The sequence below is a fragment of the Micropterus salmoides genome, unplaced genomic scaffold (genome assembly GCF_014851395.1).
Source record: "Micropterus salmoides isolate LMB-PRFRI ecotype aquatic unplaced genomic scaffold, ASM1485139v1 Ms_hic_scaffold_16, whole genome shotgun sequence".
Taxonomy (NCBI): domain Eukaryota; kingdom Metazoa; phylum Chordata; class Actinopteri; order Centrarchiformes; family Centrarchidae; genus Micropterus; species Micropterus salmoides.
The window spans coordinates 11,283,327-11,860,042 of record NW_024040707.1 but is presented as its reverse complement, the minus strand read 5'-3'; the positions used below and the strand labels follow the sequence as shown (position 1 = coordinate 11,860,042).

Below are 576,716 nucleotides of genomic sequence, written 5' to 3'. Positions count from 1 at the left end.
TTACGAGCAGTTGTCCTGACCCCTTTCCGTTTGTCCCGAAAATTGGACCTAACATAAGTTTTGGTGATAGCTAATTAAACATTAAACAGGCATGTGATTGGCAAAGGGCAAAAAAGCAGGAAAATATACTGAAATTTGTTCAGTTGAAGTTAATAGATTATTTTTAATGAATAAGAGACAGCAGCAAAGGTTGTCGCCTGTTTAAGATCTGGTGGCCTAATTGTTAAAGAAACAGTTATGTTATTCAGGAAACGCAGATCAAACAGTCAGATCAGTCTCAGTCTATTGATAAACTGTAGGAAAAACATTTCAACTCTGCGGGCGGGCATGTGCAAGAGACTAGACTGTGACAGTTTCACGGGGTCGCGCCAGTTACGCAGAAGCCATTGCCATGGTTACCTCGTGGACTGCTTGTTTGCCTGTCTGTTGATGAGGAGCGCAGAGCGACCCGCGGATCAAAGCCGTCTGAAAAGGCCTGATATAAACCCCGTAACAACCATTCACAATAAATTAATTTATAACGTGCCAAAACCTTTAACATAAGGATGAGTTAAAAAAACAAACATTCATACAGCAAAGTGTACATAGGCTACATGATTGATCAATCGACAACAAAGTCAAAGTAAACATCAGACATATAACAAGCAATAATCAAAACATACCCAGTTTATCCGATCCTTATTGTCAACTCAGTGTTGGGCAAGTTACTCAGAAATAATGTGTCCACCAAAGCGTTTTTTTCTTGACGCCAGCGTCTTTTTTCAATTCATTCCAATGGGAGCGCTTCGTTTTCACTAGATGGTAAAAACGGCAGCAGCGAGACGAGGCGCTGAGTGTTTTTTTCCGGTAAACCAGAGATGAAAAAATGTTCAACTTTGGGAAAAACGCTGCGCTCGTCACTGTCACTTTTACCCAGCTATCCAATCGCAGTATAGGAGGAACTCAAAAAACCCCACTGTGCCTCCAAAACGCACCCTAGCGCTCCCAGCGAGGCATTTTCATAACAGCAGGTGGCGTTTTCAGCTGGCAAAAAACGCTTTGGTGGACACAGGCCCTAAGTATAAATGCAGAATTGCTCGTGGTTGAAAGTTTTTTGCTGGTGGCACAAAGTTTACAACGGATGACAATGTTCTTTGCATCTTAGACTGTGACACAATGGCAATAAGCTGTCGAAAATACCTCTCTCTCCCCCTGTTTCTATTAGTAGTATTACTGCCCAACACGCTACCACTGATGCACGAGAGTGACTGTGGTACACACTGTAGGTGTGGAATGGGCAGCTGAACGCAAAGATCCGTCCTTGTTGATACTTGGAAAGAAAGAAAACTTTACACACGTCAGCCTGTAAATGTCCTCAAATCCTCTCAAGCAGGGGTGTAGAAACTATTATGAGCTGAGAATGGTGTAGGCTATATGATGTAGGTACATGTGGTCATAACTGGTGTGTAAGTAGGTTAAACAGAGAGTGAATCGTGTTACTGTAGCCATACAATTTATAGCTGGACAACATATTTCAGAATGCGGCACTAACTTGCAACGTCCTTGTAGGAATGCCCGCGAATTGTTTGGCACAGATATCTACAGTAACATTACATCAAGCTAAAAGTTAGCTAGTTTAACGTTAACTCCACACACATGGACATTTAAATTGAGGTATGGACGTTACAAATAATCCAACAAAATTACTCTTCCACATAGACAGTGTTAACGTTACCTCTTGCCGACATGGTCTAGTCTGACATTAACTAGTAGTAACGTTAGTTACCTTGTCAATTTCATGGCACATATAAGCTAGCCATCAACTCGGTCATGTTAGCACTTCGGAATTCTGTTTAAAGACAAAACCAGCCAGCTGAAGTTTATGCTGAACATCAATATCAAGTTATTCTACAACATTACCTCTGTTAAAATACAAAACGGTTTAATAAGTAGGAGAGACTTACCACAGCGACTGAAAGACCTTGACGTCACCATTGGATCTAGGCTCAGCGCCAACAAAACGTAGTTAAACATATATTTTTTGCATAGTTTCAAGTTCCTTGGAATCAGCATAACAGAAAACCTGACATGGTCATCTCACTTCTCCACGCTCAAAAACGACTGTATTTCTTGAGGAAGCTTAAGAAGGCCAAATTCCCACGCCAAGTTCTTGTCAGCTGGCTGAAAACATCCCTAACTGGCATAGGATGTGCACGGCCCAGGACCGGAGGGCTCTGCGGCAGGTGATTTAAACTGCTCAGAAGATCAGTGGTACCTGATTGGTACCCATCTCATGAGCATCAGTGATATCGGTGAGGTGAGGTGCCTACGCAGAGCCAAAAGGATACTAACAGACAGTAGGCCTACTCACCCCAGCCACAGTCTGTTCACCCTGCTGCCTTCTGGGAAGACATATAGAAGTTTCAACTGTCGCACTACCAGAACAGCTTTTCTCCCCAAGTTATCAGACTTTTAAGCTCAAATTCATCCTCAGCACTGCTCCACTGAATATAATTTATTTCTGTTTACCATTTTTATAATTGCTAGTATATTAATGTATATTGTCTGCTATGTATCAGAAGTCAGCTTCATGTCAAGTCAGCTTTATTTATATAGCATATGTGTATCCAAATACACAACACCAATACACATCAATAAAAGGAATATGGTCGGTAAAAATAAAATTCAAAGAAGCTAAAAGGAAATAAATAAGAACAACGTCAGATTAAAATGGTGAGAGAGAACAATTGAAAATAAGAGACGGAATCAGGTAAAAGCCAGAGAAGAAAAGTAGGTCTTTAAATTAGAGTTGAAGTTCTCAATGGTGGGGCAGGACGTGATGTTAGATTGAAGACTATTCCAAAGCCTGGGGACAGCAACAGAAAAGGTCCGGTCACCTTTAGTTGTAAGGCGTGAGAAGGGTACTAAGAGGAGTTGTTGTGAAGATGACCTGAGCAACCTAGATGCAGAATAAGGAATTAGCATATCAGTAATGTAATCATAGTTTTCATTTGACGTTACATTCCAAGGAAAACGCTCCCTTGGAGTGCAAAAACAGATGTTATTTTCCGCTGCCTGCCGTGTATATGTAGCCTATATAGATAACTGTATATATTGTATTGTTGTATATATTTATACAGATATGTTACCATATTTTAATATACAATTAATTATATGTTGAGTGTGTAGCATGAAGGGACTAAAATTTCCTTGTACCTTGAATTAATAAAAACATTATTTAGATTTTTTTTAAAGATTCTTTTTATAACTAAATTGAAATCAATTTACATTTTTAATTTGTTTTGGGTTTTTTAAAACAAAATTCTGTTTTATTTTTAAATAATTTAAAATCCTCCATTCAACTGGACACCATCCAACAAAGGCATAAAATGTCACACCTGACATTATATTATGTATAGAATATTATGTTTTTTATGTCATGTTATGCTATTTATTTAAGCTCAATTATTGAAAAGTAACAACAAATATATTTTAGGAACAACTAGAGAAAAAATACTCACAGTGGTATTTATAACTGTAGTTACATGTACGCTGAAACCTAGTAGCAATGTGGGTAATTAATGGAAAACATTCACTGCTGATAAATGAACATCCTTATCCTTATCTAATTTTATAGTGACTCATCTCAGTCATAACATCTCAACATCCAAAATGTAACAGATTACAAAACTTCAGTTATAACTGATGTCTTTACACTATGCGACTTCAATACTTATTCTTATTTTGTGTGAATTTTATTCACTGTACACTGTATGCAACATTTGTAGACATCCTCAATAAACAGATGCACCAATCATGCTAGCTGTGTTACTGTTTTTGGTTTTTATTTGTGCCTGCTTACAATGACGACATACCATGGGACAGTGAACTTTTGATAACGCTAGCCTTTAATACGAAGCTTCCACTGGTGTGGAAACATGCATAACACTTTGTACTAATGAAGATGGGAGTTTAAGTTTAAAAATGTTTCCAATATGTAATATTACTGGCAGAAATTTACAATATTTATAGTTTTTAATGTCATTAGTTTGAATTACTTATATCATACTTTTCTGGATCCCTTTAATGTTTATCTTGTGGAAACAAAAACAGATTGATCAAGTAAGATGGCAATTTTAATTATGGTCTTTATGCTAATGCTATGACTCCCTGTTAGTGTATTAGTGTAATATTGTGTTGTTTTTCTTTAAATCGCTGGCTTCCGTCAACCACAATGTACACAAATGCGTTGTACAAAATGGAACAGAACAGGAAATGCATTTCCTACTGTATTTTTTGAATTCAGATGATCATATAGTTGCAGCTGTAGTTTGGGGTGTTGTTGAATTGTATTGTGTAGAGGTGTTTCTGATATTTTGTCCACCCCATTTATATCAATGGGAGTAGCCTAAATATTATGGACACTTGTCATGATAGCACACTAATAAACTGGCATCTGAGTGTCACAAATATGATGCATTGCTAAACTACCTGATATTATATACAATTACATAGGAGTATTTTGATTGTAGGCCTATTGCTTCTTGCTGCCACCATAAAGCACTGTGGATATGCCTACAGACTAGTGCCCTACAAACCTTTGTATTAAATGTTTTCTCGCATCTTTCTCCCCAGTATACTGACATGATCTAGCTAGATTGTGTTGAACTTCCACTGTGCGAAGCATAGCCAGGACATTAAAAGTCAAGAGAGCGATCACAGAAAGATCACCATGGGAGAAATTATTTGGTCTGAAGGGCTCAAACAAAAAGGGACCTTGTTGCATAAGAGTTGGAACTAACAGAAAAGTAGGAAGGAACAAAACTACAGATTCAGCAGTCTGAGGTTTCTATGAACAGGCACAAACAATCAGCTTACTTTATTGAAAAGTGGGTTTGCAGCCAGGATTTTCATGAGTATATCTCCACCACAAACATTAGGATCATAAAGTCATAAATCAATGAGTGTTTCTTTGTGTGATCACATTTGAGCACTTCTACATTCACCCAGCAGTCACTGATGTGTACGTTTTCATTTGGGGTTCCACCTTCACTTGCCTTGTTGTAGATTACATCAGTGACTTTGTCAAATCTGAATATAATAATAAAGTAATGGACTCTAATAAGGCACCATTGACTGTGCCATATTGCTGCAGTGTGTTTAAATTAGACAGAAACAAGTCTGCAGCCATGCTAGAAGCTCTGTGAGGCTGTACTGTACTTAGGCACAGTGGTGCTTTAATCTAAATGCTAAAATGTTTAGATGGTATAATGTAATTCATCATCTTAGTTTAGTGTGTACACTAAACACAAAGCACAGCTGTCATTCATTTTGAAGCTATTTGGTCATAAACCAAAGTATTGTACAAATTAAAATTTAGACCTGATGATGGAGCTAAATAAAAAGTACAAGGATCACCTAAGTTATTACAAAATTTCATGGCAATCCATCCAGTAGTTGTTGAGACACTTTACTCAAATCCACAAATGTGAATCTCATGGTAGTGCTACAGGAAAAGTCAGGGGATCACCAAAGAAATTACGATACATTATCTGGGAACCATGGAAATCTGTACAAGATTTCATGGAAATTGATCAAAAAGTTGTTTCGATATTTTAATTTGGGACCAAAATTGTGGACTGACTCTGCCATCCCCAGAGCCATGCTGCTAGCATGGCTGAAAATGATAAACAAGTGAAAATCTGTGCAGAAAATGATATACAGTGAAAACAAAGCTATTTCTGCAGATGAATCTAATTTGTATTTCACATCATAAATGATGACACAGAACACCTTGAAGTGAATAAAAGTTACATAAAGTTAGCATTTAATCTTTAATATAACAACTGCTTCAGGTTCATTATTTATCTACACATCACCAGACTAAAATAACCATCCTTTCATGTCTCAAATGAAAAAGGAGTATTAAAAATGGAGGCAAAAATATGACAACACCTGAAAGCATGGCGGCGGGAGGACTTGGTTTGAGACACATGACCTCATGCAGTGGACTCTGGAAAACAACAATCCAGCTGTTCATTTCCATTTCCTGATAAATTCAGAACAGCTGTGACTGTAGCAATACAAACATAAAAGAAATAGCCTCATATTTTTATATTGTCTTTGATAAATATACGTTTGATAAATAAACCATCTACAATCATATGTACAGACAAAATGGAGTTGAGACACATCTAGTCTATATTAAATATAAAGTACAACATTAAACAGATCAGACTATTCTAATACAATAAGATTATCATCAACAGTCATTGCAATATTTACATTACATTACAGTTGATTGTATGATTGTGCTTGATAATAACACTACACAGCTACACGCTATACAATTCCCATTTCCTGTTGAGAATAACATAGAGCGCAATGAGAATGAGTGCAAGTAGATGAACTCTAACTAAATGTTGTAAAATGGTTTGATTTTTGTAAACAGAGTCAGAATAGAGAGAGCATATGAGACAAACCCTTAAACATGCACATGACATGTTTATGGATTACAGATACTGTGTTCTGGATCTGGATCTGATCGCAGCATTTCAAATGTTCCTTTATCAGCTTCTGAATGAACACACAAATAAATACACATGTCCACAATATATACAACCAAACACGCAGACAGATGATGACACAAACTGCAGTCAGCCGTGCAGGTTAACTGATCATCGACGCCTACTGTACAGTGCTACATGCAACTTAGAGCCCTAGAAGATGGCAAAACACATTCAACATATTTATACTCATTAATTTTATATTGCCATGTTAACACATCCTAAAATAAATTATCTTTGATGTGATGAACGGCATCGAAATGTACCCTGCGTAAAAATGTACGACATTCCCTTAAATTAATGGATTGAAGTCTCTTCTGTACTCTTGCCAGGAAATACTTATTTATTATAAATTTCTACAGTATACAGTGATTGTCATTGAAAAGAAATTATGCAGTATGTAGCACCTGGTTGACATGGAAAAATGTTTTTTAAATATTTGTACATGATATGATTTGTCTACATTGGATTTTGTTGCTGTGTATCCATCCATCTCTTTTTCACGTTTAAAGTGCTTGTTTAAGCTCATTTACTGTATGTTCTTCAAAATACTATTTGTTGTTTTGAAGCAAATGTTTAGTATCCAAGGACGCTTCGCAACATGCAGACTGGAGAGGCCGGGAGATCGAACCGCTGAGGTTCCAATAAGTGTGGACCCGCTGTATCCCCTGAGCCACAGTTGCTCAAACTTTACACTTTGGTTTGTGAACAGATTAAACAAAATTAAATACAACGTGTTCATTTGTGAGCTTTAGAGTTTCTGTAGGAGGATTATGTTATCATTTGATGCTGCCAGACTAGCCATTTTACCTTGTTTCCAGTTTTTGTGGTAAGCTAAACTAATTAAATGTTTGAGAGTGGTATCAATCTTCTCATCTCTAACTCTCTGCCAGAAAGTGAATAAGCTTATTTCCCAAAAGTCAAATTATTCTCGATTCAAGTCAACACACTCAGGATTTTGCTGCTATAGCCTTACTTGGTCTGGTATCACCAGTGGCTCATAATGGATAATTGATGTCTGTTTTAATGACTCTCCTGCTTGTGTTTCTTTTATACTACATACTAGTATTTACCATTATCCTAGAAATGTCCCTTAACCGGAACCTTTTTTACAGCAGACTTTTTGACTTGTCATTGAAAACCTCAAGTGTTACTAATAGCATTAATAATAGCTCTGTTCAAGTGTCCCAGTCAGCCATGACTGTGACACAGTGAGTAAGCATGTGCAATACCAGGAGCCTGAAGCAAAAACACCTCTGTTTTTTTTTTTTTTACTGTGACATGTCACAATGTCTGCTGTTACAAAGGTCTATGACTGCTGTTCAGCAAATGTTACGCTTTAATGCCAGATTTTTTTCAACCTGCCCTGCTATTTCCATACACGAAAATGACCTTTTTGTTATTGATTTGCTTGGCTCGTAAATCCTTCCGGGCACTGTCACCCTTGCAAGATGAGGTAGTACAATATATTGGCAAAATGCTCAGGTTTTTAACAAGGGAACTGTCCTAAGATGAAGCTGGAGGACATTAATATAAAAATGGACAGTTGGTGGGAATAGAGGGGGAAAGTCAAGAACAAAAGAGTGATGAAAGCAAACCTCAATGGACAAAAGTGAAAAGATTGTGTAGTGCTGACAGATCCAAATACCTAAAAAAAAAACACAAATAAATTACCTAAAATAATAAATAACATTTATTATTGTGAGTAAAAATGAATTTGTCACATCAATTATTATACTAAAAAATCCTTCACAATAACAGATGACAAAGCCACCACATAGCTGGGAATTCTAATGCTGATTTATTGAACCTTAGCTTAGTTCATGCCCCCATTTACTGTATCTGTTACTATGTCTTGAAAAGCTGTTTACAGATGACCATGCAGTTATTCTGACATTTTTTATTTATCAAAACATGTTGATCAATGGTTTCTGCTGCCCTGCTGTCTGTGTAGCTTCTCCTGTAGCTACTTTGTAGCTCACAAACCTTAAACCGGCACAGTTCAGACACTTTCCCTGTTGCTTTTGCAGTCTGGCAAACTGCAATGAACAAAGTCCACAAAACTGCTCAGCTACAAGATAGTGTGGCGGCTCCCTCTTCGCGGCTGCAGAAGCCTAGTGAAAGTTACTGACGTGACACTTGACATCGTCTAAGCTCAGGACCGTGCCCTGGTCGTTGTTGTGTGTGTGCTTGTGCTTCTTATCAGAGCAGCCACACAGCTTGTACTTTATCACCTGAGAGGATAAAAAGCAGAGCAGGTCACCACAACAACCTGCCATTTTGGCTCAACAAGGATAGGAAAAGACAGGTGACATACAAGGTCAAGTTTTCACAAAGTTTTAAAGGTTTCTATTTATAAGGACTTTTCATGTTTATTTATTTATTTATATTTATATTTATTAACTTAACTCTTTAATTAAAGATTCAGTTATATTTTCTGTACTTTCTATTTCCCAACATGAAGGTCCGCTGCCAGGAATAAAACTGTGTTGGGAAAATACTTTATCCTTTGAAGAATCAGAATCAGAATTAGCTTTATTGGCTAGTTATGTGTACACATACAAGGAATCAGACTACGGTTTTAAGTTGCTGTCAAAGTACTTACACACAGAACATTTTACAGGCGATAGAAATAGATACACAGCTAAAAACAAGGACAGCAAAGCTAAAAACGGTAAAACTATTATTATGATATTAATTATTATGAATTATTATGTACATATAAGTAGGTGAAACATCTAGTCAAATTGAAATATATTTAGTATAAAACGAGTATAAAAAAATATAGATGACGTGACATCATTGTCCTTGATGGTAGCTACAGCTCTGTATCAAGTGAATATTGACATGTAGTAGGATTATTTTTCTGTTGAATCAACTTTCCTGAAGAAGTCTCACCTCATAAAGGTAGTCAAATATCTCCAAAATGGTGAGTATGCTTGCCCCGATAAAAAGTCCCATTTGACCACCAATATCACCTGGAATAAGACAACACAAGCTTATGAAAAACCTATTTCATTACCCAGGCTTGAAAGATAGATAGCCCATATAAAGTTGAAAAATGGAACTCAAAAAAGCTGTACCTAAAAGTCCAGCCACTTCATAAGCCTTCTTCTGTTCAATAGTTTCGTAGTTGAGAGCCTCAAAAAATATGTCCAAAACCAGGAGATTCTCCCTGTGAAGAAAAGCAAGTGAGTCAAAACATTGATATAACATTTTAGGTTACACTTAACACTGTTTAGCATTAAAAAGTACAGTATATAAACATTTTATTAATGGTTTATAACACTATAATGTTGTTGTTAACAGATATAACTCCTCCTGATGGCACCCATAAGTGGAGGCTGCTGGATGAACAGATAATGGATAGTAAAACACAGTTGTAATAAAAATTGTCTTCATATGTATATAAAATATATTTTATATCTTATATCTCTACATTATAGTGTTACCCCTTTGATTTGAATGTTTTATTACAAACAGGAAGTGATGTCATATCTTAGGTTTGGAATGGCCGATCGACACCAAACTTCAGGACCTTATGTTGTACGACTTCCCGAAGGGCTGTATGGAATGTGGTGTCAATCGGCCTCTAGGTAGTGGTATTATTGGTATATCAAATAAAACCGCAAGTCCTTTTAATTTCATACTCGAGCCACGGCGGGGCACCTGGGTCGACTCGCGCTCTCCGCGGAGTGAGGTGGCGGCTGGCGCCAGGGAGGCTGGGACCCCGCTTACAACTACTTGCAGTTCTAGTTATTATTATTATTGTTGTTGTTTTCTTGTTGGTAATATCTCTGTATAGTTAAGTTAGGTTTATGAATTAAAGATGTGGTTATGTACGTGCCATTTTTTATTTTATATATGTTTTTCTTCTATAAAAAACATCTTACATAAATATAATTAAATTGCAGACAAAGCAATGTAAGCAGTTGGGCTTAAGTTGTGCACTCTTGTCTTATGTATGTGTGTATTTATACAGTATATATAAAATAAATAATTAAGTGTATTGTGTGTAGTTGATACTTGCTTAATATACTGCTCAGATTTGTTGTATTTCTTTGCAAGATATTTAGCAGAGGCCTTGCTGGGGATCTTGACGAAGGACAGCTCTTTGCTGTATCTGGTCATGTTACATGGCGTCTCACACACACAGAAATCGTTGTCTCTCTCCACCAGGAAATCTGGAGAGAAGAAAACCAGAGCTCAGCTTGACCTTTCAAACAGATCAGTGGGCTGTAGTTTAAAAACATCATGGGATGATGTGTGTGCGTGCTTTTTAAAAAAATCTGTTCCTTAAAGAGTCAGACCAGACGTGTACAAAGCCATTTCCTTACCAAGGGCTGGGTCAGCACATTCTTTGTACAGCTCGGGGGTGCAGTAGGGTGCGTCGCCTGCAGCCAAAGCAACACACATTTACGTTAATTAAATTTCCTCTGCTTTTCTTCTTTGCCTACGGTAATTTGCCATTGCATCATCATTGATGCATTGATGTAATTCTGACACCACATACAGTAAGAGCAGTTTTCCTACCAGGCATGTGCACCATGCGGCAGTTGCAGTTGTCCACCAGGTAGCGTGTTTCACAGTCAATGCGACAGGCTGTGATGCTGTAACTATCAAAGAAGTCTGAATCCATGGCTGTCACCTTACAGTCTCCCCAGGGTGGGGGAAGGTATATCAGCTGCAACAACCACAAATCGCTTATTACACTGTATACAGACAAGTGATTTAAAATTACTTTCTGGTTTATAACAACTTAGATCTTATTTTCATTGTTTTGGCTAACACTGTATCCACCAAGTTGCCTTCTGAGATCTAATAACAATGCAAGTCCAACAGGACAGTCAGGCGATCATACAGGTTTAGACAAAACTAATTTGGCAGAAAAAACAAAAGCGAACATTAAATATTAGCCAAACTACTGCACAAAATCCTGAGTAGTTACAAAAGAACAAATCAGGAATGGCCACTTCACTTTGTTGTTCCTGAATAACTCAGAATAGATATTGATGGGTTACTAGAGAGCAAACTTATATCAGATACTGATCAGACAATGACTCACTTGCCAGGCCACTGTCAAATCACAGTCAAATCTGAACAAAACACACTCACAGCCCTAATGAAGCACATTAGCTAAACTAACTAAACCAACTGACATATCTCATCATGAGCATTTAAAGATTTAGAGAAAAACCAATATTACAGGGGCTTTAACAGATTCCACATGTATAAAGAATAAAAAGATCAAAGTGCTGCAGTATGTACCCTCTGTTCCTGACAGGAAACAAACGTCTGAAACCCGGGTGCCACTCCGAACCCGAGCTGGTCAATGAAGGATGGCTCGTCCTGACTGTGGATCTGAACTTTGACCCCAGCTTCAAATGATGTCTCATCTGCAGGAAGTCAAAGAACGTGGGATCAGAGCAACACCACGTTAAAGATGTGTTTCACTAATGAAAGACACATTCAAGAGAAGAGGTTTTGACTCTGACTTTCACACACTGAGGTATTAACACCAGCATGTGGTTGTGCTGCCCACACACGCTGTTAAGAGTGTGACAGATAACCACATCTGACAGCTGCTGAATGAACAACATCCCCCTCACCTGTTTCTCCCCAGATAGGCAGGTATTCATCCTGCTGAATGTCCAGCATGACCTCCAGTCCATTACCCATACCTCCCTTTGTGGTGATGAGGGGAGGGCGTCCATCATCACCGGAATTAAACGTGTAACACTTCCCGTAGCGAGTGAAGACCTGAGAGACACATGAGAGAGATTTTTGTTTTAATCACACAGCTCTGCAAACCTGCTAAAGGTTTATTAACAATGCTTTTCCACTGGGGGTCAGTGTTTGACTCAATATCTGATATGTGTGTGTGTGTGTGTGTGTGTGTGTGTGTGTGTGTGTGTGCATGTGTGTGTGTGCCTGTGAACATGTGTACACAGGACAGAGATACTATGAGAGAAAAGGAGCATGTGTGACAGAAAGATAAAAAAAAAAAGGTGAGACAAGAAAGTGTTAGAGAAAAAGAGAGGAGAGGAGAAGGAGGTCTTCCCGTGGGTTTGTGAATTACACAATGAACCCAGTGAGGTGACGGAGACTGGCAGACTGGTGATTTAACATTCCCTCGCATGCTCTTTATGGCAGTTATAATGGACCTGATGTTACCATGGAGACCAAGCAAGGATGTAGCCTTAATTTTTAAAAGCCAAGACACAGACATTAGATTGAAGCTGTGTTATCAGCAAAAGCCCATATGATATGTTTAAACAGCCATGAGTGCACAACAGTAAATAGATGGAAATGTATCAATATGGAGCTTTCTTTGGTGAAGAGTTAATCTTGCATTAGAGCGTTTAGTGTTGTATGAGTCACATAACCCATGCAGGGAGCATGAGTGAGAGAGTGGGAGAGCAGGGAGCAACGGAGAGCAAGGATGCAAAGTGAAAGAGACAGAGAGAGAGAGCGAGAGCGAGAGATAGAGAGAGAGAGCGAGAGAGAGAGTTTAGCTACTAACGCTTGGAGCAGGCTATTGTTCAGCGTTATGGCACAGAATGACATATCTGTGATTAGAAAGAACAAACCAACCAAGTAATTGTTGAGAAAGAGTTTGGGTCCTGCCAAGGGCAGTTTAAACATTTCGGCCATCTATCATGTCAGCAAGAGACTGCTGGGTGCAGAAGCAGACATCGATCTGAGTGGGGAAAAAACATTAAGTTCTATCAAGAAAAGCAAGTAAAATGAATGGCAAGCCACTGACAAACGTGAAGCCAATGTTTCTTTGAGACTAAATGTTTGTTTCACGTGAACAAGACTTAAGACTCTACTGTTACGCCAATAGCTCTGTGAGGCTGTACCCAAGGCACCGTTATACTTAATAAGAACTGCTTGTCAGACAGTTGAATAGCTTTGGAAACCTCCTTCCCCTACACCTCTCAGGTGTCACAATTTGGGGGGTTCCGTGTCCAACTATTTCTGTCAAAACCAATAATCCAACATTCACACCCACTTCACACCGTGATTGGCCAGCTGTGAAGAGGTGAGAAAAGCAGCCAGGGATTGAATTTATCTCTCAAGTTCTTTTTTCATTTGTTTCACAACTATTTCTGTCATTTTGCAATCGAGTGCAACACATTATATGCCTTCTACAAGAGACTCCAAATATGCACTGGAACTATTTAAACAATATTGCGCCTCCACTTTCTCTCACAACTGCCAACATTTCACTTTAGCTTAGAGTATGTTTCTACAGTAGCCCAAACTGCTTTACAGAGCGTATTTTGTCACTATGTTCTTATGCAATGAGAAGACGAAGAAGAAGAAGACGAAGGCGAAGAAGAAGAAGAACAACAAGGAATGTTAGCAGTAGTAGTAGTCGACTGGTTTATCAAAAGTAAGAAAAAAATGAGAAATTAGGACAAATGGAGGCCCACGCATGTCATTTAGTACAATTGCCGACAGAGCTTCTTCTATGCACTTGGAAAAGGAGGGGTGAGTGGTGACAGACGGTGCATTCATGTGGTATCGAAAAACTCCTTAAATCTTTATTGCAAAAAGAGTAATAAAGTGTACATGGGTCATAAAGAAGTATGCAGAACTTTGATTTATGCAAAATCACCTATTGCAAAAGTATTGATCACAGACTCTGTGAACCCTGCTGACTTGTTGAATATCAAAAAGATCTAGCAACTGTCAGAAAGGACCTTCCTCCACAAATGTTTGTAAATGTGGCTGCACTTACTGTACTTCATAAATAACATCATTACATAAACGTTAAATCCATGTGTATGATGGGTGCACGATGTTCACCAGCATCTTGATCGATATACAGAAGTGAGGTGAGGTCAGATAACACTTGTTCTCTGCCTCTTGATGAATAGTTGATATTGTGACAGTGGTGGTAAGGATAAAAACATCAAACATGTATAATGCACAAGGTCTGCACAGCATGCATACAGTGGCTGCTTGCTATGTTGAATGAATAAATTATTGTGCACATATGAAAATTGTTTTCTGAGGCAGAAATCATACGGAGCATACTGTATGGAGAAATTCTGATCTGAACAAATGAACCCCCCCCCCCACAGAGTTTAATACATTACTTACTGACTGAAGTTTACAGAGGCATACATCTTCAGAGCTGTGTGATCAATAAAGCTGTCACTCACACACACTTTCCTATGTATTGAAAAGCACTCAACATAGCTCTGCTGTAATTAATCATTATGCACATAATTATGCATATCTGTTTTTCGGGCCACATCAGATTTGGACAAAAATCTAAAAATTACAAATCTATGCACTTTCCCATCCATTTTACGAGGCCTTCAGTCTTGCAATCTGTGAGCTGCTAAAAGATGTCTCAGCAGGGTAAGTTCAGTCCATTAGTACTCTGTTGTTTTATGGGAATGTTTTTGTGGACTTTAAAGCCATCTCAGTTAAGTGCCAACACTTTCACTGTTATTATGCTGTACACTTAAACAGCTATCACTGGGAATATGCTCTTTAAATGCAACAGCGAGGAGACAGCAGTCCACAGAGACTAGCACTAAAATATATACACATGTTGCATCCTATTGTGCGGCTGGACTGTAATCCAACAGGGATTTCAGTTGACCTGGAAAAACTATGCTGAGTACCTTCATACATGAATAAACTTCATGAAAATAAATAAAGGGATTAATATTAATAAGAGTCTACAACCACGCTAGTGGCTCTGTGAGGCTGTACTTAGACACAGTGGTGCTTTAAGTAAATGCTAATGACAGCATGCTAACATGCTCACAATGACAATGGTAAAATACAGATTATATTTATTCATTTAGCTGACGCTTTTATCCAAAGCAACATATAATAGCTATATATGTCAGAGGTCATACGCCTCTGGAGCAACTAGGTGTTAAGTGTCTTGCCCAGGAACATTGGTGGATTTGTCACAGTGGGGAATTGAACCCACGTCTCTCACACCAAAAGCACGCATCTCATCCACAACTCCATCACCACCCTGGATGTTTAACAGGCAATGTTTACCATGAGGACCATCATAGTTAAGGATGTTAGCATAAGTTTTCATAATGATCACTAACACAAAGTACAGCAGAGGCTGAACAATGTCTAGTTTAGCAAATATTTGGACATAAACTAAAGTAGGCCCTATTGGACAAATTAAAAGTTTGACCTCATGATGGTGTTGGAAAGTTGTTTCAGACACAGTGAAATTAAAAATACATTTCCAAAATGCTGTTACAAATTTATAAGATCAAATGTAATTTTGGGTCACTAGTTCACCCCCCATCATATAAAACTGCACTTGACCATTATGGCAGAGTAATATTGTAGTAGGAGGTGTGTGTTTGGATTTCTGCTAACAAAAGGTTTGTTTATATTTTTAGAGGAGGTGGCTGAAGCTATGGGTTGAAGTCGAATTTATTCACTTAACCCATATCATCCTTCTGATCTAATTTTTTTTTTTATACCTCTGTCCCAAATTTCATGGCAATCCATCCAATAGAGATATTTCACTTAAAACCAAAAATGTCAGCCGCATGATGCTGCTATAATATTAGTCAGATAGCCCACTATTGTGTTTGTTAAAACCAAAGGAAATCAACAAAGCTATATACCAACAAAGCCACCATAGACTGGTGTGTTCTGTGAAAGTGACTGATTACGATTTATACTCCTTGCAATGGGAGATCTTGGAGTATGATCACAAATGCTTGCAGCATGAAGGTAAAACTAATGCCGGAATAAAAGCATCAAAGCCAAAGCATCCCCCTCCTCTGTTTGGTTCAGAATGAATAGCTGACTCACCACGCTAATAACCAGTCTTGTGTAGAACCACTCCAGAGAAAATAAACCGGGTAGGGGTTTGAAAGTCAGGGGCACGGTGGAGTTTGTATGTAATAATGATGCCCTGAACATAGAATCAGACTCTGAGACACTGATTGTCAAAATAAGGAAGTCAAGATGAGAGGCAAACAAGAATAGGTAGAAGCGAACCACAGAGCTCCTCAGGGAGTATGGATAACTAAAAGGCTTCATACAGAAACACTTCATTAGAGAGAGAAGACCAAAGGCCGTCGTGCACTGACAAAACACAGCTGCATCTTTGTGCTTGTAGTTTCAAAACGGTCAGTAAGATAGTGGCATAGCTTTAGGGACAGCCATTGTTGTCAATTTTTACAGACATTTAACTCAAAATCACAAAACATCAACCTCATGGTGGCAAAAAGTCAGATGATCACCAAAGTCATTAGGATCCATCCAGTGGTGACCATGCATGTCGGTACAAAATTTCATGGCATGGCCATCTGAATGACCACAGCGCCTGGCTAACTAGTAACAACTGAAAAGGCTCAGAAATGTAAATATATTATATAATAATATTATATAAATATTGTAACCCTTTACTCCCTAATCTTTAATTCTGGTCTTCATGGGATTGGATGTCACCCAATTTTCCTTTGAATATTTGACCAGTACTCTGCAGAACTGCAAAGAGGCTGAACCATTGTACTTTTCATGAAGGTCAAAGTCAGACTAATGAGTGAGAATCGATCATGCAAATCAAGACCTCATGTCCAGTGCATTGACACTTGATGACACCTTAGGGCAGTGCACTTTGTAGGGCGGGGAATCATCACATAATCAGTGTGGACAGCTAGTCCTCCCGAAGTTATTGACAAAAGAGGAGAAAACAGGGGACAGGAGCCTTTCAAGTGCTTGAGGGAAATAAGTGTATATGTGAAATCAGTTTAGATGTCAGAATTCAATATTTCTAAGAAACCATCACCAGTCTCTGTCCGACCTTACCTGCTGCTTTATAGATGAAATATCAGAAAAACTCCTCCACTGTTGCGAGGGGAATTTTCATCTATCATATTTGGGATTTTAACCACCAGCTCCCATCCATCCATCCATCCATCCATCCATCCATCCATCCACACAATGAAAATATTTCTTTCCCTCCTACATTTCCTTCCTTCCTGGTCTGCATCTCTGTTTCCTCATTCCCTCGTGTCCCCTGAAGTATGATGTTCATTCCCCTGTGGACTCCTCTCCATCTCCCGCCGTACTTCCCCACCCGCCCCTGCTTCATTTGATGAATATTTCACAGGCCAGTAGAGACAGTCCTCCTCCTCTCTCATCCTATTGCCAGACACTGTCCGGGCTCTCACTACCTATCACCTTCATAGACGATAGCATCATCGCCAGGTACGGGGCACCTCAGGAGACCTGAGTAGAGTGGGGAGCATATCATATGAAGAAAAATGGAAGTGTGTATTCACTTAAGTTATATATGCCTCAGAGCGCTGCCTCAATCTAAAAATCAGGACTGTGCCGACCTTAGCACTAACACAGCATGACAGAGTGAATTTGAGATACAGGTTAAATCAGACCAAACAGGTTAAATCAAGACCATCCAGCAGGTGAGAAGAGGTGTTCATAGTCTCTATGGGTGCATAATGATACAATGGTGGAAGTGTTCAGACAATACAACAATTAAAAACTACTTAATTACAATTAAAAGACCTGCATTTAGTAAGAATTCAAGTACAGAAGTATGAACACCAAAATATACTTTTAAGTATCAAAAGTAAAAGTACTCATGGCCCCTGCAACTAGTGCACACAGACACTGTGTGATGCGTGGTTAATGTTTATTATTTTACTTGTTTTATCTTTCACATATTCTTCGTTGTACACCACACCACAGTATGTGAAACTAATTTTGATTCGACTTGTCTATGTTTTACATTGATTGCTGTAAAGCACTTTGTTACCTGTATTGAAAAGTGCCAAACTAATAAAGCTATTATTATTATTATTAAAAATAAGGGCTTATGAGATGGTTATGGGTGATGAGAATATTGTAGGAAAGAAGAAAAAAATATGATTCTGTTCCACAAATCTGTATTTTTTATACTTTGCTCTAATGTTTGCTTACATGTGAAATTTCTGATAATTTGTGTGAATTGTGCAGAACAGTCTTATCTTATAAATATTTGCAAATAAGATACGTAACTCCTAAAACACATTGCACAAATTAATGCAGAGGGATTTGAATCTGTTAATCTGTTAATCTGTATCTCTGCCTCTAATTTACAACTTACGTATATTATCATTTTAATGTCAACGTAGCATTTTTCAATGGAAAAGTATTTGTGAATCTCCACATATTCATGTGATGCTTTTGAGACAGCGGCATTTCTGTCATGGTGGTAATGCAGACACGAGTCATTTTACAGGTCACGCATTTGTGGAAACAGCACAGAAGAAGAGTCTTAAAAGCATCCACACAAACAGGTGGAGAAAATGCTAAGTTGATGTACAAGTAATGATATACAAGTTGTAAATTAGACTAACAACTTGCTAACAACTCATATATCTGAAACATGACAAACTAGACACTACTTTTTAAGGGGTTACAAGCCAACAAGGTTGGGAATCACTATTTTAGTCTCTAACAATAAATTGTAATTTATTATTTTTATGTAAAATATTTATCTGAAAAGTAACTTTGACTGAAATAAATGCAGTGGAGCAAAATGTATTTTATTTTCCTTTGAAATGTGGTGTTGAAGTATCAAGTATCAGAAGAAAGAAACAGGTAAACAAGAAAATTGGACTTATGTACTGTACTTTAGTTAATAATATCCATCCATCGTCAACCGCTTATCCCGCGTACAGAGTCGCGGGGGTCTGGAACCAATCCCAGCTGGCATCGAGCGAAAGGCGGGGTACACCCTGGACAGGTCGCCGGTCCATCGCAGGGCTAGTTAATAATATACTTACTTAATTTCCAACACTGTGAAGAGAGCAGGCCTCGTTAACACTATAAGTTGTCTGGCCAATAAAATATACAAATAATACAAATATAGAAGAGCAGCTTGAAGTTCGCTTTGGTCCTATTTCCAGAAATTGGTAAATTATTTGTTAATTATTAACAAAGTCATTAGTTTCAACTTACTGTATAACTCTATTCAAAATTGTTTAAAAATCCACTTTCAGACACTTAAATTTGAATATTTGCTGGTTTTCTTAGTCTTCTATGATAGTAAATCTACAGAGAATTAAAGAGAGACCCTTCCTGAGGAAAACAGAGGAGATTCACAACACAACAACTTAATAGCTGATCAAGTGGAGGCAGCAGAGCCTGCGGGCCACTGCCTGTCTCTGAGAACAATTAATTGTTGGTTTAATGCAATCCCTCGTCTCTATGGTGGATGGACTTGCAGTAGCACCACACACTGAGAGGAAATAACACCCTAAGGGAAGGTTCCCTGTAATTCCTCCCACCTACAGTCTGCTATTCAACAAAATGAAGAGAGAGGGAAAATTTTGTTAAAAGGCTATGTTAAATAACTACTGAACATTTTATTATATTTTTTTACATTTTTTTGCTGTGCAGAAGCTTCTTGGTGAAGACATAAATGTCTTAGAATTGTCAGTTCACATTCATTCAGAGCTGTTCAATTTTCTGTAGAGGTTCTTGCAGTTAGCAGGCAACCCCCATATTGCCACTCAAGTGAGCAGAAGAAGAGTGGAGTGAGATGCTAAATGGCTGCTTAGAGGACTAAGACATTCAGCAGCAGCCAGTGATGTGATGCAGTTACACAGTACATTTTTTTGATATGATTATACCAAATTAAATAGGTAGGTGACGTGTAACATTAATCTCAACATGATGAACATCCTTTGCCTGCCTTTTCCCTGCATGTCTCAATCATCACTTCGCCTACAAATCTCCTTCCTGCCCACTTGTGCCAGCCATGTGCAGAACCCACGCTCACTATCTGCTGTGAGAGAAATGCCAGGCAGGCAGAAAGGCCACCACAGCAGCAGCTAGCTTTGCTATAACTCCAGTGTGCGCCGCCCTTTCGTCATGAACAGCTGAGTAAACATCGGGGGATAAACAGCCCATGGCCCAGTCAGAGGGGCAGAGCACTTACTAAAGCTGAGGGCACTTTAAGTGGCAGATAGCCGGGTTAACTAGGATTAAATCATGTATCCAGTGGGACAGCAGTGTCTTACAATATCTATCTTTCTATCTAGCTGTGTCACATACATCATTATACAGGTACAATGTGTAGGTTGTGCGAGGAAATGTAAGTACAAAATGTAGTACGAGTACATGCAAACAAAGGCAATAGATTAAAATAGTTTAAAAATAGAGTCAAGCATGAAGTGACATAGTAGTAACAAATGAAGAATGAATATGAGACTGAACTAGAACATACACTGAGCACGAGTGATGTGATAATGAACATGAAATGGAGGATATAGAGGATGACTGTTGGCCCAGGGGCCAAGAGAAGAAATTCTAATAAACCAGATCTGAAAATGTGGCTGGACATAGAGTCTCTAAGGAATATAAGGAGTCTGACAGCCTGAGGGAAGAAACTTCTCTAAAGCTTCCCTGAGCTTGCTTTCAGACTGCACTGGTGCATCTCTAACAAAAGTAGACAAAATAAGTGAATGTTGGGGTGACTGGTGTCCCTAACATTTGTTCCTTATTTTTGTCCAGTCATGTTTGTGCTAAAAGTCCTCCAGTTTGGGTAATACAGTCTGGATCCCGGTCACATGCCTGAAATTTCTCAACTGGCTCCTTTTAACTAGAAGGAGTGGCTCTACTCCGAGCTCCCTCCGGATGTCTGAGACTCTTCACCTATCTCTAAGGGTAAGCCCAGTCTATGGAGGAAACTAATTTCAACCACTTGTATCAGAAATCCCATTCTTTTGCTCACTACCGAAAGCTCATGACCATAGGTGAGGGTTGGACTGTAATCCGCATTGAAAAATTATGGATTTGTGTTCCCAATTTTGAGGAATGATAGTAGGCTGTGTGAACCAATCAGGACCAAGGCTTTGGCTTCAGCTGTAAATTTCATTTAAAAAATGGGCAGGCCCCATAAGGTCAATTAAAACACACTTACTCTCTTACCACAGTTACCGGGTGTCACCAAGTTAAACAGGATTGAAATAATTTATTTTCTTTTGTTGTTAGTTATGACAAAAATATTATATTGTATAATATATTTATAATTTATTTACAATTGTATCTTTAAACTTGTCACCAGATTTCTTATTGACACGCAATATAGCATCCATCTATTTATCTGTTGCTATATTGCAACAGCCTAAGCAAACTAACTATACTGTACACCACAGCCCATATGGGTCTCTATTAATTGTGGAGTGGAGCCTAATAATAACGGGTCATTTTTGATGAGTTTAAATTAGTCTCCAGAGTCAGATGATTGCATGTTCATCTGCTGTAGCGACCAAGACAAAAGCTGTGAACTACTCATGATTAGCTGTAATAGGTGGTATATTTATGGCTTGCAATGGGTAGATGTTTATTGGTAGGTACAATATGTGTGTGTGTATGCCTGTCAGCCTGTCTGTCTGTCTGTCTGTCTGTATATGTATGATCATTTGAATATTTCAATTTGTATGGATGTCTTCTTGGTGCATGTCTAATAATATGCAATGTATAACAATGAGCAGCAATCACCTTCCAGCAGTATGGAGGAAAATTCATTTAGGAAAGCCAAAAGGCTGTCACCAAGCATTTCACCTGACACCTGACTTAAACTCAGTAATGGCCCCAGAAGGCTCTTGAAATTGCATGTTTCACTTAGCACGTTCATCCTGGCTTTTCTCATAATTTACACTGACTTGAATCGATACTGTCTTCACCTGCTTAATGAAATTGTGTATCATGCTTAAGTTAGTTTTAATTACTTTTTGCAATCTGAAGTAGACAAAATTCAGTCCACAACCACTTTCCTCACAGTGCTGCTAAGGTGCAGAGATGCCGTTGTGCTCCTAATGTGTGCTGTGAAAGCCTAGGAAAAAGCCACATAAATAAGTAAAACACAGTGTTTTCTACGGTGAGATGAGGACCGTAAGTATGTATGGTAATGTCAAAGGGTAATAGTACACACACATACATGTACAGATGCACAATACGGATAGGCTGATGGATGATGCATACGTTACATGCAGCTCCATTCCCTCTGGACATCCCTTGTAAAACACACACACACACACACACACACGCACACACACACACGCACACACGCACACACACACACACACACACACACACACACACACACACACACACACTCCAGTTGCACAATAGAGCACTCATAGATTTATTTTAAGAATAGCTCCATGATTCAACATCTGAGTGGCTGTAATAAAGCAGTTGAGCTCCTCAGTGGGATGAGTTGGGACCAGCTTGTACAGTAGATCTGCCCTGGAATGGAAACTGGACAGCAGGAAGAGTCATAGTATTCAGCCCCGAGGCTTTGCTTACCAGCCAGTTTGAGCACCGGAGACTGTATCCCAACAGAGGAGAAGGAGGAAGCCATCACCCTCATTAGTAAGAAAACATCAAAAGACAGATAGAGTCGCTGCTGGAGCACACTCTCCTGCAGGAGAAGAGCACCTTCCCGCTTCTGTGCAGCTAACAAACCCCTCTTTCATCAACTGTCTTTCATTTGCTATTCCCAAAATACCACCCAGCAAAGGTGGGATGAACATCAATTAGTGAATGCATTCATTACGGGGACTCCTGTCACTTTTTGGTGCAGTTTAGAGGGTGGGAATACTGTCAGGAGGGAAAAAAGGCCCTGCAGCTCTTCCCCTAGAGTGAACCTCCTCCGTGTGACAAATTTCACACTCTGCTGAGAGGAATCCGCTGAGGCTTTAGATTTCCCAGCCTGTCACATGCTGTTGCTGAATACCAAGAGATTAATTCATTTCACAGATGGTGCATGTAAGCAACTCCGACTCTTAAACACGCAGCGTTCACCACGCCGTCACTACCTGCCCAATCTCAAAGCGACAACAAGGGAAGATTCAAGCTGGGAGGCAAGATAACAGACAGCCAACACACACACACAAAGGTCAGCATGTCGAACAATATATCCTGTTTGACAAATGAATCCTGTATAATATACAGTAGATTGCATGGCCTCAACATGTTGATCAAACTTGTTTAACAACCTTGAGGTATAATTAAATGAAAATAAAATGCTTTATGGAGCTTTACAGCGGCTTTTCAAACCTAGATGGTTTCATTGAAAAGCTCGGGGAAGCAGTTGTGTGCTGCTCTTTCACCTCTGATAAAAAGTACGAATCTCACCTTTGTGTTGCTTGTCTAAGTTTGTTTTTGAGTCTGGAATGGACTCAATCCCAGGGGGAAAAAAACTGCACTTCTCATGAACTGTCAAGTGGGTGTTTTCCGCCTGGTGAACATAGTGGAGCATTTAACAGCTAAAGAGGCAGATATTTTCCTTCCAAACAGACCAAAAACATGGCTAAAAGAAAGTAAATATTGGACTTGGCCAGAAACATGAATCCAAATGAATGACAATGTTGCTCCGTAACTGGTGGATGTGTAAGCAACAGTTTGCTAACAAGTTGGACAAATCAACTTAAACGGTATAATATAAAAATATGTTATTGCAGGTTTAAATGTACTATTTAACACTTTTCTGCAGTTGATATATTTTGTTAAACAGTGAGGAAAATAAGTATTTGAACACCCTGCTATTTTGCAAGTTCTTCCACTTAGAAATCATGGAGGAGTCTGAAATTGTCATCGTAGGTGCATGTCCACTGTGAGAGACATAATATAAAAAAGAAAAATCCAGAAATCACAATGTATGATTTTTTAACTATTTATTTGTATGATACAGCTGCAAATAAGTATTTGAACACCTGAGAAAATCAATGTTAATATTTGGTACAGTAGCCTTTGTTTACAATTACAGAGGTCAAACGTTTCCTGTAGTTTTTCACCAGGTTTGCACACACTGCAGGAGGGATTTTGGCCCACTCCTCCACACAGATCTTCTCTAGATCAGTCAGGTTTCTGGCTGTCGCTGAAAACACGGAGTTTGAGCTCCCTCCAAAGGTTCTCTATTGGGTTTAGGTCTGGAGACTGGCTAGGCCACGCCAGAACCTTGATATGCTTCTTACAGAGCCGCTCCTTGGTTATCCTGGCTGTGTGCTTCGGGTCATTGTCATGTTGGAAGACCCGGCCTCGACCCAGCTTCAATGCTCTAACTGAGGGAAGGAGGTCGTTCCCCAAAATCTCGCAATACATGGCCCCGGTCATCCTCTCCTTAATACAGTGCAGTCGCCCTGTCCCATGTGCAGAAAAACACCCCCAAAGCATGATGCTACCACCCCCATGCTTCACAGTAGGGATGGTGTTCTTGGGATGGTACTCATCATTCTTCTTCCTCCAAACACGGTTAGTGGAATTATGACCAAAAGTTCTATTTTGGTCTCATCTGACCACATGACTTTCTCCCATGACTCCTCTGGATCATCCTGGCAAACTGAAGACGGGCCTTGACATGTGCTGGTTTAAGCAGGGGAACCTTCCGTGCCATGCGTGATTTCAAACCATGACGTCTTAGTGTATTACCAACAGTAACCTTGGAAACGGTGGTCCCAGCTCTTTTCAGGTCATTGACCAGCTCCTCCCGTGTAGTTCTGGGCTCATTTCTCACCTTTCTTAGGATCATTGAGACCCCACGAGGTGAGATCTTGCATGGAGCCCCAGTCCGAGGGAGACTGACAGTCATGTTTAGCTTCTTCCATTTTCTAATGATTGCTCCAACAGTGGACCCTTTTTCACCAAGCTGCTTGGCAATTTCCCCGTAGCCCTTTCCAGCCTTGTGGAGGTGTACAATTTTGTCTCTAGTGTCTTTGGACAGCTCTTTGGTCTTGGCCATGTTAGTAGTTGGATTCTTACTGATTGTATGGGGTGGACAGGTGTCTTTATGCAGCTAACGACCTCAAACAGGTGCATCTAATTTAGGATAATAAATGGAGTGGAGGTGGACATTTTGAAGGCAGACTAACAGGTCTTTGAGAGTCAGAATTCTAGCTGATAGACAGGTGTTCAAATACTTATTTGCAGCTGTATCATACAAATAAATAGTTAAAAAATCATACATTGTGATTTCTGGATTTTTTTTTTTAGATTATGTCTCTCACAGTGGACATGCACCTACGATGACAATTTCAGACTCCTCCATGATTTCTGAGTGGGAGAACTTGCAAAATAGCAGGGTGTTCAAATACTTATTTTCCTCACTGTAACTATATGGCCTGTCTCTTCTGAGTGCTCCATCAATTAAATAGTAGAGCCATGGGGATTTTTATTAAAGACATCATCATGCTTTTATTAGAAGATGAGTTTTGAAAGTCTTCAGATGCATGTTTCTACTTCTTCTTAAAGATTCATCAGTTGCCTACATGTCCACACCTTCTGGCCAGCTATGATTTTTTTTGTGCTAATTCTCTTTTTGGAGAAAGTGAAAGAAAATAAGTTTTACTGTAGGACTTTCAAGAGGAATGAGCTATCGCTCAGCCATTCCTTTTTATGTTGGGCACGGTGTTTCAAAGAATCAATCCTTTTTTATTTGCCTCATGCCGTGTGTGTTTCTTTGGCTTGTTGGATGGATGTGAGCGTGCATGTCGGGTGCAGGAGGGTTGGTGTGTTTACTGTGAGGACTCTGAACAAGCTCAGAAAAATAAACACTTGGCCACCCTGCTGTGTACTGTCAAGAGAAAAGGACACCAGGCAATGACAAAAACATACACTACATACACACACACAACTTTTTAAAGTCCAAATGAAATTCATTTTTATCTCTTTTTGCAGTCAGAAATAATGCCAACTTTCAATGTATTGTTGATAAATGCTTCTGCTCCTCTCAGCTGGCTGGTGGGGCGTGTCTGTGTTTTGATTGACAGCTGCTGGCAGGCTGAGCACCGGTAATGGTGACTTGCACAGAAGGTTTCAAGTCATGATCAGACAGTGTGTTGATAGTGGTAGGCTACACCAGCATCTACATGGCTTGAAGTAACATTTGTGTTTAAGTTTATTGACTGTGTGCGTTTGTGTGTGTGGTTGAGTTACTGACTGCTGGACACAGCAGGTTGCAGCAAGTCAACTGTTTCAGCAACAACAAAGTGCTATGACTCCGTTATTTTGTCTTTTCACTTCCTGTCTGCACCAGAAGTGGGAATGTGTCAAAAGTTCCATGATTGAAGTCATAAATTTACGAGAAAAAACTCTTTTTTATTTTTTTTTGTCAGTAATAATAAAAGACAAGAAGATTCAGTGCAGATATAAGAGAAGAGGTGGAACTTTCAGAGACTTTGGCAGATATGAGGGACTGCAACAAAGCTACTTGAAAGCATGTGTCACATCTGACTCTGCAGTTCTTTTGCAATTCTTGATGCTCTTGGTCTTTGAACAGAAGGAAGTATCTCATAATACTGGTTGGTGAAAGTAGTTTATATGGGACAGCTGTTGTGATAAACATCTGCATACCCTGAGTACAGAGCCTTTAATAACACAGGCACATCTAAAAAAAATATTTTCCTTTTTTCCCCCGTATATTTTTGAGTTATTTTCTTGTCAATGTATCATTTTAATCTCTGAGTTTTTTCCTGGGATTTTATCCCTCTCCCTCAGCTATGTAATTTCTTTCTTTCTTTCTTTTTTACCTAAAATGGCCCAAAAATGCCGTCATATGTAGGACTACCATAGCTGGAAGAAAATCAGACTTTATTCTACAGCAGTCTGACAAACACTGACTGTTATTTACATTGTGTTGCTAATTAGATCATTTCTCCCACACATACTATATAGATTATATATTAATTGGGTGAAGAGATGTGTTTTGATGTTGATTCCAGTCCAACAAAGCAAAAATCATCTGGTTTTTGGGATTGTTTGTGAGGAATTAATAATAATAAAAAATAATGTTAATAACTTAATAATCTACTGATATAATGTAATATAATATAATAATCTAATATGTTAGAATCAGAGCTATTGAAAATGTTCACCATAGAATTAGTATAATGTGAGCGATAATTGTGCCAAATATTGCCTTATTAATCCGATATCTTTGAGAAGTGAAAACTACCAACTTTGGGAAATTTACAGCAGGCTGTGAATCAGTCAGGAAAGTGTTTTTCTTACTTGTATTTACTTTAAGCAGTAAAAAAACATAACCACAAATAGAACAAACAAAAAAACGGCCACATTGGGTCAATATGCTATTTAATGTGATAGAACTGACCAGCTAATGTGACAACTGATGTTAGCAGCGCACTTTCCCCCGTTGTTTGGTCGCGTGTTCAACCAGGTGCAAGACAAGATGTGTACTAAAGTTTAAATAAGAAAGAGACATTACTGCTTTAGATTTGACTGGCTTTAGGGAAAGAAGCTATCCGTCTCAAGGATGGACATTAATGGTATTCTGACAAATGAATGCAAAGATAGGGGCCGCCATCATGAAACCAAAAAATGGAAAATCTCCCTTTTGGTTTCTGTTTTTCCTCATAGGAGATGAGATTTGCAGAGCATATACATGTTGTTCCAGACAAAAAAACATGCAATTTACAGAAGCGCAACCAGTCCGTGCTTTCAGCCTAACAATTGCGTCTGCACTGTCAAATCAGTCACAAAGTAAGTCAAAATAGTTCCGACGGCCGGTGGCTTAAAGCTGGAAATGGCCCTGAAGTGGAAGTCACACTAACAAGACAGGAAGCAAAACAACAACAAAAAACACACCGGGGATGTATGCAAAAGAAAAGTACAAAATGAAATGGCAGACTATCTGGGCCCATTTGCAGAACATTCAAAAATAATTGGAAGCTTTTGAAAAAATGGGAAAGCATTTCAAACAATATTTCACACTACCAGTAAATTATAGAGTGTAGCAATTATAAATAGAGGCATATTAATCTGTGACAAATGGATATGAAATTGATTTGCAAACGATTGGCTCTCATAAATTATTTTACCATATTTTTCACTCCAGAATGGCTGTTATGGATTTCAATTCTTTTCATATCAGTTAGAAATGGTGGATTAAAAAAATGTTTGTCGTGCTTTTGTCTTTTCATTTTCACACGGAACTGGTTCATTTTAGCAATCCCACTGAGCTTACAGCGAGTGAGTAGTGTCGGTGAAAGTTGAGGGTCAGGTCTGTGCAGCCTCTTAACAGGAGGTTGCCATGGTGACCTAAAAAGAGGGATAGCGGGAGGCTAACAGCTCATTTAGATAAAGCTTCGCTGTAATACAAAACACCAGTCCTATTGGGGTCTTCTCCTTCTACAGACTTGTGAGAGTGCGTCTGTATGTTTATTTGTGCAATTTCTGTGGGTAAAGATGTTTTCAAGGTATCCTACAAGGATAGAAAAGAAAAAACAACACTGCAGTCATATTCCATGTCTGGAGGAACAGCCCACGTCTGAGGCGCAGCTAATGAGAGGCATCATTCAAGACGATGGCATCTTTTTATTGAAATACATGATGCAATCAAATGATGACTTGATGAGCACCTCGCTGCTGCACAAATCACAGAGAAAGCCAAAGACTCAAAGACACAGCACTCCAGAGCTGCATCTGCATATTGACATTTGCGTGTGAGAGTCGTAACTAAACTGAGGCACGTTTGAAATACACGGGAAGTTTGAATTTACTGCAGCTTTTACTGAAAACAGAAGGATAATGAGACTGTTAATATCAGCAGCGTGACAAACCCTCAATATCAATTTTAATATTGATATTCAATTTTAATGTAATAAAATCTCAATACTGCTAAGGATCAGATGAGTTCTCTTGAGGGTAAAAGAGAAAATCAGCAGAGAGGTTTTGGAAACATATTAGTTGTCATCCATCAGTGAATTTATAGGGCAACAACCTCCCTCAGCATGGCCACAACTGGCTCCTAGAGCCATATGTATATCTTTAACTGCTCTTCACATTTACCGCATTGACATTCAGTGAGCGTTTGAGAGCAGCAGTGCACAGTATCCTTGTTATGTGTAACTCTAAACACCCCAGTCGAGCTAGACAAGAACTGGTCTGGCTGGTCTTTTACAGGACTGGAAGGAAACCAGACCTATTTATGAAAAAAAGATGAAAAATCCAGCTCCACTTTCCCCCTTCTTTTTTGGACTACTGTTTGGTGTTTCTTTGAAGGTATATGTTTTGTAATATATTAATGCTCTGTGCAGTAGGATGGCTCAGTGGGGCCTCACAGCAAGAAGGTCCTGAGGGTATCCCAGTGCAGGCTGGGATATAGGTCCTGTCGCTGCTGTGACGCTGAATAAGAACAAGCTGATATAAAATAAGATATACAGGATTGCACAGGTATGTTTACTTTTATTTGCATACTTTTTTTATTTAAATTTAAAGGCCCAGCACATCTACACATGTGTCCTGGCTGATTATGCCTCTGCTCTGGTTGAAGATGGGTGCAGCTATGTATGTTAAGAATGACATGAGGACACCAGACTCCATGTACTAATAGGCTGCAAAGTGGGAGAAGCTATCGCTGATCTTAAAAGTCTGTTACGTTTACACCTAGGTGCCCCGGGTTGGATCCTAAAGATTACTTTGTTGAGAAAACTGAAAACACAGTCTGCAACTTAAATACATTTCTGGGTCAATTTTGGATGAATTCTGCAACAATGGCACAGAGTTCAACATTAAAGATATCATCAGGAGAATGTTGTGGAAAAATACTTCTGTAAAAACGGCTCGTCCGACTTTGCAACTCTATAATAGCGCAGACAAATTCACTTCCCATTCATTTCTATGTGGAACACATTTGCTTCCTGTCGCAAATTGCCCCCTGCCTCTTTCGCTTCATGCACAGCTCGATCTGATTCAACATTGACCAGCGAAATCACAGGGCTCTCCGGTGTCCAGCCAGTTTGAGAGAGGGGGCGGGATTGATCTCTTATTCAGGAAATTGTGTTTGTTTATATTCTTGCTTTATAACTGCACGGCTGAAATAATACAAGCAGCAGAAAAGGGTAAAGTAAAGTGTTCGAAGGAGAAGAAGGCGTTAAATTTACAACTATAAAGACTGTTCTTGTTAGCCTGCTAGCCATATTAGCTCCAGCAGTTTATGTTTACGACCTTGCCTTATGAATAAAATTAACGATCAGTAAGCCATGATCGTGTGACAGTGAGCCAACCTTCACACTATCAACTCTATTAAACTAGAGCAGATAACTGGAATTTAGCCATCATTTATACATGTGCTTTTCCTACTGTGACATGTCAAAATGTCTGCTGTGGAAGAGGCCTAATGGCATGAAAAAAAAAGACCATGCACCGTAGACTGTGTAACATATCTGTAGTGTCGTGATGTCACCCATAGGTTTCTGAAGAGCCGTTACAAAGCTCAATGTGGGCGGCTCCCAGCAGCTACCAGCTCCAGCCATCACAATCTTGGCACTGCCTGACTGGCTAATCAAAAAATGGGTAAAGAGGTGGAGTGGAAGCGCCCGAATGAAGCCTGGTTTCTGAACCCCCTAGCAGCTAGCCATCTTAGAGAGCACCCACCTGCCACTCAAAGCGGCCACTTCTTTGATTATGCATTTACTAAATAGATATATAGTTATCTCAAGGTAGAACTCACTCTCTTTCTCAAAATGTCTCTCAGTCATCCTCCATGCTATTTATTATGCATCTGTTCTCCCTTTTTTTAATCTGAACCTGCGCAGCCCACTTTCACAAAGTGGAACTCATTTGTCTGTCTTCAAACGCTAATAGAACACATAATGAATGCCACTCAAAATTATCTCCACTCTCTGATATCAGTGTATAATTAAAACAACACTGTCCTTAATAAGGTGTCAGAGGTGATAACGCAGGGCACTGATAACTCTTTAAAGACACACACATACACATGCATGCACCCAATCACTCCCTCGTTACCAAGCAACAATAGAGTTATAATGAGTGGGACCATCAAGCCAAAACTAATTTCCAAGTATAAGTACTAATGCCGTGATTGCTTAGTGGCCTTCCATAAGAAGGTTATTGTCTTTAGTTATTTACTATCTTAATTAACCTTTTACCCCCGACACATAATTTCTCTTAAGCATACTTTACATTATACTACAGCTAATTTCAAATGATGGCTTAACAGCTTTACTTTTAAGCTTTATATAAAGCGCTAACAAAGGATCGCATGACTCCTGTCGTAATAACAAACCCACAGAGAACAGAGCTTTTTAGTGTTTTTCAGCTCATTGCCACCGCTCTCATAGTGTTACAGCCGCAGCGGCCAGCTGTGAAAAAACTCTTGAAACCGACTTTATGCTACGTGCTCAGCATCAAATGGCAGGCAGACTGACAAAGTAAACGACTAGCATTAAAAGAAGAGTTAAAAGAGGTGAAAGAGGAGGGAATGTTGGACATTCTCATGGTGGCCAGAAACGAATGAATGAATGCCCCTGTTGTTGCTCTGTAACTGCTACTGTAGGCTAAATGTGTAAATAGGAAACTATTTGCTAAAAAGTTCACAGTGCTAAAGTGTGTTCACAGTTGATTTCTGCTGTCCCCAAAAAGGCCCCAGAAAATCCAGGTTGCAGCTTTAGAGAGCCAAAGTGGAACCGGGTTCTGTCCTCATTCAAAATCCTAGTGACATTTGTAACAACACTAATAACAAAACCAGTCTTAGAACAGAGACTCACTTTACAGTTTTTTGTGTGGTTAACTCCATATGTTCAGATAATCTGATATTGTTTATTTAATATTTATGTTTTTCAGCAGCCTTCGATGAACAGCATTTCCCATAAGACCTGAAGGAAGGAAGGAAAAGTTATGAAGAGGTGATTATCCGCGCTGCCACACTGTTTAATGTTGTTTAACAGTGTTTTAAACTCACAAATGTTTCAATTTCTAAAAGCTGTTATAGTAATTGTCAATTTGTTGTAGAATATGGACAGTAAGCTGCTTAATATAGTAAGTATGCTTAATTAAAAAAAAAAAGACAGATGACAGAAGCTAGCAGAACAGAGGCTAGCCTGGACATGAGGTCATAACCTCAGCTCTAACCTGCAAAAATCAGGTCATCTTTGGAAGTGTGTGAATTTTCATGCATCACTTTGCCTACAAACTCTTATTTTCTGTGCTTTGAAGTAAAAGACTGCTCACAAGATTTGAAGGCAGAAGCTCTGAGTCATGTGAGGGGTTACAGCCAAAATTATATCCTGAGGCTGTCTAGGAAGTGTGACGCACTATTTCCCTCAACCTTGTTTTCTGCCTCTCTGACTGAAAACATATTGCCTGTTCTCTTAATTGAGCACTGAAGTGTCATTGAGGTGGTGAGACGGGAGAGTAGCTGCACCAGTGGGGTCCTGCGGGGCAGACAGCAGCATCTGCACACAGTGGAGACCGGCGACTACAAGAGCATAATAAGTTTCTGCTGCTACTTTTAAACAGGTGTGTCCCTGTCAACCAGAGGACAGGTAGAGAGAGAGAGAGAGAGAGAGAGACGGGCAAGACAGCACTCCTGCCAACTCAGCCATGGCTTCAACTTCAGCTCCGCTTGACTTATCAGAGCAGCAGAGACACAATGACCAGCAGAGAGTAAACAACAAACGCAAAGCCAATTTGCTTTTTCAGATATACCTGTCATTCTCTACCGTGACCACACGCTGCAGTGACTGATGTCCTCTATTCCGGGTGGTTGTCCAAACATCACTCACCAAATGGTAATGCCTGTTTTACCTAATGTCAACAAAGAGCTGCATGAGTGATGGGTTTAATTTAATTTCATTATATACAAAGAGAACAGTTGCATCATATTTGCTGTGAGTGTGTTGGAGAGAGAAAACTGAAATCATTCCTCCACTCTCTTTGTTTGTATATCACCTCAATGAACGAGGTGACCCTTTTACATCTCTGATGAGCCCACTCATCAAGTCTGAATCGACGATGACTAAGTATTTCTAAATATTTGTCCTCAGAGCCAACAGCTCTTGACATCTGACAGTAGTAGTTTATGAAGTCACAGAATAATGAGGTATATTAGCTCATTAAAATGTAGATGTATAGACATTAAGTGAACTAAATTGTGGCGGAATCTTTCTGTTACACATGCGACGCTGAAATACACACACATGTACTGAGTAGTAATCAATAAGCAAAGAGGAGCTTATTTCACATACAGCGGAGAAACAGGCAGAATTATAAACCACACAGTCACAAGTTTGAGCCTAAATGTAGAGTAGAGCAGAGTAGGGTAAACTTTTTGTCCCCGAAGGGAAACTTGTGTTTATTCCGTCAATCCATTTTAAAACATAGACCTGGCAAAGTAGGCAGCGTATGATATAAATAATAAGGAAAATATAAATAAAGAAAATATCCACCATAAACAAGCTAAGGCAAATGGTGCACGCTACAAAAGAATATAACTAGTGTCATTAATGATATATGATTTTCAGCATCCGGTTCTGAGCGCATGCAGCAGTGGTTAACACCTGTCAAGTGTCTAATGTCAGCAAAATCTGACAGGTAAGCTAAGTAACCTTTAGTTTTACAGTTTGGAATTCTTAATAAATAAGAAAACAAAACATTTTTTTTCTTGGGTATGGATATGTTTTAGTTTAGCCAAGTGATTTTCAGACATTATTTATAGTTATAGAACAGTATCTCTTGCAATTTTGTCCCTTCTCATTCCCCATCCTTCTCCCTGTCAGCCCATGTCTTTCTCTCTGCCTCCACAACTCTCCTTTCAGTCTGCATTGTATTGCGCTAACCACAACATGTCATAATGCTAATCTTTTCAAAAAGTACAGCATCCAGAGGAGCCAAGGTCTCAACAAATCAACAATACACCGCATCCACACACATGGGCCAGTGAACTCCAGCCTCTTATTTCCCCTGACGTGCCGTTATTTTCCATGGACACAATACAAAGGGAAAACAACAGAAAGAAATGTTGCCTAAACTCAGGCTGCAGACCAAACCAAAATCATCACTCATTAACTGATTAGCCCAGTAACTGTGGTGGAAATACCAGTCTGAGGGTGATATAAAAGTGCAAAGGCACATCCAAGAAGTACTAATCAGTCTCCCGGCAGTTTTTCCCAGAGGCTGCTGGTATTATTATTGTTGTGAATACCACTGCCACCTGCAACAGAACTTCATCTGTGTGTAGGTTTGTGTTTCCGTGTGTGTTGCATATGTGCACGTGTACCATACTAGCTAGACATTAAAATCTCCTATTTTCCCAATAGTTTTCCATCAGACAATGAAAAAAAATATATGAGCAGAGTTTGGGCAGGACCTGCCTGCATATTAAAATAAATGCCTCATTATAGCACTGTCAGAGTAAGACATGCAGAGAGAGCCTTCCTTTTTCCCTCTGTGTTCCTATCTTTCTTTATCCTTCCATTCAAAACCACCTCATTATAACCCTCATTTTTGTTCTAAATAACATGCCTCCAGCTCATTTTCTTGTCTTCGCTCCCCTTTCTTTCATCCATTTGTCCTTGCCTCGGTCATTTCTGCACCGTTCATTTTCACACCTACAGTGACTAAAGTCTACATCCTCACCTGTCACTACAACTGCTCCCATCTGTCTTTTCTCACTTTGTCCTGCCCTGCGTCCATTTCTCCGACCTGGTAACACACTGAGCCCCCGTCTGTATGCACACAGTTTTTGAGCTGTTTACACAAAAGGGAAAAAAAGGGCATAAAAGCAGGTTCTTCTGAAAGACAGATTAAGCTGAGTGAAACCCCAGCAGCTGCCTCGCTCTCCTCCTCTGTATGTTTGTGTCTCTGTCAGCGCTGTTTGTACTATGGCAGGATTATTTGATTGTTTACAGGTTTTAGTGTTTGCCTGCTATCATTCAGTTGTGTTTACAGAGCATGTTCCCTCACAATGCAGGATTATTAGGAATTGCTGTGTGTGTGTGTGTGTGTGCATTCCTGTGCATCTGAGCGGATAACCTATTTTAACCACAAAATGTTCCTAATGCTCCTCTTAAATTCCTCTTGCGTTGCTTAATTTTTTCCTCTCTGTTTAACGATATCTTTTATATTCTGCTTCTGAGGGTTAACGCACTTCATCAAAGCAATATCACATTCATACTGTGAGTGAAATATCCAAATCAAATATGTCATGTTTTCATATCTGCATCGTTATGTCAAGTGAAAAAGTCTTTTGATTGTAATTCAGTCCAACATGGTGACCGTGGAAACCTGAATTTGACATAAACGACAGTGAGTTTAAACAATAACTGCCTGCACATCAACATTTAACCATCCTGATCCACCTAAAAATAAACCCAAATACTCACATCTTTTACTTTATTAAAAGTACAGAAGAATCATCAACAAAATATACTTAAACTATCAAAAGTCTAAATTTAATTTAATTTAGTTTTTATTGGAGTAATAAATTATAAAAATACAGAATTGTCAGACAAATGGCCCCGTGACCGAAATATTATTATATATTACACTATAAGATTGTTAATACTGATGCATCATGCATCAATGTGTAAGTGTTGTAGGTGGAGCTAGTTTTAAGTACTTAATATACAATTAGGTAGTTTAATTCAGTGGTTCCCAATACGACAGAAATATAACAAGGAGTCCCAAGTAACAATGCTTTTTCATAAGGGGCCACAATCTGAAAAAGTTGGGAATGAAGGGTTTAATCTTAAACAGCACATTGTATTTTAATGTAAAATCACAATCTGAAAAGTAACAAGTAAATGTAGCTGTCAGATAAATGCAGTGGAGTAAAGTACTATATTTCCCTTTAAATTGTAGTGGAATAATATAAAGTAGCATAAAATATACTTAAGTACAGTACTTGAGAACTTCGTTACTGTGCACCACTGACTATGCAGCTTCTGTCACATCGAACATAGGCATTTGTGTCTCCCTGACAACCTCTGGAAGCACACAATTAGCCTGATCCCGGGGTCAGGTGAGTTCAGAGGCGCTCGGAGGGCCTCCTAAACTCCGTCCGGCAGTCTGAGTCACAGCTAGCCGTTTGCCAGCCTGTCTCTAGCCCACACAGAGCCCGGCCCTCAAGTCACCTGCACTAATCCTCAGGATAAATAAACCATGTGCAGAGCAGTGCAGCCAAGGCTATTTTCAGCCCCGCTGTGCTTCTTCTTCCCCGGTCCAAAATGTCTTCATAAAAAGCGTTTCCTCCTCTCAGGCCGGGGCAAATAGAGCGTGCTTGAGCAGCATTACTGATCTATCTAGAAACCAGCTGGAGTCATGGAGACGCTGTGTGGCTGTCCGCCCTTTAACAACATGGGATACGATATCTTGGGGCTTTAAGATGAGCAGATTTGTTTGGGGTTATTAAAGTGGGTGTTTCAGTTAAAGCATTGAAAGGAATGATTAGGCTATCAGTATGCTAAAACAACTGGTGATGTTTTGAAGCTCATTGATCGCAGATGATCAATCTGGCCACGACTCTTGTGAAAGCAAATCTTAGTCTCTGGCTCCCTTGTGGCAAAATTGTACCCCTCCTTGTTTGTTCCATCCATCCTTCTCTTTTACTTGCACTTAATGATGCTCTGAATAACCCCTTAGTCGTCTTAATAAAACCTCTAAGGGTCAGTTTCTCTGGTCCCAAGGGGACTCTGCAATATGGGGGAATCAAAGTAAGCGATTAAGAGACAGATATGGAGAAAGGGAGGGAGCTTGCCCCCAAGCTGTTTCTATGCACATTTTTAATCTGAGCATGAAAAACACAAAACAATTCAGGTGGGAATAAAATTCAGGTGGAAAAGTTTGTGTATCAATAAAAAAGTGCCCGGGAAACAGGCTTAGCTATTAAATCATGATGTACCTGAGGCATATGACTTAAAGCTAGGGTAGGTTGTGTGTTTTAGAATTTGTTATTATATTTGTTGAAATTCTCTTTACATCCCAACAGCAATCAATAAATCAAATGCCCTGAAAACAGTGAAAAGATCCTGTGGCTGTTGCAGGCTTGTAGTAAGCCCAGCCAATCCTTTCATTTGGCCCAAATGAAATGATATGAATGCTTATCTTTATGAGCCCAACCCCAGGGCTGGACTGGGACAAATAATCAGCCCTGGCATTTTTGGCCCAGGTGGCCCACCTGTTTTCTTCACTAATTTATGGGGGATTTCTTTAATTAAAGGAAGCACAGAAATTAGGTGGTGGGTTACAATTCAGAATATAAAAATATAATAGAATATAATGCAGTAATCAGTAGCTTTTTTTAAGCTTAAATTACTTTTTTGGACAACACACAGTTTTCTTCTAGATTGACATTGCATTGCAGGCTTACTGTGCAAATGAACCTTTTTCCACAGCATTTGTATTTGTTAATTAACATTTCTTGGTGCAAGCTATTTTTCAGAATATTTTTAACAAATGCTTTCAAAAAGTAGTGGGTACATGTCCCCTGCTCCCTCCCTACAGGTTGAGCTATGCTTGCTGCTTCACCTCCACTCTCCTCCTGCTCTCTCTCCCTCGGCCCTGTCACTTTGTCAATCTGCTCCGCTGTCACACCTCATCTCTGCCTGGAAGTGGCCACGGTTCTCCTTTACTTGTTCAAGTCCCTGTACCTGCTCTACGTCGGGCACTGCAGCTGATGTTGAAGCTACTGCAGCCCTGGTAGCAAACTTGTCGGTTATTTTCGCGCATTTGGTGCCCTCCGTCTGAAGACCTTTTTTTTTGGCACGTAAAGTGAGAAACAGAGTGCAGAGGGGGAAGGAGGCCAGTAAGAGATGTGATTGGGCCAGCCCTTTATCAGTATAGAAGATTACCCAATGGGCCAGTCATTAACCGATTTTTTAAAACAGTTACAGGCCTATAAATAATTTAAGTTACGCCCCCACCGGGCATTTACCCGGTATGCCAGATTATCAGTCCAGCCTTGCCCAACCCCCTCCTAATATTTGCACAACTGTAATGGATGAAACATGCATTCAGACCCTTTTTTTCAGATTTTCTGGGAATTTGTTTCAAATTTGTGTTACATTTGAATGAAGTTGTCACAAGTCCCTGGCTGTGACTCCTGTATGTGTGGGTGTTTGACTGTTTTTGTGTTACGATTGCGTGCTGGGAGCGTGGTGTGTTTTTGTTCGTCTGTCTTTGTTTGTGATATCTCTCTTTCTCTCTCTCCTGCCTGGGATCTCAGGGCATGTCTGCTGTGGGCTCCTCTCACACCTGAACCTCATCCTCATCAGCACACCTGACCAGCATCTGCAATCTGCCACAGCTTTTTAGGAGAGGTTCAGACATCTGGTCTATGCTGGGTTGTTGTGAAGCAATGCATATGTCTTGTCACGCACCAGCCTCTCTGATCTGTTTGTTTGTGAAGACTAAAACCCGTTTTATCCTCTGCTTTTGCCACTCAACCAGAAACACCTTGCCTGCCAAGCCGCCTGGGCCATTTCCCAGTCTGCTCTGTCCGTAAGCCCGCCAGCAGCCTCTCTGTTTTCCCTGCCTTGGATCAAGGAAAGAACCCCCCTCTCCGGCCAAAGTTCCCAGCACAATTCCCTTGTTCAATAAACTGTGTAACCTTGCAGAGATCTGCTTTTGGTTCTTTTTCTCTGCCAGGAATTGTGACAGAAGTGACATGAGGGAGACTGGTTTGTGATTTAACATGGCATTAAAGTTGCATGCATGACGATATACTAGGATTTAATCGGCGGGGATGGGAGGGAGGTGAGCGTTAAAGCTTCAGTTTTAAAATACGCTCGATAAAGTTTCACTTGAACTCTCCTGCTGTGTTTGGTAGTCTCACTGCTGACGCATGACTTTCGTGCAGGATTACTCTCTGTTATGAGCCCTGAGTATTCACCTGCTCATCTGGGTAATGCGGTTACTTTTCCCCTCAATCAGTCTTTGGAGGTGGTCAGCACGAAATACCCCTCGTTCAGCACTGTGGGGCAAATATTAATTTAATCCTTTAAGTGTGTTCATGTGTTTATCACAGTGCTGCTGTGGGAATACATTAAATAAGCTGTTTAAGTGTTTCCCTATGTTCTTAACTCTGTTCTTACCTATCCTCTCATCAAGATTTTTTTGCTCTTGTTTTTTTTTTTAAACCCATGGCTCCTAAATCTGGGAGTGAAAAGGAGGGATGTCATGGGAGCAAAGAGAACAAAGGAAAGGGTATAAGAGTGCAGGAGGGAAAAGGAGAAAGAGAGAGGAGAGAGCATGACATGAAAACATAATGAGGATTGTCATGCCCATGAGGGTTAATGTGAGGGATGCACTGCACAGGGGTTGAGATGAAGGAGGAATGCAGAAAACTGCTTAAGAAAGGAAAGGATAAACACTGTGACCAAGAGGTGACATAACTTGCTAGCTCAGCGCAGGAGGATGTGACAGGTTCAGGAGCAAGGATGTGGAGTGCAGCTGTGCTGACCGACAAGTTGCTGGGCGGTGTGTATGGTGGCTGCGCTTCGTCTTTGTCGCTTCAGGCCACAAAACCCTGAGGAACTGCAAGCCTATGTATATTCTTGCCAAGGGAAAGATTGGCTGGTCTGGTTCTTTTCCAGCTCCCAGCATGGCCAGAGATGTCAGAGAAATCTGAGCTCATTGTCACCCTCTGGGTTGCTTTTAGAGAGTTCGGGTTGGGGCTAAAGAATAGCACTACACAAGCTTTACAGCAGTCCAACTGGAAATCAGACATGAAAATCGCATTGGATGCATTTGCAACTGCAATTCTGCACTCCGATGAAAACATCACATTGCTATAAACTGTATTTGGGATTTCAAGGGAGCACAGTGGTGGTTTTGTATGTTTCCTAAAGAGTCTGTTTTTCATTCCTGCTGACCATTTTCCAAAGCATACCATACATTGTAGATTTCCTACCTTACACACAGCCATTGGATTCAGTTCATGCCAGCACAGTTTGAAAATCGACTAGCTGAAACTTCAGACTTGCTTGAGAAAGGTAATTTATCACTGCAAATGTTTAGCCACCTTTATGTATTTATTTATTGTCAAAGTTACTTTGTCCCTGATGGATTATGCATCTGTGAGCAGTGACTGCTTTTAAAACTGCAATGCATTGATAAATGGTTGTTAGTGATGTAATTAAGATATGCAGGGTTTATAGCGAACAGGCTAAAACATGCAGAAATGGTCTTTTAAGGTTTATATAACTTTTTTCTTAAACAGGTTTTCTTAATATATTTACAGATGCACAGCTTGCAAATGATAAAAGCACCACCAAGCTGTCTCTTCTCTGAGGCTCGGCATGTTTTACAATTTGTCTACAAAATCCACAATGCATGTTGCCTTCTTGAGACATGACAGCAGCGATGAAAGTACAGAAATTATAACACAACTGTCACCACAGCAGTGTGCTGGGAGCTCGCAAACGCACATCATTCCCCGGGTAGAGCTGTCAAAGTCTGAGTTTGACAAACAAAAAAGGGCCAAGCATCAGACCAAGGGAAGTTGTTCGTCAGAGTGGGACTCTCGCACTGTTCTCCTTTATTGGAGTTCACTGGTGGACTACTAAATTAGCACAGTTTGCTGTCTACTTCAAAAATGCCTCTGAGTCCAATTAGCAGAGATGATTCTCTTCAAATGTGGAGGAGCAGAGAGGGAGCGCTGGGTGCTTTTGATACCTCCATAATAAGTGCTGGAGCCATTTATCCGTTTCTCAAAGTGCTTCTCTAAGCGAGGGAATACAATAACGTTTTTCATGAGTCTGATTGGCCTTCCTTTTCACTGCATGTATTGTAAAAAAATTATGGTAAACACAACATCTGCAATTAGCAGAATGACTCTGCCTCTCTTGCTTTGAAGCTGTAATCAAGTATAATGTGGTAAGTATAATAATGTGGATTTTGCTTTCTGGCGAGTAAGATGAGAAGACTGATACACACAGCTTACATGTTAAACAAATGATATAGGGTCCTATTTAGAATTTCCCCTCTGGGATCAATAAAGTATTTCTGATTCTGATATTTAAATGATTTTTAACGCATGGTCTAAAGTGCATGGCGCAAGTGCATTCAGGCAGTGTCCACCTCCCCTTTTGCTAGTTAAATGGTGCAAAGTGAGGCACAAGGCCAAATGGGATGTCTTTAGTAAGCTAAGCTAACTGTCTCCTGGCTGTAGATTCACATTTAGCATACAGACATGAGAGTGATATTAACCTTTTTGTCTAAGTCTCTGCCAGAAAGCAAATTTCCCAAAATACGACTGATTGTCTTTACCTGCTCTCGTATAGTTTCGATTTATATGTCTATTCTTTTTTAGTTTTACATACCTCTTATTAAAATGTTTTACTTTCTCTACTTATCTGTACGTATTTCTGTCCTTGTGCTGTGCAATAACTGAGTAACCAATAAAGGCTTATCTTATCTTATTGCTTAACTGTCCGGTCCGCAACTTTATTGTTTTGGTTCACTCTCACTGCTCTCTTATGAGTTTTCGTACACAGCGTATCAATTTAAAAAGCATTGATATGTCAATGTTGTGTTCACAACCTGTTTCCTCTGCCCCCAAATGGCCAAAAAAAACCATTATTGCAGGGTAATACATTTTGTTAGGAAGAATAACAACTCCTTAGAAGGAAAAGTCGGTTTTTAATTCTACTCAAATGTAAAATCTCTTATATGAACAAAAGTTCAAACAAATACTTATCTAATTCCCTTTTTAGGGCCACTGTTCATCACACTGGCACATTATTGAACACTACTTCAGCAAAGGAGGAAATATTAGCTGATGACTAGATATTGTCAATGTTCTATATGTGCCATGAATTGGAAAAGTCTACCATCGAGGCATCTTACAGTTCAATCAATCTTTTGTTTTCCACATTCTTAGAGAATTATTTATTGGAAAAAAATGATCTTGTCAATTCAGTTGAGGACTGCATTCTTATCACAGACGGCCTGAAATAGTTTCCTATCAGCCTCTTTTTGTTTCTTTTGATCTTTCACAAAGAACAGTCAGTTGGGATATACATCTTTCCTTATTCATCAGACACTTTGCAATGAAACAATGCACAGATTAACAATGCAATGCATCAAAGACAGTCTTCAAAGGAAGTGCATTTTCCAGTTTTCTGGAGCTGTGCGGTGATGTAGATAACAAAGGGAAATTGAGAGGAGAGAAATAAAGGCCTTAAACCTCTCCAGGGGAAACACCTCTCTGCTGCCACTATGTTCTGGTCAGATGCAATTTCCTGAGCACCTCATCTCTTCAAAGAGAAGAGAAATTGCTCTATCAGACACAGTGGAGAACTGAGAGGAGGAGGTGGAGGGCAGTTTAAGAAACAGTCTTGGACTTGTGAGCTACATAAATTAACTACTACATATTTTATCCATCCCCCTAAAATTAGAGAAATGACCAGAAAAATCCCAGAAAGGTCATTAAGATGCTAGAGTGGATGTTAGGACCACACACACACACACACACACACACACACACACACACACACACACACACACACACTAAACAACTATTTACATGCTTAATATGTGTGCATTTCATATTCCAGTGCTGAAATAAATCATTGAGGCAGCACTAACTAAAATGTTAGCACACATGTGCTCACAATTGGAGGTTGTCTTGAATCCTATCAGGCAAAAATCATGATGCAATGTTTGGGTTTAGGAGAAGGGCTCTCTGCTTAGCCAACAACTGCTGCATCATTAAAGTACCACAGAACAACAATCTTCACCTTTCAGTTCAAGGGACCATTTGGTTGGCGTGGAAGAAAAATAATTGGATATGAAGAAATGTATGATTTATGCATTGTCATTGTTAAAGAACCTGAGGGGGCCTCAGGGACCTTCACACTTGGCATACTTTGTGTGAGGAGGCTCCGGCTATATGGTAGATAAGCTGAAGACCTTGGAGATGTTCCATCTTCATGATTAGCATGAATGAGAACTGGTCTTGGCTGTTAGTCACACTGTGTCTGTTCCTCCCCTGAGAAGAATTTAAGTATTTGGCAGAGTAGAGCTGGAGCCATGCATGCTCTCTGTATTATAATCCTCTCCGATATCACATGTTGAAATAATAAACACATATTCCAATTTTCGATTGTAAGTCAAATTGACCTGGCAGTGCAAGTTTTCGTCATCAGTTGGGGAATTTGGACAACAGAAAAAAGCCTATAACTACACTTCTGTGTGCTCAAAGGTGCCAAAATACACATGTAAACTTCTCAATAAATGGATGGCAGCTCTAATGACAAATTACTCCAGATTTATATCCAGTTTACATCAGCCCAGTGTCACAGCAAGTGGAGAAGGGCAGCAGGTCCACACATTTATACATTATTAGATGTTATACAAATTGGATAAATAAACTATTTCTCATAAATAATAATAAATGCTACCCTACTTAATACTAATGCACTGAAATGACTTCTTTTCTCCTGATACCAATTCTGATACCACTGCTCTCTTTGCTGCCATTTTAAAATCTGTGTAATGCTATTCTCATTGGGATAGGATAAGATAAAATAATAATAATGAACATGTTAAAGCAGTTCAAGAAACAGTCTAGAGGTAGATAAAGTCCTTTTAAAATAATAACCCTCACCCACTGCTACTGATTCTTTTAGTAACAATGGATAAGTATAATCAGTTCACTTTGAGGATTCATTGTATGTACTGAACACCTCTACTCCGCAGGGCTTACTGAGGCAGAATTGTGACTCATTAATATGGACATGAACTGTACCTACACATAACATCTTGACTATAAGAAGCACTATAAAATGTGTATTTCCTTACCTTCAATCAGAGTAATTAAGAAAGTAAAGTTTATTTATATAGCAGCTTTCTAGAGCAGATCACAAAGAGCCAAGTTCACAATAAAAGACAAAAGCAAAAGTCATTGAATCGAGGGTCTGAGGATAGAAGGGGTCGTATGCTGAATGTATTGCAAAGCCCCTTTCAGGCAGAAATGTGATTTGCGATGTTGGGACTTTGGCATATATTACAGACTAATTGGTGTAACAAACAAAAATAAAATAAGTAAATAAAGGCAAGCTTTCTGCTTTTAAAGGCATTCGCATGAGTTCCAAAGTTTAGGAGCCACAATCTTGAAGCAGGAGTTGCCTTTCGTTTTTAGCCTGCTGTGAGCTACAACCAACAAGCCCTGATCAGACAACACTAGTGACCTAAGTGATAGGGAAGCTTGCTAATGTAGGCAGGTGCCTGGCCATGAAGAGCTGTAAAAGTGATTATAAGAATCCTGAATTTAATTCTAAATTTTAAAATGAGCCATTGTGGGGTGCCGGTTAGCTCGTGGCTAGAGTGCGCATCCCATGTAAGGAGGTTGAATCCTAGCTGCAGTGGCCCAGGTTTGAGTCCAACCCGTGGCCCTTTGCTGCATGCCCCCCCCCCCCTTCTCCCACATTTACGGTCTCTTAGCAGTCCTATCAGGAAATAAAGGCAAAAAAGCCCCAAAAATATATATATAATAAAGGAACCATTGTAAATAAATCTAAATACATCAGAGCTGCTATACGCTACATGAAACATCTAATAACTGTCATATTCTGAACTAATCTCACTTCAAACTGCATGCAGAGACATGAAAGAGGCTTCCAGTAAGTCCCTTACTGGGTTAGTAGGAAAAATAGGAAAATTGGCCATAAGCAGAATATCACTTCGAAGGTACTTCAGTGCAGATGCTGCAGTAAGTGGCGTCATGCAGAGCTCCTTTTTGGTGTCATTGTGTATAAATGTGTGTATCAATGTTCCCCCACCACACAAATAACTCAACTCTCCTGGTTAAATCGAGGTAAGAACTCTTTGATTCTACCACACACGGCACAGATGCATGTTATTGATCACTTAATGGATAATATGTTGAAGAGGATCTGCAACTTCCTTCACAGATGTTCACTGAAGATAAATGGGAATCTTCTTGGGGGAGAAAAAGTACCATAAAACTTAATCCAATCTATTCCGTGAGGCTGCTGTGTTTGGAATGATCAATGTTCAGCTCCAAATTAAAAACCACGTCCGATGCCAGCGACCCGTTGGCAACAGCGTCTGGGTGCGCCAGCAGCAACAGCAGGGTTTTATGGCAGAGACATTATAGCCAGGGAGCTCTGCTGTTTGCTGCAGGAAAACTTACTTGAGCATCAGTCAGTCGCACATGTCAGTGGACTATTTAAACACATTTCTCTGTCCAGCTCCACTGCATTATTCCACATCTCTTCTCCACAAGGGTTTAATTTCAAAGGATATTTCTGTACAGGCTTGTTTTGAAGTAAAAAATGAGAACAATAAAAAGATGAAAAGGTAGATATCAACATTTACACGGAGCTGTGGGGGTTCAAGTAAATAAATAAAAAGCTCAAAACAATGTCTGATCATAAATTTTAACAAGGACTTGTCGGCACAGATTTGAAAACATATTTTATACACAGACTGGTATCAACACACCCCAACGTTATCATCATAAAAGAAAGACAAAGTGCATCAATCATAGAAGTGTAAATCTGACTTTGTATTGTCAATGTCTGTGTGTACTTGTGGGAATAAAAGACATATATGTAACTGTTACAAATTCACACCAGAGAAGGTTTTGATTTAAACCAGCAGCACGAACACAAAAACCATATAGCAGGTGTCCTCAGGTCAGAAAACTACTTGTTTTTTCCTTCAGTTCACTCAGAGGTTCGCTCTTTCTTTGCTGTGGGGAGTTCATTATACTTTAACTCAGTATAAATAGATAATCCTATGATTTATAGTGTGTGTTGTCTGCACTCTACTATACTGACACCAAATAAAATGCACTGTATGTTTCAAAAAACACATTCACTTTAAAGGATAAATTCTAGTTATATTCTATATTTTTATTATTGTAATAAAACTAAAATCCCATGAAAAGACCAAAACTAACAATATGTTAATCTGTCTCACAATACTTCTATGGAACTCAACCCCAAACTAATTTGTTCCTACTGAAGACAAAAGTCTTTAGATATAGGACAAAAAAAAATATAGGTAATAATTTCACAGGCACAATCATTTTTAGCAAACATTACTAAAAGTGGATTAAATAGTGTGTTCATTTCAGGCGGATTCAATTCCAGTGGTCGCACAGGCATTTAACCGGCATCGTCCCAGAGTTATACTCCATGAGTCAATTCAATACACCTCAACTGAATTCATGAAAGTGAGACAGCTAATGCTAGCTAGTGTAATGCGGGATGAACACAACACTGTGAGTTTACAGGAGCTGTTAATGGCTCAGCAGGTGTTGAAATAACATGAACAAAAAGTAGCGCCTAGTGGAAATCAGTGCTAACGTTAGTAAGATAGGCTAACTAGCTTCCTTTTTCTAAGTGGAATACAAACTTTCAAATGTTTGTAACTGTTATAACGGGATGGATTTCTTAAATCACTAACAGTAAATAAAAAGAGTGTAACTTAGCGTATCAAGCAATAAGAGGAAACACTATAGCAGCCTTTGGCTTCACAGACAACAGGATCGATTCAGTGTTGGTTTCAGTATGTTTTAAAGGGATTTCTTGACAATAACATAAACAAATAATATCACTTTCCTTTATTCATGATCAGATCAAATCGTCTTGGGAGACAACTTACCACTTTGAAGTCCTCCGCTCTGCACTCGGTGCCGTGAAAGTGGCAGGAGAGCAGCATGTCGTTGATGTCGTGACCGGTGCGGTCGTAGAATTCCCGCATGTTGAAGGGTCGCGGCTTGAAATTATGGAAATCTGCCTTTACCTTTAGGCTCTCCAAAACGCTTTCCTCCACAAGATGTATGTCCCTGATCTCATACCTGGAAAAACAGACAGAAAAGAAAGAGGTCAAGGAAATATTTCACACATTTCAAAGTTTAGTTAGTTTGGTATGGATTGATGAATTTCTGTTAAACGCCGTCACAGAATAATCACTGCCTGATGATAAAGTAGACTCCATAAAAAGTGAATTTCAACATTCTTTGCACACTTCAGGAAAGGTTTATGAGTCTACAAAGTATACAATCATGAATCCATCAAAAGAGACTGAAAATGTACAAGATGGTTTTTCGTTGGCTTTTTCTGGCTCTGAACTGATAGCACTACCAGAGTGTAACGGTTTATTGTACAGTACATAATAAAGTTCAGACAAGAGCTGTACGTACACATAAAGCCAGTCTTCCATTCGCTGTCTATGCAGCAGCTCCAGGCAACACTTCAACTCGAGTCTCAGTTATCTGGATTTAAGCTTGGAGAAAATGTGTTTGTGTTTATTGGATAGTTTTGGCCATGAGAATTCTGAAAGTGACTGATAGTCCCCCTTAAAAGAAAGTCTGACTAAAATATTAAATGTATGGCAAGAAGAAAGGGAATTCTGAAAGAGTTTTTTTGAGGAATCATGTTACTTTTGACTTTGAATGAATTCACTCCTTATCAGTATCTCTGCTCATTATTTTTGCCTAAGTCAGTTAATTCTGCCCGTCACTTTTTTCCAATACACAAGAAAGAGAGATTTACATGAAATAAGGTGTGCTTTACGTTGATCAAACTCCATAAGAGTACATGAGAACAGCATTAGATGTCCTTCTTTATGTTAATTTATTGTTTTTTATCAGATTTTTACCGTGTTTAGGGATGTCAGTCCACCTCTTTGGTCCAGGCTGAAGTATCTCGGCAACTACTTGATGGATTGCAGGTTTTTTGCATGTTGAAGTTTTCGCTTACTGTGCTTTCAGACCAAAAGCGAAGCGAGCGTTTGTTGCGGTGAGTTTACATACAAAGTCAATGCAAAGATGCGTAGAGCCGCGATTTTATGTTGGGCGGCGTGAAGCGACGTGAAGGGGGTGGTGCCAGCGATGCGAAGGCAACGCGAAGGCCTTCACGTGAGTTGAAAATTTCCAACTCGAGCAAATTTCCGCGGGTTCTAATCGCCTACTTGCGTTGTGTATGAACACTTGCAGCGATTGTACTCACACGAGGAAAGCGTTGCGAGGAATAAATTCGCGTTTGGTCTGAAAGCACCATTATCCTGACAAAAATCTTATGACGATGAAAAAAACCTAGACAATGTCTTCTAATAAGTTGACTTTTCCACCAGCGCCACTATGAGGTTAACATTGAGATTTGGTGCAGACACTGTGGTTGGCCGATTCGTGCCGCCTGCCGGATCTGTTTTGCGCATGCGTGTGGGGTTAGGCCATCCAGCCAAGCATGAACAGGAACAGTTAACAGTTAATATCGTGTGTCATGACAAAAGTTTGTATTCATACAGAGACATCAAACATATTTCCATTTAAGTAGTCATGTCAGGCGTGTTTTAAGTCAGGAAGCTTGTTGTAGGTAGGCAATATACAGTATATACCCAGCGGCTAGCACAACACACATCACTTTATGTCTGAAAGGGCAATTACAGAGCAACATTTTCATTCAGTGGGAGTTGTGTTTCAAGTCCAATATACACTCTCTTTTAGCTCTGTCTTTGGTCTCCACCAATTCCTGAGGGAGAAATCCTCCACTAATTTCACCAGCTATGCCGTTTTTCCATTACCAGTACCAGCCTTTTTATATACAGTCTATGGTACCAGCTCAACTCGACTCCACTCTACTCGACTCGGTTTGGTCGTCCTCCATTTTCCATTGCAGATAGTAGAGAGATAGTAACCCTCAGTGAAGCTAGTCGTCATAGCAACACCACACACAACTGCCGCGATGTAATGTTCAATGCGACACACACACCAGCGACCCACAAACAGCTGTCTCTTGATTTAAGTTAAAACGTTTGAACATCACTCAGAATGTAAAGACAGATAAGCGGTATGAAAACCTTCCAGCTGCGTTTTCCTCTGCCGTTGATCCTGCAGCGGTCTGTGTGACAGTAGGACTAGAGGGCTCTGTGAGCGGGCGGCTGGCCGGCCTCGAGCTCCTCCCACGGGTTGCAAAAGACTTCCCCCACCGCCACTTGTGGAGCTCCTCAACTCCGAAAACTTTCAAGCACATTTTTCCGTCATCACTTTCCGTAAAAAATCGACACAGTTTATTTCTCACCTCAAAACTTCTCAGAAGTGGATTTAGTGATGAAATAACTTATGAAAACTGTAAAACATAAAACTTTCTGTTGCTGGCCTCTGTCTGGCACGTGCAATGATGAAGCGGTGAATAGTGACGATTCTCTCTGACCAATCAGTAGTCTGCTGTGTTTTCACGTCACATTTTAGTATCGCCTCAGCTCGCTTGGAACCTTGACGGAGGTGATACAAAAAGTACCCAGTAGCAATGGAAAACCACAAAAACGCGAGTAGAGACAGTTGAGGTGAGTCAAGCTGGTACCATGCAGTGGAAAAGGGACTCTAGTAGGTAACTGGGTCTATCTGCCATTAAGTGCTGGGCAGGTAGTGCAGGGTGATTTTTAGGATATTTTCACTGTTAACAGCTGCCTGCTGCAGCTGATAACGACACTCAGAGTGGTGAGAGGGAACCCTACAGTGAAGTTGCGGCTCAACAATGAGCAGAGCCTCTCTTTAAAGCTGTAAATTCCGAGTGCAGATTCGGTTGATAAGTATCTGTAGGTTCATAAATGAGTGACCCCTTTCACATTATCAGATTGTGATCCATTGAAAAGAATTTAGATTATAGCCGCTTTAAGCTAATTAGCAAATGTTAGCATGCTAACATGCTAAACTAAGATGGTAAACATGGTAAACATTTACATTGTCATTGTGAGCATATAGCAGATTATGGTGAAGTGATACAATGTTTATTAGCTTGTTCAATGAAATGAATACTAAATGTCTCACTAATCGTAATTTATCAATGATTTTCTTGCATGTTAACATCTCCGTAGCTAAGCCCAAGATATCACCACATTATTGATAGCTCGGTATTCATTTACATTTCTGTGATATTTCATTTAGTCTGTACCACCAGTCATAGTCTAGTAGCCAATAACCCACATCACACACAGCATTGTCGGGGCACTGGGAAATTTTCTTTCATTTAATGGAGCACACAAAAACCTGACCATGCTGCCTTGTATTAAAAGAGAGCAGAATAGCTGTAAATGCACCAACTCTCTACCCTCGCTGTGATCCCCCACTGTGCTATTATTAAAAATGTCACCATTTTAATGGACTCACCAAAGAGCAGATTGCTTGGAGTTTTTTTTTCTCAGAACACTGCCTCAAATAAAATGCCTTTTTAGAAATGTCTCAAATGAATGTAGCCACTCTTATATGTGAATATGGTCTTTTATTGATCTTATTGATACACCGCATGTGTTTTTATTGCATGAATGAGAATGAGATTCACTGGAGCCAGTAATGTACGGTGTGTAATTACAGCAACATACATACACATAACCCTATTACATTTCATTTAAACCTTGGAACTAGGTGCAGTAATCCTTGTGTAGGGCAAAGGGACAATTTACATACTAATTGAAATCTTCCAAACATTAAATCAAAAACTAGCCTCATTCAGGTTTAAAAATTAGTAAATTTTTTGTGACATTAAGATTAGCGTGAGCCCCATTATGGCAGAGTGTTTTTGTTTGATTGAAAGAGAACTTAATTGAGGAGAGGCTCTCGCTCTCCACTGTTTGTGTAGTGGACAAACCTGCCAAGAAGGCACTTATGAGATAAAATCCCATAAGACCAATCTGACAAGATCGGCGAAGGCCGACACTTCAGCATGTGTGCTGCTTAAATATCACGCCACAAGACATTTCCCACGCCAGTGACTCCAAACACGGGAAGTGGGCGGAGAACTGCCTCAAATGGATTTCAGGCCCCAAGCACTTTCATTTCTGGCCAGGGGTGTAACAGCTAAGTGTGCCATTCATCGCCTCTCTACCTTGCCAAGGGAGGCAGGATAATGAGCACAGAGTAAGAGTAGAGATGAGTGCATGAAGAAGGAAACTTAGCAGGAAAATCAGCCCCCTTTATACTTTGGTCTCCAAGTTTGAGAACGCTTCCCTGTGAACCGGTGCCTGGAAATGTGAGATTAGCAGATGGATTCATGTAAAAAATAAAAATAAAATCCAAATTAAAATTTTTGATTATCAGTCATACGCAGGCGTCGCGGAAAAAAAATGCATATTTTGGTGTTTAGTTTGGGATCTTCATTAAAGATTTAGGGTAGAATTTGGCTGTATACCCACATAAAAGTAAAGTCACCAGAGGCCTTTAGCACTGTATCCTTGTCCTTGATCTCTTTCACTGACAGCCTGTCAGAGGTTTCACACCCTTTGAGCTGTGAGTTTTTACACTTTTCAAAAAATGCTTTTGATCACTCAGATGACAGACAGTGGTCATCCTCTTCTAAGTTACAGTGAATGACACGGTCTGGCTGATTTGTTTCATTATCGCTGCCTGTGTTGGCATTTGGAACAAAATTACAACACCACAGGGAAAGCAACATGTTCACCACACAGCTTTCAAATCCAGTCTTAGTCACAGTCTCTCTCTCTCTCTTTCTCTCTGTGAGATCTTTCTTCTTTCTGTGCGTCTTGGACAGCCCCGTGCATGATCTTAATCACTGAAAATGTGCTACTCATTCAGAACTGTTCGTTTTTTCCCTACCCAGAGGAGCAAAATCTTTGACAGCTCAGAAAAAAAGTGGATTTAGTATGCAGGAGTGGAGTTTCTTTGCAGCTCTGTTGAAGTTTCAGAGACATAAGGATTTAAACATATAAATGACAAAAATACCCAGAACACTCTGCCATTTCACTTGTAATCAAAGGAAGCAGACTCTCTGCATCGATTCCTCATGTGCTTACAGTATGTGCTGTTGCCAGCTACAGTATCCAGAGCTTTCAGCTGCACCGACAAGACGGCTGGTGTTCTCTGATTATAATGCTTCAGTTAATTCAAGCCTGACAAGCCTTGCTCTCCAAGCACTGAATGACTCAACAAGGTAAAAACTATTAGAGCCTTTTGGATGGGTAAGATGCAACTGCCAGTGGTGGAAGAAGTAGGCTATTCATATCATTTACTTAAATAAAGGAAGACTGTAAAAGTACATGTACATGCAAAAATGTACAAGTAAACATCCTGCATTTTGCACAATAAAGGATTATTAGCAAAATGTAGTACTTAAATTATAAAAAAAGGCAGAAATTGGCCCCTTTGAGTGTTGCAATAACGTATAAGCATTTTACTGTTACTTTGTAATTTTTTACATTTTAGATTGTTTTGTAGGCCTACCTATTTAAATCTTCATATAGTATCTAATAACTGCAGCTGACAAATGAATGAATGACAGCTGAATTGTAGTGAAGTATAGTATAAAGTGGCATATAATGGGAATACTGAAGGACAGTACATGTACCTCAAGTTTGTACTTAAGTAGTTAGTTATATTCCACCACTGACATTTGCAATTTACAACTTATTTGTGTATTATGACAGGTGGAAAGGATGGAAAGTTTCTATGAATGAGTTATTTGATATATAAAATCCAGATGACAAAGAATAAATAAAAGCCAAATAAAAGAAAACATGCTTATTATCCTGGTGATTACTGATTACCTCTGGTTGAGCAGGGCTAGCAGCTCCCCTGCGTGGTAAAGGTCATTGCGCGTCACCCGGCTGAAGCGGAACGCGTTCAGGTTGCAAAAGGTGACCGCGGGGAACGTCATGATCGGGGTCGTCACCTCATCCAGTTTGGTGACGTGCGGGTACTCGAGGTAGAAGTGGATCCGGTCCACGCACACGTACAGCAAGAAGGTCAGAGAGCCCAAGAAAAACACGACCCACAGACAGCGCTTGATGCAGAACCGCTCGTACGTGAAAATGTGAGAGATCCCGTGCAGCGTCGAGCTGTGCGCAAAAACTTCTATGGGTGGAGGTTGATTTGCGTCTATTTCTTCGGTATCTACTTTGAGATCCATTGTCACTGTGCAACAAAGCTCGAGCTTGATTACCAGAGTCAGAAAACAGCTTAAAAACACTCGCAAACCTGAGCCGATGTTCATTCACCTGTGGCACAAACTGTCGTTATCCACCCGAACAGGTGCAAAGGTGTAGATAGCCACTCTCGGATTTGGTGCAGTTTGGTCGCCATCCCTTATGCAGACTGATGGAAAGACATTTTGAGCATCTGCCGCTCTTTAATAAAAAGTCAGACGAGCAGGAATTGCGAGCAGAAGTAATGCATTTCACATAAGCAATAAATCAGGGCGACTCAAAAGCGTGCGTAACCAAGATGTCAACACGAAGGTCCATCACCACAGCACAGTGATGTTTTGCGGGTTCAGTGGGTTGCAGTAAAGCAAAGGAAAAAATGGGTTAACAAAGTGTTTCATCAGCCTGGTCGGTTATAAGTCCAGTGAAGCACGCATCATTCCTGCACGCCAACAAGAGTAAACCGAAAAGAGAAAGAAATCCTTTTGACACTTCAGCTCATTTATTAAGAGTTCCTTTGTAGCTCGGCTTTACGCTTGTCCTCTTCAATCCGCAGATTTTCAGGTCAACTCCGGAGATTTTTTTCTGCTCGGGAATCTGAAAAACGGGGTTTGGGAGTCAGACGGTTAGTTCTTCTGGTCGGCGGTGAGTCGTGAGCTTTCCTCCGCTCTCGTTTGTGTCTGCCTGGCAGCAGACGGGAGAGGAGAGGAGAGGAGGGGAAAGGAGAGGAGAGGAGAGCGGACTGACGCTCTGCTGTTCACCTGTGAGTTAGTTTCACATCTTCACCACACAGGACCGCAGCCAGAGAGAGAGAGAGAGAGAGAGAGAGAGAGAAAAGAGAGAGAGAGAGAGAGAAGTAGGCTATGTGGTAGGTAGGACTTAAAACGTCCTGTTTGTAAAGCATCTTTATGGAGTAAAGAGGAAAAAGATGGGTAGCGCATTAAACAATCCAAAAACCAACACCATGACATGTTAATGTCAACGTTTTTTGTTATCTAAACAGTGTTAAATTGAGCAGGACATTAAAGGGGTAGGATACAGCAATTTAGTATTGCACTTCCATAAAGTTGGGCAGATTAATAAAATAAAGGTCAAAACTGAAGCAGCAGAGACAGACATATCCTGACTTGTAGTCTTCCAATTTTGAGGCAAGCTTAAAAAATGCTGGATTTCCTACATTTCCCAGAATGCAACTTGAACCTACTGTAAGTCATGATGTCATGTTGGGGCTAGCCTCTGTCCCATTTCCATAACTCAGTGCATCTCTCATTCAGTATTAATTTCATTGGCCTTTCTGAAAAAAATCAGAAGAAAAACTGTTTATCTGTATATCTAATATACAGAAGTTGCTATTGGAAATGCTGCTTTTGTGATTTTAACAAGTTAAACAATGGTTACTTTGTGAACATACAAAAACTACAACTCACAGGAAAATTTTACAGTGCGGGTGCTTATGTCATTGTAACTTGGTTTCGTGCATATCCATAAAACCAAAAGTGATTTTGAATGAGCTTTTTGAACTTCTGGAACTAACCAGGAAGGTCTGGTTTCACCCTGCAGCGTGGTAAAGACCTGCGTCTTTCACACCCTATAGGCTACCCTACCCCATTTCAGTTCCTCAAGCTCTGTAGTCTCTGAGTTCAACCCTGATGACATCATTATGACATCATCAGGGTTAATTTCTCTTTTGGAAAAGCTCCCTTCAGAGCTTCAGAAGACTTATGAGTAAACTGAACTTCATGTGCCCTTTAACGAAACACAGTCTGAGTGACCACTATACCAGTCACTGGTGGACCTAGGCAAACCTGGTAACCCAGAGTAAAAAGACTGACAGTAAAAAGGTCCCACAGTATAAACATGAAATAAAACTCAAATACATAATTTAGTATTTATTTTAATTATATCCCCATTGAATCAAGTATTTCAGATCATCATTTAATAGCCCGAGTGAAAAACAACACATGAAACTGCACTGTGCTCCTTCAAAGTCTGTCTCTTCTATTTGATTTTTATTTAATCTGTTTTCTTCTATGTTTCTCATTATTACCATTGCATTATTAAAATAGATCTCATCTTATATTTTTAATAGGGCTGCCACTTACAGTTAATTTAATCTGATTATTTGCTTAATTAATTGTTTGGTTTATTAAATGTCTAAAAAGATCTATTAAATTTGGTCCATGAAATTAAAAGTGAAAAATGGCCATCCCAGCTTCCCGGAGCACAAATTAACATATTTAAACAGCTTTTTTTGTCCAACCAACAGACTAAACCTTAAAGTTAACCAGTTTACTGTTATAGAAGAAAAAAAAATCTTCACATTTAAGAAGCTGTCAGCAGAAGACTTAAATGATTAATCCGATCAGTATTGCAGATACATTTTTACTTTCAACTAATCAATTACTTAACTAATTGTTTCAGTTACATTTTTTTTGCAGATCATGTAGAATAGTAATTTTGTACAGTACACTGTAGTGCTGTCTGTTTTTGTAGTGTATATGTCATGAAAGTTTAATAACATGCAAACAGCGTTTTATCTTATTCCCTTACAATAATAATAAAAAATACACACTTTTTAAAAAATACAGCACTTTTCAAAAACAAAAGTCACAAAGTGCTTTACATGGTTGAACCAGAATAAAAATATTTCAGGACTAAGACAAAAAATCAGCATTCAACATTCTGAATTAATTCAAATCAGACTTGAATTTGATAAAGAGTGAAAAATATTTGAAAGGAGAGGGTCTGACTTCACCACACATACTCTGATTATGAGCCCTAGTACCCTATTAGAAGCGGGAGGGGGTAAGGGTTTTCTGAACAGCTACTCTCCAAAACAAAGTCATTATCAATTACCACAAAGGAAAATAATGATATGTGCTGTGTTTAGATTGGATCATGAATAAACAATGACATTTAGTCCCCAGCTGGATGGGGAATGGATGTGGCTGTGCAACGAGGCTGAATCAAGCTTTGTTAATATGACAAAATATTTATTACTTGTCATGAAAGTTGCATTAGTTTGAAATCTTAAATGCACCAGTATGAAAAAAGATTTTTATCCGTGACATTAAAAGTCTTACTACATTCGCCACTGTGCCCAGGGGCTGTTCTTCTCTCAAATCCAGCATAAACAGCTATAACTAATGCAGAAATGTGCATGACATTTGATATATGTATGATGTAAAGTTTTAGACACATGACCGTGTGATATTGTGTTGTGTTGTGTTGTGTTGTATAATGATGAGTAGTGAATGATCTAAATACATCCTCCACCACGGCTGTAGGGTAACAAACAGTTGTAATGATATCGCAGAGACCAAAAAGCTACTTTTTTGTTATCAAATCCAAATATGGGTTTGAAGTTTAAGTATTCAACAACTGTCCTAACCCACAATCCTCCCATTTGAAGCAGGCACTTAGTATGGATCCCAATTGCTTTTTGTTAACAGCCAAATGGCGAACATCTACTCGTTTGAGTTTTTAAAATGAAATTATGCAGCCATATGCCACTGTGCTCAGTTTGTTTTCTGTTTTTATTAGTGGGGGGTTTCAGTTTCCAATGTACTTACATGTGGTGAGAAATTCTTTAGGCAGATCCCAGTATTTTTAGACTCAATATGTCTGACTACTGTACACTTTTTTAAAACACTACACACAACCACTACCTAAGACACAACAATTTAACAGGAGGTAACTTGCTTTAATTTTCCAAACACGACCAATCAAAATGCTACTCTTATTCATCAAGGGGGAATTCAATCTCAAAGCGTTTTGCAACGTTTTCTGATTGAACGAAATGTTTCCTCGAAACAGTGTGCAACATTGTAAAACGGGCTTTGAGGTACGTTTTCTCTCGTTTGTTGGGCGTGTCACAGGTGTTACCCAATCAGCTGCGACAAGTTTGTAAAAACAGTGGTGTTAAAAAGGGAGTAAAAATCAGCACACGTGCATACACAACGGTGTGTTCAAGGCACCACCATTTCCACTAAAATAAATGTTTTGCTACATTTTGTCGGAAAGAAAGACGAGAAGGAAGGAGAGCCATCTCTGATGAGATCAGGGCCACACTTATTGATCATGTATTCTTTATTCTAAAAATGATACTTGTGGTTTATATATGTTTATGGTTTTGTTTCCCTGTATGCTAATGTATACAATAGTAATGTTTTGCCAAATAAAAATTCTGTTTCAACATTGCATTGGTGTTTACAGTGTACTTTTAAACTGCAGCAGATTACTTTCACTGGAAATGTACACATAAGCCTATGAGAGACAAAAGAGCTTTAGATTTAGAACAGTGTGTACATGGTATATCATATCATATCATATCATTTTGAAGGAGATATGAGACAGTTTGCATTTTGTGTGTGCAGTTTTGGGAATTTTCTGTAGAGTTTTGAAATTGTGTGTAAGCAGTTGTAAAAAAAACTGTAAATAAATACACAAATGAAGGATTCAGCATTTCTTCATTGTGGAAAGCACTTTGGTCAACTAGTGTTGTTTTTAAATGTGCTATATAAATAAACTTGAACTTGAAACTTGAACTTCATCAAAACATAACATCTGGCAGTGTGGTGAGAGCCTTGAAACTTCATTTATGTTGGGAAATCAAACATTAAAACTTTATTTTACAGGTCTGTATAATTTACTAATTAGATCACATTACTTTTATAATTAGGTTCCCTGGACAGATGGAGTAATCAGTTTTTTCTGCCACCAGCAGATGGTTTGAGTTGAACATTATGTTGCTAGTAGCAACTGCCATGATCCTCCAACAGTTGAACTGACATTGTTACATCCACAATTTTGTCAAATACGTGTCACAGGCATCTTTTATCTACTCCTCAAAAGCCCTTGACGCAACATTATCTCTAAATACTCTTGTATTACAGTTGTTTTGTCATTATTTAGTGCTAACCAGTGGAAGGTTACTTTGGAAATGTAACAGGTTAACAATTACAAGTTACTCTATATAAAATTTAGAAGCAGTGTAACTATTTCACTTACTTTATCAAATTAATGTAACCTATTACATTTAATTACCTTTTGATTAGTTTTCTAATTTCTAATGAATGTTTTCAACTGTTAACCATATTCAGAAGACAGCTTGAGAGGCAATTTAACAGGTGGCGCTGCAAATTGAAACATGAGAACCAATTTGAAATGATTTAGTCAAAATAAAGCCTAAATTCACAGAGTTAGATGTGAAAATTTTGTGAATATACAATCGACAGAGTGAAATATTGAAACTCAAGACATGTTTTTTTTTTACACTCTATCAAATCCAGAAATCTTGTGGATCATTTTATACACACAAAATTCAGTCAGATATATTTAGTATCTTTGGATCACATCTACTCCACTATAATTTTAAATAAAGCTCTATCGCTGTGGGTCAGTGGGGTTTAACAGGAATACTTACTGAGAGTCGACACAGTTGCACATATTGAGATTTTAGAGTTTTGACCGGTTTTGACAGGCTGGCTACTGCTGTCCATGGTGCTGACTTATGTCAACATGTGTCAATAGTCTAGCGGGTTGTTTCTCTCCGGGCCTGCAGGGGGCAGCAGATGCGCGCCGCTGCTACTTTATGACACGCAGAAGCAGCAGCAGTGAAAAACATGGCGATTCCCGCATGTGCAGCTCGTGTTTGTCGCCTGGCAGGATGGACTGTGACCTCCCTGTCAGTCAGACAGAAGCGGTCGGTCAGTTTGCCAGCGAGGAGGTGCTACATATCCACCTCGACGGGGAACAGTGAGTGAAAGTTTTGTAAAAGTTAACAAATGAGATGTAAGCTTCTGAGTCTGCAGCTCAGAGGTCAGTGTCCCACCAGGAACAGGCGAGTCTGACAGCTCATGACGAATGTTTGTTATTGTCCAGGACTTTCCCTGTTAAAACCTGCCCTTCCTGCCACAACGATAAACTCGGTAACTTGGCTACAGCTATAGAAGCGAAGTTAGTCAACACGTCTTCCTGGCAAAATAAATAAGCAAGCAAAAGCTGACAAAGTCGACAAAATGTTCAGCAGGTTTCTTCGGTGGTCAGATCTTTCTGAACAGATGCCTTTGCTGGCTTTGCAGTCTGAAATGCGCATGCGTATTCGCATATTCTTGAATAAGAGTAATTTTATGTGTCTGGTCGTCGATGAAATTGCGGTTAGTTGAATAATAGATGTATAGTTAATTTTCTAGCAAGCTTAAATATCTTCAGACATCATACTTTATTTGCTGGTCTCTAAGTGGTGATGATGATGATGATGATAATAATAAAGAAATTAGTTTCCACTTGACTCTGCAATCCTGATGTCCTCCTTGATTATTGCAGAACCTCCAGATAGCAGCTGACTCAGGGCCGAATCCGCCTCCAAACCGGCAGATCCGTGTAACAGTCACGCCCGTTTTACTGCCCCGTTCCAGATACATGCATGTAGTCTGTGTGCACTCAGGAGGGGGCGTGAGCCTCCATCAGGCGGCGGAATCATAACAGTTCTGGCCCGGACTCGTCGGAACGAGCGCGCGAAATGTTTCTTTTTTTTTCTTTCGAACCGGTTCATACCGGAGCAGAAGTCAGGCGGCGGAATCGTAGTTGTTCTGGCCCGGACTCGTCGGAACGAGCGCGCGAACTGTTTCTTTCTTTGGATCAGTTCGGACTGGAAGCTTTGTGGAAAGAGTTTATAACGGTAAGTTGAACGATGTTACAGTCAAACAGTTAATTGTTTTTAATAGTGGTGTAATGCTTGTTAACATCATTAACATCATCACATCGGAATGTTTTGACCGGGTTTTAACTTCTTAAAATGGCTAAAACTGTTGAAGAGGCATTGGCTAACGCTAGCTTATTAGCTGGGCTAGCTAAATTAACTGAATGAACGGATAGCTAAGCTAGCTAGCATTAATAAACAACTTTGTGTGCAGCTAGCATAAAACATTAATGCTGTTTAACGTTAACGTTAGTTAACTTACAACGATGTTGTAACGTAAGTTTCCAACAGCACCAATTGACAGCACCTGTCTCATTTTTAGGTTCAATCTTTTCTTCACCCCTGGCTGAGAGCCCGGGATTAATAGGGTAAGTTAAGTTAATGTAAGTATTTTTTTCCGGCTTTGATTTGATCTTGGCTATAGTTGAGCATAACGTTATAAAGTTATGATAGGTAAGTTAAGTGTTTAAAAAATCAAAGCCATCTAAAGAAGTTGGAATTTTCATCTGACATTAATAAAAACGTAAATTCATTATGACAAATAAGGTCTATGGGCAGGAAATCGCCTCTCTTCGTGTCTTTTCATTGACTTTGTATGAAATCACACCGCGGTATTATGGTTGAGGAGCAGTTCCTGATTCATTCTGGATATTTATTTGGGGCGTTTTCCGAGGGATATAGTGTGCTATGTGAAGCTTACCAAGTGTATACCCTCAGATTTCTGTCAGGAGCTGTAAGAAATGTTTGTCTAGAGGCTGATGGTTCTCAGTAATTAATCAAATTTTACAGTTAAAAATTACAATGACGTTCATGATATCAGTACAGATGGCTGGCAGTGGTACATTCGCCATTACTCATTCTTTTTAATTTGCCTCACATTTTCTCTTGTTGCTGGCTTTGTACATAACGTTACTACCACTGGGGTTTGTTCCAAAATCACAATGCAGTGCAAACCTGTAACATTAGCAGAGCTGAGCTCCTGGGGTCATTTGTCATGCAGGGTAACTTTACCCACTGGGTCTTTAAAATAATTTAAAAACTCATTGAATTTAATATTCTCAAAATAAGGCTCTTACATTTATTTACAAAGGTCTTAATTTTTTGTTGTCCTTTTCATATGATTATATAGATACAGGTAACGTTACACATAACTGTCAAATGTATAAAATGTTTTGTGTGTTTTGACTACTTTTTACATTTTGTCTGACTTCCGGTCAGCTCTGCTGTACTGGTAACTTCACCACTGATCTACATACAGTGCTCTTTCATTCTTATTTTAGCAACTTTCACAGATAACATTCTGTTAATAGTATTTACTGTTCAATCTTGGAATATTCTTTCAATGGTTTTCTCAAACACAGTGGCCAAACAGATTAATTGGAAAGGAGTAAAGGGAAAAGAAATATTTTAAAGAAATGCTGACAAGAACTTTGCTGATCAGTAAGTATTTTAGTATACGTATTATATGTGGAGGTGACTAGTAGATGAGAACGAATTTTTATGTAAAATAAAATATTTAAATAGTATATTTTAAGATATAAGGGATGCAACTTTAAAGCCAAAAAATAAAAATAAAAAAAATAGACATGACATCACCGGTTACTCACATAATCACTTCCTCTTTGTAGGTTTGCCAGCAAAATAAAAGCATGAGAAGCTTGTTTGCTGTAATGTTTTACTTGGAGTTGAATTGAGAGCTTTTACTTTGAAAATTTCTGAACGACATTAAAAAGAGTCTGTAGTCTGCTTGACACACCTCTGAAAGAGCCGTCAGTAAAACGATTCCCCTAAATGTCCTCTGCCTGGAGATACTGGGGAAATGTTGGTACCCGCCAATGCCTATCCATGACCTGATACAGAATCCACACAGATAAATTTGTAATGATAAGATGCACTGAGATTTAAGGCTGATCCAATACAATCCAGATGTGATTTGATAATTGTTCTGTTCGTAATCGGTATGATTTTTTTATAATTAGTTATTCATGAGTGAAATTCTATTTGTTTTGAGTTACTAAATTAAATGCTATAGAAAATTAGGTCTACTGCCACACCAACAATAGTAAACATGGGCATTGAGCACTTTTTTCAACCCTCTAAAGCATTTCTCAAAAAAGTAGGTTATTAGCTTGGCTTAGAGGTAATTTTCAGAATGTCTGTTAATGACAGCTCATCAACCAATTGACTTTCTCTCTTAACAGAGGCTGTACAGAAGAACCAAGCTGCTAGCAGCGCATCGGACAACGAGATTAACCAGCACGCCATCCGCTGGTTCAACCTGGCCTCTGACCATGGAGGTGGCTGCAAAGAACGTGCCATGGCCAGAGAGGCATTAACTGTGGTAAATTTTAGATAAATCACTGTGCTAGTCTTTTGCAGCAATAGGGGCATTTTTAGGATCTTGAAACACTGGGGGCTTAGCCCAGCCCATAAAACTTCATATCTTCACAAAATAATTAGCCCACCCCCCCACCCCAAAGTTGAGTCTGTAAAGCAGTAAACCAATAGTAAACATCCTCTACTTATACGGCACAACAAAACTCAGAACAACGCTATTAACTGTCTCATTTCGATGTTGCTAAATTGTAATGTCGTGTGTCTAATTATAATAATATAACAACAAAACCGTGAAAGTATGGACAGGGGGGTGTAGGCCTATGTGTTTATTTATTACGATCACTTAGCAAATGACAAACTGAACCGACCGAGCGCTGACCACAATGGAGGCCATCTTCTCACGCTGTTACTACAGTTACGCCGGACTCACACAGGAGGCTGGCTGCTCACCTGTTCCCGCGGTACAGGTCCATTGATTCTCTCAGTCACAAACGGCTTGTTGACCTCTCAATCATGCTGTGTAGGCTAGCGTTAAGCGCCACACATCAATCTTCTCACGCAGTGAAAAACAAATCTATATTCTGATAATGTCGACTAGCGGCAAGAATCCTCTCCACCCAGCTGATGCAACTCAGCATACGCCGTAATAGTAAAGTAACCCTTGCGTGCTGAGACGCAGCCAGCAAAGTCACTGGTAGAGTTTTGCATTATAAACATCTAAAACCGGAATCACAATCTAGCTCTGTTTAGGACTGTGAGTTCACTTTATCAGAGCTACAGAAGTTAACATGAGGATCTGCGTTGAGATGTCTGCCTGATTGGCAGTGTTGGTTTCAGTTTCTACCTCCGATGAAGTGCCATGCACTTGTCTCATTTAGTACAGTCTGAAGGGGAGCTCAGCAGAGTATAGATGCTGTGGGTCAGGTAGACCTTTAAAAAGTATTATGAATTCTCATTAAATAAAGATGGTTAGTCTATTCCGAGCTCTAACGGCTGTAATTTTAGTAATTTCAGTTATTTAGTTGTTTTATTTCCTGTTAAAATGTCCCCCAGTGTGTGTTTTTATGTACTTTCCCCTTAAAAAACTGTGTGTGTGTGTAGTCAGTGACTCCAAATTTAGGGGGAGTACGTCTGTTGTGTGCACGTCAACATTATCTTATCAATTAACATTTACATAATCGTTTTTTGACATTTGTGAGTCTAAAAACCACCCCACCTACAATAGTTGAGCATGTTTGTGGTACAAGCCTGGTCAGTGAACTAGGAGGGCAAAAAAAACTAAATAATCATTCATTAGTTATAATCGCGGTAAAATGTTCACTTAATCGGGATTTTGATTTTAGGTCAAATCTTCCAGCCCTAGTCCCCTTTTAAAATTACTAATCTCTGTGGATTTTATGTAATTTGTGATTGCCATTATCAGTTGAGTAATCACCCATTCTTTTATCCTTTGCAGAAATGAACACATCGGCCATCCCCCACTCTTCCACTACTGATGATTTGTTGGGTGTCATGTGAGGGTTATGGCATTCCCACTTCTCCACTTGCCTCATCAGTGTTTCCCGTAAAGCCACCAAACAACGTGTACAAACATTTTACAGTTTTTTCTGGGTTTCACATGACTAGTTAGAGTTGGATATTGTATTTTGGCTATAAAATCTTTGTTATTTATCATGGTCATGGAAAATGGTTAAAATATAAATGGCTGGCAGTAATCATCAATCAAGACAAACTTATCGCTTGTCGCTAATTAAAACATTATCTTGTGTGTTTAGGCTGTAGAATCTCGTGTGTCTCCTGGCTTTAGCTTTATATGTAGAGTATGGTATCATGAGTGTGGTATATATCTTCTCATCTCTCTCAGTGAGAAAGCAAATCTTACTTTCTTACTATCATCATTACTAATGGTACACTACACTATGCAAGACTGATAGCAATGTCAATGTATTGAGCTTTTTAACTAAGCCACACTATTGCTATTATTAGAATTTAATACTTCTGCATTCATTTAAAAATAACACCTGTGTCATAGGTGTGTGGTTACTGTACGGTTACTAGAAACTAATTGTCACCTGCAAGTCAACTGGAGTGAAGTTTCTTGTTCCTACAGTTGTTAAAGACAGAAATGAGCTGTAAAATGTGTTTATTAGATTGAATGTTAGTTTGGCAATTATCTACTTTGTTTTAAGTTTCTGTCCTCTCTTTTTATCTCGACCATTTCAAATAAAATTTAAAATGTGTCACTCATCCGTTCTATCACTTTCTTTGTTGAAATTCTGTGTAGGACAAATAGAAACAGACTTTGTAACAGAGTTTAACAGTAGTTTTGACTGTCCATGCTTTTTAAATTCAAAAGAAAAAAGTAATCGAGTTTAAAATGCAAGGAAAAAGAAAACGAAAGTAAAACAAGAAATCTTAGTGTACCTTAGTGATATACAAGTCACTATTTGTTATACATTATATAGACCAGCTCCTGCCATAAGTTCTGTGGTTGAAACTATCCCAGTAATAAAGTGAAATGATAATTCTTTACCTTGTGCTAACAAGCGTATCTTAGTTTAGCTGTAAAAACAAAACAAACCTCAGGTCAGACAATCCAACCCAGCACGCAATTTCACGGTTAAAAGACGTCTAATAGACATCTAAACAGAACCCAGACATTTAGGCTAAAACAGGGCTGAATTTGGGCTGTCAGTGAAAAGTTGATAGACGTCTAACCACAGCCCAAGAATAGACCAAATACACAGCTTTTAAATGACTACATATCTACCTCTAATAGACAATAGTGGCTAAAGGATTGTTTCTACTCAAACAAAACAGGTTCTCGCAAATGGTAATCCGTCCAAACAAGTTATATATAAAGATTTTATTAAGAAAAAGGATTACAACGTAGACAACTTAAGATAATACAACATAATGAAAATATAAAGGAATTATTGCTAAAATATTATAAATACAAAACAGTTCATATATATTATGAAAATACAAACAATTTTAACAACATGCGGTAATAAAAACATAAATAATGATAAAATAAATTCGTTGGCTACATCCAAATCTAGGTCTTCATCTACGCTGCTACTTGATGCAGTAAGAGCATCACATGGGTCTCTCGGTTGGTGCCAGCCTCTCAGGTAAATGGGATCCATAACTGTTGAATATGTAAGAATATGAATATAAGTAAACATTATAATTTGACTATGTTGACTGTTTTCCCATAAGACATGACTATCATCAAATGATTTTAAATGAAAACATACAGTATGTTTGTAATTATCATTCTAATGAAGGTTAAAAAAAAATATATATCTGTATATATTATATCTCTGTGGAAAATATAAAGATACTTGAACAGGACACATGTTTTAGCCATGTTGCATTAGAACAACCAAATAGAGAAAGTTGCTTTTATTCTTTTGAGAGAGCTATGTGTGGTGAATGTAAGTGTTCTGTTCTGAATATTTATTGTTGTCTTTGCTGACTGTATGCTGGAGAATTTACAATAAATATTTAGTGTCAAAAGTCAAAAACTCATATTTTCATATCATAATAATCTAGTGAGTAAAATATGTGTGGCTTTCATTACAAATTATAATAGGTAAGGTTGTACATGTTTTATGTTCACCCCTTCTGAATTCAGATAATAGAGTTTGTAAGGGCACGAGGAAACCCGTGGGTATCATGGAGTAACGTTACAGTAACGTTAAGTTACACTTGCATGCAGCATGTTAAGCTAACCACAATGTTCCTACACATTAACATATAATGTTGATAAATAATGAAGACATGTCAAACAAAGACACAGATACTTACAAGACCAAAGTAAATGTCTTTTCGCTTCCACTGTTTGCAGTAAACTCTCGCCCGTTGCTCGCTGAAAGGCCGAAATCGTAACGTATCCCTCGTTTAAAAAAGGCGGATGTCTTTATTCTTTAAAGCAAGTATATCCAGCTGCAGCCCGCAGACCGCAGAAAAACGTGACGGAAGTTGACCTTCCAAATATGGCTTGTCCCAGAAGACACCGCGCACAAAACGTGATGACGTTCATCTCGCAAACCATTTTATTCTTTAGAAGCCAACAACAGAACTTTAAATACACTTCTCAGAAGTTTTTAGGCGAGAAATCAACTGTGTAGATTTCAAATATTGGCAGTTTTATGAAAATTGGCAACGAATCGAAAATGTTTTCAAACAAACAGAAGCTCCGTAAGTGCCGACCGGTGCCGATGGGTGTTATATAGCTGCAGTAACTTTACCGGAGGCTGCACATCAACACAATGGAGGATATCCCTATCTGCTCGGCCGATGTGCGCCGCTGTAGGGTTAACCGGTCGACATGCATATAATCAATAACTTTAGGCACATACCCTGGTTGGGGTAAGAGGAATATGCTTCGGGGGGCTGTCAGGAATAGCTAGCTAGCTGCGGTTAGCTCCCCCAGGCCCAGTCACACAGACCACTGCAGCCACCACAGCAGACGTGTCCAGCAACAGCTGATAATGTTCGTACCGCTGTTATTCTGTCAATAAATTCTCAGTAATGTTAAGTTTGAACCTAAATCGAGACACATCTGGCTCGTGATGTAACATTACAGAATATTCTTGGTTTGTGAAACTTAAAATCACTTTGGAAGAAATAAAATATACAACAGTGGTATGAATTGAAACATTGCTTTATTATTATCATTAGGCTATTATAAATAAGTATTTGCAGGACATATAGTCTAATTAATAATATTATAATTAATAATATATAATTATAGCATATTAAATATTAACCAATGTACACTGATTACTACGTTGACACCTCTTTTTTAACGGCTCTTTTTCTATTTAACAACTATGCGTGGGCCGAGCGGTCGAGACAAACGTCATCACGTTTTGTGCGCGGTGGCTTCTGTGACAACCCATATATGGAAATTCAACTTCCGTCACGTTTGTCTGGTTTTTATATACAGTCTATGGTTTGTATGCGGGCTGCAGCTGGACCCTTCTCCTTTAAAGGGCTCTGCTGATGTCTAACTTTCAAGTCTCGCGTTGCCAGTAGTCATGTGTCAGTAGGGCTACAGCTGCCATCTAGCGGTTGAAAATAGTAACTGCATTTTGTTAGTTTGTTAGTTAATGTAGTGAACGTAACAGCGAAAATAAAGATAATTTCAATGTTTCAAACGTTTACTTGCATTTGATGAAATGATATCACGCACCTCAACAGCTGCATCGGGTGAAAACTACATGTAACCAATTTGGTCTGAAACAGGGCTACAGCCAAGCCGTTGATATTAGACCACTAATCGCCTCTATTTCGCCGGGTGGGCTAAAAGCAGACTCAATAAATAAGAGCTAAATCATGGCTACAGATAGACCATGTCAATGTAATGACACTTAATATCTTGTAGATATTATTGATATTGCAAAAATAATGGGATATCAACCATCTCATGTGCTGCCAGGGCAAAAACCCACTTTTAATCATTTTTGACTTTTCTGACTAAAAGTGGGCTACAAATAGCCGGTCTGTCTATGAGCTAAATCGTGTCTACGCACAGGCTGCACGTAAATCATGTGTAAGAAATGAAACAAAAAACTTGAATCACTGACCTTGCTTAAATGATGGAATGTCATACACATAGCAAGTTTTTGGCAGAAACGTCATGTAACCACATGTAAAGTTATTGCGGCTAGAGGTGGGTTAACTCATAGCCGGACTAAATCAGGCCTATAGTAAACCTAGACGGTGAAATGACGGCTATTGCTTGTTGGGAAGGACTACAGTGGACTCAAAACAACTAGGAACACAATATGAAAATAACATGATCAAGAACATCAGCTGCATTTTCCTTCAGTAGTTTTGCATTTGTTTCCGTTGAGCAAATGAAAATGCATGATAAACTTTGCCTTTGAACCAAAATTTATTTTTACCCATGAAGGACACAAAGCTCTTCTGCTATATTGACAGTAAACAGGAGAGCAAGATAGGTTGCTTTATGTTGTTCTTTTCTTTCCTGTCAAAAGCCTGTCCATCTTGTAATTGACATGTCATTTTACTAACTCTTGCTAACCTAAATATTGATTATGGCTGCAATTGAAGATTTCTTTTGTTTTTCGGCAGTTAGTCTATATAATATCTGAAAATAGAGAAAAATGCCCATCGCAATTTCCTAAATAATAATAATAATAACACTGTATTAATATAGCATTTCATACATAAAGATGCACAACACAGGCATATGCAATAAATAGGAACAATAGTAGAAAGGATTTGTTTTAAATACACAAATAAAACAGATATTTAAAACATAAACAATTGTAATTGAACAATTAATACTAGTAGATGACCAATATGTTTTTTTTAATGGCCAATGGCGATATTTAGAGAGCAGGACAGATGATGGCCGATATATAATACCGATATCAAAACAAAGAAAACTCATGTATAATTCCATTATTCCACGAAGAGTACAATCTAATACATGGTTATCTTAGCCAGTAACATGTTGTTTTAGATTATTTTTTTAAATTAATTAATGAATTAGAATGTGACTAGTGTTTAAGGGAGAGCGGGGCACAGTTTATAAAAAGTGACGTCATTCAACTGCATTATTCTCTACAGTATAACAATATATATTTAATGCTGGCTAGAAATGGTTTTAGTTATGATTTGCTGTCATTTAGGATGATATTTGGACCTTGTGAATGCAGGTATGGGCCGATGCAATTATCTCAAAATGGCAGAAATCAGCCCCATTAATCGGCTGATTGATTAATCTGTCTATTGCTCATTAATACTTTAGGTGAAGTTAAAATAGTAAAAGTCCAAGATGGGGCCTTTTTTACAGTAGACTTTTTGTAATTCCTGCATAGCAGTAAAAGCACAGTTGATAATAATAACAGTAATTTCCAGCAATCCAAAGCAGCAATAAATGTTGTCACACCTGTGATTCATAAGTCAAAATGTCTGCAGTGAAAAGGATTTATTAAACTCTTGTCACAAGCATAGAGCCAGATTTGGATGCTAATGGAGACACCAGTGAGGTTTTCATTATTAAATACCAAATGTTTCTTCTTATTCTCTGTAGATCTTCAGTTCAGGCTTGATGAGCGAACGGCTCACAGCAGTCTAGACCTCTTCAAGAAAGACACTGCCGTCATCTACCGCATGCTGGGTCTGGACCCCAGCCATGCACAAGACACCCCTGAGCGTTTCCGTTACTGGGCCGTTGTGTTTGGCGACAAGAAGATCAGCAGCGGACGGCACTACTGGGAGGTGACTGTTAAAAAGTCTCAAGAGTTTCGTCTGGGTGTGGCTGAGGCACTAATGTCCCGAGATGACTGCGTGGGCACCAACAGCTCCTCCTGGGTGTTCGGCTACGCTCAGCGCAAGTGGTTTACCATGACCAGCAATAAGATAGTTCCCTTGATGGTGGTGGGCAAGCCGGACCGCGTAGGCATCTTGCTCGACTACGAAGCAGGCCTTTTGGGGCTGGTAGACATCGAAAAACCGGCGATCATTCACACCATCAGTGTCCAGTTCAAGGGTCCCCTCTGCCCCGCGTTTGGACTTTGGGACGGGGAGCTGCTCACACACTCTGGCCTGGAGGAACCTGAAGGCCTGAAGTGAAGCAGGATGAACTATGATTGTGACGGCCGTTATAAGCTTGCAGCAGTGCAAGGAACAAAAGCAATATCATTGTGTGAATCATTTACAGTTTAATTGCAGGTGATGGTCGTTTTGACCGTGGTCCAGTTGGTTCATAATCATGACTCTTAACAATGCAAGTTTTGTGTATATCGTCCAGCCTCAGGCAATCATCAGAAGCTTTTTGTGTGTGTACCTACCTCTCAGATTAAATGATGTGAAAAGGATGTGTGGTTTGTTTTTGAGAGGAACATTATAGCCTCTTTTCCATTACTGGTACCAGCTCTACTCGCCTTGAATCAACTCGGTTTTAGCCCGCTGTCCTTAGTTATGCATTGTCCCCAGAGATAGTACCCCTCAATGTAGCTGGACGTCATAGCAACGCAACTACCGCGACGTAATGTTCAACGCGACCCACACCCCCCCACTGTCTCTTGATTTAAGTAAAACATTTCATATATAAATATAAAACTTTCTGTTGCTGGCCTCTGTCTGGTGCACGCAATGTTGATGCAGTGAATAGTGACGATTCTCTCTGACCAGTGGTCTGCAGTGTTGTCACGTCAGAGTGCTGTTATGTGTAAAGGCGAAGCGAGTTGAGCTGGTATCATGCGGTGGAAAAGGAGCTAAAGTTCGTTTAAGCTCTGTTCTGGTATTACCCACACAGTTACAAAGCTGTACTCAACACAAAACCTTTTTCATTCTCATGTATATTGTTTAATAAAATAACTTCACTGAAAGTGCTTTCACATTTTTTACTTTTATTTACAGCAGGATGATACATATTTACAAAGACATAAGATGCAATAATATGAGATGATTTAAGTGTAGAGTATTACATTTTTATCATATGATTTAGTTTGCATTTAGCACTGTTAAATATACACTATTAATCCTATGGTGGTTGAGATTCTCAGGACACTGCATACTAACAAACAAAAGCTTTACTTTTCATTATGTCAGAAACACTTCTACACACTGTCTAGTTTCCAACAGTCATTTGCATAAATTGAATAATATATTTTGTGTAAGTGTGTCAAATGTTCCCAACGCATAAGATGCACAGATGTTTCTGAACAAAAAAGGTAATTTTAATGAAGCAAGACCAATTCCTCCAAAAATAAAACAATAACCACATAAACTCATTGTAACAGCAGTGAATAAACTGGACTATATGAGCATCAATGAACTGGCATAAACTATAATGAAACCTCCAGTGCTACAGGCACAAATGCAAGTGAATCACCTCCTGTTGAGGTAGAATAATTAATAAAGCAGCTTTGGGAATATTTATACAGTTATTACACAGGGGGCATAAAATCCCCTGATTAAATGACATACTAATGAAGCAAAATAGATGTCAATATTAAAAAGAATAAATAAACACAATATATAAGATATTTACATCTCTTTGTGGCATTCTCTATCAAAAGCTTAGCACAAACGGTTTATTAATATTGCAACACAAGCCAAATCATGGCTTAAATTAATGTAATTTTTCTCCACACAAGCAACGCATGGTCTGTATATATTGTGCATTGTTGATATTTTATATTGTTGAAAGATTTCTCCAGTGTGCAGAAAAGCATTAAAAAGGGATTTAATCCTGCACTGTATAGCTTTCTAAAGCTAAAGGACAACCCCCACATCATTATTATAAAACATCTATTACCACATTTAAGATACACCCATTCATTCTTCGTGTCTCTCAATCATCCTCTGTCATTTCAGTTCTCTCAGGTGCATAATGAAATAAATTAATTTCCATTTTCAAACCCTTATGATCCCTTGTGGTTTAAACAATGCTCTTCAACGTATCCAGCGTGGGCTTCTGCTCCTCTGTGTCGCCTGGTGGGTCGCTGTCATTGTACACACACTGGTACTCTTGCAGGACTGAAACAACAACATCATGGCCAAACTGCATGGCGTCATCCAAGGGTGTGTTCCCCCATCTGATAGATAACACAATGCAATATTGAAATGGATGGATTGTTGTGTTTTAATCTAATATCAGATGAATAAATTTGTATTCAAAATGCCTACCTGTCTTTCATGTGGGGATTCACTTTACATATTTCAGTTAGAAAGATTACAGCTTCTACATGACCTGACAGACAAAAGTGAGAAACCCCAACGGCATATTTAAGTTATTCCTGTTTGAATATCAAAGCTGAGATTACTGAAGAAAGGAATGAACTAATAATGAAGAGTCACCTTCTGCTGCAGCAATGTGGAGCGCTGTGCGAGAGTCGTAGTCTCTCTGCTCCATGTTCACAGCTGAAAGGGCAAATCTGGAGGGGTAACAAAGGAGCAGACGAGACGAGAGGGAACACACATGGAAAGGTTAATTCGAGTAATGGCGAACTGTCAGAAACTCTGCGGAGTGCTGGAGTGGGGGGACTTTTACATATACATGAATGTCTGTTACATTCAACCTCTTGTCAAACAAGTTCACACGATGCTGATTAAACCTATCACAGTCAGGTAAATCTCTCTGTATTTGCAGTATACCAGAGTTTTTAAATCTGGTGTCTGTGGCAACATTCCAGCGCTGATGCAGCAGTAATGCTGTGTTTTATGTCAACCAGCAATGATTGGTTTGCCAGGGGCAACCCAGAGCCCCTACTTTCCACCATAGCTGGAAAAAAAAAGGTAAATTGGAGAGAATGTGTATGACTGTTTTTTGTTAATTAAGATTGGATAGTTGTGTATATGTGTGTGTATTGGCATGTTTGCAGTCATGCCAATAAAGCCACTTGAATTCAAATTGAACGGAGATGACGCAACTCTTTCTCTACATGGCTCTGGAGCAACTGCAGCCACTGTGCAGGCTCTGCAACTCAGCGTTTCAGAGGATGGATTACAGTCAAAAAAACAAGTGATTAACTGTGACAACAAAAATGGACATTCAAAGGTGTAGCTTTTCCTCGTTAGAGAGCACTAGGAGAAGACAAGGTTACGGAGGGCAGACACTGATGCCACATCAAGGACAGGTTGGTATTTGTAAACTATTTGGTGTAGGTTGTGTCTAGCTATTACATTTACTATACCTAAATAATGGATTATTGTCCTGTAACATTGGAAATTTCTCTGTATTTTTGTAACTATTTCTGAACATGACCTGTGGGCGGGCTCACCTTTAGGCTTAGCTTAGCATAAAGACTGGAAGCAGGGGGAAACGGGAGGTATGATATGGAGGTATTTTTGCTTCTTTTCATCTAACTGTGCCTTTAAGATTACATCATCCTGTACACTGTTGTGAGTACTTGTCTGGTGTCTGTTTTTACTTACCTCCTCAGAGAAGAGAGGTCACCACTGTAGGCTGCAAACATCAGATTTACCACTGACTTGTTCTAATGGATCAAAAGGCAAACATAAAAATGTTTCAGCAATATTTCTAACTCCAATTAGCATATATGTTACACACTCTGCACTGAACTTACTAAATCATCATCTGATCTTCTTCTGGGGTCGTGTTTTTTAGTAAAGTGTCTCAGGTTGTCATAATTGTGGAAGTTGAAGTGAGACACCAGCTCCTATTGAAACAAAAGTTGAATAAGATGGAATATTTGAAGCATACAGATATAGACAAATTAGACAAAGACAAATCAATAAAACTGTGATGGTGACTGCATACCTGACAAAAGTGAATGCCACGAACGCTGTTTCCAAGCCGATCCAAAGGTGGGGACCAACACATCATGCCCATGACGTTGGGGACCACCAGCAGAACAGCACCTGAAATGCCAGATTTAGCAGGCAAGCCCACCTGAACAAGAGTAGCAAACAAAAGGTCTCATTTAAAAATTGACAGTACTAGAAACCTTGATTCAGCATCTCATGACGAGCTACCAGTCAGAGTAACAATGATTTCAAACAGATCCTTGAATTCGCCCTGACTTACGTGGAAAGCAAACTGTCCGGAGAAGTCGTACATGCCACAGGAATGCATGAGACTCAGGGTGTTGCGAACGGCTTCGGCGCTCAGCACACGCTCGCCTGTGATTGGACAAATACCTCCGTTGGCCAGTGTGGCAGCCATAACGCTTCCTGACTCGCAGGTCACCTCAATTGAGCACAGCTGGCACAGAAAAACAAAGAAATCTAGACTTTTTGAACTGGAGAGACATATAGAACAGGAAATACACTTGTTTGCTTTATTGCAGAGAATTTTATTTGAAGATCGATACCAAATATCACAGTACAGCCAGCAGCTGTTTGTCTTAGCTTAGCATAAAGACTGGAAACGGGGAAACAGCTAGCCTGGCTTTGTCTAAAAGCAAGATAATCTGTCTTCCAGCGCAATCTAAAGGTCACAAATTAAAATGTTATATCTCATTTGTTTAATCCATCCAAAAACCATCTAAAAAGCCAGACTATCAATCTCCTCGTGTAACACTTGACCAGCAAGCAAAGACATTATTTCCCCAAATATCAAATGTTTCCTTGAAAGCTTCATTCACAGAATATTACCATGTTAAAGACAACGAGTGTTACCTGAAAGTAGAAGTCAAGGGCTGCTGTCATATCAGCATTGTCAGGAAAGCACTGCAAGGAATAAGATCAGAATCAGCACACATTGAGGATGTTCAATTTATCTGAAAACCTGAACACTGAACAAGCACTAGAGGTGAGTAAACATGAAATACCTTATAAAACTCACCCTTTTCTCTTTGAGGTAATAACCAATTGCATAATTCCTATCACCAGTTTCCCTCTCTGACTGGAAACTGCAAGAACACAACAGGTATTAGAAAGTTGCATTTCACATGACACAGGACAATAAGTTTAAATTTCCTGAAGCACAGTACTCACGTTGCATTGCTAAATCCCACATACTCCATACCAGCCATGCTTTTCAAGAACTCCATCACCTGCAATATATTTACACATGGTTCAGTAGGGAGGCCAAACAAATAAGAAAAGTTTGAACATGACAAGTATTTACTCACACAGTCAAACTTCTCGGCTGTATTTGAATGAGGCTGTGAACAGAGGGGGAAGAAAATTTTAAGTATGCCAACAGTCAGTGAGCCCCTATAGATGGCAGTGTTTGAGTAATTTGATGCCAAAGCATAGTCCTGGTCTTGGGTGGGCGTCGAGGTACATGATGTTTTTGTACGTGTCAGTCCACGTGGCAATGTGCACATTGTGGCCTGGGGGCTGTTTATGGCTGTGCTTGAATTTCCCTGACCAGAAAGGATCATTACCAAGTTGTAAAGTTACTAAACAGGGAAGGTAGTCACATTCATATTTAATGACTCTACCTATTAAGGTTAAAGATGATATCAAATATTACTGTGACTTACAGCGATAACCTGAGGCTAAACCTCATGGAACAATAAAGGATTTGATTTTATGCCTTTCCAGGAAGTTGCTCTGCCAACTCGTTTTTGAACATATAAATGTTTGACATTTAAACTTTTGCAGGTATGGCTGTTCCCACAGCGGCATGCATGTTGCAGAAAGTTAAAAACAGTTGTTATCAGTTTTGTACTTTCTCTTACCTTATCAGTATGTATATAAATTATAAGCAAATATAGTAAGCAAACTATGTTCAAACAGTGTTGCTCTCTTCAACACACACAAACATAAGCGAGCATCACTACCTGACTCACATATGATAAGAAGTCCAGAGTATCACTCCAGTCAGCTGGAAAACTTCAGGAAAGCTCCACAGAGGCAAAAAACAAAACCATGTATGGCTAACCTCCCACTGCCCCCCATTTTACAGTAAGGCCAAAGCACATAGATAAGTAGGGCGGCTGGTCAGTCAGATGGTGATGAACATAGTCCAGCTGCTACGGGCACCAAGTAAACAGCTAATAGATGACTCATTAAAAAGTACTACATCACCAATGGTTTTAGCTTTAAGAAAAAGAGGCTAGCATTCTGTGGCTTCTCACAGGGCTTGAACTCAGACCAATGGCGCAATTGTTTAGACCATAATAAATATAATTTTCAGAACCAGTAAGATTACAGCATTGTCAGATGTCTTTGTACCTTCCACTAAAAAAATAATGCAAACGTTGTCTCAAGTATGGTGTTTGTTTTAATGAGTGAAATGCGTCAATAATGACACAAGAGGAAGTGGTATCATCAACTTTATAGGTGGACAAAGAAACATGTCTGTTTAGATTCTTGTTTTACATCATTACTTTCGAAGACCCTTCAGTGATACTGGTAATAATTAAAGGGCAAAAACATTTAATGAGGTCTAGATTTAAAAACCAAGAGAATATTTGTGGGCATGACCAGATACTTCCTGAGATGCCATGCTTTGTTTTGCCCTGACAACCAACTGTGTAGTACGTTTAGTGTGTATATTGTAAGAAGAAAACCTCTGCATTCAGTAAGCATCTACAATTACATCATACATTCATAGCTGACAAGCCTTTAGAGTTTACCTTAATTAAAGAACTGATGACAATAGCTCCAGCATTCACCATTGGGTTGTGTGGTTTATCTGCACAAAAAGCAAGAGCATGTTATAACTCATTTGCCCCTAACCAATAAACTGCTGATATTAGAGGGGCTATTTCCTAAGGGTAACATCATAACATCAGCTGATAAACTGAACACACACACCGTACAATCCTGTTTGCTTAAGAGGGGAGTGCGTAATAACAAGTGGCTATTTAGCTTAAAGTCCATCTGGACAACTTTTTTTCCTAATAAAATGAGGGATTGTTCTTGCACTTGCACATTTTGCCAACAACCAGAGCCTGTTGACATAACAAGGGCCAGAGTTGCCAACATTTCTCAGTTACATTCAAGCGGAGCCAGTGTGTTTTGTGCAGTTTTGCTTTTTACAAAACTAGAACTCATACGTACACTCAGTATTATTGCTACTGCGTGTGTAGAGAGTCTCAATTACACTTATCACTTACCTTCCTCATTTAGAGACAGTTTGTTGAACTTGAATCCACTGGGCTCTTTGCCCACAAAGTGATGAACATGCTCAGTGCCGAACTCGTGCACTGCGATGGCGTACTCCAGAGGCTTCACACACGACTGCAGACAGAAGGGAACCTTTGTGTCACCCACAGAGTGTCTGCATGGCATGAGGATGTGATGGAAAACAGTTATGGAAACAAAACAAAAAAAAAAACCAAAATAAAAACATGGAGGAGTGTAAGTGAGGCAATACACCTGGATGATGTTTTCAAAATGGAAACATACATTAAAGATGTTACTGTACCTCTGTCCATCGATTGTGCACAGAGATACACCCCACAGATCAGGGCTGAACTTAGCCAGCTGAGGAATGTAATTAGCTACCTGCATGATGACGTGAAACACATGTGAGTGTAACTGTAGTGAATGAACAGACACTGAATTAGTATGTGTGTGTTAGTGTGTTACTTACTTGTCCAACCTCCTGCTGTTGTGCACTATCATACATCTTATTAATCTGCTGGGCAAACTCTTCAAAGTCCGGGATGATGAACTTCTTTCTGAAGGCCTTAGTCAGCAGCATGATGTTGTTGCCCACGCACCTACAGGAGGACACATGATTGAACTGACGTCATGAAGAGACTTGCAAAGAACTTCAAATACGGATGCTGCAGTTAGTGTCAGTATTAGATTTATGTTTTCTAATTCAACTACAATACCATTACAGAATTGTAAATGCTGAAAAACATACATCAAACATTAAAATTTTTCCGAGGCAAACCTGCTCTGGAATAGTTTATTGTTATAACTCCTTAAATGGTCGGTTTTATCAAACAAACAAAAAAACATATTTAGTACTTACCCTTTGTTGCATTTAGCTACACATATATTTTGTATTTTGGTGCTTACAACATTGAAACATGTTTTACGGTAAAACATTGCCCTGGTTACTTTAGTAATACAATTTCCATTTAAACTACTTTCTTCTGAAAAAAACATTCACCATAAAACATTTATTGTACCAGGGTGTAATAATAATAATAATAATAATGATAATTAACTTTATTTGTATAGCACCTTTCAAACAAGAATTTCAGATCAAATTGCTTCACATGAAAAAAGACATGAACATAAAAACAGGGATAGAATGCTATCCATGCTAATGGCATGATGGAAAATAAAACCCACAAAATAATAATTATACAAATAAAGTAAAAAAATAAAGAATACATACAATGCATAAAATCAAGTTAAATGCAACATTTTAAAAGAATTGCAGCTGTGCATTAATGCAAAGCAAAGTGCAAAAAAAGAGTCATGGCTAGTTAAAGGCTAAAATGAAGAAATACATTTTTAGCTTTCTCATATTTAGCAAGCTGGCTTCCCTGATATCTATCTATGGTGAGTGTGTTCCTTAGCTTTGGGGCGTAACTGACAAAGGCTGCGTCCCCTATTTTCTTTCGGCTGTTTCAGGTAACCTCCAATAAACAAGCAGTAGATGATTACTGTGTTCTTTAAGGCAAGTCCTATCCCATTAAGGGCTTTGACTATAAGGAAAAGGACGTCTATGAAGGTTCTCAGTCATCCAGGTCATAGTTATTCAAGGAGGATTAAATCAATGTTTCACCTCTCCTCCACGAAGCTTCTTCTGCTCAGAACAGTTGCCCTTGATTTAACTCTTCTTGGATAAGGAGTAGGGCCCAAAAATCAATTCTAAATGTTACAGGAAGCCAGTGCAAAGCAGCATAACCTGGACAAATGTGCTCTCTCCTTTTCGTTCAGGTAAATAGTCCAACTGCAGTGTTTTGAATGAGCTGGGAGGCTTGTAAAAAAGTGCTTCACAGTAATCAAGTCAACTTGAAATCAAGGCATGAACACACAGTTAGTAAGACCAACCAACAAGAAGACTGATTAAGATATTGTGGTCAAATGTATCAAACACTGCGCTTAGGTCTGAGGGGACAAGAACTGAGACATTATTTTCATCAGAGTTTAGTCTGATGTCGAGCAGTTTTAGTGCTCTGGTATGTTTCAAAGCCTGGTTGAAATTCTTCCAGGATATTATTTTCTTTACTGCAACTACCTTTTCAAATATCCTGTACTGACTAAATCCTAACATAGTCTAGTAACTGGTTGCTAATACAGCGGATTAGGTTTAGACGTGTGCCCATGCAGCGTCTTAAATATCATACGGGGACTTCGGTAATGTTACTATTAACTAGCAAGTTTATTTTCCTCCATGTCTCATACAGTGGCATTATCTTTGCTCATAATACATGTAACCAACACCATCGTGCCTTGCTTACCCCCAGGCTAACACTAGCACAGTCAAAAACTGTTTGCTTCCCAAATCAGCAACACCTGTGTCTGGGTTTCCTCTACGTAAATAACCCACACCTTCATGACTCGAGATCAGCTGAACTGAAAAGCACATACAGCCCCCTAGTGGCACAAGACAAAAATTACATAAAAGAATACAGAATGAAAATGGCTCATACATATCCTATTAATGAATGTAATGTTAGATATCCAATAGCTGGTCAGTGCATTACAGTCTAGGTCTGGTTTCTTTATCTGTTTTGAAGCTGCATTATAATGTTCAGGACATGACTTTGAACACTGTAAATGTTGTAGGTAAAGGTGGAGGTTGAGGAGTTACTGTCTTGCAAAGCTCAGTTACAGTTTTTCTCAGTCGCTTTGGTGCATTTCTCAGATCAGAATTGAAATTCTCAAAACTAATTGTTCAACCTCCACATAATCTTGTCACTTGTGCACATCATAAAAGCACTTTCTCATTGTTTTAAACAAATGACTTGACACACTGATGCAACTGCATTATTCTCTACAGAATAATAACATATATTTAACGCTAGCCAGTAATGGTTTAGATTAGATTTGCTGTCATATAAGATGATAGATCGGCCTTGTGAGCGCAGGTATCAGTGCAGATTATCTCAAAATGCCTGATGATCGGTCAATCACTCCAATTCAGAAGAGTGTTGTACAGTTGGGGCGGCTGTGGCTCAGGAGGTAGAGCGGGTTGGCCGTTAATCGGAAGGTCGGCGGTTCAATCCCTGGCTCCCCCTGGTTGCGTGTCGAAGTGTCCTTGGGCAAGATACTGAACCCCGAATTGCCCCTGGCGGCTATTCCGCCAGTGTATGAGTGTGAATGTTAGTTTCCGTTTGAGCACTTAGGCTCAATGAATGTGTGTGTGTAGTGTAAAAGCGCTTTGAGTAGTCGAAAAGACTAGAAGGCGCTATACAAGTACGGAGCATTTACAGTTAGCAGGCTTGCTAATAATAATAATCCTTACTTATAGAGCACTTTTCAAAAACAAGTTACAAAGTAAGAATAATACAATGAATGAAAATTTAATATAAAATTAGTAAAATACAATAAAATAAAAGGGATAAAATAAAGTCAAATAAGATCGGGAAAAGCTCTGATACTATAAAAGTATGTTTTAAGAAGGGACTTAAAAGAGTTCACTGACTCAGCCGACCTGATTTCCTTGGGCAGGCTGTTCCCTCGGGGCCCTGACAGCAAACGCTCTGTCCCCTTTAGTTTTCAGTCGAGACTCTGGAACAGACAACAGACCTCTGCCCGAGGATCTCAAGGTACGTGCTGGTGCGTATGGGACTAAAAGGTCAGAAATATAACAAGGCGAGAGGCCATGAAGAGCTTTAAAAGTGATCAATAGAATTTTAAAGTCAATTCTAAAACATACTGGGAGCCAGTGTAATGAAGCTAAAATAGGAGTAATGTGGTCATATTTCTTTGTTCTGGTTAAAAGCCTGGCAGCTGAGTTCTGGACAGTCTGGAGTCGATCAATAGATTTTTGGGTTAAACAGGTGAAAAGGCTGTTGCAATAATCCAGGCGTGATGAGATGAAGGCGTGTAAAATGGTCTCGGTGTCCTTAAAAGTTAACATAGATCGAATTTTAGCTATATTTCTAAGTTGATAAAAACATGATTGAACAAGCTTTGTGGTGTGCTGCTTGAAATTTAAATTACTATCAAACCAAACACCAAGGTTCTTTGCCACAGGCTTAATGTGATTTACTAGGGAACCAGCAGATGGCAGTATTTGATTTGCCATCTGCTGGGACCCGATGACCAGGATTTCTGTTTTGTCTGAGTTCAGCTGGAGGAAATTATTTGACATCCATTTTTTAACTTCACAAAGGCAGTTGTTAAGTGAACTCAGCATTCCAGGGTCTGTGGATCTGACGGGCAAGTATATTTGTGTGTCATCAGCATAAATTTGAAAATAAATGCCATGTTTATGGATAATATGTCCAAGGGGAAGCAGATACAAGGAAAACAAAATGGGTCCTAAGACCGACCCCTGAGGCACACCATATTTAACTGGACAGAATGAAGAGACATAGTTGTTTACAGACACGCAAAACTTCCTATTTGACAGGTAGGATGAAAACCATTCTAGAGCAGTACCAGAGATCCCCACCCAGTGCCTCAGTCTGTCTAACATGATGTTGTGATCAATGGTGTCAAAAGCAGCGCTAAGGTCCAGGAGTACAAGGACTGAGCACATACCTTCATCAGCAGACATTAAAAGGTCATTGGTGACTTTAAGCAGGGCAGTCTCAGTGCTGTGGTACTTCCTAAAACCAGACTGAAACTTTTCAAATATTTTGTTATTTTCCAGCACAGTGAGCAGCTGTTTGGACACAATTCTTTCTAGAATCTTTGCAATAAAAGGCAGTTTTGAAATTGGTCTAAAATTTTGTGGGAGGGAGGGATCTAAACCAGGTTTCTTTAAAAGTGGGTTCACGCAAGCCGTTTTAAAATAATCAGGGACACAACCAGTAGATAGGGAGCTGTTGAAAACAGAGATCAAATGGGGCCCAACAGAATCTATTACTTTTAGTAAAAATTTTGTAGGTATTAGATCAAGTGGGCTGGAGGACACTCTCATTTGAGTTACTGTTTTCAAAAGCTCAGACAAGTCGATGGGATAAAACTGGTTAAAACTCTCTTGTTGCTGGTGAGGAACCTCTAAGTAAGAGGCCGCGGGGGTAATAGAGGCTCTGATTGACACCACCTTATTGGTAAAATAAGATAAAAACAATTCACAGTCATCATTACTTCCAGCTGAGGCACAAGGAGGGCTTGGGTTTACCAGCTGATCCACAGTCTTAAACAGAAACCTGGGATTGTGTTTATGTGTAGTAATGAGTTCAGAAAAATAGTGTGTTCTCGCATCCTTAACCATTTTATTGTAGTTAATTAATAAATCCTTCAGACTGAGGTAATGGACTTGGAGATTGGATTTTTTCCATCTGCGCTCTGCTTTCCTGCATTCCCTTTTTAGGCTGCGAATGCTGTCATTTATCCAGGGTTGCTTACTAGCTTTAGACGTAGGCCTAACCTTTAGAGGAGCAGTAATATTTAGTTATATCCAGTTGGAATCAGACAGGTGTTGGCTTTGGTTCTGAAAGACTGCGCAAAACTTTGAAACACTTTGTTCATTAAAGATGCGACAACACACGGAGCTTGGTGAGGCGGCATGAGTAACAGGCGAATCGCAGCTAAAAACAATATATCTGTGGTCAGATATGGTCATGTCCACTAATTCCACAGAGGAAATGCTGACACCCAGTGTAGTCCAGTGTATGACCACGGTTATGTGTTTGCCCTTTGACATGTTGTTTGAAGTTAAAAGAAGTGGCCATATTTAAAAAGTCAGTTGCATTAACATTGTTGGGGTCATCAACATGAATATTAAAATCGCCACAAAGAACAATTCTGTCATAATTTAAAACCAGAGTAGATAAAAATTCAGGAAGTTCTGATAAAAATCCTCCAGGCGGTTTTGGGGGGCGATAAATTATAACAAATATGATAGGTTGCAGCCCTCCAACTTTAAGAGTGAGAACTTCAAAGGAGCTAAATTCATCACAGCGTACTTGATGACATTTTAAATTTTTCCTATACACGCTCACTAGCCCACCACCACGACCACTGACCCTCGGTTGACTAAAGCAATCATATTGAGGCGGACACAGTTCAGCTAGCTGGCTATAGTCATTCATTTGCAACCATGATTCAGTTAAAAACATAAAATCTAGATTTGCAGACAAGATAAAATCATTTAAGATAAAAGTCTTACTTGAAAGTGATCTCACATTGAAGAGAGCCATTTTAAATGAGTTTGTTCTGGGTGCTGGAGTTGGTGCAGTTGTCCTAATCCTTAAGAGATTACTATGATTTCTGTGTGGGATGTGCACATTTCGGTTTACTGGTCTATGCGTGATGATGACAGGCATAGAAGTCTGTGGAACAGCGCTGGGAGCAGACGGATTTACATGCCAGCAGGTGGAGACAGTTGTTTGTGGCAGTGAGGCAGAGATCTGTTCTGTGAGTGGTGGTGTGTCCAGGTGTGCTGCATGAATGATGGGTCATTCACGTAAGTCATGTGTGGACCGCACCACATGCTGTATGTGCGCAGCTAACATTTCTGAGCCCCGTTTGTTTGGGTGAAGTCCGTCTGTCTTAAAAAGAGACATTCTTTGCCAGAAAATATTAAAATTATCCACATAAAACACACGGTGAGCCCTGCAGGCGGACTGGAGCCAGTCGTGGAGGCCAAGGAGCAGGGACGTGCACAGGAATTTTGAAGGGCAGTTGCTCTGACCTGAAAAAAGGCACTAAACACAGTATCCAAAATGTATTAACAATATAAATGTCACCAAAATACATATGAGAAAAAGAGTTCCTTATATTATTGTTTATTTTTTTTATTTGAAAATAAATAATCTAGATTGAATTGACAGATGGGGAAAACTCGCTTCTAATAAAATATTCAATAAAAAAAACGCTTAGATTTCGGAAAAAAATACAATCCTTTTTTAACCTTTTGGCTTCCCGTACATTCAGTTGCGCTTCTAGCTCGTATTCACTTCTGTTGGTACGTATCACGTATGGTAACTGGGCAAAACTACGCATGATTTGTTGTAGTATGATTGCATAAAGGAAGGAAACAGGAATTCCGGTAGGGAACAGAATCGACTGACGTGCAGGCAGCGCTGCAGCAGTGCAGCCACTTAAACAGAGTTTGCCCTTCCCCTACTGACTTTCACTTTCGGTGCCCGAATGGAAGTGAATGAGGCTTTGCGATCGCGATTATTTTTTTATTTTATTTTTTTTTCTCGGAAGGGCGAGTCGGAAGGGCAACTTGAGTCAGGAAAGGCAAACGGGCAGTTGCCCGGGCAACCAGAGCAACCCCCCTGTGCACGTCCCTGCCAAGGAGTCTACTGAAGCGGCCAGCACCGCGACCAACTGTGGGAATGGGACCAGAGATAAAAACGGACTTTCCGCACTGCTTTAAAAAGTTAAGAAGACGGTTAAAATCTAATTTTGTCAGCTCAGACTGCAGAAGAGCTGTGTCATTTTTTCCGACATGGACTATCACTCTTGTGATGGAGGACGGGAGCGACGGCATCAGGTCCTGGAGTTTTTTTAAAATGTCAGCCGTGGTGGCACCGGGGAAGCAGTGAGTGATAGCGTTAAAGAAACGGAGGTTTCTGGTTATGGAGTCACCAATTATTAGTGTGGTTGGGGAGAAAAGAGGACCAGGAGATGCCGGTTGTTGGGATCCAGAGCAGGACTGAGCAGAATCTGCTTCAACACTGCGTGCGGACTGAGGATGGAGTGTGTGAGCTGCCGAGTGTTGTGTTGGAGCAGCAGTAACAGACCTGAGAGAAGGGCTACCCGACGGTGCAGGGTAGAGACGGCCTCCGGAGCGTCTGAGCACAGCCTCCTTCAGGATCCTACGTCGGGAAGCGGAGGTTTTTGAACGGGATGACGGCCGCCGATCAAGTCCGGCGGCAGACCGGCGGCCCAGTGCAGGAGATGTAGCCGGTGGCGGAGATGCAACAGTGTCGGCAGGCACTGTGCGCCGAAAGAGATCCGTATCAGGGAGACTCGACGCCGCAGGTGAATCCGCTGGATGGACCGGAGTGTCTTCAGACAGGGCTGCATAGCGGTTGGAGAGGCCGATGTCCGGAGGAGAGGCAGCCCCATCCGAGCCTCTCTTGCAGCCACGGACCACCACTTCAGCCCAGGTTGACTGATGCTTCGGAGTCGAGCAGGATGAAAGCCTGGGAAGACTAGAGGGGTCCCATAGCACAGTGTCCTGGATGTTAGCGGTTGCGCTAAGAGAAACAATCTGTTTGGCTTGTACTGAAGCTACATCCATAAAGCCAGTCAGCAGAGAATCTTTCTCTTTGAGTTCCTCTGAAAGTCGTCGGATATCTTCCATAAGGTCAGCAATCTTCTTGTTCGCTTTCTTAAGGAGTGAGCAGTCCTCAAGGGGCAGAGTTATCTCGGCTTGCGTAGTCACCGGAGCTTTGTTGCGATCAGTAGCGTTGATCGCGTTTTTACGGTCATCTATCTTAAAATCCATGTCGGATGACTAAAATCCTTAACCCACGTAAAACTTAAATAAAGTTAAGTTAAATAAAAGGATATAAAAAATGTAACGAAAAAGGATTAAAACTGGATAAGAGTCCGGTTCAAGGCGGAGCTTCCGACAGGTGGCTACAGACGCCAACGCATGCGCAGAGTGCAGATTACGTCAGCAATTACGTCAGAGATCTTGTGACAAGATGATGCAAGTGCAATCAGGTGAGAGCTACAGGCTGGTATGGCTAATTTAATCTCTGTAAGTGAGCTGTAAGTGTTGTTAATTAGCTAACACTGAGTTATAGGTATAGTTTTATGGCTAGATAACTTTTTTTTTATAATTAGCAAGAACACCAGGATTTTAACTATCACCCTCCTGTCTTACACTTTGCTTTTTTCTCCTCTGGAATTCAGTCCACCCATTTGTCAAAAGGTTTAGACTCAGTCACTGACACTGGTTCTGCCTGAGAAATGTTTGTATAACTGAAACTCAAATCAATTTCCATTTATTTGAAATGCTTAGCTCCTTACTGGGGTTTGTCTTTTTCCCCCCATCACACTGGATTCAGAGTGACCTGCTTCGGTCCAATTAACACCTTAAGGGTAAACAAACACACCTGCTTATATCAACAGATCCTAATAGTTATAATAACTTCATTGCTAAAATTGGTCAGCAACTCTGTATGCTCTCGAGAAATGGTATGTGCATTCCGTCACAGTTGGTCTCAACTAAAATATCCGGCCTGCAGCCCTCACTAATCCAAGGCAATGCTAGCGTGAGGTTTTGGGACACCAGGAGAAGAGAGTGGAGAGAGCTTGCATTATTCATATGGGTCATTTTCTAAAAAAAAAAGGTTCTATTTCTAGAACCATATTTTTAGTGAGCTCTTGAGTGTTCTCCAGGAAAGGATGAAGTTGGACACCGCCAATTAAGTTTAACAAAGACAGACTGTGTAACCCTCGTCTGTTCCAGGTTAAAGGATTAGATTGAGTGAATTACACTTGGAAATTATACTGTTTGGACAGCAGTCTGCATGGGGCTTACAGATCTGTTGAGTCTTCTGATGTAATTGCCACAGTCTGGAGCTCAACCAGAATGATGCCCTTTCATTGACAGCCCCGGAGACCCCCTGTATCTGTTTTTGTACCCTCTACTGCTTTGGCTGGCATGTGTGCACGTGAATTTGGTTAGTAGCAGCTGTCACCCGTAAAACGCCTGTCTCTGTCAATCTCTTGGATTTAAATAGCGCTGACCACAGATTACTGCTCCTATTACTCCTTCGCGTAACCGCAAAAATGTACCTCACCTTAGTAACCTGACCTAACTTTGTAGCTTTCTTTCTTTTTTCCCATTTCTTCATTGGGAGCATCCTCAAATTCATTAGCAGTTCTCACAAACTAATTTGAATATTAAAATTCTAAGCACTAGAAAATCTACTTGAAACATTATAATAAACACCATGTAAAACGGGTTCTGCATCAGTGATAGAAAACGATACAGAGGGCATTCTGTCCAATTTTCACATGCAGGTAAAAGTTGAATACTCCTATTTGAAGAATGGCGGGCATACCTATGTCTCCATAAATAAACAAAGCTTTTCTCACCTTCTGAATAGCATCTTGTCCATCATGACTGGCCCGGTAGAGTCACGTGTGGATTGTCGCATCTGATGGACACAGTCACGTAGCCGAGGGTCAGACGTCAACAAACCAGTTTTTCTCAAAGCCTGGAGAGGAGGGCAGATGAGGTGGTGCTTAAGCAAATTAATACACAAGAGAGAAAAAGAGAGGGTCCTAGATGACAGACTTTAACACTTTGAGTCATGCACAGCTGTGATTATGTAATATCAATTTGCGGGATTTCAAACATGTGTGTGTATATATATATATATATATATATAGTTAGGGGACTTCAGAGCTCAGAGGTGACAACATGGGATTGAGGAGGAAATGCAGCCGTAGACCAGATCACGGAAATCACTCTAGTAAGTCACACTTCAGGCTGACAGTCACTGTATGAACCACACGCGTCTATTTTGGGGACACCATGTGCATGACCCTCCCGACCAGAGACACTCCACAGTGTTTTTTTGAGTCATCTCATCTGAAAACTGATTCAGTGAGAACAGACCAACATGCACGCGCTGCAAGCTTGCTGTTGCTGTTATTGAATGTCTGTGAGTGATTTGTAGCTGCAGGGCATGAATTGCTAAAGTTGGGGTTGCTTATTTTAGAGATTTATCCTTCAAATGACTGTGGGCTTGCTTTCTGTTTAGGTTTATGAGAAAGTTTGCCTTCACAAATTCAATAACCACACAAAACAGACCCAGATAGGTGAATAAGAGCTCAGCTGGCAAAACATAGTGTTTCTTACTTGACATCTTTCCCAATGAAATCAAGTACACCATATGCCTGAATCTGTATATAATCAATATAAATTCAAACAGTTAGCCAATTAATTGTTTAGGCAATCGACAGAAACATGACTATTCGCTTGTTTTCTGAGTGTTCTGCGATAGCAAACTCAATATCTTTAAGACTGTTGTTCAGACAAAACAAGTAAATGTGCTTTGGGAAGTTGTTCTTTACTATTTTCTGATGTTTTATAGACCAAACAATTCATTAATACATTGAGAAAATATGCAATAAAGAATCAATTATTCAATACAATATTAAAATATAAAATTGAAAGGTTTTTGATAGAATATAAAGATCTTCCGTCTGGTGCGTTAAAATTATTATCTAGGCTCATCTACAGTATTTGCCAGGTATCTCCATCTAAACCAGGCATTAGTCTGACAGGAAAAACATGTATTTAAAACTATATAACAATAGCACAAAGAGTACGGTGTAGACCTGCTCTATATGAAAAGCGCTATAAGATAACTGTTGTTGTGAATTGGCTCTATGTAAATAAAATTGAATTGAATTATAATTTTTTAAGGCAAGTTTGAAAATGTGTTAATAGAGTAAAACTGTTTATGCTTATTTCCTGTGAAAATCAGCTTGTTTTCCACTTGAAGTTAGGAGTCCCATCCTGTCTTGTGATTTCTAAAACAAGAGAAACTGAAACTAACCCCATGACAATTATGTATTTTTTTAACAAGAAATATTCATATAAGATGACTTTGAGTCTAACTGACTTGTTAGAATGAATGTTTCTGCAGTTGTCTACATGACAAGGATACTCACAAACACTGTCACCATCTATTTCCTAACCGAGTCACCTCTGCAAACACATCCAGTCATCCGTGATGCGACAACAAGCCACCTGTGTTGACACATGTCTCTTCGTTCCTTTTTAAAATAAGTGACTGAGTTGCCATAGACACAGAGGCCACCAGATGTCTGTATCTGCCTTTTTTAAATGTGTCTTAAAGGTGGCATCATGTGAAGCTAAATGTGGGCAGTGATAACCTCAACATCGTGAGATATTATTGTAATTAATTAACAAAAAATAATTTAACGTGATAAATGGATGTTGTTCTGTGGTGCTGATTACTTCTACTACATTTAGTCCTATTACATAAGAAGGTCCCTACACACATTTTAAACTTGACCCTGCATTCAGCTGGAGTAACTACTCCATTCCTGTTGTGGGCTCCTATGTCACTCTGCAAGGTTGATTTAACTTAAGACATAGGTGCTTTAAGGAAATACAATACTGCTGTAGGGGAGAGTGTGTTCGTGTGTATGTCCACATGTGCCATGGTAAGTAAGACCCCTCCATGGCGTCACAGAGGAAGTGTGAATGTGTTGTTGACTCACAGAGATGAACTGGGAGAGGGGGATCATCTCTTTGCCATCAGTGATGGTGTAGAAAAGTAGGTCCTCCATACTCGACATCAACCTACTTCTGCTAAAACAAACAACACACAACAGGCTCCAATTTATTACAGTTTTTCTCAGTCGCATTGGTGCATTTCACAGATCAGAATTGAAATTCTCAAAACTAATTGTTCAACCTCCTCATCATCTCGTCACTTGTGCACATCATAAAAGCACTTTCTTATTGTTTTGAACAAATTGCAAATGACTTGACACACTGATGCAAATGATTATTTACAATTGTCTGCTTTTTCCTACATCATCAATTGCTTATGTCCTGCTGGTCACAATGAATTATACCAGTCTCTGTTGAATAATCTTACCCCCCAAAACATCTAGGCATAAGTTCATTGCATTAGTCACTACATGCAAAATGGTTGAACACGTTATCAAAAATCAAAGTTAAAATACTTTATGCCTACAAGTATATAGCTAAACGAAATGTTGCTTCTTACGGACCATAAACAAAGTAAGAATAGACAACAACAACATCACAATAGCAAAACTTAGTATATTCTCCCACAATACCATAAATACCAGCAAACAGTAACAATACACAGTGAGCAGTTATATATATATATATATATATATATATATATATATATATATATATAGAACGGGAGAACGGGATAATTCATTTTCTCGTGATCACGAGATAACAAACCATAGCTGAATACAGGGGCTGGCAGGTATGTTTCTTTAGGATAATTTCAAAGCAATTACCGGTGTCACTTGTAAGCTCAGTTGGTAGAGCACAGGGCTCAGTTTGATTAGTTTGATTCATGTTCTTGTTGACTTTCTTTTTCTTCTTTAGTGTGTTATTTATTATCGTCTTCAGCAAAATTGTAATGAAGAGATTGAGGGGAATCCAATCACACATTTCCCGACGGCTATTTCAAAGGTTCCGAAAGCCATCAGGAAATGTCTGCCTAGGAATGATGGAATGACTCCAGCACGTGCTTTACAGTAATGTGAGCATGTGAAACAGTCTTTTCATAAGAACTTTGTTGAAGAGGATTATGAAAAATATAAAAAAGAAATATTTAGTCTTCAGTGAAGATTGAACACACAACCTTAAGCCTATAAGTCCTATACTCTGCCAAGTGAGCTCACCAATGTTATTATAAACCACACTATAATTACCCTTATGGTTATCTCAAAATCATGAGAAAATTATCCCGTTATCACAGGAAAACGGAGTAAAAAAATATTTGATTAGGGCTTCCGTAGCTTAGGGCTTCCGTATATATATATATATGTGTATATATATGTGTATGTGTATATATATATATATATATATATATATATATATATATATATATATATATATATATATATATATGATATAGCATAGCTGTGATTCCTGTTCTCTCCCCTGGAATGTTTAACTTTGTACTGGTGAAAGTGATATATGCCATACAAAAAAAGTGCAGCCATATGCATTTTCAATCATTGTCATCAAAATCTTAGCCAAAGTGTACATCAGAAAATACTTACAGAGTACACTGTTATATTGACAATATGGCTAAACATTTTGACTTGATTGTTCATAAACAAGACACAAGGACTTGTCATTCTGATGGCACTGACAAGATCACTGACCTAAATATTTACTTTTGAAAGATAGACTAAGGATTTTGAGCCAGTTAAGGGCTTTTGCAGGTAAACCACTGTGTTGTGCCGTTTGTACTACCTGTTTCGAGAAATGCACTCACTGTTTGGCAAATGTTTAGGATGATTCAAGAAATGTACCAAAGCAACTGAGAAAAACTGTAACTCAAAACCATAAGCAGTGTATAAAGGTTTATGTCAACAACGTATACATATGCTCACATATGTACATAAAAGACAATCATACAAAAATATAAAATTTCTGTATATAGTATGTTTTCTCAGGCCAGATGGTGGTGCTGTAATTGACACCCAAAAAATGCAGAAGACCAAATCACCTAAAATTTGTCCCTCTTAATGTGCTCTACAAAAAAGCCTCTTGGACCATATAAGCACGCCATGATGGATTTTTAATGCAAATTAGCATAATGTGAAAAACAGTCAAACTAATGTAACTTTTTGAATTTTGACTCTATCAACACCAAATTGCTTCTCCAAAGCTCTCTGCTCTGGTGATGATTACCAGTCATCAGTCATCGCTGTGAGAAGCCTGGCAGGAGAGATGGGCTGGGATTTTGTAACTGAACTACAAGCAGGGCACGTTTACTTTCTTTGACAAAGAAAAGCATCAAAATGTGAGTCTTAAAGGTAAAACATGAGACTCATCATAGGCCTCATCAGCCAAATCTGATCATAGACAGAGACAGACAGACAGACAGATAGATAGATAGATAGATAGATAGATAGATTAGATTAGTTATCCTTCCTCTGTCCAGAGCTTTCGAAAACCCGCCCAGCAGCACCTCCATAGCTCTCTAATTGACACAGTATGTCTTGCTTACAAAAAGTGTAAAAAAAAAAAGACAAGTTGTGCTTTTGACCGGGTTTAAGGCCTACATGCAGCAGTTGCTGGACTATTTTTTTGGCTGGGGCAGCAAGTTAATTTCCTAACTTCTTGTAAGTAGCCTGAGGTTACCAGCGGAGGCTTCTGGAAAGGACCGCACCAGTCGTCCACATAACCCTTTAAAACTGCAACTTGTTTTACAATTTAGTTTGTATGCTAATTAAACAAATTATAGATATCATTAGTGAGCTTTAGAGGTGCTTTAACAGTACCAGGCTAGCTGTGTCTGTTGCTAAGCTAGCTTTAAGTTTCTGTTATCTGCCTGTAGCTTCATATTTAATAGATAAATATTGTTGTAGCAATATCGATCTTCAGATCTCTTGAAATGAAGAAAATTAATACTGGTAAGAGTATTTCCAACATAATCTCTAACAACTGTACTTCAGACATGCTATAGGCTACAAATTGTGATTTTACTGCGTCATGGTAAGTTATGAGTCTCTACAGCAGCATGAATTATTTTATGACCACTATTATATGGGAATATTGTTGGAATAATGAATAATATTTTATCTAATTAATGGAGATTTATTTGTAGACAGAGTGCATACTGTGACCTACTTTGAGTGTCCTTGGTCAGGGCCCTTTTGGTGATGAAAAGCTCTGTGGGTGTGGGGTGATGCTGCGGCCCGGCAGGGAAAAGGAACAGGTTGCTGCGTCCTGGACAAAACAATGTTGTCAGCTCCAACTCTGGCGGAGATCCCTGAATTTTTAAAAAGCTGCAAGATTCCCGGGTTAGCTGTCCTCAGACTTTTCAGGCAATGCATTGTGATAAGTAGGGCTTAATCTTTAATAATTCAAAAGAGTTTATTTTTTCCCCCAGTAGCTGATCTAGAGGGATACTTGTGACCAGTTCCCCTTGGTTCTCAGAGCTTTAATAGCAGCTGCTGTCTTTCAGACTGGATCAATTACAGGCTGTTACTTGGGGGTGGGGCTGTGACACAGACAACACATTGGTTCAGGGAATGGTGGGGTCATTAACCTGCAGCTACTGAAACCAAACCACTAGGCCTACATGTATGACGTTCTACTACAACTGCTGGTTATAAAGGCAGAAAATCACTTTCATAGTTTACAATTACAGTTATATTCTCTGATTTTAAGGCACTCACTTTTTTTCCCTTAATGATCATAGTAAACCTACATTTTGACACATTATTATTATATATAAACTCACATTATGACTGTTATCACATAAGTTAGACCATTCAACACTTGGAATAATGACTAAGCGTTAGTGTTAATTTAGTAGACATTTATATACTTATATATATGCATTTTTCTGTTTTCAGCAACTTTTTGTGGTGTTAATTATGTATATTACTTTACAAAGCATTTGCAGCAGAACTATTAGAAAAACAACATAATCATTATTATACTGTTGTTTTTAATAATTACTGTTAATAATGACGATGGATGATGGTGGTTATAATGACTTGGTCAGTCAGTTGGTATCACAACAGGAATTATTATGATAAATTGTTTATTTAACAAGTTAGATTTAATATGTTATTACTCATTTAATCTAATCATAGACTGGTTCAAAATCAAATGTGTTGTTGAAGCCTGGTAAATCTTTTAACTATGTAAAAACTAAGTAAAAACTCAGTTGTCCCACGAGAATGGTTTCTACTGCTGTTAGATGGCGACACCCCATGGTAAGTTTCCCACACTGACACACTAAAATCTTACTATTCTGTCCTCTAGGTGGCGTACTCACTCCAGGGCCCTATACTCACATCAGTCTGTGTTCTCTATTGTTTTGTTGAGAGGGCACATCACAGTCATGTGTCTGGGATCCTTCCTCTCCATTGGGTTTTTTGGCAGGTTTCCTGGTACATAATTTATTGTATAATTTGTGCTTTCTTGAGATGGAGGCCTGGCTTCCTGTCTTTGATGTCTGCTGCTGTGTGAAATGCTCCTCATTAGATAATGGCTGACTGTGATGGAGCATTTTACGTATACTAGGAAACCAGTTGGGAAAGTTTACTATTTATCTTACTTTTTGAACTAATTTTCATTTTCCTCTTACCATTTTGAAGGCGGTTCTTATGAATGCAAGTTTAATCATTCAGGAGATGATCTAGGATCCTGGTGATAACCCACCACGCCCATGTTCAGTTTCACAGCACACATGCTAAACATTGACATTCTACTTTTTTCATGCTTGCAGACTGCACAGTATTTCCAAGCAGATAATAGAGTGTGACTTGATATTATCTCCATTACCAAATAAACATGGCCTCACTAGGTTCTGGTGGTCTCCGCTGCATTTCTAGGCGTGTGACTCTAAAGGGGTGCATGCTAACCCATGGTCTCTCTGCACTACCTCTCCTGGTTGTAGCTTCTCTGTTTTCAGGCGAAAATGTTTTCCATTCCTGGGCCAATGAATGCCACCTTTGTCCCTTCATCCTCCATCTTGTGTGAGAAAGCCCCCCTCGCTGCACTCACCAAGCCTGCACAAACTTAACCTCTTCCCCCTCCACCTCACACAGGAAAAGAAACATACCGGGTCTGGTGCTTTGATTCAGGCTCAGTAATCTGGAGGTCTGGATAAATCCCTGGCTTAGAGGCCACTGTAGACAGCCAGTTTGGGGACTTTAGGAAGGAAAAGGTGTAGTAGCTGTTGAAATTTGATTGATTAAAACTGATTAAAAATTATACTTTGGGATCTTAAAACAAATATAAGATACAGACAGTTCCAACAGCATCCAAGCACTTAAAAAGAGATGTCCAAAGATGTAGTCTACCATTCTTTCAACGTAATTTTAGTACAGCTAGTTCACACTAAAAACTATGTGGTAATAAACATGGTAAGAGATATTTATTAGTTCTAAAACAATTTAAAGCACTGGGACCCATTACTTGTCCTCTTTATCAGCCTGTTCCGGTCACATTAAAACTAATTACACTGCCATTTTCATAGGATTGATGCATGCTTATTTTTCTAAACCACCCAAAGCCCCTCTGGGCCTTGAAACATATTCTACTCAGGCTACTAGACACCACTCATGCTGAATGTTTTATTACCACAGAGACAAAGTGCCTAAAACACCTTAATTTAATTTATTTCCAGTTTTAGTTAAGCCTAAACCCCACTCCACTCTACTGTCAAATGTATGAGACTGCCTGCATGGAGCGTAATAATTTGATATTAAGCAGAGGCATGAAATAAGAACAGAACATCGTGAAACGAAGCTCCTTATTAGAAACTGTTAAATGCTTGTAGAGATTTAATGCATCATTTAATGGATTTCTCAAATTAACAGACAAGGGCCATTACCCCTGTGCAACCCAGGGTCAAAAGATCTCCTCTAAATTGAGAAGTATCTATCTATCTATCTATCTATCTATCTATCTATCTATCTATCTATCTATCTATCTATCTATCTATCTATCTATCTATCTATCTATCTATCTATCTATCTATCTATCTATCTATCTATCTATCTATCTATCTATCTATCTATCTATCTATCTATCTATCTATCTATCTATCTATCTATCTATCTATCTATCTATCTAACATATTCCATTGTCTGGGGACAATGGTGGTTCCTGGAAGATGAATCCTACCTTTAAAACTAATGATCAAATTCCCACACGTACAGCAGCTATAATCTATGTCTACAGAATAACAGTGTATGCGTAGTGTGAATTATCATTTCAATCTGCAGCTCCACTCGTTTTTGCGCTATATACTGAGTTTCAGCTCATTGTTTAGCTCTACGGCCTGTTTTTGTTCACTTTCACCACTCTCATAGTCATTTTCCGCTACAGCAGGCAGCTGTTTTCAATGAAAAAGCTCCTGTACACTACCTGCTCAGTGAATGGCAGACAGCCGCAGTCAGTGACTAGCTGGTGGACATAGTGGAGCATTAAGCAGCCAAGGAGCCGCATTTTCCCTCAGGAGTTGGTGGAGACCAAAAACAGAGCTGAAAGACAGTGAATATTAGACTCACATTTGCCAGGTGGCCAGAAACAAGTGAATGAAACAAAACTCCAAATGGATGGTAATGTTACTCTGTAGCTGCTGGATGTGCAAGTGTTGCTAACATGTTTGCCATCTCAATTTAAAAGGTGATGATTGTTGTATTCACAGCTTGCCCCCAAGTAGCCAGGAACTCTGCTGAATGTTACTAAGTCAACAATAAGCCATGTGTATGCTTGTATGTTGCTTGTACATTCTACATGTTAATATTCAATAGTTGGCACATGAGCATGCTAATGATGAGCTAAAAGCTCAGCTGAGCCAAAGTATAGTTAAAGCTGATGTCATCCACTCAAGCTGATAAAGAATAGTGTGAACTGCTGTATGTTGAGCCAGATCTAATAGTGTAGGGGCTGACAAACTGACCCTGAGATGTCCTAAAATGACCATTGTACAAATGACAAATCCTTTTGATTTTGTTAATGAGACTAATTCTGCCCCAGCAGTGAGAGTAGCAAAGTTGCTTCTGAATTTTTTCATCCAGCAAACATTTGCAGGTGTGTGCTAGCAGCTCCATTACCTCCTCCTGGGGCCACTAGCGTGGTTACTCAGTCTCTTTGTGTTGGTAATTAAATCACAGTATTTAAATATATTTAAATGTTCTTTATGTTTTTCTCATCAAAATGGGGTTTTATTTCTTAACGGTAGCTATTATCCTTTTGTCACAACAATGGTGATTTTATTACAGTAACAACACAACTGTCCCCTGATCATTCCGTTTTAATTAATCACAACCTGAACAAACCCAGTCAGTTTTTCACGAGGGACAGGACACATTGTGAGACACTGTCAGCCTCTCAGGTCCTGTCTGTCCTCCCCTCTCCCCCCAACTACCCTCCCATCACCAGTTAGTGTGTACACAGAGGACCACAGCCACCCCTCTGCTGCTGTCACTGTGCCGAAACCTAGACACCCTCTAGACCCCTGGAGCCTCTGTGCACCCGTACAGTTGTGAAAGGTCAGCCCCCCCATCACCACCCTCCGTCCGTCACTGCCATCTCTTCCCCTACCCTCAAACCAACCCCCCTCCTTCTTCATCCTCCTAGCTTCCACACCCTTCCTCACCCACCAACCCCCATCCTCACCATGCAGCTATCCCACTGCCCTGCCATCTCGCAGCATTCCGCGGGTCCGTGCACACAGAGGCCTATTGTGTGTGCTGGGAAACGGCAGAAGGCAGTATATAGTCAGAGCACTAGAGAAAAAGGATATGTAGAGCTGAAATGAACTCAGTATTGCTGCTGTACATTGATACAGATCTGTAGTTGAAGTTGGGACATTGCTGCAACATCGTTTTAAAGACAGCAGTGGCAGATGAATGTTGAATGGTTGCTCCACAGCTCTCAGCTGTCCTACTGTTTTATTCATCCTCAGCACTTGTAGGATGTAATTTCTTTAGCATCTCTAGAATGATTTGGATTTCTGTTTTCCTTCAGTATTGCTCTTTCGGACAAATCACAACCAACTGATCTTTGTAGTCTCTTTTTTATGTTCTTGCATATATTTATGATTTCAGGGTGGTTTGGTTTCTATTTTTACTATTTTACTGTACTGAAAGTTTGCCTTTTTTCCAAGAAGAACTGTTATAGCCTACCTATTTTAACATCTGTAATATAACAGACCCTCAGTCATTCCCAAAGTTAAAGCACCTTCCAACAGAACTGCAACTTCATCTTTCTTTACGTGACACAGCAACAATGAATTGACCTGCCACTGCAAACTAGACACAGCTTAAGTGCGCTGTATACTCCCTCAAACAGATTATTGATTCAGCTGGGCAACTGGCTCTTTAAATTCCTGAAATGTTTTCATTGCTGGACTCATTACTGGACAGCATCATCACTGGTTGTGGTCCCCAGTTAAACCTGAAATAATTAAAACCTGATCTGAGCTATGATGATCAGACCAAAGCAAGAAAGGCCTGTGGGTTTCAGCGATCTAATTTGAGCTGATGTTGCATCTGTTTTCTACCAACTTCGGCTTTAAGCTTAATTCCAGTAAACCTGAACAGATCATAGACCTGATAGACGAGAGCTAAGATGGTAGGTTAAAATCTATCTTTTCTGTACATGGAATGATGGGGAGGTGGGGGTGGGGGTGGGGGAGGCTCTCTAAAAGGTTGTGACCCTGGAATTACTGTGCCTCTCCTCATGACAAAGACCCCTTTTCAAGCTCACTCACCCTGGCTATCTAGAGAAAGGTACATGATATAGATCACACAGACGTTTCATCTCTTTTCTGGCTCAGCTTCACAATAGCTAAATCTGGCATATATGTGCTATTTCATCAGGAATGTTGTTATGAAGATAAATAAATCTTTCTACAGACCTACTGCATAATTAGACTGCCCGCGCAAATAACATGCACATAACATGCACATAACATGCACATAACATTTAACTGCTGAATGCAGAAAATATAGTTTATCTCAAGGCAAATTTTATTTTATTTGAGTCACAGAAGGAGTGTTGTTTTAACTGGATTTCGCAACCTCTTGTCAATGGTCTTTGTCCAAACAGACAAAGCTCTCAGAAAGTTTGACTGTAATGTGTACACGACATGACTGCACTGTTGATTGGTCAGTTCAACACTATAAGGTTGTCCAAGGTCCTGCAGATTAATCCATAATCCAAGAGACTAGACCGTAACAAACAACCCCGCTGACGCAGCATTGAGTTCCCATAACCTGAGAGTTGAACTGCAAGTGGCACCTCATTATTCCACAAAAATTGCCATTTATTTTTAATAGTCACTGGACAGTCAGGTCAAATTTAAAAGCCACAATAGTAATTTAATTAACAGGTTATGGAGAGGACTTTCAGCTCAGTTACGCAATACAGCAATTAGAAAACTATGTTTAATCACACAGTTCACAGGTTTACAGAGTGAAAAACAGACTAGTATGTCATTTTTAATTTAAGGTTTGTGATCAGAGTTTTTCTTATACTTCAGACGTAGGACTGGAAAGATCAGGTTAAGGTCATATTTAAGATTTTTTAAGTATTATGTCCTACAACATAGTTGAGCACATTCAACGAAGACAATACTATAGTTTGTAATCAGATTCTAGATGGTCAAGCAGTAAAACATAATTTACTATAATTAATAAATTATTAATATTACTTTTATTAACACCGAGAATGGCCCTGACATTCATCGGCCACTTCTTCAACCATTTTTTCAGTCAGCTTTGAGATTTTTTAATTCACTGACATGATGGCATGTGGTCGAGTCAGCGCTTGACCTGTGCTCTGCTGCTTGTAGCTCCCTTTTTAATGTGAAAGTGAAGGTGCATCTCTTGGCCAGGTCAGGCCAAGCAGGTCAAGGGAGGAAGGAGGGCTGAAGTTAAAAAAAAAAATCCCTGGGAGAGTAGATGCTGCTGGATTGAGGGGAGGGAGAATAGGTTCGGGTTTCAGCCTTGACAGGGGGTCTGGGGGAAGGACTGGTATTTTGGAATATACGAAGATCCATACAAGGCACAGTGGACATAAAACCGTGGTGCTTGCCCTGACGCGGTGGGTGCAGAGTGCCAGCTGGGGCCCCGCGTTGGATTCCACTTAGATTTTGGAGGGTTTGACTGCATGGTGCCATAAGTCTCTGGGAAAAAACACTTAACACACCACCGACTGAAAGCCTGGTCTCGTCCGTCCCTTCACTTCTCACCCAAGCTCCTGCATGTCTAATATTTAGACATGTTCAGCTTTGTGGACTCAAGGACTGTTCTGCTACTTGTAGCATCCCAAGTTGTTTTACTATCCATCGTCAGATGTCAGGAAGAGGACGACCGTAAGTTACACAGCTTTTCTTGACTTTTTTCTTTTTACTTGCAAAAAAGTGGATTTTTACTCAGTGCTGACTTTTTGTTGCCTTCACAATCTTCTCTGCCTGATGTTAAAGAAGAATAGTGGAAAACAAAGCCAGTGGTGTGATATCAAATGAGCACAAAGAGCACAATTCCGTTAGGCTGGGATGCAACTTTTGTTTTGCCATGGCCCGTTACTTTGCATGCTATTTACAATGATTTAGTTGTTTCGTGATTGTTTGTGATGATATGAGTGCACAATGTAAAGCCTAGTCTTTCCAAGGAAGCCAGTCCATTTCTTTCAGTAGGATAGGTGAGGCTGTCAAGGCACATCTGTGTGGGATGGAGGACCAGGTGAACAAGTGTCCTTTTGTCCTCACCTGGGTCCTGCAGCTCAGCCTTTCCTGCTGTATTTTCTCATGTTGCAGTGCTAATTTTCTGCAGCAAATGTGCTGTGATTTCTTTTCTACCATTATGTAGCAGAAACGCTTGATTGTAGATTGTCAGACAAATCAGGATTCTGTTGAAAATGTGTCTTCAGCAAATTAAATGTAAGTTAAATTGTTTAAGGACTTTTTATGGAATTATGTAAATCTCATCCACAGGATTTAGCTGGAGAGATTCAAGGTTTTCTTGATGTGAAGTGACAGTGCTTGACCCTAGACTAGCAGGCTCAAAGGGTAGCAGGAAGGGAGTAGAGCAGAGGACAGGGTGCACAGCAGGGAGTCAGCAGATGATGGACATAGAGTTGTATTTATAGCAAGTTGGACTTTACTTTACTGCTTCACATTCCCTGCTTCAAATTCACTCTCACTTATAGAATAAATCATCTTTTAGCATTACATGCACCCATAAAGTCTAATAAAAATGGCTGCAGAGTAGAAAGTTTCAGTAGCAAGTAGCCAAACTCATTCCTGATCAGGAACTAAACAGCCTTGTAACAACAAATATGCTCAAAAGAAGATAAACAACAGCAGTAAATGGGCCCAGCCCTATGCAATGTACATTAAACAAATCACCCATTCTTAATTCCCCAAAGTGTTTACCCTGGCGCTTGACACAGCTATGGGACCCAGATAGAGACATTTAGAAGGACCCCGTGTTTACTTAAGGCAGCAGCTTGTCAATTGGGCACAGTATCCCTGTAAGAGAGGTTCATTCATACGTGCAGGAGAGCAGGCCTGCAGGTTAAATATACTCAGCCAGTGATGTGAAATACCTCAAGCAGGGCTTCAAACACAACTGTGAACTGTGGCTTTTGTTGACATTACACTTTATGCTGCTGTAAAATTCTCCATATGAAAACTTGGAGCATTTTCTTGCCTGCTTCACTATAGTGTTGTATTTAAAGCCACAGCTACTGATTTATGATTTATGATTTTAGTGTATTTTTTGGTCAAACCAGCACCTGTTCGTCAGCATCAAAGGAACAAGGCCACTTAACTCCACATTCATTAACATCATGCAATCACACTCATAGAGACTCATAAGTCACGTGTTATGGTGTTTTTTTTAATGTCACTTTTTGTATACTTTGAAACACTTTATAGTGTTCATAACTTTTATTTGATCCGTAGGTTAACTTTCATTTTCCTCCTTCTTCCTTTTACATCCTCTCCTCCCCCTCATTCACTAATCACTCCTCCTCTATACCCCAATACTGCAATTGCTCCTCCTTGCCATGCCCCTTGACCCCCTTTCATCCTCTTATTCCCACTTTCCTCACATAAACTGACTTTATTAAAAAAAACATCCACTATACCAACTATATATAACACTATTTAAACTCCAATAACTTTCCCCTGTCTAATTCTCTGTTGAACCAACCTCTGTCTTCTCATTGCTCTTATTCCACCTGCCACGCGCCCCCTGCTGGCCCCCACAGAGGAGGCAGGTGGCTGCATCCAGGACGGCCAGCAGTATAATGATAAGGATGTGTGGAAGCCCGAGCCGTGTCGCATCTGTGTGTGCGACACCGGAGCGGTTCTGTGTGATGAGATAATCTGCGAGGAGATCAAAGAGTGTGCCAACCCTATCATCCCATCTGGAGAGTGCTGTCCCATCTGCCCTGCTGATGCCAGTGCCCCCATTGGTTGTAATTTATTTATTCACATACCCATAAATAAATTACTCTTCTAGCTTGCATTTATCTCACCCTGGCTAACACGTTTGAATGGGGAACTGCCTCAGGATCCAAATATTCTGCCTGATCAGGGCCGCTGTAGTCACTGATTATAGTCTCTAAAGGGTCTTTTGGCAGCTCTAAAACATTATTTTACTCAATCAGCGCCTGATGTTTCCCATTCCAAAGTGGCCCTCTACATGCTTGGTTTGGATGGAGACCAGATAAACAAGATTATCAGTATGGTCTCATTCCCAATGAAAGTCTATTCATTGTGAATCGGATGGATCCTGAGATTTGTTGTCTGGTTCTCACCTAAACCAGTAGAGATGCTTCTGCTTGTTTTAACTCATGACAAAGATGAAACCTAAGTTTATACTGAGCCTTAACTCAATGAGGTCTTGGTGGTCTTCTACAAAATGAAGGTGTCTCCAGAGAAGGACCAAAGAAGAACATGTGAAATGTTCAAAGCCTTGTAGAAAGCCAAGGTGTTTTCAGAGACCTCCTGGTATCTGACAATTACAACGATTTGACTGAAAGAAATATCAATCTATTAAAGAGAGAATAAGTACAGATGTGTTTTTATATTTAAAAAAGAGGATTTTCATCAAATTCACAACTTACATTTTAATTTATTAGCTGACATCTGAGTTCCTTCTTAGTAATGGATCACCCAGGCCATCAGATATAGATTACATTTAATATCACTTAACATAAATTCATTCTCACATATTTGGTATAAACAATCTTTCATAACAATATAAAATATACAACTTTGAAAAAACAAAATGCTATCTGGCACTGGCTGCCATGTTTTTCGATGCCCACTGGACACCAGCTACTACTGTGGCTGTTACAGCTTGCTTACATTGTACTTACGTTCAGTTTGTTTTAATGATTGGATTTAAATATTTCATTCTCATCTCCTGGTCAGTGCTTGCTTCTGCTTCATCCTTCTTGGAATTACATCTCACCATTTATATAATCTGGATGGGTTCTCTGCCTTTGGGTTTGGTGAATGGTATTTGATCACTGTAGCTTCATTAGATTTCCTTGCAGGTCTCCTTTCCAAAGAGTCACAGACTAGAATTCAAATCAATCCAGTGTTTGATATGTTTACCACTTTTAATGTTTTGTTCTCTACCCCCCCACCCCCTTTCATCTGCAACATCAGAGACGATTGGCGCTAAGGTGAGGCAGTGGGTTGTGGGAAAATACTTTTATCCATTCACTCAACAAGCAACAATATGAAAACCTCAAAAAATAACTTTTCTTCTGTAGAATTAAGAAGTTTGTTTCTCAGCGTTGAAGGCCACTGACATCACTTCTTTTTTTTCCCCGATCAGGGCCAGAAAGGTGAACCAGGAGATATTGCAGATGTAAGTGTAAATCCTCTGCAGTTCATCATACTGAAGTAATGCCTGAAATAACTGACACTCTATTGCTTTACAAAAAATGTCCACTCCAAACCTTTTTGCCTGTGTTGTTTGCTTTTATTTGGAAGTAATAATTTCAGAAGTTTGTTTTCTTTTCTTTTTTGTGACCTTTAATTTCTAATGTCCAGCACTCTCACCATTCATGGCCCTAATAATCTCCTGCACATTACACATATTAGATCTTTACTTTGTTGAATTTGACATTTCTCTTTTCTCTTTTTTCACTTCTGAGAGTTATCCTCAAGCCCTGAAAAAGCACCCAATGTTTTGTTCATTTTTGAATTTGTTAATTATCCCACATTTCTTGAGCCAAACATTTTTGATCGTTAGAGGGAAATTATACGCTGATAAGAGGCTAACACAATATCCAACAATCCCTCATTAAACTTTGTATTACATGAGGAAAAACCCTGCATTCCTTGAACATAATGAACCCAATCAAATCCTCTTAGATCCTCTCAGCAAATTTGCTGCAAGTGCACATGTCAGGTGAACAAAGTCAAAGCCAAACCAGAGGTTAAGAGGAGGTGATGTTTTTAGCAAAACTTGTCCTGTCAAATGAAATCCACATCAGATTGTGTTTTTAGCTTGATGTCTGCCTCCTACGAAGTTGGAATGTTCTTTTCTAATTTTAGCTGTTCAGAAACTGGTACAACTGGAAAGACTGGTCTTGTAATAAAGAGTCTTTTTTTATTTATGAAACCTGACAAAAGCTTTCTTTTCACCTTTGTGCAGGTTGTAGGACCAAAAGGACCACCAGGCCCTATGGTAAATATTATACAGTTTTATTAATTTTATTGAGGTATTAAAAAATACAGGAAAATAATTATATTATATTCATTCTACACTTAACTGAGTTGTTTGATGAGGTTGTTTATTGCTGCAAAATAGTGTGATTCTTGTTCTGAATGGGCAGTTTTAACAATCCAGGGAATTGTTAGACAAATGTCTTTTGTTTTTGTAGGGCCCCCCAGGTGAGCAAGGACCACGCGGAGAAACTGGCGCCAAGGGTGATAAGGTAAGAGACAACAAACTGTGTCCAGAAAGTACCCCTCTACCAATCTACTGCAAGATATTCTCATATTAATCTCATAATGTGACTTCACTATCTGCCACCAAATACTGAGTCAAACAACAGCAGTTCTGATCATTATCATAATTGAATTGAGAAAGTTCTGTATAGTTTGAGATTACAGTGTTATTACTGCTCAAGTGTAGGAACATCCAAATCTTATCATTGTGCAAGAGATGTTTGACTTCTTGTCGAATGTTTTGTTGTAAAAGGTATTTGATAAAATAAACAACAAACCAGTGTAACCAGTAATAATCTGAGAAAACAATGTGGATTATCACCAAAACTGACTGATAAAGAAAGTCCTGTCCTGCAACTCTGTGAAATAAAGTTATAATTTCTGACCTGAAACCTTCTTTAGTATTCCTGATGACGGGTGACTTACAGAAAATAACCCTCTCTCTTTTTCCCTAGGGAAATATCGGACCTCGAGGAAGAGATGGTGAGCCTGGCATCCCTGGAAACCCTGGACCCCCTGGCCCACCTGGACCACCAGGGCTCGGAGGGGTGAGTCTAAGAGCACTTCTGTAACACACAGCATAAACAACAATTATCCAAATCCTCCTTTTCTTCCTCAGATTTAGATCCCAACGCCACAGTTTTACTCACATATCACACGACGTTACAATATTTGGATAAACAAGATGAAAGAGGTATTAATATTTAGAGATGACTTAATGGTAAATTCTTGATATAAATCACAAGCATTAGTAGTGTTTTTACCATCTCTAAATCCTGTGTTTGCTCTATCTGCAAAACACAGGGTGGACTCTAACGATGAATCAACATTTGTGCTTTAAAACTTCACTTTCACTACATACATGGAAAAACCCCAAAATTATTCACTTTTTCTTCAAAGAAGAAAGATGTACGCATATGAAGGCACACTACAGACTTACTGTCCCAAATAGACTGCAGTAATCTTGTACAGTATGCTTTGACAGAAATATGAAGGGTGAAAATGGTGCTATACTTTAGCTGGGAGCAGGTGCAGGAACATTTTGTTTTAACGTTTTCTTTCATGGTGACTGAACTTCCATTTAAGTCAGTAATTCAGTTGATGTTGTTTACTTGTTGCTGTGTGTGTAATGACCCACTTAGCTCAGGCAGCTCGAGCAGGATGAACTACATAAACTGACTCTCAATTTCTGTCTCTTTTGTGTTTTTACAGAACTTTGCTGCTCAGATGGCTGGAGGTTTCGATGAGAAGGCTGGAGGCGCTCAGATGGGTGTGATGCAAGGACCAATGGTGAGTAGTACTGTGTGCAGTGAGTGCATCTTACGGGGAGAGTGTATGTTTTTGGCACGTAAACAGTTAATCTCTCACAATTACGAAACCTTATTTATGGCATTTAGCTTGTGTCCCAGTTGCTGCTGAAGATAAGATGTAAAAAATAGACTGTATGTCATGTTCATGGAGATGACTGCAATGGTGCCACCTTGTGGCTCAGTAGTTTCACTCCAAAATAGAAAATGATTTTGCAAAGCTTTGGTAGGAGTGTGAGGGTATAGCAAGTTTAAACCCCAGAGATAAGTGTTTTTTTACATCTTCTGAGCCCAGAAAGGAGTTTTACAATTTTTCATCAGTCTCAATAGCTTTGGATGTTGAACATTTTAAAAGCTACCTGTTTGGTTAATTTGTCACACTGTGTAGTAAAGAAATGATGCCGAGTTAACTTTCTGTGTCTTGTGTTTCTCCTATAGGGTCCTATGGGTCCTCGTGGTCCCCCCGGACCTAGTGGAGCTCCTGTAAGTACATTAATTACATCACTATATCATAATGTGATTGATCATTATAATCAAACAGCTAATGTAGAACTATATGGAGAAGCATTGTTGGCATACATTTGTAAAACCCTTTAAACCCTTTAAAACACTTTGCTTTGTCATTTACAACTACAGGGGCCACAGGGTTTCCAAGGTGCCCCTGGAGAGGCTGGAGAGCCTGGTCCAGCTGTAAGTATTAATACCTATCCCACGATGTATATATGTAACTATCGGACTGACTTCAGACTGTAGACTGTGGTCATATTTCTGTGATGTATAGTGTTTACAAACAGCACCTACCTCCACAGAAACAAATGCTGATTCTCAATAGTATCATAAGAATGTTTAAGTTCATCGCTGTTTGACATCTCCTCCACAGCGAAAATTAATGATATCATCACGAACATTTTGCACCATAGATACAAATTTAGTTCAATGGATGGACAGTATGAAGGCAGTGTTTGAATCGTGTGCACAAAAGTCTTTCTCATTGTCAATTAGATGACTGTGGTTAATGATTTATCTTTGATTTTTTAACAGGGAGCAATGGGACCTCGTGGACCACCTGGACCTTCTGGAAAACCTGGAAGCGATGTAAGTGTCAAGACTTCATATGAAACCCACAGCTCATTAAAACACAATCGCAAACCTACACTAAGCCAAGGTCAAAGGTCAAAGAAAACCAAACAGAGTAACAGAGGGAAGTTTTTCCTTATTGTCTCATTAAATTACAATGTAACTATTTCACATCATTGCCCCTTATTATTCCATCAGTGTCTTAATCCAACATTTTAACAGCTTTGTGTAAGCTCCCTACACTCTTAACCAGATGTACCACCAGAGGGCAGTGTCTTTCTTTTACTTCACAGAACAGAATGCATGCCTATCTTTCCAGTAGGGTACAGTAAAGTGCAGTGCAGCTACACTTAATCGAGCAGCTAATGAACTCTGCTTCAACATTACTCATTCCACCTCCTGTTTCTAGGGTGAGGCTGGCAAACCTGGAAAAGCTGGTGAGCGTGGACCTGCAGGGCCTCAGGTGGGAATTTGTTGATTATTTTCAAACTTATGTAGATAACACCACAAGTCAAAGTCAAGAGAATAAATCAGTATATATGTATATACACTATAATATTTTCTGTTTGTATATCAGGGAGCTCGTGGATTCCCTGGAACTCCTGGACTTCCTGGAATCAAAGGACACAGAGTGAGTGTTTCAACCTTCACTGCTAAACAGAAGAGCCAAACTGCTCAATAGTCACAGACTTGTAGCTGCTCATTCATTAAACCTGAAGACTGACTGAGTCCTGATGAGTCGTGTCATGTTTCTCTGTAGGGCCATTCTGGTCTGGATGGAGCAAAGGGAGAAACTGGAGCTGCAGGAGCCAAGGTAAGACAATAATTAAAAAAAAAAAGGTATCCAGATTTTCAGTGTTTAGCAATTCTTTTTTTTAATACTGTTTTCTGCTTACTTCTGTTAATTTTTCGGATCTCTCTTCCAATCAGGGAGAGTCTGGTGCTGCCGGAGAGAATGGTGCCCCTGGTCCCATGGTGAGTCCCCAGTGCTTTATCTGGTCTGCCATATTATGACATAAAATACTAACAGAGTGGGATGCTAGAGAAATAACTAATAGCTTTATTAATTCAAGCTATATGTTCCATAATGATCAAGATAAAGTGACCAATTGTATCTGCTCTCTTAGGGCCCGCGTGGTCTGCCTGGTGAGAGGGGACGTCCTGGAGCTGCTGGAGCTGCAGTGAGTAACAAATCTGCTGTTTGTTACACAGTTAATATTATTGTCTCTTCATTATGGTGCACACAACTGTCTATCCTGTCTTTTTACTCTTCAGGGTGCCCGTGGAAATGATGGCTTGCCCGGTCCTGCCGGCCCACCTGTATGTATCATAGTTCCCACTTTGCATCCAATTGATCTAATTGATTTTTCTTTTATAATGTTATTGCCTGAAACATGAATCTAACCTAACCTGTAGATTACTGTTCTGTCTACAGGGGCCTGTTGGTCCTGCTGGAGCTCCCGGTTTCCCCGGATCTCCAGGATCCAAGGTTTGTACAGATTACATTATAATAACTTGGTAGCAGTTTTCTGTAGCAGACCTTGTGTAGTAAAATAAAAGCAATAAAAGCCTGGTGAGTCACTTGACGCATTTGTGGTTAGATGCATCTTCAGTTTCAACTTTATCACTCACATCTTCCTAAAGAATTTTCATTCAGTTGATGATAATTTATTATCTGGTCTGGTTACCTGAAATAAACCCCATAAACTCCTATATGCCTGGTTCTTGTAGTAATATTCAGTTGACTACAAGAACTCAGACAGATTATTTTCCTTACATATATATAGGAACATATAAGAAAGGACAGAACAGGTGTAAAACACACCATTATCTTCAGCTGTGCTATATGGAGGTACAAATGTTGGATTCACAGGAAAATGAAATGCAGAACACATTACTTCCTTCCTAACTGTTAATGATGAATTTATTTTGTCCTGCCAGGGAGAAGCTGGTCCTACTGGAGCCCGTGGAGGTGAAGGACCACAGGGACCCCGTGGAGAGGCTGGTACTCCAGGATCTCCTGGACCCGCCGGAGCATCGGTTAGTTTGTCATCACTCATCCTGAGATTTACACATACAACAGTACCATTCTTACAATGGGTAAGTTATTTATTTATTGTCGACATAATGTGATGCAACGGTTCTTCTTCTCTTCCGGATTAGGGTAACCCCGGTACTGATGGTATTCCAGGAGCTAAAGGATCTGCTGTAAGTCCATTCTCTGTCATTCATGGTTTAAAAGTCCCCCATTACCTTTTGTTCCTTTTATTATTCACAATATTACTGTTTTACTTTATTTTGTTATTTTGTTGTCTTTCCTCCTTGAAGGGTGCTTCTGGTATTGCTGGTGCTCCTGGATTCCCCGGCCCCCGTGGCCCACCTGGACCACAGGGAGCTACAGGACCTCTTGGGCCAAAGGGACAGTCTGTAAGTCACTTGGGAATAATAAAACTCTGTGAAACCTCAAGACTTGTTTGTGTTATGATTATTTATTAATATGGCTTTCTTCCTTCTTGCCATGTTTAGGGAGACCCTGGTCTTCCTGGATTCAAAGGTGAAGCTGGACCCAAGGGAGAACTTGTGAGTGGCTCATGTTATACTTGATTTTAGTGATTTTTGACCATATATGCCATAACCACTGTGGAATCTTTTTTGACTACACTAAAGATTTACTTACATATTTGATTTCTCCAGGGCCCTGTTGGTCCCCAAGGTGCCCCTGGTCCATCTGGTGAAGAAGGAAAGAGAGGTGCCAGAGGAGAGCCTGGAGCTGCTGGACCACTCGGACCTCCAGGAGAGAGAGTGAGTAATCAGGATGTGCAATAACATTGGGAAAAAGTGAGATTGTGAATGACTTTATTACTTGCCATTTTATGCACAATACAAATTTGTTTCTGATTCTTTCCAGGGAGCTCCTGGTAACCGTGGTTTCCCAGGTCAGGATGGTCTTGCTGGTGCTAAGGTGGGTCCTGTGTAAAATGGCGCTTCTTTAACAGTCAGATCTGATTTCAGCTCACCGACACCATGAACATATTGATGTAATCTGAGCACTGTAGCACAAAAAAGTTGTGCTACAGGTGCCATATACCTACCAGATTGGTATTTAACTAGCCTCCTCTTGTCTTGTCTTCTTCAGGGTGCCCCTGGTGACCGTGGTGTTCCTGGTGCTGCTGGGCCTAAAGGTGCTACTGGAGACCCTGGACGCACAGGAGAGTCTGGCCTCCCCGGAGCTAGAGTGAGTCCTGCATCTTCACTCATTACCAGTTTAGAAACAGACAATGTTGCTCACATATCCCCTTCTTAGTCTCAAACCAGATGTTTGGTGTAGTTATTTTGATGTGATTGATTATATTAGATTTTGTTTGAGATTCGTGCCACTTCCTGATGATCTCTACAATTTGTGTGCCTTTCAAAGGGTCTTACTGGTCGTCCTGGAGATGCTGGTCCTCAAGGCAAAGTTGGACCCTCTGTGAGTACAATATTAATCCATAGGAATTGCTTCCTGTCATGCTTATGAAAAGTTGCAAGTATTTTAGTTCTTCTTCCTACTAGTAGTTGTGTTTGATTTATTATGATATGCTGGCATCACAATTTAACAGCAACATGCACAAAAAAGTGAGAATGCAGTTTCTACATTTACTTTCATGATTAGAAACTTTGACATGAATAAATGGAGCAGCTGACCCATTCAAAGTGGCTTCCCAGAGGAATCTTTAACTTAAAAACAGCACTTTAAAATATGAGAAACATACTGCTTTCAACCACAGTAAATATCAACCACAACCCTAAATTCACCACATCTTCTAAAATGAAAACCTTGTATTGAATAAACTATTCATTGTAGTGTCTCTCATTGTAGCTCCATGTCGTCCACATAGTTGAGAACAGTTTACACACTCTAAAGACAGGTATTCAGACTTGAGAAGCCCTTTTTTGTGCATTCTAGTATATTAATCTTAATGTAAAGCTTAGCATCACAATGAGCACACACAAGTTTCAATACCAAAGTTAATATCTGTTTATGATTTTTACCTTGTGCCTTTGACAGGGTGCCCCTGGCGAGGACGGTCGCCCCGGCCCACCTGGCCCTCAGGGAGCCCGTGGACAGCCAGGAGTGATGGGATTCCCTGGACCAAAGGGAGCCAATGTGAGTTTTTATAAGAGTAGAGTAGGAACACCACGGGTATCTTTACTATTACACACATGTTCATACAGGATAATGAAAACCTGATGATATGTAGTCTACAAACAACCATGTCTATATAGGACAAATCAGTAAAGCAGCATTTTAGTAGCCAAATATCACTACTAGTACTACTACTACAGTCAGTTACCTTGCATCACTGCCAGCTAAAAACACTTTCTAAGGATCATTTACTGTGATTTCTTTTCAACAGGGTGAATCTGGAAAGCCAGGAGAGAAGGGTCTTGTGGGTCGTCCTGGTCTGAGAGTGAGTACATTTTCTCCATCAATACTTAACTTCTTTCAAATTCCACAAATAAATTCACAATTCACATCACGTCTATAATTTAAATACTCCTCTCTGAACAGGGTCTGCCTGGTAAAGATGGTGAGACTGGTGCTTCTGGACCTTCAGGCCCTGCTGTAAGTATTTCAGTGTAATTACACTGTTGTGAGACACAGTATGTCTTACACTCTGTTGACAGTTTACATCATTTTCACTTGCTCTTTGTCCTTGACTGATCACCTGTGTTTGGGTCTATCATAGGGACCTGCTGGAGAGAGAGGAGAGCAAGGACAGCCTGGACCTTCTGGTTTCCAGGTGAGAAATTAAATTAAATACAATGTTGATTCTCCCAAAGCTTGAATATTATATATAATTGTCATTACCAATGAGTTCAAAGTTTTTACATTATAAAGTATTGTAAAGACAATCACACCAGTGAAATGACCTGGTCTATATTTACGGAGATCATATAATTAATTGCTTTGCTTTTGTTGGACAGGGTCTGCCTGGACCATCTGGCCCCCCAGGAGAGGCTGGAAAACCTGGAGATCAGGTGTGTGTTTTCCTGTTGCTTGGGATTTGTTGCATCTGTAGGTCTCTCGTTGTTGACAAACTCTTCAAACCTTCTAGACTCATACATTACTTGACAGCAATACTCACTGCCATAGCAGCAAGAAGAAGCCACGTGAATAGCTCAGTGCTAATGCTAAATGTTAACCCTTTATCCTTAGTCAAACAAAAAGCTGAAAATACTATTAATTTTGTTAAAGTCATAAAGACATCTCTGCAGTAGTTATATAAAAGCCTCATTCCTTACTGCAGAATGTTTTTTTAGCCCAGATAAATGACTTTCATTACATTGCAGCATGAAGTTATGTTTAGTTGTAAGATTAATTGTCTTGGCCTTTCATACTAGGACTAACAACGAAAGCTCAACAGACATTTTGGATGTGTCTAATTATTTCAAAAACAGGAATAAAACGGTATCTTTTCTCTCTGTGCAGGGTGTTTCTGGAGAGGCCGGAGCTCCTGGTGCTGTTGGACCTAGAGTGAGTTTCCATGTCAAAGCTTAATGTCTTCATTTCCAATGCTTTCATAACAAATAACAAGTAATATACTTTACACACAGACAATTATGACATTTATGTGTTGCTGTCTCATATTAATCGTATGGCTAACTTACATTGTGCCACAATTGTATCATCTTGGTACCACACATGACCAAGCACTCTCTCTTCCTCACATCACATAACTGAGAAATTTCTTCCTATTCCCATTTCTCCTATTCATTATGTGTCTTCGTCTCCTAACAGGGTGAACGTGGTTTCCCTGGTGAGAGAGGTGGTGCTGGACCTCAGGGTCTCCAGGGACCTCGTGGACTTCCTGGAACACCTGGAAGTGATGGACCCAAGGTCAGTGGATGACTTTGACATAGATTTTGTATTTAGATTCAAGCTGCCTTCCTTACAGGTCGATGTGTATCATCTTTAGCAGGCTATACAACAGCAGCTCCCCGACAGGTGTTTTAATTATTAACCAGGTCCAATGTGCAGCTTAAAAGAACTTGCACAAAAATCAGAGTCGACCAGTTGAATGATTTTCTTTGGATTCTTTGGCTGACTGACTTCCTGGAGTCTCTGCTGGTTGCCTGGAAGTAAGTTACTGTGCCCAGACAAGAAATAGTCCGACATAACCCGCTGTGTTTTACAAATTAATCAAATGATGAAATTAAACTTGAAGTGCTGTTAGAGGTGCTGGTAGGCACCTTTGGACACAGTCAGGCTAGCTGTTTCCCCCTGTTTCCAGTCATTGTGCTAAGCTAAGCTAGCTAAGCTGGCTGTAGCTTCATATTTACTATACAGACTTAAGAATGGCATCGATCTTCTCATCTAATTCTTGGCAAGAGAACATTTAAGCATATCTCACCAAATGTCGAACCATTGCTTGAAATTAATTAAGAAGAAGTAAGGAAGATCTTTCTGGTCTATTCATTCCTTGGTGGACATGTTGAACATGAACCTGCAGCTTTAGTCAACATCTCATTTTCCTAGAAATAACAACCCATTTTGGATGATTAATTAAACTTTCTTAGTATAATCAGAAACGTTTTGCATTGCCAGTAAAAGGAGGACCAGCATGTCCACACACGGGTTCATTTAGTTCATAGGAAGAATTTGACTGGCAAGTTGTCTCCTAAATCTAATTCAGGGAGCCATTGGACCGGCTGGTGCTGTTGGATCCCAGGGACCCCCCGGTCTGCAGGGTATGCCCGGAGAGAGAGGAGCTGGTGGCATCCCAGGACCCAAGGGAGACAGAGTGAGTAACACATTCTTTTAGAAATTGTCAATATGGACCTTATTTTGAATATTATGGCTTATTTTTTGAGTGTTATTGTAATTAAATAAAGCCAGAGGCCTTGTCATTCCATGTATGATTAACATGCAGCCTTCCTCTTTGTCCAACAGGGTGATAACGGACAGAAAGGACCTGAAGGAGCTCCTGGAAAGGATGGTGCTAGAGTGAGTTCAAAATAAATCCTTTGCCTCTCTCTTTTTTTTCTGTCTATGTAAAGCTTTTTGACTGTCAAAAAAACATTTGATCACACCCTAACTGTAACTATAACTTGTTTCCTGCTCTTCTATCTTCAACCATGCTCTTTTCTTCTTTCAGGGTCTGACTGGTCCCATTGGTCCTCCTGGCCCATCAGGACCCAACGGAGCCAAGGTGAGAACAACAGTGTTCCCCTTTTGATTGTTAAAGGGAAGCGTTGATTCTGAATGAATAGGGGCTTAATTCAATTACAATTAACTGTTGTGTGTATTAACATTAATATAGTAGGTTTGTTATTGTGGTTGGTTCGACTGACTGGTTTTATTCTATCCAGGGAGAGACTGGACCCACTGGCCCTACTGGTGTTTCTGGTGCTCGTGGTGCTCCTGTAAGTCCCTCTTTTTGTCATGTATACATTGTACACCAAAGTTGATAAGCTGGTATGTGTCTGGGACTGATCAAGGACTTGAAATAATGAAGTGTTTATTTTAATGAAATGAGCATGCATATTTTCTTAGTGTTAATCCATTTTGTGCTGTGTCAAAAATCCCACTCGCTATGATTACAATCTAAACAAGCTCTAACTTAGTGTGATGCCAAAATGTTCCCTGTATGTCTGTAGAAACACTGATGTAAAAAGCATCATGTGTTTGGTCTTATCTAATCATGTCATTAATAGCAATACAATAACATAATAGGTGGATTTGCACAGTGTAGAGAGAGCCATTGCTAGTAAGTATTAAACTCAAATTGGACAAGGCTGTGACCTTGCTTCCCCTTAAAACATGTTTCCACTCATAATTAAAAACTCACTTACATAGCAGCAGGAAAGTTGCGGATTGGTTGGCTTGTCTGTGATCCAATCCTCCAAGGTTGTCTGCAACTTGTACTGCAGCAAGAGACATGGTTAGAAATATACAGGGTGTGATTACTTATCTATTTTTCATGTTATGCTTGCTAAGTTTCTCCTTTTACCAAGAATGCCATATACTGGGGAAGAGATCGAGGGGTTTTGTACATATTTAGGAGTGTGTTTTTTTCTCCTCAATGAACAAAAACCAAACATTGGGTAGGAGAAGAATTTTGAATTCAAACTGAATACTAATATTGAAATTACAAATGGTATTGATATCGCAGCCGAAGCTGAGAGTCAGTCTCTTCTGTCCTCTTGCAGGGTGACCGTGGTGAGGTTGGTCCCCCTGGGCCTGCTGGCTTTGCTGGACCTCCTGTAAGTAAAGTTCAACTGAAATAATCAAAATAATGTATTTTTATTCACCATTTGTCGACATTCTGCCAATATTACTGCGTTGTTTAAAATGTCCAGGGTGCAGATGGTCAGCCAGGTGCCAAGGGAGAGCTTGGTGAGACTGGACAGAAGGGAGAAGGAGGTTCCCCTGGACCTCAGGGACCATCAGGAGCTCCTGGACCTGTGGTGGGTACTAGACCTCAAAATATCAAAACAAAGTCCATGAATCAGATCTATATCTATCTTAGGTTATATTTCTGGATCTTTACAGTGCTTTAAAGTCACTCTAGTGTAATATCAACATGAGTAATTGTTCTTCCTCTTTTTCAGGGACCTACTGGTGTATCAGGACCAAAAGGAGCACGAGGTGCTCAGGGAGCTCCTGTAAGTAACTTCAGTTGTGAACAATCCATCACACAATATTTCTGCTGAATGCAGATACAGACACATTTCGATTCATATACAGTACACGTCAGAGTTCTGGACCTTGGTTTATTTTTTCATTAATTCAATTGTTAATTTAGTGACTGATTTAAGAGTGCAACAACGGTCCCAAAACTCAACAACACTTCACTTAAGCAAGATATTGATTAATTGATAAATTGATCGAAAGATTAATCTGCAAATATATATAACCCATTAGTCATTTCGGGGTTTTTTTGTCTTATATGATAGTAAAACAATATTTTTTGGGTATTGGACTGTTGGGGGTGGCGTGCTGGCCCAGAATAGCACTGTGGCCTCACAGCAAGAAGGTCCTGGGTTCACCTTGGTCGTCCCCAGGCCTTTCTGTGTGGAGTTTGCATGTTCTCCCTGTGTCTGCGTGGGTTCTCTCCGGGTGCTCCAGCTTCCCCTCACCATCCAAAGAGATGCAGTTTGACAGGTTAATTGGTGACTCTAAATTACCCTTAGATGTGAGTGTGAGAGTCTATGGTTGTTTGTCTCTGTGTGTCAGTCCTGTGATGAACTATCGACCTGTCCAAGGTGTACCTCACCTTTCACCCAAAGTTCGCTGGGATTGGCTCCAGCGCCCCCACGGCTATAGATAATGGGTGGACAAAACGAGGCACATAATATCCAGGGAGCTAAGTTGGATATAATACAGTAGTCAAGTTGTTAGGCAAGTTAATCATGTCGACATATATGTTTAATAAAATCTACTTTAATGATACAGGGTTGCCCCTGACAAACACATCAAGTAAAGTATGGCTGAATGACCTGATTCAAGTCAAGTGTCATTTATTTGTATGACTGAATATCAAATACTTTACAGTGGGTCATTGGCTTTACATGCAATCAGCTGCAACTGTTTCTAACTCATCCTAAGCTCTCAAATAAGATAATGGATCTAGCCTATATTGGCAGCATAACAGACCTTTTTTCTCCACAGATATTTTACATTCTCATAGAAACACAGGTATTACTAATAACATTAAAAATGGCTCCAATGCAATGACATTGTGACAGTGAGCCAGCATGCACGATAACAGGAGCCTGAGACCAAAGCAGCTAAATGGAATTCAGGCGTTATTCATTTTCATTGTACATCCATGCTTTTCCTACTGTGACACGTCAAGATGTGTTCAGTTTAAAAAGCCTTTAAGAGTCAGAGATATTCTTTTAAATTGTTCAGTATCTTAATTCTGTGCTTTCAGTAAGGCAAAACGTTTATTTTTATTTACTTTGGCGTGTTCACATACAGGGACAAGAGAAGTTAGCCTTAGATCACACCACTGTGAACTGAGATGCATCACTTACTTGCTGAATACGTCCTGGTAATCTCAAAACATCCTAATACACCTTAGTTATTGATGATAGAGAGATAAGTATATCACGCAGGTCATGACGTTGGGAATGTTTATGTTTACTGAACTATTTGTCTCTTTGGCAGGGTGCAACTGGTTTCCCTGGTGCTGCTGGCAGAGTAGGATCTCCTGGTCCTAATGTGAGTGTCTCACAAGTCAATCTAAAATGATTGGTGTAAATGTGTGTATCTCTGCTCTTACCTACTGAAATTCTCTCTCTTTCCGTCACAGGGTAACCCCGGCCCTGTTGGCCCTTCTGGCCCTGCTGGCAAAGATGGACCAAAGGGTGCTCGTGGTGATGCTGGACCCCCAGGAAGACAGGGAGACACTGGGCTTCGTGGACCTCCTGGCCAACAAGGAGAGAAGGGAGAGGCTGGAGAGGATGGACCACCTGTGAGTTTGATTTTGCACCTCACAAGAACCCATAAGTACCTGTCACTGGAGTCGTGCTTTGAGACAGCCAGTCACCTGATATTTCAGCCTAGTTGTCACAAATAAACTGAATATGACATGAGAAAATGTTCCGTGAACTTAGGATTTAGTCGGGTACAGCTAAAAAAGACCACTCAGTCTTCTCTTTCCCGACTCTATAGGGTGCTGATGGGCCTTCAGGTCCTCAGGGTCTGGCTGGATCTCGTGGTATTGTTGGTTTGCCTGGTCAGCGTGGAGAGAGAGGCTTCCCTGGTCTCCCTGGACCTTCTGTAAGTGCTTTCATCATTTTTTTCCTAGCTTCCATGTAAGCTGTTTTGATCAAATCTGAATGACGTCTGGACACGCCTCAACATTTTTACAAATTCACAATGATTATGTCGGATAGGCCTTCATCTTTCTGTGTCTTAGATTTGCATTAATCGTACTTATCCTTGAATGTGGCATGATCCTTAACGGCGATTCTGCTGCTTAGTTGAAAGTCAGTGTCAAAAGAGCTATTGAAATGTAATAATGATATTATCGCCTTTGTATTTAGGGAGAACCTGGTAAACAAGGAGCTTCTGGTTCCTCTGGGGACCGTGGACCTCCTGGACCTGTGGGACCCCCTGGACTTACTGGACCTGCTGGAGAGCCTGGAAGAGAGGTCCGAACTACACAATAATAACAACAGCAACAAAATGTTTCAAAACATTAGGACATCGGTTGTGTATCACTTTTATGTATGGGGAAATCAAAAGGATACCATATCATCATCAAAAAATATGTTTCTGTATCTCAGGGTACCCCTGGATCAGATGGACCTCCTGGTAGAGATGGAGCTGTTGGAGTCAAGGTGAGAGACTTCAGTCTCACATAGAAACTAGTCCACCAAATCACACACTCTGCTAGTCTACTAGATCAGCTAGTTTGCAGAAACTGTCCTTATCCTGAGTCATCACCTTGTGTCCTCCTGTAGGGAGAGCGAGGTAACACCGGTCCAATTGGTGCCCCTGGAGCTCCTGGTGCCCCTGGTGCCCCCGGACCTGTCGGACCGCTCGGCAAGCAGGGAGACAGAGGAGAGAGTGTAAGTAACACAGCACACTGTAGGGACCACAGGCAGGGGAACGGTGTTGGGCATTGATTCATATTTTTGATGTTAACACGATGAAGCACCCACACTGTTGTTTCCTTCTTTAGGGTGCTCAAGGACCTGCAGGACCTGCTGGATCTGCTGGCGCTAGAGGAATGGCTGTGAGTATAATCATCTCTAACTGTAACAATATCTTTATCAGTTCTTGTAGATTTTACTTTGATTCAGGTAATTAAATGCACTACACAAATGCAGCCATGTGTTTTAATACATGTTAAATCTTTACTCCAGGGACCCCAAGGACCACGTGGAGACAAGGGTGAGGCTGGTGAGACTGGAGAGAGGGGACAGAAGGGTCACCGTGGCTTCACTGGTCTGCAGGGTCTTCCTGGACCTCCTGTAAGTAATCCAAATCCAATAGTTTATCCCTGCAGTACAATTTTTACATCATCCGTCTGTTCTACCATCTAATCTGTTATTGCCCTTGTCCTGACAGGGTCCCGCTGGAGATGCTGGAGCCGCCGGACCTGCAGGACCAACCGGAGCTAAGGTGAGAAAACTGAGCAAAAGCAAAGAGCGAAAGAGAAGAAAAACTCTAATTTCATCCTGCAGCTTTAAACACCCAAAATATGTGATGGTAATGAAGGGCACAGGTTAGTCTTTTTGTAATTCTCCAATCACCTGACAAAGATGGGGACAGGAAAGGCCACGTTCTTTAATTACCCACCGCTGTGATAAGATGGGCAGCTGAGGCATTTTGTAATTACTCTCTGCGAGGAAAAGAGGCAGACAGACAGGGGGGACCATGATTTGTGAAACCACTCCTGCTGAGATTGGAAATGGACTTCAATATCTATTCTAGATTAGCTAAGCACTGTGCCTGATAAGGGAAATGAAGGGAAATGTCACCATACAAATAATCTTCATGCATAAGAAGGCAAAGGGTCTGGAGGTGATTGGGGTAATAGAGAGGAACGGCAGCCGCATTTGAATTGCTTTATCTCATTTTTTTCCTTATCCAGACTGCAGATAGAACAGATATAAAAAATATAGTTCTACACTTTGAATAGAAAGCACAAGTTCAGTAAATAAAGTTATGTTTCATAGTTACATAGACATGTTAGCATCCACTGGCTTAACACTCACTGTTTCTGTAGGGACCAGCTGGACCAGCTGGACCTGCTGGCAAAGATGGATCAAACGGTCAGCCCGGCCCCATTGGACCCCCCGGACCACGTGGACGCTCTGGAGAAAGCGGTCCTGCTGTACGTAACCTGTCCAGCAGTACAATACATATTGGTCTCTTTCAGCGCTGTCTTGCTACACCCGATTGTACATGCCCACTGATGCATTTCCTGCCTTCGCCCTCCTTCAGGGTCCTCCTGGTAATGCCGGACCCCCTGGCCCTCCTGGTCCTCCTGGCCCTGGCATCGACATGTCTGCCTTCGCTGGTCTGGGTCAGACTGAGAAGTCCACTGATCCTCTCAGGTACATGCGGGCTGATGAGGCCTCCAGCTCCCTGAGGCAGCACGACGTGGAGGTTGACTCTACACTCAAGTCCCTTAATAGCCAGATTGAGAACCTGCTCAACCCTGACGGCTCCCAGAAGAACCCTGCTCGCACCTGCAGAGACCTGAAACTGTGCCACCCTGAGTGGAAGAGCGGTAAGGGAAAAAAATGATAAAGAAAGGAAAGACAGTCTGCTGATGTGTTTTTGTCTTTGCTAATTATTTACACTTCTATTTGAGGTATTTATTTCTACGTGAACATTTCTCTTATTACGCTGAAAAAGAGCTACCTCTAATCTCACTTTTTCTGACCATTGGCCTGGAAAAAAAACGTTTTCAACCAGCTTAGCAGGCAGCTAACTGCTCACAGAAAATGTAACTATTCTTAGTCCGGATTTAGCCCCCATCATAGCACTGAGACTTTGGCCACATACAGACTGTGCTTGACTGACATTTCCCTCAGTACATAGACTTCAGCAAACTCCCAGCATCAATCCACCCGACTCCAAGGTCTAATCAGCCACTGAAAACTAACTAGGAGACCTGTTTGGGTGGATGGGTGTTCATATATACTTCTGGGTCCTGGTGGTGCATTTTACTGAATATGAAAATAATTCAACCCTTACCTGTACCTGAAAGCCAGGAGCTGTCTCTGCTGTAACTTTGTCTATAAAAAATATGGCTTCATTCATATCATATGACAGAAAAATAGCATTTGGTGCTACCAGTCATGCTGGTTATGCTGTGGCCATCATTATCATGGTGTTGTGGATTCACTGATATAGTATGTTCTGAACAGTGACTATTTTAGACATTTAGAACAAGGGTTGGCCATCCATGTTGGGAGGGTCAAAACACCAAGGAGACACAAAATGTGTGTTACTAAAATAAATAATTACATGTGAAAAGTGATTATTGACATACAACAAATGATAGGAGGAAAACAATCTATATTATAGGCTCATATAAATCAAACTTGTCCAATTATGAAAATATTACTCAAGGTAACAACAAATACTTAATACTATAAAGAGAAGGATAAATCAAATCAAAATACTGTAGACCCTGTAAGTCATGTTTTATATGGCAGTACACAAAATGCTGCTTTCACTTTCAGATCACAGAGGCAGCTGCAGCTTTACTAATGGTGAACTGGATATTCTGATTTATCTTGTTCACTGATACTGGACTGTGAGAGGGAGACAGACAGACACTGTACTTTAATGTGCTATATTTATACCCTTTCCCCCCCTTTATTGATTGGTTGTGTAAAAGTTCGTGAAGGCAGTTTTTCTGGAGGTCCTAATTTACATGTTGGACCACACGAAATAAAAGCTTGAGCCTACCCAAAACTAGCCTGACCAGCGGTGAGATGTCACAATTGGGTCGATTTGGTTTATAGAAGACTCTAGCAAAGCAACGCAGTACATAAAATAAGCACAGCAGATACGTCACCGGACCACCGTGTTTAACAATACATCTTTAAACGTTGCAGTGAAAATTATAACAGAAACAAACAAATTTGCAGATTTTACACATCTCAAGCACAAGGATCAATGGCCAGTTGACCCGGAAGAGACTGTTGTTAAGTAGCATTTCTTCAAAATACATGATTTGGTCTTTGGGTTTGAGCCATTCAACAGGCTCGCCATCTACTTCTAGAATAAAAACAGAAGTTACCAAAGCTGCATTTAGTTCATCAAGATTCACTCATTATTCACCCACTTTTCTCATCTCTCCAGGTGACTACTGGGTTGATCCCAACATTGGCAGCACAGCCGATGCCATGAAGGTCTTCTGTAACATGGAGACTGGAGAGACCTGCGTCTACCCAAGCATCGCCAAGGTACCACAGAAGAACTGGTGGACCAGCCAGAGCAAGGCCCACAAACACATCTGGTTCGGAGAGACCATGAATGGAGGATTCCACGTGAGTGCACTTTCACAATACACTGCTTGAGATCATTTCTTTTTCTATAAACTGATCTTAAAGAGACTTAACGTGAAAGCTGCTAATGAACCCCCCGTCCCATCTTCTGGTCGTTGCAGTTCAGCTACGCTCAGGACGGCCCTGCTGCCAGTGTCCAGCTGACTTTCTTGAGGCTTCTGTCCACTGAAGCATCCCAGAACCTCACGTACCACTGCAAGAACAGCGTTGCCTACATGGACCTGGCCACAGGCAACCTGAAGAAGGCTCTGCTGCTGCAGGGCTCCAACGATGTGGAGATCCGCGCAGAGGGCAACAGTCGCTTCACATACAGCGTGGTGGAGGATGGCTGCAAGGTGAGCTGAAAGACAGAGCCAGAAATAAATAATCTCTCTTAAGTTTTATATATGTGATTGTATCACAGGACTGCTGTTAATATGTTTCTTTATTCTCAACCAACAGAGCCATACAGGCCAGTGGGGCAAGACTGTCTTTGAGTACAAAACACAGAAAACCTCCCGTCTGCCAATCGTGGACATTGCCCCTATGGACATCGGAGGAGCGGATCAGGAGTTTGGCGTGGATGTAGGCGCAGTCTGCTTCTTGTAAAGTGGAATATCACAATGGCCCCCCAAAAAACACAGGAAATAAATAAACTCAACCATGAAACATTACACACACTTCCACAATAGAGAAGACTGGAAATTATTAAAAAAAAAGAAAATTGATACTTTTTCTCTCACAACGAAGTGCTCTCCAAGTTGTACTCCCTGGATGTTAGCACTGAAGGGCACCGGCAATATCTGTACATCACACCAGCATTCTCTGTCAACCTGCTTCCTGAGATCCAGTCATGTTTCCCATGGCCCACTGTTGACGGGAATGAGCCAGGAGGAAGAGGGACCAAGCGAACAAGTTATGGAGAACAGAAACATGACTTGATGTCACTTATTTATTGTCTAACCTGAATGGGCAGAGTTGAGGTAGGACTGGATGGGTTCACTTTGTAAGTAAGACAAGCCCCCTTTCCACTACAGAACAGCCGCACAACCTCTGTCCCAGTCCTACTCCACCTCCCTCCCCGTTTCCCTCCTGACACACAAATACAGCATTTTGAATCAGTGTAGACAAAAATACATATTCTCAGTAAGTAAAATCAAATCCAGGTGCTCCATGCCTGTCCATCATCAGCAGGAGCAAAACCTTTACTGTGTATTATAAATCCTTGGTTCTATTGTTGTAAAAGTCTGTGTCTATAAACAACCAGATGGTTTTCTATATATTTCCACATAATGTGTGTACATGTGTCTATATGCACACCAACACTTTTTGGAAAGTGAGGTTACATTTGGGATATATGTTTCAATGTCCCGTATCCCCTTGCCCATCAGAAGAAGGCCCAGTTCTCACCCAACAAAAATTAGTTTTTGAAAGAATTTGAGGGAAATTTGTTTTGCTTTTTTTCATTGTAGTCATCCAGATTGTTTAAAGCTACCTCACGCTGAAAAACAAAGTGAACATGTTGAGTTTAAATCTGAGCTGACCAAAAATTAGCTTTCAGGTGGATCTGGGGCTGAATAGCCATCTTTGCTTTGGGTTGCTCTCTCTTCAGAAGGTGCTATGAGTTCTGTAATCCCCCCTCCCCAACCCTAAATCCCACTAGCCTCACACCACACACTCACACTCCACCCTGGAGGAGGGGTGCAGTCGGGTTAAGATAGGGGAGACAGGGGCTACTTGGAGGCCTCCTCTGGAGTCCAGACCCCAAAGCTGAAAGCGGGACTCCAAGGACGGTTACTCAAAAACAACCTGGGTGGGTTGTATCTGTGTGTGTGTGAGGGCGTGTACATTTTTTGAATTAATTTTATTATGATCTTTTTTTTTTGTTTTTATTTTGTTACACTTCTAATTGATGTAAATTGGAAAATAAAAGGAAAACCGAATTAAGAATGATGTTGATTTTTAATTGAGTTTTGAATAAAAACAGAAATGGCGTGGGGGTGTATTTCTTCTTTCAACAGAACCATGTTGTTTCTGTGATACTTTCATTTCATGAGGTCAGTTACTCTTGGCAGTGAGTACATAGTCTGTGTGTGCGAGTGTGTGAAAGCTTAAGACAGTGATGCAAGTGTGTATTTTGATATGAGAGAATCTCATAACAAAACGAACAAAAGTACTGTATTCATTCTGCGGTTTCAGGGTGGGGCTGGGAGCAGTTGGCTCATGTTTGTCTGAACCATAGACTGTATAAATAAAGAACATTTTGTTGACTGGAATCAAGTATTTTGTAGAGTAATGGTGCATCTGAACAGCTGCATCACCACTTGTTTGTACTGTGGCCAGTTTCCTCTCCGGTCTGTCCTGAGTAATAAAAGCTTGACTTAAGCCTTCACAGTGACATATTCTTATTTAAAATAAAATGTGCCATTAGTGATCCAAACGTACAATTAAATTTAAGCAGGACTTTTAATTACAAAAGGCAGATAAAAACATGCCTGACCAAAAAGATGCTAGTTATTCTGTTAGTGATAACAATAAATCAAAGAGATCGGGAAAAAGTTGGGGAACTCCATTGATTTTACACATCAAAGTCTATTGAAGTTCTGCATGTTAAAACATTTTATGGGTGTTGTAAGAAGATAAATGGCCTCATGTGACATCACTCAAGTCAGTGTTGGTTGGGGTTGAAGGGTTTTAAAACAAAAGAAGTGGTCTTACCAGATGGCTGTGGCCTGCTCCTCATTTCTGCTCCAGCTGGCCACTACTAGCTCACACCAGCCTAACTAGTGAGTTGAGTTGCATTGTGGGCAATGTAGGCACTGTTTTGACAGTGGCTGGGGATTGCAGTGGCTGGAATTCAAGAACTTGCCCAAGGAAGAGGTGGCTATCCAACCCCCAACCCTTTGATCAGTAGACAACCCACTCTACCACCTGAGACAAAGAAAGCACTTTAGCATTAACTGATGACACAGTATGTGGGATGTCAGTTGCTAATCACACTATGGAAAGCCACTGCCCATCACTAAGATGCATGAAAATGTATTTGAAAACTTAGTGTTTTTCACAATGTTTGGAGCGGTTTCATCACCTACAATTTATCTTGTTTCCAGCTGTGAGTAGCTCCTCCATTTTCCTTCCTTTTTGTATGGCAGTGTTTCAACTTGCTTCTGTGGGTGCAATGTTGAACTGTGTTCACAGATAGCCGTTTTTGGAAGTGTTCCTCAGCCCATGCAGTGATGTCCACTACAGAATCGTGTCTGTTTTTGATTCAGTGCCGTCTGAGCGTCCAAAGATCATGGCCCTCCTATATTGGTTTTCTGTCTTGACCCTTGCGCACAGAGAATTCTTCTGATTCTCTGAAACTTTAATGATGTGATGTATTGTAGACTCTACAGTACATTAAAAGATTATTGCAAAGAACCTTTTTGTCTACACTGTAGACAATGAAATACCCCATCTTTATTTCAGAAAGACCAGGATGCTCTTTTTATACCCTTGTTGTTGCCAGTTGACCTAATTAATTGTGAGATGTTCCACCAGGTTTTTTTTTTTTAGCATCTGACAACAGTCTTTTGTTTGTTGCCACTGTCCCAACTTTTTAAAAATGTGTTGCTGGTATGAAATTCAAAATGGGCTTGTCTTTGTGCCATTTTCAATTAAATATGGTGTCAAAGAAAATACGTGTCATCACATTTAGTTTCTATTTACATTTCACACAGCGCCAGCTTTTAGCAAACAGGGTTGTAAGAACAAAATCAATATATGGTATGGATTTTCATTGAGAGCTGGGCAATGTTATAGAAGTCTGATGCTTAAATCAGTGGAGAATTCTTAACTTAAAGGGGAAATGTTTCAGACATACCACAGAACAATCAAGCGTAAGTATAGCAAGAACTTTATGCACATTTATTGACACTCCATAATAACTACAGTGACTTGTGGGTGTCAAGATATGAACTCTGTAAAGAGCGACTGATCGGCAAAGTCCGCAGGCCTTGCTTGAGGGCGTGGCAGTGACGGACTGCCACTGAGGCCAAAATGGGGGACGCCAGCACTCAGGAAGTAGAAAGGCACATGGGTAATTCTTCCACTGGACCAACACTGAGAACAGAGAGAGAGTTATTACTTTGGAGGTGGTGGAGTACAGACCGAGCAGCTGATGTGGTCATTCCTCCAACAGGGTTTACTATTTATTTCTGTTTTATTATGGTACCGGTCAAAGTATGAAAGAATGATGAAAAACAAGAAGGGGTGATAGACGATGAGCTTCCTAGCTACTATTTGATACAGGTCTGATGTAGTTGGATCACAACTCCACAAGAAGGAATTAAACCCCCCACTGTTAATAACCCCACGTTTGATTTATAAGTGTATAACGTCACCTGACAGCCCGCGGTTGAACACAAAAACATTTTATTAGTGACATTACTGTCTATGGCAAGTAACAATAAATTTCAGACTTTTAAATAACTGTAAATGTATGACATAATGTGAAAGAAACAACGGGAAATGTATAGGGTAAAGACTGACCACAGTGAGCAGAGCTCCAAGCTGGAAATTTGGGTGGAACTGCATCAGTCTTGGCTCTGCACCGGCCTCCCCTTGAACAAAACCACTAAACAGAGAAACACAATAAATATTCAATACATGCAGTAGAGCTACCTTGGAAATGCAATACTAGTGAGTTCTACTAAAACTGCACAACTATAAACGGCTAACGTACATAAAAGTACAAACCATGGCAAAAGCTCAAAAATGGGGTTGGTTCTCGTCTTAAAGACGGCTATGATTGCAGGCCGGTTTGCTGCCTGAGGATCACCTGAGGGAAACAGATAAGACGGAGATGAGTTATTAAAACTTATACTAAAAATAGCACCGATATAATAGTTACGGGGTTCACCGGGGTGAACAGAAGAAAAGTGAGAAAGACCTTTGAGAATCACGGCAAGCCTCTCTCCTGTTGGGTCCCACGCTAAAGACTGGATCTCTCCACCAACACTTGCAGACAAATTAAGACAGGAGTGAGTGACACCAAGCACTACGCTTACTGTAAGTGGCTGTAATGTTACATGCCGATAGGATATAAAGCAGCACAGAACACTGCCTGTATTACATATTTAAGTTTTTTACTTCCAATGTTCTTGCTTCTTCTTTGGGCCTTTTGGGAAACATGACTGGAGACCTGCTCATCAGTTTTTGATGTAGTTACATTAAAGGACAGCCCAATCAGCAATTTAGTTTACAGCTCTTACATGACGTCTCCATCAGGTGTGTTAAAGGTTGTCTCTGATAGGTCGGCCACCACTGCTGCCGCCTGTGGCCCTTTTGATGTGCATGTAGATACGCCTCCTGAATAACAAAGTCATAAAGATAAACTCTTCAAGACATCAAGTTACACAAGTTATCAAAACTCTGAAGTACTTTAATCAGTTTTTCATCCAACAATTCAAGCTGCAAATAAATGATCAGCAAGGGTGCATATTCTACAAAGCAACCGCTTATTTTGTATAAAGTCTGAGAACCTGGTGTATCAGTGAAGGTCAGAGCGTAGATGACGGTCTCTCCCTGTACAGCGAAGAGAAGGCGACTTCCATCTGGACTCCAACAGCCAGACTAACCAAAACACACAAACCCAGATTAATATATATTTTTTTATTTAATTGAACAATAACTTTGAAATGTGGTGACAACTTTTCACCTGGCAGCGCCCTTTCACACATGGCCAACGCTCACAGGTCCACATCCTGGTCTCCCAAACCCTGTTGAGCAGAAACTTACCCATGTGTAAAAACTTCACTTCCTGTCCACTTATTATCACCTGCTAAACTCCAGGCTATGCCACTAATCCCTAACATGTTCATAAATATTCATGAAAGATGAGTGGGCCTCAATTATAATACACACTAATCATGAAATTTCACACATCTTCAGTGGCAGCTTTGCATATCTTTCCCTTGAAATGTCCTATTGTAGCTCTAAAAGGTAGGAAGAAAGGTAGATTAGAAAATATTTCAATATTCTTTCGATCTCTGAAGTGCTGTTTCTAACCTGAAAAGGGCCGATGGTGTAGAAGCCAGGACATGGCTGCCATCAGGGGACCAGGACAGGAAGGTGACCCCGCCTCCTCCAACACGCTGAAGCGGCACACAGCTTTCTGAAGCAACATCCCAAACCTGAAAGACACATTGATACGAAGAGTACAACAGCCCGAGACCACAGCAATACAGTAAGAATGTCAGTCTTATGAGATCAATTGGACTTAAAGTTGAAGCGGTTGCCTCGTACCATCATTGCAGTATCCATGGGCGAAGCCGACACAAGGAGGGATCCATTTGGAGACCAGGCGATGGAAGTGACGGGAGAGTGACCGGGATGAGACAAAACTTGAGCACAACCAGATGAAGGCCTGGATGGGTCGAGAGGAAGAAGAGCACAGCACAAGAAAAGAGTTTCAGGCTTTCAGCAGTGTTCACAAAATTAAATTTAAAGAGGTGGTATTATGGTTTTTGGCTTTTTTCCTCTCCTTTATTGAGTTATATATCTTTTTTGTGCATGTAATGCACAAAAGTGAAAAAGCCCAAAGTCCACCCCAAAGGGAGTTCCCATCTCCCACAGACAACTGCTCTGACTGAAAACAGCTCGTTTGTAGTCCAGCCTTTACTTCCCTTTCTTGTGACATCACAAAGAAAATACGTGTCATAATACTTGCTGAGCGACTAGTCTGACTCGCCCTCAAGAACACTGGTGGAAAAACACTGAGCTGCCGCACTTCTCCTCTTCCTTCCAAACACTAGCTACCCTCCAAGCAGTCAATGGTCAGAAAGTTGTTACTGTGATGTAGAGACAGAGCTCAGTTAAAACTTTATGGATGAAAGATGCTTTTATTACAGATTAATAACTCACCACTCTGAAACTCTTGCTCCAGTCCAAATTGCCAACCCGGTCCGCAAAATGTAGCCTACAGCTGAATCTGCGCTGTTTACCGGCCTTTCGCTGACCTGTCTTTCTCTCTGCTTCTGATTGGCTAGTAGTCCTAAACTAGGAACTGCGCATGTGCAACTCCCAACAAAGATCACTTAGAGACAAGATGTATCACTTCATAGCTAAAACGAAGCCTTCAACACAGGGTGAAAAGAGGAGCTGCGGAAATGTGCAGTATGACAAAAAATATGGTGTTTTTTGAAAATCAAACCATGTAAACCTGTTCAGGTACTACCCCTGAATATTGAACCTGAAAATGAGCATAATACCACCTCTTTAAGACTACCACATAATCCTATAAAACCAGTAGAGACAATACGGCCTAGAAATACTTAAATACTTATTAAATTATTCTTCCAGACAAGCGAGGACTTCCAGGTCTGAAAAGTGAAGCCAAAGCAGAAGTGCTGTACACCTGCACTCTTTCTGCCAGCCAGCAGGGGGCAACTCCTCTTGCTGCAAAAAGAAGTCCAACTGCATTGGACCTAATAGCAAAATGACCCTACTTCTCACCTGATTTATTACATCAGTAAAAAACTGTCCTAATAAGTTTATGGTCTCAATCACTAGTTTCAAGTTTTCATCAATACTGCATGATGTTTATTTAGTAAATTATGGTCCCATTTAGAGGACAAAAGACAATAAAGCAGGGTATGCTTTAGGGCATGGCCATGGTTGTGACTGACAATCAGGATAGAGGCGATTCGTGTCCTCTGCACTGTGCAAATATAACCAGTGATGTTGATAAACCTTATTAGGAGTCAGCTGCTCATTTTTACAGTAAGTACTTTTTGTTTAAGCCCGTTTTTCGCTAGCCAAATTTAACATCCCGGTTAACATCACAGTTAACGAGAATTACGGATGCCAAACTCAAGGCTTCAAAACTGTAGTCCACAAATCAATGAGTGTCACGATGGCTACATTTACTTCTTTTATACAGTCTACGATTCAAGACCTTTGTAAATAAAATTCAAAACTTTTTAAGACTTTCTAAGGCCGTTTATTAAGACTTTTAACACCTGCAAATACATTAAGAGTTTACACACCTGGTTGACAGTGAGCAGGGGTCCACGTGCCAGACAAGTAAACAGTTTTGACATGCGACAGCAAGGGCAGACGCACACAGCGGCTTCCACTGCACTGCTGCAACACTCCTCTGTAGACGGTGCTTCAATGTGGGAGTTGTGGCACTGAGAGATAAAAAAGTACAAAAGGAAACTTAGCGGTGACAACAGCCCTGTCACAGAATGACTGAGGTCAAAGAACACTGGCGCTCTAAGAGGCTGACATGAAGTCAAGAGCATGGAGCCTGTCCTGGAGACATACAGCGTTGTTGTGATTGTGATCAGAGGTTCCCTGTTGCATCAAAGTACTTATAAAGACCAGCACAGTCATTCTGTTATCCTGAAAAGTGAACAGATAGGTAAACATTCCTACATGATTTTTAGCCCGATTTGCCGATCAGCGAGCTTGGGGACCGTCAGGCTGTGATCAGGGGTAAATCTGCAGTCGCCAGTCGTTATGTGTGAACTACTCAACCATGCATCAAAACGGCTCCCCGACACATCGCTGACGCCAGCCAGATATCAAGCATGCCAAATATCTGGAGGAGAGCAGTCAGCTGGCAGAGCAGGCAGCTACCTTTTCACCGCAAAACACTTTTTACTCACCTCCAGCTCTCTCTGTAGCACAGACAATCCCTGCTACCTGCGTGTGCTAATCCATTATTTCACCCACATTGTTTGTCTTTTTAATTGGTATCTTTATAATAACAAACCGCTGTTTCATGTGTAGGTTCGTGTCATTTCCCGTTTCACATTTCACGTGTTTTCTTGACAAAACGTGGTTTGGAGACCAGCCGTCGGGTGATAAGAGTCGTTGTCAGCTCGTGTAGTGTGTGACCCCCTGTCACCAATCAGTCACGTAGTGTCAACGCCACAATGACTTCAAGACTCCCGTAACAAGGGCAAGTTGTGTAGTGTGAACAGCACATCCATCGGATGACTAATCATCTTTTTAATGTGGGAGATACAGCATAGAAATAATTTCCTGAGTGTGCCTTCTTCAGAGACTGTACCTTTTGGGGTTGTAGATCTTAATAGAGTCATCCAGTAGGGCTACAGCAAATTTATCTGTATGAGGATGCCAGGCAAAAGCTCGCACCACACAGTCAGACCTGGCAAAGAAAGAGGGATTAAAGCAGAGGAATTTACTGACTATTTAAATGCACAATTTAAATACAGAATTTTGATTTTGTCACTTAGTTTTTGTTTAAAATACTGTTTAAAGCCATTGTTTAAAAACACTGGAAATGTATACAAAGATTCAACAATTTTGTATAATTTATGTAAAGCTTCAACTAATGATCGTTTTCATTATCAATTAATATGACTAATATTTCCTGATTAATTGATTAATCATTCAGTGTATAAAACATAAGAAAACAAGGAAAAATGTACATCACAATATCCTGGAGATATTCAAATTACTTTATGTAGCAAAAGCAGCAGAGCCTCTGGAACTGTCAGATGTTTGGCATTTTTCCTTCAGAAATGACTCAAACAATTAATTGACAGTCAAAACTGCTGTTATTTTCTGTTCATTGACAAAAAGATTAATCAACTAATGTTGCAGATCTATAATTAAATAATATTAAAAACTGTCAGCCCTTCACCAACATGTCTTTTCACCATCAGTTTCTTCATAATAACATCATAATATCTTCAGTAATTTGCCCTTTGAGAGCAAACACAAACTACAGATTACAAAGTTAGCACTTACCAGTTCAGCACCTGTGAAAACTCAGCAATCATGTCCTCGCTGCTCAACTATGGAACAAACGAAAAACAGGTAATACACATTTTAACGCAACACAACAAACATCTGGTAATTAAGTGTACTCCTGTCAACAACATAACTTAACCTGCAAGCAAAACTTACTGTGAGATGAGGAAACAGGGAGCCGTGAAAGGAAGAGACCTTTTGGAGCAACGCCAGGGTACAACCAGAACTCACTGACAGCCATTTGGGCACTACAAAAGCACAGGAGAGTTAATGTATATACACACATTAAAGAATATAAAAGGATCTGGGGTGCGTTTCCCAGAAGCATTGTTGCTAACTACGGTAGCAACTTCCTTGGTTGGAACTGTGCAGCTGCGACGCAACGGTTTACCGAAACCCTAGTTCGAAATACGGAGGTAACTAAGTTGGTAACTTACATGGTACGAACCATCGTTAAGCGACACAGGTGTTCCCCGAAACCATAGTTCCAACGAACGTTCGCACCAACTGTCGTTCAGTTGCATAGTTCGATTGGATTTTATGTGTTTTAAGCAGGGAATGTTAGTTATAGTTATAAAAGTACTTTTAAAGTATTTGTCGGGTCATGGGTAGGGTTGCATTGATTCAGTACTAAGTATCTTAGTGTAGACCATCTACAAACAGCAGGTGTTTTTCTCACAGATTACCCATCTATTCACAATAACTTGATTTAATATTAGTCACCAGTACAAAGATTAAAGGACAAAATGGAGAATGTAAAGACATAATTTTTATTATTACCTTCATGTATACATTTCTAGGCCTCTGAGGATCATGGGTGTTCTCTAGTCTTCATTACAAACATAAATATAAAAAGGGACAGTGTAAAATTCATTAAAGTACTGTAATGACTAAATCCCTGAGAGCTTTCGTTGCCATTATAACAAAGATAGAGAACTCACGGGTTTCGAACCCGTGTATGTCTCAACATGCTCAGCCACTTACTGCACTGAGCCATTCTTAAAACACTGGTACCATTGGCGGCCAAGGAATCATAAGTGTTAAATTGTTAAACTGAAGATACTTGCGGATTAAACCTATTTCACTAAATGTCTTTGTAATCGCTAATAGTTCTTAAATTTTTTCTTCTACGTTATAGCCTATATTTAGGCTAAATAAAACGATTAGGTTATATATTATTTATATTGTTGATATCATTAACACTATTGTTGATTTTCTTGTAATTGCCGGTACGACTATAATATGAAAAGCCTAAATAATACACAATAATTTCACTTAATATCAGTCACAACTGACATATTTAGGTAGAATATGACAACATTTTGTGAGTTTCTTGCTGTGAAAGTCAGACAAATACACCTGGAAACATGTTAGTTCGAACTACGTTGGTTCAAACTAAGTCCAAACCACAGTGGTACCAACAAAGGTGTTAGTTTAACAATCCATCGTACCAACATAGTTCAATGCTACCTTCCGTGGTTGTTCAGGAAATTCACCCCTGGTCAAGTGTTAAAGAAAAACAGAAGATTCTGGCAGCTCACGTACCCTCCGTATGCGAGTTGGTAATTTCATTCAGTAGCCCGGTGAAGCCACCATCCCGCCTGCAAAAGTCAGAGACAAAGTGCATAAATGATCTTTGTCAGAAGCGGGATACTAAATGATTGATATTCTGGTACAAAAAGTGCTGTATGTTGTAAAAGTATGAAGTACAACATTTGACTACAAGTTGCAGCTGCATTTTTCCATTTTAAGTGTACGACAGTTCTATTTACCACAATTTAACCCTTCTGCCAATTTTATTTTTGATTAACAGCGCATGTGTACATACTGCTGTGTTTGCTAAACTTTAAAACATCACCGGTTACTCACCATATCATCTCTTATATGAAACTGAACACTGTCAAACACTTGACATTAATTTGACTGATGCTTTTGTCCAAAGCAACTAACAACAAATATCCTGTGTTGACCAGGCTATAATAACATTGTTATCAACAACATGTCAAAGTCACTAGAGCCCAAATGATATACTGACATGCCGATACGATTGGCCGATATGAGGTAATTATTTTAAACTGCATTATGTCATGTTATCTCATGAGGTCTCATTACTACACATAACAAGTAGGGCTGCAGCTAACAATGATTTTAAGCCGCTTTTCCATTACCAGTAGCAGCTAAACTGGCCTCGACTCAGTTTGGCCATGCTCCGTTTTCCATTGCAGATAGTACTCAGAGAGAGTACCCCTCAACGTAGCTGGTAGTCATAGCGACACCACACACAACTGCCGCAATGTAATTTTTAATGCGACACACACACACCAGCGGCCCACAAACAGCTGTCTCTTGACTTGTTAAAACATTTGAACATTACTCAGAATGTAAAGACAGATAAGCGGTATGAAAACCTTACAGCTGTGTTTTCCTCTGCCGTTGGTCCTGCAGTGGTCTGTGTGACAGTGGGACTAGAGGGCTCTGTGAGCCGGCGGCTGGCCGGCCTGCCGCAGGGTTCCCCCACCGCCACTCGCGGAGCTCCTCACCTCCGAAAACTTTCAAGCACATTTTTGTTCTGCCATCACTTTTTGTAAAACTGTCCATGTTTGAAATCTACACAGTTGATTTCTCACCTCAAAACTTCTCATAAGTGGACTTAGTGATGAAATAGAGTATGAAAATTGTAAAACAGAAAACTTTCTGCTGCTGGCCTCTGTCAGGCTCGCAATGATGATGCAGTGAATAGAGGATTCTCTCAGTCTGTAGTCTGCTGTGTTTTCACGTCACGTTTTAGTATCGCCTCAGCTCGCTCGGAACCTCGACAGAGGTGATACAAAAAAAAGGACAACTTTTCCACGATGGAAAACCAAACAAAGGCGAGTCGAGGCAAGTCAGCTTCTACAGATTATTTAATCGATTATTTTGCTTGACGGCATGATGTTACAACCCAAACTCACAGCCCAACCAGGCTGAGAACAACAAATGCATGTGTATACATTTACAGCTGAGGATTGCGGCTTACTTTGGCTAGCCTTCAACTCAACAATCAATCATGATTTCAGTTAAATGCTAAAGTTGCAGTTACTGTTACCTTGTCTGCGGTCAGCTCGGCAGACTTGACGCTAGACCGGGTGCTTTCTGATCTGATGCCATCATAATCACGTTGTGTTCACAGAGTGTAAGCGCAAAGTGCGACAGTAATAAAAACAGTGTGCTATATAGATATGTGGATTAAACCAAGCATCTAAGCAAATAACTTGCTTCAATTCTTTTTAGTAATTGAATTAATCGATGAATCATTTCAGCCATAATAATAAATGTTAGGGATCATCTCTGTTTATGTAATGTGTTTCTGAAAATAAGAAAAAAATGTCGGCTGATATATCGGAATATTGGATATATTAGAAATCTGTATCAGTCTAAAAAATCTCATATAGGTCAGGCTCTAAAAGTGATATTACACTCAGTCGTTGGTTTGTTAAGTACACCTAGCTAACACTAATGCAGTCTTCACGAAGGTTATAATGCTCAAGGTACCACACACCATTTATTCGGCCAAAAACATTTATATCAGTAATGGTAGGCTAAATAAAAGATACACCTCTGTATAATGCAAAACAGTTCAACAGTACCACAAACTACTGCCCCCGTAATGAAGTTGAATAAACACCTCTCTAAAACAGTTTCACCAAAAACTGAACATTATAATCTTCACCACGTATTTGACGACATTCCTTTTTTGCTATGTGTACTTCCCACAACGAATGTGATGTGTGTGTGTTACCTACCATGCCGCTGCACTCCTCGTCCACAGTGTTTCAGAGTGGTCAAGGAAGGCCGCCCTGCTGCTGCTTTCTGTGCGACTGTGGAGCTTCAGGGACTCTCGGGGAAAATACAAACTCAGAGGGCTGGACTCCTAAAAGCAGATTTATTTAACTACAACTCAACAACATTTTTATCTTAGTTGTCCAGGTCGTGCAGTGATTTTGGACCCCTGCTATAACTTAACCCCCCTCAGAAATCAGGTTACTTCAACTAACTTAAGCACACTGAAAACATGATCATTCTTAAGTCGTCGTGAGATTATAAATTATATCTAATCGTTGTAACGACGGCAGATTGTATCAGACCTGTTGTAGTCGGTCTTCAGTAGTGGTTCCTGATACCAGCTGGTTGTTGGACTCACACAGAGTGGTCTGTCCGGAGGGCAGCGGAGGGGGAAACAGAGCCAGAGAACACATCTTCAACACGGTAACACCCGGTCACTAGACCCTGGAAACACACGATGGGTCAGTCAGGAAAACACAGCGAGTTAGTATTGGATGACACCTCAACAGCCGACAGTAACGTTACACACGGGTTAGCTAGCATAGCTGGCTCCAGCTAACTGCTTTGATGTCGGCCTGGGTTTGGTAACAGTAACAGTTGCTCTAACGTTACGTTTTATACGCCGTGAAAATTACCTTGTAGTGTATCCTGTTTAGCGTGATCAATTATCGCCCGCTGTGTTTCCAAACAACAAAATTACAGTACATGCTGCGTTGTTGTGACACTAGCGGTTCTTTACTTTAAGTTAGTCCCGCCGCGTTGGCTACGGCACGCCAGGGGGACAAACAGTGTGGAGTTCCGTACAAAGCCAGTGTTGATGTGCTGCCCCCTTCAGGACACAGAGCGACATTGCAGTCACACTGATGCAAACAGGTACAAACTCTTCATTGTTACACTTCTTCTTACCGAGCTGTTTTCATATGGATTTTCCACTGTAGTTTCTTTCCTCATTACATATCGTTCATTATCATGTTATTGACCAAATTACAAGGCTAAACTAGCAACTGATTAGTGATTATGATACGATAAGAAAAAAAAGTTAGAACTTTTTATCCTGAAGTAAATTGTTGCACATCAGATTGCAAATATATAAAGTGTGGATACAAAATATTAATTAGGTGCAAATCCAGAATATACACAGGTTAGCGGTAAGGGGCCATTCTGTGTGGGCATACATATAGATAGGCCAGTAATCTATATATATGTAGATATGATGTCAAGTGCAGGTGAGTATGGTGAATTTGGATTAATTTCCATGATTTCCATGAGGACAAAGATGCTGTCTTACCCTCATCACCAGGCAGGGCAAAGAACACCAGCATCCCTGGAGCCAGCAGGTATTCAGCGTGTCTTGCTCAAGGACACATAAGCAGCAGCAGCAGCAGCAGCAGCAGCAGCAGCAGCAGCAGGGCCGATGCTGGCTGACACAGGTCTGGACAGTCTGGTTGGAGCACGGCTCAAACATAGAAATCAGTGAATGAAATGCTCCCACAACGGCACATTTTGGGAAACTGATTCCGTGTGTGTGTGTGTGTGTGTGTGTGTTTGCAGAGAGTGGTGGTAGCGCCCCCTTGCGGCTCAACTCGCATTTCTGTGACGTCAATTCAGCACTGGGAAGGAGACAGCTCCCTCCCCCAAAAAACCCAGCGCGCCTCACGTTGCATGGGTCCCCAGTTATTGATAACACAATTTGCCCGCTGGGATCCATCCCAGTAACGTGAAACTCGTGGATACAGGGACTGGAAATACAACAGAGATCCCGGGCCGAAGAAAAACAACGATTCGCTCGTTATCGCCGACAAATAGAAAGCCGAGCCCACCCCTTCACTTGACAACGCGACATCAACCAGGCAGAAAGGTAGGGGAATGTCATACTATCCGGTTAAATGCTGATAAGAAATCAGGTATCAGAGGATGTTTAGGTATGATGCCGTTGCTTGGTGCGGTAGCCTTCACGCTGCTCACACTGCACCAATGAACTGATGCTGCCAAGAAACGAATCATCGTCGATGAATGCTAGAAAATCATATTTGTGCAGCGAGAAAGCCCACAGTACGAAATATTTGTGTTGATGCCAACGTTGAGTAAATGTACAGACGCTGCGGCAGTTTCAGTTGGCATGGACCATAGTGGGCTTGCAATTCATGCACGTCGGCTATGATGCTGCTGAGTGTCATCATCACATCCTCGGTTATTTAAAGATTGATCTTCCTGCGTTTGTGTGCGTGTGTGCACGGCTCCTTCGCACAGGCCCGGTGGTTGTTTATTGCCCCTTTTTTTTCTCTCCATGCTCTCATTGCGCTCGGTCGGCGTTGCTCTTCTCAAGCAGTGGTGCAGTACAAGAAAAGGAGTTGGTGTAGGATATGTGAATTGGATACATGTGCTCTCTCTCTCTCCTCTCTCTCTCACACACATGCAGGCACGCACGCACGCACGCCCCACGCACGTACGTACGTACACATTCACAATGTGGTTATGCAATTCGTCGTATTCCTCAGATGCACACATAATGCTCTTCTCTTGATGCATGACGGACGACACATGGGAGCCGCTGAGTAGCTCTGCTCTGATCTTGTTGTACACTATTGCGCCTCAGACGGACAATTAAAGAACAGGTGACATCCAGGGTCGTGGGCTGTACAACCTCCTCGGGTCGATTCATTCATAAAGCCCATCTCCACTCTGGGTAATGGCTCGACTGGGCAGGCTGGTTCTCCCATTCACAGACACAGAGATGAGGCTTCACGGCATGATTCAGACAGAATTCAGGTTTGGAAATGGAGTGACTGAGTGGTTAAATTGTGGCTGGATGCCCAACTCAACACGACTCTGCTGTTTTGGTGTTTTGCATTGCTTGAATAAAAGAAAAGTTAGTAGAAATCTCTAGTCAATTCTAAAGGTAGCAGTTACTTCAGCACTGGACAGCTCCATGCTGCAAATGGAGCTGTCCAGTGCTGAAATAAATCTACACTTCTTTTTATCTTGAAAAGCACTAAGCACATTATTAACAAAACGATGACTTATGCCAATACACTTATTAATGATTCTAATGCATTTTTTGTCATAAATCTTCTCTTTCAGGGTTACTTCTCACCTTCCCATCTTCCATCCACCCTAACCTGCTGTGTTGGGGAAACCCCTGATGAGTGGGACCTGTATCCATGAGCCCCGTGCCCCTTCCCCCTCCCTGTCAGGCTTCAGTACCCCCATCTCAGAGCCCCCCTATCGAAGACTCGATGGAGACACCCCTGCCTGTACCCCCGAAACGGACCTGACCCCCACACAGTGTGTCCTCCGTAACGTGCTATCCATCGACACGGGTGGACAGGGGGCGCCAGGCGGCAGCAGCCCCACCCCCAGTGATGGACCCTCAGCCCAGTTTGACAACAGCGTGCTAAAACTACATGAACATGAGGCCTGCCAGTGTGGCGGCGGGGCGGAGGCGGGGCACAGTCCAGAGGCTGGCGCTGTTCGGAACCAGTCGGAGAACATTCGGCTACAATCAGGAAATGGAGGTTTTTTGGAGGGATTGTTTGGCTGCCTAAAACCAGTCTGGACCATGATTGGGAAGGCCTACTCCACTGAACACAAACATAGCCATGAAGGTATGTGACAGTAAATGCTCCACTTCTATACTACCTGACCCTCTGCTGTGTGTGTGACAGTATATTTGATTGCCACAGAACAAAGAAAAGTCAGACTAGTTTGTGACACATAATTCATTCAGTATCTGAGCTCATGGATGAAGCTTGAACTCCACAGTGGTGGAAGAAGTATTCAGATTGAATACAACAATCAACAATAGTATAATTAGCAAAATGTACTTAAGGAAAAAAAGTGGCAGTAAAATTGCACCTGCAACAGACATATTATCATATAGTATAGTATACATACATCGTATAGTGGATTGTTGGTGATGCATACATGTGGAAGTAGCTGGTAGAGGTGGAAAAACTTCAGCTACTTTATTTACAATCAGGTAGTTCTGTCCAGTGGTTATCAACCAAGGGGTCACAAGATAAATCTGAGGGACAAGGATCAGGAAAAACTTTCTATACAAAAATTCTTTAACAGTTTTTGGGCTTTTCTTTAGTCTTGGCATTTTTGTTTTGTTAAATAATGGATGATTTGATGTCTTTGCTCCTCAAGCAGTTATTTAAGTGAAACCATCTGAGAAGTTTAGAGGGGAAATGCTGAAAACTCACATCTGCAACATAACAAGGGGCCCTCAACAAGACACTGCTTTTTTGTTAGAGGTTTCAAGCCAAAGAGGTTAGGAATCACTGGTTTAATCTTTAACAATGTATCATCATTTATAAGCCTATTATATGTTTTTTATGTAAAATATTAGATAAATATGATGGATTAAAACCTACAATATTTCCTCCAGAAATGCAGTGGAGTAGAAGTGTAAATTTAGAAAAAAAGGGAAATTGGGAAAAGGGAAAGTACAAGTACCTCAAATTGTACTTAAGTACAGTACTTGAGTAAATGTACTTTGTTTTTTCCAACACTAGAACTCCCTTATTTTGCTCTCTGACTGCCACCATGACCTGCCGGCACCGTGACTGTGTTTACGGGTCCGACAGCCCATCTCACTCACAGTCATCTGCTACAGTGAGTTTTCACAGCTGGACAAGGGGAAGCATCATGTGCATCTGTCGCTGCTGCAGCAGCACTCCAGAAATCTCAACACTTCAGTGGACCTCATGAAGAATTGATCTCCCTGTCTCTTCTATTCTGCCCAGCTCATGTCTCTTTAGTGACCATGCTCTCCCAGTCATTTAAGTAGAATCAGTATGACAAATGACAGACAGAATAGACTCTGAGGGGTTGTTGTTCATCTCTCAATTTTTGCTCTTATCTCTGGATAGAAATGTAATGTTTTGCTGGATAAGTTGTCAATATACCATTTGTTTGAACATGGCACTTTGTATGATGTAATTGTGTCCTGCCAACCTATTCTAATGTGTAGCATGGGCCTAGCATTTGCTCAGCAAATCCCCCTGACTCCTCCCTGTCCAAACTGGCAAGAGTACATATTGACATTTGGAGGCTTCGTAATCTGTGATGGATATATTTAATTAATTAGAAGTAACTACTCAGTGTGCTATAGAAAAAATTATGTTGTAATGACTGTGTTCACTCTGTGTAACTCTTCATGACTTCGCATTTACTCGAGTTTGTTTTTGTTGGCTTGTTGGTCTGCGTTTAGAGTCCTGGGAGGTTCCTTTTGAGGAAATCTCCGACCTGCAGTGGGTGGGCAGTGGGGCGCAGGGGGCTGTCTTCCTCGGCAAGTTCCATGGAGAAGACGTGGCTGTAAAGAAAGTGCGGGACATCAAAGAAACCGAGATCAAACACCTCCGCAAACTCAAGCACCCCAACATCATCACTTTCAAGTGAGGGAACTTATGATATCCTACATGGTCACATATCATTTAATTGCATAAATCACGCTTTGATCCCCCCCCCCCAACTCTGCTATGTTATCAGACTGCTGTGTTTCCTTTCAGGGGTGTGTGCACCCAGGCTCCTTGTTACTGTATCTTGATGGAATACTGTGCTCAAGGCCAACTGTATGAGGTGCTGAGGGCGGGCCGTAAAATCACCCCATCCCTACTGGTTGACTGGTCAATGGGCATTGCAGGTGGCATGAACTACCTACACCTCCACAAAATCATCCATCGAGACCTCAAGTCCCCTAAGTAAGTCAACAGACTCAACCACAGCAAGAGCAAATCAGCCAACACAAGACCTGACATGTCAAGGCCGATTACTTATTATTTCCATGTATAATTCTAGTAATCTCACCTTTGCAGCATGCTGATTACACATGATGACCTGGTAAAGATCTCTGACTTTGGCACCTCAAAGGAGCTCAGTGACAAGAGCACCAAGATGTCATTTGCCGGCACTGTAGCTTGGATGGCTCCTGAAGTCATTCGGAATGAGCCAGTGTCTGAAAAGGTCGACATCTGGTAAGACTGATGAGCACTGACAAGTTTTCAAAATTACAACTTGACTCAGTGTAACCATTTAGCAATTATGTTTAATGTACTGCACTACAGTAGAAGAGCAGACGTTGTATCAATATCATGAGTTTGTTGTTTCAGTGTTTCAAAGACTTTAACAGTCTTCTTGTCTTGTCGCGATGTATGATGTACTGTATAAATATTTTTTTATTCCGGTCCCTTTTATTGGAGAGATCTTGACCTCAGTGTCCTTCCTGATTTAATAAAACTTGGCTTAACTTTAAGGTCCTTCGGAGTGGTGCTGTGGGAGATGTTAACTGGAGAGATCCCTTATAAAGATGTGGACTCGTCTGCCATCATCTGGGGTGTGGGAAACAACAGCCTTCAGCTACCCGTACCCGAGAGCTGCCCTGATGGCTTCAAGATCCTCCTCAGGCAGTGCTGGTGAGTAATGCCTGGAAATGGACAGTTAGAGTGAGGAAAAAGAAGGCAAAAGAGAAGCAGAAAATGAGCAGATTAGAGTAGTAGAAGCAGGGGTGGAGAGTAGATGCATGGGGAGGCGTTCGTCTGTGGTATAAGGACTTTATTGGTTTTACAGTGCACTGCAAATGTCCACAGCCGTCTTTCCCGTCTTGGATTTGCAGGAACTGTAAGCCCAGGAACAGGCCCTCTTTCCGTCAGATCCTACTTCATCTGGATATAGCGTCAGCTGATGTACTGTCCACTCCACAAGAGACATACTTCAAGTCTCAGGTATGGTTTCGTCTCTGAATCTGAATATTGAAGATCAGTAGATGGAAAGACATACAAATCATACATTTAAATATGCAGACAGGATGTACACAAATGCACATGCATCCCCACATGCTTGCACAGTAATCAGACATCAGACAGTAATGGCCATACAAAAGTAGTCAGCTCTGGCTAGACAGGAGCTGGTTAACAGAAATGTGCTCTCATCAGGCTGAATGGCGAGAAGAGGTGAAACAGCACTTTGAGAAGATTAAATCTGAGGGTACTTGTCTCCACCGGCTCGATGAGGAGCTGATTAACCGACGCAGAGAGGAGCTCAGGTCTGATTTTTACTTTTTGATCTCACATACACAGTTTCATGGTAACTAAGGGTGTCCAACCAGTAGATGATGGTACTTTTTACTATGTTAGCTTACATGTATGAGGCCACTTTCACTCTGTCCCATTTCTCCATGTTAATCCTTTGTCCGCACTGTGGATGAAATAAGTGCCTTGAGTGCATGTCTATTGTGGAGGATTTGGAATCTGTCATGCGGATGCACAATGACATCAGCAGCCTCTTTTCTTCTCAGGCATGCTTTGGACATTCGCGAGCACTATGAGAGGAAACTGGAGAGAGCTAACAACCTTTACATGGAGCTCAGCGCCGTCATGCTGCAACTGGAGCTCAAAGAGAAAGAGTTGCAGAGGTAAAAATAAATCTATGGGTATATTTTTGTTAAATGCTAACATTATTTACATAATTAATAAACTACAATGCATTTACACTTTAAGGTCATTTGGTATTTTTTTCCCAGGAGAGAGCAGTCTTTGGATAAGAAGTATCCAGGTTTGTTTAAGCACCACAGCTCCAGGCAGAGCAGCTCCTCCAACTCCATGGACAAACTCATCAAGAAGAGAAATGTCCCCCAGAAACTGCCTTCGGCAAAGAGGTGTGAGATCTCATTTCGTGCGTTATTTGATAAAATATTGATACTGAAGTGGATAAATGAATATTCATTAGGCTTGTGGATTGTAGTTGTTGACTAATACCTCCTACACTTTCAGGCCAGACATCCTCAAGTCTGAGGTAATCATTCCCAAAATGGATTCCTCCGTGATGCAGGTCACTATCCCAGCCTGCCCCAACAGAAGCTCCACTTCTCCCAGCCGGTCTCGGAGGGTAAAGACCCGCCATCGCAAGTCCGGTAAGGGCAGCAGTGGGGACCTGGCTGGACTTAAGGCAAATCAGTCCTCCCCTAATAGAGACACAACTGCCCAGGCAAACAGTTCTACAACTAACACCTCCAAGCAGCTCCTGGAGCCCTCTGCAGCCCTGCGGGGCCTCAGCCACGAGCAGCAGCAGAGGCAGCTATCCTCCTCCAGCCCTGACCTCATCTGCACCACGCTAGAGGCAGAGGGCCAGGGGAAAGGGGAGGCCTCTGTGGGCGGGCTGGAGAGAGGGGGGAGCCTCAGTGCCTCTGCAGGGTTAGGGGGATCCGAGGTGGGGGCAGCTGGTCTTGATGATTTTACAGAAACTCCTCCACGCAGCGACACGCCAAGCGAGGATGCTGCATCGTTCCCGTTCTCCAGCAGCCCAGACTCACCATGTGGGAGGGGGGCGGCAGCAGGGCGGGGGTCTCTGGGATCTCCACGTTTGCCGCATGATGGGGAGGATAAAGAGGAGGGAGCTGGTGCTGTGCGGTTGCCCCGGGGGGCATCAGGGGGAATTGGGAGTCAGCACCTCACTCCTTCAGCCATTCTATACAGGGCAGCTATCACACGCAAACAGGTACAGTGCTGGATACGTGTTCACACTCCTCAGCGTTCCTCTGGTTATACTTTGATCATTTTCACTTTGAACATTTTTCCTGTTTCTTATTACAGAGGCGTGGAGTGTCATCAGAAGAGGAGGAGGGTGAAGTTGACAGTGAGGTTGAGTTACCACGGAGACGGTGAGTAACTTGCTGTCCTTCGTCACTGGAAAATTCCCTCAAGATATCTTCTCTCTCTGACAAGTTGCTGATTTATTCAGAGAAGAAAGATTTGTTATTTGTGTCATTCTTACGCTTATTATCAATTCTGTGATTTAAAAATTTGGTTTCCTTGTTGTTTCTTTTGAATCCCTCCAGGCGCCCGACCAGCATCACCAAGTGCCAGTCGGTGTCCACTTTCAGCTCAGAGAACCTGTCGGTGTCGGACGGCGAGGAGGGCCACACCACCGACCACTCTCACAGCGGTACTCCCGACGTGGTCAGCACAAACACGGACGACAGGTTGGACGACCGCAGCGACGACCTCCTCTCTCAGGGGTCGGAGATCCCGGCGGACAACACTGATCCTGCGCAGGCTTCCGATGGCCTGTCGGAGAGAGATGGCGCCCTCGGCCAGGCCAAAGCTCAGCTGGAAGCCGGGCAGAATCCTAATGAGGTAGAGAAGCTCCACAGAGGATTGCATGTGTCAGTTTGTGTCATCTTCTTAGAAAAGCACTTACTTACATATTGAATATTGAGGTACTTTACTTGAGTATATCTATTTTATGTTACTTTATCCACTACATTTCATTGAAAAAGCTTTTACTTTTTACACCATTACATGTATCTGACATATGTAGTTAGTAAGGACTTTTCAGAATCATTATTTAACATTAAAAACACATGATAAACTTATATGATACAGATGGTTTCTCTGATGGTTTCAATTAAAAAAACAGTAAAATAATCCATTATTTCACAAGCAAAAATAACAATTACAGAAATGTCTAAACAATTAAAACAGATTTTTGTTGCAGAACTTTGTCTTTTCTTCTTTCCTAAACCATTTATGATCTCATGACACCCAAAATCTATATTGTGGCCCTTAGAATGGGCCAGACCACTAAGTTGGAAACCACTGGACAAAACTGCTAGATTGTGTCTAAAGTAGTTTAAGTAGTTAAAGTACATTATACATTACACATTGACCAGATACAACATTAAAATACTGCTAACACATTGTTACATCAGAAAAAAAATGTGTTAATAATGTGACAAGAGTGGAATTTGGATGTATTCTAATAGCTCTGACAAAGTTTTACAATATTCAACATGTTCCGATTTTATCATGTAACATTACCTTTTATGTCACAAGTTAGAATAATGCAAAAATCCTCAAAAAGAAGACAAATAGTTTCTAAAAATTACTTCAGAAGTTAATAATCAACAGCGAAGTATCCATAGGTGTCCAGAGAATGACTGTATTACAGCTTTAGCAACAGCTACATGTGTTTTCTTGTAGGCTAGCTCTCCAGCTCACAGAGTAGCTGCAGATTTCTATGAAGTGGACAAAATACACGCACATGTAAACCAGATAGACCTTCAGACAGACCTTAATTACGGAAGTGTTTAAGTGGCACAAGTGGGCTGCTTTGGCTTAGGGTAGAGCGGTCGTCCACTAACCAGAATGTCGGGAATCCCAAATTGCTCCTGGTGGCTGTGCCATCAGTGTGTGAATGAGTTCATTTCTGTTTCTGATGAGCAGTTAGGTCTTTGATGATAAGTGGGTGAACGTGATGTAGTGTAAAGCGTTTGAGTGGTCGAAAAGACTAGAAAGGCACTATACATATATAGTACAGACCATTTACCATGTATGACAGTTCATATGGAACTGCGAGCAAAGCCGAAAATGTTCACTGTAGATCACCGAGCGAGCGCGGTGGAAAGCTCTGGGAGCCTGAATGTCCCTACTGCACTCCAAGAAATAGAAACGACAGCTGCAGAAGAGGCCATCTCGTTAAATGACCTCTCTTGAAGTGACCTTCTTTACTGTACCAGAAAATAACTGGTATGTGGTGCTAAAAATGAGAATAACATGACACACAGATGTGTGCTTAGCACTGTTGCCTCACGGAAGGAAGGTTCATGGATCAAGGCTCAGGCCTTTCTTTTTTTGGAGTTTGCGTATTCTCCTTGTGTTTGTGTGGGTTCTTTTCATGTTCTCCTGCTTCCTCTCATAGTCCAAAGACATGCATAGGTTAATTGGTGACTCTTAACTGCCCTTAGGTGTGAACGTGTGTGAATTGTTTGTCTCTATGAGTTAGCCCTGTGAGGAACTAGCTTCCTGTCCAGGGTTAGCCCAATGACAGCTGGGATTGGCTCCAGAAACCTCGTGACCCTGTACAGAGTTAACTATACTACTGACTATGGCTGCTATAGTGCTAACCCAAAAATATTCTGATTACATAGTATTGAAACCAAATAATAACACAAATCAGAATATGAAAAAGAATAGTTAAATGATAACAATACTTACTCAAGGATTAATTTACTTTGGTAGAGAAATTTTGAATTAAATAACATTTCATCGCGATAAAAGTACATATAAAAACACTGAGCCCATTGAGCTACCAGTAAATATTAATATATCTGAATAAAACTTTCCACAGTTGCCCTAATATATATATATATATATATATATATATCTCAGTCAAAGAGGACATTTTACTGCAGAAAGACTACTTTGCTTTTGATACTTTTAAGTGGATTTTGGAGCTAATGCATTGTATTACATACATTTAATCCTTAAAACTTATTAGTTGCTATTTGAAAGGTGCTATTACTTATTTATTAGTTACTAGTAATTATTCCCCTTTTACTAGTAACAACTGATTAGAAAGTGCTTGATTTTTATTTACTAGTAACTATTTTTTACTTACTAGTAACTAATTGCATATTTTTGCCATTGAAATCTATGAGGTTTTGCATTTATGTAGATATCATCTATTCATTATTTACAAGTAACTTTTTGAAAAGTAATTAATAACTATTTAAATTTTACTAGTATCTATTATTTAGATACTAGTATGTATTTATTAGTTTCTTGTAACTCTTCCAAAAGATACTACTAACATTTTCATTCTTACTAGTAAACATTTTTTGTTACTAGTCATTCATTAAGGACTAGTAGTAAACTGACTTGTTGATAATAATATTTTAATTCTTAAAACGGCTTTCAAAAACACTTACTGTTGTCTGTAGGTCATGTATGACACTGTTTCCCACTTTCTGTCTCTAGAATCGGGCCCTGTGTGATGATTCTGACTGCGACAGTGCTGAGCTGGATCAGTCAGGTAGCGGAGAGCCCAGCCGTCCTCCCAGTGCTGGAGCATGGGTGTCGCCGTCTCAACCCTATCAGGGGTCTCCACAGGCACCCCATACAGGACCTCCATAGATCACTGGACACTAGCAAAGACCTCCAACTACCGTACAGTGAACAATCATCACAGGCGTACACCAATCTGTCAGTGCAGTACATTACTGTTGTCATGAGGGATCACACCTACCACACCACTCAGACTATGACAAGTTGACTTATGGTGTCTCATAAGTTTGTTGGCTGGCAAACCTACATCAGATGACATGCAGTAGGACATTTGTCATAACCTGATATCAGATATTTTGGCAGCTTGTGACATCAGATAAATGTCATTTATGTTCAGTAGGGGTTTTTTTAAAGGCAAAATAGTTACCAAGGTAACCTTAGCCACTGCTCCAGTTCAGCAAAAACCCTTCCACAGATGCACGCACAAGATACCACACTTGTCCTTTAAACACACTAATCCTCACTCTGGGAGCATCCTCCATGATACTCCACACACTAATGCATCAAATACTAATGAATAATAATGTAAATATCCATTACATACCACATGAGAAATATCTAACTTTATTTTATTTGTAAGATAAAAATGTAAGACTAAACGGTATGCAGCCCTGTGAACAAATGCATGACTACATGTTTATAATTTACGGTTCAAATGTTGTCAGTTTTATATTTTGTGAAAGTTTACACTTTTTTAATTCTGAAAGTATTACTTAAGTTATTTTGTTTTTGTTTATATATGTCAGCACTCAAAAAAAAAACGGAATGAAAATCTCACCAAGACATCGATTATGATGCATAATAAGGATTCTCAGTAGATAATATATATATATATATATATATATATATATATTTTAACCCTCCTACTACTGAGTTTCAAATACACAAAAGACAAGGTTGAGGTTTTTTATTAAGCTTATCAAATTTGTGATAGGATGGGAGACTTTTGGGTTTACTTAAAATACACTTTTGTCGTTGTACGTATACCAGTGTTTCCAAAAATGTTCTTTTTTTTCCTTTTGTCTTTTATTAGCAGGATGTGCATTGAAAGGTAGTACTCATAGAAATGACCTCTGGCATGCACTAGTATTGCTAGCCAGTAGCCACGGTAATATCTCAGCAACAAACACTGGTGCAGGTGCTTTAGTAAAAGAGTGCTCCACTGGTGTAGCATTGCACTCCTATAACATTGTCAGCCTCATGATGTCGTGACAGTTTAGGAAAAAAATTATGCTGCAGAATCAGAGATGATATTGCCTCTCTTCTTCCATGTCAAAATCCGGCGCCTATGTTACCCACAATTCATCTTGACTGACAACAGTTGTGTCTGAGATTCTGGGAGCCTTATGTTAGTAGCTGCTAATGTAGCCTCCAGCCATTCGCTTCAAGCTAAGACGAGGGGCAGGCTACAGAGGTCTGGTAAGCTAACTTCTTTCTAATTCCACACCACCAGTTTTTTGTTCATTTGTAGTTTGTATCAAGTTGTAGTCTTCAGCTCCAACCGACGCTGACTCAAGTTACGTCACTTGAGGCAGCTAAGTTGTATAAAATCATTGTCTGTAGATCTACCCACCAAGACCTCTAAAATTGTTGTTAAAATGTACAATATGTGGAGGTCCCTTTTAGGTAAAAAACCAAAAGGACTCTTATAGTATGCAATGTTGATAGGCTTCATAAATACCTCAACTGTTCCTTTTACCCTTTAAGATAATTGCGGAAGTAGCCAGATAAGGAATAGAGCACTTCTCTGTGGTGGTTACTAGTAGAACAGTAAGTATCCTTTGGGTTTGAATAGAAATGTTTTGTTTTTATACAGCATTGCACATTGTACCTGTAACATAGGAATTATATCAAAAGCAAAATATTACGAGCAACAATAAATAATGTATTGATTAAAAAAAACAACAAAAAAAACCCAGTGTGATGTTTGTTTAAAAAGAAGGGTCATGTCATAGCTACAGTTTCTGCTGTTGCTTCGTCACATAAGACAGCTGAACGAGAAATAAAAGACTATTTTCAATGACTTTGAGCATGTCCAAACTGTTCCAGTGTCATTTCTTAACCTACAGCTTTGCCCTTTGCCACCTGTTTGTTATTTTAACAGTGGTGGATGAAGTATTCAGATCCTTTACTTTAAAAAAAAGTACTAATACCACACTACTAAAAGTACACTGAACAAATTATAAATGCAACACTTTTGTTTTTGCTCCCATTCATCATGAGATAAACTCAAAGATCTAAGACTTTCTCTATGTACACAAAAGGCCTATTTCTCTCAAATATTGTTCACAAATCTGTCAAAATCTGTGTCAGTGAGCACTTCTCCTTTGCCGAGATAATACATCCACCTCAAAGGTGTGGTATATCAAGATGCTGATCAGACAGCATGGGTATTGCAGGTGTACCTTAGGCTGGTCACAATAAAAGGCCTCTCAAAAATGTGCAGTTCCTTCACAGAGCACAACGCCACAGATATCGCACGTTTTTAAGGTGTTATTGGCATGCTGACTGCAGGAATGTCCACCAGAGCTGTTGCCCATGAATTGAATGTTCATTTCTCTACCATAAGCCATCTCCAAAAGCGTTTCAGAGAATTTGGCAGTACATCCAACTGGCCTCACGTGCAACCACACCAGCCCAGGACCTCCACATCCAGCATCTTCACCTCCAAGATCGTCTGAGACCAGCCACCCGGACAGCTGCTGCAACAATCGGTTTGCATTAACAAAGAATTTCTGCACAAATTGTCAGGAACCGTCTCAGGGAAGCTCATTTGCATTGTCGTAGTCCTTATCGGGGTCTCGACCTGACTGCAGTTCATCGTCGTAACTGACTTGTGCGGGCAAATGCTCACATTCAATGGCTTCTGACACTTTGGAGAGGTGTTCTCTTCACTGATGAATTCCGGTTTTCACTGTATAGGGCAGATGGCAGACAGCATGTATGGCGTCATGTGGGTGAGCAGTTTGCTGATGTCAACATTGTGGATCGAATGGCCCATGGTGGCGGTGTTGTTATGATACCACAGGCATGTGTTATGGACAATGAACACAGGTGTATTTTATTGATAGCATTTTGAATGCACAGAGATACAGTGACGAGATCCTGAGGCCCATTGTTGTGCCATTCATCCACGACCATCACCTCATGTTGCAGCATGATACTGCACGGCCCCACGTTGCAAGGATCTATACACAATTCCTGGAAGCTGAAAACATCCCAGTTCATGCATGGCCAGCATACTCACCGGACATGTCACCCATTGAGCATGTTTGGGGTGCTCTGGATCGGTGTATACGAAAGCGTGTTCCACGTTCTGCCGATATCCAGCAACTTCTCACAGCCATTGAAGAGGAGTGGACCAACATTCCACAAGCCACAATCAACAACCTGATCAACTCTATGCAACAACAATGCAAAGGAGATGTGTTGCACTGCGTGAGGCAAATGGTGGTCACACCAGTTACTGACTGGTTTCCGGACCCCCCGAATACAGTGAAACTGCACATTTTCGAGTGGCTTTTTATTGTGGCCAGCCTAGGGCACACCAGTGGAACCCATGCTGTCTGATCAGCATCTTGATATACCACACCTGTGAGATGGATGTATTATCTCGGCAAAGGAGAAGTGCTCACTGACACAGATTTTGACAGATTTGTGAACAATATATGAGAGAAATAGGCCTTTTGTGTACATAGAGAAAGTCTTAGATCTTTGAGTTTATCTCATGATGAATGGGAGAAAAAACAAAAGTGTTACATTTATAATTTTGTTCAGTGCATCTAAATATAATCAGGAAGATGTACTTAAAGTATTAAAAGTAAAAGTACACATTGCAGAAAGAAAAATGTCCTCTGGCTGTTATACTATCATATTATGAGATTAGTATTACTCATGCATTCATGTAAAGGGAGGATTTTACTGCTGTAGTTGCTGAGGGGGAACTCATTTTTAACTATTTTGTATGACTGCAACTAATTATTATTTTCTCTATTAATCAATCAATCAAATTCTGAACACGGTAAGAAATGCTGTCAATTACCCAGAGCCCAAAGTAACACCTTCACAATGCTGATTTTGTCTAAGCAACAGTGCAAACCTCAACATTAACAATACATTCAAATAATTAAAAGGAAAAGCAGCAAATCTTCACATTTGTGAAGCTGGAAACATAAAATGCTTTTACATGAAAAATTATAATAAATGATCAAAATAGTTGCCAATTAATTTTCTGTCAATCGACTAATCATTTCAGCTTTACTTGTATATACTGTTTATATTGTTTTACTTTTCATATGTTTTGTGTATAATTAATTAATTGGAAAGTAGCTAGTAACTGTCAGATAAATGTAATGAAGTAAAAATTATTTCCCTCTGAGATGTAGCGGAGTAGAAGTAGAAAGTGGCATGAAAAAAAATTAAGTATTTGTACTTAAGTGTACTTAGTTATTGTCCACCACTGCATTTTAAAGAGACCCCATCTGGGTCGCAACCAGACAAGACCACGTTTTTTATTATTAATAATCACTGAGTTTAACAACACTAGTTGTCTGTCAGTTGCCTTTATGAACACACTACACATAACATAGGAATGACTTATTTTCAAGCATTTCACATCTTTTTATTTTTTTATTTCTGCATTTCATTTCTTCAACAATTTTAATTGCACCCAGATCTACAATAGTTTGAAAACGTGCACAAAAAGTGAGTTTCTTCATCCTGCAAAGAATAAAAAATAAAATCTGACCCAGGCAAAAAAGGACAGCAGGAAACTAGTGTTAATTCTATAATTCTCCTTCTAGTTAATCATAATTTAATACCTCAGCATAATATACTTATAAAGACCAGCACGTCTTGTAGTTTTTGCCCCAGCCCTGCAGTTAAAAAAAATATTTTCTCTATTTAAAACAAACATTTCAATGTTATTATCATCATCCTCATTACTATGGTCTTAGCAATTTCAGAGAAAAGAAAATATTTTCCTCTCATTCAGGCCCACTCCTGGTGACCAAGGCCCACCCACCCTATCAGAATCCAATACACAACAATGCTCAAAATTCCTGATCGAGAAATAAAACGGATGGAAACACAGGAATGACACAAAATAATTACTCAGCAAATTAGAGTTGAGACATAATGTAGCTTAAAATTCTCCTTTAAACCCACACTCAACACCATCCGACTAAAAAAAGAAAGGTTTTTCCTGTATACATCTTCAACTGGAGATCATTTACACCCACTGAAACCCGTTAAACCCACAATGCCTCATTCAGAAAGTACAGCTCCAAATAGAAGATGGCAAATATCAATGACTTCTACTCTTACAAGGAGCTGTGTATTAAATAAAAATAAATAGATATTTAAAAAGGAAGGGAAAGAACAGTCCATCTATAATGTTATTGTCTGTCTTTTTTCTTAATTTTTTACATTTTCTAAGAAAAATCTGACATAAGAAAAACATTTATGCCTTTTCAGATTTTTCTAAAACTTTTTACCTATATCAAGAAGATCATACAGACATACAGTAAAATCAGAGGAAAAAAATACAACAGAAGGAAGTCTTTAAAAACTATATTCAATGGGAATTTTTAAAAACATAATAAATAAATAAAATACCAATATCATGATGATGGTGTAATTACAACTGAGTAGGCGTCTAACCAAAGCAGAGGAGAAAACAGTGAGTTTATAGTACTTGGTTTTTGCATTAAGTTCAATAAGGGACCTCTTGGTAAAAAGTAGGGGGAGGGGTTATATTAGGTGCTGATGAAGATCCTCCATGTCAGTTGGCTGCAAGTCCAGTAGCTTCAGAAGACAGCCTGAAAAAACAACGACAACTAAATAAATAAATAAAATAAATAGACACAGGAATACTTCTACGTTAATATTTGATTCAAATTATTTGAGCTCTTCCAGCAGGCCTAAATGTTTGACAGTGAAATGTTGATTGATGTATAAATGGATTTGAAATAATACAGCAGACAACAAGTCAGATAAGTGAGGAGCATGACAAATAATTATAATTAACTTTCTTCTGTATCCTCCAAATGGGACTTCCTGTTTGTAAAAACTGACTTGGCCAATGCTCTGGTAATACCAAATACATTAAATCTCTTCTCACTCTAATCACTTATAAAATTTATTTGTAAGCTGTACAAGATAAGAAATTGAGACCAATAAAAATGACAAAAATTAAATGATAAAACCAATAAAATAGATAAGACAATAACAAAGAAAGATAAGCCAAACCAAAACATTTAAAAACATGCATACAATAAAACACGTAATTAAATAATGGTAATAAAAAGCTATATAAGAGGAAGGTTTTAAGTTTACTTCAAACCTACCAACTAGCTAACAAAATGGGAATTAAAAGTTCTATTCAGAACAAAAAAAAATCGACATGCTTATATTATCGGCCGATACGAGCTAATTGCAGATAAATCAGTATTGCGGTTTATAACAGCTGATAAATGAATTTAAAAAAAAAGAAAAGAAAAAAGAAACAGACAAAAAACTGTTGTGAGTGTTGTCTGGTATTGGTCTGGCTCTAGTTGGAAGTGGGGTGTTATGATTACTGTGAGTATTGGCCAGGTCAGTTTTTTATAGTTTGTGATTTCCAGCACCACTCAAGGTTCTGCTTCTGTCTTTTACCTCAGTAAAAACTGCCTTGAGTAATAGATGAGAACAAAGTTTAGGTAAATATTAACCTTTTTCATTTCTCTTTCCTGTTGTTATTAATAAGCATAAGGGCACTCGACGGTCTTTGACATGACTACTGGCTGGCCAAATAAATATAACTCCAAAAAAAAATAAAAAATCAATCAACAGGGGATCGTATTATCATGCCATTGTCCCGTGAATGTTGAAGCCTTATCAACGCCTCCTACCATCACATCAACGCTGACAAACTGCACTCTGGATTTTTTCCATTTCAGATACAATGTAAACAGTCAGACCCAAAATACTGCTGTGTTCCTGTCAACATGCTCCTCTGTGATGGATGTGTTGCACTAGCATAGAGCCTCTTACCGGGCATTGATCAGGTACTCGGCCAGGCTGATACTGGCATGGGAGCCAGTGATTGTGACCTGTCTGTCAGTTGAGCCCTCCACAGGGTTGGCAATCTTGATCTGAGCCCCTGACATCTGACGGATATCATTGATCTTTGCGCCCTGACGGCCAATGATGCAGCCAATAAGCTGGGGAAGAAGAAGAAAAACATGAAAACACATCAGCAGCAGGAAAGAAAGTAAGGCTTAATGCTTCTCTGCTAAGAACAAACTCAGTAAACAAGCAAAAACAATGTGACTTACATCATTTGGAATGGTCAGCTCATGAGAGCCAGTTTGTGCAGAGGCATCCATCCCAGCTGAAGAAATGGAAAGAAACCCCATGAGTGTGTCGACTAGGTGGATTATTACAAATCTACAGCAATGACATTCCCCCTTTCAATCTGTCCACCTACCCTGGAAGCCCTGGTTGCTATGTGCAATGGGGAAGGGGCTCTGCTGCATGGCCAGCTGGTGAAGTTTGGTGAGCTGTTGAAACAGTGAGGGAAATGACGTGGAGAGCAAACAAACAGACAGAAATTATGCGTGAGGAAAAATCTAGAAGATGTTTCAAAACTGGAATTTTGTAATTATTTCCCTTTTTGTAAGTGGTTATAGTGAGAATGAGAGGAAAATATGAAATGGAACGTGGATGTCATGATTAAGCTTAAAAAGATATACATATATATTAAAAAAAAAGAAAAGAAAAATTTCAAATAAGAATGATCTTTGGCATTATTAAATGGATGCATGTATCAGGCAGTGGTGGTTGGAAAAATTAAAGTCAGAGGGATGAAATAAGAAGGTGGCATGGCTTCCCAGGACCGAAGTTGCAAATATATTGGATCACTTACAGAGGGCCCTTCACTTACATCAGACTGTGGAATGGCGTGCTGCCCTTGGACAGCGTAGGCCTGCAAGGAGAGAACAGCACTTAGGAGGGTGTGGCAGTGTGACACACAGTGTAGTCCCAATATCCATCAGGACTCTGTCCTTGGCAAGCCACAAGAACAGGCATGTTACAGACAGCTCGCCTGAAACTGGAATGATAACCTGTGCGTAATTAAATTCTTTTGGCCGGGCTTGAGTCAGTACAGTGTGGGAATAAGGACATCGTGGACTACCAGTGACAAATCTACTGGAAGAAACAAACAAATTAATGTGTTGTTTACCTGACCACCCGCAAAGATGACAGGAGAGCCTGAGGGTTTGGGTCTGTACGGGATGGTCACTCCCTTTGGTGGAGACTAAGAAAACAGAAACATCCACATTAACTATCGATGCAACACAGATATGAATAAACCACCTAGAGTAACAGTCATCAGAAATTTCCAAAAGAGTAAAAACAGTATTGCAATGAACCGTGTATGTACCTCAAGCATGACGACACAGATCTGCTTGACACACTCAATAATGGACTGTGGGGTCCCTGCAACGGTGATGGCACGCTCTGTTGAGTTGGGCAACATGTCCCCTGCTACTTGTACCTGAGCTCCTGCTGACTGCGGAGACACGCCCACAAACAACAAGAGTTAGGACGCGTTGGGGTTCAGATCCAAACTCTACAGAGAGGGAAAAAAAAATCAAAAAAACACAAAAGAGATGACGACAAACCTCTCTGATTTCCTTGATCTTGCAACCACCCTTGCCAATGAGTGAGCCACACTGGCTGGCAGGCACAACAAGGCGCATTGTGACTGGTGGTTTGCTGGTGGCCGTACTGTTGGTCATTGAGGTGCTGATGTCCTGGGGGGGGGCAACAAGAGGAACAATTTTAGTGTCAATTCAATACAACATGTCTGATTTAAGATGTAGTGGGCAAATCTAACCTCCTCCAGTTTCTCAATGATCATGGAGAAGGCTTTAAAAATGGAGGTGGTCGGTCCTGCAAGGGTTATGATCCTCTCCGGACAGTTCCCCTCTGAGATGTTGATGCGGGCGCCACTCTGCACAGACAAGGGAACAAAACAGGAAATCTCAAATCAGTCACAGCATTTATCACAAGACGCATGAGTCAGAGTCACTGAAATTATGCACATGTGTCTTCTTGTTTACCCGCAAAAAAAAATCTTACCTCCTCTCTCATCTTCTTAACCGACTCTCCTTTCTGTAAAGAATACACAATATTTACAAAACACACCAAGGAGCAAGATGTAGATAGCATCATTCTGGCAGTTTAAACAACTTACCTTGCCAATGATGCTTCCAACCTCCTACGGAAGAGAACAAAAATGCGTGTTAAAACGATAAACACATTCTTCATGGTCACTGGAGGAAGTTGTTTTCATTTTACTCTGATTACAGCAGAGGTTGCTCAAATTAAACAGAGGAGTGACTTCAGGTTTTAAACTTCTTATCGCACATTACATACAACCACACTCACCTTCCCATGCATGAGTAGCCGGATGGTTAAGGTGACATTAAGTCCTCCTTCGACCAGACTTGAGTCCATTGCTGCAACTGAATGCACACACTAAACTGGCCAACAAAGTGCGTCTTTGGTCACTGGTTGAATGTCTGCAACAGAGTGGAAAATGTGACCATCAGGTACAAATGTAGTTACTGGAAACTCCGAGGACATGGCAGCAGAAAGCCTTGTTTACTAAAAAGCTGCTGTCAGTGCAGATAAATGAAGTAATGCAGGCAGTTAACATCTCGTAGACATGCTTGTACTGTACTTTAATAACATCAGCGAGTCACTCCGAAAGACTGAGACGTTTCAGTCCAGAAATTCACATTAGACTGGCCCGAGTCCACTCATTCACGTTGGCACAATGACCCACTGTCTCCGTGTGGCTCTGTCTATTTCCTGGAATCGTACAGCTGTGGCGACACAGTTTGTTGCTATATTTTTATGGTCTAAATACAACCTAACAAGACGTCATCTTCATAATACGGTAACCATATCTCTAGTGTGCATCGATAGTAACAACAGAAAGCTCATAGGGGAACGTCAACATCGCATATCCTATTTTAAAGCGAGCATCACAGCTGGTCACGCAAGCAAGATTTGAAGGCCAAGTTAGCACCGTAACATTTGTACCGTAACATTAACTTCCTAAATTACAACCTACAAGAATAACTAGACTGAAGGAATATTTAGCCACCGCATCTAGAAAATACACGTGAAAACTAGCTGCTAGCAACTAGCTCATGCTCGGACATCAAGTTAAACACAGTTCGGTAATTTTCCAGGTCGCTAGCGTTAGCATCGCATGATCCAGGAAATAGTCATATCCCGCGGCCTAAGGAGCGCACTGAGGCACACCGAGTTATCCCTGTCCTTCACTCTAAATGGAAAGCAAAGAGGGGGTGAAAGCCATATGTGTACAGGACTTACCTGAACCGTCCCTTGAAGTGTGTTCAGGGGGTGGGTAGGGTGGCAAGGGTAGAAGGGGAGAGGTTCGGGAGGGAGTTTTAAAAGGATCCGGGGAAGAGGGAAGCGACACCGTTGCTCGATCGGACTCCACTCTGCTTGGCACAAAAGACAAAATGACGACAAGTTGACCTGTCAACTGCCCCGCCCCTCCACCCGGGTCAACCCCGCCCACCCGACGAGCTCCCATGGATGATGCTTGACACACACAAACAAAAATCTAAACATTTGGGTAATTCCGGTTGTTTACACTAATTTATTTTAGACATACACACAGAGTTTTAACCACGGGTCTACGATGTTGCAGGCTGATGTAGCCTGTTTGATGTGGTGTTCTCTTGCAGGTGGTGGGATGGAGGTTAATATTTTCCTACACAATTAAGTTGCTGATCATTCTGGGTTAATTTCAAATCAAAAAGCTGACCTGAACAGACTGGACTAGAGGCTGACAGACAAAATTATTGCTAGGGCCAACATACAAAACACTGTTTACACAGCAAATTTGAACGTCTTAAGACAGCATAAAAAACCTGTTTTTACAGCAAATTTAAATGTCTTAAGACGACAGTCTGTTAATGTGGCAAATATGAACGATGATGATCTTATAGAATATGGTGCATTGTTGTCTTAAACTACCCAACAGTATATAAAGAAGCTTTAACTAGCAATGCTATTTTTAGCATTAAAAAATTACCAGATCAAGTCCTCTTTACTTTTTAGATTTTGAAGGAGGTTAGATCATAGACTGTATATAAAAAGGGTTAGATGAAGAGAATTTTGATGCTGTCCTCTGAAGCTCCGTCCTGCTGCAGTTACCTGTAAATCCAACAGATGGCACAATATCTCCGTGTCAGGAGTCTGGTTGCAGTCCTCTTTTAAATCCTACATCCTTTCTAGCATTGCTCAAATGAAAATCATTTACAGGTGGACTGTTGACTGAGGTGGCCTGACCTTTTCTGAATTGAAATGTACTGAACAATTTGCACTAACCACAGCTCTACCAAAAAAGGCATTTCACCCAGTTAAAGATGTAAAACTAGTCTTCACTCCCAGAGCTATTTTGTTGAATGAGTCAGCATCTCTAAATAGACAATTTTAGACAATTGGCTAGCAATTGTGAGAGCTCTGTTTTAGTTACAAAGCAGGATAGCTGTAATAAGGCTATTCAGGATCACATGCTGCTCAACATGGCTGTAAAATTGGCCTTTGCTGTAAATGATAAGTTGATTTTAATAGAATCCAGGGACATATCCACCAGAGTATTTTAAATATAAAACTGAATATTGCTCTGACGTTTGTACCTCAAAGCCTTTTTGAAAAACTTGACATAGTGATTTAAAAGTGGAACTGCTGATACAGTATCAACGTAGCCTAAGGGGAACACTTCAGGAATTCACCTCTTGACCTGAAAATAATGAACCTTTGCATTATTGTTTGTGTTTTCTTTACATACAAAGAATATGATTGATGACTTTCCGCTTCATGATGGATTGCCTTGTTTTCTGCAAAGCTGTTCCTTTGTTTGTTTGTCACATGATTGATGGGATAAATGGGGATCTTAATTGTCTGCTAGTGTTTATTTTGAATTAGAATAGAAGAATCAAAGCCCTGGATTGTACAGTTAAAACCTCAGACTCGTGATGTTATTAAATGAGAGTGCCATATAAGCAGGGAGATAGTTAAAATGGAACAGTATAGCCCTATAACCATGTGTTCATGGTCTGGTTGACAGAGTATTCTGCCTGAACTCACCCGGCACATGTTCATTAATCTGGTGCACATCAAAGCACCCACAATACAATTAGTCAATGGTCAGAATGGCTTGTTATTGTCTGTAACCAATCTTCTATTCCCTTGAATCGTTAATCCTTTATAAATCCAATTCTCTATCGGAGCTGATGTCCTATACAGCTTGGTTCACACACTGTTGTTTACATGCATGACTCATGAATCATGTCTGGCTCAGTTTCATGGATTCAAAATCATTTCAATCAATTCATAAATTGCCTTCACACTGAAAGAAATAGAGCTCAACTATTATAAAAGCAGTTTTTCTCAGCAAACCCCCCCCCCCCCCCCCCCCCCCCCACCACCACCACCACCACCAAACATGAATCCAGGCAGTCGATGTTGGAGCTGGTTTTACAAAGCCATCTGCAATGCTGCCTGAATGGTGCCAGGCTTACAAGGCTGGTGGTGTTTTTAAAATAGAAACATAGCTGACCAGATTTGCCCCAACCAGAGCCCGTCACGCTCCAGCAACAAGTAAAACATTTACTGTAAGTCCCCCCCCGCATACATACTGCGTGCACTGCATTAGTTCTTCCTAAAAGAACATTGAAGGGTAAATACATGAAAAACACATTAAGTGAAAGACAAAAAACACGTGTTTCTTGCTAATTAGGGTAAAAGTGCCTGTGTCTTTGATCTGAAGAGCGATCGCTGAGAGATGGATTATACAGAAGAGAGGAGGTGCAAGCTCTTCAGCTTTTCCAATCAGCATAGTCTCCCTGGCCTTTTATGTGTATTTCCCCCCTCGTCAAGCAATTGCTTACATAATCATCTGCTTACTCTAATCTCTGCATCTCTCCCACAATTTTGTGCTCTTTTACACGTCCTTACTTTTCTCCCTTCATACCCCCCTATACCAAATTCAATGCAGCCTCCCTCTGTACCCTAGTTTTTCTCCTTCAGCGCTTTTATCTGACATGCCCACTGGCACTTTCACTCTCTCTCCTGTCCCTCTTCCCTCCACCGGTGAGTGGTCATTGATTACTGTACATGGATTGTATGATGAAATGCCACTCGCCCACCTAACATCCTCTTGTCAGCTGCCCCTGACATCCCACTGCCTCCATGCATTACCAGCGTGTTTAATGCTCACAATGTTACATTCACCCAGATGTAGTGTGTGGATTCACATCTGGAAACACTTTTTTGTTTTGGCCAAACTGCAAAGTGTTTCGATGGTGAGCTTTTAACTACACTAATAGCACATATTTGCTGCAAATGTGACGCTAGTACAATATTATATGGTGGACACTATTGCATACAATGATAAAAAAGGGAGACTAAATCCAATTTATTCTCTTCGGCTGTAAATTGTCTACGCATATTAGCAAATGCATTACAGTGTGAAAACTGATGACACACTCAGAGCCAGAGAGAGGGGTATCCAATTAGTCACCTAATTAGCAAGTGAATGTTGTTTTAAAAATCAAAGGTCTTGAAAAGAGATGGAAAATTAAAGCACTGAAGATAAACCAGAGCATGCACCTGCAACATAGTGTCTTTTACGTTTTGGTATCATGATTTAACTGATACAACGAGAATAATTGTCTTGCTGATTGTGATTTGTGACATCATGTGTGGGTCCTTGTGTGTATGTGTGATGTTTGACAGAGTTTGACGGAGCTGTGGGCAAGTTGTACAGATCTGTTAACTCACTAAAATGGAGATGCAGAGATGCACAGTGGGACTGAACTCTCTCTGCAGGGGTGTGAACAGAGCCAAAAGCCTGCGCTAGTACAGTGACTGCAACGTCACTACCTTTCCACAGCCATAGTTAGATGGCCCTGCAGGGTCACAGCGAGAGGTGACACGCGCCCGCGAAAACTGTCCAGTCAGGGACCAGAAAGGATGTAATAGCAGCTGTGGCTTCCTACTCTTATTTTAAGAAGATCTTCCGCAAATAGGTTTCTCCCACAGAGACAAATAATTGGCGTGATATCTTGGGGGCACTAGCATGAGGAGCAGTCTGCATTTTAATGCCAATCCTCCACAGGAAGAACCCAGTTATGCATGCCAGTGGGCACGCTCTCTGGCCTCTGTGTGTTTAGGGAAACACATGCTATTGGAACAGAGCTTAAGACAGGGTATTAAGTACTATAGTATATAATGTAAATAGATAGAAATGTTTGTGGTACTGCTTTAAAAACAGGGGCGTGAGTTTGACATAAAATAAGTAAAATATGTGCTGCTATAGATTAATCATTTTCACACTCTAAAACACTATGGTCTACTCAGTTCATTGTTTCTTTCTGTGTATAAAATTGGCCTCACAATTGATTGATTACCAGTTAATAAACTCTGATGGTGGATGACGTCAGTTTTCTACCTTATATTAGATTTATCAGATTTGTCTGTTGGTCAGTTGATTCACCATTTTGGTGACAACAACTATAGGATAGATTGCCATAAAAGCTTGTGAAGATGTTCTTGTGTTCTAATGTTGGTGATCCCCTGATTTTTTTATTTCCATCATTAGATTGACATTTTAGTTTTATTTACTGAAACATCTGGACAACTATTGGATGGATTGCCCTGAAATAATATAGTGCAGACATTCATGTTCCCCTCAGGCTGAATCCTAATAACTTCCCTCAACGTTTCATCTAGTGCTGTCATCAGGCAATATTTTGGTTTACCCACTAATTATATTCCAATTATATTATTATTAACCACTGCTGTACATTGTATTTTGCGCTAATTAGCCAATGTTAGCATGCAAACACACTTAACTAATATGGTAAAAAGGGTTAACATTATACCTGCAAAACATCAACATGTTAGCATTGTCATTGCGAATATTTTAGCATGCTGGTGTTAAAGCCTCCCTCTGTACCCTCTGTCTGCACCTTCATTCTTTGTCTGTGTTACCTAACACAGCAAAATATATCTCCTGAATCTAAAAATAATCGTAGATCCAAAATGGCTATCTTCAGCAGCTGTGAGAGTCAGAAATGTGGAGAATGAAAGCAACACAGGCGCACACACAGACCTGGCAGTAGTGTATTCTGAGTAATCTGAGAAACAGTTTGTTAGTCCTGGAACGATTACTGAATATGGGAATTGTTACATAAAACAGATTGTCAATGACAGAACGGACTCATCTGATCAAGCTCACAACAGAGCTTGGTAGTTGATGGTGGAACAGCTTTCTCCCTCCTCCAAAACACTCACTCTATATCATACACTATTCACAGGCCTGAGCACACACCGGGAGGCCAGAGACAAAGCAAAGACTATCCCACTATTTTCACTCTCTCTGCCAACAATGGGTCACGATCTTGTTGGGGTTACACTGCTGAAAAGAACCAGCTACAAATCTCATTTTGCTACGCATTTAATTTCAGAGAAGAATAAAATTGCACTTTCATTTTGTCTGAACCAGACAAAGTAAAGTACACTAACAATGATAGAGAGACTTTGAAAGCAATTTCAATTTTTCTCCATCTAGAACATAAAATGCACAAGAAGAAAATGAGAAAGAAAAAAATTTAAAAATCACAGTAATCTACCTGACTAGATCCATCTTGACTTATACAGGCTGTTGGTGATAAGCTAATTAGACATGGTCTGCTTATCTCATAAGCATTTCAGGGAACGCTTTATTGAAGAACAAAATAATGTACCACATTAAAGCTGTTAAATACTATTTAACTCATTTGCTCTTTTAGTAATGCAGCAATGCAACTGTGGATCTTCATTACTGTTTCATATAGCAGCATTTGGTTTTAATGTTGGTTTAAAACAACTTAATTCTTTATTCTAAAAACAGCAGAATTTGTTTTATTTATTATTTGTTCTCCCCACGAGTTGTTTTTGCTGTTCATTACAAAAACAGAACAGCATCCTATACGATAGATAAGATAAGACTTTATTGATCCCCAAGAGAAAATTTACATGTTACAGCAGCATATAGAGACAGGCTAAGAAGATACAACTCTTTGAATGAAAGAAGATAAAACATTATTGCAATACATTAGAATAAATAATTTATGTAAATTGTGCTAATATATGTGCTAAAGATGTCCAGTAGTGCAACTCCAGTGTGTAATGTGTGAACTATGGGCACAGATATGAATGAAGTATAATATACGTAAGGATATAATAAATAATGTTATGCATTCATGTGCAGTATCTATTTGTAATACACTATAAATCAGTGGTGAAAGAAGTATTCAGATTCTTTAATAATACCACACTGTGAAAATACTCCACTACAAGTAAAATTTAATATGTAAATATTATCAACAAAATTTATTCTAAGTATCAAAAGTAAATGTACTCATTATGCAGTATAATGGTCCTTGTCAGTATTTTTCTATTATATATGATGTTTTACTACTTTATATACTGTTTGGTAGTTTCATCGACGGTGACACATCATGTTCTATAAGATCGTCATACGTTTGTCGCTGTCCTGTGAGAACCATGTATCTCTAAAAAGTCAACTTTTCATGAGCTCAAAGATATAGCTGTTTACAGCTTTGTGACAGTTATTTCCCAGCTAATCCAAGTTTTTTTAAAACAGTTTATTTAACTTAAGAAGTAGTAAAATCTTATCATCTCATAAAGGAACACTTGATCCTTCAGTTTATAACAAAAATTTGCTTTCAGTGATTCGAGATTTTAGAGATTTATTGTTTTCACTGGACTGGACTAAACCAGTCAGACAAATGTGGTGCAGTAAAAGTACTAGTATTTGCCTCTTAGATGTAGTGGAGTAGGACTCTAATGTTGCATAAAATAGAAATACTCAAATACATGTACCTTAAATTTGTCGGGATAGTTTGAGTTTTTTGAAGTGGAGCTACAGTATACCAGGTACTTATCCACAGTCAGTATAACCTGCAGTAGATGGTGGTCAGCATGTCCCCAGTTTGGAGAAGCAGAGAGTTGTACCTGCATGGAAGACAGGTGACAGGTGTGAAAAAATGCTGTATAGTAAGAATGATTTCAAAGGGACATACAAATAGATTACATTGATCAATTGAAATCAATCAATTGAAAATGCAAAGTGAGTGAACAGAAGAAAAATCTAAATCAAATCAATATTTTCTCTTTGCCTTCAAAACAACATCAATTCTTCCGTGCTCTCTGGCCCTTCAGTGAACAAACTGCCAATATTTCAAGCCCAGAGCACCGGTCTGCCTTGAAATTTCTGCTTGGAAAGAGAGCTTGCTAATGCAGGATAACCAACTTGTGTCTTGTTGCCTTGCTCAGTCTGTGTGTGTGTGTGTGTGTGTGTGTGTGTGTGTGTCTGTGGGGACGGTGAAAGTGAGGATAGGATGGGTTCAATCTCTCATGACATATATCTTCATCTTCATAAATTGATTGATTGGTACACACAGTCTCAGACATGTAGCCAACTGATCCACTGCACATTGAATGGCTTCGGCCTGAAGCCTGATTATGGCGCACATGTCACTGACACCACATCCTGTCAGGCTTTTGCAGGGTGTTAAAAACACACGATGGATGTCTTTTAATAACAACTCAATCATCTGGACCAAAAACACTGCTAATGTAACAGTCAGCCAAATGAAGACAAGTGAAATCTCATGGTGCAGGTGGAGTTACAGCCCACCATTGCTGCATTGGGAAGCTGAACTAATTGTCTATCTTGTTGAGAGACAATATGTGAGCAGATTACTGTCAGATAACTTAGCTCAGCCCTATGGAAAAGGACAAGCTGAACAAAGTATTCAGCTTACAACACAACCACTGGCTGCCTAGGTACCCCTTTGGCTATCCACCCTTGGATCAGATGCAGAGTTATTAGTCATGGTCTTATCCCATCAGCCATCCTTAATACTTGTGCTACTGGGCATTATTCTGGAGAGGACAGATTGTCTTATTGTCAGTTTGATTTCAAACTGGAGATTAGTCATATTCATGCAGTTGCTGGTGGCACAGACCTCTCTTTGTGTGTGTGAGTATGTGTGTGTGTGTGTGTGTGTGTGTGTGTGTGTGTGTGTGTGTGCTCATAATGTGTTGTGTTTGTGCCTCCAAACATCTGTGGGGTCATTATTCTCTTCCACAAACGTCCAATAGGTTCATAGCTTAAAAGGAAGATCCAACCTAAAATGTTGTATGTATGTTATTAAGACTAAAAGCACAAAGAAGAACTGTAGCTACTCCACAGACTAATAAATAATGGAGCAACTACAACCATCCATAACAGCATCATGGTAATTTTGTCTTGAATGTGGGGAGATACCATCATGATGTGGGGGATTCAAAATGAGGGTAAAAAACTATTTTCAAAAAACAAGATCTGTTGTATAAGACTGAATTAGTTTCAGCTAAGTATTCCTAATATATTGGCAACTGAATGTATATATATACTTTAAAACACACTATAATGTAGTGGTAAGCAGATGCCAGGACATTGTAAGGATTGTTTGGACATAGCAAGCAATTTGAATATGAAATCTTGGGCTCTGTGAAACAGTGATGGCATTTTTCATGAAAAAAACTATAGACTCCGATTAATTGTCAACAGGCTTCAAAAAGTGTCACCAGAAGACATAGACATAATCAATTGATGCACTGATCTTATTGGGGCTGCCTCACTTTACCGTCATCAATCCAAAACTACAACGCAACATTTATTTTTGAATGAATGTTCCCTTTAAAGTGTCTCTTCTCTCTCCTTGAGTCATCAAACAGCATCACTCTTGGAGAATAAAAAAACACACGCGCATGTTGCCTCTCTGTGCGCATGGTGATTCATCAACCACCGTTTGCTCATGAGACCGTGATTTCGGGTCCGATGAGTTCATTTTTCGGAGCTGAGTGTTTTGTCGTGGGCCCTCGGGTGCCCCCACCCCCACCTCTCTCATCCCGCGTCTCGACGGACCAAACGCTGCTGCTGCAGCAGCATCACCGGCAGCCTCCGAACTGCGTTTTCCCTGCCGTGATGGATCCCTCTGTAAACCGGTGAGCTGCTATCAGAAGCCCGCTGAACTGTGGGGAGGACCGACAAGCAATGAACGCAGCGAGGTTGTGTCCATACATCTAAGGGATAAAAAAATAATATATAGGCTATATAAAGGCTGTATATTTAGTAATATTTTAGGAGCGTCTTGTTTACCTTTCCGACAGATAAACAGCCGGGTGATATTACGGCCGACATGTAAGAACTGGATAACTATTCCCGTGTGAGCGACACCCATCTGCAGAAGATCACAATAAAATGAAAAAGGTAAGATTGTTGACATGTTCAGGATTTTACATCGGGCGTTGCGGGTTTCAGTCAAAAAACTGACGGCTCGACTGGAGCTCATCAGGCTGCATTGTTGCATCGTCAATCCACGTCTTGAGTTGAAATAGACGAATTGCCTGTATGAAATAGGTCGCTCTTCACCTCATGAGTGTGGCTGCAAGATGCCGATATGTGACTTGTAAATGTCAACAGCCTGTTTTGTTTGTTTTTTTGCTTGTCTTTTTTAAAAATGTATTATCATGAATTCGACTCTGGACCACAGCTGCCTCCAGTCTGCCAAAGCCAAAGTCAGTTTACTAAGGCAATGCCCAATACAATATATTTAAATCTAAAACAGTGAAATCATTTTTGTCTTCTTTTGGAAGTGATAGTAGTATTATATATAGGCCTATCTGTGTTTGCCTGTGTGTGTGTTTGTGTGTGTGTGGGTGTATAATTTGTGTTTGACAAAGTAATCAGATCATTGCTTTCATGATTTCTGAGGGGAAAAAAGAGAAAGTGAATTTGGAGTTTTGAAAGAGAAAAACAAGTCTTTTGAGAACAATTAGTTGAATCTTTGTCAGCTTTTAACTGGGTGCAGATTTTGAATTAATCAGCACTAAATTACCATTTTACTTGTGCAGGGTTGCATGACTTTTCTTCTGGCTTTAGACAAGTATAAAATCTCAGACTACAGCAAAGCCACAGCTTCTATCTTCCGTTTGAGTTCACTCTCACTGCTAGAATCAATTGAAAATATTCTATATATAGGCTATATATTTTTGTATCTAAAATGTTAATAGTGTGTTAGAAACACATCTGTGTGGATCTAAACCAGCACACTTCTCTTCTGAAGCTAAGGATGAGGCTGCGTCCAGTGGGGGTTAATCGATAGCCAGTTTGTACCGAGGCCCATGTTTCAGTTGTTGTTGTCGAACAGGGGTCCCTACAATTAAAAGCCCTTTTTGTTAGTGGAAGACTGATTGATAATTCAGCCACAGCTCAATGGGACCACAAATCTGTGGATGGCACACTGAGGGATGTCAGTGTAGCTTAGTACAAGCCTCTGCTGCTGAAAGAGGAGTTTTTGGGCAGCCTGAAAGGTTTGCACATTATAATATAGGCTGAGTGAAATACCCCTTTTCAGTTTAAATGCTTTTTAATGTGTACAGGAATGTTTGCTCTTATAATAAACAGAAAGACTAAAAACATACAAACTGAGGAGTGGGCACAAACAGAGTAGTTGATAAGCTCTGGGTAAAACAGCTCTGTTGGTGGTGGACTGTAGCCTCTCGCTAAGGTGTCAATGTCATATCTGCTGCCAGAGAGCCAACAGCCACGATGATACTGTACTAGAGAGTTTGAAGAAAACCCTGCTGGCTCTGATCCAGGGTGGTGGGTGTTTTTAAAACAGGCTTAGTCAGGGCTACTGCAGAGAGTGATTAGACAAGATGCTGTACAGTATCACACACATCAGTATGACGTCAAAGGGCACAAGCGCTTTAAAAAAAAGTATTTTCACACCAACACCCTGTGGAGTCCTGCAATAACCGAACCAGTACTGTGCAAACAGTTATATTGAATACATGAAGCTGACATTTAGATTACTGTCGTGGGTCGTGGAAATTATATTCCTGGTGAGGGGTTGAGCAAATAATTCAGTTACAACCAACCGTTGTCTTTGAAGAATTTATTTAACAAAAGAGAATAAACAGAAGTACTTAAACACATGGTGGTCCAGAGACCTGCCGCCCAGGGCGGCTTCGGGCGTCTGGCCCCGAGCAAAGGGATGCATCATCATTTACACAGTTGAGGTTTCTCTGTTTTGGGGAACAGAGATCCTCTCTCAGCCTTGAATGAACATTCAAGGAGAGGAAACGAACAACAACAGGGGAAAACACCAAAACAATCTCACAGCTCTGACCTAAACCCTAGTAAATGTGGACAGACTAACATAAGGAGTATAGGAGAGGAAAGGTTAAGGATAAAAACGCAATACATATATATCTATAAGCCATAACGAGAACAGTAATAATAATATTAAAAGATCATACATAAAAGATTAAATGTAAGAGGACACATTTTCTGCCATAACATCATGCAAATTGTCTTCATGAACATTTGTTCTTGTCTGATAAGGTTGCAGTTGGTGCACTGTGTCTTAGCCATCTAACCAAGGGAGGAATATAACTAGTACAAAAGTACATTTGAAAGTACATTTACTCATTAAGTACAACTTTGAGGTATTTGTACTTTACTAGAGTGCTTTAATTTTAATTAACTTTCTACTCCACTACATTATTGGAGGAAATCATGGTACTTACTTAATACTTAGTATTTAAAGTAACAAAAGTAAAAGTATATGTACATCACTTTAATGTTGCAGCTGGTAAAGGTGGGGGTAATGTTAACACCTCTCAATATTGCTGGGTAGCTAAATTTATAACAGTACATCATACTTTATTTGTTGATTATACTCTTTATTAATGATCTGAATCTGCAAAGTAACTAGTAACTAAAGCTGTCAAATAAATGTAATGGAGTAAAAGGTACAATATTTCCTTCTGAAATGTAGTATGAAGTATTATTACTTGACAGCTGTAGTTCCAAATTACTTTGCTGAATATGATTTTATATAAAAAACATATAATCAACTTATAAAATATGGCATTTTGTTACAGATTAAACTACCCATCAGTAGTTTGTCAGTTTGGCCGTTCACCCTGAATCTAGGTCCTGAAGGTTTCAGCCTGTCAAAAGGGAGTTTTCCTTGCCTCTGTCACCAAAGGTTTGCTCATAGTGGGAATTGTTGGGTCTCTCTAAATAATATTATGAAGAGTACAGTGTGAACCTGATCTATATGAAAAGTACAATGAAATAACATCTGCTATGAAATGGCAATATATAAATAAAAATTTATTGAATTAAATCTTAGCTACTTATGTTCTTCCACATAAATGCATCTGTAACTATTATCCAATAATATAATTAATAAAAATAACAATTACTAAAAAACTATTTATTGTGTCTGAACAGGTGTATTGAACAGGTTTATTGATACCTTTCACGGTAAGCACTAAGCATTTAAACAACGAAGAAAGTCAATATCAATACATAAGACAAATATATTAAACAGAGTTAACTGCATAATCATTTTGAAATAAAGAAAGAGTGACTGATCAAGGTATTTACCATAGACAGTATAATTAATAGACGAAGCCACTCCACCGGTTTAAATGGAGAGCAGTGAAGCCGATTTTGGTAATATGAAGTATAGGAAGTATAAGTAGTACTACTACATGGCTACTTCCTATTGGCACCAGGATCTACTGTGCATGATTGTAAAGTATAAGATGCAGATGACGTAGAGCAACAGCAGAAACACCGTAATTTTCGTCATTTGTGGGCCTACATGGCGTCGTCCATGACTTCACTGTTTGAATTCTCGCTAACCCCCTTTGGTTTTGTCATAAACATGTATGTGCAGATGTACTATTACTTTTGGAAATTTAGGTAGTTTTTACTGATAATATGTGTAATACTAAAATAACACATCCTAGATCTGAATGAATGAAATAATCTCATTAAATACTTCCTTCTTTAAATAGTTGAATGTGCTGACAACAAAATCACACAAAAATTATCAATGGAAATCAAATTTATCAACCCATGGCGGTCTGGATTTGGAGTCGCTCCTGATGAGGTCTAAAGTGAGTCTCCTGACGGATCTCCTCCTAGACCTGGACTAAAGCAGCCAACTGCTGGACAGTCTGTGATGCAATGTGGCGTTGGTGGATGGAGCGAGACATGATGTCCCAGATGTGCTCAATTGGATTCAGGTCTGGGGAACGGGCGGGCCGGTTCATAGCATCAATGCCTTCCTTTTGCAGGAACTGCAGGACACACTCCAGCCACATGAGGTCTAGCATTGTGTTGCATTAGGAGAAACCCAGGGCCAACCGCACCAGCATATGGTCTCACAAGGGGTCTGAGGATCTCATCTCGGTACCTAATGGCAGTCAGGCTACCTCTGGCGAGCACATGGAGGGCTGTGCGGCCCCCCAAAGAAATGCCACCCCACACCATTACTGACCCACCGCCAAACCGGTCCTGCTGGAGGATGTTGCAGGCAACAGAAGTTCTCCACGGCGTCTCCAGACTCTGTCACGTTTGTCACATGTGCTCAGTGCGAACCTGCTTTCATCTGTGAAGAGCACAGGGCGCCAGTGGCAAATTTGGTGTTCTCTGGCAAACGTCCTGTTGGGCTGTAAGCACAACCCCCACCTGTGGACGGCCCTCATACAACTAAAACATCTGTTTCTGACCGTTTGAGCAGACACATGCACATTTGTGTCCTGCTGGAGGTCATTTTGCAGGGCTCTGGCAGTGCTCCTCCTGCTCCTCCTTGCACAAAGGCGGAGGTAGCGGTCCTGCTGCTGGGTTGTTGCCCTCCTACGGCCTCCTCCACGTCTCCTGATGTACTGGCCTGTCTCCTGGTAGCGCCTCCATGCTCTGCACACTACGCTGACAGACATAGCAAACCTTCTTGCCACAGCTTGCACTGATGTGCCATCCTGGATGAGCTGCAGCCACTTGTGTGGGTTGTAGACTCCGTCTCATGCTACCACTAGAGTGAAAGCACAGCCAGCATTCAAAAGTGACCAAAACATCAGCCAGGAAGCATAGGAACTGAGAAGTGGTCTGTGGTCACCACCTGCAGAACCACTCCTTTATTGGGGGTGTCTTGCTAATTGCCTATAATTTCCACCTGTTGTCTATTCCATTTGCACAACAGCATGTGAAATTGATTGTCAATCAGTGTTGCTTCCTAAGTGGACAGTTTGATTTCACAGGAGTGTGATTGACTTGGAGTTACATTGTGTTGTTTAAGTGTTCCCTTTATTTTTTTGAGCAGTGTACATGGCTGAATTGCTACTTTCACTTAAGTAAAATATCTAAATACTTCTTCCACCAACAGAAAATACCATAAGAAGAGTTTTCCATCTTCTGTGATTGAAATGGCAGCAAAGAAAGTAGAAGTGTTAACTTGCTGGCTTTCCTTTGCCAATCTCTCTACTATACCAGCCGTATGTGGTGGGTGTAAGGTCAGCTGAGAAACACAACAAGGTAATTACAATATAGCGGATTCACCAGCCTGTCATGTCACTCGTCACTCAGTGTTACACTGAATGATGTAGTGCTGTAACCCAGTCAGGGTGGATTGTTTCCTATGTTATTATGTGTGCGGCAGTATAAAACTCATGTTAGTCTGTTATCACTACGGATGATTTGCAGTTTGAAAGGGAAAAAGACAATACTAATGTGTTTACTGCCTGTGTGACTAAGTTTGACTCAGATAAAATGGTTTGCAGTAGATATATAATTTCAAGCTGTTGTTGCTCTATATTTACCATAGCAACAAGTCGTTAGTGTAACTCATGAACCTCAGCCATGTGTACACTTCCTGCTTACCATTGATGAAGCGTCTTAGTGCACCATCTGATCAGCTGTTGTCTCATCGGCGTCCTCTCAAATTTGTGGATAAAGAGGACTCGAGCAGAGTGCAAAATGGTTGGTGATTTCATCTCTAAGGACAGTGGCTCATCTCACTCTATATGACTTCAATGGGGAAAGATTTTATGACCTTGGCGATGCCGCTCTCAGTCCGTCTCATGCAGGAACTGATAAAGTATTTGCAGGTGATTAAAGTCTGCCTGCTCTGATGCTGTTGGGGACTGCTGAGTCAGTAACCTTTCCTGCCATCAGGTCACTGTGCTCAACAATCTTCTCCCCTCTCCTCTTTCCTCTCCTCTCATCTCCCCTTGTCTCTTCTTCCCTCCTCTTTTTTAATCTCGTCTCCTCTTCCCTTTCCTCTTCATGTCTTCTTTTATCTCTCCTCTTTTCTCCTCTCCTCTTTTGTCCTCTTTTCTAATCTCTCCTTTCATTGTTTTGTCTCCTCTCCTTTTCATGATTTCATCTCCTCTTCCTCCTCCTCTCCTCATTTCTCCTCTCATCCCCTCTCTTCTTCTTTTCCTGTCATCTCCCCTCCTCTTCCTGTCCTCACTTCTCCTCTCCTCTCTTCTCTTCTCCTCTCCTCTCGTCTCCTGTTTAGCGGTTTGTCTTCAATGTCACACCATAGAACTCTCTTTCCTCCTTGCATCTCAGCACTCTCTCAGTATTTGTCAAATCCAAGTAGTAACATCTCACATTTTCCACTTCTTGTATAAGAGCTCAAAATAGAAACAACTGTTTTACAGTAGGCCCCTGACAAGCGTCTTGTTATCTCCCTGCATGTGTCATTTTACAATAAGTCCCTGCTTGGGCTGTGTCGCTGAATGGATCCTCTAACACAAATTTGCATGTTAAGCTGAACGTTCCTCACCAGGGACAATTAATCAGCACACAGCAATTAATGAGTCTGTGTCCCCTGGTGATTAATTATGTCTCATGTGTCCAATGTGGGGAAGATCCCAGCAACAGCTGTTTGTTTGTGTCAATATTTTTATGGCAGTCCATATGTTTCATTTAACATCCGAAAGATAATTGTTTTCTTGTGATACTGTAAACATTAAATTGTGTTTAAATGAAATGGAAATTTGAATAAACAGTTTATGAAGATTTGGTTTATTTGTCCTGCTTGCAGTTTACAATTTCCAACTAATTGTCATAGCAAGTCAAGAACTACAGTAAACCAGCCTTGATGGAGACGCTGCCTAACATGACTGAGGGGCATTTGCTGTGTGAAAGAAGAAGCAATACAAAGAAGCACAGAGGACGCTGTGGAAATAATGCAGGGTGATATTCAAAGCTCAGGGATATTTTGTTTTGCAACTACAAAGAGAATTTCTATAACCTTCGTTTGAATTTCTGGGGCAGTACTTGGTGATTGTGTCTGTGGGTGGTTGTGTGTATATAAAAAAACTTTTTGGACAGGGACAGAGCTCACAGGGTTCCACTGTAATATCCGCTGCCCTTGAATCACAAGTTGGCTTTAATTACTTCTGTGTAAATATAAGAAAACATGGTGTTCAAAACAGATTTTTGCCTTTTGGAAACCTGCTTCCCTCTGGCAGGTCCAAATCAAATGCATAAATTCACATACATATTCCAGACAACAGCAGGATGAATGAGAAACACTCCCATGTTGACTTTAATGTGTTGACGGCCAAGCATGTGGGAACATTGTGGCAAACAAAAACAAGCACGCAGAAAAGATGGATGGAAAATGTGTGTGTTCATTGAGAGTTAATATCATGTTCTTGCTGCATTGTGCAGGAAAAACAATTAATTGTCTTAAAGTGCGTGCAGCAAGACTGCCTCTCGCCAAGTTAAACTGATTGTGTCATTAGTATGGTTATGTCATATATTTTACTTACTGACTAGTGGTTGGTTGTCTTAGCTTAGCTTGGTGTTCATATGTCGCTTCACTTCAAGGGCATCGGCGCTCACAGACAGCGGGCTTGATAAGGAGTCAGAGAGCAGATCTGAGCCCTCTAAAGATTAACACCATGGGATGTCTGCCTTCTGGTTTCTGCCACTGATTACATTCACTCAAACCGAGACCTGACCCCGGGTGTGCCTGTGTCACAGCCCCGTCCCCCAAGCACCATATGGACCTGGCATCTCGTGTTATCTCGCCTGTTGCCATCTCCACTTCTCACTCCCCACAACTGAAGCTTGTTTTCACCTTTTGAAATGTATGGCTCCACATTATTTCATGCACAGACAACAGTATCAGTGTCCCACATGTCATTTGAGATAATTAACACATCTGACTAAGAGTGATTGTGAGTAGATATGCCTGTGGTTGCATTTCTTATGCAATAATTAAGCCTGTTTGCTAAAATAGATATTCAACCCTACTGACCTGAAAAACAATATTGGACTATTATTATGGGGCAAAATTGTTTTTATTTTGTTTTTTTTCTTAGTTATAATTCTTAAGATTTCAGTCCTGGACTGGATCAGCTCCTTTCTGTTCCATTTCTCTCCTCCAAAAATGAAAAAGGCTGACAATCGCGTATGAAAACGCATAGAATGACTGTTGTCTTGTTTTCTATACGCATTTAGATGAACAATATGGTTATGGTATGGTTAGGGTTAGGCAATAAAAACACTTGGGTAAGGTTAGGGGAAGATCGTGGTTAAGGTTATGGTAATAAAAACAGAAACATTAAATGCTAGTCCCTGATGAGGCACAATCTGTGGTCTCCTGCATGAAAGTCAGTCAGCTACCCCAACCCTCCACACCCTCCATTTCCTGCCTCCCTAAATAAAGGACACACTACTTCTTTGGCACTGAACATAGTCTTAGGGATAATTTCTAAAATGGATATCCACCTTTTGAAAACTCTTGAAGAAGTGATAGTGATTGGTAAACTTGAGATAACAGTTTTCCCTGAACAAGACATGTGGCATCCAAAACATAACAGCTAGACTGGGAGAGTTCCTCACGCCTTTGTGATTAGCCGTTTCAACCCACATTAACCAGGAGAGATTGTCATAGTATAAAAAAGAAAATATAGGTCTTCGTACTCAATAAAATGTCCCCCTCTCATAATTAGGCCTTAAATTTTTAAAGAACCTACTATTTCTCAAGGAGGACACTGACCTTTAATATGTTAATGTGTCTCTACAGCAACATCAGTAACACGGCAGTCAGTATCCTGCTCCAGTTAAATTATTTACCTAAAACACACACACACATAAAAGTGTTGTACATGGAGGGTACACACAATGTGCAGCTGTCATGCCATAAGTGTGCAGGCAGCATCGAACTCAACAAACATTAAGTCACTTCAACTAGCATTTACTGTCTATATTAGCTGGTAAAGTAATAATTCAAACGGCAGCGGGCAGACACACACATACATTCTACACACACACACACACACACACGCACACACACACACACACACTCATTTGAGTGGAGGATTTCAGGAAGGAAAACTGCAGCCCTTTGTGAACTGCAGATTAAACTAAGCTTGAGTTGGAGATTGGGAAATCACACCATGGCTTTGCTGTGACTTAATCCTGACTGTGCACAGTGTCAAGATCTTGCATAATAACATAAATTCACTGCCATAGCTTGAGATAACAAAAAAGTTAGAAAACTACAGAGATATAACTTTTGATTGCAGTGTGCATTAAATGCAAAACTATCAACAATACATGCACCTAGCAGAGATGCTTACAAGTTTTTGAGCTAGAGTCCAAGTCAAGTCTCAAGTCTGGTTATTGCGAATGCTGTATCACCTGCTGCGTTCAATCCAGTCTGTAATACTGTATAATAATAATATTTAACCAAGACAATGATCTTTGCTATCACTTTGAGTGCTTAAGAATGAATAAAAAATGTTTCTAAAAGTTGTTATTGCAAGAGCTGATACTCTAAGGAGAACAAATGAAATATGTGTTGTGATAACTGATTTTTGGCCACTTCAGAGTTGTTGAGGATCTACTTATTAGTTATTCAGCAATTGGCACGTTGTTGTCTTGATTTGTTTCTTACTTGTTTCTCAGTAACCTACTTAGGAATTTTGTGTTACTTGCCTAATTTTTGTAAACTTTTTTTTTACCACAGGGGAGGGTTTTAGATTCTTTAACTATCAAAAACTGATTTTTATGGCCACTTGAGGACAGCAGAAATAAGTTTTGAAAACAACACTGACATATCATCACCTTATGAAACTGATATGGCAGTACAAGCAGTTGCTTATTTACACATCCCATCCAGCAGACAAGGGGCAACTTAATCATTAACATTATCACTCATATGGAGTCGTGCTTCTAGCTACAGATAAATTTAGCTCTGTCTTTGATCTCCACCAACTCCTGTAGGAAGTATCTGGCTCTTTAGCAGCTAAATGCTCCACTATGTTCATCAGCTATTTACTAACTCTGTCTGTCTGCTGTTTGGTGCTGGACTGGCAGTATACAGTGGGTTTAGAGAAAACAGATGCCTGCTGTGGCTGAAAACAACACTGATGAGAGTTAATCAAAATAATGAGTTAAAAGATAACTTTGTGCGTCCCCTTTCTAATCCACCATGAAATGCATTATAAACAAAAAATTAGAAAATGCTCGTCATTGCATGCTGTTGATAAAAAACATAACACAGGTGGCCTTATGATTTTCTCTTAACATATTTTATGGTTTTATCCATGAACACCTAGTCAATCTTTAACCTTGTATGATCTTTGTGGGAATGTTAATTCATCTTTGAGGATTAATCGTTTGATCTTATTTGGTTTTAATGGGTTTTTGTAGCTGGTTTATACAAGTTTTGCTGCCCCCATGTTTTGTTTACTACTCTAGTAGCTCGCAACCATGTTTGGTCAGGAGAGACTCTCAAGCACACCCACACAGCCCCTTCACTGTCAGGGCCACAAAGAGTCAAGAACTACATTCAACCTTGTGACATTACACACCCGCATCCCCTCTTCCCACACACACACACACACACACACACACACACACACACACACACACACACACACTACAAACTGTAGCTGGAAGGAGTGGTAGTGCACTGTGTCATCCTCAGCAGTGAGGCAATTTGAAGCCTGTCTCCCTTTTCACAGATAGATGCAACACATCCCCCAGGACTGCTAAACACAACACTCTCATGATCACTCGCCCTCACTATAACCTTGAAGCTAAATAGTTTATCACAGGTGTGTTCTTTATTAAGGTTTCGGTCCTCTGTGCACCTGGTCTATTTTCTCAGTTGTACATTTTGTCAGCCTAAGTGTTTCAATTTGCTAACCACTGTGTTTTATTCATTGTTAATCCATGAGGTACGAATCCACCCAAACTAAGTTGGTACACTATCTAGTACTCTCCGTTTTATCTTAGTGATTAGTATTGCAAGAGATTTGCATGACAATGTGGTCACATCTTCATACTCTTAAACTTAACAACTGCATTAAAGAATATGATGGCTGCCTTTGTGTCTGTGCTTCACTATTATATCTTATGTACAATATATTATTCATGTGCATTCACACTCTTTGCAAGTGGAGCTCGTTGTGTAGCACTCAAAGTAACATTAGTAATTAATAACACACAGTTTCATGAGAACTTGTCATATTAACACTATTCATTCATACTGTCATAACCGTCTCCTCATTAGTTGAACAGAGTATAACAACGGAAACATTTAAAAGATAAAATCAGGGACACACAAGATAGTATCTAGGACCAACCACAGTTTTTAATAGACTTATTTGTTACTTGTTCATTAACATGGGCTAATGGACACCAGTGCTTTGTGTTTAGAGAGAAGATGTGTGATGCAATAGAGAAACTTGTGTTGCTCTGTCACTGCGGCAGGATTAGCAACCCAGGCAAAGAACTGAGTTCTGCAAATCCTCTGCTGTCTTGTGTTTGTGTGTACCTAAACGTCACTGTACCCACAGCAGGCTGTCTGTATTGCTTAGATTTCTTCAACATGACTTGACCTCCGGTCTCGTTGTCATCCTTCTGCATGGAGCATCAGTCAATGAGCAGGTCACCCTGAGCTGTCTGTTGTACAATCCTGTTCTGCTAACTGTAGGACAGCAGGAGCAGACTCTCACTCTGCCTCCATCCTCACCCTACTGAGGGTATACGTTCTTGTTTGTGTTTCTACAGGCAGTGTGCCTTCACTGTAAACACCACTGTTGCATAATTCACAGCAGGAAAGAGGCAGCTGTTCCTGAAGACTGGCAGGTAATGGGGCAGCAAGATGCTCCTGAGCCTCACAGGAGGCTGGAGGGCACATCCTGGATGACATGGAGATGTACAGCAGTTCCTACTTTTCCCAGAGGGATGGTGTCTGGAAGTATTATTGTAGGTCCTTGATGAAGGAGCTGCCTTCCTCTTGAATGCTATACATTCAATAGGTATAGGTATAGGAGCATGCATAGCATTAGGAGCTAACTAATGACAGAACTGATGATAGCCTCAGATTTGCCACCTGCATGGAGAGCATCTGTCCGTCATCACAAGGCAATCTCACTCTTTATTAATCTGTTGGGGGTGGTAATGAATTTCATCTGGAGAATTTCAAGGGCTCCCAACGGTCACTGTTTGCACACTTGCTTCCTCGATCGCTTCATCTCTCTCTCATCCTCCTGTTCTATTTTAATTTATATAGCACACAGAAGCACACATGCAAGCTGAGAAATCCTCAGAAAGTTCTGCCCTATTTTCACTGGTTGTATTTAAGCTCCAAGTTTTGGTGGGTGGCTTATACCAAATATTTGTGTCGAGAGAAAAAAACGAAATACCAAACATGCAAAAACAGACATTGAAATTGTCTTCATTTGAAATTTCTATAAAAAGGTATTACCCACTGATGCTTCTAAAAAGATTAATTTAGCACAGCACCAACATTTTGACATTGCATTTTTGTTGGGTCAACTCAGCTGGGAAAAAGATAATCCATATGTTGTCTTTGCCTGATTTGTCCTCTACCAATGACAGTATCAGTCATTTCAACATGTGCCCCAAAATGACATATGTTTACATTCAAGTGACAAAGCCCTCTAGTGGCCCGGGGCAAAGGAGGAAGTCAGATGATGTTGCTATAGAGTGACAAAGTCCATGAAGGTTGGGATCGATGGGTGAAAACACGAGACTTTAACACTGGAGACTTATTTTTGTTTTCTGTTTCCAACCAACGGACCATGATCGTCCCCAAACCTTGCTTAAGGAGCTGTCTTGTGTGTAATTGATTAAACAGGCCTAAACAAAGAAAATATATTCTCCTTTTCATATAGTATGCTTGATTAACATTAAGACAAAATCTTCTAAAATGTGCTTTTTAGAACATCACTTCAGTGTGCAGATGTAAAGTGTTTTTTGCCTTCTTGCCAACACATCAGATAAAATATTGGAATGAGTTTAGTAGCTTGTACCTCCAATGTTTCATTTGATTTCATATATATTTCATGTTTCATGACATTTCATTTCATTTGAATAATTTGTAATTGAGCAGACAGTCGGTGCTCTGCCTGCAGGATATTCCTGAACTAAATAACCAGCAGTGGTTGTTGTTCCTGTGGAAATAAGATTGATGTGTGGTCGTTGTTGTTGTGGCTGTGTTGTTATGAATGCTTGGCGCCCAATAGATTTGTCCATTTAAAAAAAACAAAACGTTGAGAGGATTGAGATGGAATGAGAAAAAAGCAAACAACTTTCCCCCCCTGAATGGTGGGGAGAGGAAGGTTTCCATGAGGCAATATGCTCTCTGGTAGCTGTGTGATTGTTTCTGCCTGATGCTCCTGCATACGCTTGGTCACTGCGCTGCGTAGAGTCTCATTAGTATGTGTGTCAGTGCCTCTCCTTCAGCTGAACCTGCCATGCCACTACTGTAGTATAGCTGCCTGCCTGCCTGCCTGCCTGCCTGCCGCATTGTCCCTGGATGGCTGATGTGAGGTTGCCAGCTCTGTCTCCTCCCAACGATGACTGAAATGTGGGCAAGCATCAGAAGCTGAATGTCATGATTCAAGCAAAGGAGGTGTGTTGTACAGCACAGCAAAGCAAGTTTTTATACGGATGTATAAAGAAAAGGAAACATAAAGGAGGCCATTATCAGTATCATCATGAAGCATGTGAGGGGAAGAAGACTGTTCCCTCATTCAAACCGATTCAATGTACAAATCCACTGAATACTGTTTATAACGATTGGAGACTGTAGTTGAAGTAAACAGGTACAAACAGCTGTCAAATAAAAGCATTCTTTAAAAAAACACTGACCTGTGATTTTGAAGTATGGCGGATACTGTAGCTGTAACTCCAGTGTGTATTTTCTTCTAGTCATTTTAAATATGATCTTACTTGGAAATGGTTCCACTAGTCCCAGATGTCGGGAACTGTCAGGCTAGCATATTTGATTGTTTACCCTGACAGTTTTGGCTGTAGCTCTACCGCCTTTCTTAGAGGCATCACAGGTGGGGACGTACAGTGCAATCCAAGGATAAAACTGACAGTGAGAAATAAAGTGACGTCATTTATTAAGATCCAGCACCTGTCTTGGAGCAAAAACACATGTCTGTGAGACAGGCTGGGAAAAGACAACATGAAAAAAGTGTGAATAGGAGTCTTCTGGAGTACACACTCCAAAACACAGAGAAGGAAAAACAAGCCAGCCAAGAAAACCTGAAGTCGGCAATCTTAGATTATTGCAAGGGAGCAAAGCACATCGTGGATAGCGAGGGGACCAGAGTAACAAGTGACACTGAAATATGGAAACTAGCCCAAAATCCACAAGTTGTGGTTTTACACGGGGTCTATGTGGAATCTGTACCTAGAACAACACTCCATTCAAAAAGAATATTTTCAAATGCAGCATCATTTAATAGTTACCAATCAGAGACCTGGGAAGATTTACAAGGACTTGACCCAGACTTGCACTAAAGAACTTGAGACTTGACTTGGACTTGGGACAGCCAAAGCTGTTAAGTAAGCCTGTTGAGCAAAAAGATAGCTCAAAAGCATGTGATCTTTGTTTCATCCCAACAAACTATTTACTGAGTATGCTCTGTCCTGATTTGCTGTCTAAGAGACGGAAAAACAAGCTGATGGACTTTCATTAAGAACCTCATTGAGATCTCAAACTCAACCTGGGGGGCTTTCAAGCTCTCCCTCTTCCTTATCCCAGTATTCAAAGCATTAAAGTAAAGCGAGGTTTATATGCGCAATAAATGGAAGGCAGGGATGATTGTATAAGCATGGAAAAGAGCTGAGCAGAGACATGTTTATGTATTCTTTCTCTGTGCACTCATTGCCATTATCCTTTGTCCCTCCTTGAGGCCAGAGGATAAACTCTCCTCTCACACCCTGCTGCTATGTCATCACTGCTGGCCTTTATTCAATCAGTATGACAATAAGATGAAACTGCACTGCCTTTGAAAAGTCACCTGATAATGATTCTGTTTTAAGTCTTCATAGCATCAGCTCATCTGTTCATGTATTGCCATGCTTCAAAACCCAACACAACACAAGAAATCACAGATAAAACACGTTATTATTAGAGCTTTACTTCGTGGTTCATTGATGTAATATTACATAAAGTGGTAGACAATGCTTGGCTTTGTTGTGCTGTGGTTGTAGCGAGGGTCCTGCTGTGCGGTTTGCTATTTCCCACTAAATCTAACTTTAAGGCATCACATTTCAGTCATCATGGTTTCTTAGACCCCCCTCCCACCTGCTCCATGTATCGCACGCCACAGGAGTGAGAGATTCTCCAGGCATGAGTCGGAGACACTGACACGCACTAGTTTTGTTAGTCATGTGCTCACAGAGAGACATATTGACATGTTGTCTCAGTGTTTTTGATAATGCATTTGGTCCTGGAGGATAACAGGCCCATACATCAAGCTTGGCAGGCCTGTCGAGCAGCAGCCTCCACTCATCACTTATATTCTCTCATTCATCCTGTACAATCGTTTTTGCCTATGGTACTCCCACGCATTTCTGTTTACCTACTTTTATTTTTCACACTCTGCTGCCAGTTTTCTATCCTAAATGCTCCCTGTTCATTTCTTTTCTCCGTTGTGTTCTTAAGTGTTTCTCCTTGTGTCTGCCCTTGTTACAGTCTGTTCTTTCTTTCTAACGTTCTTGCCATCCTGGCACCGTGTCTGTCGCTATGAAAATCATCTCAAATTTTAGTTTGACTCAGACTTTCTCCTCTACTCCTTTCTCATTCAGGTTTTACTTAATGAGTTTTTGCTAAACAATACGGTGCAATATTCCCTTTTTTTTCATGTTGCTGGTTGCAGCAGCCTGGAAGAAATGGAAAAAGTACCTGACCAAAAATGTATTTAAAAATTAGGGAGGTCTGGGTTTGAAATTAGCTGTTCCTAAGGGTAAACAGGCTTATTTATCACAAGCTGAAGCCTTAAAGGCAGAGTAGACTCAGCCAAACAGGTGTACCACAGAGGAAATGTCAGCTAAAGTAATGGTGGTTATGGTGAAGCGTTATTAGTGATTAATTTCTGTTGATATAGTTGATTTAAATGACGCTGACATTTTTGGACAGAAATGCATCTATATCACAATCTCTCTTGAACGTTTAACTCATCTCAACAGCATAGCTTATCTACCTGTCAAGTTTTGTATTTCTCCACATGCTGACTCGGTGTACATAATGCTGTACTGGAGACTTTCCAAAACCAGAAACACAAGAGCATAAATGTGAGAAATGTTTTTAAAAAATGTGTTTGTCTGCTCTGATGTAGGCTGCAATCATTGCCCAATCAGATAACTAGTTTACTACCTACAGTAATAACCTAGCATTAATGTCAAGGCCACACATTAGCACATCACTAATTAAGAATAGTTTGTGGGATTTGTGTTAAAAAAGCCCTTTTCACTGCTAGTAAATATTCAATGTGGAAGCAGGTCCTGGGTGTCAGAGTTTAGCCTAATGTTAACTAGGTCTGTCATGGTTTTTGTTTTCTATTTGGGGAGTTCACACTCTAGCAATGTTAGCTGAGATAGCATTTGCCAAACACACTGGTTGGTCATCAGCCTAGAAGTTTGCAATGTTAAAAGTAAAAACATAAACCCCAAAACAAGTTTGTAACCTAAGCAGCCATGATAGAACAAAAAAGCTATCTAACCTTACGTTTTTCTTTGCCATACGTATGGGAATCTGAAGGTACGTCCCACTGTTTTGAGACGGGGGCATCTTCTTGTGAAGTATGAGCACTTTTTACTTGTGAGCCTCCCAATTACTATGGTGGTTAGCTGATTACCTTTTGTTTAGTTTGGCCACAAAGTTGTTTAAATCGGTAAAATGTGATGGAGAAGCGAAGAGATGGAGAAGGGAAACAAAATAGAAAAGGGACCCTAGTGGGAGGAATTGAATGTCACTGCCAAGAAACAGTGTTTGAACAAACTAATACCCATAAACAAAGCAGATCCATATGACTTGGCAGCCCAAGACTGGATTACAGACCCAGAGTACCTCCACTCAGTTATCTCGTTTTTTGAACTGAGTGGGTACACTTTAAAATAAATCAATAGAAGTTCATGAACATTTTTGCAGTGGCTAGGTGGAAGATCTACTAATTCACAGGCCGGCAAACTGCAAGAGCTCAGCCATACATGCAATGATGGCACTCCTCTTTTTATCCCAATTATTAAACCAAACAAAATGCAAAACTTTCACAAAAGATTGGCTTTGTTATTTTATCGAGTCAGAGGCCAAGGGTCTTCACACCTTGATTTTGTGCTTGTAAGTCTTTTATATTGCACTTAAGGGTATAGAGGCCGCACCTCACAAGGAAATCAATCCTCCAAAACTCATCAGCATCGGTTCTGGCTGGGTTTGATTCATGGGACACCTCCTCTATTGATTGAGCCCGCTTTGTTCTGAGATCAAGGCCTCCCCTCTGCCTCAACATGTGGTCGGGATTTGCATTCAGCATTTGATTATCAAAGACTTTTCAGTATGCTGGCACCCAAAATGCTGATCCCTGGTTCTGAGTGATGTATCCTTGAACAGAGAAACTGTTCAACTTTTGCATTATTTATGTGCTTGGTGTTTGGTATGCTAATAGTGAACATTATTTTTTCCCTTATGACATATGGCTGCTCTCTTCCCAGTGGTACACCATCCCAGCTTACCGAGACCATCAATGACACAGTCAAAGGAAAAAGGACACATCTTATGGTGTTCCCTCCCCTATTAGTAAAACATTTTGAGGGCTTTTTTAAAATAACAAGTCTAGAAGTCACCTTGTAAAAACAACTAAGTCTCAAAAGTCTGTTTCGAGACTATAGTTTTGTTTGATTAAATTAGACAGACTATAATATTTTTATGTTGTTTCACCCCCTTCATTCATTTCCTGTCAAAACAGCTTAACTAAGTAACCCTTTATCTTATCAGGACCCACTAACAGATTACAGATAACACATAAATCCCTCTTTTTTTTTAACCAGCCGCTTATCACTTAATGTATCATCCTCTGGTTCCAGCAAATCTGCTCATCAGCAGAAACCACTGCAGGATATGCATGAGTTTGCCTCAGAAGTAAATCTGAATCATTGCCCTCTAACTAACTAGCCAGCCAGCTAGCTGACTCAAAGCATGTTATTTGATGTGATCAACCGGTAGTGCTGATGTCAGGAATTATTCTTTGCAGCCAGACTCTGAAGTCACTGAATCACAAAACATTTATTCATTTAGCTGAAGCGTTTTTTGTTAATCCAAAGTGACTTACAATTGTTATGGGTTGTGATGGAGCAGTGGATAAGACACACATGCCTTTGGTGTGAGGAGACCTGGCTTCGAACCCCTGAGCAAGACACTTTACCCCTAGGTGTGCCTCAGACCTCTGACATAAATAGCAATTGTAAGTCACTTTGGATATCTACATAACAGAAGGCATGCAATAAAATAGATTATTTAATAATCAAACAGAAGCACATTCAGCTACTAGAAGCGAAAATTGGCCAGTTCTTTATATTCTGTGCAATAGGGCTGTATACATAGCCGAAGCCCAAGAGTGGAAAAACCACAGTAACAATAGCTGTCAGATTATTAGTTTAAGCCAATGCCACTTTGAGATTTCTGCACACAGCTGTTTCCTTTTCTTTTTATTATAGTATTAGAGCAATAAAATGGTTTTCACTATTCTTCAGTTTGTAATTCCCTCAATATCAAATCTCACTTTAAGCTAATGATAGGCCGAGGGTGGCCCTGTGTGGTCTTAATGTCAGACAACAATGCCAAATCCTACAAAAAGGGCTAATCTAATTGAATTCCTCTCATACAGCTCTTGCTTTAGGCCTGTAATCGAAAAAGAAGGGGCCTTACCAGTCACCTAATCAAATCACTTTTCAGTCATTTAAGACATTTAGGTCATGCAAAATTGTAGGTTTAACACATGAAATCTCTTTGAAACATAAATCTAGCAAAACATCTGATTTCCCATTACAGTGAAACTAGTCTATACAGCATGGTCTCTCAGAACAGGTTTAAGTCACTTTCAAATACAAGTCAAAAGAAAATAATGTTTATAGATTGTTTATAATGAATGTATAATAACATTTGTAAAAATCTTTTTTCAAAGACATAAACAAAATATAAAATGTGAATTGCTTTTATTCTACTGTATATTAGGTCGTTACCAAACTGTGGCCTTAAAACGTATAAAACCTGCATTAACAGATGTTTTGACCATGAGTGGGAAGTAGAAAAAATATGTAAACACAATATTGACACATTATCACCTCATAAAGTTAATTTATCAAATTTGTTAGCAAACAGTTGCTTGTTTACACATCCAGCAGTAATGGAGTAACATTAACATTTATTTGGAGTCGAATTTCTGTCCACTCAATGAATGGGAGTCCAATATTCACCGCCTTTTATCTCCTTTTAGCTCTGTTTGAAAACATTTGTATTTAGCTCTGAAATGCTTCACTATGTTCTATTTGCTTTCAGCTTTTTTGCTAAAACCAGCTGCCTGCTCTGACTGGAAACGACATTGATGAGATAGCAGTGAGAGCGAACCAAAGCAGTAAAGTGAGGTGCTGTAAAAGCAAAACAATGAGCTGAAAGACAGAAAACGCTTGCAGAATGGAGGGGTATTACACAATCGGGTGATAATTCTCTGTGGGTTTGTCATTAGGAATCACCCAGCTTTGAATCTAAATTCTTTACAGCTAAATACATCCATGTTAACAAGTACATTTAGTAAAATATGTAAAAATTCTGAATGAGATAGTTTCACTTTATTCCAGTGCAGTTTCACTTCACAAAATGACCTAATCAAAGTAAAATCTTGAAATAAATTGCATCTGCTTTGAATGGCATGATTTAACAGCTATGGGGGTTTTCTTATTACTTCTTATTAAAGAAGCTAATATATCATGAATCATTAGATCACAGTCAATTGATCATTTGATGAGAGTTTATAAACCCTGTGATGAATGCTTCCCTACAATGTACTGGCTTTAATGTCCAGATGATTTGTATTGATTACAGCATCAGTCACTGTCCAGTCAGTCTTTACTATTCCTTCTTAAAGCTATAACTCAGCAGTGCAGACAGCAATCCAGTGAGGGGAATAAGTTGAAGTGTAGCAACTATGCATCAATCTATGCATCACGTATGTGAGCAACACGGATGCAGTTGATCGTAGTTTTTTACAGTAGCTCTCGGTGTGAGAGGCTCGGCATTAAGCTGTGTTACCAAATGTTCCTTCTGTGTGTGTGTGTGTGTGAGAGTGTGTGTGTTTTGGTGCAGCTGGCCTGACAGCAGCATGATGGCTGTGTGTGATGGAGTGCTCACAGCAGGCTGACCAGAGTAATGAGAAGTGCATGGCTGCAGCTGATACTCCCTGGTCTGGCTCACCTGAAATGGATAACCACTCATGCTCCCACACAGCCACAACCTCTCCCTAATACAATAAACTTACAGTGTTTTAGAGGACGCTCATATCACTTCATTTATCAAGGTTTTTTTTCCCGACCACCTTGCCACTGTGAGTAAGATTTATGTGTGATGCTATCCAGGCTTTAATGGCACAAACCCTTCTTCACTTTGTCAGTGATATTGACCGAGGTTTCATAAATGTTGCTGTGGCAAATTGACCAGTTTAAGAGGATTGCACCCCAAGGAGATGAATTCTCCTCTATTTATCATGTCTGTTGCTGTCTCGAGGCTTCCATGACTACAGGAACATGAACATGGTGGTTCAGACTTCAGGCTGGCCTCTTGGGCTTGATCTCACAGTCAGATCAATAAGATGTTTGAAGCTCACTCCTGGGTGTTGCCCTCTCAACTCCTCTTGGCAGACATTTGCCCAGAGGGGGGCCAAGTTGTGGGAGAGTCCAAGCAGTAAGTAGAGCCTCTTCGTAGCTTGATGGAGCCAATGTGTGGCCATTAACTAATATCTATCCAGTTGAAACAGATGTAAAACAGTCCTGCATTGAAAAAGGCAAGGTCCTGTGTTTGTGGAGATGTTTTGCTTCAGGTGTCAGTGAAACATGAAACAAGATCCAGCTGGAGAAAGATATTTATGCGTAAAGGTTAACCAGATGCTAAAACACTGCACTCAGGTTTATCATACTATGAGACATTTTACAACTCTGTAAAGTTATCACCTAGGCATTTGTTTTATCTTTTATCATGACAAGGTAAAGAGTAGAAATACAGTGTTCAAGTTACAAAGTACTCTACCAGGAATATGTTCGGGTTCAACTTTCAGTGGAGGGCTGAAACAGGGCTGAAATTGGTCTGAACACAGCCTCAAAATCTATAGCTGCATATAAGCATTATTATTATAATAATCCCCCTAAATCAACAAAAACCAAAACCAACAATGAGATTCTCCTGGTAACATGTCTGTGTAACAGCTTTATATTACTTAAATGTCCACATGCCATGTGTTGTCCAAAAACTATTGCAAACACATGAAAGAGCTGTACAGTCATACTGGGCGATATATTGTGATATATAAATTGAATGAAGGATATTATTTTCTTCAGGGGAATTTTGTTGTGAATGGTAAAAAGATAAAATAATGCCAGCCAATAGACTGGCATTATTATTATATTAGACTGGCTAGGTGACCTAGCTTATAAATGGTTTAGAGAATGGATGGATGGATGGATGATAGAGAAATCACATTTGTTTGAATTTAATCTTATTAGATTTCTGCAAGAAGATGTTCTTGTTTCACTAATAGGCTGTAGACTATCCGTGACACCGCAGCCCACATTACAAATGGCCATTTTCAGGCAAAAAAAAAAAGACTTAGAGACAGCTTGATTAATAGAGAAGTGACTTGGCAGAGTAGTGGGGCCCATCAATATCATGTCCTCATCCAAATGAATGAGATGCAGCTGAACTAGCTTAACTGTGCTTTATAGCACATTTGGCCTGTCGCTTACTATAAGGCGTAATAATTTGTGTTGTACAAATTCTGTCTCACCTGCAGACGACAACAGCCCTTTTACTGTCTGTCTGGATTCATAGTTACTTGTAGTGATGCATAGCATACTGTGACACATTCAGCAAATGATATTATCCCACTTGAATGTACAAAGAGGGTGACTTTCATATCAGGGCTCATGCTGGAGTTAGCTTGAAGCTATTCAAGCTATACAAGTGCCTTTTGGGAGTGCAGCAGAGAACACTTTCCTCAGCCACATCTGGAAATGACGCCTCTGACACTTCAACAAATCTACTGAATTCTAGGGTCAAAAACAAGCTTTCTGAATAGCCCAACATGTGAAATATAGCAAGGACCAGGACGAATTTTAGCATGCAAATTGCTGGTCAAAGTTAAACATTAAGGGAACGATCGTACTCGTGATTAAAAAAACAACATTGACTGTCAGTAGAAGAGGAAACTAACACCTCCCGTGCCAAACATGAAAGGTCTGCAGAAAATCATTAAGGCTTGTTTCGCGGGCCGTAAAATGCCTCTAACACCAAACAATGTAGGTGGGACTGGAAAAGGTGCTGCATCGTTTGAGAGTGCTGCCATTCTGTTGGTTCATGCTGTTAAACTGGAGACAATTATTGTTGTATTACTTTGTATTTGTAAAATCACAGTGTTCTTCTATTTTTGCCCCTCACCATCCGCAGTGTCTGGCTCATCGGTGTGTTGTTTTGCTGCTTCCGGCTTCCTGTCCTTGAACCACAGAAGTTGGTAGCATATATTTCTGTTCATGATGTAACTGATCAGCATGACGCCTGTGCAGCGCCTTGATGTTGCTAAGCTGTTTGCAGTTTGCTGTCATGATCACCAGAGTCATGTGCTTTGTCATTGCAGACTCTCTCGCTCTCTCTCTCAGATGTGGTGGTCTAGCCCTCTTTAAAGATAGCTGAGATAGTGGAAGACAAACAGACCAAATGGTTAAGCAATTGCTTAATGTCCATGTGGTATCATTGTTTCTTTGTGAGTTAAAAAGGAAAACTTACGTAAACACTTACTCTACTGAGAATTCTGTCAATGGAGAAATGACGTGTAATATTTCCAGTTGTTATGCACTGAAAATAATGTGTAATTTCATTTCAGTTTCAGCTGTTAGTTACTCCGTGTTGTGATTCGAATCGGGGTAACGCACGTGCTGACGTTTTAGGAATACCGGTTGCTGTGAGTTTTCACAGTCTGGGTCATTTGCTGTCATGAGACAGCTAATGCTAGTTATTTAGTATTAGACCCCCTTATTTCTATAATGTGGCACGACCACAGCACTGAATGTGTAAGAACTGCTGATGACTCAGCATGTGTTGAAACAACGTGAAAGGTTTTGTTACACGAAATGTAACTTCTAGTGGGCATCATTGCTAAAATTAGCGTCAACTTTCTGAGTGGAATAACAGCACAAAGGAAGGAATATTGAACGATGTAAATGGTAAGAGTTTTTAAATTACTAACAATTGCACTATAACGCTTTGTGTACTTGTTGATAAAGGGGGACAAAAACCTCTTATATCAATACAGGGCACAAGATGTGCCTCAGTCAGTAGTGCAGTAGTGTAGGCTAACGAAGCCTCTCAAATATCAGTCATTATTAGGCTGTAGTTTATATTTTCTTACACAACACGTGAGTATAATTAGATTTCAGCTTGCCTTTTATGTAAAAATTTTATCAGGTGTGTGTAGCCATGGTTAGCAGTCCTAACATTGTTAAAGTAAGTAATAGATTTAAATTAATTTATTTTGTTAAGTTGATCCGTAAAGATCATCTGTCTCACTGGCTGTTTTTATGTGTTATCCTTGAAGCACCTCACTCCAGTTCAATTTTCTCTCTTTAACCCTTGACAAACAACATCAAATCCATGACGAGTGAAAGGTGTTGAAATTTATCCTGGGCTTATTTTGACACATCAGACTTTTTAGTTCAGGATTTGTGGGTCTGTTTAAAGGATCTGACGTGGACAGAGAAGATAAGAATAGACTGTCTTTTTTATGCTGACAGGGTTAACATATCTAAATCATTATAACACACACAGACATGCATGCTCGCATCTGCCAAACAAATTCTGTGTGCTGCTTTACACGTTGTACCTATTTTTCTACGGAGAAAAGGTCTCTGGAGGACAGTGCCTATTAGTGCATGACTGACATTGGTGGAATTTCTTATGTAATCCGTGGAGGGACAAGGACATTTTTTTTGCTCGCTTTCCCTGTCATCTGAGTTTAGTGGCGGCTGTGAGTTTTTTCTACTTTTGGTTCAGCTCCCAGGGCCAAATGATTCAGAGATGCTGTCACATGACACAAGATAATGAGTAGACTGCACTACTGCAGCATGACAGCAAGGAGATCTGCTTAAATATATTGCGGCAAAGTGCGCCTGAGCATCCAAGGACAATGCTTTGTCACTTAAAAAGGCTGTACTCAATGTGTTTCATTGTGTGTGTGTGTGTGTGTGTGAATTTGGAGGTGCTTGTGTGGGCCTGGACTAATATATACAGTTTGTACAAGCACCCGTATGTACATGGAAGTATGAGAAAGTGTGTGGCTATGTATTTGAGAAAGTATACCCTGGCCTTCATACATAATGCACTTTAATATACTGCCAAGGACACCTGTCAGTGCAGCTTCATCTTGAGAGTCAGTGTCCTACATCCATATGAATTCCAAGTTGGATGCATGTTTTGGTTTCTTTGATCCACACACCCAAGACATTGTTAGAATTGGAAGAGAATGCAATTGCATGCTAGGATAATTATCTTCCTAAGTGAATCTAAAATGAGAACCAGAGTTGGCAGATGGACACCACTAACGTCTAATTTTTTCTTGAGCATTGTGTGATGTGTTGTTTTGAGTTCTGTGACAACCACACGGAAACGACTGTGGCGTTAAAGTTCCTAGATTTCCCATGAGCTCTACACCTTTGAGGGCTAAATGTCACAGCTCATCAAAGAGACTATGATCAAGTTGAAGGGTCCGACAGGTCTTTAATAATAACAACAGGGAACGCAGCTTTTTGCTTGTCATTTAAATCTGTTACAGATGCTGCATGTTTTGGACATGCAGGAAAGGACGATGTCAGCTGACCTTTGTCATCATAGTTACAACTTTGGTTAGGTTAAGGCAACAAAACTACTAGGTTTAGGAAAATATCATGGTTTTGGTTTACAGTTTTTCTCACTCACTTTGGTACATTTCTCGAATCATCCCTAACATTTGCAAAAAAGTAAGTGCATTTCTTGGAACATATTGAACAGACAGCACAACACAACACAACACAGTCTCTCAAAAGCAAATCTTTGTCTCATTGTTTACGAACAAGAAAGTCAAAATGTTTAGCCATGTTATCAATATTACTCTGTAAGTGTTTTCTGATGTAAACTATGGCGATGTTTTGGTGAGAATGATTGAAAATGCACAAGGCTGCACTTTTTCAGAATAGCATATAATTTTCAACAGTTTAAAATTATGCATTGCAAAAGATTGGACAGGATTCACAGTTACGTTTTTACTGTTCGTATTGTAATTTGTTGACAGACCATGTCATTGTGATGCAGAAAAGTAAAAGAAAGGACTATTTTACAGCACTGCATGCCACAACAGAAGGAATTACAAGCATGTGAACCATGAGTTATTCTTATTTTGTTTAGGCACCACGGTCTGTACTAAACAACATTTCGTTCAGCTGTATACTTGAATGCGAAGAATGACAATAAAGTTTGACTTTAATTTACTTTGATTTTGACAACGTTTTCAGCCATTTTGCATTTAGTGACTTATGCAATGAACTTGTGCCTTGATGTTTTGGCAAGACTATTCAACAGAGAACTGGTGTAATACATTGTGATCAGCATGACATAAGCAATTGATAATGTAGGAAACAGCAGACAGTTGTACATGATCATTTGCATCAATGTGTCAAAGCATTTGCAATATGTTCAAACAATGAGAAATTGCTTTTAGGATGTGATGAGATGATGTGGGGGTTGAACATGCAGTTTTAAGAATTCTGGCTACACTGGTTGCAAAAAGAGGTCCGATTGTACGTAATCTTATGAGTAAATGATTGTACTTCTCACTTAATTTATTACCTGACATACATGACATACAAAAGTCAAGATAATTCAACACTGACTTTTGGTTTCATACGGGACTTGAACAGCGGTCGTGCACAATATAAATCAGCACAGAATATGTCATGACATCATTGTGATAATTCTATGACAATACTATCATAATATACACATAAAAATAAGAGAAATTCATTCTAATATCTCCCTTGTAGTAAAACTATTTCAAAATGTGCAGATGTTGACAATAAATGCACATTATATACACATTTTATATATATAGAAAAAGAGAGAGAGAGAGACAGTGTCAGTTGCATGTATTTTCTGATTGCCAAGTAAACTTTGGTCAGATATACAGCAGTGTACTGTGCTACAATCATAGGAAAAGACGTAACTGAATGTGAATGTAGCGCTAACACTTTGTGTTTTATTGTAAATCTCAATGGGTCTTAATGGGTAATATTCATACATAGTGTGATTGATAGAATTTAATTTATACATAGATTCCTAAAGACTAACCACAAACAAGTGTATGTGCATTACTGTTTTATAAATCAAAATTTTATTTATTTTCAATTTACTGATTGTTTATGAGATTGATAAGTTTAGTATTATTATTGAATATTAATTTAGATTTATTGATATTAATAATTCATTTTAATTATTGATATAATTTATTTTTATTACAAAGCCACAGAGGATACAGGCTGAGCAATCGCTGTGATAGTAAATTAATTTGGACTTGAAAAATCAGTGGAGTGCCCCTCTAATTTCTTTCTTTGTCACATGGGCTGTATTTTCCTCTTCTATTTAAAATGATTTTAAAGATTTGTGACTTTTTGCCATGTAATTCATACAGCTGAAGTTATATACCGTTATACAATACCCTTTTAATCTTTAAAAGGCCTGCCTATTTTTAGCCTATCACTGTGGTAAAATAAAGGTCTGAATATAGCAAGAAAAGTGCCACATTTACACTATGTATATTTCTATGAACTGAGACTAATATCTACAGTTGAGTGTAGCACTGGCTCAGCAGTAGAAGGCTGTCACAGTGTTTTTTTCTGCATTTGCTAATGCTCCACTGAACCTTCAGACAGACTATTGGCCCATGTTCTCATAAATGTACTATACATGTCTGTGTTCAGCATCTTAATCTTTTCAGGGCAGAAAGAGCAGGGTAAAGATCAGTCTGGCCACTCATGTGTATTCAGGCAGAAGAAACAATAGCCAGGTGCATTCTGTAGTGACTACAGAGACTTCGTTCTTCCTCTCCCCATTTAGAAAGCGCATGCAGAATTAACTTGCTTGCTCCACACTTGAGCAAATCTTCTTCTCACACATTCCTGTGAAGACACCAACGGCCACATATACAAACAGTATACACATACTGTATATTTACTGCACTTACACAGAATTTTGTACAACTCACGTATGCATGCACACAGCACACGCACGCCGCATAAGTCCCCATCATGAATATAGATAGTAATGAGCTTTTCCTCTGTATCTGCGTTCATGCTGTTGAGAAGGGATTGTCCCTTAAGGCAGCGGTGGCACTGTCACCAAATGAAGATATGCAGTTCATCTAAAATTGAATATCACGCGGATGGGATCCATAATTCATTATCTAAGTGAAGACGTGGCTCTCATGAAGTGGATGAGATTTAAAGGCTCAGTGGGAGGGGTTGATAGAACAACGGCCCACACCAGGTGCCCTCATTCAGATGGCAGCTGAAATCACTCCCTCTGTCTCTCCCATATCCCTTCAAGAGGTGAAGTTCAAGGCTTGTCATTCCAGGAGGTTATCGCTGGCTTCTAAAGCGCTGCCACAGTCCCTGCCATTCAGTACTTATGCTAATGAGCATGAGGAAGCACTTAAAAGCCTTTAATTTGCACTGTTTGACACTATGCCTCCGATGATATATCTAATATGTAAGCAGTACAGTAATAAGCAAAAGAAACATGCAGTGTCATTTTTGCTTTTCTTAGCATTGATCAAGGCAATTCATTTGGTTTTCCATGTTTTTCATTGTATCATAATGCTAGTATGTATGCTTAATACAAGACAATATAGATGTATTCTGCCACATTATCTAGTCTGGTGTTTGAGCAAAACAATAACTCCAGCTTTTTAACATGCTCACAGTGACAATGCTAACATACTGATGTTTAGCAGGTTACCATGTTCACCATCATAGTTCAGCATATTAACATTTGCTAAGCACTGCGGCAGCAGCATGCTGAGGGGAACGTGAATATGGTCATTTGCATGCGTTGTTAAATTATTGAGTCTGCAATAATCTGTAACGGGTGGTAGGTACTGTTTGTTTGCACATTTAGGTACTGCTATTGAAGTATCTCATTCATTTTGAGTTGTTGTAGGCTAGATGGCACTTTCAAAACTGACTTAAACTATGTCTCTAAATATTTTTACAGGACTATAGTTCATTAAACATAATTTAACACTTTGTCAAGCTAAATGGCGTAATCTACCCGACTGTAACTGTAACTCAGAGGTTATCTCTTGCCCTGTAGTAGCAGCTGTATCCAGTTTACCATTATGAATAATTCAAACGATACACAAGGCCAATTTTAATTTAGATATTCAGAGCAGCTATGTTTACTGCGTCATCCCCTTCACAGTCAGCACTTTTTTTCCCGTTTTGTGTTGTGCTCTCAGTGAGGGGAGGGTGCCAGAAAGACAATGAGATGAAAGAGGAGGAGAACATGAGGAGGCATTTATGCAGCAACAAAGATAAGAGTGTGCCTGTGTGTGAGGGTGAATGCGTGTGCGCTGCAGCTCTCAGGTAGATTATTGTTGTGGGATGTGTTGCCTGAACATCTGCTCTCTGATGTCACCATGACCTAATGAAAGAAACAGGAAAACAGCTAGGGTGTTAGCATTCACACTGCTCATGCAATCCACAGTGTCACTGTAGCATATCATCTGGCTTTCAGTGTTGGACCCTATAATTGATAGTCCTGCCCTCAATTAGAATAGTAATTATAACTGCTGCTTCTATCAAACCAAACACCAGCGGGTTAAAGGCGATGTTTTGTCTGTACATGTCACCCTACAAATTACCACCATGATGGCATTTATAACACTGTACAATTAAATAAATACACATTATTGCTGGCCTACAACATAAAATATTGACATAGGCTTTAAGGCCAAGTTATATGTAATTATTCCTCAGTTTCTCTCACTCATGCAGAGGGCAATAACATTAGATCGGAGCTGTTTGAGATAATGAGGTCTGTTTTAAGAGATTGTAGCAGCCAAAGTTGCATACAGAAGGACATCTGCTTCTGTGAGCATTCGCCTCTCACTGCAGGACATGTCAGTCTGCACTCACAGCTTTAATTATCCAGAAAGATGGCGTTGCTGCCCATCAGGCTCAAGAGGGAGACAGGTGACGGGTATATAGGGTAGACGCAGGTGATCCGGAAACACTGCAATACTAAGCCACCACTCACCTCTCAACGGGAACCTATGTCAAAAATGATCGGCCAGTGAAGGCTGATGGGACAAGAGAATACTGCGGCCCTTTTGTATTGCCTTGTATCCTCAGTGAAGTATGTACATTTAAAAGTTTCATTTTCAGTAGGCCTAAAGAAAGCCGAGATGACTCATGTGGAGACTGTTTGCACTTAGAGTGAAACCATAATGGTCTGAGGCCATGCACCGTGATGGACTTTCCCTATTCGGAATCAGCCCTTTTATCAGGGAATATTTTGGACTGTCATTATTTTAGGGAACATAAAGATAAAGCCTGTCCTGTGAATAATTTATAACTTCCCAGAGACTGCTCCCCAGTCTATAGTTTGCTTAAAAGATAACATAGAAAGTTAACTTGTCTAAACAGCCCAGTGTAGTGCACATCTGTCATCTTTTGTATAGAAAAGAGTGGTCAGGACAGTTTATGCAGCAGAAAAAGAATGATCATATCCTGTATGGAAGCTTGAAAGTTTCTCATTTTCTTGTCTCTTTGTAGGGGGATCCACATTTCCAAATGAAAAAAAAAAACTGTGTCCTCTGCCTGCCAGAGCTCTCATCATGACAAATGGTCTTGGCAAAGCCTTTGGCCCCATAATTAACACCAGTCCAATGAGGAGCCATCTCTGCCTACGACCTGACAGGCCTGTGCCCACACTGGCCTCACAGGGCCAGTGTGTCAGAGCAGATCTCCGTTCGCACCATTTCTGTCCTTACAAGTCTTGTCTCTCTAGCCTGCTTGAGTAAGCTCCCCTAGGTGATGCCAAACGTGCGGTTTCCACGTTTCAAAGTTTCATGAACTGTTAGATCAGTACGGTGATCAGTATGACCTGCACTCCCCAGAATATGTTGACATTATAATGTGTATTTCTAGACAGTATAATAATTTTTACAACCAAAAAATATGAGACACTTCACTTGTACTTTCAAAAGTCATTCCACAAAGAAAACCATCATGTTGCTGTTAAATCAGCCATATCCTCCACCACTGCACTGTCTCTTGTGACTGAGTGCCTATTTAGTATGGAGGTGGGAATGGACAAAGGGGACTTGGGAACTGAGGGCTCAGGAAGATTTGTCACATTTTGACACTCGCTTTGCTCCAGTAACCCGTGTCACACTAGGTCAACGTAATCCACCCCATTTCTGCAGAGAGATATTTCCTGGAGCAGGTAGAATGATAGAGGTCGATGTGCTGCTGGTGTCTTTATGTGTAAACCAAAGCTACAGAGGTAGCAAGATTTGGCACTCGGTGAATTCACACCTTGTGGACAAGGCTCTTAAGTGTTAGGGAAAATCAAAATAGGTGCGGTTGACTCATGCACCAGATTGCATTCAGTGCTATATCAGGTATCTTTTGTCTTTTCTTCTCTTTGTTATTACCTCTCACAACAACTTATCTCTCTAATCAACATCCATTGCTGCCCATTAACAAACCAAATGGTATATGTTTAAATCTTAAAATAATAATCTCAAAATAAGCAGAGTGATTTTACCCTTCACCAACTCACATGTCCATACCTGGACCACACACAGTAAGCTGCAAAGCTGGAAAAGCAACTTTGAGAAGCCGTCACAACTGCATACTCCGTGGCATTATCACCTCCCCTTGGGATGCTCTGATTAACTATTCCTAACCACAGAGATTTATGTGCTGCTTCTTTTACATAATTCCTTATCTCTGCTGCTATGAATAATTCATGCAAAACTGAAGAACTGAGAAGACATTGTGCTAGAGAAGGCAGGGAGATGAGCGAGGACAACTTGCCTTGTCTTTGTTGTAAGTTTGTGACCTGAAGTAAATACTGGGTTTATAATTAGACAACTTTTCAACTAAAAAAAAGCAGTCTTCAGTCTTCAAAGAGGCTATATGTAGTTTTCAGCAGCCACTAGCGGTGCAGTTTTAGATTGCAACCAGGTATGTGCTCATGCGCGTGCTTGTTGCCATAACTGTTAGACCGCAGTAAGTAACACAACAGTAGTTAATGGGTCTTCCATTGTGGTGTTTCTCAAATGTAAGTCACTTTGGATAAAAGCGTCTGCCAAATGAGTAAATTAATGTAAATGTAATGGTGTTGTCCTGCACCGTTATGTTGTATTAATATATATTATGTGGGTCATGTAAGTTACAGCGACTGCGACGGTGAATAAGCTGTGCACCTGAGTATCATGACAAAGATCATAAATCTAAATTGAATGTTACAAAGCAAACTGCGGCAGATCTGTGCTGAAGTAGCTGGCTGTATAAACAAATTGCTCCACATTTTCTTTGTACCATTACATCATTTCTTTCTGCCTAAAATCAACTCTTTGACATGTTACCTGTGGTACACAGGATAGTAATATGGATCGTGTTAGCTGATGAAGTGATGTGGAAAGCCATACAACTGTATTATTTCACACCAGATAACGTTAGCAACTGGTCGGCGTCAGCCAACTAAAACACAAAATCACATTATATTTAACATGCTTTGTAGTAATGTTAGTTTACCTGTCCAATAGCAAAAGCCAACTCAGTCAGTTTTGTCCTGCTCCTGTGACTTAGTTCACAGTTACATGCTCTCTTTTACCTCCCTTTCCCATTATGCATGGCTACACTTTCATTAATATGCATAAGCAACGCATTGAACTCTTACTGCTCAGTGACACCCAGTTTAAAACAAACCTGTGTGTTTCAATGAGCTTTCAGCTGCATCTCATGATCTTCCTCAATGTGATAGTGAGACCATCGATGTGACCTAAGGCAAGGCAAGTTTATTTGAATAGCCCATTTCAACAACAAGGCAATTCAAAGTGCTTTACATAAAACATAAAAGCAACATAGTTCAATATAAAAAACATTTGAATACAATTTAAAAGGAGTTAAACAGGAAATAAAAACACTATAAAACAGGACAGTAAAAGTTACAGTTCAGTAAGATATTGATCAAAAGCCTAAAATTTGATTAAATAAAAGGCAGCAGCAAAAAGAAAAGTGTTCACCTTTGATTTAAAAGAATTGATGGTTGCAGCAGACCTGAAGTCTTCTGGTGCATAAAAACTGAACACTGCTTCTCAATGTTTAGTTTTGAATCTGGGGACAATAAGCAGACCTGTCCCAGATGACCTGAGAAGTCTGGATGGTTCATAATAGATAGAAGGACAAGGACATGCTGAGAAAAACTTGGCACAGCTTGATCAACCTGCCGCATTCTTTATTGTTTCAGGTGTATTCAGTTTGGAACCTTATCAATGCGAATATGTAATCATTGCAAAATATGTAAAAATTATTAAGAAAGATACAAATATGCTTACTTACTTTGTGTAATGTATTCACAATGAAATCAATTCAAAGTCCTGGCTGTCAGAAAAGTAGCCAAATGATTTTGGGTTGGAAATAAGCCTTTTTTTGCTTTTTATGCATTTTCAATCTCAACCTCTAAATCTTTCACACAAACTCTGTCTGCCTGCTTTATTTTCCTTTTTCCATTTTTCTCCTGCCTTGAAAGTTGAAAGTCATTGATTCAGCCAACTACTAGAGAAAATGTCTCTGCAAAAAAGACAAGGGTTGGTAGAGACCTTGAGGGCCTATTCATACATATACAAAGCCAGATGGTTCGTTTAGGTCTCCTGGGTTTAATGTGTTTGTGTTTAATCCCTTCTCATTATGCAAACCGCGAATAGCTTTCAAAGTAAACTCTTTGTTGTGCCTGTTTTTGCACTATTAAAGATGCAAAATGCTTGCCTTATATTTAGCTTTTAACACACATCAGAAAAACTGTATTTGTTAAGGTTTAACAATTTGGAATGGGATCAGCTTGATGGTTGACATTTGCCACACTCAACGTTTAAATATCTTTTCTCTCTCTCTTATATCTATATATCTCATAGCTGGACAGGTTTAAAGCTATACAAATCTTTGTACTTTGAAATCTGCCTGTCTTATAAGTTTGATAATGAAAATAAGAGAAAAGAACCACTCATGGATTCATTCAATATTTGCTCTGATATAAGGAGTAATGTATGACACTGAAACTGGAAATCAAAAAATTTTAAGAGTGAAAAGTCTCTAAACCTTGTTAATTGATTTTTCACAACAGTAATTCAGTAACAGCTTATTAAGAGCCTCTGCTTCATAAGTGGCTTTAAACCTTTAATTGGTTCTTATATCTATGATGCATTTTAAGAGCGAAAAACTTGGTTTGTTTCTGTCCTAGCTTTTCGTTTTTGCTTGAATGCTTAAGAAATTGTAATATCTCTAATAATAATAATAATAATAATAATCCTTATTTGTAGAGCACTTTTCAAAAACAAGTTACAAAGTGCTTTAACAAGTGTAAAGACAATAATACCCAAGAGACAATAATACAAAAAACAATACAAGATAAAAGCATGAAAACATTGAAAAGACTAAAATACAGATAAATATAAAATTAGTAAAATACAATAAAATAAAAGGGATAAAATAAAGTCAAATAAGATCGGGAAAGGCTCTCCTATAAAAGTATGTTTTAAGAAGGGACTTAAAAGAGTTCAGCGGACCTGATTTCCTCGGGCAGGCTGTTCCAGAGCCTCGGGGCCCTGACAGCAAACGCTCTGTCCCCTTTAGTTTTCAGTCGAGACTCTGGAACAGACAGCAGACCTCTGCCCGAGGATCTCAAGGTGCGTGCTGGTGTGTATGGGACTAAAAGTTCAGAAATATAACAAGGCCATGAAGAGCTTTAAAAGTGATCAATAGAATTTTAAAGTCAATTCTAAAACATACTGGGAGCCAGTGTAATGAAGCTAAAATAGGAGTAATGTGGTCATATTTCTTTGTTCTGGTTAAAAGCTTGGCAGCTGAGTTCTGGACAGTCTGGAGTCGATCAATAGATTTTTGGGTTAAACAGGTGAAAAGGCTGTTGCAATAATCCAGGCGTGATGAGATGAAGGCGTGTAAAATGGTCTCGGTGTCCTTAAAAGTTAACATAGATCGAATTTTTGCTATATTTCTAAGTTGATAAAAACATGATAGAACAGGCTTTTTGGTGTGCTGCTCGAAATTTAAATTACTATCAAACCAAACACCAAGGTTCTTTGCCACAGGCTTAATGTGATTTACTAGCGAACCAGCAGATGGCAGTATTTGATTTGCCATCTGCTGGAACCCGATGACCAGGATTTCTGTTTTGTCTGAGTTCAGCTGGAGGAAATTATTTGACATCCATTTTTTAACTTCACAAAGGTAGTTGTTAAGTGAACTCAGCATTCCACGGTCTGTGGATCTGATGGGCAAGTATATTTGTGTGTCATCAGCATAAATATGAAAAGAAATACCATGTTTATGGATAATATGTCCAAGGGGAAGCAGATACAAGGAAAACAAAATGGGTCCTAAGACCAACCCCTGAGGCACACCATATTTAACTGGACAGAACGAAGAGACATAGTTGTTTACAGACACGCAAAACTTCCTATTTGCCAGGTAGGATGAAAACCATTCTAGGGCAGTACCAGAGATCCCCACCCAGTGCCTCAGTCTGTCTAACATGATATTGTGATCAGTGGTGTCAAAAGCAGCGCTAAGGTCCAGGAGTACAAGGACTGAGCACATGCCTTCATCAGCAGACATTAAAAGGTCATTGGTGACTTTGAGCAGGGCAGTCTCAGTGCTGTGGTACTTCCTTAAACCAGATTGAAACTTTTCAAATATTTTGTTATTTTCCAGCACAGTGAGCAGCTGTTTGGACACAATTCTTTCTAGAATCTTTGCAATAAAAGGCAGTTTTGAAATTGGTCTAAAATTTTGTGGGAGGGAGGGATCTAAACCAGGTTTCTTTAAAAGTGGGTTCACGCAAGCCGTTTTAAAATAATCAGGGACACAACCAGTAGATAGGGAGCTGTTGAAAACAGAGATCAAATGGGGCCCAACAGAATCTATTACTTTCAGTAAAAATTTTGTAGGTATTAGATCAAGTGGGCTGGAGGACACTCTCATTTGAGTTACTGTTTTCAAAAGCTCAGACAAGTCGATGGGATAAAACTGGTTAAAACTCTCTTGTTGCTGGTGAGGAACCTCTGAGTAAGAGGCCGCGGGGGTAATAGAGGCTCTGATTGACACCACCTTATTGGTAAGATAAGATAAAAACAATTCACAGTCATCATTACTTCCAGCTGAGGCACAAGGAGGGGTTGGGTTTACCAGCTGATCCACAGACTTAAACAGAAACCTGGGGTTGTGTTTATGTGTAGTAATGAGTTCAGAAAAATAGTGTGTTCTCGCATCCTTAACCATGTTATTGTAGTTAATTAATAAATCCTTCAGACTGAGGTAATGGACTTGGAGACTGGATTTTTTCCATCTGCGCTCTGCTTTCCTGCATTCCCTTTTTAGGCTGCGAATGCTGTCATTTATCCAGGGTTGCTTACTAGCTTTAGACGTAGGCCTAACCTTTAGAGGAGCAGTAATATTTAGTGACGACAAGCAGATATGATTGAAGTGATCGACCAGATTGTTGGTGTTGGAATCAGACAGGTGTTGGCTTTGGCTCTGAAAGAATGCGCAAAACTTTGAAACACATTGTTAATTAAAGACGCGAGAACACACAGAGCTTGGTGAGGTGGCATGAGTAACAGACGAATCGCAGCTGAAAACAATACATCTGTGGTCAGATATGGTCATGTCCACTAATTCCACAGAGGAAATGCTGTCACCCAGGGTGAAAATCAAGTCCAGTGTATGACCACGGTTATGTGTTTGCCCTTTGACATGTTGTTTGAAGTTAAAAGAAGTGGCCATATTTAAAAAGTTAGTTGCATTAACATTGGTGGGAGTTCTGATAAAAATCCTCCAGGCGGTTTTGGGGGGCGATAAATTATAACAAATATGATAGGTTGCAGCCCTCCAACTTTAAGAGTGAGAACTTCAAAGGAGTTAAATTCGTCACAGCGTACTTGATGACATTTTAAATTTTTCCTATACACGCTCACTAGCCCACCACCACGACCACTGACCCTCGGTTGACTAAAACAATCATATTGAGGCGGACACAGTTCAGATAGCTGGCTCATTCATTCATTTGCAACCAGGATTCAGTTAAAAACATAAAATCTAGATTTGCAGACAAGATAAAATCATTTAAGATAAAAGTCTTACTTCTAAGTGATCTCACATTGAAGAGAGCCATTTTAAATGAGTTTGTTCTGGGTGCTGGAGTTGGTGCAGTTGTCCTAATCCTTAAGAGATTACTATTATTTCTGTGTGGGATGTGCACATTTTGGTTTACTGGTCTATGCGTGATGATGACAGGAATAGAAGTCTTTGGAACAGCGCTGGGAGCAGACGGCTTTACATGCCAGCAGGTGGAGACAGTTGTTTGTGGCAGTGAGCGGTGGTGAGTCCAGGTGTGCTGCATGAATGATTAGTCATTCACGTAAGTCATGTGTGGACCGCACCACATGCTGTATGTGCGCAGCTAACATTTCTGAGCCCCGTTTGTTTGGGTGAAGTCCGTCTGTCTTAAAAGGAGACATTCTTTGCCAGAAAAAATTAAAATTATCCACATAACACACACGGTGAGCCCTGCAGGCGGACTGGAGCCAGTCGCTGCTTTAAAAAGTTAAAAAGACGGTTAAAATCTGATTTTGTCAGCTCAGACTGCTGAAGAGCTGTGTCATTTGTTCCGACATGGACTATCACTCTTGTGATGGAGGACGGGAGCGACGGCATTAGGTCCTGGAGTTTTTTTTAGATGTCAGTCGTGGTGGTACCGGGGAAGCAGTGAGTGATAGCGTTAAAGAAACGGAGGTTTCTGGTTATGGAGTCACCAATTATTAGTGTGGTTGGGGAGAAAAGAGGACGAGGAGATGCTGGTTGTGGGGTTCCAGAGCAGGACTGAGCAGAATCTACTTCAACACTGCGTGCGGACTGAGGATGGAGTGTGTGAGCTGCTGAGTGTTGTGATGGAGTAGCAGTAAGAGAAGGGCTACCCGACGGTGCAGGGTAGAGACGGCCTCCGGAGCGTCTGAGCACAGCCTCCTTCAGGATCCTACGTCGGGAAGCGGAGGTTTTTGACCGGGATGACGGCCACCGATCAGGCCCAGCGGCAGACCGGCGGCCCAGTGCAGGACATGTAGCCGGTGGAGGAGATGCAACAGTGTCGGCAGGCACTGTGCGCCGAAAGAGATCCGTATCAGGGAGACTCGAAGCCGCAGGTGCATCCGCTGGACCGAAGTGTCGTTAGACAAGGCTGCATAGCGGTTGGAGAGGCCGATGTCCGGAGGAGAGGCAGCCCCATCCGAGCCTCTCTTGCAGCCACGGACCACCACTTCAGCCCAGGTTGACTGATGCTTCGGAGTCGAGCAGGATGAAAGCCTGGGAAGGCTAGAGGGGTCCCAAAACACGGTGTCCTGGATGTTAGCGGTTGCGCTAAGAGAAACAATCTGTTTGGCTTGTACTGAAGCCACATCCATAAAGCCAGTCAGCAGGGAATCTTTCCCTTTGAGTTCCTCTGAAAGTCGTCGGATGTCTACCATAAGGTCAGCAATCTTCTTGTTTGCTTTCTTAAGGAGCGTGCAGTCCTCATGGGGCAGAGTAATCTCGGCTAGCATAGTCACCGGAGCTTTGTTGCGATCAGTAGCGTTGGTTGCGTTTTTACGGTCATCTAGCTTAAAATCCATGTCGGATGACTAAGATCCTTAACCCACGTAAAACTTAAGTTAAAAACTTAAGTTAAATAAAAAGATGTAACGAAAAAGAGTGGATTAAAATTGGATAAGAGTTCGGTTTAAGACGGAGCTTCCGACAGGTGGCTACAGACGCCAACGCATGCGCAGAGTGCAGATTACGTCAGCGATCTTGTGACAGCAATTACGTCATTTCTAATGCAGGGGTCGGCCAATAAGTCTGGCATCGGGCCAAATTTTTTTCAAGCCATTACATAGTCAACGAACAAAGTCAAATTATTTCAAATCCTTGTATACTCGTGGGCACGTTTAGCTCAGTTGGTACTGGGCGGGACTCCCGTTAGGAAGGTTGTAAGATCGATTACTACTTTACTTCTGCGTCAAATCGAGGGCGTAGCCTCTGCGTAGCCCCCGCGTAGCCCCCTACCCTACACCGTCACCTACGGTGTAGCCTGACATGAACCTCTTCAAAAATGTAATTAGACTTCAAGTCGACGCGGAACGTAAGCTCTGTGATTGGTCGGCTGGGTAGCCTCGCAATGCCTCCGAACCGACAGAAAGTACCTTGCGCTTTGAAGTAACTTTTACTAGCGGCCAAAAACGGCGGCTGTAACACGGTGAATCAATATAATTGACCGTCACAACCCGAGCGAAAAGACTCGTTTCACTATCAGGATGTGATCCATTCGTTCGATAACATTTGAAAAGGCAACACCGCGCTACGCATGTATACCCTACGCAGGAGTATAAATCAAACTTTACTGTGTTTTTTATCCCTTGTTGAACAAATTGATTATAAGGACACTGTTGCACATGCTCACAATAAAGCATGTGCTGCAGTGCTTGCGTGTCCGGGCATTTCATCCGGATTCAAAAACATATGGATGCTTATTTTCATTTCCCTGAGGAGATTCAGGGGAATCCAATCACACGTTTACTGACGGCTTTTTCAGAGGTGTGTCAAGTAAGCCAGTCTCTTGTGAATGTTCTTCAGAACTCTTCAAAGTAAAAGCTCTCAATAAACTCGACATAAAGCATTACTGCAAGAAACGTTGTAATGCGTTTATTTTGGAGGCACAATCACTTAACAGGAAGAGATTGTCTGAGTAACTGTAGCTGTCATCACTGAGATCTATTTCAGCACCAGCCACAATCTGGCCGTGTCTGGCCAAACAATGAAAATTATTTCATAGCCAACAGATCCCAAAAAAAGCTGTTTTTGTGCAATAATGACGTTCGAATTCATCCAAATATCCACAAAAATATTTTACTCTAAAGCTACATTGGTTATAAATACTCTGATAAGTGTTGTTAGATTTGTACATTATTGGGTCCAGTGTAGTTTTAATGTAGTGGTATCAAAATTAAATTCAGATAATAGCTTGCAGAAAAAGTTCAACATTTTGGGAAGTAAGCTTATTCATAGGGGGATTCTGTCACCTTTGGACAGATCCAGGATAGCTGTTTCCCCCTGTTTCCACTCTTTATGCTAAGCTACGTTAGCTGACTTCTGACACGTCAGTGGTCAATCAATCTTCTCATCTGACCCTCGGCAAGAAAGATAATTAACTTACTTATCAAAATGTCAAACTTTTCCTTGAAGTATTTGCAACACTACACTAACTACACAAACTGATGTAAACTAATACAACAGCCCAATAATATGGGTTTTATTTCAATACGGATCTTAGCTGTGTACAGTTTTCACTAGTTTCTGTAATCAGTAGAAAGTACTTTCCTGTGTCTATCCTGTGTAGCTGGAACGTTTCTGGAAAGACATATTGCTGCTGATTTCTCACTTGGGAAAAAAAAGGTTTTGTTGTTGTTTTGTTTGTTGTTTTGTTTGACCACTGCACAAGTAAATAATGTAACTTCTGTAACTGCTGACTATGTTCATTCTGCTTTGTTTTGCACTTCAGTTGACAGTTGATTAACCTCAATTAAAGTCTAGTGTCTATAAAAGTAATGACACATGGACATTCAGATTAAGATTCAGATCTCAGTGTCATGAAGTGTGATGAAGAGACAAAACGACGTGACTTTTGACCCATCAACCCAAAGGCACAAATGAGATACAGCTGGAAAGGATGTGACACGCGATTTAACTGCGTATAAGCTGAGGTTAAGGCTCCAAAGAGGGTTAGTGACCCCTACTTATTTAAAGCTAAACTCCAAAGTCGCCTGCTGCCACACTGACTGACAGTTTTCCTTGAGGTGATTGGCAGATAGGTCAGGCTTAATAGAGATGTCCAGGGTCCTGACCTTTGGTGCTGGTGAGGAGTGGAGCATCTCTGAGCTCTCTTCAATGTCTTCATAAGTTGAGCGGCACAAAGCACACAGGTATTTGAAAGATTTAAAGTCAGTGTATTTGAATTCAGTTTAAATATTTTATTCCACACACATGTTGATAACCCAAATATTCATCAAGCTTAAAACAATGTTCACACCTCTTCTACAGATCACCATGCTTTTTCTTTTAGTTATCTTGCCTTCATCAGGGTGATGTCTGAGGCTGTCTGTGGTTTCCTTATATATGGTCCATTGATTAGTTGTGTGACATGTGCCTTAAAGCGGAAATCCACCAATTTTACACATTAAAGTTTGTTTAAAGGTCTTGGGGAGTGCTAGTGAATATGTGAAAACATTTGAATGAAGCCTTTTGTCTAGCTGCTCCTCATCTCCGCTCAAGGCTCCATTAGCCACTACTAGCATAACGCACCTGACTGTCTGTGGTTCAGTTGCATTGTAGGTAATGTTATGTAATTTTTTGTATTGAAAAATGTTAAAATGTTGATTGAACCTTTTTACCCACTGATTTAAGATACAAATTTGTATTTGACAGAGAAAAAAGAGATAGTTGTAATATTAGTCTATATATTCCGTAAATGTGGCCATTAATATTTATTTTAATTCCACTAAGATAAATGTTTTTTTGTAAATAGAATTATTTAGCCAAGCAAACCCCATGGCTCTAAGGATGACAATGTGACTCTGTTGGTTGGTTGTTGGTCTATACTAATATCTGTAGTGCTACCCCCTGCTAGTCAATTAAACCATTAGTCAATGAAAAGTCTTAGTTGACCAAGTTTTCATTGGTCAGTTAGTCGCATTAATAGTAACAGCTCTTTTTACTAATATTAGGTGTGCAACAAATCAAAGTGGGTAGAAAGGGTTATGTCAGGCATAAGCTAACATATACTCATTAAACACTTGTTGAAGGGATTTTATGGTGGAATGCCAGGAGAAGGCTTGTTTGTGTGTGCATAAGTATCTGTTTTCTGAACCTCAAACTCCTTTCTTGAACTGCACATTGTCTTTAGGGCCAGGACGAAAGAATCAGTGGACTGTTGAAACAGAGATCGTTTCTCGAGTAACACGAAAGTGACTTACTGGGACACTCTTACTAACTGTAGGCACTGACATTAGCTAGTTAGCAGACCTATTAGCCTCTCAGTGAACATGGGCCGGGAGCAAACACAACCTCTGAGACCAACCAGTTTGACAATGGAATACACAATGAGGTTCACATTTGTGGTTTTTCATAAAATGACTCAACAACTATTGATGCATTGCCATGAAATTTGTTACACACATTTATTTTTCACTCTGGATGAATTACGAATCATCAGGTCAAAATTTCCAAATACCTGCAAAATGAGCCTCTCGCCTGCTGAATCTGTATTGGACACACAGCAACACTGCAGCTAACAACATACAGTCAGCTAAGACCATAAAACAACCAGCTCGCAGCACAACACAGACTCTAACACAAACTCCATTTAAGGACAAAAACCAACAGCAAAGATTTATGTGCTGGAGCCTGTCTGGAGCCTGTCAGGACAAACAACCGATCAACGACCAATCAGATTGACCAGCAGACCAGTTGCTAATTTTATCTGGTGCAAAATTCTATAGTTATATGGCTTTCCACATCGAAGTGGGATATTAAATGAGTTTCCAGCATGTTGTTCCAGTCTCTGTGTGTCCAATTATGCAATCTGAAAACCGCACTGCTAGCGGCTGATGAAAACTACATATAGCCCATTTAAGCTCCACTGTGCCTAAGTACAGCCTCACAAAGCTGCTAGTATGGCTGTAGACTCTTAGTCTTGTTTAATTAAGAAAAGGATTATCATGTTGTTTTGCACGTTGGACTGGATATAAGGAAACCAGAAACAGCCTCGGACACCACCCTGATGAAGGCAAGATAGCTGAAAATGTTTGGTGAATGAAGTGTTTTAAGAGTTTTAGAGTTGCACTTAAGCTCACGCCTCACTGTGTGTGCATTATGAGTTTTAGAAACTGTTATCCCAATTATGTCCTGTTCCTCTGTTCTGCTGTTCAGTCTGAATTTGCATCCCTGCTCTAGGCTCCCTGAACAGGGGACGAAGAAGGGTAATCCTGGCAGAGCAGCAGCACTACAGATCTTGTGAGAATGGCCTCTGTGTTGCTGCCTCCTTGTAGCATTGTTCATATTAATCAGAAAGCCATTTGTGATGCTGCATTAAACCCTCAGATGTCTAAAATGTGACAAATGGTGATTACCTGGGGGAAATCGATGATGATCACCACACTATTAACGGTCCCTCTGAAGGAACAGCATCCATCGATGTACAATTGTGGCAAGATTCACCGGCAGAGAAGGAGCTCTAATTTAGAACTAGCTTTGTGTCATGTGATTCATTTAATCACCGGGGTTTGAGAAAGGGCTCCGGTAAAAGAAAAAAAAAACACTCGCATCTGCTACCTCATGCCTCTTTTGACATCAAACAGACTAAACAAAAAGAAAACAAAACCTGCATTGTCTTATCTAGCCAGCAAATACAATCACTCTGTTCTGTGAGAGCAGCTGGTGAGTCAGTCTGTGTAGCACTGAACTGCAGATACAAAAAGAGAAAAAGTGAAGGGGGTAGCATCCGTAATGGTGTGGATTCTGTATAATAGTGAGATTCTTCAGGGTCAAAAACATACTTACTCATCATGTGTCGTGGCCGTTTTCATGACAAAGTCCAAGGCCACTATTCTGCAAGAAGTCCGTCCCAGGCTGACGCGTGTCCACCCATGTGTGTCCCAATATCCACACTCCAGGGGTACCCAATGTACCCAAAAATCCAGAGAAAGTAACAAGAAAATTTTGAGTGTACCTTTTTAATTCGGAGTATACAAAAAGGCTTGGTCCATTACCAGCCCAGTACAGTTCACCAAAAGTTACTCAAAAACATTTTGCAAAACACGGTCAAAAACTTGTTACAATACAGGGCTCTTGCAGATCTCTCCTCCCTTCTCCCGTGTTACTTTTTTCCTACTGCCCATGCACAGTGAAATTACTAACCCACCCAATCAACAGGTTCAAAAACACAATATCAAAACAAAAAGAAATTCTGCATGACCCATGAACATATAGCAGGTGTTTAACAACAATTTAGCAAATACCATATATGCCAAAATGGCTCTTACATTTCCGGCCCCTAATTATAAGGCAAGATGACTTATGATTACTCCAACGTAAAAAATGAGCCATTTAAAACTATAACAGAGTACCAAAGTCACTAACGCATTCACATACATTTCCCCGTTTACTATGTCCAAAGGGTACACACAGCTGGACATTGTTCTGCCCTGAGGGGCAGCAATCCACTTAAATGTCACCAGCATCTTATATCTCAGCACAACACATTAAGTGTCTGTTTCACATATGAGACAAAGTTTAGCAACAGGCCTTTCCAAAGTACTGGATTTTGTTTTAACCAGCACTCGACGAACCAGTCCTTTAGTGTCCAATATAGTGTCCACTACCCTACCCAGCAGCCAAGAGTTCCAGGGGGCATTGTCATCCAGGATCATCACAACATCCCCTGGCACAAGGTTTTGTTTGACTTCATTCCATTTTTGCCGTTGCTGTAGGCTGGGCAAATACTCACGTACCCACCTCTTCCAAAACAGGTCTGCTAGGTACTGAGTTTGCTTCCATCTACGACGTAAATAACAGTCATCCTTGCTAAACAGTCCTGGGGGAAGCAAGGGCTGTTTCTTTAATAAGAGCAGGTGGTTCGGTGTCAATGGTTCAAGATCATTTGGGTTATCTGATGATGTAGTTAGTGGTCTGTCATTAAGCACGGCCTCCACTTCACATAATACTGTCTGTAGACATTCGTCGTCTATGGTTTGCTCATGCAGGACAGACTTTAAGACTTTCTTTACAGACTTCACTTGCCGCTCCCACACCCCACCAAAATGGGGTCTAGCAGGTGGGTTGAAAATCCACTGGACTCCCTTCTTTGCAAGAGCAGCCTGTATTTTGTTTTGATCCCACTGTTGCATAGCTGAACGGAGTTCCTTGTCAGCACTGACTAGATTGGTACCATTGTCTGATCTGATAATGGAGACTTGTCCTCTCCTGCACATGAAACGTCTAATTGCGTTTAGGCACAAATCTGTATCAAGGGTGTGAGACACCTCTACGTGTACAGCATGAGTTGTCAGACAGGTATACAGTACACCGTATCTCTTAACGATGCTACAACCTCTTTTGATCTCTATGTGTCCAAAATAGTCCACGCCTACACCAGTGACAGGTGGTTTGTCTGGTAATAGTCTATCAGCAGGCAAATCTGCCATTTTTTGTCCATGTGCCTTGGCTTGTATTTTTTTGCAGGTGACACACCTGGATAACAGTTTCCTCACTGCAGAATTAGCTGAGGGGATCCAGAAATTTGGGGTGTAGGCAAGAAAGCATGTAGTCCTCCCTGAGTGTCCAACCTTTTCATGGATGTCCCTTAGAAGCAGAGTTGTAGGCTGTAGATCATTTGGCATGATTATGGGGTGTTTGGATTCATCAGGCATCACAGATTTACTCAATTGACCCCCCACTCTCAGAATGCCGTTTTGCAACACTGGATCCAGCTTACAGATAGGGCTGCTTCTTTTCACTGGTTTCCCTTTTTCCAGGGCTGAGATCTCTGCTTGGAACTTGTGGTTTTGACAATATCGAATGATCTCCATTTCTGCTTGGTTAAGGTTCTCCACATCCAGAGGCCCCTTGTGCAGAGCTGTTCTCAACTGCTGCATCTCTTTGGTCATCTCAGTCACTCCCTTGTTTGAGCCAGCATCACGTTGGTGGATTGCAGCTTCCAGTTCTCGCTGCCCTTTGCTTAAAAGCAGTAGACCTTCTCGGAGTCTAAGCATCCATGGCACTGCTCTTTCGAGGCGATGCCAGCTGGAATAATAGCCCATTAATTTGTCTATCATGTCAGTACTTGCAGTGATGTCTGTACAGTGCACAATAACAGCCTTTCTCACCTCATCATCACCCTCAGAAAGGTTCACACTTACTGCTTCTCTGGGCTGTTGATAGGCAGGATCTTTCAACACTGAAGGTCCGTTAATCCAGTTGTGAGTGGCCATGAATGTCGGCTGGATTGTCTGTTGTTTTGATGTACCGCCATTGTTCCATCTGCGTCGATACTGTGATGATTGTAATTCTGTTAGCAACAAATGTTTTGAGATGTAGAGCCTTATTGTAAATGTATTTCAATACAGCAGTACTGTCAGTCCAGAACACAGAGTCATTTAGCTCTAGCTGCAACTCCTTCCTTAAAAGTGTGTCCATTTTGACGGATACCACAGCAGCCGTTAGCTCCAAACGTGGGATAGTGGTTTGCTTCAGAGGAGCCACCCGTGCCTTTCCCATCATAAAAGCACAATGCACATGGCCGTCACAGTTTGTGAGCTTCAGGAAAGACACCGTTCCATAGCCCTTCTCACTGGCATCAGAAAAATGGTGCAACTGTGCAGACACGACAGATCCAAATCTTTCAGGCTTGATACATCTTCTCACTTGAAAGTCTGAAAGTTGAGGCAGCTGACTTATCCAAGCATTCCAGTATTGTGCGAGTTTGTCAGGCATTTCCTCATCCCATGTAAGCTTGTCCTTGCATAGTTGCTGCAAAAAGATCCCCTTCTGGCCACCACAGGAAGCGCAGCAGGTCTGTGTCCTCTTCTGGGACTCTCACTTGGTGGTACATGGCAGCAACATCTGCCATCACTGCAACCTCCTCCTGTCTGAACCATGTCAGTACACCAATGAGAGTGTTTGTCAGGTCTGGACCCTGAAGCAGCTCTTTGTTGAGTGAAGTTCCATGAAAGCTGGCAGCACAGTCAAACACAACACGGAGTTTCTTTTTTTGTGGGTGGTACACTCCATGATGGGGAATGTACCACACTTTCCCATCTTGTCGGCTCAACTGTGTTTCTGGAACCTTGACTGCATAACCCTTTTGTATGAGGTCTCTGATAAAGTCTTTGTACTCCTGGTGGAATGTGTGGCCTTTGCTGAGTTTCTTCTTAAGATTCAGCGCTCGCTGCACTGCAGCGCTTCTGTTGTTCGGCAAGCTAACCAGCGATTTTTTGGTGGGAAGGTTGATATAGTAATGCCCGTCAGCATGTTTGACAGAACTGGATACAGCATTCATGAACTGCATTTCTTCTTGTGACATTTACAGTTTTTCACTGCATAGATGCTCACGAAAGTCAAAGTCATTATACTGCTGTATAAGCAAGTTTTCCACTGTTTGAACAGAAATCCTGTTGACGGTGACTTGTTGTTGTTCACTGTCCTCTAATCCAGAGTCTCCAAGTTCTTTGAGTGGGCCATTGACAGTCCAACCAAGTATTGTTTTTACTGCATAGGGCCCATTGTTTTGACTGTGGATAACTTCCCATGGCTCAAATGATTCATGCACATCATTACCAATAAGGAGCCCTATGTCAGCATCAATGTATGGCAGTTTCACTTCCTGGAGATGCGGCCATTTTTCAGTGTCTTTCTGCAGGTGATTGTTTTCCTTTGCCACTGGGATACTCTTTTGTGTGAAGACTTTTTGCAGGGTGATAAAGTTATTTTCCTCGAGTCCACTGACCTCCAAGTCTCTAAGAAGACAACTTTTCACTTGTTTAGTTGAGTTCATTGTAGTCAAGAGGCGTTCAGTTCCTTTTCCCTGAAGATTTAGCTGCCTTGCTAAAGAGTCAGTACAAAATGTCGCTGAGCTCCCAGGGTCCACGAATGCATATGATTCCACAACCTTGCTGCCCTTCTTTGACTTGACATACACAGGCAGTATAGCAAGAACACACTTATCTCCGGCCCCTGTAAGGGTTTTTTTCTCCTGCTTTAGGCTTACAAGCGCACTTGAGACTACAGTTTGCTCTGGGCTGGCCTCCTCTTGGCTCTCTGCACTTGCTTGTACAGAAACATCCTCCTTTCTGGGAATATGCAGTATGTTGGGATGCTTTTCTGAACATATTTGGCATGCCAGTTTCCTTTTACAATCCTTACTTGTATGTCCTCGAACTAAGCTTCCAAAGCAGAGACCCGCCTTCTTTATGAAGTCCAACTTGTCCTTATGATGTTTTCCTGTGATGTGATGGCACTCCACAAGTGTGTGATTTCCCTTGCAGAATAGACATGGCTTGGTGAAGGCAACATTGTTTAATGTTCTGTCAGTCTTTGTTTTGTACTTGTCGCTTTCTTTTTCTCTTGGTGTGGTTATGCTGGTAGCAAAGATGCTTCCCTTTATTTTTTCTTTCCTGGCCTTTCTGTCTGTCAGAGATGTTTTCTTCTCATTTTCAGATGTTGGGCCTTGTAAATCTCCAAAAAGAGGATCTGTCGTCATCTTTGCTTGCCTATCCACAAAGGAGACTAGATCTGTGAACCTTGCTCTCCTCAGATTCAGTTCCTGAATCTCAAATGCCAGTGCCCTCCATCTTTCCCTGATTTTGTAAGGCAGCTTCGATATGACAACTCTCATATTTGTAGGGTTATCTAACTCATCCATATAGTCCACATCTTGTAGGGCATTGCGGCAACTCACAAGGAAGAGTGAAAAAGTGTTGAGTGCCTGTGCCTCCTCTGATTTTATCTGTGGCCACTTGAAAACCCTGTCCATAAATGCTGTGGCAATTTTCAGTGCATTGCCATAACGATCTTCCAATAGATGCATAGCTTCCTGATAACCACAGTCAGGGGGCATATGGTGGCAGCTTTTCACAAGATCTTGTGGCTCACCTCTTGTGTACTGCTCCAGGAAGTACAGCTTATCTGCACTATTGTCTGTTTTGGAGTCCACAGTATGCTCAAAGGCTTTGAGGAATGACCTGAAGTCGAGTGGGTCACCACAGAAGACAGGAACATCCCTTTGCGGCAAACAAGCCAACTGTTGATGTTTCACCAGCATCTCTGTGATGTGAGTCTGCTGTTTTAAGGCCGTGTAAATTTCCTTTGTGGAATCGCTTCGGTGCTCGAGAACCCCACTGGTGCTAGCGCCTGACACTTCTGCCTTTGGTAGTTTAGGTTTGGCTCCAGAGGATGTGTGTAACCTCTTCAGTGGCCTTTCATCCCTGGTTGTATGGACATTTTCCTTCTTTATAGGAGTAAATGGTGCGTGTGCAGCAGCACCAAGGTAATCATTACTTGCATTACCCTTTTCCTGAACGTCATAGCCCTCATAAATCTTAATTTTAGCATTTGACACTGCCAAAGCTGTTTTTATTTCAAGCTCTTCCTTTTCTGTTTGCTGCATGCTTCCTTAAATAGCTTCCAAAGCTGCTTGTTTTGCTTCTTCTTTAAGGCGTGCAGAAGATGCAGCAGAAGATGCACTGGAGCGACTGCTGCCAAACCTTGATCCAGTAGAGCGGGTCACATTAGACACACATATGAGTCACCTCATTCTCACATGCTTGTAACATTGGCTTGCGAAGTTTGACTTCCTTCATCCACACGTCAATCTTTTCAGCAAAAACCTGGTATGTTTCTGCCTTTGGTTTAAACCACATTTCCTGGTCTGCCTTTTTCTCATCCTCATTGAGATACAGCATAACCAAGCTGTTACATTCTTTGAACTCCTCACAGATTGTCTTGAAAACTTTCATTCTTATCTTAACTTCATCCAAGGCACTGTCACTTTCCATTAACTGCTCAAGTTCGTTTGATTTTGCAGTTAGTTGTCTCAATTATCCTCTCCTTCCATTTAAATAATGATGCAGCTTCTCTTCCACAAACTTTTCTGTGTACTTTACTGCCCTCTTGTGGTCGTCATCTGTAACTGCACCGCTGTCGGCTTTATCGTCCGCCATTATATAGTCAACTCCAATTATTTCACAGAATTGCCCCTTGTGCAGTTGTGTTGACCAGTGGCTTGTTGTCCATCAGCCAAACATGGAAGGTAAGATAACAATCTTTGCCCATTTACCTGTCAGTGCTCCAAATCCTAGCTTCATTTCTGCCGTGGCTCCTGCAGTCACGTGCGCCGTAGACAGATCCAGTAATTAGACCAATCCCTCGACAGTAGTAACCCGTTCCAGCTTGTCCTTACCGTAAGTTTTTGACTTGATGTCGTTGCCGTTTTCATGACAAAGCCCAAGGCCACTATTCAGCAAGAAGTCCATCCCAGGCTGACGCGTATCCACCCATGTGTGTCCCAATATCCACACTCCAGGGGTACCCAATGTACCCAAAAATCCAGAGAAAGTAACAAGAAAATTTTGAGTGTACGTTTTTAATTTGGAGTATACAAAAAGGCTTGGTCCATTACCAGCCCAGTACAGTTCACCAAAAGTTACTCAAAAACATTTTGCAAAACATGGTCAAAAACTTGTTACGATACAGGACTCTTGCAGATCTCTCCTCCCTTCTCCCGTGCACAGCGAAATTACTAACCCACCCAATCAACAGGTACAAAAACACAATATCAAAAACAAAAAGAAATTCGGCATGACCCATGAACATATAGCAGGTGTTTAACAACAATTTAGCAAATACCATATATGCCAAAATGGCTCTTACATCACGTATTGCCCTCGGCCTCTCTCAGGTCAACGAGGGGCAATGAGCTCAGTGGCACCGACTGCCACGTCGGTGCAGCCCTGTGTTAATCTCCGTGTCACTTCTCTCTAGGGGAGAAAATCCATGTCACCTGCAATTTATGGTCTGCTTCTTGCATATTCCCACACATCAATAAGTTATCATATGAGCTTTGAGTTGGCTAGAAAAGGGCTTTAATGTTTGTGTGGTGTGTGTGTGTGTGTGTGTGTTTGTGCTTGTGCAAGATGAGGTGTAGAGTGCACAAGAGCTGCTTGCTGCTAAATGTTGCACTGTGTACACCAGCTAACTTTGTCTGCCTGCCGTTTGGTGCTGAGCAGGTGGGGTGGCTTTATCAGCGTTTTGCTGACAGTTCCCATAAGGTTGGGGTCCATAAAACCAAAACACCAGGCTTAAAGACAAGAAAGCACAGCAGCAAAAATTTGGGAATCGGGTGAAAAATCTTGTGGGTTTGTCACCACGAGCGACTCATTTAACGTGACTCAGTCAGGAGATCCATTGTTTATGTAAAATATTGATCATATATATATATATGTATGTATGTATATCCATCCATCAATTGTCAACCGCTTATCCTGCGTACAGGATATATATATGAAACGTGTTAGAGTTAACGTTAACTAAGGGTTGTACTAGCGTCGAGTGTTTCCACTTTCTCTCGTTTGTGAGAATGCGTTCAAGCTAGCCGCTAAATTTGGAGTGCACAGGTAGGCTATCCTTTATGGTAAACGCAGTTAAAAGCAGGAGAGCAAGCTGACAGGCAGGGTTAGCGACTTTTCTCATTTTCTTTTCTCATCTCCTCTCTTTACAAAGTGTTAAAGATGAGAGTTGTTGCTGGAAAAACAATAAATTAATTAGTTGACTGTTTAGCTGTTTCATCACCATTTATATCTATACAGTGTGTTTATGATCAAATTGTTTACTAGGGCACAAACAAGAGTTAACAAGAGTGCAAATTTCTTCATAGATCTAGCCTTTATATATTTTTTTAAAGTGCAACAAACTTTTTCTTCCGGGGGAGCATAGTCTCACAAAATCCTGTGGGGAAACACTGAGATAGATTTGTTGTTCTAGGTTAAGGCCAGTTAAAGATGACCTAAGGGAAATCTTACAGGGGAAGACAGTAACATAAAAGGGGCCAAAAGATGTTATTCCTCAGATTTGGTGTAACATGTTCACATGTTGTATGCCGGCACTGTATCACCTCGATCAACTCAATAAACCATGCTTGTGTTGTTGTGTTGTTTTTCTCTTTACGTTGAGTGTTACTTATCCCTGAGGTTTGACACATGTTGAATCCATTCCCTCGCTCAGAAAAACTGTTTAACCTTTTAAAACCTGCATCGTTTACATCCGTGTTTACTTAAGGCTTGTGCAGACTACACAACTTGCCATCTTGTGACGGGAGTCTTGAAGTCGTGGCGTTCACACTACGGGACTGATCAGTGACAGGGGGCCACACACTACACGAGCTGAAGAGCTGTGCCACCCGACGGCTGGTGTCCAAACCACGTTTTGTCAAGAAAACACACGTGAAATCTGAAACGGGAAATGACGCGACCTACACACGAAACAGCTGTTGTTTGTTAATATAAAGATGGCAATTATAAATACAAAGAATATTGGTGAAAGAATGGATTAGCACACGCAGGTAGCAGGGATTGTCTGAGCTACAGAGAGAGCTGGAGGTGAGTAAAAAGTGTTTTGCAGTGAAAAAGTAGCTGCCTGCTCTACCAGCTGCAGTTCTCTCATTGGCTGGATGTGGATGTCGAGTTGGCCAACTTCTCCAGATATTTGATGCGTCGTTGAATAGTTCACACATATTGACTGGCGCCTGCCGATCACAGCCTGATGGTCGCCGAGCTTGCCGAGAAGCAAATTGGGCTAAAAATCGTGTATTGTGAACTAGGCTTTACTTGCCATTTTCTTCTTCTCTGCCTTCTCTGCACATTTCTGTGTTTCTTGGTGCATAACCGCCACCTGATGATAAGTGGAATAATATGAAACAATTGGCAGGATTGTGAATCGCATCTCATGTGTATGAGAGAAACAAAGCACTGATCCATAACAGTACTAGTAATCAGAAACTTCACAGTGTACCTTTAATTAAACAACATATATGACAATTGTTGTAAACGGCAGTCATAACTAACACTATGAGTGTGATGGTTAAATTGCAATCTAACAATCTTATAGTATCTGTATGTGTGTTCTTTATTGCTTGTTGTGTTGAAGCTGAACTCCAGTGGTGGTGGTGGAGGAGGTGTTAAAGAGGTTAGGAGAGAGTCTCATTGTCCTTCCGCAAAGCAATCACAACGCCAGAAGTGTGTGTGTGTGTGTGTGTGTGTGTGTGTGTGTGTGTGTGTATGAAAGGAAGAGAACAGACAGAGAGAGCAGAGTATGTGTGAATTTACAGAGTGTATGTGTGTGCGTGACAAAGGGGGAGAGCCGGAGACAGAAAGGGAGGTGGAGATAAAGAGAGAAAAAGCTATAAGAGAGAAAGAAGAGATGAGGGGATGGTGAGAAAGAAGGAAGCAAGGTGGCAGGCAATAAAGCGCCCCATCAATCTGGTAAATGAGTGTCCTTCCAGCAGAGGGTACTCCGGGAAATGCAGCCTGCTCCGTGTTCATCAGTCACAGGTTTAGCACTCATCCGCGCTATCTCACCTACCGCTCCAGCACTTCCTTATTGAAGAAAGTAGCAACTGAACAAATGCTTGGTGTTCGGGTCACTCTACCAATTAGACCCCATTTACTTACAGTATGAACTTGTCCATGTGCTACCTTGAAGGATCACACCAGCATTAGCGAGGTTTTGGCTTAAATTGTCACCCCACGCAATTGACCCTTTTAGTCCGTTTATGTGTCTTATTATAAAACTGAAGTGTTCATATGTTGTGGCTTCTTTTGACCGCAGTCTGGCATCAACAACCCTTTAAAGTCTGTACTGTATCGCAGAGGTTAAGTGCTTGCCCTGCAGATCCCACGATTGAAGGTTCAGAGCCCGGTCGAGGCATGTAGACTGCAGTGAAGAAACATTTGGGCGGCGCGGTGGTCCAGTGGATAGCACTGTGGCCTCACAGCAAGAAGCTTGCGGGTTCTAACCCCAGTCATATCTCGCCCGTGTCTGCGTGGGTTTTTTCCAGGTGCTCCCGTTTCCCCCATCAAAAAACATGTAAGTTTTCCAGTCTTGGAGTGTCATTTTGACCAGACACTGAATCTGGAGTTGATCCCCAGGTGCTGCACAGCGGCTTCCCACTGCTCCCCTGAGGGATGGGTTAAATGCAGAGAATGAATTTCGCTATGTGACAATAAAGTAACTTCTTCTTATATCTATATGGATTTCTTTTGTTGCCAGTGTTGGAAAGCCTGGTTGTTGACATTGTCATATTGAAAGTGTTGCATGTATAAAACAGATTTCAATGAAATCTATTACAATATCTTATTTGGGTCAAACTGCTGATGATAAAGCTTCAGCAATTTAGATTAACAGTTGCGTGAATTACTCTATGTAACGTGAAAAGGTCACTCATAGTACATAAACCCACAGAGAATTATCACCTGAGACCTTAACCTTTGACATGCTGGGATTATGCTTATGAATAAATCATATATTAGGGCACCAGATGAATGTAAGTTACAGCATTAACTCTCCTTTTAGCTCTGTGTTTGGTCTCCACCAACTCGTGAGGGAAATATCTCGCTCTTTAGCAGCTAAACGCTCCATTATGTTCACCAGGTAGTCACTAACTGTCTCTGTCTGCCATTTGTCTGCCATTTGGTTTTTGCTGAAACAGCTAGCTTTTGTGGCCAAAAACACACTATGATAGCGGTGAGAATGAACCAAAACAGTAACATTTAGGACACACTTTTGAAATTTGCCATAAAGTTCTGCAGAACTGACAGGAACATAGAGTTGGGTGAGGATTCTCTGTGGATTTATCAGTTCAAACGACCTCTTTCACATACACATAGTCATGTGATCCATACAGTATTGATTATAGCCGCTTTGAGGAAAGAAATGATGTTAGCAGAAACAGTGGCAGTGAGTAGTGTTTGCCGTCATGATACTGGAAGACATCAACATGTCAGCCAGGGATCTTAACAGCCCCAATCTCATTCCCATCTCCCAGTATCCAGGAAGAGTTTTGATTGTTCTATGCGTCAACATAAATCAGCTCTGAAGGGAACAGAAGGCACACAAATGTAGTCGCAGATGGGTAAATTTCATGAAAATTGGAATCTCTGAGGAGCTTTAGATGCACATTTGGAGATTTTTTTTGGTGGCATTCTTTGCTAAATAAAATGTTCTGCATATTTGGAAGCTTTTGTCATTTATTTTTGTCCAGAGCGAAGTATAATGCTGTTGTCAAGACCGAGCTTTGTTGGTGGAATTACTTTGTGACGATATGATGCTCGGAGCGTAAAGCGAGCCAAGCGTTTGTCATTGTTGTCACAAGTATTGTGACTCGACCACACAATCCCATGGCTGTTAGTGGTGGTGACAATGTGAGAATCAGTAATACACTTCTGAGATGATTGTTAAGACTCTATTCTGTGCTCACACAACGATGCGAATGTTTGATATCAGTGTTAGTCATAGAGAAAGAAATCATACACAGATTAGAGTTTAATGAAAGGGGGATTTTTGTGTTTTAATATCAGCTTTAGTAAATCTAAACTATCTACACACACACAGGAGATTCAGGGCACTCAAAACAAATGAATGTTTCAAAAATCTGATTTTTCTGTTCCTCTGGGAAGTCCATATAAAATAGTTTATTGAATCTGTTTTCACAAACATGATATGGTCTTTCTGTCCAAGAATAAGCTGGACTGTATTCCCAAACAAGGAAATAAAGAATAAACACCAGAAATTAATACTTGTTCTTAATTTGTAACTGTAATTAGTGTCACATAATAATAAAACAAATGGCTGTTAAACATGTGAAACTTTATTAACAGTAGCTGCACACTTACAAGTAAGCACCTGGAAGGGAAAATATAACAACTGAAAATTTAAATTAAACCACCAAGAAGAGCTCTCTGCTTTGATCAAACCAACACCTCCTACTGCTCATAATGTTACACAAAGTTTTGCTGTTATATAGATACCCAACAAAATGCAAAACACTCAACAAACACTCTAATGATCAGGACACCAGGCTACATAGTATATCTTCTGCTGGTAGTGAACCTCCACCACTAGCAGCTTTAACTGTAGAGAAACTTTAACTGAAAAATGGCAGCAGCAACTGACTGACCTTACACTGACCTATCAAAGTTAGACTGATGGACGTTCAGACATGTTCAGTGAGGATCAAACGAAACTTCTTTAGTCACTTAGTGACATCAGCTCATGCAGATGTGTGGGCTCGTTCAAAATGTTTCACTGATAACAGTAATTTACTCGATGCTGTGATTGCCGTTAATAATTGCTGTGATCCTGTGGCCCACACACCTCTCCACAGCACACAGCTCTGTATCTGTGCCCAGCAGCGGGCTCAGGGAGACAAGAGGACCCAGGAGACGGGCCCAGCTCAACGCTCTGTCCTACAGCGTTAAACAGTCCCACAGGGATGGACTCTCACTTTCCTTCTGCTTTTCTTTTAAAAGCTGCTGTACTGGACCATCTGGCTGCAGGTGAAGCAAGAGAAACATGTTCTTTGCTTTGGTCCTTTCAGCCTCTGTCATATCTTTAAGTCTAAGCGAAATTTAATTGCATTTTTTGGTCTGCTACAGCATCTGTTGTCTCTGTAAATCACCTTCCCTGGTTGTCCTTTGAGAAAGAGACACATTTATAGTTTAGATTTTTCATGATGACACTCCCTTTTTTTTTAGTAATTTATTAGAATACTGGTAGTTGTCCGTTTACGTACATGGAGAACTTGTTTCCTTACATCAAATCAAATGTTTTTCTTAAGCAAGGAATGTCAGCATTTTATCATAGGCAAATGTCACACTGAGCCAAACAACAGCGAGAGCTAAAAACTTTCAACAACCACATTAGCTTTCCTCCTAAAGTCTTTATATTGTCTAACATAAAAACATGTTGAAAGAGCAACCAAACATTCACCAGTGAAAAGTGCACTTGGCTAATGAGCTGCTCAGCTGCAGCACATTAAACAGCTTACAAAGTTACCTGCAAATGTCACTCCAGTATGTTTTAATGCTGATGTGGTCCATACTCTTCTGTACCACTGCTAATAACACATTGTCTGCCTAATGGCTTGTAAACTACAGTAAAAGTTTGTTTACCTTTTCTGTCATTCCCTTGCTGCTACTCAGCCTGCCAGCTGCTGTCAATCAAACACAAACACCGACACGCCACTCTATATATATCCTCCATATACCGGTATGTTATAGAAGTTATAACAAAAAGTCAAGCCATTGATTCATTGTATCTGTTGTAGCAGAAACTACATTGTTCTGCATGCATTGGTCTTTCCCCGTTTCTCTTTCTTTCTGGTTTTCTCTCCTTTCTAACATTATTTTGTCGTTGATTGCCTAAGGTAGTAGAATTACTGAAATGATTGGTTGACTAGAGAATTTCTTGTCCAGAAGAACTTTGCGCCTCTGGCCATAGCTGTTGCCATGGTAACAGTACTGTAGGCTTCTGGGCAATGTAGTATTAGACACATTAAACTAACTGAAATTCAATTTCTCAGAAACAGAGTTTGAATATTGGCATATATATGGTATGTATACCATATAACATAACCCTCTGATGTAGTCTGAAACAATATACAAAAGTGATAAGTCCATTATCTTTAAACGTATAATTAATACGTAGTCTTTACAACGGAAAAATACATTGAAAACCAGCTGCAATCCCTATGTAGTACATTATATTGTTGACTTGAAATGGTTGACTGTTATAAACAAAGAGTGAAAGTAGTATTTTATACCTTTATTCTATTCTATTCAATTCTAAAAGATCATAAATGGCTTTTTCTTTCATAATGAAACAGCTTTTCCCTTCATCACTGGGGAAGTTAAATATACAGATGCTCTACTGTACTATAATCCCAGTCTGTTGGCAAGCACATCACGAGCTGTGAATATATATATATATAAAACTGAGAATGAAGATGACTCAAGCTGGTGTGTGACACAGTTTGGATTATATTTGCTGGCTTGTTCTCCTGCTGTTACCAGTGCGCTGCTTCTACTGAAATCTACAATGCTCCAGCAGAAACATTGCAACCCTTGATACGTTTACATGTTGGATAATATACCTGCTTCTTCCAAGTAGCAAGAAAGAAAGAACAAATGTAAAAAAAGCTGTGTACCATGAACATAACCTCCTGCCGTAAGAAGCTTGAAAAGCAGCATCTTAACCCACAGAAACATGTTCTATTTTCACTTTGCCCATTCCATAGGCTTAGCCAATCATCTAAGTTGCAAGACAACAGCATAGTTAAGTATAAATTAGTCTGACACTGCACTGGCTAAACGCTGCCCATCATGACCCGCTTGGTTGCTGCCGTTGATCCACATTTACTCTGCTTAATGTCCCTTGGTGTCATGCATGCATGGGATCACAGACCAGCTGGAGAGCACTGACTGATGAGCTTTGTCAGCAGTGAGATGGCAGCAACAGCATTGGAAGTACTCCCAGCACTTTCCCAAGATGGAGCTACAGTGCGTCATCTGAGAGACTGCCTTTGGCGAGGCAGAGTATTCAGTGTCTACTTCCAGTCCATCATCACTGCACAAACTGCGTGTTAACAGGTGTCTACTGGATGTACTTGACAATATGTGAGAATTTGTAAAAGATGATGGCTGAAGCTTCTGCCGATCACGGTTCCCATTGTCAGATCTGATCAGAAAAATTCCAGGCTACACTTTCTGCGAGGACATTCTCCCACTAGCTTCAGACTTTATGACAGGGTTTGTGAGATGATTGGGTACTACTGGGGTGGCAGTTGGAAACCGGAGGGTCGCCGGTTTGAGCCCAGCTTGGACTAGAGTGGGGACTGGTAGCTGGAGAGGTGCTAGTTCACCTCCTGGGCACTGCTGAAGGAGGTCTTGAGCAAGCACCCAAACCTGTAATTGCTCGGGGCACCACACTTAGTGGCAGCCCCCTCACTCTGACACCCCATGTATTTTTATAAGGTCCTGTTTGTGCATGTTTATATATAATAACAATAAGAACTAACAACATAGTGGAAAAAAACATTGAATTTTCCCTTGTGGGATTGATAATGTATGTCTTCTTCTTCTAGGATGAACTGGGGATGCTGGAGACATGTCCCCATCAGTTTTTGAAAGTATTTGTTAAAAATGTTCTGAAAAACAGCTTGCAAAAAGAAATGTTAAATAGCAAATGAAAATGCTTTGAGAAAGGTTTACTTGCACAATAAGTCGAAAAAAAAGTAACTTAAGCTAAAAAAACAAGCTACTTACTTACTGCATTATATTCCACTATATCTTTATATTTTGAATTGTCACCTGCCACCTGAATTTTGTTTCTCTTTACATAAATAAAGACATTTCCACCAAAAATTTGTACAGAAAATGTCTCCCAACACCTCCCACTCATATATTTTAACATTGAATATTACTTCAAAAGAGTCGTAAAATATCTTCTCGTCTCGTTCTCACAACCGGAATCTGAGCGCTTATGTCCCCACCACTTTTCAACACAAAGTGATGCCCTTGGAAAGTACTATTAGCAAAATATATTAAAAGTAAGAAACATTAAATTAATCATGCAGAATGGCCTCCGTCAGTGCCACATAATTATAACATTTTAATTACTAGTGTCCTGTCTAAGACAGTGTGCAGGAGTTTCTTTGCAACTTTTGACCTAATTGTCCCCCTCTGAGGAACCTGTCTCTTGTTATAGAGGTGCAAAGTAATTAACTGTTCTGAATTACTGAACCTAACATGTATTGTATTTAGCAGCTAGTCAACGTTGAGCTCTGTTTTTCCTACTTTATATCCTGTTGGATAGTTTAACAGTGTATCCCATTTTAAAAATCTAAACCTGCAAAGTATCTATTGTGACTACATATAGCTGTCATATACCTGTTTTTGGTAAAAGGTGGTGAAGAATTTAAACACTGCTTACATGTTAACAATGATTTAATTACGAAATTGATGGTTTCCTATCATTAAAACTGTATCTATATCAGCCAGTCAGTCTTTTGAAGTGATTGCACACTACTACTGACAAAAACCATGAGACGCTGGAATACTGAAAAACAGTTGGCCATCCACATTACATCATTATTTTAACAGCCACTACTGTGCACCCACTGTGAAACAAAGATTCCCAAGACACAGAAGCCTGATTGTTCTAAGAAATGTTGTTGCTCAAACATAATGTTATGTATGTAAATACCTGTTGCAGAACTATAAGGTTATACATATTTTTGCTGAGTTGAAACTTTCCTGTCTCTGAAATTCTGACTTGAATTTAAAAGCTTTTCCATTTTTCACAGTTCAAGGACTTTTTAACACATTTCAGTGAATATTTAACTAACAAGTTGTGTACATCTTTAGTGTAACTATTGATTTTGTGATGACTTGACATGAGCCCAATAAGGAGGGTGTCATCCGCATACTTCAGGAGCTTAACAGACTGGTGACTGGAGGTGCATATGTGTACAGGGAGAAGAGCAGAGGGGAAAGAACGCAGCCTTGAGGAGAACTGGTGCTGATGGTCTCTGAATCAGAGACATGTTTACCCAGCTTCACATGCTGCTTCCTGACAGGAAGTCTATGATCCTGCAGGTGAAGTCAGGCATGCTCAGCTGGGAGATCTTGTCCTGCAGCAGAGCCAGGATGATAGTGTTGAAAGCAGAGCTGAAATCCACAAACAGGATCCTGTTGTAGGGTTCTGAGGAGTTCAGGTGCTGGAGGATGTAGTGAAGGGCCTTGTTTACTGCATCGTCTACAGACCTGTAAGCTCTGTGGGAGAACTGCAGGGGGTTCAGGAGTGGGTCTGTGATGGATTTGAGGTGGGACAACACATGGCTCTCAAAAACCTTCATTACCACAGACGTATATTGATCCTCAGGTGTTTTCAATTATGTGATGTGAGTAAAACTTTTACCACAAGTGATGCAATTATGCAGCTCTTCACTTCTGTGAGTTCTTGTGTGTTTTGACCACAAACCTCTAAAACTGAAACGTCTCCCACAAGATTACTTGTCTGTACGCGACCTTGTGTGTCGTGTCAAATTAAACGCTTCAGCACATCTTTTCATCGCACAAAACTACAGCTTCTCACCTGTGTGTTCTCTTATGTGGTTTTTCAAGTGACCACTAACTGAAATATTTTCCACATGTTTCACAAGAATAGGTTCTTATATGTCTTTTAAAGGCTGAAATGTCACTGAATCCTGTCCTGCATTCTTCCAATAGTACGAGTTCTCACTTGTGTGTGTTCTTATATGGCGTTGCAGGTGATCACTGTTTCTGAAGTCTTTCCCACATGTTTGGCAAGAATATGGCTTCTCACCTGTTCGGGTTCTCATGTGGACCATCAACGCACATCTCCATCTAAAACAATTCCCACATGTTTTGCAAGAATATGGTTTCTCACCCGTGTGAATTCTCACGTGTTTCTGCAATACTGACTTGTACAGAAAATCTCTTCCACATGTGTCACATTTCAAAGAGTTTTTACCTGTGTGAGAATTATGGTGAACCAGTGGCATGGTAGAGTTGTGTTCATTATTTCTGTGCCTTCTGTTTTTGTGAGCTTCATTATTTTGTTTTGGCTCTGCATCTCTAGCTGATCCTGAGTCTTCATGCTTGCCTCTTTTTTGATATTGGCTCTCAGCTCCATGACAGTTGTGAGAGAGGAGCTGGTAGTCACGTCTGCTTCTCTGTGGTCTCTTTCCTCTGAAGTAGGAGTCCACATAAAGGTGTCAGTCTCCTGCTTTACAAGCTGTTCTCCCAAAGTAAAGTTCCTCCTGTTCCTCTCAAATATGTGGAGGCTCTGGGTCCTCTTGGTCCAGTCTGGAGTTCCTCTCCTGAACACAGAGCTGTTGGTCAGCCAGAACCTCCTCTTCTCTACAGACATGAGCTCGGGAGGAACAAAGAACAAACGGAATAGGCTACTACAGTGATGGTAAAGAAAGAAATTCAAACACGCCGGGCAATGACTGCCAGTACGCTATATATTGAAGCACTTTGGATTTTATAAAAATTGAATTCCTCTGTTTTGTGTTGTTAAATAATGAAGTTTTACACACCTATCCTGTGTAACTTAATTTCGGGTTTCCAAACAATATCCAGCAGTCTGCGCTGACAATCGATCTCTTCCTCGTACACGACGATATATATATATTTTTTTAAACACTGAATATTTCAGTCAGGAGCAGCAGTTAGTCAAACTCTCTCAAACACTCACCTGAAGACATTGTTGCTTGATTACAAATGAAATAATTACCGGTGCTATGACTACAATAACGCCTTCCAGCAAATTCAAAAAGATGCGGCTATGCTGGGGTTTGTGTTGTTTGCTTTCGCTGGGAAGTGCGGGAGCTTTTTGTTTTGCTTTCAAATTATGACATTTTAGTCAAAACTTGTGTTTATTATCAGCAGCATTGGACGCAAGTAGAGGTTGTGAGGTTGTGGTGGTGGACAGGGTTAGGCATGACAATAAGGCGAGATTAGAGCATGTTGACTTACTATCCATTTTTATCTGTGTTTAAGTATCAAAAGCAGGTTCATAATATACTTCATCTTTTTTGATTTTGCTCTCAATTCTTTGCCAAAATGAATGATTTATCAGGAGCACTGTCTACACTGTATTATCATGTTCAGACCAAACACTGCTATATATTCAGTACTAATAGTTATAAATGTGGCTGCATCTGATCCTATTACTTTCATTACTAGCTAAACAAGCTTTGATGTTCACTCTAATTAGACCACTTTGCAGCGCTTTAAAAAATACATACATCTGCGGGTATGTAATATGACCTTGGTGTAATCCTTACAACAACCTCTGCTCCTGTTTAAGTTCGGCTCTTAATGGACAGCTTTGCTCCTCCTCCAGCCCTCTGATTCGCCTCTCCCTGACCATAGCTGCTGTAGTTGAACCGCTCTGTCTGGTCATGTGCAGTACACACTGAATCCTAAATCCTGATACTGTTGGATGCTCTAATCCCTTCAAATTACAGAGAGCAAAACAGCATATTAATTTCATTCTGTTTTTAGTGCATGGAGCTAATTTGAGCAGCTAGGGACAGCTGCTTTGCGGCTGGCCTGATCTTTCCTCCCATAGGATTTATGTGACTATATCTAAGAAATCCGTTTAATATGACACCCCGCGCTGGAATATGATGTAGCTGAAGCTTTTGTGGTTTATGGTAATGCAACTGCAAACCCCAATGCAGCAATATGTTGCTCTTTATATTTGAAAAATTACACAGTAGGTCACCTTCAGGGCATCTTTCTTCTTAGATTAACCTTATTTTTAGAACTAATGTTGTCCAAATTGGTGTCATATTAATGGTCATCAGAAATCCGTCTCATCTTCGTGAAGAAAACAATGCAGAAAATGCATGAACTGAGTGGTCACAAGCAATAAGGATACAATATTTTACTGTATGTGCGTGTGATTAGATGATTTAACGCCACTTTTCTGCTGCATGTTGGAGAAAGTCCAGTCTCACTCTGGGTGTCAGCTAGCAGTGAAAGAGATAAACCACACACGGCTCTCAATCAAACAGAGAGATTTAATCCAGCCTGCAAAGAATTAACCCCAATAGTTTAAAAATGGGTTGGAAATGCAAGATACAGTTGTGCAGAGCATGATCCCAGACAGCAGATTAGTTTCTCAAACAAAGCTCAAACAAAGCAATTGTACTGCTTCCTATTGCATAGTATTGTCTGTTTTGCCTTTTCTGTTTCCAGAATAGACTGAAGCGTTTCCTCTCTAAGCCCAAGTCCCCAGGACTATTAAGCTTTGACAGCATTTTAAATAAGCACTGGTGGAGGATTCACCCTGGCAGCTACTAACCAACATCATGCAACAATTCCCCATAGCCCAGGGGTGGTGCTGAATGTATGGGTAGCGTGTTTTCACAGTGTAGACACTGGGCTGTGCATGCTTAGCATGCATGACACAGCCTATGACTGCAAAGGTTAACGCGTAAGACGCAGCTTATTGGGTGCTTTATGTCTTGTTTCGCCTGAGACCATTACAGTGTCAAAGTCATTTTCTCAGGGAGGGAAGTTCACAGCTCTCAACACCCGCCCTACAGCTTCTGCTGTAGTTCTGCTTTATGAGGACAGAAATCCAGACATGCACATTCAAAATCATGTCATTTCTTTTCAAACTTAGAATTTGCCTTTTGTGCTTAGACCTATTATCTTATTACATAATAATCTTACTAGCAAGTGATGGTAGTGATTTACAATGCATTCATATTATTATTATTGCATGGCTGTCCAATATTGGGATTACTGCTTAAATTTTTAATTAAACCCATAAATGTTAACCCTTCTGTTCAGCACCATGTCATGCATTCAATCTTGCAGAGTCACTGAACTGGATCTCAGTGGTGGCACAAGATGTTACCAAATGAAAACATGCAGAAAGGAACCAGCAGCAGTACAGTGAGGTCGGCAAATGGCCCAAGGGAAATGTGCATCCTCTCTCTCTAATTACACTTCAGTGCGTGCAGTGGTGAACGACGGAGCATGGTGCACTGGGATCACTTTAATGGGCAAAGCAGTGATGAGAATCCTATGAACAGCGAATGCTCTTAGCTCTGAATATTTCAGCAGGCCATCACATTCCCCATGTTCAACAATGTGAAAGGAAGATGCTTTCAGATTTTGGAAGGCATGCTTGCATGCCATTAAGAAAGTTCCCACGACTCCCTGACAAGCCACTCACTAAACAGGTGTTTTGGATAGCTTCGACCTACAGTAAATACAGGGGAGCAGTATGAAACCTGTCATCTGCTCTAGCTTGTGCTGTTATGTAAAGTCCCCCATCTGCTTGACTATCTGTCTTCCTCAAAGTCTTACCATACAAACTACAGCATACTCAAAACACTCTGAAGTCCCACATTATTAATAGTCAGGTCTTCAGGTCATATTTATAACATCTGGTCAATGTTAAAAAGTGCTCTCAACTTGATTATATTATTTTTGTTGATTTTGTTTGCCCCCTGTCTCCAGTCTTTGTGCTAAACGAAGCTAACCAGCTGTTGGTTTAAAATTACGTGTATCCCTCACATCCAAATATGGTCACTTCTGGTTCCCAAAAAAAACAAGATAGTGTCGACAGAAATTCCAATCTCAAGCCTTCAAAACAGTATTCCACAACCTACAATCCCGTCACTACAAAGTCTGCTGCTTGTTTCCTGCGACAGTGCGAGAGGAGAGGGAGTACCGCTGACTGAGATTAGTCTGAACGGCATGCAGGGGAATAAATTAGCCTACAGTAGGCTATAACAGACTTATATTAGAATGTTGGAATAACTCACTAGATTTGTCGCTAGTCCCTTGTTAGAAATAAAGTTGCTGAGGTTCAGAAATAGGTAGGCAGTTGACCAAACCACTGTGAGGCATAAGAGGGAGTACGACATAATCTTTTAAAACTAAAAAAATGCATTGGACAAGAGCTGTTAACCGTTTGTGTACCAAACGCATTGACTAGGCACTGACAGACCAATTTTTGCTAGGGACAATTCAGTATTGGTAGGGACATGTCCGTCCCTGTTAAATTCTGTGCCCTTTGTTAAATACATTTTTAACATTACTTACAGTATCTCACAAAAGTGAGTACACCCCTCACATTTTTGTAAATATTTGATTATCTTTTCATGTGACAACACTGAAGAAATTACACTTTGCTACAATGTAAAGTAATAACTGTACAGCTTGTATAACAGTGTAAATTTGCTGTTCCCTCAAAATAACACATCACACAGCCATCAATGTCTAAACTGCTGGCAACAAAAGTGATTACACTCGTAAGTTAAAATGTTCAAATTGGGCCCGAGTGTCAATATTTTGTGTGGCCACCATTATTTTCCAGCACTGCCTGGAGTCCTCTTCCACTCCTCCATGATGACATCACGGAGCTAGTGGATGTTAGAGACCTTGCGCTCCTCCACCTTCCATTCGAGGATGCCCCACAGATGCTCAACAGGGTTTAGGTCTGGAGACATGCTTTGCCAGTCCATCACCTTTCCCCTCAGCTTCTTTAGCGAGGCACTGGTCGTCTTGGAGGTGTGTTTGGGGTCGTTATCTTGTTGGAATACTGCCCTGCGGCCGAGTCTACGGAGAGAGGGGATCATGGTCTGCTTCATTATGTCACAGTACATGTTGGCATTCATGGTTCCCTCAATAAACTGTACAGCCCCAGACCATAGCACTTCCACCACCATGCTTGACTGTAGGCAAGACATACTTGTCTTTGTACTCCTCACCTGGATGCCGCCACACACGCTTGACACCATCTGAACTAAATACATTTTTGGTTGGCGACAGGATGTTAGGACCAAACCTGCACCCTTGGTATTATTATTATACTGATCAGTCATTAAACATTTAAAATGCTTACAGGAATTCGGTAATTGGAGGTAAAATTTCTAATTCTTGAAAATCCATTCTTAAGAGCCTGGTTGCTCTTGCTTTCCCTAGGCGTTAGAGAATGACACTGGCAACAGTAAAAAACAACACTTGCTTTATCCACAGGAAGCCCCGATGACACAACTTTGTGACTGAAACAAGCCATTAGTAAAATTCTCACTAGACAGTGGGGATAATGGATGGTGTTGGCTCATCTAAAGTGTTAATACTAGAAACATGGACATTGTACTTGTTGCAGATTGGAGGAGGAGGGATATTTTTCACTGGATATCAGACATGTTAATAGATGAATCTGAAACGAATCTTCAATCAGGGGAACCTCTAAGTTTTTGCAGAGGCATAAGCAAAGTGATGTTTATAAAAGATAGAAACTGGGATAAAAAAAATAGGCAGATAAAATGCAAAAAAAAAAGCAGTTTATGTATGCAATCAGTAATTGCAGTGGACTGTAGTATAAATGTACTGTGCATGTGGCTGAAAGAGAGTGGATGACCGGGAGACACAAAGAGAAAAAAAGGGGATTATTGAAGGAGACTGCAAAAGCCAATACCCAGCAGCCATTTTCACCCTTAGAACAAGGAGTGAGACCCAGATCAATACCTCTCTCTTTCTTCACCATCCCTCCCCTCCCTCTGCTCATCACCTCAGGCTAAGGGGAAGTGCAAAGCCACAGGAGACATTTATTACAGGCCTGCTTGGTGGCTCTGTGGGACACAGCCCTGCAACTGTCCTCGTGTAGTTCTAACAGGGGCTGTATGTCAGCATTGGGCTACGTGACATCACCTCCCTATGGGCCAATGATGGGTGGTTTGACAAAGTAGCTGCAATTTCACTGGCCCTGTGAGGATGACACAGGATGAGGATATGTCAAAGTACATATATGTTCAGTGTAAACCTCTGTGTAAAAATGATCCCAAAATGTATTCCTTATATGTGATTGTATGTTTTATTATTTATTTCATTTTTTATGGTACCAAAAAACACCAACAAAGCATCATTAAAGAGACCTTTACCTTAGTAAGTAGGTTTAATGAAAAATTTTATACAACCTAATATTGAAGTCTAACTACTTACTTACTTACTATTGCTTTCTTTTCTTTATTTTAAACCCTGCAGGTAGGAAAACATTTATTATTATTATTATTATTATTATTATTATTATTCGCAAAATCGATGATATTTTATTAGTATTGACATTAAAGTAATGTTTTTAAGGCTTTAAGTAAATAGACAATTTATCATAATACCTGATGTAAGTTATGTTGTAATTGATTGATGTTCTTCTTATTATTATTATCATTATTATTATTATTATTATTTGCTTTCAGTTCAGAATGAAATCACAGATACAATTTTACAGCCTTGCCCCACAACAGACAGCTTGTCAAGCATGTTCCCAGTGTTTTTTTTTAGTTCAGCTGTAGTGCTCAAAATCATCTCTACCTTGACTGCAGAAAATTTGATGCATGCCTAAAGGACACTATAAATATTATTTTTTCCTCACTGGGCGTTTTTTTTCCTTTCGGATCAAGCTGTAGAAACAACATTACATAGCAAAATACACAAATACACACAAAATACCTGGAAAGTGTCAAATGTCTTCCAACAACAAACATTATTCCACTTGCAAAGTTGCAGCCTCAATAACATTTGTGGTTGTTTGTTTGTTATCTGGCTTTATTTGTCCCACATATTAACATGTGACAGCAATGTTGATAGCAAACCATCTCCAGATGCCACATTTCATAGACTAATAGGATGTTATGAGAGAGTTGCTAATGGCCAAATTGACAATATAACAACTGTGTGGTGGATTATAATATGTTTACTTGAAATGGGCACACTCTCAATGTTACTGTGTTAAATTAAAGGTGCAAGTGAACTAACTTGATGACTTCAGTGGCTCCCTGGATTCACATGGTGGGACAGTTTTATGAGACTTGATGCAAAATGACTTGATGCAAAAAAGACATAAACATGCAGTCAGTTAATTGGTACTCTCGCTCTAATATTAAGAAACAGCTCCTCTGGTATAGCTTTATATTTGCTGGTGAACATAGTGGAGCATTTAGCAGCTACAGCGCCACATATTTCCCTCAGTAGCTGGTGGAGACAGTGTGAAAAGGAGAATGTATATGTATGTGTGTGAGTGAATATACTGTATATAGACCAGAGACTGTATAAAAAGATGGATGATGCATTGCCACTTCCTCCCACTGTACAAAAATTAAGCCAAAATATCCTGGAAACACGCGCTGCCATCTTGCACTAGTGACGTTGTTTGGAGCCAGAGTCTGAGCAGTAGTGATCAGTACTGAGATCTTGCCTATTCAGCTTGCGTACTCAATCACAATCAGAGCTCAGCTGTCAATCATAATGTGAAACTCCCTTTTTATAGCATCAAATAACTAATTAAAACCAAACGTATCAGAAAAATAAACACTTTAACATACTTTAGTGTGAAAAGAACTACCAAAAATGACAGAAACCTTTTTCCTACTTAGATGTTTTGTATTTAGGCACTATGCGGCTAAAAGCGGCCTCATTGCTTAGACTGGACCCTAGGAACAAACAGGAGACAACCACCGGAGGACCTCGGGGATCTAGTGGGCACATATCTTAAAACTATGTCAGACAAATAGTCGGGGGCAAGACCATTTAGTGATTTGCAAACCAATAAAATAATTATAAAATCTATTCTAAAACTAATCAGTGTAGCAAACAGGTGTACTTATGTTTAAGCTGAAGTTGATCTATGGCTTTTTTGGCAGACCAGAAAGGCTAGCATTACAATAGCCTACTAGTGATAAAAGGGTTTCTCAGTATTGGCCTTGGCAATATTTTCTAAGTTATAAAAGGGAGTATCATCAAGGTACCTGTGAAATTGATGCCAAAAACACCTGTATGTAAATAATAGTTAATAATAGCTTGGATCTCATCTGAAACAGTCCAGAGTAAAACAGGTAGTGGGTATGGCATCAAGTGTGCAAGTAGAGAGTTTAAGCTGTGATACTAGCTTCATGGGTACTTCAGCATCAACCAGGGCAAAAGACAACAGTTACTTCACATAGTGAGGTAGGGGATTCTAAGTTATCACTCCTTAGCCGAGCAATGCCAAACTTGATCTTATCCCTGAAGTATGCTGCAAACTATTAATCAATAAGGGTTAATCAGACCTTCAGTTGTTTGGATTATCACTGATTAGTTTGGAGAAAATAGCTTATTAAGCATTCTGCCTTATTGTACGCGCCAAGATGCTCCCTCAAAATGTCACAGGAGACATGTAATTTTGACTTTCTACATTTTCTTTCTGCTACACGACAATTTCTATTTCATTTTGTCATTTTCTCTGGGGGCTCTCTGTTTGGGGTTGGTCTTTCTTTGTTTGACAGGGGCAACAATGTCAAGAGTTGACCTTAGTTTGGTCGATACACTGAGGCACATCTTCTGCAAGCAGGCAATTGTGGCTAATCATGATTACAGTTTGTAGTGAGTTTTTTTTCTGTGCAGTGCATGCACAGCAGTCAGTTTATATACCTGAATGCAGCCTTCACAACAGCACACTCCCTCTGACGTACTCCGGCTCTCCATGGAAAAAGAAGTTTTTCTTGTTACACATGTTAAAGCTTGAGACATCGCTATGCTTTTTAAAGGCCCTAGTGGATCAACCATCCCGTTTTGTTCTTCAGACCTTATTAGAACTGTAGTGTAGCGTGGGGGGAATAGGCAATGCTTCTTTGATCTGTTCCAGCTTATAAAAATACATTTTTTGTGATGTGATTTGGCACTGAGAGAATTTGGTTGGACACAGTAGATGGACAAAACATTTACATTTAATTATTTTAAAAGAATATTCCCACATATTGCTTATCTTATCTTTAATATGTTTTTTTGCCAACACTGATATTCATGACTTTTATTTATGTTATTTATTATTATTATTACAATATTTGGTTTACAAAATTATTAAAGACAGATACTGTTCTAATAAGCTTTTTATTTGCTTTAGTTTCACATCCACATCTATCCATTTATCAAATTTTACATCTAAACATGCACAATCAGGTGTTTAAGTCCTGTAAGATGTGTTTTGTAATATGCTACATAAATACTCACTGTAGAGGCACTCAGCCACAACAAGGTTACTCTTGTCAAATCAAATTTTCAATAGTGTTTAATGATGGTGGTGGCTTTATAGTTCACCTTCACACACCAATCGACCAAATGCTTGCACAGGTTTTTACCCTCCAAATGACCCTTAAAGGACCAGAATACACAAACATCTGTAAGATCCCTGTCCACATTATATAGGTGGACAACAACTGCAACCAATACGTATGAGATCATTTGAGGTTACGCTTCTGATGATGCAGATGCTGTTCGCATTCATGTACATGTAGCTGCTGGTGAAAGAGATGTAACACTCCTGTCACTGAGTGACTGTGCAAGATTCTCTGAGATAATTCCCACGGCCAGTTATTCCTTCCCTGCAGTGTGTGTGTGTGTGTGTGTGTGTGCGTGTGTGTGTGTGTGTGTGTGAGTGTGTGTGTGTGTGCGCGCGCGTGTGTGTGCGTGTGTGTGTGTGCATGTGTGAAGCAGAGACATATTTGCTAACATCACACACAGTCCAAGGATTCATTCACCTTGTAATTATGCAGGAGCCTGCTGACCACCATCAGACAGACAGATACACTGAACCTGTGACAGAATTACATGAACTGTGAACATTATTTCTTTCTCATTTTGCCACTGTGATGTTCCACACTTGACAGGGTTTTCGTTGGTGCGGCGAACGGGTGGGTGGCCGGTTAGCACGTTTATGTGTGTGTCAGTGGTGTGTTGGTGTGTCAGTGTGTAGGTGTTTGTCGGTTTGTCAGCACTGGTGCCTACAGGACGTGATCACGTGGGGGGCTACAGTCAGCTTGGGTGGATGAATTACAGCAGGCTGCGCTGTTGTAAAATGCTGCTGTATTTGTCAGCACACCGCTGTGCTCGTCCAGGAACACTGACTCAGATAAGTGGCTGCTCTCACACTGTAGAGAGTGTATGGGAGGTCAAAGAGACGCAAGAAGTGGCAAACCAACACAGTGGAATGAAAATGTGTGCAGTTAACATTCCACATTCAGCTCCCGGGCAAGATTTCATGCTTACTGTGGGAGAGGGCTCTTTCCATTGACTGATCAGTGAGTCACTCCACTGTGATACAGACAGCATCTGTTAGAGTGAATTTAATGCAGCATGGATTTCTGCTGTGTGAATTATGAGTTTTCATAACCTTGATGGACCTAACCAATATTACTGTCTGCTCATAGTGGGCTTTGAGAATGAGCAGGCCTGTGATAGAAGGAGATGAGACAGTCGCCCTAAAATATCTCTATTTCCCTCATTTCCTCTGCATTTTGTACGTGTTTCTATATATTGTGGTCAGACCAGCCAGGCCACCATGCTTGATGACATTAAATAATAATAATAATAATAATAATAACAACAATAATAATCAAGTAAAAACCCACATGCTAAAAATAACACAAGCAATGGTAAAACATGATAAGTAGACATTCATAAAATAAATGAAAAGAAATAATAAAACACAGTAAAGGTATATATAAAAGGTGACCAAAGACAAGTGTCTAATCTATTCTAAAATGCACAGGTAGCCAGTGTACTGTACAGTGTGTTGGGGTGATGTGGGTGCTCTTTTTTGTGCGAGTCACTACCCTTGCAGCCCCTTTCTGAACTAACTGTAGTTGTTCAATGCTTCTTTGGGGGAGACCAGAGGGAAGGCTATCGCAGTAGTCGACTATATAGTAGACGACAAAAACGAAGTAAGGGCTATGCTAAAATTAATGTTTGTGGCTGCATTGAAAACTGTATGGCATGTTGACTACGAAGCCATATTAGATATAGCTTTATTCCAGAGAAACAAGAAAATGACTAGCTATAGCTATACATCAGAGCTGTCTATCAGCTCTCTGATCTATTTTCAAATCTTACCTAGAACAAGGAGCTCTCTGTATCTGTCTGTATCTAATATAGAGGCCACTGACATACATCTTTGAATTTTTTGCTTTTGCCCCAAAATGCCTCAGTTTAGGGAAGACTTATTGTTTATCCTACAGTAAGTGGATTCAAGAGGATGGCAAACTACCAAAAAATGATTTGTGGAAATGAGGGTTTCCTGCTTTGGAACAAATGGCGCTTCTTAAATGTAAAGCTCATTTACATGTATGAGTCACAAAATGATTCTCCCATGCATTGTCAGCAGAATAGCTCCAGGCCATACATCAATGTGGTGTTTTAGATTGGGCCTCAGGCTATCTGGTTTCCTGCTATGGTGGAGCAGTAAGCTGAATAGGCTGTCCTTTCCCGTTCGAATAATATGTTATTTAGTCTGTTTGTCTCATTTTACTTTATGGCTTAATTGTTCTTATCTGTTTAGTGGCAACGTAATGGAGACTGAAAACAAAAGAAAAAACTGTGTAAGCATGTGTACCTCCTTACAGAATGAAACCACATAAGTCCCAACATATTAGTTAGAGTTTTGTCGTGCAGTGGGGTTGTTCTTATATTGCATTTGATATTTATTACCCCTATACGTATTTATTTGAAAATGTAATTTAAGATCCAAATATAATGTTATTTGTGTGTTTCCCCCCTCAAACTCAAACTGTATCCTAGTGCACTTGCTACTGGTGCTCCACCTGGTGGTTTGTTATATGTTATATGGAAACTTGCTGTAGAGGACAACGGCTCTGTTCCATGTAAGCTGTGTTATGCTGCCTCTGTGAAATGCGCCACACTGCAGAGACAGTCTATAATGGCTTTTTGTTACTGTTCTGAACATTCAAGGACACACCAAGAGAAACACTTCTAAATGGGCTCTAACTCTAATGTTTTCATTAGTTTTAAATATAGATATGTAGAACTCCCTCTCTGAGTGGTTAAATTGCACGCTAATGACTGTTTTACTGTTATGTACTATTTACTAAAATCTCTAAAGATGGACAAATACTGGAACATTTTTATCAAACATTCCTGAGAAAACAGGCCACTAAACCAGACAAAAATGGTGTTTAATCAGAGACAATAATTGGGATGGGATGGGATAGCAAATGTTACAGTTTTAAAAGTTTCATTTTAATACACTTCCACACAACTATTAGAGTGCATTACTAAATGGTATTACCAAACAGAGAGCTTTCTTGTTAAAAATTACTTTCCATGTTTAATAGATCATTTCTGTATCTTTGTCTTTGCAGGATGAACCTTTCATCAGTAGACCCGTGCTGATTGGAGACATGTTCTAAGGACGACATCTCAGCCACCATGAAAGGGTTAGGAGCCAACCGCAGTCGTCACCTATCTGACTCGTGTGAACCAGCGGGATGCCCCCAGAAGTCTCTCTGTCCTTTGACCTCTGACCCTCACAGCGCCTTTCTGTTAAGCCCCACCATAAACCACTATGGCACCCTGGACCCACACCTCCACCAGTGCTCTCCCACCAGCCCCACTGCCCTGACCCCTGAATACCTGCTGCCTTTCAGCCAGATGTCCAACAGCAGCACCTTCCCTCGTCTGCACTTCACCTCCCAGACTGAACAGGTGGACTGCTCCCAGGCCTGTATGGCTGGTGGTGGGGGAGTTGGGCAGGGCAGCCGGGCAGGTACACTATCCAACTCCTTGTCTATGGGCATGGGCTTGGGTCTTGGTCTTACTGGTGCTCCTATGATCACAAGTGGATCAGCCACCATCTCCTCTGCAGCAGCAGCCAAGATGAATCGGTTACCCTCCAACCTTTTGGATCAGCTAGAGAGGCACCTGCCCCTTCAGCGTGATGGCTTCAGTACGCTGCAGTTTCATAGAGGACGTATGTCGAAGCAACGTAGTGAAAGTCCAGGACGAATACGCCACCTCATGCACTCTGTGCAGAAGCTATTTGCCAAGTCCCAGTCCCTGGAAAACTCTGCAATCAAAGGCAGCATTAACGGGCGCTCTGCTGGAGGAATGACTGGCACCACCGGAGCTGGTGAGGATGGTGGTAGACCAAATCGCAGAAGCAAGAGTAAAGACAGGGCTAAAACTGAGGGGCCCAGGCAGAGACCTAGGCCCAATGCACTAGGCCTGTGGAGCTCAGATGATGCCCTGGACACTGAATCCACCAAAGCTGGCACTATTGCTGTAGGTTACCGCAACCCATTGAGCATGATGACTCTTGGCAGAGCGGTGTCAGACAGCCAAGCCAGACATATCCCACAGGGCTACAACACCATTTCTGCACATACTCTCAAGACCTCGAAAAGCAGCAGTGACCTCAAGTTTCTGGCATGCCCGGTGACACAGGTAGGATCCAAGGAAGAGGAGGGAAGAACCAGGGGAAGCAAGGATGATACACTGGTGAAGAGGGGCTCCTGGTCCACTCTCACCCTCACCCAGGCCAGGCAAGTGTTGCAGAAGGGCTCTGCTACAGTCAACAGGACCCTTCTTAAATCAAAGTCATGCCACCAAGACCTGGCACAACAGTTCCTTCAGGTAGGAGGGGCAGTGAGTATTCATCTTCATCATCATTCTTTGTAAGTTTGCATGGATATTTTGATGGTTTTATTGATCAATTTTGAGCACTGGAAGACAGTTCCCACTTAGATTCAGTTTATCATTTATATTTCATCCTCATCCTGTTTATACTCACTATATGTACTACACATTTATAGATATTCTCCCCATAAATCACAACAAGTACCATTGCTGCACATGTTTAGAATCTGTGAATATGTATTTATTTATTATTTAAGGGATGCACTTTTGTTCTGTTTATTTACATGGTTTAAGAGTCTCACAACGGTATGTATGTGTTTTCAAAATCCAGGTCCCACTGGGGGACTGGGCAGGAACTCTGGGTCGCGGCCGTGCCAAAGGAACTGAGATCCCCTGTCGAAGGATGCGCAGCGGCAGCTATGTGAAAGCTATGGGAGACTTAGAAGACAGCGAGGACTCAGAGGGAAGCCCCAAACCTTCCCCCAAATCTGCTGCCCGTCGCCATAGCTACCTGAAGGCCACCCAGCACTCCCTGAGTGAGCAGCAGCCACCTCCACCTCCACGCAAGTAAGTCCCACAGCAAAGAGAAGCAAATTCATTATACTGAAATTATGACCTTGATTATCATGCTCATTGCTCTGCCATACAGTTGTGTTTGTATTATTTTGCTTTGCATTCATAAGACTAGAAATAGGCACTGAGGGGTATTTGTTGTTAAAATTGTGGGAAGAAACATTTTACTCTTATCCCCAGAGGTAGTCAGCAGGTGGCAGCATCTTCTCACGAATAATTGTCTGCAGCACTTAAGTCAAAACAAACTCAAAGAAGCTGTTCATGGAGGTAGAGTAACTTAATGGGGGGGGGGGGTTCAAGAAATGACACACAGTACCATCTTTTTTTGGTGCAAAAGCAGTAGGAGATGAAATTTTGCCATGTGTTTTACCCCTACATCCACACGGACAGGCCTCGTTGCTACGCTCTCATGCGGGAGGATTATCTGTGGTCTCCACTACAGAGTGCATGCTCTATGCAGCATCTGAGGTCAGTGTCATCCTTAGGCAGGCAGTGTGGCCCTCCACCCACCCTCACTTGTCCTACCACCACTGCCCACCACCTATTTTTGCCTAACCTTCCCAGCACTTTTCTTCTCTGCCCACTGTTCCATCTCCTAACTTGCAGGTACCCTTATTGGTGTGTTAGTACGTTTTTCTCTTTCCCTGATTCTTTAACATGCAAATATTCTAACCCATGAAAATCACTCCACTACACCAAATCCTGCTTCTTAGTGTGCACACATTGTCACTAAAACTACAGTAGGCACCAAAAGGGCAAGCCAGAACAGAGGAAACTTCTCAAAACTATCCCTCAATTTATGATCTCACATTTAGCAGTTTTACTCATAAATCATTGTTTCCTCTGTGCTGGTGTTTTAAACCTTATGGCACATATCATTATCCACACATCATAATTATATTTCATTTTAAAATACCCCGGGGAACTTTTCAGAGTGTGATTTCAAGTTTCTCCTGGATATCATCAATTAAACACAGCTCTCACTTATTACGGCCTCTGACTTCTGAGAGGCTGATTATTACATTCACTTCCACAGCTCCCTGCCGTCCCTGAAAGAGCTGTCAACTAATCGGAGCCTTGATAACTTAGACTGCCTGGTGAGCCCGCTGGAGGCCCCTCCACGCCACAGGAACAATGATTTCAGCCAGGGCTCTAGCACATTGGGCAGAGGTGCGGGCACTCAGGTATGTCTTTTATCTTATCAAACATGTTGCTATTACTGTAGCTTATCACATTATTATTACTCGGCTGGCAAAGACCATTTCCTCATGTGTTTAACACTGAGTCCTGATTAACTAACATTTCCATGAAAGGAATATTTAACTATTTTTTTCTGGGTTTTATAAATATTAATACCTTGTGAAATTAAGCTGCTTAGATCATTTTGGATCACCAGAATATGAGCAAAACATACTCTGACACAACTCTTTAATTTTAAAGCTATCGAGAATATTTGAGCATATGTAATGTCTGCTGAGATGGTATATGAATAAGCCAGCCGGGAATAAAATAGAAGAGATAAAAGAGAAAAGCTTGAGCGTGTTTGTAGAATGTCAAAGTGGGACATATCCCTCAGTATAAAGCTCAGGGAGTTTGGTATCAGTCTCTACTTATACATGTACATTTTCACATTTATGACTGAGAGATTAAACGTCTTTCAGCATTACAGTAGAGGCAGTCCGAGTAAAGAATCTGTGAATACTAAACTGGTACATTTTGAGTGAGTTGATTTTGAGGGATTATTATTCATGTTTATGTAGCACCCACGACATGTTCATATTTGCTACTAAAATGCCAAACACAAAAATACTACTACTGGTTGTTTCTACTACTTTTTCTGTTGCTTTATCAAACATTCCAGACGTTGCATGGTGTCACAATTTTTTCCCGTCTTGCAATAGTATAGTGTTATTGCTGCTCTTACTAGTATCTATTGTTACTCATAGGTCTCTTACTTTACTGATGCTTGTATGTTGTTCCTTGAATGTAAGTCGCTTTGGGTAAAAGCGTCTGCCAAATGAGTAAATGTAAAGGAAATATAATACAATAACAACACATATCCATGCAGCTAGGAAATACTGAAACATAGTTACTTTGAGTAACTCAAACAATGCTTCAAAAAAAGTGTATACTGTCCATGCAACAAGTGCAAAATATAGTCATCCTTGTATTTGTTTTGTGTTGTTATGTGTGGATTTTTCTTACACCATTCAACACTGAAAAGCAAAAAGACATTACACCAATTGCCCATTAGATTTTTCCAAAATATTTTAACTCATAGTTAAAACTTTAAAGTGGTCTACATCTTCAGTTCAGAAGGAAATTATCTTTTTACTCCTCAACATTTATATAAAAGAAAATACAGTGCTCAAAGTGTCTAGTTGGGGCCGCTTATCATGATTCAGATGTCTATGAGTTGTTTGCAGTTCCAACAACTGTTTGAATTAAAATAAAAGGCCCTGTCTGAGATAAAATAATCCAATATTTCACAATATAAACAAAGATAAAGTTTATGAATTTACTAGCTTCACCTCAGCCAGCTACTACAGTAAAATGCTACTTTGGTGAATCAGTATTAACTAATCTAATAATGTCATACATAAAGATACATCAACCACAGGGGCCATTTTTCAATGGAATGAGTACTTTTACTTTTTATACTTTTGCTTGTAATACTTACATGTAATTGACTTTGAGTTTTTTTTTGTTTTTTTTTTACTGTATTGGTACTTTTACTGATGTAAAAGATAAGAGTTCTTCCATCACTTGGTACAGACATGTAAATGCATGTTTCACAGTTTGCCCTCTGCCCTCAGCGTGTGAGTCTGCACACGTTCTTTCAGGTATGCGGGCAGGGCTTTGGGCATTCGGTACCATACTATGAGGGGGAATCACAGGCAGTGGAGGCTCTGGATCTGCCTGCGCCTACCTGCTTCCGGTCGCGAAGCCACAGCTACCTGCGGGCCATCCAGGCGGGCTGTTCCCAGGATGAAGATACGGCTTCTGTGGACTCAGACTCACCACCACCCACCACTAAAGGCTACAGCTACAGCTCCAACACCAGTGAGTACCAGTGAGGACTAGATGAGGCAGAGCTGCTAAAGATAGTCTTTGATTTTTTAAAAGTATTAGCTGAAAGGGAGGATATACATGGCATTAAATGCTATCCACATATCTATTTAATCTGCTTCATAAGCGCAAAATTAACATTTTGTAGGAAAAGTAAAATTGTCCCTTAAATAAAGTAGGACAATTCATGGACTTCACTGAAATCTGTCAAATGTACAAATGTAAAACTCATTTTCTTATAAAGTGCACTTACTATCAATTCATAAATTCATAAATTCATAAAGCATAAAGAAACTAATCTATGTAGTATAGTACTTCTTTCTTCACTCTAGGTAGGCTACAATTATTTATTATATTATCAAATATAATTTCACCTTCTTTTATCTTAAATGAACAGGGTTGTATTCTGCTTAATTAGTTTGCTTTGTTGTGGATCATCTCTGTGCTGAAAAAAAGCTCTGGAACACAAAAATGTGAATGAGATGTAGAAAGTAGCAGAAAATAGTACAATACTGATAGTAAAAGAATTGTTACATTTCAGTCTGAATAAGAACTTTTTCTTACAAGTTGCTCCGGCTCTGGCTTTATCTGGCTTTGTTCATACAGCAGCAGGGGCGCAGAGCTGGACAACAGCAGCACTCTTCTGAACCAGTGCGTATTGTAAATGAATGCAAGATTCAAAAGCTTCAGCTCCTGAACGTTTGATTGAATTTCCAACCATTTGTCCTTTTCAAATGACTACAATTATGACGTCTCCATTCAGTATCACTATTGAAGATTACATAAAATGCTGCTTTAGTGTTTGTTAAAAAAGAGTGATGTGAACGGTTACACAAATGCTGCAACTTGAAATGAAAATTAATCATATTTTTTATGGTTTGGGGTTTTAAAGAAATGAGAAAGACTACCTGATGTCCTACCACAATATATTTGACCTACAGTCCATATGTAGTAGTCACTCAATGCTAGAAGTAGTTACCTCAAGTTATCTTGAGAAATATATTGATTGTTTTTGTGTTGAAGTGAAGTAACAACAATTTGATTTATTAACTGGGATGTATTGAATGTATGAAGTAAATTAAGGCATATTGTATGAAAAATACAATATGTTAGATATTGTTCAGCCCCCTCCCCCGATGGGTGTAATTGTGTCTCTTATCACTGAATAAATGCCATGAAGCCACAGATATATCTAAAAAGAAAGAACAACAACAACAAGAATAAGGCGGGATTAGTTGCATTTTGTAAATTAAAGTAATGTGAGATTACTACAGTGCTAAGAGTCCAAATATGCCTGATGTTAAACTTTTTGGTGCACATAAATTCATTACTTATGTCATCATAAAGGTCATAGTTACAAGCATAATAAAGATGACCAAAATGATCATACAACCCAATGATGATGGACACAAGTATTCTTTCTGGGGTACCTATATGAGAAATTGCAATTCTATCCAGTGTCATGTATTATTGCTTCGTATGTCTAAATGAATTAAAAATTCATATTAAAACCCTTTATTTATATTGGACTTGTGCCTCACACAATGCACATTTGCTGTTAACATAATTTATGTTATATATACAGTGTATATATACCTTATAGTACGTGTTTCTTGCAAAGATGATTAAAATCAAAGAGGAGATACCTGTATATTTATATTAATGGTAAGCCTGGAAATTGCAAATACATCATATAGGCTTTACAGAACATTATATTGTCTTATTTTGTGTAACCTAAGAGGTTTTTGTTTTGGTTAGACATCTTGATTATAGGGCTTGGCAATATGGCCAAAAATGTTATAAGAAATAAGAAATGTCACATCATTTGATATAGATAATTATCATGATAAATGTCAAATCATTATTTCTTTCAAGTTTAAAGGCTGATTTTTGCTCCTGAGTGAAGGTTGAAGTTTTAAACTATTCTGGATTGGTTGGTTTTAAACTATTCTTTATGGTCAGAACATGAGGAACACTTGCCAAACAGTGAATCACTTAACAAATCAGAAGTAGAACATTCAACAAAATAAATATCTTAATAGAAAAAGTAGGTGCTAATTCGTTCGTGATTCAAATGCATTAAATCGAACATTTATTGAACATTTGTTATATTATTACTGAGGAAAATATTATTGCGATAATTGGTGTGAATGCTGAGAAACATTCACAACATAATGTTATTATCATTATCGTTTTATTGCCCAGCCCTACTTGATTGCGAGAGAGACTGTTTCAGGGTAATGCTTGCCTTTACAAAGGGGCGGGGGGGGGGGGGGGCATTGGAAACACGTCAATTCAAATAGAGCTCCATTGCTCATGTGACAGGCGGTCACAATAGATTTAACAAAAATGAGCTTTATTATGTCAAGAAGCCATTTCCCGCGGCGCTAGGGACCAAATGAAACGCACCTATCGTGAAGGCATTCACTAACACCGTTAAACAGAGATTTCAGCCAATCACGTTCATGTTCGATGAGCTCGATGACCAGAACTGACCAATCGTTTGAAGAAAGCAGTTACGGCGAAAACGTGGACTCCAATCCTCGTCGACAAGGGCGTGTACTACAAATCTTTTCTTCACAGCGTCGCTGTGTATCTTAACAGCAGAGCACCGTAGCCCGTCTGCATCTTGTCTGCCTTTCATGAATGTCCAGAAAATAAGGATTTTTTCGAGTCAACCACCATACAGTAAGGTTTTTTCGTTTTTCCCTGACTGAGCGTTAATGTACAGACTGCCAGTTGTTGTCGGACGCTAGCAACAGCAAGCTAACGTGAGCTAACGGTAATGGTGTGGTAGGTTAGCTCACGTTAGCTAACGTGGATGAAGAAAAGGGATGAAATCCTAATACGAGGTGTTAGCAAGCAGGCGAGGCTGGTAGACAGTGATGTAGTTTGCTGTCGTTAGACTTGTGGTAGCGAGGCAAAAAGCTACCGGTAGCAGCGTCTCTTTGTTGGCTCGCTTATATCTCTATAAGTTACGATAACATGCCTCCAGCTAACGTTAACGTTACACAACGTTAAATGCCCGGTGTGATATCACACCGTAATAAGCCTTTACTGGCTAATAGCACAAGCTAACAGTAGCTGAAGCGCTAACAGCCGAGTGTGGACAGCTCGGGACCCGGCTATTTCGGCTAATCAAACGGTTCACTCCTGTTACAGCAGTCAGCTAACATTACCCAGTGTGTGTAATATAAGCGATATTCGTTAACCAAATAGTTTGATGTAACGTTACAGACGTTAAAGGCGTTACTTATTGACACAGATCATTCATTAAAACAGGAAAAAAGAAGAATCCCCAGATCTCTGTGAGGTCATATTGCTTCAGCTTGGGCAGATAGAGCCCAGTAGATCTTACCGGTGATCTTTTGGATTAACTTTAGCTGTCAAATGAAGTAAAGCAACGTTAAACGATTCTTCTCTCTTATCCCAGACTCGGCATGTGACAGTGATGCGAGCTCAGAGGCATGAAGAAAGCTATGAATCACATTAAGCTCAACGTTTCAGTCCATCTACAGAGTCATACCTGTCAAAGTTCTCTCTGCTGCAGATTGTGATTTGTCTTGTTGAATGACTTCCTGTAGACCAGGTCAAAGTACTCCTTTGAAGATTAAGACTTGTTGCTTTTATTGATGGAAGATAATATTAAGTTGACTCCAACAGTTGCCTTTGCATGAGTAGATCCAATAAAGTGTGTGGAAACCTATCTCCTGAAATGATTTTGCCACAACTGCGGCGGCTTGTTTAGTCCACTGTTTTGTGTGGCATTTTTATTCAGTAGCTAGCTGCCATGTGTTAAGACCTGAGGATACAATCAATAATTTTTCCGCTTCCTGCCCTGTGTAGTGTTTTTGCAGTTAGGACACTCCACTGGGCTTTTATAAGGACCACCTGACCAGAGAATAGGGTGCACGCAAAAGATTATAACATCAGAGACAATATATATACCCCCTTTCTGTGCTCACAGACTCTATTGTTGGGGTACGTTTGGTTCTTTTTAAAGATTGAAACTCTCCAAACAGCTTTAACAGGCTGCTAGGTATCATCAAAAACACTGGCTTTAAAGCTTTTTTGCAGCCACAAGGTGTGTTCATTGTATCCAGCACCATATTACACAAGACATGGTGTGTCTGTGTATTACCATGGATAGACTGTGAGTCATTCTCCACAGTATTACACACTCTTCCTCTCGCTCTCATTGATGAGGTAATCTCTTGACTGACTGGGCGAAGCAACTGTAGTTTCACAGTAAGGTCAACAGCAGGCAGATATGTGTGGAGCTATTAGTGAACATAGTTAGACATTATAGTTCAGCCCTATCCATTTCCTGCACTAATGCCGTCCACCGATTAGACAACTACAAATGGTAATGTATTGGCAGCTTTTGGAAGGAAATACACTTTGTATAATATCATATTGTGAGTTTATTACATATTGATAAAACCTCTTTGTGTATTAGAGTATGATACATTTTAAAAGTATGCTGTGTTTATGGAAACGTGTTATAACTTAAACCAATAGTAATTTGTTTGATTAGTCAATAAACAGAATGTGTATTTGATATTTGATTCATCGTTTGTCATTTTAAAGAAGTGATGCCAAATATCCTTTTGTTCCAGCCTTTCAGATGTGAGCATTTGCTGCTTATCTTTGTCTTATGTGACAATAAACGTAATATCTGGAGGCTTCTAGTGTTGGTTGGACTGAACAATCAATCCGATATCATCATCTTGTGAGATGATTGTGTTTCACCATTTTATACACCAAAGTAGCCTGGGAACCAGACAAATCTGCTGCAGAGCTCATGTTTCATTTGCTCCGGCAGATATATCTGGCACCACTCCCATTCAGACAGATTTCCACCCCCCTGGATCCGGTCTGGCCAATCACAACCGTTTATCTAACATGGGGATGGGTTTGATACCATGACAGAGGAGCGTCACTGGTAGGGGTTGCAATTCAGCCTCAGTCTCACATCCTAAGAGGGTTGACCTCTGAGGCACATGCCACATGTCTTTACATCAGCTGATTAGGCTATAACCCAGACTGTTGCTCCAGTCCAGCAGGTCAGACTAAGAACCACAGGCGGTCTTAAGGATATCGGACTGTACAGCCGATAAGAATGCACATAGCAAGTCAGCAGCAGTGTAAAGGGTGGACTGAAGTATTGGGACTTTTTTTCAATGTGAAATGCTGTTCTTAAGGCAAGCTGGGTTTTTTTGTGGACAATTTAATATTATATTTACTTTTGGAATATTATCCACAGTAGTAAGTAATAAAGTTAATGCAATTGTAGCTGCATGTTTTCACAACATATTATTGTTTTTTGTTGTCACCCTCTTGCTCTGTGTTGTGTAAGTGGTTTACTTTTTCTGTCAGTGCATCAGCACTGTCTCAACAGATAGCTGTCTCTGTCATGAAGTCTGTCCACCCTGCCCACGTTAGCCCTTTCCACTGATACCTTGCAATTGAGTCTCTTATTCATGAAGCTATTGTGGAAAACAGCGCAAATTCCATATCTGATTCTTGATACTATGTGTCTCTAAAATGTATATAAATCACGTAATTGATCAATATTTCAACAGAAACCCTGTAGGCAAGCCTGTGTGCAGCAAAATTATCATTGTCGTTTACTGGCTTCATCATAGGAGTTGGCCTTTTTGAGGCTTATAATCATCTTTTATGACATCAAGTTTCCATACTTCCGATGCAAAATCTTTTTGACTAAGACAAAGATAAAATTAAATTGCAACTTTTGCAGTTAATTAGGTACATGCCAGCTTTCTGATCACATTCGAATATACAGTATTTTGTTAAATGTTGCCTCTTAGGTGCTTAATCTGTTTTTCAAAAGTCATGCTTAGCCATGTGTCCTGGTCTAATCTTGCCATACTATCTTACAATAGATCTGCTAATCTTGGACAAAGCTTAGCTCCCATCTCTTTTCACGATACTTGGCTCATATCCAGAGTTTCACGAAGGTTCATCGTCAATAACCTACAATACTGTTTATACGGTTTGGTGTATGTACTTTGCTTTTGTGTATGTTGAGCTTGGTGCTTCTGTAGAAACTAATGTGGGACCGCACACGTCTCTCCTCCCAAAGAAGATCACTCTGCAGCCTAATTAACACACTCAAAATCACTCAAGAAGGAGCTCAGTAGTAATCAAGACTTCTTAAATCCCAAACCAGACCACTAAACAGTCTCATTCAAAATTTTAGAGAAACTACTCCCTGCTCTTCTTAAAAAAAAAAAAAAAAAAAAAAAAGTGCTAATGACAACAATAATGAAAATTGTCAATCAATTATGTTCAAATTTCAACCTGCCGTGGAGGACCCATTAGCGGTCTTGTGATAGTTCTCAGACAGACCTGCCGATGGGCCTGGAGCATATCCTTGGTTAGTTAACATTTGATGGTCACAGCAATGTTGACAGAGTTATATTTGATGTTAACTGTTTTCAGAGTAAGCCAAAGTTTTTGGGCCCCTCAAATAAGTGCACTATATACAGATTGAACCAAATTTCATTACCCAAAATTGCTGCTCCTGCGGTTACTCCGCCTGTTTCTACAGGTAAAAGAACAAAATGTGCTGCCCCATTCTCCTTGAAACCCTTAACATGATCAGTTGAGTAATGTATAATCTGTTTAGTGTGACGCCTTGTTAATATAATTTTAGTGCCTAAGATATGCAGAGGATAATATCACAAATTGTTAAAGAGGAACCATCTGCCATTAAATAAAAAGATGGAGGCACTGACTTTAGTTTGGATATTATGGGTTCCTTTAAGCTGGGGTTGGCAACGTTGGAGAAACTAGTAAGAGACGGCTAGATTTTTGAAACTATGCAACTGAAAAAATCCCACTCCCTCCATTTAGCCAGCTGTGTGTATCATATTCTTTACAGCGATGAGCAATTAGTATCAGTAACATTCCAAATTTGGACTGATGTTCATTCATTGGTCAGGTATTGAATGTGATAAAATAATTTATGATTGAAGGTGGGATTACCTTTAGGGTTTTGATGAAGTAAAATACAGGGTTCAGCTGAAGGCTATTTGCAGGCCCTGCCCCAGAGGTCCAGGGTCTGGGCAGCTTATCCATCTCTTAATCACCTCTTGGCACTGCGCCTCTAGGTAGGGGATATGGAGCCAGGCATCACACCACATATTGTGCTAGGACAGCAAAATGGATTGTGCTCTTTGCCAAAGGTGCGAATAATCTGCAGTTAGCCCATTTCACATAAACCGTATTAAGCCCATTTGTTGTTTCTCAAATTGTGCCATTGTAGAGCTGAGTGACAATTGCACGTGTGGTAATAGTTGATGGATATTTGGCATAGAAGATGATCTTCTACAGTGGAAATGTTTATAACCAACTTTATGGGCATGTGTGTGTGAGGAAGAGTAGCAGTGTAGCCTTGTAGACACAACAAATCGGACAAAGGCATGTGTTGAGACACAATAATTAACTTTGGGAATGTCATGCATCTGTGCTGTGAGTACAACAAGAAGTGTCTCATTCTTTGTGAATATATGTTCTGCTGTTGATTGGATATGTTCTCTGACACAAGATAGTCACTGCAGGCCAGAGCTGCGTGAGCGACTCATGAACAACATGGCAGTGGATCCATTCCACAGCCATGTTTGTGTATGTTGGTGGGATTTAATGAGGGCTTTACTGCTGCAGTGAGTCTGATGACGGAAGTGCAGCACCCTCACAATTACAGGGTGTTAGGTTGCTATTTAGATTGAAACCACTACCGGAGAGAATAAATTCCACATTTTCATTATTGATCCAAAGTGGTGAGCCTTGAATTACTTTCTTGGTCAGCTAATTTTATATAAATGTTTCATCCATCATGTGTCACCATGAATGCTGTAATTGGGTAGAAGTATATGGCTGCTCTTCCTTCGCAACTCTTTCAGTCATATGTTGACAGTCAGCCAGCTGTTTAAATAGCATCTACACAAAACCGCCTCAACATCCCCTCAATTCTTGAACGCCTGTGGTTTTTCCTGGTTTCTCATATTGTTGTAATGTAGTTCACTCTGCATCATCCACCACAACCCTGCAGTCAGACTGATGTCAGAAAAGGAGGCACCAGTCTAGTGCCAGGGCCCTGAGTCAGATTGTCTTTGCTCACTGCTAATCCACTTTAAGGCCTCATTTCAGTTTTTGTTGAAAGAGTTTGTAAACCAAGGTTCATTTGTCTGCTAGCATCAAAATGTGACACTTATGTTAAGTAGTGTATATATGCAACTGTATAAACATTTTATATCATTATTATAGTGACCAAAAATATCACACATCAGTTATCGCGGTAGTACTGAAAACCACGAATAAAAGAATATTTCGCATTTGCTATAAAGTGATTTTTTAATCCTGAAAACCAAACTACCACCACACTTCAGACTTTAGACAGGCTAAAAAATCTCCTTTGCTGCCTTCCTCCATGTTTTTATTGACCCAAAACAAACCCAGGCCTGTGTCTGGGAGACTGTTTCTCATTTCGGTTGATGCTGGTCAGTATTTACTGTGAGTTTTTCAAAGTGCTGTAATCAAACACGGTTTTAATAATAATTAAAATTGGAAACGGTAATACTAACCATCAGGAATTTTACCATACCATTAAACCAGTTACCGTTTCATCGCTATTAACCACTCTACCGTACGCTGGCCTATGTGACTCTGCTCTGATTTAAATGAAACAGGGATTAAACCCTTGTTAGTGAATTTTGATCTGTCAAAGCAGTTTTTTCTATTATCTGTTGATCATTAACATTAATGATGATGATTACATTTGTTTACTAATGTATTGTTTGGAATGAAACCGTTTAAACGTTGTAGTTTATCAGCATTATTTATAGATAATCATAGGTGTCATATCATTCACATTTAGGATGAATATGTTGCATGTCACAGAAATTAGGTATTGCATTATTGTAAACAGAAAGGGGGGGGGGGGAGTATAAATGTAATGCACTCTAATGCACAATGTAAAACACTCAACACTCACAGATTGTCTACTTTGGAGACAAGAATTGTAGAGCTTTCAGTCTCCTTTTCATCGATTCATAACATCCACTTAGGTCTGCTCCCTAAACGTAGATGATTCAAATTATCAGGAAGCAGCCGTGTCAAATGTCATTTTGTCAGTCAAATACTGCACTTTTCACATCTGTGTACACAGAGCAACGCAAGATAATAGCATGGCAGGCTGTAACCTTTTACAAACTGAGTCTCTCCCAACATTACCTAAAACAAGCTAAACTTACTTAAACTTTGACATTATGTCTGAACACAACGTTTAATTTATCTTTTTCCTTTATCAAAAAATTGCTGGTCCTGCTATGTTGATTTTGCACTTGACCATATTCAGATGTTGATAATATTTCAATTAATTGTTCAGAGAATGGTGATGAAACGATGGCAACACGGCACAGAGCAGAATGACTCGTTTCTGTTTGCTCAGGTGCTGAATGTTGGTGAAGTGGACTAAAGTACTTTTGAACTTAACACTTGTACAACTACCTCTTCTGCCATCCCATGTGATCGACTTTTCAACTTACACACCATCAGCAGCCTCGCAGGACAGACGCTACGTGGTGCGCTAAGATTTTATAACTGAACTATGGGAGGCACGCTTTTAAATTATTTTACCTTGTGGAAATGTTATTTTCCACATTGCCTTTTTTTTTTTTATATAGCGCCAGTTCATAACAGAATTTATCTCATTGCTCTTTGTTATATGATTTACAGAAACCCAACAATTCCCACCATGAGCAAATACTTAACATAGCCATTATTACATGAGCCTTGCAGGCAAACATGAGACTTGACATAGATACTCCACATCCCCAAAAGTCGAATAGTCTAACTTGGACTGATTTAGGTACAGCATCCACTGAAACATCTCATGTAAGAGTAAATACAAAAAACAACAGGATTACTCCGTCTGACAGTCCCTAGAGCAAAAGGACTGGGAACGTGTGGTATGTAAAGGAAGATCCCTGGAGACAGAGTGACGTCAGTGGAACACAACCACCGGCAAGTTTACAGGAAACATAGGGGCGATAGAGGCAGCAGTAAGGGCAAAGTCCAGGTTTTTTTTCAGAGAGGCCAGGTTTATGGGTTTCTGTTTTGGCACCAGCTGGCTAATGACTAGTAGCACAGTTTTATTTAATTTTTGTGTTCTTTCATAGTGACAAAGAGCAGGCTCGTCATTCAAAGCTCTGTTTTCTGTCTTTTTTTCTATATCCTTCTGTCAGCAGTTACCAATAGGAAGGCTCCTCCTCCAGTCCCACCCCGCACCACATCCAAGCCCCTCATCTCGGTGACGGTGCAGAGCAGCACAGAGTCAGCCCAAGACATATACCTTGACCAGCAGGACCGTGGCAGTGAGGCTAACAGCCAGTCAGGACGCAGCAACTCCTCTGACAGTCTCTGTAGCATCCGCACGGGCAGTCTGGCTAAGGGAACCCAGCCTCCCCCAGTGCCTGTCCCTGTTGCAGCCCCTGCACCTGCAGCAGTCTCTGTACCTCCTGTCCCAGCCCCTCGTGACCTCCCAGCCACCACCACTGTCGCCACTACCACTACTTCGACATCTACTCAGTCTCAAAATGACACCCTGAGCTTTGGTTTCACCCTAGAGCAGCCCCCAACTGCGACCAAGAGGAAGCTGTCCTCTATTGGAATTCAGGTAAGAATTGTCTTCTTGGGAGCAGACTAAAGCCACGTTCACCGTTGTATTTGACTGGTTTTCTATTGTCCATGATTTTTCAGGTGGATTGTGTTCTACCGGTCTTAAGAGAGGAACCACTTCACCTGGCTGCACCGCTTAAGTTTCAGTCAATTGGAGTTCAGGTGGAGAACGGCAGGCCGTAAGTACATTTGATGTAACAGGTAGCCAAAAGTGATCTGAAGCTTTACATGTGTTGCAGTCTTTACAAGGGTGCTGTGAAGACGGGATGTACTCAATAAGATATTAGAAGAAAGGATATTTACTTCTATGTATAGGAATATTACTCAGTCCATCCAGGATTTCGTGGCCCTTGTTTGTGATTGTTATGGCATAAAATGCAGCTTTTCTAAAAAAAAAATAATAATAATTGCGATGAAAGTTGCAATGTTCTTGGGGGGTTTTTTGGGATGAAATTGTGGGAATAAGTGAAAACTGCATGGTAGATATGATTTTTAAAAATTTAGAATTATAGTTAAATCAATAAACGGCATATTGCATATGGCATATTCAAACCAGCTTACCTTGATTCTTTCAGCACTTGCATTTGACTGGGATGCAACCTGCCTGTGCTACAGAGATTTGATGTCCTCCATGTGTTTATGCCGTTCTCTGTGTATGTTTTGCACTCGCAAAGTGTTGGTCAATAGATGATTTCCTTTTATGTTCTTTTTTTATGTGGTAAAGAAGATCTGGATACTGTTTTTCATGGTCCTTAGTTGTTATTCTTGTTGGCAAATGTGAGACATTTGTGCTGCGTCTTGTAAACAAGGAAGTTTGCTGACGCCTGACAAAGTTTTGCGGGAAACGGTGATGATAGGTCATAAAGTAGCGATGATTGGTCAAAATTGCAAGTTGCGCTGAATTCAGTGTCAATAGTTATTGTGTATAAATAGTTAAATAATTTGTGTTTAATAGTTGCAATCGCATAATCCTAGAGGGACTGATTACCCATCATTATATGAAAGTATAATCGACATAATCGGCGGGTGATTTCACATGGTATCTTGAAAATACTTTTTAAAGTCTTTATTCTTCAGTGTTTCCCCCATATGCATTCAGCTCTGTCTTGTAGCCTACAGACAGGTACATCCTAAATTATTTTTCAGTTTTCAGATGAGTCTGAAAAAGTTGTTGTTAGGAAAAGACAGGATGGTGTTGACTGGAGGAGCTGAGGTTAGTAAAGCAAATTAGTGATACAAACTAGTCCTTTTAAGCTAATGAGGAGACATTTCTGTTTGGATTTTAATGTGCGAATAAAATGCACCTCAGAAGGGTGGTGGTTTCTCATGTTGCCTATTTTTTTATATTAGCCTAATGTCTATAAAGATAAATGTCAAAAGCTGTAAAATAAAGACACACAAGGCAAACATGAACAGTCGTATCTATAATCATTCTGAGGTCATATTAACAGGGTCTTCCTGCCGTTAAGGCTTAGGGGGTGATGCCTAAAACATGACTGTGAGGTTACAACTCACGGCCCAAAAAGGAGCAACAACAAACGCACGTGTACATTTTCAGCTGAGGTCTGTGGCTTACTTTGGCTAGTCTTCAACTCAACAATCAATCATGATTTCAGTTAAATGCTAAAGTTGCTGTTGCTGTTACCCTGCCTGTGGTAGCAGAACACCTGCTGCTTTCTGACCAGTCCTGCTGTTGCGAAATACGTTTTGTTTTACGATGGACGGACGGTAACATTAGAGTTGTTTTCTTTAGCTTGAAAAAATCCCATACTCTGGACACTTTCTTCTATGTCCCTCGCTATTTTCTCTCTCTTCCTCCACTTTGCAAACAGCTCACTTATAATCACGTCTTGTTCACAACGTAAACAGTAATAAATGTGTGAAACACTGTGCCGTGTAGTTAAATGGATTAAACGAAGCATTGATGCAAAGAATTTGTGTCGATGCATTTTATTAATCGATTTTATCAATTTAATCGATGAATCGTTTCAGCCCTATAAAAAATATATATTGGTATTTTCTGCTGTGGGGGCGGTTTTAGTGTGCAGCTCAACTCGCCACGACTCGGTTTGGCTGTCCTCCGTTTTCTATTGCAGATAGTACCCCAGAGGCACCCTTCAATGTAGCTGGTCGTCATAGCGACGCCACACATGCCGCGACGTAATGTTCAATGCGACACAAACAACAGCGATGCACACACGGCTGTCTCTTGATTTAAGTTAAAACGTTTCAACATTACTCAGAATGTAAAGACAGATAAGATGGAGGTGATATGAAGAAACGTACCTGGTAGGAGGTACAAGTACAACTTTTACATAATGGGAAAACCAAAAAGAGGCAAGTCGAGCTGGTACTGTGCAGTGGAAAAGGGGCTTTACCGTCTCTCTCCCTGTATGTCCATTTCGGTGACTTTCATCAGTAGTATGCTAGGCTGTTTAAAGTCATCGAAATGAAACAGAACTTGTCTTCTGGACTTTTCCTCCGGTGATTCCCTTCACAGCAGCAGCTGAGCTGCATGTTGAGGAGGCGTGTTGACGACGGAGCCTTTCAAGACAAAACCACCGTGGTAGCTACCAAATAACATCTGGCTGGTCGCTTTACCTGGTCCGCTCTTGTAAAATATCCACAGTGTCGCTACTTGTAACGTAATCACTGTGTTTCTCTGATAAAAGCTACAATTTGTCGCCTAACCTGAGCAGACCGCCGAAGTAAAGTGTATGTGCGGGGAACACTGAATGAACAGGGTTTTTTAATTTTTTTAGAAGCCAGGTCTTTAACAGTGTCGAACAGCCCTGTGGGTCTTTCTCATTTCCCAAATTTCTGCCTTCTCGACTCCTCAATCCTCGAGCATGTGACCCGGAAATCGATCTCAGCACGTCATCTTGAAGGACATCTCACTTCTTAAAATGCACATCGAGGTGTGAGGATCGAGGAGGCTTGCTGGAGGAGCTATAAACGAGGATACATCGGTGTATCCTTTGCGGAAGTCTTTTCAGCCACTGTGATGTTTACAAGAGGCGTGACAAGCAGCTGGACCAATCCATAGCCGGAGCAGGACGCTGCAGTGTTCCTGTTGTATTTATAAGTTGTATCAGTTAAGCCTATTAAAAATAATCAAATGCACGATTCAACTTTCTCCCCGTCAAAGTTTGTGTAGCGCCTCATAAAGCGCTGTTCTAACCGCATTCCTTAATGTCATTTCACTTTGATATCACTGATGTTGTTATTGTTGAATGTGATGTGTGGATGGGCAGCAGGATTGTAAAAATTAACATTAAATAGCGGCTGTATGAAGCGTCTCCCCAGTGACACTGCGCATTTACGCACAAGCCACAGCAACATAAATTAATAATAATAAATCTCCCGACACGCCGAGTCCAGTTTCATACAGTAAAAGTGTTTGGAGTAAAGCAGCCGTTCTCCTGATCAACCCTGAGCTCCATCAGAGTCTAAACGTGAATCAAGCTGAAAGTTTAATTCTGTTTCCTCTATCTGTCCTGTCAATTTTATTACTGCAGGTTTTTTCAGTTTTGTCCTGCGATATTTGCTGTGACATTACTGCACGGATGGAAATGTTTAAATGACTGACAGCTCATACATCAATATAACACACAAGAAAGAAATCGCCTGAAAAGCTGCAGGGACCGGTGGAGGTGGGGGTAAAACGTCCATGCAGATGCTGGTCTCTAAATCTAATAAAATAATTAGTTGGTGGGGGCGGGTGGATGATTTATGTGTATAGGCCTACATAAGTTCCATTAAAGTCTCAGCTGATCCTCGCATCACACCAGTTCAGCTGCCGTAATCGTGACATAACTGCTGCAGAAGTCACATTATTAGGTTGTAATATCAATCAGAGAATTCAGCTCTGATCTGTTTCATGTTTTAATAGCCTAATAGTGCCCATGAAGTCTGCATGTTATTCCAATAGTCGAGTTCTGTGATGACAGCTGTAATTGGGGCTATATGAGATAAATGTTACTGTGTCATTTTGTAAAGGGACTGATGATGAAACGCTCATCTCATCAAGCTGAGGGCTGTAATGATCTCCTGTTTACACACACAAGGCGCACCGCAAAAAAGTGGTAGGCCTAGTCTGCTGTGTAGCCTAGTGAATGACTGTTTTCAACAGATGCTTATTGGAACCTCGAGATGTTTCTAAATGTTATAATGTTAACAGACATGTTTCTGGATTGTGAAGAAATAATCTGTAGCCTTTAGTGCCAAAAGGTGGTATGCTGCTCTGAAAGAGATCACAGCTCTAACAGTGGACAGATGATGCTGCTGTACAACAGGTCAGATTTAATTGATGTCGCTTTAAAATGACGGCTCAGAGGAAAGGACATCTCATTTCATTAAATGCCCGTTTCGTCAACTCCTCTCTCCTCGCGTCTCTTCCTCGACTTCTCGAGCTCGCATCTCTGGTAGGAGGGACTAAAAAGCACCTCAAGGAGTTGAGGAGGTGGAAATTTGGGAAATGAGAAAGGCCCTGTGTCTCCCTCCATGTTGTTGAGAGTTTGTAAGTAGACGGCTACGTGCAGATGCAGAGAGGGGCGGGGCTGCGTGGTGAGGGAGAGAGAGAGGAGCAACGCTGGCAGGACTTTACGGAAACATTAATTAACTCAACATCAAACTATATCTGTATAAACGGTATTGTCTAATTTCATATGTCCCCCCCACGTCCCTGACAATGACTACTACAACGACCCCCACAACACAAATCTAAAGCTCACATAAAACTGTGGGAAAACGCTGAAATTTTAAGCTTTTCTAATGTGCATCACATGCTCATGGACACAAGAGCAATGCTGCTGAGACAAGTTGTGATGGGGTTTTATACAGACATACTAAACTCACAAAAACAATTTCACTTCACCTCCGCTGCTACAACACTGTTCTTCATACATTATCATGTTTCTGACATCACATTTACACATCTGGCCACTGATCAGAACAAATAAAGTGAAGATAGTATGTTAGTATTAAAATAAGCAGCCATAGGATACACAGTGGCTTTATTTGGGGTGCTGATGGTGCAATGGATAAGATACCTGCCTTTGGTGTGAGAGATCCGGGTTCAACTCCCCACTGTGACCCATGCACCATGTGTCCCTGAGCAAGACACTTAACCCCTTGTTGCTCCAGAGGCGTGTGACCTCTGACATATATAGCAATTGTAAGTCACTTTGGATAAAAGCGTCAGCTAAATGAATAAATGTAAATGTATTTGATTGGTGATTGATCGAGCATCTGGCAAGTGGCATGTGCCCACACATACATTGCCCATATTGCAATATACCGTGCATTTATTTGAGAAAAATAAAATGTACCCTGTAGAGTTTTTGACTAGTAGTGTTGCAAAGCAATGTTTGGGTCTTCGTTTTCATGCGGATGAAGTGATGCTACCAGTTTAATGCCGTTTCTCTGATTGACAGTTGGTGGCAGTAATGTGCTAATAAAAGCACCAATGAGCCAACAAAAGGCAATGAAGAACACTGTAAGCAAGCAAACACGGATGTGAATGATGCGCGATTTAAAATGTCTTAAAAATTAGCGCAAATCTCTGTTTCTGCTTTTCCCTCCATAACTGCATACATTCACAGTGTCATTCTTTATTTTGCCCATGTGGCTGGTGAAGTGGTGGTGAGTGGTGTTAAGGTCAGCCTATTGCTAAGGTCAGCCTGGCAGCAGGAAAGCAGCTCAGGGCTCTGATTGATGTCCTTTTACTCTTGTTTTGACTGTAGTGAGCTCAGTATAGCGAACAGCTTGCCATTTAAATTTTTCCAGTGTGCTGTAATTTCCCTAAATCACATTTGTTTGACAGCCCACTTCCTTTTCTCCTGCCCATCATCTCTGAATCCAGCAGTCTGCTTAGCTTTAATGTTGTATACCTGATTTGTTGCGTATTCCCCTCTGCTTACCATCCTCAATCCCATGTATTTTCTGCCTTCCCTCGCAATAAATGATTCTACTCCATCAGCTGCCATAGGGTCCTGTTGGTTAAACTCACTGTCCACAGACGTTACTGTGCAACATGTTTGACACATCACTTAATTGTCTTATTAATTTTACTCTCTGTCAGATGCTCATGTTTATGCATGCATGTATGTCTCCGCAGTCTCAGCCGGGACAACAGCATGGCCTCCAGACAAAATACAGAGACTGAGCCTCAGGAGACCCAGGATGTTACACCCACAGAAAACAACACAGCCAACGGCACCAACAGTCAAACAATGAATACCACCGCGCCCAACAGACAGGACAAAGCCATGGAACAGCAGTCCCTTAAACACACCTCGCCCCCATCCAGGATATCGACCTCGCCCCCAGAGACTTTGGACCCAGCTTTAGACCCCTCCTCGCTGCCACCGCCAGATCCCAGCCTGGAGACCGGGAACTGCACCACCCACGGAGATGCTGTTCAGCCCAGCACGCCAGCTTGCCTCCGCGATGGTAACTGGTTTCTGAAGCTGCTTCAGGCGGAAACAGGACGCATGGAGGGCTGGTGTCAACAGATGGATCAGGAGGTCAAAGACAACAAGCTGTCAGAGGAGGGTATGTGACATATTTGCATGACGTGGCTATCAAAACATTAAGGCCCACATTTACACTTGTCATTTCAAGAGTCTTACATCCAGAATCTGGTAAGATTGAATGCACATATTTGTTGAAATTGCTGAAGGCCGTTTTTCCTGCCGCTTTAAGGGACAGGGAGAATGACAGCTAATTTCAGTATAACTTTAGTTGCCATCTGTGGACTTACTCTGCAAGTGACTATTTCCACAGACTGCTTACTTATGGAAGGAGTAAAGATTACATATTTATCTTGGAGAGACAGATGCATTTACACCTATTTAACATCTGGCTACATCTCAAAGAAACTCCAGAGGTGGTTTTATCAGTTAAATTCCAATGTGTCTTGTGTCCAGATAACAGTCCCATCTCAAAAAAAGTGTAAATGCATCCAAGAAGAATTCAGACCGGTTGAAATCCGATTACTCAAACCATGTTTACAGGTGGTTTCAGACGCATTCTAGCCAGATGTTGAAAAGGTGTAAATGCATCCGTCTATCCAAGATGCATACATAAACACAACCCGTTCTCACTCCCAACTTGTCACATATGGATGGTCAAGATGGTCAAGACCTATAGTTATGTATGTTACGTAAAATGCGTAAGTTACATAAGTGACATTACTTAACTTGCGTGTTAACTGACGCACAGTTATTTTAACCCAAACCATGATATTTTCCTAACCCTAACCAAGTACATTTGGTGCCTAAACATAACCAAATAGCAATGTTTCACAACTTTAACAATGTGCTGTTTTAAAATGGCCATGTTTTTCAACATTTTATTTTGAAAGTCTAACCAGACTTTGCATATTTATTGTTGCTAACTTGACTACATATTTGTTTGTTTTCTGTCTCATTAAAGCAAAAAGTAAAAACTGCTCTAGCAATTTCTACACACACGATGAAATATGCTCTGCTTGAGCGTTTATCTGAACCCTGATCAGATAAACCACTGAATGATCTGTGTGGGTGAGTTAGAGCCCATGAAGACAATGAAACTTTTGTATCGCTACTTGTTCATAAATATGATTCATTTGTGCGTTTGTTGTTAGCTAATGCTAGCTAAACTGATATTGTGGTAACAGTAAGATTTGTGGATTGTGTTAAATCTCATCTGAATTTTGTGCGGATATGAGAAACTTAAGTGTAAATAGGGTCTTGGTGTTTGCATAATGACTTCATTTAGATGTAAAGTCTTCAAAGCCAGATGCTTTATTCTTGAGAAAGTAAGTAAGGTTTATTTCTAGAGCACCTTTCTAGATCAGAATTCACAAAGTTCTTCACAGTAGAAGATGTAAAATGGAAGCATAATATAAAAGTAATAAATAAAGAGCAGTAAATAGCTTGTCAAGTCAGTAACATGAAGAATGTAATTGATGTCCCTGTTAGTGAGGTTCAAAGACGGGGAAGAAGGTATGGCCTCCATGTTGACTCTGGACAATGAAACAAAGCATGACACAGTCATTGCTGCCGTTGACTCACAGTAACCCTGCTCATTAGAGTGGGAGTAGGCTTTGTTTTAGCTGTAATAGAGCCACCGCAGATACACGTCTCCCAGAATACCACTCAGGCTTTTAGGCGGATCTGTCTCTGCAGTGTCTTAAATATGAATGAGCAAGGAGCACTCTAGCTGCAGATGCTTCATCAGATTATCAGTCCTCCTGCTCTCTGTGGAGCTGAATTATGAAGTTCCATTTACATGGAAATATTAGGCGGAAAATAGCTGAATAAAGAGTAATTTGTTATCCTCCTTGAGATTGAGTTAATATGTTACTTCTAAGGAAGTAATTTACCGTCACAGAACATTGAATGGTAACATAGACAACAGGAATAAACTCTACAGTCACCCCCTCCTATGTCACATATACACTCACACTGTATCTCTGAAGTGCAAAATGTCTTTACTGTCGGACTGAAAGTAGCAGCCGTTTCATGTCCTTTTGTCATGGTTTGTATATTGTTTTAGCTCAATCATCTCTCTACTTATTCTTTCCAGCTTGTTGATCATTTATCATTCTTCTGTTTTGCAGTGTTGGGGACGATCCGCAGTGCAGTAGGCAGCGCTCAGCTCCTCATATCACAGAAGTTTGAACAGTTCAGAGGGCTCTGTAATGAGAACTTGGTGAGTGGGGATTTCTCTCTTGATATACTACCCTTCTTACTACATGTTTTTTTTAAGCCTCTTACTGTCAGTTAAACTCTTACTGTCAACTCTTACTGACCCCATTTTCTTTCGTCTTCCTCCTGCCAAGATTATTTGTCCTACACACACTGACATGCATAAGTCTTCATATTACATTACATTCACATAGAGGGAATTAACTTTCCATCCAAGCAGAAAGATGAAATCCTTGAGGACTTGTTAGATTTACTGTGATTGCCAGAAATTCTCTATTAAAGGCCCAATATTGTTGAAATTTAATAATCTCTGAAAGTCACTTGGGGTCAAATGTATTTTCTCTTCATCCATTTGCTTGAATGGAGACTGCCTAGGAAATATGTGTACAGGGAGGGATGTGATTAATTCTCTCTGATACGACCAAAGCCATTCTTCAATCACTTGTCTATACTGTCTCATTTTCCTCTCACTAGAACCTAAACGCCAACCCCCGACCAACAGCACAGGACCTCGCAGGGTTCTGGGATCTGCTACAGCTCTCAATAGAAGACATCAGCATGAAGTTTGATGAGCTCTACCAACTTAAAGCCAACAACTGGCAACTTCCTGAGAAACCAGAGAAGAAGGTGATGTTTGGTGCCAGTTTTCATTATAATAGATTTGATTAAGCTATAAGTCGTTCAAACTAAAAATTCGCTGGTGCGAAATCTTTTACTATTTTCACAATTTGATTAATTTAGAAAAATAATCTACAGATAAATTGATAATGAAAAACATTTAGTTGTAGTCCTAAACTTAAATCTTGATGGATTTAACTACACGTTAATTTGCTAAACGCTTAATGGCTTACAAATGACAGTACATCAGCACCACCAGAGGTTGTGTTTTGAACTAGTACCACACTGTGCCTTATTCCTTTTCCTTCTTGACATGATTTCCTCAGGATGAAAACAAGCACCTTCCATCATCTGTGCCAAAGAAGCAGTCTAAGCCCAAGCTATCAGCGGGGAAGGACAGGAGCGTGGACTCTGCTGTGGACAAGCAGCGGCAAGAAGCCAGGAAAAGGCTGATGGCAGCAAAGCGCGCGGCATCAGTACGACAGAACTCCGCCACGGAAAGCGCTGACAGCATCGAAATCTACGTCCCCGAGGCCCAGACCCGCCTCTGAGAGTGAACCAGCAGCGATCATCGAAAAAAAATCCTGACTCACTTCAGACATTCATTGACACAAACACACAAGACAGATCTGACACGACACACAGATGTACAACGGATGCACAGTGGCCGATCCCTCAAAGCAGCACAGCTGATAACAGGAGAAATGTGGGGGTCACAGGGCACAGAAACAATCCAGAATAATGCAGATCATCACCCTGCTGCCATGGGACTGAAATATCCTTGACAGATGTTTAATACTATTGTTATTATTGACATTATAATAATTATTATCTCGTAAAGTATATCAGGACTGTCTTAAATGTGCAAGTATCTTGGATGAGGACATCCTGTACCTTGTGAGCCGAAAAATCTTGGTATCCCAGAAGTTTACTCTCCTAAAACTCCCCTCACTGCTACCGGCAAGTTGTGGCTGCCTGGTTTACGAGCTGAGCTACCATCCACACACACTCAGGACACACATGCAGGTGTACTCACTGTCCACAGAGTCTTCCTGTTCTCTATTTGTATTAGGCTGCCACTCGTTGGGTGTGGTGTGTAGGCTTTACTGTGTAAGAAATACAAGATGGTGTTAATGTACTCCAGAGGTTTTAAAATGCAGAGAACCAGAGGAAGGCAGTAGCATATATATTATAAATATCACACTATTACAATGTTCATTTTGTAAATGTTGTATACCAGATTATTTGTTAGAAAGAGGTCAGTGTTCAGTACCAAGGTAGTTTTTTATAGATCGAGTACATGTACTGTCATGAGATATTAGCACTTGATGCAATCATTCACTCCACCACTCTCTCTTCCTCTTCCTTTTCACAAACGCACACTACAAAGTCTGTGTCTGTGAATACCCATTGTTAAAAGTCTTACATTTTTTTATTTTTGTGAAGGGATGTGAGGATGACTGCCCAGCCAGTGAGCCACAGAGGAATGTATGAGACGTATGCATTTATACAGCTCACGTCGACTTGATCACTGCACTTTCCATTCACCTCAGATCAAGTTTGCTCACCTTTGTTTGCCTGATCATTCTGACTTTCACTGCATCCTCACGTGATGTAGGGGACCAAGACATTCACCACTCGTTATGGCATTCCCATTCCACCAAGACTACGTGTGGTAGGGTGGGGGTTTACTTGCTACTGGAAAGGAAATGGAATAGTATAGCAATAATAAAATTGTATTAGAGCAAGCAATGTAGTAGGTACCCAGTCTTAAATTATTTAATTCAACATTTCCAATAAGGCTTGCGTGAAGGATGAATGTTTGTCTTTTGTGAACTGACAGCCCTTGAAATGACTCTCAGGTCACACACTCAAAACTCAACGGTAACCACTATGGATGGATTATTTATTATGTAACCACAAATGAATTGGCCAAAAATGCTCAGAGACGTTGGCAGACATTTCAAACCCAGACCTAATTAAAACAAAAATAAGCTTTGGTAAGGTTTGCTGCGGTGAAGGTCAGGCTTAATTTGACTGCTAAAGTCAGAAGCCCTTCACTCCCCTTTCTAGCAGCTTGAACTCTCACCCCTGTTTATTGCGAATGCAAAACTGTGGTACACTTTTAAAAAAAAAGAAGAAAAAAAAGTAATGTAATTTGACACGTTTTGTTTAATCTGAAATGAGGTCAGCCTAAATCGTGTCCTGACTTCTGTAATTATAATAATTAATGGTGCTGCAAGGGTGTTAATATTGTGCCAAGACGGCAATGATCATCAACATTTCAGTGTCATTTGATAAAGATTTTATTTAAAGTGATTTTTTTTTCTATTTAATCTGCTCATGGATTCAACAGCCTGTCTGCCCATTCTCAGCAAAGTTGGTTTGTGCGTGCATCAGCTCACTCCAGATACGCTATGCCTGGTCTCTGTCTGAACTCATGACACGTTGATAATGGGACTGGTGTTTTCCATGTTTCACTCAAATGGAAACAAGGTCCAGCGATACATGAATGGAATTGGGCATAGCAGATACTCATGCACAAGTGTAGGTTGACTTGCTAGTTTTTTTTGTTTTTGTTTTTTTTAGTAAGAGCTGGCTCTCCCCCTACTGGTCAGTCCTTGTCTGACACTCCAGACATCCTGTTGTGCTCCATTTTGAATCTTAAGTTAACATCAATCAAGAAATGAAATTGAACTGGGAATGCTGACACAACACCAAGTTGTTGATTTTCTTATTCTCTTATTTGTAGTACATCAACAATGGACATGTGCATTTCATTGTCCAAAGAAATCATTAAACATCCCTTTGCTACATGTCCTGGTCATCATTCTTGCCGCGTTTTTTTTTATTGCACTCATCCATAATACAATGGTAATATTAGCTGTGAAGTTAATATTACACACAATTATATCATAAGGATTAGATTAGACTCTTTATTGTACTGTGTAATCTCTAAGAGCATGGCCTTTTACATATAAAATATACAAAGATCCTCCTTCAGTACTCCTTTAAATGGGTCTTGCAAATGATCTGAAGCTATTCAATCTGTGTGTAAGGCATTCAGGGTATGTACTGTATGTATGAGTTTCTAACTGTGACCAATGGTGGTAAGTCCTCTCCTTTTTCATATCATTTGAGAGCCGGGTCCCTTTATTTGCCCACATAGTGAACTTTCAAGAGAGCATGAGCTGATCAGGGATCTTCAGACAGTTTGATAACCAGTACTTCCTGAGTTTCAAAGGGCTACAAAATGGACAAGTGATGACCAGAGTGTACAACTCTGGAGGCAGACGGTGTCTGTGCTGTTGAACCGCCATGTGGACGAGGCAATATTCACAGGTTAATGTGATTTCTAGAATTTACAAAATTGTCTGAGACACAGTCGGTGCCAGTTGCCATGAATATCTTTGGGGTAAAAATTTGGTTATTGTGTATGCTTGACAGACAGAAACACACTGAGAATCATAAGCCCATTCTTACTTAAGTACCCGCCCTTGTGGCCATCTCTGCCTGGCTACATATCCACTCTTGACATCTGTCCTCTCAGAGATCCAGCAAGGAAAATGAGCAAAAACTATGTAGTTCCAGTTTATCTTGTACTGACGAACATAATTTTACAAAATAAGCACATATCTTACAGACAAAAGGGTTGTTTAATGTTATGATGTAATAGTTAGACACTGTGAGGCAAATTTCTTTTAAGAAAATAAAGAATTGTGATTGCGATGAGTTATGTGGCATATTTTCTGTATGAAATAAGATGTAGAATTAAAGGGGAATGCCACTCATTTTTGGAATGCATGTATGTTTTTCCTTGGATATATGTCTAAACAAATTACCTCAATTATATTAATTGTTGTTCTTGGATCTGGAGGAGGAAAATTGTGTCCAGAAAATTCTCCCTGATCCCAAAGCCACTTTTGTTTCTTCTTTTTGTGCTCAGTTGTTTTAATTGTTTTTTTAAAGCTTAAAATAAATAAGGGTCAGCAAAACAAATTGATTTGGTCCACTTTAGTATGTGGTCATACAAATAATACTCTTTCTAGTAATAACAGCAATTTACCAAATGTATGTGGACACCACTGTGCACACTGCTTTTTATCTGAGAATGTTATTCTCTCTATTAATGTGTTTTTGTTCCAGACAAGGTAAATCATAATGATAAATATTTATAGACAATAACTATCTACCTACGCTACCTATGCACTAAATCCTTCCACATCGCCTCTGCTTGTCCACATGGACGCAAGAAATAGGGGCCTTTGCCCTCTACCCCCCAACTTTACACCCCTGTCCCAAATTCATTTTAAGTCACAAATCACTGTATCCCCACAAATGCCCCTGTATTGAAACACTTAAGGTAAAAAGACGTTTCAAACATCCCCTTCTTCTCTAAAACATTAGGTAAAATAAAGCAGGTAAACATCAAACGGGAGGATATTTACATATTAATCCAACCAAGGAGTGACTACATCCTGAATCTACCTCAGTCTGCTGCTGTAATTTCCTTGCTAACAGCCGACAGTCTCCAGTAACATGAAGATGTGAAAGCGAGCAAAGTGTGCCAATTTCTCTGCTGTTGGCTGCAAGAACCAACACAAAAGTCTTCATCCACTCCTATGGTCTACTCCCGCCAGGAAGTGAAGACCCAATGGATCAACTTCATTTTTTATGGAAATGTTCCCACAACAATATGTGTGAGCTACGTTAACCATTTTACTTCGGACTGCTTTCTCAAGGAGGGCCAGTAATGTTACAAAACCAGATTAACTTCAGAACTGAAGCTCAAGATGGATTGATACGGACTTCAACCTTGGAACCCATAATTTTTTGCTTTTGTTTGTGTTTATTAATGTTTATTTTTGCAGGTTAGCCTGTTGAACTTGCGCCTAATGTGCCTAATGTGGCTATTGCTTCTATTATAATAATATAATAATAATAATATATTTATTTGTAGAGCACTTTTCAAAAACAAGTTACAAAGTGCTTTAACAAGTGTAAAGACAATAATACCCAAAAGACAATAATACAAAAACAATCCAAGATAAAAGCAAGAAAACATTGAAAAGACTAAAATACATGTTTAAGATAAATATAAAATAAGTAAAATAGAAAATAAAGGGGATAAAATAAAGTCAAATAAGATCGGGAAAGGCTCTCCTATAAAAGTATGTTTTAAGAAGGGACTTAAAAGAGTTCACTGACTCAGCTGACCTGATTTCCTCGGGCAGGCTGTTCCAGAGCCTCGGGGCCCTGACAGCAAACGCTCTGTCCCCTTTAGTTTTCAGTCGAGACTCTGGAACAGACAACAGACCTCTGCCTGAGGATCTCAAGGTACGTGCTGGTGTGTATGGGACTAAAAGTTCAGAAATATAACAAGGCGAGAGGCCATGAAGAGCTTTAAAAGTAATCAATAGAATTTTAAAGTCAATTCTAAAACATACTGGGAGCCAGTGTAATGAAGCTAAAATAGGAGTAATGTGGTCATATTTCTTTGTTCTGGTTAAAAGCCTGGCAGCTGAGTTCTGGACAGTCTGGAGTCGATCACTAGATTTTTGGGTTAAACAAGTGAAAAGGCTGTTGCAATAATCCAGGTGTGATGAGATGAAGGCGTGTAAAATGGTCTTGGTGTCCTTAAAAGTTAACATAGATCGAATTTTTGCTATATTTCTAAGTTGATAAAAACATGATTGAATAAGTTTTGTGGCGTGCTGCTCGAAGTTTAAATTACTATCCACCCACCAAGGTTCTTTGCCACAGGCTTAATGTGATTTACTAGGGAACCAGCAGATGGCAGTATTTGATTTGCCATCTGCTGGGACCCGATGACCAGGATTTCTGTTTTGTCTGAGTTCAGCTGGAGGAAATTATTTGACATCCATTTTTTAACTTCACAAAGGCAGTCGGTAAGTGAACTCAGCATTCCAGGGTCTGTGGATCTTACGGGCAGGTACATTTGTGGGTCATCAGCATAAATATGAAAAGAAATACCATGTTTATGGATAATATGTCCATTGGGAAGCAGATACAAGGAAAACAAAATGGGTCCTAAGACCGACCCCTGAGGCACACCATATTTAACTGGACAGAACGAAGAGACTTAGTTGTTTACAGACACGCAAAACTTCCTATTTGACAGGTAGGCTATTGTACACACACTGGATCAGTGTAAGACTTTACTGAGGGACAGCCAAGAGAAATTGTGTGAAGGTTGAGCCTCATTTAAAGCCAGTTATCACAGTAGTAGGTTGGATGTCAACAGCTTTTTGTGGAACTTAATGCTGCTGCAAGGCAAGCTCAGCTGGCTTTGTTGTTACACCAATTGATAATCTACAAAGGTCTATTTACATGCTACACACACATACACACCCTTGTGGCACTATCTTCGTGGGGACCAGTCACTGACATAATGCATTCCCTGTACTCTAACCTTAACCTTTCCCCTAACCCTAAACTTAACTTTATTCTAATCTGAACCCTGAAACCAATTTTTGATCCTCAAGAATCCCATTTTGGTCCCCACAGAGCTGTCGGACACACACACACATTCTCCCAAAGGAATCCACACTCTTGCTCATACCTTACCTAGAAGGTTATCCTCAAAAAAGATCTTTATCTACTCAGCAGCATCCCAGGTGAGAGGATGGTGGAGGTTTTTGCATCATGTATTCTTGCTGCTGAGCATTTCAGAGACACTAAATCCAAAAATGAAAGCAGCCATTGCCAGCTGGACTATAAATGTGGTGGTTTTCATCTACATACAGTCATTTCAGTTATTGTTTTACAGATAATGTAGACTACTGGAGTTTCAACAATAATGACCTTTTCGACATTGCCACAGTTTAAGCTATTTAACACAAAAGAACTCAGTGAAGATGTGACACGTTGTGACGTTACCAGCTTACTGCAAGTGAGTGAGTGCATGATTCATCAATACAGTGCTTAATAAACGTCACCATATGACTAACATAACATGAACTATCGAAATGTAGCGTTCTCATAAAGTCTATGGTCAGTTATGATGCAGTGGGTTTCTGTCAACGAGCATCTCCTTGCGTCATCGCTACTGACACATAGCGCCTCCAGCAGGCGTCGTGAAGATGGGCAGCAAAGAGTCTCGAGCAGGTGCGTCAAGTCAGCTGATGATAACTAAAACAAGACTGCCTTCAAAATAAAATCATGTCATTGCTTTTAAACCTGATACCATCAGTCAGAATTAGGGATACATTTACAAGAGATTATTCCCTGAAAACAGAATTTCTAAATAAATATCCAAACTTTAAGTTGATCAGGGATGTTGTGAGGGTTTCCCTTACACAAAAAAAGTTGCAAACTTAGAAACATAGTCAAGTCAATTTGATTTACATAGCCCAAAATCACAAATGACAAATTTACTTTAAGAGGCTCTGTACAGCATATGACAGCCTCTACCCCCCTAAAAGCCCTTCAACCCCTTAAACATATGGACAGGAATACAATACAAAAATACAAAATGTAAAGTTACCATCATGTAGTCCTTTTTTGTAATTTTTTTAAATTGTATTTGTCAACAAATATATTGCATCCACAACTGCATCCACAGTTTGTGAAGACTTGATAACACATTGCAACAGAGTTGCAATGATGTTTAATGATTAATGACTAAACACAACAGTGTGTAATAAGTGATTTAGTAACTCTCAATACACAATATACAAATCATCTACATAGTGTGTTATAATCAGTGGCAGAATTTAACTTCGGTAACACTTTCTATGAAGGTCTTCGCTATAATGACTTATGCATACATTTGTAACACGATATAATGCGTCCATAAGACATTATAACAATTGCTATAATCACTTACAAACATGCATTAGGCGCTATAGCAAAGTTCATAACGTATTATGACCTTTTGATTTAATGTTTTATAACTAATAGTAATACCAGTTTATATCAATGTGTGACAAGAATCTCCGACCATGTTCCATATAACCATCAACTCTGCCTCGTTATAAATACACTTTAGTCACAATTTAGAATTAGAGATGTGGAAATGGAATAAAATAAAATAAAAAATAAAATAATAAAATAATTCCAAAAAAATAAATGGAATAATAGCTTATAGTTATGTTTAATGTTATATAGCATGTCTTGTTTGTTTTAAGTAAAGTGTTAAAATGTCCATCCCTGTATAATATGTTACAGGTGGACATAATACCATGTGGACAAATTATAAGAACTTATAACTTTAAGTAAAGTGACACACATTTTGTGCAGGAAAACAACTTTTATTTATGTTTCTTCACTTTATGAACAATCTGTATGAATTTTGAACATTTGGAAGTTTAGCACAAAACACATCATCGTCAAGGAAACTCATTCTCGGGGTAGTGAGAGATCACTCAAGAGAAGACCTGTTGCCAACCATACAACATCATGAAAGAAGAGGCTCAGATGTTGTCACAGATGAATATTGAGCCTATGGACAGGCATTAACAGATGCAGTGGACAATTGGAGACAACTGCTTCACAAAACGTATTGAAGGAAATTTTTAATTAATTGAATGGGAATAGCCTACTGTTTGGGCAGTAGGGGTGAGAATCTCTTGGCACCTCACGATTCAATTTGATTACAATTCAGAGGGCAGTGATCCATCTTGATGCATCATTTTTTAACCAAAGGTTATGTTGTGTTAAAAACATTTATTCATTGATTATATACTCTATATAAATAGAGGGGGTAAAAATAAACTGTTACCTTAAAATGTGTATTTTGTTTTTGCTTACTTCTAGGTCTTATTCAAAATAGAAGTTCCAAGGAATTCCACGAGATACTGTCTTTAAAAGAATTTTTGGATCTGCCACCAAAAAGGACAGGGACAGACTACAACGGACAGTCAGGACTGCAGAAAAAATCATTGGTGCCAACCTGCCCTCCAATCAGGACAACACATATATGTACTGAATTAAATCTGAAGAAACTCATTTACTGGGGTTTGTATACAGAAATACATTTCCAGAATCAGGAAACGGGCAGGAAACATCACTGCAGATCCATCTCACCCCGGACACAACCTGTTCTAGCTTCTTCCCTCTGGTGGGCGCTACAGAGCACTGTACGCCAAAACTAACAGACACAAGAACAGTTTCTTCACACAAGCCATCACAGCTGACTCCGACTCACAGTGTCAGGAACAATTCCTGTGCAATAACCCAGTAACTCTGATCAGCCACCTGTTTACTGGCTACCACTTATCATTTATTCATCATTCTCTATTTCAGAGCTGTTCATACTGTTCATATTGTATATACTGTATACCAAATCCATCTACCTCATATACATAACACCTGCACATAATACTTATTTATTCCAGCATTCTTTGCACTCATCACACTGTGTACATGTATGCTACATGTGTATGTGCACCTATATATCACATCCACCTCCAACATGTACATAATTCTAACAATAATGGTAATAATAATTCATTCAAAAGCTCATTGCTCTATATTCTCTATACTCTAGCCTGTGTTTGATTGTATTACTGTATTATTTTACAAGTAAGCACGTCGTGAGCATTGTACAATCCAGACTCAAATTCCTCTTATGTGTACACATACCTGGCAATAAAGCTGATTCTGATTCTGATTTTATTTTGGAAAGACCAACCGGAGGTTCTATTTACTGGTGAACTTCCGGCATAAGCAGACGCCGAGGATGAGCTAAAACACCTCAGGGCCGAGTTCTTCTGCTTAAGGAATGTTATCTTAACCCAATAAGAGGACATATGTTCTCAGGGAATTTGAAGTTGAAGAGGTGAAAAAATAAGAAAAAATAATATTTCCAAGGGGATGGTGTCTTCAGCATTGACAGAGTTAGTTAAATTTGGTTTGTTTGTGGGAAACAAGGATTTGGATTTTGTTCTTAACGTTGTAATGCTATTGGGGAAATCCTTATACAGATTAAACCCTGCTTGAACTACAGGAAGAATGAGATAAAATGTTTGAATAAGTCACTGAAACTTGTAAAAACAAGAAAACCCTAAAATTGGTTTCATTATTAAGCAGATTTACCTCAATTTGAGGTAGCCCTACCGTTATTTTATTTATTTTATTTATTTATTGTATTATTCCTTATAATTTGATGTCAGCTTTGTTATTTGCTGAACCTGATGTAAAGGATGTAAAGGATGTAAAGATATATAAGATGTGATATGATGCCGGTTTTGTTTGTTGTGTCCTAAATAAAGGAGAGAGGGGGGGAAAAACAACAACTCAGGGGCGAGTTCAGCGCCGACAAAACGTAGCAAAACGTTTTTTTAACAAAAACGGTGGTGCCTTGAACACCCTGCTGTGTACGCACTGAATTTTCTTACCTTTCAAACACCGTTGTAGTTACTAACTTGTGGCTGCTGATTGGGTAACACCTAGGACACGCCCACCAAACGGGAGAAAACATACCTCGAAGCCCGTTGCACAACGTTGCACAACGTTGCAAGGAAACATGCCGTTCAATCAGAAAACGTTGCAAACCGGTGCAAAACGTTTTGAGATTGAACTCGCCCCAGATGAAGGAGTCGTCTCCGGCGGGCAGGATAGTGACGTCATGACCCGCCCTGCTCTGCCTCTGATTGGCTAGTACTCGTCGCCTTCGTTGTTTGGGTTGCTTAGGTTTAGGCGAGAGGAGTTAGATTGGCTAGGGTTATGGTAAGGATATTAGAGTAAGCCAATCAGAGGTAGAGTAGGGCGGGTAATGCCTTCACTATCCTAGGGAAAAAAGAATTACCTCCAGCTATGGTGAAGCATCGTTAAAAAGACAACAAAAACTGAATATACACAGGCACCTGCCGATTTGCGGTAAGTTTATACATTTGGGTTTTCATCCCCACTTTGATTCAACGTTTCTTTGTCTCTTTTAACGACACTTGTAGTAAAGGCGGAAGTGTTGAACTTTGCAGGCCAAGACTGTTCGGAAGTTAATGTAGCAAAATGATACCACTTCTGCTCGGATTATTAATGAAGCAGATGTAGTGGTTTGATTTCAATGTAACAATTGCAGAGACGTTGAACTTAAATGTTACATTACAGTTTTAACTAGCTAGGTAACCGAAACTTGTACCAAATAGTTAATAAATTAAGCTGCAAAATAATCAAATGAAAATAATATTTGCAGCCCTAAAGCAAATGAGTAAGCAGTTACTCACATTTGAAATGTTTTGATATAAAACATAAAATCATAACTGGAAGGGATGGACTTGTGTTTTCTGTAGATCAACTCGTTGAATAATTGACTAATGGTTCAAGCTTTATAAGATAGTCTGTCTGTGGTAATGGACTCCACCCCGCACCACCAGTGTCCTCCATGGATTTCTGTATTTGCTGGATGTCTTTAGCATCCTAAGATGTATTATAATAGTAGTATCACCTTACATTGGTTCTGAACATCTGTTGGCATTTCGCTGTATTGTACATACAGTATAGTGATCGCACCTGTCCTCCACAGAGAAATTTTGACCTCGTCCCCAGACCAGCCAGGACAGGACAGCAGGACAGAGATCAGACCGGTCATGGCTGCCAGAAGGCAGAGACCTGCAGCTGCCTCAGCTGGCACAGCAGAGGCCAAAAAGATGGACCTCAGGACCAACGAGAAGAAGTGCTGTGAGTGGTTTATTTTCCCTGTGTGTGTGCGCCCTGAAGGTGACATTTATTTCCCCTAGGGGGGATAAATAAAGGAATATCTTATCTTAAATGTTGATTCATTATCTGAGGCTCCAACCTGCTCTGTATTCAACATTGAACTGCATCCTGACTATGTCATTATATAATATAATGCAGTAAAATATTGCTGTAAATCACATTTCTTACTCTGTTGGCCATGAGTAAAGAAAGGCGATAAGGTTTCTGCAGGCACTGATTGTTAATGTCAATGTCAATTTTAATGCACCTTCTGTTTTTTTAGTATGTATGTTTGTAAAGGCAGGTACCACAGCGCCTTTAAAGCATAGTAATACTGTAATGAGCAAGGTCAATATTCAGAGTCAGCCAGTAAAGAGGCCTCTGAGCTCGCCTTCGCTTTAACTTCACATTCAGACATTCATTGAGGAAGCTTTAATCAGGAACGGGAGATGGTTCCAACATGATTCCAATCAAAATAAGTCTTGAACACAAAACTATTTGAGTCAAGTTTGGTCTCGCTAGGTATTTGTTTTTAGCAAAAAAATCAGTTTTAATATTTTCCATTTCATGTCCCAGCCAACATAGTTACACTGGATCACTAAACTTGGATTCTAAACATTAACAAGCCATCGAGAGATGGCGATGGTGTGACAGAAATGTTGTATTTATCATTATACAACAAAAGGGTGTGCAAAATGAAACTTTAGAATCCGATTCGAAGAACGTAAGCAGCCGTAACAACATAGTAATGATAATATGGTATTCACCATATTCACATACAACCCTGTTATTACAAATAGGACAATAATGTAATTATAAAACTTGTGAAGGGGGATGTAGGTCATAAAATGTCATCCCGTGTTTAGTACCTAAAATCTCTGGTTGTGTTTATGTGTGTATGTGTGTGCAGCTTGGGCTTCCTACATGACCAATTCTCCAACTGTGATAGTGATGATTGGGTTGCCCGCCAGGGGGAAAACCTACATGTCCAAGAAGCTGACACGCTACCTCAACTGGATTGGAGTACCAACTAAGGGTCAGTACAGACTCAAGAGTTTTATGCGTGCCATGAACTTTGATCTCTCCACAGGAAACACAGCCAATATGAAACAGGTTAAGAAATTGAATTGCCTCTGTGAGCCCTGTGAAATATCAGAGAGATTGTTAAATGAAAGCATTTTGTTATTTTAAGAGATAGCTTTAATCCACCATGATACATAGTTCCTTTATGAAGACTGTAATGGCAATGACGTTATATTTATGCCAACCACCTATATGAACTATACACACTTCTGTTGTCATATAAATTGAATGCAGAACTGGGAGAACTGGTTTGGCAGACCCCTCCCCTGACATACAGTAATCCTCCTTTTCATTATCTTTCTTTTTCTGACTGCCCTTCTTGGTTCCCTTGCAGTATTTAACCTTGGAGTTTATAGGAGAGAAGCAGTGAAGTCATACAAGTCCTATGACTTCTTCAGACATGACAATAAAGAAGCAATGGAAATTAGAAAGTGAGTTCCTCTTTATATTCTCCTTTGGTGCAGTAGATTAACTCCTTTTCCTACATTCATCATTTTTGCATGTGTTATGAGGTGTAAGTAAGTAAGTAAGTAAGGCAAGGCCAGGCAAGGCAAGTTTATTTGTATAGCACATTTCAACAACAGGGTGGTGCGGTGGTGCAGTGGTTAGCACTGTCGCCTCACAGTCACCAAGCATAAAATGTTTAAGCAACACAGGGAAATTGAAAAAGAAACACATTATTGAAAAGGGTGAAATAGAAAATAAAAACAGGATTTAAAAAAAACAGGGTAAAACAGGATAGTAAAAGTTTCAGTGCAGTGTACAATCAGGGTTAAAATAGTTAAATAGAAAATAAAAACAGGCTGAGGGGTTATATAAATAATTGAGTTACAATTATTTTTTATCTTTGAAAAGAGAATAAACAGAGAAGTATCTATTCTCTCCAGCTAGTCTGTACTCGGGTCCATAGCAATATTTGTGTCCACTGAATTTGGTTACGTGTGAGGCTATGCGCTGCTAACCCAACTTATCAGCTGGAAACCCCAAAAACCCTCGGACACTACAGAGAAAGCAGGACATGTCTGTCTTCAGGCCACTTTGATCCAGTTATACTTTGGACCGACTAGCACGTTTACAGGTGGGCAGAGGATCCTGCAAATCACTCAGGCGTGAGATTTAAGACCACTTCCTTCACTCTGTTCAATCTTACTCTCTTTATCTTTTCACTCAATTACCTACTCATTTCTCACTGTGTAAATAGTGTTTACTGAAAATCAATGTGTCCTGCAATTCACATTAGTTCTCGCAGCTAGCTGCGTTCTTAATCGACGCACAAGCCGAGTGATCCACCGCTAAGAGTAAGAGTAAGTAAGTAAAGTTTATTTGTTTAGCACCTTTCACAGATAAAAATCACAAAGTGCTTCACAATAAAATGTAATACAATACAACAAAGTAAAATACAATGCATAAGAAAATTTAAATACAAATGGAAAATATAGAACAAAAACCATAAAAACCCCTCGTCTAACTAAAAGCCTGCTTGAATAGCAGAGTCTTCAGTTGCTTTTTAAAAGAATCGACAGAATTCACACAACATAGAAAGGGAGGCCAAGCATTCCACAGCCTAGGTGCCACTGCTTGGAGTGATCGATCCCCTCTGGTTTTAAAATGAGTGTGGGGAACCACTAACAACCTCTGACTACAGACTATGGGTTGGAGTATGAAGCTGTATCAACTCAGAGATGTAGGGAGGAACTTGGCCGTGCACGGCTCTAAAAGTAGGGACCAGGATTTTAAATTGAATTCTGTTCTGGACTGGTAACCAGTGAAGTGATGCTAAAACGGATTTGATGCACGCTCTTTTGTTAATGTGAGTTGAAAGCCTTGCAGCAGAGTTCTGAACAGCCTGGAGGCGGTAAAGCTCTTCTTGCTCAAACAAGTAAAAAGACTGAACGAGAGGAAATAAAAGCATGAATGATCTTCTCCAACTCAGACTTTGACACCAGTGTTCTTAATTTGGAAATATTCCTTAGTTGGAAGAAACATTTTCTGACTAATTGTTTAGAGTGGTACTCCAAGGACATCGCTGAATCAAAAACAACACCTAAGCTCCTGAGGCTCGGCTGGATAGTAAGTCACCAATATGCTGCTTTATCTGAGGGATGCTACTTTCAGGGGTGATAATTAGTGTTTCTGTTTTCTCTGAGTTCAGAAGCAGGAAGTTGTCACATAACCACTGGTTGATACTGGTCAAGCAGTTACAGTAATTAAAGAAGACAATTTATGGAACTCCATTTCCCTAAACGAGCATTACAGTTGAATGTCATCCGCATACAGATGGTCAAATATGTCAATGAATTGACTAACTATCTGTCCTAGAGGAAATATATACAAAAGGAACAGGATGGGTTCCAAGACAGAACCCTGAGGTACAACCCTGCAGTTTTAGACATGATCTGATTCACATAAACACTAAAACTTCTACCAGAATGGTAGGATGAAAGCCATTTTAAAATTAATCCAGACATCCAAACCAGATCTATTATCATAATATTATGATCAACAGTATCAAAAGCAGATGAAAGGTCCAAGAGGACCAAAACGGTATATTCCTTAGAGTCAGCTGACATCAGAATGTCACTAGAAACTTTAAGTAATGCAGTTTCTGTGGAATGCATTTTACGGAAACCAGACTGGAATTTGTCAAACAGCTTGTGATTCTCCAGGAAAAGGGTGAGTTGCTCTGCTACAACTTTTTCTAGAATTTTTGACATGAATGGAAGTTTGGATATTGGCCTGTAGCTCCTGGGTTGTAATGGATCCTAACTGGGCTTTGTAAGTACAGGCTTAACAACAGCATGTTTTAAAAAACTAGGAACGACACCAGTTAAAAGTGAAGTATTAAACTTCTCTATAATACAGGAGCCAATAGAATCAAACACTTGTACAAATAGCACAGTAGGGAGAGCATCCATTAGACAAGATGAGGGTTTCAATGTATGTAGCAGAGGTGATGTCATGTAATGTCACAGGTTTAAAATAGGACCAAGAATGAGCGGGAGACAGGTCATATGCATTGTTCTGAGAAAGTGATGGTGAGATGTTTGCCCTGACATCGCTGATCTTATTTACAAAGAAGTGAAGGAATTCATTACAGTCCTATTTAGAGGACACAGTTGCTTGAGGGGCAAAAGGAGGAGATGTGAAGGTGTCCGTCATGAGTAAAAACACCTGGTTACTTTTCATGTAGTCTTTCCAGGTCTCTTTTGACAGCATTTTGTTTGTTTAACAAATGGGGTTATAGTTATTACAGCGTGTTAAGTCTTGAAGATGCATTTAAAAGCTAACTTCTTTGATTTCCTGAACAGTTTTCTCATTATGTTTCCACAGACAGTGTGCCTTGGTGGCACTGGAAGATGTCAAGGCCTATCTGAATGAGGAGGGAGGCCAGATCGCTGTAAGGGAACAAAAAAAACCTGTCCATCTGTATTTGCTGTAATAATTGTAATTTGGTCTGAATATCCTATGTTGTCTGTCAGGTTTTTGATGCCACCAACACCACCAGAGAGAGGAGGGAGCTCATCCTTAATTTTGCACAGAATAATGCATACAAGGTTATAGATGCATTGTTGGTTTAATCATTTTAGCACAGACAGTATATTTTCACATACATTATGGATTTCTAATGATTCGTGTCTTTTTTCAGGTGTTTTTTGTTGAATCAATATGTGACGATCCAGATGTCATCGCTACAAACATCCTGGTAAATGGTGCATTTGTGCTCCACTTTACGCTGATACTTGTGTCCTTTTATTGTTAGACGTGATGGTGAATAATCTTTACCAAATGTCTCTTTCATAAAGGATGTGAAGGTGTCCAGCCCAGATTACCCTGAGAGGAACAGAGAAAGGGTCATGGAGGATTTTCTGAAGAGAATAGAGTGTTATAAAGTGACGTACCAACCTTTAGATCCGGACGAACACGACAAGTAAGAGGTCATTTCTGTTAAAGATGCTACCAGTATTATTTCTTTACTTTTTGCCTTGACTTTGTTTAACAACTCTCAACACTAATGTAATCAAAGCAAAAGTCATTTAGGCCTTCAAGTGTGCCGGGAATTGTTTGTAAGAACATGCACCTGCAGAAACTATCCAGCAGATGGAGCTCATTTATAATAGTGATGGTTATTGTCTGCTATTTAATGGGTTTGGTTTTGTGGAAATTATATACCATGAATCCAAAAATAAGGAAGTTTCTTTATATAGCACATTTCAGCAGCAAGGCAATTTAAAGTGTAGACATCAAAAGCATCAAGCCAAAGTGCAAAAGGACACATTTCAAAAGGATATTGAAATACAATTAAGAGCCAAGAGAATAGAAAATAAAAAGAAGCTAAATAGAAACAAAAACAGAATAAGATAGGTATGAAATAAAAGAAAAGTTAAAGTGCATTGTAAGAAATGAATATTGTTATTATTGTTGTTGTTGTTGTTGTTGTTATTATTTATTGATTCAATACAAGGCAGTGGCAAACAGAGAATTCTTGATTCAAAAGAACTGAGAGTTGTTGAGTTTGTTCCAGATGTATGATGTATAAAAACCGAACGCTGCTTCTTCATGCTTAGTTTTGACTCTGGGGACAGAAAGCAAACCTGAAATTTAGGTAATGTGGTTCCAGAAAAACCACTGATTCAGAGGTTATAACTTAGAAGTTAAACTCTGCTTTCTGTAATTTGTTTGATTTCTTATTAATTAACTGATCATGTTTGCAAATTCCACACTGCATTATCCATTTATTTAAATAAGTAACCTAAGAATATTTCATTTTATATCTTTGTTTGTAGAGGTGAAATAGTTGTTGATCTTGTTGAACCTTGAGCTGTTGACAGAATGTTCTGAAGTGTCTGATAGACAAAATATCAGGATATTTAGACTACAGCAAAAGTACAAGATGTCTCTTCCCATATCCTTGAGCCTTGATGACTTTCTGTTTTCCTCTTTTGGCACTGACACACAGGAACGTTTCCTTCATCCAGGTTATCAATGTTGGCCGTCGTTTCTTGGTCAACAAGGTGCAGGACTACATACAAAGTAAAATAGTGTACTACCTCATGAACATCCACGTACACTCCCACTCCATCTACCTCTGTCGGCACGGAGAGAGCCATCACAATGTGGAGGGACTCATCGGGGGAGACTCTGAACTGTCAGAGAGAGGGAAACAGGTGCATTAACAAAGCATCTCACTTTATATTTCTTAACTCTATAAAGATAGCAGCATTTCCAAGTCTTAAAGGAATAGGTTTGACATTTTGGAAAATACACTTATTTGTAGGGATGCCTCTGACTAAAGATTTTCCTAGTAGACTAGTAGTCGTTTGTTCAAGCCATTAGTCAACTAGTTGTCTATGTTAATGATTAATTTAATTATTTTAATATTTATATTTGGAGCATCAGAAACGGTTTGAGTTTCAGTGCCTAGAAATAATGTTATAAGTAACATTGTAAACACTGTTACTTACAGAGAAATACAGAACCATAATAAACTAGGGCTGCGCGATATGGCCTATTAATAATATTGCGATATTTTTAGGCAACTCGTTATATCTCGATATACACATTTTGTCTAAAATAACATGCAGTACATCCTCATAATGCAAACATGATGATGTTGCAGAATAAGATGTACTGCTGTGGATGAAACTACCCAACAGTTTATAAAGTAGTTAAAATTGTACAATTAGCTCAACCTTTAACATCCACAGCAGTAAAATGCAACGTATACATTAATGCAGCAGTAATATTAATCCAAAAACATAAGATATAATAGTAAAGCGCTGACAGGGATCAGTTTACTGCACAGTGACTACTAAGTAAATTTTCATATAATTCTTGCAAACTTTTACCTTAGTAAGTTTAGAATGTAGAACTTTTACTTGTTGTCGGTAGGGCTGAAACAATTCATCGATTAAATCGATTAATTTGATTACTAAAATGCATCGACGCAAATTATTTGTATTTAATCCATATAACTAGTAGTAGTATACACTATACATACACTGTGTCGCAGGACCATCCCATGTCCAAAGTATGGGATTATTTCAAGCTAAAAGAAAACAACAACTCTGTAATGTTACAGTCTGTCCACCATAAAACGAAACTTATGTTGCCTAATTAGCTAGCTTTAACTTCTGTCTTTTTCATACAGTATGTTCTACTTTATCAGTTTGCAGCAGCACTGAAGAATTTTGTGGAAGAGCACCGTCTGTCAGACCTTAAAGTTTGGACCAGCCAGCTGAGACGCACTATTCAGACAGCAGAGGAGCTGGGAATCCCTTACGAGCAGTGGAAGATCCTCAATGAAATAGATGCTGTATGTTCTCAGATACATCACAAAAGTGACACAGAGTGGTGATCTGCCATCAACATTGTTTTTGAGTGAGGGCCTGTCTTGAGTTTTGACTGTTTTCATTACTTTATGTTTCAGGGAGAGTGTGAAGAAATGACCTATAAAACGATTGAGGAAAAATACCCAGAGGAGTTTGCCATGAGGGACCTTGACAAGTACCACTACCGCTACCCTGGAGGAGAGGTAAAAGCCTTCTCTTTCCTATAAAGTGATGTTTGTCCTTTTTGTGTATTACTGATTGAGTCAGACATGTGTTGAAGATTTATGTAACTGACAGATTAGGATCTGTTATATATATGGCCATGATGTTTTTAAAAATAAATTAGAAAATGATCTTCTATAAAAACTGTATCAAAAAATAACAAAACTGAATTCTGTATTATTTGATTCTTTCGCTGTAGTCCTACCAGGACCTGGTCCAAAGGCTGGAGCCCGTTATCATGGAACTGGAGCGACAGGGCAACGTGCTGGTCATCTGTCATCAGGCTGTCATGCGCTGCTTACTCGCCTATTTCTTGGACAAGAGCGCAGGTTAAATGCACAAACAGATACATAACCTTAAGATAAGATAAAGCCTTACATTATTAAGACACATTCACAGTATACTGTTCAGTCACTGCTAACATCAGTTTGTTTTATCATTTATCTAAACCTTGCATCATAATTATACTCGAAAGTCTTTAACACAAGCGCTTAGTAAAGTAATTCAAGGCCATATTGTTCCCCTGAGATCTGAAATAGTGTCACATTGCAGCTAAACTAAACATTTCTGAGGGGGCTGTTGAAGACACACTTGAGAGATGTTAAGTACCACCTAAAGACTGATATAACCTTAATGATACAGAAAAGCTAACTAAAAATAAAATGTTCCACTCCAGTTAACAAATTAAAAAAACTATTGGCAAAGCATAGCTTGAGTGGGTGAGTAGCAATTTCCAATCCACTCATTTGATTACAAAACAAGTAGAAGTGCTCTATTTTTATGTGGAGAATATCACACGCAGCACTACAATATTTAGGCATTTTTTGTGACCTTTAAATGGGGAAAAAAAAAGGTGGATGTCTTAACCAACTCAGGCATATGTACAATAGCACCAGACTGCAAAATAGTCACACAAAATATGGTGCTTTTGTGGAAATCAAACTTATGAATGATCGCATCTCGATATCTTTGATCCATTGTATAAAAAAGATAGGGAAGGGGGCCTTCCGAATAATGAGGCAAACTTGTCACGCTAACAATGAAGCAAATGTTATAGCATTTGATGACATGAATTTTGACTGGATCCTAATTACTAACAAGAATATGTATAAACATGTGGAAATGGGCACAAATCATAACTGACTAGTTAGAGTGGAAAGTCCTGCTTAAAAACACACCCGTAATGATGCGTGGGCAGATGGTGGGATTGTCAGTCAGCAGAGGAAGTGGTCTATAGTCTAAACCACAGCTAAACCGATGAGTGTGGGTGCAGCTGTGGCATTTTCCCACTATGACACTGCAACCTTAACACAGCAATCATGTACTGTACCTTGGAAGAAGTTTACAGCTGTCCATACGGAGTGATATGCCATCCCAAAAATTTAGGAGGGAACATAAACATGACTGGATATAACCACAGCACAGAAAGTCTTACTTGTTCTTATTATTGTTGGCACAGATGATCTGCCCTACTTGAAATGTCCCCTGCACACTGTCCTTAAACTCACCCCTGTGGCTTATGGTAAGTCACTACCCTCTTCATAAGTCAACACAGTCTAACTTTTTCCTTTGTTGGGATTTGAAGTATTTTTTCCTGTCTCCCTCTACAAGGTTGTAAAGTGGACGTGTTTGACTTGAAGGTGGAGGCTGTCAACACTCACAAGGACAGACGATTAGTAAGCTTCTGACCTTTCTATTATTTTGTGTCGGACACATGTTGTCAGTTTTTCTCTTTCGGACGTTTATGTCTATCTATCCATGCTGCCTGAATGACCAGTTGAACCCCCATACCCATGACTGGACAATCTCCTCTAAGCTTTCAGAAGCCAAATATCTAGTCTTCTCTCAAAAGTCCTGGTCGCAGTTGCATTACTCTGTGATCTAGAGATCCAAAGAAGTTAAAAGTCAAGGGCAACCTTCACAGACATCTGTGTAGAGAGATAAATGCATACTTAAGTTCAAATTAGTTTATTGTAATGTATCCACATACCGAGTATACAAATGAACGGAATGCCATTCCAAGGTGCTAAAACAAAATCACAATAATTCAGCTTAATAGAAAAGATACCATACAACACAACATAGTAACTGACATTAGACAAGATACAGCTGATCAATTACTGTAAGGCAGAGTGAGCATGGTATGACTGGAGCATTATAAAGTGTGTACTGTAACCCGCATCTGTATAAGTATATACTTAAATATTAGCAGCAACAGAATTACTTTACAGTAACAGGAGTAATAACAGTATGTAAACAGTGTCAGGTATATAGGGTCGTGTTTGTATTTCACATAAATCTCAATCATTGTGATAAAATGTCTGATTTCCAGCCACAGTTAGCTATAAAAAGAGGAGACACAACTTTTAAAGAAACAGTTTGGGAAGCCAGCACTTCTAATGTTATGTACGGGACCATTTTTTGCAGCCGGGCACAAGAAATAGTCCAGCACATAACACCCAGCAAAAGCCACATTAAACAAATGAGATAGAACGTGCTAATTAGAGTGTTTGAGGTGTTGATAGGCAGATTTTTTGCCTTCACACAGACCCAGACAAGCCAGTCTTTAAGTTAAGCTACGCTAACCGGCTCATGCCTCTAGCTACATACAAAAGACAGATAGGAAAGTATTTTCGATCTTCTCATCTAACTCTTGTCAAGCAAAGTTTCCAAATTATTATTAATTACCCGTTTGAGCATCAATACCTCTATCTTCTCTGTCCATCAAAGAAAGGAACAGCAAAAAGCAGCACAATTTTACTGATTGTATGTGCTGTATTGTCAAAGCCCTTACACTCCACCAGAGCTGCCATCATCGCTTGCGACCATTGTACATAGCTTTGGCTATTTATAGCACCTGTATTATCATGAATTCATCACATGTATCTATAAACCATTATCCATATTGATAACTCCTGATAACTAAGTGTGATCACCAAAAGTAATCAATGATTTATTTCATCATCCTCATTGAAAGAGACATTGAAAAAGAACAGGGGGGGAAATGATGCCTTCAATGTCAATAAAAAGAAATATACAATTAAGAAAACAGAAGAAATTCATCAGAATTAGCTTTAATATGTAATTTGGACTTGGTGCTGGGCAGGTGTCGTACAGTGGGTTTATCAGAGCTTTTAATCTGAAAATAGCTTCCTGCATCTGGAAAACAACCCTGATGAGAGTGTTCAGAGTGAACCAAAACAACTGAGATGCGAATGCTAAAAACAAAAACAATGATCTGAAAGACACCGAAATGCTCTGAAGATCTTAGGCGAACTGGAAAGACACGTGATAATCTGTGGGTTCATCGCTGCGAGTAACCCTTTTCACATTCACATAGTCATTTGAGCCATTATCTTACTATATAGCACCTTTAATGTAACGACTAAATGTTCATTATTGACAATCACACTCAGTTCATCAATCAGTGTCAAGGAATGCCCATGACACATACAGTACTGTGCCTTTTGTATTCATTTCCTAATCAGACTGCTCCGTATCTGTTCCCTGGTTGTAGAGTTTGTGCTGGTTTGTGCCGAGTGTTGACACCAAGAGTCCTAGACAGAGTGGGTGTTAACACATAAACACATTTACTGAGAAACCTCTTGTTAAATGGGGTGAGATATATCCTGTCTGCGGAGACCAACATAACAATGGCCTATATATTTATTGCTGTTTGTCTCTGTAGTTGTTTTTCTGTCTTTGCCTGCTCATACTGACTTATAAGGACACAGTGATTTCAGAGAGGTTTGATTACTATAACATAAAAAAAAATGTGTTAATCAGTCCGCCTTGTCTTCATTAACCAGAGTAAAGTCACAACAGCTGCTGTGCCACCAGCTTTCCACCGACGAAACAGCTTCACTCCGCTGTCCAGCCAAGACCAGATTAAACGACCTCGTCTATATAGCGTGGGCAACCCTCCACAGACCCGCATGTCCCAGGCCCCCACTTTACCCAGCATGCTGTTCTCTGAGGCGTCTGAGGGGGCGGAGCAGCTACAAAGCGAGGTCAGTGTACAGCACAGTGTGTGGTGTAAATATTTCTGTGTATAAGATAAAGAGGTTTAAAGATGTTTTAAATGGAAGGAAAAAGTAAATATGAAAAAGAGACAGAGTGAGAGAGAGAGACGATTAATAAATAAAGCTGAATACATCAATAAATTATAATGCTAGTTAAATAATAAAATTTTTTGTGTAAAAATAAAAACAACCCTTATAATTTTTCATTAACCTTCAACCATTTGTTCTTGGGATACATATACTGAACTGCATACTGCTGAAGTGATACTGTATAACAGTAACTAAAGCCTTTTAACGCTAACAAAGTTAGCCACCTAGTAGCCACACAGTTTATGTAGACTTATACACATACACACAAACCCTGGACCAATTACTGCTCTACATAGACATGTTTGTCTTATTAACATATAAACGTGAGGAAAATTGGAAAAGTGGGGAGGAAAATGTAGCTTTTGGAATAGATAAAGAATTAAATATTTGCCAAGACCTACAAAAATAGGGAAATTAAGTAGTTAAAATAAAAACATTAAAAGATAAATAGAGTAAAATAAATTGAGTTTTAACAATTTGAAAATGCCCGCAATGTAGTTTCATGTTTTTTTAAACAAACAAAAATGCCCTTCACAGTCAGTAGTTTGTAGTTTCCCAGTTTTTTTGCCTGTGTTGTTGACTACAAAGTGCCCTTAAATTTACGGCACTTCAAAGGCTGGAAAGTGACAGAAAAACTGAAAGGGAGTGTTTCACTCTGGCTGGTGACCTCAGATTTTAATATTAGCTCAAGTTCAGTCAGTGCCAGTCTAAACAAATGCCTCATTCCTCGTGTGGTTTGGTGTTTTGGTCCATGCCTTCTACCTTCTCTCCCTTCCTTGTGCACTCTGCAGGACTCTGTGAACGGTTTCAGTGCAGCAGACACAGACGACAACGGCGTTCGGAGTTAAAAAAGCACAAACAGAGGTATTTTCAGCCTTCTCCTCTTATCTATCATGTGGAACACCTGTAGTCTCCACCTCAGATATCTCACAGCTTTTGTTTTGTCATTTATCCCAGGCTTTTCTCCACATGGATGTATCACCACTTCTGAGGACCACCAATTGCAACCAGCTTGAGCCATTACATTCCTAAGCACTGTATTATGCACCACATTGTGTAACCCTACATGTGTCATGTGCGTGTTAGTGTAAGTGTGCACGTACATACATGAACTCAATGCATTTGCACAATAGCATTAAAATCTAGGCTGCGATCCACCTGAGATAATGTAAAGATCTACAGTAAAGAGACTCTGAAAACCCATCCATTAGCTCCTATTACACTCCACATTCTGTAGTCTACAGTCATATTGCTGTATTAGATGTAGAACATGTTGAATATGAATTGTATACCTCACTGGAAGCTACTGCCTTCAGTTTTATTGTAAGTGTACCTCTCTTTAAGGAAGCCACACACAGCCTTAGTTTTCCCTCACATTCTCTCTTTTAAGTTACCTATTTAAACATTCCCACATTCATTGGGTGGTCTGACATGATGTTGTAATCATTTTATTTGTTGTGTAATTCAAAGCATATTAAATTGCAACAGAGCTTGCAGCAGGCAGACACAAGCTGTAAAAAGTAGTGAAATGTTTCGTTTAGCACTATAAAATGTGCAACAGCTACTGTGCTTTTCCTGTGACAATTATTCTTGTCACGTCAAATCTCTTCAATGATGTCTACCTGTGTGTGTGTGTGTGTGTATGATCATATAAATCTGATCACATTTTAACTGATTTGAACTGATTCATATATTGCAAATACAAAGTGTTCGACCGCGCTGGAAATTTTTAAATGTATTTTAGTTTCTTCCCAAAGAAAAGTAAATCAGTCATACTGTATGTTCAGTTTGGCTTTCATGTGGATAACATCTGTTCAAATGACTTTGATGTAAACATCAGGAATAAATCAATTATTTGGAAAAGTGCCTTTATTTAATGGACTACAAGGCTGTAATAGTACATAGGAGTATTTAAAATATAGTATACATGACATACTAGTATATGTAGTATGTAGTAGTAAGTATGTCTCTCCTGGTCAAAGTAATGGCAATACATTTGGATGTCTTAAAAAGAGCTTTAATTTTATTGCACACTGTGCCCTACATGTTTCATTAAATAAAGTTAATTTTAAGCTGTTTTTATATTGACTTCTGTTTTTTTTCTCTGGAGTATTTAACATTATTTTGACCTCATAAAAGCCTATTAGTTTGGTGTGGGCGTGTGAGCTCATTGGTATCCTTCCTGTCTGCTAAACATGTCCCTAAAGAACAAGAAATGATAACATCACAGCAACTGAAAAAACAAACCAAGAACAACAAATAGTCAATGCACATTTCACACTTCATCTGATGCCAAATCTAGATTTGTAAATTAGATGTTTATGGTAAGAGGTGGCATTTGTCAGAATGATATACAGTGAGGAAAATAAGTATTTGAACACCCTGCTATTTTGCAAGTTCTCCCACTTCAAAATCATGGAGGGGTCTGAAATTGTCATCGTAGGTGCATGTCCACTGTGAGAGACATAATCTAAAAAAAAAATATCCAGAAATCACAATGTATGATTTTCTAACTATTTATTATCACTGAGTCACTCCTGAGTTCTATACAATTACATAAAAACTTCTGTGTGGCACGTTAAATTCTGAATTAGGAGTTATTATTTTTGCTCTGCTCACTGACAGTTTCAAAGTAGGCAACAGACTTTGAATAAATGTGATTTTCTTTTTTAAGATGCAGAGTGAGTCATCAGGGAAACTGAGGAGGAAAGGGTCAAATAATCAGTTGTGTTTCAAAGAATTTAATCTGCAAGTTGTTTTGACGCCTGATTTTATCCTTGAATGATAGGATTCAGAAAAAGCTCTGATTAACTTCCACACCAATTACAGATATATAAAAAAATGGCTATGATTAGTTAAAAGGAAAAGAAGGCGAGAGAAGGAACATTGTGCGTCATATTCACTAAACTAAAAAGACACTTGTATGTTAGTCATTCTTAGTTTTAGAAGAAAAATAAATAAACACAGAACTTTCAACAACAGTGCTTTAACTGGATAACATTTACATTTAACTGTCCAGGTGCCCGTTAGGCCATGAAGGTATGGGTCACAGTGACACAGCTGACATTTAGTTTTAATATTCTCTGGCAGGAATGCTACAGTGGGTACGGAAAGTATTCAGACCCCTTTAAATTTTTCACTCTTTGTTTCATTGCAGCCATTTTCCAAAAATCAAAAAAGGAATAATAAGCTTTCTCCCCGATGCCGTACTTCTGTCTGCTGGTGTATTTCTTGTCCAGTCTGGTGTGTGGGTATTCAGATGGTGCCGGACACTTATTTGGTACTCGAGCTATTGGGGGGGTGATACTGCCACTAAAATATCAAAACAATCACAATCACAGCCAAATGTGGATTTTTCTTCAATTTACCTGAAGCAAGTAAAGCAAACCATAAAACCAGAATATATTATAATATAAAAAGGGTCCAGCAGTTTCCAGCTTAATCGGGTGCTTCTCAGCTCAACATGTTCTAACTTCAATAAGGGCGAAACCTGAAACCTTTCTCTGTTTTAACAATTAAACGCTGCAAATAAATGAGTTTCACCTTGAAAAATGTGAACCTACCCTTTACTATAATGTAATTGTTTAAGTAGTACAGTCTAAACAAAAAGCTGCATACATACCCCAATGCTTGTTCTTTCTCCATCTAGTTTTGTTGGCTCTTAAATTTTGGACTATATATGTTATAGACATATAGTTTTCCCACATAATCATTCAACCAAATGTAGGCAACAACTTTCAAACAGAACTCATAATTATATTAGGGTGATCTGCCTGAATAAATTTAGGAGCTAAACCAGTTCAGTTGAATCCTTTACAAGCCAAAGCAAGCACTTGTTTTCCCAAGAATCCAGTTAGATTTCCAAATAGGAATAAGAGTCATGTTGGTAATTCTTATAAAGATGAAAGAAAGTGTTTTGAGTGGCCCGACATTTAAAAAAGGTTTCTATCAGGGAGGGGAGAAAGTCTTCTAGGATTTTTAGAAATGTACAGGAAGTTAAAAATGATTTAGGGCTTTTTTGAGACTTTAAGGGAACAGAGCTCCCATTAGATTTCAGCCCCACTGCACTTTTGATTAATAATAGCCAAGTAGAAAATATAAGAATGTTGATCATAAACATTTTGTTAATTTGACCCTTTAGCACTGTATATCTAAACACAGTCTGTTGAATACTGTTAATAAGCCAGAATTACACTCAGTTGCCAGTTTATTAGATACACCAGCAAAAACCACTGCCTTATAAATCAACTGTTCAGTCCCTTAATTTACATTTACTCATTTGGTGAGAGCTTTCATCCAATGCGACTTAGATTTGAGGAACATGTTCTGAGGTAGGCTTGATTGCACCATCCAGCTACAGTATTGATACACTGAGATGTGTTTCTAATATTTTGTCCACCCCATTTACGACACAGTACAGTTCAACAGCAACATAACCTACATCTTCCAACATTACATACAGTTGAATCAACACCTCTCTGAAATTGAACATCATAACCTTCTGGCCACAAAGTGCATGTCTGAGTATAAACGCATTTTAGAATTGGATTGTATTTTTGAATATTCCCTTCGCTTCAAACATGTCTTCATTCACTGTAAACTAATTGAAGTGTATTCAAGGGTCACAGAGTTTTCAGCTTCTTTTATTTCTGGTTATTTTAATTGCTTCATTTTCACAGTCCAAAATGGTTAGCTGGTGGTTGGTTAGCTTTATGATGTTTTGAATGTAAACATCTAAATCTACAAAGTTTCTGGTAACTGTACAACCACCAGAGGATGTAACAGGGTAAAAAACACAATATTCTATCTAAATGAAATGCTACAATCTACAAATGTTGCTGTTTATGGTTATGTGTGTGTGATTGTGTCTGTTTTTGTTGAGCTTGTTGCCTGTTTGTTTATGCTTCGTGTGTGTCAGACCGGAGTCAAATTCCTCACATACCTGGCCCTTAAAAGTGATTCCAAAAATGGAAATATTCCACTACCTGAAAACTGTGCAGTTCACAAGTTGTTATTTCCACCTCTGCCCAGTGATGAGGTAGTTTCAGCACCCCATCTTGACAGAAAAAAACAGAAATGTAGAAATATTTGCAAATTTATTAAAAAAGAAAAACTGAAATATCACATGGTCATAAGTATTCAGACCCTTTGCTCAGTATTTAGTAGAAGCACCCTTTTGATCTAATACAGCCATGAGTCATTTTGGGAAAGATGCAACAAGTTTTTCACATCTGGATTTGGGTATCCTCTGCCATTCCTCCTTGCAGATCCTCTCCAGTTCTGTCAGGTTGGATGGTAAACGTTGGTGGACAGCCATTTTCAGGTCTCTCCAGAGATGCTCAATTGGGTTTAAGTCAGGGCTCTGGCTGGGCCATTCAAGAACAGCCACGGAGTTGTTGTGAAGCCACTCCTTCGTTATTTTAGCGGTGTGCTTAGGGTCATTGTCTTGCTGGAAGGTAAACCTTCGGCCCAGTCTGAGGTCCAGAGCGCTCTGGAAAAGGTTTTCGTCCAGGATATCCCTGTACTTGGCCGCATTCATCTTTCCCTCGATTGCAACCAGTCGTCCTGTCCCTGCAGCTGAAAAACACCCCCACAGCATGATGCTGCCACCACCATGCTTCACTGTTGAGACTGTATTGGACAGGTGATGAGCAGTGCCTGGTTTTCTCCACACATACCGCTTAGAATTAAGGCCAAAAAGTTCTATCTTGGTCTCATCAGACCAGAGGATCTTATTTATCACCATCTTGGAGTCCTTCAGGTGTTTTTTAGCAAACTCCATGCGGGCTTTCATGTGTCTTGCACTGAGGAGAGGCTCCCGTCGGGCCACTCTGCCATAAAGCCCCGACTGGTAGATTGCTGCAGTGATGATTGACTTACTACAACTTTCTCCCATCTCCCGACTGCATCTCTGGAGCTCAGCCGCAGTGACCTTTGGGTTCTTCTTTACCTCTCTCACCAAGGCTCTTCTCCCCCGATAGCTCAGTTTGGCCGGACGGCCAGCTCTAGGAAGGGTTCTGGTCGTCCCAAACGTCTTCCATTTGAAGATTATGGAGGCCACTGTGCTCTTAGGAACCTTAAGTGCAGCAGAAATTTTTTTGTAACCTTGGCCAGATCTGTGCCTTGCCACAATTCTGTCTTTGAGCTCTTCAGGCAGTTCCTTTGACCTCATGATTCTCATATGCTCTGACATGCACTGTGAGCCGTAAGGTCTTATATAGACAGCAGCTGAGTTAAATATGAGTGTCACGGCAAAGGGTCTGAATACTTATGACCATGTGATATTTCAGTTTTTCTTTTTTAATAAATTTGCAAAACTTTCTACATTTCTGTTTTTTTCTGTCAAGATGGGGTGCTGAAACTACCTCATCACTGGGCAGAGGTGGAAATAACAACTTTAATGTACTTGTGAACTGCACAGTTTTCAGGTAGTGGAATATTTCCATTTTTGGAATCACTTTTAAGGGCCAGGTATGTGAGGAATTTGACTCCGGTCTGACACACACGAAGCATAAACAAACAGGCAACAAGCTCAACAAAAACAGACACAATCACACACACATAACCATAAACAGCAACATTTGTAGATTGTAGCATTTCATTTAGATAGAATATTGTGGTTTTTACCCTGTTACATCCTCTGGTGGTTGTACAGTTACCAGAAACTTTGTAGATTTAGATGTTTACATTCAAAACATCATAAAGCTAACCAATCACCAGCTAACCATTTTGGACTGTGAAAATGAAGCAATTAAAATAACCAGAAATAAAAGAAGCTGAAAACTCTGTGACCCTTGAATACACTTCAATTAGTTTACAGTGAATGAAGACATGTTTGAAGCGAAGGGAATATTCAAAAATACAATCCAATTCTAAAATGCGTTTATACTCAGACATGCACTTTGTGGCCAGAAGGTTATGATGTTCAATTTCAGAGAGGTGTTGATTCAACTGTATGTAATGTTGGAAGATGTAGGTTATGTTGCTGTTGAACTGTACTGTGTCGTAAATGGGGTGGACAAAATATTAGAAACACATCTCAGTGTATCAATACTGTAGCTGGATGGTGCAATCAAGCCTACCTCAGAACATGTTCCTCAAATCTAAGTCGCATTGGATGAAAGCTCTCACCAAATGAGTAAATGTAAATTAAGGGACTGAACAGTTGATTTATAAGGCATTGGTTTTTGCTGGTGTATCTAATAAACTGGCAACTGAGTGTAATTCTGGCTTATTAACAGTATTCAACAGACTGTGTTTAGATATACAGTGCTAAAGGGTCAAATTAACAAAACGTTTATGATCAACATTCTTATATTTTCTACTTGGCTATTATTAATCAAAAGTGCAGTGGGGCTGAAATCTAATGGGAGCTCTGTTCCCTTAAAGTCTCAAAAAAGCCCTAAATCATTTTTAACTTCCTATACATTTCTAAAATCCTAGAAGACTTTCTCCCCTCCCTGATAGAAACCTTTTTTAAATGTCGGGCCACTCAAAACACTTTCTTTCATCTTTATAAGAATTACCAACATGACTCTTATTCCTATTTGGAAATCTAACTGGATTCTTGGGAAAACAAGTGCTTGCTTTGGCTTGTAAAGGATTCAACTGAACTGGTTTAGTTCCTAAATTTATTCTGGCAGATCACCCTAATATAATTATGAGTTCTGTTTGAAAGTTGTTGCCTACATTTGGTTGAATGATTATGGGAATAATATCACAATAAAAACCCTATTTCTGTTTTTGTTTGTTTTAGGTGTGTGCTCTGCAGTATGTTCGTCCTACTAAAGTTTCCTACTGTTTTCAGTGTACTGTAACAGTGTTTTAATCTGCTGGTCTCCTGGGCTGCTCCCGTTGTGCCACTCCTCGGCTATAAATTGCTTCTTCTGATCCTCCTGTTCCCACTTGTGATCTGCCTCTGAGGATTTGTTCGGAGCAGAGCGACACAGACGACAAACATGAGGACGGTGGCGTGGAATATTCTGGTTTTATGGTTTGCTTTACTTGCTTCAGGTAAATTGAAGAAAAATCCACATTTGGCTGTGATTGTGATTGTTTTGATATTTTAGTGGCAGTATCACCCCCCCAATAGCTCGAGTACCAAATAAGTGTCCGGCACCATCTGAATACCCACACACCAGACTGGACAAGAAATACACCAGCAGACAGAAGTACGGCATCGGGGAGAAAGCTTATTATTCCTGCGCCGAGGACTTCAGTCCATCTGCAGGGTCCCGAGCGGTACAGTGTACAGTTGGTGGAAAATGGACCAAACTGACTCTAAAATGCGAAAGTAAGTACTTGACGCATATACTTGCTACCGAGTTCATAAATAAAAGGGTAAAGAGACAGTTAAATGTTTGTTTCCCTAATAGATGGGTGATTTCAGTGAGATATTCTCAGAGCTAATGTGATTTAAAGGACAAACGGCACAGCTCAGAAGCAGACTGAAGACCTCTAGCGACCATGTGGGTAAACTATATGTCTATAACATATATAGTCCAAAATTTAAGAGCCAACAAAACTAGATGGAGAAAGAACAAGCATTGGGGTATGTATGCAGCTTTTTGTTTAGACTGTACTACTTAAACAATTACATTATAGTAAAGGGTAGGTTCACATTTTTCAAGGTGAAACTCAGTTATTTGCAGGGTTTAATTGTTAAAACAGAGAAAGGTTTCAGGTTTCGCCCTTATTGAAGTTAGAACATGTTGAGCTGAGAAGCACCCGATTAAGCTGGAAACTGCTGGACCCTTTTTCAGTACTCATACACCCACATGTAGGCTGAAAGGTTCTTTTGTTGTTAAACCTATTAGATTACATTAATAACGTAGAGTGTGGAAGGCAAATAGAAATGGGTGTGTTTTCAACAAACTTTCTGGTGTTTGTTGCTGTTCCTTACTGTATCTGATATCCTACGAATTTAGCTTCAATTCTTTATGTTCTAAAGTGCAAACTTGCTTTAGATGATGGATCTAAAAAAATAATAAGAAAGTCTCTTATAATCAGTGAGAGAGGAGATTATTACTTGATTACCTGCCTTGGGTTTTTTTTGTGAAAACACTAGGAAATACATTTAGCTTTTAATGTTCTTTCACATATAGTGTTTGGTAAAGTAGAACCCTTGATCTAACAGTCTAGTCTGTTACTCTAGCTGCTGGATTTTCATCTATTCCCTAATCTAAAAACAGTCATCGTAATTTTACTTGCATGAATGCTGGACACTTGAAAATACTACTTTAAAGCTCATACCCGTAGACTCCAATACAAACTAATGCATCAAATATTTTGACCCCAAAATGAGACAAAAGAATCTTCTGTGACTGCTTGGGGTCAGACATAGCTGTGTGGAGCTGATAAGCTGTTAAGACCAAGAACACTGGAATCAAGGGGATGCAACCTGAACCTTCTGGCAAAAGTCCACGACATTACCATGCCTCACAGTTATTTTCACATGTTTCACTGTTTTCCCAAACTTTATAAATGACATATCTCCATAACCCCCCCCCCCCCATCTTTCTGGCATGGGGGGGGGGGGTGGGGGGGGGCAAACAGAAATGGGTGTGTTTTCAACAAACTTTCTGGTGTTTGTTGCTGTTCCTTACTGTATCTGATGTCCTACGAAATTAGCTTCAATTCTTTATGTTCTAAAGTGCAAACTTGCTTTAGATGATGGATCTAAAAAAATAATAAGAAAGTCTCTTATAATCAATGAGAGAGGTCCCGTTATTATTACTTGATTACCTGCCTTGGGTTTTTTTTTGTGAAAACACTAGGAAATACATTTAGCTTTTAATGTTCTTTCACATATAGTGTTTGGTAAAGTAGAACCCTTGATCTAACAGTCTAGTCTGTTACTCTAGCTGCTGGATTTTCATCTATTCCCTAATCTAAAAACAGTCATCCTAATTTTACTTGCATGAATGCTGGACACTTGAAAATACTACTTTAAAGCTCATACCCGTAGACTCCAATACAAACTAATGCATCAAATATTTTGACCCCAAAATGAGACAAAAGAATCTTCTGTGACTGCTTGGGGTCAGACGTAGCTGTGTGGAGCTGATAAGCTGTTAAGCCCAAGAACACTGGATCAAGGGGATGCAACCTGAACCTTCTGGCAAAAGTCCACGACATTACCATGCCTCACAGTTATTTTCACATGTTTCACTGTTTTCACAAACTTTATAAATGACATATCTCCATAACCCCCCCCACTCCCCCCCATCTTTCTGGCAAAACACACTCAGAATGGCAAGTCGGCTTTCCAGTAGCTTAATGCAAGTGGGTTGTTCTGCAACTTGGTAAAATAAAGACGTCTCTGTCTTGTTGTTTTTTCACCCTTGATTCCTGTTCTGATTGGCCATTTATGCTCTATCTAATTTCAGAGAAATCATGCGGCAATGCCGGGGATCTACCTAACGGGCAGTTCCAGTATGAAGGGAATTCATTCCTTGGGGAGAAAGTTTATGCTACATGCAATGAAGGGCAAGTTAAAACCTGAAAGAAATCTTGTAAAACTTGGTCTGAATAAGCCTCTGACTTTGCGTTTGACTATCCACTATATCTCCATGTTGACAGATACACCCTGAAAGGACTGAACTACATGATATGCAAGAAGTCTGGTTGGACCGGTAAATTCCCGTCTTGTGAAGGTGGGCAACAATACATTCTTATTCTCTCGTTATCTGAATACACACTGTGGTTGCTGCGCCTCAATAGGTGATGTGAAGTGGGTGGTGTTGCATTAAAAAGGTGTAACTACTGCCTTAATGTGACGCACAGAGGATGCTGCACCTTAAGAGGTGATACGAAGTGGTTGTGTATTGTTTAATCCATTAATTCATTTAAATATTTTCCAATATGCCAATGAGGTTGTGAAAATAAATATTTAGTTGGTTCAATTTAAAGCCATATATATGAATATATAATTGATATATATATAAGCAAGTCATGTTTTTGGATTTTGTGTGTGTCAGGTTTCCAGAGCTAATTAAACTTTAAAATTAGGCAAATGTTAGTGTGCCAATCAAGCTGGAGGATTACCTGCTCACAGAAAGATTATTGTCTTCAGAGGAAGCGACCACCTGCTCCACCCCTGCAGTGTCCAACTCTGTGAGCAGCACTGGAGATGTTTCAGTACACCGGGTGGGAGACAATGTGACCTTCACCTGCAGTCAGGGTTTCCAGCTGGATGGAGCTCAGCAGATCACTTGTGGTCCTGATGGCCAGTGGCAGCCTCAACCCCCTCGGTGCTTGCCTGCACCGGATAAAACTCAGTTACCCGAAGAAGAAAGTGAGTTAGTATTGCTGCTGGATAGCTCATTGTGTATTTTTTGGCAGTACGGCAAAGTGTCACCATCTCAGTTTTGTAAAAGGAGACAGGAAATATTTTGTTTGTTTTTCCTCTCTGGGAAATCCGCTCAGCAGGTGGATGTGGCATACCAGTAACCAGCAAAAACTTCAACGCCAATCTCGCCGACAAGTACATCACAATGACATCTTTTGCTTCTGGTGACAAAGTCCATTACGTGTGTGATGTTGGGTACGTTCAAGAGGGCGGCAGCAGATATCGCAGGTGCATCAGGGGAAAGTGGACGCCACTGCTGCTGAAGTGTGGACGTAAGAACTTCTTTATAATCCTTCACAGACAGGCCTTTAAATCTTTATGAATGCTTTTCTACATCACTGAAGATCTCAGTGTAAATTCTTTGGAAATGCCAAAGAATTTACAAACTGGTCATTTTATTTTAATGACCAAAACACTATTTGATTAAGCAGCTGAAACATATTGCTCTTTAGAGGAGGAACAAAATTAGAAGATACAAACAGTTTGTATCTTCTAATTTTGTTCCTCCTAACCTTTTTCTATAGCAGGCTGTCATGATTTTAGCTCTTTAAATTGGTTGTTTAAATGTCTGCTACCTCACAGGCGGCCAACAGTTTGCAAAATAACAATAAAAGGACACTTATGTTGTTGCTTAAAAATGCTTACAATCATACATCTGCTGAAAGGCATACTGTCACTGTGCTGCTCTGCATATAAATGTTAAAAAACAACATTTCCTTTTCATTCTGAAAAGTCAGCTTTCAAAAACCACCGTGGCTCACTTAAAATATAAGAATCATAAATTACGATATCTTATTCATGTTATAACAGAAAAGTTGAAATGAAATAATGACCGTTAAACTCCTAAATTTTTTCCTCCTTTTTCATCCTCAAAAAGGAAAGCTATGTGGCTCTGCAGGGGAGATAACAAATGGACAGTTTGCATATACTGGAGTTGAGTTTGGAGACACTGCTACAGCTGTCTGTGATGAGGGGTAAGGAAATATATATACTGTGCTGCTTTCTTCTTTTTCATTTCTCCATTTTCATTTCTCCATGAAAATGTGACTTTACATGCATCCTTTCATCAGGTATCATCTTGTGGGACAGGCAACCAGAAACTGCATGAGTAACGGCTGGGATGGACGTGTTCCTCTCTGTGAAGGTGGGATGAACTAACATAGCATCATTTTTTAGGTGGCCTTCTCGTTATGCATTCTCTTTGTCTCAGCCAACCACTGCTGTACCTCTTCCAGCTGCGGTGTGTGCTGAACCTCCAGAAGTGACAAACGCAGAGATGAAAGGCCGCCAGGAGCCGCCGTACACATACAGGAGTGTGGTTCGCTATCACTGTCGTGTGGGAACCCTTACTGGACAAAGGGAGATTTGGTGTACTGAGGATGGGACATGGAGTGCTCCTGCTCCTAAATGCAAAGGTCCTACATACTTATTAGAGACACAGCACTTTCTTTTATACAACTTTATTTCCCTTTTTTGACATTAGTAGAATAAAAACTTGAATTCTGTTTCCTCACAGAAATTACTTGCCCATCTCCAAATGTGGCTAACGCCTTCTGGACGGGAGGTCATACTGAGTTGCATCAGCACAGGAGCACCATATCGATCGAGTGTAACCCAGGCTACAGGAGGGTTGGCATGAGCACCATTAGCTGTGGCAGTGATGGCCAATGGTTCCCTAGCCTCCCCAAATGCATACGCACATATAAGTAATCAATTCTTTGCTGTATATGAGTTGCTTCATGTTAAAATATTTACAGAACTTTAAAATTATAATTATCGCCCGTTATTTCAGCATGTCGCACCTACTGGAGGAAATAATACATACATATAAATGAAATGTGAAACTACAGTATTCTGTCCAACCTGGCCGTCCCGTCGGTGGAGGATGAAAGTAACGGCCTCCTAAGCCAAGCTACACAATGTCTTCCTTCTGAAAGAAACACTCCTTCTAAAATCCACCTTTTTAATAATGCACTAATAGCGATATATTTTCTTATTTGCTCTAAAAAAACTTGTGTAAACTCATCATAAAGACATTAAAATATGTTTGAAATGAAGCTGAAGTACAGTATTGTTTATTTCGATAAGTGTTTTGGGCAGTAACAAGTACAAACTTGTTTCATTCACCTCTGTACATAGTTGTTTTTGTTATGTTTTTTAATTTTTTTTTTTTTACAGTTGATAATGTTATGTGTATCATCTCTATAGACTAACGGTGAGTGAGCATTTCATGAACAAACAAGCTACAAGAAAATAACACCAATTCCATTCATTTAAAAAGACAATACAAAATCCAGACATTTCTTTACATGAGCAATAACAATTCAAGTGCAAATATCATTATCAACTCTATGATACATCATAGCAAACTCTTGTTAAAAGGCAACAAAAAAAAAGATTTGCAGGAAAGAAGCCGATTCTGGTGGGAGAGGGGAATGACGGGATGTGGGCCGAGTGAGCACAATCTGGTGCTGCTTGTTGGCACCTAGTAGGCCTACATACAGGCCTAGATATTAGAGACCAGATCTGGTAATCGGTGGCTAAAGTTAGCAAGATGTGTAGGATTTTCAAACTGAAAACTTCATGACTTGGCCCAGCATCACCCTACAGTTTGTCAGTGTGTGTGGTCAAAATCCCTTTTGTGTCATCCTAAAGTTTGGGTACATTAAATACCGTTTGGTAAAATGATATGAAGTGTACCATCTCACTTATTTTTATTTACATGAGCGGAGTTAAAACATACTCCCTGACAAATTTATTTGATATCAGAGAGCAGGAAATTTGACTGCAGTGTGTGACTTTAAAGGAATAGTCCCGAGATTTGGGAAATTCTTATTCACTTTCTTGCAGAGTCCTTCCAGTCGTCACTGTGAAGTTACCAGGCAACAGGCTCCAGGAAGTCACTTCACTGCCAAGAAATAGTGCAACACATAACCCCCCACCCACCAGTTTTAGTACTGATTAAACAAATGAGATGTAATGTGTTAATTAGTGAGCTTTATAGGTGCTCTAAACTGTCTCATGGCTGTAGCTTCATATTTACTGTAAATACATGAGTGCAATCAATCTATCAAACTCATGTAACTCTCGGCAAGAAAACAAATAAATGTATTTCCGAAAATGTCAACTATTCCTTTCCTAACATCCTAACATCAAGCGAAGTTCGAGTTTTACACAGCTTAAATTATTTTACCCTGTTTTGGTTGCTGTTTTGAAATCACAATGTATATTTTCTACACACCAAATACTCAGTTTATATTTTTTATTTATTTATTATTTATTTTTTGACAGACTCTATTTTTTAGTATTTCTCTGACTATGAGAAACATCTTCTGCCCGTAATGACTGATAAATATTTATTACAGTGAGTCTCAACAAGACTGCAGCCTAAAACACATTTCACAAGCTTTGTTGGGGGTCACGGAAGGGTGTAACCAAAATAAGGTGTGTTATTTTCATTCATTGCACTTTGGACTACAAAAGGTAGGATGACACCTTCAAAATTTTAGTGCACAAAACAAAGTGACCCGTCTTTGGAAGAGCTGTCTTCATTGGGACAGAATAAAATGTGAGGGCTGGACGAAAGGCTGGGCACTGGGTGTCTTTGGATTTGAGACGGGCGGGACATCAAAAGTGATTTTGGGGGTCCTGCGTGAGAAAATTAGGATCAAAGAATTCAACCCTCGTCTAATTTATTTTCATTATTTACAAGATTGAAATAAACAAGCGATAAAACTGGTAGTCCACAGACAGGCAATATGAGATTATCAACTTATTGTGTGTACGAACTAAAGCAACTCAGATGTGGAGCTTCCTTTTTGTTTGAAACCTATAGACTATTAGTGTGTAGAGTAAATCAGAAAGACAATATGAGATTGAAGAATTAAAGTGACCTTTTAAAAAGAAGCAGCAAACATAATGTCCCTTAAAGACATTTCTCTCTATCTCTCTCTCAGAGACATTGTTCCACTAGACATCACATGATCTTCTGTGGCTCTCACAATTGTTAGTTTGTTATTCATCTCCCAAATGTCCACTATGTTCCTGGAATGATAAACCAACTTTTTTGTATTTGCTTTAAGTTGGCTTTAAAAAAAAAATAGAGCAACAGAAATTATCTGAAGGTTGGAAAATGCCAGTACAGTCTAGACAGACAGAACAAAACATAGATTAACTGTTTTAACAGTAAAATCCTTGGAAAATGCTCTAAGAGCTCAAATATAGTAAGGCTTTGAATGACATGGAACGCAGCTGCGACATGAATATAACAACTGCTCCTCCTTGAGGACAGCAACACAGAGACTGAAGATGGGACCAGGGTTACACAACACTTACACAACACTTACAGTCATACTTAATGGTAGGAGTTGGAGCTGGAACTCAGACCGCTCATTTAAGTAAATACAACAACAAGCTCAAACCGCGAGCACAAAACGTCACTCCTACTGTCTGAAATAGGCGTTTCTATTGTTTTCTATGGCTTCATTGCTCAACACAATAGAAACCAAACCCACTCACATACTCTACATCCCCACTAAATGCTTGAGCTCGGGATTGCAGACCTGTGCTGAATGGAAGCTGACAAAAAATCTAAAACACAAACGATTTCAGTATTTCTCAGGTCTGCATAGTGTTTATTGTCAAAGCCTATGGAAATTAAGAGGGGGTAAACATACTAGTATGTTTTATGTTCATCAGTCTTATGAGAGTTGCGGGATGTGGCCTGTAAGATGGAGGGGGACGTCAGGGGGTCATGATCCGGTGCTTCAGCAGCTGTGTGATCTTTTTACTTGTATGGTCGCAGGAAAGCAGAGACTTTGCTGCTTATGAGACGTATGAAGGAGCGAGGAAGCATCTCGTTGGACTCCCGAGTGGTGTACTTAAAATAGTTGTTTGGGTGAGCCAGCACATCAAAAAGAGTCTTAATCAGTTTTTTATCCTGTAGGGAAGAACAGACAGCTTTACACAACTCTACACTTTTTAACACATTTTTTCATCATAAATAATTGTTTGTATTGCTTTTGAAGCTATTACACAATGCTGGAAAACAAATACCACACCCACCATATGACAACATTAACAAATGTTTTCAGTATTAATGTGGCGTCTGACTCATACAAGTGCTAATGTTTGTTAGCAACAACTTTGTTTAGCCCAACAACACCTTTTTAAAGTACAGCTTAGTGCTTAACTGAATCACCACTCCCAGGTGGTACCAACAATAAATGAAGCCAAAAATAAAAAAGAAGAAGTATAACTGCTAACCTTGAGGATTTCTTGATGGTTTTCTGAGGCATAGAGTCTTCCATCTCGCACTATGTCCTCTACGAGCTGTTCATAGTCCTCTGAATTGATGAAACAAGTATACAAAAAAAGTTAGGCAATAAAATAATAATACAAACACATGACCAAAAAAAAATGCTGATAAACTTCCTTTGAGTTTCAGCAGCAACAACTCTTTCCAGAACCAGTGTCCCTGTTACTCTACGGCAGGTAAACCAGTTGTCACAGGGGCTATTTCTTTGGTACAGGGTCTGCAACCTGCTACACTTTTTTATATTTACATGTTTCTATCAATGCTGTAGGCCTAGAGTCATCTAGAAGTATTTAACAGTAAAAACATGTAGCATATACTTTGAATAAAAAATTTACACTTAATAACATTTTGTTATCATGCTACATCCTGGAGCCTGGCGCTAAACTCTTTAGCTTTGTCTTGAGTGGGTAGCCCGTTTTCCTGAGATAGCTCAAAAATCCAGGACTTGTATAGTTTAATAAATGTACCAAAACATTTCATTGGAAATGCAAAGTTACATAAAGTAGCCAAAAAATCATAAATAGCCTATAGGCCTGCCCAGCCACCCTGTGGTAAAACATATGAATGAATATATGAAAGAGGTCATTTAGAACTATTAGTAATGTTGATAAGTTAATTAGACTAATAGGCTGTGGTCCCTGCATTTAAGTTATAATTGCATAGTTTCTCCACCAGAGAGCACTGACTTATTTTGTATCTGTCAAGTGTGCCATTGAGTAGATCTGACTATATTTCTGACTTTCTGAATCATAGGAGTCGGAGTGCAGCCTGAAATCTTCTGTTAGGTCTCCATTAGCACTTCTCAAGTCAAGGCTAAAAACCAGGAGGAGACCAGGCCACTGCCCCTATACTCTGGAACGACCTGCCAGAGGAGATAAGGCAAGCTTGCTTTTTATCTTTATTTAAATCTCTCCTCACATCATTCATCTATACACATCATTTTAGAACTGGATTTTCTGTTTCATTCTGAGCTTCTACTGCATTTGTTCTTTTTATTTTAATCTATTAAACTATTCCCTATTTTAATTGTAATAATCTGCATCACAAAAAAAATCTGTATCGCTTCCATTGTATTGGGGTGAAGGTATAAAATGAGTGTGCCACATACCATCATAAGTAACATAGGGGATCTGAAAGCCCCTGGCGCTGTTGGCCTCGTTGGACTTGAAGTTAATCCAGAGACGTCTGGAGCGAGCTGTGAAGGCGATAGGCCGCTCGTATGTCTGACATGTCTCGTAGGTGGTGATGGATGTAGCTGACCCTTGCAGGGGCACAGAAAGGACAATGGTGACTAATCAGGTTTTCAGAACTGCTCCTAGTATGGAGCAATTATATACAGTATAAACACTAAATTCCACTGAAACAACAACCGGAAAGAGAGACACTCACAGTTCTTCCTCATAACCAGCACATCGCCACACTCGTCCTCCGAGGGCAGGAAAATCTCCGGCACAACGATTAGGATCTTGCGCTTGCTGGGTGGGTTGATGTTCCAAATACACTCCACATTAGCGGGGTAATTACCGGGATAGTTAGGTGACTCAATGTAACCCATGAATTCACCCATCTCACCACCACATTGCCTGTCTAGGCACACACAAACAAAACAAATTAGTTTCCAGCTCCTGTTTGCGAAATCTGAAAAAAGTCATTTTAATACTCACTCTTGCACTGTGAGACACTTGTGGCACCATCAAAATCAGTGGTGGTGTTCCCAGGGCAGGAAATACAGTAGTTCTGCCTGAACTCTGTCTGATACGTCCCTACTGGGCAGCGGATACACCGGTGTACTGTGGTGTTGTAGTAATGACCTGGAGAACACTGAACTGCAGGGTAGAAATGAAGATACACATTAAGTGGGGAGGGTTTTGCGTTTTTGAGTATATTTTCCTGGGAAGAGCACAAGCTGACCTTTGACTTCACAATCATGGAAGGAGCTGGCACCCTCCCGCTTGGTGCTCAGTCCTCCCCCACAGGGGAAGCACAGTGTCCGTCCCAAATCTGGTTGGTAGGCGCCCTGAGGGCACGGCTGACAAGGTTTGAACCCATCGCTGGAGAAGTACCCCGTTGGACATTGGCCTGGATTTGATTTGTAGAACACGGAGAGAAGGTTTACTAAAGAGACCAGAAATGTTTGTTCAGCGTCGTCTCTGGGATGTTAAACTACCTGCACAGGAGGAGATGTTTCGTGCCCCCACAGGCCCATGGCCATCACTGCCAGGGCAGAGGTCACAGGCCAGCTGCCCCTCCTTCTCCTGGAAAGTGCCTGGCGGACATTGGACACAGCGCTCCTGCTCACCATGGTAGTAAGACCCCGACAAGCATCTGACTAAGAGAATATCCACAACAGCTCCGGTCAGAGATGACACACTTTAAAGTTACAAAAAATTTATATATAAAAGCAAACCTTGAACTTAATTTTCATGGTCCATGCACAGGTACCCAGTAAACTTAAAGTGGCCACTGAGTGGATATTTATCAGGTACACTGGTACAATCCAATGCAATCCAATACTAACAGCTCTGCGACAAATTCTACATTTAGGAAGCTCATAGAGTTCAGTTTTTGTTGACGTCAAATTCATTGTATGTTTATTACATACACCCCTCTGAACACAATGAACCATCAACAACAATGACCTCACTGCTAAAACTTAACATAATTGAATTAACACCTCTATGACAAACAATAATGAAATGTAGACTTTACTGAAGAACAGTTGTATTGGACTGCATTAGACTGTACAGGTGTGGCTAGCTCTGGTCTAGATCACCGGTCTTACCACAACGGCCGCTGTCCCTCTCCCAGCCCGGGCCACAGTTCTCCTGATTGGGAGAAGCCTGGGGAAGTTTTTGGGCCACCTCGTATTCCAAACCGGCAACTCTTATCAGGAAGCGTTCCTGGTTGATGGACTTTTTCAGAGCCTTGATATATGTCTTGACCTGCTTCTCCATGCGCTGTCTGAGGCAGCTGAGATTGCAACTCCCTGGTAAATAAAACATACTGTGTTTCAGTCACAAGCACACAGAAGATTGCACATTAGGTTGCATGCTTTGACTAATGATAAATAATCAGTTGGCTGTACAGTAAAGTTCAACACAGACAGGAACTTGTTTTAAATGATATGACTGACCTGTGGTGTCTCCAGGTTTAACCTCAGCTTCCAGCTCCAAAGTGATGCGTGTTACCTCTTTGTTGGCTGGGTTGCGAGCACGCCGCCCTTTCGCTTTCTTAGAGGAGTCACATTTGAGGTTGACAAATGTCACGAGGCAGTTGCTGCAGGGCTGCCCGCCGCCTGTGGATGACACAACATCACAATGTCTGTGTTAATAGCCTAGGCTTTTATTTGCTTAAATCACTGAACTCACCCTGTCTATATTTGGGACAGGCGTCTACATGGGACAGGCCTTTAATTCCTGAATGAATAATACTTTGTTCATTGTTTCCGTAATATGAACTAAATGATTTTATTGTGGAGAACAAGGGCGATTCTACGATCAGACCTTTAGGGGTGCTCAGACCCCCCCCAACTATTTAGCTTAAATACTTGATGCTGTAATATATGTGAGGGGAGTCGGGGGGTCCTCCCCCAGAAGATCTTGAGCATTAAACTGGTAATTTCCTGCATTGTGGAGACATTTTCTGCCCCAATTTATGGTGGAAATGTCTGTTTTTATATGAGGGAAAACTATATTGCATTGCCTGTTTTCTTATTGTGCAAATAAACCTTTCTCAAAGCATTTTGATTTTTTGGTTAACATTTCTTGGTGCAAGCTATTTTTCAGAACATTTTAACAAATGCTTTCAAAAACTGATGTGGACAAAATCAGCCATTTCAAAATGTGTTCGGGACATGTCCCCAGCGTCCCCAGTGTAAATGACCCCTATGGCGTCAGTGGACCAGTTAGGGTCAGACAGTAGTGTGGAGCTGTGTGCTCCTTCAGAGGAGGGAGGGTGTTAAAAAGGTTTCGCTAATTTAAGTGCTCAGTTTTGTGTTTTCAGTTAAATTGTTACACGCTTGCTTTCTCTTTTAAGGAAGTAGTTTTCTGTTGCTGATTGAGTTTAATTTGTCAGTATTATTTAATAGTTGAAAAAATCTTTATTTTGGTTGCACAGAATCTGTAGAGTATAAATTATTTCTATTAGCATAACACTCTAACATTAAATTAAAACTAATTTCTTAGCTAGCCTACTGTTAGCAGCAGCCTACTGTTAGAACCATAATAAGATTACTTTTCTTATTTTACATTTACTCATTTTCCCAGTAACTAGTAGTGTAACAGATTACTATTTCCAAAACATTATTACAGTTACTAATCCAAGTAAGGCTGCGGTACTGAGTTACTGAATGCACCATCCTTGGTGTGAATGCGTATCTGGGTGGCAGGTCAGCTGCACTGGACCTGATGTTATTCAAGTCAGCTCTCAACCAACAAGCTAAAGTAAAGTAAAAGGAAGAATGGAGAACGAGGGAGATAAATATTCTTTTGCCCCCTTCTCTGTTGCACTTCTCACACAAACCTGGCAAAAGCTTTTGGATTGAACTCGCCCCAGATGGAAAGTAACTCCTTTGATCAGCGCCGTTGAGCCAATCAGAATTCAGCAAACACAAGGATCAGTCCAAGTTGGGAGGGGCCGCTCGACCCCTCAATATTGAAAGTATTAGTTTGGCCCAGACTGACAGACACACAAACAGCGTTCGGCTGCAGCTGACCAGTCGGCCAGCGCGGTCGCGGTCTGCGGACTGGAGCGAGAGTTTTAAAGTTTTAACCGAGCTCTGTCTCTACATCACAGTAACAACTTTATGTCCCTTGACTGCTTGGAGGGTAGCTAGTGTTTGGAAGGGAGAGGAGAGGTGTGTGCTGCAGCTCAGTGTTTTTCCACCTGTTTTTGAGGGCGTCTCAGACTAGTCGCTCAGCGAGCATTATGACACGTATTTACTTGTGACATCACAAGAAAGGGAAGTAAAGGCAGGACTACAAACAAGCTGTTTTCACGCAGTTCAGAGCAGAGTTTTCTGTGGGAGATGTGAACTCCCTTTGGGGTGGACTTTGGGCTTTTTCACTTTGCAAACCTAGTACATGCACAAAAAAGAGGGGAAAAGCCTAAAACCATAATACCATCTCTTTAAGAGGTTTTATACATCCACAAAACTTCTATAAAAACACGACCAGGCTTCTAATTCAGACCAAGGCTTATTTGTCAAAACGTGCACACTAGGCCAGGATAAGGGACAGCCGTCTAATTGGGATTAGGCTTTTAATTAAATTTTCAGTAGTGATAATGGGGCTACAACTAATCACTGTTTTTATAATTGATTCATCAGACTAATTGTTTTGTCTATAAAATGTCTGAAAATTGTGAAAATGTAATATGGCAGAACCAAATCCAAAAATCATCTAAAAATCCAAACCTAATATCACCAAGAACAACAATCCTCACATGTGAGTCGTTAGCAACAGTGGATGCATTTTTGCTTTAGAAATGAATAAAGTGACTAACCCATTATTAAAAAAGGTTTCCGCTAAAATTTCTTTCGATCAACTAACCAATAATTGACTAATTGTTTCAGTAAATCCCTTTAAATTTATAAATATGACAGCACATGTGTAAAGCAGCACACACAGATTAAGGCTGACCTGGTCCAAGTGTCCGTCCTCTGTCCTCTGTCCTGCCGGTAAGCTTCGGGTGCAGGTGACATTTGGCGTTTTTAATCTTGAAAGAAGCCGTCTGCTTCACTGGAGGGGCCAAAGTCTCTACAGACAAACACAGCACAGTGGGTAGGAGCACACCGCAACATATCACATGCTGCCACAGCAAAGACAGACTGTCTGTGCAGCTGTGACTGACATGACTGGATTGTTGAAAAGTATTTGATTATAGGAATCTGGAGGGCAGCGAACCTATGCAGCTCTGACTGCTGCTGGAGTTAAGCCTGGCAGGGGACTTGCCTCTGAAGATGGGGATACCACAGCTGACTGAGTAGCTGCTGTCAGACTCTGAAAAAGGTCATGCACATTTGAAAATGTTTCAAACTGTGAACTAAAAACGACTTCTGTTTGGTGTGTTGTAATTGCACTCTGACATACCTGCCAGATAGTGAGCCTTAGAGGCACAGGTAAGGGAGCAGCTCTCTTTCTTGCCTGTCTTGCTACAGGTCAGAGTGGCCTTTGGTGCTACAAGTCCAGGAAGACATTTCACCAGCTCTGAGGGGAAAAGAAAACCCACACAGATTCACACATTGTTGACTAAGAAAGCTGAAAGAGTGAGAGAAAGCCTGTGCTTTGAGCGTGTGTCAATGATTTAGCCACAGGGGGGCAGTGTTGCTACATACCAACACAGTCTTTCCTGTTCCAGTGCAGCTTGTACCCTGGTGGACAGGTACACTCGTAGCTCCCCAGAGTGTTGATGCAGCCGTATTTACAACCACCACGATTTATACTGCATTCATCAATATCTGTGAATAAATATATAGACATTGAGTGGACATGCATATGTATCAATAAAAGGACCTGTGCACACCTACCCTGTCTGATTTTTAAGACTAAAACAGAGAAAAACATGAGGGACGAAAAGGTTTTTTTGTTAGATAACATCAGAAACACAGAGAAACAATGTCGTCAACAGGCAAAAAGATCTGGAGACAATTTTGTTGAATAAAATGAAGGAGAGAAACTGGCCAATTAAAGAGCAGAGCTGTGAATGAGGAGGTCCTGAGAGGTCAGTAAACTTCATCCTGTCAGAGAGTCACATTCAAGGAAGATGAATGTGTTGGCATGTAAACAGAAGTGATTCCTCGGTTTGATGTTGCCACATTCAATTTCATGGTCAAAACGTCTTTGCTCTTCAGTGAGGAAGACTTGCGGAGAGCCGTAAATTATAATCACCTTTTCAAACACATGCTGAGCTAAAACCACTAAAAGCATCCGGGACCCAGATGCAGGCTGGCCGCCACTGACGCCAGACAGAAAATGAGTTTAGTGAGTCGAGCTGAGGATGCGGACAAGCGGTGGAGACACCGGGAGAGAGACTGAGATAATGGCAGTGATTGATGATCCAGCCTGCTGATATGAAATGCTCTTCCATGTCTCATTCAATTATTCACGCTGAATAAAGACAGTTTGCATGCCTCTACACTCCCTGAAGACGATGATGACTTCATCAACAGTGCTCTGCCGATGTGTAGCCAGAGCTGCTTGGAAATGTTGTGAGAGATGGCCTGCTTATCCTCCGCATCAAAGCACTCAATTTAAAAAGGACAAAGAAGTCTAATGAATATCTGATGGAAGCGGAGCTCATCTGCCAGCAACTGTTGTTCTGACTTCTTTGTTCCTCCCATACTTGAAATGTAACCAAATACATGTATTCTGACCTTTCTCAAGATCTTTAATCTTTTTTTTTCTTTGCGTGCTCTCACAGAAGAGAGCAGAGATGAGTCAAAGGAAAGGACAGGACAAAAAAAAACAACAAAATTGACATTTACACTCAACAATTGCTTTGTGTAATGGAGAGGAATGTGGAGATGGGTTGGGGAGTTTGTGGAAATGTTGCCATATTTAAATTCTAATCGCTTCTGTGTGCTTATTCATAAACAGCAGCAACTCCCAGTCTAAACAACATCGTAATGTGAGGAATTCTCCCAAAGCACTATCTGGACAGCCCTTTCTGTATTTTACCAATTAACTTTCACTATACTGTCTTTTTCTTAGGTCTATGTATACATAGAATTATCCGTACCAGAAGAAAGCATTTATGTTCAGGTCAGTGCCGGTTGAATCAAACATGGTAAATTAAAAAATACATCACAAAGTATTTAGTCACAACTGCTCTGAGTTTATTTTCTTACCAGATAAGCAAAAATGAGTGGATTGTTTTGCTAGCTGAGAAGGAGAATGGCTGGATATACTCTCACTTGGGAGGAATGTTGACAGGCCTCGGCACAATGCTTGACAGCGGGTCACTGACCTAATTGGGTTTGTTTAGGGTGAGTCTATTGTTAAACACTGAGCACAGCTTTCTGGATTGTTTGGCAGCTATATTTCAGTTGATAAACCTCATAGGGAATAACATAACCTTGGTTATGGCCGGGAGTGAGAAAGTACAACAAGGAGCAGCATAAATCTCTGGGGTTACCTAACAGTTCCGACAGAGCCGATGAAAAGCGAGGGGAAATCATTCATCACCGGCTCTCTCAATGGTTACACAGAGTCATTTACGCCTGACCATCTTCTCTCCTCACAGCAGCTCAGTGTGGTATGATCACAGTCCATCATGTGAGTGAAAGACTTATAAATCCTATTCTGGTGCTTTTATTACCTGAACTAACAGCTAATACCGCTGCCTACGTGTAGAATGGAGCCCATGAACCTATTAGACTCATTTGAAAACAAAGTTTGTGGAATTCTAACCATACATACAGGGGGTGGATGAAATAAAAGCAGCCTCTTACAATATAATACATTCAGTGACATTACAACCATCTTTCCAACTTAGTGTCAACAAAGCATTAAATAAGCTTCAAAAAGATGGTATTTATTGCAGCATGACTTCAACAAATTGCATAAGATGTCCTCTTATTTTGTCCACCTCCGGTATGTGGCTCTTGCATTATAAGAAACCATTTTTAAAAGACTTTTTCAAGGCATTTTCATCTTTAGACTGTGACAGTAGAGATATAGACAGGAAACATGGGGAAAAGGAGAGGTACAACGTGTAACAAAGGTTCTCAGATGGGCATGCACAAAGCGCACTGTTGTTTGTGCAAACCAGATGAGCCCATACATCTACACGTTACTGCTCTCTAGTCGCAGTAACATTCCTTCTTCTACATTCTGTTGCAACATTCCTGATCAGTAGACCTGTCAAACTACAAAAAAAAACCCCAGAACAAATCAGTGCGAAGCTATGTATTTCAAGTACATATGCTGTCTCTCTCGGTCTCTCGTACAACTACTGTGAGGCCCTGAGGCGCTGGAGACAGCAGCAGATTCTAACTGGTGATACACACTCTATCAAAGGGACGAAGCAACACCCTGATGTGCTCTGGCGGGCCTCTTGCTACCTGCCAGGCAGATCTAACACACCCCCACACACCTCCTCCTGACACCAAAGGCTGTTCCACACCAGAGTACAGTAGGTACCTGTACCTAATGTGTGATGGACACGGTCATATCCGCCTTGAAGAACCATAACTACGTTTTTTCATGTCCATTAAATCCAGCACAAATTGTCAACATTTTACATTACTGCCAAGTGTAGCGCAAGATTGATTTCCTGCCTTCAAGGCAGCCACCTGTTTCAGCTCATTTCAGTCCATTTGAAAATCAACTTGCAGAGACTCAAAACTTAGTTATTGTATCAGAAGCTACATGAAGGGGCTTTTACATGTTTTTATTCTTTAATGATTCTGTGGCATCCAGAAAACAATGAAAATGAAAAAACGGTGAAAACAATAATGTTTTTTTAAGGAATGGCTTGCTGTTAGGAAGGCAACTCCTAAGTCTCAGAGTTAAAATGGCTCTTTTTTTTTTAAAGAGCCACTGGATTTACTTTCAAGATCTTTTTAGTTGAATAATAAAATAGATTTTTATACAGTAGCTACTGTACTAAAGCAGCAATGCTAACATGCTGATGTTTAGCAGGTATAATGTTCATCATGTTCACCATCTTAGTTTATGTTCTTTACATGAGTTAAATGATTAAAGTGTGTTTTAAGATGACTGTGAAAAAACTGTTAATCTTAATGGATTCTGGTGGGCTGTAGCACTCATTTGTTTTGGTATGAGATGCTGGTGTTCTAGTGCAGAGGTGGGGTGGGGCTATTGGGCTACAAGAGGCTCTGTGCTGACTCGTTAAACCCTGGAGCTATCTGCGGTACCACCAGATCCACCTAAAAACTGCAACACATACTGCAGTGCATTGCTTATACGGCCCCGTCGCTGTACCGTCACAGGACACTGTGGTCTCAAAGAAGTTATAATAAACCCATCAATCTTAGGTTTCTTAAGTAGGCTCTAACTAAATTTTTAACTGTAGAATATAGAAACCTGTCTGATACCTAGGTCACAGGGCAACAGTCAGCCATATCAAGTATCTTCGAGAGATGGTATTGTCTAGTGTAGTCAGGTTTTTCCTGCTAAACATAAGGCAACTATTGGTGTTTAGGTGTGTGAAGCAGAGCAAGAGTGATGGACAGGAGATCCACATCAAAAGAATAGGAGTAAGGGAAGCAGGCATGCTGGCTCACCTCCACAGTGTGCCAGGCCGTAGAGCACGTAGCCTTTATGACAGAGGCACTGGAAACTACCAGCAGAGTTGACACAAAAGTGGTCACAGGCCCGGTCAAAAGAGCACTCATCAATGTCTGTCAATAGATAGAAAGACTGTTAGAGACTTTTCAAACAGTTCAACAAATTACAACAGCACATTTTCCAGTTTTCCTCTTGTTTACTGTATTGTATTCATTGCTTGTCATGAATTGCAAAAAAAAGAGAACATCTTTTGAAAGGAAGACATCTTCTGTTTGGGACTTGGTATGGCAGTTGACCTCCTGAAGTCATGCGATTTTCCATTTCAATGCACTGGAATGGAATAGTATTTTTGAAATAACAAGCGACCACAGTAGGAGTTGAAAGAAAGTCTGCTCTGCTCCTGATAATAGGAGCCATTTTTATCCATACCATAAATGACCCAGTATAGCTAGAAACCCCATAATCTGACTTCTCAAGCTTTTCTTCTTCTGACATCATGTGTATATCAATTGTGCAAAAATAATCACCAATCATTGTAGTATTTTTATAAATATGTCAGATGCAGATATGAAGAATCCTGCTTTCAGTGTCTTTTGTCCTTCTAACCCTGGGAGCCTCAACCACCTGCAAATCCACATTGCAACAGCTACTTCCTGCCAGCCAGGAGCCTCTGTGTCTTATCTTTTTGAGTTTTTCTGCTCTCTTACACGAACATCCTGATAAGTTGCTTAAATGTCATGGGCTAATAAACACTAGAAGGTTTGATACATGGAGCTACAGGAGATGGATGACATTTGGTTTTATTATGATCAAGGTTTCCTTTAATGTCAGTAATAATCTGTGTCAAACCCAGAAGAAAGGTTTCCAGCATTTTGCCAGGAATATCATGCTTTTATCCACTATATCTGAACCTCCTCTGGGTTGTGAGGCAGCGCCAGCCACCATCAAACAGATGACACAGGTATTTCAAGGCAATTACAGGAGTTCAGTTAAATAATGGGTTACCTTAAAGAAAGCAAGAAGACAGACAGACAAATGTCTGCACAAATCTTGCATAGTTGCACAGAACAGCACAAAATATTCAAGCTGGGCATAATCCTTCATGTACAATAGAGCTGAACTCAAACAATGAAGACAGTCATTGAGGTTAGTAGTTGGCAGGCGTGTTGTGCGAGCATCAAGAAGATGAAAATGTGCTGAGATTAAAAGCTTATTAAGTGATCCGATTACTTTGGAGGAGATCCATAGGTTGATGTTTAACAGTTTCAAAATCCCCTAAATGTTTAATCATAGTACAAATAAAAGATGAAAAACCTTTACAAGAACAAACTCAAAGTCCTCACTGTTGGTCCCTTGTGGTGGCAGATTCATAACAGCAGTGCTAGATGAGAGCAGTATGGGCTTGCACATGCTGTATGAGGCATTGCAAAAGTGATTGTTTTCGGCATATTACACACTTGTAAGTGAACAGTCTAAAACCCTCTGGGAATTAGGCGTGGTGACCGAGTTTACCCTAAAAAATGTTGCAATCGGTAAAGCCAGAAGCTTCATTACATCATTTTGTGTTGTGCCATGCTACAGAATAGATGTGTGAAGACATCTGGGACTCCTTCAACCCTTATTTACCAGGCAGTTAAGATGAAGTATGCAGCGGGTGGGCAAGACTGCATCATGAGGTGATGTACGTGCAGGGGACCATGGGAAGATAAAATGAGAACAGTGATATCACTTATGCTGGAAAATACAGAGTTTCCATCAATTATTCCTTCTCTTTGCTCTCTGTTAATCTGCCCCCCCACTGCACCAGACTGATCCTGGTGTCAGGACTCAATTCATCACTTTAACTTCCACTTGTGCTCAATATAAAATTCTAGGGAGGCAAACGAGGATGACTGAACCTAAGAAAAGGTCACTATTGTTTATACAGAACAGATAAAAGCTTTATCAAAGATGTTCCCTCTGGAGAAAACATGTCATCTGATGAACATCTCCCTGAGTGCCCTCATATGGATTAGGAGTGAGAAGGAGATGAGAAGGAGACTTTGGAGGGTGTTGAGGGTGGAGGAATGCTGACAGGGGCTCAGCAGACATGCCTCATCCTGATTCATGGGCCAAGGTCCACTGGCAGCAGGGAAACACCATGACTATTTAAACCAAGATAAACCCATAGTTCAGTTTACACATCTCAACACCTCGTGGAAACAGCAAACTTCTATTTAAGTGTTACTGAACACCACAACCCACCGCCAAGCATTTAATAACAAAACTGTAGTACTTTACCATGGTACAGTTCACACTTAAGCTTCTTAATCTGTCGGTTCTGGTTTAATGCTCAAAAGAGGGATGCACGATGGGGCATTCCACAGATTTAAAGCAAAAGATCAGCCTATGAGAAAACAGATGTATAATGTCTTCTGTGGCTCTGGAGGAGTTTTGTCAACTCTAAGAAAGTAACCCTAATGAATTCTTGGTGGTGAAATCAGGGTTATCTCAAGCTGGGCGTGAATACCTTAACAGTCTCAGAATAAGTACAGAAATTATAAAAAGAATAAAAATAAATTGGTTAACTTCTGGTTAAAATAGTCAGGTTCTCTTAATTTGTTCAGTATTAAACATCGCAGCAGTTTTCATTTGGGTTTTGAATGTTTATTTATATTACTTTTCTCTCTACAAGTAAGCCTAGGACCTTTAATGCCATTGTTGTCCTGCCTTGTTTGTAAATTCATGAATCAATAAAGACAAAGAGATTTGGAAGTGCAATACTAAATCCTTGGAGTGTCTCTTTAATTACATATTTACATCCTAACACAAGGGGTAAGAATCAGAATCTACTTTTATTTTGCCCTGCTCGTGTTCCACAGTTGAGAAAAATGAAAAGAATCAGGGGACAGGATAAAGAGCAGACAGGTGACTCAGTAGTGTGCGGTGTGTGAGAGCCTGGCAACACCTCACTCAAGAGGAGGTGAGCTTTATCACAACCCTTCTCTCCAGACAAAACACACAGCACCAAACAAGGACAACACTGTTCCAAAGTTGCCCCTGTGCACCCACACAACACATGGCTGAGTTGGTTAAGGCATGGTGCCACAGGCAACAAGCTGTGATTTGCATTCCTACATGCACAGGCCACATTTTCTCAGTTATCTGTGTTATTTGGACAAAATAAACTTTGCGTTGTTCTGCTTCAAATAATGAGAGAATGACAAAATAGATTGGAAGTGACAAGAAAGTGGCTGAAAAGCAGCGACACAGTGTATACTTTCATTGACCACATAAGATGTTTATGGACTGTGTACAGAGTGGTGTGATTCAGTGCCGCAATACTAAACCCACGGCATGACATTGATGTGTAACAGGCTGGATATTGATTGACCACATCAATAAAGAAGAGAATTAAAAAATAGCATGTCATCTGTTTTTCCACTCAGAGAGAGGCCTAGATCGGCTCCGCAGTTCTAGCTTGCCTGTCTTCTTTCACCAGATGTTTCTGTAGTGGCATGATTCATCCGAGAATCAGGGGTTTTAGAGTTGGACCTCTAATTTCCCACACCTGTGTTCAGCGATGGCAAACTCTTCTGCTGCTAGTCCTCCCTGCCCCTGCTGAGCGATGGCTACCACCAAATATAACAGACAAACAAGCCAGAGAGGCTAGGTTTGGCTTCTCTGAAGGCTGGAGTGGCCTTTTTTGTGCCACTAGCAGGACATTTTTGGTTTATCATTCTTGATAATCAATGCAAAAATCTATAACAAAGAAAGTGATAAGGACATGGCTTTCGGGTGGTGGAAAATTTGTTTTATCCAAGAGGCAATAGATAGTCAAAAGAGCTACATACCTTGACAAGTTCTCTCGTTGGTCAACAGCTTGTAGCCTTTCTTGCAGCTGCACTCAAAGCTGCCCACTGTGTTCCGGCACACGTGATCACACCCCCCATTGTTAAGGCGGCACTCATCAATATCTATGAACATAAATTCAAGTACAGTGGATACATCAAATAAACCTTCACAAAAGAAAGAGAGAAAATTAAGCTTAAACCTTTTTTGGCCACTTGAAGGCAGTAGAAACCAGACACAACACTGATATATTTTTTTTTTAGCAAACTTTCTTTTGCTTATTTAAACATCCTGCAGTTATGGAGTGACATTATCATTAATTTGCAGTTGTGTTTCTGACCACCTGGCGAAGTCCAAAATTCATTGTCTTTTTGTTCTGTTTTTGATCTCCACCAACTCCTGAGAAAAGTCTCTAGCTTATAAATGCTCCAGTTTGTTCCCCAGCTAGTCCCTAACTTTGTCCGTCGTTTAGTGGTGGGCGGTTAGCGTACAGTAGGCTTTTGAGCTTTTTAGCTGAAAACACCTGCCTAAACTAAAACAGTGGGTTTGAGATGGGATAAGCAAAACAATGAGCTGAAAGATGCTAAACCGCTCCGTAGAGCTGAGGGAAACTGCAGAGTTGGGTCATAATTGTCTGGAAGTTGACCCCTCGGACATACAAGCAATTATGTCATCCATTGTTAATATAAATATATTGATTATTGCAGCCTAATTTTTTATCCTAAAAGTTAAATCTGAACAGAGATGTGGAGGTAAGAACAAAGGCAGAACTATTCAAAATAGGATGAGTGTTTGGTCATACTGCCATGACCGTCTTGCAGAAACTGGAAATTAGCTTCAGGGATTTCCTTACTTGCCTTCAGAAGGACTAAAATCAGTTTCCGTATGGCTGTAATGGGATACAGCTCTCACACACTAAAGCCTCCTGACAGTGAGGACTCGAAATCATCATTGTCCATCTTCCTCCGATTACCCTGCTCTTTACTTCTGAAGCCAATGCCCAATCGATATATCATGTGTTCATCTATGCCTTTGATTGTGCACTGCCTTGGCAAGTTTGGCAACGGCTCTGATTAATTCTGAATCATCGTCACAAATGAGGCATCTGTCTCTTGAGGGAGTCTTCATCATCTGGTTGAAATAAATGCATCAGAAAATGGGATAAAATAATCCCTTCCTTGCTCCATCTTTGTCTCCGTTCTTCAGAAGTGCATGGCCTGCAGCAAGACCCTGTCTTCTTGTGCCAGAGCTGCCTGGATTTGTTTTCCTCTCGTTTCCTCTGAAACCAAACTAATATAAGCCAATGTACTTTTATCAGAGTTGTTGGTGTAACATTCCGAACAATAGAAGGCTGACAGATTTCTATCCTCACTTTTCTGGATACACAGATTGTCCTCATTCTCTCCAAAGTTGTGTACACTCTGAATGTCAGTAGCACCTTTGTTTTCAAAGTCTCCTTATAAAATTCTCATTTTTTCCCTAAAGTTTGGAATTGATTTTATTAGACATAATATAAATTAAAAAAACTTGCTACAGTATGCAGGTTGCTTGAGATGAGGATGCTCTGCCATAACTCAGAAAGCTGGATGATGGTAATGTAGTGGAAAAACTGTCAAGAAAACTGGTGGCATGAAAATATTACTCAAAAATATGCAGCTGAAAAGCAGAAAGTAGTGTAAGATTGGTGGCACTGGTAAGGATGCAGACATTGTAAGAGCACTTGTGGGTGCAAAACAAAGGTAGTGTAGTCTATAAAGAGAAGATCAGGTTGAAAAGGGTGCTAAAAGGTGGGGGCGGTCGTAAATAGCTTGATAATTATTCCTGTGAGCTCGATGTGGAGAAAATAGCTCCAATGTGCCTGGCAACATGACAAGCTGGAGATTAATTTAGCGACAGCTGGACAGGTGCAGTTATAATGCTGATGCTTTACCTTTGCAGGTCTTGCGGTCCGGCTGCAGAGTGAAGCCAACAGGACAGCTGCAGCGCACTCCTGTCACTGAATCATGACATGTGCTATCGCAGCCGCCATTGTTCACTGCACAGGTCTCTGCAGGGAAACAAGCACTCACAGTCAGACGAACTCCCTGGAAAAATACACTGTAGATGCTGTTTTGACCTACTTATTTCTCCCCATCAAAACAGCATACATGCATACTGGTATTATAGTAACAATAGGAAGGCACACTTATATTCAGCATTCATTTTTTGTGTCAAACAGGAGCAAGAAATAGGAAGCAGAGCAAGCGTTCAGGTCTCAGTAGCACATAGGAATGAAGAGGAAACAAGAATAGAGAACAGATTCATAAAGGCAGCAGCTGGATGATATTAACAGAGAGGGAATTGAGGAGATGCTTGTGAATAATGAAAAGAGACAGTCATTATTAGGAAATATAACAACCCACACAGCTGAATACAGGGCTTCACATGTTTTATCTAAGTGTGTGCATGTTTGCTTGTCTTTGGTCAAGGAGAATTACAACATCTAAAAGTCCTTTGTACTATTGGGCATCTGTCTCCCCTCGATCACAAGGGCAGAGGTTTGACTTCCAGACAGATACGGACAAAACCACCACTTTTTCCTGGTTTTGACAAAACCTTCCAGGCATTTTGGGGATAAAAAAGCAATTTCAGCTACCTGGTCCCTGTGTTGGCTTGACTGATTTGAAAAAGGGAGGTAGTCAGTCAAGACAAGATAGCGGAGGTCTCTTCTCTAGACAGTGACAAATTTCACTGAGACTTTCATTTTAAGCAACAGTACAGAAGAAATTTGTTCTCACATAAGGGAGACAGTTGTGTGCCTTAATAGTTTTTGGCAGCTTTACAGAAAGTCTCACACGCTTCTGAACAGAAAACAAATAAAAAAACACTTTTGCGACCTGGAACAATCACTTTAACTTGCTGTAAGGCAAGTGGTCATCCACACAGCTCATCACTTCTCTCTAATGGGCTGTAGGATACTGGCTGGCAGCTCTTCTAAAAAAGGAGCCAGCCAAGCTGGGCGAGTCGAAGTCTTCACACTGGCAAGGAGATGGCACCTCACACGTGGCACTAAAGAGGGAATGCAGCTGCACTGGGTTTTTTTTTATAGAGAACCAGGATCCCTTTGGGGAAACACCTAATCCTCTTCACTTAAATCTAAAACTGCACTGCCTGCAGCAGCCATAATGAAACTTTCTAAAGCTCTTTCTCCAAATAAAAAGCTCAACTGTAGACTGGAATTATGTATCAAAGCAAAACAGGTGCTTACAGTGATGTAATTTTACATTTTATAGCTGTTTCATTGACAGCAGCTCAAAACACTTCAGTGGATGTTGTTGCTAAAGGCGAAACATGATGCATCAATATACTTGGATAAATTTCAGGTATATATTAAAACACAGGGGGGTTAATAATAAATAAGAAAAACACTTGAAAATAATTAAGTAAATATTGCAATCCCTATTATAAAACTTTGCAGTATTTGTGACCCCCTTCAAACCCTACTGTACAGTCTCTCTCCCTTGGTTTCAACCTCTGGCCACTGCTTCCCTTTGTCGGTACAGTTTGGGCTATATAAATAAAAAAAATACTTGACTTGATTATGTACATTTTGAAAGAATAAATAATATTTTTTAATCAATTATAATTGAAGAGTTGAATTTATAATCAATAAATGCACCTTTGTTATATATCAATACACAGGGATTTTACAGCCTTACTTGGTCTGGTATGATTGGTGGTTGAGGTAGCTAATGTTAGCTAACTTTATAAAGAGATCGCTTCAGTCAGGTTGAGGACTCTTGCTACCTGTCACACGCAACGTTTTAGCATTTACAACATAATTGCCAGTGGACACAAGTAGCAGTTAAGCAAAAGTTACATAGTTCAGAGCTGAAATCCTTTTTTGTGAGGTGTTTTCATTATTTTGTCTACTCTCTGTAGTTGGCAGAACATAGTGGTTATGCCTTTGATCCTTTGCAGGAGAATGAGACCTTATGACGGTGTATTGGGCAGAGGGTAAGGTTGGGCCTCCAGTTATTACCACAGTCCCAACCCAGGTTTGAGAGTATAGCGCTGTGGGTACACATAATTGCAAAGTGTGAGCAGAGACAGTTGGCAGACAAGATGATAAGACAGTGTCAGGACATGCCTCCAAAATGCTTAGTCAGGCAGCCATCTCACCAAACTGTAATGATCATGTGTTAAGAGAGCAAAGAAATATTTCTGACATTATGGTTTTGTGAAGACAGGGGAGAGACACACACTCTGGTATGTGTGTGGGTTTGTGTGTTTTGGATGCACACCAGCCACATCTACAGAGAACCATGTTAGGACCCGCAATTACAGTAACAGTGGGCAGACTTTTGTAAATGTTCCAATGTGATGTGAAGGGTGTTTGGTCTAATGCTGAGCCTCTACAGTATATGTTTCATACAGAGAAGCTCAGACCGTGTACATAATAGTTTAACAGAAGCCACAGGGTTTCTAGCTGCAGCACTTCTTGGCTTACATCATAACTGTTGACAAGCAGCCTCAATGCAACTTGTCATCTATGGGATTATTTTCCTATCTTTATTCAAGAGTCTTTCAATTTGAGAGTATGATTTATTGATTTCACGTTCAGACTTTGTAATGCTCTCCCTCAAAACTCTGCCGCACTCCAACAGCCCCTGCTTGCGCTTAGATCTGCTCTGCTTCTGCTCGAACTGTGTGCTTGAACTCAGGGATATTGTTGCTTGCAGAGATTTTCTGCGCTCCAGCTTCAGCCATTCTCTTCACACCCAGCCTGCTTCTGTCCGTGAAACATTTACTCTGCTCTCTGAACCCTGTCAAAATTCCCACACCAACAGAATGCCAGGTACAATTGTTGACCAATAAAATAGTCCCTGCCTTGTTTACTTCTTAGAGCGATCCGTACAGGAGGTTACTCCTACACCGGCTTCATCCACTCCTGCCCTACACGGCTTTATTAAATACTTTCCTTGCTTTCTTTACACACTTTGGAATAAAAGGACAGTTATTACATATACCAATGCCTATAGTTTTTAATATAATAGCTAAATAATGTATAATAGTAGCCGTATAGATCACCGGCCTCCCATCAGGGTGCTGGAGTAGAAAACAACGTCACCTAATAATAATAATAATAATAATAATAATAATAAAAATAATAATGAGGTAGATATGGTACACTACACCTAGCAATCTATTAGTTGGGGCATTTTTCCAGTGTAATTGCACAAAAAAAATCTGAGAGCAGAGCAGAAATCTGAGAGCAAATCTCTGCAAGCAGCAATATATGGGAGTTCAAACACACATTCCGAGCAGAAGCAGAGCAGATCTGGGCAGGGTTAATCATGCTCTCAAATTGAAAGACCACACTCTTGAATAAAGATAGGAAAATAATCCCATAGCCATCAGCCATTTATGACGACTGCAAACAAAATACGTTAACAGGGAGTGGACAAAATTCACAAAACGTTCCTTGAGTGTTGATCACAAGGAATAGAATAGCTTTGGTCAAAAAAGAGAAAATACTGTGTGTTCTTGACCAAACAGCAAGCATGCAGCTGGAGAAGAAAAAGGACTATAGAACTGAAGTGAATGCTCTCTCAATAACGTAAACATCACAATAAGAAAGTAAAACCACTGAGAACAGTTTGTTAAGGTCCTCTAGAGGTACCACAAAGCTGGTTTCAGTATGGTACAGGAATACAGGAAATCAGGAATAAATTTGATAAATTAGGATGCAAAATGTGTCTCTTGTGCCCAATGTTTCTATTTCTGAGAAAAAAACTGAAACTAGGACACAAAATCTAAACCTAAAATGGGTCAGACTGTTACATCGTAGCATGTGGGAAACTCAGTGTACATACAGTAGTAACAACTAGTAACTTAAAACACTATTGCTGCATTTCTTACCTTGAACAGGCTACTCCTCTGAGAACAAGCCTCCTCCCTGAATCTCTTACATGGTATAATTAAATCGTAAATCCCTTTGATGTTTTAAGGTTTGATACTCGTACATTTATGAGTTTATTTTTCCAGGTATCTTTGCCATATATACTAAAACACAGCTCATCCAGAAAATTGGGCTTCAGTGATATTATCAAAATGCAAAAAGTTTCTTTAGTAAATTCTCTCCTCCACTCACCCCCAAATGTGCTCCATTGTTCATTTTACTGCAAATGTAGTGAAACAAATTACTTTTGGCCACAAAATAGAAGAAGAAACTGGACTGGAATAACATGGATATATTCCCTCGAACTGATTATTTTCACCATTTTAGGACACAAGAAAACGAAAAGGCAAGTTTAGAGGGATTCTGTGTTTTATCTTTTGTATGTAAGCAGCCCTGAATCATGGACACATTGTTGGCTCCCTCTCCAAAAGCTAATAGGCCATGATGATGGAGTTTAGGCACACCATGGCGGAGTGTTTGAAACAGCGCAAGCTTAATTTCACTCATTTCAGTCATATCAAAACACAAATAAAACCAGAGTCTTTGGTCTGCGTCTGAAAAGGCATCACAGTTAAATTGATGGTGTTTTGGATGTTTAACAAAGGCTACTTGCACTTATGCTAATGCATCCTTATTCAGTAGATCAATCAAACTGCAGTGGTGGAAGAAATATTCAGATCGTTTACTTAATTAAAAGTTCTGGTGGATAAATGTGAAAATCCTGCATTCAAAATCTTATTTATGTACAGACTTATTACAGGCCACATGTAAAGTAAGTTTAAAGCAAGTAAAAAAACCTCTAGACTAGATTAATATTGATGAATCAATGTATACTTAGCCTTTTACAGTTAGGTAGTTCAGTTGAGTGGTTCCCAACCTAGGGGTCGGGTCCCTCCAGAGGGTCATAACATAAAACTGAGGGGGTTGTGATAATGATGTGGGGTTACTAAAAAAAAAAAAGATCTGTTTTATGGGCTTTGAGTTTGGTCTTTTTTTGTGAAAAATTTGATAATTTCACCTCTTTTTGGTCCTCAAACAATTATTTAAATTATCTAAAATGTGTCAAGGGGCCCCAAGTAGAGTGCTTGATTGTAAGGGGTCATACGCCAAAAAGGTTGGGGGCCACTGGTGTCATTTTTAGTCATTTATTGCTATTATATTTGTCTTAATCAGCTTTAAGATAAATGTACAATATTTGCCTCTGAATTGTTGTGGAGTATAAAGTAGCATGAAATGGAAATACTTACGTACCTCAAAACTGTACTTAAGTACAGTACTTGAGTAAATTTACTTAGTTCCAATGCTGTCAAACTGACTACTAGCAGGAAGATGATTTTGATAAGAAAAATCTTTCTATTTGACAATATTAGATTCAATATATCTCTAAGTCATATTGCTATTCGGAGGCTCCCTGTTTGCAGCTGTGTTTTGGAAAAAGGTGTGGTTTGACATGGGCAGTGGTTATTATTGAGAGGGCATTCACAGAAGGAACAGGAAGGTGGGGGGAGGGGGGGGGTCACAGGTCAAGGGTCAGAAGGATGATGCCCCTGTGGGGAGGGGAAGGGCCTGATCAGTGTCTGCTAAGTTAGCTTCCTCTACTCCCCAAACCCACAGACCCCCAGAGAGAGGAGTCAGAGGAACACATATTTACCATTGGGGAACGGCTGTGGGGTTCCCTTGGGCTGGACACTCCTCTCCCCTGCATGCATGCGCACACCCACACACACGCACACATTGTAAAAACACCAGTTTAGTTCTCTGTTCACTTGAACCACCCAGCATTTGATGCATGTGATATATAAATCATGACCATGTGACAAGAACTAATCTGATGTGGTATACTGTATATCAACCTTACTCCTACAGCCCCATGATACCTTGCATGAATTATGGGCGTGACTTCCAGGTGTCTTTTCTTAGAGCTTTTTGCGAAATAAATGATGTGGAAACACAACCTGTGGATAATGGGATCATACCTCTGCCTTTTACTACCAAGGGATATGTGGACGACATGAACAAGTTGCCTTTGGTAATGTACAGTAGCATATTTAGCTTGCTGAATTGATTCCGTTACTGACAGTGGATTGATAATCGACCAACAGTAATCAAGTCAGCCACTGAAATGAAGTGTAACAAACCCATGTGTATTTTGAATGCAGACATAGTAGACATAGTAGCAGCAGACAAGCCAGCTGTTTTGGATTAGTCTTCCTTTGGTAGATGATGGAAACTGTACCATTGCTGACAGGAATAATCCCTTTTCATTTTTGGTTTATGTTGGACAAATTGTTTTTTAAACCACAAAGTTACTTTAGCTTGACAGATGGTGCAGCCGCAAACAGCACAATGTGTCCCTGAACTCTGTAACACTTAAGCTAACGCTCAACTAACTTAGTTTGTTATAGCTCCCTGAGGTCATTTCTTCGGGTTGTCCTCCATTCAGGTAGTAGAAGCTACATGGTATGGTTATGGTTACCCTGACAGGTTGTGTTACCACATCATTTATTTCCCAAAAAGCTCCAACAAAAAAGAAGACACCTGTAGCGTACCGCTATCTCTCGCAGACATCAGTTCAGTAACAGGAATAACTGTAGGTTGCATCCAGAATTCATTGGGCTTGGAATAAGGTGGATAGCATGGACGAGAGGGGATCATCCCTATTGAATTAAACAAATGTCCATTTATGCCCACAGGAGGCGATAATGACATAAGAGAATGACATCGTGTGGTTGCAAAAGAAAAGACTGGGCAACAACTGGTAACAACTGATCAAACAGCAGTGATTATTATCCAGATACTAAGAACAAACTGATGATGACAGATTCTCGTCTAAAATGGAAAGAGTGACATCTCAAGGCAAAAGTGTTACCTCGCAACATGCAGTCATGCAAATAAATAATCCACACATTGCAGACAAAGTGCAGTTTTGTTGTTTGTGTGTGAGATGAGGTTTTGGCTAGTTAGTATGAGCGCTGCGAGCCTCGACAGAGTGGTGGTTAGTGCTGCAAGCTGAAAGACAGGGACAGCCAGATTCATGTCTGCTTTTTATGTTGTCTTTTACGGTCAGATCATTTCAGAATTAATGTTGTTAGGCTGTTATGTCAAGTCGCTAAGCACTGTCAGTGGCCCAGCTGTAAAATTTATGTGCTGTCACTAAAAAACGATTTCAGCATTTGTCTGGTTTTGTTTTTACCTCTAATTAATGTCAAATTATGGCTTTTAATTGATGGACTTTTAATTCAACAAATTCTACAAGCCTAATTTGCCAAGTGAGTCCCATTATTACAGTATTTTTAGCTCTATACCACACTCATGATACAGCTGGGGTGACGTACTGGGCCTTTAAGCACATCGACAAAACAGAAAAAGGTAAAAGGCCTTTTGAGGGATGTTTTTAAAATTTTAGAAAGAACTACAGTGTTTATCCCTACACTATTTCAGTTATATTTCAAACAACATTTCCTCAGTATATTTATAATTATTATATTACTTCAATCCTTGTAATTAAAGCATATACCGTCTGAATTGCTCCTTCTGATGTGCCAGTGGAGGGAGCAGACGTTCAACTCTGGCAGTAACAGGTCAACACCCCAAAACATGCAGAGTTCACATTGACTGCCAAAGTTCGACCAACATGTCCCACACTGTGAACACTGTGAGATACATCAGAATATGCCAGCATGGATGCACAGACCACCCGAAATGAGAGCACAGTGTGTTTGTTAGGGCCATATGCATGTAGAATACATATGTTTACATGCATGTCATGCATGGATGTACTGTATGTTTGTGTGGTTGTTTGTTTAGCTTTCTGTTTGTATTATAAAATGCACATCTCGCTCTCTTCCTGTGTGTGTGTGTGTGTGTGTGTGTGTGTGTGTGTGTGTGTGTGTGTGTGTGTGTGTGTGTGTGTGTGTGTGTGTGTGTGTGTGTGTGTGTGTGTGTGTCTGGCATAGTGTGGCCAACTCCTCAGATGATTGAACTCCTGAGCATGTCTGCATCTGCCTGCTATTTGTGAATGTTTATGATTTGCTGTGCTAACAGTGTGAATGCTTCCACATGATGGCTGCTCCTTTCTGATAGCTGAACTTACTTCATACAAAGACATTTTATGCACAAAATAAACCTGATTTTGTTAGGACTGTTTCTGTCAATAATCTGACTTTTAAGTTTGAGCAGGCGATTGAACAAATATCTCTAAGAGTGTGTATGCTCGTGTGTGTGAATGAGAGAGAGAACAGTGCATGTGTGCCATCCTTAAAAGCCCTGCTGACACTAAAGTTCCTACCTACAGTCTGCAAAGTATCAACAGAGGTGAGATAGGAAGGATAAAGAACCAACACTTCCCAACAGAGCAGCATGTAGCGTATTATTACAAAATGCATGACCAAGCCTGGGTGCAGAGAGACACCACAAAATGAATGAGAATGTGGCAGAAAGCATATGAAACACCCCACAAGATGGATTGAACAGTGAAGCTACAGCATTCTGAAAGAGCCCACCAGACTAACGACAAAGCCACTGACAAGGGAAAAGCTGTTTTGTAATCATGCTCAGTGTTCCTTTTGGATGAAGTATCCAGAGACTCAATGAATCATCAACGTTTCCAAATCAATAGTGAAGCTAAACAGGAGTGGATTTTCACTTTGTGTGGTTTCTATGGATACCCACAACACTCTATACATCATTAAATATTTCCAAATGCAGTGGCTGAAAAGTAATTATCACTACGTGCCATGCAGACAGTGAGTAAAAATATAACAACCCCAGCAAGCCATTTTTATCTTGTTTGTGGCATTTAAGACTGTTTAATACTTAATTCAGGATTAGAATATGAGTTCTTGGTTTCAAGAGAAACCATTTGTTTTAAGCTTTGAAATAAATAAAAAAGTATTTCTTCAAAGCAGAGGTAGCATTTGTATCTTGTAACAAGTCATATTTATCAAAACAAAAACAATACAAAGAAATTGCCGGAGGAATAAGGTTATTGTGTTAAAACCTTGCACACCAACTTCAAATATTAATGTACACTGTTGCAGTGTTATAAAAAAAACAACCACGGTTTCATGATGCCTTGCTTTTAAATATATTTTCTTATGGTGGAAATCCTACATAGTTACAGTCCTAGTGCACCGAAGTGGTGCCTTACTGAAGGTCTTCCAACGTTCTTGTCACTCACTCTCCCGTCAGTGGTTCATTTGGCAGATTGTTTGTTTTATTGAGGTTTTATTAGCTAATAGTGTGTCTGGGAGATGGCGCGCCCCCGTGTTGACCACAGAGCAGCCCTCCCTCCACCTCTGTAACCCCAGACTCAGAGGGGGAAATCAGAGATTTTAACTGGTTGACTGCTTCCTAATCTGGCACACCAAACGTACATTTGCTCTGTCTAGGGAATAAGACAGGCTAAGACATATAATTTGGATGCGGTCAACTTTGTGGCATCCCCCGGGCCTAGCAGGCTACAGCAATAATGACAGAGTGGCTGACCAGACCTTGACATAGGTCTGGCTCTCATCAGGGCTGCGGTAATAAAGGGGATCCAGAAACAGTGAGCTAATCAGCCGCTACCCAAACCAAGCTCTCAAACCTAACAGCCACTCAAACCAAGCAACCACCTCACCAGTCTGCTCTACAGGCGGAGTTTCATATTCTATGACTATATTTGTCTTCCAGACAATAAAAATATGTCCTGTCCAACTAAGTGAAGCTCCCATTACAAATCAATGTTACTAACATTGCAAAGTGCACGCTAAATTGGTTTAAATGGGTTTGTACTGTATTCAAAAACTTTTAATGACACTTTAAACAACTTTAAACACGGGGTAAATAGCCGCATAAAATAAAGGCCTGTCTGCTACACGTAGTGTAATGGTCAATCTCATATTTACACCTGACTAACTTTATAGTTAATGTTCCATGATTGTCATTGAAATGTTTGCAATTCTGCATGACTAAAACGCAGTCCGTACATATATATCGACCTGTACTTTGACTGTACGGCACCTGCAGGTCCCATCTGATGGGAAGCTGCCCTTCAGAACGGTTCAATATGCTTGAGTGGCTGAATGATTTTTACTCAACTTAAGTCAACTGAGGCAAACACTGATAAATGCCAGTGGAAGGTTAGGTCAGGTGTGTGAGTTAATCCCCAATGGGAAGCAACGGAGGAATTGACCCAAGGGCTAATAGAAGGTGTGCGTCTGACTGCATGGCTCAGAGACAAGAGAGGAATAGGGAGAGCTGTTGCACAGTGTTCATTGAAGAAGAGGAGGAGAAGGAGGAGGAAGAAGAGAAGCCAAAGCAGATGCAAGAACAGAGAGGTTACTGGAGCAGCAGCAGTTGAAGAAGAAGGGAAAAGCACAGTGGGTGGTAGCCTTTTGTCCTTGTATGTCACAGATCAAGAGAAAAGGATCAGGCGTACAGATACTGTAACATGGCCTTTATTTCAACTTGCATTTAATCGCTATAAAACTCATTTCAAACATTAATTACATTTGCTGTCGGAAATTGCACACCGAGTTAATTGTTTGTTGTTCTACATTTTCTCAGCCATTATTTCTTGCCCTTGGTAGTTGTATTGGGGTGAGATGACTCACCTACACAAGTCTTTCCATCACTGTGCAGGACGAACTTCATATGGCACGAACACTTAGGGCCGTGGTCTGTCTCCTCGCAGATGTGCTGGCAACCGCCATTACCATAGTTACAAGTCACTATCAAAGAGCACATAGTTAACATAAACTGTACACACAGGATAATACACATTTTTTTAGATGTTGCTGAGTTTTTTTTTTTTTTTTAAGTTGACAGCAGAGAGGTGACAAGAAATAAGGGTAGTTCAGACTACATTCAGTTCTCTGGCAGAGAGCTTCACGGAGACATACTGTACGTCAAGTTTCCTATTTTCAGAGTTCCTCAAAAGAGCTGGATTAATAAACTCACAACTCAGTCTCAACATTTTAACAGCATGGAAAATAAATGCTGAAAATCGCCTCACATTACTAAAGATGTACACAAACCACTGAGACCTCTAGATATCTTTCAACATTTCAGATTAAGGTCAAACTGTGTGCACCATAATGTGAAGATTTAGACTTAGATTTACACAATCACCACTTCAACTGATGAATCCTTAATTACATTAGTCACTATCATAGCTCTAGTCATTCTTTACTTCCCAGACTAAATGTTTTTATCCTTGTGACTAAATTGGAGTAGTGGAGGAACTGAGAGGTCACATTTTTTAAAATCTCCAACAGACCCGATGAGGAAGCCTTGAGCTAGTCTTACTCACTCATTCTAAGTAACTCTATATAAGAGCTTAACCCTACGAGCTTAATTTTAATGCATTATAATAATTCTGCAAAATGGGCAAAAACCTGAAAGTGAATACATTTATAATGTATGACATTTCTTACATACACAGTACAAGACTCATGTCAGTTATAAATAAGTGATGGGAAGAGATTTGGTATTAGTAGGTTCATGTGTGCGTCTTTGCAAATACATTAATGTGCTGGCGGGTGAAGGGAGCATTAACCTTGGCACTTTTAACACACCTGTGATGACAGAGTTAAAAAGAGTACAAGTGAGCCAAGGCTTCCACCGCCATCCTGTCTGCACCCTACCATCCCAGCGCCTTTTGCCCTTTTCCTGGGCTGTCACAGAAAAACTATAGAATAACACTTCTCCAATCCTTATCCAAACACAGACAAATCCCCGATCAGCCCTGGCCCCAACTCTGACAGGATGATCTCCGTTGCACAGCAACAGGAAGTGTGGGCTGTCCATCAGAGCAGTCCCCTTCGAGTAACCTCCACACTTGCCCTGGTTGTGTAAATGATCACTCCTTATTTGATAAACATGTTTTTCTTTACAAGGACTATACAGGAAATTAGTCATGGCTTGGTAATGCAACATAAATGTCAGTGGCCTACTTCAAATCTGTTGAAAGGCATTTGTGGAATGAGCGCAATTATCCATCATCGTCAGTTTTCCAACCCCGATCACCTTTTCATGAGGAGCCTCTAAATTCTCCTACTGATATGTGTGTGTGTGTGTGTGTGTGTGTGTGTGTGTGTGTGGGTACGTATTTCACAGAGGGGGAAGTATGCTTGAGGTTGACACGACTTACATTTGCAGTCCTTCATGTTACGGGTGAGCTGGAATCCAGGTCGACACTCACAGGAGATGGCACCTTTCTGCGTTTCCCTACAGATGTGTGCGCAGCCGTGATTCTTGTCCATGCAGGTGGGTCCCTCCTTTGAGCCGTCTGGTTGCGCTGTGAAGGAAACCGGGAGAGAGAGTATACCTCTTAACTGCCACACACATTAAACATGTTTTTTATAACTAAAAACCATTCAGTACAAAGAATGGTTTGGTTTTAAATTAAATATCACTCAGCTGGTAAGAGGAGTAAAAATGTTAAAATGCCTGTCACGCATACTGACCCTCAGTCAGATATATGCCTGCTGCTGGTGACTGACATGCCCAGCATGATCCAAGCACTTGTTAGAACATGCTCACTCTGCTCAGGCTATAAAAAGGAGGCTGCCAACAGAAAGGATAAAACCCCCAGCAGGAGCTGATCCCGTAGACCTGTAATTTTAATTGAGGTAATCCGCCATAAAGAAAAGAAGGGAGGAACACTGTGAAAAAAAATTAACTCCTTGGTTAAATTCTCCCTGCTGAGACCAAGATCAAAAGGGACTTCACAAAAAAGGGTGCACTTTTTTTTACGAGTCAACAACGTTGAAGCACTTCAGTAAGAATGTGACAAATCTCTAGAAACACAAAATGAATGCCTTTCATAAATTCATAAATTAAAGCTTTACTAAACCTGGCACCCAAAGATGCATAATTTCTGTATGATATATAAATGCTTGATGAAGAGATACAACAGACACCTAGCATGAATTTCTATGACTTGACCCTCGTGTCATGAATTATTACACAAATGGATGCAATTCTCCCTGTGCTTTGCTCTGCACTGTAATAACACCACTGCCTTTGCAGGAGAAGACTGATATTGGACTTATTCGTTGTGAAACCCTGACACCGCTACTGATACAGTGACAAACCCCAGCTCTCTGGCTCATTAAAAACCAAACAGATCTCCCTCCTTTTCCTTCTCTTCTGGTGAACAGGGAGGCAGTGAGAAAGAAGACATCTCCATTAATGTCTCATTAAATCTGCTGTGGCACTGAAGGGTGTTTGGAGGTCTCACTTTCTTAATTAGCCAACTTTTTTGCTATAAATGTAAGCATTTGCATATGTGTGCGTAAGTGCCAACACCTAGTAAAGCTAATGTAACCTTGTGCTCTCTAAAGTCCAAATGTAGTGTGTCGGTCTTGACAACCGTGTGCTGTCATATGTTCCTGCCTCGAGGGTTATGAGGAAAAAACAATCTCAGCTTGACAGAAATGGGTTTTCACATAATTCTATCCTTAATTACTTATTAATGTAGTTTAACTCCTGCCACCATAACCTCCTTTAACTATGCCCTCTTGTTTTCCACATGTTTTGCCAAGAACTCAACCTGCCCATTTATGTATTTCCCCTCGTGGCTAAAATCTATTTACATTCTTTCTTTACTTCAAGGAGCTGACAATGAGAGTGTGACAGACAATTCTGATCTCCTAGTTAAATACTTTCCATCACTTTAAGTCTGTCAACAAGTGTCACAAGGTCATCCAATGCTCTCAGACTTTCCTGCATGAGCTCTTGTCATTCTTGCAGACAGGTTGAGCCATCAGACACTAACTGCAGCAGCAGCCCTCCCTGCTACACAAAGGCTCAGCACTGAACAAACACTGGGCCGGCACTTGATGCTCTGAAGGCGAAAAGAAAAAGACACGGCAGTACTGGGTGAAGTCACCATGACTGAGCATCAACAGAGCAGCTGCTGTAAAGTGCTGCAAATTTCACAGCAAGTCACATGGATATTTAAATAGGATGTGGAATTCAGTGGTCCCTTTCCTTGGCTTTGTGTCTATCTGAGGCCAGGGCAAGAAACAGACATCTTTGAACTTAACAGAGGATTGAATATCCACCTAAGTAAACCCAATGGACTGAAGATTATTTACTAAGGTTGTATTATGCATCCGAAAACTCACTTCACTCCCCCTTTATTTTTATGCAGCCCCCTCTGCCCAAGTGCTACAGACCCATCCATCAATAACATGTCGGGCTGGGGCCAGAACCTGGGCCTTCATCTTTCTGAGGGCTAATAAAAGCCAAAGTGTTGACACAATGGCCCTTTTCTCCAAGCCATGCCCAGTTATCATCGAAAGTGTGCCGTTCCCTCTAAGTAGCTGCCAAAGGCCTTCAGTTTTTATCATTACTAAATGATGGGAAGCAGAAAGAAAAACCTCCTTCATATAGGAGGTTGATAGAAAAGTGAAGGGGAGACATAAATTTTAAAAAATGGATCATATGTGCCTCTATATGAAGAAACTCTATCACAGATCACTTTAAAGGCAGAGAACTGGACAGGAAATTGAGTCCAAATAATTGAAAAGGAGTCAAATAGCTACAGAGGGACTGACCAGAGTGGATTTGGATTTTCACAGCTCAACACAGACAGGCGTCATCAAAACCACTGCACTTACGGTAAAAAGGGAACACTGCAATTAAACAAGAACACAAGTGGGAGTGTTCCCTCTGCAAAGGAGCCACAACTTTATCCTCTCAGGACAGGTCGTGACCTCTGCACCAATACATTTAATTGCTTTCTTGCTGAAGATTAGATAAAATGATTATCACCATACCAACTTAGCCTAGCATAAAGATTTAGTTTGATTAATCCACACAAAACCTTGCAAAAAACAACACTTTGTGTTAATATTATATGTTCATTAGTGAGCTTTGAGGTGCTGGTAGGCTGATTTTGTTCCCTTTGAACACATAGCCGTTTCCCCCTGTTTCAGTCCTCTTGCAAAGCAAAATTCTAATATTTAATGTACAGATGTTAGAGTGGCGTCGATCTTCTCATCTAACTCTCGGAAAGAAAGAAAATGAGCGCGCATTATTTCAATGACCAGTTAAAGTTTGAATATCACAAGGCCATCGTGACACACCATCAGGTAGGGACCAGCGTGTTTTTACCACTGTTAGCAAGCTAATGTTTCCTTGAATGCAGTGACACAAAATGGATAGTTTTTGAAATTAAAAAGTGAGAAACAACCCTGCACCAGTTAAAGCTCCAAAGCGTTTGGTGAGGAAACACGACCCTGAATACATTCAATCTGGATTCATAATGGCAGGCAGTGATGCTGTGCTGAAAGCACAGTTTGTTGAATGTGGTGAAATCCTGTCACAGCCCAGTTTATTCCTTTGTCATGTAATTTTTCCCCCTCATTTATTTGGGAAGGAGGTCCTTGGAAATTTTTTAACAATCAGAAATGGGCCTTCAGTTATAAAAGGTTGAGAACCCCTGCTTTCATAGATCCAAATATCAAATTATTGCAATGATTGAACAGTAATTACCTTTCTAGAGTATTTAATTACATGCCTGGTGACGGGATGCATTTGTTGCCAGAAAATAATCATTAAAGTCCCTGAAAACTTGGCATCAAATCTGAAGTACTTCTCTGTAACATTAAATATCCATGACTAAATAAGTGTATAAGACTTAAGACAAACAATCAAACACAACGATTAAAAAAAATCTTTACTTATTATTTATCAGAGTTTAACAGTTGAAAACTCAGCTAATCAGCTTCATCAGGGCTGTGTGGGTATAGTTTGTTCAGATTTGATTTATCCCACTTCTAACCAGTGAGCTGCGAGCAGCGTAGTGAAAATAAGAAAAACAAAAATCTCTCATGTGAAATAACCAAAACAGTTTTTACTCTGGCAGAAAATGTATTTTCTCAATCAAGAAGTTGATTGAGAATCCAGGACTTTAAGAAAATGGCAGGCAGACACACTAGCCTTATTTTAGTATTAGTCAAAATGGTTGTGACCAGCTAAGATCTTGTAGAGCATGCTTAATATCCAGTGCTGACTGCTCCTATTCTTATCTAAAGTAACAACAGCAAGATCCTCTGGGATAAAGTTACCAGAGTATATTACATTTCGATCTCTTGAAACAGAATCAATTTGTCTCTCATTGAGTCAGTGGAACTTCAACTTAATATGTGAGATCGGCCGCAGTACTTGCAGGACACGGCATTAAGTGCAGGTTACACCACACAGCTGCTTTTCTGAAAACCGACAGGGCAGTAAAACAGAAAAAAGAAAATGAAGGTACATAAGGATTTACTGATGATGGCAACCCCTGTGGGCAAATCGGTCTAAACGGTTAGCTGTGTGGAGAGATTGATTGGAGGTCAAATCATCATCTAAGCCAGTGGCTGGCAATGTAAACTCTATAGCTTGTGAGCTAAGAATCAACAGGCTGTTTCTCAGAACTCTCGGAACCACTTACTACATGGCAAAATCTACTGAAACAGACACAGTAAAACATGCCTATCATGTAAGAAAAAAGGATTCTGTTGGACCACGTGTTATGCACAGGAGCTTTGAGCAAACACCTGCCTACCTAGAAAACAAATAACAGTAAACTTTCAACAGCAGGGAAGAGTTTTAACATGACATGCGGAACTACGCAAAAGAAAAGTTAACATGGGTGCTGTGGCTAAGATTCCGACTCCTGTGATCCGCGGACAAAAGATCCAAGGAGGCCACAAGTTCTTCACCACAGCACTGCAAGCGACCTCTTAAACCTGAAAACCATGTAGTGGAGAGACTGAAACAATGGGGCTGAAGTAGTGGAAGGCATGCCAAGGGTTTATAGTCTGCTCTGAGTGCTTGGGGAAGTGAAAAGAGGGCTCATGGTCCGTGCTGAGCTGCTGTCATACGTCTCAGAGGGGAGACGGTCCCCTCTCTGCTCGACGCTGGCTGGAGAACATTAAGCAGCTAGCTAGTGTTGGTTGGTTACAAACTGAAAAGAAGGGGCCTAAGCATGGAGCCACCACACTATTAAAGCAGCATTCCTTCCTCTTAGATAATGGGCCCTTAAAAGTTTTAACAGGAGGATAAAAATGTCAGTGTATGAAAAGGAGAATGGGAAAGGAGCTGAACCGGATTGGGTTGGGCAGAGCTGCGACACAGATGGTCAGACAGAGCAATGGGGCAGCCAGCCGGGTCAGAGAAGTAACTCCGTTCATAGAGAGAGCAGAGAGATTGCATCCAAGTGCTACCGTTTGGTCTGTTGTGCGAGCGCTGATTTTCTCCAGCTCCCAAAGGCCTTGTTGAGGCTGCTCATTTCACTCCCTTTTCTCAGAGAGCAGCCACTGAAAGCATTAACAACTGGAGAATAGAAAAGGCAGCAGAAGGCATTCTGGACAGATACATGTCACTGCCAAAGTGCTTAATGTACAACTTTTATTAGTACATGGTGCTCCTGAGATTGAAACAAAGCACATACTGTTACTCTATGTCCCAACAAGCCAAGCATGGTTTTCAAATCAATCTAAGCTGGTGAACACTTGAGGTATACTTTAAGTGAGTACTAGATATGCTTATGAAAGGCTCTTGAGAATCTTTTGGATTTCTGCTGCAGTGTGTGTAAGGGCAATGGTATACAAAAGTGTGTGCAGGTGTGCATACTTGCATTAATGTATGTATATGCATTGACACACAGGTGTATTTGCATAATGTATGCATGTTGCGTCTGCCCATCTGTGTCACAGACAGTTGTGCAGCACCTGCTGGGGATGTGCCACTCTCCCCTTCACTCCCCCTCTCATTCTATCAAGGTCACCTCACTGTGCAGTCCCAAAGGAGCCAGGCATCCTCCCAACACAGCAGCAGATTACAGCAAAGCTTTCTTTAATAAAGAGATACAAAAGGTATGATATACAATATGTTATTACAGAGCTACATTCTTTCCAAAATCAAAGGGAAAGGCAGCTGAAGAAGACATCTGTGTCTGCAGAGCTCAGTCTGGCCCACTGGTTAAAGCCATGACAGCCAAGTGTTTTAGTGGAAAAACCCCACTGGCACTCAGGCAGTCTGCAGCAGCATGCTGGGCTGGCCGGTTTAGAGATGGCCTTCAACAAACCCACGAGCAAAAGGGATGCCCGTCTCAAATGAGGTATGGAGAATTCAGTGGCAAGGCAGCCAACATTTGCTGAAGTCCAAGCCACTGATGTATATTTGTTTAAGGGTGGGGGGTGAAGGGGTGGGGCACAGGGCTTGGTAAAGTCTGGACAAAGAGGGAAGATAATTTAGAAAAGAGACAGAGGGAGAGACAGAAAGAGAGAGAGAGGAGGACAGGCGAGGGGTGGACAGAAAAAGACAAGAGGGTCAGGAAAGTGTTCCGTTTGTCTTAGTCACTGCTGCTGGACTAACGGAAGAGATTTAATAGATAGCAATGGGAGCATGAGGCGTTCCCTTCACTCAACTTCCCTAGAATAGAAAAAGAGCCTGGTTATACGGTTGGGCTGCAGAGCAATGGAGCAGCGACTTCTACACTTGTAAAAACAGTTCTGTGGCAAATGCACAGACAGGCAGGCAGGCAGGCCTGCTGAGAACCAACAGGGGCAACCGTGTCGGCTCCTGCACAGTGGGACAACCACACAGCACAAGATATGAACAACCCATACATTTTTCTTTCGAAATACAAATAGTTAATATATTAATTGTTAATATATTTGACTTTTCAACATTAAACACAGCATCATTGGAACAATGGAAACTGGGTCTTTAGCAGAGCGTTACTTCATGAAATTAAAACATTCAATAACAGTCTGCTAAATGGATATTACACTGCAAGAAAGAAGGTTATTTTTATCCATTTACGATAAGAAAAAACAACAACAAAACATGGTTCAATGGCCGTGTGCCTGATTTCATACAGAAGGAATGTCATGGCTGGATTGCATAACTAACTGATTATATGATGCGACCATTTATTATGGATTTGATCACATTTATTGGAAAATTCCTTGCACTGCCGCAGTTCAGGCCGGCACAGAAAACACATATCCTGAAGTCAGCATGCCACGGTCTGTATCTGAATGCCTTTACAGAACATGTCTGAATGTGCCTCCAGCAGGATTAAATTGAAAAGTTGCATGTGTGTGTGTGTGTGTGTGTGTGTGTGTGTGTGTGTGCGCGTGCGCGTGTGTGTTTGTTTGATTATGTCCATCATGTTCATATTTTAAAGTGCGAGAGACAGAGAAGAGATTTGCTGCACAAGGGGCAACAACCTATTTGGTAAGCTAATGAAAACTGTAAACACAGGAAGAGGTTCTCATTGACAATGTAAACATTTCCTTGAAAGACAAGGCCTACTGTGGAGAAAAAGAGCTTGTATCCACAGTTAGGTGACAAAAACAATGAGACTAATATGAAAAAAATGGTTCTTTCTAAAACGGTGACATTAAAGCGAACAAACATTTCCAATAAAGTGAAACAAAGATATATTTTGCACTTTGATAGCTTTCCTTTGTGACTGCAAACCTTGCTTGCTGTTAATCTATGTTTAATTTGTTTGTGCACGTTGGAGACTTGAGTACGGTGGCCTATTAACAGATTTCTTCCAGCAGCATAAAGTGGCAGTAAAGCCCCGGGGCTCATGTAATCGAATCTTTCTCTGCAATGAGCTTCAGACTCAGGAATGCAATCATCAGACACCTTTCTACTATCCCACAGCATTCCACTCAATGCCAGTCACACTGCCATATTGAGTGGCAGAGTGACTTCTCGACTTCTTGTTAAAAGTTTCATCTCTCTACATCTCACTTCTTCAGCTGTACAGCCACACACTGATGAGTGGTCTTGCAAATCATATAATCATATTTTGTGTATTTTGAACTGAAGACAATGGGAATGAATGCAAACATTTCTATATGTGACTTACAAAACAGCCCATCAGTGCACACTTAAGGTAATTGCCCTACCGGATATTCAGAAATGCCCAAGACTAAAATTATGGATGTGTGGGTTGAGCCTAAAAATTCCAGAATTCCAAAGTGCTGGATCCCGTCTCACGTACATATAGTACGTCCCTCCTATATAAAAGAGACAATAAATCAAACATAAAGCAGTGGAACCCTTCTTGACCTAAATGGCATTCCTATCAACCGCTAAGCACCTTGGCTGGCCTTTCAAAGGCTTCATTTCTTGACTGGGAGAAATGTTTGCGGGGAATAAATGAACTGTTACATTTTGTCCAGCTAGACGATGGAGCCTTCATTTGGCCAGAGTTATTCCTGTTCAGGGGGGCAGGACTAATAGAGACAGGCCAGCAGCAGCCTTGTCATTAGCTGAGAGGTTGGCAGACCCCTGCTGCCTAATTGGCACAGGTTCACTGCTAACAAGGGCTTCCTACCAGCAGGGGAAACAGACTGTTAGCGCCATACACTGCAGTGACCAGCTCTCCACTGTCCCCAGAAAGACTCGCAGAAGTTGCCCAGGGAACACCTGACCCATTAATGAAAGAAATGGAAAGCTGATGTCTTTTTAATGAGAACAATAAAGCTCATGAACAAACGGCACCCCAGGCTTTGCTCTTGAAAAGGAGCCTCAGCAGAATGGATGGAGGGTTGCATTTAAGCCGAATGGGCTAGGAGATTAGATCAGTTTTAATTTTTGTAATGATTTTCTTTTTCCCTGAGCCACTTGCGTATAATTTTTCAGTTAGCGAGGAAAGTTATTTTTGCAAAAATTCTGCAGGGTTATTGTCCAATAACGCGGCGGGCCACTTTCTCACTACTTCCATTTTCTTCAGACCCACATTGTTGTAATAAGAGCAGTAATAATAAGCAGATGAGTAGTTGTTCTCTCTGTTAGTCTTTCAAAAATAATGAAACAATGACAGATGAGTGAAGGAAGTTTGTAGATTTATGGCAGCTTTAATCTCTTGATCCAAATGGGTCTCATCTGGAAGCAATAAAAACAACATTTATATGAAAATGGAATATTGACAGGAACTGAAGGCATTTTATCATGACAGAAAGATGAGAGAGGAAGTGAAAGAGAGACAGGGGGAGCTTGGCAAGACTGGATCTCTGTTCACAGTCCGCTTCTGACAGCATTGCTATAGTAGTAGTGCTTTGAAACACATGATCCAGCTTTTGCCTCCACTCAAATAACACTGCGTTTATGAAATGTAAACATTGACAGTTCACTAGGCCAGACAGATCTCATAAACTATACTTCCAAGAACCTCGGTTCACCATCCAGGGGACTTAGGAACATCACAGTCTAATGACTCCCAGCACGAGAAGTTATCTCACAAAAGACAGAGGAGAGATGAGGAGGGCAGAGATGAAGAGACACTTGGATCCTGCTGGACATGCTGTCAGGGCTTTCTGAATGAGGAGTGCTGCAAACCCCGGAAAGCAAAAAAAATCTGTAACACAGTCCCAACCCCAAAACTGGCAGAGCTAAGAAATCTGTAGACAGCTGGATAATTTACTCCTTGAATAAACGTGTTTTGTGATAGCGATAACAGCTGTTCATCCTTTTTAATGTTGCTTTTCTGACTTTAGGAGAAATCTACCAAACAAAGAACAGAAGTATTGAACAGTGTAACAAATGTCGAGCAGAGCAACAGCACCACACAAAGCACCACAAGTAACAAAATCAAGGATATTTATATTCAGTCAAAAAACCCAGTGACCTAAATCACCAGCAGCCAAAAGTCTCAAACTAAAATTAAAATTCAGATTTGCTAAGAATTTAGTGGTTTGTGTTTGTTTTGAAACTTATTTGGTCAAAATTGTAATTACCAAAAAGAAAAACACTACGGTTTTATTTATTAGTGTTACATTAGTGTTCTCCAGTAATGTCAGTAATGTAACTTGATTGGTTGAACATCTGTGTGGGCGAGCACTTAAAATAGTTTGGCATAGAATTTCAATTCCAACGGTAGGTAATTAACCAGCTGGGAGCTGTTGTTATCAAATGTTTAGTTCCACCTGTGATTTGAACATTTCCTATGTCAGACCAAGCCTCTGTATATTAGTCTGTAATTGAAAGTCTGACGACAGAGGGTGTATGCTATATAGATTGTTAAGCACATGAGGGAAATTTGTGATAATGGGCTATATAAGTAAAATTGACTTGACTCCGTTGTGATTTAAACTACAGAGTAATGTACGGTGGTCAAAGGTTTTGACACTCTGGTAATTTGCTATAACCACAAACCCCGCCATTAACAAGTGATAAGCTGAGTGTGCAGGAGCTGCCGATGACTCAGCAGCTGGTGAAATAACATGTCTAGTGGGCTGCAGTGCTAACGTTAGCAAGGTACGCTAACTGCTCTAATGGTGCGTTTAATTTACCTCAAAAGTCAGAGGTTGGAGCTGGGAATGATGTCACACCCAAGTTGACAGCGTTCCAGTACAACAACAGATTAAGTTGGATTAAGATAAATTGGAAAACCAAGATTGATGCCTCTGGCAATATCAGCTGATAACAACACATTATGTGGTATTTTGCACATACAAACACTGTAGCAACATGTCATGTCCATAAGTTGGACAGGACTGTGTGTATGACACAAATCAGACAGAAGTGTGATAAACAGCATATTACTACAGCTTCCACTACTGCTGATTCCGGTAGCAGCCATCTTGGATTTTGAGGTCGGGGTTGGTGTTGTTCTCCCAAATTTCCGAGTTGGGAATCCGACTTTAGGGGTGGCTTCAGTTGAACTATCCGACTGGGAACCCGGAAATTCCGTCTTTCCTGTACAACTGTAACACACCATAAACTTTCCAAGTGGCAGGTAGTTCTCCTGGCTTGCTTTTTTAATGTTATAAAAAGGAACAGACAGCTGAAATCAGTAACAGTTAGCCAACATATAGCTTACACTATGTGGGCTTACTGAAGAAGGGAAAATTTGTAGGATTTTAAAATGCTCATCAGTAGCTCACCATGGACATTGACAGTCTGTCTCCTAGCAACACCAGATCTCTGCTGTCACTCAACCATGGGTTGCCATGGGAAACACCCACCCACAGGCCTTACTCTGACGGTTTCCACAAATATGTCCAGAAACAGTTTTATTAGTATTTATTAAATATGCTGTAGTATCATTATTGTTTAAACACATTCAAAATTCAGTATTGTAGGTTGTTTTAACAAACTAGAGTCGATCTGAACCACTGTGCTGTTCATAGACTTGTAAAATTTAGCCACTATAAAGAAAACAGCTACAAGACACTGTGCATAGCAGAGATATTTTCCTGACAGCTTTAAATACAGCTGTGACGTTATAAATGTCCACAGTGCTCCTGTGTCTGATGAGTAAGCCTCAGAGCAGGTTGGCTCTGTACCTTCTCCTGTCACGTCTCTATCAAGGAATGCTCTATAAACAAGAGGTGTGTCTGCTCCAGGCTACACCTTTAATTGTTTTCTCTGCTCACAGACCCCCACAGGACACTCTTAAACCACTGATACCTTAAAATGCTGCCAAGCACTAGATTGGTTCAATTTAAAAGGTTAGGAAGAAAACAAAAAGAGATTTATCCCCCCCACCCCCACCCCCACCCCGCCTTAGACTGGAGACACTTAACTTTGCTCACCTTTCATTCAGGCCTGTTAGGACAGATCCTATTCTCAATCTGCACAACCCATTATATTAAAAAATGCCTGGACCTGAACATTTGTATGTTACATAAAGCTTCATTATCATTCTAATATTACTTAAAGTAATGAGCTTCAACACGTATGGTCAAATCTAACCAAAAGTCAAACGCACCATCCACTCAACAACATGCGTCCTGCTATTGTTTGTGTGTGTGTGTGTGTGTGTGTGTGTGTGTGTGTGTGTGTGTGTGTGTGTGTGTGTGCGCATGTGCGCATGATTAACCTTTAGGCCTTTGGATACAGGTGTGCTGGTTGTCACTCAGGAGGAATCCTTCTCGGCAGCGGCACTCATAGCTGCCCATCATATTGACACAAATCTGTTGGCATCCGCCGTTGCCTTCTGAGCACTCATCCACATCTGCAGGGAGACAGACGCACAAAACTAAATTAATAACATCACTTCAAGACAAAACAAACACTAGACAGATTATCGTTAGTCTGAAGGTTGACTGGGATGAGATCACAACCCATTTAAAGGACAAGTAGCTGTAAATCATAATTAAACAGAGATTAGGAGAGTAGGGACACACACACATACTGTATCCATTTAAAAGTATATTAACATAGTAAGTAGAGCAAAAGTGATTGTTTGTGTGCATCATATATTATGTTATACATTCATTTAAGTGTTTTCTATGTAAACATCTTCATCTGTAAAGAATTAATAACTAAAGTTGTCAAATAAATAGTGGCGTAAAAGTCAGATTTTTGTGTATATACTGTAGTAGCAGGGAATGGAAATACTCAAGTGCCTCAAATGTGTACTTAAGTACAGCACTTGAGTAAATGTACTTAATTGGTTAATTAATTCATGTGCAGCACATAATATGATAATATAATATAGAAAAACCTGATGAATTTCTCTACCACTTTTTTTCTGACTATCTGACAGAAAAACCATTCAGATTCAAAAGTGCCTCTGTTCCCCTCCGAGCATAACTGAAATCATTTTTCACTTCATTTAAATTTATTTGAAACAAATTTAAATCTTTAAATGTTGAAACTATTCACTTCATAATCAAGTACAACCACATAGGTTGTGGTTTGAGTGCAAATGTCATACAAAAGGAAAACACAAGGCACAAAAAAAGTGTTTGGATATTATGAAAAGCCAGTGGAGCTTGTCTTAAGCTATCTGAGGAGGCCGTGCCTGTCTTAATGGTTATCTGACATGGCAGCACACCAGAGAAAACCTCCAACTGTGCAGCACTAAGCCATAAAAATGCACATGCAGCACAATCTCCTGGCAAGCAGGAAACCTGATCCATCTAGGCCGCCAGAGTACCTGCTGATGACGAGTGTCTGTCAGCCCCATGATGGGAGGAATGCAGGGAGAGGGAAGAAGAAGAGGGTGAGGAAAAGTAGATATGGAAAGAGGAGAGAGTGTGAGACATGCGGGGGGTGAATCCACCTCAAGTGCATACAAAGACAGAGCATTTACAAAAGTGTCGCCTGAGGCCTTGTCCTGCCACGGGGCAAGAAAGGGAAGCTGACCACAAACAATTGCTGACTTCATTTCCACTGATAATGAATTGTGCACTTCCAGCTGTTCTCTCCTAAAGGCAAAAAATTTATTTTTTTCTCCACCCAAATGCATTGTGGGACTCAACAAAAGAAACAAAAGAACAGCAGTGGAACATCTATAAATCTTTTTGAAATATTTCTTCATTTTCAAAATGAAAGATCTTGTGCCATGTCATTTTTTGCTGCTTTTATTTGCCTGGCGTGCTGCAGAGCTTCGTGGTCTCTGCCTCCCCTGTGCGTGACTGCACTGTGGCTCTGGAGGTGACACTCCATATTCCCTCTTCCCCCGGAGACCTGGGCTCTGTCCCTCACTACCAACCACAGTGGAACCTTATCCATCCCTCTGCTCGATGCATCAATAATCCGCTGTATACACAAGGCTTTTTTTTTTAATAAACCGTCATGCGAAACTAATTTACTGTCTATTTGTCCAGTCTGAGAAGGCCTGTAGATTAAGTTTCCTTTCTAGGGAATTCTCAGCCCAACAGAGAAATTGAACTTCACTCTGTCCTCTTCTTTCTTCTTTTTCCACACAAAAATGCATGTGGACATGTGGATTCACCAAACGCACAAACACATGCAGACTGAGCTCACAAAGTGGCACCTGGCAAGACAAAAACCTCTGGGGTTGATAAGTAGGTCAGTGGCAGGTAGCACACATCTTTGGCTTGCCAAGTCTGCTGTCCTGTTCTCACATTCCATCGGCATAACTGTGTCTTTCCTCTAAAAACAATGTGTCATGTCAATTGAGGTCGATGGGAAAAGAGTCACTCTGCAGCCAGGTGAAGCAGTGCACTGTTAGAAAAACAAAAAAACTGCCCTGCAAAGTTAACATTTAGACTTTAAGCCAGAGCAAAGGGAGGACAGTTTGGAAAAAATAGTTGGGCAGGCTTTCAATCAACTGTGTGGCTGCCTTGGTGTTGACCTCATGGTCTCATCTCCCCATCATGAAAGTGGCAGCAACAGAAAGCAGACCTTTGAGCGGACGAAAGCTGCCAACGACCTACAGCTGCACCTTTGCAGATAAACTGTTAGCAGGCACCAAAAACCCAAACTCCAGAGCTCAAACGGGAAAACATCCTAACACCAAGTCTCTCTCTTTCTCTCTCCTGCTCTCTCTCCCTTTCACACACAACCTCAAAAATTTAAACATGTAAAGGCTACACAAATACAACAGTCCTTAACGCATGCACAAAATACCCATGAGAAATGCAACCAGCCTCAGAGGGCCTTGGGGAATTCTCTTTCCATACCCTCAGCGCATCAATGAAGGTTTCATTTCCTGATTCCTTCATCCTTCCAAATGAGGCGTCGCCTGTCAGTAGATCTCTCCTGTTTAAATAGCTCCCATAATTGCCTGTGTTGTGTGCTGGGCAAGGCTAGCGTCCAAAGCAAATATTTCCAAGCGGAAAGGGGTTCTGGCATGACCAAGAGAAGTGCTCATGTTATTTGGACTTAAAACATTTTTAAAAAATTATCTTGAGAGGATGGGGGGGGGGGGGTAGTCTTAATCAAGTTAAAAGGGCTGCCTCACTTCTGAAAAATGAGACTTGTCTCGGCTCTATCCTTGCTTCACTCGAGGAGACGAAGGGAAAAGGCAGGTTCAAACGGAGAGAGATTAAAAGATTGGTTGTGTTTGCGGAGGCCATGTCCGCTGGTTTCTCAGATAGCCTCGACTGTATATATAACATTTGGCCTTGCGCAGAGCTTTAGAGCCATGTAAACATGGTGGTTGCCTTGCAGCAACTCCTGAACTGTTATGTTGGAGAAACACTCAACTCTTTTGCTCTCCTTATTTTTAAAGGTTCAACAACTTTGGGGGCTTTTTTTTTCATTGCAGAGAGGGAGACTACTGCTGTCTGTCATCATAGCTGTCCATGCATCCATCCACTGCTTGGCTTCTGTTGGGATCAGACAGAACGGTCTCTGTGGTCTAGACAGACCAGAGACAAGGAGGTGAGTGGACGGACACTGGCCTCTTTGGGCATTTGGTTTACAGGAGTTGAAGAGGCAGACACTCTTTAAAAAGACAGCAAATTGGAGCCATGTGCAGCGACAGGCAGCAAAACAGCTGGTGGACTGCAGGGGCCGACCGTGCTGCTCTGGTACATGTGCAGGCACCAGTGAGGAAGGAGTAGCACATGAACAGCCAGCCCCAATTAAAACAAGATCCTTTCTTATTTTAAAAAAGGATTACAGGATTTCCTCTTTTTTCTCAGTGCTGTGTCAGTTCAGTGACACAGCACATTTCTTCACCCACTTGAATGAATAGGCACCAATGCGCCAGGTTTGAACCCTGCCTGAGAGGATAACTGAGTGCACAGACGCTGAAATTGGCTTTGTGTTAACAAACATTCAGCCAGTCTTCACACGTCAGCTGAGAGTGTATAAATGGATATGTTGCAGGAAGTCCTGATCTTTCATCTGCCAAACACACACTCTCTTAAATAATAGAAGTGTGGGCAACTATTGTGAACTGCAAGATGATGCATTTAGACACTTACAGTATTTAGCTTTGAACAATTTATTAGTTCCAGCACTTCCTGTCTGCCTGATACACTGTATTTAATACAGCTCACTGATTCACATCTGCTAAGCAAATATGAATACAATCTCTGTTTACTGTTGCGTTTCATTCTTAAATCAGCAGCAAGGGTTGATTTTTATGGTATTACATAAACAAAACTAATACAGCTTTGATTGAACTCAGACTTTTTTAATTTAGGGCCTGTCTCCCAGGTAACCATTTTGGGTAAATAAGCACAGGCTTAGATTCCACGTCCAGTTTCTCACCGAGTTCTTTCCTAAATGAAAAACTATGAGCTAGGATCATGCTAAATGGTACTTCTCCGTTCCTCCAAAACAAGTCTGGAAGTATTTTAAAAACAAAACCCCAGGATAAGTGTTTGGGTGGACAGCGTTATGCCAAGGAGACAAGAGGCGCTGCGCTGACGTCTGACGGCTCCCAGTCTGCTACTTGCTTACATCCCTAAACCCAGTCTCAGGCTTGAGTTTCCCCCAAAGCCCTGCCAGTGGGCTCAGCTGGAATTGTTCATTTCATGGTGGATGGGACTGAACAATCCTGAGAGAAAAGAGAGAGTGTTGATATAGTCTTCAGGAGCCAGCTAATGCACCAATCTCAAATCCGTCCCTTAACTCATCACTCCGGCTCCTCTCCTCTGAACTGTGGAGAGACTCTCCTGTCCAAACCCGATCCATGCATGTCACAACAAAATCAAAGTGACTTTGAGCTGGAGAGGGAGAAGGGTATTTGCATCTGTAGCAGGAAAGTGAGGAGGGTCGCCAATGCCATAAGGAATGCATTTAAATGCGCAGCAAAAGCTCTGGAGCAAATCAGGGTGACGCCTTTAGATGGCTACTTTTTCCCCCACCAGGACCTGGTCAATAATACATCAGTCTGAAACCTCCTGTTTGATTAGCCAACCTTACAACATGATCCCAAAGGATTACAAGAACAGGGATACAGACTCGGGCCAGGCGACAACTCAGAGACTTTGTGGTAGATGACAGATGAAGCTTTTTCTGAGGGACATGCTTAGTGTTATTGGCAAAAAACCCAAAACAATGTCACTATACAATTACAGGCATTAGCAAAACACGAAACAGTGTTAACTGACCTTCAGAAGCTCAATTCAAAGCTGTAATGACATTGCTTTTTGTTACAGATCATGTTACGTCTTTGGGGAAGGTTAAAGTAAAAGGGCATTCATTTCCCTATAAATTGCACAGGGAATTGAGCTCTGCTGAATCAATACAAACCAAATCATTGTTGGTCAATAGAATCAAAGGAACATGGCCTATTATTTCTGCATGTGCGACCCCGAAATCAGTTAACTAGCAACATGTATGACAAACAGAGCATAGCGTGGTGAATATATAGCAAACAATGCCATGACAAAAGCTCATCCTTTACAGCATGTCGGAGCTCCAACAAACATCTGTAATGTCCATTTCAAGCCTGCTTTTGCTTCTCCCAGTGAGTCACACTCAGGCTGCATGCAAGTGTGGCATTTCCACTTTATGAGAGCATAAAAAATATCTTTATTTGTGTCTTTTAATTCCAGATAGACATAAAATGTTGTGATATGTGGTTGGACAGAAAGGGAATATTTGTGCAGATGCTTATGACATTAAGCTACTTGAGAGAGTTTAATGAACTAGCAATGATAATAGGGTATTTGGGTTTCTGTAGGACCTCAAACAAAACACACAGGTCATAAATGTGGGGACGGTGGTGCTACAGTGGGGAACTAATAGCCTTCCTGCATCTGGTTTTCATTTTAAAGAGGATGTGTGTTTTGGATTAAATTGACATTGATTCCTCTGTTTTTCCTAAGACTAAAAATCCTTTACAGCTTCGCCATGAAAGAGGTGTGGTGATTAAATACCATCCCTCCCTTACCTCTGCGAGATAATAGTCATGACAGTTATAAAAGATGTAATCAAGTTCTTATATGCTTCACTTCTTCTCTTCAGTGAGTATTGAGAGGGTACAATAGCTCCCTGTGAGGTAAATTATACAGTGAGTGGCATTTCACTCACGCACAGACAGGAGCAGCGTGCTGTGCTATTGCATTGCTTCCACCTTGCTGACTCCCTGACATCTTTGTGGGGTGTAGGGCAGACAGGGGAGACCTCAGAAACCAGAGCGTCCCCGGTGAAGCGCACTAGGCAGCGTTCTGCTTCACGCTCCGCCGCCTTCTGCCACCGCCCAATGTCATTATGCTGCCAACACATCCAATTACAAGGAGCTGTGTGGCACATTGGCACGTGCAGCAGCGAGCAAACAAAGAAGACATCGACAGGCATACGTGTGCGCTGGCCGAACTCATGTACCTGAGCTGACAGTCACACACACACACACACACACACACACACACACACACAGGTGCCTAACTAGCTAAAGAATAGCCTTAGAGAACTGATAGCACAAAGTTAGAACAACACTAGGAGTTTATAATGCACTGTAACCATGAAAAGCAGAGGAAATAAATTAAGATGTGGGAAAACAACATAAATTCCAAAGAGAAGCACCTAAAAGATCTCAGACTCTAAACTCAGTGTGAACTTTTGAGGATCAGGTGAATGTCTCCTCCTCTGCAGCCTCGGGCACATCTGGTCTATAAGGGCTCTGAGGGTCTGACCTCATCTGGGAACCAGCTGCTTAGGTTCTCCGCTCCGGGGCCAAGGGGACTAATCTTTTCTCAGGGGCCAAAAGGAGCTTAAACCTGGAAGAGGAAGCTGGGGCCTTAACATCAAACCTTGGCTATACCTCTTCCTCTCCTCTCTTGTGTTTGCGCTGAGGATTATTTCCTTAGCAGAGCAGAGCGGAGGCATTAGAATGACTTTAATTCTCCAGAAAAAGAAACCTTTAGAGTCCTTTCAGGTCTCAGGGTTGAATTTGTACTTGACAGCTACATAAATACCATACTGTGTGTCTTTGCTAGGCTGAAATTTAAAACTCATTTAATAATTAATTCGATCAATGTCTTTACAGGAACATACGAGAATTTCTGAGATAGACCTAAAGCCTTCTAAAGAAATCTCTGCCCTCTTGCATACAGGTCATTTGCGGGAAAAACTGAGACATGACAGAAGAAGAAAAAGCTTGAAAGCACGCCGTGTTTCATCGTGTGTGTTTCACAATGAAAAATTATATAAAACGGATCAATGGAGGCAACTCTATTTGATGCAACAGCAGGAGCCACACAACCATGTATTGCAATTACACACCTGCACGCAATGCGGGAGCTGATCCTCGGCAGAGCAAATGATCCACGCACATCTAAACGCTGCTGCTAAATTGCTTGGAAAATGGCCCTGCTTTACACTGGACACAAGTGCATGAGCGAGGAAGAGACAGAGAGTGAGTGAAGAAGAGAAAGAGACAAATATAGTACGAGTGAGAGAAAGAGAGAATCTGAGACATGATGGCGTCGTCAAGTCACAACAGGTTTATAATTGATCTAAAGATGTGTGTTTTCCATTCCAGTTTACCTTAATCCCAGCATTACATGCAGTTCATCAAGTAAATGTGGGATTGACATGAGTGTGTCGCCTTGTGTGCCAGCATGTAAAAGCCCTTTCACTGTGAATCTTTGTTAAGTGCTGATAACTTTTTCTGTCATTGCTTCATCTTACTGTGAAATACGCTGTATCAAGTCATCGGTTACTTTCCTCTGCAACAAACTCACAGCAGCTACGAAGGTTAGCCAGCTTTCAATATCAAGCGAAATGCATCATTGCTAAGGTTGTAACAAGAGAGAGAGATGCTTTCTGATGAGCAGCATGGTCTGACTTTGGGGTTTCAAAACAAAACAAAGGAATGTAGAATGGGTGAATAGAGGAGAAGGACCACGACAGAAAGACAGAATTGGGGTGGGTGCGGGGGTGTCTATGTTTAGCAGCTCCAAGCAGCAGGAAGAGCAGTGTTTTCTTCCTTCATTTCCATAACCTTTTAAGCGCAATACATTCTCTGTGAGGTTAATAAGAATGGCACACTGGTGAAATATTAAACCATGGGAAAGTACCGTCGGCTGACGGCTCACTCAGAGCTCCCAGCTCAGGGTCAAGCTCTTCATAAATTCAGACCTTTTCGTCAGACTTATTTAAGCAATTTTCTTTTGTAAAAACACATTGGTAGACTACCTGCTATGCGAAATGAGGAAATAGCTAATATCTAATGCAGCAGTCTAATAACAGCTCAATTCAGCTGTGAAACATATATTACCATCCATGATGTGACATTATAAATGCAGAGAGAAGAATTTATGCAGCCACATGGGTTATGTCAGGCTGAGTTTGAAATTTGACACATGCAGTTTAAAGTACATGTTCTCCTGACAAAAGCCCCTTATACAACAACGTTTTCCTGCATAATTAAGTCAGCTGCAGAAAATGATAAAAAAAAAAACAGTCTGGACCACACACACACACACACTCACCCACAACAAGCAGCCCACACTCACCTAGACAATTGTGCCCATCATGTGCCAAGCGGAAGCCATCATAGCATGTGCACCTGTAATTTCCTGGGATGTTGATGCACTCATGGACACAGCCACCGTTGTATTCAGTCGCACACTCGTCGACATCTGCAGAGAGAAGATACACAAGGATGTGAGAGCAGGTACTTCAAAACCTGAAGCAATCAAGATCCAGTTAGGATGTAGGAGCAGCTGGAAAGAAGTGGTTTGACATTTTGGGAAATATGCTTATTATTTATTGCATATGTAGCTACAGCTAGCCAATAGCTAACCTGTCAAAAGTTAACAAGATTTGTCTTCCAGCACCTCTAAAGGTCACTAATAAACATGTTATATCTAATTTGTTTAATCCAAACAAAAATTTAAGTGTGAAAATAAGACACTGTGTTTTATTATAGAAAGACATGCAGAATAGACAGTCATAATGGTATCATGACAATAATCAGAAATCCTGACAGTTATTTCTTATATCCTGTAAGTAAAGAGATTAATATTAGGGATGAAAAAGAATGAATTTAGTCTACATTGAAATGTAATTAAATTACAAAAACTACAATGTGTTTTTGACAGAGGTGAAGTACATGTCAATATCTATTGACAAAGTAGACTTTTTCTTGAGCCATCTCATCTTATGAATAAAGAATTTGCCAGGAGTGATCTAAATATTTACAATGAAATTAGTTTCTCTGTCAAGTAGTTTTCCAAATCTTTCCAGAGTTTCTCAGTATGTGGACCGTTAACAAACAGGTGTTCTATGGACTCTGTTTCTATATTACAAAAGCTACATTCCTGTCTGGCATCAGGGCAGTACTACAGAGACTTCTTTGTTACAGGGGTAGCATCTATGTTTAATAGTGAAGAGGATCTCTTTCACTTTAACAAAAAAAACTGGTGTGGTGTTGGCCATGATGTGTCCCAATTAACCTCATGGTGAGTGTGACTCATTTGAAAACACCTGCTGGGGTAGACTTCCTGTTCAGTAGTTCTCTTACGGTTTGATTATTAAACCTCTTATCATCATCTCAATGTGCTTACTATGACTAACTTGAGCCTTGTTGTCTACATAATGCAAGAGCATAAGAATTTCCTTTCATGTGCGGAATAGTGACTTCCTGGTCACGTACAGCCAATCTCACTGTGATGAGAAGACTCACTACACCCCTGGCCAAAGGTTTTTATAGATTCAACAGACGAGATATAATGTGTTAATTATCAAAATGTTTACGGTTGCTGGTAGATGAACTTTGTTAATTTCCTACAGAGCCAGGCAAGTTGGTTCCAGTCTTTGTGCTAAGCTAAGCTGACCAGCAGGTGGCTGTTGATGCATATTTACTGTACGGATATGAGGGAGGTATCAATCTTCTCATCTCACTTTTGGCAAAAAAGTAAATAAGCACATTTCCTAAAATGTCAAGATATTCCTATAAAATCTATTGCAATTAAGCCATTTGGTGCAATATAGAGAAATTAAAATGATCTGTTATGTTCTGTCTCTACTTTCAGAAGAGTGCTTCTGAGGGAAACAGGGACCAGACAACAGCTGCAGTAATTAGTGGGTTCACCTGTTACTGATGTAACTTGGGTATATCCCAGAACTTTGTTTTGTCTATTATGGATAACCAAGATTTTAGGTTATATTTAATATCCTAAAATTTGACAAGTTCCATGCCAAGACATCGCTTTTTCCCTTTTGGAATTTTATTGTTGGAGGGATATAAAAGCCTCTGAAACAGCATTCTGTCCAATGTGGGGTACTAAAAGCTTTCTACTGAGACCCAGAGAATGAAGTCAGTTGTGACTTTTGCAGCTATTCACGCAGTGGTGCAAAGTAATTTAGTACATTTACTCAAGGTGTCTACAGTACTTAACTTCAAGTTTGAGGTACTTGAACTTTGAGTATTTCCATTTTCTACTACTTTATAATTACAATTCAGAGACAAATAATTTTTTCCTCTGCTACTTTCTTATTATGGATAAAGATGAGACTTCATTGGTCCTGGAAGAAAATTCCCAAGCTACCCAGCGCTATACAGTATTGTTAAAATGATCTCCACATATTCATGCATCAATAATTATATATAAATATATTCAATAATAAAATATATGATTCTAAAATGGGCCTGCATTATGAGTACATTTACTTATTGTACTTAAGGTACAATATGTAAGGACTGAGATTACTCTCCACATGTCAAATTCATATTCCAAAAAGTGGTTAGGATATCACATAAGGCCATAACTGCTGCTAATTGCCATTTGCTAGTTAGCTTAGTTAGCCGTTCAGCTAACTTAGCGGTCTTATTAGCTGACTGAGTCCAGAATGGGCACCAGGCAAGCGGGCAACTGTTAAGCAGCCTCCCAGTGAACATAGTGGTACTGGGGGTAAACACAGTACAGTTATATATATATATATGCTAACAGAGTATTTCTGCACTGTTGTATAGGTACTTTACTTAAATAAAGATATGAGGACTTCATTCACAGTACAAGTACAAACAACAAAAAGTTGTTATGGAAAATTTTACTCTATCATGCGTATGTACGTTGTCGGAAAGGAATCTCCATGAAATCAGTTCTGGCATTATTGACGTCATAGGCTGACTTGTAGTTAGCGAAATACTGACCGTCAGACCAATAAATTAATCTAAACCTAAAGTTTATCAGACCTAGTAGCTAAAACTGAAGAAATGTGACACATAAATGAGAGAGCAGAGGCACAAAGATGAAGAGAGACTGCGGCTTGGTATGACAGCCTGAGTGAAGTCTGTTTTGGTTATGATGATGGTGGAGGCCCCGCATTCAGAAGACCCAGACATGGTGGATTGAGAACATCGTGCACTTCCACTCAGCACTTACTGGCCCATTTAGGGCCGATGATCCCGGTCGTTCAGCTCCTCTTTGAGGCTGTCTCACTCAGGGCTTAATTGGACTTGACAGCAAAGGGATGGGACTGAAACAAAGAAACACTCTCCTGCTCGCTGCATCTCCACTTCCCACACATCTCTGTCATTCCCCAATCACAGCACACAATCACTTGTCTACTTCTCTCTAAACCTGAAACACCCACCACATGATAACGCGCAAGTGATTTTCCTTAGCTTTGACTTTTCGTTTTATTCTATGCCTGTCACTTTCTCCTAAGTCAACTCCAAAGTTTTGTCTACAAGATGTGGATTTGAGATAGATAGAGAGATGTAATAAATGCAATAATAACAACAGCAGTTTTTAGTTTGGTTTACTGACAAGTTTCTAATCAATAATAAAAAATAATATAATGAGACTTTTTCAAAGAGATCCTGGACTTTTGTCCCTGCCGTTTTCACCGTCCAATAACCTAAATCAAAAAAGCTAACTATCAGTATTTTTTGTTAAGAAGACAAAGTAGAAAGTGAAAAAACTATACTTATTATCATTTCTTTCTAAAGCAAATATTTTAAAGGCAATAAAACAATAATAGCAAAAGCCAGCATTAAAAAAAAATGGATATCTAATTTGTAATTTTTAAAATTAAATGAGAGTGAAACAGATTTAAAAATAAAAAAATCAAATGACCTTCATTGTCATATTTTTTGCAATTTAAACTGGCCTCAGAAAGGTTTCACAGACTAAGATACCTTAAACAAAATTCCTTTTTTTTGTTACTATCCCTCAACAGCAAAACACTGTTCAGAGAAACACAAAGAGGTCAGTAACTTTGGAAGATACCCACAAGATCTGACTACATCAGACTGCTGAAGCCTCATATTAGCTTCAGATAAATTTAAAACGAGGCCCATCACTTACATTGAAAGCACATTATGAAGGGATCTTTCACTGCTCATTATGAACAGGAGTAAGGAAAATCTTATTTACTCACTCACTCACTTACCTATACCAACCTACCAGGCACAATGCAGATGAATTTAAATTGTGGTTTACACTTCAATGTAAATGTACCAGTGTTAGCTAATAAGCTCATTTTATCTGTTTTCCCTGGGCAGGTTGTAACAAATTAGTGTCCAATTTCATCAGCGTAGTTTCAATGTTGATGTGGGCAACTGACTATTACAAGGCCAACCTGAAAAATTGTGAACCGATCCTTTAACAGCAAGAGGACAAATCCGAACAGTCCCCTGAAGATAAAAATGGGTGTTTCAACCATAGACTGTATAACAGTGTCAACACATTTAGAAAATCTCAGTAATTGCTACTGGTCACATTGAACCAAGCTTTTAGATCAATAGAAATCAAATCAGATCCACAGACATTAAATACAAGCAGTGTGGAGGAGCTGTTTAAGGGGTAATGGGGAACCAGCATGGAAACATGAGAATGCTTTTAACACAAATAGGTGCAAGCCTGGTGCAGCACTTTACTTAGAACCCTTTGTGCAAGGCTACATTTAACAGACAGCATGCTCCTAAGCTACCACTAGTTACTAAAACACTTTGTATTTGGTTATTTTATAAGAATATTGTTTGGAATTTTGATTTTTACCAGTATATCAGCCTTGAGAAGCCATCAGCAAACTTTCAGTTCAACGGGATTCCAACCTTGCACATATAATAACAATAGATTCAAAAAAGCACAAAAACTTTTATAACCTACAGGCAGAAGGCCATGAAAAACACTCGGTCAAGTAAATGAAAGAATAATAATAGTAAGGGAAAAAAATGACATTGTGAAATATGGTTCTGTAATAATACTAATAAAAATTGTGGGAAATAATGATCCAGAGACTTTGGGCACATTGAAAAAGGCTAGAAAAACAGACTTGTGTCTGACAGTCTACAAGGCCTGCCTCTGGCTGTGGAAATATCCCTGACTGCTTGGCAGGTCCTCTGCCATTTCAGCCGCTATCTTAATTCTCTCCTCTAACATGTGTAGGAAATTTACTGCTTCATTTCATCTTGTCACAAAGGAGCACTCTGCACCTGGCTTTCCCCTTCCTCCATCCGCTGCTCTTTCTCACTTGTCTCCCTCCCTCTTCAGGAGAGTCTTGAAACTAATGAGTTATGTTGAGTGAGACAGAAGCCCTTATCAAGCCCTGTCACTGGCCCAAGGGCTTACGTTCAGAAAGGTAAGGCAAATCAACATGAGAAATGTGGCTTTCACTTCAGTGTACTGTAAAAATCCTCCCTGTGCTCCTACAGAGGCGAAGAGACGTTTGTGCCTCCAACCACAAGTGAAAATGAGCGCATTATTCCAGTAAGACTTTTACCTTCACAATGTTTGCCATCCCCTTTATAGCCTGACTTGCAGAGACATTTGTATGACTTCAGGGTGTTTTGGCAGATGGCATCGATGCTGCAGTTGTCAAGCGCCTCTGCACACTCGTCCACATCTAGAAACATGGAAAGAAGGAGCGTGCGGTTAGTTGATGAAGCTGAACCTTTCCTGATGATAGAGTCATAGTTACACCATAAAATACAGGTTTTGACAAACTCCATGTGATTTTTTTTTGCAACATTTGACCACTCAGAGCAAAAGACCGTCTATGAAGACACAAAGTACTGTGAAAATGTATATACATCATATTGGTGTAATTATGAGATTAAATTTGGTTAAATGTGTGCCATTATCAAGAATATTTTTTTCAAAATTATGTAAACAAGCACTTATTGTTGCATGTCGCTCAATGCTATCAGTGGTTTTTGGCTAACAGCTTTCATTGGGCTAAAAATAAAACAAGGAGTCTACAGCCATGTGGCTCTGTGAGGCAAAGCAGTGCTTTGAGCTAAATGCTAACATCAGCATGCTAAGACAATGCTAACATGAAGATGTTTAGATGGTTTAGCCTAATGTTCAAGAAGTTCACAATCGTATTGTAGTGTGTTAGCTTTGCTTATTAGCACTACAGATGAGGCTGATGGGAACATCATTAATTTTGCAGATGTTGGGGTCAAAACATTTTGGACACTAGAGGATATATCAGGAGATCTTATCTGTACCAAATTCTATGGTCATCCATCCAAGAGTTGAGATATTTTAATAAAAACAAAAATGTAGACCTAATTGTAACGGCAGAGGAAAAGTAAGGGAATCACCAAAGTCAGTAGAATCCATCCTCTGTGGACCATGAACATCTGTACAAAATTTTATGGTAATCCTTCCAATAGTTGTCGAAATATTTCTGCTGCTAGCATGGCTAAACACCAAAACAAAAAACTTGAAATAATTATTAACAAATCAAGCAGCCAAATTAACACACACATTTGAGCTCTTAAAATGTAAGGTACAGCATGAACTTCAAAGTGGGATGTTCAAGCGAATCACAGTTATGCTTGACAAGCTATCACAGCCTTGAAGGACAGATATAGCGAGAGATAAATAGTTCAGTATAAAGGTAACTATTGTTTAACTGCTGGATTGAGTTTGAATTATAAAAGAGAGAATGTGAAAAGATAAGAATGGAAATGGCTTTAACCAGAAGCATGATCAGGTTTGCCTCATGGAGCCTCTAATCCCTCGAATCCCAGTTAACTAGCCCAGGTGTTTAGGATTACCCCACTGCACACAGGGGAAGGGCAGCTTAACAAGGTTTACATAGCTTCCAATATCCACTCTTATCAAAAGCCCTCTGCAGGAGCTGGCTGATCCCACTGGGAAATGACCTGCAACCTAAACCCCTGAGCTTAGCATATTGGCTATATCTGCCTATTCCAGGACAACAAGTCTGCTGTGGAGAGGAGGATGGGGACAGCACACAATGCACAAAACTCTGTGGAAAATCTGTATTGTAAAATTTAACCTAATATACCCATTACAAGGGTTTTAAACACATTTAGGCAAACACAATGGAAACATCACAATAGCAGTTTATTAATGCTGGTATTACTCCAGGAAGAATACAAAGCTACAAGGTCAGACTTTAGTTGGAGAGTTCAGTATTCAACCAAAACAAAGTAAGGAAACCTCATTCAAAAATCACTGAATTTTGTAATGAGGCAAAAAAAATATTCAGCGCTGGCACATAGCCTTACTCTATAGTATGTTGTGTGGTTCACTCCATATGTCTAGATAAAGAGACATCTAAAATTGTTCATTCAATATTTCTGTTTTTAGTGGCATTTGCTGAATATCATTTCCCATAAGTGGGAGGTTAAACCTCACAGCTCGACAAAAGAGGTGTGTCCATGGGCAAGACAAAGGTCTGTACTGCAGGACAGAGACACCATATGGTGTAAATGTTTTTAGACAGCAGAGATTACAGATAAATAGTGTTTGTATAGTAATTAAGTGTCTGTGCAACATTCAGTAAGAAGCATACCACCGGGGACAGTTGAGGCTCCTCTTGCTAAGTTTCACAAAGCCATTTAGTGATGCAGGAGCTTCCCAAGCCTTTGTATTGATTTATATTATATGAGAACAATATGAATTCTCCTGAGGAGCAGCCTGGGTCCTTTGTCCTTACAGACTTCCAGGATAAGAGCAGCAGAGGCCGTGTGAGGATGTTTTTTTCAACAGAGCAGGCATTAATTACAGCAAAATATCTGTCTTATTGTCAGGTTTCTTGGTGCCAACTTTATGTAGTAATTAATATTCATATGACAGAAATTCAAAGAATCCCTCTTTTCATCTTGTTATAAATGTTCCCATCAGGAGTATCAGTTCACTTTATCTTTCCAGTCTGCAAGGTTGCCTACTCTCATTCTTTTACTTTGAAGAACACATTCCCAGGCTCACACACACACACACTTTTCAAACACACCTTAAGTTGGAAACTTACAATTACAATGAGTGAAAGCTTAACACATGAGTTAGGGTTAACTTGTATAGCGGTGATGTTTTTTTAAGAATGAAGAAATTATATATATACACACATACATACATACATACATACATACATACATACATACAGTGCATAAACTGTCAGAGTTGTGGTGGTCTATGTCAAATTTGTATCTGGAACACTTTGATGCCGTTACTGCTACAGGCTATTGTTTATTACAAACGTGTCGCACAAGATATTTGGCATCTTTAAGATGATGTAACTGCCATGTTATGATACATAATAACTTCAGTGGAATCTGAAAAGATGACGGAGAGCCAGCTAGCTCAGCATGTAGGGTTTAACAAGCCTCTATGTTTGGTTAAAAACACATAACCGGTGAAATTATGTAACCAACTGTGCAAAAGCTGCTCCCTCCTCAAAAATCTCCTTCTAATCAATAATGGTTAGTAGTGCAAATCTGCACTACAACTATATCCTTGTGCATATATTACCTGTAGCATGGTACTGTTATAGCACCAGCTAACCATTCATAAACAATGAATATGAACACTTGAAAAATTACCAACATCTGGAAATCAACTGGGACACAATGAGACAAGTAATTTGTGATAATCAAACACTATTGTCAAATGAACACTTAACACATTCCCATTGCCTTTGCTGTGCTGCACACAATGAAATAAATACAAATAAAGAAATCCTGGGCCACAAACTACAATAGTCCACGTCCATCAGAGCATTGTTTGAAAAGTCTAGCCATAAAAACTACTGGGAGCGTTCCAACAGACACATGGACGAACAAAGCTATATGTGCTGGTCTTGTTGGAAACCCAACATTTCTTTGCCATGGAAATAAACATGTCAAAAACAATCCACCGAACGTTTGAAAAAAACAACAACAGTGTGTTAAGTAATGCTGCCCTGGTTATTGACTCATGCCAAAGATAAAAAGACTGTGTTTTTCACTGAGTTTCTTTCATTCTTTTGTTTTAAGGAATCACAGTTGTTGGGAACAAGTTAAGGCAGTGGAGGATGAAGCCAGCGCTCCGAGACAAGGATGAATAAACAAAGTCAAAACAACAAAACCAAAGAAGAAAGAGATGTTGGGCAATGCTCAGATGTTTAAACAGTTTCCTCCGGGGAATGTATCATTTTGAATATTGCTGTTGCAGCTCTCCTCTGGTTAATGCAATTGAGCATGCTAAAGTCACAAATAGCTTGACTCTGTGTTTAAACCCATTGACATTCTCAGAATATTGAATTCTATGATTTTGTTGGATGAAACAAAGTGGTACAATAATGAAGCACTTTTTCTCCCCCTAAACCAGTTCACTTCATGATCTATTGTATGCTCAATAAAACTTTGCAGTGTGTCAAACTTCTAAATCCCTAAATGCATCATCACATGCTCCTGACTCAGCAAAGCAGGCTTTTCGTTTTTGAAGGGTAGAGGCAGAGGGGAGGCAGGGCTAGGTGAGCAGATAAATGTGATTTATTATAATTGCATTACATTTGCTGGACACAATATCCTTATGTTCTCAGAGGTGGTTATTAGGAAAGTTATTCTGAAAAGCCATTAGTCGATTTATTCCAAAGTAGTCCCCACATGCATGTCAGTGCTGCCGGCTAAGGGCTGCTGGCCGTAGAGGTGAGACCTTGTCAGAGGTGCTTTTCCTCCCTGATTTATGGGAAGGTCCAGGGATAAGCAGTGTATTTAGCTGGGCAGGCTCGAGGGGGTGTTAGCAGGAATAAGACTCAGAGGGGAGAGCGTGAGTGTGTGTGAGAACTGTAGGGCCGAAGGTGTGTAGTTCAAACATAGGGTAATGTTTACTTTGAGTGTTGAGACCCTTGCTGTTTGCTTTGCCCCAAACCTGCCCCCCTCCAACACATCACCTTTCCTTCAGATACAGAAATAGCCTGAGTGGAGCTGGGACACCCATAGGTGTAGCGTTACTCGCGCGGTGCCTGCAGCCAACTCAAAATAATAGTAAAAAATATGGACCAAGTGATGGATTCAGTCAGCGAGAGCGGTAAAGTATTCAACTGTGAGCGGAATGATTTGGTGTAACATTTGAACAGTTGCGGTTACGCATTAGAGGAGATATTCTTTCTTGACAAAAGCATTTTCAGATGAAATTCTGCTCCTTGCGGCACAGGAGGAAGGGTGCTGGGTTCAAGTCCATAAAAAGGTGTTCTTGGTATCACAATGTTTGTCATACTGTGTATAATTACAAAGGAACAAGTATTGTAATTATCCTTCTTAGAACCACACTTACACTATACTTAGGGTTGTGGTTGAGCAGGATGGGGTTAAGGTCAGGATAATTACTTCAGCTACAGAGCAGCAGAGAGTCTGAATGGCTGTACTGTATGAAAACAGACAGCACCTCTTTAATCTTTAATCTTGTAAATGACCCATATGATTATATGATGTTCAACTCACACAAAACATTTGTTGTACAGCAAAGCAACAGGTCTGTTGCTTATTGCAGGCTTATTTCCTCTGTATTGATTTGGGACTACAGCAAGAAAATTATTTCGCAAATGAAAAAAATCTCCCAAATTAAAATCCAATTTAAGGTGAGCACAGAGAAACTTCAAACTTCAGCATATGAATGAGAAAACAGCCTCCTAGTGCCAAACTCACATCACATACATCATTCTGCACAATGATGCTTTAACATCAAAGTAGCATGATGCAGAACACATTATTTGAATGGGGACACATTTATACCAATATTGTTCCCTCATACAGACATAATGCTGCTATGTGTGCTTGAACGTTTTTTAAAATGTAGTTTCTGTACAACACATCACATTAAAATGAACATACTGGATGTGTCCATATCCAGTGCTATATATATATATATATATATATATGTGGTACACGCATATAATGTGATTTGTTTCTTATCTTATTTGGTGGCCTGAGAGGCCGTGAGGACAAGGTTGTGAAAAGGACAGGAACTATGGCCAGCTGTAGCAACATCATCACAGCACACTGTGAAATTGTAGTGGATTTTCAAGATGTGTAGACCCGCCAACCCCCCACCCCCCCACCCCTTCCCAAAAATAAATGGTTTTGATGAAATGCAGACGTCAACATTAACACAAAATTTAGCATCTCACCCCCGCCCGTCTTGCCTAAATCCCTTTCAGCTAATGAAGGGACACACTGTTGGGCATCCAGCAAGCCTCTAAAAAGTTGTGAATAAAAATATCAACTGCTTCCATTCGGGATATTTACACTCATCCTTCACACACTCTAAATGTTTAGGAATCATGACCACTGACTGATCCTGTGCTTTCAGAAACTGCAATCACAACTTCAAAACCCCGGGTCCCTCCCTGTTTATGTCCACCAACCATGAAGCCTCAGATTAATCTAAGGGCGAAGGGAAAATGAACAAGAACATGCCAGCTGAGTTTAAGGAGAGCAATATCATGTTCACATGATATTAACTGTGTCCAAATGAATGCCTTTAACTTGTTTATACCCAAAAGGGCACAGGATTTCGATGATTTCCTTTTTATTACTTATTTCTACTCATTGTCTAACATTTATGTCTATCAGTTGTATGAGACAATGACAGTAATGATTAATCTTGCTGTGTGCTTATATTCCTTACAATGGGCACTCCTTCAATATTACACATGAAGTTCAGTTTAAGACCGAGTACAACTCAGCATGTGAAAAAAGTTTTCCAACATTTGAAAAATAACCCTGATGGTGTCATCAAATGAAAGATACTATTGATTTGAATCATGGTAAATGTAGGATTTATTGTTTTTGAAGCTTGACCCATACTAAAGTGCTAAAGGTCAGACCTCTGCTGCTGCAAATATTTTGACCATTAATTTTTAATATGTTTCTTGTGAGTCTTTGCAGAAGTGTAATACTAAATGGCTGGAGTACCTCATTAATTTATATCACGGCTGCAATTAACTCTTATTTTCATACTTGAATAATCTTCTTTTCTTAATTAGTTTGGTCTATATAATATACACACACACGCTATATATTCAATTAAATATGAATGTTTTCATATATATTTATGAAAACATTCATATTTAATTGAATTTATTTTTCTAAAATTTAAGCAAATAACAAATTCCACAAAACCAGTGCCATAAAACTGTCAATATTGGTCCACACTAACATCTTCCTTTATCAGATATTTTGCACTATAACAAAAAAAGAGTCACTAAACTAGTTTCCCCTCTGGGGGTAAATGAAGTTATCTAATCTAATCTAACTATATTTTATTTACCCTTTAAATTTCCAGCAGAGAAAAGAAAGAAAGAAATTACGAAAGCAAATCATTGAAATAGTGACCGAGTAATATTCTACATTCCCAAGACCTATTAATGTACTGCTTCAATGTTTTATTCTACAACCGCCTGCTTCTGTATTATGCAAACACTGATATATAATGGATGTGTATTTAGGGTGTGTCATTACAACAGTTCGACTAACTCAAGCCAATACATACAAGATCTCTGTATCTATTTCTACAATCTGTTGATGAGCATTTTATGATGTGTGCTTTCCAATAAAACAGACAACGATGATGAGCCTGGATACAGTGGAGTAAAGAACAAATGGACTCCGCTTCCGTCATTTATAAAACATTTCTCAAGCTCAAACCCTCTGAATAAATAATGGACGTTCTCTGTGATTCTGATCATAGACCAAGCATCTGGTGCAGTGTCTTTCCTTTAGCATGTGTGGCCTTAGACTGTGACTCACAGACCTCCGGACCACCTCCAGAAGAAAAACACTTATTACAGTAATTAAGTGAATCATAGAGTAATACTAAAAGAGCACAGAGAGAGAGGCCGACATGACACACACTAAGTGTCAGAGGTCTAATACATACCATGCTGAATAATTGAACACAACTTGAACATAACTGTTTCCCATTAGGAGCCGAACTGACATGAAATTAATTTGTACCTTTTAAGGAATTTTTCACCCGTCTTGGCATGTGTCCTCCACTGACTTCTTGGCCTCATGCAGCATATTTTATACACGGAAAGGGTGGCACTTAGTCCAGCTGTATACCTTATATTTATACAACCAGAGCTAACTGACATGACACTCTCCCCTCTGCACACAGCAATTACATTCATTGGTGGTTGCTTTAACCAGATACAGTACCAACTATAAAGATGGCAACGTAGCAATTACAGCAGAAGTGTGATATTTTTAGTTGTTTCCTGTCAAACGGAGGTATAAAGTGAATGGTTCTCTATGTAAGCTGTGAAGCAGGCATTAACTTCTAAAGCCCAGAAATGTGAAGTTCAGCGGGCTGGAACTGACTGGATATATGCTTCAGTTAAATGCTGTGAGACAGCACAATCACTTCATGCAAACATTTCACTCATACAGACATATCATGTGTTTAATGGCCTTTCCATCACTGCTCTTACTGTATTTCAATCAGACTGCGAAAGGGGATGCCTGGGTGGAAAATATAAAGTCTGAAAAGCTTTTTTTTTTTTCACACAAGAAGGCAGAAATATAAGTGCAAATTTGGGGCAAAACTTTCTGGCCGATTTTTCTGGGAAATATTTGAAACCGAAAACACATTAAATCAGAAACGAGACAATTGGTCAGGTGACCTGTATTCAATCCAAAATATTTTCAATAGTTTCACAGCAGACAATGTGATTTGTAATGACAAGAGTGAATCAGTTATTATTCAGCCAACTGTTGAATGTAGCGCTGCAACCAATGATTATTTACATTAACGAATTATTATAGTATTTTCTTAATTAATCGTTTTTAAAACTGGCCAACATATTTTGGCAGAGCCCCAGCTGACATATTTAATGTCTTGCTTTATCCAACCAACAGTCAAAAAACCAAAGATATTACATTTACTATCATATATGACAAAGAAAGCATCACATTTTCACATCTAAAAGGCTTGAACAAGCAAAGGTTTGGCATTTGCTTGAAAAATTATAAATGTTCTTTCCTTCGACAGATCAATGAATCATTTCAGCTCTAGCTGGATGCCATTATTATTATCATGATTATCATGAATTATAAACACTGCAATGGACATTTCAACCTTGGTAAATGACAGAGATGGCAGCATTACCTTTAACTTCCTCCGTATTCGCGCTTAAAATTGACTACCTGCTGCATATTTTCCCAAAGTACTTGGTTGTGTATCACCTGAATTATAGGCTACATTTAAAGTCTACTCTGTAATTAATCGGTGCAGCACCATGTCATGTCTGGCAACTCTAAAAAGGCTCATATAATTATCAAAATATAACTATGTTTTTTAAATAAGTTAAAAGTTAAAAGGCTCATGCAAATGTTCTCTCTCTTACATAGCCACCCACTTAACCAAACTACTACTGTCTGTTAAGTCGAAGGACCTACATGTAATTTTGTGGATCCTATTAAATTTGAAATTCCATTTTCCCCAACTACATATTTTTCATCAGTATACAGCCAAACAAAACAATACACACTAAGAAAAACAAACTTTATACATATTAAGAGCTTCTTCTTTTTTTTTTTACATACATTTTGATTATTGGAAATGTCCCCTCGCTAAAGGAGGTACCCTATGTAAACCTGTGAATGACATGTCAACCATATAATATTACAGTATTATGTGCTGTGACCATTGCAGCAAATTATGGTTAAAGGTCCGAATGCTTGTAGAGCTGTAATGATAAGTTGATTAATCAATTAGTTGATCAACATAAAATGAATCTGCAATTATTTGCCAAAATTCTCTTGTTCAGGTGAAACGTTTGGAACATATTCAGATTTTACTCAAATCTGAATATGTTCATATTTTCCTACTCTTCTATGACACTAAACTAAATCTCTTTCAGTTTTGGACTGTTGGGTGAGCAAAACAAGACATTTTAGGATGTTACAATGGAACTTACATTTGCTGACATTTTATAGACTAAGATTATAGATTAACCGATCATAAAAAATAATCCTTAGTTGCAGCCTAAATGATGGATAGTGTAGTGATTTAAAACACAAGAGACATGAATAACCAGAGCTTGCCATTTATCAGCAGTCTAAGCTATTACAGCATGCAATAAATATAATGGAGTTCACCGGGGGTGATTAAATACTGGGTCATATGGTCTTGCCCATGCCTCTGTCCATTGAGGAAGTCTCAAATTCATCAGCGAAGTCATCCCTCTTTCTACCCAGAATGCATTGGCCAGAGCCCACCAAATAAATAACTTGGCTGTTTTTTCATCTGGATTCCTTGATGTATTGGGTTGGATTTTTCCATTACTAAGCAGAATAAGAGCATTTCCTTTCACTTCCAGCAGTCTCTAAAGCTGGCGCTCACCATCAGGAATGTAAACACACACAGTCTGTAAACAAGGCTCTCTCTGACCCCCAACCCCCCTCTGACAACGCTGACCACCGCAGACCAGCCTAATGATGTCCCTCGCTGACCCCCCCAAATCTCTCAAAGAGAGACGCAGCCCCATTATTCAGCCAAGAGGTCACAGGAGGGAGCGGGGAAGAGGGAGAACTTGGAAAGGTTGGTGTAGCGTCAGCAGCGGGCCTACAAACGTTCAGAGGCTGTGTAACAGTCCCACTGATATCTTCTCCTGAGTCACAGTATCCCCAATCAGTGAGTAATGGAACACAAAAACAAATGTGGGCTCTGCGGTGGGGGGTTAGAGGATTAATGATCTAAGAGCCGCTGCAGCTGGCTGAGGGACGGCACTGAGGGATGGCACTGAGGCTCCTCAACGAGCCATCAGCACTTGTGAAGGGGGCTCTAGAGGTGAGTTTTAAAACTGGGGGGTCAGAGTGCCGTCAACACTGACTCCATCCTCCCCCGAAACCAACAGGGATGTTGTCAGCACAGTGCTGCATCTGCACAGAGAACAAAGGCCACTGACAGGGTGAGAGGTTAAAGAGAGGAAGAGATGGGAGCAGGAGAGAGTTTTCTAATTTTAACCACAATGCCACAGTTGAGAGAAGCATCACAGGCCTCATTTGGAACTTTTTGTTCAGATTAAAGCCTTGATAAATAAACAAGCTCTGCTCTCCTTACTCCTGAGTGTGAGGGGTTGAAAGTTGGGTTTTTTTACCACTGGACACTGGCGCTGCATACAAAGCAGTTGTCCTGGTGTTCTCTGGAAAGTTGAGGGTGATTTAAACAACTTTTTTTGCCCTCTGTTGCACATGAAATCTACAGCTTTGTCAGCCCCTGCAACCATTCCAAATGAGGTGACAAATTGTGGTCACAAGGGCCTCGCTAGCTACTGATAAAGTGATTTTCTGCTTGAGGAAGGGAGAAAAGGTACCAAGGCGGAGGGATCTCAACAAATCAGGGGTTCCCCTGGGGAGAAGCAGGGAATCTGCGTCCACAGGTTAAGGTTTTGTCACAGGGTTTTGTTTGGCTGTGACCTAACATTCGTACTGCATACACAATGTGTAAAACAGATTAGAATAGTTTATGCATGCAGATGATGAGAAGGCAGTTGTTAAACAAATATAATTTGACGCAAACTGAAGATTTCCTACTCATACATGCACACTGAAACAGCTATTTCCAAGAGACTTTAAAACAAAAGCTTGTCACTTTGGGAAATACGCTTATTTGCAATCTATCGAAAAAAAATTTGATGATAAGATTGACACCACTGTCATGTCAGCATCCCTTAAATTCGCTAATTAGCTCCTCAACATTTTTGTTTATTCTGTACAAAAACTGAAGTGTAAAAATCACAATTCACTGTTTTACAACCAGAAGAGGGTCCAGGAAGTCACCAGATGGATTGAATATAATGTAATGTATTAATTGGTGAGCTTAAGAGGTGCTGGTAGGTGGATTTTGTAACCATTTAGAGAGCCAGTCTAGCTGTTCTCACCCCCCATTTCCATGCTTTGTGCTAAGCTAAGCTAACCAGCTGTTGGCTGTAGCCTTTTGTTTAATATACAGGCATGACAGTGGCATCAATCTTCTCAACCAACTGAACGATTCCTTTAAATGAATGCCGTCAAATTAATTTCCTTAATCAAAATGCAATAGTAAAACTTTATCCTGCAGCTTACAACACAGTGGAATGATGACCTAGTTCACGTTTTCTTAACAAAGAAAGATTAGAATATGCAGCAAAAAATGACATGGTAAAATAGATGATTAAATGTTAATCATTTGGAAAGTGCACTTATGAGCAGAGAAGTCATATTTCTTGAGGCCACAATCTTTGACACTCAGTTGCAAAGAGGAAAATGTCTTGGTTTTACATTCCAGCAGCCAGGATGAAAGTGAGCAACTGTCCAGTACGAAGGCCCACTGAATTGCCTTGGGTCACAGCTTGTGCCAGACAGCTTCGACTTTACATGTGCCCGTAAACATGGTACTCACCCTGTATGTAGCTGCAGACTGCCTGCCCTAAAACTATACTAAAATGTTTGTATTAAGCTGCAGTTTGGCCACACCAAAAGCCGTGGAGTTAGAATAAAATAGGCACAATAACCCTTAAAAAGGATTCTCTATATATAATCCTCATTTTGGGAAGTGAAAGCACTTCTGCCTGCTAAGTGCAATCATTAATATCCAGTCTAAAATCACTCATCGCAGTCATACACATTCACTCGTCCTTACAACACACCCACAGATCAAAGTCGTTTTCATGATTCATACCGCGATGCTCTTGGACAGAATAGTTATCAAGTGTTTTCACCACTCAAGTAATGCCAAGATAATAATCTCTCTGCTCTCTCGGCTGCTCTGTAACAACATGTACAGTGGTATTGGAGCACCACTTGTCAGGGAGATGCTTTCTGTGAGTGTCTGCTGAGTGGTAAAGTGAAGCTGGATTGATCCCCTCCACCCACTCATCAGCAAGTGACCGGGGGCTACCCTGAGGCTCAACCTGCCTCAGACACTCTGATCATAACGAGAACACAACTATCTGACACTGCATGCCTGCTGCAGAAAGAGAAAAGACAGACTGAGACAAGCTCGGCTTGCGTCATCATGAGAGTCCTTTTTGTATGGGCTAAAATGGCATTTGGCATTGGTTAAGAGCTCATCTGCTTTATTTGGGCTTACCTAGTGAGAAGTAACAGGAGAAATTAAAGGGTGATATGTCACTTCAGTCAATAAGTGATCCAAACCGCAAAGTTCTGCAGCGTCCTTAACTTCTCAAAGTCACAGAGCAACCCGATAAGGACAGAAGTCTTTCTTCCTGGCTGGCCTGAATACATCTTCCATTCGCCCCCAGTTAAAAATTACTAAAATTGGTACTTTGGCAGACATAAATGGGGACTTTTACGTCTGCTTGTTTTAAGGCACATCCAGTCTCAGGGGATAAGTAACAGCTCAACAAATACCACCGCAGGAGCTTGTCAGGACTCAGGGGCAATGCAGAAGCCATACAGACTGAGAGACGAGAGTGAAGGTGATGAAAGAGGGATGCCAAAGTGCTGTCAAAATGCTAAAGCAAGATGACCGGCCATGTTCACAGAACACAGAGCCACAGTCTCTGTCTGCCCCCCCCCCCCCCCTCCCCACTAAACAGCAAAGGTTTAGAGAAGTTCAAGGCCAAATGGATAGGCAGAAATAAAAGCCCCATTTAAACGGTTCTTTTATGTGGCTTCACATACAGTTTCAAATTACCACAGACACAGCCCATACCCTCTCTCACTGTCCCAATTACACATATGCACACACACATACGCTGATACTTTCATGCTTACACAGACCTGCAACATATCTAGCCATCGATCAAGTAACAAAAGGACAGGACTGGGAGAAAGCGGCGATGGGGACAGAGGGTCTTTTTTGTTGCAAAAAATATAAATAGCACATGGGCTGACAGCGAGCTTTCTAACACGGTGGGTGTAATGCAGCCGTTGCTTATGGCTGACAGAGAAAAGACACAGCTACTTCATTAAGTGCAAAGGAAAGGAAGCGAGGACAAAGCAAACAAAGCAAGAGTTGGGTGAAAAAGAATAAGGGAAGGGGTGAGGGAGTGTTGGCGGGAGGGGGGGTTCTTCCTTTCCATCTCACTCATAGTGAAGACTCGGGCAGCATCTCTAGGAAAGCCTCCCCATCACTTGGGCCTCATATTGCCAAGGCTGCTCCGTTCCCACAGTGTGTCCAGGCCTGGATCTGGCCTTCTTCCCCACTCAGGCAGCCCTGCGTCTTTAGACCCCCAGGCCCCGGAGCAGAGGTTACACCAACATAGCCAGCCACAGCAGCATGTCAGCCCCACACCAACCGTTGCCTTGGTGCCGCTGCATTAACGAAGAGCTCCTGACTCCGTTCGAGGGAAAGTGATTTGCCATGACGTCCATGGCTCCCCTCTTTCCTTTCCTTCTCTTTCCCTCGCTTGTTGCTGCTCACTCACTAAGAAACCTCCTCTCTCACTGTCTGTCTCTGCACCCTTAATCTCTCCTGTTTCCCCCGGTCTCATTTTTCCCTTCTTTGTCATTCTCTCCACCACATCCTCAAATCTTCCCTCCCTCATTCCACCCCCCCCCCCCAGTAATGACTGATGCCTGAAACACAGTGCCATGATTAGGCTGACATTGATGAAAGACAAAGACTCTCTCGTTGGAAACATCTGCGTTGAATAAATATTGAGCTGACAAATTGTGCTTTTTTGTGTCATTGTTCATGTCTCCGTTTCTCCAGTTTTCAAAATTGTTCCCAGCGTGCAGACTTGCCAGTGCCACAGAAGTGCCACCAACATCAAACACAAAATTTATTTTCAGTAAGGCACAAAATATGCTCACAAATAACTTCAGAGCCAAACACAGATAATATGTCACTACAGAGCTGCTTGCATTGCACTGATAAACAGGAACCGGAGGAGAAGCCTATCAAGTGGTTGTCCATGGCGTTTCACTTGGTGACCAACAAACAGGTGCATGCCATTACAGATCGACACTCATACAGCAGCATTCCACGCTACAATGAAGTGTGTAATCGATGTTGTGGAAAATAAAGTGAGAAAAAGTAGTTCTAATTGCAAAATGTAAATATTGAGTTTTCCCACAAGTGGGGGCAGACCACCCAGGATGCAAAATAGTCACCCACCCCCTTTCTCTTTTTGCCTTGTCGACCGCCCGAGAGATGTCTTTTTGTGTGTGCGAAACATCACTAACCACAATCAACACTCACACAGAAACCATGATGTGTCTTTGCATGCAAATACTTCTGGCAGCTCCGGCTTGGCATTTGTATTGTGGGAAAATTAAGTGATGAAAACCTGGAGGAGACGGCTGAGTGGATCAGAGTGTGTAACACTGTGTCTCTCTTGTTCCTGTGAAGGTGCCAGAGTTTTGATTCAGGCTGCCCCTGTCTGCTCTGAATAATTTCTCACAAGACAAGAGAGCAAGAGGGCAGCCAGCTGGGCAGGACGGTACTGTAGCTGCAGTGTCTGACAGGCAGAGACTCCCTCCATGTGTGTGTTACAGGCCAGTGTCAAATACTTGTCTGGACTGTGACAAATGCCTCCTGGTAGTCTCACTACAATTACCTGTAGGATTAGCTATGAAACATAACTGTTCACACTGCAGATGCTGTTTGAAGATCAAAGACAACTGTTTTTTCTGACAACAGAAAACTCACTGCAAAACTTAATTTAAGCCATATTGTGTTTCATTTCTTTTCTGCCTGAGCAAGTCTGCATAAATATCCTTAAGGGATTATACCTACACAAGAAAACAAGCAATCAAGTGACTGCAAAAATTGGTCAGTGAATCAACAATAATTGTTGGATCAAAGACTCTCATTAAATCCACTTTCACCCCATGCAATACTATGCTTTTTATTTGTTTTAATAAACATACATTTAAGCTCCATTTAATTAGACAACTGATCCCAATTTTGCTAAGTTTCACCATCAGCTCTCCAGAAGCATCTGACAGATCTATTAATTAAGCTCCAAGCTGTCTGGCAAAAACAGCACGAGGAGCAAAATGAAAAAAAAAGGGCTATTTTGACGTAAAAAACTTACCTTGAGTGGGTTTACTTCCTGAAGCTGACTGTTGGACAAAGGCGACCAGGCAGAAACCTACAAATCCCAGGCTTGCGCGTATCAAAGCGTGCATATACATGTTAACTTTCACCGTAGTTGAACAAGAGCACTTTCTAAGATCTACGATGCGCAATAGCACATACAAGGGTGTGTGTGTGTGTGTGTGTGTGTGTGTGGTATAAAAGGTCTATCGTTATTCCCTCTGAGCACCCGCTGATAGGATACTGTGCAATCCTTTTTCGTCTTTACGCCTGCTTATTTGAGTTTCAAGTGATCGGGTTAAGGACAGCCCGGCAACGCGGAGCAGAGGAAGGCTTTTCTGTTATCATGTTTCGAGCCAGACCAATGTCAATTTAAGAAAGAGGGAGAGAGAGAGAGGGAGAGGGAGAGAGAGAGAGAGAGAGAGAGAGAGAGAGAGAGGAAAAGGAAAAGAGAGAGGGAGAGATGGAGTGGAGCGGCGGGGTCTGAAGGGGGAGGAGAGAAGAAGAAGCGTCCGCGCTGCGCTCCGGACTCCTATGCTGCTCCTTCTCTTTTCTGACTGGCCCTCCCTGTTTCCCTTTTTGTTCTGCGGGAACTTAGACGCAGGTGCTGGTTCGGCTGAAGGTGAGCCGGAACAGGGTACCACGTGCACGGTAGGTTTGGCTCGTGTTGTCACCTGGTCGGTGCCACCTGCGCAAAAAAAAAAGAGAGGTAAAAAAAAGTGGCCCATCACGTAAGCGTGGTAAAAGCAATGGCTGAAAGGGGGACAAGAGGGCGGATGGATTTCCAAATGACTCAGATGGGAAAAGTAATAGCCTGGAGATTGCATTTTGTTCACAGCCCAGAAGACTGTGTAAGGCTGCAGCTCCTCCAGTCCAACTAACAAACCAGTAAACCCCAGTTTTCATGGGGTCGCGGGTGCAGCGTTTCTGTGATGATGTCTGCTGTCTCACTGGTGGGAGATTAACGTTGTCATTAAAAAAGTTTGTCAAAAACAAATGCTTTCATTTGGGAAAAAGTCACATCAAGATTCGCACACATTCTTAACAGAAATTAAATTTAGGGGGTGAAATAACATTCACTTAATCTTTATCCTCAATAGCTGCAAACTGAATAGGGTTAAAAGTTCAACTGACAGAGTTAAGCACGAAATTGCAAAACGTATTTGAAAGTGGAAAACGCAAACCTACAGTTTTTAATTTATACCCCAACTCTCTCTGCATATCATTCTTATTCCAGGGTCAATTGGGGGCTAAAAGCAATTTCCTATCCCTGTTATAGCTGGAGCTGGACCTGCATGAAGAACTGAAATCCTGTAACTTGTATAAAAATATGTACATGAATAAAAAGCCCTGTTGAAGTTATTATGTTGAATGAATAAACTACACCAGCTGTTCAAGATGAATTTATTCCTCAGGTATGATAACTAACAATCAGTAATTGTTTACAGGAACACTGATGAAAGCATTATAATAATCCTCTGGTGTAGGGACCCCCCCCCCCCCCGAAAAATCCAACTAAATACGAATAATTTTTTGTGTCATCTGGTTCCAAAACCATAACCAACACCACATTATCATCTCCTCAGTACTGAGTATTTAGTTTTTCCCTGCAGGAGATTCAGCTCAACTGCCACATTTCCCTCATTTTGCTCCTGGCTTTGAAAAACTAAAGTCCTGCCTGATGTCAGAAATCAGTTATATGGAGATTCACTTAGGTATGTGTGAAGCATGTTTTAAAAAGACAATTTTTCCTTTAAGCAAATAAAGACTATTATAACTTGAATGGGTTAAAGACTGCTGCCATCCCTGCAAATCGCTGATAATAAAGCACCGTATGCACACCATTACGCCCAAGACCTGATAAGGAATGAGGCTTGAGGAGTTACATGAATCAAAACAGACCTCTCTCACATTAACAGGAGCCAAGCCCACTGAGCGACTGTGCCACATTTCACCAGCAATGACACATGAAATATTTGTTTCCAGGAAGCGACCTGCAGCATCTGTATCCCCACACCTGCTACCTCCTCTTGCATTATCACCTAAATTAATCAGCTGTGTTGATGTATTCATGTTTGCATTCCAACGTACGAGCAGATTCCACACTATAATTATCACGCTTGCTCCAATGTGTGACTTTTTTTTCCCTCAATCAAATATAATTAGGGCCTCACAATGAGGCTGATTGGAGATAACAACTTTACTTTCTTCTGACGGTGCAGAGAATTTGAAACACACACAATCTGAAAATAGAGCCGTGGCTGATGCCAGAAGGGGAAGATTATTTTTCATTATCTTGTATCTTATCAAAGTTTTGTCATTACTTTTGCTTTAAAGATTGTGTGAAAATATAACCTTAGATTCAAAGACAGTGTAAACAAGGTAATTCAATACGTTTTCCCATGCTCACCCAGTGTTTTGCCAGATACTAGGGGCCTCAATAAATAAGAGATTCAGTACAGCAGAATAACCTTCTGAAAATCCCTCCTTGCATCCATAGAAGAATAAAAAACATGTAAATCTACAGCACAAAGTCAAGAAGTTCAGTGCAATTAAAATAACATCCGTCAGGGATATGGAAATATCCCATATCCCTGTGTCCAAATCTCTGGGTAATTGTGAGCACGTGTATAACCAAATGAGCTCAGAGTCACTTGGGGAGTTTGAGAAAGTCAGAACACGGATTGCCACACAGCCTGAGCACAAGTCACGCTGGAGGATCAGTACACTTTTCATGGCAACACTTCATTAAAGACAGAGGGCTGTGCACGGGCATCACACTGTGCACCAAACCAAGCTATTTTTACACGAACAGACACACGAGGGAATCCAAGGCAATGTTTAATTTATGACGCTCGTCATGAAAAGGACCTTAGCTACACACCGGGTAAAGAGGAGCGGGAGAGTGTGGAAGGTGTCGAGAGAGCAGCAAGGATCATTCATAGATGAGGAGTCAAATGGAGATGTATTATATGCCTTTTCAGAGAGCGTGAGACAGTTCTTACGCAACAAGTTCATGAGAGTTGCTGCGGAGTAAGTGACCACAACCTGCTGTGACTTGTTTTGCACAAAGCGTGCTGTGTGGCACTGTTTTCTTATTAGATTGTACCGGATTTGAAAGGAATATCACTTTGTAACTTTTTCTTCTAAAGAGCTGGAGCATTTCACTATTTGGCTCTATATGAAAAATGCATGATTATCAGAGATATACCACATTTAACAACATTCCACAATGGTTCCATCTCTAATAATAGTTATTTGCAAACTCCAAATGTTTCACTTTTCCACCATCAGAAGTTAAAAATATGTGGTGTCCAGTTGTTTTGGACTGTGTTTATACAACCTACTTTTTATTTTGACTCTGAAATATCAAAGTCAGACGGTGCTCCAACAGCTGTTGCTGTAAGATAAATGCAAGATGGATGCATGTTGTGAGGCATCTGTGAGAGCCACCACTGTACTATACTGCATACTAATGACTTAGAAGAGTTAGAAGCCCTGCAGAGAGCCTAATGTTCTCTTCCAGATGGTCATACACGGAGACACATCACCTCAGCTCCTCATTTACTTTCTTCCAGTTCAACATTTATGCTCCCCAATTGTTTGAAAGATTTATGTCTAAAAACGCCAACGCTCATAGCTTAGAAGATTTGCCTCTTTCTTCCCTTCTCTTTCCTCTCTGCAGGGGCTTCATATGAGAGGTTACTAACTCCACCGCAGGCCCAGCAGGATCACTCGGTACTCACCATGCCAGCACCACAGGGGAGCAGAGTGGCTTGCTGAGTTCCAAACTTTAGTACAGGCATCCCAGCGAACGCTGTGGGCTTGCCCCAGGTATGCCTCCTGACCACAGCCTCAGTCACTGGGAGCAAGAAAGGAGGAGGGAGACGGGGGTGAAAGGAAATGCAGTTATCAAGTCGGAAGGAACTGAGATGTCACACACAGCCACTCTAACAAACTGAAAGATTCATTCTTGCCTGTCAAGGACTACGTTTGCAGCATCATGGATGAAAACTACCCCTGTGGCACAAGAGGCATTTGAGTTGTGCTGTATGTGTAACATCACATGAGTGGAAATGTCAGATGAGATGAAACCTTCTAATGAGCGTTATCTGGCTTGTTTTCCTTGAGTCCCAGTCATATATAGAGTCTTAATGCTGTTGCAGCAAGGAGGTAGACAAGATATGGACAGGCTTGTTAGCTGCGTGAGTGAGCATGCGGGTGCTGGAGGGGATACAGGCCTGTGCGCCTACCTGTGTGTATGTGTGTGGGTGTGTGTGTGTGAGTGTGTGTGTGTGTACAACTGTAATCAAGTGGACGTATCAAGATCAAATGAGACAGCGAGGGAGACACTGCCCTGTTAAGATCCCAAGTTTAATCCTTACTGATGAGCCCGTATCATTCAAAGTATAAATCATCATCATACAACCAAAGTGTATAACAGTACTTACTGCCGATCTGAATGCACACACACAAGAGAGAAATAATACCTGTATATTTAAAGTAAACTATGATGACACAGAACTGGGCCGGGCATGCTTAAACCCCAGCACACTCAGCAGTGGCTCTGTGCCACTTTGTCTACAGTAATCCTCTATGATCAACTCATACGTGGAGAAAGGTACCAGGCTTCTGGCAGCCTCATATATACACTGTGTAAGTAGGTAAGTACAGAACAAGTCCAGGACGGTGGGTAAGTCCCATGAGCTCACCGTCTAGCCTGATAGTGCAGCGGCTAGGCCTACCTGCTCCAACAGGGAACACCAGGGAGTGTATCCCAGGAGCTTTGTGGAGGTTTAGCTCGTGTGTGTGTCATAAAATACCAAATATTACTAAACCTTCAAGAATTTCATTTCATTTCATTCCTCTAACCAGTGAAATATCAAACTTCAGATCCCATTTAGTGATGATTATGTGTAAGGGTCATTGTGACACATTGATGAGTACCACCTTCCTACAAATCGCCCACATTCAGTTGTTACATTCTTCACTAATACTCTGACCTGAATCATTTCCTCTGGGAGGAATGAGACTGAATGAGAATTTTTTTTTTTTTTGAAAAGATAAAAACTGCAGCTCAGGACCAAGCCGAGCGCTCAGAGTCACGCTGGTTCAGGCCTCGTCTCACCTCATAAGCAGTACAAAACCAAACTGTAAAAAATAATATATATTTTTAAAACTTATTCTTTCCCGAGACTCTACAAATAAAGGTCTGTAAGAAAATCTAAAAAACTAAAACGTAACAGTTCCTGTTTCCCCTACAAAAGCCAGTTTTATGAGATGCTTCATGGATCAACAGCTGAACCAAATTAATTTTAATTAGCAAACCAATTTCATTATTACCCACATTCTGAATGACTGAGCTTCAAAAAGACTTGGAAATATGAGGCAAATAAAATGGAAATTGAGTTAAAGTCATTGATTTTGGCTGCAATGGGCATGTTGATGCGAACTTATTTCCCCTTGGCTGAAATAACTGCAAAACTGACTTTCCCCAGCATTTTCCCTTTAAGTAAATGAATAAGAATACAATTATTATATTACATTTTATTATGAATTATTGAATTTAAAACCACTCGAAATCACAGCAAATACAGTCTTGTCCTCAACATTTAACAACAAATTATCTGCTGTTATCACCTCATTTGATATATAAATGAGTGTGATAAAAAGACTTTGCAAGTTTCATAATGAATCATCTTTAAAAGATTAGAACTCAAGAAAATTTAAGTATGCAAACAAAATACATCTGCTAGCTACAACACTAAATGTGTCATGCACTACTTTCCACTACTCCCTTTCCACTTTCCACTATTTTTGGATCCATGTAAGTTGTGATATAAACAAGCAGACGTGTTTAAATTCATCATTTCCTCTGTGTAAAGAGCGGAGTCTGTTTGCAGTGTATTCATCAGCATGTGATGTTCTTGCGTCTGTGCACATTAGCAAATGTTGCCTATCATATGAGCCGCCAACAGTGGGGAAGTCTGGTTGCAGCAATCATGGTTGTGCAGGCACACGCATGAATCTAGACTGCCCTCTAGTGGTCGACCTGTTTCTTTATAACAGGGTTTTTTAAAGTCTGACACTGTTTTACATTTAGGCAAATTGGCACCATTAAAATATGCCGAATTAGCCATTAGCAGTTCCTGGATGTATGTATAAAAATATATATTACTGGATTATTTCTACACTGAAGGCCACTTAAAAACGTGATGATTCTCAGGGAAGTAGTGGAGTTAAAGAGTCTTTTTTTTCTATGAGTTCTATGCGAATTTATGGACGTTTATAGGCGACAAGATATCCTCGTAAATTCGAAGTCACGAATCTAAAAATATGCGAATCATATCTGTGTGTTCAGATTTGACTGAGTAGTAGAGTTGAGTACAAAGAGTATCAATTCTGCCGCGTATTGTTGCGCTGAGGGTTTTAAAGTACCTTAATAGCCTCCATAAGGTGTTTGTCACTGCTGCTGCTCCAACTGAGTGCTGTTTTGTTAATTGGCAGACCAAATCACTGGGCCAAATTATAGGCTAACTAACTCAACTCTCCTGTGCCCCCTGCAGGCCGCACCGCACTATTTGAAAACTTGAGCTGTAGAATGATAATGGTATGAACAAGCATAATCCCACCCTACTAATAAACATATTTTGTCTTTGCTATCATATAATAATTTTGCATAACCATTATCATAAAGCTAAGGAGTCATAAATTCGGTTTTGGTTTCTTTCTTCATCTCAGATTCCATCTTAGTAACTTCACACTGAGAATTGAGCAAGGTATGCAGAGTGATATTGCATGTTATTCATAGCAGCTGATCTATGATGCCTACTAGGATAACATGACAGGAACTGTCACCGAGGTGTCAGTCAGATCTGCTGGCAGTTGGACACCAGACAGGTGGAAAGTGAAGATAGCTCACATACCAACATGCCACCGAGCAGCACAAAGCAACCTGTGTTGGTTTGACAGCACGTAACTGCCTCCTCTTCTTTCCGCTTTACAGTAAAGAACGATGTTCGCTATAAGCTAAACTAGCAATAATGCAAAACCAATGATAATTGTGACCTGCTACCTTTTAGTGATTGGTATGAACGTAAAATAAACAGTGTCTAATGTATCTTTATTGCAAATTATGTGTTTTATCTTAAACTAAAATGTTCAAAACAATATTCAAATCCGACTATGGTGTAGACCAGGTCTACACAACACTGACAGATGAGGTAGCACTTGGCACTGATGCAGTCATTCAGAGATGACACACCAATAAGTACATCTAATTGCACAATAAAATATAAGAGTGATTGATTGAATGATTATCAGTTTGGGCACACAACACTACTCCACCAGCAAAGTACTGGTAACCTTTGCAACACTGGCCAGGTTATGTTCTACTCCAAAAATGGAACAATTTGTTGATTCAAACACTTTTTCTGTGCTCTCTTCCAACTCTACAGTGTGTCAACCTGGTATTAATTCCAATATAGAGACATATCTTTCAAGTTGAGCTTCATTTTCACAGCAGTGGGTGACCTTAATGGCAAATACAGGAAAGAGAGATCTGATTGTCTCTAAAAGACTGCAGCACTGATAAAAGTGTTTTTCAGACAGACCGTCTGCTCGCAAATGTGCAGCAAAGGTGTTAGATAAAGAATAAACCAGGAGGCGAGAAAACAGGCTGCACCAGTTCTCTCGTCATCAGCTCGTGATTTGACATGACACATGAGGGCCCAAGTTTCACAAGTCACCAGAGAGTAACACATGACATATTCCAAATGCACACAAAAGAAATGTGTGACTTGTGGGCAATACAGGGACAGTGAGCATATGATCCAGTATTTAAAATAGAGCTTAGTGTTCGATCTGCTTGTGTGCAGCTGACAGACAGACCCACAGTGACACTAAACATAGCTGCTGTGTAAGAAGCTTGTGAGTATTTACATGTTCGTCACTATACAACCGTGCAAACCAAATGTTTTAGATTCTTATCATCAAGTGGGCACTGAATATGTGCTTTGAGTTATAGTAAGGGATGTTCTAGCAATGCAGGAAATTTTTTTATTTATTCATTGAATCAACAGCCTGAAATTATAATGCAGACTTGGCTTTGACAAACTGCGCTGATGCAGCCCAAGTACACAAACATTTGAATATTAGCCAGTGCTTACTAAAAAAAAAAAAAAACTTCCTGTGGTCAACAAAGCCAGACAAAAAAGTCCAAAGAATTTCAGGAAGTGAAACTATTAACAAAAGTGACCTTTAAAAGTCTCTTAAAAGGAGAACTAAGAGAGGAACCAGCAAACCGATAACTTTGAAAGCAAACAGTGATTTACAAAACCTGTACATCACAAGCAACATTAAAATGGCAAAACAACTCATCATGGCTTCTTAAAAGTAACATAATTTAATTTATAAACACCACAGCGACAGCGAGAGAGTCAGTGAATATCCAAAATGCCTCGATCGTCAGTTTTATGAGAAATAAAACACTGTATATCTGGCTGTTAAATATGAGTAAAAAGGGGATGCAAGTGTGGACATAACATTCAATGTATTAAAGTCAGTCTCTGGTTATAATAGCTTAAAAGATAATGCACACGTGTGGTTAAGCTGCTTCCCAAAATAGTTGGAATGTCTTCATCAATTATGTATCAATCTCTGGTATGTTCCTTTAAATATAGTATCCGAAGGGAGTCCGTGGCAGTCAGAGGGGTTTTAAGATTTGGTGTCGATGCCTCAGTTCCTGAGCAGCCCCAGCCTCTTCAGGGCCTCGCGACGGTCATCTCCATTCTCTGCACGAGGGCAGATCAGTACACTGATGCCTTGCGATCGAGGCAGCTTCTGAGAGTCTGCTGGGTGCTGGAAAGGAGGCGCGGACCTCCGGGAATCCGACCCTTTGCTGGCGGCACAACTTGCCTGGGAACCCTCTCCCTGAGCGCTTGAAAGCTCTTTCCCACTTCCCAGAGAGGCGGGGCGCGGCCGACTGTTACGCAGATGGCTGGGGCTCTGCTTGCTGCTGATGTCCTGGCTGGCCTCATCGAAGTCCTGACCTGCCATATAGTGGCTTAGACCTAGGCCACAGCGCTCCAGGGTGGCTGACTTGACACCTACGACATTGGGTGGGCTTAGGTTGTTGAAAGGGACAGGAGCGGAGAGAGGAGGTAAATCCCCCGGTGCATTGACTGCGGCCTCTGAAACACCTTTGACAGTAGACAGTTCATTATCTGACAGCAGAGATCCGTTGGAGTCACTGAAAGCATCAGGTACTGGGAAAATATCAGGAAACTCGACTGCAGGAGCTGTAGAAGTACCTGATGGTGACACAGCTTCAGCAGACTGGACAGGGACAGAGGCAGGAGGTGGGCTTTTGACATGGGTGTAAGATGGTGTTGAAGGTGGTGCATGTGGAGCTGCAGCGCTGATTTGAGGAGGAGGAGGAGCTGCCCATGATGCTCTAGTTTTGGGGGAAAGTTTAGGGCTTACGGCAGAGCCTAAATCTGCTTCATCGCTTTTAAGCAGGCCAAGCTTTCGGAGGGCCTCAATGCGCACCTTCTGGGGGTCTAACAACAGCCGGTCACTGCTAGTGGGCACTGAACGCCCAGAGTTGCCATCAGCCGCTGCTGCCTTGTGTGACTTTAGAACGATGTTGAGAGGAAGCTTGGGCTTAGGGGCCACAGCAGGTGGACTTCTTGGCTCAGTAGCAGGAGGAGGATGTATTTGGGGACCAGAGCTGCTGGCTAAATGACTCACTTCTGGAGGCTTGTTTGGAGGCTCCTGGGTCACAGATGAGCTCAGTGAAATTCTCTTCACAGAGGCTCTCTGGCGTAGCTGCTCCACGTCAACAGTTGCTCCTGACTTGTTATTGGATATTCCTGCAGATGGACGAAGGTCTCTTGCTTTCTCTGGCTGAGGAGGGGGGGCTGGCTCATCCATGAAGTCTGAGGGTGGAGGGATCAGACCCAGATCTATCTCAGAGGCCTTAGTGGACAGACTGGGGCAAAACCTTTCACTTGAGACAATCTTTAGACTACCAACTCCATCTTTGGATGAACACACCTGCGGCTGATTAGCTGATGGGGGAATTTCCCAACCAGCGACTGATTCAGTGACTGGAGGTTTGGGTTGAGTCATGAGGTTTACCGATGTTTCGAGATCTGTCAGTTTGGCTGCAGAGGCAGTAGAGGACTGTGGTTCTGTGGATTGATTTAGAGCGTGATGCTCAGATATGTATGATTTCTGGTCTGCTCTGGACTTCAAACTGGAAATGTCTAAGAAAGAAAAGCACAATTGCTGCAGTTAGTATTGCAGTTATTGCTTTTATTTTACCGTAAAATGTGTGCATATACATACATACATACATACACTGATCAGCCATAATCTTATAACCATCTGCTGGTCATTCCTTCTCCTTTCATTCATTCATTCATTCCCCTTTTTGCCACCAAAACAGCCCTGACCCTTCAAGGCATGGACACTATGTATGCAATGTGTTTGGACACCTTTCACAACCAGCATCAACTTTTTCACTAATTTGACCTATCAGACCACATGGGCCAGCCTTCGCTCCCCACATTTACATTTACTCATTTGACACTTTTATCCAAAGCGACTTACATTTGAGGAACAACATATACAGCACAAGATCTACAACTGAAAATACATACTAGTAAGAGCAGCAATAAATGGCATACTGGTAAGAGCTAATAATAACATATCGTATCAATGGGGTAAATAGTTAGGGAAAGAAGTAGGAGTTAACAAAAAAGTGCAATCAATACAAGATAATTGTAAGGGAATAGAAGAAGAAGAGCTTACAAATTACAAGTTAGAGGTGATATAATAGAAAATGTTCTTGGAAGAGATGAGTTTTCAAGAGCTTTTTGAAGTTAGAGAGGGATGCCCCTGCTCTGATGGCATGTGATAGCTCGTTCCACCATCGTGGTGTCACAGATGAGAACAGCTGGGACTGAGATTGCTTCGTGTGTAGGGATGGCAGAGCTAGGCGGCGTTCGCTGGAGGAGCGCAGTGGCCGAGAAGGAACATAAACATGAATTATGGAGTTTAGGTAGAAGGGTGCTGACCTAGCAGTCAATCTATATGCAAGCATTACTGACTTGAATGTCACTTGGGAGGCCACGGGTGGCCAGTGGAGGTCACTGAGTAATGAAGTGACATGAGTCCTTTTGGGCTGATCAAAAACCAGACGCGCTGCTGCGTTCTGAACCATTTGTAGGGGTTTCACCGCACAAGCTGCAAGACCCACTAGGAGGGCATTGCAATAGTCGAGGCATCAATGCATCAATGAGCCTTGGCCGCCCATGACCCTGTTGCCAGCTCACCCCTTTCTGGTTCATCATTGGATATGCCACTGTCCTCCTGCACCTCCAGCGCTTCAATCGTTTCCTCCAGATACATGAGACACGCCCTCTCTTCCGCAGATAAGTGCTCCATGCTGTCTTCACTCTGAACACGAAATAAGAGAATGTGAAACATATTAGACACATTATATGTGTGTGTGTGTGTGTGTGTGTGGTTTCTCAACATTCAGAAATCTCTATCTTCCATTTAACCCACGATCCATTTCAAATGAGAGACTATCCTATAAGTTGTTTAGTGCTCAATTTAGTGCTCTCCTGATGAGAGTGCGAAAGTACGAACACATCACACCCATTCTCCATTCACTTCACTGGCTTCCTGTTTCTGCTAGGATTGAATACAAGGTCTCACTTCTCACCCACCAGTGCATCTATGGAAATTTTTTTACCTTGCTTTTATGATCTTACCTGTAGCACTTTGAGGTTTGTCTTAAATTTAAAGTGCATTACAAATAAAATGTATTATTATTATATTATTATGTATACTACTCCAGTCCTGTTATTGGCTATATGTCATTCTATACTGGCCTGTCAGAAGAATTTATTGCAGGTGACTGCAGGTATCTGTAAACAACGTGAAACCTTCTCATTGCAGGTCATCTTTAAAGCAAACTCTCACTTGAACCCTATGGAGGCCTCGCTCTTAACAAACATGAGTGCATTTAACCTCAAACAGATTAACTTCCTCTCATCATCACTCAGCCTGTAAATGTCTGTGCAGACATCATTACAACCTGATGCACACATTTCAGTTCCCCATTCCAATAGAGGACAGGAGCGTCATTAAAAGTAGTGTTTATTCAGATAACAGGCAACAGAGGCAGTTGGACAGGGATGAGGAGGTTTACAGCAGCACTCACATAGCCAGAGTTCATGCTGATTACACTGTCGCAGCTACCGGCACTGTCTATGTTGCTCAAGGATTCCATGGCAATGCCGCCTGGCCACGTGTCACTCTTCGGCATCGCATAAGGAAGAGGATGAGAGCAGGAATCGGGGTTCATGGTCCTCTTTTGATTGTGTAAACATCACCACAAATCTGTCTGAGGAAGAATCTGAAAAGGTCAACGAGACAATGTCAGAACAAAAAGACCAAAATGGAATCAGATGTGTGGCGCCGCTTTCTCCGCATCACAAAATGTCCATTTAACTTTACACATATTGTCAAATACAAAGACTGATCTCATACAGCCAGTAAATATGAGATGACGCCTTCATTTGAGGCTTAACATTGGTCACAAAATTAGTTTGTAAACATCACAGCAACAACTATTAATGTCATATATTTCCATTAGTGTGATAGAGGGATGCCATAAATTACAGCGGATGGCTAAATGATGAAAATGATCCTCGTAATGTAATAGCTGTCCTATTTAAGATGTCAAATATTTTGTCAGAGTTCACTGTGATATATGAAAGATAAGCACTTATGCTAATTGAGTCATTATATAAATGAATGGATGAATTAGTAAACATTTTCTATTTACACATTAGACGTGGCTGGGATTAATATGAAGCCCATAGATTATTGGGGCTTTATTATTTTAAAAGGATAGCTTTTTACAATAGTCAGGTGTGGACACTGAAACAGGTTCAGCTTGCCATTGTCATTCGTCCTATTGACAGGATCTGACATTTTATATACAAATAGATTAATCAAGAAAACAAACCGCAGAGTAATCAATAATAAAAATAATTATATTAGTTGTGGCCCTAAGATATTGTGCTAACAGAATTCAACACATTTCCATTATTACTGACGTTCGTTTAATGGTTTATTACATTAAAAACTGTAGCAAGGTCTGCTTTCTAAATGATCCCAGCAACATATATTAGGAGGGGAGGTAAGAGGATATTTTGCATTGTAGCGCTCAGGTTATGCTGTACAAATACCTGAAAATCAAATACTGATGCTTTAAGCGCGTTAATAATTGGTATTCCAGTCATTATGATTCAGCAATCAAGCGAGAAATGCTCATCTTTGTTTGTGAAGACGCATGACATACTTCACATCATGTACACTCTGTAAAAACAAATGAAATGCCTTGTTATGTCGAAGCCCTACACTGCTTACTTGTGTTTCCTGCCTTACATCCTGTACATATTACTACTGGCAGGTCGGGCATGAGGAAAGCATGCCAGCCAAAAACCCAAAGTATTATTACTGACTCCTCATCTGCCGAAGGGATAAAAGAAGGCAGTAAATAAATTCATAAGACCACAGAGAAAAGGCTACTTGAAACAAAGTTCTTAGCTCCTTACTTTCCCTTTTAAGTGCTTAAATTGAATGAATTGCTGTCACAAGTGCATTAGCAGGCGATAGAAGCAAATACCATCAACAATGATAAATGGGTGAAGCATGAAGGGAGAATATTTCATCAACTCTATAGAGAATTTTGGCTAAATAGGTCACACAAATGCAATATACTGCATCCCAAGATGCTTTACAACTGGTTATCTGACTTATTCATCATGTAGCCTCAGCTGCACAATCCAGAAGGTGTGTTTGTGGAAGCAGGGCAAAGCTGCCTTTTTGTTCTCTTATCTGAGAGAATGTTTGATTAAATACATAAGAGCAACGGAATGAAATATTCCCTTTATGAGTCAGTGTCACGGTTTGTCTGCGAATTAGCCTCCAAAGCGACATGAAGCCTTTAAGTCTGACACTGTGTGAAGTCTGTGAGTTATCACAGTAATTATAGGGGCATGAAGTTCCTCCGAGGACGACACAGTCGCTGGCACTCATTCACCATAAACAATACATCCCTCTGCCAGTACAAGACAGATCAAATTTCAATTATGTGTGATACTAGAAATGTTTCTAGAAAAATGGGAGCAGCTTCGGAGAGGGTTCTTGTAATGGACTGCATGTACATTTCATGACAGCAGCTTAAACAAATTGAAAGATTTATCAGAGGAATTTTAAAACTGCAAGATAATGATGATTAAATAAAATGTCCCTTGTTTAGGGCTGTAGTGACCATAGAGGACAGTGAGATCATGTCTTCTGTATTTTATTCTGTGAATATGGGTTTTTTAGCAGAGCCGAGGGGGGAATCACATTCCCACAAAAACACATGGGGAGCATTTAAAAGGTATATTCAAGTATTCCGTTTATTTCTATGTGACTACTTTTATGCCTAAAAACAACATATTGATTCAGTATTTCTTCACCAGAATGTTATTCTTCTACATAAAATGTAACTGAACAGTTAACTAAATATATAAATGCTAATGAAAATCAAATAATTGTATTTCTGGATGTTTGAATCATCATATTTTAGACATCAGTATTCTGAAATTGTGGCTTTGGCCTTGGTTTTACTAAACATGTGCTTTCCACTGAGAGGACATAATTTCGTCTTAAACACGGATAAACATTTAACTTTACTTTTGTGATCTAGAGCAGTAGTTCCTAAACTTTTTGGTTCTTGACACCTTAGTTCAGGATTTTTGATGTTGGGCTGTATGAGATACTTTTCCATAGTCAGTGTATGACTTGCAGTAGATGGTGGTAAAGAGGAGAGATGTCTATTTCCATATGAGCAATTTTCCTACTCAATTTTCGTTTCATTTGCAGGATTTTTAGAGGCCTGAAAAGGTACAAAATATCTTTCGATAACAATTCAACCCCACAAACCTTTCTTAAAACAAGTGAGAATTTCAAACTGTTTCCATGAGAAATCTACTTCAAGGCAGGTTGCAGCACTTGAATGAAGAAAAAGAAAACTTTAGAAGATTTATAAAATGACTGAGAAATATTCTCATTTCATTGGCATATTTTCCCCGATTTGTTTTAAGAAAAAGAGAAAACTTGATAAGACACAGATAATTACAATGACTTTGTGACTGCTCAGATGACTTTGTGACTGCTCAGATGACCACTACTCTAAAGTACTGGCAAAGAGCAATGACATTGGGCTTGTTGACATGAAGACATAGCAAGGACAGGGAAAAACCAGATCACCCACATTTGCATGTGTTTTCTAGAAACAAAAGCTGGTTGACTAAGCACACATGGCTTCCTAGTGACAACTCTAACAGCTGCTAATTACTCTCCCTCCCCATTAGCCTATGCAGATCAGCAGAGCAAGGAGGAAAATGTTGAAGTGTTGGCAGCCAACACGTCTCAAACTTTAACAGGGCAGAAAACCTGTAGGGCAGCAATGGGAGAGCTCTACACCCACAGCTGAGTCAGCATTTAATAGCGACAGGAATGTCACTTTGCTTGCTTCCATGTCTTTAAGACAACTCTTAAATTCATCCGAGTGCTCTGATGTGACAGGGCGTTGCACCCGAATTACACCTTAGCAGATAAAAATGCTATAACTATAAAAAGGGAGGATCCAGGTCTTTGATGTATTTAATTTCCTCTCAGTGGAAAGCACATGTTTGTTATAGTGTGTTAGCCCCCCCCAAAATAGGAGGGGCTAACATGTGAAGTCGAAAAATGTGAAGTATGTCTTCAAGGGCAGCCAGAGAAATGGTTTAATATGTAACAGTAAACAACACTCCAGCAGGTTGTGCAACTCACAACCTGCTGGAGTGAACAGAACTATTTCATTAATGTTTAGCTTGGCACCTTGTCCCACTAAAATGACTATTATTGACATTTATGTGCAAATATTTGTACTTTCCCTGACTCAACCTCTACTCACTAAGCCACTAAAATGCAATGATTAAACACTCTTGATCAGTGTGTCATATTTGAAAAGAAATGTGGGCTGAAATGTTAGTAATGCTGATCATATGTGGGAATATTTCTAACACTGGCAGTATTCCACCCATCTTTCCACAGTGGTGGAATGTAAATTTACTCAAGTACTGTACTATTTTCTGCTACTTTATTCTTCTTCTCCACTACCATTCAGGCAAATGTTGTACTTTTATACCACTATATTAATTTAATACTTTTACTTACTAGTTACTTTGATTAGGCTAATAAAATCATAACATATGAGGTATACTATATTGACCCCAGGGGGAAATTAGCCCCACCTTTAGGAGTTGCAATATTAAAGTAATGAGCACAGTAATGCATCAATAATTTTATAATCTAATAGCAGCACTGTCCCTCCAATTCATCTCCCTTCGACCCAAACTGCTGATAACTGACACAGTACGACGCTATCTGTGCAAATAGGGTCATTCACACTGGTAAAACATCATCAACTGCAGGAAGAAAATCAACTAAAAGCCTAGAAAACTATAACTAGAGGTCATGGTTTGTTCTCAGAAAATAACTTACAAATACACACGTCTAAACAAGGGTGATTACATGTTCAGGTAAAGCGAATGGGCTTTTAAAATAACGCAACAACTTTGTTCCTCATAACTTGTAACTCCTCTGTGTCCAAAGAAGAAACAAACATCGCACTCACTTCAAACAGAATGATTTCCTGATAACTCACCGTAGATGACAGTCTCGGTAAAAACCGTACAGCTGTGCGTATATTTAGCAATATATACATAAAAAGAGAGCGCTGTTTTCAGGTCAGTCCAACGCGGTGGTGCACCTCTCTCCCCTCCGACACCAGCAGCTGCACTGCTGCTGCACTACCAGAAGTCACTGACGGAACAGGTGGGAAATAATTGCAGCCAGGTGAACCGTGTGGCCAACCAGTGAACGCCTGATCAAGACATTTCCAAGGAAGAGCCAATGGAGTCACAGCAGCCAAATGAACGCAACCCATCCATCCATCCATCCATCGTCAAGCGCCTATCCTGCGTACAGGGTCGCGGGGTGAACGCAACCCAGATGATGCTACCATGTTGATGTTAAGCGGGTGTATCAGGGCTGCCAACTTTTCAATTTAGTTCGGAGTAACATTCAGTTTTGCTGAGGACAGTGCAGTTTATGAGCAGGCCTTCTTTGACATTACCCACTGCAGGGATCAGGGTCATCAAGACTTTTGTTCATAGTTCAGCAGACAATTGTTAAACAGTTATGGATAAAAACCCAAGTCAATAATAGGCCTAATGGTCAATGATGAATAAGTGTGGTTAATAAGTATACTTTCCAACCTCCAGACATCACAGCCTAAATCTGGAGACCAAACCTAACCAGGTATTGGAATGTTCCCCCAGAAAATGTATGTGATTTTAGAGACTGTTTTTATGGATTAATTTTGTTGTTGAAATGCAAGAGCTTTTTGCTTCAACATTGGAGGGGAGACGTATTAATCACGGTGTCCGGGGTTCCTCCCCCAGAAAAGTTTGAGCATTAAACACTCCTGCATTCTGGGGACATTTTCAGCACCATTTTCTGCCTTTTCTGCATCAATTTATGGTAGACATGTCCAGTTATATAAAGAGAAACTTCTTGCAGCAGGTGACCATTCAAATTACAAAAAATTAAAACAATATGCAGTAAAGCTTTCAGGCATTTTGTATTGCTGTCAGATATGTTTCTCCTGTAGATCATCTTTTCTCAGTCAATATCATCCCTGCTGAGTCAACACACATGTAAGCCTGATTTAATCTTCTTCCCGCATCTTTGTTTGGGAAGTGACCTCTTCCCCTATAAACTCCTGGATATTATTAGCTTCTGTGTTTTTGCTCATGTTCCAAATTTTCTGCACATTCAGAATTTATGCCACATAGGTGTTTTCTGACATAGCAAAAAAGTCAGAATATTAAAACATCAGAATTTAATCAGAATTCATAATATTTTTAAATCTACCTACCATATACTGTGCTGTGCATTAGGCTGCTTTCTCACTGGATGAGACAAGGAGGTACTAAACATGCTAGTCAGTAGATGTCATCATCTGGAAACCATGAATGTATGCACAACATTTTATCCCAATCTATCACCTAGATGTTGCGACTTTATATTAAATAACTGAACACTTTGACCTGGTGGTGATGCTGGAGAAAATATAGAATTTATCCTCTTGACCTTGAATATCTGTAGCAAATATTTCAATTTGAACCACAAACGTCAACCTCAAATAACTGTTCATAGTTCATAGACTGTGATAGTTCAGTCTGGACGAAAGTGGTCGAGTGATCAACCGCCATAGCCATCCACAGAGAGTATGGCTATAAATCCCTTGTTCTGCCCACAAATAAATAATTTTTAAACTGTGTTTACTTATATCAGCTGTGAGCGGACAAAGGTCACTCAAGTTCAACATCAGTGTTAATGTATAAATATCAGTACCACTTTCTAATAAGGCACCATCAATAAAGGGGTTATAAGTGGGAACATGTCTTTTATTAGGCTAATCAGCAAGAAGTATTAACATATACAATTGCAGTGTTGATGGGTTACTCTTTATTAATAACATTTGTAACTGCAGACTTGTGGGCTTGTTAGAAACTGTAAAACCGATTAATTGATTACTTTTATAGCCGCACCATTACCAAATAGAAAGGATAAGCACCAGCAAGGAGATTCTTCACAACCTGTTAACACTAAACTTGTTCTTATTAATGGCTTATAAACAATCTATACAGCTTATAGGTAATAAACTTACTACTTATAAATCCTCTATAAAGTATGCCTTATCAGAAAGGGGTACCATAAAATATCATCCTGTTTTTACTATCCTATAAACAAATACCACATGGCTTGTTTGACTTATTGAGTACAAGATGTACGCCGTGAGGAGATTGTGTCAGTTTGAAAGAAATCATCATCACCATCTGATCTGTTGATGTTTTCATGATGGCCAGTGATGTCATGTTACAAAATTCAACCTTTTTGTTTTTGTTTTTTTTTACATATCAGCAGTCACATATTTGCATCAAAGATATGAAACAGCTTTAGTGTAGGTGATTTAAAGGTAATGCCACATGTCATGTTTGTTTTTCCAAAAGAAAAAAAAAGCATAACTTGGCTTAGAAATCAAATAACACAATTATTTACTGTGCCACATAATTAGATCTGTTTTTTTTTTCTGAATCCAGTATTAGGACTTAGATTCAACCAAAACATAAATGTGGTTTGGTTCTTTAGAATGAGACACTAGGAAAATATGAAAACACCAACTGGTTGTAGGAGCGGTTATATAAAAAAGTATTTTACCATCTATTTATACATTCACAAGCTCCGGAATTATTTTGAGGCAACTGTTAAATGAGTTACTGTTGACATTTCACAGCAGTTGGCATTTGAATTATAGCTGTAGTAATTTTCTTCTGTTTACTCTTTGCCTTTGTAACAAAGATAAAAAATAATGCCAGTGCACAACCTGGAGCAGGGGCAATTTGGAAAATGTACAATATTTGAATTCATCTCAGCTAATAAAAGTAAACAAAGACACAAAAACAGAACACAGTGGTTGTTAGCATTTTTTCAAATTAAAGTTTCAAACTTTAATTTTTGCAAAAACACTATTTATTAAAAGCCTTCACAGAGCTACATTTGTGGGCAAGGAAAACCCCTTTGCTCCATGATAGTTAATGATACTGTGTAATGCTGGACAATGAGTATAAATGCAACGAAATATACTGCAGAAACATGTCTGTCCTAAAAAAATGCTTTTGGGAATATCACTGCAGCCTCCTAGTAGCTTGTTGTTCATACTGACAAAAGCTTGTGTGCACTATATTACACCAGCACCGTCTCTGAGCTGTTGCTGTCCATCCTTCAGCAAAGAAAGGTTTATGAAATGGGAATGGAGAGTGGAGACCAAACATTTCATCCTGGCACATCCACTGACCTTGTTCACCCTCTGATAAATAGAGATACTCTAAGGCATCAATACACAGCGTCGCCTTGGGCTGTGAAACAGAATGGCAGATTGTCAACATATGAAAGAAAGTTCTGTCAAAGTTGGGAAAAAGAATGCATAAAGTTCTTTGGTAAGATTAAAAAGGATCAGTGAATGGACAAATAAAGAGTCAACACGGACAGCATGTCTAATTGCGCCATTTATTAGTTGTACAATTATGAAAAATAATCATAAAAAAGACTGGAAGCCCAAGATTATTTACAATCTTTTTTTCTGAAGTGAGGTCCTCTTCTGAGTCATTATTTTCTCAGCCTTTTATTTATTTTTTTAAATCACAGGGTGTTTATTCACGATATGTTTAACTTTATAAGACATAGTCCTTTTCTCTCTTTTGACAACGTCAAAAATTACATACGTACATACATACATATACATATATATAGAGATATATATAAAAGCAAAAATCATTCAAGTATCAAAATACAGACAGCTAGATTCATGTACAATATCATTCTCATCATTGTCATCAGATTAGTCCCAAAATATCTCTCCTGATCCATAGCAATGTGCAAAAGCAGAACGGGACCGGGCTGATGGCTGAAGGTGCCGACGCCAGCGAGCTGAAGACAGTGTACCATAGAGTTATCGTACTGGCCTGAAAACGTACCACATATACAACAGTTAAACCAAAACAACCTGACTATGTACTCATATACACATTGGCTGACGAGCAGTACCATTAACAGTCAACATACTGGGAGTTAGCTAAGAGAAACATGCTGTGCCCTGTTGTTCTGTTTTCCAGTTGAATTTTAAATACATACCAGCCTGCATGGCAGGTTTGGTGAATAATCTTGTCTTGATTAACTGAACAAAGGAACAGGGAGGGAGCAAGAGAGAGAGAGAACTGCAGTGAACCACACCTGATCCAGTTCCAGCATTAGGACATGTAACTGTTCTACAATTAAAACAGACAACATAAAAGAGAGAAAACTTTCAGATAAGAGCCACCCCATCTTATATTATTCTTATAAAACAGTCTTTGTAGTGTCAGTTCTGCCCTTTGAGTTTGGTTCCTCCCGTGCAAGATTACATTGTATATCACAGTTATACATGTATGCTGTAGATGAGAAGCTACAATGTGTGGATACAGGACGAAAAATCCAGTAAGGGATGTGTACCTACAGTGTGAGGGTCTCTGCCTGATGTACCTTTGTATTACAATAACAAAAAAAACAACCCAATAAAGTTCCTTATCTTAGCCACTTCCCCTTTAACTACAAGTTCTGCATGGAAACATTGCAGGTACATTCCCTGAAAGAGTAAACACTAACTCTCTGTGAGGGAGGCCTGATAGGTGTCAGCAGGCAACAATTCATTCCACAGGAAACCCATAAAGCATATTAAATACATCTGACTGGCACAACCATCACTTTCTGAAGGACAGGAAGCTAAATGGAGGCGGGTGTGTGCATGTGGAGTGATGAAGTCGGTGAGGTCAGAACTGGTGGGCCTTGCAGTGCTCAAAGCTTTGCGTCCGTTTGTCTCCAGGCCCGTGTGTTACTGTGGTGAGCACGATCCAAAACTGGTGGCGCGATCTGCCGCATGGGAAGTGGGTCACTTTCCTTACAAAAATATCTCACGCCACCATGCAACAGGGCTCATTTCTGTCCTTTCTTACAGGCTGGGGAGTGGCCACCAGTGTTCAGCTATAGGGAAGGGACATAGACACACGCACACAAAGCAGTGAGGTTAAAATAAAGTTGAAAAAAATGACACGGTACTAATGGGCACAAACAGCCAGATGGTGACAGATAACCCTCCCTTTACAATGATTAACTCTTTTTACCAGCAGCCGTGAAATATTAACCTGGTGTGATTGACAAAACGAAAGGCAATGCTGACAGGATGAACATAGAAGGCATTTGTTGTGAAAAAAAGAAGAAAAAAAGACAGGACAGAGGAAGTTGCACTTTTTCTTACACACTTGGGGATTTGGTAAAAGTGCTTAGTTACAGTTAGTTCACTCCAGAGGAAGCATCAGGTTTATATCCGGGAGCTCAGATTGATAAACAGAGGAGGGTATGCCAGTCCTAAGAAGGTTTGGACTTTCTATTTTCTGGAGCAGCAAGGACCACTTACATGCGGGTCCAGATCAGCCTCTATGCCCTATTCTGTTCCCCCCCTTTTTCCCCTCTAGAAACCCCCCCAAAATGCTTACTAATTAGCTCCGTAAGGACTTTATCACAGTGCTAGGATCTTAGCCTCCTTTGGCTTTGAGCAGGCTGCTGACAGTGAAAAATATCCCCCGGTGTAACCTCAGTTAACACCACAACCTCTGAATCCCACTGAACAGAAACAGTCCGCTAAAGTCCACCTGACGCATAGAATTACAGAACCAGTGTCTCAGTTTCCTCAGGAAACATGTCCATCCAGGTACAGGATGTGAGCAGTGGGTCATTCTTGGCTGTGGTAAATCAGATTTTCTCAGCACTCAAGGGAGAAGTCAGGAGTTGAAAGATCAGAGTGAAAAGCCTCAGAGTGGCCGTCGCCTAATGGAGCAGGAAAAGCATCAAGAAAAAAAAAAAGAGCTTATCACCAAGAGTCAATAGTGGGATGTTGACGAGAGGGAAAAAAGGAAGCATTGTACACAGAATTAAGGAAGCATACAGGGTAAAACAGAGAGGAGAAAAACAGAAAAGGTTGGGAGTGATGCCAGCTAGAAGATAGCTGATAAAGTGGAAGGGTTGCACTACTAAGCAATAACTAGTGTAGGAGTAGTGGTGGTTTAGCATAAGAGAGAAATAAAAGTATTGTTTAACTGCCGCAGGTTGTGTTGTTTTCAGATGGAGACACAAGTGATGGCTGAGGGGAGACCGGAGAGGGCAGGGGCCTAGCCCAGAGAGAGGGACAGAGGAAGAGTCACAGTGAAAGGCACACAGAAGGGGGGAAAGGAAGAGGGGTGAGACCGGACCCAGAGGTCAGAGGTCAGGAGGAAGAGGGGTTCCACTCAGAAAATGGTGGTCTCGTACTTAGTACTGATAGTGCGCTTGGATTCCTTGGGGTCCCCGAGCCACATGGCACTGCCCTGGGACTGAGAATCCCCCTCCTGCTCCACTGTGTCCCCCTGTAAACACAGACAGAGGGCATCAAACTTGTGGCCCCTCGACAGCAGCGCACCTTAGACAAGTAACTTGTTTAAAATCAGTCAGTGACATTTGGGACTGAATCAAAGAGGGAAAGGACCCTCACAATCAAGTCCAGTGACTGTTTTCATGCATATGAATATTATATAATGCATACATCCTATTGCCAACAGGCCTCAGTGTCTTGTGTTGACATTTACCTCAAATTTTAAAGTTGTGTTTGTGAATAAGAATGAAAGGAGTAACATCCCAACCATAGCAAAGCAAAACAATTCATTTTAACTATTACATTAGGTGTTTATTGACAACATTTGTCAACAAAGATAACTCTTCCTGTGGTCACCCATAAGTATAGGCTGGTGTAACAGCTAATGAATGACAATATAGTAAAACATAGTTATTATAATATAAAATATGTCCTCACAGGAGAAGTTATAATTGTTTATGAATAAATTCATGAACACTTAAATGTCTACATTAGTGTGTTATAAACCATTTATTTAAATTATATAAACTGCTTATAAATGTGTACTTTTTTTGCAAAGTAGTGTACTTCACTAACAATACGTTTAGGACATTGTACTCAATCTACAGCTACACCATTAAGACCCAACCACTGAATGAGCTTCTCTGTGAATGTTAACATTGCTTGCGTTGTGTGTTTCTGCCAAACTGTCACTAGAGGGCAGCTGAGTTAAAAGTAATTTTCAAAGCATTCATCAGTCCACATGTGGCTAAGTGTAGGAAAGTAATAACAATATATATTCACAAAGACAAAATGGGTTAAACACAAATGGAGAATTATGTTCTTTTATGGTAGGGGGGGGGATAGGAAGGCAGAAAAAAGAAGCAAAGTGTGAGAGCACCGAGATGGGACAGGATGAGACGAGGGTGTGAAGGCAGCACCTGGGCAGCAGGGCTGGTAGAGTGCAGCGGTAGGAAGGAGGGACGGTGGGTGGTGCAGGTGTAACAGTAACAGCAACGACTGTCGAGAGGAGGAGAGTCCTGGGAGAGATAAACACCGCCAGGAGGAGAGAGGAGAGGAAGAAGAAGAAGAAGAAGGGAAATAACACAAGAGAAACAGACAGGAGGAAGGAATGAGAGAGAAAAAAGAGAGAGAGAAATTGACACAGATTTGCATAGCATGAGACATGAGGGGTCTGAAATAGCCAACACAAGTCAGACTGGGGTTGTACTGGGCAGCTTACGGGTGTGGGCGCATGAGGCAGGTCGTTTCTGGAAAAGTGCATTTGTTTCAATAAAGGTATAAAATGTATTTAGCAAAAATACAAAGGTGAGGCAAACACAAGAGGAGTGACAGTAAACATCACATTGTTACATGACTCTGTTCAGTTCATTAAGCTTCAGCCGGAGATGTGTGTATGACTGGTCCCCAAGGTCTAGTTACCTCATTTATATTCAGCACAAGCTCACTTCTTAATGGTTTAATGCTAATGGCCAGACAAACGGCAGCACAGTGTAATCATAATGATGTGAAAAGCTGTAGACTGATACAAATGTTCTAAGACTTGTCTAATGTGTTTTGTGGATTTGATTTGAAAAGGCTAGAATTATGTTTCCCTAAAAACATTAGTTGTTACATCAGGTACATAGAGTAGAGATTTCTGGCAACGCTTCACCTTCTTCCAAGGTGCATGAGGAAGGGGGAGAAGGGAAGGAAGTCTGAAGATGTTAAAACAACACTTCATTTCTGACACTGTGGCCCCACCCTCAGACAAAAGTAATTTATAAACTGGCACCATTAAAAGCTGCCAGATTAGCCATTAGCAGCTCCTGTTTGCAATATACCTGTGATAATCAAGAGTGATAATGACGTCCCCAGGAAGTGTAAGTCCATCTCAATCTAAAAATAGGTCTATCATGTCTGTGTGTTCAGATTTGACTGAGTTATGACTGAGAAGAGAGAGTCCAAATTTTGATGCAAATTGCAATTGGGCGCTCATTTGGCTTTAAAGTACTTTAACTGCCTCCATGGGCTGTGCGTCACATCCACTGCTGCTGCTCCAACTGCTGGATGTGTCGATCAGCAGGCCAACCACAATAACTAAATTTCTATTGTTTTTACATAAATTACAGAACACTGTACCTTTCACCTCACACAGTCCCGGGGCTGCAGTAGCAGAAGTAGTCTTTGTGCTGGTATTAAAATACTGCCACTAAACCCTTCCATGTCTGTACATTGTGTCTTGTTTGACATGTTTGATGTCCAACTCACCCCTGACTTCCTTACACTGCCTCGTGGTTTGGGTACAGGTCGACTTGACTTGGTCTCAACAACCTCTGCACCGGATCCCACTGGGAGGTTCTGGTGCTGTTTGGTCCTCTGGGCCTGGAGAGCCAGCTGGTAGGCTACCTCAAACGCCTGGCCAAGTGTCAGTATAATCTCATAGGTCAGGTTCTATACAGAAAGGGTGAAAAAAGAAGGGTAGGCAGCCATTTTTAAATATTTTCCCAGCCTCCCAGCCTCCCAGCACAGAGAACAACACAATCCGCAGCTTACAGTGAGACAGCAAAACGTCTAAGACTTCATCAAAACAAAATTGCATAACAAGGAGAAGTGCCTGAACTGGATACCTCCGCTTTAGCTTAGTATTAAAGCTGCTACTGCTCTCTATTGTTATATCCTGAGAGCTTCCAGATATGAACAAGCACCTCAGACTAAAGACAGAGGATTCCAACTTCACACTACATGCCTGGGGAAGAAAAAGCAATCATATGGTAGAATCTGACACAGGGCACTGAAATCATCTGCATATCCTTTGATGAAAAATCTGCCCTGAGACGACTACGTCTCTCGTTTACTCAATGCCCTGGTGTGTCTGTTGCCTGACGTGATCTGCTCTGTGTTCCCTCTCTGTGTGACAAGGGTGGTGTCTGGCGGAGGCTGATAGCAGCACCATGATCAATACATTTTAAAATAACTGATCTAATGGCTGCTGTGGCCTTTGACGGTTATCAAGCTTCTTTAGCACTGCAAGGGGAAGCCCCTTGTTTCAGCCCCACAGAGGACATCACAGAGCTCAGAGAACCCGCAGAGGAAACTGAGCATTGTTAGGCTGACTTTACTCTGGAATGACCCTGGCTGCATTATGAGGCAGATAGCAGGATAATCATCATATCTCATGGGCACAGAGTAGGTAATGGAGGGCTAGTTATCATCGCCAGAGTAGCACTGTGTCTACAAGGAGGCAATCAACTCCAACTGAAGCGTGACACCTTGTGGAGATAGGCCAGTCTGGAGATAACAATATTGACCGGGGACGGCGGTCACATCTCCTCATCCTAAGTGTGGGGAGGTGATGTTGGAGGAATTCAAATTTACCAGAGAGGAACATTTTCAACACTCACCAGAAATTCTCCTTGTAGTATTTTCACCTCATGTGCATAAAAAAACCAGCCGACATAATTCACCTTCAAGACAGATAGACCAGCGTGTTTTCTTGCCCCAGGGGGACGAGACTGCCAGGGCGTCCTTACCACGTCTACTGTGCTGAACACGTGGCAGTAGTGGTGGCTGGTCTGCAGGTCCTTGGTGATGTAGGCAAATGTGCACAAGTCCTCTGGGTCCTGGGCTGCACACGAAATATTTCGGATCTCATGCTCTGCGATGATGTTCTGCAACGAGTAGAAAGTAGATGCTATTATCACAACACAAACAAAATATGTCACACAGAACTTCAATGCTATAAGTGGTGCATTTTGTGTATCATAAATTATGATTTAAAATACGACAAGCAACAGTCAGTAAAGAAGAGGCACTGAGGCACAAATAATGTTTCACAGCCATCACAGTGAAGTGTAGCCATACAAAGAAATACAGTTTTATTAATGTCAAATAAATGTCAATATGAGCAAACTTACTCCCCCGTCAGGATATGCAAACATGAACAAATCTGACATGGCATGACATTTACAATCACAGAAAAGAAGCTTGATCTAAATAAATACCACAAAAGAAAACACTTGCACTGGGTTCACTTTGATTGAACATTATGACTCGAAAAACATGCAAGGTTAAAAAGTAAACATCGACAGAGCAGGGCAGTGTACGTGTGTAGTAGCTAACCTTACTGGCTGCATCAATGAACTTCACACCCTTGTAGGTGATCGAGAGGACGATGGAAGGGACTTTTCTCATTTGTTCTGTTGACCTCTGGAGGAAAGAGGGACACGAAAGAAAGGACGTTAAGGTGATTATCCATCGCTTATATAATTGTGTTGGTGTCCTGAGATTGGATAAGAAAATTGTAGCATACCCGCATTTTGGCACAGGCGTCCTGCGTTGACTCAGTACCCCGTAGATCCTTAATAAGCATGGAACCGAGGTACTACAAAGCAATAAGAGAGATATTGGTGTGTATGTTCAATGAAAACTGCATCGTGGAAGAAGGAGTAAGGCGGAAACGTACATTGGCTTCGTAGGCGCAGGATTCAAAGATGAGTTTCTCAGGTTGGTGATGCCAGTTCTGGACTGGGGCGTATGGTGCTGCCAGACTAGGCGGCCGCAGGGTCAGACGGGGCTCTCGATGCCGTTCTTCATACCGTTCCTGAAAGAAAGAGATTATGATAAGACTAGAACAGGGCCGCTATAATCACTACAGCACATACTGAAGGATACAATGTACTGATGAAATGAGGGACAGAGATAAACCTAAACATACATGTGATTTATGTCGTTCACTACGATATCTTTGGGTAACGTCATAATCAGCATCTGGCACTTTTTTCCTCCCCGGCTCTCCCACTGGCAGCAGAGGGTCCATTGAGCGTCCCGTGTAGGATTCTATCTGACTGAGGGGAGACGAGGTCTTGGATCCTGGCAGGTCTTGGCACTGGAAAAACAGAGTCATACGTGGTTAATTGTCCCATGAAGTACGTTACAGTGCTTGACCCATCACAAAAAACCCTGCAAAATGTGAATGACTGAAACTAACAGAGCCAAGCTTGAAAGGAAGGAAAACCATCAAACTATTATGTATCCATTCTTACCACACGTGTCATATTAAAGTGTAGGAAAAGAGAAATGCAGATACACTTGAAAGTTGTAAAACAGTGTAGGAGTCTGTGGTTCCTCACCCTGATCTGAGACAAACGAGGAGGCTTGACTGGAGGTTCCTCATAGGGCCTCTCCGCTAAGGAAGCAATGATGCGTTTCCTGTGTCCAAGTAGGGAGATCTTTAGCACCTGGAGGAAAGAGGGAATTATGTAGTAAACATGTAGGGCAGCATTGAGGAAGCAGAAGTGCTGGAACATTGGAAGCCAAGAAACATCAGATGCTGCTAATTAACTTTCCTTTAAGTCATCAAGCCTTAAATGAGACCCTAAATGCCTAAATAATTCTCAATAAAGCCTTTGTTTTGCCATTTTGATTTTTTTTCTTTTAACCTCCTCTTAAACCGTCACTACCTTAAATATAACAGGTTTGTATGAAGCTTCAGAAACAGCCTCCCCAATATTCAACATCAAAGTTCTATGTATTCACCTTCAAAGTTTGAGTTCCCTACCTCCCCAAAACAAAGCTGGAGTAAACTGTCAAACGTGTCCCTTATCCTGAATTTTCTGTAACACCATATAAAACTAATTTCACCCTCTGATACTCCTCCTAGTCCATGTACGTCACTGTGACTCACATTGACAATCTCCAGTTCCCACAGGTTTTTGACACAGTCCAGAGAGCGGTAGCCGCTGGCCAGGAAGTTGTGCAAGTACTCTTGTAGGCCCAGATTCTCCAGCCAAGAGGACAGGGAGCTGCTGCCGTCACAGCCCAGCGCTTTCACCTGTAGATTTATAAGACTTAATCATTCACTGGTGCTCTGAGGGACAACGTCTGAGCCTATATGCTTTTTTTTTTTTTTTTACCAATTTACCTGTCTGACTTTTTAAAGGAAGTTGCTACAATTAAAAATGATAAGTAAAATCTTGCAGTCAAAAAGTACATGGATATTACTTTTATCTTACTATTATCTCACAACCCCCCCCCCCCCGACAAGATAAATCTGTGGGGGGTGGGGGGTTGTGAGATAATTAATGAGAGGAAATTACAAAAATATTCATTATTCATTCTGTGGACGTTTATCTTCTGTGAAATGGGGTTGGGTAATTGGGTAATCTTAGTTTCTTGGGCCCCAAAGAACATAAAAAGTTATTTAAATGAAACCTTCTGACAAGTTTAGAGGGGAAATCACTTTTTCACAAGTTCACAAGCAAAAGAGGATAGAGACTATTGGTTAAATCTTTTAACAATGAATTGTATTTCATAAGCTTATCGTATATATTTTTTATGTTAGATCGTAATATGAAAAGTAACTATTTTTTTTGATAAATGTAGTGGAGTAACAAGTACTATATAAAGTAAGTTAAGCACAAGTACCTCAAAATTGTACTTAAGTACATTGAATGGGTATATGTACTTAATGACTTTCCATCACTGCATTACTGCCTTGGTATTAAGGGGAGATAAGCACCTTGTGATCTAACATCACATGCAATGCAAGACATTGAATACTACGCTGTGATGAGTACTGAAGTAGTAATCGATGTTTTTTCACCTTGGGTAACGAACGTGCTGCATGCAAAATCTTCTTTCTGTGACTTGGGTCTGTGATCCCAATCTCTCTCAGGTCCTGGTCCTCCATTACATTGCTCCCCTATAGAAGAAATGACAAAAACAAAACAGGATATGAGAATTTCTAAAAGCCCGTCATCGGCAACAATACTCACCTAAATACAGTCCCTGCAAAAGAACACAAATCAAGTGATGGATTTCAGGCGGTCCCTCTGGTTTGAATAAATTATACTTTATAAACACTAAAACACAAGCTGACTGGTTCCAACTAGTTTAGACAAATCCTCCCCGAGAAGAGCCTATGCTAGAGGGTAATCATTGACCACATGCAATGAAAGAAAAAAAATTAGGTCAATTACTTCTAAATGAGACTCCTCACTGGGACCCTAGGTAATGACTGTAGTAAGGGGGCATCAATAACTCCTCAAATGAGATGTAAGTGTGTAGTGCAGGGGACTGACAGGGATGTGTGGGAATGATGATCAAAACGCGTCTTCACACAGTCCCACCTTTGGGACGGGGTGGCAGGTAATTGATTATAGAGAAGGAGTGATAAATCAATGTCAGAAGTGCACAGTGGTCAGCAATATGAGATGGAGGGGTAGAAAACTAGTGCATCGATAGTAGATAAGACTATAACTGATGGCTGCCGGGTGTGGGGTCAAAACACCCTGGGGGGGGGAGAGAATGACATGCAGCAAAGGGCTGATGGGTGAAATCAAACCTGGGTCTCCGCCTTGTACATGGTGCGTGCTTTACCAGGTGAGCTTACAGGTGCCCCAAAAAGCTTCTATTTCTAAACTCAACGGTCTGACAGTCAAAATCAATTAGTTCATCTTATTGACTGTAGGACAGAGAGCCATAAACGCTAACTGTGTTACTTCTAAAGACGGGTCAGCAACTATGTTAAAGTATCATGATGCTCTATTGGAGCTGCTGCCTCAGGAACAAATTGTGACAGCTCAGGGCACATGTGGCTGACTCCTCAATATGAACCTCGAGCTAATCCTAAGGTGCTCACCTCTGCGCACACACACACACACACACACACACACACACACACACACACACACAACGGGATAGAAGAGACGCTGTCTGTAGGTCAAACCTGACAGCCTGTTTTTCATGCAGATGCTGTGGATGCTAACAAGGGGTGGAAAGGATGAGCAGGGGGGAGCAGCGACTCTGTCAGTGATAGTAAAACAGTAAAAACCGCAGAGTAATCTGTGTAATGCTGCTTGTAGAGTCACAATGTTAATCAATAATTTCTCAGAGTAAGCCACTGATATACAGTTTTACAATGATACAACATTCAGAGAGCATACATATGTAATATGAGCAGACTGGTTAAGAGTGCATGTAAGAAAGAAAGACAGACAGAGAGAAGGAAAGAAAAAAAACAGAAGAACAGATAAACAATGGAAATACAGAAAGAAGATCAGGAAGACAAAAGATGGACAGACAGCAAGGCAGTAAGAAAGAAGAACATTAAAACAGACAGAAAAACAGATAGAAACAAAGAAAGAAAGAAAGACAAAAACAGACATAAAGTAAGAGACAAAAAGGTGCAAAAAGAGAAAGAACAGGAAGGCAGGCAGACAAAAAGGACAGAACTACAGACAGAAAAGTTAAGAGGAAGTTAGGAAAGTTTGGAGCTACATGAGTGCATGAACTCTCCAGAGAAGTAATGTCGGTCATAACTATGGTGAAGCACGGCCCCTAGTTAGAGCTCATATTGAGCACAAGACATCACAGAGCCACTCTTTTGCTTTCTTAATACCTCGCACCAAACTGACAACCCAAAGCCCATTATCTCTGAGCAGCAACACGCTGATCGCTGCCTCTCCAGCTGAGGATTGAAACTATTTGGAGAGCTGGATGGATAATAGCACTTTCACAGTGCACGGATCATTGCATTACTGTCCCACTGGAGATTAACTGATAAATGGCTCTGTGGGGGGAAATACAGCTGTAACAGACTGTATCTACAGTCTTTGCTCCCATTCCCTGGGTTGTTTTCTGCACTTTTTTTGAATTTTAAGATGCAGTTTTTGATATGCATCACTGATGTAAGCAAAGGAAACGTAAGTGCAGGAAACAACCAATTTAAATATGTTTCACTGCAGATTTTGTGGCTTATCAAAATGTTAGCGGTGAAAAAGTAAATTGTGTTATCAAAACAAAACATCTGTTATGAAAAAGTCCTTCTGGGCCAAGTGGGTTTGATAGACACTGACATTAGTGCTGAAATGATTAGTCTATTCATTAATCAACTAGTCGATTCACTAACAATGATTTGTCTGTCTGGTCTTTGAAAGGTAGCTGAGTTGATGAAACTCCCATCTCCCGCAACATACATATTGAACTCACCTCTGCTTATCTTGATAAGCCATTTATCACCACACAAAGACTTTGAAAACACAACACTGTTTTCCCTCACCACAGGCTCAGCAGGTCTAAAAGTGAGAGTCTGTTAGTTGAGGGAAAGCTTACATCAGCACAACATGGGTGAAAAGGATACATCATCTAGCAGTGTAAACTAGGTGGGGTTTTTTTCCTGTGCGGCCCCATCCATCTCTCCTTTCCCCTGTCCTCTCATTAAAATGCTTCTCTCTCCTCCGCCTATCCAGAGAGCAGCCACAGAGGTCCCTCTGGTTTAAAGCACTCTGAATTCAGGCCAGGGGCTTGAAGGCACGGATCACTCGTCCCGACTGTCTAAAGGACAGCTAACCAACAGAACTGAAAATCATAGTTTGTCCTCCTGTCATAAGTTCACAGGGGCCAGTGAAGAAAAACAAAGGGAGGAAACTGTGACAGAATGTGCAAAGATAATAAATAAATGTTTTAAAATGAACCATGTATTCAATTCAATTCCTAAACAACTGTTTTTCAAATGGGTAAATGGACAACGCATCGCCACTATTCCCCCAACAGAAAAATCAATTAATCCATTCCCAATCCTTGAGCTTCTACCGCATGATGCTATTACTGAATTTCCAATTTGTCTGCAGGCTTTGGTGGCATTGACTCTTTCCAACATAACAGCTTTGCATTTATCTAATGGCAGAAAATAACAATTAGGACAGAAAAAAGGGGAAGAATCACCTTTGCTGACATGAAACCTTAAAGTAAACAACAAAAAGTAAAGTTGTTCTTCTCTAGCCGGCTCCATGAGTGCTTGCTTCAAACAAAGCGCTATCCCTGCAGAAGTTACTGTTGCCTCGAATACAAACTAACTTGGAGCTCCTCCGGCTGACCCTGTCACAGCCGACCACACAGCAGAAAGTAGAGCAAGGAAAGAAGGAGCCCTTTTGTTTCAAAAAGCATTACTTGTCAGTACCAGCGAGGGCTGGAGAGCTGCGTGGCCGCGCAGAGCTTGTTTCATTGGGACATTTGCTCCACGAGTCGGTAAAAAGTATCTAATTGGTTTCAGAAGAGGCTTGTCTCTGCTTTGTTGCTTGAACACAATACAATCACTGCTGTTATTGATCCACTTTTAGAGCGAGCCTGCAGGGTACACAGAGATCACAGCGGTCTGAATGACAAGAGTAAACACTGTTCAATTAGTGATCTTACTCCACATTGGCTACAGCTGACATGCTTTGCTCAAACATTGTTTTTAAGTGTACTTCATATGCACGTTTGATGATTTGAGCTTTGTGACATGGTGCATTATCCTGCTGGAAGTAGCCATCAGAAGATTGGTACACTGTGGTCATAAAGGGATGGACATGGTCAGCAAAAATACTCAGGTAGGCTGTTGCATTTAAATGATGCTCAATTAGTAAGGAGCCCAAAGTGTGCCAAGAAAATATCCCCCACATCATTACACCAACTCCACCAGCCAGTTGATACAAGGCAGGATGGATCAATGCTTTCATGTTGTTTACGCCAAACTGTGACCCTACCATCTGACTGTCGCAGCTGTAATCGAGAATCATCAGACCAGGCAAGTTTTTCCAATCTTCTACTGTCCAGTTTTGGGGAGCCTGTGTGAATTGTAGCCTCAGTTTCCTGTTTTTAGCTGACAGGAGTGACACCCAGTGTGCTCTTCTGCTGCTGTAGCCCATCTGCTTCAACGTGTTCGACGTGTTGTGCGTTCAGATGGTATTGTGCATACTTTGGTTGTAACGAGTGGTTATTCGAGTTACTGTTGCCTTTCTGTCATCTCGATCCAGTCTGCCCATTCTCCTCTGACCTTTGACATCAATAAGGCATTTTCGTCCACACAACTGCCGCTCACAGGATATTTTCTCTTTTTCGGACCATTCTCTGTAAACCCTAGAGATGGTTGTGCGTGAAATTCCCAGTAGATCAGCCCGTCTGGCACCAACAACCATGCCACGTTCAAAGTCACTTAAAACCCCTTTCTTCCCCATTCTGATGCTTGTTTTGAAGTTCAGCAAGTTGTCGTCAGCACGTCTACATGTCTAAATGCATTGAGATGCTGCCATGTGATTGGCTGATAAACTATTTGTGTTAACAAGAAATTGAACAGGTGTACCTGATGAAGTGGCCGGTGAGTGTATGCATGAGTTTGTGTGTTATTTAGAACTTATAAACCAATAAATTGTGAAATCATAAAGAAATCAATATGAAATGTTATGTTTTCACTCTTATTTTCAGAATAAGAGAATAAAAGTTTTATTGGAGTTCAGTTGATGAATACAGATACAAAATATGAATCCAATAAAAAGTATGTTGTTATGAAAATAAGAATGAATAAATAAACTTTTACAAATTACTGGTTTATTTTCATATCTGACACAATGTATTAATTCATAATTCCTTAATATTGAACATTTTGGGGCTCCATGAATCTGGATACTACTAAGACAATTAAAAAATATCTGTCTGGTAACACAGCCAACAATGGAACAGAGTCTGTTCCTGTTCTATCCACTCTGATGCACAAGAGCACACTGAACACACTTTAGCAATGTTTAGCAAAGACAAGGTGACTCAGAAGGTAATTTTCATTTCCAAATGTAACCAAAAGGTGATTTTTAAAAGGGTCAACATCGACTAAGGGAAGGACACGTTGTTTAAAAGGTTACAGCTTTTTTTTTTAAAACCTCTAGTGATTTCAGGAAGCCAGGTGGTCTGTAAGCCGTGTTTAAAGAGAGAGAAATTGCCAGCTCTCCGCTTTGAAAAAAAAAGAAGAATTGGGGCTGAGGAAGGAGAGTGTGAAAGACTAGAATACAGCGAGAAAGATTAAACCCAGAGAGCAACTTCAGAGGCTTCAACACCGAATTAAACATGGGTGTTGATGACACCGGGTGAGAAGGAGAGAGGCAGATAAATGGAGGAAATGCTCTATTCACAGGTTATGTAAAGTAGGTTAAAGATTATTCACGCAAGTACGACTGTATACTGAAATCAGTCAGACACAGCTGGCTTCTACAGCTATAGGATAAATCCGTGCTATACAAGGGCATCAAATTTTCACATTTATTCTGTTATCCAACAGCATAAAGTTTCCAACTTTGTCGATATGCTGTTATTAAGAAATAGATGACAAAATGGATGGACATTTTGGCCGCCTCTCACCCACTGAGTCTCAGTAAGACTAAATCTGCTCTCTGAAGACCAAGAAGTCCTAATTTACACACATTAAATGACAAAAGACACCAATCAACACTAACCCTCATTTGGTAAGACATAAACATGGACCACAGTGTTGTCAGGTGCATAAATTCTCCCCACACCAGGAAAGAAGTAACAGGACTAAGTTAATCCATCACTACTGGAATCACTGAGAAAAAGGTGACCCATTTTAGGTTACATGAAGTTTAGCTGCAGTTGTGAACTGCCATACTGTAAAGACTGTACACTTTATTTTATTCTTTTCACTTTGGGTTCAGATTCTGCTTGTTTTTGATTTAATAATTTCTAAGCCTGTGTATGAATGTATGAATGTTAACTGGCAGTTATAAACACAAGGGCACAGATTTATCAAGAGGCCAAACGTGACGTCTGGATGTCTTGCTTCCAGGCACACTGGTCATAAAAAGGAAGATAACTTTACTCTCAATGTGCACAACAATTTAATTAAACATAACCCATCTTTAGAAGGGTCTCACTTCAGAGACAAAAGGTGGTCCAACCTCTTATTCAGTACTGAGTCCTGTGAATACTGTGGCTCATGCACCATCTTTTCGTTTCTATCATTTTAAAATTGTTTCTTTTGTGTTCTACAAACTATGATGATTTAAAAGAGTTTCAATTAAATAGCTCAACAAATATGGTGTAGAACTTTATCAAATATTAGTGCTCAGTTTTAATGTGTTTAAATTTGGGCAGCAAGGTGGACTATTTAATTAGTACTTACTCTGATTTCTCCAGTACTACACAGTAAATGTTTTTGTCAGTGATTTAAGGTAGTTGGTTCAAGTGCTAGAGTTGTGTTTTTTTATATGGTTTGAAAATGTATATGCAGCATTCTGGCTTGTATGAATATCATGTGTGATGGCCATAGTTGGATAAATTCCATAAGACAGTAGTAAAAACTATTACTATTAAACATTCATACTATTGTATATGTGAATGTTGCTGAGAGCTGTTGTCTGCCTGTCACGTTTTCTCACCAAACAAGTGAGATCAGATCAAGTGCAGTGTTTAGATGGGATGAAAACCAGCCAACACATGGCTCTTCAAGAGAAGGTATACAATAGGCCTGACGGAGGAGGAAAGAGTTTTCATCTTGACACATAAGATGGCTGTCTTCATTTCCAACATGCCCACTGGCTCAGCCTACCAGCTGGGTCCCTCATTGTCTTCTCCATCAGTCCTCATTACTGACAAAAGCAACAGAGCCAACCCATGGTGGCGTCGCACACCGTGGGCTCTATAAACTTGTCAGCTTGGCAACAGCATCCCATCGCTCACTGAGACGCTCCTCCATTCTGTCCAGGCATCAGCTGCTTCTCAGGCAGCCGGCCCACTGACCGTAAGCGAGAAGCCACGGCAGCAGCCTCCTGTGCTGGAGACGGACTGTCTGGGAGGCAGAGAGTGCGGCATAAACCCGATTCAACACACACCCGGGCATAATATAATCAAAGTAGCAGTAAACTAAATATTTGACAGCACATATCAAACTGCGTAGTGTTTAGTTGAACGGATGTGTAAATCTAGCAAACATCAATGAATGCTCTTGCCAAAGAGACTGTCACAAGAACCAGAGGAAAGGTTCCGCCATTGAATGAAGTAGTGAATGGTGAATTTTATAAAGCGTGTGATGTAATGTGTGATATTGAATTATGTGCTGATGTTTGCATATAATATTATGTAACTGCAGAAAAACAAGTCAGACTCATGATAAAGTGGGAGGGGTCATTACAGGATTTTAGCTATTTGAACTTAAGACGAAGCTAATGGGATCATCTCACTGCTAATGGAGGGTGGCGTCAATTGGATTAATGAACACAGACACAAACTGGAGTTAAGTAGGAGCAAGCGGTGAAAGAAAAGAAGGAACAGATAATAAAAGTGAGGAAAGATAATGTCAAATGAAGAGTATTAAGGTCAATTAAGGTCATTTTGGACATAATATAGAAGAAGTGAGGAACTCACCATGTAGTGCAGGTCATCAAAACCATTCAGGAGTAGTTTGCTCTCGTACTGCGGCAGCCCCACGTGCTCCAGCCAGTCTCCCACAGGCTGGTCCAGCAGCCGGCCTGCAGCACCTGCTGACAGGGGAAAGCGCTTCAGGAGGGAGAAACCTTTCAGCCGGTAGCAGCGGCACTCTGACGATGAGACGTGGCATTGCCACATCATTCTCGGCCAGCAGAGCCGCACGCACCAGCAACAGGAAGGCGGGGGAGACAGTGTCCTCTGTGGACAGGGCGTCAGCTCCCGCGGGGAAGCGGGGGCCGAACCACAGTCACCCAAGATGGATTAAAGTACCCCTGATCTCAGGGGTGAAGGTGATTATAAAAAGGGGATATTAGCTGGTGGACTACCAGCTAATATGCTCTAATTCCTGGGTATGATAGTCAGCCAGTCATGCCAACACATTTACAATCAACAAGATGCTCCCTCACTTAACTGTTGCAAAGGTAACAAAACATTTCATATCCTACAATCCAGAAAATGTCAAAATGTTTCACGGCAGGAGGTAGAATTTTCTGTCCAAAAACAAAAGCTTGCAGCTTATTTAATTAATCCCCAGTTTCGTAATGAAGACAAAAAGGTCATGACAGTGGTGGAACTTTTCCAGGGATGTGTTTCAGCCACATGGAAAGTTCTTTGGAAAACTAGTCAAGAAGCAGGTTTAATCATCAAACAGGCTCATCCCTGATTCACCCAACCTGCTCATCACATAATCCACCACTCACAGTCCAAACAGGAATCTACCTAAGAACGTGACAGTGTTCACATGGAAAGCAGCAGGACAGAAAGAAACCTGCGACACAACTGTCGTGAGTTGAGATTGATTGAGAAAAGAAGCTGAACAGTGACGGCTGTCAGCAGCCTGAGCCGAGAGGAGACTAACCTATGCAAGGACAGATGCCTTCCTCTACTCGTGTGAACACATTACTGGCATGTTTTCACTCACTTTCAAAGCAAAAAAAAACATATTTTCTAAAGTGGGAATCAGTTACTAGACACTTAAATTTGGTGTAGTTACTTTTACTCGTAATTTTATATCTGCATCTTAACTACAGTTAAAAGTTTTTATGCTCATAGGAAAGAGTAACATATCACCTAGATCTGTTTTACCTTGTGCATAAAGAAAACTGACAACTAACAACAACAAACCAATATCAAAACATGTAAAATGCACATTTTAAAGCTTATTTTTCCCCCTTTCTCATTGCTCCCTTCATCTATTCAAACTGGTGCAAAACCAGTCCTGCTTTAGAGGAGATTCCCACGTCATAAATCCCATTTTGGTCCCTCCAGAAGCTTGGAAATGTGTCAAGAAAAAAATAAAAAATCCAGTCAAGGATCCAATCAGCTACTTCAAAGAGCACTTTAGTAATAGCTGCCCCCCCAGAATGAACTCCTATGCAGACAACAGAGCCCTAAAACGGTCTCTCCTCAGTCCAGCGGCAGTCACTTCTACAAAAAGCCTCTGTAGTCCTCTCAGACCACCTAATCCTACAGATGCAGAGGTGGCGTCCTTCTATTGTCCTGGCTGTTCACAGTTCTGATGCCTGCAGTTCCTCTCTCCTCCCTTACTCACTGTCTCTCTCCCTCTCTCTCTCGCTCCCAGCACATTGCAAGCTTTACTCCACTCCTCCCTCTCTCCGAAACACTGCAGGTGGCTGCTCTTTGTCAGCGCGAGCTACCGCTTCAGCTACAGACCTCCCACCCCTCATTACTTGCATGTGCTCTTGAGTTTCTGCAGCTTCTGTGTTCAGCCTTTTCTTGCCTCACACTCGTTCGGCTTCCTCCGCCATCTCTCTCCATCTGATGTAGAAGTCAATCAGTAGAGGGGGAGAAAAGTACAAGAGACTACAGGGACAGAGTCAATCAGAGACATCCCTGCTCTCCAGTCCAACACTGAAAGGCAGCAAACACTAGACTCAATCAGAGAGGGGGAAAAAGTGAGGCGGCTTCTCACATCTCCAGCGAGTCCCTTGATGGCCGTCTGACAGCAGCTTCATTGAAACGGAGTTGTGGGCATGGCGGCTATAAGACTGAGGCTCACATACACAGAGGAGTGGATTCAGACTTTGCATGTTCATAGCAGAGAGACAGTGGCAGTGATGGGGCGCTAACTACTTACTCCAGTGGTCTCAGCTTCCCTCAAGTCCACAAAGCAAAATGAGCTCATCCCCTGACATGCATGCTGGTTAATATTTAAACAACTCATTCTAGTGCGGGGGCATAACAAACAAGAGGGGTAAAATAAGAAGACCGACAACTTTGTGCCAAGGCTGCATTGCTTGAATATATTAAAATGTGTTAGGCAAAGTGTAAACTGGAGGTGAATGTTGAATAATGTGAAAGCCAAAGGGAAGGAGTCGATTGTTCGGGTTTACTGTTACAGTCCCTGGGCACCATCCATCAACCCTGAAGACAGGCTTTTGAAAAGCCTAAAGAATAACAGCAGGGCAGGTACAGAATCCTTTACACAGACATGACATTACAGAGTGAAAAGCCAGATCTAAAAACGTTTCTCTCAGGCACTTTGGTCTTTAAAATAAAAATACACCTCGTACCTTCCAAGTTAGATTTAGAGATCACAACTTGTCCTGTCCTGGCTGCTTTTGGCTTAAAAGCAAGCTGGTTTGTGTTCACATACAAGAGCAACCACTGCCTTGAAATAAGGACAAGCCAAATTCTCTCATTCTCTAAACACACAGAATGAGAAAAACTATTCAGAAGTGGTAACTTATCATTCTCTGTAGCTGCTATTGTCCATTCCTCTCCTCATCTGCTCTATTTAAACAGACCAACTGTCTACCTGCATTGTACTTTTGTACCCAATTCTCTATTGTTAACTGAATCGCAATTTGTTTTCGGGTGCATCCTTCATTGACCATGTCTCCTCCAAAGCACCTGTTAGATTTCCCCTGAGGGCACTGATACAGATCAAATAACTTGGAGGATGATTGCAAAGCAAATCCAAGCACATATGGGGTAAAGTACAAAACATGGGTGCATAGCACATGTTTTGAGGAAATGCAGGCAACGAAAATACATTGTAAATCTGCCCACTGAAATCTCTGACTACAGCCAAAAAATGTTTTTACATTTAAACTTGCAGCGTTCGCAGTAAGATTCACAAGAGATTAATAATACAATAGTGGTGAAATTTATTACAGAGGTGACTAAAAACAGATAAAAATCAGCACTGAGAGCTAAAGAAAAATGGCCACTCCTTCAAACGTTCAGCTTTCATCGATAATTCATTTTTGAATTTGAAATAACACACTTAGATTCTAGGTGCGGCTAACATGAATAACACAATTATTCCCAGCATGCAATGGGCAAAAATTAGCATACTCTACCTGGTGTAGCATATTGCTGATCTCGGGAAAAATCAATGCCAGCACCAATCAGTGTCATGATCTTCTCGATCTGTGGACAGGAACAGAAGAGAGAGGTAAGATCCTGGAGGAGCCATCGTAGTTTAGCCTCCACCTTTCACCAGCAAAAATACAGAGAAATGCCCCCATGCCTTAAACAATACACCATCAAACGTTACAGTCACCCTGCAAATGCAAAACAGCATCATGGGCACCTTTACCGAGAGAACAGTTAGGGGTTTTAGGTGGACACAAATTTTTATTGAAGGGCATTGTAGCAACTGTGCCATGGTTGATTATCTTTACATCTCATTTATGGCCACAGCATTACAGTCATTTCTATTGGCTCTTGACTGCAGGTAGCAGATTTAAACAGACATCCCTGTCTCACAATCTGATATAAATGATCACAAAGAAAACGTTTTGTCACGGGCAACCAAGCTAAGAGCAAAAGACACAAAAACAATGTTAGATGATTGGTGCTTTTCATATATTTATAAAGGGAAAATAACTTCTAGTTAAGTTAAACTATCTGTGTCATAATGTTTGCTCCAATAACAATTAATTTTGTTTCAAGGCAACTCATAATACAAAGCACAGAGATCCTGGGAAGAAAGAGCTATAACCGAAAAAAGCCCAGATTTCCTGCAGTTTTCCTGCATATGTTTCATTTATCTTCCTAGAATGCTTGGGAATATTACTAGGCTGTTGTTGCCAAGCATAGGCACTGATATCCGCGTCATATAAATGTGAAAACACACAATAAGAATACTGGAATTTCCTTCATATGCATTCATGATTGCACTGAAGCATCAGTGGGCAAATGAGCTGCAATATTATACATATATACACATATATCACAGCAGAGAAACACAGCTTGCACTTTCAACCAATTCAAAGTATGCACTGACATTAGGAGGGCAGAAAATGAAAAGCTAGAGGCTGACAGTGCTGCCGTCACACTGCAAAGTACTGTCACTCCAGCTATCTTTATTTTGCCCTTTTGGAAATATTTTATCTGAAAGCAATTGTTTTGCCACTGGCTAGAGAGTAAAGTCCTGGCTGCTGCTCTGAAAGCCCCCAGACAGGTTATATGGGCCCATTAGTATAATAATATGAGGCAATAAAGTGCCATCAGCCGTTTGTTAGATTCTCATCATCAATCTGTATGTGGATGTTTAGCAGTGAAATGTTATGTAATTGGAAGAGAAATGCCAGTCAGAGGAGCAGAGACAGAAACCAAAATATGAAGAATGATTTATCTAGTTAAATTTGCTACTGTCGGGCTAGATAGTTAATAGTAAATCAAAGCTTCTAGACTTGCTTAGAAGAAGAAATGAATAATCACTGTGATTATATCATTCCAAAAGGGTTCATGAAACCTGAAAGGATCCCATCTACCTCTACAAAGAACGACCCAGAGGATGACAGAACCAAACCCCAAAAAGGACAAGGAGATATTTATATGAAAGTGGACGTCTTACGCAGGAATTAGATCTTCGTTGTTTTGTGGTGGAAGAAGTCGTCAGTTTCTGCTAAGAGAAAATTCAGGTTTTTGTTTTGACTTCCATCTGTACACCTACCTACACTGTACCAGCTATTTTCTGGCAAGGGGGATGTAATCATCCTGTTTTATACAAAAGATACACTACACATTTGGTGCAGAAAACATTAAACTAAATGTAATTGAAACACAATTTCAAATGGAAGACTGTACATGTCTGGTGCATAAACAATGTTTGTAATGATTAAATCAGGAAGAAGATGAAGAATCAGTCAGCCATCAGGGAAACTGAAGATCACACTCGCACTGCGCTGAAGCATGTAGTACAAAACACCTCCTATATGCTGCCTTCTCTGTTATTTTCATCTTCAGCATTAATCCTCAGCTCCCGATAGAAAAAACGCCTAATTTCTAGGAGGGAAAGGAGGAAACGAGCGGTGTGAGATAAAGGGCAGTGGGAGGATCACATTATTTCAGTTATCCGTCTGCCCAATGTTACTTCTTCAGACTGTTTGATTAGAGTCCTGCATATTGACCAGATGGTAGATTAGTCACACAAGCTCGACAAATAACCTCCATCTATCCGCACCACTTACCCACAACATCAGCCAGCATTGCTCTTACCTGAGCAAAGACCCAGATGATTCAGCAAAAGTAGGTGGCTACTGTTTGTATGAGAGCGACATTGCACGAGTCAGTCAAAATATTCACCACATACTTTTGAGGTAGTGGTCAACGGAAAATAGCATTTCCTCTTGCAGATGCAGATAATCACGCATAACATAAGCACATGGGATGTTGTATTATGTTGTACCATGAGTTTTTCCAGACTTGTACTCTCATCGTACTATAACCAGGCAGATGTAGGATAAACAGCTGGGGGACAGGGGAGGCTGGGCGTTACCATTTGGGGAACAATGGGTGACACTGAGTGGGTGGTGTCCTTATTTGGGAGTGGGTATAAGAGGTCACCAGCTTTTGTTTTTTTCACCCTCCCCACATTAAAGGACATTTTAGGGAATACTTTTTGGCGTTATTGCAGAGATAAATGAGAAGATTGATTCCACTCTCATGTCTGTTTGGTAAATACGGAGCTACCACTAGCAGCTGGTTAGCTTAGCTTAACACTGTGTCTAAAGGTAAAAACATGTGCCTACCAGCACCCTCTGAAGTCACTTAAATAAAGTTCAGATCAATACAACCAAAATAAAACACGTCAATGTGAGCTTTAAAAGGGGGACAGAGCCAGGCTAGCTGTTTCCTTCTGTTTCTAACAGTAAGCCAGGCTGTCTGCAAGCTGTAGGTTCAAATTTATTGTACAGACATGAGTGGTATTGATCTTCTCATCAAATTCTCAACAAATAAGACAAAAGAACATTCCCCAAAATGTTTAACTATTCCTTTAAACCTGCAATAACAGATTTTTTTGCTGCGTGTGAACATAACATTGAAACATTATCACCTTTTTAGCTCATTTATAACTGTTAGCAAACAGTTGCTTATTTACACATTCATCAGTTACAGAGCAACATAAGCATTTATTTGGAGTCGTGTTTGTCAGTCACCTGATGTATGTACGTCAAATATTCTCCTTTTAGCTCTGTTTTTGGTTTCTACCAACTCCTGTGGGAAATATCTGGCTCTTTAGCTGCAAAATACTCCACTCTGTTCACCAGCTAGTCGCTAACTGTGTCTGTCTGGCTTTTTTACTGTAAACAGCTGCATGCTGCTGTTGACAACGAGAGCGGTGAGAGTGAACCAAAACAGTAAAGTGGCGGACCGGACAGCTAAACAATGAGCTGAAACTTGTAAAGCTCCGTAAAGCTGGGGGCAGCTGCAGATTCAAAATAATAATTCTCTGTAGGTTCATCACCAGAGCAAGCCCTTTCACATGGTCACACTGTTTACAAGATAATTTGGTTTTGTTATTATTAAAATATGGATTATAGTCAATTCACTGCTAATAATATAAAGAGCATAAATAATAGGATGTAAAAGGTGTGTGTTCAGTTAGATATGCCTTTTCTCTGTTTTGAATTCATTACATGGTCTCAACGTGTCACGTTTAAGTTGGCCTTATAGTAACCTAAATTATTAGGCCTCAGCAGGACAACAGCATCAGAAAGCTGCTGATCAACACTGGCATTCATCAGGGGTCCAATATCCCCCCCCCCCCAATTGTGGCAACTGCTACCACTTCAGGGTACCTTTCTGAATGCCTCAAGCTGCAGTGAATAAGAAAGAAATTAAAATGACTGATTTGCATTTTCAAACAAACTAATACTGCAGGTAAGGTTAAGCCTTTTCATGTTAAACACAATGCAGTATGCTTGTGGATGCACAGCTGCACTCAGTCTTGGTGTATCAGCTTCACTTGTCCAGTATAATGGACCAGGGAATACTAGCTGGTCCACTGAGATTTTGAAGCAACTACCGTGAAGGGCAGGTGTGATATAGTGTTGGAGCTAGGTAAATATATCCTTATCAAGGGACACGGCACGGTGATTTCCTTAGAGTAAAACTCCACAACAAGAAAAAGACTAAGAAGCTTGGTACCATGAGATTTAATAGAGGAGAGAGGCAGGAATGTGTTTTTGTGCAACAGGATCGAATCAATACAAAGACCTGAAATGGAGAGGCGTCTATTGTGAGAGGGACTTTCTATGAGCGAGGAGATACAATTAACGGGGTCAGAAGTCAGCAGGGAGGTAGAGGTCAACAGCTGAAGAGCTAGCAGTGATGAGAGATGGTCAGGATAAGATTAAATACACATAAACCCATTTATCATGCCTCTCACAGCAGGACTGTTGATCTAGGATGACTGAGCAGAATAACAGCTATTTTACTGTGATTTGAAAACATAAAGTGTTTTTTCGTTATCAGCCTTGAATCTCAAACAACATGCAACTAAAGCTCAGAGGGGGGAGGGGGGAGGGGGGGGAGCTAAAGGACACCCGGCAGAGCTTATTCAGGGTGAAACAAAAAGTTTCTGTAGAGTAAGTGTGCCCAGACCACCGGCCTCAAATTGGCAAGCTGGCACCAAAATGAGGCTTGGATGAAAACTATGGACTAGTGAATGGCATCAAGGGGAACACAAGCACACCACCGTCTAAAGCAGGTGCCAACACCTCAATGCCACAGTGGGACAAAGCACTGTCAGCAGTCCCATCAACATACTCCTGAAATAGCCCAATGTCATGCTTGTGTTTCCAGGAACAATGTCCCGTCCACACAACTTCAAAACTTTGCTAACTCATCCCTAAAGGGCATAGATATATAAATATATATCTTCCAACAAGTTGACATAGGGTTGAAATCCTTTGTAGAACTTCAATCTTCATTGACTAGACCGGAAGAACACTAAGTAGTGGCTGCATGTCTCAGCCCCCTGTGGCTCTCCTGTGTTCTCCCCCTGTTGGGGATTAGAGAATAGATTTCCCCTGCCGGTTGAACGGGCCGTGACACACACCCACAGATTGGTTTGATCTCAGCAGGTCGAACACATGAGACTTCTCGGTAACAAAAACAGCAAGGCCACTTTTCTCCTCACAGAAAATAAAACGTACGGCAAATCCGCAATGAGTTCATGAACAAGGCAATACAAGAAGGCAAACAAGAACAAAGAATTGCTGCCTGAATTGCCTGTAGAGCTAAAAATGCCACCGAGAATTAACTTTTTAAAGAACACACTCAACGGTAGAAGGACAACATGAGGGAGAGGCTTGAGCTTTCCCCTATTCTACAGTACTATATTTAGCAAGTAAAGCAACACGCTTCAATGAACGCACCTATTGAAGAGGCTTTACAAGAAATATAATATCCCAAAAAAAAAAAAAAAACTAGAAAGCATCAATTATTTTCCCCATTCAATTCAATCATGGCAGGTAGACGAGATTAATGAGTCTAGTGGAGATGCTGCCTTTAAGGAAATCAATACTCACAAAAGCTGGTTTCATAATGGCTACTGGATCTGTGGAATGCGAATCGAAAATGAAGTTGAAGTGAAATGGGGCCGAGGATGGCAGGCGGCCCTCTCCCTCTGTCTATGTCTATAGTTCTGTCTCCCTCTCTCTCCTCCCATCTGTGGAGCTCAGTTTGCTGGCCCACACAATGTGCCCCCCTGGATTGTCATCTTCAGTCTGATCCCGAGGACCAAGACCAACCCGCATTAGCATGCGCTTTACACACCAGTACACACCCTGCATGTAGAGCACAAAACACACACACACACACACACACACACACACACACACACACACACACACACACACACACACACACACACACACACACACACACACACACACACACACACACACACACACACACACACCTCCTTAAATGGCGAGATGCATAGGCCAAGACCTCATGCAAGTCAAATCTCCTTGTCTTGAGACCAAGGAGGGGGTGAAAGAGTAAGACAGATATAGAAAGAAAAGGGATGAGAGTGTGAGAACAGGAATATTTAGCAAACTTGATTCAAAAAAGAAAAAGATGTTTTTTTTAAAAAGGGGTGTGTGTATGTGTTAGGGGGTGGGTTTGGTAATGTCCTGGGACCCCTTGCCCCCAAATGCTGTCACACAGCTCAGTAGAGTGTTCCAGAGCAGCCAGTTGTGACCAGCAAGATGGCTGCCACAGCATCTCCAGAGCCACGGCAAAGAAAACACTGTCGATGGAGCAATATGGGCCGAGGAGAGGGCTGAGGGAGAACGAATAGAGACGGGAGTTTTCAGTTTTCACAGGACACTCCCTACATCATTAAAGAGAGTGCAGGCTACGTTACGCCCAATCAAACTTTAACTGCTTTCCCCACACACTCCTCTCTGTCATTTGCAATGCACTTTAAATCAGCAGTGTGAATATTTCCATTTAAAGCAAATGCCGGCTTATTCCCTGAAAGGAAAAGAAGAAGAAAGATCCGGGGCTCTTTCCTTTGGCTTTCATCTCAGAGCTCCCAGGCATCTGAATCACTGTTCAAGTGAGAAGAAGTAGGCTTCCGAGTTCATTAACATTGACTAAGGCTCCGAAATTGTCTTTCAGAAATCCTAGCAGGCTGCCAACCAAGGCTTCTAATAAACAAGTCATTACTATCTAAAAAAAATACCTAATCTCATGTGGGGGGGGGAATTCTAAATGATGCAGATAACCCCACCTTTTCTAAGAGCAATGATTGCAACTTGCCACCTGCAGTGTGGCTTACACTTTGTATATTGCAGTTAGGGTTTGAACCTTACGAATTCATTCTAGCTGACAACGCATGAATGTGAGATCTGTTGGTCGAGCTGACAGGCTGCTTCACGCACAAATACAGTCTATACACAGTCTGACAGGCAGCATGACAAGGAGCCTGCACATACATGAGACCAATCAGAGGCAGAGTTCATGGTAGACTCCTCGGGGGAGGAACAGGACTGACAACTACAGCAGAATCGTACAATCGTACGTTGTAAAGGTTGAATGCATTGTTAGTACCATCTAGGGCTGCACAATTAGTCTAAATATTCTCGACATCGCAAAAGTGCAATATCTAAATCGCAGAAGCTGCAATTGTTTAATGAAGGTAAAATGAGTGACAAAACAGCATTATAATGAAGTACTGTAGTGCTGCAGAGAATAATTATTCCCACTAATTGTGAATCATATCGCGATTATTGCAGTATGATCTTTTTTTTACAATATCATGCAGCCCTAGTATCATCCCAAAACAAATGTAATTTTGTATCAGGCAGACTGGAGAGAAAATAAAATGTACTCCCATAGGATGATTGTATAATTAAGGATGAACTGTGATGCTCTTTTCCAGCAGCCTACTTTAGGAATTTAAATAAGCTTTCAGGCATTCAGAAGAACTTAAATCTGGCCAGTTCAATCAGTAAAACACACTAGTATGGTGCATGCAGAAAATTAGGCCATTGTCTGAAGTGCATCTCCTTTTCACAGATAAGATCTCTTCTTCCGTTAGAAGCCAACAATACAACCTGTTCTCCTGCCTCATGGGAGGGCACGCATGTGCAAGAGGACAGCGATACCTTCTGTTTTGCATCCTCCTCTGCAGCCCTTTTATTTTACAACTAGATTAATTCTCAAGGCCAGTCCATTCAATTCGTATGGTACAAAAGCACCAGGCGAAGACAACAGAAGAGCTACAGGATTATTACTGGATTCTGAGGGCATTGGGGAAGAGCAGCAATTTCTAATAACCGAGTAATGTCATGCTTGCCTTAATCCTGTCACGCTCTCCAAGGCCACATCCCTGAGATACAGTCTGAGGAGGTGAGGTGTTCGTTAAACTGGGTAATTAGACTGTACAGTGCCCTGCCTGTGACCACAAAGTCTGAAAGGCGAATTTAAAAGATTCAAACACACAAAATGTGTCTATAATATCATAAGCAAAAACCTAGAATACCAAGAGGATTTTCATCTTTTATCATAAGAAATCGGTCATAAATAATATTAAAAGACCACACTTTAGGTTTTGGTACATTTTGATTGGAGTTTGTTATCAATTATGAGAGAGCTAGACTGATTAATCATCCAGGCCAATATAAATAAACACAGTTTAATGAAACATGATTTAAAAGAATTAATTGTAGAATTAAAAATACTACAGTATATGCCCACATATAACACTTAGTTGCAGCCCTAAGTACTATACACAAACATAACACAGACTAGTCGAAACAGTACGTTACTGCTCTACCCTATATTGGATTTTTATGACATATTTATTTATACATGATAAATATTGATATATCGGCCAATATTGTACTTTACCCAAACAGTAACAATAGTTTTGATAAGGTTCCCTTAAATTTGTTTTTTTAAGTAATTATGAAAAATACTGGGCATTTTATAGTGAAAAATAAACTTTTCACTACTCTGGTGGACAAACTATACAACTAGTGACACTGTTTCCAACAAATCTTTGGCGTTTCTGTACTTAATTTACTTGGCTGACATACTAATATATCCGCAATGACCAACCTAATATCAGCCAATTTATCGGCTGGGCTCCAGTTACTACAGTATTGAGGAATGTCATAAGGATTACAGAATTGTTCCTATTGGCTAAAACTTCAAGGATCGAGAAGCCAACATAATGAGCACACTATCATGGAGGTATGTTCTTAACCATGGAATTCACTGACTGCATACAGAGAAGTACTCAAGGTCAGTTTTTGTTAATAACTTTAGTCAAATACTACCTTCAAATTTCAGAGAGTGTCTCCTTGGCAGACGTTGACAAAACTATAAAGTAAAGTTATGTTGTGGATGTTTGCTTAAGTCTGGCACTGCTGAAGCAGATCAAGGCGTAAACCTTCCTTGTGGTGCTCACAGCTATAAAATCCCAAAGACAAGGCTACAGCGACTGTACACATGAACTAATGAGTCATGCTGCCAAGGTGTTGTGCTTTGCCTTCAGGCCAGAAAAGTGTTTTGAACTTTGATAAGGCTTCTGTATAAGGCCTTGCACACTGGCCCCTCCTCCATCGTGAGTGTTGACAGAAGCACCTCCAGACAGAAGAAACATCAGGGCAATTTGCTGTCATGCATAAATGCCCCCCAAAGACATTATGCTGTGGGCCAGTATGACGGATATCAACCTCTATCAGTGAGCTCAGAACGTCAACACAACAGCTGGTATAGTTTATGGCTGCACATAACTGAAATAAATTATAAAATCACACTTTCACAGTACAGACGAGTACATGATCTAATAAGAGAAAAGACCTAACAATAAGGCCTAGCAAGGAGGTATATAATACAGCAATGAACAAATTTGCAACAATAATACATCATTCAGAAAGTTGTTCAGGCTGGGCAAAAAAACAACTAGAAGCTAGAAAGAAAATCTCAGAACACTGTTGTTTAATAATTTTATCAGTGGTAGTAATCAACAACCTATTATAGCTTTGAGGATATTCTTTGTATGTAATTCAATTTTCCCATACATAACCACATCCACAAATCAGGCCTGCTCTGCCTGCCTCCTAATACCAGAAAGGTTAGGGAGGTGATCAAAACTGTGGACGACTGACTACCCGCGTACAAACCACAGCGAAGAGCAGCCAAGATATCAACCTCAAAGCCGCTATTAGCTCAGCTCACTGGGGCTATTCTGACAGGGTCATGGAAAGGAAAGCCAGGCAGCAATACGATCTCCTCGCTGTGGAGAGAAAGCATTAGCGGTGCTATCTGAGCTCATGATTTGCTCCATCTGTCACCATAAATGAAATGTGTAAATCATCTCTCATGGACCAGGCTGCACTGCGGTACGGCAGCATAGGAAAAGTTGTGAAAGAGATGCACGATCTCAGCAATAGAAACAGAGCAGTGTATTAACAATGCAGGGGACACTGGTGTATAGCTTATGATAACACTTAATTGAGTAGCTTTGAGGATATCATTAAGCCTGCCAACAATAAGAGGATTGTTGTAGGAGACTGGAGAAAGAGCATAAAGAGGAAACCATGTTAAATGCTCAGGCGTGTATGCCTGGATCTACCTCAGCTCATTCACTATTATATATGCTTTATCTATCTCATAGATATAAGTATAGTTATAAAAAAATATGCTGACCTAACAATGTGATGCAAGTGATACGCAAGCTTCTTGTGTATCTCAAACAGCACAGTCTAGAAAATATCAAAAAGGTTTTAAGAAAACCCGGAATAATCCTATACTTGCTCAGTGGTGTGTGTTGTGATGGGTTGTCTCTGCAGAGACTCTGGTTGTTTTCTGAAACCTTTGCAAGAAAAGGAGACAAGAGCTGAAGTGAGACAGATCTGCAGCTCGTAGGTTCTCTCTGAATCTCAATTTCCAAATCTCCGTCTCTTGTCTTACTCTCTTCAGCTTCTCAGCTGTTTTATCCCCATCCTTCTAGTCTCCTCTAATCTCTCCTCTCTGTGGCTCGACTCAGCTCCTTATCTACGTCCCAGACAAAGCATTAAAGTGCCGAATGGAAGGATATATTTAGTTATGAATATCCACGGTGATAACAAACACAAGGCAGGATTGGGAAAATAAAATTCCACCAATTTCAAGGCCAAGTTAAAGTGTCAATACGGAATTTGCAGACCGTTTTTCATACGGCATGTGTAGCAAAAATACATTTCTCAAGAATTTGGAATTGTACTAATCTAAATAATTTCACTATTTACATGTACAAACACTTTTTCACATCAAAGTCGTTGTGTTTGCTGAAGGTATGTGTTTTGCGTTGCAAAGAGTCTCCCTCAAGACAACAGGTGGCTTTGAGTTGACAGAACGAGAACAGAGTTGTTTACAGCTGATACTGAGGTTTTCATTCAATCTTTCATTTTGTAGTTGTGGACAAATGTCTTGCGGCTGCAGCGCAAGCACAAGCTAGGCCTAACAAGTGGGGCTTTGTAAAAATAAAGGACATACTGCGCACCAGAGGAATCATGGACAATATGCTCATACAACTTACATACATATGGATTCATGCTCAAAAATCCTCTCTTGAAATAAGAGATTTTCACGTGGGAACAATCTGTGTCCATGAATTGGTGTATTATATTAGCAGGGCATCATAATGCATGCTTTCCACATGATGCAAATGGTTTGCTTCTTATGGCTTTTCATGAACAGTTTTTAGTAAACAACACTCTCACTAATTTCTGTTTCAATATATTTTTACATGTGTTTTTAGGTCCCTACCTGGTGTCAAGTATTTTTTATTTTTTTTGGAAAAGCTTTATCTATATTCTGATGAAACATTTTGTAGTTAGATTGTTGAAGAAACTGTTGCATTTAAACCTTTAAAAATCTTTCACAGTTATTTCCCAAACAGGGTAGAGACCAAACACTTACCTCGTCCCATTCTGAGGTGAAAGAGGGAGATTTCTCAAGCCTCTTCTTGTCAGTGCTACAGTTAGAAACAGACTCGCTACGGTTTCCCAGTCCTCCTTCCTCCTCACTAGGAGGCGACACGAGCAAGTCAGAGTCAGACTTTGAGAGGCTGCGTGCCAGCTTCAGGTCCCCAGGAGGGCGCATCCTAACGGCAGACACTGCCCCAGCCCCTGAGTCTCTGGGCTCCTTGTTCACAGTTGCATAAATTGCTTTTGGATCACAGTCTGTCAGGATGGCAGCCATACTGGGACGGCTAGGTGGCGGTGCAGGTGCAGGTGGTGGTGAAGGTGCTGCTACTTCCGCTTTTACTTTGGGAATTTTTCTTGGGTCTGGTTGGCCCTGGCTGGATGGCTGAACACCCGGAAGTTTGAAGGGCTCCTCACGGCAGTCGAAGACAGGGGAGGATCCGTGCAAAAGGCCAGTGAACTGCTCCGGCACACCTGCTCCCTGATCCTGGCTGATCTGCGAGTTATCTAGAGAAAGAGAAGAGGAATGAGCAAAGTCAGTGACAAAGAGTATTTTGTGAGTGCTGGAAAGTGGACGTCTAACTGGAAGTGCAGATCCTTAGAGCAGGACTAATAAGAAACCGCCCACACAAGCCCAGAAACAGATCTGTAATTGTTTCCTACCGGGAGTGACGGAGAGAAAAAGAGGGAGAGAAGGAGCAAGGAGAAGGCGTATGTTGGCTGGAGAAATAACAGAATTCCAAACCCAGCTTGCAGCCGTCTGACAACTATCCGCTGGGGCCTGACTGCCTCACGTCACAGGCCTACTTGTCTGTTAGGTCCATATTCCCCAAAATGACACAAGACTAAGATTTCCCACAGGCTACTGACTAAACCTTCATGCAAACACTCTCACAGCCAACCACAGGACATAACAAACAAAACAGAGTAAACAGCAGAAAATGAACAAGATGACTGAAAAATCACCAAGGAGTGAAACTTCAGCTGCCTCCTCCAAAGAAAACAAATACGTAATGAGACTGAACGGCACAAACAATTAAAAACAATTAGATTTTCCTCCTCCCTCTTTCTGAGGAATTAACTGCCACGTAAGCCTCTTTTCCACAATCAAATCAGCCACGGGACGACAGTGTCCGTAGTCATCTACGCAGTGGTTTTAAAAAAAAATAAAAATCAACCCTTTTGCACTGTAGAGGTGCGTGTTGTTGTCTGCAGTGTGACCAGTGTTTCCTGGCTTCTAATTCGAGACCCTAATGGTGGCTCAGGAATGGAAATTTGAATCGCCCTATCCTCCAGCAGCGAGACTCCTGATAATTAGCCATGTGACACATGGTGAAGGAGTGTGTGTGTGTGTGTGTGTGTGTGGACTGTCTCTGCTTGGGTGACAGGGTCAGGGTGTTTGGTGACAGGGAATCTGGGGCAGTGACACCACAGGAAAAAGTAGCAACCTGTTGCAGCACTTTGTTTGCCCTTCACAGAAGAGTTTTAGCCGATGTTCTGCTGCCCTTGTGTGGCTTGCTCGGCTATTTCACAACCTACTGTTCAAAGACTGAAAACATCAAAAACAGCTGGCTGTCAAGGAGTCATATCTACAGAACATGGGGTAGGAGGAAGTGTACCACTCAACTGCTTGACACGCAAACTCACTCCAACTTCACAAAGCTGCCCCATTACTGTTTCAGGGACCATTTGTAGAGAGGGAATGCGCCAAACAACGCCCTAAACTCATTTTTCATAAGTTCCTAAACACTTGAAAATCAAGGAAAAGTGTGTGTGGGTGTTTGTGTGTGTAATGAGGGGTGAGTGAGTGTATTCTGCACATATGTCAGGGCCACAGCCAAACACCCACCCTCTCCTTAGCAGCTAGGAAGCGTGAACGCCCAATGAGCACATCAGTGGTGTTAACCCTTGCCGAGACCACTGCACCCCATGCTCGCACAGTTCTACAGTAGAAAATGTGCGCAGACACAAATCTGATGTTATTGCTGCTCTTATAGATGGGTGAGGTCACCACACAGGTGGGATGTGTATTTCAGTTGGCAACGACAGCTCCATAGCTTTCTAATGATGTCATGATTGTTTTGCAGACACTGCTGCAGTGCCGGCGCTGGCCGTCACTCCTCCACCATCTACGTAGTCCAAAGTCAGTTCATGCACTGGAAACTCTGCTGTTTTTATTTATTGTAGTTTCAATTACATTTAACTCTGGGTCATGTACTGCAGAAAGTCAATAATAACAAACTAAAGGCCATCTTATTCATATTTGGACATTTACAGTGAAACAAGTAAACAAATACCTCTATTGACAGTGCAGTTCAATAAGAAAAACAGTCCCTGTTATCATGTTCAACAGCATACACATGATGATTATGTAAAAGCCATGTTAGCAAGTACATGAGTAAAACTAATAATTACAACCACTAACAAACAAGCAAACTACGGCACCTAAACTGATACATCTGGTTAAAGCAACGGTTCTGACAATTTGGAGTCAATTTCACTGTAGTTCAACTATACATTTCTAAAGCAACCAATCAAAGCTTTGGACTCGTGAGAAAAATCCTTTGGAAACACTATAAAACACAACACAGAGGTGGAAATCTGTTGGGAAACACTATATTCCTGCTGAGAACAGCAATGTGTTTGTGACAGATGATAAACACACGCTCGTATCGCTGACCGTGGATATATCTCCTCCACCTGCCACAGAACGCTGAGGTCTGGTCCCACTCTGTCCACACAGGGGGAAGAAATCGGATCTCAGATCCTCAATCAAAATGAAAATCATATTTACACGAGCAAAACTAACATTTAGGCTCAGCCAGCTGTCTGGTTTTATGTAAGACCACAGAACTTGCTAATGACGTGCAAACAGAAACCAAAAAGAGAAAAATCATCACAAAGTGGTACTCGCATATGAACCAAACTTGTGGTTTTTGTGGCTTTAAAAGAGGGAGAGGAGAATATAACTTGAGAGTCACTTAAGGACAATATGCGAAGAAGGAAATGAAAGCCCCTCCGTGCCCTAAACTGACTCAATTATTCTTAAATCCTGTGGCAAAACAAAACAGCTTTTGTCAGACGTTCAACATCAGTTTTAATGTTTAAACTCACTAGGGTGAATGATCTGATGGTCATTTGCACACATCCAATGTTTACATCAAGATGTCAAGATACATTTGATTATGAACTAAGATTAGATGTCACCTCCTGCTTGTAAAACAATGTGTCCACAGATCAGTAGCTAAAATGTAAAAACATTAAAAAAGGGCTATATACACACACGTGAAAGGTGCAATGACACTGTACCAAGACTGAATGCAAACAAACTGAAATGTGTCCTATTGGTTTTAACTACCATCATCAGATAATTTCAAGAAGCACTAAAATCAAGAAGGTTAAGGACCTGGTATACTGATGTTGTTATACATTTTTTGAGACAAAAAAGCATCAAACTATTTCTACAGTACCTAAAACATTAAACAAGCACTTCAAAACTATGATAAAATAATCACTCCCTCCTGAAAACAGCATTATCAATTCAGCTTGCCTACCATGCTTCTTCCTGCAGTTCCGTTTGCAAACATGCTACAAAATAATTATTCAATAAAAGATATCTGCATGCGAGTCAGCAAAAGACCCAGAGGCCATGCTCCTTACCTCCGCTCCCTTCTAAACTGGAAGACGTGGCATTTACAGCTTTAAAGCGGGATGCGAACCTTGAGATAGGAATGTCGTAATCTGATCAAGAATTCTGTTTCATATTGGAATTGAAACGAGTCTTGCCCACTTGCCAGGGAATGTCAATCAGCCAGCTTCTGACGAGCCAAATCCGCTCTGCTGCTCGAGAATGCCAGTCATGCATTTCCTGGCAGCGCTAATCCAAGCCAGCCCATTTCACCCTGCAAACTCAAATGCATTTTTCCCATTTCATTGACATGCTTGGCTTGTCTTTTTGCAACTCTGACGTGTCCAGTCCAGCTCTTCTTACACTCCAAGCTTTGCCAGCAGCAGTTGCTGTTCCTTATTAGGTTACTAAAATTTGAGGACAGTGGTCAAACTCACCTCCAGGTGCCCGAGGGCCCACCCGGCCAGGAGGTTGCAGGGAGTCTCTCGTCTTGCTTGGGGCTCTGAGGTCGTTTGGGGTAGAGGGTTTACGCTGAAGCGGGACAGAAGAGAAAAAAATTGAGAGTTTACTTACACCTGCCATTTAAAACATACCTCCCAAACCCCTACCTGTGTTGCAAGATAATCACATTAGCATTAGCATTGCAGTTAACAAATGAATAACCCAGGCTAATCATTCGGCTAGCTTAACAAGAAACGAAGACGGTATCCGATTGATTTCATGCATGGCAGTACTGGTGGCAGGTTTTCCTACATTAGCCGTGCTGTGGCTAGGCTTGCAAAGCTCTAGATTAGAGTAGAGAGGATGGCATGCTGCTCATTTATTATGATTAGGCAGCTGAGGAGCACAGCTAATCCAATAGGAGCTTGGAATAAAAGATGCGAGCAGATATTGTAGGTAGCAGGTGGGGTTGTAGGTGTGTGGCAGCAATAATAAAAGCTGCTAACTGGATGATAAATTGAAAAGGGCAATAAAATAACATATGGTGGGACAATAAATAGAAGAGGCAGGTTTACACAGACACCCGGTTATGAGGGCCAGTTTAAGGTGACTCAATCTCTGACTGTGATGAGACTTTCATCTTCATTATATAACCTGCTATGGTCATATGGTCATGCTCCAGATATGCAATTCGAACTGCAGGGGGACACTGTTCTCTGACTGTCAAAACTCCATCCATATGGGTTTTGTACAACAACGTAAACAAAGAGGTTTAATGAAAGAATTTGGCAAGGGGCAGGCATAAAAAAATAAGACAAAATTATTGCCAAACTTAAGCCTATTGTTTGATGTGATGTAGGAGTTAAGGATGTAAATATGAGAAGAAGGAAAATAGAAGAATTTACCTGAGGTAGGACACTGTTGGAAGACTGAATAGTGGTGTTCTCGACTAAGGAGACAGAAGACATAGGAGTTAGGACATAGTTTGAGCAGATGAAAAATGATCTTGGTCCATCCAGAGTTCAATTACTCAACATATCTTCAGTTTTTCAGACAACGTATTGCCAGTTCTAACTGTCAGGACAGACATTGTGCTGAGAGAAAGAGTGAAAGTGATGTATAATAAAACCATGTATTATGCATGCAGACATATCGGGCTACAAGTCAGACAGACTTCAGATTAATCTCCCTGTCATTTAAACAGCGCTGGATAAGCAGACGTGATAAAACAGATGGAAAAGGGATTGCTTTTTAACATTTCTGTCCAAGCTCAAGAGTGGAGGAGGCAACAGTAAAAAGTCCCTTTTTTTCTAACACCATCATTTATCCGCATGGGGGAGGCATGATGACATCAGCGATTATACTCCAACCCTTCAGCTCAGTGACGTTTTCTAATGGTGCCAGTGAAGCTGACTAAGCTGGAATGCTCAAGGGGGTTGGTTTTAAAACATCTACATCAACAGCTAGGGATTCAAATGGCCTCCTAATTTAATCCCATTTAATCCAATTACATGCAGTGCCATTCATCAGCCACATCTAAAGAGGGTCTGCTCATGTATGGCACACACAGTCGTGACAAGGGGTTGACCATGTGTTTGAAGGCTCTCTTGCTGGTTAGGAATGTATTCAGAGTTTGTTGTGCTCAGACAGCATCAGTGGAGTAGAAGAAGTATTTTGGAAAATGAACCCAGCTCTTCACCAGCTCTCCTAAAATCCTGCTGGGAATGAGGGGTCACTGATACGCAAAGCATGTAAACAAAGAAATTTTTCATATAATTACTTCCTCCCTCTCGATTATACTTAAAGCAGGCAATTACCTTTATTGGACCGAGACTCCTGGCTAGGCGGTGGGACTTTGGTCTGTGCAGTCAGCAACAACTCATATGTGTGATCCTCTTCCTCCTCCACCGGCTTGCCTCTCTCGTCAATACTGCTATTAGTATACAGGGCCTGCAGAAAAAAAGGAACAAAGAGAGTGGGGCAACGAGAAAGTAGAGAGAAAGACAATTTAATGCACAGACGACTTGGAATGACTTGCTATTAAACATTCACTAAAGCTGGTTATATTTTAGGATCCAAATATCTCCTTCGGGGAATAAAATGTAACACTTGTATAAAATAAAATGTCCTTAATGTTCAACAATGCATCCTCTGTTGTCATCCACAGTTAAGGCCAGACAGGTTCTCTGATGTTGTCTCCTTTTCCACTTCACATTCCTCATTTTACTCCCCCGCTGCCTATACCCCATGCCGCACTCAGATGAATATTTATCAAGAAGTCGTTTGATTTGAGCACCAGTTGTGAAGAAAACAGTCATGACAGAGGTTGAGGCTACAAAGCACTGGCTTTTTCAGTGGCAGATTCATTATCCAACAGCCCCTGCGACACTGTGTTAACAAACCTTTCAGAAGAAGTAACTTTTAAGGGCAGTCCAGCAGCCATGACCATCCTGCGATGACTCGTAACTATACCATGCTACTAAACAGTACATGTGAGAATATGTAGTGAAAATGGCAACATGTCTCTCTTTATGATCTTAGCTTGTCACCTTTGACCTCACCTCTTCGTCATGACCAGGGCCAGGATGTGATGAGTGGACCAGGCGATCTTTCTGTAAATGAACAGAAATAATATAATAAACATACAGTTGCTAATCAATCTATTATTAGTCCATTGCAAGAAACAAGCCAAGTCACGCATTGCATACCCACTCTGTACCACAAGAAGTGTAATTGTGGAGGGGTTTGAGGCCCAGTCATGTGGATAGAAGACCACTATCACCCTCTAGTGGGAGTTCTGCCTTTTATCTCCTATAAAACCCTATGACAAGCTTATGATTTTGCCTACATGCATGTGTGTATGTTTGTGTGTGAGGGTGGGATCCAGCTCAACTACTGCTGACCTTTCCTGCTTCACTATCTGGCCGACCAGAGTCCCTGTCAGAGGACTTGCCGCTGGCGAGGCTGTCCAGAGAGTGGCATGAGGTGGCTTCAAACAGAGCCTCGTATGGGCTCTCTTCCTCAGGCCCCGGGGCCAGCCCCGAGATCAACTCACTCACCTTCTCCAGATCACCTATAACACAGGTCAGAATTTACAAAAGTACGCTAAACAAATTTAAAGATAACCCTCTGTTGCATTTTCTTGCTCTGAGTTTCCTGTTTAAACGGCTGACTGAATCACTGCTACAACAGTTCAAACACCCAACTTTTCAAACATCTGGTTAATCTTACCCTTTTTCCGCGGGCTGGGACTCTCCTGGGGCGGAGGGATTGGTGGTGGGGGGAGGTCAATGTCAGGGGGTTTTCCAGTCATGTGACCTGCAACAGACAAACAAGAGATTGTATCACAGCTGGTAAATGTGAAATCAAGAGGGACATTTGCCACCACAGTTCTCAGGTTTTCATGTTTGGTCTTCACCTAGGATGAGAGCAGCTATTGCTCTGCTCTTCTGGGAGGGCATGTCCTTGACAGTGTCCAGCGCTGTCAGGCCCTTCTGGTCAACGATGTTCACGTCGATACCTGGCGAATGACGACAGGGACAGTTGGTACAGGCAACAGTCAAGTGTTGTGTGTGGATTTTTGCAAACAGCAGCAAGTGATTCAAATGGTCCTTGCGTGGCACTGAAGTCTGACCTGCACTGAGAAGTTTCTGTACCACATCTGTCTTCCCAAACAACGCTGCTTCATGGAGGGCACTGCCTTTTTCCGTCTGAGCAGAAAAAGAAACCAGAAGTATTGAGAAAAAGGACAAACACCCCTAAATGACACAAATGTAATTCCTATAAAAATCAAAGCTCATGTTTGCTTCCTTCTATTATTATACTACTGCCAGATGAATAAGCCTGCAGCACCTGTTCTTGCACCCACATTTTAGTAAGATAAACAGTGTATGGCAACTTCCGGATTTATGCCCACCATCCGGTCCATTTCTTTACTGACAATTATGCAGTTGAGGACTCAAGCCGGGTCATTTTCCAGCTCAAAGGGCCATGCTAATTGAAACCTGCAGGATGCAAGGACTGAAGGGAAAAGTATCTTCAGACAGATGGATGGCACAGTTTGGTACAGAGTCAGAGCCACAGGGCCCACCAGGGGGAGCAAGGACAGCTTTGATACCACAGCAGTTCTTTTGCAAACTGAGAGCTTAAGAGTTTTACATTTAATCTCTTTAGTAGGAAGTAGCGAGAGGAAGTGCTGCAAGAACAGATTATGTTACCCAACATGATTTGGGCCCATGACAGTATATTAAGAAACACTTGAAAACTGAAGCTTTTAAGTTCACACACATGCACATATTGATAAAAACGCACCTCATAGTTGATGTCCATGCCAGCGTCCAGCAGCACTTCCACCACAGAGAGGTGTCCGTTCCGAGAGGCCAGATGCAGCGGAGTGTGTTTCTTGGTGTTACAGCTGAGCAGGTTGGGGTGGGCGACGAGCAGCAGCTTGACTACCTCCAGTCGGCCGTACAGTGCAGCCAGGTCCAGTGGAGTCTCAAACTTGTTGTTCCTCATGGTGGGGTCTGTCAGCTCCTCCAGCAGCAGCCGCACCACCTGGGAGTGGCCATACTGGGCGGCACAGTGCAGCGGTGTCTCATTGTCATTATTCTGTTGGGGTCGGATGAACGGATGAGAAGCAGCATGGGAAAATGGAAACATATGCATTCACAGGAAAGAACGTGAGATCAGGAGAGGGATGCGGGCTGAATCATGTTAATGAGAAAGAAGAGGTGACTCAGTGGAGTCATTGCGAGGTTAAACCAATCAGTGCAAAGAGCCCACCACACAGCAGATTAAAAGGTCATGAAAAAGCACCAACCATGATAAAGCACATAGTGAGTGGGATGGGGGTAGAGGACTGGCAGATATACATGGACTAATGAGGACAGGTGTTGGGGATGGCACAAAGTATCTGGGGGAGCTAGAGGACCAGAGGCCCCTGAGACAGGTGGGGACACGAGCCACTTGGACAAGAAGTCAGAACGTCACCGGTCTTGTGTAGTCACAAAGAGTGAGACCTGGCCCATTTGTTTTGTCCTGTCAATATGGGATCTATGAGGAACTATTCACACAATAGAGCACACCAAAGGCAACAAGAGTCACAACAATGTGACTGTTGTGTTTCTAGGGTAACTGAGAAACTGCATGATAGTGAGAAAAAGCAAGCATTGTCATTAATAATGTCATGTGGCACTAATGATGACAGTAGGGCCACAAAAAGAAATGATTTTCATTGTCTAGCGATATGACAATTGTTTTCTTGATTAAATACATGTGAAAATAGTGAAAAACGCCCACTGCAATTTCCCAGAGCACACGGTGACTTGTCCGACCAACAGTCCAAAACCCAAATATATTCAGTTTTTCAAATGATTTAAAACAAAGAAAAGCAGCAAATCCTTATATTGGAGAAGATGCAGCCAGAGTATTATCATCATTTATGACAATTAATTGATAAAAAAAACAAACAGCTGCAGATTTATTTTTCTGTTGAGCATCGACTTGATAAATCAACTTATTGTTTCAGCTAGATAATACAACTACAGCACATCTGCCAATATAATACTAAGTGACCTGGGTTACTGCATGACAGCAATGTAAACTCTTTAAATGTCTGTGTATTACATTATGTCACTGACTCGCAGGAACAGAGAGAAAATAGTGAGGAGAGGACTCTATAAGGATTAGAATACAAATCCTATCAACAGCCAGTCATTTCCTGGTGTCCTTCATGTTAAAAATGTTCACAAAAGTGAAAACCTAACATTTGGGCCAGTGTTTAAAAGAAAACTAAACTTTAGACCAACAAGCTATCAGACAAGCAGACAAAGAGCAATTAAAAGCAGTAATTACAATGTTAACTCAGTAAGTGGTGCTTATTGGATCTAATGACTCATATCCAACAACAAGATCAATGTCTAATAGACCTGAGAAGCTCCAGCAACACTGATGATCTCTAGCGTGAACATCCAGCAGGGGGCGAAGCCTGCAATCCAGGAGCAGTACAATCACTGCTCTCAAATCTCTCAAGGTGTGCCAGAATTGCAAACATGTCATTCTGAGCAATCTGCAAATAAAGTCTGCATAACACTACAGCAAGCTGGCTCTATTTAAATATTGTATAGGTGGGTGTGGCAGATAATGTTAGCTGTTGTGGAACCACATGCTCCAAGAGTCAGTCATTCCAGACACACACACAGCTACCTACAAAGGGCTGACAGCTGGCATGAGACGCCCCCACATGGCCTCGTCTGATGCCAGTCTGGGTGACTCCCAGAGGAACGTGCCAGCTGTGTCACTGAAGACAGGACACCGTGTGGAAGGGGGCAACAGGGCAGTTTGGGACAGGTGTCACTTGCCCCTTAAATGAGACCTGCCACCAGATGGGATCAGCAGGTATCTCCTTCATTGTTAAAGGGAGACGGCGAGATTGAGAGAGAGTGAGCAAGCGAGTGAGAGTGAGTGTATTGTGATTGTACTATACTGGCAAAGCAGGTCACAGCTTGAGCAGAGAGAGAAGAGGAGGGGTCTAAACAAAACGACACCTGCACAGAAGGCCGGATGAGGATGCTCTTGTCTTGGGTGAATTTGAGTGAATAAAGCAAATGAAAAAAGGGGGTTTAAAGCAGCCTTTCTGTGAGAACTAAACCAAAGCGACCTCGGGTTTCACCGCCTGGGTGGTTTCATCAGTTGGATTTGGGATTCTCTTTTCTGCAGTATTCTCTTCGGCTCAAAACAAAGTTGCCTGTGTGCACACAGAGATGGCCGGACCGCACATAAAAAGAGCATGCCGTCTCTCATCTGTGACGCACCAACACGCATTTGATGTAGCTTTTTAGAGAGATTTACTCTGAGTATTAAGATGACTTCAACAGGCAAACATACACTCTGTGATTACATCAGCATGATTCACTCCCTCAAATATGCAGGTCTGCCGCTTCAATAGTAATCCAAGTAAATCTAGCGTACAATGATTTACACAAAGCGTCCAAAACAACTGACTCAAACAGCAGGCCAATGGCAATTTTGGAAATGCGTGTACTACTAAAACATGAAACAGGAGTGCAACAGACACCTGGTGGACTGATACCTTGAACTTATGATTATGTTAAGACCAAGTGCCTCCCCTGCTATTGTGGTGGTCACTGCTCTATAGCTATGCGTCAGTTATCATCTGATAGCATTAAACATTGCTAGACTCGCTGATAGGAAACAAGCAGCTATGAAACATCAAGCCTCGCCTTGCCTCCTTTGACAAAAGCTATGCTACTCATGTTTTTCACACAGGGGTCTTCCACTGTAGGGCCTCTCCAGGAACTCCCAAATAGCCCCACACCAACATTCTGTCATAAAAAAACAAGAGCAAACAATGGCATGAGGGGAACTAAAAATTGATTTAAAACAAAATTATAGGAGACCGATAGCACTACAGCAAAAAAAAAAAAAAAAAAAAACCATTTCAAAACACTGTTCAACTAAATAGGTGATTATGATTTTCAGTGAAACACTTGTTCTTGTATAAAAAGGACTCCGTGAGCTCCAGCATGAAATTCACTATAAAAGAACACAATCAGCCTTTTCTCCACTGTCTCCACATCTACCACAGCCTAAGTGAGCAGTCAAAAAATAATGTACTAACAAGACAGAGCTCTGAAGGCTATTACACAAAATGGCACCAATGACTGGCAGCGTGGCTGGGAGAGAGATTAGAATTCATATGGCAAAGCCAAGACTTCCTGGACAGTACATGTTTTTATGAAAATCCTGTCTTCTTGACTGTGCTGCAGAATAAAACCTCATCCTGATTTAGACCTTGTGCATGTCGAACAAGAAGAGATTAAGATCTCCACTGGTGTCTGCTGCTGATTGATAAACCCTGCCCTAACTAGGAACATCTGGAGATTACGCTCCATTGGGTTTTCCTGCCGCTGAATACTGTGCGGATGAGGAAAAGAGGTGCACAGTGACAGAGAGAACAGAAGATGTTATGATTCTCACAGCCTGGGCCTGGGAGATGGTAACGTGCTTTGACTAGCGACCGCTGTCACGTGACGTGCTGGCTGGCAGCAAAGCGGGGCTGTAGTTACGTCACCCCCGGCCCCTGGTAGTGGTAGTAGTAGTGCTGGGTGGTGAGGGGTGGGCTGAGCAGCTGTTGCAGCTTGTGTGCCAAAGGGCTGCCTATGCTCGCTGCATGCCTGTGTCCACTGTCACAATCTGAAATCCTGCTAGTTTTTCGCATTCATACAAATGATGGATATCATCTCATGTGCACACGCACAAGAGGGTATCAGTTTGTGAGAGAGTTAAACAAATGTTTTGGAAATTCAGTATCCGGCTGTCAATTGCATAATCTAGACTTCTTAAAAATTGTATGGTACCACCCCCCCACTTCGCATTTAGAAGCACTATATAAACATTTAATAAATGGTTTATAACACACATTAGCAATTGTAAACAGATAAATTATTATTTTATTAATGTACAGGATTTAACAACAATTGTATCTTAACTTATGAAAACCCTTATTATTATTACTAGTACAACAACAACTATATTTTGCTATATTGTCATTATGTGTTTTTACATCAACCTCCAATAATGGATGCCCATAGGAGTTATAGGTGTTGATAAACAGATTATTATTCACCGATATCTGCTTACAACTACATTGCAGTGTGTTATAATGCATTTATTAAATGTTTATAGTCAACTTCAAGTCATTTCAATTTTACTTATTTAGCCCAATATCACAAATCACTAATTTGCCTAAGGGGGCTTTATGATCTGTACAGCATACAACACCCTCTGTCTTTAGACCCTCAATATGGACATGGAAAAACTCCATAGTTGCGGCCCTAATATCTTTCTCCATTTGTCAAGAGCCCCGTAAATACTCATCTATATTCCCAGTGTTCTTTCCATTAAATGCAAAGCAACAATAATATAAAGACTGATTCTAATAGTAGATTTTTATTGTTGGATTTATCACTGTCACTCATTACTGAGTAAACCGGCCTTACAGTTCTATAATGAGAGGAGTGTCTAACTGGCTTCCTGCCATAGATTGTGACTCTCCGTACAGTGGACTTTTTCTTCCTTTCAGAGGAAAGATTAGTTTCCCCCTTCATATTCCACTTGATTAAATGAGAAACACTTTCCAAACACAACTAACCTAAAAAGCTAGATATATATATATATATATATATTATCTCTGCTTCTCCTTCAGCAATGAATGGCTCCAACTGCCACAGAAGACACACCCTGAAACTTGCAAATGTGAATGCATGACAATGGAGAAATCCTAATCCTTCTGTTAAATAACAACACGGACCCTAAAGGGCTGGTCAGATGTGCATCAGCCACAAGTCCTGGAGGATAAGCAGCGAGCAGAAGATAAAAGGGAGGGGCTATGATGTGTTGTTGAGGGAAGAGCTGGACACCGAAGTGACAGACAGAGGGGATAAACGAGCGGACTGGTAGAACTCTGAGCGTTGTGCCTGGAGGAAGGAGTGGAAACACTGCTCCATTGATAATGAGGTGGCCAAATTCGAAGAAATTACTTCTGTGGCTGCCATCAGAAACCTTTCCCATGTCAGCCCCCTGAGATACTGCACACCAAGCCTGACAGAAAGACAAATGGATCCATTTCCAGTCCGAATATGAGCATATAACCATTCAAAGCAAAAGACATTTTGCTTTCATTTGTATTAAATGTCACTTATTTGCTCTTGAGCATCAGTTTTACTGTGTTTAAATTTGTCCAGAGTAATGTACAGTGCATTATGTTGTTTGATTTCACGTTAATGGCAGAGCGCCCAGACATCTGAGCCTGGGTCAGAGGAACTCATCTAAGCATATATTGTATTAGACATATGACCTATATAGGATGCTGAAACCTGGATGAGAGGTAGCGTGATATGTGTCTGGACAAACCAAGGGCTATATCTTATTATGGAGTAATATGCAGAATGTATGGTAATTAACAAAAAAAATGAGGTAAATTAAAATGGTTCATTAAAATAGCCTCTATTGAAGCCAGGGTTCCTACAATGGTTATTAAAACATGTAGTTTTCTCACAAACCTCTGTTGGAGCTGCAACCACAGAATGTTTGAACTTGCTTGAAAGATTATGAAAGATTATTATATTTAGAGCTGAAACCAGAGGTCTAACTTGACTCGATAATTAAAAGTTATGAGTGGCATAAATAAAACACCATGGAGAATATTAAATTATAAATGAGCTCACATTTTACATATACATATTCATGTATTTATTCATAACACATTTATTCAATTCTATATTGACAACTTCAAGAGATTAATGTACCAGTTTATTCAAAGTTAGGCTAGGTCTACCTTTTGCCTGTGACCATCCCAAAATGAATTGGGCAGCATGACACCCTTACGCTGAAGAGCAATTTTAAGCAATTTTGCTGGGCAATCTTGCTGGTGGTAAATCTGACTATGTTTTGAACGGATAGTGGCGGGCAGGGCGGGTGGCGGAGTGGTGTGGGAAGGGGATTACGGTAGTAATCTTTACTCATCACTACTCACTACTCACCACTGATGGCAACATTGTCTAGCACCATTGCTCTAAAGGTTGCTCCGTGTCATCAGCTTTCAGTTAGAGCCCTGGAAACGATTAATCAATTAGTCCAATGGCAGAAAATTTTATTGGCAACAATTTTGATCATTTATTCTTTTCTCTAGCAAAGTAAAAAAAGTTCTCTGGTCCTCAATTGTGAGGATTTTCTGCTTTTCTTTGTCTTTCTTTCATGATAGGAAATTGATAATTTTTCAGTTGGTCTGATAAAAAGGGTAATTGGTAGGAAATTTTTATGGCCGTTTTCCACCAGCAACAGTTATTCTAGGAAATAAGTCAGATTAATCCATAATGAAATTGATAATCAGTTTTTTGACTAATCAGTTACTGAACTAATCACTTCAGCTCCAGTGCCTACAACTTGTTTTTCAGTAATGTTCTAGAGCAGTATGCACTGCACCAGTGTAAGCCCAATATACAGATATACAGGCGGGTTCAGTCCAGGTCAGGTCCACTGGTTAGTGGTTAGCTGTCCCCCACTGAGGTATTTGAAACATCAAAATGGCCAACACACCAAGGACACTATCAGTAGGAAAGAGGTAAAATTAATAAACAATGTTCTGGCTGGCTTCCTGGAACAGAATGACAGAAACCTGGACCCAGTACAGGCCGATTCCTTAAGTGTCCCACTGAGGGACACTGAGGGACCACTGAAGCCCTAATAATCCACACACACCTTTCATGTCTGGCTAGCTCACTCTGCACAAACGCCACATCGTTCTACTGGGTCACTCACCACCACTGCACGACCAATAAGCCGTGACATGGTTACTATGACAACGTCCCACCTCTTCCTCTCCGTAGCAACGCAAGCTCCCAAGCACAAACTGGGAGGTGGGGAGAAGAAGAGGAGGAGGAGGAGGGGCAAATACACACATTTACACTCACACACAGAGAAGCAAGGCATGGAAAGCTCTCTTTGATGCTGATGCAAGGAGACTGGTACACTGAAATCCTCCCAGCCTCCTCCGCATCCTCATGAGATAGCTCTCTGGTCCTGGAGTGTGATGAGAGGGGAGGCAGGACACACCCCGCACACTCAGGCACAAGATGCCATCAACCATAACTACAACCATGTTTTTGATTTATTCATAACAATGCTTCAATTATTCAGACTCATGACCAGGTAGGTAGTGATCGCCAAACTATCCTATAAGTGTTTAGATGAATCCATAATCATCCATAATCTCCAGCAGACAACTAGACTCAATGTTAAATCCCTCAAATAGATTAAATGGAAAAAGAAAGTAAGACAATCGCTGACAACCAAAATTCACACACTCTAATATATAGCAGCATTAAAGAAAGCCGGCCTTCCCATCCAGACACTAAGAAGATTAGTTCAGGGGAAATGTGAAAAAGCTCAAATATAGTGTACAGCTTCATCTACAGGCTTGGATGGCTTTCCAGCTCTGCCTGCTGAAAATGCAATCATGGAGCGACCAGTATGTTCCAGTGCTCTGACTGTCAGAGACAATGTCAGCTCTCAATATGCTCACAATAACAATGCTAACATGCTAATGTTTAGCAAGTCATGTTGACTATGTTCACCATCTTAGTGTAGCATGTTAACAGGCTAACATTGGCTAACTAATTAAACGAAAACAGCTGAGGCTGATTTGAATTTGATTTGCATGTATGTGGTATTGGTAAGTATTGGACAAATTAATAAAATTTGATATGATAATGGTGCTAGATGAAAACTCAGATGATCAAAGTAATGAAAATTCCTCTGGAGGGGAACAAGAATGTGTGTACCAAATGTCACGACAATCCATCTAATAGCAGTAGAGGAAAAGTGAAGGGATCACCAATGTCACTAGTATTCATCCTATGGGGACCATGAATGTTTGTTTTTGAGGTATTTCAGTCTGGACAGCGGTGGACCAACAGACTGACCAATATTGCCAAACCTAGAGCCACATTCCTAGCATGGTTAAAAATATAAGAATTGGTCACTTGCTCCTATGTGTATTATAATAAACTAAATACTTTTGGCTTTGTAGCTTAAGGTCAGATTGTATTAGGGTAACACTTGTTTACCATTTGTTATGTTGTTTATAGTGTACATGATTAATTTAGTAATTGAATGATGACAATAACCACAAGCACTACACAATGCATCTATGTGGCACTCAATTTGTAGCAATACACAATCCATCAGCCAATTGAGCTTTAATTGTTAGTGTGGTTTGGGCAGCCAGTATTTTCTCCTATTGCTGGCTGTGTGGTGCCAACAACTGCACTACTTCAGGCTGCCTATTATACACATCTTCATATCAATTTCCCTATATTTTTAGCACCACAGGAAAAAACACCCAGACTCACAGATCACCTGCAGTGGCCCTCAGAAGACCAGCACTGACTGAACTTTCTCTGGCATTGTTTCTAAAACCTAGTTTACTCCTGATCCTGATTGTATGGCTGGTAAAACAATATTGTAACATGTAGCAAAGTTACCTTCTGTGGTGGAGGGCATGTTGTAATGCAGTGTCACTCATGTTAAACATAACATCTCAAAAAACGTTGGAGATCACAAGTGAACATGAGCGGAAAAGCCAGAGGATAGGGATCTATCGATAGTCAGTAAAATTAAAAGCCTCCCCATATCTCTGCAGCACAGTGGCCCCACAAGCAGCAGCAGCAGCAAACGAACCCCAAGCACAGCAAGCCAACACAGGAGCATAGCAAAGAAGGCACTTCAAAAGGAAATGTTTCGGCAGCACTGTGTACACACCTTGGCATTAATATAGGGGTCAAAGGGCCCACAGCGTTTGAACTCTTTATGGCTTACAGAGCTCTGCGAGGGAGGAAGAGAAGATAGGCCAATGGCTTTGGTTCAGACAAGCAATGAACAAATGAATGATGATCACAAATGAGTCTGACTAAATAAAGATGAGAAAAAAATTAGGTTGAGTTAATGAACAATCAGATGTCATGAACAGGCAGGGAGAAATGACACAAAATGAGACAAATATACTTGTTCATCTATTGCTACATTTGATGGTGGCACATTTGATAAAATGTTATGGCTCAGGCTACATATGTGGAGCTCATAATGGGTCATTTCTCCGACATCCCAAATAGGACAGCCCAGAGATGGTGCCGACCTGGAGGCCGTCTGTGCAGTAAGCAACCAAACAAAATATGAAACAAATGAGTTGAAACAGTTAAAATGGTTAGCAAACAAGCACTTCTCACATTAGCATGGCGTCAAAGCACTTCAAGTATCACAGTAGAAGTCAGACTCGTGATGCGCTGATGTTAATGAACTCTGGTCACAATCTTTTTGACATTTACAATGTTCAAATACAGTTAAGAGCATGCCATGCTGAAGAAGAATTTGAAATATCTCCACGTGGCATTTAGTTGCTAAAAATGACTTCCTTACCAAGTTGAAAAATAACTGACTTTCTAAGGCTGCTGACTAAACCATTACAACTCTCATTGTGAAACTAATAGAAGTCAACACATGAGCTGAAAAGCAAAGCGTTCAGGATTATAACCTACATTTTCTTTACTTTAAAAGAGGCCAAAAATGTTACACAGACACATATAATATACAAACTCTGAACAGATGGAGGAACAATACAATTTAGTACTGATGTCATTTCACAACTCACGATATTATCAGCATGGTAAACCCAAACTGAAACCTTAAAAGGGAAGAAGAGAGAGACCACGACACAAACACATAAGAGTATATGCAGCCCCGGCGCCAGACCTGCTCATTGAGTTTGGGGTGTGAAGGTCCTTGGTGAATGAGCAGTTTGACGATATGTTCATCTCCCTTCCACGCAGCCAGATGAAGAGGGTAGCAGCCCTTGTTGTCAGCGATGTTGGTCAAGGCCTCGTTTCGTAGCAGCACCTCCACCACCTCGCTGCAGATGAAGGAACAGAAAGTGCAAGTCAGAAAAAGCTAACACCATAAACCACACGCTGAAATACACACAGACTATGCAAACACCCAATCAATATCTTTATCTTCCCAGTGGGACAATTGTCTGTGAGGGCAGACCTCATTTAATGTAGGGCATTAACAGAAGGGCTGAAACAGGCTCCAACACAGGCATTTCTCCCAATTCCCGGAGATATTTATCACATCTACCTGTGTCCATTAAGGGCAGCGTGGTGAAGAGGGGAGTATCCAGTGCTGTCCACACAATTCACATTGGGGCCTCTCCAGATACTGTTAGGAGTAGACAGGATTGTTAGGCAGAAAATACACACAGCACAGACACACCAAACAAACAGGGCCTCTGTAAAGTGTCTAACTGTGGGTGTGACTGATTCTGTTCTGATTGCTAACTCAGGGTCCCAGTCTCTCACGGCAGCCACTTCACATCACAGCCCAACCCCTCCTGCACACAGGTGAGGGGGAACATTCATGCACTCTCTCTCTCTCTCTCTTTCTAGAGAAACATGTGAGAGGACAGGAATGAAGAAGCACAGGCCTGCAGCAGCGTCGAGCCGGAAAATAAGGAAGGAAAAGAAACACTATCACACCGAGCACCGGCTAAGATGAGCCAATTATGTCTGGTTTACAGTGACTCCATGCAACTTCAGCCTGATTATTCTAGGCAATGTCCTGAAACAGAATAGGCTTTTGTTATGCAGTGGGAGCAACAACAAACAAAGCATTGGGACAGAGCCAGAAAACATTGAAGAGGGCAGAGTGTAAGGTAGCCAAACATTAGCGCGGCACTCTCATTCACTTGAGCTGAACTCAGCTTGTCAGCTGAGATTGGTTTGTTTCTTTTAATTTGCAAAGAGCTCTGTGGTGAGAGGGGAAGAGGACGATGATAGAGGGTGGGGGCAGGACAGAGAGATGGAGGGAGTCATTTAAGAAGCTAAAGGATGTCTGGTGAGACAGAGTGCCAGGGCTGGGATGCAAGGCTCTCTGAAAGACCTTAACACATACTAAATAAATCATGTGACACGGAAATCCCAGCACTAGTGAACCAAATATCTGAGACCACAGTCGTTTTGCCAAACAGAAAGGGAATGGGAGCAAAACCAGTGGGCCTCACAGAGAATCATTCATGAATGGGAGCGAACATGAAGAAAATGAAGAGAGATCTTATTTACTTTTTTTACTATTTACTTAGCTCTTGATATATTATAGAAAACTGTCTCAAAACAAATGCAAGCTACTGATTTGAAAGAAGGATAGCTTCATAAATTATGACAGGCTTGATTTTGATGCTGGTGAGTAATTTCTCTGAATAAAGCCTTTGGCGGGAACAGCACATGGCTATTTGCAAATGTTTTTAGCGTAGAGAAAAACAATTTAACATCAGCTCCACGAGTTGAACACTCTCACAGACACAATATGAATTGATCCATGACCGAATCAGTGTCTAGAGGGCGTAGCCTCCTGATATCAGCGACAGTGCTTCTGTGTGACTTCACACACACACACACACACACACACCCCGGTTTTGTCGCAGTAATGGCTATTTTGCCCCCCTAAAATACATCTCCCGTAATAGAGCAGCCTGCAATTACACAGTCAGAGCCGTCTCATTAAATAAGTGTCTTGGAGGGCTCTATAGCCTGCAGAACAATGGGCCCGACACAGCTCAGACACACAGGGATGCACACACTAAACTAGTCATAACCTAAGCCGTTTATTTCTTACAGCAGACTTTCTGGGTCTCATCTAACCAAGCCAGGCAGCCATGAAGATATGGGACATCAAAAGCAGGGCATGCTGGGAGGAAATACTCGAGTGGGAAAATGTGGCGGGAAGAAATGCTGGAGATTGATACATTTCTGGTAGTGAGGCGGGAAAATGTGTGAGCTACGATTATGTCAGCTCTTTAGGCATCACACAGACACACTTCCTTTCCATTCCTCCAGAAGCAGTAAAATTTATAGTCAAGATTACAGCAACTCTGTCTTGTACATGAACACTGAATACATCAAAAGGGAAAACTGAGACAGGGACCTCTAGTTGCTGTCCTAGATAAAGAGTTATGTAACGGCTTACAGCAAAAACCCCATAAACAAATTAACATAAACATGAACAGTGAAGAGTGAACTGCGCAATTGAACAAAAACAGGCATTGGGCAGTAACAACTGCCAGAGTAATACAAGAAGACGGGTTTGGGAACATTACTAACTTGACTTTGTGATTCCATTGCATTGATTGTCATGTTGTGCAAGTGAACATTAGGACATTTAATAGCTTTAAAGACACAGCAATATAAATATTATCATATCTTGTGTTATAACACAGTAGTTCAAGTCCAGATTTTAAAATAAATGACTCTTGGGAAACAATATGTTTCCATCTTGCTTGGTTTAAAATCCATTTAGTCAGATGTATCATGAGACATATTGCAAGATTTCCCTTTCACAGTCAAAGTTATCAAAAAAAGGCTAAAATATATGATGCCTTAGCACACTGGTTCCCCCTCAGCAGTCATGACTAATGCTTCATTGCCAAAAAGTTCTAAAAATGCACTAAGAAAGACAAATATTGTGTCACATCAGCCACATGGCCAAAGAAAACCTTGCTGAGGTGTAATGCATTCCAAGCCACACTATGATGTCGCTTTCTGGTTTCCATTTTAATAATATTGCAGCTCTAATCTGGGATGTGGGTATGCTATCAAAACCACCTGCATGCAAAGTGAACATGATGTCTGCTCATTCAATTTTTTCACTGTCATAGTGTTTAAATTTGCTGTAAGCAGAGCTGCCTGTAGTAGCAGCTGCAAGTGCAGTCCAAGTGTTACATCCTCTGAGCATTTTGGCAGCACGGCACTCAAGGGCATGAGTCAGAGTGGTGCACAACAATCCACTTCATCCTCTTACTACGGCTCACAACCAACCTCACTGAGGGACCGGGCTTAGGCCCTTAGCAGGGCAATGGGCAAAACAGAGTTGATTTGGTTTGGGAGGGGCACATTCATGCAAACCTACTGAGGAATTCCTGTTTGAAAGGCTGAGCTAATCCTTAATTTCCCTGAGGGAATATCAGCGGGATGAAGCTGGAGTTTGAAAACGATTCTGGGGGGGCTGTAATTCTGTGTTGTACAAAGCCTGGCCAGTATGACAGGAGGAAGGATAATAACATTTCCTGTCTTTCATGTATTCTCTGCATTTAGTCTACTGATGTTAGTCACACATACTGAAGATATTTTTTTTTTTTAAAGACACTCATTTCCAAAATATGTGGGCTTAAACATAAATCTCCACTGTGCTTTATTCTGAAGTCCAAATGCCATGGAGCTCAGTAATTAAATGCACAAACAATGCAAAAAAAGACTGGAGTTTGGTTTGCAGCCATGATTCTCACACCAAGTGACTTAACTATCAGCTAAGTTAAGTTTATTGATGCCTTTAAATCTATTGGTCAGTTCATAGTTGATAAATTGATCCATATTCACTGATCTTTGTCAGACAGGTAAGCAGGTAGAAAAAAACAGGGATGCATCATATATCATAAGGATTCATCTTCTTCTTTTTTTTTGCTATATATTGCAATCAGGACAAACTAGAATTTCTAGTTTCATTGCCCTGCAGAGCAACTATTCTAGTGCACAACTTGCATCAACAAGTTAGCAAATTTAACAACACAGGTATTCAGAGTAAAGGTTTCTATTTTTCCAGTATCCTACAGTGGAACCAAAAGTCATGATTTATGATTCCATGTTTATTCATGTAGCCTTGGGGAATAGGCAAGGCAAAATTCAGGTTTAGGTTTAAGCAAATAAGAACCCAGGTGAGCATGTGAACCTGGTGTCAAATAAACAGATTCGTCCTGCAGCCTATTAGCGGTATGGCCACACTGCCAGGGATTAGTCTAGCCCAGGGCAGGGAGCCCAGTAGTGACTGGCGCATGTCAGCCACCGTCAGGGAAATTGGGCTTAATTATGCATACTGCTGGCGGGTGTTGAAACCAGATGCCCCGCAGCCAAACAGCCAAACTGAACATCGGCAGAGAGACTCGAGCACCTGCCAGAGTCCTCCAGGCCAGCTGAGGCATCCTCTCACTGACTTGACTTAATGAGCTCTGTCAAGATACCACGCTGGGACCAAAGCTCTGCTACTCTATTAAAGTATGCAAACTCGTCATGCAGGTTGTTCCAGATCTGATAAATGGACAGTGCATGTACTGCATTGTTCTGAAGGAGTATTACAAGTTAGGGAGCACAGGGAAACAAACTTCAAATCTGTGACATAGCTATGAATGGCCTACAGCCATGCTTACAGCTATGTGAGGCTGCATTTAGGCACAACAGGGTTTTGAGCTAAATGCTACCAGCATCATGCTAACATGCTCACAATGACAATGCTAACACACCTGTGTTCAGCAGGTATAATGTTTATAAAGTGAGCCCTCTTAGTTTAGTGTATTAAAAGCATGCTAACATTTGCTAATTAGCACTAAACATAATGTACAGCTGAAGCTAATGGGAATGTCATTAGCTTTGCAAGTTTTTGTATCATCGATCCATCCATCATCTATAACCGCTTATCCGTGCAGAGGCGCGGGGGGGCTGGAGCCAATCCCAACAGACATTGGGCCAGAGGCGGGGAACAACCTGGACAGGTCGCCAGTATCAGATAATGTGACATTTTAAAATGTCAAAATGTATGACGCTGTTAGATTAAGAGTTAAGGGATCACCAAAGGTAACATTTATTATAATTCATCCTGAGGGGGACATGAATGTCTGTACAAACTTGCTAATCCATCCAACAGTTGTTGAGACATTTGCCATCCATAGAACAATGCTTGATAAAATCTTTTTATAACAGAAGTGTGTGACAATAAACATTTTAACGAGGCTGCTGAAAGATCCTATGATGCCTAGATGCCACAGTAAACAACTCCAGTTAAAAGGGAACAGAAAATACTGAAATGAAGATGACAATATGGCAGCTCATTTGCCAATACAGTTGTAATGCACAAAGCCCAACTGAATCTTCATTGTGTATTAACATGCCATGGTGAGCATTTCACAAAGCTGTGTGAATAAACAGCAGGAGGTGTGAATAAACTGTGTAGGCCCACAGACTATGATCAAGGCAGTGCTCATGTGCTCCAATCAGAATCAAAATGATAGCCATGGAAAACACTGGTTGCTGGCTGAAAAGGTGGGATGAATATAGAAGAAAAGAGACGAGTGAGAAAAAAAGGAAAAAACATTCAGTCACAGCCTGTCTTCCAACAAGCTGGCATTTCCCACAGTGACTTCAAGACAGATGCCACTGCACAGCTACACACATCTCGCCATTTCATACAGGCATCCCCTGGACATTTTGCTTGAAAGAGGAAGCTGATGTATAATTTTAACTAAAATCTTGCCGGATGGATAGGCAGTTATTTTCACTTATGCTGACAACCCACTTCTTGAAATAGCACACAACTTCTGACTTATCTAGTTTGCACAGTTGAAGATTTTTGGCAAACACTGCTCAGTTTGCTCACAAAATTCATCAGCAAAGTCATTCTTTAACATTGGCACAGCCATTTTGTAAGGTTGTTATTAAGTTTTCGTGACCATAAGATATGTATTTGTCACACCTTATTCATGATATGTGTGTCTGAAAGTAGGTGTGTTTCACAGTTTCAGTTGGTTGCCAATGTGCTTAGTCATGTTGAGGCTAATCCAGTCCAGAATACTTTGCTGCAAACTTTTTATACGGTTTGCACAAATATCAAAAGGAAGGAAAAGGGAATTACACAAAAAAGATCCAGGCATTTGTTTCCTGTATGAACATATTGAGGGCAGTGCCATTACTCTGGCTCCAAACACAACATGTTTGAAGTTTGGAGGTGGAGTGGAGGTTGGCGTGGGCCCAGCAGGTGGGCAAGAAGACTGCTGAGAGCAACAGAATGGGAGAGAAAAGAAGACGCCAGCCAGACAAAAATGTCTGGGTAGGGGGCTGCTAAAAGCCAGCTAACAGGCGGCTAACACACATGTAGGCCTGCAACAGTTGAGAGGGTGGGCCTGACGTCTCTACACGTTGTGGTTGTACTTCTTCCGACAAATGGGTTCAAAAACAGACCCCACACACAGAGATACGCCACAACCTCACCAGCCTTATCTTTTCCATTTGTCCCTTTGTTATTATAAAGGTTTTCAGTGAGTGGGGTGAAACAGAGTTCACGTAAACAGACATACATACGAATCAGTAAATGAGTGTTGCTGTCCTGCTCATACATAGGCAACTTTCCGTTTCTTTTACAACAAGAAGCACAGAGTGATGAAAACCTTGAGGTTTCTTTCTTAGAAACCAGAGCTTTAAGAGACACTAATGTGTGTTAAGCACTTTGCAATATTGTGAAAAGTGCCATAAAATGTATTTATTTTTATCATATTTTTATCATCATTGCTGGTCTCCCGAACAGAAAGGCCTTTAATTTCTATTTCTTGTAGTTTCCTACAAACGAATCAAGAAACCCCTGACCCACTTAGATGAAAGCTATTTTTAGTCTACCACCACTAGGTTGAAGTAAAAATGGCTACATACTATAACATATTTGTCGGTTTCTGCCCCCCCCCCCCCCCCCACCCCCGACACACACATATGTGGAATTCATCATTGCTACTAAATGCCTTTCTGCCTGCTTTCTCAGACTACACAAACATGGGCTGTCAACATATCATGGAGAGCATCCCAAACTCAGATGCTCCTGGAATGCTAACATGGGGGTGTTGGATTTCCTAGTTACCACTGCTCCCTCCTGGGTTGAACCAGCTACAGTTTCCTGCAGTTCAGAGGTCAACAATTGATGAAATGTGACTGCCAGATCTGCTGTTTGCCCAGCTTTTAGCTACCTAGGATCTGAGGCTCTTGCCAGTGTTGTAAAAGTGATAGAAACCGCCTCGTTAACTCCGTCTGCCTGCACAAACAGCTGGCAGTGACACAGTCTGCATGAACTTTGGTAGCTACAATGAAACCCAGCTAAGGACTGAGGATGCCAGCGTCCTGCTGTGAGGCTGTCATCTGCAGACACACCACCCCAAGTCCTACAGTGCACCTTCACACTCAGTGAATTCTACATGCACAAAGATCCTAATAACAGAGATGCTCTAGGAGAAATTTTGCTTTCAAAAAGGGACAGCATTAGCTAGTTCTTATGCAGCAGATATGTTCTCAGCTGACACACAGTCTGACACCATGGGTGAGCTTGGGATGAGCCAGAAATGGTGGATGTAATGGGATGGAATGATCTGGAGTTGTGCCCAAGCCTCTTAAAATGCTGAGCAAGTCATCACGCTGATAAAAATGCTTTCCTCACTAGCATTTAGGGAGAGCAATAACATGTTATAGAGAATTCAAGAGGCCTTGTAAGCTCCACTTGTATTAGCCTATAGAAAAATATTGTCTAAATGAGTAGGACACTCTAAATAGGTGGTCCAATTCTATCCAAATGACAGCTCAATTTTCTTTGTAAAACTAAAAAGTACAGAAAAGGCCCAGAATGGTCTTAAGGGACTCATATGAATATGAAAAGCCATCATTCTACGCTTTGTCAGTGGGACAAAGGACATGGCTGTGAAGCTGGGAGACGAGCCCTCATCTGGCTAAGCTCTCAGAGCGTCCGTCCAGAACTCCATGCATTCCTCTGTTAATTTCCCCTCAGTGGGCAGGCACTTTCCCTGCCAAGGACTTGTCTTACCTCCGGTCTGACCGCAGCAGCTGCCCGTGTTTGGACAACCTAGGCCAGAAAGTGTAGTGAAGAGCTCTTCCTGTAGACCTCTGGGATCAAAACAGGTCATGGGGCCCTACTGCAACCACCACTGCACGATAGCACAATGAATGTTACACCGTGACCTTTCTACTCCAGGAAGCCCTACCCTGCTCATTTTGGTGTTAATGGAGCACCACCGGACAAATGTTTGGGGCGGTGGCAGTGTTAAACATGCCGGGGTCCATGTCTATCCCGTGGCAACCGATGGGATGCAGCCTCCTGGGAAAGGAGACATTCCGCAGAGGAGCACTGTACAACTGCCTGGTTACAAAAACACTGCAAGTCTTGACATGCGCCCCATTCCAGAGCAAGAACGGCAAAAATCTAGTGGAAAACACACACAACACACCTTCAAAGAATTGTAATGAAGGGCATGATGGGTTAGATCATAGCCTGTGGTTTACTCTGAACATTAAACAGGTAGTTGTTATTGACTATTTGTGGATATTTTGGAATAATATCCTTCTAAAACAGCAGGAGACACAACACGTCTAATTAAATGACTGTTTAGGCTACAGACCAACTAAAGTTACAAAGATGTTTTATCACGCACGTAGAAGTTAACATGCTTGTAACAAAGTGAAGTGCAGTGGGAGTGTAAATAATGCATCCCTTTCTACAGTTGACTTCACAGCCAACACAGGCTAAAATTTGCTAAAGCCAGATTCTACAGATCAAATCTCCTCTAACAGGATTACAGGCCTGCACTTTTCTAACAATGGTTGACGATGTTACAAAGCAATTCTGGTCAAGGAAAAATAAAAGAAACACACCTGCACACACACACACACACACACACACACCAAACCACAGCCTGTGCAACTGTAGTAATTTACCGTTATGTCTTTAAACGTATTGACATTTTGATTATGCAAACTAAATCAAATGTCATACACAATAGCAACAGTCCCCCGGGGTTGCCCTGTGGTCATCTTGCAACTTGTTATATTCTAAAAAGCCTGTCCTATAAGCTCAGGTGTCCACGGGCAACAGGCTTTTTAAGTTTATACACCACTGGTTAATTCATTTCCTGCAATGTCTAGCCAATAACTTCCCAGAGCTGTCATTGCCAAACATTGATTGCTCAAGTCAGAATAGATGACACAATGGGCTCCTCAGTCCGCCCACACATCTGTGAGGGAGAGACGGAGCGGGCCTTGACTGCATGACATCTCGGAATTGGATTTCCGATTAGACGGGTTTAATGTAATTACCTTGAGTACATTGTGCAGTCTGCACTAAGTAACACAGCAATGCATCACCCTGAGCCTCGCCGTAACACCCTCAGATGAAGGTGGCCGGCACTGAGCTCCCAAAGGAGCAATATTATATTTTTATTGACAGACGATCACCTGCGAGTGCTCAACATTAAAACAAAGGTGCAAAGAAGCCACTTGTATGCTTTTGACATGCAGCACTTTGCCCGGCCATACATTTTATCTTAACATAGCTTCAAGCTGTATTTTGCTTTTATCTATAAGGCAGACATATAAAAGACTGTGTAGCCTTAAAGAGAAGGCTCTTCTCAACAACAAAGTTGTTTTTTTTTTTTTTTGGTATTGCATACAACACAATGGCTGCCTCAACTTCGGATGCATTATGAAACTGCATCATGTTTTTTCAGAACATTATGTTTCAGCAATGGGAAATTCAACACTGCTGTTGTGGTAAGCCTATAATTCAGATAAAGATCTGCAGGACAAAACTCATAAGTTATTAGAGCATGCTATTATTTAATATTACTCAGCTGCCCCTCACTCAACTCAGTAAAATAGATGGTACATTAGAAGAAGGTCCAACCAATCTTCTAATGAGCCTATTGCCAAATTGTCCATTTTAGGCAAATGTGTCCTGTTCTGTACACCAGCACTCCCAATCAGTTCCATGCATTTTAATCTGAGCTTCTGCCGACTACTACTATTACGGTATGTGCACAGGTGGCATGTGGGCAAGGATGACAGGTACTGTATACTGATCTTAGTTTGTTTTCGTGTCTCTAAATCAGAACTCATAACTACTAAAAGGAGGAGTGGGCGGGACAAAATGCATCGTCACAAGCAAAAACCTCGACAGAGCAGTTCATTCTTTCTAACCTTGCATGGCAGGTCTTAAATGGATGTGAAAAACCACATCAAATCATGTCTACCTCACCAAGGACTTCCCCCCCGAGACCACTCATAGACATGAAATCTGCCAAGCGTACACCTACGCAGCTCAAGTAAAAAAAAAATAAGGGGGAAAATATGGCACTGTTAAATAAAAGATAAAATAACACTGTTAAATAATGCTGCTGGTTCTGATAACTGGCTTTCTGCTCCGCCTTCACCAGCGAGTGTTCAGTCTAGACTGTATGTAAGCAATTAATAATAAATGTGTATTAGTTTTTAAAGAGGCCGTGGGCTGTTATGATGCAGATTTATGTAGTTTAGGTGTTCAATCACCTGCCAGGCGGTTTATGCACATTACAGTGCTTCAGCTGGCAGGGACAGAGAGCAGGGAGCTAACAAAGAAGCATGCCACTGCTTCTGCGCTGCACTGGTTTTAGGGTCAGGTTGTGTTTGTTTGACAATGCAAAAAAAGCATAAAGTTACTCTGTGTAACTAGCCAAAAATATTTAAAATACTGTGACGATATAATAGCTATTAACAGTGAATGATAAGACAATATTTAGCAAGGAATAACACTGCTGTCTCCCGTTCAGTTACATCCGCCTGTTCCTTTTCCAGAGCCTACCTGAGCAGACTGGATAGCGGGTGAGAGGAGGCGCCGTGCCCGCCGCTGTTGCCGCTTCCACCGGTCCCGGATGACCCGCTGCCGGTGCCAGCGGACTGTCGCTTCCCGGACAAAAGCTTCTCCACTGCGGCCAGGTTTCCCGTCCGCGCCGCTTCAAGAAGTTCCTGCTCCTTCCCCATCGCGGATCCCAGAAAGAAAATCGGGGGAGGCGCGGGCAAGAGCAGAAAAAAAGGGGGGCTTGGCTACTGCGGGAGAGAAATTCCTCTGCGATCCCCTGTTTTTTCCCCTTCCCAAACCTCAAGTTACTCCTCAGTACTGCTCGGGTGGCGAGGAAACAAAAGCTCCCCTCCGCCGCTGGGTTCGTCCGTCCCGATCCACGGTGCCGCTGGCGCTCAAGGGGCAAAAGTTTCGTTCAGCAGCACGGTACCACCATCGAGCAAACTTCCTCTGACCAGTCCCCTGAGCCTCGTCCGTCACTTCCTCGAAACTGCCCTTTCTCTCGGCGTCTCCAATCCAAAACCTTTCAGACACACGCGACACCTAGCGCCCCCGCCCTAGCTGCTTGAGAGAGGAGGTGGATGGGCAAAAGCAAGATGGCGCCTGGGCTACACTCTGTTTAGGGAGTGGGCGGAGAGGTAGATTATACCCATCCAGTGCTTTAAATGTCTGTCCTCCTATCATGTCTAGAGTCCACGGCAAATAGCTAAATCAACCCTTTAATTATTTACTGTTATTAGATAATCATCCACGTTGTTACTCTGTCGACTTAAATGAGAGACATGAATTTACTCAAAAAAAATAAATAAATACAGTCGCCAAACTAAACAACTGTGAACTAGCTGAGATGATCAACTTAGAAGAAGAGTGTCAAATTCCCCCATGGGTGTGAACAACAGGAGTATGTCACAACAACTTATCTGGTGACAGCAATGACGTTGGCACTGTAATAAGTTAACTGTAAATTAGGAATGACTGTAAAAACTGTGATTCATCTGGCTCTTGCAACATAGTTTGGAACTTAAGAGCGTTAAGAGTAAAATCGGAACACTGCATTTAAACGCTATTTTATAGCAGTTATAGCATAATATATATATATTTACTGTAAATGTGTTGTTTAATGCTAGCATACGATAATAAGTTACGTTATTGCGGTGTGTGTTTGTAGCTTACCATCGGTGTCTATAAAGTTCGTTCAAAACAGGAAACGGAAACACAAGAGTATGCTAGCATTAATCCATTAAGCAGAGAAAACTAGCATTTTCATGCCATCAGTGCTCTTTGATTAAGGAGTTGGTTACATTTAATTCTTTGTAAGTGCGGTAAGTTTAGCGCCATGTGTTAGCTGCCTTTCTACTATTACTCGTCAGTTACTAGGCTAGCGTTAGCCTAACTCCACCGTTATTTTGGCTAATGCTGCTGTTTTGTTGACGCCTAGCTGCAGAGAATGTAGGTGCATGTTGTATTCGCATTTTCATCAACCAATTGTGATAATTAACACAAACCCGTATAGTCTTCTCTAACGCCTGCTAACGTTAGCCAAGCCGGTCACTAACTGAACAACTGGCTTGTTGATGTTGCAGAATCTCAAGCTGTCGGCCAGCCAGAAGGACTGAGTGATTATGGCTGACCCTGCACGGATCAAGCCTGAGAGTACACCAGAGAGAACAACTTCTGCTAACGAGGAACATCCTAAATCAGAGGACACTGAAGATTTACCATCCACAGCAAAACCTACAGATGAAAACAAAGAGTCATCCTCGCAAGATCAGCCCAATCAGGAGGTTAAGTCTGTGAGTTCCGGAGCATCATTTCGCTAACATCAGATGAAGAAATGGGGCTCAAATGAAAGACAAGTGGACCATACCAGATACGTTTTATAGAGACCATACCAAAGTTTTTCCAAAGGGCTACTAAATCACATTCGTTTTACACCATGCCAACTAGGGCTGAGGATGTTTAGACATTTGTTAATACTATAGCTGATGGTACATAAATGGCACCAATACCAAAACGGTACTCTTTTTCATTACCTTACTTTGAGAAGTATTAAAGAACATTGTTTATGTTTTGAGAAAGATAACAAACATTCTCTACAAGACCCATTTTCCATTCAACATAAAATGCCAAATAAAAATGTTACATATACACAAGTGGCTGCAAAAGTTGATTAAAATTAGTAACCATCTGATCAGATAACAAGATTACAAATCTGAGGTTGAGTTTGGAATAAAGTTCATATTTGAGGAAAAATAACACAACAACCCAGGAACAAAAGTTACACAGAGATGCAAGTAAATTTTAACTTTTGATAAGCTGAAACCAGCAGATTTTTACTGACTTTAATTAATGACAATTGATTGCCAAACATCAGACATATTGTGTGTTTGGATACAATATTTGATCAATGGACTATTTGTTTCAGCACTTATGGCACTTTGTGTGCATTTAAATTAATAATTGACAGCAGTGCAGCTAAGTGAAATTAAGAAATTAGGTAATTCACTGTATGTACAGACAATAGGTCAGACAAAAAATAATGATGAGGATGAATTTAATCAGATGAGTATTTAAGTGAACACTCAGTATTAATGTGTTAATGTGGTTTCAAAAAGGACATCTCGTTGTTTTAAATGTCTTGAAACATTTTTGTTTTCCACTGTGAAGGAAATGGCAGCTGGGGATGATGAGGAAGAAGGGACTTCTGGCCAACCTCCTTCCAAAAGACTTAAGGTGGAACCAGAGAAGAAAAAGGAGAAGCGCCACAAGGTCGATGAGGATGAAATACAAAAGATGCAGTAAGACTGAGATTTCTAACAGAAGATCTTTTTTAATGCAGTGTCTCATCCCAGTCAACACCACAGTCTTTCCCTGGACTTCTTCTTACAGGGTTTTGGTGTCATCCTTTTCTGAAGAGCAGCTGAATCGCTATGAGATGTACAGACGTTCAGCCTTCCCTAAGGCTGCTATTAAGAGGGTAAGCTTTTATAAACGTGGACAGCGCGTTTTGAAATCTCAGAAACTACTATATTGGCTTGACGTCTGTCTTTTCTTTTTCTAGCTGATCCAGTCCATAACAGGATCATCAGTGTCCCAGAATGTGGTGATTGCCATGTCTGGTATTTCCAAGGTTTTTGCTGGGGAAATTGTCGAGGAAGGTGAGTGGCAGACTTGGATAACAGAACTTTCAGACCAAATAAACTAACATATGAGTAAACCTTTTTTTTTTTTTATTTGTCCTTGCAGTTGAAAGGTTTACTATCATGTAGTAAAATAGTCTGTCTTTGTCCTTACAGCATTGGACGTTTGTGAGAAATGGGGAGATACACCACCGCTTCAGCCCAAGCATATGAGGGAAGCAGTGCGGAGATTGAAGAGCCGAGATCAGATTCCCAACTCCAAGTACAAGCAAATCCTCTTTCATTGAGACTCCTGTGCTTTAGGTTGTAAGGGGATCGTGGGCTGATGTCTGCGATTTAAAAAAGTGGAGCCACAACCTTTGGAAAACGTGTCATGAAGCCTCTGTGGGCCGTACTGCACGTACTAGACATGGATTATTCACTGCTAACCAAACGGTCAATATCAGTGACTGTAGTATTGATTTAATGGTCAATACTGTGGCCTGCCATTCACCTCTAATTGTCATGGTAAATGGTTGATGCAACATACAGTTCAAATGACGTGAAATGATATTCATGTATGGTTGTAAATACAGTATGCTTTATTATACTTATGAAATGTTTTGTTCTTGTTATTTTAAAGGAGAAATGCTTTTTTGGTGGGAAAATTGTGTGATGCCTTTAAGTTCAAATGCTTGTTTGGATCATAGACTGTATATAAAAAGGTTTGGATCCTTTCTCAAATTATAAAATTGTAATTGTAGAGTAGTTGAGTGCATAACAGTCACTCCATATCTTGTTTGTTGTTTTTATAAGGTTGATTTGGGAATAACCAGGGTATAATGATACGGTGGATTATTCCTAGATTATTAGGAAAAGTGTTTTGGGAAAAATGTGACTCATCATTCAGGTCATCTTTGAATTGATTTAGTTTGACTCAAAACTAAAATAAAAAGATGTTTCAAGTTTTATTTGGAAATATGTAGACTTTATTGTCAAAGTATAAGTCAAACTATGGATCACACTATTAAAACAACTGGAGTGAGACTTGAACATACAAGTTTCTGGATATTTTTTTGACAAAACAGATGCAGTGGATTATTTATTAATGGAAACATGCATTTTATTTAAAACTTAAAGGCACAACTTTAATGTGTTCAGCAATTAATCATTTATTCTTTCACTTTTAAAATAGTCTCCACATACTAGCTTTGGTTCACAGAACCAAGTTTATACTGGTCTCAATGAAGTGATAGACAATACAAAATTCAATGTAACTACACAACTGACAAAAATACTGTCCACACGGTCTCTAACATCTGCATCACTTAGGAAGATTTCAAAGACTCCTGCGATTCCTTGAGGTGATATATATTAAAACAAGTGCAATTTCCAGTGAATTTATCACAAGTGCAAGTAACTCACGAGGCATTAACTATACATCACTTCAGTACATGCATCTGCTTTCCAGTGGCCAACATTTTGCCAGGTCAGTTCGTGTCCTCCTTTCTGCATATTTGTGAGTAGGTGGAATTCGGAGCACCAGTTTGTGAGCAGACTAGAGGATGCTACTTAACACTGAGGCCTGACTGGAGAGAGGGAACCTAGATCAACTTTACAGCTACATGTTGCATCCAGCGATGGAAGTTCCATTTTGCACCACTTTATCTTTGTCTACTAAGGCCATGCAAAAGCAAAAAACAAAAACATCTAAAGCTTGAGAAGAATTATCACAACTATAAGTGATACTGAGGTTAAATGGTAGTATATCTGCTTTAATACACTGATGGAGTGAGGATGTTGTTCACATGCAGTTGAGGGAAAAATTGTTAAAGCCTGGTAGACAGGTAAATACTTTTTCTTTGACATTTATCACCTTAAAAATGGAAGTATTCCATATCAACAATGTGTAGTGTTACTGTTCCTTGTCATGTTTTTTGGTTAAACCAAAGCGCTTTCTATTGCTTAAATATTATACAATCCTCTTTAAGAATGCAAATCTGTCATTCATTGCTTGCAAGGCAACCAACGTTTTGTTTTTTTTCCAAAGAGAAAGAAAAGATGTTTTGAATGATAAATGTTGAATGGGAGTGCTATAGCAAGTCACAGCCACCAGGGGTCTCCCAAGCACCCAATGGGACAATGATGAATAGAAGTGAAAGGTAGTTGTAACAGCGTTGTAACCAATCAAATAGATAATCACACCACCCAAAGGCTAAACCACTGATTTAACAATGTAACATTTGTACATAAAATGTAGCTGACAGAAACCGTTTTCATGAAAGCATTCATAAAATGAATGTTATACTGTTAAACAGTCTTTTTCAGTTTGAATCCATGCATATAGCAGATTTATGCATGGAAAAAAGTGACAGACATTTAAACTGGCAGCTGGTCTGACAGAGAAAATCTGCAGCAGTTCAGGATACTGAAAAATATCAGTTTTTGTTGTGTCATTTACATAACACTGTGTGCGTGCATGATCAGTACCACAACTTTTTTAAATGTAATTTCCTTTGAATGATATGGCTTCACTACATTTAAGTAAAAAAAACAAACAATCATGCTTTGACAAATGTTAATAAATATACAAAACCACATCCAAAAACAGGTTAATGATGTCTGACCACAATACTACCGTATACATCATAAATGTGCACAGAGGTAATAACACTAGCATTCTGACTTGTTTCCTGGAAAGCTACAGAACATGTTTTAAGTAAATCAAGTATTTTAACTCTGGTATCTCATCGTCCCATATGTTTATAAACCAAACATCTTAAGTGTGAAAACGCAGTTATAATACTGAAGCTACTGTGCAACCTGCTCTCCACAGCCAAGGGAGAACTCGAAAGGCATGTCGTCTTGAGTGAACATTCAACCCCAGAGCGTATTGTTTCACAGTACAAAAGAAGCGCGGTCAACATTTCACAACACAAAGAAAAATAACACTGGTGGAATGATTCAACCCGCTTTTTGAGCACGGTGAGAACTTGATAAGAGTGTGTAACCACTCCACGCTGGTGATAAAGCAACCAAGGTGGAAAGTGAGATGCATCCATCTCTCCATGAAGCAGTGTAGTCCTGCTTTCTTTAAAAAAAATAAAAGTGCTTTGTTTTCTCTACAGTTCACCACACATCTTCAACAAGTAACATCTTTAGAATACTTTTAAATTAAAAGTAACACACACCTAATAGAAGTAATTCACATTACTATGTATGTAGAGTTATGACAGTCTATAAATTAGCACGGTTCACAAAGCATGCGTGACAGTGACAGTCATGTTTTATAGAAGGACGGCTGATGGACTTGCAGCTTGTCTGGCAGTGTCAGTGCATGTGAAGAGGAGGTTTTGGCATGTGCTTGACCTAACATTTCTGTAACACAAGTAATTAACTTGAGAGAATAAAAGCTTGATAATTCCTACCCTTACATGCTGTGTGACAAACACTAAAACCACACAATGACTTTACTGTCCATGCTGATTTGGATGAGAAAGAACCAGAATAATATGTGATTTGTACAGCAGTGAGGAATATCTAGACTGCCAGATAAAAAGTAGTACCAATAATGTACCTGTAAGTTAGTTCACTAAGTTACCCTTGTAGTAGTTGTTATAGGGGCTCTTTTGTAATCACAAGAATAGTGTGATAAAGCAAGTGGGAAGTGGTCCAAAGCCACAACTTGGATCTTCTTTTCAAACGTGTCCAATGTCCAGACATGCCCCGGAAGAGTCTTGCCGGTTCCTGACATTCAGCCAGATACATCCCCATCACTGTTCCTCAGCAGGAGCAGTGATACAGAAGGTTCAGAGAGTAAACGTGGGGTCATACTTCCTGACTTCCAGAAGGAGGCGTTCTCTGTCACTAAGGGCCTGGGTGAGAGCAGCCTGGGCACCAGAGAGCTTGGACTCCAGGGCGTGTCTCTGTAAAGGCAGGATTATTGGATTGGTCAATTCCAGCTAATGCACGCTTTGCAGTGGGCAGATTCCAGATTCTGACGGACAGCAACAAGTGTAATTACAACACCGCTACACAATCTTGTATACTGAAGTCACATCTCAGCTGTATTTAAGATGGACAAGAAAGAACAAGAAATATTTTATTGCTACTTATTATATCCTGTGAGTTATATGGTTTTATTATAACCATGTTTTTTGGTGTGTAAAAAGAAAATGGTCTTAGATGCCAAATTTAATTAATAAATAAAATAAATAAATAAAAATAAAATTAAAATAGGGCTGGGCAAGTTAATGCGTTATTTAATTAATTAACGCTGACGATTATTTTATCTCACGTTAACGCAGTTTTTATTATTATTACTATTATTTTGAAAGTCCGTTGCTCACTGGCTCACTGAATAGTCTACACTTATAGTCAAACTATGAGTCACATGAGGGGTGGGATGTTGATCAGCCTGCAAATCAGCCACCTAAACAAGCAGTCGGAGGGAGGCTTCGGCAGACTACTTGGATGCAGCGTGTGGGAGAAGTAAAACAGTGGCTCCATGAGTAAACAGCAGGCGGTCTATGGATAGTAACCATGGCAATGGCTTCTGTGTGCTACACAGCTGTAGCCTATTTAACTTAAGTTAAAATTATAGGCTATAACTTTACATGATAGGCCTATATCTAGCTTTGCGGGGATGTTCTGCCAATGCGAAATCCCTCCTGTTGATGTCCTGATAACCATTTAGTAAACAGTAATGGATTCTGGAAACTCAAACAGCGAGAATCAGTCTCTCTTCCACTGATTTGTGCTGCGCGTGACATACAGTTTAATGACAATTCAACTTCAGCAGCGGGTTAGCGTGTGCAGTGGCAAATAGCTTTGGTTTTAAATTTGATTACATTAATGTTTAAATTGAGATTTAAAAGAAATATTTTATTGCTACTGTGTAAAAGGAATTGCCTACTGCTGGTTAAAAAGCACCTTATTTGTTTAAGTGTTTTCAAACCACATGTTATTGCACTTTTCAGTATATAGCAGTACATTTAAATTAAAAGTACGCAATACAGTACTTTAGAATTCATTATTCAATTTTGCGCATAATAATGCGATTAATCGCATGATTTTCTGCGATTAAAATTTTTAATCGTTGCCTAGCACTAAATAAAATATATACTGTATTTGACCATCAACATTGTTTTAAGACTACTACTTTCCTTTATTCCATTTTATGTCAAATTAATATAAAAGCCTTTAGTTACCATTTATGAAATGTTTAAATAGTCTAACATGGTCTAACCAGGCTAAAGAAATCCAAACAATCTACATGTAGGAGTGATGTCCTCAGTATTTCTACAATCCTGGCTACTGGCACACTAAGCTAAAGTACTGCTTCGTCCCCTACCTTGCTCTGCTGTTGAACAAAACAGGAACTGTTTGGGCTGTCCAGGCCAGCCACAGGAACACCTGCTGAGGCTTTAGGGTCTGTACCTTCAGCTGCAAACAAAAAGGAAATGGTGAATATCACTTTCTGTTAATCTTTCTGTAAAGCTGTTCCAGCAGATGTTATAAACTGGAGTGTTTGTGGTTTTACAGTTCATGATCCTGCTGATATATGGGCGTATCCACAATACTGACCAAGCATTCCATTCATCATAGTGCACAGACTTAAAGTCAAAAAAAGAAGTTATTTTCTTGCTCACCTTTGAGCCTCATGACGCCATTTTCACTGCGCTCGAGGAGCAGCTGTTCTATAATGAATGAGGCTGGGACTGGTTGAGGGGCTGTAGGGTAGATTTTAGGGCTATCATCCTAAAAGAAACAAAAAGGATCCAGAGAGTTACCAGACTGTTCAATTTACTGTATTTCACCAGGATAATCCACTCAGTTTTACTGCGGTGCAACAAGGAGTCCTGGGTATTTATACTAAAAACAATGATTGAGGTATTTAATTCAGTTTATTAAAATACTTTACCATTCACCATTCAGTGAGTAGATTGTCCTCAAAAGACAGATTGTGAGAAAAAGATGCTTACATACAAACTATGTGAAGAATTGATACTAGAATCATTTAATAATTCATATATAATTATACAATTAGGTCTGTCATGACTGGCGACCTGTCCAGGGTGTACCCCGCCCTTTCGCCCAATGTCAGCTGGGATTGGCTCCAGCCCCCCGCGACCCTCTACGCAGGGTAAGCGGTTGACAATGGATGGATGGATGGATGGTCTGTCACGATAATTACTTTAGCAACTTATCCTGCAATATATGAACATGGCCTTGATTATTTTATTTGGATTATTATATTCATTATCGATATTGCTTGTTGTGTTTACGCGTGTGTTTGTTATACGTGACATAAGAATGACATAAGAATGTCTCAACATCATGTCAGAAAAGAGACTTGGGGCACAGCACCCAGCCAAAAACAACTGAAAAACACTATGCTGTCATTTCTGGTTGCGTTGCTTATGTCCACGTGGTCTGCTCTGTGTGTCAGAGTATTCACTGTGGGTGAACCAGGTGAAGTGAAAATAACGTGTCACTCGATGGTAATAGGTGTTTTTCTCTATGACTGTATAGTTTCAGCCAGAAAGTTTAGAAGAATATGCCCAAATGCACTTAGTTTCAAAGCTGCACTCCACAGCTCCAATCTGGAAACATTTTGGATTTAAGAAAAATGAGACAGGAAAGCCCATTAACATGAACAAACCGGTGTGTAACTTTGTGTAAACTACCGGTTATGCGCCAAATGTTTAATAGAACCCACTATTCCATTTTATTTTTTGTCTTGGTTGTATGGTTTTATTTTAGTTTTTTTTTTACTTTCCAATTCCAGTGAATAAAAAGTTCATTGTTCTTTGAATTATCATCATATCAGAGGAAAATGGTCTTAAAATGACAATGTTATATTTTATCGCCATTATTTCTGGGACATATATTGTCCAACAAAAGTAGTTATCGTAACAGGTCTGTACACAATAATGTAAAATGCAGCAGATTCAAACTGAGTTGACCCCAAATCCAGACAGTATTAACAACCCACCTTCAAAGTGATGGTGATGTTACTCATGTGTAACTTCATTGGCTGACCATCAGCACTGAATTCATCTTCAAGAAAAGGACCAATGTTCGCCACTGTGGAGGCCAACAGCTCTGCCTTACAGTCTTGCACTCGCACATCCAGGAAGCCCAAAGACTCGGCCAAAGCAGAGTGTCGGGCAGCAGATGGACCCATTTCTGCTCGCATGCACACTGCTGGAGACCCCTGCCTATCCTGCTTCTGGACTGGCCTGTCTGGAGCTGCAGAAGCAAAGGAGAAGGTAAGGAGAAGCCATAGGGACACTTTACACTGCAACAAGTTCTAGCATGCTTTCCATACGGCAACTTGTGGTTCTTTTTTGAGTTGAGACCAATGTGCTTACATGTAGTAACTGTACTCTCTGATTTAGAAGCATTTATATAACATAAGAGATGATGCAAAAGTACTCATCTCATTGTTGATTACACACTTACACACTATTCTGTGCACGATCAATGCTGCAAAGCCTCAAAACCTGTCATGTTATGTTTGTTTGAAACTGCTCAAACTGATTTTTGGTCAAATTTAATTTAACTAAACTTCAAGATGCAGTTTTCAGTTTTTTGTTATTGAGTGAATAAGTGTCTGAATTCAATATATTTATGACTGGTAAACAGAGTGATGTAATAACATCGTAGCACTTAAGAGTAGCGGTCTGAAATTCTTTTCCAAGACTTTGTTGAGAGAAAACGAACAGCATGGCAACAATAATCCAGATTACCTTGTATGAGGCCAGTCTGCAGGTCTGAAACCCTGATATTGCCAATCTGCACAGGGCTCAGATTCTGCACTTCTACGGCCACAACTTGGTCTTCTCCTTTTGCTTCCACAGTACAGGCTGTTCCATTCAGGATCAGCAACAACAATGAGGACTGTAAAATCAGCACATCACAATAAAGTCACATTTAAACCACCATAGATTTAGATTTTAAAATAAAGTTTGAATTAATTTAAAAATATTTTAAATTTCCATTGAAATATTACTTGTTGTAACTGTTCAGGAAAATAAGTCCACAGACAAATTCAGTCTATCCATAAACTCTGTTGTCTATGCTCAAAACACAGTAACACACCATGTCCTGAGATATGTCCTCATAACTTTGGGACAGAGAGCTGCTGAGGTCAGCTGATGAGCCGCCCTCTGTCCCTGGGGCTGGGCTGCCTCGACTGCCCGCAGGAGTGTTGTTGGGACGCATGGACTCCATACCCGACTCTGGAAACATGATGCAAACTTATAGCAGATTTCACCCATGTAATTCAGAGAAATTGCTATGGAAACTTGGTAGTTTTTTTAAGCACCTGAGTCCATGAGAACAACAAAATTGTCGCTGAGGTCACTATCCACAGAAAGGTTTTCATCAGGCAGGCTGCCATCCAAGATTGCACTATCAAAGGAATGCTGGGAAGGCGACTGCTTCATGGATTGGTGGCGCAGGCTGGCAGCCAGTGAGTGGGAGGACTCTTGTAAACGCTGGACCTGGACCTGTTCCCTACACACACACACACACACACACACAGTATGGGTTCCAGACACACAAACACTATTACACTGCCAACAACCCAGCAGGAGGGCACTAGCACTTACTTTGCCTGCGGACTGAAAAATTTGCTCATCCCTGAGCCACGACTCAGTATGCTGAAGGCGTCTTTCGTTATTGAAAATGCCCCTTTAGTCAGATCCAGCGAGGCACTAATGGCATCTTTGGTTACGTCCTTGGTGACATTAATGGCGCTTGACAGCTCTCCCTCCAGGCTAAAGGTGGATGGCTCTCGGGAGAGGACAGGAGATTGTCCAGGTGAGAGTGGCGGTGAGAGAACAGAAGTGTCCTCCTGTGTTGTCAAACCATCCCCCTCCTCCACAGCCTCACACGCCTCCTCCACCACCCCGTCTTGTTCATCCTGGTCAAACGGAGCTGTATTGACGGAAGAGATGCCGTTTTCTAACACACTGTCCTCCGGGGCCACATCTGCAGAGTGATGAGTGGGGGAGATGTCAGAGTCTGTTATGCTGGGGCTGTCTGTCTCCGGGGTGTGGGGGACCTCTTCCTCAGTCTCTGAGCAGACTGGTGGCAACAGGAGACCCAGTTCTGCAGAGTCCACCAGAAGTGCAAGACAAACTGTAATAGGTTTTGTCTTCTGGCCGTGAGCATGCTTAACATCTCGTAGGTCCCGGCCCAACTCTGCCCCCAATCGAGCCATGGCATCCTTCATCCTCAGCAGGGCTACATACTGGTAGTGGTTGAGCCACATCTTCACTGGAGTGATGGTGTGGGCCAAGAAGTGGACAGAGGCTAGTGAAGCCTCTTCCTGCACAGACAAAGGCTGGTGCGCTCTGCCAGGACTAGAAGAGGAAGACGATGAAGCATTTTTAAAAGCAGAGGGCTGACACATCCACACAGACATGGCAAAGGGCTCAACAAAAGGTTGGGTTCTGCCTTTGGGGAATCGCCGAGCTCCATCAAAACCTAGGGTCACTCGGGAAAGACTGAGAGACCAGACATCCTGGGATCGGAGCTGCTTTCTGTCCAGAGGTTGGGGCCCAGTCTCTTGAGAGTGCTGGAGGAAGCTGGATGGGATGGCGTGAAAGGCACTCCGGTCTCTGGGGTAGGAGCAGGGAGGTGTGGGCTGGAAGAAAGGGCAGCTGGCAAACTTGTCATAGGTGCTGTTGAGGTCAGCTCTGGAGCCATGAGGACAGTGGTGTGTGTTGCTGAGAACCATCTGGGATACAGTAACACAGAGGGACTGTGGACGCTCTGGATGGTCCAAGATGGAAGAATCCAATGGGATTATCAGCTATAGAAAGGAACAAAAAAACAGCAATTCACAGACATTTGTTAAAAAAAAAAAAAAAAAAAAAAAATTACATCAGGCTCCGTCAAAAACAAGATAGACAAATATTTTAAATCTAAAAATAGTGTATGCACCTTGAGCTGAGCTGCATCCATGCGAATGTCTAAATGCTCTTCGGCCTTGCTGCTGTCTTGCAAATGGTAGAAAGCTTTGACCTGGTCCAGGGTGTGCAGTAGACCCCTAGAAAACAGATTGATCCACAGCACACTGGCTGGATCTACACAGAGCTGGAGGCTATTCAGCTGGGCATACAGGTTTGATGTGGGCACTGGAAGAAGGAAAAGGGCGAGAGATGCTGATACAGGATGTTCACATGCAATTTGTAAGTATACAACCAATCTGAATATTATAAACTTGAAATATAAACAAATAAGGTTAAATACAGCTGCATGATACCTGATAAACTGGAGTTGTCAGGAAAGTAGTATTCAGTAAACTGCAGATGAACTGCTGGTACATTGTCTGGCAAACGCAGAGCTTTACGGTTGCAGGATAATAAAGACTGGGTCTTCTTGTTTTGACGGCCTCTTGTAGACACCTGAATGTTGAGGTGCAGAGGTTAGGACAAAATGGAAATGTAACTAAATACGGGATTTGATTGCTTCATTCATCACGCAATTTGATTTGATTGCTTCAACACACAATAACAAACAAAGAAAATGAAGTCAATAACTCAGCAAAAGTGTGAAGCACATGACCGTGACTTAAGACTTAACCACCTGAGTCTGAACATCAGTGACTTCCTGTCATAAACTGAAGGTGGAGACCCAGACGTGTACAGAACTTCCCCTGGGGTCTCTTGTTCTATCAAATGGGGAACTACAAGAGTTTTAAACCCTGGAAATGTTAAGTTCTTTCATGATGGAAAGTGTGAAATGTCAAAAGTGAAAATGCAGAAGCGGCCTGAGAGTGTAACTTGAAGTGGCAGGGGGATTCTCAGCCTCAGATGAAAGGCACTGGAGCAGCCAAGTGAAGTGACACATTTGGGATTATTCTGTTCTTACAGAGGTATTTCTTTTACTTAAAACGTCAGGAATTATTACAAGGCTGTGGTTATTAGTACAGCACAAGTATATATCTTCTATTGTTACAGTTCCCCTGAAGGCCAATTTGATGGCAAACATTTACACACCATCATATCAATGTAACAAACAATCCAGATTGCTGGTCTGAAAGAGACTTTTGTTCCCTCTGTAAGGTCTGTCAGGCAGATGCCTGCAGGACTGCTAATCTAACATGCATTTTTCTTGTTTGAGTTAACTGCAAGTGATGGGCACCCTGCAGCACAGGACATTCGTGTCAGCTAACCAGCTAACTGTGGACCTACGGCTTTGGAGAAAAGCCAATAATAAACACACATTTCTTTTCTTAAATATAATCATTGGTGCCCAAGTGTGTTTAAGAAAAGCCACCTCACTCAGGCTCCATCTTGATAATGCCTGTGGTAAGTAATAAAACATGTTTAAAGCTTGTCACATCTTTTTATCTTACTAATTACTAATGATCCTATCTATGCTTTAGGCAAGAACTATCCGAGACCTATTCTTCTCATTGCCATGGTAACAATTGTTACGGATATGTCACCAATGCAATCTACAGTAGGGAGCTGGTGTTTAACGTCTGAGAATATCATTTTATGCGTAATTTCTTTAAGAGACAGTGATAAAGGAGTTGTTATTATTGTCCCTGTTGTATGATCCACTGTAGATCAACAGTAGTTATGCTGCTGGAGGTTAAGTGGTTCTGTTCAAGATTTAAATATTATAAACTCCCCTGGTGCCTCAAAAAAGTCCAAAACCTAAGATGCTTTGTCACTGCTAAAATTTTCCAAAATGCAAGGCAACTTCTATCTTTGTCAGAGTTCCTGCCTGAACTGAAGTCCCTCAGTTAATTTAGTGAAGTAAGGCTTCTGTTAAAGCTAGTAAATCAAATCAGTCGACTGATTAAAGCTTGCCTGGTGAATGTCCACATCATCCATCCTGATCACCACGCAGCTGGATCGCAGCCTCTTCAGTGATGACCCCAAAGCAGCTTTGACAGAGTTCCTGTTGGATGCCTGCTCTGTGTCAGGGGGACTTGACTTGGGACTTGATTGTCCATCTAAAGTATGAACATGGGAGAGAAAACACTGTGACAAGCAGAAATGACTTGCTTAGGGAAGAGTAAGTCAGCTTCCTATTTTGATCATGACCCTGGTGTTCAAAAATATTTTTTTACAGATTATGATTTGTGTCTTTCTTATCATAAAATGTTAGTTACTGAGGTGTATCTTGAATTATATGGGGATGGGGTAATATTTCATTGCTGCTAATGAGCAGTACTTTGTTGTGCGATGAAGGCAAACAAGTATTCACGTTTTATTTCATTTCACAGTTTTTGATCGTTTCCCAGTTGTTTTGGTGACATCTCAGTATGTATCTGTATAATTGTATCCCGTGTTTAACTGTCACAAAAGACATAGATTTCCGATAACAAGACAAACCTTTACATTAATTCTGCAGTCATACCTTGAACTGTCTTGGTTGGCTGGGGCACCTCAGTATTTGGCCCAGGGAACCCGGAAGCCTCTGCTCTCCTCTGGTACTCCTGCAGCAGTTTCCCCGCCCACTGGACCTGAGCCTCCATGGCTCCACTGTGTCGCTCCCAGTGTCGACATCCATCAGCTGTAATAGAGCAGCAACAAAAAGGCAGTTACGATTCAGCAACCACTCTGGGCTTAAAACTAATTTCCTCTGAAGAACACCTGATGCAGACCCTAAGACACTGTACATACAAGAGTACCATATGGCCTGTATAAACTGTAGATAGTTTATTGTCCAGCTCTTGTCTGTATGTAACAGCTAAACAAATATAGGCAAACTTAAACATATCTGTGTGTCTCTATCTGTGTTGTCCTGTAAATTTGTCCTCTGCACTGTGTGTAGGGTTTGTTGAGAAGTGGAGTCACATTCTTTGCATGTGTCAACCAACCTGGCCACTTTTCAAAACAGGTATTCATGCATATGTGTATACACTGTGTGTGGTTATATACACACACTGTATGTAAAGTTGTACTGTGTTAATATATACAAATCCTTCTGCTATTATTATTCACTTCAAATAGTTATTCTTTTTTGTTCACTAAGACCAAAGGTCTTTACACTGGCTTCCTCTCTGTCAAAGAATTGACTTCAAAATACTGCTATTGGTTTATAAAGCGCTGAATGGTTTAGGGCCAAAACATTTCTGATCATCCAACGAAGGTTAAAATGAAGGGCAACTGGACTTGGTTGAAGCTACTGGAAGACGTTTCGTCACTTATCCAAAGGACTTCTTCAGTTCTGACTGACTGGCAGGGAAACTCAGCTATTTAACCTCAGTGGGGTCGTTATCCCGGGTCATCGATACCGCAGGTTCGTTAGTGTTCCTTGTTGCTGTGACGACAGTCGTTACAGTCGTTAAGACTACCGGTGGCCAAGACTGAACGACCATCGTTGGTATCTTCACCTGAGGCCAATAGGTTACGTTTGTTGAGTTTCCTGGGAAGTGATGAAAGGACAGCATTGTAAGTGGGGGATAAGTGGTGGCGTAGACCCCCTCCCCTGTTCAATGACGGCTTCTCAACCTTGGTGTAGATGGCTTCCTTGACACCTCTTTCAAACCATCCATCTTCTCTGTCTAAAATGTGCACCTGGTGGTCCTCAAACGAGTGTCCTCTGTCCTTCAGATGTAAGTAGACAGCAGAGTCTTGACCTGAGGAGTTGGCCCTTCTGTGTTGAGCCATGCGTTTGTGTAGTGGTTGTTTAGTCTCCCCAATATACAGGTCTGTGCATTCCTTACTGCATTGGACCGCATACATACATTGCTTTTCTTGTGTTTGGGTGTGCGGTCTTTGGGGTGTACCAGCATCTGTCTTAGTGTGTTCTTGGGTTTAAAAAACACAGGGATGTTATGTTTGTTAAAAATCCTCCTGAGTTTCTCTGATACTCCAGACACGTATGGAATCACAATGTTGTTGCGTTTGACCTTCTTTTCCTCCTCCCCTGTAGTTTTTTTCTTCTTGGATTTTGTGGCTGTCTTCACAAAAGTCCATTTAGGGTAGCCACAGGCTGTAAGTGCCCCCTTCAGGTGGTTCTGTTCCTTCTCTCTGGCTTGGGCGCTTGTTGGTATGTTTTCCGCTCTGTGGTGCAGTGTTCTCATGACCCCTAGCTTGTGCTCCAGTGGGTGGTGTGAATCGAAGAGTAGGTATTGGTCTGTGTGTGTGTGTCCACACACACAGACCAATACCTACTCAGGAGGATTTTTAACAAACATAACATCCCTGTGTTTTTTAAACCCAAGAACACACTAAGACAGATGCTGGTACACCCCAAAGACCGCACACCCAAACACAAGAAAAGCAATCTAGTGTATGCGGTCCAATGCAGTGAGGAATGCACAGACCTGTATATTGGGGAGACTAAACAACCACTTCACAAACGTATGGCTCAACACAGAAGGGCCAACTCCTCAGGTCAAGACTCTGCTGTCTACTTACATCTGAAGGACAGAGGACACTCGTTTGAGGACCACCAGGTGCACATTTTAGACAGAGAAGATGGATGGTTTGAAAGAGGTGTCAAGGAAGCCATCTACACCAGGGTTGAGAAGCCGTCATTGAACAGGGGAGGGGGTCTACGCCACCACTTATCCCCCACTTACAATGCTGTCCTTTCATCACTTCCCAGGAAACTCAACAAACGTAACCTATTGGCCTCAGGTGAAGATACCAGCGATGGTCGTTCAGTCTTGGCCACAGGTAGTCTCAACGACTGTAACGACTGTCGTCACAGAAACAAGGAACACTAACGAACCAGCGGTATCGATGACCCGGGCCAACGACCCCACTGAGGTTAAATAGCTGAGTTTCCCTGCCAGTCAGTCAGAACTGAGGAAGTCCTTTGGATAAGGGACGAAACGTCTTCCAGTAGCTTCAACCAAGTCCAGTTGCCCTTGATTTTAACCTTCGTTGGATAACTATGACCTGGATGACTAAGAATCTTCATAGACAACATTTCTGATGTTCTGCTTCGTTATGAACCATCTAGACCTCTTAGGTCGTCTGGGACAGGTCTGCTTTCTGTCCCCAGAGTCAAAACTAAACATGGAGAGGCAGCGTTTAGTTTACTCTCAGAAAACTGCTGGTCTGCTGAAACTCTCTCGTTCTTTTAAAATCAATCACTGAAGACCTTTCTTTTTACCACTGCCTTTAATTAAATAAAATAGGCTGAAGATTAGTGTCTGATCACTGCACTGTAACTTTTACTGTCCTGTTTGTATTTTCTATTTAACTCTTTTAAAAATTATTTTATCCTTTTCTATTTCACCATTTTTCAATGTCTTTTTTTTTTTTATTTCTCTATAATGCTTTTAGGTTTTATGTAAAGTACTTTGAATAGCCTTGTTGTTGAAATGTTCTATACAAATAAACTTGCCTTTCCTTGACTTAATCAAACAGAATAGCAAAATAAAAAGGTTTTTTTTTAATTGACCATAATCAGCTCCAGGGGCAACTCGGCTGTTCTACATTCTAGACTTCAGGAATTCCACAAAGAATAATGGCATTGGGCACTCTCTCCCAGGATTACTATTCAAGCAGACTAACAGCTAGTCCTGAATGAATGCTGTGGTTACAGCACACGACAGAGCCTCTGGGTAAACTGCAGCAAAATGATAGAGAAAGGACCAGCCATTGCACTCACCAGGTCTGTGGACAGGATAGTAGTCAAAACCCAGCTTTCTGAATGTCAGCTGCATGGCACCTTGCAAGCCCGGTGGGGGGGGCTCATCTATGCAATATCACACAATATCTGTTAGCTGTTACTAGACTGACTAGATTAATTAGCCGTCAAAAGCTTAGCAATTGTATTTTAGGGATTCTTTTGACCACACAATCTTCATGCTTAAGTAAAACAGCACAAATATTAGTGCTGGCCAACGATTCAAATTTTAATCACGATTAATCGCATTGTTACGCACAAAATTGAATAATGAATTCTAAAGTAATGTATTGCATATTTTTGATTTAAATGTACTGCTGTATACACAAAAGTGCAATAACATGTGGTTTGTAAACACTTTAAACAAATAAGGTGCTTTTTACCAGCAGTATTCCCTTTACACAGTAGTAATAAAATATTTCTTGTAAATCTCAACTTAAACATTAATGTAATCAAATCAAATATAAAACCAAAGCTATTTGCCACTGCCAGGGAATTACCTCTTATCTAGCTTGTTAAAACAAGTTACCATCAGAGTCCAGTTTTCTTGGGATTTCTTCTGAGCAGGTATCAGCAGAAACATTTTCTTTTCTCTGGGAGCAGCAGAAACAGTCTATGTTCAGTAGCAAGTTTCCCTGTTACAGTGAGGTGGAGTGGTCGAGCACAAGGTGTAGCGACAAGCGGGTGCGTTCCCATGAAATTGTCGCGGTCGTGCTCGCCTCACGCACACGCCCGCCTGCTGCCGAAGTTTGAATTGTCTTGAACTTTTTGTACGCGACACGCAGCACAAATCATTGGAAGAGAGACTGATCCTCGCTGTTTGTTTCCAGAATTTAAATAGTTAACGTTATCAGGACATCAACAGGAGGGAATTCACATGGCAGAGCATCCCTGCAAAACTAAATGCAGGCCTATCAGGTAAAGTTAGCCTATGTATAATTTTAATTTAACTTAAAAAGGCTACGGCTGTGTAGCGCACAGAATCCGTTGCAATGGTTACTATACATAGAGCGCCTCCCTTTCTGTTCACCTGAGAGAACCTGCCGAAGCCTCTCTCCGCTGCTTGTTTGGGAGGGTTATTTGCAGGCTGATCAACATCCCACCTCTCCCGTGACCCATGGTTTGACTGTAAGCCTATGTGTATTCAGAGCCAGTGAGCAACGGACTTTCAAAATAATAATTTTTTATAAACTGCGTTAACGTGCGATAAAACAAAATTGTTGGCGTTAATTAATTAAAGTGCCCAGCACTAATAAATATACTAGAGTTACAAGAGAATAAAGATGAAATGTTGATCATATTTAGCACACAGTGAGTTTTCTGCTCACCTTCATCCATTGAAGAACTGTCGTTGCATATATGCAAGTCCAAGCGGGATATGAAGGTGTGATAAGAAGACTCTTTGACATCATAGAGATCGAAGTACTGACTCATGTTGTTGGGAGTGCCAGTAGGAGCCGGTGGGGGCTCTGTCCAAAGGCTGTGGAGGCCAGGCGATGGAGGAGCAGTCTAAAACACAGCAGTGGCACAACATCCAAATTACCAAGATGACTTGGCAAAATTAAGAAATAAATATCTTTGACTACTGAAATCATAGGGAGAAAAAAACAAAACCCAATTGACCTATAATGCATAGGCCTAGGTTTGAGTCTCTGTGTTGCCATTAGAGGATGCTAAACAAATGTACAACTGCAAGCTCAAGTCTGTTTATTAACCTGTGAATACCCATAGCATGTTGTATTTATAGTAACAACTTCATATATCATGTAGAGACACTGTGAGAAAACCAGTTGAAAGTGCTTATGCAGTATCACATAGTATCATAGCTTTGGCTTTTAAAACTTTGAATTATTCATTATGAGAGTGATTTATATTGACACATACATAGACGCAGACATATAAATCCAGCAAACATTATCCAAAATGAACCTGAACCTTACGGGAGCCATTATTCATGTTATTAGTAACACCTGTGCATTTCCTATAAGGACAGGTTCAAATGTCTTCTCTGAAAATGACTTATTATATTTTCATCACCAAATATCAAACCAATTAAAACTGATGCTGAAGCAACAATTTTTGAGAGACATGACCTCAGATGATTTAAGCTCATATGTTTTAAGGTTGACAATGCCCTAAATCTTGAAATCTGTATAATATATTCTCTCCAAAACAGGTAGGAGGCAGGACCTGTAGGGATTCAGCAGTCCTGCTCTTCCTCTGCTGAGCAGACTTCTCCATGGCCTCGCTGAGAGATTTGGCGTAATGGATGATGGCTTTAAGCTGAGAGTCCGTCAGCACCCACAACAGGTCATCCAGAATGAAAAGCAGCTTGGATGCCAGCACGTTACAGTCCTTTATCTAGAACAGAACAATGAAGAATTAAACTTGACTTTGCAATTTAGATGAGGTAAAGTTTGTGATTCCATGATAGGACAGTGAATGAATGGCAGAAACACAGTCCTACTCTGCGTTTTAGCGCAATGCGAATGCGTCCCTGGTTGGTGATGAGACGTAACGGGGTGCTACCAAGGTCCTGGTCGTCACCTTCGATGGCGTCCGCCTCGATTCGTAGACTCTGCCAGTTAATTTCTTTGAATGTCAACACCTGATTGAAACAATAAACACAATCAAGCCCTCAAGCTATGATCAAACACAAAAACACTATGAGACAAAAACAAACCATGTCCCAACACTTTATATAGAATAATGGTATCTGTGTGGCAAGGCCAATGTTTTATTTAAACATACAGAGAATGAAAAGGCAACAGACACATTTTCTTTTAAGTGGATTACAAGACCTCATTCTGAAAGGTTGTTCGTCTCAATACAGTCCCTGCAGCTCATAAAAACCAAAACACTTGGCTTGATTACATGATTTACTGCAGGCCTAATAAGCACACACCGTTTCTGTGGTATAATAATGTATTTAGTTGGGCATTACATACAACTTCCAGACAGAGTAGTGTTAGAGCTGTGTGAGGAGGAGGATAAAAGCGTGCTGCACTCTACCTCTCCTCTCTTTGGATCGGTCACGCGGGTATAGCGGAGGTCACTGTGCTGCCATTTGGGGTTGAGGCTGTTGCCTTGCAGCTGCCAGAGCTCGAAGGAGGCGTGGAAGGCACGAGCCTGCACCTTGATGGTAATGGAGTTGATCCTCACAGACATGCCCTCCACCACTTTCTCTGCAAAGCCGTACTCACTGTAAATAAACAATGTCAACATGAGCGAATGAGGCTATGTGAAGTGTTTAACATAAGACATATATATATATATATATATATATATATATATATATATAAAATATTGTTTATGAGAGATATGCTGGTTTAACACAAGATTCAAGCAGTCTTACCTCTGGCCTGCTGTAATAGCTATAGGAGAGGGGCCATTAGGTGCACGTGGCTCCTCACATGTCCTCATTTCTACCTCTACCTTATCCAAGAACTACACAAAAGAGGGAACAATAATATGCAGCATACAATGGAGCAAGGATAAAAAAAGAGCAATCTAACATTTACTCATGATAACATGGCAGAGTGCACAATTTATGAAGCAGTGTAAGAAAACTATGCAGTGCACTGCTAAAGTTTTGTTCTTTTTGGATTAAAACATGAAGGCAGAAGCTTAGTGTTACAGAAATGTCTGAACAAGGACACATATTCTTACCAGGCAGATGGGGCTTGTTTTCAACTTTGTCCATTGTATCTAAAGAGACAGGACAGCAAGGTCCACAGAGTCAGTCACAAAAACTTGCCACAGCATTCTGCACTGTTTATCATTCACTGGACACGAGGGCACAGTGAACATCAAGCTCCTATATGACATAAAGTGCCAAGCTGTAATACTTCCTACTGAAATTTCTGCTCAACAGATTAAACAATAACTTTGTTATTATTACCATGTACACGAGGAACTAAAACATGACACCTATTTGTGTGACAAGTGTTAACAAAAAAATTACAATTACATAAATACCAGCCTAAAAGTATGTAACTTTAAAGACAACAATAGTTTTGCCAGCCCACTCAATTAAGGAGAAAAAGGCCTTGATTCTTCAGCCTCCACTTAGAAATATCACAATCACAATCCTCTGTCAATGGTGTAGTTTCAGGACTATGGTGAGCTTGAAAAAGAGATTAAAACATAATTTTACGTTATAAAAGAAATTATAAACAGCTATTATCTTTGGGTGCCTCACAACAAAAAGGGGTTGCGTAGCCTAATAAAACAGTTTGAGATACTGTTGACAACACCACAAACCTCTATAAGTTCCAGTTTAAAACAGAATTATACACGTATTACAAGATAAGCAAGACTGAAGGAAATGTGTATAAAATTACAAATAACAGCATCTAGAATATTTCTGTAAGCTGTAGAAAAAAAAAAAATACAGTGTCTTGGGTTTTTATGTTTCAGTCAATAAAAAGCATCATACAGTACAGCTGCAAGCATACATAATATTATATGTTATACTATTCTACAATGTTTGCTTCCAACTTAAATACTGACTTTAAGGTAACTGAAGGAGAAATTGAGGTTCAAGAGTTAATATTTATATAATGAGTAGAATACTCAGATTTTTAAACAAATAGCCTTAAATGTGTAGCATTATTGAGATTATTTGGCAACACAAACTAGCCATCCTAACAGCTCAGTGCACACCAGCCAGCATATCTCAAGATCACTCTAGCCTCTGGCCTTTTGTGTGCCTCTGAATCATGGTTTGCCTCTCTATTAGGAACAACCAGTGCTGATCTGAAGGATCATAACATTCTCAGCAGTGCTTATCTCTTTGGTACCGTCACTGCTCATTTCCTCTTTCGACTCTATGCACTCAAAAGCAAGCTATTTAATAAACAGAAAACCTTTGTTTAGTTGAAAATCAACACCTTTGACTTTCAGTAGCATTCTTAGAAACAGGGGGAGACATTCTCACCTGTCAGACCAGCTACACAATCAGGTTTAACTAGTCATTGACATACCCTGATGGCGGCTTTGTTGCAGTACACCCGAGTGACAGCCAGCCAGGTAGGTAGGTCAAGCATGTTCTGCAGAACCTCTTCATCGAGCTCAAGGTTGGACAGTTGTCCCTCCCCCTTCAACGTACTCAGATTGATCTTGTCCGGCGACAGATTCTTGGTGAACCTAAGGAAAGGAACCACATAAAAAGTTCAAATAAAATGTTTTAGGGTGAATACTTACAAGCCTAAATCTGGAAGAGGTTCATATCGCTTTTATCAGTGTAACACCTGACATCATCAGTACAAGTCACTGATGATCTGGAAGACAGAAATACACAAAATTAAATTATGCAGCTCGGCCAAGATGTTTTTGAAGCAGTGCAACTGAATGAGTCACCCCAGGAAACCACAGCAGCCTCCTTACTCGATTCACTTAGCTGTACTGCCCATCTGGGTTAACCTTTCAGAGGGCGCTAATGTAGCGAGCTCCAACAGCCAGGAATAGGCTACAACCCCACACAGGGTGAATGTAGCAGTAATCACTGCAAATCCATTTGTTAAGTATTTTAATTCCACATCAACCAAGAGACGCTGTTGATAAAGCAGCAGGCTAAATATAAGGCAAGAGAACTAGAGCTAGGCTAGTTCAAATGTCCAAAAATACAACTCAGCTATGACTCGACTGTATATTGTTGTACATTTTTACACAGTTTCATTTTGGATTGACAGAAGAATATAAATTATTGTGATTTGGTGGTATTCATATATTTAAGATCTGTTATTTATAACACTAGCAATATGGGCTGATTAGCATGGTTTAAAGAGAACAGAAATTCCAGAGCTTATCAAAGACAAGAAAGGAGCCATTGTACAAACGTTGGCAAAAGCTCAGCTGTTTGGTTTTGCAATTAAACAATCCCAAGGTGGTTCTTAAATGATTAAAACAAAAGAATCGCCCTTAAAGTGGTCAGTTTGAATCCAGCAATCCGTCAGAGGTTAAAGAAGTCCACTGTATGTACTTTTGCAGCTCAGTTTGTATGTTTACAGCAAAACGTACAGTGGCTATCAACTTATACCTAAAGAGTCTATCTATTAACAGGAACGTATTCCAGGGATCCCTGGGTTAAACTGATGATAATTGATAATACAGTCTTGTCTGTCTCAAAACGATCCTGCTATTGTGTTAATACCGCTATACTGAGTCAGATACTTATAAGGAAATATTGAAAGAAAAGCACAGATTTAATAAGAATAAACTCAAAGTGGTTTGTGATTATTTCTGACAACAAGATACAAAATAACTGAAGAGATGCTTGGACTGTAGCCTAAAGCTCATTTCCTATCTAATAACAGACCATGGTCAACAACATAAGATTTCACATCTGTTGCAAACAAAACAGAGACAACTGAGAGTAGGAAAATACGAGTCAGTTAAATAGAAATTCTCTGATTTGGTGCATACCTATTGTCCAGTCTCTTGATCAAAGTTTGCCTATACCCCATCCAGCTAGGGTAAGAGAGGCCCTTAAACACATATCAACATCACTCTCCCACCCAAATGAATTAGTTAACAACTGTCAGCAGTGCCAAACTGACAGCAGCAGAAAATATAACACATGACAAAATAACACCGAACAAAAAGAGACAAGATGGACAAAATAGCAGCAGCTATGTATCCTGAGCAGCAGCATCACATGTAAATGAAGTAAGAGCATGGACAGAGGACAAGACTGCAGGCAGCTCTAGAGAGGATGCTGAAAGTTGGGAGATGGGATATATATATATATATATATAATCTATAAAAACTCGGTGATAGAAAACATATGCTATATACTTCAGAATTAGCCTTTTCATATTCTATAGTAAAATAATTTCAGGCCATAGACCACTGAAGTGGCATAAAGTAAGTAAGCAATGGGGTATAGGCAGAGCTGTTTCAAATAGTAAAAGGAGATATTAGGCCAATTGAATCTAATATATCGGCCTCTAAAAGCAAGTCTGTAGCATTTAACAGCATTAAGCATGCGCTTGAAAAAGTAATGTAGTTAACGTATACGGTCTCGATCAGGTTGAACTGGTTTGCTGCGTTCAGGGTCTCTGTCAAGTCTCTAACATTATTCTCATGTGACTGTTTCCAACATGTTAGCGTTAAGCTACATGGTAACGTGTAAATCAATAGTAGCTTCATGTGTATGGCAAATACTAGCGAACTCACTTTACGCTGTAACGTTAAAACCATCATCCAACTAGGCTAACCGGCTAACACAACGCCAAAGATGACACTTACCTTGACAAATGTTTCAGAATTTGCTTTTTAATTATCCCGGCCATTTCTGCTAGCGCCTGTGTCGTGCAGTACCAGCAGTTTCCCCTCTAAAATAAACATATACTAGCTTGCAGGTACCTCGATATCGTACACAGCCCTAGGGTTAGCTGTGTGCATCTTTTTAGCCGCTGCTGGCACAGCACAGCCTAGCCGCTACCTCGCTATAAACACCGGACAGCTGCTGACCCCCTTTCTCTCTCTCACACACACACACACACAGACACGCACACAAATAAACACACACAGAAACGCACACAAACAGACACACACGCTAAATTTCTCCGCCAAGAAAACGCAGCAGCTCCAACGACATCTGCTGGATGTTTATGGGGAAACAGGTGGTGGCGAGAGTGCGAGAATCCCACCAATCGCCACAAGATATTTAATTCAAGTAGAAATAAAATGACACAATGGCTGTGCAGTGGTTACGGCTAAGGTATGGCAATCAGGTAGTCTGGGTGTACTGCAAATGAATATATTCTCTACACCAAGGGCCAATTTCTCATGTCACTGTTGGTGGCGACAATGGAAACATCTCCGACAGGGAGATTTTTAGAAATAAAGTCGCTGAGGGTCTGAATCAAATGTAGGCACTTTGAGGCATGTGAGGGGTTAGGACATAATCATTCAAATTTTAAAATTCATTGGACTCATAGTAAAGAACAAGAGCTGTTAAGTGATTATGCACCAAATACACTGACTAGGCTATACACTGAGGGGCAACAGTGGTTATATTTGATTGTTTTGATCAAAATTATTCCTAGGGACAATTGGATATGGTTAGAGACATGTATCTATAAATTCCAGGCCCTTGATATTTTAGTAAAACACTACAGTTTTTTGGCTGATTATCATGAGAAAACGAGCGAATTTGGAGCAGGCTGTTTCCCGCTAGCAGCAGGGAATTATCTTAAGACGACAGGAAATAGCTTGTTGACATGTTAATTTTGGTTGCCACCACTTGAAACCACACAACTGACATACAGTAGTTAGGCTACAATAGTACAAAAATAATTTCCCACTCAACCTACCTTGTATGAAATAAGGTTAAGAAGTAGGCTTAATATTGATTACATTGGGCTTGAGAAATAATAATGATTAATTAATAAATATTGATATGGTTACTTATTAAGAAAAAATGTAGCTTGTGCAGAGTATCATACTTTACATATTCATTTAATAAATATAATTTAACTTTTGTCCCTTCATGAATGAAACAGGAATCACTGGTTTGAAACACCACATGTTTAGAAAGAAATTCTTAATAAAACAAGAGCTGTTAACTGTTTGTGTACCAAATACATCACAACAGTGGTTATATTTAATTGTTTTGATAAAAATTATTGCTAGGGACAATTATAAATATTCGCTGGATACTGGAAGAGACTTGCATGTTCTCTACTAAATTCTACACCCTTGCTTTATACAGTAAATTCTTATCATTATTTAGCATTTTTTTGTTTATTACAGTAGACATTTTGTTATGTCATAGGAAATGTACAGGTGTTACTAATAACTTTAACAATGGCTTTGTTCTATTCAAACCATGACAGTGTGATGTAGTTATCATTTATTGTATTACATATCTTCCGTGAAAAGACCTACACTCCACATTACTGTACTGCAGTTAAACATATTGGTATATTTTCTACATGTTATTTTCATCGTTTGAAGTCTCCTGATATTCGCATTACAGTAGTGGGTAAAAACGGGAACTCATTTGCATTTGTTTTTTGCTGATATTGTTGCATTTTGCACTATGTTTGGGTGTAAACCTGGCTATACAGAAAACCTGGGGCCGGGTATTATAAGAGCACTGATTGGTTTCTGGATTTCTGCAAAATGATGCCTCCATCTTTAGTCTGCTTAATGAAAATTTGGTACAGTACAGTACATTTTTGACCCCTGCCCCCCCAAACAGGTTAATCTGGCCATGAACAGTATACGTAGTACACACAACAAGCTGAACTATACCCACTGCTCATTTCCCCATGGATAAATACAGCAGGAAACAGCAATATTTCACACAGTACTTTATAAAATATTTTGTAAACTTAGCGCAGGTGCCATATTATTTGATTTTAATTAGTTTAGTATTACGGTTAAACACATATTATCATTCCTGTAATGTGTAACTATACACCTAGTATAAATATATGAAGTAGAGCTGTTTTCTTTTCTCCACCAGGCCTGTGGTTCACAGGTTGAGGCGCACAACAGAATCATGTGACATGCGCACTCGGCCCTTGTTGTTGAGTTTGTTATGACAAGTCGAGGCCTCGGACTAAATTAGAAGCGAAGCCCCCGTCTCTGTCCAGGCGAATCCGCGATGGAGGGCATGGACCTGGACCTGGACCTGGATCAGGAGCTGATGCAGAAATTCAGCTGCATGGGTACAACAGACAAAGATATCCTAATATCTGAATTTCAGAGGCTCCTCGGGTTCCAGCTAAACCCCGCCGGATGCGCCTTCTTTCTGGACATGACCAACTGGTGAGCTCGGTGACTTGTCTGGCCTGCTGTGTGTTAGATAATAGATACTAGCTAGCTTTCTACCCAGCGGTCCTCACTGTAAATATATATTTAGCTGGGAAAACAGCAAAGGAAATGATAGCAAGTGGAATCCTTCATTGTGATACAGATAGCTTTTACGTTAGGTACGATGCGTGGATACAATGACAGCTAACGACGTTGTAGTAACGTAACTAGCGTTAGCTGAGTCACCGTGTCTCCGACTTTTGATTGCCCGTCAGGGACGCATTGGTAGGTAGCTTAGGGTGTGTTGCGTACCTGATAAAGTGCTTATAAAGGTAAATAAACTATAGTTAACGCACAACTTCGTGTCGAAACGGGTGGGATATTGGATTAAAAAGCCATTGAAATTTTATATGAATGGTTTCGGTTGTTCAGGCTGAGTTGTAAGTTAACGTTACTTTCATAACTTAACGTTAACGTTAGGTACTACTAGGTAGCTAACGTTAGTCACTCAACTGGACAAACAATTAAAAGTTTGTAACTAACGTTACTTTCTCATAGTCTGTTAACTGCTTATTCTGTTTAACGTTAGCTATGTTAGGACAGTGTGAAAGCAACCAAGACGACTAAACGTTAACGTTATGTCCGTTTCTGCTTGACCACAACCACACACCTCGCTACAGTTTATTACGTAACGTTAACCTTCCGACATAACGCCTGCAGAGTCTAGGTCAAAGCTCATACTGTGTAGTTGTGCAAGCCTGGTGAATATTTACCTCACTGTGCCTGGAGACAATGTATTAATATGGGTTATATTTACGTACATAGAATAATGTTACTTCACAAACTGCAATTGCAAAGCATTTCGGACTTGAAAATGTGACTTCCGGTGACATGTTAAGAAAACGAAACAGTAGCGTAAGTGAAGACGAAAAGGAATGTGTAGGGAGAAGAGAGGTTGTTCTGTAAACCTTCCGTTAAATAATAAGTTTTGCGCACATGCAGTGTTAAAGCCAATGCAGGTTTATGGAAGAAACATCCATGGGGCAGTGCAGGCTGTAGTATTTTCACGTGATGCCTTGTAATAGCTGCTCTGCAAAGAGCTTTCTAAAAATAAAAACTGCTGGTTTATGGATGACCAGCATGTCAAGGGAAGCAACCGTTCGAAGTCTCTGTTGTTTGCCACAATATATGCATTTGAATGAAACACAACAAATCGATGTCTTTTTAATATATTCATTTTTTCAGGGACTCGGATTTAGTCCTAGGCCATTAGTAGAAGGATTGTTCTTAAATTGGTCTTGCAAAAGCTGTTCCTGTGGGTTTTACATTCACAGTTGAATGGGTAGTAATCATTTTACCAAAGAAAAAATAATAATTGTATTAGCATTCATTAACCATAGCTTCCATGGTGCTTTGCAGTATAGCTAAGGCTCGTGGGATATGTTAAGAGCAGCAAATTATTAGAAAATAATAAAATAGTAGTTAAATTAAATTAATCCATAGTTGAAACCCTACTTATGATGTTATTTAATTCTAACAATATATATTTGGTTCATTCATATCTGTGCAAACTGCTGTCAAATCATGGGGTTTCCCCTCCACCAATCACATGTAATACTCTAATTTATATCTCTACTGATCCCCTGGATGTCTGCCTTCTGTTGTCCCAGGAATTTACAAGCAGCCATCGGAGCCTACTACGACTTTGAGAGTCCCAACATCAGTGCACCGTGCATGTCCTTTGTGAGGGATGTGACGATTGGTGAGGGCGAATCAGTCCCACCAGACACACCTTTCACAAAGACCTGGAGGATACAGAACACAGGTAAGTCTGCTGGAATACTGATTGTATTCCATCATATATTTAGTAAGTAGAGCTGGACCCGAATATTCAAATATTCGATCATTGGGTACACATTCGATTTTTAATTTAGAGATTTCAATGTTGAGGGTTTTTTTCACGCGCCTGACCTCCGCTCACTGCAGTGATCATAATTCTCCAGTTTTCATCAAAGGGAAATCATCTAAGCTCAGATCAGCCAGCTAAACTTTACTGCCCTGGTAGAAAAAATATGTTGTTGGATTGTAATTTAATGTAGTTATTCTACAGCACTCTGTTATGGCTTTGCTTCGTGGACAGAAATGTGCCCTTACCTTCCTGAGACAAATCGCTGATGAATATTATTGGCAATAAAACGGTAACAGCAGGGAAGCTCAGATCAGCAGCTAAACTTCTGTTGAATACTGCCCTGGTGAAAAACATGTATTTATTTTACTGCTAATAGTGACACATTACATGATCGTGTGCCTGTCAAGTGACCAATAATGAATGTTTTTTTTATAGTGCTTTGCCACTGTGCACACAAATGTGTAATTTGTACTTTCACATGCTAAATGCCCATTAAAAACGTTGCACCGTTTTACCACAAGGTGAAATTATGGCTGTCAGTACTACTTTGTTTCTGTTGTATTTTAAAAATTTGGTAAGATTTGCAGATTACTTTAAAAAAAGCAAAAAGCAAGAGGAGCCTTGATCCTCACTTGACAATGCCTTTGTAAATTTCATGTATTATGTGATTTATAATGGACTGTGGATAGAAACAGTGAGCTTACATTGTCCTGTTATCTGTCAGTGGTCATACTTGATGCACTAGATTGGACAGTGTTTCTGAGATGTGAGATGTCATTTTCTTTGGTATGTTAGTCCAGATGAGCCAACCCTCCCAAGTTCAGTACAGTATTACAGGAGTATGAGACATCATGCAGCACTTCATTTCTTGATGTAGCTGTTGTTTATTAATGAACAAATAACAATAATATTCATAAAAACATATGGTTGTACTGAATTATTATGTAAATATATTTTCTTAATATATCTATCTAAAGAAACCTCATTTCTTGACTGGCAACTCTCAGGCACCATAGCTATACTACTCGCTTGGATAGGGGAGGTGGGGGGGGGTGCAATTCGCAACCACTAGATGCCACTAAAACTTACACACCGAACCTTTAAATCATTATATCAGGCCGACTGAAGAAGAACATTTAGTGGGCTATAATTAAAGTTAAAAGTGATAACGCATAATAACGTGTTGTTTTAGTCCCGCTACCGGAAAAACGCTCATCCTGTCTGCTCTCCTTGGACGCCCGTCTGTCTGATATATTTCCGTATTCTGCTCTGGAACTGCTCAGTTCAGCCTCTCAGGTACGGTTCCAACCTGCTCTGCACAGCAGCACTGTACAGCCACTTACAAATGCTATGTATGTCAGAGGTCGCATGCCACTGGAGAAACTGAGGGTTAAGTGTCTTGCTCAGGGACACATTCGTGGACGAGTCACAGTGGGAAGTTGAACCTGGGTCTCTCACACTAAAGGCATGCGTCTTATTCTCTGCGCCATCACCACCGGTTAACCCCCTTGTTAAAAACAAAGTGTTGGTAATCCAAAGAAGGTCAAAGTCAAGGGCAACTGGACTTGGTTGAGAAGCCTTCGCTGAACAGAGGAGGGGGTCTACGCCACCACTTATCCCCCACTTACAATGCGGTCCTTTCATCACTTCCCAGGAAACTCAACAAATGTAACCTATTGGCCTCAGGTGAAGATGCCAACGATGGTCGCCTGGGTAGTCCTAACGACCATAACGACTGTCGTTACAACAGCCAGGAACACTAACGAACCAGCGTATTGATGATCCTGGCAAATGACCCCACTGAGGTAAATGGATTAGTTTCACTACCAGTCAGCCATAACTGAAGAAGTCCCTTGGATGAGGGACAAAACGTCTTCTAGTATCTTCAACCAAGTCCAGTTGCCCTTGACTTTAACCTTCTTTGGATAACTATGACCTGGATGACTGAGAATCTTCACAGACAAAGTGTTAAGGTAATAATAACTTACTGTTTTAGTTAGCCTATGCTGTGAGTATTTTAAAAAACGGAGCGTTCCCCCCGATTAAGCTTCAGTTAATGACATTCAGGCCAGCCCTATTAGTAGGTATATGACACAGAGCTGATGCCAGACTTTGTAAATGAAAAATAATTACACCCACATGTTACGTTTGTGTGTCTTCCAGGTGCAGAGTCGTGGCCTCCTGGGGTTAGCCTGAAGTACGTTGGAGGAGATCAGTTTGGTCATGTAAACATGGTGATGGTGCGGTCTCTAGACCCTCAGGAAATGGCGGATGTTAGTGTGCAGATGCAGAGCCCCGTGTCTCCTGGCATGTACCAGGGCCAGTGGAGAATGTGCACAGCTACCGGACTTTACTATGGAGGTAAGGAGAGCAAACTCCACGCTGAAACGATTAGTCAGTGAATTAATGAATTAATCACTTCAGTCATTTTTCCAGGAAAAATGGTTCCAGCTCCTTAAATGTTAAATAAAACTTAAACCACTGTAAATGGAATACCTTTGGGCTCTGGACTTTTGGGTGGACAAATAAGCTATTTTAAGATGTCACTGTGGGCTTTTAAAAAAACATGGACAGATTAAAAAAAAAAATCAGCAGTTTAATAATCATTAGTTGCAGCCCTAAAACCCTAGAGTATCAGACCGAGTGCGATTGCATGTTTCCTAAGGTCCAGCAGTGCTACGATCATGTTTGCAAATGCTTATATTTAGAGAAGTCTTTTTTAAATGTAATTATCAAAGCATTTCTGCTTAATTAAAGAACAAGAGAGCCGTTGTTGTTGTGTCCACATGGTAAGTATAAGCACCAGAATGCCACTTGTTATTTATTATTAACATTACCCAGGCACACTGGCCCTATCGGCATGAAAAATAGCAATCCCAACTATGGGGCTGTCATACTAATTGTAGTCATCTTTGTATTTGCTCTGATTTTAATGATTCTCTCTGGCCTGAAGGTACTGCTCTTTTCAAATATAAAATGATTTGTTTTGATCTGAGCTGCCGGCGTGCAAATGTACAGCCATGTGCTGTAGTTAGCTGTAGCAGGCAACAGTTGTTACTGAAGATAAAGTGTGAGACAATTTTGTATGCGTTTCCTTCAGTAAAAACTATTAAAGTATTAGATGGCCATTCTATTAGCACACATAATTTCAATTAAGAGCCATTCATTAAATTGATTTATGGCCTCCTGCAAGTTCAACGTGTATGATGGATCCCAACAGGAAGTCCCTAAAGACATGCCTACTTATAAATTAAGCAGCAGAGGGATACTCAGTTTAAAATTATGCTTGGCCTTAATATTTCATTTAGGTGTTCATATAACAATTCCTCCCTTAATACCATCAGTCTTCTAGTGCTCTTAATAGAGAAAAGAATTGCAGACCTGGAGCGCTTAAAATCTTTGGTGATAGCGTAGGTGTGTGGTCCAGCTTAATTTTACATGAACTAAATTATCTTTCAGAAACTAATTGGATTTTTCAGCCTGATGGTTATTAGTATGTCCGTTTGGTAGGCTGTTGATGAAAGGTACCTTTAGTTTTAACCTTACATGTGTAGGTACAAGTTGGAATGCAGGACAGGGTTGTGATGGGGCAGTGGATAAGACATATGCCTTTGGTGTGAGAGACCCGGGTTCAAATCCCCACTGTGACACATCCTGAGCAAGACACTTATCCCCTAGTTGCTCCAGAGGTGTGCGACTTCTGATAAATAGCAATTGTAAGTCGCTTTGGATAAAAGCGTCTGATACATGTAAGGTTAGTGTCTTTGTATATTATAATGCACTGTTTGTTTCATTTGAAAGATGTCATTTGGGTGATCCTGAGTGTGGAGGTTGGAGGCCTCCTTGGCGTCACGCAGCAGCTTTCCTCTTTCCAAGCCGAGTTCAACACCCAGCCTCACCGCAGCCTGGAAGGAGACTACAACCCCTTCGCCTCGCCAGAGAAGAGCAAGTGCCCCAGCAGCAACAACAACAGCTTCCACGATGCCAGTGGTCACAGGGTCGCAGAGGAACATTGGCAGGGAAGCACCAATGAGCTGCAGCAAGATCAGAATGGACTTTCACACAACTCTGTGGATGTAGTAGCAAACAGTCTACAAAGCAATCTATCAGTAGTCTCTTATAACCAGGTAAGACACATCAAAGGGAAAGGAGATTCTCCATACTTGAAAATGACAAAACAACTTTAAAACCAGAAACCTTTAATTAAAAAAAACATCTAATCTATGAATTAAATGTTGAGTATAAGAATATTTCTCTGCACTGTAGATGCACATTTAAAAGTTTTGAAAGTTGAAAGTAACCCCAAACCTTATGTGAATATCTAATCTAATCTAATGTGTGTATTGACCATGCTGAGCTGAAATATTCATCATCATACATTTAGTCATTTCAATACAAGTTTTCACAGAAAACATTTCTCAGGGTTGCAGTATTAGAGCAGCTGAGACACATTCATTTGGCTGCTCATACTCTCTCTTTAACATATTTAAAGTGAAGCTGCAGAGAAGTTGATTCCTCTCATTTAATATTTTAAACTGATCCTTCAACAAACAAGACTAATAGTCCATAGCCACACCCGGTTCTGTGAAGCTAAATTATAAAATGCTGATGTTGAGCAGGTAATATTGACCAGGTTTCCCATCCTGGTTTAGCCTTTTAGCATGCTATCTTTTGCTAAGTGGCACTAAACACAAAATACAGCCCAGGTTTAGGAGAATGTCATTAATTTAGCAGGTATTTGGTCATACACTGAATTGTTAGGTCAGTGAAAAGTGAAAGTGAAAAGTCAGAGGATCAGTCACCAGAATAGACCTTGAATATCTGTAGAAAATTTCACGGTAATCCACCCAATAGTTGATGAGGTTTGTCTCTCTGAATCACAAATGTCAACCTGCTGTTGGCACTAGGGAAAAGTCAGTGGATCTCCAAAGTCATTTGGATTCAGTCTCTAGGCGTCATGAAAGTATGTTATAAATTTTTCAGCGATCCATCTAATAGTTGCTGAGATATTTCAGTCTGGACCGTAGTGGCGGACCAGCAGACCGACAGTGCCACCCATAGAACCACACTGCTAGCGTAGCTAAAAAACACCTAGTGTACTATATACTTGATACCAGTTTCAATTGAGCAGCAATTGGATTCTGGACTAATTCCACACTTGCGTAAATGTCTGTTGGGTGTCTGCAGCTGCTAGGCAGTAAATTTCTGCAGGTGCAGATGTACGTAAAAATGTGTTTGAGTTAAGTGCTCAATACAGGATGGTCTAACTCTATATGTGGATTTCTTTCAAACATGTTTTTTGTAATCTGGTGAAGTAGAACTGTCATACAGTGAAGTAGTGCCGCAACTAACAATTATTTTCATTATCAGTTAATCTGCATACTATTTCATAGATTTTTAACAATTTAATTAATGTTTTGTGATTTACTAACACATAAGACAAAGAAAAGCAGCCAACCTTCAGGCTGGAGAAGGTGGAACAAGCGAATATTTGTTATTTTACTTGAAAATACATAATGACTTAACATATGTTGTAGCCCTATTATTTGTTTTTTTTAAAAATCATTTCCCTTCTTTGCAGGGTATACAGGAGCCCTATCCTTTTGGGCACTCTTAAATAATGGGACTTGTCACAGTGAAGCAGCACTAAACCATACCTCTGGAATCTGTCACACCAATAAAAGAAAAAAGAGGTTTTATCAGTAGCTAGTGGAGAGTGTGGCGATTCAAAAACACTTTATGCAAAGTCTAGCTACAGAGGCGAACGCTCCTGACGTGCAGCTCAACCAACATCCCACAACCCACTGTATGCACGTGTGAATGCTAAGTTAAAAATGAGTGCTATGAGTCTTTTGAGTGATAACGTTTTCTTTTCTTTTTTTTTCAGATTTTTTTTAGTTGTCAGGGTGCAAATGAAACATGATGACAGGAGTGTGTATTTGTGAAATTTTGTGTGTATATGTGTGTGCATTGTGCAAACAGAAAGAGAGACTTTGGAGGAAAAGCCATTTATTTTGCCAACTGATTCTCCAGTTTCTGCTCCGAGTCTTTGTATAGTGATTGGGTTTCTGGACCGGTTCCCTGTAACTGAACACAATAATAAGGGCGACTCTGAAACAAACCATTGGACATCATTATTTACTTTTTATGTTAAAGTTGTTTTTATATACACTTTTTAAGAGAAGGGTAAGCTCATCTTCTGTCAGTATTCCAACATGACTTGTAAATTATGGGCAATCTTGTTCTGTCACGGTACTGGCAATTTTAGATGGAATGCAGTTTTTCTCCACTGGAGGGAGGTAGCGATTACTCTTAAAAACCGAAGATATGATCAACACTGAGAAATGGACATTTTATTTACAGTATACCTCTGATTTGGTCAGATTTACCCTGAAGTTGATTGTTCTACGGGAACATTTGTTTTCCTAAAGCTAGAATTTAGGGCCAACAATTTGATTATGCGTTCTGCAGTCAAGCATTACTTTTTTGAGCTACTTCCTGTAAATGGAAGTAACAAAATTTTTTTTATGAAATTGAATGTGATTTGTCATGAAAACTCAAAGAGTCCTGTGAGACAGTTCTTCCCATACATGAGTTAGAGTTATTGCTGCCAGTTGGCACATACACATCTATGAAATATTAGAAGAATATTAGCAGAATATTCATTATTGGTAACAATGCAGTATTAGAAATGTCAGAATGTAAGATTTAGCTTAGTTTTAAATGCTCAAATTTAAATTTAACACAAGATAACAGGATGACAGAATTCAGTCCATATAAATAATGGTGAACACATGAAACCTTTTTTGTCACCCTGTTCTGAATTTTCATTTTAAAGCTGTCTTGGACTTGCTTTTATCACATTAAGTTGAATGTATTTGATGAATGTCGTATAGGATAAAGTTTTTGGAAATTTACCCAAAGATTCAACATTGTACATTTGCATTGAACTGGCCGTTTTATCAGTGTAATTACTTGTTTCGCATTGTCCTGTCTCTTCAAGTCTAATCATTGAGCTTCTTAAGCACATTTGAAAGTTTGATCCTGTTTCGATCATTTCAAATACAACCTTAATCACACCAGTAAAAATAGAATAAAACGACAGACTTGTGTTGTCCTGAATAAATGTTACTGCATATTTAGTTGCACTAACTGGCTGAACTATGCACTGAGTAATGCGACCTCCATGACAAGGCCTCTGCGTACTTTCCTCCTCCACAAGCACAGTTAAGTCCTGAAGGGTTTATGAATTCTGTGATTTTATCTGTCATCCACAGCCAGTGTGTTAGATCACCTCATCATGTAAACACCCTTTTCATTAAGGCACTAACTGTAAAACCCAGGGTCACTGAGCTTTGACAACATGACAATACCAGCTAATAAATACAACAACATGTCACGTGGATCTGTGGGCTCCTTGCTTTTTAACAGAACACTGTGCATTTCCTTTGCAAGTTATTAAAGATAAATGTTCCTCCATGGCGCCAAAGGTATTTGCTGTCAATGTTGATTCATCACATGCAAAGTGTGTTTTGTTTTAAGTGTAATATCGAGCCGAAGTTTCCACTTGCCAGATTGCAGAGTGAATCAGTTGGCATTAGACTCATACAACAGCACATTTATGAGAGTGAGGAAGTGCAAACAGATGAACGCTTTGTTTCCCTGTGTGTTTGATGAATGTTTGTATGATTAAATTATCACTGAAAACTAATAGCGTGGGCTTTGTGTCAATTTCCAGGACTGAAAACCTCAATAGATCTCAAGACATTGGTTTAACGGCAGCTTTTATATCTTCACCATGTGTTTTAATTTTTCAACATAGTCGATTATGATTGGATTTCTCTTAATTTTTACACCTTTTAACCACTATTCTTATATATTACTACACAAACACTATTACCATATACTGTAGTTCGTAGGAATACAGCATATGGAATCCCACATGATTTACTTTTAGACATTAAACACCCTTTCTTGTTACTTTTAAATCCATGAAATTGCCCTCTGTTAGCATTAGCGTTAACAAATCATAAGTCATTAAGTGATGTAATTGCATTATAAGGAGAAATGATTTTATGGTCACTGCAATAGTCCAAATGTTCTTACTGCTGTGATTCTTTTTATGCATTTACTATATAAAGGAATGCATTTACAAGGGGCCTGGATGTTTTTTTTATTAAATAATTTTTAAGGAAAAGAAACTTGAATTGAATGTATTATTTTTTAGAATACATTAATGTGCTTTGTTGTGTGTGAGAACACTGCCTGCTCGTGCTCAACATGTTTGTCTTTAAACAACCACAGCAGGTTTCCACATTCAGTAAAGCACCACAGATACCACAGAATACACTCAAACACTGTGCTGCTAATTTGAAAATGAGCAACAAGGCTGACAGGGTCAAAATCAAGCCAACCAAGTGAGGACTCCAAATACTTCATAATAAAGGATGAGAGTGATGATAACAGTTTCTTTGAAAAAACAAAGAAACAGCTACTGTAGTTCAAACTTGAGATAGACCATGACCAGTAGATGTACAGCAAACTTATCTGACAGTTTTCTGTCTTTTGCACTTCAAAGAGACATCAGATTACATGTTAGCCTGGGGGTTTACTGGTTGAAGGTATCCCCCTATTGAATCTTTCAACGGTGCTGTCCAGCAGCTGTCTGCAGAACTAAACTGCCTGAGGGAGCAGTACTCACTTTTTTGCTCAGTCTTAATATTAAGAAATATTAAGATTGTGCAGCAGACGCAGGATTAGCTGCTGAGTCACTCTCTGTAAAGAAGCTTCAGTAAGTAGATGTAGTTATTGTTTTTCAGGCAGTAGCACCTCAAGAGATAACTGAATAATTTGAATCGTCGTGGACCCAAGCTAAAAGGAGAAACTGAACACACCTACGACTGCTAAAGCTGTAATTCTGCAATTTTTAAGAAAGCCTTAAAAGATGATTTATGTGGGTGGGGACACAGGCAGCAGCTCTTTAGAATATTTCAACACAACCGCACAAACATTACTGTTTAAGCAAACATTTACACATTTGCTTTCTCTTTGCCTCTCTCTCACTCTCGTGCGTACTCCGTGTACCAGTTATTCAACTTCTCCAATAATAGTTTTCAACCTTTCAAAATAACTCTAACCATTGTCTTCCTGCTGATGATTTACTGACATGTTTCATGGATGTTATGGCCCATGCTCTAGATCCCATGTATTGTTACATAGGCAGCCTTTCTGGTGTCACGTGAGTTCAAGTTGAAATCAAGCCCACAATACATTCATACATAATGACCTATTAGTTGTATGTACATAAGATCCTCTCTCCTTGAGCAGGATATCAACCTGTCTTTAAGTTAACCCTGCCACGTAATGACAAAAGTTAGCCACTGTATGTCACTTTCCATTTTATCACCTCTGTCCTGTTAATTTAGTACCCAAAAGGCCCAGTGGTGCCTGATTAGTGAAGACGTTTGGGACAGTTTCTTCACACCAAAAATTCTCTTTCAACTTACTCAAGCTTGATTTCAGTGGAATGCTACCATATGCAAACAGTGTGCATATCAGCAAGCAACTTGACAGTGAGTGTTTGTCAAGTGTAACACCTGTCTTGATCAAGTGTGAACATTTCTGCAGTGAGCTTCCTCCTACCCTGAGCTGTAGATTTAGTCCAAAATAGGCATGAATTAGTCCTCCCCTCTCACATAGAATGTGTGAACTTTGGCACATTTACATTAGATGATCAGATTAGATTATATACAATTAGATTTTACTAATGCTGGATTCATACATTTTGTGGTTTATTTGAACAACATTTGAATATTACCCTCAAAACTGCCATTCTTGCCCTCAAAGCATCTCCCCAGGCTGGTAATACTCACCAGGTTTATTTACTTAAGGAACTCACCACTGACTACTGCCCCAGGTCATTATGAAACACGCACTCAGAGCAACCTTCCTCATTGGGACACACCCTTTCTTTTAGAATTGATAAGTAAGTAAATAAGTAAGTAAGTAAGGCACTGTGTCCCAAAGAAGTCAAACTCTTGCTGCTTCAAACAAGGTTCCTGTAGTGTTTGGAGTGGACAGATGTGATCCAGCTCTGAGCACTGGGTAAGAGAACAAAAACTACGTACACCACATCCTCACCTGAGGGCAATCGAGTTACGGTCTCCACGGGACCTTGAGGTTTGTGCACACTTAAACTAAGACAGAGGAAGGGTTCAGGAGGAGAGTCAGGCATAGAAGAAGCCTCAGCTTTGGAAACGCTACTGAATCCACTTTTGTGAAACACTGACAAGGTAAGAATACAGTTCACAATAAGGCTCAAAATACATCTACTGCTGCTAGGCTATTACTGGTTCTACAATGCTATTATTACTACCACATGATTCTACCTGCTGCTAACACTGCTCTATCACCAGTAGTGGAAAACGTATTCATGTACTTAAGTACCTAAGTAAAAGTAGTAATATTTTGGGAAACTGTAATGAGCCCATTTGTAAATCCTTTAGGGGATGTAAATGTGGAACTCCTTACCCACAGAATACAATCATTTGAAACTGTTTTTAAAGTGGGAACAGCCTTGAATGAAGTTGGTGCTGTTGAGTTTTGTGCATTTTAAAGGCCCATCTAGGAACGGTCACTGAAAATTTAATTTAAGCTATGAGCTTAAGCTATAAATGCTAAAGTGTCTGGCACTGGTTCTTCCTATATAATTCAAATAATCAACTGTGATAATTGACCATAAAATAGACTTTAAATTTATAATTGTTTGTCTTTTTCCAAGTTATCTTCTGATAATGTGCGTATTTATAATCAGATAAATGGCACTAATCATGTTTTGTAAGGCCCCAGTAAAAAAGTGGTCAAGCTGATTTAATGAATCCATGTTTTAAAGATCAGAAGTGGGACCAAGTCATTGTTTTACAAGTCACAAGTAAGTCTCAAGACAAGTTCCAAGTCGAGATAGGCAAGTCCGAGTAAAGTCTCAAGTCAAGACTCAAGTCCTAAACTTTGAGTTTCAAGTCCTTAACAAGTCATAATGTGCTCTTCATAAAATTTAAAACCATTCCATATTTTTACCAAGAGTAATAGTTAGTATATCAAATTTTCGCAAATCATGACTGCTTTTAAACGGCCAACTATTTCTTTTGCTCAGGCAATTTTGAATCCGTTAAATGAAGTGTTGATGTGCTGCACACTGTTTTGTTATATCTTAGTTTATATTTGGGTTTGTGGAGAGTATCAAGTCAGTTCAAGTCAAAAGGCATTAGTGTTAAAGTCAAAGTCGAGATGCAAGTATTATTTGATTTTGTTAAGTCGAGGCTAAAGTCATCATATTTGTGACTTGAGTCTGACTCGAGTCCAAGCCATGCGACTTGACCACACCTTTGATAAAGATAAGTATAGCTAAGAAATAGTGATATTACTTGTTCTCTATCACTCTCTTATGGAGCCCCTAAAATCCAGAAAGGTGATTTTATCTTGTGTGCACAAGATAAAAAATATTATCTTATGGGCTTTAGGGGCCCCCGTACTTTTTTACTTCCACCCTGCAACATGTAACAAACACATGCATGCACACACGCTCATGGAGATATACAGCCACATGCACACAAACAGACTTTGACATTTTGCTGAGTAGACCCAGAACAGCTCATAAAGGTGTGTGATCAAACACCTTTTGTCCAAAGAACAGTGGAATGCAGGCAGCGATGAATAATCCAAGCTTTTCACGTCGAATGAATGCCTCTGATATCAGTTTGGCTGTTATCTAACGAGGTGTAGAACACAGCTCCAAATATATGTCTACAAATAATTTAGACTTATTTTCATGAGTTTGCCGCTTTAATTTCAAAACGTTTGTACCCCTATCCATGTGGGGCTTTCTCAATGACATAATGCATTCCCTAGTCCCTTGCCCTAACCTTAACCCTTATCCTGACCATAACCTTAACATAATTCTAACCCTAACCCTAAAACCACATCTTAACCCTCAAAAAGCATGTCTACCAGTAGTGACCTCACTTTTTGTCCCCACAGTGACACACGTCCCCATAGGTTAATGTGCACCCCCTGCCAGGATATAAAACATTGTCCCAGAGAGAAAGGATAATCTAGAAGAGCAAGGAAAGAATAGTAGAGCCATGGACCATGTGTCCAGAGATCTTGGTATCGGTTATTTGCAGCAGTGCAGCTTTTGAGACCTGCCTTGTTTCTTATCACACCACCTCGCACCATGTGCCATTGTTTTGGAAATTATTTGGATTGAGGGATGGACGACATTTGTTCATACTCCATGTTTACCAAAAGGTAGCCTGTGAATAACATACAGAGTGATGTGTTCAGTGTGAATTGAGTCTGATACAGTGCAGAGCATTTTACTCTTTATAACTGATTTAGTATAGACTGTGGATACCTTCCCTTACTTTTATCATGTATTTTTGCCTCATATTTTCTATTCACCTCATAGTAGTAGTATCTCTTGCCCTCTCTCTCTCTCTCTCTCTCCTTCACCCCCAACCGGTCAAGGCGGATGGCCGCCCACCCTGAGCCATGGTTCTGCTCGAGGTTTCTGCCTCTTAAAAGGAAGTTTTTCCTTGCCTCTGTCGCCTAGTGCTTGCTCTTGGTGGGAATTGTTGGGCTTCTGTAAATAACGTCATAGAGTATGGTCTTATTTTGCCAAATGAATTGCTGGCATAGTGCACCAAGAATCAGAACAGTAAGCACCACTCCCAGCCTTGTAAGCTGTTCTCTTACTCATACCATGATGAATATGCTCCAGCTACTTATTTATCCATATATTATATGTGTCCCACCCTTTTATCAAGCTTTCTTTTGCACTTAACTTCTGATCCATCTTGATTACCCGATGTACTTCATATTTTTTTAAAGGCTGGGTGCTACATTGTAATAGGAGCCAAATAACTCCTTAATCATGATTACATGCATTTCATGTAATTACTGTAAAAGTGACAAACACATTACATTATAACTTATAGTGGGAGTTTCAAACAAGGCTATGATCTTCCGTTCGTTATCTGTATTGACGATCTAAAAGGTGGAGTAGATTGCTTTCTGATGTTGTTGAATTAGGTCAGAATTTCACACCTGCTGAAGCCATTTGACCTGGATATTTCCACAAACATAGATTCATGAGAGAATCTGAAACAAATTCTTGCAGATTTTGGATTAAAAAATGTATTTTGAGTTACATTAAAACAAACGTATCAAAGAATGGCTTCAATAAACGTAAGCATCACAACTACTCCAGCTGGCAAAGCTGGAATAACAGATTCTTCATTTCAAAGGAAGTCCCAGTAAAGTAAATACTGTAGAACAAATGTCAAGTTTACTTGCTACTGTTTAAATATTGGGCATTTGGGTATGGTTTCAGTGAAGCATCAATGCAACAGTTTCACAAAGCAATGTCATTGTTGAAAATGTCATGTAGGGTGTAAATCAGATATGACAACATTGTCTTCCAGCAAAGATAAACCTGAGCATGGGGAGTCCAGGCTGTGAACACACGGGCTGCACTGCACTCTCGCCTCTCTACATCAGCCACCCCAACACTGACACCAGGATGGCCTGGCTAGATGAGGCGGAGGACATCAAACCACCCCGTAGCTTGCTGGGGCTGCCTGAGCTCAGCTGGCCAGGGGTCTACCTCCCCTGCTATGACAGATTAGTTATAGAAGAGAACCCCAGGGTGCTGAGGATGACGGAGGCCCCAGCTCCTGCTGCTTCTCCCTACAGGACTCCGGAGCAGAGCCCAGCCAAACCCAGCCAAGCCCAAGGTTCCCCCTCTGAGATGGAGGGTCAGGTGGAGGAGCGGTGTCTAGAGCAGGTCCAGACCATGGTAGTTGGAGAAGTGCTGAAAGATGTTGACACTGCATGCAAACTGCTCAACATTTCCCCAGGTAGGACAGCATGCAACTGCTTAATGCCATGTTATTACAGCTATTTCAATAAAAAAAATCTGCTGTAGAAAGTGTTGGCAGAAGTTGTAGTCTAAAATAAACCTTCAAATGCCACCATTTGTTTGTTTGCGATTAACCTCCACAGTGACACAACTAACACCAGGTGAGAACCTGAGGCCCTGCCCATCTAGTGCAAACATTTCTGTTGACAAAAGATCATCTTCACTTTAGTCTTTCTAAAGCTTAGAAAGGCCTATAATACATGTTGTATCATAATGTGAAAGAGTAAGCAAGCGTTGTGGGACTTGCAAGAGAGAGATTTTTTTCAATAGTCACAATTAAAGCAGTCGAGCAATGGGTGATATTTAGGTGAAGCTCAAGAAACGCTGGATCTTACATTTCCCTTAGTGCAACTCATAGCATACTACAGGCTTTATTTTATTTGTAGTTTCCCAGCCTAAATAAGACTACTCAAATAAAGCCTCTAGTGCCACAGGAGAAGAATTAGTATATAGTATATATATATATATATATATATAGTATATATCTCTGTTTATCTCTCTCTATAACTTATCTCTGGGACTGGTAATTTGACTTTGAAAAGTAAAATCAGTCATGTGGTCCTTTAAAAGATCATAACACGAACTTGAAAAGTTTGACAGCAGTTTTGCTTTTGTGTCCCGGTTTGGTTAACAGGCATTCACAGGTTTGCACTGTCTTAAAACCTAAGCAATTCACACGTGACCAAAAACAACGGTCAAAATTGAAGCAACTGAGTTTTTGTCCCTGGGACAGGTCAAAGCAATCAGTAGTTTGACCCTCCCTGTCTGGTGAATGCTCCATGCCCCCTGTTTGTAACAGTGAAATTTTTAGTCTACAAGCTCAATCTGAGAAAACCCTGATGACATCATCCTGAGCCACAGAAGACATTATAAAACGTGACAAGTAAACTGACCTTTATGTAAAGAATCTGTAAATTGCCACATATGCACCTGGAATATGATATCTGAAAAAAATGATTTTATTAATCTGGAATGTGGTGAACAGAGAGATAGTGGACTGTAGAGAATACGCATTATCATAAATCATCATACACAGGATAGAATTTAGCGTAAAACAACATCTAACACCCAACGTCTCATCAAAACATGTCTCTTAATGCCCTATTGAACCGATGCTTTCATGTTTTCAGATTAAAACATCTGTTTAGTCTTGTCATAATTTAGGGTCTGGTTGTTGACACGTTTTCAACATCAGAAAATCAAAGCCGAACATGTGGGGAGCTTTGTAAAGGAAAATACCTTGTCTTTCTTTAGATCCCTTGGATTGGAGCTCTCTACACCTTCAGAAGTGGCTACTCTGGACCGAGCACCTGTACAGGCTGCCACAGGTCAGCACGATGTTTCAGGAGCTGACCGGGAGGGATCTGTGCTCCATGACAGAAGCAGACTTCCGACAACGCTCCTCTCAGTTTGGAGACGCGCTGTATGCTCATCTGGACATCTGGAAATCTGGTAAGAACCACAGGGACACTGGGAAATGAACCTACATCGACGTAGCAAATTAGGAAAGGTTTGTGAAGCAAACGCAGTGTGACCAAGAGCAAATTTAAGGCTTTAAGTATTCGGTGTGGTGTAAACTGCAACATGATTTTGTTTTTTTTAGCTGCAGCAATGAAGGAACGCTGCCCACCAGAAGACAGCAAATCTGGTATATTCTTGGCTACAACTAGATTTCTCTACAATTTATAATTCTGAGTATAGCTGCAATGGTTTCTCTGATCAAGGTGAAAATGTGGAAACATCTGGTTTCTAAAAATCTCTCTTATGTTAGCAGCTGATGATGACTCCTGGTCAGGTGTGATGTGTAACTACCCCAGCCAGCCTATCCACCTGTGGCAGTTCCTCCGAGAGCTGCTCCTCAAGCCACATAACTATAGCCGCTGCATCCGCTGGCTTAACAAGGAGAAAGGTGAGGTGAAAAGAGAGTCTTTCAAAGCTGTGAGCAGAGAAACTGGATGATGGTTTGGCACAGCAGTCGGTGCACATAACTGATAACAGTGACTCTTACTTACTGTAGGTTTTTTGACATGTCACAATAAGAAAAGCACAGGTGTAACTAATAAAATGAATGATTGTGGAATTCCATTTAGTTTCAGGGTACTGCGATGGCTTACTGGGACACTTGAATGGAACTGAGCCATCGTTGATGTTGTTCCTGTTCACCTCAGAATATAAACTGAGTAGGCTTCATTTTCTTTCTTCTGTCCAAAGGGATTTTCAAAATAGAAGACTCCGCTCACGTGGCCAGGCTATGGGGCATTAGGAAAAACCGCCCAGCCATGAACTATGACAAACTGAGTCGCTCCATTCGCCAGTACTACAAGAAAGGCATCATTCGAAAGCCTGATGTATCCCGCAGATTGGTCTACCAGTTCGTCAACCCTGTATGATGAAGAGGAGGAACCAAAGATATGCTGGACATACAGTAGGAGTAACATGAACTCTGAAGCTTGTTTGCTCATTGTATATGCCTTTTTATTTCAATTGTAAAGACTGCCTACTGAACTATGCACTCCTGCCTATCATAATATTAATCTACTTTATTCTTAACACTCAATTTTATATTATGTGTCTTTGTTTTCTTTAGCACTCTTGTTTGAAATGTATTTTTGGTGTGATGTTTGGTTTCTAAAAGGAAACATATTTCTTCATCTGGAAGCATTTCTGTACTGTAATATGTAGCTGAAGCCAGCAGTCAGCTAGCTTATCTTAGCATAAAGACTGGAAACAGCTGGCTCTGTCTCTCAGCAAGAAAGCGTTATTTCCCCAAATTTTAAACTATTCTTTTAAAATCTATTTTTTAATAATGACACTTCTTGTTTTTCCCATGCAAGTGTCAAGAAGTTGCAGAGCAATGTCAATGTAAGTTAACATTTTTTAAACCTGTCTTGATGGGTAATTCTTTATACATTTCTGTCTTTGGGTTTATGTTTAGGATCTACAGTAAAGCAATACATTAGCCAATGTTGTCTCCTTCAAAAGTAGAAACAAGGAATAGTATAATAAATCACTCAGTGTGCAGTCCATACAAAAAAAACACAGACACTAACTTTTTTTTTCTTCAACAAACTTGTTCCCTTTAAAACCAATCTCGCAATATTGACACCATCACAACAAATTTGAGTTGGGTTTTTCATCACTATCGTCATTATTATCTGTGATCATAATCATCTTTATGCATATTTAAATGAACTTCTTGTTACATCAAGATGAACAGGCACTACACCAGTTAGGAGATTAAAGTACATCACTAACTATGAACATACATCTTCTAGACCGCTAATATAGGGTTTCCACAACATGAGCTGCTGTCCCCTGTGTGCATAAGGAAGAGATCATCAACATAAAAAAAGCATTTACATGTACACCTTTTTACTGCCTCAACATGGTTAGGTCTCATTTTCAACTCAACACAGTTGTACAGTTACAATAGAATATAATCTTTAAATTACATCATCATATACAAATCTGACAGCGTGGGATAACGTCACGCTTTTATGATACACTGACAATTCCATTGCAATGAAATTCATACGATATGGTATCTATTACTTAATATGTTTTCCATTGCTGTTATTTTTAATGAAACACATTTACATGTATAACACTACATTTTGTCTTAATAGTCAATCACTTGCATTTTTTTAAACATTTTTTTCTGTTACATTTACACAACTCATACACACTGGAGGGTGAAGATGTTTTCCCCCAAAAAGATTAACCTGGTAATGTGAACTTTGAACTTGCATGTATTGTGTATATCGTGTGTTAAATGCATGTGTGTTTGCATGTGTGTGTGTGTGTGTGTGTGTGTGTGTGTGTGTGTGTGCATACGCGCATCAAGAATGTGGGACAGTTTGATGATAGGAGTCCTTTTTGCTATGCTGGACAGCTTTACTCTAAGACACAACTTGTGAGCTGGTGATGTGTTTCTCCTCATGTGTGAGACCCAAACCTGTCAAATCCTGTTCCAGACACAGAGCTAAACACATCTGATTACTGTTGGTCCAGTGAAATTTAAAAACTTCAGGACAACTAAGTTATAAAACACATCTCTCCCATCTAAACAGAGATTTAGGTGCAACTTGTAGCGATATAACTCACTAATCACCATTTGATAAAAGCAATTACTGCTATAAATTTAATTTCTATAGAGCAAGTTAAAAATAACCATGTGACGCACTGTGTAAGAGTCATCTTACATGCAGCGCAGTACTGGTGACAAATATATTCCCTGTGTCATTGCGTAGTGTTTTGTAGACAAATGAAGCTTGGGTGGACCGGGAGGCAGCTACAAGTTGATTTTCACTGAAGCTGTTTAATATGTGATATGTGAAGTTATTGCATGGAGAGAAAACAGATAGTTGATGGTGTTGGGTCATTCTTTGGCTCAGCAGGGAAATGGGCCACATAACTAGTGCTTTTTGCTAGGTAGGGCTTTAACTGACAATAGAGAACCATGTTTAGACAACATGCCCTCTTTCAAGCCCAAACACAAGTACATTCATGTCCTGTTGGAGAGGCTTCGATCTTCAGACAACCGTCTGTAGCGCACTAACACACTGACATGCCTCCATTGGCCCCTCGCTCTGGAAGAAAAGTGCCCGGCACAGGCATTGTTCAAAACCCCCCTGTTATACTGCAGTGGCAACCTCAAGAAGATGACTTGATCCAACTTTGCTCTGAGGAAATGTATCACCGTTCTTGTTAACAGTAGTGGATTAAAATGAGACCTGAATTACTGAACGAAGAATGAAAGCTTCTGCAGAAACTGTATATCCTGCATTGCATGGAGATGATATTATCAAACGGCCTGTGATGCTAAGAAAAAAAAAACTATGTTAAAAACAAAACAAACAAACAAACATGAAATCAGTTCATCAACAGGCTTCCTTTCATGAAAACGGAAGCATGTGCATGTCCAGAAGAATGTGATGCTAAAAAGTGTAGTCTGCATTTGTAGTGGTAGAGGTGTTGCATCAAGTTGTAGCCTAAACGAGGCTGCAAAATTCAGGGAATGCAAGTTGTTGCATAGCACATGCTGCTATGCAAGTTCAGAAACAGTTAAAAACACATAGCACTGCACACACTGGAAAAGAGGTTGGACGAAATCACAAAGAAAAACAAAAAAAAAGATAAAAATAAAGGATTCTGTCTGTGGTAACTTTAACACTACACAGCATTCCCGATGTAAGAATGACAACTGACCACACACAGCATTAAAAATGCTACACAAAAATGGCATCACACTGTATATACACAATGCAGGTTACAGAAGCTTGTGTTTGTCGAATGGGTATAACTGAATATATTGTCTTCCCATTTTCACAAGAGAACAGACTGCAGTGTACTGCAAGTTTAAATAAGCTGCATCATACGTTAAATACAGCTACACAGAGAAGCAATGTGTTCCTGCACTGTTTTGATGTTATAGTTGAGTGTGTATATACTGGAATAACCGCTGCTCCTGTTTTTAAATGTGTAAGTCCACCCACCCCAAATGCTGGATAAAATATATTATACTGATATACTGTCTTTTAGGTTACTAAGTTTTTATTTAGGCAAGACTGCTTGGCGCATCTGTTGGGCAAGGGATGTGTTGCTCTTAAGTCTCTGGCTATGTGCGGTGCAATTGGATGGGACAGTTCAAGCTGCCTCCAATGGCATGTCCTTGTCCAGTAACATGACTAGATTGGCTCAACATAATTGGCTGGGTAGAGTCCCTCTGTGCCGGTGTCCAAACGACCTCTACACCAGCCTTGCTCATCTTCATCCTCAGTCTTGGTCAGTTCATCACCTGTGAAGGAGACACCACTCCTTAATCAGCATGCTGTCCTGTGTCAAATAGTGAATGTAAATCTAAAAGGAAGATATCTATATATACTGCTCCACATTTCTGCAGATTTATGCTCTGTATATTTTTTAGTAATACTTATTGATGTAATGTCTGTTTTTGTACTGTATTGTAGCCAGTATTTTAGAAATACTGAGGCCATGAGTCCAAGTCTCCCCAGCTCCCAGTAAAATTTGACCAGATAAGAAAAATGCTATTATTTGTCTTTTTCGTATTTTATCCAGAAACCATTCAAACCTATCAAAAATGCCACTCCACTAACAGTTTAGTTAACTTTCGTGCATGTACGCTAAATAATAAAATACTGCCAGCTTAGCTTTGCATAAAGACTAGAAACTGGCTCCTGGCTCTCTCAAGCAGCACCCCTAAAGTTCACTAATTACCTTTTGTTAAAAAGTTTCAAAAAACAGTTCGGAATATAACCCCCACAACTTAGCATTTTTACTTTTTATGTTAAGTAGTGAGCTCCGGGTGCTGCTCTGTAGATTTGGTTACCTTTGGACAGAGCTATGTTAAGCTAAGCTAACTGGGTGCTGGCTGTTGTTTCACCTTTAACATACAGACATGAGAGAGTGTTAATCTTCTCATCTAGCTCATAGCAAGAAAAAGAGTGTATTTCCTAAAATGTCAAACTATTCCTTTAACTGTTTAATTACTGTATATTCTAAATGCTCTAAATGCTGTTTCAAAGTTTTTGCCGCACTGCCAGGAATAAAATTGTTGTAGGAACATAAAGAACCCTGTATTTGTTCCTCGTTGGCTTAAACAGTCACACATAAATATTTTGAAGAGCAACTGAAAACCAGGCTGAAAAGCAGTGTTTTGCTGCCCTCTTTGGTTGAACGTTTCTAGCCTGTTGCATCTGTAAGCACACCCAACAGTGATGTCGAAGGGTCTTGAAGTACATCTGTACATCACTACAGCAAAATGAGAAGTTGAACCACTGGAAGTCAGAAAAAACTAAATTTTTCAGGGGTTTAAGTTACTCTTTAACGCCAGAATATAATGGAAGCCAAGAATACCATTTAGTGTTTACTTTTCATTGTAGAATGTAAACTCCCTCAGCCATGCAGATTTCTATCAATTTAAGCTAATGAATTTCAATTAATGTAACGTGATTAGGCGGTGCCAAGCCAGTTTCAACAAATCAGACAATCAAGAAATTTAAAAGTACCCTGTGGAGCTTTTGACCAATGAAGAACAATATTTTTACGAGTGGGCCCTTTTTGTTTGTTTACATGAACGCACAAGAGGGCACACCGGGCACGAGTACAAGCACATGTATGATACAATTCCTGCCAATGGTTTTGGACTATTCCACTGATCTACAGATGCAGTAGAAATGCAGAAATGTGGCAAAAAAAAAATCCCAAACAATCCAGGTTTAATTTCTTTAAAAAAAAAAAGTTTTCTGAGGAAAGGAACACATTCAAAATGTTTGTTAGACCTCAGGGGTACACACAATGCACTTTGGTGAGTGACAGTGACCGAAATAAATACTTTGTTTACAAGAAAACACCACAGGGCACCAAATAAACAGAATTTGCATGAAGGTTTAAGAAGTCTTTAAAGACCTCCTTCAGCCATTGCCAAATATTTCTAAGATGATTTAAATGCACCTAATCTCAAAATATGCAGTTAAAAATAGGATCTGGATGTGCAGTGGGGGAATCAAGATGCACAGCTGTGGCTTCTTCAATAGTTATTTTTCTGTGTAAAGCTTGTCTTTAAATTGTTAGTCATGTCACAGCGTTGGGCTCTAAAGCACTTTTTCACATCATTTCCCAAAGAGGTTGTGTCAATTGGTGGCAAGTGCCTGTAATTTGTTTTCCACGTGGCTATTATTAACTAATCACTGCTATCGTCCATAGAGGAAGGGAGCTTTAGAATAGAAATCAGGACAATTTTGGTGATTTTTGACCACCTGGACATGCATGCACGTCTATATTATCATAAAACATCTGCATACAGTGTCCCAGGCCATTTACATACATTAATAGAATTAAAAGTATTTTTTCATATTCATAAATGAATGAGTAAACATGAGCTTAACTGCATAATGGAAGATAATGTCACATGGCCTGTGTCATCTGGTGACCGACAATTACCTGCTTTGAAGGTGAGCTCATCCTGTTCCTGGCCTTCATAATCATAGAGAGCTCGGACACGAACCCCTTTCCCAGTGCTGGAATCATCTTCGAATGAATTCCCGTTCCCACCGTTTTCGTTGCCAGAGTACGAAGCAGGCTGCTCATCATCAGACCACTCAGTCGAGTAAACTTGGTTTTTATCATAGCTGCTCACGCTGGAATATGGAGAAAATGCAGGGTGATATTTGATGTTGAGTGAAGCCCAGAACAACATACTAAAAACATTTTTAAAAGAAAAGTATTTCCAAATGTTAGCAAAATTCAAATCCTGTAAATACTAATTAGCATGCAAAATTTGCAGCGGAAAATAGTTCTCAACAAATGCACTTTTAACTCTTTAACATTTGCTTAAAACTACAGCACCTATGTGTACTGTTGGTTTTGGTCTTTTCAAGAGATTTGTTAACAAAAACACAAATTTCAGTATCACCAGTCTTGTCCTTTAAGAATTAAGATGTGACTAAAAGAAATATTACTCACTTCAAATAATTTAAGAAAGGACCTTTGTAAGAAAACGTAATTTTATGATTAAATAGCGTGTGCTTCAACGTAATTGATGTGATCATTAACAATAGATTCCAGGAACTAACCTGCTACGATCACCAGGTGGAGCCACATGGTCAGTGCTCGGAGTGGGTGGGGCTCCGTCTGGTTTCTTCTTCTTTATGGGAACAGCGGCCTGGTCTGGGTTGTATTCCTGGAGATGAGAGCGAAAAGAAACACGTGAAAGCAGAACAAAGAAAGGTAGTAAATAAAGAGGAGAGGTTTCTTATGTTCTTGTATGAAGGTTTAATGTTGTTTACCTCAAATGCAGGCCAGTTCATTGGCATCCCAGGGCCGTGGTTGTTGCTGAACCACTTCAGGTCCTCTTGTGTGTTTGCACCCAGGATCGTGCGCTCAAGTTCTCTGTATATGGTGGCATAGCTGAGGAGAGGAAAATGGAACAAATAGTGATGATGAAAGTGCCAGAAGAGACCTGGCGGTGCTGCCAATTTGGCGACAGACCCCACAATGTAGTTCAAATTCTGGGTTGAGAGAGAGCCAACACTGGGTCATGACAAGACTAAAGTGTCTCCCTAAATTTTCTGCTGAAGCGGAAACCCTCAACAGCTGAAGTATTTGGCGTAAATAATCCCTTACAAAGATATTATTGTTTCCCCAAATGTCTGCAATTTGGAATAGATTAAAAAGGGCGCATTCACCATGTAGTTTTAGAAATACAGGATAAAACATGTTTCATATATTAATGCAGTAAGAATCCATCCATCCATCGTCAACCGCTTATCCTGCGTACAGGGTCGCGGGGGGCTGGAGCCAATCCCAGTTGACATTGGGCAAAAGGCAGGATACACCCTGGACAGGTCGCCAGTCCATCGCAGTGCAGTAAGAATATATTAAAATATTTTTCTACATGCATCATCCCAGTGTTTTTTTTCTAAAGCTGGAAAATGAACTACAGGGATGCTGTGTTGGATTGAAGAGGTGAGCTACAGCACATTACAGCACACCAGTTTAATTTTCTAGATTTTGGAATGATTTATTCATTGATCCTGAATGAATTTGTGCATATTTATACTCAAACCATTACATCCTCTCAGGAACACACTGAGCTGCTTTTTTTTTTGAGAGGAAATGTGACAGTAAGTGGAAAAACAGATTGATGTTCGTATATATTTAAGAAGAGAAACTAAAGCTTGACTGTACTTGCACTGCACTGTGGCAATTATTACTATGATGTATCACATAGTACTGTTATAAAAAAAATGTTTGGCCTTCATGATAATGACTTTAGCTCATGAAACAAAACAAGACAGTTTCTGAGTACTAATTTGAGCACCCAATTTTAGTGGGCTCTTTTAAATGGGTCATTATAGTTGAAGAAAATACTATAAATTCACAGAAAATGTCTAATATGCTGACTTTTTCATCTAATAACTGGAACTGACAATAATTTCTGAGAACATTCACTGTTGCATGGTAAAAATATACAGGCTCAAATCTGCTTTTGTGTGGATAAATATATGTTTTTAATGCCAAAATATTATTTTATGGTTGAGGAGGCAAGAGCACTGGATTCAGTGATAAATTAAATGAATATTATATAAAATGATAGTGCTTTGGTGTGTCTAATTCTTTGTCTTATTCTATTATGAACACTCAACAAAGCAGTTTCTTTTAAACCTGAGCTGTCACATGTTTTCTTCCACAAAAAACAGCCGTTCAGGTTAACACAGTTGAGGATAGTAAAAGAGGGGTGTGAAATTATTTAAATACAACATGAACAATGACACCCATCAGGATGAATTTCAACGCAACCCCCTAAACAGCAGGGCTAAAATAATCCATGCCAACTAAAGGCAGGTTTGGTTAAAGAACCTGAAAATCAATTTTCCATGGGTCGCGGCTTTGTTGTCACATGCAGGTTAAAAACAGCCCATGAATATGACAAGCTTTCACTCTGAACAAAATTCAGTTTGGCAGAAACATCATTGACTGAATCATCAATTCATTAGTGCCATGAGTCTGAACACTAATGAGAAATGCATGGTTGAGGAGTGTGGTGAGATTAATCAAGTTGAAGTGAACTGTACAGAATGTGACACAACAAATCTAACTGTGATTATTTTTGATTAAAAGTAAAGGTACAGTATGTAATTGTGCTCAACAAATGTTGCTTACAGTGCCACCATTATTTGCTGAAATATAGGAACTATACTGCAGGGTAAGACACAGAGATGGTGGTAAAACAAAGAATATATAGTAGAGCAAAATGAGAACAACATATAAAATCACATGAGGAGTTTTTAAGGTCTGTTTTAACACTCATACAGTATTTTCCTAAATCATGTGTCAGAGAAAACACAGTCAGTGATCTTAAAGCAGCAGCTCTGTGAAACACAAATGTAAACTAGCTAACCTTGGATTCTCGGTGAGGTTAAGATGGCGTTTAATGTCCAGCAAGGCCTCCTTTAGGAAGGTCAGCCTCTTGACTTCATGCTGCTGGCACTGGTCAAACACCTGCTCCATGCTCTCTATGTACTGAGGGGTGCACTTGTTCAGCTCCTCCAGAGATTTCTCGTACTTTTCTTTAGCCTGAGACAGAAAACAGAAAACACACTGATGATGGAAGCCTGGGGAAAAAAACAGGCAAAAAATAACCAGCACGCTTTATTTATTAGTTTTATTGTAACAGCTGACTTATTCTTATTTGTAACTTGATATTCTGTATGTGTATTTATCCCAAATCTATATCTGCAAACTAACCTTACATTGCCTTTTAAGTTTGCACTACAACTCATTTGTTCCTATAACAGAAAATATCACATTATACCCCTTTAACTTCACACTGCTGATTTGAATAGGAACATGTCAAAAGCCTGATCAATTAGCCTGATCAATAGCCATTTGAAGCCCTGCCAGGAGAGCCTGGAACAACAAGATAAGACAAGATAACACTGGGATGTGGCTGTTTGAAACATGTAGTGCATCTACTGGCCAATGTTGCCATATTTGTTTTTCACTCTCCTCATACTAAACAAGCAATAATACTTTTATCTCTTGTTTTCCCAGCCTTGTTCTCACCTTCTGCACATCTTGTTTGCATTTGTCTACTTTCTCATGGAGTTTCTTCTGCTGGTCTGGCGTAACAGAAGCCTCAGTCTTGCCGTTGGCCTCTCGGGCTGCAGCCAGCTTCTCCTCCTTGCAGGCCATGTGGTACCCTTTCTTAGCTGCCTCCATCTGCATGTCCAAACGCAGGCATTGTCAGCATTTCAAATACATGATCTGATTTAACCAAAGGAACACAAGGGAGTCACATTTACTCATCTCAAAAGAAATGACCTTGTCCCGACAGCATACTTTATTTTAATGATATCTGTATATAATGTCCTCACATCCAGGACCAGATCCTCATTTTGCTATATAAGGTAAAAGATCAATTTGAGTACAAACAAAACATACTTTTACTACTTGCTCCAGGTCATTTACATAATTGGTCCATTTAAAAAAAGATTCATATTTCAAATCCTACAGGGCCAGCCTTTTATAAGAGACAAATCAAGGGAAAATTAATCCCTGAACACAGTGGTACACTAATGGTTTTAGGCAGTGCAGTCAGTATCTACAAAGCGTCTCCCTAAGCTGGAAATCAAGACTTGGTCAAGGTGCTATCAGACACTAAGACTGACTCTGTTGCCTAATATAGACTTTGTTTGAAATATCACATGCAAGTGAATTGTATTTAAATGTAGCTCTCAGAGCTGTGAATCAGGTAATGTGCCAGTAACACCAGCATGGGTGCATCCATTGACAGTGCCATGGAGAAGCTGCAGGACAGGCCTCTAGATGAAATCATTAGCACAGCCCACCTGTTTAGAGATTTGTTCAAATTAACCTAAACCTGCAATAACTGATTCTTTTGTCCACTTGGGGGCAGCTGAAACACATTATTATACAACATTGACATATCATGTTTTAAGTGGATAAGGCAAACTTCTTAGCTAACAGCTGCTTATTTACACACCCAGCTGTTACGGAGCAACATTAGCATTCATTTGGAGTCGTGTTTCTGGCCACCTTGCAAACATAAGTCCAACATTCCCTCTCCTTTAGCTCTGTTTTTGGTCTCCATTAACCACTGATGGAAATATGTGTCTCTTTAGCTGCTAAATGCTCCACTATGTTCACCAGCTAGCTGCTAACTGTGCTATGGCAGAAAATTACACGGTGAGAGCTGTGAAAGTGAACCAAAACAGTAGTTAGTTACAATGAAACAAGTGGGGGGAAGCCACAGATTTGGGTGATAATTGTTGTTTTCACATTGTCATTTGATACATTGTTAATAAAAATATCAATCATGTCGCCTTTGAATGTCCAATAACATGAATTCAAGCATAATGAAGTGAAAAACAGGTTTAAATACTATTTTAAAAGCCAACAAGTCCTGGTGTTACTTTGCGTATTGCATTTTTATCGTCACACAACACATCACAAACACAAAATGTGAGAAGAAAGAAAGAACCAGGAAGTAGCCCATTTATGTCTTACGTTCATGAAGTAAATACAACATGTTTTACACCTAGCATAATGATGATGACTCATATAAATTTTCTTACACCCCTCACCTCCTTGAGCTTTTTGGCCCACGGCTTCTGAGCTTTCTTGAAGCCTTCCTCAGCCTCCTTGGCCTCTTTGAAGCCTCCGATAATTTGCTTGTGGTAGGCCTCCTTTTGCCAGTTCTTCACTTTCTCAACATCATCGTTCACCAGGTTGTTCTTCACCTCTTGGTGTAGCTCACTCACCTTCTCTGCCTCAGTCATCACACCTAACCAGGCTCTCTCCACGGAGCCATATTGTGGGCCTGGGGGTCGGACAAAATGATTCATCCCAGATAAAAAATGTTGTTAGTTAACACGCAGCCAAATATTACCAGACAGCAAACGTCAAACTGTGTAAATGCAGCTTTAGCAAATTGAAAGACAGTGTAAAGTACATTCATTTTTAGAGGTATTTATTTTACTGACCCCATCCCAAATGCTGACCTTTCTCAATGAGCTGCCTCCATCTCTTGGACCAAGCAGTTAGCTGATCACCATAGGCCTTTTCTATCTTGGCACGTTCCTGCAGGCAGCCCATGAGGTCATTGCAGAGCCGATGGCCATCATCAAATCTCTTGACAGCACGTTTGTAGTTCCCTACCTGAGAGAGAGACAGAGGGACACATAGGCTGAAGGAACAGAAGACTAATCTGTCTTTACATATCAGCCTATCAAAGAAGGAAAAAACTACAAAATGCATGTATATGGGAAAACATACCCAAAACTGATGAAAAGGAGCACACGGTAGCTCACCTGATAGAGCACCATGTAATAAGTTTGAGTCCTTAACGCAGCAGTCTGACATTGATTCCAACCCATGGCCTTTTGCTGCATGTCAACAGTGCCCCACCACCAATTTGGCAATGCAATATTTCCCATACCAATAAAGCCCCACTAAATTTAATTTAAAATTTCCTGGAAATCTGTTGATGTGCAGAATTCCAAAGCAGTAAGAGGGGCACTTAGAAATTATAGCATGTAGGCAACACACAGACATTAACTTCACTTTCATTTTTTGGATGCTGAGCTACATGTGGGAGGGCATCTTACCCTGTTTTCAGCCTATAATGCATGCTATCTAGCATTTTTATGTACATCTACATGTATAAACCAGTTGACTGGCCAGTTTTGATGTATTTTGAAATTTGTCCTAAAATACATAATATGTTCAATTAATTTGATTAAACTGAAATATGTGAAAATTCTCTATATCCATGCACAATTTAAATTCAGACAAGAAAAACCTTCAGCTACATTAATTTTCTAAATAAAAGGTATCACAGCTAAAAAAAAAAGGATCCTACTCAAACATAGTAGTATTCAGAATTATTGTCTGTCTAAATCGTTTTACTGTTTACAGTCTTTTCTTTTAGATCTCTCCACCTTAAGCGAGGCCACCTTAAAAAGCAGCACCAGGCCTTGTGGCTCCGCCTCTACAGTGCCTGCAGGGGGCGTGAGCTCATGGTGCATGATGAAGAGAGGGTAGTGGGGGGGGGTTGCTCGTGCCTGTGCATGTGTAGTTATGCAATGTCATGGGCTTGGGTTTGTGTGTGTTTCTGAATCTGTGTGTGTATGTGTGTGTGTGTGCTCAAACTGTGACTGCTTTAATCCTCTTGAGTGGTGTAATGCAGTCAGACAGATTCTCAGTAATAGACAACGAGGTAGAGACAGAAATACTGTACATAGAAACCACAGGCTGCATGTGTACACGCTGTAAATACATGCAGTCACATACATCACCACACGGCCACATCTCGTGGAGAGCCTGTCTAATGTGCTCGCTGGCTGCAGAGCTGCACTATGATTGGTCCTGACATGAGCATGCATGTGTGGTTGCTGTTTGAGATGAGGGAGCTGCAGGGAGGCAGTGAGACAGGTGTGTGACAGTATGAGTTTTGGCCTGTGTGACAGACTGCCAAGTCACAGCAACAACAACACATAGGTGGACTGGTTCTACCTGTGAAAACACACTTGAGCTCTTGTATTTGCACCGTAATTCAACAATGTAGGGGCCAATTTCATGATTTTATTAGGTTTGATTGTGCTCTCTAGCCCAGCTGTATAAAATATCAAAGTTTCTGATGACAAAACCTGAGAATTAAGGCATTTGTAAACCCAAGCTTTTGCTAGTATACATATGCTATAGGCAGGTGCATGTGGTGAAAGGCCGCCTCAGAGTAGCTGATGACTGAGACTCTTTGTCTGCGTGTCTGTGGCTACGAGCCATAATACAAAGAACACTCTGTACTGAGGGAATTCATTAGCGCTAATTTGGTATAAAAGTGCGCGCACACACACACACACACACACACACACACAGCATCTAAACACAAGTGAGGATAGAGAGAACTTGTATGATACATATATTGGTTGTGATGTGTTTAGCGAAGACGGGCTGTATTTTCTTAAAGAAGAAACGATTGGTTCATATTTGGCACTCACATCTTTCACAAAGACTTATCTTTACACATGTTCATCTTATTCATCCATTTAGTTCGTGTCCAAATAGTTTAAAGGTTCAGTGTGTCTGTTTTAGTGGCATCTAGTGGTGAGGGTTGCGAATTGCAACCAGTGGCTCAGGGTGCATTCACGTGCTCGTCGGATGGTCCTATTTCCCATGTTGTGTAGTCGTTCTTACGACTTCGGTGTGTGTTCATGCGCTCTTCAGTCAGAATGTAAAATCAACATGGACGCTACTACAAAGATCCATGCATCCATCCACCGCCAACCGCTTATCCTGCGCACAGGGTTGCGGGGGGCTGGAGCCAATCCCAGCTTACATTGGGCGAGAGGTAGGGTACACCCTGGACAGGTCGCCAGTCCATCGCAGGGCCACACATAGACAGACAACCACTCACACTCACATTCACAGCTAAGGACAATTTCAGTGACACCAATTAACCTAGCCTGCATGTCTTTGGGAGGGAGGAAGCCGGAGCACCCGAAGAGAACCCACGCGGACACGGGGAGAACATGCAAACTCCACATAGAAAGGTCGGGGCAACCACCGTGCCACCCGCTACTACAAAGATGTGTGGGATTAACATTATCAGAGCATATAAACAACACGCAGACATCTATTCCAATTTTCCCAATTGCAAAATTTGTATATGCTATACAAAATTTTACATGAATCAAAGTTTTGTATACTTCTTTATGTCTCATGTACTTTATTTATCTTTTTTCAATAAAGATTTAAGGAGGAAAAAACAAGATTCTCATTACTCTGACACCACATGAATGCAAAGCTCACCCTTCCCTTTCCAAGCGAGCAGGAGAAGCTACAGAGACCAACACACTTTGTCAGCTGTTGTGCTAAATAATACGTGTGTACCTCCATTTGCCCAAATTTCTCTTGCTTGCTTACTTCTAGTAAACTGACTACTACTACTACTACTACTACTAAAGTTCTTCTTCGTTTTCTTCTTTGTACATATTCAACTTAGTGACGAAGAGTCTTTGTCCTTTTGGGCTACTATAGAAACATGGCAGTGCAACATGGCAACATCCACGTAAGAGGACCTGCAGTGTATTTAGGTAGAAATGGCTCATTCTAAGGTAATAAAAACAAAATGGTTCATTATGTAAGGTCTTTATACACCACTGAAAACATAGTTATGTATCTTATATTGTATTTCTTTCAATAGATCCTACTAAATATTACACACTGAACCTTTAAGTAAATGAAAGTAATTCTCATGTCATTCCCATTTTCTTTTGTGAACATCTAAAAGTACTTTTTCGAGTAATTAAATGGGTTTCTCACAGTCTTGTGTCTGCCTTGGAAAAAGAAATGCTGAAAATAAAAATCCACAAAAGTAAATTTTATTTGACTTTTGACATACTATGAGTATATTTATTTTATTCTTTCCAAACTTTAATGCATTTTTTTCCTGGCAGGCGTATACCTCATATACCAAAACACAGGAAAAATTGCAAAGCCATGCATTAAAAGTTACTTTAATTACGTCGAAAAAGTAAATAGTATAGTAGTAGTAAAATAGTATGTTCACACAAAATAAGAAAATAAGAATAACGGAAGATAGAGTGTCTCTTTAGACAATAACATTTTTTTTCCCTTTGTGTTATGATATACACACTTTCTGACTACATTTTAGCACCAATACTACAGACACTGCAACTTTCCATTCAAATTTAGCTGCAAGACAAAGGGAGGGTAAGGGCTTGGGGTTGCACGTTCAAACCCCATCACAACAGGCCTGACGGTGCATCTGTACCTCCCAGAAGCTGTCCATGGTGTCGTCAGCAACCGCACTTTCATCGTAGGAGCCAGACATTTTCCTGGATGTGGCAAAGCACTCTAATGACTAAACCTGTCCTCTGCAGCAAAGCTGGGTTCCTCATGCACTGAAAGAGACACAGAGAGAACAACAACTGTGAGACAGTAACATTACATCACACAAACACAGAAACAAAGTGGTACAGACATTAGAAGCAGAACATAGCCAAGCTAACCTCTCTGTTACACTGAGGAAGGCAGTTTTCCCTGGTATCTGGAGGGAACCTTTCAGTGTGAGTGTTTCTATTTGAGAAGTTTATAATAATGAGATAAAAATAGTTTCATACGCCATGCATACAGCGGCATGCCCTGAGGAATGAGAAGGGGCATCTTATATTGGCGTGTCCTAGAAAAGACACTAGAGACAGAGTGGAGCATCGCTGCCATCCCACAGCTCTGACCCTGAATCCTTCCACAGTGCAAATACAGTCATTCTTTTGACACATTACATCTGAGACACATATAGACAAAGTACTCATGTTACACTGTGAATAGCAGCCCAAAATGCACCTTGGGTGTAAACATGAAATTGTGTAATTGCCAACATTTTTATTATTAATGTTAACATATTATTATTATTACTTGCAAGTGTATATAGTATGTTTTGTCTTTGTATATTTTATCACTGTCTATTTTTGTCATATCTGTGACATCTTTATTTAACGTTTTGTTGTTTTGCACAAATAACAAAGAAGAATAATGTTGACTTGAAAATCAGTTTTCTCCTAAATTGTCCAGTGAATTTGAGAGAAACAAATACATTGACACAACAACAGACTTATTTCTACGACCATGTGTCCCTTAATGAAGTGGTTTACTCGCCTGTTACTTTGTAAACCCACCAGAAAACAGTTCCTGCGGAATCTCCTCCAGCATTTTAAGGTGATTTATATCCATTAGTTTGACGTCTGGTCGATATCTTACCACCGTGGTTAAAACAGAAGAGATTGCAAGATGATATATTGGTATTGAACTCTTTTTGAAGCCTAATCCATTTTGCTCACATGACTGATGGGCTTTTCCTTGACAGAGAGCTCTTCATTGCACTGCAACAACCAATATGTGATGTGCCTAATGCTAATGAAGTTCTATTGATAATATTCCTGTTTTGACATGGTTTTCTTGGTCTTAACAATTAAATGCAGTTGATTGTGGTTACTATCTAATTCTGCACACGGTCCAACAGCGCAAAACTTTATTATAGCTTTTAATTAAATAGTAAAGAGTTTAGTAAAATGTTATTAAGAGCACAGTGTATTAATTGACTGATTCTTAGCATGGTCCAAATTAAGTGTTCATTTCATGGCCATTTCAGATTATAAGCTGAGTCTGCACTCTACAGTCTGCCACATCACAAAGAATATTTTGTTAAACTATTACAACTGCCCTCTGTGCTTCATCATTCAACTTCATTCTGTAGTCAAGTGCAAACTAATTCCTGCAACATCCTCTGTCCCTCGAATGAATCATGAAAAATGACTTTCTGTGTTAGGCTCAATTTGAATTGACCTCACTTTCCTTACACATAACAACATAATTGTCCTTGATGAGAAAAATAAGAGTTGTGAAACTACAAGGTCGGCTTATGAAGGGAAAGTATTTTTAGTAGCAGCCCCTGCAACACACTACTGCGTGTTTTCATAGGAGGTCTACTCATCAAAATGTTATCAGGCGAACATTTGTACCCAGTGTGATTGGTTCTGGTTTCAGCTGCAGAAGAGGCAATCTATTCCTGCTCAGTCAGTGTTTCTACAGAACATTGACTGATTCAGCCAAGCCGTATTTCATCAAAGGCCTTGGTTACTGCCACCAGCCATCACACCAGTCTGTGTGGCTCTCAACAGTCGAGGCTTTCAGACACTGGCTATTTCAAGAGTGCGCAACACAAAATACCAAAGAACTATTTCATGATTTAGCAATTTTACCGTCAGATATTTGAGCCTTTCATCTGGTTCGGGGTCAGCAGCAAAGCATTTTTCTGGTAATTCATCTTTTTTCCTCAAAAGAGGGTTCCACAACTCAGAAAATAAAAGATGCAGTGTTTTCGGTGCACTGTACTCTGCTATCATACCTACAGGGTTTGATATAACTGGAAACTGTGTACTGTATTTTTACGGGAAAAAATGCTTTTACTGAACATAGAGGAATACTGAAGGTTTTGCTAATCCAAACATTGAGTGGAAATCCAGACCTATTGATATCATATCATATTATCTATAGTAACATTGTCTAATTTTACAGTACAGTGTAGCCAAAGTAAACAAAGTATATGTAATGTATATGCTTTTACATGTTTACAAAAAAATGTATTGTATGATCCCTTCTGTATCCTTCCATTATCTTGACCATCATCATAGCTTCATCTTTTAAATCTTGCTAGATATGTTTTTTGTTGGATTCCAAAGCCAACAGTTTGAGCCATCTTGTACTGCCTGCAGCAAATTCCACAGACTGTGTGAATCCACCTCAGTAACCTCCTTCTTGAAAATGGGGACACAACCCCTCTCTGCCAATCCACAGTACACTGAGGAGACGTGTTAGCCACCCTCATAACCTGCCCAACAATGAAGATACATTTAATTCCCACACTGACATCTTTTTTTTTTACCTTTATTTATTCAGGGAGCTTTACTGAGAGCAACCTCTCATTTGCAAGAAGGCCCTGATCACAATCACACTCTGATACATTCACACCTGGAAGCTGCCCAGTACCACCGCAGCCTGGTCTGCTGGCCACTGAGTAGCCCCACTGGAGCAGGTGTGGTTATGGGCCTTGCTCAAGGGCACCTCAGTGGTGGTAAATGAGGGAGGGAAAGCACTGTACTTTCCACACCTAGATTTAGCCTGCTGGTCCAGGGACTGAACCGGCGACCTCACAAGCTCACTTCTTTGGGCCACCACTGCTCAAAGCCCGTCTGCCAAGGGTATTGACCCCTACAATACCCAAATCTTCCTCCTGTCCAGAGGACATACAGTATCTACTGAAAAAAAGAGTTTTATGAAGGAAAACTTTGACATTTTGGTAAATACACATATTAGATCAGGAGATTGATACCACTCTTATGATACTTACTTACTTACTTATGGCTGTATGGTAAATATGAAGCGGCAGCCAGTAGCCAGTTAACTTAGCTTAGCACAAAGACTGGAAACAGGGGGAAACTGCTAGCCTGGCTCTGTTGAAATGTAATAACCAGCCCCTCTAAAGCTCAAAACTCAAAGTATAAAAACAACAAGTTGGGGTTTTCCTGTCTTTACGCTAAGACAGGAAAACAGCTTCATATTTTCTGTAAAGATATGAGAGTGGTATTGATCTTGAAAAGTCAATGACATATTCCCCAGTTGAGCTCACCATTGAGGATGACATTCTTTTTGTTGTAGTGGAAGACCGGCTGACGGTGAGTGTCCTGTTTGTTTCTCCTTTTTTTCTCGTGGTTCTGTTTTTCCCTTGTCTGTGCTCCCTCTGCGTGTGCTCTCCCTCTCTCTCTGCTCCTGAGCCCAGCTGACGATCCACACCTGCACCTCGTCAGCCTCCTCCTCTGCCTGCCACACCTGCCAGCAATCAACCTCGTCTCTGCCTGTATATCAACCCCGGTTTTCCGCACCATCTCTGCTTGATCGTCGTTGCGCCTTACCTGGTGCCACTTCATCACTCAAGCGCTGGAGTATTTAGCGTCATTTCTGTTTCCCTGTTCGATGTGGTGAGCATGTGTTTTGTAACCTACTGTACATGTGTAACCAAAGGACCGAAAATATGCTTATAAGACCTGCTTGTGATATGTGACGGTGTAGGCAAGTTAAACAAAGTTATTTAGAGATCAGTGTACAATCTGTATATATTTACTAAAACTAAAGCAAATTTGTACTTAAATGTGCATCCACTTGGTGAGGTTCATCTGAGGCTCTCTCCACAGTAAATACTGACATAATGATAAAAACAGCAGACTTTAAAGACACCATAGGCCTCAAATCTATACCTTATAGACAAATGTTTGCTGAAAGTCATGTAGCATAAAACAAGACTATGTTATGCAAGAGAGCCCCATGCAGCTAAGCAGCCCTAAAGTAGCATGTCTTAATCTCAGCAACCAACAAACACCATTGGTCCCGCTACCTGTCCATCAGAGTCCACCGATTGCTTCTGCATCCTTGACTATAACACCTGGTGACATCAAAGCCAGTTAAGCTCCAGCATGATGCCAGAATCTTGGTTCATAACAAAACCAATGTGTCCAGAAGCTTAGTTAAACCAAACCTCACACACTTAAACCAACAATAACCCTTGATGATGTTTAGAAAGTATTCAGATTAACACGATAATTTCCAGATAGTGGTCCCGACATCATCTTAAATTCGACAATCTCAAACTGTTGTCACATAATTCTGTAGCGTGGATAATTATATGAACATGTTTATGAAGGTGAAAAGACAATAGGTGAGAGATAAAGATTTCAAATTATCAAAGCACAAAGATAATTTACTACTAGTATGGTACTGATATTTCTAAGGACATTGTGGGAGATTATCGTAGGGGGGTGGGAATGGTGAGCGTGGAGAGGGGCTTCTACTCCAGTTATTGAGTTCAATCCACCTCAATGACCATTACCCAGTGTATTAACTGGAGAGGAAGTCAAAGTGAATACTAGACTAGTGAGTACTGTTACTTTACTGTTAATGTTACAGTGTCTAATATTAGTCAGATTTTAGGAAAATAAATTTCATATAAATGGGGCGGAATAATGACGTGCACCTTTTTATATAATGCAAAGGAACATCCAAAATATTGCATAAATAAATAAAATATAAAAATAACAGCTGGTCTGTACAAGACACATTTGTCCACTTGGATGATGTATCAGTTTGAAACTGTTAACAACCCACTCAATGACCAGAACACACTGGTTGATGTCAAAGCAATCCCTTTAGCAATCCCCAAGTCTTTCAGGAGTCTGCTGTGATTGCAGAGGCGGCACGGCTCTGTCTGAAGTAGATAAAATACTACAATTGCAAACCGTTTGCACATTTGTAAGTAACTGAACATTGTTCTGCACATTTACTTACCATGGTTGGCTCCATTATGGGGGGGAAAAAAAGAAATTTGAAATCAAAAACAACTCCTTTAAACGACAGCCTCCTTGTGGATGTATGAATTTGTAGTCCAAATATGTCCTTTATAGTTGGTACTTTAAATTGTTAAGGATATGTTGTAAATTTTTATTTTTGCAGCTTTGACCTCTGTGGACAAAGTGAACCCAGAGAGGACGATAAGTCTGACCAAACCAGCATGTCTCAGAGGCTGAGGGATAATCCTGCAGTGTGCCACTTGAATAGCTTTAGAGGGGGAGGGTGCTAGCTAGGAAGACAAGCAAAGAAGCGGATAGGACGAGTGAGACAGACAAAGTGGAGAGAGGAATGTGAGGTTGAAATGAAAGTCTAATTAGGACATTAAATACTGACAGGATAGCTTGAGGTTGTTTCTGCATAGGGACACGTGCATTACTGTTTATAGATGAAGGGCTCAGTTTCATCACAAATGCATTGCTGGCACATTAAGCACTGCACTCCTGTGACTGAGCTCACAGCAACATGATGCACCTAAATGCTGCAGGTACCTGGTGAACATGCTTTTAAGAGAGTTAGATAAGAAATGTTCCTGACACAGTCAGAAGGTCCAGTGTTGTCAAGGCTTTTAAAGCAGTGAATGGGAACCACAACAAACATGTAAGCTTGTTACAATAAGAAGATTTCAAAGAGATATACTAACTTTACCATGGCACACTACCAAGCTCACTGTGTCCTGACTGATTTGACAACAGCATTTCAAACGTCGCTGACCCAATTTAGTGATTTTCTCTCCAGTAACATAAGCAAATCAACTAAGGCTGCACTTAAAACTAATGTAGCATGCCAAATATTTTGAGAACTACTAAAATCCCACAGCTGATGTTTTGTGGTTGGTTTACGATGCATTGTGGTTGTCTGTGGATTCTGTTTGATAAGCGCAGCATGCCTTCCTCTTGCACTGACAGAGTACAAGAGGACACACAAGGAGAGAGACAGAGGGAGGTCTTTCATTGGGATATGAGCAAGAAGAGAGCGACAGAGAGGAACAGGGAGGAGGAGAGGCGAGTAGGGGAGATGAAGATTGAGGGGGGAGGCAGGGAGTGACAAGAGAGAGGTGAGGGAGAAGAGGAAGGATGCAGCAAGCTCAGGACGTAGCGTGGAGCTGGTCCGAGAGCAAGATTGTTGCTGAGTGGAATAGAGAGCCATAGGGCCAGAACGGCAGCTGAACACATCAGGACAGAGATGTGATTCATCTCACGGTGCAGCGCAGACTAAGCAGGCCGTTGGATGTTGCCAGGAGACAGGGCCACTTTGTGCAGACTTCACACACGCCGTAACAGCAGAAGCCGTCATTTAGCTGGCCATGTGACCGATGCTTTAGATGGGAGAAAGAAGGCTGGAATGCAGTGTCAGCTGTCCATCCCACATTCAACTAGCCGAGCGTCCATGAGTATGGACATGCACCAACACACATAAGAGGGAAACTTGTGAGTGCATACTGAACCAAAAGACAGAGGGACAGAGTACTCTAGAGAACTCGTTCAAAGAAGATGCAGTAACAGAGCTAAATAAAGAGGCAGAGCAGTAGAATAGAGAGAGGGGAATTGAAGGAAAACCGGTGAGAGTGGAGGTTGAGGGTGATCTTGTTTTGTATTTATCAGTTGAACGTGTAGTGCCGTGAGCCCTCTTTACTGCTCGCTGGGGCATAGAGTAGGAGAGTCAAATCGGAACTGAAGTGTTGATCCAAATGGCAACAGTATTTATTTAGGAAAAGCCCTCATCTTCTCTCTCTCCTCCCATCAGCTAACTCCTAGCCCATCCAACAGAGGAAAGCCCCTGAAACTGCTGTATGGGTGGATATTTTTTTTATTTGCTAAGAAACATGATGGAAAACAAAGAAAACAAATAGTCTGACACGAGCAAGGAAGATAAATGTGCTACCCATGTAGTTTTCTATCGTAAGGAAATACTCGATGTCTATAGCCATGCTAACTGTTCTGTGAAGGAGGAATTGGGTTGTGCTTTGAGCAAAGTGCTAACACAGTTTAGCATGTTAAACAACTGAGGGTGACGGGAATGTTGTTGAAGGTATTTACTCAAACCAAAGTATTGGGCAAATTGAAATTTTGACCTGATGGCAGTAAGACGATAAACAAAGGGAATGTCATGACAATTAATCCTTAGGGGAACGTGTATGTATGTATGTATGTATGTATGTATACCAAATTTTATGGCAATTCATCTAATAGTTGTCGAGACAAAAGAAAAATGCCAACTTGTGTGTGCCGCTTGTGGAACTGTTGAGATTACCAAAGTCATTAGGATGCATCCTCTAATCTGCAATAGAGAGTTTTACCTCTTTGTAACTCAAACATGGAAAGATGTTTAGAGGGAAAGTGTCTCTTCTCTGACTTTTGAAACATGATAAAGCTACAACTAGACACTGCCTTTTGCAAGAGCTTACAAGCTAAAATACGTTGTTAGGCCATTTATGTAACTTTAATCTGAAAAGTAGAAATAAAGCTGTCAGATAAATGTAATGGAGTAAAAAGTACAATAATAATAAAAGTATTTCAGTAAGTTTAGTTACATTCCACCACTGCATACATGAATTGATGGGGATGGGGCTCTGCTTGACCCTCAACTACATGATCCCACTGAGATCAGGTGAGACCAGACTAGTAAGATGTCATTTTAAATCTGTCCCCAAAATCAAGCTCATCAGATATTCTACAAATGAATGTCTTCATAACAACAGAACAGCTACTGATCAGTTCAGTAATGTCTCTATTTGATTACAACTCCCAGATATTGTATCGTAGCAAACCAGTCCGTAGATGCCTTTGCCTGTGTGGGCTAGCAGGCTGGGTCATGATTTCAAGCAAACAAGCGAAGGATGATTCAATTATCTGATCATGAAAGGTGCTCTGGGTCGCCGCACAACAATCAAGTTTCTGCATCCTAGTTTGTTCCTTGTGGAGTTCCCTTGTGCCCATTTTTAATCAATATCTATTTTGTGTAACTGTGAGTCAGCCAGATGTGCTATTGCTCAGCTCCCAGAACAACACAACACACAATAATTTGTCAGCACTGGGACATAACAAAAAAAAGACACCATTTATATTACACTTAATTGATTTCTGTAGGGACAGATTATCTTTCTCTTCCCCCACAGGGAGGTGAGAGGTTATGGTCAGCTACAGGTCATATGGAGGTTGTAGTCAAGTCACTTTTTCAGTATATAATAAAATATGGATAATATATAATCAAAACCTCAGACAAAGAGGAGGGATCCCTCTCCCAGGATGGACAGGCATGCAGTAGATGTGTGTATGGTATAGACCAACATAATAAAATTACAGTATGGACAATCATGATGATAAAGCTGGTAGGGTGGCTACTGAGACACCATGCTGCCTGCCATCTGACAGTCCATAAAACAATTTGTACTCTGGTTCAATCTCCAAAATTCTGTCATACAAACTTCATGACAGAATTACAACGCTTTTGCTTCTGCCCCATGGGACCTTATTTTGGAAAAAATATGTACGGTGGTCAACAGTAAAAGAAAACCAGTTGTTTGATCCTGTTTGAATTGTGCCCTGGATTACAGATATGATAGTCAACTTAAAAGATAATTTAAAGTAACCTTTTTGTTTTGTGTGAAACCACTCAATGAACTATCTCTCTCGTCTTGCACAATATACATCATCAACATGTTAACGCTGTAATGCTAGCTTACAGCCTCACAGAGCCCCTAGCATGACCGTAGACTTTCTTGTTTCTTGATACATTCAACATACGAAACTGATTGAAAAAAAACATGATTTCTCAGGAATAAAACTGAAATAAGACTTGAAAATGAACTGATGAACCATTAAATTGTCTAGGAGATTCCTGTGTTTCATGGAAATTTGGCCATTAATCAGAAACATACATTTCACAATACAGCACCTATAAACACACACTTGCGACTGAGTTGCACTGCTGCAGTGGTTATGTAACTATCAAGCCTCTTGCCACAAGCCTAGTGGTGACAGTGTGGTGAAGACAGGGGGAAAAACAGTCAAGGGAGGGCAGAGATAGACGGACAAGAGAAGCAGAGAAGAGCGGAGGGGGAGACAGATATATTGTGATGGGTGGTGATGAAGGAATGAACTGGAGACATGCAGCAGTGGCTGTGAGATGGAGCAGAGAGAATGGAGGCTCTGGTTCCAGTCCAGTTTTTCCTTATGTCCAGGCAGACAGAGGAAGGGAGGGCGTAAGGCAACAGTCAATCTAAGAATGTTGCTCTTCAGACACACCAGCTTTCCGCCTTAACATTTGGCTGCCTGACGCTGCACTGAATACTGATGGGCTGGCTTTAAACACACCGCCTATACGTGTGTGAATTTATAAGGCATGGGGAGAGGGTGTGGGAGGTGGTGTTATTGAAAAAGAGCGATAGCTACAAATGATTTTAACTAAAATGGGCTAAATATCTCAAACTATTTAAAACAAAATCAACTGAATGATTAACTTGATGATTAAAAAAAAAGTAATTATGCCTCCAAAAACAATATGAAGAGACATCTACTGGGTATGTAGATGACTTACTGAAAAGTAGGAGGTATAACTCTGTGCTAGTTTCTCATTCTTGTAAATACCATCTACATTGATTTCAATTAGTTTTCTACCTAATTGTATTATTACTGGTGACTGGCTTTGAATTGTATATGAATGCTTTAAATTGTATATATGCTTTTGTCTTTTCTGTTTTTCCTTTTTTTTAAATGTACAATATATTGAGGTTTATATATTAATGCAATTGATGTAATGTGTAAACTATGTCAGGTGTGGACCCCAGAAAGAACTGATTTACCATAGCATCTGCAAATGGGGATCCTTTAAATAAGCAAATAGATAAACAAACAACAACTAATATTTACATAAACAAAAATAAAAAACAGGTCTTTAAATGTTACTGCCCTTATCAACAGTGGGACAGTTTTTTCAGAAACAGCTCCATGTCCTGTTAGTAACATCCTTTGGTTCACTTTCTACAATTAATGTTACATATGCAACTGATACATTAAATGCTTTCTTGCTGATTTTGAAAAAAAATCTGAAACCTGATGTTCTGTGTCTTTGCTTTTTGACTGAAGGGAGGAGGGGCTGCTCACACAGCAAAATGAAAATCTCTCAGCTGCATTTCACTTTGTCCTTGAAAAGAGGAAAACATTTTAAAATACAAGAAAAGACTATGGGCCTGATTTACTAAAGGTTTGAGTGAGTAAAAACGTGGGCAAACTTGATATCACCAGCAAATTAACAGATGTGCACGCAGAATGACGTCTTTCAAGAGTGCAAGATGGCACCTGTTGTTCATTTACTACTTTTCCTTAATGAATATACAATTTGGGGCGTTTCCATTTTATTGTGCAAAGTAATGGGAGGGTAACATGCAAATACATTTATTTACTACATGCAATGTGATCTAAGAAGCCTAAAAGCAATTTCATGTGAGTGCAACAGCATCTGTATTTAATACGTTTGAAAGGACCGCCAAGTGTTGCGCAGAGATTGCTGCTGTTATCATTGCCAGGAGACACAGCCATAATGAAAGAAAACGTAGAAGATTAATTTTTTTTTTGAGGTAATATTATTCTATATCCAATTAATAGAAATACTGTTATTTTATTTATTCGATGAACTATACGAATTGAATTGGGTTCTTTTTAGTTTCCTTTATAGCTTTGGCAATAAGCCTACTGTTGTACTACCATTCATGCCAATAAAGCATATTTTGTTTAGAACTGACTGTCGAAAATTGAGAAATGAGAAAGTTGCGTGGTGCTGCGTAGAGGCCCCAGCCGCAGTAGTGCATGGATCACGCGTAAAATTCATCCAGCCAGAGGGAACGATCACCAACTGTTCACAGCGCCATAGCGACACAACCCATTGTAGGTATCAGAGAGGGAATGGGGCATTGGGGTGTACAGGCACAGGAGATCGCAGAGCGACCGGGCACGGTGCGGACGGTCGATGATTGTTCCCTCTGTTGGCATTCAATCTGCTGGCTTTTCCTCGCGTCTGGGTTGTTCCTGCACACTGTATCTGTTTCTGCTGGGGTTTCCTAAAACAGTTTTTCAGGTGTGCTGTCCCAAGTACTTAGTGCGATCTTAGGCAGGATGGGCTGGTACATACGGTTTCCACATACTCGCGACGCACTGAATGAAACAGTGTGTCCTGTGGTCTGATGAGACCACGGTGGCTGCTTTCCCTCCCGACTCTCCATGGCGAAACTATTAAAACATGCAAAACCCTCATTTAAATACTCCCACCTCCATTGTGTATTCACCTGTTGTCTACGCAATAACTCTTAGTTGATCACCCATAACAGGTATTACAAGTGCAATATGTTGGAATGCACATGCAACCTACACTTTATTTGGGATGTTAGTAAATCCGGCCCTAAGAGTCAACCATCACCATTTTGGTTTAGATGGTTAGCATGCAAACATTTATCAATTAGCACTAAACACAAATTACAGCTGAGACAAATGAGAATTAGTATTTAGTATTTCAGCTATTTGTTTATATAAATGATAAGGCAAATTGATGTCCTGTCCTGATCATGGCACAAGAGAAAAAGTCAGAGGGTTACCAAAGTCATTTGCCTTTATTTTGATAGTATTTTGAAGAGGTAGGAAATGGGGAGAGAGAGGGGCATGAAACTGGCAACAAAGGTCACTGGCTGAAATCAAACAAGCGACTCTTGGTACAAGGGAGCCGGACCATGGGGCCTGGCCATATGGCATGCAATGTAACCATTCAGCTGTACCAAGGCACACCAAGGGGAGCACAGTAATCCATCCAATCGCCCGGGAGTATTTTTACTAAAAATCCACAAATGTCAACGTCATGGTGGCGCTAGGGGAAAAATCAGGGGATCACCAAAGTCAGTAACATCCATTCTCTGGGGACCATTAATGTCTGTACAAACTTTCATGAATGATCAATCCATATAGCCACAATGTTAGCATGCCTAAACATTTCTATGAATTGGAAATCTGATGTTCCTTTAATACTGACCACAAACATAGCAACACAATTTCTCCCTCAAAAAGCCACTAACAAGTCAATATATATTAAAAAAGTAAATTGTGTGACGGACACAGTGTCAGTGTAACAAACATCTCTTTGAAACAGTTAAATATGATCACAATAACAAAAAAACTGAGAGGAGAGTCCAAGCACTGACACCCAGAGATACTTAAACTGAATGTCCAGACTATAATCATCTTACATCCCTATTTATACTCACCTCTAATACCCAGGGGCCATTTAGTTAAAGTAACTGACTGATTCCACTGTGTGCCCAGTGACAGAGTTGGAGACTGAAGACTTGAGACTCAAACTGGACATAAGTCACTGCAAAAGTCAAGGGCTTGGACTTGCAACTGGACCAAGACTTGTCAACGGTAACAGTCAACTCATTGCAAAACCAGCAATTTGACTGCTTGAAGACATAATTCAGCACTTAAGCAAAACTCCGATAATATTTGAAAAATCTAAAAGTAACTTTTATTTGTATACATATCATACTTTGAATTGGCACCTGTAGTATTTATATTAAGCAGTCTTGACAACAGATACTGCCAATTTGGCTTAAAGAGTGTGGGATGGATATGCCTAATCATGTGCCAAACAAGTGCTGGTGGTTGTTTAATAAAGAAGGAAGGGAAAAAAATAATGTCATGTCTCTATGGAAGAATTGGATGACCAGTCTGAAGGCATAAACAAGCCACTAAGCCTGAGCGACCTCCCCAGCTGGCACGAGGAGGGAGCAGTGATCAACTCTAAATCTGACTTTAAGAAATTGGAATATCACTATCCTACTTTCCAAATTTTTATAGGCCATGCAACAAAGCATGGCTGAGTGCAGATAACACGTGCATGAGCTGCTTTATTTATTTTAATGCTTGCTTGCTATTTATTACTTTATTATTACTGGCTATGCTGCAACCACATTTCTAGATTGTAACATATACAGTATCTCACAAAAGTGAGTACACCCTCCACATTTTTGTAAATATTTGATTATATATTTTCATGTGACAACACTGAAGAAATGACACTTTACTACAATGTAAAGTAGTAAGTGTACAGCTTGTATAACAGTGTAAATTTGCTGTCCCCTCAAAATAACACATCACACAGCCATTAATGTCTAAATCACTGGCAACAAAAGCGAGTACACCCCTAAGTGAAAAAATGTCAATAACCACCATTATTTTCCAGCATTGCCTTAACCCTCTTGGGCATGGAGTTCACCGGAGCTTCACAGGTTGCCACTGGAGTCCTCTTCCACTCCTCCATGATGAATGATGATGTGTGCAGTGTATGGTCTGAGCACTGACAAGTTGACCCCCCACCCCTTCATCCTCTGCAGCAATGCTGGCAGCACTCATACGTCTATTTCCCAAAGACAACCTCTGGATATGACGCTGAGCACTTGCACTCAGCTTCTTTGGTCGACCATGGCGAGGCCTGTTCTTAGTGGAACCTGTCCTGTTGAACCACTGTATGGTCTTGGCCACCGTGCTACAGCTCAGTTTCATGGTCTTAGCAAACTTCTCAAAGCCTAGGCCATCTTTATGTATAGCAGCCATTCTTTTTTTGAGATCCTCAGAGAGTTCTTTGCCATGAGGTGCCATGTTGAACTTCCAGTGACCAGTATGAGGGAGTGTGAGAGCAATAACACCAAATTTAACACACCTGCTCCCCATTTACACTTGAGACCTTGTAATACTCATGAGTCACATGACACCGGGGAGGTAAAATGGCTAATTGGGCCCAATTTGGACATTTTCACAGTGGTTTAGACATTAATGGCTGTGTGATGTGTTATTTTGAGGGTACAGCAAATTTACACTGTTATATAAGCTGTACACTCACTATTTTACATTGTAGCAAAGTGTAATTTCTTCAGTGTTGTCACATGCAAAGATATAATCAAATATATACAAAAATGTCAGGAGTGTACTCACTTATGTGAGATACTGTACATTCTACAGTGAATCTGTTTTTTATTTAATAGAACAGATTATTAACAATGTAGTGCATTATCACCTCAAAAACTTGCTTCTTGATTTATGACTTGTTCTCAATCAAGACATTACTTTATCTCACACCAAAACATCTAATCAAGCTCTGTCCAACGATTCAATAAACAGGTGATATCTTTTGTGATTATTTAATAATGCCATGTTGATATTTAGACAATGCAGAATCAAATCGGTACATCTTTTCCTTAATTAACTATTTGAAAATAAGATAACTGAAAACCCTGATCTGATGAGCCATGTTGCGGTTAGGAGGTTATCTAAACCTACATCAACTAAATCACAGATTAATATCGTGTATTTGTGGAGAATGGTGATGTAGTTTTAGAGGCCAGAGAGTTGAGCACAAAATAATGTCTGCTGCTGAAGATATTATTTTCTTTGTGGGGTCTTAAGTTGCTGTCGAACCTTTCAGCACACTTTGTTTACCTACAGTATAAACACAAGCTATATTCTTCTGACCCAGCTTCCTCTCACTGTCCAAACTGCACACGATCCCCGGAGAAGTCTTTCTGAACTGGGCCATCATGTTCTGATGAGCCTTCTTGCATATGCAAACAACAATCTGTGCTCATCAAACAGCTGCTTAACCTCCCCTCTGCAGCAAGATTCCGTCATTATGCACACAAAATAAAGAGCTTGAACAGGGAAATCAATAATCCCTACTGAGCTATCATTCCTCCCAGTGAGGCAGCCTGAGCCACTCATTGTGAGGTCCTGGAAGTAAATTTTGAGATAATTTCCTCTAACAAAATTTTTTTTAGAAAAAATTTAAAATTAAGAGTCAAATGTTATTGCTGCCCAAAGAGACTACACATCTGTTGATTTGATTGACTGTAGCTAGAAAACTGCTCATGCACGGAGTAGGCCACAGAAAGAACAATTCAATATTAGATACTCAAATAAGACACAAAAATTACTTGTCCTCCAGTTAGCCCATTGACTGAATGGAACACCCTCATCAAATATTAACACCGTTGACAAAGAGGTATTAATTACCTCAAGTGGCATGTTTAGCATTATAAATAATACATAAGGTCCTTAAAAAGTGCTTGAGTCTATGCTATGGTCTTTCTGGAACAAATGAGAAATGTCAGACTAAATGAGGATCAAGCCAACATGAAGATTTAGGAGAAAAGACGTCACAAAACTCACCTTCTCCACCAGTGGGAGGTCAGGTTTCCATAAACCTTAGAGATAGCTGTTGGTCCCCTGCAGGAGATCACCTGTGCAAAGAAAACCATGAGATGTTGGGAGGCAGTCCTTTTAGCACTAAGTAATAGTAAGTTAAAGTGCTGCTAAGTTGCTCTTAACAGGAATATAAATGAAAATAAGCCCAACTGGGTTCAGAACAAAGTATCAAAACACCAATTAACTTTACAGAGGCAAAGATATTAAGAGATTAGTTGAATTTCATTTTGAACTATCACCACCAAGGGGGGATTAGTAAACTCTGACGCTGTGGGAAATAGATTAACTAACCTCAACCTCTTCTAATAAACTAATACTCTGCTGTTAATTAAGGTGAATTATAAACCAGTCAATGTTAAATTCTGTTGTTCTAATACAGTACAAGATAACTGTGTATTTTATGGTCTAAATGGATTGATTTTTGTAATGATTATTTGGATATTTTAATAATATGCGGCAGCAGAAAACATATTACACTGATATAAGGTGAGCAAATAACAATAAATATATTTAGCATTAATTCTTTATTTAATGGTAAGCAGCCCACACTAAGCACAAAATCCAACACATACTGCTCAACCACGCTACAAAACCTTAAACAGAAACTTAGGGAATTATAGTAAATAGAGCCAATACAATTACAGATAATAAACTTTAAAACGGTAGTACCCTTTTTATTGCACAACTGTTGTATTGGGTTGCATTATAGTAGATAGATTAATCATTTTGTTCAAGATAAAAATGTGACTGTAATCTACAGTATTTTTCACTTCCTGTCTGTTTTGCGAGAGCTAATATCTTAGCTGGATTTACTGTGTGTGTTTAAGTTACTACACTGTATAATTTAAGACACTTTGTTCAAATCCACCCTGTAACACCCGGATACTATGACTGAGTGAGACATGTTTAGATACACTTGTGCTGGGATCATCCAGTCGATCATAGCGCTCTTTTTCTACATGCATTGTCCCATCGCTGGCGTTGATTTAAAATGTTGAATTTAAATAAAATAGACTTAAAAGAAAGGAAATCTTGAGTCTACAATCTGTGGCCTGAGACACTTTAAGCTACAGTCCATGTGTTTCAATCTACTGCACAAACAATGAGTCGATTAATCGACTGACAGTGAATTATTTGAGAAAAGGCAAAAATGACTTTTACTGTTTCCAACTTCTAAAATGTGAAGATTTGCTGCTTTTCTCTCTTTTAAATCATTGTAAACTTCTACTTTGGGAAATACCAAGCAGTTTGTGAATGTCACTTTGGGCTCTGGGAAAATGTGATTTTAATCCAATACATAACTGATTTATTAATCAGTAATGAAAACAATAAGTAGTTGCAGCTCTAGCTGCAACACCATGCTCATATCATCACACAGCCATTTTGTTTTCTCTTTAAAACCTAGACATTCAGTTGATATGACTTTTAATGACAATTCAACTAAATCTTTCCTCAAAGTCTGTATGTTTATGTCATTTATATCGTGTGACTAAATCTTTCTCCGTGTGCAGGCTGTGTGCCAGCTCTCACCCAGTGTGTGTTTAGGGATATGCTCCTGCGCCTTATGAACAGGATAAGCAGTTTAGATACTGGATGGATGGACTGAATGTTTAGGCAAAGCCATGATGAAACAGCTCATCCATCAAATTAAGCAACCCAAGATGTGGGCATCATGGGACACCTGACAACAGCTACATCCAACGGATTCTGGCTCAAATTCATGTTAAAATGCTGAGTCATGCATCCCATGGTGTCTACATCTTGGATTGCTTCATTTGATGGATGAGCTGCTTGCTTCATCGTGATTTCTGCCTAAAAACGTGGATTGTCAATCTTTTAACTGCTAGCTGTGGTTTCTCATAAGAGGTTAAACGATTACTTGAATAGGCGATTAATTGTTTATTGCTTAATTTTTTGTTGATTAATCGTTGTTTGCCACATATTATAAAAAATGCTAAATCTTTGGGTTTTAGACTCTTGGTCGGACAAAATAACACATTTGAATATGCCCACCAGAGCTCTGGAAGATTGAAATGGATGGTTTTGTTTGTGTCTTTTTTTTTTTTTTTTTTTTTTTTTTTACAGTTTTCTGACATTTTATAGACCAAATGATTAATCAGTTAAATAATTGTTAGTTGTAGCCCTAGTGTCTGATAAAGAATGTCAGTCCAAGCAACACACACACACACACACGCACATATCACGATGAACTGCTTTACAATCCGGTCACATAGGCAACATTATATCTTCTGTCTCTGCCACTCTGTCTCTGAGCATGTCCATGAGGAACACACCCTCTAGTGTTCAAAGCAATGACCTGAAACTGCTGCATTCACAGGTGTATTCAGCTGTCGCCAATCAACGTAAACAAAACCCACTGACTGTTGATGCTTACACCATCATTGATCCAAACTCTATGATTCCTACCCTCGGTTGCTACAGTGGGACTCCATTTTGAATTGCCCAGAAGATCATAGCACATACTGAGTTAGTGCTCTGCCTCACATTGAGCCACAGCTATGTAATGATGATTCAGAGTAGGCAAACACTGACATGATGTGGTGCCGCTGCACAAAAGGCACCAGGTAACATGAACCCCACACATACTGTTCTACAAGAATCAGATTCTACAAGAATCATCTCAAGCACTTTTTTGAGTAGAAAACTGGAGAAACATTGATACGGATCTTCCGCAGATACATTTACAGTACAAGACATTCCTAATTATTGTTAAAATTAGCATCCCATCCTGTTGAGAACACATTTAGTTGAGTGGTTATTCCATCAAAGTTTCATAAAATAAATAAAATATAATTAGCTTCTGGCTTCTGTTTATCTCACTTGTGAAATCATACACATGGAAACAGATAGAAAAACAAAATTAGATTATTTTTGTGCTGCGAAAGTTGCCACAGAGGCTTTTGAGGATGTGATATATCTGATGCTATAAATCTTCTACCAAGGATAGAGTCTTTGCCCTGTGTGTCCTCCTCTGGACTGAGAGAAATGAGACCCTCCCGCTGCCCTTCAGACTCTTTTTACATTGCCTCTTTTTTCACACCTTGTCAACACCACGACCCCTTCTTTTCACAGAGCAACAGCAGCCTTTAACCCTTTCGTCAACAAGCACAGTAAAGAGGATATAAAACAATCCCACTACTTCACACGTCTTTTCTACCTCACGCATGCTGTCTCAGGGCCATTCACAAATGCCAAAAACTTGACAATGCAACACAACAAAGGTTACCGTCCTGAGTAAACACCACAATCCTCCATGTGAGATACAGTACATATTGAGAGAGACACAGCAAGAGCCAGATCTAACCAAAACCTATTTTGCAGGTTTGCATCTGAAAAGTGATTTGCACATCATTATTCTTCACTAGTTACTCTATCAGCCCTCACATTGTCTTGATGCATTGTAATGGAACATAAAAACCAGGTATGTGTGACCACGACAAGTGAAATTTCATCTGAAGAAAAAGATGTGTTGTGTAAAATGAATTATGGTTTTAACTTCAATGCAGTGTGATCAGAACAAAATCGACACTCCCTTGTCAGAAGTCAAGCACCTATTATAGATATCTTACATTAAATAGAAGAACAAACAACCAAATGACTATAGTTTGAGCTGTAGTGCTTCCCACAAATCCCACGCTCCTGTTAATCCTTTGTCAGTTAATATGGACATGGCAAAAAAGAAACCAAATTGAAGAGGAGCCGGATTTAAAAACGAGCTAAAACTGCCGAAAAAGGTTCAGTTTGAACTTCCTGGGTTAAGCTTGTACTTTATCACTACGTACCTATAGTAGATAACATTCATGCCACAACTGCTGTTTTTTTTTATTAATGGTTAAAGATAACCACAGAGCAAGCCAGTGGTTGCATGAGTGCAAATCCTAATTAAATTCCTGAGCAGAAGGATGCTGCCCCACAGTAATCAAAAACAAAACAAGTCAAGCATGGTACCACAGACTTACTGTAAGCACCACAAGAAGTTAGAGAGAACATCATTTGTGGCTTTAGAAGTTTGTGACTTAATGAATAGCTCTGTGCACACAAATAGACTCTGACACAAACAAATGCACACTAAGAGAGATGTGCAGGTATTATGAAAAGCAGGGAAATCTGCTTTGTGACAGGGCCTGTGCGGCTCATCATTAGGGGTGGAGATTTTCATTTTTTCGATACCAATGCTGATAGAATACATGAGTTTTAGTATCGATACCAAAATTAAAAAATTTTAATACCTACTTTGAGAGCTATGGACATATTTTTCCAGTTTAACAAAAAACTGGACTTCTTAAATCTTAAATGTTGCATAAACAAGTAGCAAGTTCTTTGCCCAAATAAAATGGTCTTAAATTGGCAAAAGTTTGGTTTATCAAAGAATAAGTAAACAAGAGTCAATACCAGCTTTTGACATGACAACAATGTTGGGAACCATTGATATAGACAAGACAGACAGACAGACAGACAGACAGACAGACAGATAGATAGATTTCGATCAAATATTAAGCCTTTGCTACAATATGGAGGAGTTCCTGGTGATACACTTTTAACTTGTCTCCACCTTGAAGAGTGAGGAGTCCGCTAATAAATAGCAAGTACTCTTTCACTCCCACTTCCGCAGTACAATTGGATTACCTCCCCCCCGACAGTATCATCATCTCTTCTCTGCAACCGCGTGTCAGGCTCTCTTAGGGGCACCTTGACTGCTGCTGACAGACATGCGCTCCGGCAAACAGTGAATTCAGCACCGCGGACAGCTCCAAAACAAGCCGAGGCGGACACGAGCGACCTGTCTGTCACGCGCTACGTCACCGTGAGGGAGAAAGCTGCAGGGGTTTGACTCAAAACCACATAACGGCCCTTTAATCAGCCATAAATTTTCTATGTGGGTAGTAGCTGGGTGCTTTTAGACATGGCTGGATGTTTTGGTGGAGGTGACGCCTCAGCTGCCATTCTCCAGCCACGCAAGGCACAGCATAAACGCATCCATGTGACTATGGGGTACTTTGGTCAGCTGTAAGCCTGGATGCATTTCAGCCCGGGAGCAGATTTGATGAATGATTAAGAGACCACATGCACCTAATCCCATGTAGAAAGCAGGATGCTCCTCCTCTGTGGTGCTGTTGGTTTGTCAGAGAGGAGGGGGAAAAAAACAATGACGCTCGAGATGGCTCCTCGCTGTGCTGTGACAACCAATTACATAACGGCAGAGCGGAATGCTCTCATTAACATTCGCGTCCATTTCATCGAGAAACCCTCAAAAAACATTCTTGATTACTAATCCAGTATACTTCTACCGATAAAAAAGCACAGCATACTTATAAAATAGTGCTGATTACGACATCTTAGATCGACGTAGTTCATATTCCTTGGCTTGTTTACCCATTTGGCGCATGGAAATAACATAAAATGGCATTCATTCTCAGCCTTGACCACCACCTCAATCTACTAAATTGTACTTAACATGGTAACATTCTTAGATGTCGTATTGCCAATTCATGTGCTGATCTTTCGGTAGAGTATATTGAATCAGATAAACATATTGCACTACTGATACAATTTTGGGCACTGAGGTCAAATTTGCTCATCCTGGAAATTCGAATGGCAAGAAAAGCAACTGCATAATCAAAACAACACCCTGCATCATCCTGTATTTCAACGGAAGTAAAACAATTAGGTAGACTGTGCAAACCCACTCAACTTAACCAGCTAAACGACTCAAGGATGTAGTTTCACTGGCGAGCAAAGCCTGCAATAGTAATCCAAGATGATGCAAGATGGTCCTCTTCACCCTTGGCGTGTGCAAACAACGGTACACCATATAACATTATGCGTGCATAATTCAAAATTGCTATGAATGTAGTATTGTTAATAAATATGAAGCCTAGTACTTGTTCGGTCTCGCAGCAGAGAGGGGATGATACATTATCCAAACGATGGGGAAATGATACGAGATTCCTTTATCCCAGCGTCGCCCTTTGCTAAAAGGATGCTCCGCTTCTCTTCCCAGTGCAGCAATGTGGCATCAACACGGAGCAGACACACAGACTGACTTACCAGAGATGCTGCTGCTGAGGTGCACTACCACCCAACAGCCTATGCTGCAAAAATATTCAGTATTTCCCCTTGCAGTGACAGAAGGTGACCCTGCGTTCTCTGCAAGACTCTGCATCCACTAGATCACGATGCACGCAGCAAGGGGGAGCTCCACAGCACAGGCGCGCGTCGGGGGGATGGCCCAGCGATTTCCTTTCAATGGACGACAGAAATAGGCTGCAGGGTAACGAGTGAGCTAATGCAACTTAGAAACAGGACTTTTCAAATTCCCCTCCCAACATGTGCCACATGAGCTTAGGGCAGCTTTGCCAGATGTGTCCGCATCTGCAGGCAGGAGTGGGTCGTTTGCATTTTTTAAGATTTCACCAGACAACGTTCTGTATTGATCATGTCTGGGTATTTGTGGGGGGGAAATTGTCATTATAGATAATAAATGATTTCTTGTGCCAGTTTATGTTTAGAATTATAGAGGGGAGAGCCCCAAATTTGACTTCCACTTCCCAACCAATAAGGAGAGCGGATGGGGAGAGGAGGCGTCAGCGCTTGTTTCTTGTCAATCACGCCCACATTGCACTACACTGCAGGGGAGGGAGCTGGAGTGTTTTTGTCCTTTGGCTGCCAACAGGCCTACTGAATCTCCATCCACTGTTTCAAGTACACAAGGAAGGTCTGTTCATCTGCTGGTTTATATAGTTGTGCACAATTCTTTCATCCTGCGCCAAAAAATGCTCTCTCAATGACAGCATAGAATGACAGTAAAGTGCTGCATACACTGTGGGCCCAGAAGCATGTGAAGAATAGTGGTCAAGCAACCCAATAGGTGAGCGACAGAAAGATCATATAGGCTATGTAGCTCTGAAATCCTGTAATCTCTTTTTGGAAGACTGATTTATACAGGATTAGATTTGTTTGTTAGCTTGCTAAAAATACAAGCTAAATGGTGTTAGGTTATCACCAATGTGAGAATTTCACCAACACTAAAATCCTAAAATTCAAATAATGGTGTTTTATGCATTTGTAAGGTTTTTTAATCCTAGGTATAATCGTTGCACCACAAACCAATTTTTTCAGTATAAAATACTCCTTTAATTTTCTTCTCTTTATTGACTCAACAACTTCCTGTTTGTTATTTATAAAGAAGTGACAATGGTTTTAAGCACATGTACAACCACTAGACAACACACGCTCACAGTGTAGGCTCTTTCCATTACCATTCCATTCCCTTCTTAGTGCACTTCGTATTAATGGACAGACCATTAGACAAAACACCATCTGCCTTCACACTTTATGGATTCTTGCAATTACAACCCTTTTGAAATTTTATCTGCCTGTAGGCCGATGTGCTCATTATCTTGTTCCCTACAAAAATAAATGAAATGATGAAAACACTGGAGTTAGATATCAGCAAACTTCTCTGATAAATCAGGGGAAAGAATATTCTTGTTTTTTTGTTTTTTTTGCAGGGCTGGTCCTTTCAACACTCAGTGGAGCAAAGTGCCTGCCAAAGCTACTCAACATCTAACACAAACAGGGTGAAGAGAAGAGGTGTTTGTTCTGTGGAGATGAGGTTGCTGGAGGAGCAAATACCTTAAAGTAGATCAACTTGATGCTCGTACTGGTCTGACTCTGAGGAGCAATAACTTTATGCTGATGATATAACGAAACTGCCGTCAACAAAGACTGTTTATCTGATCATTGCAGTCACACACTACTGCACGACTGTTCATTATCAGAGCTGTGCGCATAAATGCTTTGTTGCACAGTAACACACATGCATGTCCTCTTTCTCTTTTTACATAAATGCCCAAATTCCCAGGGTCCATGCCTAACCTTGAACCCTAACCCTAACCTACACAAAACATTAATCACATACAAATGATTCAAGCCAGATCTCAATCCTAAACCCAACAGCCCCTTCCAGAAGTGAAGGCTGACTGAATGAGATCTTAGGAGGCTTTTATACTGCTTTGATAATACAATGCAACCTCAAGGCCTCCATCTCTCTGCTGTGGTTACACTGTAATCTGTTCAGGCAAATGTAATCTCCCTGGAAGGGACCAGAGATTCGTCTGTGCTAATCAAATTCTCTTTTTATGTTATAAAAACTAAAGCATTCTGAGGAAGGAGCCTGCAATCGTTTGGGATCCACTGTGTCTGGTCTATGGTTTACTTTGATGTCTTTGATGTTAGCATCACAGAGTGAAGTTACAAATTCCACTCCAAAGGACACCCTCTTCTTGTTAATTCAAAGGTATTTAGTGACATCTAGTGGCAACAGACTGACTATAAGTGAGAACCTGCTGTAAACAATTATTGCATACATGTCTCTTTTCCCCACCATGGTTTATTTCATGTTTTGTATGTAAAATCCTAATCTAATCCTAATCTGTTTAAATTGATTACAGCCATAAAATGGAGTAAAAAGGAAAAATCTCCTCCTGGAATGCAGTGGAGGCAAAGAAACTCTAAGTAATGTATTTACTTTGTTATTCCATCTGAATGACGATCATTGCTCTTTCTAAATAAATTAAACTTAATAGACTTTTTTTTGCTATTGGTGCACCCCCCAAATCTCCTCAGAGCTGGATTTGTTTGTTTGTTTCATGTTAACAAAATAATTTTCATTCTTTTATGGTAAAAACTATAAAGTGGTCGTATCCATTTAGGCTGGAATATGCTCAAGAAACCCCAATATCATGTTTCAACCCCAATATCACAGTCCAGCTTGAAAAGTTTTCTATACAAGAGGGGGAAATTTTTAAATTCAAGGGCCCACATGCAAGTTGCTGTAGCATCCTTGTACTACCATATCCCAAGTTGTTTTTTTATTCTTTAAACATGACACTGTTCTGTTTTTCTGTGTTGCTGTTATCCCGCACTCAGGTCCCCTGAAATCATTATAGGCCTTCCATTTACTTAGGCCATCAATGTTTGGTATCTTGACTCAATGATGGTCGAGACTCTTGTCAGCTTTCCTTTTCTGTGGAAAAGTGAAAATTATGTGGTGGTCAGTACTCTTGCTGGTTCATTTCTACATTGTTCTCATGTAGTAATATTATTTTTACATGAACTAGTCTTAAAAGGTAAGACATTTTAATACTTCTCTAAGAGCAGCCACACTAAACAACGTGCTAACATGACAAAGATTCTGCAGCTAGTGGCTCTGTGAGACTGTGCTGAGACACAGTGGTGCTTTGAGCTAAATGCTAACACGCTCCAATGATGGTGCTAACATGCTGATGTTTAGCAGGTAACAAGTTCACCATCTTAGTTTAGCATGTTAGCATGCTAACATTTGATAATTAGCACTAAACAGTGTTACTGAGGCTGATAGGGTTGTCAGTAGTTTTCCATGTATATAGTCATAAACCACAATAATATGTGAATTGAAATTTGGACCTGATGGTGGGGCTAAGTGAAAAGTGAAGGCATCACCAAAGTGATTACAATTCATCTTGAGGGCAACATGAATATGGCAGTAGTCATTGAGACATTTCACCCAAAGCCACAAATATCAACCTCATGGTGGTCTGCACAAAATGTCAAGGCAGTCCATTCAAAAGTAAATAAATACAGAGCTGTTCTATCATGGAAGTCGCAAGAAACCTTCTGTGACCCGACCAACCAAATATAAATTCTCTATTAGATAATTTGCTGAAAAAGCCAGGAACTTATTTTGGCTAATGTCAATTCAAACAATGTCTTTGCATTTAGTTGAGGCTGCTCCAAGAAGAACAGCACATAGGATTTTGATAGGAGGGCTTGTGTTGAGCTGTTGAAGGAAATGCTGTGAAATGTTGTGCTTCAATCCATTTATTATGTCTTTTTCTTGGCACAGACATTGTAGATGACTTTACTGGTTGATGTAATGTCTGTAATTTGTACATGACCATAAAATTGTACATTTATCATTTGGTAACAAGCTGCTGAAACCAGTAGGGGTCAAGCATCACCAAAGACATTGCTTTTTCTGTGTGTGCATGCGTATTTGTTTACCTGGGGAACCTCTCGTAAATGTGAACCCTCCTGTAGATGTTCCATAAAACTGCCGCCAGGTGTCACCATGGTTTTGCCAGCTGAGATGACCACGAAGAGTACTGCCATTAGGTAAGATAATTTCCATCCATCCATCCATCGTCAACTGCTTATCCTGCGTACAGGGTCGCTTGGGGCTAGAGCCAGTCCCAGCTTACATTGGGCGAAAGGCTGGGTACACCCTGGACAGGTGGTAATCATTTCATCTAGTCATACCCCTAAACCCTCAGTTGAGGATCAAAGAAAACACATGGAGTTAGGCAATATCAAATCTGTGATTGCGTTCATACCTAATGTACACAAATTTCATCTTATTGGCCAGTACACTAACAGTGCTATTCAGTATCAGAGCAAGCATATGTACTTCCAGCATATAGTATTGGTCTACTTGAGATGTACGTAGGATGAACGAAGGGGGTCAAATAAGGTGGCACCACCGCACCTTCACTTTCATATGGGTGCTATCAAAACAGGTAACAGCAGGTTGAACAAGTGTCCAATACACCTGTAACTTTCCCTTAAAAAAGATAATGTCACTGTTCCTCTCTAATCTGGACAGGCCCTGCTCTTCTGAACTTGTATGGACCAACAATGACTGTCTGAAGGCTACGGATGATACAGATCTCATATTGGAACCTGTCAGTGAACAGGACATAACTTACGATAGTTGTCTTGTACTGGACTTCAACAAGCTTAGCTGAGGACTGTGACATTGGGAACATTGAATCGGTCCCTCCAAACACCCGTGTTGAAACTTCCGCTTCCAACAGTATTAAATCCTTGCACACATCTGGTGGGAAATATTCATCTCTCCTTGTCTGAATTGTCATGGCTTTCCACTCTCCATTTACAGTTCAGTCCTTCAAGTTGACTACAGCATGGACAATACCTTTAATTTGTAGGGGCTGTGAGCCCACTAAAAAGAAAATGAAGAAAAGAACCTGAGGATTCTCCTCCACCTTAAAGATTAAGTTTTCCTCCTGCTTACATGTGCGTGAGGATGAAGATGAGCAAAGTAGTCTGTGAAGGTTTTGTAGTTAAACTCACTCTGTCAGGTTAAGTTTAACCGTGTCACTTTCAATTGCACTTAAACGGGCTTGGATGTTTAAAACTATACCACAGTTTGAATGTCTTAGGTCCTTCCTATGATGGTTGCATGTTCCTCCCGTGTTGTGAGGTTTTTCCCTGGGGACTCGGTTTCCTCCCACAGTCCAATATGTTGTGCATTTTAGAACAAATGACCATTGCAAACAGCTAACAACATGCATCTGCTGCAGCCCTCATATTTTTGTCCCACAAGTGGTAAGGATCTCAGTATTAAATAGTTATCTCGCTCCCTGTTTAATTCATTCTGCAATTTTGTTTGCTGCAGTGTAATATGAATTGATGCCCACAAGGCTGCTATCATGGCTACAGATTTTAAGACTTGTTTTAACAAATGTTGAGTAAATACTGGAGATGTCCCACATTGTGCATCCTTATCCTAACATTTGACAACAGAAATATATTTTTACTTATACTTTAAACCCCTCATATTTATCGTGACTTCCCTGATTAGAGTTTCCGTTCCATTGGGAACTATTTAAGTGATGCAGATGGTGGAGGCAAAAAGCAACCCCTATGTTCTTAATGGACTATGTTTACTTGAATCTCTGCCTGCTCAGACCAATGTAATTATTTCAATCTGGAGGCCTTTATTTAAATGTGAGCTCAAATGTCAGGGCAAGTCCAAAATGTTTTCCCCTCAGATGCTAAACCATATACTATACATACGCCTAGACTTTGGCCTTGATCAATGGCACTTTTGACAGATAAATTTTCATATGGTGGAATAAATGAGTAAATACTACACACACCTGAAGCTCTAGATATACTAGAGCAGGGGTCCAGTTTCAGAAAATTTCCCGAAGCAAAGGTCCGGAACATCAAAACGACTAACTTGCGTTATCATTCAGTACCATAACGTATAGTTGTATCAACATATGTTTTTAGTCAACAACGGACTGTCAAATCAAATAATATTTCAGTCAGTTTTCACATCAAACTGGAGGATAATAAATAATAACTACTCTAATAATAAATTCAAAATTTAAGTAAACTAAAATAAAGTGCCTCATTTTTAGAAAACATGAAATAAAAAGTAGCTTGAAGTGATGAAGTGTAGTCTTAACCAATTTTATAATAAACACTCAACACATCATAACAAATGAACAGCTGTAATGCCTCCTCTTCTGTTTCATTCCCTCTTACAGAGCTACCACTCCTACTTTCTCTTGTTCAGTGAGAAACGTGAGCTCTAGTTTGAGATATTCTGGTTCTGAACTGCCCGTGGGAGGAATGTACATGTAAAAATCTGTACATTCTGTACATTCCCAGCCCGGCTGGGTCCGGATCCGAACCGCGGTCCCCCTATTAGTGATCTCTGTACTAGAGTAACATGGTTCACATTTACTAACATCAACCCAGAAAAAAATCTGTAGTTGTAGGTTGAGCTAAATCTCAATTTTCAATGTAATTTTCAAAATTTTCAATGATTATGATAATTTTTCTATGTAGCCTAACGTTACCTTTTCAGTGGCAATGTCAACAGACTGAGTGGTGCTGCTGTGATGCTAGCATTCATTTTGTGAGCTCCTGCAAGCAAAATGTTGCTATAAAGACAGTCGCACCATAAAAGTGAGACTAAATAAATGTTATACGTTCCCAACACGTATATAGATTAAATAATAAGTAAGTACAAAGTACGTGTCCGTGGACTTTATCATTATTATTTGTGTTTTGTGCTATGGTTTTGTGGAGTCATGATGCTTTTATTCTGAAATATTCAGACAGGAAGTTTGAATGTTGCTGCTAACGAAAGACGAGCAGGCTGCGAAGTGCGTACCGCAACATTACATTACTCTGTACATCACACAGTGAGTGACATTTTATTTGAATTTATCAAAAGCAGAAAACAGGTCTGTTGCAGCTCATTAGAAAGCGCTGGTGCAGAGGGCTTGTTTCAGCTTGTTTGTGCAATGAAGCAACTTGTCAGTAAGGGTGCCATCCAACGTTACCAGCGCAGCTGACGGTGACGGCTAGCTGGCTAATAGGTTTATAGCGGTCAGGTCTATGCGGAGCTTTTAAATAGGAAAATTAATTGACAGCAGAAGTGTGTTTTGGTTTAGGTGACTAGCGCAGTTAGGAAGGACCGTCTGCTTTACTCACGCGAGCATATATAAGCAAATAGCAGAAAAGTATACTTGCTAGCAAGCTTAGACTGTATTTGAATGTTTAGATCTTTTTTTCCGGTTTGCCAATTCAGCAAAATGTCATATAAGGAACTTGGTCATCTTTCCCCACGTATCGTGTCTTAGGTGTCCTTACAACTTCTTTCATATGCTTGTGATAAATTCTTTTCATTCCATGGACCCTCAGATTTCTCCCTGGTTAGGGAGGGCAGTGATACCATGTGGAAGTCACATGAACGACAAGGATGAGGCATAAACAACAAGGGGGCAGACTGACGAGAGAGCCGCTGCACAGTGTCTACCATAGGGAGGGGGTTTGCTGCTTGTAAAGGCCCTGCACAAGGACCCCCCTGTGTTCCCCTCTCCTGAACATATGCAATGAACACCACTACTCAGCCCCCTGCCATCATAGATGGGGATGTGGCAGTCGGCTATGTGTTGGTGCCATTTCTCCTCATCACTATCATTGGGATAGTTGCAGCTGTGGTAAGTGAGTAGTTGGGTTTGGTTGACAAAGTTGACTTGCTTAAAAACATGTAGTTTCTATAAGCTGTCATATCTGGAAAGTAGAAATACTACCATTTAACTTGAGGCACATTTGGAAGACCTGCTTATAGACAGTATATGTAATACTCATTCATTTTTATCTATTTCAGATCATGTATATTCGCAAGAAAAGGAGGTAAGATTTTTAATCCACGCATACTGATTTTATGGCGTTTGTGTTACCTTGATTTCTTGAATTCTGTGTCTCAGTTTGATTCATTAAATCACCGTTTGATTTCCTTAATTCTGTCTCAGAATTGACAGACTCCGTCATCAGCTGTTACCGGTTTACACGTACGATCCTTCAGAGGAACTTAATGAAGCTGAACAAGAAATGCTGTGGAGAGAAGAGGACACAAGGGTAGGATGCACCATTGGTTTTCAGACCAGTTATAATTCTACCTATAGAATAAGATAGGTGTTCTTTCTAAATGTTGGGTGTTTATTAAATATGCCACATATTTATACAATTGGCCACATTTTCCACAAAAGACATTTCTTCTGTTGCCTTGTATTGTTTTTTTACTGTGTGGTTGAGCTTGGTTGGACTATCCACGCTTTTAACATAGCAGTTCCTCAATTGGTTAGTCACTTCCTCCTCCACGTAGAAACACAGCTGCAATAAGAACAGTAGAAAGTATAATAGTAGTAGTAGTAGTAGTAGTACAGTAGGGTTGCTGTACTCGTTTTATTTGCAAGTTTCAAATAAAACAAAAGAACGCTAAAAAGAATATGTAAATCCCTCACAATAGCAGTCAGTGGCTAGTTTTGATTCCTCTTAAGTGATCAGTTATTCTATAAAGATGACTGACGTGTTTCTTTCAACACAAAGTTTGACCTTTCAGACAGTTCCTTGAATCAGTGTTTAGGTTTAGTTTAAGGCAGTTCTAAAAACCCAGTCTATTTTAGTGTCACGTTATCTAAAGGTTAAACCAAAAATGCCTTACCTGCCTGTGAAGCTCCTCTGACTGTCCTGGTGGTACAAATACTCTAGTATAGAAATAGATGGTTATGACTGAAATTACACACTAGAAATTAAATTGGCCTGGTTTTGTTCGTCACAGATCATGCACTGAGCCATGAGAAACACTAGGTGGCAATATTGACCACGGGGCAATGTTTTACTCTACAATACATATGAACAAAACCATCATCTAATCCAATACAGAGAAAGTGAACTGAATTTCATTTGTGGCGTTTAAAAAAACCCTGAAAAGCAACATGTCTTGCCAGAGACCTGTTACTGAGGATAATCTAGTCTCAAAGGCTACCGTAACTCGCATTACAGTCTGTGGATTATCCTCAGTACCCAGGATCTGGAAAGACTCGTAGCTTCTTATGTTCAAATGCTTTTTCATCCACAAATGAAACATCATTAACCTCCATTGTTTTGGGGTGGCTACAGAAGTTTCATATGCAGAAATGTTACAATCTTCAACACATAAAACTGGCTTGATACTATTGGGGTGTAAGTGAGAAAATCTTTTTGGAAACAATGTTGCACTCAAGTTGTGCATTTTAAAAATTACTGTGCTTGCACTTTGTGTCTTCAGGTTGTACAAGGTTGGGCCAGGAGTTATCAACAGCGGCGCCCTCTTCTGGCCAAAGATGCATGATGGTTGTAAACCCTGGCATAGAACATTTTTAATGTCGGACTAACCTACAGCCACAGAGATCTGTCATTTTTGGAAGTCATGCAGAAGAATTTCCCTTTCTTTTTTTTCTTCTTCGCTGGCGTATGCCTTTATCTTTGAGCACATCAGCAAAAGTCAGCGTTTTTGTTTTTCGAGTTTTATGTACAGTGACAGTTCTTGGTGTGATTCTGATGCCAATCCTGTGTGCCTAACAGACACCATAACTTATTTATATGAAATTATTTATTCAAACTTTTTACTTTGGTATTTAGTGACATGACTCAACATTAGGAAAGGTGAAATCTAAAGAGACAGGTTCCTATGTTGTTTACACACACACAATGTTGTTGTGGGCGACATGTGGCAAACAGTTTTGTTCCTGTGGGTTACAGTAAGCATTTTAATCTGACTATAATTTAGGGGCAGCCTTTGCACTGTGGTAAGAGTATGAAGTTCTGCACTAGTTAAAAATCACTCCTGCTGCGAGAGGGTTTGGCCTCATTGCCCAGTAGGTTGTTTACAGTGCATTAAAAACAACTGTGGCTTCTTTGATGAAATGCTTTACTTTTCAACATATATCACATTTGTTGACATGAAACACTGCAATATCACTTGAGTTTTAGTAAGTTATACATTTAAAGAGTTTTAAATGTATAGTTTAATATTGACAAAGATAGATAGCTGTTTGATCTGGTACATTTTATTTCAGTTTCATTTTGAGTCAAAAGGTTGTTTTGATTTTGATTTTTTTCTCAGAATCTAACTAGCTGCCCCAAAATCTGGATCTTTTTGGTGGTTTAGCCAAATCCTATGACTCTTATCAATGGTATGAAAAGCCAGATAAGGAAGTAAATAAAGCCAACCTCCATTCATCCCCAAAATGAGTTGTGACTAGTGCCCTAAATATGTCCTGTCTCCAAGGCATGGCACCAGCATGAATTTACCTCCAGATGAAGTCTGTTCAGATGAATGCCATAGGTCTGACTGTATCAAGCTCTCAGGAAACCTCACTCTTACATTTCCTGTTCTTTATTTGCCTTACATTTGGGAATGTAAACTAAATACAATGGGACTGTTAAGCTTTTTTGAGGGGGACTATGCATTGTAGTAGTAGACAGAATGCCTAACCTTGATGTTATCAGGTATGACATCTACAGGGACTCCACAATAAGAATGAGCTTTTACATGTTTTCATTTTATGGACCTGAAAAAAACATTTTTACCCCATTAGGACATTACTATGCATTATATAGAGATCTTTTTTCCATTTTCAGTACCAGCCGAAATACGGTACTCGATTTAAACTGTACACATTTCCGCTCATGACATTGATTTGCACTGGTGAAACACCTGGTGTACATGTCACAGAAGGCTGATTTAAGGTTGCACTTTAAAACTACTGATATAAATGTGCATTTGGCAGTGCTGTAACAAGTTTGACTATTACAGGCTTATTGCAAGAGATAATAGGTTGGTTTATACTTGTAAATAAAGTAATAACTGTCTTGTGCTGTAATTGTGATTTGCAGTTTAATTAGCCAGTAGTGCTTCTGTATAGTGAATTTCAATGCAAATCATGATCTGCATGTTTATTTGAACCTTTGGGTGGATGGGTTAGGGTTGTAACGATATGGATGCATCCCTTTAAAAAAAAAAAATAATAAGTGACAGAAAAATGACAAAGAAAAATTCTCTTTATTGACCATTTCTGATACAAACTGTTGTAGGGCACCATAGAAATATAGACATTGTACATTTATATACGGTGTACATTAAAAAGAATGATCACATCCTGTTGAGTTTACAGTATATGAATGGATGCAAGATGTTGGTATGTAAAATGACACGATACTGTCAAGAGTAGTTGGATGTTTGAGAGAGAAAAAAGAAAAAAAAAAAAAAAAAAAAAAAAAAAGAAAATGACCATTGTATGAGTATGGCTGTGTGCGGTAGTGCCAGACACACTGTGGCCAACAGAACAGTTAAGTGGAAAAAGCGCCCCGTCTGTCACAAACAAACATTTGTCCATGAAAATCTGAACCAATATTTCAGTGCACCAGAATTTTAAAAGGATAAAAACACACTTGCTAATCTACCACAGTCAGCGAACACAGTTGTCAAGCTGACAGGTCTCCCTGACTTGCTTCACACATTTAAAAAAAACATCCTGGCTACAAGCTCCGGTTATGAACGAGCCAAGACGTGCTGCGTATGCACAATCACAAACTTGATATCATAGATAACTCATTACAGTCAGGTTTTTAAAACAAACAAAATGTTTTTAATAACGACATCTTTCCAACTCATGCCAGAGGTTACATTTAAAAACAGAAAACCAGTTAAATGCAATTATACGGTAAAGTAAGCTGTTGAGTGAGGTATGAAATTCCAGGCCCTGTATTGCCTGTTTGCAGTTTTCCGGGTTTCGTAACTGAGGTTGTAGCAGCTTAGGTGTGTGGAAAAACCCAGTTAAGTGGACTGTGACTGCGGGTTCCCTGACACTTAGAAATACACACATCTTTTTTTCCTGTAGCAGACAGCATACAACACACACATCTTCAAAAAGACTAAGAAAGTATATTACTGTACTGAGTGAGGACAGAAGGACCAAGCTAGGTGAAGCAGTGAGCCAGATGGAATGAAAAAAGAAAACCATACAGCCCTGTTGGATAGTAGTGCCACCAACTATCCTGTTACAATCAAACTCCTTGTTTGACTAATTGCAATTTGCCTTACGAGTGATTGAGTGAGCGCTTGGAAACTGAGGACCTTGTGAAGACAAAGACGCCAATGTAACGGCATTTGTAAAAGCTCCCTGAAGAAACGACACTGATGCTCTCGGCCTAGACCTCTGCCAACCCTATCCTTAAAAACACATATACCAAAAGATTTGAGTTTTATTATAAACATGAAAAGCAGCACACTCATGTTTTCTTTAAATGGTATGTAACCCGAAGGAACAAAACAGTAAGTCTGATCAGACTATTGATTACTAATGATACACTTTACGTCTCCCCGCTACACGCCAAGGAAAGTCTGAGAAGTGCAACTAAGTCTAAACTGTCCCACAGGAGGAGGGGGGGGGGGGTAAAGGGTGTCTCTGCTCTACTGGTGAAATCAGTTATACGGGTTAGAAATGGGAAGGGGGAACAAAACAAAACCCACACACACACCAACAAAAAACAAAACAACACACCCCACACCAGTTCAACCATCTGTTACCTATTCTCATCCTACTCTGAAGCTCAACTCCATCTATAATACGATGCAAAGGATTGTGTAACCATTTCACGCGGACAAAAAAAAACAAAAAACACAAACAGCAAGTATAGGTAAAATTCACCCTTGTCCAGTACTAAACGTGGAGAAAAATCTATATGCCCTACCATCTCAGATGCAGGTACAACAAAGTAGTAACATTAAGCATAGAAAATGTCCTACAGACCATCTTTAGGGGGGGAAAAACAGAAACATCCAGGCTCCTTAGAGCAACACTTTTGTCCAGTATAAAAGACTTGTGATACCATGACATGTAGAGAAAAGGGCTGTTACCTTTCATGTAATTCTTAGATCTATGCATGAGCAAGGTCCATCGTTCTATCCAGTGCTGTTGCATGATATTTGTACTGTGTTAACCCTCCTTTTGGTAAGGAGGGCTTTGTCGTGAACAGTGGTCATGTGGTGGCACTGGTCTTGGAGATACAGCCCAGTTCTGGTTAACAGTAAGTCAGTATGTTGAGTGAGGTAGCATGCGTTGTGAATTACTGGTCTTCCTCCTCCTCTTCCTCCTCCGATGATTCCTGGGATGCCTTTTCTTCCTTCTCCTGTGACAGGAGGGAGAAAGGGGAAGGAAAAAATAAAAAAGTCCAGTCAGGTTTCAACTACACCCACAAGGAAAATGCCTCTCAAGTGCCATCAACATTCAGCAACAATAGCTGCCTGTGATTCATGTCTCAACGTGACTTTTTAGTTTTCATAGCCCCGAGTACCAACATGGGGCAAAAGAAAAAAAACAAATGTTATAATTCTCTTTGATAAACCACTGTGGCATGAAGAACACCCAGGGGAAGGGTGAGCCATCTGTAGTGAAAAGTGATTCATAAGAGTGGTGAGTCACTATGAGGCATCCTGCTTTTGCTCCCTTGCCTTTCCTCTTCACACACACACACACACACACTCTACAGCCCAGGCTGTTCATTCATAAAAATGAGACTAGTTGTTAATAGGGTAACTTTGGGTCATTCCTTTCTGTGACTAATTCAATCCAGACTTCTTTTAGAGTACGCCCTAACCACTCATGCACATGACAGAATGTTACTACAAGACCGCAATTTCTTCCTAGATTAAACATGCTTTTTTGACCGGCTCTACATAGTCTGGCAACTTAAGTTTGCAGTTAAACAAAAAAAAACAAAGCTAGTACCGTCAGTGACACATAGGAATACCTTAAGGAGAATTCAGATGTGCCTGGGAAAAACACTGCCAGGCAGAGAATTTGTGCGACCAAGAAGCTGCTCTAAAATGAACACACGAGAGCTAAAATAGCTGTGATGAGTGAAAATTACTCGTCTGAGGGGGTAAGGAGGCAGGCAGGGGGATTAGGAAAATGCAATTTCGCCCCGCAGACAGCCATACCAATCATAATTCAATTGGGAGAGGAATGGTTCAAACAAATGTGAGCACTGATGCTGCACTGTTTGTCCAGGGACTCTTACCTCCTTCTTAGGTCTTCCCCTACGTTTTCCCCCTGCAGATGGGGCTGCTGTTGCCTTCTGTGAAAGAAAACAAGCACAAGGTTAAAAGAGCTGTGGGGCGGGCCCTGCCATTGCATTTTGTTGTGATCTTCATACTTGGTGACCCGCTGATCTGCTCAGCTAAAGCCAACTTTTTTTTCCTTTTTTTTTTTTAAAGGGTGGGAGTGTCAGTACAAAAACCGGTGGTATAAACAATCCATATCTCTGAGTTCTGCCTCTGGTTGCCAGCAGATGGCAGTAGTAGCTCTATAATCAGACAGATGGAAAGGGGGCATTGGGTTCATTGGCTATTATCTGGAAGGCCGACAGGAACTGCACACAGGGCACTCCAGTTCGCTGGCCACCTGGTCTGAGACAGCTGGTGGAACTGAGCGGAGACACAAACCTCTGCAGCTTGGCCCTCGCTCCTAAACCTATATCATGCATGTACGTCTTGATCGTGCTCGAGCTTTCTCTCCCTTTCCCATACATAGCAGTGTAGACAGAGCGCACGGGGGTGCTGGAGGGCTGGGGCGAGGGAGAAAATCAGTTGTTGCTATGGAGACGACAGGCAGAGAAGAACTAGGGCTGTGTGCTGGGAGGGGGCGGAGGGGTGCTTAGTGTCAGCTTGGAAACAGTCTTGCGGCCTCTGCACCTGCACCGCACTGTGTATGACAAGCTGCAGGAAGCTGGAGGACAGGAAGTACAGAGTGAGCATCACTCAAAAAAAAAAAAAAAAGAAAAAAAAAAAAAAAGTAGTAAGGCAGTAAACTAAGGTCTTTACAATGGGAAACCCTAACCAGGCTATTTCTGACAGCAGGAGGGGAAAAGCAGATATATCACAAGTAACAGCAGGACGTCCTTTTAAGAGGATGAGGTTAGCTACTGTTGAAATACTCAACCAAAAGAATCGGAGGGGGTGGGGTTAGAAAAGGGAAATGCTTGCAAGAGAAGATGGGACAACGGACGCCATGTGCAGCTTCATTGTGAAGCTGCGCCTGTCTGTCTTGGCATGGTCGTTCATTATCGGCTCAGGATGCATGTTGGCTGTTGCTGAAATCATGTAGTGTAAAAAAAACAAACCCCAACAGGACTGCAGACAGCATTGACTTACTTTGGCCTTGCCGGCTGTCTTGTTTTTGCTGCCCTTCGGCCGTCCTCTGGGCCTCTTTGGAGTAGGGGACCCACTTGGTTCCTGGCAGTCAAAAGACAATGTTAGCACGCCACAATAAAGCATCTATATTTTGATAAAAATTGTTTAGCATATCCAAGATAAACACAAGTCACTGCGTCTCTTTAGGGCACATTACATCATGAGGAGAATGCGGCCCTCCTACAAAATAATACGGGCACGGACACTTCCACACGCGAGACTCTGATAGACACGAAGTTCACCATTCAAGGTCAGTGCGACCTGCATGTACTTTAAAGACTGACAGGTGGTCGCAGCCACAGGTTGCCATAGCTCAGCGTATTCTCAAACTCAAATAAAAACAAACATTGGTTCACAAAAGGAAGGGGAGGGGAGGGGAGGGGGGGGTGAACATTTAGGGGGATTACCAGCAACTCCAAAAACGAAAGGTAAATTCAGCATGAGATGAGCTTCCTTGTCCATGTGATAATTTGTGGTTATGAGCCATTTCATGGCAGACGCGTCTCCTGTTGCATTTCTAGGGTGTTTACAACCGCAGCTCTTAGCAACCCAGCAATTCAATACTAAAAACACAGCGTGCTGAGTGACCGCTATATGAGCCATTCTCTGCTTCCACTACGCTGTGTCACCCATTACATGAGGAGCAGGGGTGGGTCATGAGGGGGAGGGTTAAAACCAGTTTAAAGGAGTTGGGTTACAGGTTGCTTACAAACTGGTGAGACACGCAGGAAGTGTGTTTCAGAGGTCTACCTTTACATATGATAAGGGGTGAACGACTGGTCACAAGGGCTTCCTGCAGCTATCTTGATCCAGTGGGCTCAGTAGAACAGCAGGGGCTTATGCCATGGATATGCATGAGCACCTCACCTGCAATTATATCTACCTGAGCATCAACTGGAACAGATGCGGGCTAAAGGCTGTTTTGTTTCTGGTTTTACACCTCGGGAGTCCTCCCTTCTCTTGCGGCCTTGTTGCGTTTTAAATTAGTGACATGCAATCATGACACAATGACAGGCTTATCCCAGCAAATGGAAAGAATAAAACTGGCACTACTTACGTCAGAGGTATTTACCTGGGGCTGCTTGCGGGGTCTTCCACGCCCCCTCTTCTCTGTTGCCTCCTTCTCTTTCGGTGAGACTGTCCCCTTGTCGCTCATGTTTGCTTAGCTTCTTTTTTCCCCCCAGACCTAGGAAATGAATCACACCGGTCAGGCTTGATGCAGGACAAGGCGTCGAGTTCACACACGCGCAGCACAGAAAATACTAGGGCTATTAAACTCACTGACCGCAGCAGCAAACCGCAGATGACCGGGCTAACCGCACACCGGTAACGCGTTTAACTCAATTAATCCGCACTTATTTCCAGGGCTATTTCTGTTTCATCTGCGTTTGGTTACACAGCCGACGGTGGCACACAAACACGGGACTGATACCAAACCGGCTCGCATGATGTAGCTGGGACTCCGGTCGGAGGCCCAGCTGCATATAAAGACTTCTGAACCCGGGGCTCACTTCCCGTACCATCCATGCTTAAAGGCCCGTTTGCTGTAGTTGTTGTGGCCAATAATCGGGCCTTGCATGGGACTATCTCACAGCATGTCTGCACGCCGGGGCCGTGGAGGGATATCCAGCGACACACACACACACACACACACAATGGCTGATGTGTGGTTGGTGGAATTTGCAGGCTCAACCAAAGCCTGCACGGACATTCGTATTTTCTTATTTAAATGCCACAGAAAATGCAAGCGAGTGAGGTGGTTGGGTTAGTTTGCGGCTGCGGAAGCCCGGGCCACAGCAACAAACGACGGCTTCACGTTTAAAGCGTGCAGCCTCCTCTTCTCGCCGGAGCTCCAGCTCTGTTTAAAAAAAATGCATTTAAAAATCGGGTCTGGCTTACCGAGCATGCAAAGTTATACTCGCTCAATGTCGCGTTTCTTGCACTCACCTCTATCGTTTGTCTGTAACGATATGTTTCCTTTAAGCCTGGCTGGTTGTACCCGGTTAAAAGCCTTGCGCGGATCTATAGGCTACAGCTTTTATTCGTCAGGCAACACACAAGCCCGCCCCTTGCAAATCCCAGCTCATGCAGCCTTAAAAAAAACCCAACTAAGTTATGAATTGGGAAGGAAGAGAACAGATTTTTTTTAAAGAAATAAGTAACATTTTTACCAGCAGGTTGAGAAGTTAGTCCCTGCGACGTCCTATAAATAGCACGTGCGTCTTGTCTCCTGCAGATAAGGGAAAAAGGCGGCAGCCAGGAGCAGTTTTGGGGCAATTTAAAGAGCCGCCCTCATGGGAGCTGAACAGTGGAGGGCGGGGATATGATAAATGGGCCACCAACAGAACTAGAGGAGCTCCTCCTCCTTAATCCTTTATATCCCATAGGTTTGATCACAAAACACCAAAAAGCACGTGTAATACCTGTAGTATTAAAAATTTTTTTATCTGATATGCATTTTCTCAGCAGTATATATCACAGTCTCCACAGTGATGGTGAGTGAACTATGACCTCCCCCAATTTAAACACAGGCCGTTTTAAAGCTAAGAAAGGCATTTCTTGTTCTTTTCTTAAAAACAGAAACTTTTACAGTGGTGGAGGAAGTATTTAGATCCTTTACTTTACTTGAGTAAAAGCACCACAATGTAAAACTGCTCCATCGCAAACTGCATTCAAAATGTTAAGTAAAAGCAAAATGTGCTTAAAGTTTAAAAGTTAGTGTACTTGGCTGGTGTGAATGTTTTATGATATATGTCATATATGACATTATTGGATTATGTAACAAGAAATTTCACTCCATATGCTGGATAGTTTAACCTTTAGCAATAATTTATACACTAATATAATATAAACTGATCACATGTGTTTACAATCTTAATTTGTAAAATGACCACTAAATATGACTGTCAGAAAATACTTCAATTCTACATTCCACCACTCTTCTGTTGTTTCACAGTGCATGATTACTTTACATCTGTACATACAAATTTATATAAATTTATGCCAAGCTAGAAAGGTGGGTAAACACCAGTGTGCAAATACAGCTGGGGGTAAAACAAGAATAGGTATGGTTTTCATTAATACTGCTGCAATTTCTTACTATAGCAGAAGTGCTCTACTGGTATTTTATTTAGACTGTTTTAAAATATATTTAATTTAAAAAAAATAATTTATGGGTTACAGCCATCATATCTATGTAATTTTATTCAACAGAAAGGTGTCACCGGCTATGCTCTTCGCTCCCAGGACTCATTTTAATTAACAGTTCCCAAAGAATGTACTGAACTAGGTAAAATATTTTTTACTCTATGAATGCTGCTCTCTCTTTCTGCAGTTAGTTAACTAAATTTGGTCCCTTTCCCTTAATTGAAATTATTTCTGTGTGCACTCTCTTCTGGCTACTGATGATTGGGGCATTTAAGAACAGTGGATCTCAACTTTTTTTGTCTTGCAAAGATTACAGAAATTAAATGAAAAAAGGAATCTTTTGCAGCAAGTGTCTGTTTTCCCTGCTTTCCAGTCCTATCATGTCTCACGCCCCTCATATACTTATCTTCTAAAACCAGTGTTTTAGAACCTTGATATGTTGGTGTCAGTAGTTTTAGGTGGCATTGTGGTGTTTTAAGGTGCCATGTAGGATGAAATCTTTTACCTGATTGTAGAAGAAATTCTATTCATGATTTAATAATCACATCTCTGTCTCATTCTGATTTGTGGCATATTTTGTGTTTTCTGTCTTATGTTATTTCACCATTGCTGCTGCCTATCTTGGCCAGGATACTCTTGAAACAATTTTTTTTTTTATCTCAGTGAGGCTTTCCAGGTTCAATAGATTGCTAAAAAACTGACATGTGAGAGTAGAACATTTTACATTTTTTTGTAATGGATGTGATTTCAACTCTAGAGGTACACATTATTTCAGGAAAAATTCACAAAAATGCAACTCAGTTCAGTCAGGCAAGTTTATGTGTCCCTATACCATATGACATAATTTATTCCTGATCACAGCTCTGGGTCAGTTAAGTAAGTAAAAAAAAAACCACCCACCTACTGCTGCTGCTTCTTTCATCCATATAGATATAGGTGGACTCTTCATGTTGCTCCCCCTCTGTGTTTATGTGACTATTTTGCATTTGAAACAGATAAACATCTGATGTCTATTGCAGGGGTGTGTTGGATACAGAGGAGACAAGGCAAGACGGAATAGAGACGCTCTAATCAAACCACCTACAAGTACTTTCACACAAGGGTTTTTGATGTAAATGAACGGCCCATCTGGAGTTGATGGGTCCTCTGCTATGCAATTGAAAACAGATACTGAGAATGTAGAGTGACCCGAAGGTGGTCGAAACAGATCATTTGCCGCCTGTGTATTTCACTTCTCCGTCCGTTTTGTTACGACTGGTCTCAAGTAACTTGATGCAAACAAAAACATTAAATTATTTTGTCACCCCAAAAACCTTTGTTATCTGCAGATAGATATAAATATACTGTACGTATATGATGAGAAAAGTGGAGGTTGGTGAAAAGGGGATAGGATAGGGCATGAATGGAGGGAGTGCTTTTCTCAATGAGCCCAATGTTCTGCTCAGCATGTGCTTGCCTTGCATGCCACCCCCTTTCTCACTCTATTCACTTCCTTCCTCTCTGTCTTCCACAACTACTTCAGCCCCATCCCCCACACCCTCACACATCTTTGCCATACCCAGCCCCTCTGTATGTGGATGGAGACAGGCAAATAGGTCCACCGTGTGTATGTGTGTGTGTTTGCGTAAGGAATGTTGTCCTTCTCAACCACTGGCACCACCTGGAGACCGATGAAGGGATTGGATAATGTGACTGATCAGAGATGATGCAAAAGCATTTTACATTTAGTTGTGAAGCAAAACAGCTGGTTACAAAAATAACAAAATCAGTGCAAACACTGGAAACTTTTAACGGAGCAGAACGGGGTTTCATCCAAGAGGATGGTCTTTAAAGCATCATTTTGCAAATTTACATAAAAATTTTTATAATGCTCTCCTGGAGCAGTTCTCATAATTTGTTTTGCTTAATTTTGACGAACCCCAACAAGCAAATCCTGCAAATAACTAAATATTATCAATGAATTGATAGAGGACATACTCATGTCAGCAATTTTAATACTCTCAGTGACAATAAAATGTACAGTAGGGAACTAAATGTCCTAGAAAATTGTCGTCTTATCATATAAGAGTAATCGGGTCTTGTATAATAAAGTCAACATTTTTATAAAATTTCATTATCAATCAACACTTTGTTTGGGTTTGGGACTCAGGTTTTCATCTGGATCATCACTTTATATTGGTTAGTAAACTTGAACTTAACTTAACGCTTAATCAGAACACAGCCCCTTATCACAGATCGATGGATAAATGTTTTCTGCACAGGAATGATCAGATCTTAAACCTGTGGCACAAGACATCCACGAAACAAACCGGTGAGTCCGTTTGTGTGTGAAATGCAAATCTTACATGAGATAAACACTTCGAAATCAGACACCCTCTTCAGAGACGTCTCCTGGCTCGTGAACTCTACAGCAGCTCAGGGCAGACAGAATCCTATTAACCAGGGGGGGTCTTGGCCCACTTTGGCATGGTCCCCCCTCCCCCCACCTATGTCCTCCTGCCCTTTTTTTCCCCTCCTCCTATATGCTACATCACGCTCTGCAGCTCATTCTAGCAATCCATTTTTAGGCGCTGTGTAAACCGCAAGAGCGCTGCAGCCAAACCAACTAACAGATGTGGACAAAAACATCCTATTCCTGCCTGTGCCTGGGTTTCCCCCTGCTTGTGCTGCTGTTGGCCCTGGATGAGCCTGAACATGACTAACACACTCATACACACACGCTACTCACATCCTCCCTCTCATCCTCCAAATAGGAGATGGGGGGGAAAGAGAGAGGGACAGGGAGAGAAAATCTATGAGGGGGGAGAGGAAAAGTGTGGGAGCAGTTGAAAGGCAAGGTGGGCGGAGATGGGAATATGTGTGTGGGTGTCTTTTATACTTCTGCATGGGGGCGGATGGAGGTTAGTGGGCGGGGGATGGGGGTCCGGCTGATTCAGTCAGCTCATGAGTAGTATCTGACTCACACAAACACAGGAAGTAGCGCGTGCTGCTTGTTTAGTGAATACAGCACTGTATTTATGTGATACTCCTATAAGCAGGGAATAATAGGAGTTCTTACACTACCTAATTTCACCTCCGAACGTCGGTCACTGAGTCAACGCTCCACTCTCCCTTTTAAATAGTTTCATATCCACATCCTGAGATTTTTGGACAGAGATCCAGCGGGTGCATCAGTCATACTGTGACTCAAGCTTTTGAAATTTCTAAGGGTGAAAGCAGTGCCATATTTGAAACTTCCTTTGGCAACAGCAGCCTTAACATGTCCATATGTCTTTCTTTTTATGTTTTATTATCATTTCTATTAGAATCAACAGCTCAGCTCAGGGTTTATAATATATACTTCTGCTCAGCTCCTCCTTCTAAATCATTAAACCATTTTTAATCTCATCTCCAATCAATTGTGTGTTCTATTGACAAGAATTGTGCATATAGTGGAGCTTTTGCGTGATAAAATATGAAATATTTAATTATTGTTGAAGTGTTGCCATAATATCTATTCATCCCTGAGGGCAAACTCTTCTTGCTTGGTGCCTCTACAAGGAGGTCAGGGTCAGCTACAGTGCAATACTCCTCAAGCTGCTTATGTGATGATGGATCTTTACTGCAACATTTGTAACATATAATATGTGTGTTTTTACATCTGGGCCGTACACCACCATGCTGAATTTAGTTACTCTGTCCCCTCATCAAAATAAATGTATATTTTGGTTTAGAAGCTTCATGTCCTCAAGTTGAGCTATTTAGGTACATGTAGCTGTAGAGTATCTGTAATCATGGGTAATACAGAGCAGCCTGCTCTCATTACCAATAGGTGGCAGACACAGATTAGATTTGCAAGACCAACGCCACGTGACATCTGTGGCAAATGACACCATCTTGTGGTGACACTGGTACATGAACAGTACTTGTATGTTGAGTAAGTGCTTTTTCCTTTCCTTTAAAACATTACTTAATGCTTATTTACATATCGTTCCACCACCACCGACCATAAACAGATGTTCTGTTGTGTTGATGTTCATTACCCCTCCTCACATCTGCAATAAAACACACCTCAGCTCTGGTTGTCAAGGATGTCTCCTGGCAGCCCTGCACATTGGTGACTATGTCCAGCAGAGGGTAGTCTCACCCTGAGGACCTCAGCACAGCGCTGAATCCTCACCTGCATCTGAGGTGTTTGCTGTCACTGACAATGCGGTAAACATGAATCGGTAACACAGTCATGATGAAATTACAGTGGCAATGTTTTTCCACAGTCCATCCACTAAAAACAATTTATCAATAGTGAAGGTAGGTGTTATAATAATAATAACAATTATGTTTATTCCAAGGACCACAGTTTTGCAGGTAGCCTCCATTTCCTCCCTGCAGTGTGATTTAAAGCCTGAGAGATGAGAGGCAGCTGAATTAAGTCACAACTTAATTCAACTGACCCTCATCAGGTCTAAATCCAACTCCAGTAGAGAAAGCAAAGGAGCTCTGTCACTCTGACAGATGAGCGTGTGTTCAGAGCAGTTGGGAGGGGTAATAGATGAGAGTCACCTTGGTGATGGTGCATCTGGAGTTTTAGAATTCACGCTACCCCTCTCTGTCTTACCTGATTGATCAAAAGGGAAGGGGCCAGCCTGCCCATTTCGGGCCTGTCACATCCCTGCGTGGCAGCTGCAGTCCCCGGAGAAAGCGGCTGGCCTGGGCTGCATCTGTGCTGGTTACTGGCGATCTGTGCTCAGTCTTATCACAGTTTTTTTTTAAATTTCCATTGGGACTGGAGAGCAGATTCTCTTGGCTGATGCGATGACCACAACAACAAATAACAGCCAGGCTTTACAGTTGGTGATAAAAGATTTACAAACTTTTCTACAAACCAGGTGCTAGGTTCAGCTGCAGACCTGAGTCACTTCAAGGTTTGTCTTATTGATTGCATTTTGACTGGCAAATTGGAAAGAGGACACTCCTGCCTCTTGACCAGAGTAAAATGGTTTTGTATGAACAAGTGGCCAGACAGTGACATTTTAACAATATCACCAAAAACTTAGAAGAAAGGAGTATGTTCAGGTTACTTTTTTTCTACACAATCTACACACTATAATTCCATTTACAGCGGTAATCCAGCAATTTAGCCCATAAAGTCTGGGCACTCACAAGGGACAGATAATGATGGTCAAAAATCAAAGCAGTAGAGAAGTGTCCAGACTTTTAGTCTTTAGAAAGGGTCAAACCATTGAACCTACACTTGCCCATAATGCAACTCAGTAGAATCTTTCACTGGTTAAATCATCGTGGTTATTTATTTTAGACTTCAAGCTATTCCAGAGCCATAGGAGACATTATACATATATAACTGATTTTTCACAGGCTAAGTAGTACCCCTCGTTACGAGTAAACTGAACGTCATGTGAAAAATTTGTGCCCCTTTTAATACTAAATTAAAAATGTACACATGTAACATTGCATTCCTAAAACAATGTCTCACTCACAATGGACAGTGAAAAAAAAGATCAACAGCGAAGTAGCAGAACTAGAGATATTGTCTTCTTTATTCCACGCATTCTTCTTCCTTGTCAAAACCTGGCTACATTACCTACAATGCAACGTGACCGCTGTCATTCGGTTGGTGATTGGGTGTGTTATGCTAGTAAGGCTAATGTAGCTTAGAGCTGTTAGCCTCTAGCAGAGACGAGAAGCGGGTTACAGAGGTCTGTTAAGCTCACTTCTTTCTAACTCCACACCCCCAGATGTTTTTCATTTTCAGACTTGTAGTCTTCAGCCCTGACTGACACTGACTCCAGTGGCAGTTTATCAGTCTTAGAGCCACAAAAGCTTTTTACTTTAATTTTATTTATTTATTTTACACATGAAGTATTCCCCATGACTTTGTGTAAAATCCTTGGAGCTCTCCTTTAAACCATAGGATATATTCATCTGGTAAATAACACAGTTTCTTTGTCCCTTCTCAGTGTCTAGACAGGTTAGAAAAGCTAAAAGGCGGCTCTTAGATAAGCAGATTGTACTTGGAGCCTGCAGTTCCAGCTGTTATAACTGGGAAGTCCCATAGTGGTGTCTGGAGTAATATCACTTGACAGATCCCCTCTCTGACACCAGGATGTCCGTCTCTGGCCTTGACCACATCATAGTGTTCGGTATCCTATGTAAGCGGGTGTCAGATAGCTGCCTATTGATGAATGATTAGAATTGCTGAAGATGGATTGTGGCACAGCCACCCGCAGGGGTCTAGGTGAGATGGATGGGCCCATTTGTAATGCAGAGGGGGCCCCACAGCTGCATTAACTATTAAAGTGTGGTTATCTCAGGGTAATGATACGCCAGCAGCACTGAAACAAACTATACCGAGACAAGGGGTAATCCTAATGTTGATGTATGGGCCCTGCTACTGTAGATTATAGGGTCCATTCTCCAATCTGACCAATTATCTGTGAAATGTCACACATGGTTGAACACAGACATATATTAATTACTAAACTACTATAGTTTTCATCTATCTACAGATTCCTGAAATTATAGGAACACTAATTTTCTATGATTTCAGGGAGTACTACACCAGTACTACATTGGATTTAAAATGAGTTTGAGTGCTTAAACCTTAATGTCAAGTGTTTTTCGCTATTGCTTTTGGTTTACTAAACAATCAATTAAGACTCTTCACAGTTGGTTACTCCACCTATAAAGGACATCTTTGTCTTAATCACACAAACAAACAAACACACACTTTACTCTATTCTGTGGGACCAAATAATCCTAACCTCAGATAAAACAGTGTAACAAAGCTTGGCAGAGTGGCTTGGCTTGCCAACAAGCCCTGAAATGAGGTACCACCAGTATGCTTCACAGCATAGCCAGTAAATGTAACAACAACCCATGAAGCGGGGAGGGCAGCAAGTGTCTGATGGGCTTCACCTTTGGCTGGCTCTGGTGTTTGTTTTTACTTGCCAACAGGCACTGTGAGGAAGTTCACTTGCTACACTTTCTAAAGATGGTCAATATCTTTATCTGTTCTCCTGCTCTTACCAGTTTAAGTTTTGAATATGGAGAAAAGAGGTAAAATTGATTCCACTGTACCTTTCCTCCTCTCATTTTGTTACCCTGACGGCCGTCTTGTAAATGTGCCCTCAAAGTCGATCGGCCTGAGGGATGGAGGAGCACAGGGAGTAGCAGGGTGCAGAAGTGAGCCATCCATTCTTGGTACCTGGGATGGGGTGGGGGTGGGGTGGCGTTACACTTGCCTGCTGAATAAATCATCGCTTAGTCCATTCTACAGCTGCAGTCCAATTAACCAAAGGGGACCCTGTGAATGCAGTTAGGTGGTATGATTAATTACACTCTACTGACAATACACACCAAAGCTCACAATATCCCAAAGGGCAAACACAGAGCATGGCTTTACTTTGCAGATTTTAGCTTCCTTTTGAAGTATTGTTCCTTTTAATGTACAATGTTATTATTGGAGGGTTTTACCACTTTGCTGACATACAGCAACTAATTAAGTCGATATCCAATGCGTGGTCCACACTTGAAAGTCTCTCTCACACACACACAAACAAGCAAACACATCCACGCATATATTTCAGACATACATACATCATGTGCAACAATTTCAAATGTGTTAACTTGTTGCAAAGCTACTAAATGAATCATCAGCACAGCAAATTTTCACCTCTCAGATGTCAAGTTGGCCTGTAATAGTAATTTAGGGTGTAATTATTGAACCCATGACAAAGCTCTTAGTCTTACAACACCAGTTCATTTAAATAGTGCCTTTAATTGAACATAAAATGCAGAGGGGAATGTGGAAGGGAAAGGTTAATGGGACTGACACAAAGGGCAGACAGCAGAAGAAGTCTAGCCTTAAGTGTCACATCCTGCTTTCATCACAGCCCATACAAGGAGCCAATTAGGCTCGGTCAGTAATTAAGCCAACTCCAGCGGCCGGGCTATGGCCTTAGCTTTCTGGGGGATTAAAGCCCTCTCCAAGACAACTGCTGGTAATGACCTCCATCCTTCCATCAGTGATATGCTCACACTGACGTCTGACCGCAGCCATATCCAATAGAAAGGTCACAGAGGATGTAATAAACGAGAATGGAGGAAAGGAGAGACAAGGAAGTAATTGGCGGAGGGTTTGGTCAATGGGAGAAAATAATGCCTAGCCACTGTTTACTCTTTACCAATTATTTACCAATTTACCAATAATTTTCATGAGAACAAAAGAACAAATATAGCTACAGTGTAGCAAGTAATTAACAACAAACAACCCGACAATTACATATACATGATATTTATTAATGTTCAAAACAGATAAATGTTTATTTGAGTTAAATTACATTCGTCTCTATTACTACATTTGACCTACAGGTGTATGAAATGCTTATTGACAACACAAGACAGCAATATTACTTACTAGTCCAACAGAAAGAATTCTTGCTCAGCATCTGTCTTGCAGCCTTTTATTTCACGAAGCTCTCACCAATGTCTGGGAGACTCTTGCTTGGTCACTCTCTTTTTCTCTTACTAGTTTCTTCTGTTGATGACGTCTTCAGTCTCTTTGCCTCTGTCATTAGCTAATGTTATGTCCCTAGAAGCTGCTGAACCTGGTTAGTTTGCCCGCTTGCCTGGCTCTGCTCTCCACCAGCAGCAGCATAATATTACTTGAAACTTGGGGGGCAAGCTAGCCAGCCATGGTAGACAGTAACTGACGCAAGAGCACTTACAGTAATATTACAGAAGTTTGATTGCGTAATCTAGTAAGTTGGCTAACATCAACTCGAGATTTATAGCTAGCGGCTAAACCTCAGTTCTTGGAACCTGCACAACACAAGACACAGCGAGCCAGCTAATAAGTTATTACTTACTAGTCCAACAGCAAAATTGCCAGCATCTGTCTTGAATCCTTTTAGCTCTTTGAGATCACACCAACGAGTAAAAGCTAGTCTGATATATACTCTTGTTTGGTCTCTTACTCGGTCACTCTCTCTTTTTCTCTTCCTCGCTGCCTCCGCCAACGTCTTTTTCGGTCTCTTTGCATCCTTTGCCATGAAATCCATACTGAGAAGTCTGAGCTAGCTTTAGTGTTTCGGTTCACAATTTTTTTCTCTATGACATTAGCATGTAAAATGACACGCCACATCTGCACAATATAAGTCCTTGCAGACTAAAAGGCGTGAAATGACACTCAAAAAACACATTGTGATAACATGCAGAATGACTGAAGACACTGGTGTGTTATTTACATGCCATTTAGTGAAACCTGTGTTAACTTATTTGCTATAACATCTTTATAAGGTGATAAAATGTCATTGTTGTGTTTACAACTTATTGCAATGAAGTGTACTGAATATGAGGCTACTGCTAGCAGGCATTTAGCTTAGCTTTAGCATAAAGACTGAAAACAGACAGAAAAAGCAAGCCTGGCTCTCTTCGAAGGCAACAGCTCATCTAATGTTCAATAATTAACGCATTATATCGGTATGTCTATGAATGCCCTTGACCTCAACCTTCGTTGGATTATATCGATACAAAAACCAAAGTATAAAAACAAGTTGTGCCGGGTAAGGGATGGACATGGGTAAGAGGCAAGAAATTTATTGAATTATAAACAGACATTTAAACTGAAAGTATACTTGAATGTGTATTTAAACAGGAATCTGAGAAAGTTTCATTAATGCATGTTTAGAATCTATAGCCGGTATTGAATGCAAAATAACTTGATGTTACGCAGTTAATACTGCATTACAGCATGTCCTTTAATGATCCTGGTGTTTAAGCCAGATTTGTTTGTTTTTTAGCGTTTATGCTAATTGATGAATGCAAGTTGGTGAACACTGAAATGTATCCCAGCTTCTATTTATAGCAGACAGAAGAACAGCTGGGCTAAAGAGAGTTTGAAAACACACGCTAGCTTAAAACAAAAACACACACATATTAAATCCATTAGTTTAAATATCAAAATATCAAATCAGATGGTGATCTGAGTCATAGAAAGAAATTCACTGATATTTTATCAGGATATAAAAATGTTGTGAATTTGCAAATTAATAAATTACATCAAAATTTTTACCAATATACTAATTAATATTTGATGGTACAGTTCAACAGTTTTATATATTGTTTTGATGTTCACTTGAGATGGACAGAGACACTAAAACACACATCACATGAAAACAAAACTAGCCAAATTCCAAGTTTTTAGGCTTTTCATCATTTCAAGCATTATTCATTTGTGTCATCTTGCACTGTTTAAGGATACACACATGGATGGGTATCCCCAATAAGTTGTAGGTGAAAGTCAGTTAGAGCTCTCTTTAAATCCTTTGGGGGACCAGCAAAAGCCAAAGATCTGCTGCTGTTGGCTGTTAATAATCTAGATGAACAAATATGTGCATGAGTAAATATCTTGCAGGTGTCTGTCTCATACAGTTTGCAGGTTTATCTGGTGTACCACAAACACATTTTAGCTGTTTTTAATCCTCACGGAAGCAGCTGTGGCAAGAACATAAACTGAGCTATCCTCAACACTGCAACTGTTTAATTTTGATTGGCTGGTGAGGAATATCAGGAGCAAAAGCAATTAAGATAAGCTTGAATGCTCACTATACTTTTTGCATGTTCAGACCAAGCCACAACACTATAAAATATTCTTTGTGACAAAGAAGGTACATCTTTGCACGATCATCGGATCCTGCACATATAGTTGCATTCCGACAGCAGCTAAATCTTAGCTTTTGCTAATATAACCTCAAAGGCTCCCCCCACCCGTAGCGGGCCATTGATAATCCTGTTGAATAAACATATTTTCATGTGTAAATATTTTCGGGGGTTCATCTTAGGCCTTCTCTCCCACACGATAAAGGTTCATCTGCTATAAAATGCATTGTAGTTGTGTTCTGACTGCAGCTGCTTCTGAGGATTAAAACCAAACATGACTTATCCTGCACGCTGTGATTGTAAAGGCGGTTTGGTGGCTTTTTCCAGATAGGGTGTCTCAGTGTATAACAATGACTCTTGGCTGCAGCTGCAAACATTTCTCCGAATTGGATTACATTCACACAATGTATGGTAGGCAACATTCTCATCCTAGATAAACTGCAGGAATGGATAAAGGAGAAGGGAAAAAACAACACCTCCGAGGGCAGATGTGACAATTCGTTTTAAAATAAAATAGGAAGTTTGCAAGCACAGAGTGCAATGTTTAGCAAGTATGAAATGTATTTAATTAAAAGAATACTTTGTGAAATGTGATCTTTTTGATTTTCATTTTCTTGCCAATGACATCTATTTAAATGTGTGTTAATTTAGCTTGGAACGTGTTTCCCCCTGTTTCCAGTCTTTACGCTAAGTTAAGCTAAGCGCAAATGAGGGTATCAATCTACTTGGCAACTCTTGTCAAGAAAGTGAAAAAGCATATTTTGCACAAATATTAACCTCAATCCTTAGAGTCACCAAAGCCTTAAATAAAACTGATTTTATTTAAAGCCGACGACTGAATTTACTTAGTTGGTTACCAGGATCCTTGCTTGGATCCTGGTAAAACATTTTGGATGATGCACTGGCCTGACCTGAATGTAAAACATTACTAATTTCAGCCAAGGTTTATCATTATTTATTTTCTTGAGGCCAAGCAGCTGTATTAATACATTAAAATGCATTAAAACTGTTGGAATCAGCCTCTTTGCATAAGTGAAGGTGGGGATGTGTGAGAAAGGAGCAAAACACATTTTAAGCTTACAATTCAGATCCCAAAATCACCTGAATGTATAATTTAAAGTAAAACAGCTTCTCCATGTTAAGACCCATTATCATTTTACTTTAGCTCCATAGCAGTTGCAGTTTGAATTGAATGTTGACAGGTATCTTTTATCTAACCCCCTCTGTTGAATCATTGTGTGTAGGTACTCATGTTATACTTGTGGTTGTTGATTTGTGTTTTGTAAATTTTGGTTATCTGCAATCAGTTTGCTGCTAACCTAGCAAGCCAATATACTAGCTGTCTAAGGCTAATGTGTTGCTAATACAAGTGACTAGTTAACTGCTAACTGTTGTGCTTTATAATGCTACTCTTTTTACCTTTATTCTTGTAAACACTGTGTATGTTGTGTATGTTTATTAGATTCATGTCTGTGTTGTACTGTATGGGGAGTTAATGTTGATTTTCTCAGTTGTGATTTCATCTTTATATGAGGGACAATGTAATTCATTTGACAGCTTGGTGATACATTTATGAATCCAGCTTACTTGCTACAGTATGGTAAAATATCTTGTGTCAAACAGTTGTTTATGGTATTATTTTTTCAATTGATTTAAATGGGTTGTTGTTCATCCATCCATCGTCAACCGCTTATCCTGCATTCAGGGTCGCGGGGGGCTGGAGCCAATCCCAGCTGACATCGGGCGAAAGGCGGGGTACACCCTGGACAGTTCGCCAGTCCATCGCAGGTGGGTTGTTGTCACAAAATAATAATAAAAAATAATAATAAAAGTAGCAAAATGAAACCGCATACTGTTCATTATCATAATGTCACAGTGTTGCTGTCTGCAAAGGATATGGTAAGAGTATGTAGTAAATATTCAAATATAACCTTGTATCATGCTCACCAAATCTCTTTAACAGTTAATTTGACAACATAGCTGGTCAAACAAAACTTCAAATCGCAATAATATCATGCATTGTACAGATCTTGAGTGTTTAATTTTAAGTTTTTATTAGGGCTGCAGCTAACAATTGTTTTAATTACTGAGTAATTGTTTGTCAATAAAATGTCACACAATTGTAAAATTAAAAAAATACCCATGATAATCTCTCGGACATTTTCATTTTGCTGGTTTTGTCTGACCCTCAGTACAAAACCCAAATCATAATAATCAATTTTCATTCATATAAAAAATAAGCATATGTTCACATTGAAGTGGTTGAAACAAGCAAAATGTTTGGCATTTTTTTAGTTGAAAAATGCACAAGCACAAGCTTGGCCATTTATTCAAACTTGAAATATGTTTCACTGCCAAAACATCTGCCAGCATGCGGCACTATAGATTTAGCAACTGTAAATGGTGAACATTTGTCATACGCTGTGCATTTAAAGGCTTTAACACGCTGCACATTGTCTATCTTAGGAGTTATTCCAAAATTCCTCACTTGTTGTTTTTTGCATGTGTGTCTTGTGCTTTGTATTTGTTGTTTTTTATTTTTCTGCAAAAAATTACCTCACAGGTGCACCTGAGGCAGATGGCTCCTGCACACTGTCTAACTTGCAAAAATAAATTCATAAGCTAGCGAGGTTTCGGTACTAGACATTTATCAGGCAAATTTAGCTGCATTACCATTTTACACAATGCTATTGTGCGACTGATTGGTAAGCTTAATACCTGCATATTCCTTTGTAACATACTGTACTTAACATTCTTTATTGCAAGCTGGGTGAGAGAAGTACATTTACATTTACTCATTTGTCAGATGCTTTTATCCAAAGCAACTTACATATAAGTAATAACATACAAGTATCAACAAAGCATCAGTACAGCAAGAGATCTACAAGTGACAAAACTTACTAGTAAGAGCAGCAATAAATAATAATAATAATAATAATCTTTATTTGTAGAGCACTTTTCAAAAACAAGTAAGAAAAGACAATAATACAAAAACAATACAAGATAAAAGCATGAAAACATTGAAAAGACTAAAATACACGTTTAAGATAAATATAAAACTAGTAAAATAGAATAAAATAAAAGGGATAAAATAAAGTCAAATAAGATCGGGAAAGGCTCTCCTATAAAAGTATGTTTTAAGAAGGGACTTAAAAGAGTTCACTGACTCAGCTGACCTGATTTCCTCGGGCAGGCTGTTCCAGAGCCTCGGGGCCCTGACAGCAAACGCTCTGTCCCCTTTAGTTTTCAGTCGAGACTCTGGAACAGACAACAGACCTCTGCCCGAGGATCTCAAGGTACGTGCTGGTGCGTATGGGACTAAAAGGTCAGAAATATAACAAGGCGAGAGGCCATGAAGAGCTTTAAAAGTGATCAATAGAATTTAAAACATACTGGGAGCCAGTGTAATGAAGCTAAAATAGGAGTAATGTGGTCATTTTTCTTTGTTCTGGTTAAAAGCCTGGCAGCTGAGTTCTGGACAATCTGGAGTCGATCAATAGATTTTTGGGTTAAACTAGTGAAAAGGCTGTTGCAATAATCCAGGCGTGATGAGATGAAGGCGTGTAAATTTTTTTCTATATTTCTAAGTTGATAAAAACATGATTGAACAGGCTTTGTGTTGTGCTGCTCGAAATTTAAATTACTATCAAACCAAACACCAAGGTTCTTTGCCACAGGCTTAATGTGATTTACTAGGGAACCAGCAGATGGCAGTATTTGTTTTGCCTGCTGGGACCCAATGACCAGGATTTCTGTTTTGTTTGAGTTCAGCTGGAGGAAATTATTTGACATCCATTTTTTACCTTCACAAAGGCAGTTGTTAAGTGAACTCAGCATTTCAGGGTCTGTGGATCTGATGGGCAAGTATATTTGTGTGTCATCAGCATAAATATGAAAAGAAATGCCTTGTTTATGGATAATATGTCCAAGGGGAAGTAGATACAAGGAAAACAAAATGGGTCCTAAGACCGACCCCTGAGGCACACCATATTTAACTGAACAGAACGAAGAGACATAATTGTTTACAGACACTCAAAACTTCCTATTTGACAGGTAAGATGAAAACCATTCTAGGGCAGTACCAGAGATCCCCACCCAGTGCCTCAGTCTGTCTAACATGATGTTGTGATCAATGGTGTCAAAATCATCTGCACTCTGCTTTCCTGCATTCCCTTTTTAGGCTGTGAATGCTGTCATTTATCCAGGGTTGCTTACTAGCTTTAGACGTAGGCCTAACCTTTAGAGGAGCAGTAATATTTAGTGACGACAAGCAGATATGATTGAAGTGATCGACCAGATTGTTGGTGTTGGAATCAGACAGGTGTTGGCTTTGGCTCTGAAAGAATGCGCAAAACTTTGAAACACTTTGTTAATTAAAGACGCGAGAACACACAGAGCTTGGTGAGGTGGCATGAGTAACAGGCGAATCGCAGCTGAAAACAATACATCTGTGGTCAGATATGGTCATGTCCACTAATTCCACAGAGGAAATGCTGACACCCAGGGTAAAAACCAAGTCCAGTGTATGACCACGGTTATGTGTTTGCCCTTTGACATGTTGTTTGAAGTTAAAAGAAGTGGCCATATTTAAAAAGTCAGTTGCAACATTGGTGGGGTCATCAACATGAATATTAAAATCGCCACAAAGACCAATTCTGTCATAATTTAAAACCAGAGTAGATAAAAATTCAGGAAGTTCTGATAAAAATCCTCCAGGCGGTTTTGGGGGCGATAAATTATAACAAATATGACCCTCCAAGTTTAAGAGTGAGAACTTCAGAAGGAGTTAAATTCATCACAGCGTACTTGATGACATTTTAAATTTTTCCTATACACGCTCACTAGCCCACCACCACGACCACTGAACCTCGGTTGACTAAAACAATCATATTGAGGACACAGTTCAGTTAGCTGGCTATAGTCATTCATTTGCAACCATGATTCAGTTAAAAACATAAAATCTAGATTTGCAGACAAGATAAAATCATTTAAGATAAAAGTCTTACTTGAAAGTGATCTCACATTGAAGAGAGCCATTTTAAATGAGTTTGTTCTGGGTGCTGGAGTTGGTGCAGTTGTCCTAATCCTTAAGAGATTACTATTATTTCTGTGTGGGATGTGCACATTTCGGTTTACTGGTCTATGCGTGATGATGACAGGAATAGAAGTCTGGGAGCAGACGACTTTACATGCCAGCAGGTGGAGACAGTTGTTTGTGGCAGTGAGGCAGAGATCTGTTCAGTGACCGGTGGTGTGTCCAGGTGTGCTGCATGAATGATTAGTCATTCACGTAAGTCATGTGTGGACTGCACCACATGCTGTATGTGCGCAGCTAACATTTCTGAGCCCTGTTTGTATGGGTGAAGTCCGTCTGTCTTAAAAAGAGACATTCTTTGCCAGAAAATATTAAAATTATCCACATAACACACGGTGAGCCCTGCATGCAGACTGTAGCCAGTCTCGGGGGCCAAGGAGTCTACTGAAGCGGCCAGCACCGCGACCAACTGTGGGAATGGGACCAGAGAAACGGACTTTCCGCACTGCTTTAAAAAGTTAAAAAGACGGTTAGTAAGAGCTCATAGCACGTATGACACCAATGGGGTAAATACCGAGGGAAAGAAGTATGAGTAAACGAAATAGTGCAATCAATACAACAGAAATGTAAGGGGATAGAAGAAGAAGAAAAGCACAGGAAGTGCATGTTAGTGGTTAGGAGTTAGAGGTGTTATAAGAGAGTGTTCTCGGAAGCTTCTTGAAGTTAGAGAGGGACGCCCCTGCTCTGAATGCATGTGGTAGCTTGTTCCACCATTGTGGTGTTAGAGATGAGAACAGCCGGGACTGAGATTGCTTTGTGTGTACAGATGGCAGAGCTAGGCAGTGTTCCTTGGAGGAGAGTAGTGGCTGAGAAGGAACATCATAAACTTGTATTATGGAGTTTAGGTAGATGTAGGTAGAGGTAGACACTCTGTATACAAGCATTAGTGACTTGAATTTGATTTGGGAGGCCATGGGTAGGGCTGGGCAATATGGCCAAAAATGTTATCACGATAAAAACATTTCATATCATTCGATATTGATAATTATCCCGATATATGTCAAATCATTATTTCTTTCAGGTTTAAATGCAGATTTTTGCTCCTGAGTGAAAACTGAAGAAGCCAGATGGTTAATTATGTGGTTATGGTCAGAATGTGACAAACAGTTGATGCCAAACAGTGAATCACTTCACAGGTCTGAGGTAGAACACTCAAAACTATCTTTTTTCAACAAATATGATTAGTTAGTTAATAATTTTTCAGGCCTCTTTTTTTCAACAAAATAAATATTTTAATAGAAAAATGAAGTGCTAATTTGTTCGTGATTCAAATGAATTAAAGCAAATATTTGTTGACGATATATTGAACATTAATTATATTGTTATTGAGGAAAATTATATTGCGATAATTATCATTATTGTTTTATTGCCCAGCCCTAGCCACGGGTAGCCAGTGGAGGTCACTGAGTAATGGAGTAACATGAGTCCTTTTGGGCTGATCAAAAACCAGATGCGCTTATGCGTTCTGAACCATTTGTAGGGGTTTCACTCAGAGGGTATTGCAATCGTCAAGGTGAGAGGTGACCATGGCCTGTACCAGAAGCTTGGTGGCATACGGAGTAAGGTAGGGCCTGATTTTTCTTACGACCGAGAGACAGCAGCAACATTGTCTGAAAATGACAGCTGGTCATCAATCATGACACCCATGTTTCTCACCACTCTGGTTGGTAAATTACAATTTAAATGTAATAATGTCATTGATAAATGACCAATATATTAACTAGTGTTGAATCACATACACTTGAGCTAGTATTGATGATAATAATACTTTTACTAATGCAGAGAGTTTGTAAAAAGGTGCAGCCATGGGATATTTATGTTAAATCATCATGCCAGGTTACAGTAGAAGTTGATCAATGTTTTAGCTTAGAAATCCAAAAAAGAAGGATGCAATGTAGCACAAATGAAAACTGTTGCAGGAATAAAGGCATCTATAGACTGTGTGATAACAAGTCACACTGTACCAGATGGGCCTAATAAAGTCTCCGCCGCAATCTGTGTCAAACTGTATGATCACAATTTTGAGGCATGTCAGATGGTGCGATGCATGTCTAGTGAATAGTAATGCCAGGATGTAAATGGAAAGTAAAACAGAGACATGAGTTTGAGGTCAATATGCTTTTTTTTTGCTCACTGATGTATTCTGTGTTATTTCATGTCATATTCTGGTTGGTTAGTTTGGAAATGTGGGTTATAGCAACAATCACATTGAGGGACTTTGGCCCTACAATTCTGACGCAGTTTCTCTTTGGTCACTGAAGCTCTAAATTGGCCATCTGTGAACTCACACTGTGATCTAAGACCAACATTTTTCATTAATGTGGCACCTGTAAAACTCCTGCCCAAGTCACTTAATTTAACATTTGTTTAGTATTATAAGGGTTAAATATATTCAGGGCCACGAGGCTCTGGAACGACGTGCCTGAGGAAATTAGGCTGTCAGCGCACTTTAATCACAAAGCATAGCCTTACTTTATTGTTTTATTCTCCTTTTATTTCTTCTTTTATCCTGATTGTTTTAATGTTTTTAATGTTTTCCTTATTTTATTTTGCCCCTCATGTATTTTATCATTCACTGTGGTATTTTATGTCATCTTTCTCTCTGTGTCTCTCTGAATCACTTTGTTTTGATAAGTGCTCTATAAATCAAGTTTTTTATTATTATTATAATTCAATATTTAATTCTTGGTTTCAGTTACACATTTATTGCTCTCACCATTAGGTGGCAGAATACATTGTCTGTGATACAAGGCAAGTAGAAGAAGACTAGTTGCAGTTGATAGTCTGAGTCTATGGTCTGCCATGTTTGTGTGTGTCTGCCTACTTCTGCTGTACTGTGCTTGCAAGCTTCACTGAGTCTTGCAGGTGAAATGATAACAGAGAATGTTCCTCTGCATCATTAATGCCGTCGCAAAATGGTGCAACACCGACAAAGATTTCCCCACTTTCATCTCACGATTGGCAATGTAAAGTGGCCTTTAGTGTTATTTACTGTCAGATCCAAACATCTCTAATGTCGCACTATGCATTCATTGTAAAGTAAGAATTTCAATATGTATGCACAAAAAACAGATAATAATAAAAACAAAATGTCAATTGTTCATACTGAAACAACAAACATTAGAAAAAGCGCTGTGGCAGAAAGAAGTGTACAAACTGGCAAACCCACACATCATCACTAATAAAAGTCCACATCTATGAGACCGGAGAGGTTGGTGCACTGTTAAACAATGCTTAATGCCGTGGCGGCCACCTGCAGTTACATTTACATCTGTGGAGAGCTGCAGTGTTGCCAGGCATGAGAGTGGGCCAGACAGATCCATGGCCCGTTGCCCAGAACACTGCTGCTCGGTCCCGGGGCTAAAACCGCCTGTCCCAGCCTGGCTCCTAATGTAACCTCTACCACCACTTCCCAATGGATCCACTCTGCTCGTGTGTGAGATAGACACACTGTACCACCAGTCGACTTTCCTAACATTTCATTATGGTTGCATCTCATTAATTTCTTGTTGATGTTTGGGTTATGTAACGAGCGTCACATTTCTGATCCATCTGTGATTACAGTAAGGTGCAATCACAGATGGATACTTTCATCTGCTGTTTGCCTAAGTGTTGCCATCGCTGCCAGCTTTGTTTACAAAGCGATTTATTGGATTTTAGGGGGTTTTATGTCTCACTTTCACCCTTCCATACAAGCCTGGTATGTGTGAACACACCCCTAAAGATAGTACAGAGAAGAGATATGTACATTAGTATACTGATGTAGGATGTGTTAAAGAAAGATGCAAAACAGTATATACTTATATTCAGGCTTCACTCACAGTAACATGTATAATGAAAGCCTAAATTCATAACAAAACATTAAAATATGATGAGTAGCTCCTTTTGATGTATTAATCCTAAGGAACACGTTGTGAGACCTGTTCCAGCTTGTAAACATCTAAATGTTTGACCCGTGTTTTAAATATGTGATTTATTGAAGAACCTCAAAAACCTCCCTTATTCTGAGCACCGTTACCAAAACTAATACTGTTTAAAATTCTGCAGCTGATACTTTCATTAGGTGCCCTGTTAACCTGGTTCCCTCAGCCTGCACTGTATCACCACCCTAACTGGAGATAGGTAGTCAAAAATATGAGCAGGGATACTGAAGACCCCACAAATAACAGCATCTCATCGGCTCTGGTTTCTTGCTGCTGTGAGCAACATTACACCCCACCAAGTAATTACCTGTTTTATTCCAAAGACATACCAGCGCACAATTCATTTTGATTTATTTGTTATTTGGCTTTTCAACGAGGGTGTGACTCTGCATTTACTGAGACTGAATCACTCTCTGGATCCTGAGTCTATCACTGCAGTACTAGAGGAGAGCTAATCAAATCCTGCTGCCCACCCCAATTTGGATGGCTCTCGGTTAGGGAAGAGCAGAATAATTCATGGACTGCCAAGCTCGTGTGACTGACCAAGGTGAAAATAGGTAGACTTTTATTGCAATCCAGATTATTTATTAAACCAAGCCATGGCCCTCTTCAGTTTAATAATTAAGACTGTGGACCAGTTTTACATTTTGTATTTTGCGATTCATAAAACTTCTAAATTAAATTAAAATGTTCTAATAAACAGTATTGTGCTTTCCAGTCGCAATTTCTGAACGTGTTATTCATTATTTTTCAAAGTGAGAATGCTCTTGGTAGAAAAAAAAAAGCATTTTGCCTATAATTGTTCCAGTCAAGACAGGGCAAGGCAAAAATATACAGTATATACTGAAACTGGTCTGTGCACCTTACATAAATAAGAATCTGAGAGCTTGTTCTTTCAGTGTTAGTGGGTTTTATCTCTGTGAGTTTTCAATCTGTAATCCAGCTACCGAACATGACGATTAAATAACGATAGCATAGCAAGACATAGTTATAGCATAGGTGTGTTACCCTGTGAGACATGCAGGACAAGCTGTTTCCGTGATTTAAGAAAATGACTGCTCACAGCCTTTTCATATCTGACAGTTTCTCATGAATTTTGGACTAACAAGCAAAGCAAAAACAAAACAAAACATGAGCCAATCCAAAGAGTTTTCCCGCTGTGGCCACAAGAATGCCAGTACACA

At 40.4% G+C, this 576,716-nt stretch overlaps 20 protein-coding genes and 2 long non-coding RNA genes across 61 annotated transcripts; 11 read left to right on the top strand and 11 right to left on the bottom strand.

The window, feature by feature from the left end:
- Positions 1 to 4,840: 4,840 nt before the first annotated feature.
- LOC119905282 (acid-sensing ion channel 1A-like) lies at positions 4,841 to 53,977 on the bottom strand. Its single transcript, XM_038722147.1, has 10 exons — positions 52,866 to 53,977; positions 46,968 to 47,163; positions 12,155 to 12,305; positions 11,814 to 11,941; positions 11,079 to 11,229; positions 10,883 to 10,939; positions 10,576 to 10,729; positions 9,629 to 9,720; positions 9,444 to 9,523; positions 4,841 to 8,779 (listed from the first exon to the last, which is right to left on the bottom strand). Exons 1-10 carry the CDS (start codon positions 53,309 to 53,311, stop codon positions 8,660 to 8,662), a joined length of 1,575 nt encoding a protein of 524 aa, XP_038578075.1. The 5' UTR covers positions 53,312 to 53,977; the 3' UTR covers positions 4,841 to 8,659.
- A 4,855-nt stretch (positions 53,978 to 58,832) lies between these two features.
- On the top strand, positions 58,833 to 70,655 carry spryd4 (SPRY domain containing 4). 4 transcript variants are annotated; one of them, XR_005444802.1, is made up of 4 exons: positions 58,867 to 58,997; positions 60,266 to 60,311; positions 62,145 to 62,284; positions 63,737 to 64,762. XR_005444802.1 is itself a non-coding variant. In XM_038722160.1 (2 exons), exons 1-2 carry the CDS (start codon positions 58,865 to 58,867, stop codon positions 69,895 to 69,897), a joined length of 675 nt encoding a protein of 224 aa, XP_038578088.1. In that variant the 5' UTR covers positions 58,833 to 58,864; the 3' UTR covers positions 69,898 to 70,655. The 4 variants fall into 4 exon arrangements, 1 of the variants encoding a protein (XP_038578088.1); XR_005444801.1 differs by lacking the exon at positions 58,867 to 58,997 and adding an exon at positions 59,025 to 59,922; XR_005444803.1 differs by lacking the exons at positions 58,867 to 58,997; positions 60,266 to 60,311 and adding an exon at positions 59,020 to 59,922.
- LOC119905298 lies at positions 65,112 to 66,495 on the bottom strand. The gene is made up of 2 exons (XR_005444806.1): positions 66,094 to 66,495; positions 65,112 to 65,431 (listed from the first exon to the last, which is right to left on the bottom strand). It is a non-coding gene; the product is annotated as an uncharacterized LOC119905298 (long non-coding RNA).
- Positions 70,656 to 70,673: 18 nt separating the features above from the next.
- LOC119905278 (glutaminase kidney isoform, mitochondrial-like) lies at positions 70,674 to 92,464 on the bottom strand. 4 transcript variants are annotated; one of them, XM_038722139.1, is made up of 18 exons: positions 92,144 to 92,464; positions 89,008 to 89,098; positions 86,845 to 86,966; positions 77,285 to 77,414; positions 77,117 to 77,196; positions 76,806 to 76,969; positions 76,323 to 76,381; positions 74,868 to 74,900; positions 74,731 to 74,789; positions 74,579 to 74,645; positions 74,413 to 74,463; positions 73,820 to 73,996; positions 73,553 to 73,684; positions 73,359 to 73,451; positions 73,207 to 73,268; positions 72,130 to 72,206; positions 71,959 to 72,022; positions 70,674 to 71,867 (listed from the first exon to the last, which is right to left on the bottom strand). In XM_038722139.1, exons 1-18 carry the CDS (start codon positions 92,347 to 92,349, stop codon positions 71,711 to 71,713), a joined length of 1,824 nt encoding a protein of 607 aa, XP_038578067.1. In that variant the 5' UTR covers positions 92,350 to 92,464; the 3' UTR covers positions 70,674 to 71,710. The 4 variants fall into 4 exon arrangements, with proteins under 4 accessions (XP_038578067.1, XP_038578070.1, XP_038578071.1 ...); XM_038722141.1 differs by having other exon boundaries at positions 71,711 to 71,867; positions 89,008 to 89,095; positions 92,144 to 92,349; XM_038722142.1 differs by lacking the exon at positions 74,868 to 74,900.
- A 6,554-nt stretch (positions 92,465 to 99,018) lies between these two features.
- On the top strand, positions 99,019 to 123,746 carry col2a1a (collagen, type II, alpha 1a). Of its 2 annotated transcripts, XM_038722124.1 has the most exons (54): positions 99,019 to 99,359; positions 101,261 to 101,467; positions 102,672 to 102,688; positions 102,844 to 102,876; positions 103,669 to 103,701; positions 103,898 to 103,951; positions 104,420 to 104,512; positions 105,177 to 105,254; positions 105,710 to 105,754; positions 105,908 to 105,961; positions 106,313 to 106,366; positions 106,758 to 106,811; positions 106,926 to 106,979; positions 107,109 to 107,162; positions 107,279 to 107,323; positions 107,476 to 107,529; positions 107,624 to 107,668; positions 107,784 to 107,837; positions 108,290 to 108,388; positions 108,512 to 108,556; positions 108,677 to 108,775; positions 108,875 to 108,928; positions 109,043 to 109,150; positions 109,257 to 109,310; positions 109,485 to 109,583; positions 109,764 to 109,817; positions 110,397 to 110,495; positions 110,746 to 110,799; positions 110,901 to 110,954; positions 111,079 to 111,132; positions 111,317 to 111,370; positions 111,822 to 111,866; positions 112,131 to 112,229; positions 113,026 to 113,133; positions 113,283 to 113,336; positions 113,488 to 113,541; positions 113,702 to 113,755; positions 114,542 to 114,595; positions 114,692 to 114,799; positions 114,944 to 114,997; positions 116,505 to 116,558; positions 116,650 to 116,811; positions 117,012 to 117,119; positions 117,386 to 117,493; positions 117,629 to 117,682; positions 117,806 to 117,913; positions 118,027 to 118,080; positions 118,211 to 118,318; positions 118,416 to 118,469; positions 119,077 to 119,184; positions 119,295 to 119,583; positions 121,170 to 121,357; positions 121,477 to 121,710; positions 121,817 to 123,746. In XM_038722124.1, the coding sequence occupies exons 1-54, from the start codon at positions 99,266 to 99,268 to the stop codon at positions 121,961 to 121,963; spliced, it is 4,455 nt and encodes a 1,484-aa protein (XP_038578052.1). In that variant the 5' UTR covers positions 99,019 to 99,265; the 3' UTR covers positions 121,964 to 123,746. The 2 variants fall into 2 exon arrangements, with proteins under 2 accessions (XP_038578052.1, XP_038578053.1); XM_038722125.1 differs by lacking the exon at positions 101,261 to 101,467 and having other exon boundaries at positions 99,022 to 99,359.
- A 1,486-nt stretch (positions 123,747 to 125,232) lies between these two features.
- On the bottom strand, positions 125,233 to 135,736 carry aaas (achalasia, adrenocortical insufficiency, alacrimia). Of its 3 annotated transcripts, none has more exons than XM_038722148.1 (17): positions 135,577 to 135,736; positions 135,244 to 135,385; positions 134,902 to 135,029; positions 132,665 to 132,720; positions 131,276 to 131,367; positions 131,117 to 131,163; positions 130,413 to 130,511; positions 129,382 to 129,525; positions 127,640 to 127,760; positions 127,403 to 127,527; positions 127,053 to 127,113; positions 126,877 to 126,967; positions 126,607 to 126,703; positions 126,285 to 126,352; positions 126,092 to 126,173; positions 125,885 to 125,969; positions 125,233 to 125,455 (listed from the first exon to the last, which is right to left on the bottom strand). In XM_038722148.1, exons 2-17 carry the CDS (start codon positions 135,352 to 135,354, stop codon positions 125,300 to 125,302), a joined length of 1,563 nt encoding a protein of 520 aa, XP_038578076.1. In that variant the 5' UTR covers positions 135,355 to 135,385; positions 135,577 to 135,736; the 3' UTR covers positions 125,233 to 125,299. The 3 variants fall into 3 exon arrangements, with proteins under 3 accessions (XP_038578076.1, XP_038578077.1, XP_038578078.1); XM_038722149.1 differs by having other exon boundaries at positions 134,902 to 134,993; XM_038722150.1 differs by having other exon boundaries at positions 125,318 to 125,455; positions 126,078 to 126,173.
- An 823-nt stretch (positions 135,737 to 136,559) lies between these two features.
- Positions 136,560 to 148,814, top strand: map3k12 (mitogen-activated protein kinase kinase kinase 12). The gene is made up of 14 exons (XM_038721533.1): positions 136,560 to 136,799; positions 138,023 to 138,546; positions 140,157 to 140,340; positions 140,455 to 140,646; positions 140,761 to 140,919; positions 141,199 to 141,357; positions 141,558 to 141,666; positions 141,877 to 141,986; positions 142,239 to 142,355; positions 142,464 to 142,598; positions 142,714 to 143,437; positions 143,533 to 143,600; positions 143,778 to 144,075; positions 146,698 to 148,814. Exons 2-14 carry the CDS (start codon positions 138,084 to 138,086, stop codon positions 146,851 to 146,853), a joined length of 2,874 nt encoding a protein of 957 aa, XP_038577461.1. The 5' UTR covers positions 136,560 to 136,799; positions 138,023 to 138,083; the 3' UTR covers positions 146,854 to 148,814.
- A 2,574-nt stretch (positions 148,815 to 151,388) lies between these two features.
- LOC119905266 (poly(rC)-binding protein 2-like) lies at positions 151,389 to 157,333 on the bottom strand. 2 transcript variants are annotated; one of them, XM_038722114.1, is made up of 13 exons: positions 157,177 to 157,333; positions 156,220 to 156,353; positions 156,026 to 156,049; positions 155,911 to 155,943; positions 155,666 to 155,782; positions 155,451 to 155,582; positions 155,210 to 155,338; positions 155,009 to 155,083; positions 154,691 to 154,750; positions 154,253 to 154,325; positions 154,101 to 154,156; positions 153,817 to 153,986; positions 151,389 to 152,603 (listed from the first exon to the last, which is right to left on the bottom strand). In XM_038722114.1, exons 2-13 carry the CDS (start codon positions 156,286 to 156,288, stop codon positions 152,567 to 152,569), a joined length of 975 nt encoding a protein of 324 aa, XP_038578042.1. In that variant the 5' UTR covers positions 156,289 to 156,353; positions 157,177 to 157,333; the 3' UTR covers positions 151,389 to 152,566. The 2 variants fall into 2 exon arrangements, with proteins under 2 accessions (XP_038578042.1, XP_038578043.1); XM_038722115.1 differs by having other exon boundaries at positions 154,709 to 154,750.
- Positions 157,334 to 165,958: 8,625 nt separating this feature from the next.
- dlgap4a (discs, large (Drosophila) homolog-associated protein 4a) lies at positions 165,959 to 266,809 on the top strand. Of its 2 annotated transcripts, none has more exons than XM_038722112.1 (11): positions 165,959 to 166,204; positions 239,055 to 240,324; positions 240,659 to 240,894; positions 241,937 to 242,084; positions 243,717 to 243,963; positions 254,244 to 254,671; positions 254,755 to 254,852; positions 260,792 to 261,228; positions 263,279 to 263,370; positions 263,841 to 263,993; positions 264,311 to 266,809. In XM_038722112.1, exons 2-11 carry the CDS (start codon positions 239,122 to 239,124, stop codon positions 264,533 to 264,535), a joined length of 3,267 nt encoding a protein of 1,088 aa, XP_038578040.1. In that variant the 5' UTR covers positions 165,959 to 166,204; positions 239,055 to 239,121; the 3' UTR covers positions 264,536 to 266,809. The 2 variants fall into 2 exon arrangements, with proteins under 2 accessions (XP_038578040.1, XP_038578039.1); XM_038722111.1 differs by having other exon boundaries at positions 239,055 to 240,336.
- On the top strand, positions 246,346 to 248,530 carry LOC119905265. Its single transcript, XR_005444799.1, has 2 exons — positions 246,346 to 246,657; positions 247,403 to 248,530. It is a non-coding gene; the product is annotated as an uncharacterized LOC119905265 (long non-coding RNA).
- A 7,861-nt stretch (positions 266,810 to 274,670) lies between the features above and the next one.
- Positions 274,671 to 289,473, top strand: LOC119906031 (6-phosphofructo-2-kinase/fructose-2,6-bisphosphatase 2-like). The gene is made up of 17 exons (XM_038723505.1): positions 274,671 to 274,826; positions 275,473 to 275,627; positions 276,556 to 276,681; positions 277,063 to 277,159; positions 280,059 to 280,125; positions 280,208 to 280,282; positions 280,375 to 280,431; positions 280,532 to 280,656; positions 281,686 to 281,893; positions 282,895 to 283,041; positions 283,156 to 283,260; positions 283,479 to 283,608; positions 284,739 to 284,801; positions 284,891 to 284,955; positions 287,089 to 287,289; positions 288,183 to 288,255; positions 288,349 to 289,473. The coding sequence occupies exons 2-16, from the start codon at positions 275,537 to 275,539 to the stop codon at positions 288,237 to 288,239; spliced, it is 1,614 nt and encodes a 537-aa protein (XP_038579433.1). The 5' UTR covers positions 274,671 to 274,826; positions 275,473 to 275,536; the 3' UTR covers positions 288,240 to 288,255; positions 288,349 to 289,473.
- A 5,771-nt stretch (positions 289,474 to 295,244) lies between these two features.
- On the top strand, positions 295,245 to 300,798 carry si:ch73-217n20.1 (C4b-binding protein alpha chain). 2 transcript variants are annotated; one of them, XM_038722110.1, is made up of 10 exons: positions 295,245 to 295,404; positions 295,484 to 295,684; positions 297,780 to 297,879; positions 297,973 to 298,046; positions 298,466 to 298,687; positions 298,822 to 299,013; positions 299,619 to 299,715; positions 299,812 to 299,885; positions 299,977 to 300,156; positions 300,258 to 300,798. In XM_038722110.1, the coding sequence occupies exons 1-10, from the start codon at positions 295,350 to 295,352 to the stop codon at positions 300,449 to 300,451; spliced, it is 1,389 nt and encodes a 462-aa protein (XP_038578038.1). In that variant the 5' UTR covers positions 295,245 to 295,349; the 3' UTR covers positions 300,452 to 300,798. The 2 variants fall into 2 exon arrangements, with proteins under 2 accessions (XP_038578038.1, XP_038578037.1); XM_038722109.1 differs by having other exon boundaries at positions 298,819 to 299,013.
- Positions 300,799 to 300,800: 2 nt separating this feature from the next.
- Positions 300,801 to 373,339, bottom strand: scube3 (signal peptide, CUB domain, EGF-like 3). 3 transcript variants are annotated; one of them, XM_038722106.1, is made up of 23 exons: positions 372,924 to 373,339; positions 357,420 to 357,542; positions 352,202 to 352,327; positions 343,912 to 344,046; positions 332,215 to 332,361; positions 330,677 to 330,793; positions 325,732 to 325,797; positions 320,070 to 320,186; positions 318,142 to 318,264; positions 314,305 to 314,421; positions 310,393 to 310,515; positions 310,148 to 310,264; positions 309,962 to 310,057; positions 309,698 to 309,814; positions 307,192 to 307,353; positions 306,841 to 307,044; positions 306,226 to 306,387; positions 305,970 to 306,137; positions 305,723 to 305,884; positions 305,448 to 305,645; positions 305,167 to 305,319; positions 304,007 to 304,086; positions 300,801 to 303,680 (listed from the first exon to the last, which is right to left on the bottom strand). In XM_038722106.1, exons 1-23 carry the CDS (start codon positions 373,021 to 373,023, stop codon positions 303,528 to 303,530), a joined length of 3,066 nt encoding a protein of 1,021 aa, XP_038578034.1. In that variant the 5' UTR covers positions 373,024 to 373,339; the 3' UTR covers positions 300,801 to 303,527. The 3 variants fall into 3 exon arrangements, with proteins under 3 accessions (XP_038578034.1, XP_038578035.1, XP_038578036.1); XM_038722107.1 differs by having other exon boundaries at positions 325,732 to 325,779; positions 372,924 to 373,338; XM_038722108.1 differs by lacking the exon at positions 325,732 to 325,797 and having other exon boundaries at positions 372,924 to 373,338.
- A 5,118-nt stretch (positions 373,340 to 378,457) lies between these two features.
- LOC119905261 (specifically androgen-regulated gene protein) lies at positions 378,458 to 389,911 on the bottom strand. Its single transcript, XM_038722105.1, has 4 exons — positions 389,712 to 389,911; positions 385,161 to 385,355; positions 384,265 to 384,388; positions 378,458 to 383,193 (listed from the first exon to the last, which is right to left on the bottom strand). The coding sequence occupies exons 2-4, from the start codon at positions 385,302 to 385,304 to the stop codon at positions 381,662 to 381,664; spliced, it is 1,800 nt and encodes a 599-aa protein (XP_038578033.1). The 5' UTR covers positions 385,305 to 385,355; positions 389,712 to 389,911; the 3' UTR covers positions 378,458 to 381,661.
- Positions 389,912 to 393,162: 3,251 nt separating this feature from the next.
- Positions 393,163 to 454,752, bottom strand: LOC119905259 (ankyrin repeat and SAM domain-containing protein 1A-like). 12 transcript variants are annotated; one of them, XM_038722091.1, is made up of 29 exons: positions 454,158 to 454,752; positions 443,817 to 443,897; positions 443,433 to 443,589; positions 442,446 to 442,508; positions 433,416 to 433,712; positions 432,739 to 432,814; positions 432,523 to 432,624; positions 432,336 to 432,422; positions 432,008 to 432,177; positions 431,666 to 431,716; positions 430,922 to 431,054; positions 430,010 to 430,053; positions 429,101 to 429,194; positions 425,031 to 425,542; positions 415,177 to 415,227; positions 413,675 to 413,744; positions 410,286 to 410,401; positions 402,697 to 402,795; positions 401,779 to 401,925; positions 401,225 to 401,332; positions 400,810 to 400,980; positions 400,558 to 400,695; positions 400,405 to 400,476; positions 400,215 to 400,301; positions 399,626 to 399,763; positions 398,364 to 398,546; positions 397,034 to 397,132; positions 396,014 to 396,108; positions 393,163 to 393,636 (listed from the first exon to the last, which is right to left on the bottom strand). In XM_038722091.1, the coding sequence occupies exons 1-29, from the start codon at positions 454,334 to 454,336 to the stop codon at positions 393,624 to 393,626; spliced, it is 3,633 nt and encodes a 1,210-aa protein (XP_038578019.1). In that variant the 5' UTR covers positions 454,337 to 454,752; the 3' UTR covers positions 393,163 to 393,623. The 12 variants fall into 12 exon arrangements, with proteins under 12 accessions (XP_038578019.1, XP_038578020.1, XP_038578016.1 ...); XM_038722092.1 differs by having other exon boundaries at positions 393,163 to 394,690; positions 454,158 to 454,751; XM_038722088.1 differs by having other exon boundaries at positions 393,163 to 396,108.
- Positions 454,753 to 455,323: 571 nt separating this feature from the next.
- taf11 (TAF11 RNA polymerase II, TATA box binding protein (TBP)-associated factor) lies at positions 455,324 to 458,244 on the top strand. 3 transcript variants are annotated; one of them, XM_038722102.1, is made up of 6 exons: positions 455,324 to 455,467; positions 455,738 to 455,947; positions 456,822 to 456,952; positions 457,044 to 457,131; positions 457,216 to 457,312; positions 457,451 to 458,244. In XM_038722102.1, exons 2-6 carry the CDS (start codon positions 455,777 to 455,779, stop codon positions 457,579 to 457,581), a joined length of 618 nt encoding a protein of 205 aa, XP_038578030.1. In that variant the 5' UTR covers positions 455,324 to 455,467; positions 455,738 to 455,776; the 3' UTR covers positions 457,582 to 458,244. The 3 variants fall into 3 exon arrangements, with proteins under 3 accessions (XP_038578030.1, XP_038578029.1, XP_038578031.1); XM_038722101.1 differs by having other exon boundaries at positions 455,340 to 455,476; XM_038722103.1 differs by having other exon boundaries at positions 455,463 to 455,603.
- On the bottom strand, positions 458,240 to 480,465 carry uhrf1bp1 (UHRF1 binding protein 1). Its single transcript, XM_038722087.1, has 21 exons — positions 480,146 to 480,465; positions 477,880 to 478,042; positions 476,564 to 476,602; positions 476,250 to 476,341; positions 475,907 to 476,096; positions 475,362 to 475,502; positions 475,085 to 475,255; positions 474,223 to 474,403; positions 472,877 to 472,963; positions 469,664 to 469,819; positions 469,111 to 469,256; positions 467,553 to 467,694; positions 467,231 to 467,424; positions 465,892 to 467,099; positions 465,606 to 465,796; positions 465,380 to 465,519; positions 465,028 to 465,178; positions 464,271 to 464,527; positions 462,925 to 463,033; positions 462,627 to 462,718; positions 458,240 to 461,199 (listed from the first exon to the last, which is right to left on the bottom strand). The coding sequence occupies exons 1-21, from the start codon at positions 480,187 to 480,189 to the stop codon at positions 461,083 to 461,085; spliced, it is 4,011 nt and encodes a 1,336-aa protein (XP_038578015.1). The 5' UTR covers positions 480,190 to 480,465; the 3' UTR covers positions 458,240 to 461,082.
- Positions 480,466 to 482,392: 1,927 nt separating this feature from the next.
- On the top strand, positions 482,393 to 492,282 carry LOC119905589 (protein ILRUN-like). Its single transcript, XM_038722761.1, has 5 exons — positions 482,393 to 482,677; positions 484,333 to 484,487; positions 486,735 to 486,932; positions 488,373 to 488,698; positions 490,153 to 492,282. Exons 1-5 carry the CDS (start codon positions 482,514 to 482,516, stop codon positions 490,186 to 490,188), a joined length of 879 nt encoding a protein of 292 aa, XP_038578689.1. The 5' UTR covers positions 482,393 to 482,513; the 3' UTR covers positions 490,189 to 492,282.
- Positions 492,283 to 494,565: 2,283 nt separating this feature from the next.
- LOC119905257 (SAM pointed domain-containing Ets transcription factor-like) lies at positions 494,566 to 501,291 on the top strand. Of its 4 annotated transcripts, none has more exons than XM_038722083.1 (6): positions 494,566 to 494,675; positions 498,053 to 498,487; positions 499,804 to 500,001; positions 500,153 to 500,197; positions 500,321 to 500,458; positions 500,761 to 501,291. In XM_038722083.1, the coding sequence occupies exons 2-6, from the start codon at positions 498,070 to 498,072 to the stop codon at positions 500,937 to 500,939; spliced, it is 978 nt and encodes a 325-aa protein (XP_038578011.1). In that variant the 5' UTR covers positions 494,566 to 494,675; positions 498,053 to 498,069; the 3' UTR covers positions 500,940 to 501,291. The 4 variants fall into 4 exon arrangements, with proteins under 4 accessions (XP_038578011.1, XP_038578014.1, XP_038578010.1 ...); XM_038722086.1 differs by having other exon boundaries at positions 494,583 to 494,863; positions 500,324 to 500,458; XM_038722082.1 differs by having other exon boundaries at positions 494,583 to 494,863.
- Positions 501,292 to 501,678: 387 nt separating this feature from the next.
- Positions 501,679 to 537,757, bottom strand: LOC119905255 (protein kinase C and casein kinase substrate in neurons protein 1-like). Of its 5 annotated transcripts, none has more exons than XM_038722077.1 (11): positions 537,381 to 537,757; positions 531,276 to 531,346; positions 515,888 to 516,017; positions 512,076 to 512,250; positions 511,677 to 511,912; positions 510,136 to 510,291; positions 509,471 to 509,646; positions 507,357 to 507,477; positions 507,144 to 507,250; positions 506,512 to 506,708; positions 501,679 to 504,346 (listed from the first exon to the last, which is right to left on the bottom strand). In XM_038722077.1, exons 3-11 carry the CDS (start codon positions 515,945 to 515,947, stop codon positions 504,237 to 504,239), a joined length of 1,338 nt encoding a protein of 445 aa, XP_038578005.1. In that variant the 5' UTR covers positions 515,948 to 516,017; positions 531,276 to 531,346; positions 537,381 to 537,757; the 3' UTR covers positions 501,679 to 504,236. The 5 variants fall into 5 exon arrangements, with proteins under 5 accessions (XP_038578005.1, XP_038578009.1, XP_038578006.1 ...); XM_038722081.1 differs by having other exon boundaries at positions 512,094 to 512,250; positions 537,381 to 537,750; XM_038722078.1 differs by lacking the exon at positions 537,381 to 537,757 and adding an exon at positions 537,215 to 537,364.
- Positions 537,758 to 544,239: 6,482 nt separating this feature from the next.
- Positions 544,240 to 548,341, top strand: smim29 (small integral membrane protein 29). The gene is made up of 5 exons (XM_038722069.1): positions 544,240 to 544,330; positions 544,833 to 545,131; positions 545,302 to 545,327; positions 545,447 to 545,552; positions 546,745 to 548,341. The coding sequence occupies exons 2-5, from the start codon at positions 545,024 to 545,026 to the stop codon at positions 546,805 to 546,807; spliced, it is 303 nt and encodes a 100-aa protein (XP_038577997.1). The 5' UTR covers positions 544,240 to 544,330; positions 544,833 to 545,023; the 3' UTR covers positions 546,808 to 548,341.
- A 369-nt stretch (positions 548,342 to 548,710) lies between these two features.
- Positions 548,711 to 555,019, bottom strand: hmga1a (high mobility group AT-hook 1a). 6 transcript variants are annotated; one of them, XM_038722074.1, is made up of 5 exons: positions 554,883 to 555,019; positions 553,784 to 553,897; positions 552,673 to 552,753; positions 551,541 to 551,597; positions 548,711 to 550,649 (listed from the first exon to the last, which is right to left on the bottom strand). In XM_038722074.1, exons 2-5 carry the CDS (start codon positions 553,865 to 553,867, stop codon positions 550,587 to 550,589), a joined length of 285 nt encoding a protein of 94 aa, XP_038578002.1. In that variant the 5' UTR covers positions 553,868 to 553,897; positions 554,883 to 555,019; the 3' UTR covers positions 548,711 to 550,586. The 6 variants fall into 6 exon arrangements, with proteins under 6 accessions (XP_038578002.1, XP_038577999.1, XP_038578003.1 ...); XM_038722071.1 differs by having other exon boundaries at positions 553,769 to 553,897; positions 554,883 to 555,018; XM_038722075.1 differs by lacking the exon at positions 554,883 to 555,019 and adding an exon at positions 554,659 to 554,797.
- Positions 555,020 to 576,716: the final 21,697 nt, after the last annotated feature.

Coding starts and splice junctions, on each gene's coding strand:
- LOC119905255 (XM_038722077.1), bottom strand. CDS start 515,947: ATGTCTGGCTCCTACGATGAAAGTGCGGTTGCTGACGACACCATGGAC. Junction 510,292..511,676: donor GGGCCAAAAAGCTCAAGGAG/GTGAGGGGTGTA, acceptor TTGGACATGCAG/ATGGAGGCAGCTAAGAAAGG. Junction 507,251..507,356: donor TGAACTGGCCTGCATTTGAG/GTAAACAACATT, acceptor TCTCATCTCCAG/GAATACAACCCAGACCAGGC.
- map3k12 (XM_038721533.1), top strand. CDS start 138,084: ATGAGTGGGACCTGTATCCATGAGCCCCGTGCCCCTTCCCCCTCCCTG. Junction 141,667..141,876: donor AGACATACTTCAAGTCTCAG/GTATGGTTTCGT, acceptor TGCTCTCATCAG/GCTGAATGGCGAGAAGAGGT. Junction 141,987..142,238: donor CGACGCAGAGAGGAGCTCAG/GTCTGATTTTTA, acceptor TTTTCTTCTCAG/GCATGCTTTGGACATTCGCG.
- col2a1a (XM_038722124.1), top strand. CDS start 99,266: ATGTTCAGCTTTGTGGACTCAAGGACTGTTCTGCTACTTGTAGCATCC. Junction 117,120..117,385: donor CTGGTCTCCCTGGACCTTCT/GTAAGTGCTTTC, acceptor CTTTGTATTTAG/GGAGAACCTGGTAAACAAGG. Junction 119,185..119,294: donor CTGGAGAAAGCGGTCCTGCT/GTACGTAACCTG, acceptor GCCCTCCTTCAG/GGTCCTCCTGGTAATGCCGG.
- dlgap4a (XM_038722111.1), top strand. CDS start 239,122: ATGAAAGGGTTAGGAGCCAACCGCAGTCGTCACCTATCTGACTCGTGT. Junction 261,229..263,278: donor CAACAAGCTGTCAGAGGAGG/GTATGTGACATA, acceptor TCTGTTTTGCAG/TGTTGGGGACGATCCGCAGT. Junction 263,371..263,840: donor GGCTCTGTAATGAGAACTTG/GTGAGTGGGGAT, acceptor TCCTCTCACTAG/AACCTAAACGCCAACCCCCG.
- LOC119905266 (XM_038722114.1), bottom strand. CDS start 156,288: ATGGACTCAAGTCTGGTCGAAGGAGGACTTAATGTCACCTTAACCATC. Junction 155,944..156,025: donor TTGGAAGCATCATTGGCAAG/GTAAGTTGTTTA, acceptor TATTCTTTACAG/AAAGGAGAGTCGGTTAAGAA. Junction 155,583..155,665: donor TCATTGAGAAACTGGAGGAG/GTTAGATTTGCC, acceptor GCCCCCCCCCAG/GACATCAGCACCTCAATGAC.
- LOC119905278 (XM_038722139.1), bottom strand. CDS start 92,349: ATGCATTGCCTGAAAAGTCTGAGGACAGCTAACCCGGGAATCTTGCAG. Junction 77,197..77,284: donor AACAGCAGGAGGTTGGACAA/GTAAGTAACACA, acceptor GTCATCATGCAG/GTAGCTAATTACATTCCTCA. Junction 73,452..73,552: donor GTGGCATTCACTTTTGTCAG/GTATGCAGTCAC, acceptor TTGTTTCAATAG/GAGCTGGTGTCTCACTTCAA.
- aaas (XM_038722148.1), bottom strand. CDS start 135,354: ATGTGTTCTCTGGCTCTGTTTCCCCCTCCGCTGCCCTCCGGACAGACC. Junction 131,368..132,664: donor TACCAACTCGCATACGGAGG/GTACGTGAGCTG, acceptor GTGCTTTTGTAG/TGCCCAAATGGCTGTCAGTG. Junction 126,968..127,052: donor GTGTGAAAGGGCGCTGCCAG/GTGAAAAGTTGT, acceptor TGTTTTGGTTAG/TCTGGCTGTTGGAGTCCAGA.
- hmga1a (XM_038722071.1), bottom strand. CDS start 553,867: ATGAGCGACAAGGGGACAGTCTCACCGAAAGAGAAGGAGGCAACAGAG. Junction 551,598..552,672: donor AGACAGCCGGCAAGGCCAAA/GTAAGTCAATGC, acceptor TTTCTTTCACAG/AAGGCAACAGCAGCCCCATC. Junction 550,650..551,540: donor GGGGAAGACCTAAGAAGGAG/GTAAGAGTCCCT, acceptor CTCCTGTCACAG/GAGAAGGAAGAAAAGGCATC.
- smim29 (XM_038722069.1), top strand. CDS start 545,024: ATGAACACCACTACTCAGCCCCCTGCCATCATAGATGGGGATGTGGCA. Junction 545,132..545,301: donor TTGGGATAGTTGCAGCTGTG/GTAAGTGAGTAG, acceptor TATCTATTTCAG/ATCATGTATATTCGCAAGAA. Junction 545,553..546,744: donor GGAGAGAAGAGGACACAAGG/GTAGGATGCACC, acceptor TTGTGTCTTCAG/GTTGTACAAGGTTGGGCCAG.
- LOC119905259 (XM_038722088.1), bottom strand. CDS start 454,336: ATGGGGAAGGAGCAGGAACTTCTTGAAGCGGCGCGGACGGGAAACCTG. Junction 413,745..415,176: donor AACGAAGATCTAATTCCTGC/GTAAGACGTCCA, acceptor TCCTGTCCACAG/ATCGAGAAGATCATGACACT. Junction 396,109..397,033: donor CTACCAGCCCTGCTGCCCAG/GTGCTGCCTTCA, acceptor CTGTGTTTACAG/GGGGACACAGTGGAGCAGGA.
- LOC119905261 (XM_038722105.1), bottom strand. CDS start 385,304: ATGAACCCCGATTCCTGCTCTCATCCTCTTCCTTATGCGATGCCGAAG. Junction 384,389..385,160: donor TCAGCATGAACTCTGGCTAT/GTGAGTGCTGCT, acceptor TTTCGTGTTCAG/AGTGAAGACAGCATGGAGCA. Junction 383,194..384,264: donor CAATGATGAACCAGAAAGGG/GTGAGCTGGCAA, acceptor TTTCTTTCTTAG/ACATTTCCAGTTTGAAGTCC.
- LOC119905282 (XM_038722147.1), bottom strand. CDS start 53,311: ATGAACATCGGCTCAGGTTTGCGAGTGTTTTTAAGCTGTTTTCTGACT. Junction 12,306..46,967: donor GAGCGGAGGACTTCAAAGTG/GTAAGTTGTCTC, acceptor TGTGTCTCTCAG/GTCTTCACTCGCTACGGGAA. Junction 9,524..9,628: donor TGAAGTGGCTGGACTTTTAG/GTACAGCTTTTT, acceptor GTCTTATTCCAG/GTGATATTGGTGGTCAAATG.
- LOC119906031 (XM_038723505.1), top strand. CDS start 275,537: ATGGCTGCCAGAAGGCAGAGACCTGCAGCTGCCTCAGCTGGCACAGCA. Junction 277,160..280,058: donor GAAGCAATGGAAATTAGAAA/GTGAGTTCCTCT, acceptor ATGTTTCCACAG/ACAGTGTGCCTTGGTGGCAC. Junction 280,126..280,207: donor AGGAGGGAGGCCAGATCGCT/GTAAGGGAACAA, acceptor GTTGTCTGTCAG/GTTTTTGATGCCACCAACAC.
- LOC119905589 (XM_038722761.1), top strand. CDS start 482,514: ATGGAGGGCATGGACCTGGACCTGGACCTGGATCAGGAGCTGATGCAG. Junction 484,488..486,734: donor CTGGAGGATACAGAACACAG/GTAAGTCTGCTG, acceptor TGTGTCTTCCAG/GTGCAGAGTCGTGGCCTCCT. Junction 486,933..488,372: donor TACCGGACTTTACTATGGAG/GTAAGGAGAGCA, acceptor TTCATTTGAAAG/ATGTCATTTGGGTGATCCTG.
- si:ch73-217n20.1 (XM_038722109.1), top strand. CDS start 295,350: ATGAGGACGGTGGCGTGGAATATTCTGGTTTTATGGTTTGCTTTACTT. Junction 298,047..298,465: donor TAAATTCCCGTCTTGTGAAG/GTGGGCAACAAT, acceptor TATTGTCTTCAG/AGGAAGCGACCACCTGCTCC. Junction 298,688..298,818: donor TCAGTTACCCGAAGAAGAAA/GTGAGTTAGTAT, acceptor AAATCCGCTCAG/CAGGTGGATGTGGCATACCA.
- spryd4 (XM_038722160.1), top strand. CDS start 58,865: ATGGCGATTCCCGCATGTGCAGCTCGTGTTTGTCGCCTGGCAGGATGG. Junction 58,998..69,355: donor ATCCACCTCGACGGGGAACA/GTGAGTGAAAGT, acceptor TATTCTCTGTAG/ATCTTCAGTTCAGGCTTGAT.
- scube3 (XM_038722106.1), bottom strand. CDS start 373,023: ATGTATATGCACGCTTTGATACGCGCAAGCCTGGGATTTGTAGGTTTC. Junction 306,388..306,840: donor GAGGGACAGCGGCCGTTGTG/GTAAGACCGGTG, acceptor ATATTCTCTTAG/TCAGATGCTTGTCGGGGTCT. Junction 304,087..305,166: donor CCCCTATGTTACTTATGATG/GTATGTGGCACA, acceptor TCATCAATTCAG/AGGACTATGAACAGCTCGTA.
- LOC119905257 (XM_038722083.1), top strand. CDS start 498,070: ATGGGGAGTCCAGGCTGTGAACACACGGGCTGCACTGCACTCTCGCCT. Junction 500,198..500,320: donor ACCAGAAGACAGCAAATCTG/GTATATTCTTGG, acceptor CTCTTATGTTAG/CAGCTGATGATGACTCCTGG. Junction 500,459..500,760: donor CTGGCTTAACAAGGAGAAAG/GTGAGGTGAAAA, acceptor TTCTGTCCAAAG/GGATTTTCAAAATAGAAGAC.
- taf11 (XM_038722102.1), top strand. CDS start 455,777: ATGGCTGACCCTGCACGGATCAAGCCTGAGAGTACACCAGAGAGAACA. Junction 456,953..457,043: donor GATGAAATACAAAAGATGCA/GTAAGACTGAGA, acceptor TTCTTCTTACAG/GGTTTTGGTGTCATCCTTTT. Junction 457,313..457,450: donor TGGGGAAATTGTCGAGGAAG/GTGAGTGGCAGA, acceptor TTGTCCTTACAG/CATTGGACGTTTGTGAGAAA.
- uhrf1bp1 (XM_038722087.1), bottom strand. CDS start 480,189: ATGGCCGGGATAATTAAAAAGCAAATTCTGAAACATTTGTCAAG. Junction 476,342..476,563: donor AAACAAGCCCCATCTGCCTG/GTAAGAATATGT, acceptor TCTTTTGTGTAG/TTCTTGGATAAGGTAGAGGT. Junction 467,695..469,110: donor ATGATGTGGACATTCACCAG/GCAAGCTTTAAT, acceptor CTCAACATTCAG/GTGTCTACAAGAGGCCGTCA.